The sequence below is a fragment of the Cydia pomonella genome, chromosome 2 (genome assembly GCF_033807575.1).
Source record: "Cydia pomonella isolate Wapato2018A chromosome 2, ilCydPomo1, whole genome shotgun sequence".
Classification (NCBI taxonomy): domain Eukaryota; kingdom Metazoa; phylum Arthropoda; class Insecta; order Lepidoptera; family Tortricidae; genus Cydia; species Cydia pomonella.
This window is the reverse complement of record NC_084704.1, coordinates 32,037,591-32,614,306: the sequence shown is the minus strand read 5'-3', so window position 1 is coordinate 32,614,306 and position 576,716 is coordinate 32,037,591. Positions and strand designations below refer to the sequence as shown.

At 38.5% G+C, this 576,716-nt stretch overlaps 28 protein-coding genes and 1 long non-coding RNA gene across 38 annotated transcripts; 14 read left to right on the top strand and 15 right to left on the bottom strand.

The window, feature by feature from the left end:
• Positions 1-30,048: 30,048 nt before the first annotated feature.
• On the bottom strand, positions 30,049-30,934 carry LOC133515396 (uncharacterized). Its single transcript, XR_009799017.1, has 2 exons — positions 30,642-30,934; positions 30,049-30,228 (listed from the first exon to the last, which is right to left on the bottom strand). It is a non-coding gene; the product is annotated as an uncharacterized LOC133515396 (long non-coding RNA).
• A 60,084-nt stretch (positions 30,935-91,018) lies between these two features.
• Positions 91,019-104,199, top strand: LOC133515395 (uncharacterized). The gene is made up of 12 exons (XM_061847933.1): positions 91,019-91,255; positions 91,383-91,976; positions 92,701-92,952; positions 93,259-93,456; positions 94,250-94,327; positions 95,212-95,325; positions 96,306-96,547; positions 97,868-97,983; positions 99,592-99,637; positions 101,214-101,333; positions 102,579-102,817; positions 104,055-104,199. Exons 1-12 carry the CDS (start codon positions 91,166-91,168, stop codon positions 104,195-104,197), a joined length of 2,232 nt encoding a protein of 743 aa, XP_061703917.1. The 5' UTR covers positions 91,019-91,165; the 3' UTR covers positions 104,198-104,199.
• Positions 104,200-107,230: 3,031 nt separating this feature from the next.
• On the bottom strand, positions 107,231-111,541 carry LOC133515391 (putative lipid scramblase CLPTM1). The gene is made up of 3 exons (XM_061847929.1): positions 111,258-111,541; positions 109,456-111,076; positions 107,231-109,367 (listed from the first exon to the last, which is right to left on the bottom strand). The coding sequence occupies exons 1-3, from the start codon at positions 111,354-111,356 to the stop codon at positions 109,201-109,203; spliced, it is 1,887 nt and encodes a 628-aa protein (XP_061703913.1). The 5' UTR covers positions 111,357-111,541; the 3' UTR covers positions 107,231-109,200.
• An 862-nt stretch (positions 111,542-112,403) lies between these two features.
• Positions 112,404-123,232, bottom strand: LOC133515390 (exportin-1). Of its 2 annotated transcripts, none has more exons than XM_061847927.1 (4): positions 123,099-123,232; positions 119,787-122,772; positions 118,730-118,873; positions 112,404-116,385 (listed from the first exon to the last, which is right to left on the bottom strand). In XM_061847927.1, the coding sequence occupies exons 2-4, from the start codon at positions 122,673-122,675 to the stop codon at positions 116,239-116,241; spliced, it is 3,180 nt and encodes a 1,059-aa protein (XP_061703911.1). In that variant the 5' UTR covers positions 122,676-122,772; positions 123,099-123,232; the 3' UTR covers positions 112,404-116,238. The 2 variants fall into 2 exon arrangements, with proteins under 2 accessions (XP_061703911.1, XP_061703912.1); XM_061847928.1 differs by having other exon boundaries at positions 123,094-123,147.
• Positions 123,233-124,636: 1,404 nt separating this feature from the next.
• On the top strand, positions 124,637-126,938 carry LOC133515393 (pancreatic triacylglycerol lipase-like). Its single transcript, XM_061847931.1, has 5 exons — positions 124,637-124,715; positions 124,903-125,098; positions 125,332-125,732; positions 125,875-126,060; positions 126,220-126,938. The coding sequence occupies exons 2-5, from the start codon at positions 124,908-124,910 to the stop codon at positions 126,456-126,458; spliced, it is 1,017 nt and encodes a 338-aa protein (XP_061703915.1). The 5' UTR covers positions 124,637-124,715; positions 124,903-124,907; the 3' UTR covers positions 126,459-126,938.
• A 132-nt stretch (positions 126,939-127,070) lies between these two features.
• LOC133515394 (uncharacterized protein KIAA1143 homolog) lies at positions 127,071-127,683 on the top strand. The gene has a single exon (XM_061847932.1). The coding sequence runs from the start codon at positions 127,211-127,213 to the stop codon at positions 127,616-127,618; it is 408 nt and encodes a 135-aa protein (XP_061703916.1). The 5' UTR covers positions 127,071-127,210; the 3' UTR covers positions 127,619-127,683.
• Positions 127,684-129,303: 1,620 nt separating this feature from the next.
• Positions 129,304-138,148, top strand: LOC133515392 (menin). Its single transcript, XM_061847930.1, has 6 exons — positions 129,304-130,510; positions 131,956-132,181; positions 133,063-133,354; positions 134,576-134,725; positions 135,173-135,290; positions 136,984-138,148. Exons 1-6 carry the CDS (start codon positions 129,944-129,946, stop codon positions 137,314-137,316), a joined length of 1,686 nt encoding a protein of 561 aa, XP_061703914.1. The 5' UTR covers positions 129,304-129,943; the 3' UTR covers positions 137,317-138,148.
• A 10,810-nt stretch (positions 138,149-148,958) lies between these two features.
• LOC133515389 (uncharacterized) lies at positions 148,959-151,819 on the top strand. 2 transcript variants are annotated; one of them, XM_061847925.1, is made up of 4 exons: positions 148,959-149,087; positions 149,268-149,455; positions 149,540-150,704; positions 151,577-151,819. In XM_061847925.1, exons 2-4 carry the CDS (start codon positions 149,362-149,364, stop codon positions 151,737-151,739), a joined length of 1,422 nt encoding a protein of 473 aa, XP_061703909.1. In that variant the 5' UTR covers positions 148,959-149,087; positions 149,268-149,361; the 3' UTR covers positions 151,740-151,819. The 2 variants fall into 2 exon arrangements, with proteins under 2 accessions (XP_061703909.1, XP_061703908.1); XM_061847924.1 differs by having other exon boundaries at positions 148,969-149,196.
• A 5,154-nt stretch (positions 151,820-156,973) lies between these two features.
• LOC133515445 (uncharacterized) lies at positions 156,974-160,922 on the bottom strand. The gene is made up of 4 exons (XM_061847990.1): positions 160,056-160,922; positions 159,340-159,508; positions 158,509-158,544; positions 156,974-157,126 (listed from the first exon to the last, which is right to left on the bottom strand). The coding sequence occupies exons 1-4, from the start codon at positions 160,059-160,061 to the stop codon at positions 157,020-157,022; spliced, it is 318 nt and encodes a 105-aa protein (XP_061703974.1). The 5' UTR covers positions 160,062-160,922; the 3' UTR covers positions 156,974-157,019.
• A 4,971-nt stretch (positions 160,923-165,893) lies between these two features.
• On the bottom strand, positions 165,894-168,787 carry LOC133515443 (loricrin-like). Its single transcript, XM_061847988.1, has 4 exons — positions 168,092-168,787; positions 167,172-167,394; positions 166,589-166,630; positions 165,894-166,257 (listed from the first exon to the last, which is right to left on the bottom strand). Exons 1-4 carry the CDS (start codon positions 168,095-168,097, stop codon positions 165,944-165,946), a joined length of 585 nt encoding a protein of 194 aa, XP_061703972.1. The 5' UTR covers positions 168,098-168,787; the 3' UTR covers positions 165,894-165,943.
• Positions 168,788-200,780: 31,993 nt separating this feature from the next.
• LOC133515444 (uncharacterized) lies at positions 200,781-207,282 on the bottom strand. Its single transcript, XM_061847989.1, has 5 exons — positions 207,128-207,282; positions 206,934-207,041; positions 206,727-206,860; positions 205,794-205,896; positions 200,781-201,039 (listed from the first exon to the last, which is right to left on the bottom strand). The coding sequence occupies exons 1-5, from the start codon at positions 207,152-207,154 to the stop codon at positions 200,836-200,838; spliced, it is 576 nt and encodes a 191-aa protein (XP_061703973.1). The 5' UTR covers positions 207,155-207,282; the 3' UTR covers positions 200,781-200,835.
• A 692-nt stretch (positions 207,283-207,974) lies between these two features.
• On the top strand, positions 207,975-212,856 carry LOC133515442 (mitochondrial import receptor subunit TOM70). Its single transcript, XM_061847987.1, has 2 exons — positions 207,975-209,636; positions 210,936-212,856. The coding sequence occupies exons 1-2, from the start codon at positions 208,144-208,146 to the stop codon at positions 211,087-211,089; spliced, it is 1,647 nt and encodes a 548-aa protein (XP_061703971.1). The 5' UTR covers positions 207,975-208,143; the 3' UTR covers positions 211,090-212,856.
• Positions 212,857-215,729: 2,873 nt separating this feature from the next.
• Positions 215,730-221,241, top strand: LOC133515388 (uncharacterized). 2 transcript variants are annotated; one of them, XM_061847923.1, is made up of 3 exons: positions 215,730-215,993; positions 220,541-220,688; positions 221,079-221,241. In XM_061847923.1, the coding sequence occupies exons 1-3, from the start codon at positions 215,798-215,800 to the stop codon at positions 221,215-221,217; spliced, it is 483 nt and encodes a 160-aa protein (XP_061703907.1). In that variant the 5' UTR covers positions 215,730-215,797; the 3' UTR covers positions 221,218-221,241. The 2 variants fall into 2 exon arrangements, with proteins under 2 accessions (XP_061703907.1, XP_061703906.1); XM_061847922.1 differs by lacking the exon at positions 215,730-215,993 and adding an exon at positions 219,064-219,410.
• Positions 221,242-224,870: 3,629 nt separating this feature from the next.
• On the bottom strand, positions 224,871-260,732 carry LOC133515382 (cell surface glycoprotein 1-like). 2 transcript variants are annotated; one of them, XM_061847914.1, is made up of 3 exons: positions 260,622-260,732; positions 227,296-227,401; positions 224,871-226,918 (listed from the first exon to the last, which is right to left on the bottom strand). In XM_061847914.1, exons 2-3 carry the CDS (start codon positions 227,384-227,386, stop codon positions 224,979-224,981), a joined length of 2,031 nt encoding a protein of 676 aa, XP_061703898.1. In that variant the 5' UTR covers positions 227,387-227,401; positions 260,622-260,732; the 3' UTR covers positions 224,871-224,978. The 2 variants fall into 2 exon arrangements, with proteins under 2 accessions (XP_061703898.1, XP_061703897.1); XM_061847913.1 differs by lacking the exon at positions 260,622-260,732 and adding an exon at positions 245,065-245,584.
• On the bottom strand, positions 260,622-262,533 carry LOC133515384 (coiled-coil domain-containing protein 97). The gene is made up of 2 exons (XM_061847916.1): positions 261,262-262,533; positions 260,622-260,732 (listed from the first exon to the last, which is right to left on the bottom strand). Exons 1-2 carry the CDS (start codon positions 262,272-262,274, stop codon positions 260,660-260,662), a joined length of 1,086 nt encoding a protein of 361 aa, XP_061703900.1. The 5' UTR covers positions 262,275-262,533; the 3' UTR covers positions 260,622-260,659.
• A 128-nt stretch (positions 262,534-262,661) lies between these two features.
• On the top strand, positions 262,662-286,613 carry LOC133515387 (ATP-binding cassette sub-family C member 10). The gene is made up of 23 exons (XM_061847921.1): positions 262,662-263,582; positions 263,748-263,865; positions 264,685-264,843; positions 265,648-265,894; positions 266,801-267,065; positions 268,168-268,405; positions 269,231-269,379; positions 269,900-270,019; positions 271,584-271,766; positions 272,557-272,752; positions 273,482-273,604; positions 274,225-274,338; positions 274,937-275,116; positions 275,476-275,615; positions 276,183-276,668; positions 277,260-277,392; positions 277,998-278,171; positions 279,764-279,970; positions 280,538-280,665; positions 281,288-281,379; positions 282,250-282,444; positions 283,580-283,811; positions 284,755-286,613. Exons 1-23 carry the CDS (start codon positions 262,977-262,979, stop codon positions 285,001-285,003), a joined length of 4,734 nt encoding a protein of 1,577 aa, XP_061703905.1. The 5' UTR covers positions 262,662-262,976; the 3' UTR covers positions 285,004-286,613.
• Positions 286,614-286,647: 34 nt separating this feature from the next.
• LOC133515385 (DNA polymerase beta-like) lies at positions 286,648-290,578 on the bottom strand. 2 transcript variants are annotated; one of them, XM_061847918.1, is made up of 6 exons: positions 290,374-290,578; positions 289,405-289,845; positions 289,083-289,205; positions 288,425-288,587; positions 287,246-287,432; positions 286,648-286,820 (listed from the first exon to the last, which is right to left on the bottom strand). In XM_061847918.1, the coding sequence occupies exons 2-6, from the start codon at positions 289,830-289,832 to the stop codon at positions 286,726-286,728; spliced, it is 996 nt and encodes a 331-aa protein (XP_061703902.1). In that variant the 5' UTR covers positions 289,833-289,845; positions 290,374-290,578; the 3' UTR covers positions 286,648-286,725. The 2 variants fall into 2 exon arrangements, with proteins under 2 accessions (XP_061703902.1, XP_061703903.1); XM_061847919.1 differs by lacking the exon at positions 290,374-290,578 and adding an exon at positions 290,174-290,313.
• LOC133515381 (ATP-dependent DNA helicase Q5) lies at positions 290,041-301,648 on the top strand. Its single transcript, XM_061847912.1, has 12 exons — positions 290,041-290,303; positions 290,796-291,442; positions 291,694-291,799; positions 292,226-292,326; positions 293,235-293,294; positions 294,182-294,372; positions 294,749-294,955; positions 296,084-296,291; positions 297,735-297,944; positions 298,543-298,702; positions 298,795-300,180; positions 301,341-301,648. The coding sequence occupies exons 1-12, from the start codon at positions 290,210-290,212 to the stop codon at positions 301,439-301,441; spliced, it is 3,471 nt and encodes a 1,156-aa protein (XP_061703896.1). The 5' UTR covers positions 290,041-290,209; the 3' UTR covers positions 301,442-301,648.
• A 2,790-nt stretch (positions 301,649-304,438) lies between these two features.
• LOC133515386 (lipase member H-B-like) lies at positions 304,439-313,890 on the top strand. The gene is made up of 8 exons (XM_061847920.1): positions 304,439-305,467; positions 306,850-306,892; positions 307,920-308,029; positions 308,923-309,080; positions 309,560-309,708; positions 310,109-310,332; positions 311,535-311,697; positions 312,552-313,890. Exons 1-8 carry the CDS (start codon positions 305,404-305,406, stop codon positions 312,619-312,621), a joined length of 981 nt encoding a protein of 326 aa, XP_061703904.1. The 5' UTR covers positions 304,439-305,403; the 3' UTR covers positions 312,622-313,890.
• Positions 313,891-314,030: 140 nt separating this feature from the next.
• On the top strand, positions 314,031-320,806 carry LOC133515383 (uncharacterized). The gene is made up of 2 exons (XM_061847915.1): positions 314,031-315,906; positions 318,769-320,806. The coding sequence occupies exon 2, from the start codon at positions 318,854-318,856 to the stop codon at positions 320,231-320,233; it is 1,380 nt and encodes a 459-aa protein (XP_061703899.1). The 5' UTR covers positions 314,031-315,906; positions 318,769-318,853; the 3' UTR covers positions 320,234-320,806.
• A 1,665-nt stretch (positions 320,807-322,471) lies between these two features.
• LOC133515380 (uncharacterized) lies at positions 322,472-372,809 on the bottom strand. The gene is made up of 22 exons (XM_061847911.1): positions 372,016-372,809; positions 368,712-368,872; positions 368,091-368,210; positions 366,561-366,704; positions 365,840-365,912; positions 364,598-365,580; positions 363,200-363,391; positions 362,645-362,794; positions 356,017-356,169; positions 354,995-355,176; positions 354,728-354,887; positions 352,571-352,703; positions 348,656-348,736; positions 348,301-348,435; positions 346,400-346,574; positions 340,840-340,989; positions 339,460-339,596; positions 338,019-338,119; positions 331,717-331,855; positions 330,969-331,045; positions 323,982-324,113; positions 322,472-323,473 (listed from the first exon to the last, which is right to left on the bottom strand). Exons 1-22 carry the CDS (start codon positions 372,668-372,670, stop codon positions 323,243-323,245), a joined length of 4,464 nt encoding a protein of 1,487 aa, XP_061703895.1. The 5' UTR covers positions 372,671-372,809; the 3' UTR covers positions 322,472-323,242.
• Positions 372,810-372,846: 37 nt separating this feature from the next.
• LOC133515379 (uncharacterized) lies at positions 372,847-374,416 on the bottom strand. Its single transcript, XM_061847909.1, has 2 exons — positions 373,220-374,416; positions 372,847-372,943 (listed from the first exon to the last, which is right to left on the bottom strand). Exon 1 carries the CDS (start codon positions 374,230-374,232, stop codon positions 373,276-373,278), a length of 957 nt encoding a protein of 318 aa, XP_061703893.1. The 5' UTR covers positions 374,233-374,416; the 3' UTR covers positions 372,847-372,943; positions 373,220-373,275.
• Positions 374,417-375,996: 1,580 nt separating this feature from the next.
• Positions 375,997-378,631, top strand: LOC133515377 (transmembrane protein 177). Its single transcript, XM_061847906.1, has 4 exons — positions 375,997-376,442; positions 376,548-376,684; positions 377,714-377,805; positions 377,956-378,631. Exons 1-4 carry the CDS (start codon positions 376,285-376,287, stop codon positions 378,535-378,537), a joined length of 969 nt encoding a protein of 322 aa, XP_061703890.1. The 5' UTR covers positions 375,997-376,284; the 3' UTR covers positions 378,538-378,631.
• A 580-nt stretch (positions 378,632-379,211) lies between these two features.
• On the top strand, positions 379,212-395,014 carry LOC133515378 (tetraspanin-13). Of its 2 annotated transcripts, XM_061847908.1 has the most exons (7): positions 379,212-379,571; positions 380,452-380,622; positions 380,884-380,982; positions 381,563-381,688; positions 382,819-382,947; positions 385,568-385,683; positions 389,804-395,014. In XM_061847908.1, the coding sequence occupies exons 1-6, from the start codon at positions 379,512-379,514 to the stop codon at positions 385,640-385,642; spliced, it is 660 nt and encodes a 219-aa protein (XP_061703892.1). In that variant the 5' UTR covers positions 379,212-379,511; the 3' UTR covers positions 385,643-385,683; positions 389,804-395,014. The 2 variants fall into 2 exon arrangements, with proteins under 2 accessions (XP_061703892.1, XP_061703891.1); XM_061847907.1 differs by lacking the exon at positions 385,568-385,683 and having other exon boundaries at positions 379,220-379,571.
• An 8,647-nt stretch (positions 395,015-403,661) lies between these two features.
• Positions 403,662-440,963, top strand: LOC133515376 (uridine phosphorylase 1). 4 transcript variants are annotated; one of them, XR_009799016.1, is made up of 10 exons: positions 412,124-412,278; positions 414,694-414,881; positions 424,717-424,840; positions 426,333-426,494; positions 432,386-432,571; positions 433,568-433,706; positions 434,049-434,242; positions 434,624-434,697; positions 435,221-437,907; positions 437,946-440,963. XR_009799016.1 is itself a non-coding variant. In XM_061847903.1 (9 exons), exons 2-9 carry the CDS (start codon positions 414,703-414,705, stop codon positions 435,327-435,329), a joined length of 1,167 nt encoding a protein of 388 aa, XP_061703887.1. In that variant the 5' UTR covers positions 412,124-412,278; positions 414,694-414,702; the 3' UTR covers positions 435,330-440,963. The 4 variants fall into 4 exon arrangements, 3 of the variants coding, with proteins under 3 accessions (XP_061703888.1, XP_061703887.1, XP_061703889.1); XM_061847903.1 differs by having other exon boundaries at positions 435,221-440,963; XM_061847904.1 differs by lacking the exons at positions 412,124-412,278; positions 414,694-414,881 and adding an exon at positions 403,662-404,101 and having other exon boundaries at positions 435,221-440,963.
• Positions 440,964-441,461: 498 nt separating this feature from the next.
• On the bottom strand, positions 441,462-467,470 carry LOC133515373 (uncharacterized). The gene is made up of 2 exons (XM_061847900.1): positions 467,200-467,470; positions 441,462-443,833 (listed from the first exon to the last, which is right to left on the bottom strand). The coding sequence occupies exons 1-2, from the start codon at positions 467,230-467,232 to the stop codon at positions 442,562-442,564; spliced, it is 1,305 nt and encodes a 434-aa protein (XP_061703884.1). The 5' UTR covers positions 467,233-467,470; the 3' UTR covers positions 441,462-442,561.
• A 173-nt stretch (positions 467,471-467,643) lies between these two features.
• LOC133515374 (uncharacterized) lies at positions 467,644-470,359 on the bottom strand. The gene is made up of 3 exons (XM_061847901.1): positions 470,167-470,359; positions 469,200-469,522; positions 467,644-468,310 (listed from the first exon to the last, which is right to left on the bottom strand). The coding sequence occupies exons 1-3, from the start codon at positions 470,207-470,209 to the stop codon at positions 468,221-468,223; spliced, it is 456 nt and encodes a 151-aa protein (XP_061703885.1). The 5' UTR covers positions 470,210-470,359; the 3' UTR covers positions 467,644-468,220.
• A 5,762-nt stretch (positions 470,360-476,121) lies between these two features.
• Positions 476,122-495,611, bottom strand: LOC133515372 (coiled-coil domain-containing protein 170). Its single transcript, XM_061847899.1, is given in 16 exon segments — positions 476,122-476,255; positions 476,627-476,824; positions 476,933-477,072; positions 477,602-477,712; positions 478,968-479,135; positions 480,638-480,742; positions 481,669-481,749; positions 483,444-483,587; positions 484,964-485,035; positions 486,209-486,337; positions 488,387-488,559; positions 489,168-489,351; positions 489,912-490,225; positions 490,228-490,465; positions 491,269-491,358; positions 494,652-495,611. Coding segments are annotated over 16 exon segments (2,310 nt in total). The 5' UTR covers positions 494,730-495,611; the 3' UTR covers positions 476,122-476,170.
• Positions 495,612-504,352: 8,741 nt separating this feature from the next.
• Positions 504,353-533,560, bottom strand: LOC133515370 (piwi-like protein Siwi). Its single transcript, XM_061847898.1, has 18 exons — positions 533,349-533,560; positions 532,383-532,693; positions 532,100-532,237; positions 523,791-523,950; positions 523,354-523,465; positions 523,033-523,158; positions 522,545-522,740; positions 519,597-519,724; positions 519,050-519,310; positions 518,600-518,742; positions 517,499-517,644; positions 517,284-517,395; positions 516,754-516,883; positions 516,099-516,336; positions 515,188-515,264; positions 514,485-514,654; positions 513,849-513,948; positions 504,353-507,833 (listed from the first exon to the last, which is right to left on the bottom strand). The coding sequence occupies exons 2-18, from the start codon at positions 532,681-532,683 to the stop codon at positions 507,669-507,671; spliced, it is 2,703 nt and encodes a 900-aa protein (XP_061703882.1). The 5' UTR covers positions 532,684-532,693; positions 533,349-533,560; the 3' UTR covers positions 504,353-507,668.
• Positions 533,561-576,716: the final 43,156 nt, after the last annotated feature.

Here is a 576,716-nt window from a genome sequence, read left to right as displayed (position 1 = left end):
CGCCATGTGGGATGTTGAGTCGACGATCATTGTCCCGATAGTCGTTTCAGCGAACGGTCTGATAGCGAAGAGTCTCGACCAACACCTTGAGAGACTCTCGCTAGGTGGTTGGATCAAGGGTCAGATGCAGAAGGCGGTGATCATGGACACGGCGCGGGTAGTCCGTCGGTTCCTCTCTCTGCGGCCCTGACCACTGGCAGCTTAGGCCCTGCCCCGCTGCTGGCGGCACCCTAGATTAGGTTTTTTATAATGTGTTTATATCTTTTGTATTGTTTTGTAAGCGTTTTTATATTTTACTTTTATATACATATTTTAAAAAGCCTAGCCTAAGAAATAAGATAAATAAAGGAGAATAATAATAACGTTTATTGCTTTCACATTGGTGTTCATACAGATGTTCTTAACGAATAATGTTTCACAATATGACACCCTGTAAGGGTATTGCAATTTTATTTATTTATTTAAGAAACAAACAGTCTTTTATAGTTATATATAGCACAGGAACTTTATTTTTTTATGTTTTTATTTTATTTTATCTAACACTAACACATAAAACAATTATAACATACCTACTAATTACAGAATACACAAAAAAGATAAATAGTTTACGTACGTAATGTCTTTCAGTAAGAAACCAAGGGATTGGTCTGGATACGACAAGGCAAAAATTATTATAGTAATCCTTGATAGAAGCTTAAATTCAGTTATGGGCGTCTTTTGGCTATACTGAAGACGATTGTTGTGTGGTTTATGCCTAACTTCTTATCTTTATTGTACCTACACCTTTAATACTAACAGTAACTGAGGGACCAACAGATATCCGTCGGACCCGGGTTTGTCCTTAAACGACGTCCAAAACAGAGGTATGAGCACTGTGAATGTCATCTCGCTTTTTGTGGAACACAGCACAGCGGATGTCATTTCAGATCCAGAGCAGAGCCCAACTGAGGAAGAATCTTACAGAAAACCGCAGCCAAATAACACCCGTAGACCCTACTCATTGAAATGTTGTGTTTCTGCCGGTGAGTAAAAGGATGCTGAGTGTTAGGGTCGGCAACGCGCATGCCTCTGGAATTGCAGACTTCCATCGACGACGGAGACAGCTTACCATCAGGCTGGCCGTATGCTTGTGGCCGTTTGCCACCGATGTAGTATAAAAAAAATCCTTAGGATGAAATGAAATGCGAAAGTAATTATGCCTTACTTCTTCATGGCAACACTGAACCGATTATAATGAAAATTGTTATGTAGATGAACACTTGTCGTTACAATAGGTACACAAGGCCGGCGAGATACTTTGTTGTTAGAAATCCATCCCCTGTTAGAAGGGAGACCGAATTCCACGCGGAGTAACTAACACAACACAATTATTTTGAGCTAGTATAATAAATGCCACAGACATTTTTCTATTAAAAATTAAACGTCCAAAACCTGCATGATTTCCCAATTAAACCGTCAAAACCATACTCATTCGCGTCTTCATTTCTAAGTCAATTAACCTTTCATAAGTCTACTTATCATCGCTGACGGTTTTTAACCGATGACAGCTACTAATATCGTTTTAATTGCTATGCATCGCAGAATACTCGTGCCTATAAAATCCAATTTAGGAAGTAGGTTAAGAATAATCCCTGCGTTGAAAGTCTCCATAAATTAAGTCGGCCGAGAGGAGAGTCTCGGATCCCGTTACATGTAAATAATTGGTGGGCCATGAAATTTATTAAGGACATAATCTTGACGATGCCTTATGACAAATCGTTTTTGATCTCTTGTGGCGAAAACGTGCAATAACAAAGATTCGGGGATACTTTATCGTAAATGTTATCTTATTTTTAACGACTATTTTCTTTACTTTAGATCGACACGTAAATTGATTGATTGATGTTGGCAATATTGTTTTTCTTACGTTAGGTACTTGTAACATTTTTGAAGTTGTAGGTTTTCGTTTTTTTTTTTCACTCCATTGGACTCTGCGCCGCGTAGTGGGAAGGTGACCTTATCTTATACCTTTAAACGAGCAATTCTTCTATATCTTATATATATTTCTGGGATATCGAAAACGGCTATAACAATTTCGAGGAAATTTGCTATATGGGGGTTTTCGGGGCGAAACATCGATCTATCTAGGTCTTATCTCCGGGAAAACGCGCATTTTTGATTTTTTATATGTTTTTCGAGCAAATCTCGGTCTCCCAGATACGTACGTACGTATACGTACATACATACATATAAATCTTCTTAAGACACTGAAGGGGTCCACTTTAATATTATCAGGGCCCGAGGAGTTTGCCGCCTACACTTTAATTGCATGTTTATGTAAATTCGCGCCCTGTTCCGCCATATTGACATACCTATACCGCAGATTACGTAACCCGTAGTACGTAGTAAGGTAGTAACGTAGATACGACACTAAAATCTTTTAAGCTATTTCACGGTTGTAACTTAAAGGAATCAACCGTTTTGACCGTTCAACCTTAAATGGGTACAACATATTGTTGAAATTAGTTTGATTTTCTCCCTCTTTCTTGCTTCAGGCAGCCCGTCTTTGATCTCCCTCTTCCCTTAAGGCAAGCACAGAGTAAATTCTTTTGTGTAATTATTTAGCTTCAGAATCATCAAATACCATAGTTAAAAAAATACAGTGTTTCATACAAAACTTGTTTTTCCTCAATTATGTTTGTTTTATAAGCTAGAGCTACATAAACTAATTACAGGCATAGGTATACCTAATGTCATTGTATGTGCAAAGTTTCATTACAATCCAACCCAAGGTTTCAAAATGAGAACGAAACTCCATTTGTATGGAAAGGTGTAATTCGACTGAACTTGCTGCGGAGTCGATGTGCATAATAATTACACATGGGTGCAATATATATTTATTTAAATATTTATAGTATGTATGTACATATATTCTATAAATATATGTTCACAATAAGTAATTTGATTTGTGTTTCATGTTTCATATCAATATCTACAATCCTGCACAAGCTAAAAGTTTCTGTTTGACCCAATGTTTGACTATTAGAGAATGTCTTGAGGCATTAAGTCCACCATTTGTACAATTTAATATCGTGCAATAAAGTTTAAATAAATAAATAAATTTTCTATTTCTTATTTATCAAACAATATATTACTTTATTTCGGCAAACTCATTGGTAAGCCAGGGCTAGAAGAAATCTTATTGCTTGATAGTGGAGTATCTGCTATCAGATCTTGTCTGCGCTACACAATCAATGGGATTGTATAGCTAGACATAATTAAATTCCAAATGTTCTGGGTATCTCCGTAAAATTTTTGAAAACTGAATTATTTATACCGTGTTATCAATATTTTAGCTGCTGGCTTGTTGAACTCTAGCGAGCGAATAGAATATTAACGTGAGTTTCGCTCTAAATAACAGACTCCTCGGAATTATTACCTGGGCGTGAGTCTTTATTGATTGCGCGAACAAGGAGAATATAAGTTTTTGCGTATTTTTCTAACCAGTGAAGCGTGACTAGATCCGTAGAAAATATGTGTGGGTACTGGGTTAGGAATTCCATAAATTTTAATGTAGCTAATTTTGTATTTTTTGAATTGGTTACTAATGTGCTTGCCTAGCCTCCTAGATTTTCCACAAGGTCTTACATAAAAAACTTTTTAATTCCATAATTTTTACACACAATACTCTAGTCGCCATTTTAGTTGTATGTTGCACAATTTAGTCAACAAATACGGTACCTTAAACCACCTTAAACATTATTGGTTGCGCTTGACTTGCAACGGCTTTGACGTATAATTTACGATTAACCCCCTTATTATAAACATTTGTCTACAAACACTTATTTAAACTTTGACGATTTTCACACATCTCAAGACCTATTTTTTTTTTTTTTTTTTTTTTTTTATTTAAAAAACTTTATTGCACAAAAGACAAACTTAATGTACAAAAGGCGAACTTAATGCCATGAGGCATTCTCTACCAGTCAACCTTAGGGCAAAGCAGAAAAGATTGTAGGCGGCGCGTTTAAAACTAAAAGAAATTGTAATTGAAAGAATTAGAGTCCTAATACACATAAATTAATTATAAACTACTTAAATACATAAAGACACATACATACATTACATAAATAAATAAATATATATATACATATATATACATAATATACATAACCGATTCGTGAGACTGATACTTAATTGATCTTTAAACTGCCAGCAAATAAATCACGCAAAGATTTTTTGAAAGCAAACTTGTTGGGAGCTTTTCTAATGTTAGGGGGAAGACCGTTCCAGAGACGTGCTGCCTGAATGGCGTAAGAGTTAGACATGAAGCTTGTTCTATGAGTGGGGATAGAAAGAGAGAGATTGCCAGTAGAGCGAAATTGACGGTCACGAGAAGCACCATAAAAGTGAAAGAAGTACTTAAGGTATTCAGGGGAGTGTGGATCATTGAGAATGGAATAGAGAGTGCAGAGCATACGAATATTACGCCGTTGACGAATAGGGAGCCAGCCCAACTGGGAACGAAACGAGGACACATGATCATATTTCCGGAGACAGAAGATAAAGCGGATACAATTATTAAGAAGACGGTCCAACTTGTCAAGTAGCTATTTCACACATCTCAAGACCTCTCTTTAAGTCGTTCTCCGATACCACGAAGATAATGTCATGCTCGATACATCACAAGTAATTTTAACGCTTAAGTGTATATTAGATTCAGTTAAGGTACATAATAATAAATGAGCTAAGATATGACTATCTGCAGCTCTTTCTCTAAAACAATAATTGAAAGAGCGATACTGCCAATTTATTAGGTAGATAGTGTCAGAATATTTAGTCCAGTTTAAATGGCTTCGCTAGCGCAAGCGGCATACCTAATAGTCTTTATTATTCTACCAGCACAGTAATACTCGTATTATTATTTACTGGGACGTGAGCTCAAGCTGTCAGCCAGATAGTAAACCAAGGTGAAGTTAGGACATCAAAGTGAATACAATATCAAAACCACACGAATTAATTGTTAGGTTTTGGCGGTGCAGAGCTTTGAAGAAGCCCCGATATTGCGGACACTGGAATTAAATTGGCAATCCTCAGAAAATGTGACTGTGCCTAATGTACTATGGGTTTTGACTAATAACTACCACCTTCATATATCGCATACACGTGCCGCTTTCAGTGTAAATTAAACGAAGGCCAATGATCTACCGGTTATACCCCCATGTATCGTAAGTATGTTGAGCGAAAATTAATGGTTTCGGAGAAATCATCAATTTTGTGTTCACTTGCTGATCACAAGTCGAATATGTCCTTACTAAATAATGGTGACGAGCTCAGATATATGTTCTGAAATTATTTAAAATATTAATAATGATTAATAATTTGAACATTATCAATATATACAGGCTGCCTAGTAATTAATGGATAACCTTCTCTATCCACCATCAGCCACCTTAGGCTGGTCCAGAAAATGTTTTTTTTTTTCATCATAAACGATCATACTTGAAAATTTTCATTGAACAAATTGGTCTGGCACCATAAAGCTCTAACACACGTCCATAAAAATCAATATTAAGCAAAAAGCAGGACAAAAAATCTCTTTGTGGCTTGTCGGTCATTGTCATTAAAGTCAAAGAATATACCAATTTTTTTATTGCTTGTTGTGACTAAGAAATGTTCTCCACCATTGTGTCCGTCTTTCTAAAAAATAGTTTATCTAATACTGATCATGCTTCTTTACAAATAAAGATATGGCTTAGATGGTTTGTGAAGTTAGGTAATGTGCTAGCTATTAAAAAGACAGAAAAGTTCGATTATCTCGAAAGCCACGAAAATTTTACTAGACATATAAGTGCATTTTCTGGACCAGCCTAAGGTAGCCCTGTTGGTGGTTAGAATAAATTACTGGGCAACCTGTATATCGCACAATACTTTAACGAACGAAACACAAATTCCCTACGCGATATAAATGATTAAATCCTGTTTCATTAATGAAGATAATGAACTATATACCTACCTAGTTGTCTGTTTTAAATATTCCACTGAAATAATTCATTATTCATAAAATAAATATGGAATACAAGAGACTAAGTTTGTAACTGACAAAGCGTTTTTGAATTTGATCTTCCTACTTATAAATTGCTATTGATAAGGTGCATGTATTGTTCAGCCCGCAGAGTTTAAAAAAAATCGTACGCTTGCAAATCACAATTTTGTTGTCAAAAATTAAATTATGAGGCCTTTCTCTACTAACATCATCGATTCAAAAGCTGTTTTCTTGACTTTCGCTCGATAGAAAAAAGATTAACCTACCTACAAATCACCTCAATTTTTTTTACAATTTTTCATAAAAGCTAAAAGTATAAAAATTGCTTCTAAAATACTTAATTATATTTTTGATCGACCTTTTTTTTGACTTACAAAAAAATACTGGTAATTTTTACAGGTTTGACTTCCCTAAACACAAACTAGGAGTAATCATGCTGTTCCCCTAGCCAACCTTTTCGTAATTGTATCAATCAGGTTGTTTGTACAGGTTTTTTTTATAGCGTATAAGGTATTTTTAACCTTATTTGTTACTTGATTTTGCCCATGAACATGAAACACAATAGTTTGTAGGTAAGTTGCCAAGTTAAATTAGGTACCAAGTGAGGCAAAAAGTGGTTGAAAATGGTACATTGAAATATCTCTGCAATTGTTCGAAGAGAAGCATTGAAAAAAAATCGAATGTATCGGATCTTCCACTAAGCCATCATGTTTAAAATAGAATCAGAAGGTAAATCAACACAAAAAATGCCGCCGTTGGTAAAATATGGGGCTTTCCTTCGTATAATACAATCTATCTACATAGTATTTTTCACTCTCGCCTTATTGCCAATGCAGCAAAAAAATCTCATATTTTTAAATGAAGAAAGTATAAAGAGGCTTACTTTTAATAATTGTTAGGAAAATGTTTCCTTAAAGTATTTTCGGAGGCGTTCGATTCGTTGAGTTTTATAATTTGAACAGACAGATCACGGATAAAAAAAAGTGTTTCCGCGATAACTTAATAAACAGAATGCCCATAGATTTATAATATTATTTTTTGTTATGTTAGTAAAAGTACCAAGTGTCGATGTAAGTTGATTATAAACTTATATTAACGAAGCTCAGACCTACCGTTTAAGTGATAGACTTACAATACAATACAAATCCTCTTTATTGCACAACCTCAAAATAACATTTTCAGAGAGTGTTGGGATGGATTGTGAAAATCGCGCAGCTAGAAGATGTTGATGCCAATGCCAGTCTTCTCCGAGACCACCACGGGGTCTATGCCGTCCTCGAAATGTCAGAGTTAATTTTAAAACTTAGTTATACGCGATTAAATCCCGGCTTTGAAACTAACAATGTTTAAAAATAAATTAACTTTTTTTTCCTCCCGGTCCGCTTCGAACTTTAAGATACCTCAAAAATATGTCAGTATCTTTTGACGTCTTTATTTGAATAAACGGCACTTTTGACAATGAAATCTTATCCATATCGTATCTTTAGCAAATGTTTGACGTATCTTAAAGTTCTAATCGGACCGTCCGTATAACTTACTTAATTTGGAACATTCTATCTTTATAACAGCGTGACCTTCATTACATTAGACTCATTTCAGAAAAAGTTAATGCCTACAACCTTAAAGATATAAATTACGCATCCGAAGAGATGGGCACGGCGCTCCGCTCAGCCCACAGCCCTATCTTGGTTACCTTGTCATTTCATTATATTCATTAATTAGCCCCTGTTGACTGTTTTAATACACCGACTCTTACACGCGACGCACGGTCGAACTTCTGTCACTTTAATTGGGTTATCATTGATTAGAGATAGTAATTTTACCCAACGGGATGTCACGTTCGCTGAAATATATTTGTAAGCCAGGAAACAAACAAATTAAGGAGTTTAGGAATAAATTCGCTTTGCCAATTTGAGGAAATGGACTCTCAATTTTTAGATGACCCTTATTACATTACGGTCGGTTCGGAGCGAATACCGGAAACATTTGCTGTTTATTGCGACTCGCTAGATTAAATGTTCAGGTTTTTAAATCAATTCTTAATGACACTGATATAAAAACAGGCCTGGAGCCCGGCCCAGATTTACCAACTTTCTACTGTTTTTAACTGGTTTTGATAAGATCTTGATGATCGATTTGGTAGTAAGCGTTCATCCTACGCATGACTTTGCATCATCAGCGAGAGTGACTCAAGGTCGAATCAAAATAAGATAAAAACCGTAACAAAACTTTTGTATCTGAATTGGGCTCCTGTATTCATTTAACGCATTCACTGCCAATGTTTTCGTAACACTACGCTCGTAGCCAAACCCTACGTTTTCCCGCTTTATAGAGGAAAGCGACTACAAACAGAGAACCCGCTGAGCGGGTTCCCGGCCCTCAATATGCTTTATTACATAAGAATTAACAGTGCGTTACTATCGTAATATTTACGTTAGCGTAAATCGATGTTGCTGTCCGGATTTCGACATTTACGGCAGCAATGTCGCTCTGCAATACTGCTGCAGTAATGCTGGTGTAGTCTGAATCCCAACAGTACTTTAAGAAATGCACGAACTGCAAAAACAAAAGCATCGCAAAAGCACTTAGCACACGCCATCGAGTGCTACGCTACGACTGCAAACTGCGAAGCTCGCGCGAAGACGCTGCGCAGTGTAGGCATCGACGATCAATTGTGTAAGTACATATATGTATCCTATCGCGTCAAATGATGCTCCCTGTGACAGTTCCTTCAAGACTCTTTCGGTAAAATAAAAACATATTTGTTTCCCTGCCTGTTTTAGTGTCCCACTGCTGGGCAAAGCCAGTTGTTGAGGAAGGTGTCTAGGTTGTTCCGTAATCTCCGTCTGGGCCTACCGCATCCGCGCCCATCTTCTGGCATCTTTTTGGTAGCTACGCTACCTGTCTGGATGCATACAGCAGACGTGACCGGCCCAGTCTTCTCGGCAACGTCAGCAATGCAGGTTCTTGAGCGCAGTATGGTGTTCCGGATAATCGTATCTCCTCTTAACACCTCACATTTTTTTTTATTAAACCAATTAAAAATATAAAGTGTTAGGTTTTTACCATATTTTTATTACTATTTAAGGAACATTTTAAATAAATTAGTGTGCCACACTTCGAAAAAAATGTCTACAAACATGGTGACCGCTACTCCATATAAAATTGAACTATCATTGGGACCATCATTTGAAGCGAGAGGTATTGTAGTCTACGATTCTATTTACTATATGTTTTATTGTATTCGACTATACATTTAAGGAACGAATCAACTTAATTTTAATCAAATATCCGACCTCGGGCACTTGAGACCTTGGTCACTTTTTCTTACCTAATTGACATTAATTCCAGTTTATATTGATGTGTTCCCCATAATGTCAAGTTTCCAAATATTTCGTTCTTTTCTTCCGTATTATTTTTATCTGTCTTTCAGTAGTATTCATTTTGGCCACTGCCTTGGAGTATATAGTGTAAATATATAAAAACTATAAGAAACTAAGAGAAACTAGGTAAGTATATAGAGCCGCGTGTAGGTAGAGCCAGATTTAATTGAGCCGCCAGCCATCCCTCGAGACGCTCTCCTTTTCCGCTACAGAGTACTTACCAACTAGACAAGCCCGTCTTCGCATTAGGTACGGATCCGCACGCCACTCCGGTGTGCAACTGGGATATCGCTATATACGGTTTAGCGTTGCTTAACTCACACACCGTAGCAGCGAGCGGACCTACGAGTACATCAGTGTGGTAATCGCGTAACTCGCTAATAGGGGCATAATTTGCCTCGTTTCCCTCCTATATCATAAAAAATACATTTTAACTCAAACTTTAAAGTTGTGTTTAAGTTACATCTAACTATCACTTTCCTGACTAATTGTATTGACATGGACTTCTATACTAACTTAATATTAAAGCGCAAACGGTGATTTCAATCACATTCACCACCACGTTTACGGCCTGGCTGACGTTTTATAAAATGAAGAAAGAATCACACAGAGATTACAGATTATGTTAAACGACTCTGTGGTTTTTTAAATTACAATAAAATGGTATAAGATAGGACACCGCCTATGTGTGACTTCGTATAGGTAAAAATCTAAAAAGCTAGCTCGAAACGTTGGAGGTACCTAATTTTAAAGCTTAAGTCTCCTTCTTCTTCTTTTTCTTTCCCTTATCCCATATACTTGGGGTCGGGTATCCTTGATCGCGTACGCCAGACATTTCGGTTCCAAATCCTTCGTGAAATTTGATCGCCACGTGGCTTTTGGTCGTCCCGTACCTCAGGGGTTCTCGCCCAAGCTGAGCACCAGTTTAATTGTAAAGCTTAAAATGTGTGAAAATCATGAAAGTTTATATCAGTGTAAAGCCTGACCAGTAATATATGATCACGCGCCATATTGCGGAATTAAATTTTTCATACTAAACTGAACTGTCAGCCTATACATGAGACACAACAGCGCCCTCTTTATTTTATTTTTTTTTTATTTTTTTTATTGATAAAAATGTTTACATGACATTACAGTTGAACCAATGCGTCACGAAACTTAAACTAACTAATAATTATAAGCATTAACAATTATAAAAACAATAATGGCACATTAACAAATTAAATTGGGACAGTTGAGCACCTAGCATCCATCGCCTCACAGAATCTCAAGCATTCACTATACACTGCCGCCCATCGCCAAGCAAATAGATCGCATTCAGGCGTCGATGCCAGGAGCGCATTGAGCAGTGAGAGGGCGCGGGGCAGCGGCGAGTTCCTGCGCGATACGGTGCGCGCCGGCGGCACGGCCAACAGGTCGCGTTGTCGTGGTCTGAGGGCCATTCTCGGGACGTCCGGAACAAACAGGCGCACGAGACCAGAAACAACTTCGGGACAGTCTGACTCCCCACGCAAGGCTCGGCATGCCATGACAAGGAGTTGGTAATTCCGCCTGACCTCCAAGGAATTGTACCCGAGGGAGCCGAGAAGATACTTTGTCGGGTACAGGTACGGATAGAATCCGAATATTTTTTTATAAAGGAACCTTAAAAACGCTTTCTGGACCTTCTCAAGCAGTAAAGCATACGTCGACTCGTAGGGGTTCCAAATGATCGACGAAGTCTCCAGCTTACTCCTTACTAGACCATTGTACACCATTTTTATAGCCCCCGGGTCATGAAAATCGCGAAGATTTCGGATTACAAAACCCAGCCTTTGAAAGGAGCTCTTCGCGAGAGAAAAAATATGCTCGTGAAAAGTTAGCCGTGCATCGAACACTACGCCCAGATCCTTGACGGAAAAGACACGATTTATCGGCTCTGACCCCAGTATATAATGCCCATATATAGCGGAACGAGAGCGGCTAAATGTACACACACAACACTTGACTGGGTTGAAATGAAGTTTATTGTGCATACTCCACCGAAACACCAGGTCGATGTCCTCCTGTAACGTCTCGCAATCAGTTCTTTGCTCAATCCTGTATACCAGCTTCAGATCATCAGCATACAAGAGACATTGAGCCGCCCGAAGAACTGATTTGAGATCGTTAATCATGATGCCGAAAAACAAGGGTCCCAAGATGGAGCCCTGACTCACGCCGGACCGGGTGTGGTAAGGAGTCGAGACAAAACAGCCATGTCGGACGAATTGCTGCCGATCGCGCAGATAGTTGGCAAAAAAGGCTAGTAGCTTGGGAGAGAAACCAATTTCATCAAGTTTCCTAAGCAGCACATCGTTATCCACGCGATCGAAAGCCTTCGAGAAATCGAAATAAATGACATCGACCTGAACACCTTTGTCAAGATGCTGCGCAAGGTTTTCAGTCAGTATCAACAGATTCGTGTTGACCGAACGACTTGGCCGAAAGCCATGCTGCGCGTCACACAAAAAGGGCCGAACCTGGGAAGATAGAATCCGGTGAAGTATGGACTCAAACAGCTTGCCAAGGGTGGGAAGAACGGCTATGGGTCTGTAATTCTCAACGACGGAAGTGTCACCCGCCTTCGGGATCGGCCTCACTCTAGACACCTTCCAACTTCGAGGATATGACCCAGAAGAGAGCGCCAGGTTAAAAATATATTGTATCGGAATCTTCAAAAACTCCGCACAACCCTTTACAATATACGCCGGCAAGTTATCAGGTCCAACGGAGCTATTGGCCTTTAAGCATTTTATCCCGGCTTCGACCTCCTGTAAAGTTATTGATTTGATATCAATGCAGTTAGCGTTAGGCTTCCGATCGGCATTTTCTAACAGGTTCGGATCGAGAAGCGGAATGTCAGGTAGAAAAACGCCTGCGAAATAGTTAGCAAACGCGCTCGCCACCTCCTTACCAATAAATTCTTCACCCTTACACTTTACTCGGGAAACAAAACCGCCATTTGTCTTAAGACTGCCTACGTGCTGCCAGAAAGCGCGAGGATTGACTTTAAGAGTACTTTGGATATACCCAATGTAGCTATCATAGGCAGTCGCTAGCAGCTCTTTTACTTTTGACCTCAGTGTTGCAAACTTTTTGTAGACGTCTTTATCCCGCGTAGCCTTCCATTCCCGGTGCAGATAACTTTTTTGTTTGATTTTACTAATCAGGTCAGCCGTGAACCACACAGGATATCGTCTACTCGAACCGGGCGGCCGTTTCCGTTTAGGTACACAGAGGTCAAAGATATCATATAATATGTCGTAAAACATGTCCACAGCGATGTCGACATCGCCAGCACTGAGAACTTTCTGCCAACTTATTTCGGACACTAATTTATACATTAGCTCAAAATTACTCTTACTAAAGTTCCAGTCCCGACGCATATCCACATTGCTAGGATCTAGCCGCTCCGCAGTTGGTCGATGCGCACAGCTCCTGGGCACAGAAATCTCCAATCTCTTGACAATGATCATATATTTCTGGTCGGGCTTTAATGCGTTGTTTATAGTAGGTAGTCCACGTTTTCCGCACAATAGACAATACGCCCCGCCGCGAATGATTGATATAGAGCACTGCGTTTTTATGTTAGCACAAATAAATCATCTCCGTCTCAATTAATGTCTCGCCGATACTTCCACTCCGAATGGGACAGGCGTTTTTCTCTGATTGATAATACTGGAGAAATGGCCTTCCAATATATTTGCCCTTAAGCGCTTTTTTTAAGAATCTGGTGAAAATGGTGTTTTGTGCGATTTTTATTTGATATCATAATAGAAATCTTGTATTGTGAATATTTTTAGTGCCTAAAGTCTTCAACCTATTTTTAGGGTTATTACTAATACACCACTGTCCGTCGGTCTGTTTTTCTGTCTATCCATCTGTCACCAGGCTGTATCTCATGAACCGTGATAGCTAGACAGTTGAAATTTTCACAGATGATTTATTTCTGTTGCCGCTATAACAACAAATACTAAAAAGTAGGGAACCCTCGGTAGGCGATTGCGATTCGCACTTGTCCGGTTTATTCATAATTAAATGGATGGATGTTTTCACAATTAATTTGTAAAGTGCTTAATAATGTGAAAATCGATGTTAAGAACTATAAGTTTGTTTAATCATCTTCTGGATACATATAACTGTTCAATTTGGTCATGATTGCTTCTCATTGAGGTTGCAATGTCATATAAATAACCTTGACGAAAATCTTAACGATTCTGTTTTTCATCGAATATTAAAAATGCATATTTTCCTATATTTTTACAAATGTTTGTATGTATGTTTGTATGCAGTTTCGTGTAAAATTTTACAAGCTAAATCAGACCCGCTCCCCATTATTATCCGATTGAGCTAAAACTTCACTTCCAGTAAGTTGGATGACGATGTAATATTATGGTAATATCGAACTGATCTCATGATGGACATAGGAGGTGACCTTATGAATATTGACAAAAAATATATATTTGACCGATTTTTATTTGGCCTGCCCTACGATTATTTTCGGTTCGACCATCTGGCTAATTGCCTAGTCGGTCGGCAAACGGGTGCTTGCGGTTCTACCGAGCTACTATTACTGTTATTCTATTCACGATCAAACGAAACGAAACGACCAAAAAGAGAAGTATTTGATTTAGAAATATAAACTCATTTACGTTTTTCTCATCGACTGATAAAGAATAAAGTAAAATGTATTTCGAGAGCACATTTTTATCTATTTTTTGCCTGCTAGGTAACCCAAACAACTTAATGGATTTCGACGAGTGAAATGTAGTTAGATTCATCTGTGATGATTTTATACGCTCAAAAATTACCATTTATTTTTAAAACAGCTATGGATTTTTATAATTTCTTATTCAATCATTTCTCGTTTTCGCTCGTTCTGTACAATATCGCCGCTCGTTGGAAATTTTAGTATTTTTAAACTAGTATCTTACTGTAAAAGTCTCTTCTGACATAAAGCCCCTCACCCTCCTTTTACACCCATATAAACCCGCTACCCCTCTTAACAACATCTACTACCTACCATATTTAGCCTACGCTGCCCATGGCTCGATTACATGAAGCCCTGACTAGAAATAACAATCTTGAAACCCATTTCACCTGAAATATAAAACCCGGACACCATGGAAATTTCCTAAATTTAACTATTTGTCATACATTTATTTTTGGACTAATTAAGACTGAGTCATTAGGGAAATTGTGTTTTCTACTAAACCAATTCATTTATGTATAAATCAGTATATTAATATTGTTATCCTACTGATTCCCCAACTTTTGGTCTTTGTTACATTATTTTATTTTGCTTTATTTTTGTTTTATCCACTATAGTTCGTGTCATCCATGATGATGCGCAGATTTGTTAAATCTAACCTTTAATAACATGACAATACTAGTCAAGGCACGCATCGTGAATGACACGATCTATAAACGGCCAATGGTGGCCACATTTTTCCGTTTAGGTGATAAATAAGTAAGTAATAAATAACAAATAGATCAAAACTTGGGGGAAAAGTAGGACAACAATTTCTATATTATTAAACAGAATTTGATTGGTTTATTAGAAAACACAATTCCCCTAATGAGAGCGCCACTGGACGGTCGATTCAGTCTTAATAAAAGTTGTGATGGCTTGGATAGTGGTATGTAAGACCACATAGTTGTATGTAATAGACTCAGATTCTTATAACATCATTATCATCGCTATCTTTCATTAGCATTTTATGTTACGAGTCAGGTTTTTTTAAACTTCACTTGTTAACTGAGCTGTTGAACGCCCACGACGCGCAAAATTGAGCCTAGCTTAGAATTCCGGTACCTGAAAAAGCACCTCAGCAAATTCCTGCTAACACGTATTTCGTGTCAGATTGATGCATGAGCCGAGTATTTCTTTGTGCGTACGTCATCAATCTTACAGATCTATTAGCGTCGTTTTTGGTGCCTCCTAATTATTTGAGCTTCCTCCCTACTAGTGTTGGCGAAGGCTCGAGTCTTCGGCGTCCACCCCTTTAAGACTCTGTATTTTTTTAGACTCTGGTAATAAGGCGAGATTTAAATTATTTTAACTTTTCTAGTCTTTTGTCTTATTGTAGGCATTCGTTGTAACGGAAACAACAAATTTGAAATTTTTTTGGCTACTGTAGCGGGCCGATACGACTCACCTATTGTGCGACATTTTGAGTGTGTCATGACCGCTACCAGGTGATTGTTTTTTGCATTACTGATCGTTTTTGTTTTTGTTCTACTAACACTTAGTTTTAATTTTTAAATGTGACTAACCATTATGTACCATTGTTGTCTCTTGAATAAATAAATTGTTTTTTTAAAACAAGTTTTAAGAAGCGTTTTGCAATATACACGAAGTACTTATTTCGTTAATTTTCATAACTTTTCACTCTTATTAGTGTAGTTGATACCTTTTAAAATTATACTGTAAATACTTGAAAAAGGACCCGGCTCCCGACTCACAGACGGTCTTTTAAACCCGGAGTCTCGTAAAACTTGTAAATAAAATAAAACTTCTACAAATTTAGACTAATAAGACTTGAGTTCTCACCAACCCCTCCGATATCAGGAATAAACAAAAGTCTTATTTAATTGTTTTCGTTGTCGTCTCGAATTCGACGCTCAAATTTAATCCCGATCCCGGGCCGGCGATCTGAGATTGTCTATCAAAAAGGCAAAAGTTTTAATTAGTCGCAAAGACAGTAATCTATTAATTTCGAGGATGGCTTTTCCAATTTCCCAGCCCTATGGGGCACTACCTATTTATAACTGCTGACTCCGTTGACTCGATTATAAACAACACGTGGCATTTAAAACGATCTTTTAGTAGAATAAAATACAATTCAGTATTTGAATAGAAACTTCTCGTTTTTCTTTTTCATGCTGAGGTATTAATAAAGTCTAGATCCGTTTAACTACCTAATTATTAATAACTGTTATTACCTAATTGTTATTTTTAGCACTAGATTTTAGTTACGAAAGCAACTACTATTTAACCTTTATTACGTACCTACCTAAAACATGTGTTTTCATTTCTTCCTTCTTGTTTGTGTTAATTTAAACCTATATTCTTGAGTAATAGTGATAGGGTGTCCCAGAAGTAAAGAGACAAATTTATTTTCAAAATTTTGAATATAAACTAAACTTTAAGTAATAATTTTGGTTCAAAGTTGTGACAATATTAATCAAATATTATGTTAATACAAAATTTGCGCCCACAACAACTTAAGAGCAATCTTTCTTTGATAATTCGCGGCATTACGGCTATTCGGCATTTTGTAACGACTTCTTTGGACTTTATATATATATCTAAGAGCGGTTTGTTTCACATATGCTTTTAAACCTAGATCGTTGCTTTTCACTCTGGCGACAAACGATTTTGATATTTTTAATTTATCTGGTACACTGACTGAACTTGATCTTATCAAAAATCGATTAAACTCGGCTAAATATTTCGAGGTGCCGTGATTGTGCTAATTCTTTTCGGAATCTTCTTAAAACTAACCTCACCCGTTTGATATATCCTAACTAGTTTGTCTAGCTTTTTCTAGAAAAAAGTGTCTTACTGTATCCTTTTTATTATGATACTCTGTTTTATGGATAATCCGGAAGATAACACCTAATGCTTCATTCCTTGACGCGTCATTTTGAAAAATTAACTAACTTGCAATAACGAAAATCCTGATTTAAATAACAGATAAGAAAACCATAGACGCCATGACATGGAAACTTTTATTTTCATTTATTTACAATGTTCAGTCAGTAAGACTTTGAAAATTATCTCTTTACTTCTGGGACACCTACCCTTTATTACAAGTTATGAATAGTCATCAGTGAAATCACAATAAGCGTGGAAAGATTAAAATTATAAAGTAGAGTGGAAGCTGGCGCGGAGCCCGCACCGTCTATAAACTTGTTCGAAAACGCTACGCAGACGTATCTGAATTATAATTAAAATTAATTGATCATGCAATGTGCACCCTCTTGCTAACACATATTTTTAAGGATTCTGGAAAGCTGTTTGTCGTATTACAAAGAAATGTAATCAGAGCGCGATATCCCACGCGTGGTGGCGGTTCTGGCTAAAGCTGTGGTTGTCAGAATATTAACTATTTCTACCTGTGTCACAATGCAATAACAACTACGAAGTAAAGGTGCCGTCATGACCAGATGTGGCATATCACTCAGTCGGCACACAAATACACTAATGACTGGATTCCATGCGGTTATTCGTTGGCGCCTGCATTTCCTAATGACTGAATTCCATGTGAGTGAGGTCATCGTCCTGATTAAAAGAAGTAGATTCCATAAACTTCGATATCAATCAAGATCACACAGCTCCATATACGAGTAAATCATGGTATCAAACTGGGTTGTAATCTGACGTTTCCGAATAAGCTTCCTGGCAGCGTCGCGGCACTTTCACGGCGCGATATTAACAACAAAGTCTGCAGTTAAGTTATTTTGGCACATCCCATTTCTGCACTTAGTCCGTAATCTGAATTATTTATTTCTACACTTACCAGATAGTAGCCAAGATTTAAACGAACTATCGAGGGATTCGCCTAACTTTTCCGTATGAAGCTATTTTTAGCTTTACCAGCCAATTCACACGTACACTGACATCAAAATGACATCTAAAAGATGTCATTAAGTTATCGTGCATTTCGCTCTTATTTGTCCGTACATGAATTGATTGTATTGGCGCGAGCGAGACGCACAATAATCGAATGACATCATTCAGATATTATTCTGATGTACAGTGTACGTTCGAATTGGCATGATAGGCTAGGCTAGATGAATGAGCAAATAGCTAAATTTAAATTTTCTCGCCAGTGACGACAACCACATGATTTGCGACTAAACGAAATAAAGCAGCACATACCAGTATAGTTTGTCCTTGAGCTCTGATATGGAAGACCAAAAGTTCACAACAATGGTTCCCTAATATGGCCTGAGGTTACTGTTTCAACTTTTAAGGCGGTTTAGCTACAGTATTGGTGTCATTTAACTTGTATAAAACTTAGGGAAATAGATTTTAGCACATGGCGACGGTAGGAGCGATGCAGTACCGATAGAAACGTGCGACAGTCGCGATGCAGTCGCGCTGTCTTAATCCTTCTGCGTCGATGCAAAATTGAAAACGCTCGACTGTATTGATTCAGCATTGCCACTAACACGCGGCTGTTTCGCGTGACATCGAGTTTAGGAAGAGTAGAAGGGGCTTACGCTTACTTCGCGAATGTATCGATGCTGAATCACGGCTGTATCGATGCTGTATCGCGACTGTAGCGATGTTGTGTCGTGACAGTAGCGATGCAGAATCATGTTTAAGTTTACGTTGCGAGGGTATATGACCAGAGACAACATCGCGACTGTAATGCGGGATTTTTGCGACTGCATCGGTACTGAATTGCTGCAAAAAGTCGCCGTGTGCTAGTTATCTCCCTTACATCGTTTTTAACTAGAGCCACAAAATGATTTTTTATTCTTGGAATTAATCGTAAGTAAACATACTTTCTAGTATAACTTAACGCTCAAGTTATCTTACTAATAAATAAAAATAATGCAAAAAAACGTATTTATTAGACTCATCAAGTTCTTAAAAAAAAGATTTGTTCTAGCAAAGTATACATGAAAAGGTCGGTTGAAGTTTTATTCAAGGAGCAAATGCCTGGGTGTCAATGGCATAAATTGTTCCGTACTTCGTATAGGCTGTCCGGCTATCATTTCGAGTGACGTGTACCGACAGTCCGTGTCAGGAGGTATCGGCGAATTCAATAAATTGAGAATTAACTTTTAAAACATTTCAAATTATCCTGAATACTTTTATATTAATTTAGTTATTAATTGAAAGCATTTTCCCGTTTAATTTAAACTTCATTGCAGAATAGACATTCATAAAATTAATGATAATGAAAAACAGAGGTAAATAGGAATCAAAAATAGGGCTATACATTTATGATATACAAATATAGTACCATGATGAAACTGATGACACGTGATGGTCGATATAAAAAGAGAACATGTTTTTCCACTTCATCGCAATCGCAAAGCTATTCTTCCCTCTCAAACAACTAAAAAAACATATAGTTACATGCAAAAATATACGTACTTTAACAGTTACGAGTACATATATACTAACTTAGGTACTTACTTTTTTATGCAGTATGAGCAAATAAGAGCATATTTTAATTTTATGTTTATGAGCGGTTTCACAGGGTGATAAAAATAATGAAATAAATGAAGTTTTCGTGTCTAACCGCGCCCGCGTCTCAGAATTCTTCCAGCGACGTAATGAGTCGGGGAGTCTTCCAAGAGTAAGTGCTGTCATTAACTTGTTGTAGCCATACGAAATGTCCATTCTGCGTTTTATTACCCACGAAAAGCTGCTCGGCACTGGTTCTGCTTTAATAACTCGACTCTTTTAAGATGCATTAAACTCAAGTTTAGTATCGCGTTCTGGTCTGTGTATATCATGGGATATATATATTGTTGTGTTGTATCGCATGAAAGCGATATTTGACCTACGACTTCTTTTTTAGCATCACAATCATCACTCACGACTTGATGCAACGGAGTTTTGTAGCTATGATATTATTAGGTAAGGCTTTGAATACATAGTAACATTACCGCGGACCGCTGGGATTCTGCGTTGATGCGTCCACGGACGCAGCTCTATATCTCCGGACGCACTCCACGTAGTTTATAAGTTTTATTTGTAGATAAATGTATTTATGATTTAGATTTATTTATTATTAAAAATACTAACAGTAGCTTATAGATTTTATTTTGATTATTTTATTGCACCCGGAAAGGTGGGCCAAAATGGTTACTGAGTGGTACTCACGGAACACCATAGACGGTGCAGGACGGGATGCAGGCAGACCGAAAAGGAGATGGCGGGACGACTTGGACGCATTCTATCCAAAATGGTGGGAAAATGCCGATGACAGGGTCGAGTGGGGAAAACGAGGGGAGGCCTTTGCCCAGCAGTGGGATACTAAAGTAGGCTAACAAAAAAATTACTAATCGTGCTATGGACAGAAAAATATCTTCTATACATATAATAAAGCTGAAGGGGGTCGAAAGTCTGTACATGGAAGATATTAAAAAAAAATTAGGCTGGGGATACTAAGAATCGTTAACAGAACACGTTCCAACAGTTTTTAGAATTTTTGTCTGTTTGTCTGTTTCTCTGTTTGTCTGTTTATTTGACCTCGCATCACGTGAAAACGGCTGAAAGGATTTTGATGCAAACTTTACTAATCTGTCGAGAAAATGCCCGGCCAAGTTATAGTCTATAAAAATTGAACCCCTAGAAGGGGGGGTAGCCACTACACTCGATTGAGTTAAGTTTGCACCTGAATCTGAAATGAAGGATGTGCAAACTTTTACAACAAATATGTGCTACGAGTATCGAGTACCCTGCTAAACTAACAGTTATGGTGCTGAAATTATGCCAACGAGGAAGGATTTTGCCAAATTAACTCTAAAGTTAGAAGAGGGGGGTACGGATATCAATTCAATTTCAATTGTGTTGATGTAATAATACAACGAAATTAAACGACAGTAAATTAATTGCCATACATTGTACAGTGCCATCTTTTGGGAAACTGAGTAAAAATTTAGTAATCAAGTAAACTAATAATTTTTAAGAAAAAAAAAACCGACTTCAATGAGGTAGACCGGTGAAAGAACGATTATTGTTGATTTTTGATTTCATACAATTAAATTAAAAAGTCAGCGTCATTTTTTTTTTTGGTCACTGCACCCAACTTGACACATTTCAGATTTGCCCTATGGTTAACTGGTAAGATACCCGCAATAGGGTATTCGACTGTATTTAAGAAAAATTATTTCACACCATGCATGAAATAAAGCACCAGATAATTATTAAAAAAACTAAATAGGATAGAAATATAAAAATGTGTCTTGAAAACCTAACTGCTTGACAAACATGCACAGAGAACAAATTGCCAAACGTGAACTATGCATCGTTGAAGAGTTCCATTCTGTTCATCATGAACAGTTCCACTTCATCAAATGTCACTTCTACAAATGTAAATACTTGATTTGTTGATGAAAATTCAAAAATCACTATATGTATGCCTTTTACATTTGAAGAGTTCCCTCGATTCCTCATGGACCCCATCGTCAGAACTCGAACTTGACAAAAATTTGTCTTGAAAATCTAATTTACTTAACAGCGAAGAGGACAAATCGCCAAACGTGTACTGTGTATCGTTGAAGAGTTCCATTCTGATCATCATGAAATGTCACTTTTTTAAATGTAAATGCTAGATTTGTTAAAGAAAATACAAAAATCATTATATGTATGACTTTCATATTTGAAGAGTTCCCTCGATTCTCCTCCTTTTAAAATCTTGAAGTCGGTTAAAAATGAGTTTACTTACATAGTTAAGTAGTGGCAAAATCAACACACATATCAACACGCGTATAACTGCATAATTATTCAAAAAAAAAATTTCTCCGTCATGAATGTACCTGATGTATACCTAATCGTAATTTTATCGTATCCATATACATACGCCTATTTTAAGCACTTAATAATATATGGCTACGAAAGTGGGTACTATGAAAAAAAATCTCTGATGTTTGCGGTGTAAATGTCAAACGATTTGGGACTCGCATTTTATACGCGTTAAAATGCCATAAGAACTAAAAACTGAAAATGCCTTCCCGAAAAAAAGCAAACGCTTCACGAAAGTCTCGCAACGCATTGAGGTTACGAAACTATAGCGACGATCGTGATTTTAGGCGTAGCCACAACTACCAGAGACGTTATGCAGGATCGTTCCATCCATTGAAAACCTCATTCGTAGCATGTACGGAGACCTGAGCCATTCTTGGGTTTGTGAGAGATCCATACTCACGCCCATTGAGGAACGGTCCATGCTCACGCAGAAAATGAGCAGGCGGAAATCGAAGGTGAACATGCAGTATATAATTCCATTAACACTGTCTTGGATGAAGGCAATGTCACAACATACCCGGTAGAGTTCCTTAGTTCCTTAGCTCATTGAGTGCTTCAGGACTACCAGCACACACATTTACCCTGAAAGTTGGAGTTCCAATCAAGCTTCTTTGGAATTTGTCGCCTCCGAAGTTATGCAACGGAACCCAGCTAATAGTAGTGCAGCTGCAGCGAAACCTCATTGAGGTGCAGATCCTGACGGGGTGCGGCGCCGCAGAAGTCGTGTTCATCCCGCGCATCCCCCTTATCCTGAGCAATTTCCCGTTCCACTTCAAGCGCCTATAGTTCTCCGTGAGCGTCTGCTTCGCCATGAACATCAACAAGTCGAAGAGGCAGACGCTGCGCGCCGCTGGCGTGGACCTGCGCACGGGCTGCTTCTCGCACGGGCAGCTCTACGTGGCGTGCTCGCGCGTTACCAGCTGCACGGAGCTATTCGTGCTGATGCTCGCCGGGGAGACTTGCAATGTGGTGTACAAATAAATATTGTAAAATGTCAATGTTATGTAAATATACTATTACATACCTACTTATTAGTATGTAACTGTAGATATAATTATATCTATACATTTAGTTGTGCATACATACACATAACTGTAAACAAAATGTAAATACTCGGCCTCAAGTTTTTGATATCTACGAGTATTCTCCTTTCCTCTAATCCTACTTCTAACTAATAGGTATTACTACTAAATTTGATAGTGTTCGGAAGTATGGATTTCTATGGGTATATTTCTTACCTTTTCATGGTTAGACTGATTGGTCTGGAGCACCGATTTGGATGATATTTTCCATGGACATGATTTGGATAGGTACAGTCAAGGACGTAAAAAAAATACAAAAGTGGAACTGTATTGTCCGATATACATCTACTACTCTATGTCGTTTAAATCACGTCAAAAATTTGAATAAGGACGAATTTGAAAAAAAATAACGATTGATTTTGGAGTGTAGTTTTATTAAGTGGTACCTAATTGTAAAATATTTAATCTAGACTACAGTCCTCTAGCGTATCCATCTGTCAACTTTACTTCAAGTTCCAGCTCCAGGGGAGAGGCAGAGAAATTAGCGGTGAATGAGCCACTTACTGACACAGACCGAATACCACGCGGGCGGAGCCGCGGGCACAGCTAGTATGAAATAAATTAAACGAATTGAATTACTATTATAAGTATCGTCTACAATACTACAAAGAAAAGTCTACTTAATGTCGAAAGTTTTGTTTTTAATTCATCGCGCTTACATACTCGTACTAACATATTCAATAAAAACCATTATGCGGAAGATGGGGACCGGCGCAGCTTCTTTTTTGCACTGTTATCTTATCTGAAACAGAAAAAATAAAACTGAGACTTGTTCTTATTACTTTAATTTCCCACATCGATTTGGGGACTCACAAAACTTTAGCTATCTACAATCCATATAACGTTTTAAATTTTCCGTCATTGCCTAGATTTGAAACCATGTGCATTGTACACTGAGTATTGCTCATCTGTTTCAATGTCTTGTGGAGTTGTTTGTTGTGGTCGTGACATAGTCGAGTCGTGGTGGCGGTCGCTGCTGACTATGACAGCTGAGAGTATTCACGTATGCGACCGAAGTCTACAGCTGGTATTAGACTACGTTTGCTCGGAAAATACTAGGGGAGGCTTTCACGTTTCCTCTCTGCAAAAGCTTTCAAGGCTCTGACCGGTTTATAAAAATTACTTCTGTAGTCGATTTTTCATCTCATGAACATGGAACGTATGTTCTCGTCTCTCATTATTTAGATAAGTAATTCATAATCATTTCTATGTAATATGTTTGTTATTGTTGAGCTAGGTACAAAATACACTCAGGGTTATAGGGATACTTTGTATGGCTATTTGTAGTGGCTTGTCTAATGGAGTCACTTGTCGTGGTCGTGGCACAGTCAAGTCATTGTGGTCGCGGTCGCTACTGGCTGCGACAGCTGGGAGAATATTCACGGATCTGACCGTTTCTTACTACGTGTATTATATTATATAAGACGCAAACTTATTGTTTACTCTGAAATTCAATTGTTTTTAGAAAACTAATCTGATGGTAGCATTAAAATAGGTTCTCAAGACTTGCCACAAAACATTTCTATGGACTATGCTTTTAATAAAATAGAGCACTTGGCTCGGCGTAAGTCCGGAAGCTTAGAAAAGCTAATGAACTCCAGCAAAACAGTTAATATGTAATCGCAAACAATGTATGGCAAAGGTTATGTAGGTGCCATAAAGGAACTCAAGATTTTTTTTCATAAGAATATAAACAAAATAGAAATGGGCTCCGGAGCGGCACGACTCCAGCCGGTCGGTGGGAATTGTACATATAACGGAAAGTAAAAAACAACGATTGCGATATTACCAATTAACATGCTACGCGCTACGGCGTAGACGTTTGTAGCGAATTTCCACATGAAAAAATATGCTTCTTATATAACACTACTCCTACATAAAAGTAATTGGAAGAGTAATAGGTATATTTAGTTTTGAGTAGTTTTGGGTATAATACAAATTCGATCATTATGTCAAATAGTAGAGATTAACTAAATAGGCATCATAATTCATAAATCTCAACTATGCCTTCGTACTGGTTATAACAACAAAACTAGAACAATTACTGTAGAAACGAGCTCCTATTCGAGTACAAGACGTTTTATTAATGCGAGCTACGTGTGACCCCGATGTAATATATCGCCCAAGTTACTGACCGTCTGGCCGGCATTGCATTTTTCATCTGTATCGACGTTTGAAGGGCGGGCGTCAGACGGGTTATTAACTCACGAGGATAAATACAATATAATCGGACCTTTCGTAAAATTAACCAGAATTATAGTGCGTGGTATGTAATAAAGGTGTGTAATTAATTTTAATAATGAGTAAGATTACATATTATTTTCAGTAATAAAAATAAAAATGATATTCTTCATTGAAAACCCGATTTAAAACTCGCACTTCAACAATCAAAAATATATGACTTTGTTTGCACCTATCATTTCAATCTAATATGACATTAATTTACATAGGTCACTAGATTCAAACATGGGAAGAAACGACTGTTTCTTGGGGTACATTCGCTTGTATTGATAGTTTACAATTGTTTTTAAACCGGGAGTTAAATCGTCTGTCTCATATGTCTAGCAGGTAACCATATAGAAAAGTTATGAACCACTGGCATAGATTTTGACATCGACAGTTCAAAGTGAAACCTAAAAACACCCCACATGACTGTAGGCAGGTGTGCGCAATAATCAAGACAATATGCGCTCACATGCGCCAGCAGCCCGTATCACGTGCCATGCAATCTGTGTAGGCACATCAGAATTTAATAAAGGTCGACGTACATACGTAATATTCCCAGCTATCAACGAGTTCACGGAACTTGTCAACAATTGGCCGTTTGCCAGTGCGAGGAAATGCATTTGTTGCAATTTAGAACACGAGCGCACTACGCCCGGCGGATTGAACAAAACACTCCGCAAGGGCGGCAACGGACGATTGCACGCCACAGAAACACCAATAAAACCTACTCCGATAAAAAGCTCCAAGTTTGCAATTGAAAAGGAAAATCATTACGTAACAAATTTGCCCGGGAAAGGAATTTTCCGTAGCACGATTCAAAGCAACTTTACACCGCTGCGGTCCGGCGGCACATAATTCATGCCACTCAGTGAAATATAATGCGGATGTTCTCGTAATGTACGACGCGCGACTTAATCCGGGCACGACTTTTTCCGCTTCCAGATATTTATATAAATGGCTGGTCGCGGAACGGCCGCGGCCCCAATGACCCAAACGCGGTTTTTACCGCGGGTGCGGATGCCACTCCACCCTTACATGTAACGCTTGAGAAGCTCTTTAAGCGTTCCTTGGAACTTCTTTCAAGAACCATTCCACCAAAGAGCAGTATCGCTATAGTAACGCTACTCTTTAATAGGTACTTTTGTTTGTTCTAGGCCGACGATATTTTGGCTCAAAAATTTTAAGGATCCATTCTAACACTTTCAAATAATAAGCGGTAGGTACATAAACGACACCGATAGATTTGATCCTATCAAGTTGACTTATAAAATCATAAGGTTAATAATAATATAATAACTAAGCCTATATACGACCGGTTTGGCCTAGTGGGTAGTGACCCTGCCTACGAAGCTGATGGTCCCGGGTTCAAATCCTGGTAAGGCCATTTACTCGTATGATGAGCATCGATATTTATTCCTGAGTCATGGGTGTTTTCTATGTATTTAAGTATTTATAAATATATTTATATATTATATATATCGTTATCTAAGTACCCTCAACACAAGCCTTATTGAGCTTATTGTGGGACTTAGTCAATTTGTGTAATAATGTCCTATAATATTTATTTATTTAATATAGGTACGTCCCACTTCTGGACACAGGCCTCCTCTCATGCGCGAGAGGGTTTGGGCTATAGTCCTCACGCTAGACCAAAGTGGGTTCGGGAATTCACATGCACCTTTGAATTTCTTCGGGGACATAAGCAGGTTTCCTCATGATGTTTTCCTTTAGCGAAAAAATAGTGATAAATATCAAATGATATTCCGTACACAAGCCCCGAAAAACTCAATGGCTTCAACAAACAGCCAGGATTTGAACCCGCAACCTTACGTGCTTACGTATCCTCAAATCCTGGCTACATACACTATTAACAATCACTCAAATATCAAAACACTTAAATGTATAAACCTTACAACTTTCAAATAATTCAATCCTATCATTTCAAACCAAAATGCCTTACTGAACAAACAGTAGCCGCAATTTCCCTTAAAAGTCTTTACATTTAATTCGATTAATACATAAAGGAATAAAATGGAATTAGATGTCTCCATCCGTTGTCTCGAGTCTCTTTGTTCGTCTTGTTTGTTCTGCTAATTGTACGCCGTCGTATTTACTGGGCCAATAAGGATCCTCATAAATCTGCAACGCATGAAAGATTTCCTAACTCACTTAACTCCTATATTTAATATTGTTGGTTTGATTTCTTTCAAAACATCCTCAATACTTGTAGGTACATAAATATATGCATATTTTCATACAAATGTTTTGTAAACCATAGAGTACCTATACAAAACTCATAAATCTGTTACTCAATAACAGTATATAACTATGTAAATGTACCATTTAACACTAATCTTTTCATTTGTATTTTTGCAATAAAATTACCTCCAGTTTTTTACAGATTTTACCGGGTTCAATTTCCATCTGAATATGCTCTATAAAAACCTTTGATTAAAAATTTTCTTATATTTTAAAATCAGCCTCATTGTTCCTAAGAACAAATTAGTTGTCTCATATAGTTTCTGATTTTCTCTCTGCCCTATTTCGATTAGACATATCAAATGTACTCAGTTGGTAATGTAGTAGAATATAAATTTTAGCTACATTTTACTGTCGTATTGTCTAGGCTCACATCAAACAGCCATAAACTTGCCTATCTGTTACACATTCTGTCCCTATGTTTGCCGACAATGGGCGTAAATTCAAACGCGAGTGCTTACGGAAAACCTACACAAGAAGATAAGAGGCTGCTTTAAGACAGGGCCATAACCGCGAATCACTTTGCTCGTCTATTTGTCTCACTATCGCTCGAATATGCAAGAGCGATAGATAACTAAATTGCAATATTCGATGTTCGCGGTAGACGTGTCAAGGTTAACAGTTACAAAAATGCTTGGTTACTAACTGTGGGCACATAGGCGCTTTACTTGTTAGTATCTGTTAAATTTTAGATTGTGCGTTCAAAAACAGTTTTTTTTTTTTCTGAGAATTAACCTAGGTAAATGTATTTTCCGTTTAAGCCCTGTACTGAAAACATCTAAATCGTTATAAGTGTTTACTAGACCTGCTCTAAGTAAGTATAATAAATATAAATATGTTGGGAAAAGCCGGCTCAATAGTAGCGACCACTTCTAGGCTTCCCGTAAAACAACTTATTCAGAGAGAATATTTGATGTTCATTTTGAAATTCCTTCGTTATAATATAGGTAATTGTTTATAGCAATAAACTCTGTAGAAAAAATATATGCAGAATCATCTTTATTTCATATAATGAAAAAAATAGTACACCATTTTGAATTGAAAAAAGTGTAAATATATTTCAAACGTTTGTTAAAATGGTTTGTACTTCATAATAACCAGCTCGGTTCATAGTTTTATTCGGCTTATAGCCTCATTTGCTCGCAAAGCTTGCAACTTAGTGACATAGTTTAATAGAGGAATTGTTGAGAGAAATATCTGCTATAATTACTTCCCTTCGTTACCTATGTATTATACCTACAAGGTAACGCTTCCTGGGGCCTTATTCGACATGCACAACTGTCAAATTTCGCGTCCACATCAAATCAACACTTGATTCTATCGCATGTTGATTGTATCAAGAGTTGATTCTATCAACTGTGGATATTATCATTTGGAACAATCAAAACTCATTCATAGAAAAAATAATCAAACTAAAATCAACTTTGTTTATTACTACTATACAGTTTGTAATGGCTCTGAACTCGAAGTGGATCGGTTTGATTTGATTGTCACCTGACTGTGGATTGCTAATGTCAAATTTTGACAAGTGTTGATTTTATTGCTAGACTTTTTTGTCCATGGGCTTGGGCACCATCTTGGATTTTTTGACGTACGACAGGGAATACCCTTCCTTTCATACAATATATGGCATAGAGTAAGGCGTCTTTTTTTTTAACATAACTTTACAAGAATCAGCGACATCTTGTATCCGATAGGATAAGTAATGCGCTATGAATAATGCGGCGGCGAGTAGTGAAACTATACCTGACAATGTCAATCAATTAAAAAGTGACCACACAGCTGATGGTCGATAAAGGCGATTATTAATTGAATTTTAACGACAGTAAAGCACTATTGACATGCGATCTTTTTGTTGAACCCACACCTACACGTCGAATAATGCTCGCTCCACATATTCTCCTAGAAACGCTCAAAATTCTAAAAAAATTCAAGCAATTTACTCCGCACCCAGTTGCTTCTAAACCACGTTCACGATCCAAGTTGTAAGTATACCTTAACACATCTTTCAGGCATATGATTTAAAGTCCGTTTTTTAAAAATTACGAGATGGTTCATGAATCCTTTATTATTTTTCCAAAAATTACGCTATTACATTATTTATAAAAAAGATATAATATAACTGTTAGTAACTCGGTCACTTGGTCTATCACCAACTATTTGAATGCTCTTTGTATGTATACGCAACCCCATTGTACAGTCGCCATCACCATTAGGACCTACTGTATGGTCTATATTACACGTTTGGCGGGTAGTGAAATTTGTTTAGGTATCCTCCTTGTGACTAGTTAGAACAGTTTGACGGGATGGCGAATAGGAACAGATTTGCAGTTTGACCAATAGCTACAAAATTACGATGTGTCCTAATAGAACTAAATCTACTTGTGACGGGTTGAAACAAATAATACTGCTTTTGGCGGTGTGACCGGTTAGAACAAAATTTTGGTGTGATGAGTTGATGCCTAAATCGACCTAAGTACTTATTGTTTATATAAACCTACAAAAAGACGATTCCTATGTACAGGAGATTAAATACATATTATGTTATTCAACTACGAATTAAAAAATATATATTTCTGTTTACACATTTTTTTAACGTTTTTCTTTAATAAAATAAAACATTAAAGTTTTCTGTGACTATATTTCATTTTCTTGAGTGTAGATTATTAGTTTCAGTTTCCAGTTGGTACCAGGAACTACACCTCTTCAAAAACTTTGCTGGTGGTTCGACATCTGTAAGTTTATATATAAAATATCATAAAAACACTTAAGATAAAAACTTATAAATAAATTCTGGTCGGTCGGTGGTGTGTCCAGAAGGCTGCTGCCCCTCTGGATAACAATGCTGATCCGCCGATTGAAATATAGGCCAGGCCTCTGGTCACCAGAAACCTTTAAAAGGCGTTTTGACATTTCCTCATAGACCCACGCTAGGATCCCAGGGTTTCAACTTCAACCCCAAGCGCCACAAATATGTAGCTAAGGTTTTAAATTCTAGACTATGAACATGAAATATTGTTCGCTAGTTAGGGAATTAGAAAAAAAATAGTAATAGGAGACGGCCGTGGTCGTGGTAGGTAGGTACATCATGCGTGGGCCAGGCAAGCCCTGAAATTATGCACCAATTTTACTATAACTTTGTTCACCTATTGACTGTTTCCAAGATAATCGTTTTTAATATGTAGTCCGTATAATCGGGCAGTATAATTTGCCTCATATTTTTAACACAAAATAATTATCGGTACATATATATGTACCTATTTTGCAATATTTTCTTGTTTGCATCATTTAGTTACTTGTTTACTCCGATTGACGTGTTTATCATTTTCGTTACTATGACAGCGCAATACTTTAAATATTGTAACGTGAAGGTTGAGTCCGGTGCCAAAATAACTCACACTAATTTAAGACCCACCTTACAGTTTACATAGCGGCATTGTCCTACGATACTTTAAATGAATACGGTAAACATTTAAATACTACTACTAGGCGTTTATTGCGCGTACTCAGTCGAAAAAGTTTGAAACCGATTTTGACGAAGAGTGCATGCGTATTGCATATTCGAGCGATAGAGAGGCAAATAAAGACAAGATATAGTTGCCTTTTCTCAATACAAATTTGAATACTCAAGCCGTAGCCATTTTGGTGGTTATACTGCTTTGTATATGTGCGTAAAAATGTGTATGTGTGGATTTTTAGGGATGTGGACGGGTCGATTTTGATCATATTATATATCGATAAGTGCTACACAGCGAAACTTCGATATCTTCACAAGAAATAAACATCACAGATGGATAATAAATATTTTATAATATAATAAGATAACTAATTTCTTGCAGAAAACATGTTTTAGTAGTTATTTATGTATCGTAATTAAAATATCCTGGTCCTTATTTTACTTTTTAGCTTCTCTATGTGCAATCGGTATGTCAGGCTTCTGTCCAGTGTAACACCGAGATACTTTGGGGAATAGTTATGTTGTAAGGCTGTACCCCGGAATCTAACTCTGAGGGTCTTATGTGCCAGCTTATTGGACAGGTGGAAACAGCAAACTTCGGTCTTAGAAGGATTTGGGCACAGGCGCCAACGGGTGAAAAAGTCGGCGGCAGAGGTCATATAGATATAGCTACATGATAAAAGAAATAGAATCCTCCATTATGCGTGGTCGGACGCCTGTTTTTCTGCCAATGCCTATTCATAAATCTGTTAAGACCTTTTTTCTTGATAAAACCTAAAATAATAAGTTTATAATTAATCTCAATGTCTCCAGTTTGCTGTTTATTCAAACAGAAAAATCCAAATTTCTCAGTCATTATACGACCGCTGTCTTATATTATACGCCATTAAAAATTCAACATTAATAACAATTAATTAGGCATATCGTCCAATTTATAGTATGGCACAGGTATTAGTTCTTACAAAGTTGACCTTAATTTACAAATTTATAAGGAGTTGATGTAAAAGTGAATTGGAAGAAGTTGATAAGCAGACGCAACCAGCTAGTCGCCGAAGCTCCGCTTCCCTCGGATGAGCCAATTAAGCCTGCACCTAAGAGGCTCTGGCTCATAGGGGGCTTTGAGCTTGCTGTTGCGTCAATTTTCATATTAACAAAAAAAGCTAGTCTAACAACACAATTAATGATTATTTTGCCGCATTCTTCACTATCTCTCCCTGTCTCACTGCCATCTGACCTTCTAACCCAGAGGGGAAAATATACCTTATTGGGGCTACTTCTTCCTCGTGATATTTTATTTAACCGAAAAGTAATTGGTAAAAGTTAAATGATATTTTGCACACAAGTTACAAGATGTTCATTGTTAAGAGCCGGGGTTAGGACCCACGATCATTGGTTTTAAAATCAAACTTTATATATAATTTGTATTTTTATAATAAATCAGTTTTCTTTTTGACATTTATTAATTGTCAAGATTTTTTTAAATCCTGGACAATTGTCACATGTACGTTTTTATGATAGATCTACATCGACGCAACTGCATGTCATTGTCATGGTTCTTGCGGTTTATTTTTATAACGCCAAGATCGGAATTTGGCAGCTAACTCCATCTTGCGTCGAGTAGAAGAATCATAATCGTACAGAAAAAACTACTCTCTGCCTTAGGATCCCCTTTCAAATGTCATAAATCCAAACATGGCAGCCATACCCATCGACAAAAAAGTCTACCGTTGATCTAATTTCATTTGACAGTTAACTAATACGTATTCGACACGCTTATATTTGACAACTAGAATCCTGACTAGAGCTGGGACTGCGTACCAAAAGTACGTCTCTGTTACTCGTACCAAAAGTACGTCTAAAATACCACTTTTACGAGTATGACCCCCAATAGGCAGTTTACGTATTTGCCGGTCTTAGGCGTCTTACAAATAAGGATTATTTATGCAAATATCGACTTATTATTTCGGTAGGGGTCGGAAATATTATGACGTTTTGAGTGAAGGCTATGAATCCATTGACATATTTTTATTATATATTATTACACTATTTTTAGATACAACAGACGCCCAGACGACCGTCTGTTAACAAAATTTTGTTTTGCTTAAAGTAACGGTAAGAATGGAGGTACGAGGTGATGAAAGTTTCATATTTGTTTTATTTCAGAAATCAAAGTTCGTACTTTTAAATACTCGACAAGCTAAAAGTAGTCTATTACAAAAAACCTGTTCCAAAAACTATTCCGGTACAACGCCCCGCCTCTAGTGTGGATATTGTTCACTGACAGGTGTTGATGATAGCAATTCGACAAGTCACAATATTTCCCACATCAAATGGAAATCAACACGAAACGTCACTTTTAGCATGTCGAATAAGGGCCCTGATAGAGGGTCTTAGAAGCTATCGATTTGACCCCCATAGTTTTGGAAAAACAATGATAACCATCAAAACATTTTTCTTTTTTTATTATTGATAAAACCTGGTTAGTATGTATGTACCTACACCTAAGCATGCTTAAAATAATGCCCTTTACGAGTAAGTGAGATGGTAAACACACGCTAAAGAAATTGGGTCACTTATATAAGGATTAAGCGACGCGTAAACTAAGCTCATTAGATATTCCCAGTAAATAACCGTAAAACATAAAATGTAAAATCTCGGTACAAAAGGACTTACCAAAATAAAAGATGGCTCACCAAAATGGACCGAGTTTTTTCCCGTGGAAACGCAAAAACCCATTATTGAGAAACTTTAGCAGCTGCAGCAGTTTAGTCATAATTTACCTGCAATTTAATTCGCATTACTGCGAAACTACGTTCAGGTAGGGTTGCCAGGAGACAGGATATGTGAGGAAAAGGGGTAGGAAACAGGCGTAAGGACCAACTGACTTCAAAAGTCGAAGAGGTTCTCAAATCAGACAGTATATTTTCATGTTTAAAATAAAGTGCATATCTAGCGAATTGATATTTATATATAAATCTACTTAAGAGGGAAGAATAGCTTTGCGATCCTAGCGAAATAACGGTATTTTTTCTATGAATATCCATATCGGGAGAAACGTCTATGAATATCAATATCGGGAGAAGCGCTGGCGGCCTAGCGGTAAGACCGTGCGACTTGCAATACGGAGGTCGCGGGTTCAAACCCCGGCTCCTACCAATGAGTTTTTCGGAACTTATGTACGAAATATCATTTGATATTTACCAGTCGCTTTTCGGTGAAGGAAAACATCGTGAGAAAACCGGACTAATCCCAACAAGGCCTAGTTTACCCTCTGGGTTGGAAGGTCAGATGGAAGTCGCTTTCGTAAAAACTAGTGCCTACGCCAAATCTTGGGATTAATTGTCAAACGGACCCCAGGCTCCCATGAGCCGTGGCAAAATGCCGGGACAACGCGAGGAAGAAGAAGGAAGAAGATCGGGAGAAACGTTTTCCACTAAACTAAATCTTAACAAATCGCTTTGAGGTTGATGTCGATCTCTTCAGCATAATACATTCTAGGTTTATAGGTTTCGCTTTTTTCCGAAAAATGTGAATTACGGCCCGATTCGAAGAATGAGATACGATAAAGATAAGTTCTGGTTTAGATAATTTCCCATTTAGATATCGTTTGTATGTCGTATAATTGACAGAAGCAGCTCGATTCGGGTAACCAATGTCACTTTGACGTTAGAAATATGGTAGATAGATTTTATTGGAATCACAGCGGAATCGAAATAAACGTCAATTTTGACATGTCGTTTAGTTATCGATCTTTTAAAGATCTTTCCAAGATCTTAAACACGTCTCAATCATTCTTCGAATCGGGCCGTTAGTAAAGTATTTTATCTAAAAAAATACTAAATATTTAGACCAACCGCGTCTCGATTTTCAGGGTGACATTTATAATCTTTTTAAATGGGTTTTGTATTCATTTAATTTTTGCGATATTTTTTTTTTGTTAAAGATAAAGATAAGATAAAGGTATTTTATCATTCAAGTAGGCATATTACAATGCGCTTATGTACGTCAAATAAAGCTACACCGGCTCTAACTCTACACATCAGCTGTTCAGTTGGTAACTAATAAATAAAAAAGCTTGTTTTTCAGGATTTTAAAACCACGCTTTTCAAAACATTTGGAAATAAGGTGTAAGATCATTTAATCTCATTAAGAATTTTACTATTCACTTGCACGAGATAAAATATTCATAATAAAATTATCCTGAATTTTAATGATTTTTAAACTATATGAACAGTCGTGATGTTCCATATTTTTTATTAGTAACTGGTAACCCTATCAGTCCGCTGTGAAAGTTTCCCGTGACCGTCTCGCACAGGGATGGATATCATGTTTTCGAGTCAGCCCGGCGACCGGACGCCGTCGGACTCCGTAACTCATACACGGTTCCGGCGCAAAAACGCCGGACACGGCTCGCGATAGCGCCAGATATATGTGCACACGCCGCTTTATTTACTACATGTGTTCAAATAACGCGCTGTCACAGTCTAACATAGACTACACTGCACAGACTCCATTTTAGGCGGTATCAAACGATCTAAAATTAATTAAATAAAAAACGGAAACTCTAAGCCTACCTCTACAAATTATAATGATTAAGAATATTGTTTATTCTATTTGTTTTTTGTACTGGCTAAAACAATCATTTAAACTCAATGGTCTGGAAGCACCTAAAGTAGTGCACGAATATATATTCAGAACAACCCTTCGTGAACTTTGTGGTGTTATTCGTCATAGCCTTAGGTAGAGTCTGTTTGGAAAGAGAAAAGTCGTGAAATGTATTGGGCCCCATACATTCATTCAAATATTTGGTGGTCCGTAGTAAAAAAAAATTGGTCGAGTAGCTCCTTACAACTGACAAGTTAAGAACCAATGGTATAGAAATACTAGTGACCATAATAAGTACAAAATTCTGAATTAGTTCCGTGTAGGATGTGCCTAATAGTGCTAACAGACGGGCGTACCGGACCGCGACCTTGGTCCGGTCAGTTTGTCTCTCGCTTGTACTTAGTGTCGGAACGGAAACTTAAAACGTCGGGAACCGCGCCGCGCCACTCAATTGCTATACAATAGCTACTGTAAGAGTGTATGTAGGGTGCAGAAGTCAACTCACAAATAGGCGATTTGAAGGCTAATTTATTTTAAAAAAACGTGGTGATCATGCCCCAAGGGCAGGAGTATGGAAGGTAAATGACATAACGTTATTTATATTCATTACCTATATTAACTTACATTCATAGAGTTACATATCGAATACAAAATAATGTATAAGGTACATTCAATTTGACTCGATTGTTACGGGTAAGTACAACATATTTATACTATAACACACTTTTTATAATGTAGGTATGTTCACCTGTATAGGTACCTACCACTGTATATTTTGTAGTAACAACTAAGTAATTAACGCGCTACAAGCCTCCATTTGCTATTAAATGTTTGTCTTGATCTGTCATTTTGACTTATTTTAAGAAAGACATAAAACATGAATCAACAAAATTTGCCCTAACATTCGTGTTGCATCTCTTTCCCTTACAAACACTATGAAAATCACAGCTTAAGTAAGTAAGTAAGTAAATATTCTTTATTGCACCAACAATTATACATTTTACATACATGTAAAACTACAAATGAATTTTAAAGGAAAATAGAACCAGGTAACAACAGGCTTAGGCAGGTAGCTTAATTAAATTGCAAGGGTGATATTCTCTTAATTCGAACTAGGGTAACAGAACTGTCAGTGACAAATGTCATCCTGATGGACGCTTCGTGTTTTTTAATAAAAATAATAATTGCATATTGGAAATTTGATTCATTAAAAAAATTTGAGTGATGTCATTTTTGACTTACGCTCTGTTAGAATTTTCATGTTCTTTGTAATATGCTCATTAAATAGATAAGTTGAAATTTTGAAATATTGTCAATTGTAATTCAAATGTGGGAAGGTGATCTGCGCAGTCAAAGCTAGATATCACGGGAAACTAGACTGCATGAAAGGAAGTGTCAAACGAGAGTGTTTCGCAGGTCCATTTCCGGACACGCTCTCAAACGACGTGGTGAAAAATGCGATTCTGTTGCAATACGAGCAGTGGTGGCCTTAGGGGGGTGGCGAGCAGGGCAGCCGTCCGGGGCCTCGCATCAACCCCATCACACGTTCACAAGGGCCTCGCAGAGCAGATATTTACTAGGGCCGCCTGGGGCCTCGCGAAGGTTACTGGGTAGAATAGCTTTTCAAATCTAAAGAGATAACGGTAATTTTTCTATTATATTCCATTCCGGGAGCAAATGGTTTCTACAAAATAAATCTTAACAAATCACTTTGATTTTGATGTCGATCGCTTCAGCATAAATATATTCTTGGTTTATAGGTTTCGCTTTTTTTTTTGCAAATTTTGAAAAAATATAAAACTAATAAGTAAACCTAGTTATTCATTGTTTCACTATCATACTCGTATTAAAAAATCATAAAGAATGGAAAAAAATATAGAAGTGGAAAATGGTTTTCTCTTTTTGTATTGACGATCACGTGGTATATTATTTCCCTCTTAAGGCCGCTACTGAGTACGAGTACAGTAAAACGTGAAGCCTAGATCTGTCAGTCTATAGGCGACGTTCTATGTCAACTGCAGCAGCATTTCTGTTGCGGCGTCATTGTTCCCGCCGCTGTATCTGACAATCTCCATTCACCGCCGCATTACTACCGTGATTATGACGTTCAATTCGTCACTCATTGTATAAAATAAATTACCAGCAACAACGTCCGCGCGACAGTATTGCAGCTACATACTTTACATCCTAACGTCACCTCAAATCTAATAAATCCCTAGATTCGAATAAATAAATAATTGAATTGAAATTGAAATACGTCCAGTATTACTCTACTCGTAATATGATTGTCGTATCAAAAACCCAAAAACAGGGTATCCAACATTCTAATTATCATAAATCGTATCGTAATCGTATGTCATATACTAAAGAAAACGTGATCAACGTGATCATGCCCCCAGTGGCCAAGGCCGGAATCGAACCGGCGTCTTTAGCTGACGCGGCATACACTGTATATGACTACACAAACAACACAAATCAAAATATTTCTTAAAAATAATTTGATCAGTACACCCAGCCGCAAAATTGCGTGGCCACTTTAAAAAATGTTTTTTTTTTTCATAATATTTCCAAGCAACTTGCGTCTCGCAGTACCCAGTAAAGCGGCTGTTTTAATACATATGTAAGTACTTATTTCATCCATCGAACGATATTTTGGTTATAAAAACTATTTTTTACTGATACAATGTACCTGTAACAACCTTAGTTTTGAATTTTGATACTGATATAATATGATCGATAATAATATATGGTGCGCCTAAAATACAATTCTAGTCGTATCATTCGGATATCTCTTCTCCATTAATACCTACACCCCGCCTGCAGCTTTTAATATTACCGGGTACACAATTTCCCGCTATCAAAAAAAAGTAGTGATTTACCAATAAAAGTTCTATTGATTGCCAAAACTTTAATTCTATAATTATGTCAAATGTCAAACCTCTTGCGCGGCATTACAATACGAGTATGAGACGTTGCCAAGCTCTGCATTTGTTGAGCTCTAGTCAGACTTCTATAGTTAAGCTCCATTTAGACGGTTCAAGAACTTGCATGCAATATTCAATACATACGAGTATAGTACAATGAATTCAGTCGATCAACTAAATATCGACCTTGTTCGTTCTTGAACCGTCTATATTGGGCTTTAATCTAGTTCGTTGACTGCGAATCTTGACCCTTATTCGTATCATCATAACAAAATCAAAACTTTAATAATGGTAAAATCGTTCACGCGGTAGATATATTATAAAACGCGATTGAGCTACAGTCGAGTTCATAAATATATGAGCAAATCCAAAGGTACATATGCATCTGAACAGATAAACCAATCAAAAATATGTACACATATCACCTGTCATATTAATCTGAGCAAATATCACAATAATATGTAAGCAACTGAAAACTGATAAATATGTGTACAAATATTTTTCAAAATTATTTAACCAAGTGAAATTACACAAATACCTACGCAAAAGTTTTTTCAAATATTTATAAGCATGTAGTGGCACAAAAAATATCTGTACTAACGTTTTACAATTTTATGTGAAGTATCGGATTAAAACTGAATAAATAAATCACCTGGTTCTCACGGCCTACTTATCAAAATATATAATAGGCTTAAGTTTAGAGATTATATTATAAGTTACTCTGTTATTATTTTATTATATTGTATTTTGACATGATCTGTTTGAAATGCTCGGAAATTCTGTACATTTTGATATAGGAATAAATTGTATTCTTTCAATATTCAATGCAACGCATATTAATCACAATTTGTATATGTTATTATACATACATATATCATTATACTCTTCAACAACCCCCTTATCCATAAAACTTTACGAGCCTGATTTAGTTAAATTTTGTTTTATCCCTTTCTTGCAAATACATAAGTCAAAATGACAGATAAAGACAAACGATTCATAGCTAATTCAGGCCTGTAACGCGTTTATGAATAACGCCATTAGACTTTAAGCCCTATGCATAAAACTTGGCAAACATCAACATCAAGAACAGCTTATCATTTTAAAATTGTAAGTGGCCAGTCATTAAAGTTGATAACAACCTCTAAGGTAGAAGTACTAGTGCTCGACGCTGCACTAGTCACCGACAGGGGCACTTTATTTCATGGAAATATAGGTTAAATTTGAACAACGAAGATTTTTCTGTATTCGAACTTAATCCTTGTCACATTGACATAAAGTGTCCATGTCGAATACTAGTCGATCGATCGAGTCGATCATAAATCGAAAGCAGCAAGAATGGGTAAGAACTGCTAAGAAGCCGCAAGCAAACACTTATAATATAACACTTCTATGACTTGACACTTAAAATGAAAGAGATAAATATATGATTTGACAGTACGGTACTCTTTTCGATGATTGTCAAACAGTTAAGTCTTATGTTCGTTTAGATTATGGTAGTTTAGATATTTACGAACTTATGTGTTCACATAAAATTATAAAACTTTAGTACAGATATTTTTGTGCCACTACATGCTTATAAATATTTGAAAAATCTTTTGCGTAGGTATTTGTGTACTTTCACTTGGTTAAATAATTTTGAAAAATATTAGTACAGACATTTATCACTTTTCAGATGCTTACATATTATTGTGATACTTGCTCAGATTAATATGACAGGTAATATGTGTACATATTTTTGATTGGTTAATGTGTTCAGAGCATATGTACTTTTCTATGCTCATTTATTTTTGATGCTTGGATTTGCTCATATATTTATGAACTCGGCTGTACCAATAGTACAGGCATTTATATAGCACTAGTTCTCACATTTTATTTTCCCGTGCCGAGGAATTTTTCATTTAAAATATAAATATGTAGGAAGGCACACTTCAAAGCGACTCAAATATAACTACCATACCTACAATACGCTACCAGTCGATCGAGAACCGTCAAAGAAATAAATTGCTTCATCCCAAGCGGAGTCACTATTCTGTAGAAGTCTAGACAAGTAATCAATATAGACTAGTCGTCTGCATGCCCAGCAATCCCAGAATGTGAAGCCGATCGACAGGACCATTCCTGGGTTCGAATCCCGGCAAGGGCATTATTTGTGTGATGATTTTTGATATTTGTTCCTGTGTCATGGGTGTTTTTTTTTTAAAGTTTTATAGGTACGTTATCTGATTACCCATAACACAAGCCTCCTTGAGCTTACTGTGGGGCTTAATCAGTTTGTGTAAGAATATCATATTTAATTATTTATATATTAAAGCTTTGAACGGAATTTAACGTCATGCTAAAAGGACATAGCATGAAAATATCGATAAGCGTGACTTTGTATTGTTTTTCATCACACTTGATCGTAAGCGGTGTTATTGTATGCCATCATACTGAGATGGAATGAGCTATATTATGCCCACGGGCATAGTAGTTTTTTTTTTTCATTACGCCCATGGGCATATTAGGTAGAATGTTTTTTCAAGTAGGTACACATAAATGAGATTTATTTTTAAACTACTGACGTTTATAAATGATTATTTTTTGCAATTGTTTATAAATATTGAATTTGATTAATTTAATAGCTGTTTAAAATATTTACACAATTTTCAATCGTGGCTGAATACCGGATAGGTACAGACCACAAGGCACAGGCCTTCGATACCTAACCTGACAAAAAATTTACAAATGTTTGAAATGTCACTGTATTTAAGAATTATTTCGATTATTATTTATTTCCTCACAAGTGTTTAAAAAAAATATTGTGTGTGCCACGGGCTGGCCTTCGCTTTTGCCTTGGGAAATTAACACCTGTTCGTAAATTCTTTTTTACCGCCCTTAATACACAATACGAGGGCTGTACTGAAAATTTTTAGTTAAACAAAAACTATAAGGAATATAATAAAACTTTATTTACAACTTTTCAAAGTATTCCCCTGCTACATTAATGCACTTATGCATTCGGCTGAACCAGCTTTCAAAACAGGAAAAAAACTGTTCTTGCGGAAGGTCAAAAAAAAGTCGCCTAAATTCGTCCACTGCTTCATCCGCCGTCGAAAATCGTCGTCCACGTAATAATTTTTTTAAGGTGGGGAACAGAAAAAAATCACACGGAGCCAGGTCAGGACTGTACGGAGGGTGTGGTAGTAGTTGCACACCTGATTTGCTCAAAAAGTCCATGGTTCTGGAAGCCGTGTGAGCCGGAGCATTATCTTGATGAAAAATGATGCCCCGAGTTCCAGTACTTGGACGACTGACGTTCAGCTCTTGGAAGGCCTGTGGCAAGCAAACTTCACTGTACCATTGGCTGGTAACTGTTTTGCGATCTTCAAGTGGAATTACGGCTACAGGTCGACTGCGTCGAAAAAAAACAGCAACCATTTTTTTGTTGACGCTTCGGCCGCGAACTACTTTAGTAGGTAAATCATCTTCTTCAAAGACCCATTGTGTTGATTGCTGTTTTGTAAATGGGTCGTAACTATATATCCAAGATTCGTCAGATGTCACAATGTAGGTCACTTGTTGAGAATCGCCATTATCGAATTTCTTCAACATATATTTGCACCAATCGACACGACTATCTTTTTGCTCTTGTGTGAGAAAATGTGGTATCCACCGAGACGAAACCTTCCGAACTTGAAGGTGGTCATGCAAAATGGTAGAAACTGCCCGGGATCCAATCTTCAGTTCGTCCTGAATCTCTCGGTGGGTAATGTTTCGAGATTCCTTTATTAACCACTCCGCCTTGATAACATTTTCTGGAGTAACTGCCGTTGGCGGTCGCCCCGGTCGAGGCTCATCTTTGATGTCGCTCCGCCCACGCTTAAATTCACGGAACCAGTAACTGATAGTGGCAAGAGATGGGGATAATGTCCCAAAAACACTAGTTAAATTTTCATGAGAATCCTTGTATGTTAGCCCTCGTTTATAATCATAATATATCATAGCACGAAATGCTTCCCGCGTTAGCTCCATTTTTGCGAACAAAAAGTGACAGACATGTTTTTTTCTGAAATTCATAAAAAAATTACTGATTGTCACTGGCCAGTGACATTTATACCAAAAAGTTTGTAATGAAATTTGCCTTTAAGCTACAGTAAAATTAAATAAATACAGTTAATAGTACGCCGTTGACTAACTATTAACGGAACAACCCTCGTATACTATTCTTTCTGTGCTTTAAGTAGATTAGCCAACTCGAAATACTATGCGAAGATTTGTAGTCTGAATGATTCACTCGTCTATCACAGAGCGCTCGTGCAATATTGCCGAGTCACAATCTACAAAGTGATCACTCAAACACATGAATCGTCATAATAGAAACGGCACGTCTTACGACTGCAGCTGCAGATATTGCAGCATCGAGCGGTTGCACAACACGCGCCGCTTCAGGGTGCCATTCAAAAGGGCCCGACACTTATTACGGACGTGAGGAGTGAGGAGCCTTCGTCCGTAAAAATTATGGATCTTGAAAGTGTTTTTTAGAGCTACTACAGTTTCTGCCGCCAAATTCCGAAGATGGAATTAGGGGTAATCGGAACCATCCGACATTCAGCAATGATTCAGAATTACTCGAATAGAACTGTTAAGTACCTACATAAAATATATTTACTTAGTGGTGACAAATATAAACTACACTTACACCTTACATCTTAATTAAGGCGAACATGCGCCGGCGGAGTGCGACTGTGGGTGAGCCATATCATCGACATTGCGCCTCACACCTGCCCTGTAAAGTATAGGAATAACGCTTGGAATCGACACCATTCCCCACACACCATCCTTATAATAGTTATTTTATTTAAGCTGATTATGCTACTATTAGTTTTTCTTTTGTTTACGTATTTTAGTCAACTTTGTTTTATGGTTTTCATGATCGAAAACGGATTGAGATTATGAGTTTCATCTTATTATTATGTTTGTCAAATCTGTCATTGGATTTACTTCGTGTAGCTACCGCTGACCTGGCGCTAGTTATGCACGCTTAATGCCGCGCCACGATACGATCCAACCGGACCGGTACAGACTGATACGTTCGTTTCGTCCTTGCAATTTTATTTAAACTTAGTGTTAAGTATGTTCGTCATGTTTATTTTATGTTTCTTTCCTTTTTTCTGTTACCTTCCGTGATTATTTCGCATTCGATGGTCTCATCGGAAGATCAGCGCTGGAAGTCGCCAGCAACATGCTGAGATGAGGCCATTTCGTGACACTTTACTCTCACTATGTTCTCTTTTATGTCTGTCTATTACCGTTTGTGTGTTTATGAATAAAACAAATTCTATTCTATTCTATAGCAACCAAGGCGGCCTAATACTAGTACTCTCGTATCGGACTACCGTGTGTGACCATATCAGCTATATTGCACCTCACACCTGCCTTATAAAGTGTACTGGCTTCTACCCGCGACTTCATCTTCGTGGGTTGATGATGATGATGAATGATAATAACTATTCCATTTCCTTCCTCGGGCCTCAAACTATCTCCATCCATACCAAATTTCATCTAAATCGGTTCAGCGATTTAAGCATGACGAGGTAACAAACAGACAGAGTTTCTTTCGCATATATAATATAAGTAAGGATTAGTAGGGATGGCGAGCACAGCATCCAAGCCAGCCACCGACCGGTCGACTCATATCGGGCTACCGTGTGTGAGCCATATCATCAACATCTCCGCAATATTGCACCTCACGCGTGCCGTGACCTGGCATGAACATATTGTTAAGCGCGCTAAAAATTCTAAGTCAAGAAGTCACGTCTCGTCATGACACGGGCAAACTTTATGCTCGCACCAGAGACCAGCCAATAATAAGAATAACGCATGTAGATAAAGTAGTGGCACCAGTGACCGTCAGGGAACCAGTAGCTGACACATCTATTTTTTATCCGAGAAAATAAGGGTAGGAAACCAATGTCCTTAATACGATAAATAACATTGTGTAGCTAACTACACAATATTGCCCTTATTTTCTTAGATAAAAAATAGAAAGAAGTGAGAAAAGTCGGGTGCTGCTGCCACTACGTTATGTTCGATGTCTAATAATAAAGATGGGGCAGGAGTCTTTATAGGTTAGGTAGGCTTTATATCTATAAAGCCTACCTAACCTTGCGCCTTTACATCTGTAAAGGCGCAAGTTTATCTCGATTAACCCTGCTACTTGTACGGGAATTTATTGTACGTGCCACTCCGTTTTGTCCTAGCTTCTTAGCCCATATACAAAGATCGGACTAAATAAGTAAATATTGTAAGCTATATCATTTTTTATGTATCTCATCCTTGTAGTCGATTGTTTTGAGATAATATAAATATAAAACGGTCTTACAAAATATATGGAGCTATATAACAATACCACCTTAGAACGAAATTTCTAATCTTTATAATTTGCTTGTCTCTGCTTGCACGTAAGCGTAATATGGCAACACTGCCATTTGAAATTTCACTTTAGATGTTTGCGATGTCAGGCGTTCTTTAACCCCTTAATTATTTCATGCTTTCGTAAGATTCCTTGAATTTTTTAATACTTTTTGTTCTTCTAAAATATATAAAAGATGATTTGCCACATACACGGAGCAGACGTAGGGCACTATCAAGGAAAATTACAAATACAAAACTCCGTCACCGAACCACAAATTTAACACAGGAAAACTATTTTGTTTTTTAGCTATTACCAGATTTAACAAAGTGTTACAGTTTTGATCTTATTTTGGTAAGATCGCTCATGCTGATTAGTACATGCAAAATGAAGTGAAAGTCGTGCGTGAGATGCACGCCAATTACCAAGACGATCAGCAAGGTCGTAACAAAACCGGTTCAAAAAGGTAACTATTTTTACTATTGTTAAATCGGAATTGGGCTCCGTGTTTCTTTGCTAAGTCGGTATTACGAAGAATTACTGTAGGGGTCGAAAGTATTTACAAATAAAAATAAATAGTACATTATTATCGAGGCTCGGAAGTAGCCACTTGCTGGAGATGCCGGCGGAGCATTCGTTTTAAAGGGACGACCTTGAAAGTTCATTTAATTGATCCGAAGCCAGAAAGTAGCCTTCCAGCCGAGTTCTATATAGTGGCTTTCTCAAAAATGATGGCAGAAATATAGATATAACAGAAATAATTTACAGAAGCAACGTTCTTACATATACATATATTTTCACAGAAAGAAGTAAAAACAATTGAAAAGATTTGCTTTACCGCCTTTTTATTTTTTAATTTATAAATAGAAGTGTATTTTTCTCCCGAAAATACGCCAACCTATTTGAGACAGCTAAATAGATGCCGTACCAACATTATAATAATAAGTACTGATCATCTGTTTAGCTGTTTAAGGAACCTATACCTTTATTTGATATTATCATTTCAACTTTTATAAGTTCGGAACTCGACAACTAATGGAATTTGTATGAAATCTAAACTGCTATGTTTTTAATTTTTGTTTGACTGTAAACTACGCCCTTTTCGACCTATTTTTTAACCGGCAAAGTCGACTTTGCCGTCCATTTACGAAAAAAAATACATTCCGCTTATTTATACAAAATTTCCTTAAATAGAGTCCAGTAGAAAAACGATAACAGTACATTTCCTTTTTTGGTCATTGTTTAATTTTCCGCTATCCGGGCTGCATATGCATAGAATGGCAAGTGATCACATAGAACGTCTCTCTAGTAGAACTAATCAAATTCGTTGGCGCTTCGAGGCACTTAGTTAGACTAACACTATCATCTTACTGCAATATTTTAAAGTGCAATCTTAGAGTTATTAGCACCGTCGGTTGCAGCCCCGCTTTAACATGATTTAAACAGGATAGCATAGATTAAAGAAGCATCTAGAAGCAAAGTTATGGGGTGGGCGGTGGGGGCATACTCAGTTGGATACTTCGGCGAATACATTATCATATTGTATAATACTATTATATTATAACAGATACAGTAGGGCTAAGATGGTCGGCTTTTTATCATTTGTCACCATGCCTGTCACGTTCTAACAAGTTTATAAGTGCGAAAGTGACGGGCATAGTGACAAGCGATAAAACTGGAACCATGCTGCCAACACAGCACTGTTTAAGAAACGCGATTTCGAACTATTATTAGCCCACGATCGTCACTAAGGCTGATTCAAATTTTCAAGTAAGAAGATGACAATTTTATCTCAATTATAGTATAAGCGAAATGAGCTAGAAGTAATAACATCAAAAACTTATTTCTAAAGTTCGAGTGCCTATAATGGTCATTGTAGAATAAGCAACAAAGATGTAACGTAATGTAGATATACTCTAGCAAACCAGCTTTATCACTAGAATAAGCAGCCAATTTGAAAAATATATGCGCGAAGGTTCTATTTTCCATAAATATCTTTAATTTCGCGCCCATTTCTATTGATAAAGTTAGCTTGCCAGGGTATACGTACAATTGGATAACCTACAAATGCGTAACTATCATATGTACCAAAGTGATAGTTAACACATTCACTGTCAGCGACCCTCTAAGCGGGTTCTCTATTTTTATACATTTTTCGATATATACCATTTTCAGCGCGTAGCGCGTACCTCATACTGGCAGTGAATTTGATAACATAAAATACGGAACCCTAAAAACATAATCAAAATGATTTACAGATACATGGACACAAACATCTAAATAAGTACCTATAAATTCTTTTCAACTTACATATCATCATTCGCTTGCCCTTATCCCATTCATTTGGGGTCGGCGTAGCATGTCTTTTCCTTCCATATCTTTCTGTCACCCGTCATCTCATCGTTCACTCGCGTTCGTTTCATGTCATCTCTCACACAATCCATCCACCGTTTCCTAGGTTTTCCTCTGCCGTTCCATCCCTCCACATTCATTCGTAATACCTTTCTCGTCACATGACTTTCATCCCTCCGCATCACATGCCCATACCACGCTAGGCGATTCGCTTTTCAACTTACATATAAGGTACCATTATTATTATTATTCTATTCTATGAAGAATAAATAGTACCACGACTACCTATATTCTCAAAAGCAATATTTGAATTTCAAAATATATATTGACATTACAGAAACAAATTAGGCGATTAGTTTCGACATCCCCACGGTAATCCTTAAGGGTGTCCTTGTGTTCTGAGATATTTTCCCGTTTACCAAATGACGAGAACACACTAACAAGCCCAGGGACTGGTAAATTCGTGACATTTTCAACAAATTATTTTAATTAATTTGTGGAAAGGGTGGTCCCGCGTCTGTGCACCCTCAGACTTCCCTCCCTTTCCTCCCCTCCTTGCTCGTCGCCGCCTCGTCCTGTGCAAAAACTAATTCAACTATATATATTATAGCATGCCAGCGTCTAGTTGCAGGAAATTGCCGGAAACACATAAATATTTCGGCCGACAACTGGCCATGGATCTTCTAACCGACAAAAAGGTACATATTATATTTTTTATTACTATTTCTTTTAATAGAACTTTCTATTTTATTTGTCAGCTAAAGGGGGAACCACAAATAAAATAGAAAACGTTCCTATAGTACATATTATATATACATACATATTATTATTGTAGTAGTATATATTATATATATTGTTGTCTAAGTGCCCTCAATACAAGCCTTATTGAGCTTAATGTGGGACTTAGTCAATTTGTGTAATAATGTCCTATAATATTTATTTATTTATAGTAAAGGGGGTACCATAAATAGATGGTAATAAAAATAGAAATCCCGTATCTAAACCTAGTTAGTAAAAAAGTGTGGCCAAACATTTCCGTAACGCTGACGTTTATACATTCAAAAATGTTTTTTTTTTACATTTTGGTGTGGCATAGCAGTTTTAGGGTCAGTCTCATTGCTAATAATATACTAGATGCTTATATGGATCTTCTAGAAAATTATCAATTATCAACCTACATTTGTATTCTTAATTTTCACATTTTTGGTCAGATTTCATTTTTTAATCAATACATATATTAACAAGTCCTTTTTTAATAAGTATTGTATTGTAGGACTTTCTTAGTTGGTAATAAAAACTAGAAAAATAATAGCTTACAAACATTGTTACAAACTTACTTCATAATATAATTAATTACAGAATTTGATAAATATACGTACCTATACGTGTATTAAGTGCATAATACGTATTAAAACGGAACAAATCGCTCGATCAATTTACAACGCAGACGAAACGAAACTACTTGAGACAAGTTTCATATTGCATGTTCGCGTTGTCTCCGACTGTCTCCCCTAAGCCCGTGGATGTGAAACTCCACAAACAAATTATAATGCTGTTGTATTAATCTGAAACTTACTTTCTACCACCTTCAAAATATGAAAACGGGTTCTCAATTCGGTCAAAGTTTTAACACTGTAATTTCTGAACCGAATTGGAAACAGGGGCCTACCGCGAAAACCGAAATTCGCAAATTGCAAGCTAGCTCTTTTACTCTCACTAACACGTAATTAGAGTGACAGAGAAAAATGCCCGCAATTGACGAATTTCGATTTTCCCGGTAGCCGCCCAGGTACCTATTTATGCAACCAAGTGGCAAAAGTTTATCAACAAGTGCTGAGGGCCTACCGCGTACCACTTTCAACGTGTTGCCTCGCTGTCGCACTTGTAAATTTGTACGTAAGTGCGACGGGGAGGCAGCACGTCGAACGTGGTTCGCGGTAGGCTCCCTGATTTCCAGTCGCGCGAGCGAGAGATTCTAAATTCAAATATAATCACGAGCGTAACGAGAGACCCATAGTCATCAAGACACTTTTCTGTTAATACATAATAAAACGACCATCAGTACTTCACAGGAATCATCATTAAACGAAGGTACATTTCAGTTCCAAATTGATCAAACGATGTCATTATACCTAACGACTCCTTTATTCACAGCAGCAGCATTCGACTTTTATAAGTGACACTTGACTAAAACGAACATAAAATAAAAGTTTGTAAAAATAATGTACAGTAAGTACCGTCGCTCACCCTGTTAACTGTTCATCGGGGGACCTTATTACAAAATGCATAAGGTTGACAGTTGAGAGTGGTGCTGTTTGTACAAACAGTATTAGTTTTGCAGTACGGTACTACTTTCACGCACTAGTGCAGGAATAAGCACTTTTCGTGCCTATGTCAAAAATTTAAAGGGCAAAATATGTACTGTAAAAACGTATCGTACAATCGAATAGGTATTTCGGAACTTGTATCGATTTAAAGCACTCCCTTCGGGTTGTGTTAATTTATCACCACCCATTGCGAATTTCCTACTTTCCACACTTGTATCGTAAATAACTATTTACAATACACATGGTGCTACTTTACCGCAATAGTGCGATAATAAGCACATTACGTAACAATGTCGAAAATGTAAAGGGCCCTATGTACTGTAAAACGTTGTACAATGCATGTGCGAATAGATCGTAATTTCCTATTTTTCGCACTTATTTCGTAATGTACTACTAATACAAATAAAAAGCAGTAGAACAGTTAAAATAAAATAAGTTTTCATTCATTTAAAGTACCAAATGTATAATGCAGTAATTTCATTAAATAGGTCCAGGCTGCTGGCAAGTCGCGTCAGGTTACTCTGATATAATTCTGAATACCACTTTGGAATTTTTTCTTCATTAAGGAAACTCTTGCTTTTCGCAATGTATTTATAGAATAAGGACTCCTTTTTTTTGTTTGATGGCCATGTCGCAAGATTTTAAATGTCACGATTGCTAAAATTACTACCCAGCAATGCTTATCGAGGCTGAAAGCCCTCAAAGTCACTTTCAATAAAGTAACGTAAAAACACAAGGCCCTTTAGATTTTGTAAGTCACAGTAATTTAGCCGGAGTCAGGGATCCGCAGCGAATTGTGGAAGAGTGCGGCATAAGTTAATTACACTAATGAAGAAGGGAAGGTGCGCTCAAAAAATCCACCCCAAGATCACTCCAAATTCTTTAGTAGGACGTTCATCGCGCGCTTCATTAGCGCCCAGACGGCCGGCCGGGGTCACATGAAGCCCGATCATGGAAATAGCCAATGAAATAATTCCGGTTTATATAACGTTTTAGTTTAGCTCTACCTTACCTAGCTTACTTACTACCTCTACCTAGGAAAAACATTTCCTTCACAATCTAAACGGGCTCCAGTTCTGGGCGGTTTGCCCTTCGGGCATCTGAAGCTACCTACCGAACCTAACCTACCTACCTACTAACGGCCCGATTCGAAGAATGATTAAGACACGTTTAAGATCTTGGAAAGATCGATAAGTAAACGGCATGTCAAAATTGACATTTATTTTCATTCCGCTATGATCCCAGTAAGATCTATCTACGATATTTCTAACCTCAAAGTGACATTGGTTGCCCGAATCGAGCTGCTTCTGTCAATTATACGACATGCAAACGATATCTAAATGAGAACTTATCTAAACCAGAACCTATCGTTATCGTATCTCATTCTTCGAATCGGGCCGTAAACCATTTTGAGATGAAGACCTTTTGCAAGGCAGCCATTTTCCTACCATGTTATTTTGAGATATTAGGCTTTCTGCAATTGTGGTCATTATGCGATCCCGTCCTCATGCAGAACCGGTCCAGTTGTTTTGATACCGATCCGAATTTTTCATAATTCAACCCCCAACTAGACGAAAATAGAATTGAAATTTTCAACAATTTCTGCGCGGATGAAGTCGCAGACGGACATTGTCATTTTGTCGCCATGTAAAACGAGCTAGCGGACATGGAATGGCCCCTTCATTAGGCCGGCCGGGTGGCGGTCTAAACTATACGAACCTCCCCGCGGTCTCCTTTACAGAATCTAATCAATTATTACTTTACCAATGGCAGGAATACGATATGGTCACACTTGCCAATCTAAGCTTTTTCACAGCTCTCAGTTTCAGGATAGTTGTTTTGCTTTTTGTGGGAATAGAAAGAAACGCGTTAAAATGTGAAAAAATGTTATTCAAAATTGTTCTACAAAGTGTACTCTTACACTAAGTTGAGTCTAAGCGAAACCGCGCACGGACGAATAGACAAACCGCCAGACGGATATATCAATCAAACCAATTATTGACTACGGAACCTTACAAATGGTGCAAACGACTGTCATATACCTACCTTTTCCACTATCAAACTTGTTACTTATGGTTTAACCCCCTTATTCATAAAACTTTACGGGCCAGATTTAGTTAAATTATATTTTATCCCTTTCTTACAAATACATAAGTCAAAATGATAGAAAAAAGCAAACGATTCATAGCTAATTCAAGCCAGTAACGCGTTATGAATAACGCCATAAATGTTTAAAATAACCGGCCTCTAACTTTTTGAAATTTCGTTCACTCAACTCAATTAACTGGCATGCAGAGGCTGCATTTAGCCGAATAAAGAGAAAAAGTCCACAAACGGACGTCCAGCTAACTTCACACCAACTCCGACGGGAGTTGTGGTGCCCTATAGTTTGCAAAATGAATTACCTTTTGTTCTATATGCTGAAAAACAAGCATATGGGCATCCTGGTGGGAAGCGGATACAAAATAAAGCAAACGTAGTGTCTTCATCATCACACATAATTATAAGGTCATACACAAGGAGTTGGAACTGAGCTATAGAAGCAGCACAAATTATGAGACATTTAAGAAATAATTTGTGGTATTTTAAATATTTCACTGGGTGCTTAGCCAAGGTGACAATCGCTTGCACTACAACAACGAAACGCTTTGTGTCTCTCTATCACTCCTCAATATTAGTGCGACAGTTGCGTTTCATTCGCTACGTAAACGATTGGCATATTGGCTACGCACCCTGATACCCCTAATATTTGTACCGCTTTGCGCGCTTAAAGATGAATATCAACGAGTTGTAACTCCTCTGGAGTTGCAGGCGTACATAGGCTACGGAGACTGCTTACCATCAGGCAGGCCGTATGCTTGTTTGCCACCGACGTAGTATAAACAATATCCTACTTATTCGTATCTTATGTTTCCGACGTAATGTTTTTTTTCTCCGATCACGCACACTACGGAAAGTATGACGCCACGCGCCATTTAATAAATGAAACGCCAATCTTGTGTCGCCAAACGCCAATTAGGTATGAGTCTTGCTTATGATAAAATGTTGCCAGTGTTTAAAAACTGATGTCCAATACTTATTTTCCAGGTTCTGTGGTTTACGTCTCATTATTGGTGCCAAGTGCATTATAGGGTTGTTTACTACGAATCTGCAAAACTTGGCCTGGAGAAGTTAAGAAAAATCTCCAACCATGTCACACTTAAAAACAGCAGTTCTTAATCATAAGTATGTAAGTTGAACGATGTTTCATATTATAACTATTAACTCACGGCACCTCAAACGTAGCCCGCATTAGAGTACATTATCTCGCGATGAGACACATACCGAGTGAGAATGAAAGCTTGTCGCACTAGGACAAGAAGGGCCGCGACAGCGAGCGAGTAATGCGCCCATCATACCATGCAAATTGAATCACGTCCCTCATCTGCGAGCACCCGAGTGTCGGCATGCCGTGTTTCATAAAATACCTGCCATTTGAGTTGGGAAATGTTGAGTCTTACAATAAACTCAATGAGTAATATGAGTGTCTTTAATGATGGATAATAACATAATACCTATACATAACAAGGGTCTTCAAGGGTTGCCTTCGTGGGATGAAATAGGTACACATACATACTAGCTGTATAGTATTCAATTGGAAAAAAGTTTATTTTCAACTTAACCTTAAGTATATACAGGTTGGATTTTCTTTTTGGGTCAGTGAGTGCAGCTACCAGATTCCGTGCCGCTCCGCGAAAACGGTCTTAGAAGACCTTGCAAATTAATGAATTAATGAAAATTACTTGAAATTTTATTCACATTTTTCTATCTCGCCAATCAGTCCTGTTACGTGTAAGGACCATAATACTGTATGAAGACATTACAGTAACAACATTCAAAATATCAAACAAAAAACGTAGATTTCAGTAGTAAATGTTTAAAAAAGTTTTCTTTAATTCGTGGCTTTTTAGTACATTACCTTAAGTTGACTCCTGGTGGACTAGGTCTTCTAATACCGTTTCCGCGTAGCAGCACGGGATCTGGTAGCTGCCCTCACTGACCCAAAAAGAAAATCCACTCTGTATACAGTGTTTGTCTGTACAAGTAGGTTTAACACATAAATCACTTATAACAATTTGAGAGCGCACCTAGTCCGAAGTATTTTTTTAAATGCACAGGGAAGATTGGAAAGGAAGAAGAGAGGCCTTTGCCCAGCAAATATGATACCCAACTTTTGGACTCAACCCCCCCCCCCTCCCCCCATTTGGCTACGGAACCCTAAAACGTAAACAAGCGTTAGGATGCGTTTCCACCAGAAATGTGCGAGGATGCGTAGCGAGGGATGTTTGTTAAGAACCAATAGAATCACTTCATTTGTTTTCCTCGCTCAGCTTTATATTGGTTCTTAACGCACACATCTCTGGTGGAAACGCAGCCTAACTACAGGGTGTTACTAGGCCTTTAACTGACTGCAAAAAAGGTACTTAACAAATATACCTATAAACTAATAATTAATACCGGCCTCAAAATAGGCTCAGAAGCAGAAGCTACTAAAATAGTACATTACGATACAAGTGTGAAAAGTAGGAAATTGGCAACGAGTGGCGATAAATTAAAACGCGAATTACCCTTTCGCGCGTGTATCGTACAACGTTTTACAGTATATATGGGCCTTTAAATTTTCGACATACGTACGTACAGTGCTAGTTACCGCACTAGGTAAATTAGTGCCATATGTACTGTAAACCATGTTTACAATGTAGGTACTACAGTTGATCAACCAGTTTTAACAAATGGTTTTATTAGGTATACATACTGTTTTTAATTGCGTCTGAGTTTCACGAGAGTTTTCTAATTAAAAATGAATCAAATTCTTGAAATTTAGACTCATATAAGACTTGTGTTCCCCCGCACTATTTAACATTGCATTCACCAGTTTCTGAATGTGTTATATTTATCCTTCCCCAGCATAAACTAGTCTTTTAATTCGTAGCAAGTATATGTAGTCAGAGATCACACTGGTACTGGCTTGAAAAGTGGAGATTCGTGAATAAAGGGCACGCTAACTGAATTGTACAAAGCGCGATATAAATTGAATGTGGAATGTATGAGTGCAGATTGAAATCAAATATAAGATTAAGAGGAAAGAGGACGGCCGGTTCTCCATACAAACGTAGTCCCCATTTCCCTCTCTGGATATTGACAATATGGAAATTATTTTTACACAATTTGATGTATATTAACAATAGCTATGCCCCTACGTTTGACTTTTTTCGATTTTTTGATTACTTAATAGTAAAACTAATGAGCGTAAAACAGTTTTCATACGAATTTGGCGGTGGAAAAATAGCTGTGGTCGATATACAATACATTTTCAATAATATCCATTTTTATGAAAAGGCGATTTCGTGCGGGTCCTCAACTTTCGTGAAATAAAATATTGTCCATCGCTTTTGGTCTAGAGTACCTACTTACTGTCTGAAACGTCTGAGCAATTATAGTCTCGAATAACGGTTACGTACTCATATGACAGTGCGTAGTGCAAATTGTTAATAAAAAATATAATATTAATTCATCAAGAGAGAGTTACATTACAATTACTAACAAATCGATCTAATGTATAATTTATTTGGTAATCATGTTCTCACTGACCAAGACCAAGAACCGAAATAGTAAATGACTATGTGATACGATAACTTTATGAATTGGATGTAGACCCTGGTTCGTGGTACGATTTTATTCAGATAAAAAAATTTATAACCTCAAAATTAGTGGTAACTTTTTTCCTCCAAAATTAAATCTGAGTATCTATGCAGTAAATGATAGCATCGTTTACATATTATTGTACCGTAATATTAGCTATCATGGGAACCCTAGCATTTCGGAAGGAAAACGAAATTACCATTACTTTTGAGGTTAGAAAAATTCATATCTTAAAAAATCGGGGTATATTATCACCCGATCAATACGGATATAATACTATTCCATAAAAGGAGGTCTTGCATAAAGATATCAATAAGGTTCTAATGACTACATACTTCTTAGGAGCAATTAACGCAAAATTTTAGTTTTTATAATGAATTTTTGCATGTTTTAATGAAGGGCTAATGTTATGAAAAACTTCATCGGAAACTAGACTATATTTTCGAATGAAGCCTCTAACAAAACCTTAAAAGTTTAAAGTTGATTCGATAGAAAAAAATCACGAAAACAAGTCTAATTTTCATTTATTTCAATTGTACCCTGCATACCATATCAGCCATAGCAGTATAATTTAAGCATAAAATAGCTCGTGATTCAGCCGAGGGATTTGACTTGGAAAATTTTAAACAGAATTGAATACTTTCAGAGTTATTGAGGTAAAACGTTAAATCCCGCGTGATCCAAGGGTCCTATCTCGACTAACGAATTTCGCAGATCTTCTATGCTCACCTCTATCACTAGGGGCCATCCATCAAATACATCACCCATACACATACACGCGCAATTATATGTATATGTATTTATCCTTGTTAATTCACACATATGTATATAATTAGTGTACTCATAAGCTATAATTAAACATACTATAGTATTTATTTATAAATTTTACTTCGCTCTAAAGTTACGGTTTATTTATTATTTATTTCTCAATGCACCCACCTTGCAGCTTTTCTGTTTTGCCTTATGGTTGACTGGTAGAGAAAGCCCGCCAGTTGTACTCTTTTTTTTACGCGCAATAAAGATTTAAAAAAAAAAAATTAACTAATTTTATTACACGTTTAGGGGGAAGGAGGGGGTCAAGAAAATGTGACATGTTGTGACAAGGTGGAGGGACTCTGTGACGTTTGGACCCGGGCATGTCCTTAAACTACGTCCACAAGAGAGGTATGGGCATTGTGAATGTCATCTCGCTTTGTGTTGTGGTAGGGCACAGAGCACAGCGGATGTCATTCCAGATCTAGAGCAGAGTCCAACTGGGGAAGTACCTCCACCTTACAGAAAACCGTAGCCAAATAACACTAGACCCTACTCATAGTGTTGTGTTCCTACCGGTGAGTAAGGTTGCCAGAGCTCAACGAGGGGCGGGAGGGGGTTAGGGTCGACAACGCGCATGTAACTCATCTGGAGTTGCAGGCGTACATAGGCTACGGAGACTGCTTACTATCAGGCGGGCCGTATGCTTGCTTGCCACTAACGTTGCATAAAAAAAACTTCACTTTAACTTCATGGGTAGCTGAAAATTTATTGTTTTTTTTTTAGCTTAAATAACGAATTTTTAGCACGATTATCGTTTTTATTCGTTTTCCTTTCCTAATCGGTTTATGTTAAAAAATTACTAATATTTCTTTTATCAAAAATATTTTGATATTTCTACTACTAATTCGATTTGCCGATTTCGTTAAAAACAAATTTCCCAAAAATGTGACGTCACACCAAGGGGAGAGGAGTTTGCAAAATGTGACCAAGTGTGATAAGGAGGGGAGGGGTCAAAAAACCTCGAAATTCGTGTGACGTAATTAATGGATGACCCAGTATTACGTTATATCGACTGATACGCCGACTTCCGAAGTTCGCGGTAGCCCCCCGCACTAATGTGTTTGGGACGAAAATAGGTGATGGCCATTTGCGCCTTTGTCCCACTTCCACTTGTATCGAAACTTAGATATTGCGATACCGCACGTAGCGCGGTGCGAAATATATAATATGTATGCGGACACGGAAACTTTCGTCGAGCACCGATAGTTAGAACAAAGACGGATAAGTTGGACGTAGTGATGTAGGGCTCGAGGGAATGTTCCTGGAATTACTTATTTTTGATTCTAACAAAGGTTGAGGACTTTTTTCCCTAAAAAGTATTCAAGCTTTTTGAAATCGTAGTTTTAGACCGATAATTTATCAGCAATGTTAGTGAGTTTACTAATATCCCCCAACAGAGTAATCCTACTAATATCATAAATTTGAAAGTTTGTGTGATTGGATTAAAATCCACACAGACATCTTAACACATATGTATATCTTTTTCTCAAATACCCAAAAATGGAATGCTAAGGCGGTCTTCACATTGGAACGAATTCGCACGTCGCTCCGGTGAGCAAGCGGGACATCGCTTTATAGTATAGCGTGCATAGCGCTGTTACGATCACACACCGGAGCGACATGCGAATTCTCATCAGTGTGATAACTGCGTACTGCGTTTCACATTATCCGACCCGATAATACAGTACTCCGCAGTGTCGGACGTAAGATCCTACATCTGTACCCCTAGTGTAAATTTTATCGACATCATAACGTGACGAACGCGTTTGCGTTAAGTCTCATTTTGTATAGGATTTTGAGTTTCCAAAACGTCCCGCTTGGAGCGCTCTTTCTAAATCCAATACAAAATGAGACTAAACGCAAACGCGTACGTCACGTTTCAAAATCGAATTTATTTACACTAGGGGTACTGGTCACATGCAACCGATAATGTGGGCCCGACAGCTGACGGGGGTCCAACATTGCTGAAATTATCGAAAGTGCCTCTCCGATATCGGATTTCGGATGGTACCTATGAGAAAAACAGCTAATAGTGGTTACCTAAATCCGTTTTTTTGCAATAACAATTTTTTTATCAATTAAGAATTCTTATGATGATTTTTTAGATGTTCGCGAATGCGCGCGGTGACGGGTTCCCGGCCATCATGCGGGCCCGCTGCGCGGCCGCGCTGCGGCGCCTGCGGGATAGTCGCAACGGTCTCCTGGCAGTTATAGCTGACAGGCTTGATAGTCAGCTTCTTATGCACTGGACCAGGGCGCACTCAGTGGTCGCTACATACACATGACACACATTAGTGTATGTAGTTATTACTGGTGTATATGCCTGCCTCCAGTTAAACACTAGAATATTTAATTTTAAGTTAAATTTAGTATAATAATAACATATTTTTAGTATGCTTAAGAAATTAAGTTAAAACTAACATTATATGGAGCAAACTCTGAAATATATTTTTTTTATAAATTTATAAACACGTACAGAAAAATCGGATAGGGCAATGTGAAAACGCACTTACCGTGGGGCCGCCCCTAGTATAGGCAGCATTTTAACCACTTCTACCCGGACTACTTCGCGAGCAGAGGCTAAAAATAAAATAATAAATAAGGCGCGAGAAATATTTATATGTCGGGAATTTATTCTCGTCTCATCACTAAGTTGAAGGCACGAATCCGCTGCATCGGAAACTGAGCGCGATCTCTTTGTTCGTAAACAATGTACAGCGGACGCTGCAATAAAACTTTACAATAAAAATACACTACGGATTCATGGACGTGACGCCGGCTGTAATACTTCGGCATATTGTTACTTGTCGATGTGATGATGAATCTTAGGCAGGTACAGTTATCTACAATAATAGTTCAATTTCTTAGTTAGTTCTTTAAGTGTGCCTAAAATTATAATTGAATTTGAACACCCTATTACACTGATCTTGAAAAAAGCAAACGAATTATGCTCCGGCTCGCCTAACCAATGTTTTTTATAGAAATAAAATAATGTATTCGTAAGTACAAACACAGAAGAGAAAATTATACAAAACAAAAAAACATAGGAAGAAGCCACGAAATGGTCTCATCCGCATGATGCTGACGATTTCCAGCACTGATTTTCTGATGAGCCCTTTTTGACGCGCACCACTGGTAGATAGGTATATATTACCGTAGATAAACATTCTTCAAATACTTCAAATATACAGTTAACCACTTGTCTGTGTATGATAAGGATCCGTGCGTGGGAATTTAAATTTATTGTTTTAAATGTCAAGGTCACTGTTTAAATGATCAAATTGGACAGGCTGCATACGAGGGGTTAAAATCATAATTAATCCTTTTTGGCTTTACCGTAATCAGCCAAAAAGCATAGCGCGTCATGACACAGTGAACTTTCAAATAAATATAAGCAGGTATAAGGTTATATCTACATCGATCTCGCGTTCTAACCTAGTTGTTCACTCAAGAATAAAAAGAAATTGGCCGATATATTCATACTTTTTATGTCGATACATTTTTGTATATTTCAGCTTTATCGATATGATTGACGATGTTTGTCAATGTTCCTTAAAGGTATGATAAAGTCAAAAGGAAGGAGATTTAAGCAGTCCATATAATTATAAATAACAAAATATTTGGGGATAATCTTACACAGACCGACCTAACTCCAAACTAAGCAAAGTATGGATTTTTACTGTATTCTTAAATGTAGATCTCAGGGCAATGTCAAACCTAGTTTGACTGATGTTATAGATGTGTATAGACAAAAAAATCATATTTGACATATCGCGAACTATAAATAAAACATACCGAATTTACCCCATTAAAAACTAAAATAAATCACAACACTTTCTTTCTTTTCTTAGAACTGAAATTTAAAATTAGCAGAAAATATAACATTTATATTTCCACCGCTACATTTTCACTCAGGATTTCCAACGATAAGTACCTAGCAGAAATAACGCAATTTCATCTTACTTCTCAATGCAATTAGAGGTTCAAAGTTCAAACAGTACGTGCTCAAGCTTTATAGCCTAGATAGCGATCGCCGTGAAAAGACTCGAAACCAGGGCTCAGAAGCGGTATTGAAATACCTGTTAATATCATTCCAAAACCGTTATAGTATATGGCAAACCGTTGTATAATAGTATCTCAATAGAAGAGTAATTTAAGGCGCCGTACGTTCAGGTTCTTCTCTCACTCTCACTGAGCGTGATCGTGAGCTATGCGTGCTCGGGATCACGCATGTAATTGTTTTGAATAGATATTTTTAGTTAGCTTTAACAAAAAGAGTTATCGATAAATTCGACCAAAAATAAAATTGCACATTTTTAGAAGCAATTTTCATATTTTTAGCTTTTGTACAGAGTTAAAAAAAAATTAATGGTACGTTTTAGACCCATTTTCATTATTTATTTTTAAAAGTATTTTGGAGGTTTGGAATCCATGATGTTATGAGAAAGGCCTCTAGATTGCTATTCATATTTTTTGGCAACCGTATTATGGTCTAAAAAAGGGCTACGGTAACCGCAAACGGAAACGAAAACGGTTTGAGAAATAAAACGGTTTCCGAATCTTGCTCCTCTCTGGAAACCTCGGTTTTCCTTTAGACACTAACAGCAACACTGTTAACCGACTTGGTGGACCTTATGACTTTCAAATAACGCAACTGTGTGAATTTACTAAAGTATTTCCAAATAATATATAGATATAGTATACATAAGTCCAGTCCCGTTATATAAACAACGCATAGCCTAATCTGCTAAAGACAGGATCTTGAAATGTGGATGAGAATCTTGAAATATTGTAGAGCTCTACTACAGGGCCCTTATTCGACATGCTAAAAGTGACGTTTCGTGTTGATTTCCATTTGATGTGAGAAATATTGTGACTTGTCGAATTGCTATTATCACCACCTGTCAGTGAACAATATCCACACTAGAGGCGGGGCGTTGTACCGGAATAGTTTTTGGAACAGGTTATTTGTAATAGACTACTTTTAGCTTGTCGAGTATTTAAAAGTACGAACTTTGATATCTGAAATAAAACAAATATGAAACTTTTATCACCTCGTACCTCCATTCTTACCGTTACTTTAGGTAAAATAAAATTTTGTTAACAGATGGTCGTCTGGGTGTCTGTTGTATCTAAAAATAATATAATAATATATAACAAAAATATGACAATAGATTCATAGCCTTCACTCAAAACGTCACCATATTTCCGACCCTTACCGAAATAATAAGTCGATATTTGTATAAATAATCCTTATTTGTAAGACGCCTAAGCACGGCAAATACGTAAACTGCCTATTGGGGGTCATACTCGTAAAACTGGTATTTTAGACGTACTTTTGGTACGAGTAACAGAGACGTACTTTTGGTACGCAGTCCCAGCTCTAGTCAGGATTCTAGTTGTCAAATATAAGCGTGTCGAATACGTATTAGTTAACTGTCAAATGAAATTAGATCAACGGTAGACTTTTTTGTCGATGGGTATGGCTGCCATGTTTGGATTTATGACATTTAAAAGGGGATCCTAAGGCAGAGAGTAGTTTTACCTGTACGATTTTGATTCTTCTACTGGACGCAAGATGGAGTTAGCTGCCAAATTCCGATCAGGCTGACGCAACTAGGAAGAAAAAAGTTTTGTATGGAATTTGTTTCGCAAATCATTGCCAACGAAGAAAAAGAAAACGTCAGTGCTATTTATTCTGTCAAGTTTACATCAAGTCTACTGTCAGCCTAATTGCTTTGTTTGTTTTGAAGGCTTCAATGTTTTGTTCGGGTATTTCGTGTAATTTCTTTATTATTTAGTGCAAAAATCGAAAATAGTCAACCGTGATCAGAGTAAAGAGCGAGTTTGTTACAATGCCAGCGAGAAAACGGTTTACTAAGTGTGAAATATGTGGCAAGCGAGCCACTCGAGAAAATCACGAAAAAAGGGTTATAATGGCGAAATTTCCCTTGGATGAAGACTGGTAAGTATTGCTTTAGATACTTTTGACCTTATTTTGGGTCAGCAGGCTATAAACACATCGAAAATTAGATATTTTACATTATTTTTCATTGTGAACTAGGGATGTACTATAACTATCGATAACTGTAGTTTTATTTGTATATCAGTGTAAATAATTAAATAAAATATGTGAAATTTCCTTAGAACTAGCATGCAATATGACCATAATTAATTCGTCGAAGCTCTGTAATGCATAAATTATCTATTACTTATGCATTAATGGTCATTAGTTAACATATTTTTTTTATCTAGTGATTATTTAATATATTAACCTAAAATGTAACAAAATTAATCTCTGTTTTTATGATAAATAAAGAAATATTATAGGACATTATTACACAAACTGACTTAGTACTAAAGTATGAATGGCATGTGTTGTGGGTACGTAGACAACGATATATATATATACCCACAACACATGCCATTCATACTTTAGTACTAAGTCAGTTTGTGCAATAATGTATATATATATATGTACATAGACCTAATTTATAAGTAATTATAAATACATAGAAAATACCCATGGCTCAGGAACAAATATTCATGCTCATCACACTAATAAATGCCCGTTCCAGGATTTGAACCTGGGACCATCGGCTTCATAGGCCGGGTCGCTGCCAACAAGGCCAGACCCGTTCTCATGATTAACAGACATATAAATACATAAAAAGTTAAAGCATTGATAAAGGGTTGTTGATAACTGGATGCCGAAAAACATGATTTATAGATGCATATTAGCGCGAAATAATCAGTTGATCATCTCATTAGCAAACACATGGAATATAAACTGTAGATAAAGTCATGTTTTTCCAAGGCTGTATGTTTTCAGATGCAGGCAGTGGGCCAAATTTGTTGGGAACGAAGACCTGATACATCTTCCCATAGAAAAGTTACATTTATTCAAACATGTATGTGCACATCATTATGAAAATCAAGCATTTAATAAAATAAAAAAACACGACTTAAAAACTGTATTAAAATAATTCGGGTCCACATTAAGCCCGACCAGATAGTAGTCCAATTAAGAACTATTCACTATATAACATACAACTTAAATGTGGACTCGATGCTAACCTGATTTCGAGTACAAAATTTGTAGACAGGAGCCTATGTTTCAACCCTCCCCATTTTATCGATATCGATAAGAATCGTAGGCGTGTAGCGTACTACACTATTTAAATCGCTTATGTTGGTACTATGGTTCTTTGACAGTTCTTTGTCGTACATTTTGGTAATGATTTGCGAAACAAACTGATTCCACTCGCTAGTATGGAAGTCCCATCTCTTAAAACGTAGTGATTATATGCTCTTTGACAATGACATGCAGTTGCGTCGATGTAGATCTATCATAAAAACGTACATGTGACGCATGTGACAATTGTCCAGGATGAAAGAAATATCTTGACAATTAACATAAAGCAATACAATACCACAAAATGTCAACAAGAAAACAGATTTATTATAAAAATACAAATTATATACAAAGCTTCATTTTAAAACCAATGGTCGTGGGTTCTAACCCCGGCTCTTAACAATGTGCATCTTGTATCATGTACCGATTGCTTTTCAGTAAAGTAAAATATATTATCATGAGGAAGATGGAGTAGCCCCAATAAGGTATATTTTCCCCTCTGGGTTAGAAGGTCAGATATTAGTGAGACAGGGAGATATAGTGAAGAATGCGGAAAAACAAGCATTTTTTGTGTTGTTAGGCTAGTTTTTTTTTTCAAAATTTGAAAACGAACGCAACAGCATGCTCAGAGCCCCCTGTTAGTCAGAATCTGTTAAATTCAGGCTTAAGACGAAACAGGAGCTGAGCCCGTACACAAATTTGAGATTTTTAGGTAAAAGGTAAAAAATATCGCCGTCGCGCTGACGAGTGTGGCACCCCGTACCTAGCTAGAGACTATCCCTTGTGTGTGTACCAACAAACCAAATTTTAGACAAATATGATACGTCTTCTTCTTCTTTGTCGTTGTACTCTTTGCAGAGCGTCGTGGTCAACTGCTGATATCAGGCGCAGATGTTGCTTGCCGTACGATTTCTCGCCATTTTTCGCGGTTGGGGGCCATTCTGGCAAATGCGTTCAGGGGACCCTTCATGGCAGATTTGATTTGGTCAGTCCATCGCATAGGTGGCCTTTTGCGCGGTCTTTTTCCGTTTGCTCTACCCTGCACCACTAGACGCTCTATGGAGTCGTTGTTCCTCCTCGAGACGTGACCGAAAAAACTGAGTATGCGGGTCTTTACGAGAGTCGAAAGGCGCTGCTTGATACGGAGTTCTTTAAGGATGGAGACATTAGTCCGAAACTCGGTCCAGGATATCCCCAGCATTTTCCTCCAGCACCATATTTCTAGGGCGTCTATCGTCTTCTCCTCTGTCTTTCGGATAGTCCAGGTCTCCGCAGCGTATAAGAATATAGGAAAAACGAGGGCCCGTACAAGCCGAACCTTCGTGGTGTTTGTGACGTTTCGGTGATACGTAGCCTATACGTAAAAACAAATCCTTTATAATTTCAGGATTTTCTACACAGCACAGAACATGGCACCCATATAGATCTCAATTCCGTTGTCGGCGAGTCAACAACGACACATATTCTTAATATTGAACTTAATTGGCTCTCATTTCACATTTATGTTTTAAATTAATTATAGGCATAGACATACCATATCCTATTGTAAGTACAAAGTTTCAGAGCAATCTAGCAAGTCATTTTAAAATGAGAGCGTAACTACATTTGTATGGAGAACCGAATTTGCTGCGGACGCACAATGTAGCATAATCGGATTAGGACCAACCTCGAAATCTCTGTAACAGTCATGAAATTTATTATGTATATAAATTAAAGGCCCCTTTTTCATGCCCAAACCATTTAACATTTGGGGACCTCGAGGAATCCGAACCATCTTGGAAAATGTGTACCATCAACACAACAGTCAACATTAAAACTTATTAAATTCTACACAAAAAAGTCCTCGATATCTTTGCAGAACAATACATATTGTTATAGAGAATACTTGCTGAATCTAAGTTTACCGCTTATACACTTCCAGGGGACATTCTCTTAAAAGGAAGCTCGGAGGAATATGAATTCTATTTTTAACTATACATTTGTACGTGGTCTACCCCAATATTAACATTTTACTCTACTGTGACTAAACCAGAAAGAAGGGTTATGGGTGTAAGTACTGATGATTCAGTACACCCAGTAGCTAGGTATTAGGATACTGGACGGATTTTTTTAAATGACGTATCGTTAGATTCCTCTTGCCATTCACAACCTACTTTTACTTGTTCTATTAAAGAAAAATCAATACAGCCGCCTTGAGAGGACTCCGAATATTAAATCATATTTTTTCTTCTAGCGCCTAAACTATTGAGCGGAGTACAGTAAAACAGACATCAGTAGATCCACAGTTAGTATACAAGTGCTATGCAATACAAAGTTACTAAAATTAACGGAAGAAAAAGGTTTAGGGCTAAATAATACGTCATTTAAAAAATCCGTCCAGTATCCTAAGCTACAGGGTGTCCTGAATCCTCAGTACTTATACCCATAACCCTACTTTCTGGTTAAGTTGCAGTCAAGTAAAATATTGATATTGGGGTAGATTATGTACAAATGTATAGTTAAAAGTGGAATTTTTATTCTTACAAGTTTCCTATTAAGAGAATATCCCATGAAAGGGTATAAGGGCTAAATCTGGGTTTAGCAAGTATTTTTTAAAGCAAGATCATTTTTTTTCGCAAAGATGTCTAAAACTATTTTATGTAGAATTTTATAAGCTTGAATGTTGCCTTACACGATTATTGAATAAAGAACGTAGATTTAGAGTAAAACGCGAATTTCTCCTGGATGGTCCACATTTTCCAAGATGGCTGCGGTTCCTCGAGGTCCCCAAATGTCAAATGGTGTAGGCATGAAAAAGGGGCCTTTAAGGGGCGTATATACATACCAAATTTCATGACTGTTCAGACATTTCGTGTTTGGTCCTAATCCGACTGTGCTAATGCCACTATGTACGTAAACTGTAACTGTACTGCGGACTCAACCTTCACGTTATAATTTTTTAAGTATTAACGTTGACATAGTAACGAAAATAATAAACACGTCAATTGAAGTAAACAGTATTATTATATGCAAGAAAATTTTGCAAAATAGGTACATTAATGATTAATATGTAAAACACCATTAATTATTGAATTATAATGATTTTGTGTTAAAAAATATGAGACCAATTATACAGCCCGATTACACGGGCTACATATTAAAAATGATTATCATGGAAACAGTAAATATACACAGGTGAACAAAGTTATAGTAAAATAGGTGCATAATTTCAGAGCTTGCCTGGCCCACCTGTACCACCTACCATGACCACGGCCGTCTCCTACTATTATTTTTTTCTAATACCTATGGCCTTACTAGCGAATAGTATTCCATGTTCTTGATCCAGAATTTAAACCCTTAACTACACATTTGTGGCACTTGGGGTTGAATTTGAAACTCTAGGGCACTAGCGTGGCTCTATGAGAGCGCCTTATATAGGCTTCTGGTGACCAGAGGATCAGCATTGTTAACCAGCGCGGAAATGCACCCAGCCTTCTGGGCACCCTACCGAGCGACCAGAATATAGGGCAAATATTTTATGTATACGTTTTTGACTTAAGTGTTTTTATCATGTTTTATATTTAAACTTACAGATGTCGAACTACCAGCAAAGTTTTTGAAGAGGTGTAGTTTTTATATTTCCTGGTACCAAACTGATACAGGAAATTGGAACATCAGTAAATAATCTACACCGAAGACAATGAAATATAGTCACATAATACTTTTATGTTTTATTTTATTAAAGAAATCGGTAAAAAAATGTGTTAACTGAAAAAGATAAATTTTATTTTATTTGTAGTTGAATAACAAAATATGTATTTAATCTCCTTTTAACATAGGAATTCTCTTTGTGTAGGTACATATAAATAATAGGTACTTAGGTCTTGGTAAGTAATATAGACAGTACAGTAGGTCTTATCTTAATAATTTGAGATCTCATACATGCGTTCCGATATATCTGATGGCGACTGTACATACAATGGGGTCGCGTATACGAGTACAAAGAGCATTAAAATAGTTGTTGATAGACCAAGTGAGCGAGCTACTATGGTACCTATCTTTATATCAATTTTATGCATTATGTAATAGCGCAATACAGAATTTTTTTTTGACAAATGTAGTATTATTTTTATTGTAATAAAGGTTATTCATGAACCATCTCGTAATTTAAAAAAAAACGGACTTTATCTCTAAATCATATGCCTTATATTTACAGATGTGTTAGGTTACAACTTGGTTCGTGAATGTGGTTTAGAAGCAACTTGAGACTGGGTGCGGAGTAAATTGCATCAATTTTTTTTACAATTTTGAGCGTTTATAGGAGAATATGTGGAGCGAGCATTATTCGACGTGTAGGTGTGGGTTCAACAAAAAGATCGCATGTCAATAGTTCTTTATTGTCGTTAAAATTCAATTAATAATCGCCTTTATCGACCATCAACTGTGTGGTCACTTTTTAATTGATTGACGTTGTCAGGTACAGTTTCACTACTCGCCGCCGCATTGTTCATAGCGCATTACTTATCCTATCGAATACAAGATGTCGCTGACTCCTGTAAACTTATGTTTAAAAAAAAGACGCTTTACTCTATGCCATATATTGTAGGAAAGGAAGGGTATTCCCTGTCGTACGTCAAAAAATCCAAGATGGTGCCCAAGCCCATGGACAATAAAGTCTAGCAATAAAATCAACACTTGTCAAAATTTGACATTAGCAATCCACAGTCAGGTGACAATCAAATCAAACCGAACCACTTCGAGTTCAGAGCCATTTCAAACTATATAGTAGTAATAAACAAAGTTGATTTTTGTTTGATTATTTTTTCTATGAATGAGTTTTGATTGTTCCAAATGATAATATCCACAGTTGATAGAATCAACACTTGATACAATCAACATGCGATAGAATCAAGTGTTGATTTGATGTGGACGCGAAATTTGACAGTTGTGCATCTCGAATAAGGCCCGCTTACACATGGCTAGAATGAATGCCATGGCTCTAAGTAGAAGCAACGAATTCAATCGATCGATCAAATGCCGCAATGCCATAAGAAAGGATTTTTGGAAATTGTATGGGATAGGAAGTTTTTAACGATGTCTACGCGGATGAAGTCGCGGGCGGAGGATTGTACATTGTAACAATTTGCGTTGATTGGCGCGAGATTTGTACTGAAATGTAAATAAATATACATAATCCGGGCCAGTTTTCGTGAATCCAACATTTAAATATAACTATATATATATATATATATATATATATACGTAGAATTATAGGTATATATATGTGTGTGTGAGTAGAATGTGTGTGTGTTATAATTATAGGTAAGTACGTTAAAATATTAGTAACTGTATTTTTTTCTGTGACCTCAGTAGTCTGCGAACATGACAGGTGACAACCGTGTCGAAACGTGGGAATTAAAGGTAAACGAATCCGAATTAATTCGCGATAGACCTAACACCAACAGTAATGAAAACAAAATGTTTCTCTTGCTTCTGTGCGTGTTCTTTATTTTCTCAAACAAATGTTTCTACACCTCATTATCACGAATTTATGTGTTTCGACGGTTAAAAGCAGTGAGCAAAATTTGATTTTACTGCGACCGTGACATGACCTTAATTGGTAAATTAGAATGGTATTTCAAAATGTGAAGTGTATTTAATAGATGAGTATGGGTGTATGGCTAAACTGCATAATTGCGTATGTATGTTTTAAATGCGAATGATCATTTTTTATGCGAAAAAGACACCGCCGTGTGGCACCGCCCGCCTGTAGTGTAGGTAATCTGCCTAGATCGTGTGTCCGCTCTACCGCGCGGAACGGCGGAGGCGAACCTTAAGACCTTAGTTTCACTTTTAATTATATCCAGTGACTAGAACATGCTAATGATAAGTAAATAAATAAATTGCTCCCAAGATATAGAACAGCGAACTTATAAATTATTAAAGCAATTCACCAGACATAAGTAGGTCTTAAAGGGAATTATATTACATTATCCATGTCTCTTATCTGTGCATTACTCCCAATTCGCGATAATGGCAAAGACTGCAAATGGTCCCGTACATTAGTGCCAAATGAAATTACCAGCCACTCACGCCTCGGGTGGATGCCTGAGTGGCCAATTTTGGCGCCGATATCATAAGAAAAAGGTTATCTGCCGAAAGAAGCAATTATGCTTCAGATTGATGTCTGATTTGACAGGAAATGTGTATATATTATATACACATTTCCTCTAGATAACATCTAGCATCTAGTAACAACATAGCTTTTATCTAGATAACGAAATACAAGCTTTTCTAAGTACTCAGGTACCGAATTTATAAATTTATTATAATTCACATCAATTTGGAACCACAGAACAAAAATATACAGGTATGCGGTTTCATACGCAGAGGTGCATCTTACGCTGCTGAAAATACAGTAAATTGTTAATATTCTGCCGACCAAAATAATCACTAGATAAACATATTATTAACTCTGTTTAAAATATAATATGTACACACACATTACCGTTCTCTTACGAAAATCCGCCAATAAATTTTTCCCTAAGTAGCTTAGCCCGAAAGCCAACGAAATTATTACCTACGCACCTTCAATTTCTTTTAATTAATCTCCTTTCAGCCACATTCGAACGCCCGTTGCTGAATTAATAATATAAGTCGAGTTCTTTGAGTCCGCACTCTAACTCTCGATTAAAGCTTTTATCGGAGGACTGATTAAGTGTCGAGGCCGCGATGGATTTATTGTAAAAGTTGGCCGTTCAGTGAGGTTAGTGATTCAAGCCCGCACACTTCACTCGAATAATTGTCTACGTGATCGGAATGGCTGCCGCTTTTAATAAGATCTGCCAGATAGAGAGCTCACCCAGGTGCGCTTTCGGCACGATTGTAAGAAACGTTTTAAATTGGGCAACCCTCAACGCACCGCACCCATTTCGCCTCGAAACTGGCTGATTTTCTCCGCGGGGGAAATGGAACGTTTCAAATTTTCCAATCGATTGAACCTTAGTCCGTATACGATGTCAAAATCACGACTATGAAGCGAAAAACACGACTGCAACTTAATAGCGTCTACATTTTCTTATTTATTAAGGTTATACATATTTTACTAAACTATGAGAGTACATACTCAATACATACATAAAGTGATATCGAGAATTAGAAAGAGTAACATTACAGCAGGTTAAGTAATATTTTCAATCAATCAATCAATTTATTTATTTCGGACCATGTCCATATAGTGTTAGTGTACATTCCCTTAATCCTATGTTAGTTAACTACTATACTAACTCATAATAATTTTGCCATTTATTCAGTGATAGGTAGTATTTACGAGAAGGATAAGAAGGATTAAAAAAAAAAAAAAACAAATTAAAAAAAAAGTAACATACGGTAAGCCGTAACGCCAAAATTTTAGTTACCCCCGTATACTTCACACTTAGGTAGTCTTTCCAACTTGTTGATAATAGTGCGGACCGTACGCTTGTTTCTCATCGTCGTAGTATCCAAAAATATAATTTTCGTACATTTGTATAAGTTATCACTGCTATCTGGAACTCGAACTCCGGATTACGAATAAATAATTCGAAATCATAAAATTTTCTGTCATAAATCAAATCGAATTTGTAAAATACCACAAAATACTAAACGACTTAAATATTAATCGATTCGATTATTTCGTAGAGCAAACAAAAAGTAGATATTATACCATTCGACCTTTTCGTCTCTTTTCCGCGATAAAATTCCTTCCAATTTCAGAAAATGTCTATATATCAAAAGAAATAAAGTACCAAGCTCGAGTAATAAAACCTAGACGTCCGAATAACAGGCGGTGCCATTCAAAAGGGTAACATTCGTTTTAATCCCACAAAATGCCACAAAAACGTTTCAATACATATTAAAAACAGGTATGTGGCTCAACCCTCCTAAAGAAAATATGAGACGTTTACTTATAGAATACATTTTCCCTACAAATATTTTCGCATGATTCAAGACCGAAATTATTGTAAATACGTTTTTTTATTGCCAAAATTTGTCTCTATCTCGTCGTAATATCGCAAACATGTACTAACAATTTATTCAGCCGTACGTATGTAGGTGGGCGGATACATTCTTAACCTTAATAATGCCTTAAGGCGACTAACGTTGTGGAATATTCATATTTATGAGCCTCTATTAAAAGTAGTGCTCGTTGACTTTTATACATAAACAAAACATTTCTCAAAACATTTTAGACTTCGAAAAACGGTCCATATGACTGATACTGACGGTTATCTGACATCACTGAAAATTATCTCTTCTCCACAAATATACCCCGCCCGCAGCTTTGAATATTACCCGATACATAATTTTCCGCAATTAAAAAGTAGTAATTAGCCAATAAAAGTTTTGATTGATTAATGTCAAACGTCTTGCGCGGGATTACAATATGTGACGTTGTGAATGTCAACATGCGCGCATGCATGCATGCATGTTCAGTTGAGTCGCTCGCGGCACTATTCCCATTGGGTAGTTTTTAAAGTTTGAACAGTCAGAATTCTATAGTTAAGTCCTTCAAGAGGAGGACTACTGGATAGGTTAATAATAGATAATTAGTATCGTTTGCACCAAACCGTCTGTCACCGTTAAATCGTTCGCAATATTTGATTATATGGAATTGCATTGTTCACTGCTCAGGGTGCTTAGCCAACTTGCCAAAAGTTAACGCTTCGTAGCGTAGTCATCTCTCTCTAACACTCTTCCATGTTAGTGCGACAGTGACAGTTGCGTTTCGTACGGAGCAGTAACGATTGGCACGTTGGCTATGCACCCTGTTATTTTAATCAGTCCGGTGATTGAGGTAACTGCAATTACAAGAACTGTCACTGATTATCTACTTTTTTAAATATAAATTAACTATAAAATAAATGACTTAATTCAATTATATTATTTATTTTATATCATTTGTTGTATTTAGTTTAGTTTGTAGCTGTTTCTCTTGTGTATCTTTTTATGTACAGTCGCCATCAGATATATCGGAGTCACTGAGGTGCTCAAAAATATCTGAACACGCACTCTAGAGCCTTAGCAATAGAATTTGTGAGCACCTTGGCCACTCCGATATATCTGATGGCGACTGTACAATAAAGCATATACATACATACAGACAATTACTTACCTAGAATAATTCTACGTTACAAAAAGTACCCATCAAATACGTGCTTAATACTATGCCCACGTTTTTGGTCAAGGTCATGATGTACATCAGACGCCTTAAAGAACCTCGCCCAGTGCAATGAATCTTCTAACCTGTTTGTTGTGTTATTGTTACAGCAAAAAGCGTCGTATCTTCTTTGAATAACTGAATTTTAAAGCCCATTCTAATAAATCATTTAAATAAATTAACATTTATTTCTTTTTTCGAGTCCATAAAGTTCGTTTGACGAGGCGCTTGATACTAATGCATTTTACATATAATAGGGACGTTGAATATAATTTGATGACAATTGGAATGAAAGCTTTTTGACAGCAAGACAACATTTACAAGTACAAGGTTAGTAGTACAGTCGAATTCACAAACATCTTTACAAACCAACGTTCCAAAAATATATCTACCTACACGCCTCTATGACACTGACAATGAGGTCGTGTAAATATATTTTTGGAACTTTGGCTTTTAAAGATGTTTACAGTACATATGGTGCTACTTTCCCGCACGCGTGCGGGAATGAGCATTTTCGGTGCATATGTCGAAACTTTAAAGAGCCATATGTACTGTGAAACGTTGTACGATACACGTGCGAATAGGTAATTCGCAAATCGTGTCGATATTAAACACTCCCTTCGGTCGCGTTTTAATTTATCACCACTCGTTGCGAATTTCCTATTTTCTGCACTTGTATCGTAATAGTACATTATGATACAAGTGTGTTAAGTTGGACAATATACACGAAGCGATATTGTGCGCGCGCACTGTAAGCGAGCGCGCAATAAAAAAGCCGATGTGGGTAATGACCAATGCACACGCGTTTCATACGACGTTTTTCAACACACTTGCGAGGAAAAAACAAAACTTATTAATTATATTTTTTTTTTGTCAAAACAGTAAAAGTAAAATTTTCAAAATGGTGGCTTACAGTTTTAACATCGAATAATTGCACCAAAGCGTGCTGGGCTTGTAGGCACTTATTCGCCAGTTAATTGAAGTAAGCTACTAACACATTTTCCAAGAAAGACTGGGCGTTTTTGCTGATTTGCCATTGTATAAAAGTTGTATATGCCGCCAATTATTTTTCACCCGATTTTGATGGTAAAATGCTATCGTTCTCGGCTCTTATCAATTCAATTCAATTACTGGTAGCGTAAATTTTATTTTTTGCGTTCTTCATTTTCAATGCTTGAAAATGTCATTTTCGTCAATATATATAAACTAAAAACATGCTAAACTATTCCAATTTATGACAAATACGGAAAATGGCTGACGCGTTATTTTTGAAGTGAAAACTTCTTTAGGCGGTCGTCCCCTTTCGTCTTAAGTTCACAATAGTTATTTTCAACAGACTTGCTCAAAACGACGTTTTTATTCCACCAATTTTTGGCTCATAATCCTAAATATTAAACACGCGTGCTTTTTCCGTATACTATAACACTCGTGCTTTTTCATTATATTATCCGACTGAGTTAAGAAGGTAACTGATTGCTAATAATATGCATGGAAACGGAGCCTTCTTAATTTGGTCGAGTAATACATTTTTTTAACCAACTATTAGGTCTCAAATGTTAGTTCAAAGAGGTTTTATCACACCAAACAATTTATAGATAAAATTATCTCGTAAATTATATTAATGAATAAACATAACATTTTATCGATTTGATCTCCATCCGTCGAATAGAAAAAGGAAAATATTAGCTTTTTACATTTTTTAAATGGCTGTATGTGGATTTCGTTCGCGCATTGGAATCGTGCGTAAATAAAAATAACGCGCCAGCCATTTACCGTATTTGTCATAAAATTGGAACAGTTTTGCGTGTTTTTAGTAGAAAATGTCATTTTCAAGCATTTAAAATGAAAAAATGGACGCTGTCAGTAATACTAATAGAGGCAAGCCTTTTACCATCAAAATCGGATGAAAAATAATTGGCGCCATATGAAACTTTTATTCAATGGAAAATCAGCAAAAACGCCCAGTCTTTAATGAAAACGTGTTGGTAGCTTACTTCAATGAACTGGCGAATAAGTGCCTACAAGCCTAGCACGCTTTGGTGCAATTATTCGATGTTAAAACTGCCACCATTTTGACAAAAAACATCTAATTAATTAGTTTGACGACCGATCTGGCCTAGTGGGTAGTGACCCTGCCTATGAAGCCGATGGTTCCGGGTTGAAATCCTGGTACGGGCACTTATTCGTGTGATGAGCATGGATATTTGTTCCTGAGTCATGGGTGTTTTCTATGTATTTAAGTATTTATAAATATTTATATTATATATATATCGTTGTCTAAGTACCCTCAACACAAGCCTTATTGAGCTTACTGTGGGACTTAGTCAATGTGTGTAATAATGTCCTATAATATTTATTTATTTATTTTATTTATTTAGTTTTGTTTTTCCTCGCAAGTGTATTGAAAAACGTTGTATGAATCGCGTGTGCATTAGTCATTACCCACATCGGCTTTCTTATTGCGCGCTCGCTTACAGCTCGCGCGCACAATATCGCCTCGTGTGTAATGACCAACTTAGCACACTTGTATCATAATGTAATTCTAAGAAAAAAAAACCGACTTCAATGAGGGAGACCAGTGAAAGACAGATTATTGTTGATTTCGGATTTCATACAATTAACCCAAAAAAATATTTTGAAATTCTAATATGCTTAACAAGCACAGCGAAGAGGACAAATCGCCAAACGGTCACAATGCGTCATTGAAAAGTTCCATTCTGATCATCATCAGCAGTTCCACTTCATCAAATGTCACTTTTTATTAAATGTAAATGGTGATGAAAATAAAAAAAATCACTATAAGAATGCCTTTCACATTTGAAGAGTTCCCTCGATTCCTCATAAATTCTACCATCAGATCTAGAACTTGACAAAAATTTTCTTGAAACCCTAATTTGCCTAACAAACATAAGATAGACAACAAATCGCCAAGCGGGTACTATGCATCGTTGAAGAGTTCCATTCTGATCACTATCAGCAGTTCCACTTCATCAAATATCGCTTTTTTAAATGTAAATGTTTGAATTGTTGATGAAAATACAAAAATCACTATAAAAATGCCTTTCACATTTGAAGAGTTCCCTCAATTCCTCATAGATTCTACCATCAGATCTCGAGCTTGACAAAAAATTGTCTTGAAAACCTAATTTGCCTAACAAACATAAGATAGACGACAAATTGCCAAGCGGGAATTATGCGTCGTTGAAGAGTTCCATTCTGATCAGCATCAGCAGTTCCACTTCATCAAATGTCACTTTTTTAAATATTATATTTATTTATTTTATTATTCAAATAGTTACACAGCATTACAGTATTACTACTAAGGCACTGCGAACTACAAAACAGTATAAAAAAATACAGAGATACAAGATAAAACAAATAATAACAAATACAATTTAAACATTGGATTTAAATGTTTAAAATGTTTGATTTGTTGATGAAAACACAAAAATCACTATATGCCTTTCGCATTTGAAGAGTACCCTAGATTCCTCATAGATCCCATCATCAGAGGGCCTACCGCAAACCACGTTCGACGTGTTGCCTCCCTGTCACACTTACGTAAAAATTAACAAGTGCGACAGAGAGGCAACACGTCGAACGTGGTTCGCGGTAGGCCCTCAGAACTGAGTTTTGACAAAAGCGGGACCAATCTGTATATATATATATATATATATATATATATATACAATCAAAAAAATAATTTTAAAAATCGGTTTAAAAATGGAGTTATAAAAAAAACATACAAACGAATTGAGAACCTCCTCTTTTTGAAATCTTGAAGTCGGTTAAAAAGAGATGAAACTAGTATTCAGTTAGTAGTAGTATTAGTGTGGTTAGTAGTTTGTTAGATCGTATCATTCACGAAGACGAGTACCTTGACTCGTGTTGTCGTGTAATTAAAAGGTTACATTTGACAAATCTGAGCGTCATCGTGGATTACACGAACTATACTAGTTATTTCGTGTAATATTACACACCCAAAAAAAACGTGCATTCCTGATGGCAACAGAAGCAAAAAATGTTATATGACTTTTTGTGAAATTCGACAAAAAAAATTTTTTTTTTTTCCTTTTTTTGAACACTCCTATACATAAAACGTAATTTTTATTGGTAAACACATAACCTTAAATTAACTTAAAAGTTGTTCTTTTATTTAGGAGTAGCCTCTCGAATACATTTTTTTAATTTTTCGATGTCAATCAATAGGTATGTCCAGACTAGACCTCAAAGTGGCAATACCGCAGTCAAAAATGTGTTTTGTACCGACTTATGGCGAAAGACTGATTTCGAAAAACATTTAATTATCTTTGAAACTAGGCCTTATCCAGAAAATTTTATATGACATTTTAGTTTCTATATATTACCAGGAATGCTTAGTTAAAATGTCTCGCAATGCTCACGGGCACCTTGTATGTACTTGTTTAATCCAGAAAGCTTAATATTGGTACAAAAAAAAAACAGACTGCAGATGAAAAACGTCCCATGATCATATTCCCTACTTGGCTTAAAGGACTCGCATCCAGGAAATAATTGTTATAAAAAAAATCCCTACTTATAGTCTGTATCTTTAGGTATTTAAAAAAAGGTAAACAAAATCTACCCTCAAATGGCTCCTTAAGGCAGTTGAGGGTAGATGAAAACATTACATGATCAAATAAAGTAGGTTTAAAGTCAGGTCATTCAGTGACAGATCCAGGCGGTTTTGTATTTGGTTGGTTAACCAATAAATATTAAAACTACCCGAAAATGTACAAATTGTTAGTTTACCTTTTTTTTTACATACCTAAAGATACAGACTATAGTCTCAAAACAACGAAAATATACACTACGAAATTCCCAAGTCTTTAGTTTATTAATCACACGTTATTAAAACGTTATTTGTTAATTATTGTACCGATGACACGCGATACAAACAGCTAAAAGCAAACACATGTAGACCTTAGGTACAAACAGAAACATTATTACGACAAACTAAAACGACAACGACGCGCTACACAAATGAACGCTTTGTTTACCGTACTGGACAAGTAACACAGAGAAGGATTTGCCTTCAATATTTCATTCCATACCGAGTTACCGAGTTACCGACTTACCGACTGGCTACGGAAAATAGTTAGCGTAGTGTTGATAGGAACTCGAGTTTGAGCTTTGACATATATCATGAGTTTAAGTCTAAATTTGAAGAGCTCGACTTGTTTTTACGAGACTTAACGCCTAACGCTTATAAAACTTCCGAATCTTAAAGTGCAAATTACATCCACGTCCCGAGCAAGCACATATGCGAGCAAGAGTATTTTTCCGTTCACCAAATATCAACACATCGTTTTCAATATTTGAAATGTAAAAAATGGTTCATCTGCAAAAATGTCAAACGTTAAACATTTTTGGCAATTAGAGACAAAATATTTTTTACATTTCAAATATATTGTTAACAAAGTGCTGATATTCCGTGAAACGATTATCAGTCCCGATATCGGGAAGTGTGGATGTAATTGGCGCTTAAGTCCCGAGCCGAGCCGTTTGTTGAGTCTTTCTTACCCGACTGCCAAAGGGAGGAGAGTAATGTTTTTCGAGTGTATGTATGTATGTCTGTTTCTTTGTGGCCTCCTGTAGCCTAAACGGCTTGATGGATTTTGATGTATGAGGTATCGTTAGATTCGTCTTGATCACGGGAGTGTCATAGGATATATATATATATATATATATATATATATAAAATTATATTTTGAGAGTAACTAAAAAGTTATACTTAAATAAAATAAAATAATAACAACCAAAATGACTACATATATAAGTAGTAACCCTCTGTTGGTCCCCGCCTGCAATACTTACCATCAACAACAATATTCTTGTGGGGCTTGTTTTCCTCTTTTTTAGTGTTCAATCGGGTTTTTTGTTTTTTTATAATAATTAATATTTTTAATTTCAACTCAAAAGTACTCGAGCCTCCGCCGAATAAAAACTTCGTCAACAACTAGGTAGGTTTTATAAATTAACAGTAAAAAAAATAGGCATTATTTTATGATATGTGTACCTAACTCAAGAATTTTAAGACAATGCGTTATGAAATGTTTTGTAAAAAACTTGAGGGCTTTCTGGAAAGGTCTTAAGTATTGACTTAATTATTAATCTGAAAGTTTGAGTCGAGCCTTAAAGCAGAGGACTCAAAGAACCCGCGCCTTAACCAACACTAATTCAGCAACAACTATTATTCAATTCAGATTTTTACTATTCGTGCCCTAGGCCTAGAAGCTCTGAGTTCGAATGAAGCTTACAAGAGTTACAGGTGTTTGATTATATTTATCTTTGTTAGTTTGTCCTGCTCAATCATTTATTAAGGAACTTTAGGGTTCTGTCCAATATTGTCAACAAAGGGCACTTTATTAGTTCGGAATTCCCGGAAATAGGCTCTTAGGATACTTGGATATCAGTCTTTGAAAATTCGCGAATACAAACGCGGATGCTAATTCAAATACGGGGTCAATGAGGCGGGTGGTTCAGGTCTTCAGGCGTGTCGTAGCAATTTTTGCTATCACTTGATATTTACCACGACATTTCTAGCGAAGAAAACAACATAAAAAATTGATCTAATCGCAATAAGGCCTAGTTTAATTCCTAGATTGAGTTGAGTCGGCAATCTAAGGACATTCTAAAGATGATGACTCCAAAAGCTCTTTACCAACAACGCTGAATTAGATGGCAGTCGTTTTCGTAAACACTAGTGGCTGTGCCAATTCTTGGGATTAAGTTGCGAGTGGACCCCAGGCTCAGATCATAGAAAGTACTAGATGGCTGACGGAGGCGTGGCGCGTGTCGCCGCGACATGGCCACATCGTGGCCATACCGGCCCGCCGTAAGACAGTAGCAACTTAGCTGTCATTGAACAATGTGCGCGTCAATTTTATTGAAATGCCGAATTATAGCGCTATTTTGTGTCGAAATAGGAGTGCATCCAAAAACTATAAGGATCATGGAGTTACATAGTACATTTTTTTTCACGTATTAGTCAATAAAACCACACATTTTAACAAATAAATCCAGTGACATATGATTTTTCTGAGTCAGACCATGTTGTCATATAAACGCGTGGCAATTTGTCTATGCATTCTACATTGACGCTTTGGCATGGAAAACTATTTGTAGTGTCCTTAGCAACGGCGCAATGCATTAAACCGATAACGATATTCACAGGGACATTATTGTTTCTTGGTACGACCGCCAACCGCTCCCTTCATTGACGCCGCGAAGTAGAGTGGTGCTCGTGCATATAATTGATCTTTGAGCGTTATCGATAAAAATGTTTGGATATAGTGTATACACACATTAAAAATAATTACTTTCATACGAAAGTAATTATTTTTCAAGTAAAATTTTACAATTATTTTATATGCACCTAATGTTTAATTTAATTGAATTGAATTGAATTGAATTGAATTATTATTTATTTCAGGTATTATACCCATATATGTAAATTAGTTACAAATTTTCTTTAAGACTATGTTAGTAACTTAGTATCTACAGTATAATTATTACATTAATTTTAAATAAATAATCAGTCACAAATAAATTAATTAATTAATTAATTAATTAATACTTTTTAATTAATTAATTTAATAATAAATTTAATACTTTTTAATTTGGATTAAAAATCGAAAAGGTAAGCCAAAAAATAAACTGATTTAATTAAGTACAATTGTACGAATGTTTTATTTCAGAAATAAAATAATAACAGTATTACATTTATGCTGGCCCCCACACTAGGCATAGCCTGTCCTGTGGTGGATATTAAGGTTTACAAGTAAAAAAAAAACAATACTACAATTGAAAATAATAATATACAATTATTTAGAGTAAACAATTGAAAAAGAAACGGTGGTGAATGGAATTTACAGAGGTACAGTTTACAGTGAGTCAAAAAAGAAATATGTTCATGATTGAATTTTTTTTCAGTTTCCCTAAAAATCCCAGTATTAACGAAAAATGGATAGATGCTACAGGAAGAGGGCCCTAACTGGTTTATGAGCGAGAAAAGTGTTATTTGTTCGGATCATTTTCAAGAAAAATGTTTTCAGTTACAGTTACAGATAGAATATAAATATGTTTAAAATAATAGTATATTGTATACTTAGTAGATCCAAAAGTTCTATCAGAAAGATTTTTACTGATAATTATGATTACTGTTTCCTTATTATTCGTACATTTGATATAAAAGCTTATTTAATGGTGCATTATACTTACTATATAACATGCTGGAATTGCTTTCAATTGGTGACGAAATATGCTATAATAAACTGAAACTTTTTTTTTAATGAAGCGCTTGCGTCTAACGACAATCCCAAAGTAAACAATTTAAACAAACATTACATCAAATAATTACTGAAATTTAAACCAATTAGTTAAGCATAAACAAGCTTTCGCATCATGGTACATGTTTTTTTTTAAATTAAAAGCTTTGTATTACATTTTATCAGTAAAAACCTTTGTGAGAGAACTTATGGCTCAACTAATATACCTTACACGTACCTTAAAATTCTTAGCTCGTAAATAAGGTCAAAAAATTAAAGGAATATAAATTAAGTCTATGGCAATTATTACTTAAAACAAATATGTCAAAACTCTAAGGTCATTTTCAGAACATGTAAAATATCGATAGCTCTATCGAATTGTCCTCACTCTAGTGCCGCCGCTCTAGGCTCCTACACCGCGCGGTTTGGCCAATCACAGCGCGTGAGTTGGTTGTCTGGCCACGCCTTTAATGATGTGGTGGGGGACAGTTGGAGACAGCGAGACTCGTTGAAATTATGCTTCGTTATAAATCTCCTTACTTCTTATATCTATGACCCCAGGCTACCCATGTAAGCCGTGGTAAAATGCCGGGATATCGCTAAGAAGACGCTTCGTACAAACAAGTAGGTAGGTAGTTATATGTTGTATCCCTTTCATGCACAAATAAATGTCAAAGACAGACAAGGATTAACAAATAACAACAACCATTAAATGCTTGTGAATGAAGACCAATAAATGACGAAGGACGGTATGTTTAGAATCCGGTTTTCAGATGTCATTTAGGTATGCTAGGAAATACTTTACTAATAGACACTCAAACATATTGAATACGAGTATAAACTAAACACAAATTGGATTGCTTTTCGCAAAAGACCCTCGTATTTAGTTAGTATGGTCCTTTCAAACGTACACAATGATGTATGGAATGTCTAGAATAGACGGATGTTAGGCTAGAACGGGGCATGTTCAGCACATTTGAGTTCACCGCTTTGTACCTAGTGCCAAAACAGTGGGTCTTGGAAAAATGAAATCTACTGAAGTCAATAGAACATTTATTTGAGACAAAATTTCATCAGATAAAATTCATGTTTTACGTATTAATACCTAAACAACGAAATGTTATCAAGTAACAAAAGTCAGATATGTTCAACTTCTCTCGCCAGTGAGTAAATAATATACCATGAGCCATAATCATGGCACCTGGTCTATAGCTGCAGGTAAGTATGCTGTTCTCAGAGTAAGCAATTACTATGGAGACAGGCTCATCGAGAAGCGCTTACCATACTTACTCAACACCTTACCTGCAACTATCAGAGGAGAAAAATAAAAATAATTTTAAAAGAGCTTTGTTCCAACATTACCTTGGTAGCATTTGACACATACCTATCCAATTTTTGCCTCTACAATTAATTAGACCTTATGATTATCATGTACCTAACCTAGTATAGCCCCACGGATCCCACAGTCAAACTGTGCAAACAGTTTTGTGGGACGTTGTATTTAATATTAAGTCAGTATCCACTGTATTTTATTGAAATAATAAATAAAAAAATAAATATGGAAAAATGAGACAATACTCGTATAAAAGTACAGCTAGCTGCAAAATTACATGGACACATTATGAAATGAATCCATGCAATTCTGTTGTCAAATTAAATAGGTCAGAGAATGGCAGGACGCAAAATATAGAGGAATTTCTGATTCCAACCCCTACGTACAATCAACACAGACCCAAGTCAGCAAAAAGCGGTGGGTGTGTAGGTAAATACCCATCAAGCCCTATTAAACCGTCACAATTATTTCTCAGAGTCTAGTGAAAAAGTAAATGAGTTGTGTTGTGTCGTCGGGCGGTCGGCGAGGCGCGGGCGGGCCCATCGGCCCCAATATATCAACGTGGACAGGACGAAAATTGGACTGGACCCTTGTTAATGTCCTACACTTAGGCCCTTCCGCCCTTGTTTCTGATTATTTATTTAAGACCTATTGATACGTATATCCACGGAAGGGTAAGTTACGATGAAAGGACTCGGGACGCAGTAGGGTACCTTTGCGTGTCGCCCTTCGCGACACTCATTGATATTGCTTACAGTACGAAGACAAGTCAGCAACGAACCAATATAGCTGTCCTGAAGGCACATAACAACTATGCAAAAAGCAAGTCGATACTATACTATCCGCAAAACTATCTAGCCGGTCAGGTCATAATGCCATCTCTTTCACTCTTGGTTGGTCTTAACAAGGGTAAAGGAGATAGCATTATGATCTCAGTGGCCAGTTAGTTTTGCGGCAAGTATAATAGAAATACAAGAAAAAACAAATAGCTGGTACACTGCTAGCTTCTTTTATTACGCCTAAGCATAACACTGCATTTTCATCACTTATCAAGCATAGTAGTATATCAAACACATTTTAGAAAAAGGCCAGCTCTGTGGACAATTCAATAAAAGATAACGAGTCTGGTGTCTGGTACATAATATACCCCGTTTTCCTTATTTAGTCTCAGTGCAGTGTAAAAATTAGCTTTAGATTCCCTTAATTTTACAATGTCTACAGAAAAGATGCGAACGAGTTAAGCTTACTATAAAACGTGTATGAACTTATATCATAGTACATATAATATTATAATATACTCGTAGATGTCAAATCCTACCTAAAGAAAAAGTAACCAAGCCCTCAAGAGGCCGAGACCAATCCGAGCCGACGCCGAAGAAATACTAGAATTAACTTGATTAGTTTTTTTTTGTTGCATGATTGGAATATCATTGCACATAATACTGATATGAATTTAAATTTAATGTAAGTATCATACTTATATCTTAAATTAATCTTGCAGCTTAAAGAGTAAAATAAGAATCGGCCCTTGCATTACGAAAAGAGAAACCTACGAACAATTTTAACAATAACATCAAAATATTACAACTACCTACTTCAATCCTAATTCTATCATCTCAGGTCAGCTGTCAAGCGTTTTATACGAAGGTCAAACTACTCAGCCCACACTGTAGACTTTGCTTAGCCTTGAGACTTAGACATATATTTTCCTTTGACAAAGAACCTCTGGCTTAAAGGTCGTTTCACATTGTCCAGATACTAAGTACTTATATTTGTTCAGAAGATTATGAAATCAAAGAAAATTAAGAAGACCAAGAGTGCTCACTCTCTAATGCTCAACGATTTTCCGCTAATATTATAACCAGAGTAACCGGAACTCTATTTTCACCTCCTACGCTTACTCTGGTTATAATATTAGCGGAAAATCGTTGAGCATTAGACTTTTTGTTTGCCGCGATATCTATTATCGAGTAGCAGTACTGAGAGTTCCGCTACTTGACGCTAGATGTAGACTACGAACATAATAGTATTTTGGTAACAAAACCGTCGTATGAAGTGAGCACTCTTGGTATTCTTAATTCTCTTTGATGAAATGAATTTAGTGCAAGATTTTTTGCGGCAATAATACTACTTATACTATACTGCTCAAAAGAAAACAGGGGCCACTAAATGTTTTGGACGTTACGAGAAAAACACAATGTGAAAACGGGGTTTTTTATCGTGAGGCATACTAACATAATTCAATTAATAACTATTCTATTTTAACTATTTAAGGGCCTCGTTTGCTAAATTGCCCGCGAATACTTATTTTTTGACTTTTTAAAATTAGTTTTGATAAGGCATGAAGATCTTACCCGTTTCAACTTGAATTTAATAAAGTGGAAGTGGTAAGGCCTATATTTATATTGTAATGTATAAATGAGTAAATCTTTAGTAATTACTTATCAATATTAATTTTACAAATCCTTGGGCACTAGATTTTTTGTGGCCGGAAAATTTAACAAATTTCTAACCTATCTTACATTTTACAATAAAACAAGGCTTTGGTTGTTATTTAGGCTTATAAAGAATAAACTTAAATTAGTCAATTGTTTCACATATTTCAATAAACATTAAATTAGTTTTTCATCAATGATCAAAATTACTACTAAAAAACACTTTTGAAAAATAAGTCACAGCAAATGTGTAACAATTATAAATCATGTATGTACGATTATGTACATTATTTTGCTTTCATAAGAAATAGGAATAAACTATTTTTTTAAGCGTTTTTCAATAGGTAATTTCCCATAAAAAGACAAGCTCAAAAACTCAAGATTATTTACTTATTTTCTTCTTCAAAAAAGCGAACCACTTATAGTTTCGGATAACGTAAAACAGCTCAAATTTTCTGCAAACACAACGCATAAATTGCGATTTAACAAAATACTTATTAAACGGATATTTATGAAGTGGGCTCAAAAGGGTGGGAATTGAAATCCCGGCATGAAGTTGAAGTTAATGATTCGGCTTAGTCCAAATAGATAATAGTATTTTATGCAACAGTTGTATAAGAAGGGTCAAAAAAGGCGAGTGGCGTGAGTTACAATGTGAGCCGGAGCCGAAGGCGTAGGCGAACATTGTAAAGGAATACGCCACGAGAATTTTTTGACCTACTTATACAACGTTGCATACAATATTTTTCCTACGAGTCAACAAAAATAAATCTTAATTTAGGTAAACAAATTACAGCAAAAGTATATAGCCAAGACGCGCGAGCATACCTTGTTACGCGCCCGGCCCGCCCCGGGCCGCGGCCGGCCGGTCAGCGACACCTCCTCGTAACTCATGAGGCCCTGGTACTTGCTACTTGCTAAATTAATTTTTTGGACAGTTTTTTCTCAATTTTGGCCACCGTAGCCTACGGAGACTAACAAGCAACGCTAAGCGGTCTTCGTAGTCTATGGGTGTTGCTATAATACGAGTGTCACATGCGTGTTTCAGACTTATGAAGTAATTATTTTTACTATGCAACCAAATGAATATTTTGTACGTTGGCAGCAATGCACTTAGTTTAAAACTGTATTCGTTTTGGTTTTGTTAGGTTGGTAGCCATTAATCGCAGTAACATTATAGCTTATAAAAGCACAAGAGCTTTTATGAAGAATAGACAATATAGACTTTTGTTGAAATCTTTTATGTATGTTCTTATATTCGTGTTAATGAATGCATAAATGACAGATAACAGTAGAGGAGTAGGAAAAAGGTATTATCATTCTTATTAGACTAGCGGCGCGGTGGCTTAACACAGAAAATGTAATGTCTCAGTGAGTAGATGAACTGAATAAATTACCTAGACAAAATCACTACACTTTATAAAACAAAGTCCTCCGTCGCGTCTGTCTGTGTGTTCGCGATAAACTCAAAAACTACTGAGCGGTTTTTCATGCAGTTTTCACCTATCAATAGTGTGACTCTTGAGGAAGGTTTAGGTGTACAATTTGTTACTGTTTTGTGTAACCTGTGCGAAACCGGGCGGGTCGCTAGTCACAAATATAAAGTAACTTTGTTTGTTTGTTTGTCTATTACTGCTTCACGCTGAGCTGAACCGATTTAAAATAATTATTGTATAAAGATAGTATCAGAAGCTAGAATTCGCATAAGCACAGCTATTTATATAACGAGACAGAAATAATGAAACCATTTCTGGTTACAAATTGTAAAAATCTAGCCAAACATTATGGCTAGATTATATCAGATAATATTTCATTGTGATGTAACTAAATAAACACGGATATATATAAAGAGAACCCAAAAGGGCAGGAATTGTAAATCCCGGCATGAAGTTGGAGTTAATGAGTCGGCTTAGTCCAAATAGATAAAAGGTATTATCATTCTTATTAAAGGACTAGCGGCGCGGTGGCTTAAGACACAGAAAACGTAATGCTTGTTTATGTGAGTGGATGAACTGAGTAAACTTATGCTCTTTAAATTATTTTTATAAGTACAACAAAGTATATATACAGCTATTTCTATTTTCCGAGACAGCTTCTTCTTCCTATAAAAAGAACTAGCCAATATTATGAATCGGACCACGCAATAAAGATTTTCTACGCCTATTTAGGTACAGTAAGCCACAGTGATAACTGACCTCCATGCATAGAAATTTGTTTGCCGAGGGGATAACTATCTCTGCAGAGGACTGTAATTTATAAAATCGCGTGTTTTATGGCAGCTCCTTAAATTTTTACCAAGGTGTAAATAAGCCAGCATTTTCTGGTGTATATTTATTGAAATTACTGCATTAATTATAAGTAATATTATATTTTACTAGATTTTATGTCTTTTTTAAAACATTTTATTCTAGTTTCTATCTTTTTAGTTCTTAGCATCTACATTTTTATGAAATGATGCTCGAATACGACGAATATCGATAACATTAATGATTTTTTTAGACCCAGGGCAATTTTACCGCTTTTGAATTTTGAACTTTCTTTTATTTCTATCAGAGTTCAAAACTCGAATTAAAATTGTACTTGTACAAGTATACAGGGACTTACGAGGTTGTAATCGAACTGTGGTTAGTCAGACTTCTGTAGGATTTGATTCTCTGTGCCCAACGCGGAGAAACTTAAGACTAGTTTAAACTGCTTTTTACTTTTATCCTTTTATTTTCACTAACCAACCTCATTTCAATATGAATTCAGTCTGATGCAGAGAAGAAAACTTCATTTTATTGTATTGCCTTGGCGACGGTAAAATTTAACTTTGCGCTCTAGAACTGCATAATACTTGCTAGAAAAAGAGAATGATTTATGGATTGGTCCAGGACTGTCTCAAATCATTTCAAACATAGACAGAGAGAGAATCATACTGTTTTTGTCTTACGCTAGTACTAGCACCCAAAGGAAAGGGATGAGTAGGTATAACTTTCCTAGTTCTTACTGACTGACAAGTTGTCCTTGCCAGACTTCGGCAAACCCACTCTCAATTGTATTGTTTTACATTTCAAATAACAATTTTTTTGTTAAATTCCTCTTGCTTTAAAGGTGACATGATAACCTTATGGTGTTTGAAAAATGGCGTAAGTACCTTATCATTACCATTAGGTACCTACCTACATAAAACATAAATTATAGACTTAACATGCGCATTAAATAAATAAATGATAAAATATTTTTTTTTCGGAAATAAATCTAGAGTTTTCAGTTATATTTACATTTACCTTATAAAATAGTGTTAGTGGAAATACAAACAAATTTTAATCTACATATTTATTTTGCTACAGTGTGGAGTTTTATCCACTGCTGCAGCATAGGGGAGTCCCACCTACAACAACGTTATCATGAGTGATTTTAAATTGAGGTGAAGAATTACGTACACACGCATGACACGCATAATTATATAACTATCCCGCCGTTGATGCCGGCGGTCAATGCCACTGTAGGAACGAGACAGCAATATAATTATACGCGTGAAATAGATATAGGAAATATCGTTTGTACGAAATTATTCATGCTTAGTTATTTCAGACATTCACTCTCCGATGATAGATCAAGCCATATACCATCCACTCACACAATTCCTAAAAGGCCCGGCACCAAAAACGTCGATCTGAAAATTTCATCGCAAGTCCCACGGCACGATCCAGCCAACCCGTCTGCCCTTTAAAAATTCACAGTGTACCCAACCGCCATGCTTGCATTTTTCGAGAGTACTAAAGTCTGCTTCGTTTATATTAAAGACCTCTATCTATTCGTTTTATCCCTCAAGAAATATGCTTCCATTCCCGCCTCTTCATAGCGAACGCCTGCCGCCGCCCCAAGAGTTTCTAAAGAAAAATCTCATTAAGGACGTTTTTCAAAACATGTCTTGGGTATCACGTCGTTAAGGAACACTTCAAGTGTTATTTGTTTAATCAACAGACTTGGGAAATGGTCTTAAATGTACTTTATGTTTTTTTTTGCTTATAATTTCGTTTTTAGAATAAAGGTTGCTACATGGATGCTACCTACCTACTTCTTATAACTTAGAAGATAATCAGTAGATCGTTAACTAAGGGATGAAAGGTAGATGAAAGTCATGAGAGCCACCTATTGACGGGACATTTTGGCGCTCAGACGGAGTGACTCTACCTTTCATTTCAATTAAGTGAAATAAAACGATCGTTGTTTATGGAATCAGGAGTTACGTATCAGAATAAAAATTATAGGAAATCGGGTAATCTCGGTAATCATTTAAAAATCACTCGTATTCATTTTCGTGATTACCTACCCGCCATTTTTTTTTTGTGTTGTTCCTTCCGGAATTACTTGAATACACCTTGCAACTTATTCCATTTTGGAACGAATTTTCATTGTTTATCGTAAAAAATAGGACTTGGAAAGTAAAACTCCCTAAGGTCCCGAAATGATCACTTTCAGCCCGTTTCATAGATAAATAACTAAACCACTTTCAGAGCATGAAAAATTAAAGATTAGTTTAATACTTACCCACGCAGGGTTCGCACTGTCGAAGATTGTGAGTACAGGAGGCCTACCGCGAAAACCGAAATTCGCCAATTGCGGGGATATTTCCCTTTTACTCTCTCTAAGACGTCATTAGAGTGACAGAGAAAAATGCCCGCAATTGACGAACTTCGGTTTTCGCGGTAGGCCCCCAGGAAGTATTCCACAAATTAATAAATATTTGAAAAGTTACAGTCTTAATAACGCGAAATAGGAATAGTTTCACTTCTCAAATTCGAAAAGTCCCTTTGCAATGCACAAATTATTTTATTACAATTTTTATAGTATTTACTAAAACTTATTTCATGTCGTAATTTTAACCTAAACGCGATCACAAATGGTTCGTAAATACTTAAGAATAGTTCGTTACCTATTTCTAATGTATTTATTATTTTCATGTTATTTTCAAATGAAGTAAAAATTTAACTTTTTTATAACAAAAGAAGTCTGCTCCGAAGGCAGCAGCGCTCGCAGCGGCCAGGCTTTTGGCTAGCGTGTATAAGTAACAAAGAGGTTGGTTTTGCTCTCTTGGTTCTTGAAGATGAAAACCTAAAAGTCGAGAAACTAGTGATCTATAATTTCGAAACCGTAAGCCAAAGTATAGCTGCCTCCCATAATAAACGCTTCACACATCTTACCTTACTTTATTAATTCGTCCTAATTAACTGTGCATCACAACTACCCACATATAACGTATCGTAGGACATCCTTAGGCAAATTGACTAAGCCCCACAGTTCGACCGGTCGTCGTAACTGACAAGAGAGGCAGTGCAATACGTGCGACACGATAGGAAACATCATGTATCACATAGTGCGGCATGGACGGGGCGCATCGGACTGCGACTGCAAACTCGGAGCGGTGCCTACAGATTACCGCACATTTTAAATTCAGAAAGATGTAAAGTCTGATTTTGATTTACATGCGTGCCAACAACCACAGTTTTCTGTGGTGCCGGTGTGGTGAAGACTTACCTAGCGTCAGGGACGCAGCTATATGTAACTGCCTCCCTAACGCTTGGTAAGTCTTGGCACGCATGTAAATCAGGCTTAAGAAGCTCGAAAAAGGCGGCAAATTTAAAAAATGTACAGCGAAGGGCTTTGCAAATCCCAGCGGCTGAGATGGGCGGGTCACGTGGAAAGGATGCCCGATATGAGAGCTCCAAAAATTATGACTAGGCGGACGCCACAACAGAAAAGGCCTAGTGGTAAGCCTAAGAAGAGGTGGCCGGACTGTGTGGAAGAAGATCTTAGTAAGTTGAGGAAGTATACCAACTGGAGGAAGGTTGCCAAGGATCGCGACAACTGGAGGAAAATAGTAGAGGAGGCCAAGACCCACAAAGGGTTGTAGCGCCATCGGAAGTAAGAAGTAAGTAAGAGCGCAGGGTTATCCTAAGTGAGAGCGAGAAAGATATATGTTGACCGGGCCAAGGTCCGGTACGCCCGTCTATAAAAGCTTTTAGATTGGCCTACGTAGGCCCATTTATCAACGCGAGTCTTTTAATCCAATCTTTGGCCCAATGTTATGTGTATAAATAAATAAAATAATAAATATTATAGGACATTATTGCACAAATTGACTAAGTCCCACAGTAAGCTCAATACGGCTTGTGTTGAGGGTACTTAGACAACGATATATATAATATATAAATACTTAAATACATAGAAAACACGCATGACTCGAGAACAATTATCCATGCTCATCACACGAATAAATGCCCTTACCAGGATTTGAACCCGGGACCATCAGCTTCGTAGGCAGGGTCACTACCCACTAGGCCAAACCGGTCGACAAACGTGTATCGTGTACAATATTTCTAGAACACCAACTTTGTCTTTATAAAAAGGCGCAAAATTCTAATACCCTCGCCACACATTCAGATTCTCAATTTTTATCAAATTGTGCGAAAAATAGTCCCCATTGGACACCAATTTAAATTGAATAACAATACGTGTATTTCACAATATTTCGTCCTTTTTTGTTAACTGGTCGCAATGATAAATCGCAACGTCTGTAGAACGCTTAAATTTCAATTACAGGTAACCCTATTTTGACACATTGTTTGACTTTGTTTTTCGAATCAATGCTTTATACTGGATTTTCATAATTTGTTATTTTAAAATAACCACAAAATAACTCAATAAATGTGTGTATCGATGCAAATGTACTTACTGTACACTATTTTATAAATCTTTGAAATGGAAGATCAGTTTCCGATACTATGTTCCTCAAAACCTTTAAAGCCAGAATTTGTAAAATTTCAAAGAATCGCAATTACCTCTGAAGATGTAAGTACACGAAAACATATAATAATACTCATATTGCAATCAATGTTATCATTGATAAGATGTTAATAGCTTGTAGAATAACACATATATGGTCATTATATTTTATTCTAACTTTTAAAACTTTCAGTTCAAACTTGGTCGTGGTCTTCAAAACTCAGTGGTAATACCCTTCGTTTGTCTCTCTAGAGATCATTGTGTATTTAAGAAAATAGAGGATAACTGGATATTAGAAGACTGCAGTTCATTTGGCATTGAGGTAAATGGAAACAAACTAGGCAAAGGCCAAAAGCGCAAACTAAACAATCAGGATGTCATAAAGCTAGAATCTTCCAATGAATTTGTGTACAAATTCCTAAGTACAAGTAGTGAACAGTCAACACCATGTAAGAGAAGAAAACTAGAGACAGATGAGAATCATGATTTTATTGATAATGTCAAAAAGAAATTTGAAGAGTCACAGACTTGTGAAATACAGCACATTGAGGAGAAAATCCAGAATGCGAAATACATGCAGACTACTAGTAAGAGATTAAAAGAGCAATTACAGTTAGATTTGAGTAGAAAAGAGCAGCAACTGCATGATGATTATGCAGCTCAGATAAAAAAGTTGAAAGGTCAGCAAGATGAGGTGGAGCAGCAGAAGGCGCTGCTCATTGAGGAGAGGGACCTGCAGTTGGCGGCCGTTAAAGTTGAAATGGAAGGGAAAATAGCATCCTTAATGGTAATTTTTTTTTTAAATCATAGCATTTATTAAGTCTGAAACTATAGGGATTCACTGCAAACAGCATTTCCAAGAAAAATCATCTTTGTCAAGCAACCAAGTGAATGTTTTTGACACTTCGGGTACAACAACATCATAAATTAAAACATTTCCACATGGAAAATTTCCAGAAATTTATTTTGGTATGGGTCAAAATGAAGGTTTCCTTTGTATCTTGATAAATTTTCTGAATTTTCCATGATTTTATCCAATTTTTTGGGAACTTTCAATGCAGATCTGCAGTTAGACTACATAAGAGTCAGCCAGACCTTTCAATTTAAAAGCTACTTGGAAAATCAAAACTTGTGTACCTCCATTTCTATCACTCCCTAATTAAGGGTTACAAGGTTGAGATTGACAGTCTTCTGAGTTTCAATATTCTGGCTACACATTTTTACCAAGCGTGGTGCAGTGCACACACTAGTGTATCAAGGGTTTTTTTATTGTATCAGCCCTACACCCAGCAGGGGGTAACAGGATGGAAAGAAGAAGGTCAGCCAGGACAATAGCAACTATTGGGGCAAATGTAACTACTCAAAAAATACAAGAGTGTCACTTGTATTCCTGGCACACTTTCGCCAGTTATGTAAAAGAGTTCACCCATAGCAAGAGACTACAGGCTCTAGACTCACATCTTGTACTTTTAGAATAGTTGCATTTTAAGTGTCATTTATTCAAATTCCAGGAACAAATATCCAAACATAATGAAACTGAGTCAGAACTCATTCAAGAAAATAATACTCTCAAAGAGAAGTTATTAAAAGAGAGGGACGAGTTCCTATCTGAGCTGAACCGAGAGAGTTCCTCCAAACAAGAGATGCTGGATAAGTTAGAAGCCAGGATACGGGAGCAGGAAGAAGTGCGGCTAAAGGAAAAGAAGGAGTTGGAGGAGACGCTGAGGAGGGAGACGGAACAACTTAGGCTTGCTAAAGAAAAGGTTTTTTTTATTTTTATTTCCATTTGACAATAGAGTATAATGCAATCACTAGTGTTGGCTAAGACTCAAGTCCTTGAGTCCTCCTTTAAGATTTGACTTAGTTTTTCATGTTTTTGTAATAAAGCTGATGCTTGAGTTATTTTGAACTTTTTAGAGACTGCAGTTTTTCAAAGAAACTTTTTCTTACAAAATAAAATCGAAATGCATTTTCTTCATGTAAGATTCAGGGCTTGTTAGTTACACAAATCATACAATAAAATATTTAATAGTATTTATCTCAAAAAAAATCTTTATCTATTTATACAGGAACTAAAAGAATTAGAAGAACAGAAACTACTCAGAGAAAAAGAGTTAGAAGAAGAATTAAAAAGTATAAAGAGTAATCTCGCAAAACAGATAGAGTTACACGAAAATGAGAAGCGGGAAGCGGAACAACTCCTCAACCAGCAGAAGGAGCAGCTCCAGAAACTCAGCGATGAGGAGAAATCAAAGATAAAACAACTAGTAAGTCTCGTCTTTTGTTTTCCATGTTGGCGCTTTCTTTGTTGCATCCCAAATTTAGAAAACTGTTTCTCTAAGCTGTATAAAGGCTTAGACGGCGCGCGAATCACATGCGAGTTTACTTAAATTGCGAACTATTGAGGTAACATTACATCCAATTCAGCCTACCGATCAGATACAGCAATGAAACTCTGAAGCGAATTCTCACACCGTCTCAGTCTTAAGGATGTCTCTACATGCAGATATACAATATTGTTCGACAGGAATAATGTTCATGTTTTTGTATTGCTGCTTTTGTGGTTCTTATTAAATTTGTAATAATTATTATTTATTTTATATTGATTACAAGTCAGATAAAATGGATGTGTCAATTAGTTTACTGTCATGCTAAAAACTGGTTTCTGACGAGCAAAACGAGTTTTTTTTCTTCGATACCTAGCTATTATATAAGATTCCCACCTGGGCAAGCCCTCACACCGTATTAGATGTCATAGAAATTTAAGGTCTTTACAGTACTGTAACTTTTTATACTTAAACGAAATTTAAATGTAGCAGAGCGACATTAGAACATTCACTACCAGCAATCCGCATGGCGGGTTCCCTGTAGGCGCTTTTCGCCACAAAGCACAAAACACGTGTTATCGGCTACGCTCGTAGCCCGCAGCTCGCGCTGACAATGATTGTGCCAAATGTATTAATTCGCATTCTGAAAATCCGCTTGTTCGACGTAAATCCGTCCGGATTATCGAGGATCTACTTGTCTAAATATTAATATGACGACACAATTTTGTTATAGATAGAGGAGCGTGCTGAAATCGAAAAGAAACTGGCTTTGGCGGAAGCAGATGCCGGCAAGTCCATACAAACCTTAGAGGTAATGTCATCCATCATCATTTTATGTGTTTGGTATTCAATATACCTATACCTAATGAAACACCTATTAATAAATCAATAGATTCCCTTAGGTAATAATACTATTGATAAAATGGCACTCTCATGTTGTTATATGGCTGGCATCTGTCCTTTTCTTCATAAAAGGTCAAACCTATTTAAAATGGAGTTCAATAGAAAATAAAAATACTGTAAACAAACCAATTTACCTCAATTTCTTCGTCATGCGAGCACTTTTTGTGGACAACCATGATTTTATCAATAGTTTATATATTTGAACCCTTTTTTAGGGTTCCGTACCCAAAGGGTCAAACGGGACCCTATTACTGAGACTTCGCTTTCCGTCCGTCCGTCCGTCTGTCCGTCTGTCACCGTGCTGTATCTCATGAACCGTAATAGCTAGATAGTTGAAATCTTCACAGATGATGTATTTCTGTTGCCGCTATAACAACAAATACTAAAAACAGAATAAAATGAATATTTGAGGGGGGCTCCCATACAACAAACATATTTCTTTGCCGTTTTTATAAATAATGGTACGGAAACCTTCGTGGGCGAGCCCGACTCGCAGTTGCCCGGTTTTATATCAATTACTAGTTCAAATATATTTTCATAATGAATATTTCAATGAGAACAATCATCGTAAAACTTTTAGGTTATACATTGAATGCTAAAAAAGTCGGTCATATTTGTTTCCATTATTTGTCTTTTCTATTGAACTGCAATTTATAGTGGTCAGACTTCAGAGACGCTTTCAAACCTTTTTGTTCTTGCTAATAAGTTTAGATCGTCATCTTACCTTGATCTACTTGCACACAATTTCCAATTTTATTTATATCACAACAAAGTTGAAAACATTGTTAACAGGAACACGTAAAGAAACGCGAGATAGAACTATCAGCGCTAGCGGCCGACCGGATCCAGCAGCAGGCGGAACAGTCCAGCGAGGTCATCAGCTCCCTGCAGGCGCAGCTGGAGAAGGTTAGAGCGGGACAGTAGTGTGGGAGGGAGATAGAACCATCCGCGCTAGCGGCCGACCGGATCCAGCAGCAGGCGGAACAGTCCAGCGAGGTCATCAGCTCCCTGCAGGCGCAGCTGGAGAAGGTTAGAGCGGGACAGTAGTGTGGGAGGGAGATAGAACCATCCGCGCTAGCGGCCGGCCGGATCCAGCAGCAGGCGGAACAGTCCAGTGAGGTCATCAGCTCCCTGCAGGCGCAGCTGGAGAAGGTTAGAGCGGGACAGTAGTGTGGGAGGGAGATAGAACCATCCGCGCTAGCGGCCGGCCGGATCCAGCAGCAGGCGGAACAGTCCAGTGAGGTCATCAGCTCCCTGCAGGCGCAGCTGGAGAAGGTTAGAGCGGGACAGTAGTGTGGGAGGGAGATAGAACCATCCGCGCTAGCGGCCGGCCGGATCCAGCAGCAGGCGGAACAGTCCAGTGAGGTCATCAGCTCCCTGCAGGCGCAGCTGGAGAAGGTTAGAGCGGGACAGTAGTGTGGGAGGGAGATAGAACCATCCGCGCTAGCGGCCGGCCGGATCCAGCAGCAGGCGGAACAGTCCAGTGAGGTCATCAGCTCCCTGCAGGCGCAGCTGGAGAAGGTTAGAGCGGGACAGTAGTGTGGGAGGGAGATAGAACCATCCGCGCTAGCGGCCGGCCGGATCCAGCAGCAGGCGGAACAGTCCAGTGAGGTCATCAGCTCCCTGCAGGCGCAGCTGGAGAAGGTTAGAGCGGGACAGTAGTGTGGGAGGGAGATAGAACCATCCGCGCTAGCGGCCGACCGGATCCAGCAGCAGGCGGAACAGTCTAGCGAGGTCATCAGCTCCCTGCAGGCGCAGCTGGAAAAGATTAGAGCGGGACAGTAGTGTGGGAGGGATATAGAACTAGTTGTCAAACTTGTCGGGAGCCTTATATGGCACAGTCCTTCGAGTCGCGATCGTCTTGATTACTTTTCTTTCCTCCCCAGGTGCGACACCAACTACAATCAGTAGAAACCGAAAAGAAGTCCCTCCTCGAGAGCCTCACAGTGACCTGCGTGGGCGAGGGCTCCAAAACTGCTGACGTCGAAGACATCATAGAAACAGAGCTGCAGTGCAGCATCTGTTCTGAGCTCTTCATCAACGCCATAACCCTGGGCTGCTCGCACAGCTTCTGCAAGTACTGCATCGACAAGTGGAAGAAGAATAAACGGGAATGTCCCATATGCAGGTGTGTATATAATGTTCATTCCAGGGTCCAATACAGCATCAGCAAGGGGCTCTTCATCAACGCCATAACCCTGGGCTGCTCGCACAGCATCTGCAAGTACTGCATCGGCAAGTGGAAGAAGAAGTGGAGAGGGAATGTTCCATATGCAGGTGTGTATATAATGTTCAGACTAGGGTCCAGTACAGCATCAGCTAGGGGCTCTTCATCAACGCCATGACCCTGGGCTGTTCGCACAGCTTCTGCAAGTACTGCATTGACAAATATACGAGAATGAAGAAAAGTATACGAGAATGTCTCATATGCAGGTTAATTTGGTTTAATGAATTTAATCACACTAGGGAATATTACGTGAAACTCTGCGTAGGAAGCGCCACTACCACAATCCATCACAATCTGAGGGTCTACCGTGGAACAAGAAAATCGAAATTTCGTTATCTAACCTCTCTATCACACTTGCATATTCGAGCTATAAAGACGCAGATAACTAAATATCGATTTTCGCGTTTCCCGGTAGGCCCTTTGTGAACAAACCGCCTTGATGCATCAATGTCTGTGAAAAGTTTTCAAAAAACAGTTTAAGGCACAGTATATATAAGTCTAGTTGGTCTATGGTTTACGTTAGATGCTAGTGCTGCTCTCTGGCGGCAGAATATTGCAGTAATACTCCCTATTCCAAAGTATTTGTTTCTGTTCTACAGTTATAAAAAAATATAAAAGTTCCGCATTGTTGTAAACGTTTAGGGGAATAATTATATTGTTAATAGTGATTTCGCTTTGCTGTTTTTACTTCTGCTTAAAGCCCCGTAGGATCAGGTTCTTCTCTCACTCTCACTGATCATAAGCGTGAGGGAGATGGTTGTGCGTGCCCAGAATCGTGCATGTCATGTTTTAGTTTTTTTTTAAATGTTTTAACAATTTTTAATGTAATCGAAGGAATTTTAATATCTTTCCTCTGCAAAAATTATTACAAATTTTTAAAGAGTGTTTTTAGACCTGTGTTCGTGATTTTTTTTCTATGGAGTGAAAGTCAAAACATCAGGATTCAAGTCGATGAAGTTACTAGAGAAAGGCCTGAAGATTGCTAATTAATTCTTTAGCAACCGTACGATGGTCTAAAACAGCGCTACAATTTTTCAAAAACTCTGCTCTCTCAACATAGGTACATCACCTTAACTTCTGCAAATCCAATTAATTTAACAGTGTTTATAAGTTACTTGTCGCTGATGTAAGCTCGCCTCGCTCGATGTTTGACGCCTCTTTTAGAAGTATTTGTAGCTATTGGTGCATGGTCCATATACAATAACGTCATCTTTTCCACAGGACAGTCATAACATCTGAGTGCAAGAGCATAGTACTGGACTCGCTAATCGAGCGAATGATGCAAACATCAGAGGAGACGAAGCAAAAGCGGCAAGAGATCCTCAACGCGAGAGCAGGTACGTACTACCATTACATACAGCATTATCGCAGAGCGTCCTCGCAACCTGGAACGGGTTATTCCCACTAGTTACCACCAAGTTGTTACCAGTGGTAACTGCTGGGGAGAAAAAACTCGCTAGTTACCACCAAGTTGTTACCAGTGGTAACTACTAGGGAAAAAACCCACTAGTTACCACCAAATTGGCTACTAGATTTTTTTTTTCCCAGTAGTTACCACCAAACCGTGTTGGTGGTAATTAGTGGGTTTTTTCCCAGTAGTTACCAGTGGTAAAAGGTGGGAAAAAAAATCCCAGTAGTTACCACTGGTAACAACTTGGTGGTAACTAGTCGGAATAAACCCCTGGAACGTACACTTTTTGCCCCACCTCTGAGAAATTATAGGAATCCCTCTTGCAACCACGTGAGCACTGTTGCACATCCTTCTCATACTTGCTTATTCAGCTCGGGGATGCACGGAACTCGTGCTCGGACTTTACATTTCCTATAGTGATTCTGTTGGCGTCCTTCTGCGGAGTTTTTATGGAGTAACTACAGTATGAGTTTTATTATCAAAGGAGTATACAGGTTTTTTAAAGGTTCAGGCACGTGCGCAACTCCTCTAATTGCAAGTGTCCATAAGTAGTAGGACGGACGGCTCCTACTTGCTTGCCTACACTTCTTTGCCGCCAAAAAAATTGTGTAACTTCATCAATGATATTCGAGCGACTGATATGGAAATAAATTGATTTAATAGTCTGGCATACCAATTTGTCAGTAAATTCATAATTTCTATGGGAGACCGACCGGCATTCTCACTTACATTTTTAAAATTTGCCGCCTTTTTGTACTGACCAATTGTTTTTGCCAAACTAAAAAAATATTGATTTCGCTTGGAACATCCAAAGGAAAGGTCTCGTGAACAATGCAGCTTCATATTTACAGCGTTAAATATTTTGTTTGGTTCTTTATTTTTAACCCAATTCTTTGTGTTACTAACAAGGGTATGGTAGCGTTAGTCACCTTTCATTATTTATGTTAGCTCCGAAGCATTGCAAGTATAATTTCGTAATTTTATATTCCTAACGCCTTGTTTTGACTGTTTTGCTAATAACTATGCGGTTCTACGAAAAAAGATGACCACGATAATAACAAATGAATGATTCACGATGTGTACAGTATTTTACAAGGAAAAGCTACTATTTTTGAAATATAAGTACATTTTGTCACATGTACAGTATTTTTAACAAAATATATTATTATTTGATTAGAATTTTAAAATCCACAGCCATATGATTAGTTTTTTTTTATTCTTAGAGTAACATAGTAGGTACATATAATGCAAATCACTAGTCGTTTCGAACCTAGGGAATTCGATATAAAAACTGTTAGGAAGCGCTTGTTGCTTTGCTGGCGGAGATCGTGGAAGGAAATTATCGTGAGAAAAACCAACCAAACCGAAAACCTCGCTAGGCCACTAGGTTTTATTTGCGAGCTTTAGGATCAAAGATCAAATGGCAGTCGCTTCGTAAAGTGCCGGTGCCAATTTTTGGTTGCTAAGTGGTCCACTAGGATTTGAGAATAGTTAGTTAGTACATCGGGATCTTATGAAGCTGTATTGTTCGCAGAGCTGGCGGCTAAGGAGGCGACCACTTCCTACGCCGGGACCACTCGGTATGCTTTACAATCTTTGCTGCATGCACCCGTCCGTCCATTGTGTCGTTTAATGTACATGTCAAAGTTTTAACAAGCAACACGTTTGAAAACATAATTCGACTAGGGAGTTTTCATATATTAGTCTTCCTTGAAGGTCAGTTAAGAAGGTAGCCTATGTTAAATCTATGCTCAACCCCTCAATCTCACAACACCAAAATCGGCTCAGTAGTTTCGACGTTACATTGGAACACACGACACAACCATTCAGACCTACGTACTACTAATACATTACATAGAGACCTACCTAGATTATTTTATTTTATTCAGTCGTCGGACTTCGGATCATTAACATCTCCTGAAGATGCCACGTAGAGATACGAAACACATGTTGAATTTTGTACTTTCGGTGGTGGATTGTTACATTTATTTGCGTATTTATTTTTAAGGTGGGAATATTAATTGCATGTAAAAATACGCAAGTAAGTATAACGGGTTAGCACTGATTGATTAGCACGTTATCTTTTCGCGGATTAGCAAAGTAATATTATTTGTTTTAATTAATATGGATTTCCGCAAAGTAACGCCTGATTCTATTCATTAATTTCATTTTGGTTTTGCCATAATCGGGTTTAAAACTTTCAACGATATTAAAAATGTTATGTGAGCGTGTACCTTATACGGAACAATACATAATATAATATTTACTTGTGGAGCTACTAGGCATTTAGACCCTGGTATTTTTTTGATTGCTATGATAATTTAGCCGCGGGATTTTATGTGTTGCTGCAACAAACCTCATAGGATCGGCTCCTACCCCATTAGTTTGGGAAAAAGAACTGAGTATAAAGTAGGGAAGGGGGCAGCATAGGAGCCCCCTGTTCATTAATGGGAAACGAAAATATTAATTTTTGCCACACCAACTGGTAGAGGCCCAGGCCAGGCTAAAAACAAACGAGAAAGTTTCATTTTATCCACATGTGGGGCAAAGTAATCGGATGAAAATTTTTAAATGATGAGATTGAATGCTTTTTTATTTATTTGTTTTTTTTGTATATCATAGTTAGTATTTTGCTCGCGTTGGTGCAGTGAAAATTTTTGTGTTTCGCTCGGAGGCAAAGTTTGCTTAACCCTCGTGCCTTGAAGCCCTCGCAACCCTCAAGATTCCACTTCTCGAACCTGGAATCTTTCGCTTGCTCGGGTACATAGCAGAAGCGGTTAAACAACAACTTTGCCCCCTTGTAAAACAAATAGCTACTTCAGTTTATTATTTAGACCACAATATGACAGAGTTGACAGACCCTGCAACGCGGATAGTATAGACTGCGTAAATTGTAGGGGACAACAAACTACTTATTGGCGTGAAGTGTCAATGTCAAGTTTTAGTTTTTGATTTAGGCTATAAGGTACCAAGGGCTCCACCGCGAAAACCGAAATTCGCAAATTGCAGTGATCTTCTCTCTTACTCTCACTGACGTAATTTGAGTGATGATGCCCGCAATTGACGAACTCCCGATTTTCGCGGCAATAACCCTCCAACGCGCACGGGTCTTATTCTTATCCCAGGCATTCGAATAAACGTCTTTTCTGTTCTCAGCGGAGGTAATTCAGATGACGACTCCTCAACCGCCAGCGAGAGCGACGACGGGGAGGAGTCGTGGCCGGAGGAGGACGACTACCAGAACTACGACGACGAGTACGACTGGGGCCCCGCCGAGTGAGTACTGAGTATTCGCTAGGTGCACGACTGGTGCTGCCCTCCTTTTGTGGGCTTTTCTACGTTCTATCTTATGAATTATTAGTTCAAACGGCTGTCGCTGCATTAATGAGCGATATTGCGTAAGGTTACGTGTGTTTGTGACAATCAGCTCCACTTCTCCCTCCACAGACTTCGCACGTAGGTTTCGTAAAAACTGTGTATAGGTAGGCATATAATTCTCAATGAAAATTTTAAGTATTGTTGGATTATTTTTATTATTTATTTATTAATTCAATAAAATTTATGGTAAATCTTATAATCATGTAAGCAACTCAACAATGAGTTTATCTGTGGGTTTATCAATTTCTAATATTCTAGTTTACTAAAATTGTACATAGAGCAAAAAATATCGTATAGTAATTATGTAATTAATTAGTAAAATGTATGGAAATGTATTTTTAACAATGCCTGGATGGTGTTCAGGTTACTGTAGTATATTATCTACGTTTATATTTGTAAATTACTGTGTCTCTCTACATTTGGATATAATAAATCAGTGTTGAACTTGGTCACGTGTTTTACTATAGTAGCTTAATCACCTCATCATATAGCCTTCCCTCGTCACGTCATTATCAGTTTTAGGTTATGAAATAGTGAAAAGATTGGAAATGTCAACCGTCTAGAACATTTCGTGAGCTCAGATCCTTGTCTTATTAGCTTACTACCTATTTTGACAAGTTTTTATTTCATTCCGTCTGCCTCGTCGCCTGTAATCAAAGCAAGCTAAATTAGACCCACTTGCTGTTACTCGTTTGAGTTGAAACTTCACATGCAATATATGTAAGTTGGGCGATAATGCAATATTGTGGTAGCATCTGATCTGATGATGAAGACCGGCAGATAAAACAATGCAAGCTAGCTATGTTTAGGTTCGTTAGAAAAGTCTCGATTAATGTTGACCAATAGGCAGGTCCAAACAGAGCGAGCATACGCGCGAGGCAATTTCCTCGCGAACAAAACAGCCAGTGTATACGTGCCTCGGCCGAGGCGGCGCGCCCGGGCAAGGAAAACGCACGCGGCGCCTCAGCGATTTAAGGCCATTCATTTAATTGAAAATGGCGTCGCTGCGGCAGCTATAGAGCCGACTAGACGCCGACACGGTATAAGCTATAAATAATATAGTGTAGGGATGGCGCTTAAGCTCGTATCAAAATGATTTTTTTTGTCAAAAAACTTATTTCATTTTTATTTTACTACCTGCAGCGACTACGAACACCCCCTCGACGTATTCTTCGGTCGCGGCGGGCGCTTCTTCCGCGATTACCGCGGCCACTACTCGTCCAGCTCCGATTCCGACAGTGGATCTGACTTGGATCCCGTCGCCGCCGCCGCCGACGGTGCTGCGGGCGGTGCGCCTGCCGCGGGGGGCGCCGCCGCCGCGGGTGCCGCTGGAGGCGCTGCGGGAGTACTTCCAGCGCCCGCAGGTGTTCCACGTGGTCAGGGTGAGGCTCCTTAAGCTTTCTCTAATTACACTTACTACCACACGTACAAAACTTTGATAGTTCAGTACAAATCTTACGTTGATGTTCATGAATTTACGTGGATTTATTTAGTTATATTAATAGGCTGGTCTACATAGAGCGAGCAGCCTCGCGAGGAAGTTTCCTTGCGCGGCAAACGACGGGCCTCGCACGGCCGCGTGCTGGTGTAACTTTTGCCTCGGCACGTTTGCCTCAACCGAGCCAATTTGCTCGGCAAGATGGCGTCCTTCAATCAGTTTGAACAGCCAAAATGGTGCTGTACATATTCACTGCCGCGGCTCGAGTATTTTTAATTTTGTTTTTCAAAGCAATTCAAAAGAAAAAACGAAAACGAACAAGTTGCAGAAACAAATCGTGCAACAAATCTATAAATATCAATCACGATACAGAAATCGAAAATGGAGTTAAATAAAACGGAGAAAAAGTCGAATTTTAGACGCATTTAAAAATAAAGCAGCGATTCAGCTTGTTATGTTGACAATTATTCGCGATCTTCGTCACGAGTGTACAAGTGGTCCATCATTCGGACTTTTTTGTTGATTTTTGACTGACTACTTGGTTTGTCACGAGCGGGCGGCACTATCATTTAGAGCCTCAAGCTGCAGATACCTAACAAATAAAATTAAGTCTGTCAAACTGTAGATACCTAATAAATAAAATGAAGTCTGGTAACAATAAAAGATTTGAATAGTTTTGAAATAAAGATATCATTGTTAATAAAAATGTATTTACTGCTCGCTCCATTCAATTACAGAAGTAATAAGTAAGACTCGTTTTAACCCTTTTCCAGGCCGCATCAATCTAGGTTCACAAGGTTTTCCCAAAAAATCCAAATATATTCCAATTAATCCAGCTTTGATGATTCATTTGAAGACAAGTAACATTTCCTGAAAGTGTAATCTAATTTGAACCTTAAATCGGAATGCTAAATTTGAAATTCTAATGGCGCGTGTGTGGTCGATAAATCGTACTATGCCTGGAAAAGGGTTAATAATAGAGGTAAAATAACGGAACTTTTTAGCACAGATTTAGGTCTTAGTTGCAATGTGGTCAATTACAGAGACAAAGTTAAGAAAAGCACTAAAATTTAAATCACATTTAATGAGGTTCCATAATTTCAATCGTAGAGGCCTTTCGGTCTCAAGGGACCGGGGCCGGACCTTTGGTATTATTGAGGTTTATATTACGATGTAATCAGATGGCGAACGGGCAGCTGGTGCGCATGGCCGCCGCCGGCGCCGCCACGTCCCCGGGCTCCCCGGCGCCTACTACGGCGGCTACGGCCGCTGCTTCCGCTGCCGCGCGCGCGGACACTGGGCGCCCGGCTGCCCCGAGCGGTAGCCCACACCACTCCACGTAGGAACAACCGGCTCCACGTTGGCCAGCGGGCTTTACTTGCCGTGCGGCCATATTAGACGCCGACGAGTGAACTGTATTAGGAAAGGTGGTTTCTAAAGCTCACGTTTACGAACGAGCTGTGATTTCGAACCTGCGAAGCGCAGAGAAGCTACAAATTCACTGGAGTGTCATTGCTGGAATTTGTTTTTACCGCCGGTAACGATTTGGTGGTAACGAGAGGAAATGAACCTTGTCTTAAAACGACATCAGAAAGTATTCAACTTAAACCAAAACTGTGCCATAAAATTAAAATCATTTCGTAATAATTAAAATCATTAAAGCGTTTCAGAATGCTCTGTTCTAATGCCAAGACAGGAACTCTGAACCCTCCAACGGTTGAACTGCCGGTTTTGACTTTTGGTCTACGCTCCTGTGACAGTGATCCGGGATGCTTCGTTTCAGTTTCGTTGGTCGATAGCGTGCGGTGAATCGCCGACAAACAACTAGTGAAACTCATAATGGTATGCGTTTTCGAAATCTCCTGAACCCCACACGCGGGCCGATCGACCAATGAAACTGAACCTTAAGTCACATTGACAAATTGTTAGCCGAAATATAACCTAGGCAAATGTTTGGACAATAACTAGAAAAAAGAAACTACATGTGAACTGTATTTTGCTGTAAATTTTAACAACTATTTTACTACTAATTTATGATGTCTGCATTGAAGACCTTTTGTTGCCTTCAAAGAATTAAAGTTTTGTAGTAGAGTCTTCGCGAAAAGAGAAGAGTCAATAGAATGTATTAGTTCCCTTATATTCCACGACTCTTCTCCTTCCACACAGACTCAAAAAAATGTTGATAGATATAATCTAACCACCCTTACTTATGTCTATGTTTGCAAACTGTTAAACTTCCCTTAAATCAATCTAGCAGAACGAGGGCTACTGTTATTAAATTGATCACTATTATTATATCTTCTCGCGCCGACCGCCCACCGATATTAACCTCTACAATACCATTAAAATTGTGGTTTTAATAAGCTTGATGTTACGAATAATGGTACTGTATAACTTTAATGAATATGAATAATGACTGTGATATTATAATTTTAACAGCGATTTTCTCTGGGCCCACTCCGTTGGATATTGTTTTTTTGTACTTTTTTTTCATGTCGTAGTTAATAAACTAAATTTGAGTTGTACTAGTGGTAACAGGAATTCCTTAAGGTCGCGTACTGGACGCGTGCAGCGCGATCTACCGTTCGCGCCGCCCGGTTGCGATCAAAATGTATAGAATTGAATTCGCCACGCGTCCACTCCGCGGCCCACGTGGTTAAAAGTGATTATAACTTATCAATCTTATCATCATGTACGCCTCATAAAGGCATAGATCCACTATGAGAAAATGCTCAATGGCATGTGTCACCAGCGATGTTGGTTGTGAGTTCATTTCATAGTCATGGAGTCAAGATATAGATGCAGTGAATAATCCTTTACCATCGTATTTTCACGGAAACGCACGAACGTATTATGCTATTTCAGACAGTCTCAGTACAAAAAGTACTGAGGATGACTGAAGTAGCATGACAAATACAAACGTTTCCGAGAAAATACGATGGCAAAGGATTTTTCACTACATCTGTACTTCAGACGACATTGGAGACAAATTTCGCTCAATGTTGCCAGATACCTCGATCGAAGTCTCGCAACGTCGCGCCACTTCGTCCGAGAGGCCGACGCCGCTGACGACACGTGTCGCGGGACATTCGTCGCCTAGTGTATCCCTGGCTTAATTCATTATAAAGCGGCACTATTACCACTAAAAATAAACGAAGCGAGTGAGAACTGTCTAAGTAATGATTGTATGATTCTTATCAGTTTCCTCTAAGATTATAAATAAAACTGGTGACATGTTGATTAAAATGATGAATCTTTGATGTTTGAATAATTGATAATAATTATAAAAATGTGTCATGTCAACATCAGATATCTTACAAAAGATAATATGTTAATTGTTTAATTTAAAGTTATATTAATAATTCTGATTAAAAGAATAAATAAGTATTTTTAATTATATGATTTTATTGCATATTTCCTAAACTTACACCAAAACAAAAATGTTATTCCCACTAGTTACCACCAAGTTGTTACCAGTGGTAACTACTGGATTTTTTTTCCCCACATTTTACCACTGTTAACTACTGGAAAATAAATTCCCACTAGTTACCACCAACTCGGTATGATGGTAACTACTGGGAATTTCTTTTCCCAGTAGTTACCACTGGTAAAAGGTGGGAATTTGATTTCCCAGTAGTTACCACCAAAATTTGGTTAGGGTTCAATACTAATAAAAACAGTATAAATATAGAGCGCTTTAATCAATAAATTAATCAAGTAGTGGGAATATTTTTTCCCAGTAGTTACAAGTGGTAAAAGGTGGGAAAAAAAAATCCCAGTAGTTACCACTGGTAACAACTTGGTGGTAACTAGTGGGAATAACCCAACAAAAATGTCTATACGCCAATAACTTCTTCAGAATGTTGGGTAATACCAAAAATGGATTCTAAATTAAATTTTGATTTTGAAGTAGTTAGAATTACCCGAATACACCTTACCTATCATATCTTATACCTTTAAACAAGCAATTCTTGTATATCTATAATAATTTCTTCGTTCGTCGTTCGTTCGTTGGCTCTTAACGATTTCGATATGAAATTTGCTATATGGGGTTGGGGGGTTTTTTGAGGATGAAAAACCGATCTAGCTAAGTCTTATCTCTAGGAAAACGCACATTTTTCAGTTTTTTATACAATTTCCAAGCAAATCTAGGTCTCTCAGATATAGTTTTACCATGAAAGCATCTTTATAACGGAGGGTTCCGACATACGTAGGTCGCGGTCGCGGCCCCGGCCTGAACTAAAATTTTGCAGTAAGGCCTATACCGATGACAAAACGTGTAGGTAACTAATCAGTGAATACGATACTAAACGGCTAGTATCTAGGATGTCCTAATGGTTATCAATAATAGATCAAATCACATTTTACAGTATAACAGTCGGTAAGTAAGGAGCATGGATCGCTGCGGGTCGCAGTCAGAGGTTCTACTGCTAACATTTTTGAACGATCGCACGTTTATTAACCTATCGATCTTAAATACTCGAGCGATAGAGAAACAAAATGGACGAACGAACGATCGATCGATATTCGCTGTAGGCACTCGGCTGTACGATCGCCATCAGATATATCAGAGCGGCAGGCACTCTAGCGCCTTGACAATAGAGGCACCTCGGCCGCTCCGATATATCTGATTGTGACTGTACGATCCTCCATCGCATCGCCTTACTTCCCGCACACTATACCCATTTATTTCCATAATACTTTAAAATGTTTTAACAAAATTGATAATATTCGAACAACAAATACTGAAATAATTGAGTAACGATAAGAGAATGAAATAATGTAGATACTTGAAATAAGATTCCCCTAAGTAGAGAATATGCAAGCACTTGACCAAGTGCGTCGTAAGTAGTGATGAAAATTGTCGAAAGTAGGTATAAATTATCAAACATCTTGATATTCTAAAATAAACCACAAAAATATTTATGAAATTGGAACAGATGTGTACCACTACCAATAATTTTTACCACACACGCTTGGAAAGCTCTTTATTCTTTAAATTGGTAAGCAAAGTTTTTATCGTCTCAAGTGCAATTTTAGGATTTTTGACTATCCAGCTAGGATGCTTTTTTAAGTATTCACCTCTCGTGCCTCAAAACCCTCGCAAGAATTCTAGACTCGAATTTGAAGGCACTCGCTACGCTCATCTTTAAAATCATTTTTAAATTTTGGGATCTTTGCTTGCTCGGCTCTCAATATTAGCGCGAAGGTAAACAATAACTTTGTTTCCTTATTGAACAAGTAACTATTACAGTCTAGGCAGACTAATTAAAATTAATTAAACTATCAAAATGCAGCATAGTTACTCTGTATCTTTAGGTATTTAAATAAGAGTAAACAAACAATTTGTACATTTTCGGGTAGTCATAACATGTATTGGTTAACCAACCAAATACAAAACCGCCCGGATCTGTGACTGAACGGCCTGACTTAATCCTCGTCATGTAATGTTTTCATCTACCCTCAACTGGCTTAAGGAGCCATTTGAGGGTAGATTTTGTTTACTTTTATTTAAATACCTAAAGATACAGAGTATAGTTACATCACGAGACGCACATTCAAGTGAAATCAAATCCTTTTCATTAAGTCGCTGGTTCTTTTACCCTGCTAAAAATACTTTATATTATTAAAGAATAAATTCAATGAACCTTAACAATCCTAACTAAAAATCTGTAACAATTTTCGATATTTTAAAGATCAGAAAAAAGTGTAAAGAATGATATGATAAAATCTTTAAAAAAGCGGGCCACGTTCTTGCGTAAACAATCCAAGGCGGTAGGTATTGAAACATCGTCCTTATGCTCTTCATCGTAGAGCCTGAGATAACTAAGTATTAAGGGTATTTCTTAATGTCCCTTGCAAGAATTGTGGCCTCCTATTCTAACCTCTGGAACATATACAAAATACTGTCAGAATTTGAATAAAACTAGAACAAAGATAAGTTCTTTGGTAACCTTAATAGAATGTTTGTACGTAGGTATTTAATCACAAGACATTGTATAATACTTTAATTCATATGCAAATTTAATTAAACCAAGACATAAGGATCACTCATCCACAAGACGCACTTCATACATATTATGTAAATAAAAACAGCAATGGCATGGACATACCCATGTACATAACACAAGCTGTAAAGAATTATGCTAGAATTTTCAACTGAATTCCTAGTACAAATCTTTACTTTCCTTAGCTTACACCAGCATCATGTAAGATATATCGTATTAACTAGATTATAATAAATATGTTTGCCCAATTTCAATTATTAGATTAAGGACAGAAATGTACTGATAACAACAATATTATAAATATTTCAGGCAAAAAGCCTTAGTCATTCTTCTTGTCAGCAGGCTCGCCTTCTGTTATGGCAGGAGTGCCATTCTTCTCCTGGCTTTGCTGCAGCTCCATCTCACCAGAGAATCCAAACTCATTCACCCGCTTATGGTCCACCTTGTAGATCCAACGTTGGTACAGGAATATAAAGAATACAATATCTGAAACAAAGATCACAATCAAGATTATAATCTTAAATGATGATGTGGGAAAATATAATATTTTTTAATAATGATATTTTATACGTACCATCACGGAAACAGCCTATACGATACATTGTTGGCATTTTTATCACAAATGCAAATATATCATCAATAAATGTATTCAAGAACTTGTATGTCATCATTCGCCATGGCAGGTGTGCAACTGACTTGAGTTTGTAGTTGATAAACAACTGCGGCGTCATCATGATAAATCCGAAAGTTAAGAGGTATCCATACATCATATTAAGAACGAAAGAATACCATCCCTTGTGTTCTTGGTAAAGTAGGGAATAAACTCCATAACCAATAAGCAGAGGGAAGCATGCCCAGCTGAGATAGCGGAATGCCAGAGTATCATACTCCCTAGTGCTCGATTCCACATAGGATCCCTTGTCTGTGAAATTCAATGTTGGTATACCAAGTATTCTGTGTTCTCTGTTAATTTTTACATCCATCACTTTGTTAATTTTCCATATTTCAATCAATAAACCTATGAAACATGAAATTCTAACCATAACATTAGTCTCATTGTCCAAAACATATAATAGTACAACAGTTGACTGGAAAACATTGAAAAATACTGATCTCACAGAGAGGCCTTCAAGTGATTGCCGGTTGTTCCAGAACTGAATATCATTTTTGAAAGCCAAGAGTTCAAAAATTGAGTGCAGTATAGAGACTGATATGGTGAGTGCCAGCAGATATGGAGAGGTGTCCAGGAGCAGCTCCTTAACAGTGTCCTGCTCCTCATCTTGCTCCTCGGCCCCAAGAGCTGAAAACATACTAAGCTTGTCCCGCATAGCTTGTGCTGTGTACAACTGCCATTTGAACAAACTCAATGGCTGGTAAGTTAGCTGCAAATCAAGAGTAGTTGTAGATGAATTAATTGGCACATAATCTCTCATCATATTCCAGTAGTCATTTAGGAAAACAGCTGGCTTGTAGAACTTGCCATCAGGCACAAAGTATATGAACTCGTCTAGAGGTGGTGGTACACTCCCTTGCATCCAATTGGTCTGATCTGTCACCAAGTTGACAGTCAAATTGGGATGCCAATGAGATACTATTTCTTCTTTTAAAGTCTCCGCTTTCTTTTGTTCCTCCTCTGACTTTTCAGTCTGGCCAGTCAGTAAGTTATGTGTTTTCATGTAGCGTAGCTTCTTGTACTTGTTAACCATCTTTTTGCCATAGGTGATGAAGTCCCCAGCATAGTTTTCTTTGTCCCTGGGGTCAGGTGACTTTCCTGCTTGGACTATGAACACATGAAGATAAATTGAGCCATTATTTCTTAAGGAATGTGAAGGTTCAATTGTAGTAGAAAATGTGTAGGTTCCATCCTTGTCTGGACCTGCATACCAATCTCCATAGGTAATACCCTCATGCTTCCAAATTAACTTTGCATCTTCAAAGTTTCCAAAAAACTCATTTTCAGATAAGTAACAAAACATGTCTAATTCTGTCCCATTAGAAAACATGTTGATGGAGGGAAGCCTTGGGGCCCCTGTTGGTGAATTCACTTCTGGTTTAGGAGCAGCCGGCTGGCGGAACATTGAGGTGATGAAATACACAACCAAAGCCCTTAGTATCAAGGATTTAGTTATAGCAAAAAACGATTCCATTTTGGTTGGCTGCATTCTTGCACGTTGTTCATCAATTTGAGCATTAATCTGAAATATTTTATAGTCCAGATTAAAAAAGATTGACCGTGACCATTACCTATCATAAAAACTTCGAACCTTGGCATAGTATTTAGTTTTTCAAATCTTATAAGACATCGTCATTAGTGTGCTCATCGCTTTAACCCGTAAAAAATATAATAAAAGTATGTTAAATAGCATTAGAACTTACATCGACGTTATCAGGTGATAACCCAGCATCATTGCTCTCACTAGGCACCAATCTATCTTCTGCGGAATCGTTGCTCGTCGTTTCATCTGTGTTTGCCATATTTTCCTCTTTAAAATGCCGTTTGTTGTAGTAAATATTAATAAATGAGGTTATTACAGAATTTAACACAGATCAATGATTGAAAGGAGGACAGATTTTACGCCATCCATTGCCATGACATAAAAATAGAAATAAAATCGAGAAATGAATATTGACTTACCAGAGACAATATAAAATGATGCCACAGGTAAGAATGACAGGCGTATTAAGTGGCCAATGTCAAATGACCACATAAGTTCACTACACACGCGACGGAATTCCGGAAGCGTAGTATAACGACGAGCGAAATTGGTGCGATGCGTATGAGTCCGCACCTCCATTTTATCGGTAATATTCGGCGGGTTGAATTGATGTTTGCGTCCGCACCGCACGATTTGATCAAACAATTTAATCAGATTGGCAAAGTATTGTTCCCGTCTAGACTGCCCTTAAAATAGGTTTCTCTGCAGATCACGGACCTAGAGTAATAAGCCGGAGCGAGTACCCTGGCCAAAAAGTGTGTCCACATGCGAAGTCAAACTAGAGCCTTGAATGTCTTTCAAATAAATATTCTGAAAGTAGGCCTCAAGGGCTCTTTTACAAGTCAACACAACATTTATAGTAACATCACATCATATAATGACATGAAAAATACATAGCAACATTTAAAAATACAAATTAGGGTGACGTTCTAATTAGCGTGACCATAAGTGTGATATTAGGATAAGTTGGAATGTATAGTTTAGCCAAGATCTTTTCTCATTGAGAGAATCATACTGTATTTCCCCTATGCTAGTCTAATTATTGTATGGTTATCGATACTAGTCATACATTTTGTCAAGCCCTAGCGTAGCGTAACAATGTAAGTTTTTACACACAAAATAGGTAATCTTGATAATTGTTGGTGTTGTTTTGTATAATTGTTGGTGCAATAAAGAATATTTACTTACTTACTTGATTATTGACTAAAATTGCTTGGTCTGACTCTATTTCCTTGCTCAAAGTATTAGGCTATGGGGTGGGAAAGGTAACGTCTGAGATCAGGGAAACTCAATTAAAAGAGACACATCACTTAATATTTATTTGTTTATTTCAAACACAAAATGAAAGACTGACAGTTAATCGGGCCCAAAATGCGTTTGGATACTACCCTGAGTGTTCAGATTCCCAAACCATCATGAAATTAGTTGAGACAACATTAAACAAAACATAAAAAAATGTTACTAACAGCAATTCACTTCATAAAGTTTTACCTAGAATCTACGAATTAATACTCAGCTTTAGTAGCGCACATGTTGAACATCCGACACTGGTTCCATCACAGAGATTTCATTACATTTGAAGATTACTTAAAAACATAGAAATATTCTATCTCATCTAGCAATGTAAATTGATGCATGATTTAATGCTTGCTTAAATAAGGCCCACCTACGACTTGTGCCGGCAAAATATGCCCTTATCGGAGTGGTTTGTGATCCAAACTTCCTAGCATTCATCACCTTACATGTTCCATACGGTCTCTGTACAATCTGGCAGAATAAGGTAATATTTTATAGGCACAAGATTTGCATCCACGTAAAACTATGATAACAGTCCACTTAAATGTGATATCTTACCCGCTAGTCTTGCTGCCTCGCTGCAGAGCAGAGTTCTATCGTTATTATACAATTTTAAAACTTAGAAATATAACATCAAAGTACTTTAAAATTCAATCAAACTTGGATCATGAAATTGGCAGCTTATTCAGTTGTGGTCATATTAAATCGTTTCTCATTTACGTTCGAAATATTGTAGCTAGGCTTATACAAGTGACTTTCCATCCAAGGCATGCTGTTACTATCCTTATCACATGTTGTGATACTCATGACTCGAAGAAGTCACCCCTATCAGCTTAGCTTAAGAGGTTATTTTGACAAAATAACATATTGTTATTGATCATTTTTAACTCAGTAACATCTCGAGTCGGATCTCGTACAAAACAAAAAATCTCGCGAGAGACAGCTTTACTGTGCACTTATATTATGAACTGCTGAGAACTCTCAAAACACAACACTAAACGCGCAAGTAACATAATAGTAGTTATTGGGGATAACTCTATTGAAATTACCTGATCCTTAATAAGTATTAAATGCTACAAATAATAGTTGAAAAGCGTAAACTAGGCTCGCCAACTACAATGCACGTGACTCCCGCTACCTCGTGAACCACTAAGTACAAGCTGTATTCTCTGTTTTTTTTTCTAAGGCAATGCTTTCTAAGTGTATTAACCTTGGTCTGTGTCAAATACACTAGTTGTCCTGATAGGTCGTACATATTACTTAGAATGCCCAATCTAAATACCACATTCATACAAAACCATGAATATCTTCATATTCATGATTTTGTATAAATGTGGTATAGCTTGGTTATAGTATGCATGCCTGATCATTGGCGTTGAGCCAGTGGTAGAAAATCGAGTTCTTGGCTTTTTAACCAATACGTTGAAGTATAATGAGTATATTCGCAACGTAGGCGGTTACCTTGGGTTGTTAATTCTAATTAGACAGAGCGCAAGTAAATCAATTGCTGACCACAAGCGCGACGAAATTCTGAATGAAATGTCTTTGTTTCTGGCTGATCTAATAGAATCCTTTCCGTCAGCTCCTTAAGTTCTGTCTGATAGATTTCCGTGACCATAGACATTCTGCTCTGACTGAATTCCGTGGCGTCGGGTCATCACTGTCGAACCAGAATTAAAAAGTTATCTTCTCCGAATTTTGTTGAAAGCAATTCCTTAGAAAATCACAGAGTTAGTTTGCTATAATAACGGGTTTTTAACATCGTGTCCAAAAATATAAAAATACTATTACATAAGCTGTACAAAATCCTGATTTATATTATATTACGTCACATCGCCCTTACCCTAATACGTAAACACACTGATCTGGCTTTATATACAAGTAATTTTGAATTTGGTTTAAAAGCAATATCAGTTTCGAATAGAATTTTCAAGGGATTTCCCAGATTAGTCATAAAGTGACTTGAACCCATACAGTCAATTCAATCCAATTAAATCATAGTTAACGTTTTCGATCATGGCTGTATGATTGAAACATTTAGTTTGAATTTCGATTTGGCGTACAACCCCAATTGTTCAAGTCAAAATGGGTAAATAAAATTATTTATAGATTCTAAAATGGCGTCCCAACAGGTCAAATGGCGTCACATTGACTTAGCCGTTGCGTTGTCATTCGTCAAAGTGTCGAGTGGTTATAGCGTATTTTAGTGAACTGTTACTAGTCTTCGGCGTAAGGAGTTTATCCTAATGGGCAGCCTTAAGAGACTCTTAAGAGTAATCGTGAATATTCGATTCCTCGGTCAAAGAAGTTTCTCGTCTCAGTTTCCAGATACTAAAATGACAGTTAGATAAGGCGGCAAACTTAGCTAGTACTGTGACATTAAAAAATAAGATATAAAAATGTACAGATTGTTGACATAGTTATAGTCTGTCAAGCCATTTCCGGCACTAGAAAAATTGCGGCAAATTTAAAAAATGCCGACGCGAAGGGTTATTGTCCCATAGAAAATTTGAAATTCGCGCCTTTTTCTACTGGAAAACTTGTTTGACCGACTATAACACACAATTCTTAACCTTACTGCAACAAGATAAGATCTATCAACGGTCGCCTAAGTTAGTTTGAGAACTAAATAACTTTTTATCACCAATTACACCTACAAATATCCCTCTAAAACGAATAAGTTAGTAAATTTGACAGTTAACAAGAAGTTCCGCAGTTAATTCGTTGTGTCACTCAATTCAAGATAATAATTGTGTTGCTTAACTTCAAACTCAGATAAATCCATTCGACCCTCTCAGCAAATATCTACCTACCTTATTACCTTTTCATAATACCAAAATCGCATAATCTGACAGATGGATTTACCTGAGTTTGAAGCTAAGCGACTCAATTAAGCAACGTGATGTCATTTTAGTATCTGAAAGTTACAAAAATATATTAGGGCAGCTGTCTGATCAGCGACGATAAAGCGAGTAGCGATCTGCCCTTTTCTAATAAAACGCCATGTAGCAGTGTTGGCCGAACGTTAATTGCAATAATCCATTATAAATTGAACCGTAACCGTAACGGACGGTTATAATTTATGGTTCAATTTATAATGGTTAATGGCCATTAATTTTTAATTGCATTAACGTATCGGCCAACACTGCCATGTAGACGAGTATCCCGTGCGAACAAAAGACCTTTGGCGTCATCCATTAATAACGTCACACAAAATTTCGAGTTTTGGAAACCCATGTCACGCTTTTTCCTATCTCTTTAACATGTACTGTCACATTTGAAATGACTTCCCTTCCAACTGTTGCTGTGACCTAATATGTGGATGACCCCTTTGCAAACATATCCGATATTCAAAGCTCAAGTTTATTGGCGCAAATTGTTGTCTATGGTCAAGGATATCTGTCAAATATATGTAAATATATATCTGTAACTTAGGGCAACATTTTAATTAGAGTGTTTTTATTATGTTTTACATAGGTACTTGTATTTTGTTGTATCAATAAAGTTACATTCTCTAATCTATCAGTTATATTTGACAAATTTGCGTAACCGTAGAAAATAATCAGAGCCAAAGTATTGATCTATGATTTTCAGATATGTCTGTGATACGTTATTTTATTACCCAAATAGAGTCCGTTTAAGCTGACTTTGTACTGAACAGAACAAAGTAAGGAATTGTCATTACAAACGCCATATTTCATAGAAATGTGACATTAATGATGACATTAGCTTGGTCCAACTCTACGGGACTTTAAAAATGAAAAAAAAAAAAAACTTTTTTGAAACGATTTTTGTTCAAACACGGCCGTGTAAAAAGTCGGGCATCGCTATTCGCTGGTCGCCGCCTAGTCCTGCATCTCCTCGGGCAGCTCGTGCGGGTTGAGCATGCCGGGCACGGACAGCTGCACGCGCCGCTTCTCCTCCTGCGCCTGGCGCAGCGCGAACAGCCGCTCCTCCAGGTACAGGTCGCTGTCGTCCTCGCCCGTGTACTCCTGCAGTGGCCCGGTACACAAACGTTAAGAGGGCGAGTAAACACAGATAGTACATTGTGCAACGAGGGGGGTAAGTGAAATATTGGACGCGAGGGTGATAATTAAAGACCCGAGTTGGCAATATTCTCACCCCCGGAGTTACACACAATGTTTTTCATCACACTTGCGAAAAAAAAAACTAAATTTTCAGTGAAATAATTCTTAAATACGGTGACATATCAAACATTCCTCCGCCATTTTGTAATTTCTTGGCAGGTGAGGCATCGAAGGCACAGACCTATTCGGCATTCAGCCACGATTGGAAATTATGTAAAAATGTTTTAAACGGCTGTTAAATTAATCAAATTAAATAATTTTAAACATAAACAAAAATATTAAATTATAAACGTCAGTATTTTAAAAGTAAAACTCATTTATTTACTTGGTTTGTATGAATAAGCGACATAATTAAAAAAAACTATAACTCCCTAGGGAATTATAGCTTTTTTTCACAATTCATAACTTTCGAGGGAACAAAATAGGCCTTTGTCTTTCAGCACACCTACATGAAATAAAACCTTTTTCGAGCAAGTGTGATGAGAAATATTCAATCAGAAACGTCAGTATTTTAAAATTAAACCTACATGGTTCGTATGAATTAGTGACAGAATAAAATAAAAAAAGTTATAACTCCCTACGGAGATATAGCTATTTATTCAAAATCTATAACTAGCGCGGGAACAATATAGGCCTTTGTCCTTTAATACACCATCATGAAATAAGATCTTTTTCGAGCGAGTGTAATGGAAAGGAATATAACATCAGGCGCGCCGCGCGAAGATTTCACGAATGCGGGGGTTTTGACCTTTTTCCTCAATATCTCTGACTTCTGTTTTAAATTTGGCAAGTCAAATCCCTCGGCTATATCACTAGCTATTTTATACTAAAATAATACTTCTATGGTATGCTATGCAGGGTAACGATATACAATTCAAAATAAATGATGCTTTCGTGTTTTTTTTCTATCAAGCCAACTTAAACCTTATACAGTTTTTCTTAGAGTCTGCCCTCGATAATTTTTTTTGCATTAGCCCTTCATTAAAACTTTAAAAATTAAAAATAAAAGCTACAATTTTTCGGAAGCCCCTCTTAAGAGGTTATCCCTTTGAACCCTACGTCTATCGTGCGCGGCGCGTCATCGTGAACCTTATCGGAATGCACCAAGGTTGATATTGGGTTGTAGCCGCGCACATCAGTTTACGTCTTGGCGGTCAAAGGATTATTAGAAGTATCCTATCGCCAGAAATTTTCTGCTGTCTTGTATCTAAGAGCGACGGGGACGGGGAGAAATGTAACATACATTTCTCTGTCCCTCTCAGTAGATAGTTTCCACCGACCACTTTAGAATCGCGCTGGTTTCCTATTGGCTGTGTTCGCCTTCGATTATTGGACACACTGGCTATAGAGTCATTAAATTTGGCAAATCTGTCCGTCATCGTGGATGACACGAACTATAAAGTCGTAAAAGTCGAAGTTAAAAGTAGGGAATTGCTACTTTAAGTATTTATTGTGAGCTCGTAAATCTCTTGTCTTCTTCAAAAGGAGGTGAGAGGGTTTTTCCCTTATGTTACCTTACCACGAAACTTGTTACCACTCGAAATAGCTAGATTTTTTTGATCTGTAATTACTGGGAACAAATCCCAGCAGTTATCACTAGCAAAATTAACAGATATTGACTATGTGCGAAATGTATGGTTAAGGAACTAAAAGCTTATGGTTTAAGCGTTCGATATTACAAGATTCGACGTAAACCAACTTTAGCACAATTTCGTTATTCCCTTCTCTGTGTGATAAATATAATATTGTCATTACTTTGATAAAAACTCGTATCTTATTGTAAATCAAAAGAAAAACGTGGTAACTATGTATAGATTGTGTCATTCACGAAGACGCGTGCCTTGACTCGTATTGTCATGTTATTAAAGGATAGATTTGACAAGTCTGCGCGTCATCGTGGAGGACACGCACTATATGGGATGCATACAGAGTTACTGCGTTTTAACTTTCAGTGGCAGTGTGAGATACGATTTTTTTTTATAGTAGAGTGACAATATGATACATATATTTATCTTATACCGTTATATGAGCAATTCTTGTACATATATTTATATATCCCGGGGATCCCGGAAACGGCTCTAATGATTTCGATGACATTTGTTATATAGGGGTTTTCGGGGGCGAAAAATCGATCAAACTAGGTCTTATCTCTGGGGAAACGCGCATTTTTGAGTTTTTATATGTTTTCCGAGCAAAGCTTTGCTCGGAAAACTTGTAATATATATTGATGACATTGAAAGAAACTCACTCTTATCTGAACTAAGAAGTCTCTCAAGTGGTCCTTGAAGGCTGGAATATCCTGGTCCAGGTTGAAGAGCCCTTGCACAGTGATCTTTATTTGATTGTCCGTCAAGTGGGAAAATGCAGTTTTCAAGAGGTTCGCCACATAGTCCTGAAAACAAATAATATCACATTATTCATACATGGGTAAACATTGTATTGTTATTTTCCCTAGAATATATTTGTGGGTAGTAAAGGTAGGATAACTGAAGTTAAATTAAATTTGAAAATAATTAAATTATACAGGAAATTTTTAAAAACGAAAACTAATAAGCCATAATGTATATGCAGTGTTTTCGCTCTTTCAAATTATACCTACATACTCGGTATAATATTTTTAAACATTTTCTCACAATATAAAAATGCAAAAGTTATTCTCTACGAGTCTACGATTGGGTCAAACAGGAACATGCAGTTGATGCAGGATCATCAATTTGAGATGAAACAGGAAACACAATTGAATACCCGGATGATACATACTTCATTTACCAGGTTATACCTATACCTACCTATTGGTTGTGTTTTAAGTACGTGATTTAGTAACTATTGTCTATAACCATAGTTAGGAAAGAAATTAAAAACCAATGCGATACCATACTACGAAGTCGCGCGCGAGAACGCAAATCATGCTAGCCGGTCTGTAGCTGTGAACAATCCGATCTAGATGATATCCATCTTGAACGCGTTTTTAGACTACAACACTGTGAAATAAGTTAGGGCATTTAAGGACTAGGGTAGTGACCTTGCCTATGACGCCAATGGTCCCAGGTTCAAATCCTGGTAAGGGCATTCATTCCTGTGTTGAGCACATGTTCCCGAGTCATAGGTGTTTTCTATGTATTTAAGTATTTTATAAATATTTATATATTATATATATCATTATTCATTGTATAAGTACCCACAAAACAAGCCTTATTGAGGTTACTGTGGGACTTAGTCAATTTGTGTAATAATATCGTATAATAGTTATTTATTTATGAATGGCGAGTGAGTGAAGTGGCAAGCCGCAGCGGGCGGGCGCTGACCTGTATGTAGAGCACGTTGTCGGGCGTGGGGCCGAGCGGCACGGTGACGCGGCCCGCCTCCACGAGCGAGAACACGTAGGCCAGGATGGTGGCGTGCATGGTGAGCCCCGCGCCGTGCGACGTGTCCGTCACCACGCTGAACACGTGCTCCAGGATGTCGCACAGGTACGTCTGGTAGAAGCTCTGCGCCGCCTGCGGGTGCTGCTCCACGTTCTGCAGCAGGCGGTGCAGGATCTGCAGCCCCGTGTCGGCCACGTTCCGCATCGTGTGCTTGAATGCCCAAATTATAGAATCCAACACGAGCTTAAACTGTGCCGGCGGTATACTTAGGAATGCCTTGAAACAGTTAGTGTTCACAGCCTGTAGCAGCAAAAAGAACTCTGTCCGATGGTCCGGGTACTCCTCGAAATCCTTGTTTATCATCTCCAAGGTGCATTCGAAAACTGCGTCAAATATCTTCGGAACCTCTGATGTGATATGACCTCCCAGCTTGTACACTATGGCTGCCATGCACGATAATACTTCGGGTTCTCTCGCGTCGGGAACTGCGGTTCTCTGGTAGTCCAATAGAACGGCGTCAAGGAGGGGCGGAATGAAGTTCTCCAGTACCATGCTATTGTCCGTGGAGCGTGAAACCCAGCCGGAGATGAGCTTCAGTGTTTCCTTTTTGATAATTCTCATGTTTTTAATAAGAGGCTGCTTGGTGACGGCGACCCCATTCAGGGCGATCGCTTGACTTATATTTTCTGACATTACTTTGTAGACGTTCAACATGTCGAGGTATATTCGGCCCAGCTGCACGACATATGGATGCCCGAGCGCCCGACAAGCGCGCACGTTCGTTTTAAGGATGCTCACCAACTGTTTGACAGCCTCAGGGTCTTTCAAAATGTCCACATTATGGGATGCCTGGGAAATTATATCATCCCACACTTGGTTGGGCAGACACATGTACTTCTCAATCAACTGCTCCTGGGCAACTTGGTCCACTTGTGCGCTAATCATGTATCCAACAGCCTCATAGAATGTGTGAACTTGAAGAGTTTGCAAGTCACAGATAATGGAACTTATTGTGCTCAAAATCTCCTCGATAAATGGGCATGCTTCGCCAACCTGTGTGGTAACGAAGTGGCGACGACATTTCAAAGCGATTTTAATAAACGTATCACAAGCCATATCCTGTACGCCGTCGTGAGTTTCATGCATGAATTCAAAAAGTTTATTTACAACGGTTTTCAGGAACTTCCAGTGAGCCCTAAGGAATCGCGGGTATTGTCCCACAACATACATGATGTTGCTAGCAATTATAGCCTTATTGTCTTTGCCCTTTTTTTGTTCGCACAAACCCAATAATTCTTTAATTACCACTACCAAAAAGCGCTTTTCGTCCTCTTCCATCATTGCCCCAGATGTGGAGCCGATGGCCCAGCACAATGTATTCAGGTTCTTCCAAGACCACTCAGAGCCATGCACTTGAGCTTGCAATTTCTCTGTCATAATCCGTTCTGTATCTTGGTAGTCCAAATGAGTAAGGTACACTAGTGTTTCCCTCATGTTTTTATACAAATTAATAGAATCTGTATCCTTCATAAATTCCCTCACTACTTCACCATTTTCATTCTCAACAACTAGGACCTCCTCAGGCTTGGCCATCCTCGAGATCATGATGTAGCGCACGCTGCTCAGTACATCAGCATAGAGAGCTTTCCTGCCCATACTTTTGCCCAGAACTAGATTTGATGATTGGGAACAGGGAGCAATTTTGTACAAATCAGCAGCTAAAGAATTCCAAAACTCCAGACAAATCTTGAAAATTTCTACTTCTTCCACTTCTGAAATTAACACAAGATAGCGCAACGCATTCATCAATGTATTTGTCAATCCTCGTCTTTCAATAAGTTGACAATGCTCCTTCAAGTAGGTGCAAAGAAACAGTGCAAGATTTTGGATGAACACTTGTTCTTGGTCACGTCCAGCAGCATATGCATCACGGATGTTAGTGGTGAGTGGCAGCATCACCTCCAGCTGGTCCATTGTCTGCACTAACAGGGCAACAAACTGATCTTCGTAATTGCTAACAGTCACACCTGCGATCTCAGTTAAGCAACTCAGAGTCACATTTCTGAACAGCGGCACACTGAGGAACTTAAATATTAGTGTACTTATGAGTTTCATCTCAAAAATATAGCCTAACGGGATCCAATTCAAAAATCTTAATAGAGTGTGAAGCGTAGCTTCCACAAGTGGGGCATTTTGTGAATTCTCAAGTACAAATTGACAGAGCTGGAATATTTGGCTAAATTCAGAACACATGGTATCTTTTAGATGTTTTGTTTTAGTCTGAGTGAGCTGGCCGGTACTGAACACAAAAACTTCCTCACTGAGGAGCTTGAGGATCACCATGTTATTTTGGCAAAGGCTTTCGTTGGTCTTCGAGGCACCCACAATATCACTAATGAATGTTTCCCAGTTGTGAGGCCATTCTCTTTTCAAAACTTGAATCAGAATCAAATTAAGCTTCTTCAAAAATACTTTGTTGCTTTCCATAGTGACTGGATCAGATGAATTCTTTATGATGAGACCCACAATGTATTTTTTTATACCTTCACATTGATTTCTCGGGAGAACTTTCCATCTTGTCTGTATCACTTGTTCTAATATTTGTAAAGCATAGTATTTTGTTTCCTGATTCTGTGAGAACTCTAGAATTGTATCAACCCGAGTCCAGGCATCAGGGTGTTCTTTAAGTGTGGTCAGAATGTCCTGCGCGATGCGTTGCTGCTCTCCTACGGTCGAGTAGAGGCATCCCACAATATTGTCCAGTAAAGTAATGTCTAACTTTTGGTTAAAATCCAAAAGTTTGGAAGCTTGTTGCTCTAAAGTTGTCATTGTGATCTTGAAAAAAAAAAATGTTTTGTCTTCGTTTCTCTTATTAATAACCAAATCAGGCTGATTTATTCACATTCATTCCTCACCTCGTGCCACACTGAAATACATAAAAGAAGAATTTTAAAGAACAAAATCTTATAACCTCTTTTCACTACCAATACTATAATGATACGTCATATAAGTGTTTTTATATACTATCGAAAGCAATATTGCTAAAAAATACACAAACCGAACTTAACATTACGCTTAGATATCATGCAAAAACTGTTTTGCAGTAAAATTAGAAAATAAGGAGCACACACCCTGTATGTCATACAACAAACTACTTCTGAAAAGTGTATGTCAGTATTTCGGGTACAGATGAAAACAGTTTCCCGAAAACTTATTAAATATTTGATAAAAATATAATCGTACAAACCTTACCTAGAAAGTAATTTGCGGCGCAATCAGTCTAACGCACTTCCATACACACTTCATAGTCCGTTGTTTTCATGAAGCTTGAAAAAGCGTACTTACATGTCGCATTATTGTTGTCTATGGTTATTTTCGTTTTGTAAGACACTCGCTAAAAATGAAACCGAAGTAATATCAAATAAATGCATTATGAATATATACTAAAACATATTTAAAAATCTAATATTTGTGATTTAGTATCAAATAATAAACAGAAACAAAAGTTATAAATTGGTGCCGTGTGACGTGGCTTTACTTGTGGTTTCCTGAACCATTAGTGTCGCTATGGAATCGCTTAATATCGCTACTTAGCGCCAAAAGTGTAGTTTTGAAAACAATAGTATTATTTTCATCATTCTTGCTCATGAAGGGTGCATAAAGGCTGATATTTTACGCATGTTTAGCGGGAGTATAAGCAAAAAAACTTGAAGTTAGTGAATTTTACCACCACTAACACTTAGTCGAAATCAAAGAATACATTGTGGGGTTACGTCACTTTTCTAAAACGCATGACGTGTCCGCAACAATGCGAATATCGATCGCAATTTCCGTACAGAAAATTGATTACTTAAAACCTTCTTTTTTACATTATTCTATCAAGTAGTTATTTTAAGACGCCTAAAATTGTTACGTGCCCTTTGCTCATTGTGGCTCAGACCAATATAATACTGAATACATCTTATCATCTTCTTCATTAGTGGTTTGTGTTCATAAAGTTTGTCAGGGGTTTATATATTATAGGTTCTTAGAATTTGGGGATATTTACAGATTTTTGATGTAGCAGACTCTTTTGTTTTCTTAAAAGTTTGCCGACCTCTGACGTAGTTACGCAAACGGAAACGCCCCACAATCGCACATAGCGTCGCGGCATACCTACGTTGTTTGTCGCTGGATGGGTGAAGAGTTTGGGTGAAAATGCTTCTGAGTTTGGAAAGACCAAGAGGAATTAATCCATTCACATTTAGGAATATGTATATTTTTTGCTGTCATTGAGGATTCCATACTGTCGCAGACCTCGTTAGGTTCTTATGTTCTCTTAGCTATACAAATACCTTATCATCATATACTTATATCACTATACTATCACATATCGGTATCTCTTATCACAAGTATTTCTGAATACTTAAAAAGAGACATCTACCCTGTTAATGTAAAAGGCATGTATGCTAACGAATATTTGATGTTGACCGTTTTATCGGGTTAAAAACCTACAATTTGTATAAAGTGGTCCTTGGAGCCGGATTGGATGTACCATATTTAATGAAGTACACAATAGCGAAATTGCCCCTTCTCTTGAACCTGGATGCGAGCCTGAATTGTGTATATTACCTCGTAGTATTACTACGAAAATTATCAAACAAATAATTACTTTGGGAATTTCATACAAATAATACAGTTCTCAATTAGTTTAAAGTGTTGTTAAATTCGTCAACCATGACTTAAATTTGTTATTTACGATCGAGATAACATCGTAGCTGTGCTAAGACGTGCGTGTTTTGGAGATGGAAACTTCAGTCAAATCATTACTGAGTATTTTGTCCATATTTCAGTTGACGTGTGTTTACAATACAAAACGTATCGATGAAGGTAATATCCTTCTGAATTGAAGTATATAAGTAGCTACGAAGCAAATAAATATAATGTTTATGTAACAATAAGTTTACACATGTTACCACAAGCTAGGTATTGTGGCGATCATTGGGGGATTTATGCCCAGCAATGCTCGTGGTTTGGCTGAAATTATGATAAATCTAACCCCGTTAATGTACTGCAGATGAAATGTGGTTGGTTGGAGTTAACTCCTATGGAGGACCCAATCATAGTTCCAAATCCTACCCTGGCTACGGAGTGGAGTGGGTATACTTCCCAGATGGAGATGGCATTCCTCACTTTATTAATTTGACCATAACCGATCGGAGACAGTTGCGTAGAGGTCAAAATATGGAAATTGAATACAGATTGTACATAAGGTCCGTATAACTCGAAGCCTTACAGTAATCTTGCAACTGCAGAAAATAAATCGTGAGGCGGGCAGAAAATGAAGTTTCAGGGACCATTTCTAGTCCTAATCCTAAGTTTAAGTTTCATTATTGAATTGCCCCCAGTGTAAATATATTTTGCTTTCTTGCGTTTCAATCAGACTACTATTGTAGATAAAATACCTTCGCTTTTTATCGGATTGTTATTTTAAAATTGTTCTCAGGGGATTATCCAATTACACAAATCTAAACGAATCAGCACAGCCACCCAGCGGTACAAATATGACCAGACTGTTGTCTAACAAACCGGTAAAATTGGTAACACACGGTTGGATATCATCTGCTGCAGACGGCATGGTAATGAGTATCAAGGATGCTTACTTGAAAAATAAAGATGTAGCAGTAATAGCTGTAGACTGGAGTGATACGGCGAGTGACTATATCTATCCGTTTGTAGTGGAGAGCACGGGGGAAGTGGGGGCACGTGTTGGACAATTTTTAGATGCATTCTGCGAACTCTACAATGTTTCCGGCGACAGATTGCATTTAATCGGACATAGCCTTGGAGCACACTTGATGGGGGTCGCTGCGTCGACAACTAATGTGACAGTGGGAAGAGTCACCGGTAATTATGAATTTCGAAAACTTCTTGAATAATTTATCCAAGAGTGGGTAATTTAGAATATGCAATACCAACAGAACAGACTTTTACATCAGAGGTATTTACACTGACTAGCCTCACATAACATAATTATCTTATACATCAGGCCTTGATCCAGCAAGACCTCTCTACGAGTATCCAAAGAAACCGAGCACGTTGACCCTGGACTCATCAGACGCGATGTTTGTAGACGTGATACACACGTGCAGTGGAGCCCTGGGCGTCAAAGATAATAGCGGGCATGCTGATTTTTACCCAAATAGCGGTGAATCACCACAACCTGGGTGTGACAGTATGTTTTTTCTCTTCGGTAACATTATTTTAATAATATTTATTTCAAGTTTTATATCTAGTCTGTTCGGAAAGAACGACTCTTCTCTTTCCGCACAAACTCTACTTTTATGTATTTTTTTACGATTTTAATAATAACATTTAATATTTGTTTGTAAAGTTCCAGAGACATGTAGTCATATGAGAGCCCACATGTACTTCTTCGAATCCATTGATAATCCCACTGGTTTTCCTGCTTGCCGAAGCAAAAATTGGACGGAATTTTTAAATGACACTGAATGTAAACAGGAGACATATATGGGAGAGAATGTTGATCGAAACGCAAAAGGGCAGTATTACTTAAAAACAAATGATAAAGTACCCTTCGCTACTAATAAACCTAAACTAGTGACTCTGTAAGCTGTGGACTGTGGACCTCGCAATTCTGTTTCCAAAATAGGAATCGTTAAAAAAACGCTATCCAATTATCGAACCTGCTCACAAAATTTCATGAGAATCGGTTGAAAAATGCTACCTGTGTAGAGGAGAACAGCCGGACATGCAAACGCATTTTTGCCCAAGTTAAAACGGAGACTCTTCGCGCGTACTTCGGGCTACTCCGTGAACTAAAGTAAATAAGTTAAATTTGATTGCTCAAGTATCTCTTTTAAAGTTTATTAATCGTGTCGTGTTATTAAAAATATGTATTACTGTAATACAAGACTAAACTTAATTCTGTAAAAACTCGCGATATTAACATCCATACTCATTCATCAACGTTAACAAATTATATTTCAAACGTTCGCACCATAATAGTTTTTACTCCTCTTTTTTATACAAAACTATATGTACAAAAAATTTAATAAAATTATGAAGTAGTGGTCTCGTGTGGATACGGTTTTATGTAGTTTTTTTTATGTTTATACCCCTGATCATTCTCACATTGTTCAGAAAATGTCACTCTTCATTTTCATTATCTGTGGCAAACTTTTGACGTTTCAATGAAAAAAAAAACAAGTTGTGAAGCTTGGTTCAAGGTTATCTTCATTGTTGGATTGATTTATTTTAAAGTTTCAGTCAAATAATATATAATGTTGTTTGTTCTAACAAAAGTATAAATCATTCCTATTTAATGTACCAGAGTTGTTATTTATACTATACCGGTCAGAATTATGGCTAATAGAAAAAGAAACGTGAATTACATCAAACCTGAGGACCCAGAGTTCCTTAAAATTATAAAGAGACAAGCTGGGTATGATGACAGAAATCGAAAATTCGACCCGCTTGAGAATGCCGAGGAAGATTTCGTGGACGATACAGAAAGCGAAGAGCCGCAAGTTGTAGTTCTGAAACCGGGAGACCTCACTGCCGAGGAGGCAGAGGTGGAGAGGAAACGGTTAGAGAAAGAAGCGGAAGAAACTAAAGCAGACCTTAGTCAACGGGTTATTTTTAAACCCAAGTCAAAGAAAACTGAAAATGATAAAAAAGGAAAAGAGCCAAGCAACAAGAACTCCAATCAAAAAAAGCAAAGTCAGTTGCTGTCTTTTAATGATGATGAAGAGGAAGACGAAAGTAGTTAACAGCGTGTAGTGTTGCGTGTGCGATATAATGGGTGCAAAAAATGTTATAAAATTATAACAATCCATGTCAGTGTTTGACTTTATAAAAATGTACTTTGCACCCCTCAAAGCCCATTATACTTGATGTGGCCAATGATGATCCGTATGACAGTTCCTCCAATTCGCTTTTGGATCGACTGAATTTAAGAAACAATTGTTGAAATAGGTGTTTACAGTATTTTAATTACTTACATTACTGAATAAAAGAATGTGTTATAGTAGAGAAAAAAGTCCAAAAACATTTAATATTGGCAGATACTCCATACAAAAATGAACTATCATAGAGATCATCATTGGCCATGTCAAGTATAGTGATGGACTAGATAGAATTAATTTAAAATTTATGTAAATGACTGTTATGAGTTATGTAGAGCTAAGAGATAATGTGTTGAAATTTTTATGTAATTACATCCTTAAGATGGTAGCAAATAAAGAAACAATCTCGGTATTCTGTTATTATTAACATATTACTCTCCATTAACAGACTTTTCGTAATGAGTTTTTTAATAATATTAACTAAAACAAATGTTTAGAACAATTCACATACACATCACAAAATAGTTTAAGAACTCTTGAATGCCAAGATACCCTAAATATGTGGTGGATGGTTATGCTTGTGCTCACAGGTGCTGTGGCCAGTGGTGGGGCAAGACCAAAATTTTATGTGGGCAAGGTACATTCAGGGAGGCCCTCTGGTGGTGCAAGAAATAATGAACATTTTTACGTTGTGTCCGAGATATTCTGCTTATTTGAGGCTCGAGGCCCCTCGGACTGCGAGGCTGTAGGCGGAGGCCCACGTCGCCCACGCCTAACGCCGCCTCTGGTTGTGGCCAGTACACTGATTACTGATACCATTGGAAAGTTTATGGAAATTAAAATTTTCCCATTCTTAAAATGAAAGTGTTCTTTCTTTTGTGTTATGTGAGAATTTTTCCAACTTTTGCAAACTTTTCACAACTCCACACCTGTCATGTTTGGATATGGCAAATGACAGTCAAAAGCTATACAGTATACTTAGAGAGAACAAAATATGTGGCAGCATGGTTGCATTTTTTATTGCCTGTCACTTTTGCACTTACATACTTGTTAGAATGTGATATGTTGTGACTGCGCAACTACCACTGGTTATGAACTAAATGTAACAATTAGCGTAACCTGCCATACTGCTGTATCCAATTTCTGAGATTGACAAAATTAGGGAGGTGGCCAACATTAGAGCAAGTTACCCTTCCATTTCTGATGTAAGAAGTTTTCATTGGAACATCATTAAAACTTACAATTGTAATTTTTATCATTGACTCTTTCGGTAATTCTTTCTCTTGCGTTAAAGGTGATCAAAAACTTCGAGATATTGGCACAAGAAGACTGTTAAGACAAAGAAATGCTTCTACCATTTTCTTCTAAACTCTTTCTCTTCTTAAGTTTTGTGCTGGGTCCATTAGCCATAGTAGTTGTATCATGTCTGTAGTTTTGTTGTGAGAATTCAGCTTCATTTAGATATTCTAGTAGCTTCCGCAGCAGAAACTTTCTCTCATCTTTTACAATAATTATACTCTCTTGAATTTTTGCAACTTCATCACAAAGCGCAGCATTTTCCTGGAATTATTTATAATGCATTTATAAGTTTTAAAACATATATTTTACAAATGTACATATTTTTTTAAATCTGAATGGGTGGAAACGGGGTTGAATGTTTTTACGACATTTGCGCGGACGAAGACTAGTATTTGTTCTTAAGATGCTTATGCAGTACTTACTAGTATCAAGCTCTTAATTCTTCTTTTCATAAATTTGTACTTTTTACGGTAGCGATTATTTTGCTTTTCATGTAGGACGTTGTTCATTTTTAAAGCAAGGGGTACCTGATGAATAAGTTTGTATTCATTAAATACACTTTACACGTTACAGAAGTAGTGTTAGAATCAATTATTAAAACAGAACTTGACTTTTATTTTGTATTTTCACCGTAAATTACTAAATTTCAGTGTAAAGTAAATAAACTAGGATTGACATCAACATCACGTTGACATATGTCAGATTAAGTTAAGTAGACTTTACACTCTGTGATTTCAATATTAACATCTGACAAAATTATTACCTGGTTCAGTACTACCAACATATCAAAAGCAATATACTCTTGCAGACTACAAATACGAAAATGCAAGTGAATGCATTGCAATGAAATATTTAATCTGTAGAGGGAATGCAGGCCGGTGTTTCATTTGGTTGTTTATTTATTTCAATTAAAAGCGTTTGTAAAACAGTGTAATATAATGCGAAGCAATAATGTCCGAATTATCACAATATAAAAAAATATTTCCCATCGATAGTATACAAAAAGTATACGAATTATTTGAAGAGCAACTACGCAGTGACAATGACCCTGATTTGGCTCTATTTTCTATCATCGTTGGTGCTGTCGAAAATAACTTAACTAATGTTAAGAACTGCGATAAAGATGTAAACATTATTAACGTGTTGACAAATAAGCTTGCCAAGATTAAGTTTCCATGCGTAGAATGGGAGGAAGTGAAGGGTCTGCATGAGCGGTTCGTGTCTTTGATGCGCAGCGGCGTGGACGCGAAGCTGCTTGCCGGCGAGTATGCGACCCGCGAGCTGGTGAAGCGGGTGGCCGACGTGGTGTGGAACTCGCTAACGCGCAGCTACTACAAGGACCGCGCGCACTTGCAGTCCATCTACAGCTTCCTCACTGGGAACAAGCTCGACTGCTTCGGCGTGGCTTTTGCCGTCACCGCGGGTTGCCAAGTGCTGGGCAAGCGGGATGTGCACCTTGCGCTGTCTGAAGACCATGCTTGGGTAGTGTTTGGAAAAGACGGGACTGAAACAGCAGAGGTGAGCCTTGTTTCCATGTTGTAATAAAGTTCTCGATTGGCAGTAGAAGTTCTAAGCTAAGTGGGCAATGGGTATTGAAAATGACTTGACTACAAGTTTGTTAAGAAAGTAAGAGTGTGTATCAGTGTTGGGCATAATCAATTACTTGTGTAATTTTAACTACAAATTAGATTACATGTAGTTGAATAATTTGTAGTTGATTACATGTAGTTACAACTACTTGTAGTTAAGATTACTTTGTAGTTTGTAATCGAAATTACATTAATTTATAATCAAAATTACTCAATTACTTCTTGATAGGCATAGATGAGCAATTTTAGTACTTTAGTACTTTCTCTTAAATAAACAAAAGTAATAACCACCTGCGGCCCACCATAAAAAAAAATGCTATTTGAATTTGAAATCAATAGTGTAGGGAATAAGGTTGAGTTTCTTTTGTTTTAAAATGAAATGAAACAAAAGAAATGCAACTCTGTTCCAATTATAAAAAGTTTAAATTGTATTGAACTAATTAGTCCTATGGGTAGGCTCATGGTCCTTAGGAGGAAAATATTTGTTTTCTATGATTTTATTCATACATTTACTGAACGTCATGCCATATAAATTAAATAAAAACTGCTTGGGTGCCGCTTCATGGAACTGACCACCTGACAAGAACTCATTTTTGCCCTAAAATGTTCATATTTTTTAATTAGTCCCTTTGTAGAAAATCTTGTAAAACTAACATTCCTTTTTTTAAATGAAAAGTCATACTTGGTATGTTAAGATCAACTTAAAATTCATTTTTTTTAATTTCTGATTTGGGATACAAAAATTTTTTTGAGTAAAAGTAATTTTTAATTGCATAAAGTAATTTATTCCAGATTACAATTACAAAATGTAGTTATTAATTTGATTACTAACTACAAAATGTTGTTAGTAATCGTTAATCAAAGGCTCAACTACTCTTTCCTAGTAATTGTAATTTTTTGGTATTAAAACTACATTAAAATAGAAGCTATTCACAACACATATAATTTTAAAACATTGTTTATGAATTAAAATGTTTTTTTTTTTTGCATGATCGTTAATCTGTAATCCAACTACTTTTTGCCCAACACTGGTGTGTATGTAAAAAGTTGAACATCTCTACCACTTAGCTACTTCTGTTGGTGACTGGACTTAAGTAATATTAGAACTTATGAATCAATTAAAATTTTTAGTATTTTTACGAGGCTTTTAAAACCTTGTTTATCATGTTTTTTTCTACCTTATCCTGTCCAATGTGCTCAATTAAGCACAATTATATTTTTTTAGGTTTCTGCCCAGGAATTAAAAAAATGGCACAATAGTGTCCTGAACATTGGCCAGAAACTGGAAGACCTTATTATATAAAAATGCTTGGGCAGGACGAGGTTATATCAAATATAGTTACCATCTATACTCACAATCAAATTTTTTATAAGGTGACATGGCATGGAAAAGGCAATGAAGACAAGAGGGGCCGATCTGTAGAGGATGGAATGTTGGCACGTTCCTGGCTGTATGTAGCGGGGAAGCCTGTGGTGTGCACCAGACTGATGGAGCTGGCGGCGCTGGTGTCTTCCATCAACATCACACTCACCCCGACCATTGATGTTCATGAAGTGGCACAAATGCAGCACAGGCTACTCTGGCTTCTTTATGAAAATGGTTTGTCAATTTTGGTTACTTACTAGTAGTCTCCTGCTGTAGTGCTACTGGCATGTTGGTTAGATGAACTGGTTAGGGTTGCAGGGACCAGCTGGATGTTGATTGTTTCTATCTGGCAAATCTATTGAGTCCAGCCATAGCCATGATGATGATAATGATGATTAGGAAGTATTCATAAAATTCACCATAATAATAAATTTACCAATAAGCTGATAGCTTATCAGTTATCACTTATCCAAGTAATTGGAAAAATTGTATGATTATGAAAATCTGCTTAAAATACATTGCAAGAAATAATTTTCTTAAAATGAATTGCCTAACCTAACTACAAATCAAAAATTTCATGCATCTTACATTTGTTTTAATTCAGTTAAAGTATGGTATTACATACAAAATTGATTTCACACCAATAATATTTTATTTTCTATATATTTACGCCATAATCTGAAGTCAAATAAAAAAGGTTATCAACAACTTTTTACTGTGGAAAGATTTCCATCTACCCACTCCATATTTCAAGCGCAGCACCATATCTCGCGCTGCTTATATTCGTCGCGCGAGTCAATGCAAGATATGCTAAGTAGTCAGATTTAATAAGATATACTTTTATTACCCTGGAATATGAAAAAAAAAACCAAGCCTGTAGATTTTATTATACCCACTTGACATCATGAGAACAATTTATAAATGACTCCTTTTTTTCATAATTTGATGAATCGTTACTGAAACAAGAAAATAAAAAAGACCTTTTAATTCATAAAATAAACCTTAAGGGATGCTAATGCCTAATCTAATCAGACAAATGGTAAACTGAGGTCTGTAAAAAAATAAATTATTAGTTTACCTATACTACTTGCCACATGTTTTTAATCACATTACAGGATGCCTAGACATGTACCCAATGGCGCTGGGTAACCTCGGTGATTTGGACGAGTACATGAAACTTTCAAACTGCTCTGATCAATCAGAAAACACACTACCAGAAGACACCTCCAAAAGTGCCTCTCGACCAGACTCTGCTGCCTTATACACCCAAGCAATCCGTTCCTCAAGAACACACTATGAGGACCGGCATGTGTACCCGTACACGTTTCAGGGAGGGTATTACCACCGGCATAAGATGTACAAGGAAGCGTTTCATGCTTGGGCGTGTGCGGGTGACGTCATTCGACAGTATGTACCTTTACTTGCATAGTATGATAGATTAAGGTTATGTTAGTTATAAAGTTGATTATAAAATATGTAGCATAAACAATATATAAAAAAAAAGTGTTAAAGAAACACAAGTGCTGCGATATACACGCAACAGCTCCAAGAGCTGTGATATACACGCATCAGCTCCAAGAGCTGCTAGTGTATCAGATAAAATAATAAATGATAATAATATGAGCCATTTAGCTAAATAGCTTTAACTGACGTATTTACGGTTTAACTGACGTATTTTTAGTCACTCGCGCGACATGATTCGGAGAGTTAGGTGCAGCGGTCACGATAGCCGCGCACTGTGAAACCTAGGCTCTCCGAAACATGTCGCGCGAGTGATTGAAAACATAGTAAAATTAGCTTTAGTATGTATTAGTATTCATATTTATTTATGTAGGTATAATATATTAATATGAAGTGACTCATAATGGTCATAATATCAGTGGCAGTGCGTCAAAAATATCTATTGGGTCTGCTTTTTCTCCAGTAAGTGTAGGATAAGATTGTTTACCTTCAAATAATGTTCCATTGGATGCCCCAGCACTTTGTAGTGTCCTACCGAAACATGATTTTTACGGATAAGATTCACATTAGACATCTCATGATCATTAGCTTCTTATTTAGACGTACCAGCATGAGCTGCTTGTCTAAAACTAAATAATAATAAGATTCCGTTTTGCTCTAGTTTCGGCCGAAACCGAACTTGCGGTCAAAACTTTATTTTTATGCCAAAACCGAAACGGAAAGATCGGACTTAGAACTTGCAATTTTTTTTCATTTTCATATTAATTATCGAAAAAAATACTGTTTGCTTTTTTATAAGCGGTGGTAGCCGAGTGGATATGACGTCCGACTTTCAATCCGGAGGTCGCGGGTTCAAATCCTGGCTCGTACCAATGAGTTTTTTCGGAAATAATGTACGAAATGTCATTTGATATTTACCACTAGCTTTTCGGTGAAGGAAAACATCGTGAGGAAACCTGCATACATCTGCGAAAAAATTCAAAGGTCCCCAATCTGCATTGGGCTAGCGTGGGGACTATAGCCCGAGCCCTCTCGCATGAGACGAGGCCTGTGCCCAGCAGTGGGACGTATATAGGCTGAATTATTATTATTAAAAGTAAACAAGACACCGACAAACTTATGATTGATAATTCAGTTCAGTCTAAAAACAAGAATGTTCCATTGCAGTTACAACTATTCTCGGGATGATGAAGAAATCTACAAGGAATTTTCGGAAATCGCCAACGAGCTAATACCCCAGTTAATGAAGGTTGAAAGCTCAGGACATTCGGCGCGGTCGATTCTTAAAGATCCGGAATGTTTTGCTTCCCTTTTAAGGTGAGATTCCAGACTAAATTAATATAAGTTTAACCTAAAAATATTTGTTTCAGTAGGTTTATGTACCTACCCAATTACCCATCGACCAAAAATTCTAATCATGTTTATCCGTCCCTATTTTAATTGCAGATCAACTTTTTTCAGTATTCGCGTAGTTGGACTCTACGGCTTGCGTAACAATCACGACAAAACGCTGTTTCTATACAAATGTTACTACTTATTAACAATTTTGATGCCAATGACGGATATATCCGTCACAGACCACAGAGCAACATAGACCTACGTGCATATGTCTAAAGTTCAATTTCAGTTATGACACTTCGGTGACGTGGCGTCCACTCGGACAGCTTTTGTGTTTGACACGGCGTCGAAAAGGTTAATACTGGAAACCCAACTAATATACTTCTGATTGTTACATAGACTGACATTTCTTTGTTTTGTATCCAGATTCTACGACGGGATATGTAAATGGGAAGAGGGCAGCCAGACGCCCATCCTACACATAGGCTGGGCAAAGCCGCTAGTCAGCACCATATCCAAATTCGACGCAGAAGTCCGAGCGCAGGTAGGTACATTTTTATAACCTATAATTCGTTTTTTATTTGCATTTGAAAAAAGGTTAACAATCTTGACGTCTTTTTATTGAAAAACGCTTCTTAACCTTTTGACCGCCAAAGACGTCATATGACGTGCGCGGCTACAACCTTCATGCGTACCGACAAAGTTCACGATTATGCGCCGCGTACGATAGGCGTGGCGTTCTAAAGGTTAAAAATCAGTAACTATTATTTATGCAAGCAAAATAATGTAAATGATCGTAGATAGAATACTCTTTACACCTCAGTAAAAAGATACAAGAAAATAAACAATTGATTGATTGTATGATTTATAATTGTTACAAAGTGTTTTTCAATAAAAAGACACGTCAAAATCGTTTCAAGCCAGACCATAAATATATGATAATTGTCAAAAGGGCGCTTTTATTCTCATGCATAGGGTGACAGTTCAGTTTAGTATGAAAAATTTAGTTCCAATGAGATTCCGCAACATGGCGCGTGATCATATATTACTGGTCAGGCTTTACCTTCTTTCTAATGCAAAAAAAGTTTGTTTTTAAAGCAAGGAGAATTTTATTTTATTTTCTAACACCATTCAGATTTGGCTACTAATTTTTCTTGTATTATGGGCCGCTAGAAGTTAACCTAAACATTATCTCTTATTTGTTTCTCGCCGGCTACTCACACGCCTGCCGCAGGGGCAATATTGGAATTGGACCCTGAACTGTGTATAGGCAAGCAGGGGCAATTTTTAGATTGGGCCTGCGGCAGGGCGGCATGGGCGCCAGACCCTCCTAGCTCCCTAGGTTGTATCTACCGTCATGCTAGGTTGCCGCATGTGTAGTACGATTAGGGCAATTCCTGTCAGTTCATTGGCGACAACCGCGCGGTGTGCACGTGTCACAATAGATGTGTACAAAGACCGGCCCCACATGTGGTATAAAAAAAAAAACAATATTTTAACAGAGACATGCGAAATCAAACTTTCCAGTTATATTTCGAAATATATCGCGAAATATATCAACATTACAAATTTAAAAAAATTCGTACGTGGTGTTTCGACAATACTGGAGCCATTATCATTGAGGTGCGTTCAGTGGGAGGTTCACTTACACACTGGACGGCAGGCTTGTGTTGTGTGTAGAGAACGCCCGAAATTGTTCCAACCGCCGTGCGACCGGTATTGCCCCTGCGGTAGGTGTGTGAGTAGCCGGCTTTAGAGTCAACTTTGCACAGATTTGAACACAAAGTGAGAGACCGTATCGGGTTCTTCAAAAAAGGAGTATACAGGTTTTTTAAGGGTCGGCATGTAATATCTCTGGTGTTGCAGGCGTCCATAGGCTACGGTGACTGCTTACCATCAGGCGGGCTGTACGCTTGTTTGCACCGATGTGGTATATAAAAAGAAAGAAGAGTGTCATTGTAAACGTCACATTTTCTTAGAAATTTGACACTAATGATGACATCGCCACACTTTTTCATTGCAAATACCATGCAAAGTTAGCTTGGTCCGACTCTAGTCTATATTTAAAGTGGACTCCTGCAATAAAAATGTAGTTAGACATCGACTGACCTTCCTCGTACAAAAACCAAAGTAGAAAACAGAGATATCTTGCTTAAAAAAATCTCATTTGGATTTTTTCCTAAGCTATGAACCTGTAAACGTGTTACAAATAAAACTATTATATTCATTATATCCAGGTCCACATCATATGCAGCCTCGACGACTCCGAGAAATCCGAGTCCGAAAGCAAAGAGGAGGAGAACAAATGGAACAACAACTCGGAAAGCGGCGAGCTATCCGTTCGGGAGCAGCTGACCGCAGCCGTCAACAGCCGACCGCGGGTTACCCTACACAGTCACAAGATGGCGGCCCTACAGCCGCTGCTGCTCGCCGAGCGGTTGAACACGCATGCGTTGCAGCTGCAGCTGACCGCGCAGAGCCAGCTGCAGCGGCCGCAGGCGCCGGCCAAGCGGCGCGACGACGACGACGCCAACACCAGCCGCGCCAAGCGCGCCCGCCGCGAGCGCTGAGCGGCCCCCCATGTGAGTTACGTGGCCTTGGTCTCCGGTTCATGCTGTAGGTTGCCGTAACCACATAATACATACTACAGTCCCTTTTGTCCGGGTCTACTTAAAACGTAGTCTGACTAATTCGCGTTATGCCTAGACCAATCGAGAAATAGTCGCCCTGAGACTTAGGCCTAATGAGTTTTTGTCCAAATGCGAATCTGGCACAAGAAGATTTAGGCCTCTTGTATTATTGTCGAAAAACGAATCTGGCACAGAGAGACTTACACTTATGTATTAAGTTTGTATCCAAAAGCGAAGCGCTTTGCGGGGCTCCTATTTCTGGGTAGTGTGCCCTCCGGGCATCTGAAGCTACCTAACGAACCTAACCTACCTAACTATTAACCTGACTAATTGTGACTTCCCTGAAAACATTACACTTTGGAGGGCGACTAGGTAATTAGGCGTATCGCGAAATGGACAAACAACTACTTCAGCTTACTGCGTTTGGGACATATTGCGAAATAGGTAATATAAGTAATAGGTCAATAGAGATTTAGACGAATAGCGAATTTCAAATGAAGTTTTGTCATAACGCGAATTAGTCAGACTACGTTTTAGGCAGACCCGGACAAAAGGAAATAGTGCATACAGCCCTAAAAATATTCATGTCCATAGGGATAGGAATAGTATAGTACTTACAGCCATAAAAATATTTACATTCATAGATATTCGAATATTTTTAAGGCTATAAGCACTCTTTTTACGTCAGCTTAATAAGTTTTGTTAAAGTTTTACTCCCATAGTTCCGATCACTGGATATATCGGAGCGGCCGAGGTGCTCAAAAATATCTGAACACGCACTCTAGCTACAATAGGGGCGTGTTCAGATATTTGTGAGCACCTCGGCCGCTCCGATAGATGTGACGGTGTACTGTAGAGAGATAAAGTCTAAGAAAAAAACGTGCGACTTAGTTTGACATCCACAACAGATGGCGCTGTACTGCGCCATATGTTTTGCGGTCACTGAATTGTCAAACGTCTACTTTTGACAATCAGAGTTAACCTTTTGACCGCCAAAGACGTCATATGACGCCTGCGGCTACAGCCCAATATCAACCTTCATGCGTACCGACAAGGTTCACGATTACGCGTCGCATACGATACGCGTGGCGTTCAAAGGGTTAACGCAAAATTTATGGAGCTGCACAGCGCCATCTCGTTTACCTGTCACATTCGAAGCACGAAATTGTCTTAGATTTTACACATTTTACTCAATCAATGTATCTTTGGTACTACCGTACAGAAAGGAAACTTACCACAAAACCGAACTTTGACAGCGATTCACGGACGAATCATGTGGTCCCTTTCTAATGGCACAATAAATTTCGGCCTATTTAGGGTTGTCACAATTCAAGTGATTATATTATCTGTGGTTGTGCACGCAAAGGGACGTCAAGTTGTGCCAACCCTAAAAATTGCTCGTAGAAATGTTGAGCCGAACGAAGCCGAGAACGCCCGAACGCAGTTTCCCCACACTGTTTTTTTAACTGACAATAGTTAATATTATTGCAAAGACCACGTTAGACAGAGAATAAATTAAAAAGTAATCCAAAAACCGTGCAATATCTATAGGCCCCTGCTCGGCGGGTTGGCGAGGCCACATAAGGCCCCATTTAAACGGTTCAAGAACTTGCATGCGATTTTCGTTACATTGCGGTATTTGGTCGATCGACTGAATTAATTGTACTCTGTAGGTAAGATTTATATCTAATTTTGCATGCAAGTTCTTGATCCGTCTAAATGGGACTTAACGATCAACACAGTAGTGTACGCCGAGCGCCCACTAGGCGGGCGCCAGGGCTGTGCCACGTTTCATAATAAAACATCTTATTCTTTTATTTTGTTAGTTCTTAGTCTCGCCACTGCGTGACGCATTTACAAAGTAATTTTAATATAAACATAAATAACGTAAAAGTATTAACATAACGTATCGTATCTATTAGAAACGGCTCCAAATGGTTTTCAAAATACTATTAGGTTGTAAAATATACATACACAATCCCGAATAGATTTCGTAATTTACGATATGTCCAAAATATTGCGAAGTACGCCCGCTAAGTGAATTCTTTGACATAGCCGGTTGTTAACATTGATAACCTATAGAGACACCCCACACTAGCGTCTCCCGAGCGTCGCGTCTAATCAACTCTATGGCTACTCGTCGCAACGTTGGCCCAACTGCGCAACAACTCCATTTTCCATAGCGCCGAATAGACGCCGGCGCTCGGAAGACGCTAGTGTGGGGTGGCTCATAAAGTTACGTGTGTTACTTTAGTACAGTTTCACATTATATAAGAAGATATTTCTACGCAGCGCGTCGTTGTACGCAGCATACAGCGTCAACCGAGACCAATGCCTACGTCAGCTACTCGTGAGAGTTTCTTTTATTGTTATTTGTAAAAATTATTACCAGATTGCATTTTTACATTCATTCCTACTGTTCTACAGCGTAGCCACTTGGTCAGGTTTGGTAAATACTACGTAAAAATCAAAGTAAGGGTAGTTCTGAAAATGGACTCATCACTATGATGAAATTGTGAGTTATTTTTGGCATTATCCGTATTAACTACTTGAATACACTTACAAAGAGACGACATATTCTCGTGTGTCAGACAAAATACGTACCTGTTTTACTTACACGAGTCGAAGAGAATTAAGAAGACAAAGAGTGCTCACTCCATACAACGATTTTGTTACCAAAATACTATTATTTTCAGAGTCTACATCTATACTCTGTAATAGGCTGTATCTTTAGGTATTTAAATAAAAGTAAACAAACAATTTGTATATTTTCGGGTAGTTTTAATATTTATTGGTTAACCAACCAAATTCAAAACCGCCTGGATCTGTCACTGAACGACCTGACTTTAAACCTACATTATTTGATCATGTAATGTTTTCATCTAACCTCAACTGGCTTAAGGAGCCATTTGAGGGTAGATTTTGTTTACCTTTTTTTAAATACCTAAAGATACAGAGTATAGCGTCAAGTAGCGGTACTCTCAGTACTGCTACTAGCACTCTTTGTCTTCTTAATTCTCTTTGCCCAAGTGGACCATATTATTAATGCACTTCCCCGCCGAATTTCAGTATTGTACTTAAATGAATAACTGAAAATGTTGCGCATACATGACAAAATATTTGTAATGTTTATTAAATGAATAATAATAATGTAATAGAAATAGAAATAAAAATAGAATTCTGCGTATTTTAAATTCTTCTGAAACATTCTCTTCTTCTCTAAAACAGTTGTCATAATACTGATCCATATTATGACAACTGCTTTTTAATTTAGTTATTTAATTTAAACCTTTTGACCGCCGCCTAATAGGAGTTATCTATTATATGTAGAAGTCACGTAAAGCATAATCTTCTTCAACCTAGCGTTTCCCGGCCTAGCGCCAGGGTCCGCTTTCCTACTTTGCCCGGTCTTCGGCATCCTCATCCAGCGCTTCTTAGGCCTACCGCGGCCGCGTGATCTTAGGGCCTTGGACATAATAAACTTAATAAATAAAATCAGTGGTCACTGGATTTCCAGCTGTCAATTTTTGAAAATCACAGCTACGAGGATCAAGACCTGCATCCCACAACCTTGACGCTGGCAAGATTGTCCCAATGGACAGATGCCATAAGAACTAAAAACTGAACTGAACTGTATAGTGTACAAAGCTATAAAGCGTGATTTACATTAAATGAATCTTTAGTAACAGGTTCAAATCGCGCCTCGGACATTTATCTCTTTATTTAAAAAAATATGTGCACTTAGTGAAACGAACTATGCTACACTAACACTACTAAATACTTTCTTAGCATTTTGGCGTGTGACTTTTTTGTACTTGATTAAAGGCGGTGAAAAGGTTTAGTATTTAATTGAATGTACACTCAAGAGCAATAAAGACATTTCACATTGTACTGAAGTCTCAATACAAAGTGGTCAGTTTTCATTGGACTAAAGTGTATTTGAAATCATGTGCGTGAATCAAGAATGTACAAAAAGCGATACTAATACTTCAGAGGGTATTGTAATGTTGACATTAAAAATATATAACAAAGGATAACATTAAGTATTTTTTCGTGTTTATGTAGTATTTGATAGATTTTAGATGTAATGATGTAATCTGTTGATTTTGTTATGATGTCGACTGTAAGATTGCTAAAATTGTAGGTATTGTGCGCAGTTAGGCGGTTATCACACCAATGCGGTTTCTGCTCGGCGCACATGTGTGCGTGCGACTGCGCTATTCATGTCTCATCATCTTTCACGTGTTATCCTGGCTTTTTGGCTAATCACAATAATCGGCGTAGGCACTAGTTTTTACGGAAGTGACTGCCATCTGACCTTCTAACCCAGCGGTTACGTTAGCACTACTCATGTCTATTATAGCGACATCCTAACAGTTTTGCGGAAATCGCACCAGTGTGATAGCCGCCTTAGGTATTATCTGGCCGAGTGAGTTCTCCACCGTTTGCATGATATTGGCTTTTAACATAGAGAAGTTAGTATACAGAGTGTTTTACATAAATTTCTATAACAACAACCACAATTACAACCCCCTATGTAAGAGTGAGGCCACACCGGTGCGTTGCGTTTGCGTCGCGTCGTCGCAACGCATCAATGTGGCATGTCATAAAAAATATATGTACTTAAAACGAGGCCGCGTTGACGCTAACTAGAATATGTTTGTTTATGGCTAGTGAAAAGATTTATTTTTTATACCAGGGTCACAATAAAGCCTTGGATGTCAAGGCTATACCTTCCTGCGAAGTGCAATTGCTTATTTTTTGTTCATTCCTAAACTCATGGAATAATCGTAAGGCTTGATCTAATCATAACTCACAACAGAAAATATATTAAATAGGCTATTATAGTAATAGTTGTTAATGTTATAGACATTTTGTTCTATTAAAGATTCGATTTTACTTAAGGTGCGGGGTAAGAAGAACATAGTTTAAATAATCTAATAAGCTAAATAGCTCGGGCCAAAACAAACACTATGAGGAGGAGGGTTTTCAGAAAAAATGGTACCATTTACATTTTTTCGATAAACTATTTTTTTTGAGTTATTTCGTTTCAGAATCACAAGGACTAGTTTCCCCCAGGTCCCCAGTTTTACATACAAATTTTGGGTCTTAGTTTAGTGACGGTCCATACAAAATGTATGTGAAAATGCTTCACAAAACTGTAATTTTTTACGCACACTATTTTCTTTTAAAATCGATAGTCCTCTTGATTCCGAGTTGAAATAACCAAAAAAATTATGGTTTTTTCGGAAAAAAGTAAATGGTACAGTCACATCTGAAAATATCTATACGAAAAAAGTGCCAAAAATATGTATACACGACTTTGCCCATATATTAAGGTAGCGTATACATATTTTTGGCACTTTTTTTCGTATCAATATTTTCAGACGTGACTGTATTACAGTTTTAATTGAAAATATCCTATAGTGTTATTTTTGCTCAGCAGTTCGTATTACTAAAGAGAATTTGAAATAGAGGTGTATTATCAAAGAAAATTTTGTAGCGACGCAAATTTATTGCCATCTTGCGACATATAATTAAAACTTTTAGTACGCCTTTTGACTTTGATCCTTATTTTTTCACTGATATGTGTTCAATTTGTTAAATATCAAAAAGTGGCGCCATTTAATAGATCAAAGGCCAAAGGTATAGCAGCATCGTTTCGAGCGATGGCGCCATAACTTTTAGGTAGTGCCTGGCAGTGGCGGGGCAAGACCAAAATTTTATGTGGGCATGGTATTTTTAGCGAGGCCCTCTGGTGCCGCAAGAAATAACGAACATTTTTACGGTGTGTCCGAGATATAGGTACTTATTTAAGGCGCGAGGCCGTAGGCGGTGGCCCACGTCGCCCACGCCTAACGCCGCCTCTGGTACCCGGTAAGATGGCGCCACTTTTTAATATATAACAAATTGAACACATATCAGTGAAATAATAAGGATCAAAGTCAAATGGCGTTCTAAAAGTTTTAATTATGTGTCGAAAGATGACAGTAAATTTACATTGCTACGTAGTTTTCTTTGACAATACACTTCTATTTCAAATTCTCTTTGGTATTACCCATCTTGACCTTATTATCTGTGATTATTTTTATGGTTTGAATAATGAAATTATTGATTTAGCATTTGTACTTAAACGTAGCATTCATGTTGTCTGTGATAAAACACTCTGTATTATATACAGAAACGATTTTGGGTTTTCAAAACCCGCGCAATAAATGTAATTAAGACTTGATGAAACTTTGAACAAAATATACGCCTTTCCTTATACATAGTGAAGGTAATTCATAAAATCGTAATTATATTATAAATAATCCTCCCGCTGATCCCACATTTCCAACACACGCTTATTCTTGATTTGACAACATTTTTGTTCTTTCGCGTACCATCACACACTTCACTGAACATCGATTGGTTTTGGTAAAATTATTTTCTATCAAGCGAATACGTCTGCGAGCGATATTACAAATATCTATACTGTACTATCTACAGTACAGTATGGACTGTACTAAGGGAAAATGGAAATATTCACCGGCAAGACATGAACTTGCGACCTTTCGGAACAACCACCACAACTGAGCCACCGAAACTTACTAAGCTTTGTATACACGCCTTAGGGAGGCGTAGAGCGACATCTACCGTAAGAATAATCTATTTTAGGGTGGTATTCCACTTGTCCAATATCTTGGTCCAATGTGCATTGCGTCAGTCTCTCATTAAGTCAGTAAGCCAAACCGTGAGACGCAAATACAACCACCCAAGACCACGGACCAAGATATTGGATAGATCGGTAAGCGGTAAATTTTTCAACTTTTCCTTTAATATAAAATTTGTGGATTCGGTAGACCGGTGATTGGTTCTGCCGCGGCAAAGATAAAAATCAACCGAGTAAATCTATCAATTCATCTCAGTACAACCTAATATAAAAGTACCTAGTTTTTAATGTGGACGTTTTACATCGGAAATGAACGCAATCGCGGGAACTGAAGTAAGGACGCTAAGTACGAAGAATTCCGTACATTGACACGCCATTTCCTATCCGGTCCCACTCGCACAGGGGCATTGACCGCCGGCATGATCGGCGGGACATCAATATAATATAAACATCAATATAATATAATTATGCAAGTGCGATAGAACCTAGAGACTCCGCAGGAACCAGGAGATTGAAGATCTGTAATGTTGTCCGAGCCGAACATCATTGGAGAAACGAAAGCCGCCAGACTCCGATGGCTCGGGCACGTAGTCCGGATGGGTGAGGATCGTGCAGTTTGGAGGGCGTACTCTGGAGTTCCAAATGGCCAAAGACCATCTGGACGCCCTAGGTACCGTTGGAGAGACGAAGTGCAAAAAGACCTTAGCGAACTCGGCGCCGTCGGCTGGACAGAAACGGTTTTGGACAGAGAAGCATGGCGATCTTTGGTGTCGGAGGCTCCACTTTGGGTCGCTGCGCCACAGCAGTAAGTAAGTAAGTAAGTAAGTACGTGCGATAGAGATAGAAAATGGCGCGTCAGTGTCCGAAATTCTTCGTTCTTCGCGTCCTTTATTCAGGAATAAGTATTGTAGAATCAACGTGGAGTGTGTTTCAGTGTGTAGAAATCGTTTCATAGGAATAGTATATTTGTATGCCTTGTATTTTAATGATGTCTTGGAGTAACTAGTTCTCATCGAGTTAACGTTAAGACTGCATTACCTGTTTTCTTAAAGCAAGTGATTAAAAGTATCAATAATAAATCTCTATGTATATTTTGTGTCGATCTCTAACAAAAGGGCTAGTTTACGTTTTAGTTTCGTTAGTATCGTTTAATTTCATGTGTAAATATCAAAGATAATTTGAAATAGAGGCGGATTTTCAAATAAAACTTTGTAGCTATAGTAAATTACTGCCATCTTTCGCCACAGAATTAAAACTTTTAGAACGCCATTTAACTTTGATCCTTATTCTTTCACTTATATGTATGTGTTAAATTTTTTAAATATCCAAAACTGGCGCCATCTAATAAATAATAGGCCAAAGGCGGCATCTTTTCGAGCGATGGCGCTATAACCTTTGGATGAATTAGATGGCGCCACTTTTTGATACTGGCTACAAAGTTTTCTTTGACAATCCACCTCTATTTCAAATTCTCTTTGTATGTATTAAATTTAATAACTTCTTTAGAAATAAGTGTTTTATATTGATGTTACTTGACCAACCGATGGTAAGCACACTTTTTACGGTTCCGTAGTCAACTAGGAACCCTGTTCTAACATGAGTCACACGTCATACAATCTATGTTACGCTCTCATTTTAAAAGGACATTCTGCAATGACATGAAATTTGATATGAAGATTCAAGTAACATATATCTATGTCTGGTCCTAGTTTTAGTTGCTAGAAATTATAACGCAAAGAAATTAGAGCGAGTAGAAGTTTAACATACAACTTCTGCTCATATATCACTTGTATAACACTTTTTAGCAACGAAAACTAGTAGGTCAACCGAGATATATGGGTCAAAATTATTTTTTGTTGTTTTGTTTTCTACCACTCCGTCAAGCTTGTACTTCCGTCTTCTATCAAATAATAAAAACGAGTGCTATCGCATGTCTTCTTTTTGGGGACAAAAAACCAGACAACGAAAATAATGTTGACCCATATATTACGTAAATGGTCATGACAAGTTTCATGTAATTTAAGCATGGAGTTTTAAAATAAGAGCGTAACTTCGATTGTTGGTATAGGAGTTGCTTTTTGGCGGCAGGTCCGTGCGACTCTTCATTTTTCAATATTGCTTTGTAACCGTTTCTTAAGGCAAGACTGTCTTTCGCCGGACACTTTCTGCTATCTTGCTGATGTATCTTACTTATACTCAAACACACCCACTTTGTCAGTAGAAAAAGGCGCGAAATTAAAATTTTCAATGGAAAGTCAGCTCTTCGCGCCTACGTGTTTTAAATTTGCCACATTTTTCTACTGACAAAGTGGTTGTGCCAGCTCAGAGTAGAGTATACATAGGTACATACAGGTGAAGCTCATTAAAATATATAGTGAAACACACCCAACATGTCAGTAGAAAAGGGCGCGAAATTTTAATTTTCTATGGACAATCAAGTCTTCGCACCTACATTTTTTAATTTGCCGCCTTTTACACGGTCGCTGTGCCAGAGTATATCTACACTTATATATGACCTCTATTGTACACCCTTTTCAGTTACTTCAGTAAGCGACATGTGACAGGTATGTCCAATTATTATAATATTTTTTTGTGATAGAAATATATAAGAACAAAAATAAATATAAACAATTATGATAACGGAAATAATCACTTGCCCTACTAATATCTACAAAAGAGCTGTAGTTACATTTTACTATTATATTTTTCCTAAGATGATAATGTTATGCCTAATTATTAATTAAATTGGATGTTTACTATTAATTATTGTAATATTTAGTTAATGTTCCAGTTGTTCATATTTTAATAATACCTCTTAAAAGCGAATACCGAGGCAAGTGAAGCATATAATTTATATTGTATTTGTGCCAGTTGAAATGTGAATTAAGAATTCTGAGTATTTTAAGTTTGCAGTGTGACTGCATTTTACGAAGTAATTGTGATTGTATCTGCATTTATAGATATAAATGTGTTAAAACTTCTTTATTAAAATTATTAATTCTAGCGTTTTGTTGCCGCTATCTTTAGACAGTAGTGCGTAATTAGAAATGAGCTAGATCAACATAATAAACTGTATTTTGCAAGTACATTACTGCGTTTTACTTACACCTCATGCCAAGCCCATAGGAAGTATTCTGAATAACCGACCAAGGCCTAGAACCTTGTCTTATTTAATAAAAAAAGTCCCACTCTCTCCTCTGATCTACGGTTAACTGGAAGAGATCTCCTGTACAACTAAGGCGGTTATCCCGTGTGATAACCGCCTTAGTTGTACAAATAAAAGAAACTTACAATTAGGAAAAGCTAACTACAAAGGCGAAGATAGGTAGAAGACTAGAAAAAGCGTTCCGAAAGAGAGCATCTATAGTCTGGCAAGTCAGTAAAGAGCCAATTACATCCACACTTTATCTTTCTTTCTCGGGCCCGAAAGGGTTGTTTCCAAGCGCAGCACATAACGTTTACATACCTAAGAGTAAAGTAAGTATAAGTATAGGTACATACATACACACGTAACACAAAGACCCCCCCGTTGTCTGTTCTCAGCAGAAAATTTGATACTCAAGCCGTAGCCATTTAGATGGTGGGCAAGCTGTGTATGCGTACGTGTGGGTTTTTAACAAACGAATAAAATATGTTTTCTGTAATAATTGAGTTATTTTATTATATCATAAAGTATTCATTATCCATTAGCATTTCTATGATGTTAATTTTTAGTGAAGATATCGAATCTTCAATTAATTGCCCAACACCAAAATGGCTACGGCTTGAGTACCAAACCCTGCACCGAGAACCAAAGAGCATCCGAGAACAGGCAACTGTGGGGACTTTCTCTTTTACTCTTACTAAGACGGAATTAGAATGACAGAGAAAAATGCCCGCAATTGACGAACCTCGATTTTCGTGGTTATAGCCCAGTGTCAACCGTGAGTTGTGACGTCATCAGAATCTTCAATGTTGTTTCGACTTGGGTCACGTAACGTGTGTTAAAAGATATTTTAAATTCAATATTTACAAAAATATGCCCATTATAGGTCCACTAAAGGTAGTTTAACATATTCTTATAATCCATAAGAATTTATTGGGATACTATTCTGCCCTAAGATTTGTAGATGGAAACAACCCTTGTTTTTTTATAAAGGCTCGTCCAGACGGGAAATATTTTTCGCCAATCTGATTAAATTGTCGGATTAAATAAGGGCTATAACCGCGAAAATCGAAGTTCGCCAATTGCGAGCATTTTTCTCTGTCACTCTAATTACGTCTTAGTAAGAGTAAAAGAGAAAGATCCCCGTAATTTGTGAATTTCGGTTTTCGCGGTAGGCCCCCAGGCGGGCGCTCGCACCAGCGTATCGATACTCACCGTTGCGCACGCGCTCTTCATGCTAAAATCCATGCTTAGCTCGGCTGACTCGGTTCCGTACAAAGAGCATATAATCACTACGTTTTGCGATTTGTTTACTTCAGGGATGGCGAGCTTAATTAATGAATGTAAGAGAATGTTTGAGAAGAGTGAATGTGGATGGTAATTAGTATATAGTAACTGAGTTTGTGACGCTATTGAAACAAAACTCACCACTTGATTTGCTATGATTATTTATTTCTCCAACCTTAACTTATCCACAGTAATGCCTTCTTAAAATCGACCGTTAACTTCGTTCTCTATTCCAACCCAGCCGTTTTACATTATTCATAAGTACCCTCCTTTGTTTTTATATTATTTTTCGAGCAAAGAGAAGGGAGCACGATACCAATATTACCAGATTAACCTTAATAATCACCCAAATCATTAAATTAATATTTTAAAATCATGACACTATGGTGTTAGCTGTAAGTTGCAAATGTAATTTAAACGAATAAAAAAATCTAAGCTCAATTTGGACAAACCTCGTAAAAAAAGTTGCTCCTGTCACGTCATCTAACTGTCAAGTTCAAGTTCAAGAAGTTTTCGGTGAAGGTGAAAGCTGCGTAAGCTGCGTTTGCGTCTGTTTTTGTGAACCAATTAATTACTTTAAACTTAGATGTTGTGAGACGATTTGAGTAAATATTTATGTAAAAACAGGTATTTTAACAATATATACATGCAATAAATTGTTTAATATGATGCATGCTTTGCGTAAACATTTCGCTGTTCAATTTGGGACGGATGAGTTCAAACGCTGTGATCTTTGGTAAGACGCAATATTATTATTGAAATGTTTCTATATAATTACTATGTGCTTATTGTTCTTAATTTAAACAGTGATAAAGCGGATGGGAGCGTGATATTCGCCTGCGGTCACCCTGGTTGTAGTGACTGCGTGGCTACGGGCAAATGCCAGACGTGTACACCATTAATGGAACCAAGTTCCAGTCGACGTCTATTGGATGCCCCCCACACTGAAGTGGCTGAAACCTCAACATCTCTTCAGGATACTTTACAAACAGCTGGTAGGTCAGATGTATAATGTTTATAAATTTATATTTTATTTTGATTTACATATACATTATTAATGTTAGCTATTTAATTTTTAGAGTACCAGAGGCAGAGGATATCCGAAAAATTAAGGGTGGAGAAAGAATTGTTCCCAGAATGCATTCAAGCTCCTGCTAAGTACTTTAATAAAAGGAAAAGCTTGAATGTGTCTAAGAAGGGTAAAGAAAATAGATACAGTAGCAAATTTCCTGGAGAAGAAATATCATCACCAAGAGAGTTTACAATGAATAAATCGAGATCATATGTTCAAGAATGGTTGAGCAAGCAATCAAAAACTTCCTTGGGGCCGCAGCCTCGCTCACCCTTCTCAGACCTTAAAGTAAATATGCACTACAACCAGACATATTCCACCCCAGTAAAAGACAAACAAAAAGAAAATGTTCCAAAGTTAGGAACCAGGCAATCAAACAGAAAAAGACCAAGATTAAAACAGACACCTTCAACACTGAGTAACACAAATCTAGAAAACTTCTTAAAACCTACTGAAAAAGCTGAGGCTAAGAAGACTTGGGATGCCAAAAGATTGAAGCAAGAATTTGATGACCCCAAGCTTGTGGAGTCCAAAGGGGAGGGCAAACATCAAAATAATGAGAATGTAATTGAGATTGAAGAATGTTATACTATAGAGGACACACTGGATCAGAATGTTGATAAAGATAAAATGGCTCTCCTAGAAGTGCAGAAAGCCAGTTGCAAGGTATCTGTAGAAATAATAGAAGATACTGAAGAGAATTCGCCACAATCACACAAAATGTCTCATGTGCCATTTTTGAAAAAGAGTTACCTTTTCGAAAACTGTTCACAATGCATTGATGATATGAACACTTTAATGGATATTGAACAAACTTCACACAAGAATTCTCAGATTAAGTCTAATGATGTCTCTATAACTGTAGAGAATAAAAGTTTCATAGCTACTATTAGTATAGTTGATTGTAATCCTGTTAAAAAACATTCAACTGCAGTTCAAACAGTGGAAGATCCCTTCTTGGGATTTGAACAGCTATTGGAACAGGATTCTGCATCACTTATCGCTAAAATGAAAGAATATATTGAAACTGCAGACTTATTAACAGGTGATATGCCAGAGACTGATTCTCAAAAGACTTCTTGTACAGATGTAATCTTGAAAGAACAAGTTATGAACACTGATGAAAACATCCAGGAGGATAATATGGCTAGATTTACTCATAGCAGTGAACAGTAAGTTAATATTCACTTTTCTTGAATTAATTTTGTAGTCTAGTAAGCAACTTTAGTTATAGTTCATTTATTTACAATTTTTTTTAGTTATTAGGCATGCACTATACTTAGTTTTTTTGACATTAGAAAGTAGGTAAGAGATCTAGACATGTTTTTTTTATCTAGACACGCGGTAGCGTGTCCAGCCAAGTTCAAAGAAAAAGGAAATGGCGATGCAACCATGTGTTTGAAATTCACTTGAAAAATAATTTAGCAAATATGTAACTTCTTTTGCTGTTATAAGTTAGTAGAAGCGTTTTTTGCTATCATAAGTTAGTAGAAGCGTTTTTCAATAAAAACACACATCCAGATTGTTTACCTACCTTTTTTCTAATGCTGAAAAACCAAGATATTGCCTAACACAGTGTAGGTATGTACATCAAGTCATTGATAGGGTTTCACTTATTTACCTATTGAAACTATTGTTCCTAAGTTACATCCTTATTATTTATTTATTTATATAGCCTAGTAATACATAGGTATTACAAAGAATCCTATTGATGGGCAAAGGCCTCCCCCATCTTATTCCATGTACTCACAAATACATGTAAGAGCAACTAAATTAGGACACTGCATAGAAAATTTTATACAGTGTTTTTTTAACTTTTGAGATTCAAAGTTTGATGGTCATACCAAAGAAACAGTTTTTATGGCTAATGCCAGCTAATTTAAGTCAGAAGATTTGCAATGTGTGTTATGCAGAAAATATGCATTGAAGATGCGGTCACCAAATTATCATATTATTACATTTACTTATTACTTTTTTTTGGCAAAGGGAAAAATCAGGTATATTTTCAACTTTAAATTAACTTTTCATGTTTTTATTCTTTCAGCGATTTTGGAGTCCTTAATCCATTAGATGGAGCTGGTTTCCAAAACAAAAGGCCCAGGCGAGGTCGCGGCGCAACGCCAGACAGCAACAACTCCTCCGACAAAGAGAACTGTGATCCCAACAGGAAGAAAAGGCAGGCTAAAAAGAAGAAAAATAAAAAATAATCCTAAAAGCAAGGCCAGGCTATATGAACGTTTTTAGTGTACATTAGAAATTAAAGCTTTTTATTTTATTATTTCATAAACTTTTGGTTTTTATTTTTAGCCTCATTGAAGACCTATCCAGGATCAGATGATTTTTTTCAAAGAATGCAATAATAACGCATGCATGATTTGAAGGTATTCTGTGGCTTAGGTAAGTTTTGATTTCTATTACTACTTCATAGGAGGAGGCACCCTGCTGTATGCTTTTCGCTGATGACATTGTGCTTGTGGGTGAAGACGGATACGAGGTACAGAGCAGACTTGAGGAATGGCAGCGGAAACTGGAGAATGTTGGCCTAAAGATCAGCAGATCTAAAACTGAACATTCTGCTATTTCGACGGTCTCTCCGGTTTCGCTGCCATAGCTCGATGACGTTACATTGCCGGTCTGCTCCGACTTCAAGTACCTCGGTTCGCTCTTACAGTGCGATGGCGATATTGACCGTGACGTGAAAAACCGGATTAGCACAGGATGGATGAAATGGCGGTCACGGGAACAATTTGTGACGCCCGGATGCCACTCCGATTGAAGGGTAAAATTTATAAAACCATCATAAGACCTGTCGTCATGTATGGATCAGTGTTGGGCTCTAAAAGTGACATGAAAAGAGATTGCATGTAGTGGAAATGAGAATGTTAAGATGGATGTGTGGCGTGACAAGAATGGATAGGATAAGGAATGAGTATATAAGAGGAAGCCTGAAAGTTGCACCCATAATAGAAAAAGTAAGAGCGAATCGCCTAGCGTGGTCTGGGCATGTGATGCGGAGGAATGAAAGTCACGTGACGAGGAAGGTATTACGAATGAATGTGGAGGGATGGAACGGGAGAGGAAAACGTAGGAAAAGGTGGATGGATTGTGTGAGAGATGACATGAAACGAACGCGAGTGAACTATGAGATGACGGGTGACAGAAAGATATGATATGGAAGAAAAAGACATGCTGCGGCGACCACAAATGAATGGGATAAGGGCAAGCGAATGATGATTATCAAATCGTAGAGGACTTTGTTGCCTAGAGGTTGATATTAGACAGCCAAAAAAACAACCTTAAAGCCACAGCCGCTGCTTTCGACACGAACATATTCATTCAAGCTATAAATATTTTGATCGAGTCGCTCGAATCCATCGCTCGCGCCGCTTCGCCTGAGCGCCTGAATGAATCTGTTCTGCACGACGGTGGCGGCGGCGGCGGGTGACGACGATCGCATCGATGATGATTGTAATTTATTATTATTGATTAAAGTATTTGTACATAATTAAAGATATATCTTAACTACTACAAAAAAGTTACTCCAGAACCTTCATAAGAGGTATAGTCTTCCAGTAGAATTTTTGTACATATTTCTTCTTCGCCTTTCTCTTTCGTTTTCAACTCTTTATTAATCTTTTTTTCTTGTTTAGATGATCGCAGTTATAGTTGCAATAAACTGGAAAGTTGCGGTCTTAAGCCTCCACGGCGACCGCTACCCGCTTCGGGTTTGGTTCTGTCCTTATTTATCGTTTATATCTCGTTCTTCTTCCGGGAACTGGTGTGTGCTAGTTGTTATAGAGTGATATTTTCCAATTGTGTGTTTCTTCTGGAACGGCTCGTGAACCTGAGTGTGTTATTAGTTTTATTGTCATTGGGCCCCTTTGGTCTTCCGTTTCTCTGTTTAGGTACCTATGTGTTTTCTGGTGTTTTGTAGGGGAACATTCCTTTTTCCTGTCTCTTTTCTTTTTCTTATATGGTAAGTTTGTAATATCGGGTGAATGCCAGATCGCAAATTTTCTTCATGTCAAGGTTAATTTTTATCATATGTTGGGGGACTGGTGAGTAGTGTGTGCTAATTGTTATAGGTTGCTGTTTTCTGGTTGTGAAATTGTATTTGTTCTGAAACTGGTACTGGGACGGCTTGAGAACTCGTCTCCCCTGGTTTTATTCATTTTGTTTGGTGCCGTTTTTCCAACGTATTCTTTGTTCTGCTGTGCTTGTTCAGGCGTTTTTGATGGGAAAAATTTTTTTTTCTTGGCCTTTCTCTGTTCCCTTTCGATTTTTTATTTATTATTAATTTGTCGTATCGGATGATTGCAAGGTTTCCTTTATTTATTTTTTCTTGTTGTGCAACTTTCAACTCGTTCCTAAATTGTAGAATATATTTTAGGAAGTCTTCTGTGGCATGTGTATTTTCTGGAAAGTCATTATTATTTTGCAGGATCGCAAGCCTTCTCCAAACTAAAGTTAATTTAATCAATGCGGGTGGGTCGTTATTTGATTTGGTGTAAATTGGCAGTTCGACAATATTTTTTTTTAATTTTCATCAATGATCGAATGTCTAGGATGCAAGGATTTTGAAAAACGTTTTGGTCCCTTTCTCTGAAACTTATGTGCGAAGATATGGACCTCACAATGTTAAAAGTGTCATGTTGATGACGTTTATGTGCTTAGCTGCATACAAAATTTCTATGCAGGGGGGTACCTTTTCTCTGCAGCTGACTATACATGGTAATGAATGACAAACTATCATATTTAGGTACCATACAAATAATTATGTATTTTTTGTCACTTTAAGTGACATAATTATAGTATATGAATAAAATACAAAAAAAACTCTCTTTCGGCAGATTCTGGTAAAAGACAACATAAAACAATATATAAAGCCTTCACAAAATCATTATGTTTTATAATTGTTGTATATTTAACATTGCATATTATAATTGTTGATGTGCTTGTTTTTGCTTGTATGTAAATTCCATGTTGACGTGAAAAAGTGCCCTTGTGGCCTATTTGCTGAATAAATGTTAAAGTTGAAGTTTATTACCGTGGTCGAAATTATCCACTTTATTCCGTGGTAATGATAAAATAGTACATTACGATACAAGTGCGAAAAATAGGAAATTCGAAACGAGTGGCGATAAATTAAAACACGACCGAAGGGAGTGTTTTAAATCGACACGAGTTGCGAATTATCTATTCGCACATGTATCGTACAACGTTTTACAGTACATATGGCCCTTTAAATGTTCGACACAGTAACGTAATATGCTACTTCTCGCACTACTTAGTGCTATAAAGTAGCCCCATATGTACTGTAAACTAACATTTTACTAACATAACCCTGTAGGGCTAAGATGGTCGGCTTTTTATCATTTGTCACCATGCATGTCACGTTCTAACAAGTATGTGAGTGCGAAAGTGACGGGCATAGTGACAGGTGATAAAAATGGAACCATGCTGCCATCGCTGAACATATTTAGTTATGTCCCAGAACATTCTTCCAATTACGTCATAACAATTTGAATAAATAACTGATCGTTTCAAATAGGATTCGTATTCAAATTATTTCCACTTTATACCGATAAATAAGATACACGGAACTGACAAAGTTTTTTTGGACAAAACCACGGTAATTTAAAGCATAGTTCATATAGAATTGGCACATCATTAGCAATGTTTAAAAAATAATAATTCCATGGCGGGAAAAAAATTGACAATTACAGTTCAATCACCAACCTTCAAAGTATTAATGGTGAAAATATTATTTTCCTAGCTTTATTCATTTTAAAGTTTTCGACCATGAAAATTGAGAACAGGAAATTGATCGTGCACAAATACTTCGAAAATTCTTATCGATCCCGGACAAAGACAGCTAAGTCGCTTAAGATGCTAAAAGCTAGTATTTGTAGGGTCATAAAACGTTACAAGGAGTCTCTATCAGCCGACAGGAAAACACAAACTAATCGGAGGTCTGGGATAAATAACAAGATTTTGGGAAAAAAGTCCCAAGGTCACTCAAACAAAATTCAAGACGGTCTAATTACGATTAATCCCAAAAATCAAAGAAACTTCTAGGAAGATAAAGATGATTCACCTCAGAGGTGGCTATAAGAGCTATCGAACAATAAAACAGCCAAATCGGACTGTTAAACAGATCCGACAAGCTAAAACACTAGCTCGACTATTGTACGACCCAGTATTGACAAAATTCGAAGGTTGCTTGTTGTTGGACGACAAGACGTATGTAAAACTCGATTTTAATCAACTACTCGGTTCGAAGTTTTATATGGCCAATAATAGAGGTAATTTACCCGAAAAATATAAGTTCGTGAAACTTGACAAGTCGCAAAAAAACATATGATATGGCAAGGAATTTATAATTGCGGCTGTAAGACGAAAAGTTTTACTTATTTATTTTATTTAAGTATTTAAAATTTGATTCAGGCAAGGCCCATATTACAAATACCTTACAGACTAACATACATATACATTTTATAAAATTACAACTAAACACTATTTAGGCGACAAAACGGCGTGGCTCCGTTGAATCGGCTGCTCTTGTGTCGGATTCGGCAGTTTGCCCCGGAACCTCCGAAACACGACACCCTTCGGCCAGAAGTCGGCGCATTCGATGGTCCCCTGCAGCGGTCGCGGCACGCGCACAACAAAACAGTTGAAATGCACGTAGTGGCGCGATCGAAGCTGGAACACCCTCAGCGTGTAGCTGGTCTTCTGGTGTACACACTCCACCACTTCAGCAGCCGTGGCGGTGTAATGCAAGCGCGATACGTACAGCGCCTTACTCGGTGTAGCAACTTATAAAATGTTCATTTGGTTGCATAGTAGAAACAATTGCTTCCTAAGTCAGAAACACGCATGTGACACACGTAATATAACAACTAAGACCGCTTAGCGTTGCTTGTTAGTCTCCTTAGGCTACTGTGGCCAAAATCGAGAAAAAAAACTGACCAAAAATTTAATTTAGCAAAGAGCAAGTACCAGGGCCTGAGCAAGTAAAATACTATTGTGCAATCATTAAAGAATGTACTACTTAACTAATATAGTTTTAGGCACTTAGTAAATACTAGCCATAAATTTACATTTAAATTCACTTTTAGCTCATGTTTTGATGAAATCTGGGTCAGGCGACACGCGTTGGTAATGACAAACCAGACCCTTAAAAACCATAGATCTGAAGATATCGTGAAATAGAAAACGGCGTTATTAATATTTTTTTTAATTACTACTTATAAGTATAAGACACGGTAAAGATCCAACTTCGTTTAGTACCAAAAAACGCGAGAGACATGCGATTTACACCAAATCAAATAATGACTCAGGTCTTCTTTCGGGAGTTCCACCGCTACACAGTAAGCTCACTGAAGCTTGTGTTGTGACGACGACGATATATATAAGGTAAAAATAAAACGAGTGCACGTGAGAGGGGTATTCATGTATTGTTGATAATAGAGCTACGAATGGGATCACCAAGATTTCCAACCGCCGCCGCCGCCGCCGGATCTCCAGCCGCCGCCGCCGCCGCCGGAACTCCAGCCGCCGCCGCCGCCGCCGCTTCGCCAACCACCTCCGCCTGTACAATTGACGAACGCACCTTGAGATAAACTCAGAATGTGAAGCGTTTAAGTGTAAGTAAGTATAAAATTGGATTCCTTTAAGTATAGCAATGATTTCTTTGACTTGTTCAATCTTAACGTAAACAAAATAACGCCTCGAACTAAAAATTAAATTAAGCTTTGGTAGAGGGAATTTAACTGCAATTCATGTTTTTTTTTATTAAAGGTCATTCACGAAACAAAATTACATCATTCACGAATTTTATGTCACCTCGTTTTTAGTGTACTCCTCGCGTTGGTGTGGTAAAAAAAATTGTCCCTCGCAACGCTCAAGATTCCACTTCTCGAATTCGAAACTATTTGAGTTTAAAATATATTTTTAACAAATAATTTACAGAAAGAGTTACTATACAAAGTAAGATGTTTTTAAATATGTAGTCAAATTTAGATAGGAAAACTAAAAGCTGGTTCATAAAAATGGGTACACAGTAATATAAACATTAGGTATTAGGACCTTGAATGATCGTCGTTAACTCGTTAAATTGATGTGGTAGGTATTAATTGTAAATATCATCTGTATTGGGAGTAATTTGCGCGGTTGCGCAACGTCGGGTCGTCGAGCGAATGGATGACCCAGCCTTTGGCGGACAAACGTTCTCTAATATAAATGCACATTAGTCATTATACATAAACACTTACGGTAAACACCTGTTTATATTATTCGGTTTGGGTCACAAATAACGTAATCTTTAGGTACAGTAGAGTTCATAAACATCTTTACCCTATCGGTTAGTGTCCTAGAGGCGTATAAATATATTTGTGGAACATTGGCGTGTATTGTAGATTGTTAACCAAGGGATGAAAAGGCGCCCATTTATTTCGAGGTAGTTTAGCGCTCGAACACAGTGAGAGCGCCAATAGTCCGAGACTGAAATGGTGCCTTTCACTACTTTTCATTTCGAATACGAGGAAAGTAAAATACCTAAGTGTGCGTTTAAAAAACACGGCTAAGTATAAAGTTTAGTAGTATTCCTTCAGGCTACTTTCAATTAACTATTTAGGTAAAAATATCGTTATTTATGGAATGAGGAGGGGTTCAGAATGGAAATTGTACAACAAATCCATTTAAAATAAAATAAAAAATTGCTTATCGTAAAAAAAGAAAAAACGGACAATGAAAGTACAGTGCTCTAGAGCAGAAACTTATCATTTTCTGCACACTTTTTAGAACAACAAGGACCCACTTTCAGAGTATGAGAAATGAAAAAGATGTTTGTGAACTCGACTGTCCACAAATCGACCCAGTATCTACTGAACTCATTTAATCCTTGAACTATGGATATTAGACAACTACCAATTAAGTAGGAAATTAGTCAGACGTGAGTGAACGTAGACTTACCTCCGCCGCTGCTGATGACTTTAATGATCTTCACCTCTGTAAATGTACAAAAAGATATATAATTTAATATATAAAAAGGAATTTCAGTACGTAATTAATTGTAATATTGACGTATAATGTATGTGCTACACTAGAGAGCAATTTTAGGTACAGTCAGCATCAAAAGTAGTGGAGCAAACAACGCTTCAAAAGTATCTACCATTCTGTAACAGCTTAACAAAAAGTGATGGTTTTATACCTAGAACAATTAAGACGGTGAAAGATATACTTTTGAACGTGAATTTTAGAGATATATCTATAGTATATTTGGAAAAGTTATTCGGAATATCAGATACTTTTGACGCCTTGTTTCATCCGCTACTATTGATGTTGACTGTACCTACCTAACTGCGTTATAACCAGATATCCTTTTTTTTAGCAACATCTGCAGACAGCAGTGTAACGTTTTCGAATTCAGTAAAGCAATTACTAATAATATTTTTTAGACATTATTATTAATCCTAATTAATAATTTAAGCTGGAATTAGATACCTATACAGATCCCTTTAACGCAACAATACTGCACCGAAATTACGCTACGCTACGCTACGTGACTTGCTTTCGTGCTTTGCGTGCGTCACAGTGGATTTTTGGGCTACCTATAATTTATTTATCCCTAAATTTGTTAGAAAGAGAATCAGATTTCGAATGAAATACTCATACCCTTGATTATGTTCATGCATGAAAGTCGTGTCGGTTCATATGGTTACCCCATAGCAACAAGGAACCAGTAGGTACCTATATGGTCATGTTATGCGTGCCCATCATGTTCAAGACATAATCGTAACTTACGTCCGCCACCGCCGCCGCTGCGCCAACCGCCGCCGCCACCGCCACCAGACTTCCATCCGCCGCCGCCGCCGGACCACCCACCGCCGCCGCCGCTGGACCACCCACCGCCGCCGCCGCCGATGAAGCCGGCGTGCACGGCCGCAATTAAAACCAATAAGCACAGGAATATCTGGAAAAGAGGTTAGTGTCTTCAGAAGTTGCATTATGTTGTTGTTACGCTTTTGATTTTCGGATATTAGCTTTATTTTCTCGGGAAGCACGTGTATCTAATGTCCCTATTTACAATTTTATGAAGGGAAAAATAAACTTCCAAGAGATCAAAGGTCACATTCTCTAATGTGAACTTCCACAAAAACAATGAAAACCAGTAAAATTGTCAATTTGATCAGAAACAAACTGGCGTCAGTCACGTGTAGCTTCCATACACGTACACAATTTTATAGTGGAATCGGCAAGCAAATCTCCTTCAATTTCATTTTTCAGTCCACACCACCTGATTAAATTGACAATTTAATTAGATTGGGCTAAAAATAGACCGTCTAGGCTGGCCTTTTCACTGGTCCCTGAAACTTGTCCATGTTTTCATGATTACATCAGGTACGCTTTCAGTCTTAGGCCCCTCCAGACTCTTCTTAAGCGGGTTTCACTGTGCAATTTAAAATGCAACTTTTTTATGACATTATTTGTGTAGTATAGGTAATTTATAGTTTAGTTACCTTCATGTTTGAAGCTCAGCGATGAATGCTTGTCAGGGGGTCGGTAGTTGTGCATTATATACCAAAGTGCATTTCTCACGTCGAGGTCTGGTCTTGGTTCACGGCGCTCACAGCTCGCTTTATCTGAAGGGCACCGGTTTAACCGTGGTCCCCGATGCATATCTAGTTCTTACTGGTCTGGAAGTCAAGTTATACTGTACAAACTTTCGGTGCGAAATGTGTTTTTAATTAGATTGCTCTTGGAGCGGAAACGGCTTCGAGGAGCGGATGCAACCGATTGTGCTTTACTCCCAACTTGTCATCTCTGATGCCTTGCACTCAGAAAACCTAATTTTACCGCTAATATTAAAAGGGCACATTGGGCAAGTTAATTGGGATTGGGAACCATGGTAAATTCTTTAGTATGTAACTTAAAAAAAACCGGCCAAGTGCGAGTCGGACTCGCACAGGAATGGTTCCGTACCATTATCTATAAAAACGGTCACCCATCTATATTATTATTGCCCACAACTAAAAATCTACTATATTCGGACAATACAAATATCTCAGTAGACAAAGAGAAAGGTACTATTATGAAGAATGTCCGTATAAAGTTACTTGTTGACATTGTCTAGGCAATTTAGTCATTTTATATACTTAATAACCAATCATTATGTATAATACATATTTAATCTTAAAGATCATTTTGGGCAAGCTAATTATTGGGGACATGAAACACTTGTAGGGAACTATCATACTATTCCTTTTGGCTCGAACAAAACAAATAAAACTATGTTTCACTTCCCCAATGTGAACCAAGTTATCTTTATTTTCAGATCTTGCCAATTGCTACAGAATACAAAGGAAAAAACCGGCCAAGTGCGAGTCGGACTCTGTTAAAGATTGTGTAATCTATGCCGTACATTAGGGGTAAAAAGATTTTGTATCTGTGGTTTCCTCTTTGTCGCTGCCCTCAGCCCAATGCGGTTGTAAGATTGTGTCGTCCCATTTATTTTAATTATAATTATGTTTTACTCAGCCTTTATAACTTTTACAAACCTCTTTTAATGTAATGTTTTCGATCATATAAAACTAGATATAGTTGTGTGTTAATTTACTACGATTAATACAGACTCATATCATAACTTGGTGTTGCTCATTCGTAATCTCGGTTAGTCCCTCGTCTGCTTCCCGTGTGCTCCTTATATTCCGAACAGACTCGCACAGGAAGGGTTCGCGTACCATTATCTATAAAAACGGTCACCCATCCAAGTACTGACCCCGCCCGACGTTGCTTAACTTCGGTGATTGGATGAGAACCTCGACATTGGAAAGAAATTTTTATTTTATTCTGTTTTTAGTATTTGTTGTTATAGCGGCAACAGAAATACATGATCTGTAGAAATTTCAACTGGCTAACTATCACGGTTCATGAGATACAGCCTGGTGACAGACGGACGGACGGACAGCGGAGTTTCAGTAATAGGGTCCCGTTTGACCCTTTGGGTACGGAACCCTAAAAAAAACAACTGTTCTGTAAGGAAGTGCGATCATCTAAAAAAAACTTGATACTTACAAAAATCGACGTACAAATCTAATAAAACTAGAAAAATAAAATCTATTGGCCCCAGATTGGCCCTATCTGTATGTAGACATAATTTGGTCCAAACGTCGAAACTTCAGGGCATTTTTAATTTGCTATTTAGCTTCGATGTGATGAAACTATTATGTGTGCTACACACTTATTGAATTATGAATTGAATACATTTATGAAATAAAACCAAAACTATTTCCATACAATTTGAACGAATTAGGTTCAATAATTGACTAGGGTCAACAGGTCTTAAGTATTTTCTTATGGCTTTTAAGAGATTTCGTTACGATATATTTCTTAATATTTTTAATTTTGGTATTATATTATTTCAATGAACTAAGTATAATTGTACCATTCATTAATAGTTTTTTTATAAGTAGATTCTGTTCCATGTTTGGAGGTTTAGATGAGCGAACAGGTTGTTTTGTTGTTTACCTGTAAACTGGAAAATAACAAAAGGTAACTACATCTTTATTTATCCCAAACTTCATCGTGTGGGGTAAAAGAGAGATGAAAGTACGGCAGTACTAAGCGGAAAGAGCCAAGGGGAAGGGAATCAAAGGTAAAAGGCACCCCACACTCATGCGCGAATCACGGCGCAAAGCCGCGAAGCCCGCGAACTTATAATTGTGGCGTAGATTTCGGAGATTGTTCACGCTTTCGCGCCTTCTTCCACGTTTTTGTCGGTTTTTTGGCCCGCGTCATAGGAGGCGCGAAGACTTGCAAGACTCCACATTACACACTATTTTGGCTTATCTGTGACAAGATAAATATTTATTATATTAATATATTAAGGGCTATATTTTACAGCGACAGCGCGGTTACAGCGCCTGTGTGGGCTGTGTGACAGGCTGAAAGCGCAGCGGCGCCTAGGGGGCTACCACGGGCGGTAAGCGCGCCGACGGCGACAGTTGGATATACAGGATATACGGTAACTACGAGTTCTTGTGCTGAGGCCAGGCGATGCTGTTCCGATGCCAGTAAGTGTGCGTTACAGTATGAAATTGCCTACTCGTACATAGAATACTGAGCGAGTCGGGTTGAGGCGGCGCTGGTCTAGTGCCGAGTGTTTTTGTGTGCTTAGACGAGGCTTATCCTTAAACCGATTTTTGGTTTTACCAAGCTTGATTAAGAATAGCTGCATCAAGTCACCTTTGAAAGTGACACTAAATTGAAATCAGTTCATGCATTCGAAAACTATAATGCACAGAAAGGCAGACAGATACATACATTATACATTTCATCATCATATCTCATGTTGGTGAGGCCATCACCGTCACATCTAAGCATAACATTCATTTTTTTGTCTGAATAAAATTATATTATAGACAACACGTGGTTATGTCTAGCAAAGATAATGCGAATAATTAACTACCAGGGTCGTGTATTTTGAGTATAATGAAGTCATTAGACTCTAGAGCAATTATGGCCTCGGTCATCGCTCTAATTCAAGAGAATTAAGCTTAGTCATTGAAAATCGACCTCTCGCATCCGTGCCGACACTGCCGACATGAAAAGCCATAGCAGGTATTTAAACACATGAGCAATTTTTATTACGTTAGCAAATCGCTATCATCCAGGTCCATGATGCCTTAGAAGTCGCAAGCCCGAAATGCCTGGATATTTGCCATCCGGAATCGTAGTCCACATAGGAGGTCACGACCCTCCACACTGAGGAGAACGAAGCAAGGAGGAGGGGGAGAGTTAAAGTCTAGGTATGTAAAATGATAACGGAATGGAAAAAAATCTTGGGACAGATTTTTTCTCCTATTAGAATCGAAATAGGTCTTGATTCTGAGTTGAAATAATATGAAAATTCCCAAAATCTAAAAAAAGAAAATGTATACAGTCAGCATCACAAGTAGCGGATCAAACAACGCTTCAAAAGTATCTATCATTCTGTAATAGCTTAACAATAACAGTAATGGTTCTATATGTAGAGCAATTAAGTTTGCAAAAGATATACTTTTGAACGTGAATTTTAGAGATGTATCTAGGTATATTTGGAAAAGTTATTCGGAATATCAGATACTTTTGGCGCGTTGTTTTATCCGCTGGGTACTATTGATGCTGACTGTACAACTATAATAAAATGGCCTTCCAACAACGGCCCGCTTTTATTGTAAAATCACCACCATTGTGAATAAGATTATATTTGCCCATAATTTATTTAAGCTTTTAACCACTAGCTTGTAGTATTATGGCAGGGGTTCCCAATCTTTTTTCACTCCGCGGCACTCTTGCAAGTTTAAAATCGAATCTCGGCGCCCTAAGGAAGCTTGGCTATCCGAACTAGATACATGGAAATAGCCTAATATGCATATGGTGAGGAGCATTGCCTCACGGCGCCCCTCTTTACCGACTACGGCGCGCCAGGGCGCCGCGGCGTATTAGGGAATAGAACTTGGAAGTATTGACCTATTGAACCTGGTTATTTCGAACATAATTGATCGAGCGGTCGCGAAGTTGAGTTTAATTTTATAGCTTGGGCATAAATTTTTTCTTATGTCTGGCTGTTCTCTTATTTTGTGAGCAGGTTCGATAATCAGTTTTTTTATTCCGTTTTTGATTTTTAAAATGGCGTAACCATTGGGACGAGCTAGTTCTACAGCTCCCAGCTAACATAAGGAAACAAGTGAAACAACTCAAAATTTGTTTTTTAACAATCAAGAGGGACTTTACCCGTTGGTGGTCGGCTTATTTTACTTAAGAGAAACATTAATTCTTTTATTTTAAAAAAGAAAATAAACTGCATTTAATTTATTTTCTTGTCCCTCTGGGGAATCGAACCGACTCAAAATTCCAAAACAAACACTCGCTATTTTATTTCGCTATACAATAAAAAGCGGAAATAAAAACGTGCTCTCAACTTTTATAGCACATATATTTGCTAGTTGGGTAGTCGATACAGTCCCCGGCAAGTTCGGCCGAATTTCACCTTCCTGTACAAACGGAGTTTCGATCTCATTTTAAAACTACCTACTTATTGAATTGTAATGAAACTTTGCACATATAATGACATGAGGTATATTTAGTCATGTGATTAGTTTATATAACTCCAGTGTATAAAACAAACGAAGTAGGGCAAAAACAAGTTTTGCATGTAAAACTTAAATTAGCTGTATTTTTTTAACTATGGTAACTGAAGCTACATAAACTAATAAATTGATATTTAGACAAGCAAATTGTATAAAATCTTTGAACACAGTTTTTTTTGTGTTTTTTTTAAATAAAAGAATGTTTCCTTTAAGTAAAATGAGCTAGCTAGTCTTAAAACTTTAAGGCACTTTCTCTTCAGCAACCATATATTTTTTCCATCCTGTATATGATATGAATAAGACTGAGTTGACCGTGCAATGGCGCCACTGTGGCGCCCTCATTCTGGGGATTCTGTTATCTAATAAACTAATTCAGTTATGTATAATTTGACAACCTGTCTGGCCTAGTGGGTAGTGATCCTGCCTATGATGCCGATGGTCCCAGGTTCAAATCCTGGTAAGGGCATTTATTTGTGTGATGAGTGCGGATATTTGTTCCTGAATCATGGGTGTTTTCTATGTATTTATAAATTGTGTTTATAAATATTTATTTATAATATATATCGTTGTCTAAGTACCCACAACACAAGCCTTATATAACTTACTGTTATATAAGGCTTGTCTTGTGGGACTTAGTCAATTTGTGTTATAATGTCCTATAATATATTTATTTATTATTTACTATAATTTATGTGGCAAAGACCAAAAGTTGGGGAATCAGAAAGACCACAACAATAATATACTGGATTATACAGAAATAGATTGTTTTATTCAAAACACAATTCCTCTAATGAGGGCGCCACTCACTAATATAATAAAAACGAAATATGGTCATTATTATTATTTGCAATATTTATACACTGAAAGACAAATTTAAAGGATCGTTTATAAACTTGTCAACGTTCTTCTCCTTGATCATAAAATTAAAATCACCAATAAAATAAATTAATGAGTACGAGTTGAATTTTATTGCTAATGTAATCTCCATTGCTCGCTAACGTCTTACCGTGCGATAAAAACTCCGATGCCTATTTATAATTATGTAGATGGATCATGGTACTGTCAAATTAGAAATAAGGATGTGAAACATATATGTGCTGCTATAATATTTGGCCATTTTGGTGTTGACTGTACCTATTTAAAAAAATTCATCAGTATTTTCATCGTACTCGTATGTGACATCCTCCTAGCCATGATTCAGAGAAGGTAAAAATGCAAATAAAACAATTTATATGAAAGTATTAATGTATTGTTGATAATTGAGCTAAGAATTGTGATCACCATGATGACCAGCCACCGCTGCCGCCGCCGCCGCCAGATTTCCATCCGCCGCCGCTACCGCCGAGCGACCAGCCGCTGCTGCCGCCGCCGTAGCCGCCGCCGCCGCCGCCGCCACCAGATTTCCATCCTCCACCGCTACCGCCGAGCGACCAGCCGCCGCTTCCACCACCATAGCCGCCGCTCGACCAGCCGGAGGAGCCGCCGCTGGGCCAACCGGAGGATCCACCGCTCGACCAACCGGAGGAGCCACCGCTGGGCCAACCGGAGAAGCCGCCACCGCCGCCGCCGCTCTTCCAGCCGCCGCCGCCGCCTGTTCATTCGAAATAAAACTTTAGGTACTCGCTAACGGGCGCATTTTTAACAAGCTCTTAATATAAAGTATTTTATTTAAGAAAAAAAAATTAGGTAATGGTGTCGTTCTATAAGTATTTACATTCTATCAATCACATTGTTTTACTGTACATTGTAAACATTTTGCGGAATATTTCTGATTTAATGGTTGTAACAAACTATTGTAAATCGTGAACATTTTGCAAACTGTTGTGTGGAATTAAAGGTAACTAGATTGACAATATTCAAAATTCAAATACATGCGGATTGAACCGTGGGGATGTACAATTAGTGTGTGAACGTAAACTTACCTCCGCCGCCGCCGGTGGTGATGATTTTAATGATCTTCACTTCTGTAATATAACAAAGATGGTGCGACTTATATAATATGTAGGCATGGTGTAATAGTATTTACTGGCAGGGTTTAACTATGTTTCAGGTTTCTAAAGTAAGCGCTGTTGTAAGTTATTCAGTTCAAGTTATGTTAGAACTAAGTTTAAGGTTTTCTAATAATATTGGGAACTTGTCAGCATGCAACTTGTACAATTGGGAACTTGAATTATGAAAGGGATTGGACATTGAACCATTACATAGGTCCATAAATTTGAGTAGGTATCCACTGCGGAACACGGCTAATACGCTCGCGATTTAAAATGAAGACACTATTACTTAAAAGCTAAACTTATTATACACATAGCTTGCATTCGTGCATAGCGAGCGTTATAGTGGGTGCCCTATAAGTAGGTACATTGTGTCCCATATGCTGGGTAATACGTAACATACCGGTCATATCAACACAATTTTTGGTTAGTAAGTGACATTTATGTCATAAAATGTATGGAACTGACTTTCAAAATTGCCTTCTAAGTGGCAGATACTAATATGTTAACTTACGTCCACCACCGCCGTGGCCGCCGCCGCCACCGCCGCCACCGCCGTACCCACCGCCGCCACCGCTCGACCAGCCGCCGCCGCCGCCACCGCTCGACCAACCGCCGCCACCGCCGCCGCTCGACCAACCGCTGCTGCCGCCGCCGTAGCCGCCACCGCCGCCGCTGGACCAGCCAAGAGAGCCGGCGCGCGCCGCCACGGCCAAAGCCAACAAGCACACGAATACCTGGAATAGAGGTTAGTTTTCAGAAATATCTCTTGCTTTTTTTATTCTTAATTTCTTTAATTCGAATAAACTTAAGAATCGATATAGATACTACTTACGAATTCTCGCAGAAAAAGTGCGTCCTAATTTAAGGGCTACAGAAACTATGTAAATACTTAAACAGGTGGCCGATGTTAGGGCAGGTTACTCTGTTTATTAGTTTCGTAAGTCTGAGAACACTATATCCAGTTACTTTAGCTTCGATGCAACAGACATACCCGCCGAGGGTAGGTAATATGGATATCAAATTTTATAATAAAATGGTAAATCTAGTAATGTCTGAGGTATCAGTGCTCGAAATTACTAAATCTTTCTTAAACTCATAGCAATATGCAATATATATGAATCAAACTGAGCGTCTATAGTACTGGGCCCTTTACCTTATGTTTAAAGCTATTTTGCAATCAAGCCTTTTTATAGCTTTGTCATTAAGTTCTAACGCCGATTCCTCACAAATCTTATTCAAGTATTCACAAAAAGCATCCTCTCACACGCTTAGATAATGTTTCAAGCCACAGATCGTTATTGTTGCAGCGACATAATTATTATCTCACCGAGAAAATTGAAAGTGCAATATGAAAGGCAGTTATGAATACGATTATGAGGTTAATGTTCAAAACCTAAATACTGCCGAATTCGTGTAATGTAAATGAGTTACCTTCATGCTTGAAGCTGCACGATGAGTGCTTGCCTAGGGGTCGGTGGTCGTGCGTTATATACTAAAACGCATCTCCCACTCACGGCGAGGTCTGAACTGGATTTATAACGCTCACCGATCGCTTTACCTTTAATGAACCAGTATAACCGTAATCGCCGACGCGTACTTAGCTGGTACTTGTGTTAATGTCAAGTTATATTGGAAGGTCTCGCATAAGATACAATTTGTGTTGTGAATTAGGGTGGTGTCGGAGCGGAAGCGGTTCCTATGAGCTGATGCAACCCATTGTGGCTTGCTCCCAGCCCGTCATCTCTGATGCCTTGAGCTCGAGAGGTTAATTCGGCATGTTGTAATGATAACTCGTAACATATGGTGGTTTTGTTATTTTTCTGTGATGTCTTCGGCGAATGATCAAATTGTGTATGGTGAAAACGTCCGTTTTGGCCATGGTGTGTAAATTTTCTCATTGATGTATCACGTAGGTACGGTCAAGGAATTTAATTTAATTAGGTATATAGTGCCATTTCGTACCTATTCACAAGGTACGAAATAGACGGCAATTAAATTCTTTGACTGACCCACCTGTATGGTACCTGATGATAGGTAACTGATAAAGTCACTGTAGAGTACGATATTAGTTCGTGATTTATTTATTAATTATTTAATAACGCTTCACACCATCCCATTTTGTTCTTAGAACGTTTGATAGTTGGTGACATTTAGTCTCTAGGGCAAAGTTGGACGGTTTTTAAAATGCATTAAGTCACACGATGTCGAAATAAGAATAAAGGTATAGTCGATTAAAGGATTTAAAGACCATGTTACAGACATAGCAATGTCACGAGCTATCAAATAACAATGTGTAATTGAAGTAGCTACGCTCACACAAAAAGCTACTGCTTAAGCCCTGCTGGCATTGGTGCCGCCAGGATTACTTCCAGGGAGGTGCATAATAAATGGAATAGAAGAATAGAAATAGTTCCGATTTATGCTATCAAAATCATTGCAGACTTATATTGATGCTCTAATGCTGGTGCAGAGCAAACGCGTAAAAGACATGTAATTTTTTAATATATTTTCTTTCCTGCCAGGGGGGTGAAAGTGCACCCCCTTGCACCCCGCTGCCGGCGCTCATGCCTGCTGGTGCTGGTTATAGCTATTGGCTATTGCACCGCCTGGAGCTTCTGAAGGCTTTATATAAATATATTGAGACTTGGCCATGGCATAAAACATTAAAGAATTTTAATATTGATATGCGTCACTATAAGATGCTGTTAATTATTACGTAACAACTTAATGCTTCGAGTACGGAGATTCCAGATACAATTGATTTTCAATTGTTATGGACCACGATCGTGGTCTTAGAGACTGGACGTATTAAGACAGAAAGTCGCTTAAGTAGAGACTGAATAAATTAATAACCGACTTGGTATTACATGGATCTCACAACTTTTTACCGCAGAACAACTGAGTTGCGAGACTTGGTTTTTTTGACAAGTATTGTTTTTGATGGGATCTCATTTCTTTTTGTATTTTGTAGACAGTTCTACTTTTTTCCTTTTCGGTACCTTCTACTTATTGTATATATGTATATCTACCAGCAACGAAATAAATAAAACATCGTTACGAATAAAGCCAATATTGAAAAATTTAATAACTGAAGACTTGGCTGTATGGGCTTAATTATCTTTGCGGTCTTTTCTAGATTTTTTAGTTTTTCCTTGATTCATACACCAAACACTACTTATATTCCAAATTTGAAGCTTCTAGGTCTGCTAGAAGTGCCTTAGAATTTTGATGATCGGTGAGTCAGTGAGTGACAAAATTAAGAAATTTGACCCGTTATAATTCTTAAAATACTGGTTCAAATTGAATGAAATTTGAAATATACCGTGTCTTTACAATGCCTGCATGGTTACTGAAAATTCAGTCTTCTAGTTTTATCCACAACGAAGTTACAGGGGGTCGAAAATGGTCTGAATTGCTTCGAGAAAAGGATGGTACGGCCGTGATGCTTTTTTGCTCGACTTGGTGGGGGCACTGCCGTGCCCCCAGATAAGGCGGCTTTTCCAACGTTAGATTTTTTACCTGAAATAGTAAGTACATTTTCATTTCACAATTAATGACTCAAATCCGCTTCGCTAGTAGTGTCGCCCTTCAGATTCCCTTTTTTCTGTTTATGCGATTCTGTATATTTTGATTTGGGATTGTAAATACGGACTTCTGCTGCGGTTAGATACTCGCAGTAGCAAAAACTCGGTCGCGTGGTCGGACTTTAGCCGTCTTATCCCCGCACACTGATGGGTAGTTAGAAATTACCGACATATGTTTGGGACAATCGGGACATTGAACCTAACAATAATATTATGAAGACAGTTTGAAAAGGTGATACAATCGTAGAAATAGTGGCTCTTTGGGCTGACGACATCGCGAATCTCGCGATAAGCTTAAAAAAATAAAAATAAAATATTTTTTGAGTCCTTATCACAGCAAATTCGCGATGGTCATAAGTGCTATAAACTCTATTGGCACTTTAGTCATTTAAGTAGATCTCCACCATTTTGAAAAATTTCCAAAAACTAAACGACACAAAAACAAGCTAAAACGGAAACTTTCGCTAACTCATCCTAACGCTCTGTCAATAATGCTATTTCCCCTTGTTCTTCAAATAAATAATTTGTTTGCATGTTTGTATTCTCTTCTTTTTAATTAGTATCAACAGTGAAAGGGACACTGATGATGGCGTATCGCGCGATATGCACATGCTACAGTCGCGTTCAGATATAGTATGTATTGGAGGCGTAGGACGTCCAGGAGGTGCTCAAAAACATCGGAACATGCACTTTAACCTCTTAAAAATAAAGGCTATCTTCAGATATTTATTTGTGGAAACCCTCTCAAATAAATCTGATGGTGACCGTACTTACACTCCACCTACTATGATGATGACGCAATCGTGGTAGCCCCGACGTGATAAACGGCAATGTTTTACAAGGTGTAAATAGCCTGTTTAGTGTAAGACAGTAATGTTTCCATTGTATACAAAATGCGTAATACACCGTCATACACGGTTAGGCTTGCATTGAGACGGGAGTAAAATCCGTAGACATACTATCTTATGTTAACGTTAGCTTGTAAAGCACTTTAGTCATGCTTGGTGGGACTTGTTTTGACACTAATCAGTACCTAAGTAAATATGTCGGTAGTACATATGTACCATGTACGTATATGGAGTACATTATTTGTGTAAAAAAGCGGGCAAGTGCGAGTCGGACCCCACACGTATGGGTTTGATGAAAAAAATTCTTTTTAAATTTTTTGACGTATTAAAAAAACTACTTACTAGATCTCGTTCAAACCAATTTTCGGTGGAAGTTTGCATGGTAATGTACATCATTTATTTTTTTAGGTTTATCATTCTCTTATTTTAGAAGTTACAGGGGGGGGGGGGACACATTTTACCACTTTGGGAGTGTCTCTCGCGCAAACTATTCAGTTTAGAATTTTTTTTTATTAAAAACCTCAATATCATTTTTGAAGACCTATCCATAGATACCCCACACGTATGGGTTTGATGAAAAAAGATTTTTTGAGTTTCAGTTCTAAGTATGGGGAACCCCCAAAATTTCTTGTTTTTTTTCTATTTTTGTGTAAAAATCTTAATGCGGTTCATAGAATACATCCACTTACTAAGTTTGAACAGTATAGTTAGTACAGTCATAGAATACATCTACTTACCAAGTTTGAACAGTATAGCTCTTATAGTTTCGGAAAAAAGTGGCTGTGACATAATCGGACAGACAGACGGACATGACGAATCTATAAGGGTTCCGTTTTTTGCCATTTGGCTATGGAACCCTAAAAAGGGTATAAAATGGTTTACAGAATTGTGTTTCCATCCTTAACTAACCATAAATACATGGCGTACAAATACTCTTAAACGATTTCTTAAAATATCCAACATTCAAATTTTAGAAAAAAGTCACATTATATAATTTAAAAATATTGATAAGAAAATCATAAATTAGCAATACCATTTAAAATTACGTAAATTTAATTGAATTTGTTTAATACTTTTTGATAACAATACACAACATACAATTAAAATAGGTACTTAGGTATTAGGTACACTCCGTTCTCACATGAATTGATGAATAAAACATTGAATTTCTATTACCTACTCGTATATATAAATTACATGTCGTCAAAAACTTATTAATTCAGTAATAAAATAACACTTTTCTATCAAATGGTAAAATAAATATTTATTAAAGGTACAGATAATTTTATTGTAAGGGCCTTCAAATTGTCAGTAAAAGTACTAAATAATTTTATTGCCATGTAATGTAATATATTAACGCTTTTCCTGCTCCGTGAAAGGTTCATCTTGGACATGTATAAAAGCGCTGGTGGCCTAGTGGTAAGAGCGTGCGACGTGCAATTCTTAGGTCGCGGGTTGAATCCCCGGCTCGTACCGTCGAGTTTTTCGGAACTTATGTACGAAATATCATTTAATATTTACCAGTCGCTTTTCGGTGAAGGAAAACATCGTGAGGAAACCGGACTAATCCCAACAAGGCCTAGTTTACCCTCTGGGTTGTAAGGTCAGATGGCAGTCGCTTTCGTAAAAATTGGGATCTTGGGATTAATTGTCAAGCCCCCAGGCTCCCATGAGCCGTGGCAAAATGCCAGGACAACGCGAGGAAGAAGAATAAATTGCTCTGATATTTAGATTAAGATGATATTTGTAAAATTTGACGATTTAAAAGTGCTTGTTGCCAGGCCTATTTGAATATAGAATATATTGACTTTGATTTTGAAGAGATGTGAGTAGATAACTAATGTACCTCTTGTAGATACATTATCTAGGATTAGGTGATAATTATAAAACATGTGCTTAACATAATATTTCATAGTCGTACAGTCAGGAATACGAGAATTTTTGGGATTACATTGTTTGTTGGGTATGTTTAGTAATTACGAGTAATACTTGATAGAGTCAAACCAAGATAAGTTGGCAGCGATTGTGATAGCCCAGACGGTGCACGGGTTATTTTAAACGTCAAACTTCTATGAAATTATGACATTTACTTGACACTTGCACCGTCTGGGCTATCAATATCGCTGCCAACTTATCTTGGTCTGAATCTAGGGTTTTTGCATTAGGGAGAAGTAGAATCTACATTCCTTGCCACATCCACCATCAGCCTTGCAAAATGTAATAATAATTATTCTACATTTTCTAATTACCTACATAAGTACGATTTATACAGATGCGCTTACAACGAAAGCATGTATAAACACATTACCCTCCTTTCCGTCGCGCTGTTGGGTAAAAAGCCTTATAAGTAGATCTGTCTTCTTACGCTCCATACTGTGACTTAATGGCACAAGTGAGCAATCAGGAAAAAACTTCCGTGAAAGGAGCTAATTGCCCAATAGCAATATTCGCAACCCGCGAGCTAAGTAATCTGAGATTGTGGCGTGAACCTTCCAAAACATTAGGCAAATGAAAGCAACTTACGACAGACGTGTGAGTTCAACGCATGTAACGCGACACGACTCGCTGTTTACAAAGAATAATTAGATCGGCGGAAGCTAATAGGTAATACCTAGTTTGACTAGATACCGGTCAGGCGCCATTCATTTATTACTTAAGAAGAAAGGTGACGGCCGCTGCTCCATACAAACGTAGTCCTCATTTTCCTATCTGAATATTACCACTGTGAAAAATATTTTTGCACAATTTGATGTATATTTACCATGGCTACGTTTGACTTTTTCGATTTTTGATTATTATATGAGCGAAAAACAAATTTCATACTTTATAAATGCTCCTATCTCTTACAATAATTTCGTAAAGAATGAAACGTAGGGGCATTAGCTGTGGTTGATATAAAACCAATTCTGTCATAATATTTTCAATAATGTTAATATCCAGAGAGGAAAATGAGGACTACGTTTGTATGAAAAGGCGATTTCGCGCGGGTCCTCCGCTTTCGTCTAAAGATCATTTAGGGGGAGAGGGGGGTCGAACATGTCTTAATTTTTCTTACAAGGGGGTGGGAGAGGGTTTTCATAGTTCTTACGCAAAATCACAAAGAGGTGCAACTTTTCAAATTTCTATGAAATTATGACGTTTAAAATAATACTTCCACACTCTATGCTTAGTGCGGCTCCTTAGCTCAATGCGGCAGAAAGTACGAAACTGGGCTATAGCTTTTAGGTTTATAAGAATAAATAGAAGTAGAAACACGCCAAGAAATTATTGTTTCCCTCCGTCTCCCCCCACTTTTATATATCTTATCTATCACCATTTTTAGTTTTTATAAATTTTCATCAAAATTGAAAGCTGCAATAAAAATGTCTAGGAGAAGTTTATAGTTTTCAAATTCATTATTAATTAACGGATTGCCGCTGATTATATTTTATAGTCCATATGATCAGTTCCACTTCACTTTAAATTATTTTATGAACATAAGTGGCTCAGTAATCTTAACAGACAAAGCATTAAATAGTTAGATCGCTTAACGTAAAATAAGTAATTATCTCATTTAGTTCCGTTCTTGTTTTCTTCAACAGTCTGAATTCATTGCATGCAATTTTTTATGAATAATAATAAAAGAATAATATTTTCACCATACCAAACAGCCCTTTTGATTGCTCAAAACTAATGAGAAAGGATGGAACTTGCATTTTATTGGTTTCCTTATGTTAGCTGGTAGAATTGCCTTTTGAATGATATTTTTTTTATTACATTCATTTGCATTTGATTTATTTGGTATTTTATAGTTAGTATTTTCCTCGCGTTGGTGTGATGAAAAAATATGTGTTTCACTCGGAGCCAAAGTTTAACCGTCGTGCCTTGAAACATTCGCAACGCTCAAGATTCCACTCCTCGGAATCTTTCACTTGCTCGGGTATCAAATGTATCAATATTAGCACGAGCGGTTTAACAACAACTTTGCCCCCTTGTAAAACAAATAACTATTTATTGGTTTTAAATCGGTTTTAAAAGCTGGTTATGTTAAAAATTTTCGCCAGCGCCTTCTTCTGCCATAAAGGAGTCGTTCAACCCGCACAACGAAGGTTTTTACATTTGATTTCATTTTATTTACTCAACTGCAAGAACCACCGGAAAACAAATGTATTTCAATATCTTATGGCTTATTAAATACTGCCGGAAAACAGACTGACGGCGAGGCTAAGATGATTTTAAAAGTTTTTTATTAGTTACCGATCGGTAGTTATCTCCCAACATGATTACGTCAATAATTAAGTTAAGTACGTTGTATGCTTAACATTGAGGTCAAAGTTAAGGCGGCGAGTTCGTTTTCATCTTAGCCTTGTGTGTCAGTAAACATGTGTAGGATCAAAACAAAAACGTCATGTCATGTAGAAGTTAGCTATTCGTAGATGCACTCATTGCGTAAAATACATTGGCGTCAGATTAAAATCTAACTGCTACTAACATCAGATTTTTAGGGTTCTATGAACCGCATTAAGATTTTTACACAAAAATTGAAAAAAAAAACAATAAATTTTGGGGGTTCCCCATACTTAGAACTGAAACACAAAAAAATTTTTTTCATCAAACCCATACGTGTATGGATAGGTATTCAAAAATGATATTGGAGTTTCTAATATCATTTTTTTCTAAACTGAATAGTTTGCGCGAGATGCACTTCCAAAGTGGTAAAATGCGTGTTCCCCCCATTCCCCCTGTAACTTCTAAAATAAGAGAATGATAAACCTAAAAAAAAATATGATGTACATGACCATGCAAACTTCCACCGAAAATTGGTTTGACCGAGATCTAGTAAGTAGTTTTTTTTTTAATACGTCATAAATGGTACGGAACCCTTCATGGGCGAGTCCGACTTGCACTTAGCCGCTTTTTTTAGCCGACTCCGTGAACAAAAAAAAAACAACTAACTCTAAATATATAGTTTTGCCATGTCCGCTGCAATTTGGCATGGAGACCTACATAAATCGTGCATTGTAAAAAATATGCCTCCCCACTCTAACTTTTGAACCATGGGTCAAAAAAAAAAAAATCGTAAAACAAAAGGTTATTCATAATACTTTCGATGAAAACTATAGTGAACATGATCGGTTCAGTCGTTTCTGAGTTATTTAAAAAAGTAAAGCCGTACATAGCGCTGCGAAGAAGGTTTACTCCCTTATGCTTGTAATGTACATGATACTTACTAATAGCCCCGTTTAGCCTATTCTGACAGAATGGTAGCTACGGAATTCTACACTGAGCATGGCCCGACATGTTCATGGCCGATTTTTTGTATTGTCAACACATCGGAACTCAGCATGGGGTTTCATGCACTGCACACACCCACACTGAAGGCCGGGTTAAAGGTAAATATTCATCGTTCAATTGTTTAACGTGTTAACGCGCCATGAATCTCAAGTTTAACCAAATTTTTCAATGTCAATAACGGTTGTTATGTGATGGACGATGGTGAGTTGGTAGGGCAAATAAGCGTGAGTTCACACAGAGATGGGCATTAATCGATTAATTTTTTAATCGACTAATTCATCGATTAAAAAAGTTAATCGTCGATTAATATAATCGCGAAAAGAGCAGAAGGTGACATGATATATGAATTGTTCACATATCATGTCACCTTTTGTTCTTTTTCGATTCAAATAGGCCCAAAGTATTATTACGCCGAAAGCGCTTAGAAAATTATGGCATAAAATGCAGGTTGAATTTAAATATGAAGATGCGCTTTAGATTTTTACGTACTTACACTGTTTGCTATTTGTGGTATACTTGCGCTAGTTAATAGAGTAAGACCAAGGCAATTTTGATAGCACAGAATATGCAAGTGTTATTTTAAACGTCAAACTTCTATGAAATTATGCAAAAGCTAACGAGTTAGCTTAGTCTTTATTCTATTGATATTTTTTATACAAGTACGTAAATATAGCAAGTTATTTATGTGCGCTACCCCACCCCACTCGATCGTGGTGAATAAGGACCATTAATAGCTCAAAAATATTAATTACGTGAAATGTTACAATATAGTAATTATTATATGCATTAATATAATTGTGTAAGATGCAGATGATAATGCAGTTCCGGACCGTGAGCAGAGTTTTCGACATTGGCTGCTTAATCTGCCGAAGTTTCACAATATCACAATAATGTTGAGGCACATTCTCAACATAAACCACAATTTAAAAAAATTGTGTCGTCGAATGATTATCATGACTTAGGCTGGTTTCAGTGTCATGCGGACCGTCAGTACGGATCGCTCCGCGTACCGGACCGATATATATTAAGTTCAGGGAGCGTTTTAGAGTTAGGCTGACAGGTCCGCGCGGACATGAACTTCATACATTTAGTCGGTGCGGATCGCTCCGTACTGACGACGGTCCGCATGACGTTAAAACTAAAAAAGCGGCCAAGTGCGAGTCGGACTCGCCCATGAAGGGTTCCGTACCATTTATGACGTATTAAAAAAAACTACTTACTAGATCTGGTTCAAACCAATTTTCGTTGGAAGTTTGCATGGTAATGTATATCATATATTTTTTTTAGATTTTTCATTCTGTTATTTTAGAAGTTACAGGGGGGGGGGACACACATTTTTTCACTTTGGAAGTGTCTCTCGCGCAAACTATTCAGTTTAGAAAAAAATGATATTAGAAACCTAAATATCATTTTTGAAGACCTATCCCTAGATATCCCACACGTATGGGTTTGATCAAAAAAAATTTTTTTTTTAATTTTTATGACGTATTAAAAAAAAACCACTTACTAGATCTCGTTCGAACCAATTTTCGGTGGAAGTTTGCATGGCAATGTATATCGTATATTTTTTTTTGATTTTTCATTCTGTTATTTTAGAAGTTACGGGGGGGGGGACACACTTTTTACCACTTTGGAAGTGTCTCTCGCGCAAACTATTCAGTTTAGAAAAAAATGATATTAGAAACCTCAATATCATTTTTAAAGACCTATCCATAGATACCCCACACGTATGGGTTTGATGAAAAAATATTTTTTGAGTTTCAGTTCTAAGTATGGGGAACCCCCAAAATTTATTGTTTTTTTTCTATTTTTGTGTAAACATCATAATGCGGTTCATAGAATACATCTACTTACCAAGTTTGAACAGTATAGCTTTTATAGTTTCGGAAAAAAGTGGCTGTGACAGAATCGGACAGACAGACGGACATGACGAATCTATAAGGGTTCCGTTTTTTGCCATTTGGCTACGGAACCCTAAAAATGTACTCTGGGTGCTTAGCCAACGTTCCCATCGTTAACGCTCCGTAGCGTATCGTAGTCATCTCTCTCAATCACTTCCATATTAGTGCGACAGTAATAGTTGAAACTTGAAATTCGTTCGCTGAGCGTTAACGATTGGCACGTTGGCGACGCACCCAGGGGGCCTGGCCAAGATGGCTATCGTTGATAGAAAACACCAATCGAAATAAAATATTGTATGGTAATAGTCACGTGACTTTTCGTAGTGTCTGTCATCTAGATACATTTTTTCTTTTTGTTTGTCGATGTACGATTGTCATCTTGGCTAGGCCCCAGGGCCTCTATTTGCTTCGTAAAGTGCCGTGGTTGCTATATATCGCTAAATTTTATGATAAGTGGCGTGGCGATATTTACTTAATTCAAAATTTGCAATTGAACATGTCGCCTACTTAATAGTTAACTCGTAAAGAGTTAACTGATGTTCAAGGGCGTAGCCAGCCAGTGAACTAGGGGGGAGCAAGTCGATATCGCTGGAGGCCTAAGGGGGGCAGACGCCGCAAAGGGGTATACATTGTATGTATAATTTGAGCTCTATTAGGGGGGGGAGGGGTGTTTCGAGGCATGTATAATGTATGAATCTTATATACTTTATTGCTCATTTCTATTTGGCGTTGAAACTAGGTCCATGGGGTCCCAGCACGCACAAGTTTTATGCAGAAATCGTGAAGCGTCTGGTTGATGTAACTGAAGAGCTGGCGGCTTCCTCGCACAACGCATCAGTATTGCGATACAACTAGGAAATGCCGCCAGCATCCTTGGTACAATGCCTCAGGGGCCTATTTTCGATTTAAGCTAGAATGAGTGGTTCCTAACCTTGTCCAGAGGGTGGATCCACCACTATATCTGTCCGGTAACTGGTTGGAATCACTACGGGTACGCGGCCCCGGACTGCTCTAGCTGCTAGTGTCACACATCCCTCTGTCTCCGTGGCGCTAGTATCCTAAACCCCTACCCTTATCCATCCTTTTCCCCTTTCCCAATCTATCTATCCTTATCAAAGCAAAGAATTCCCAAGGAGGGTTGATGTCAGGCAGGCGGCCGATCGTAAAAAGATATGCCAAATCTTATACAACATGAGCACGACAGATGATAGAATATGCGATAATGCTAGGGCGTACCCCGCAGGCGACGCGCAGGCGCAGCACCCGGCGGCTGTGAGAAATGGACGAGGGTTGCTGCACCAGGGACGGGGGCAGCGTAAGAAGCTAGTCCGGGAAATAAGACTGAGGATTGCAAGTTGGAATATAGGTACGATGACTGGAAGAGGAAGAGAGTTAGCGGATGTTTTGGAAAGGAGACGAATAAACGTAGCATGTCTGCAGGAGACGAAGTGGAAGGGACAGAAAGCAAGAGAAATTGGGACGGGGTATAAGTTTTACTATTGCGGCAGTGATGGAAAAAGAAATGGGGTAGGTGTAGTGTTAGATAAGGAGCTTAAAAACAAGGTGATGGAAGTAAAGAGAGTGAATGATAGAGTAATTATCGTTAAATTGTTGATAGAAAACTTGATTTTGAATGTTATTAGTGTATATGCACCGCAGACTGGATGTGATGATAGTTTGAAAAAGAAATTCTGGGAGGATTTGGATGTGGTAATTATGGGAATACCAGAATGTGAGGAGATGTACATTGGAGGAGATTTTAATGGACATGTGGGAAGAATGAATGACGGATATGAAAGAGTGCATGGGGGCCGTGGTTACGGAGTCAGGAACCAAGCGGGAGAGGCTCTACTGGAAGCAGCCTTAGCCTTTGACTTAGCTATAGTGAACACCTACTATCAAAAGAAAGAACAACACCTTATTACATACCGTAGTGGCCACCACTCTACCCAAATTGATTACTTTCTTCTAAGAAGGAGTAAAATACATTCGGCTAAGGACTGCAAAGTAATACCCAGTGAGAGCCTAGTTTCCCAACATAGGTTAATGATTCTAGACTTAAATCTTAAAGTACAACATTTGCAAAAGAACTCGAAGCCCCCACCTAGAACAAAATGGCATAGATTGAGTGATAGGGAGTTAGCTGAAAATTTTAGGAAAAGAATAGTCGATAAAATGGTAGGAATGGGTGACATGGCAGGGATGAGAGCGAATGATTGCTGGAATGAAATGGCGGTATGTTTAAGAAGTGTGGCAAGGGATGTTTTTGGGGAAACAAAAGGGAAAGGAAAGATTGACAGGGATACATGGTGGTGGAACGAAGATGTGCGAACGATTCTGAAAGAAAAGAAGAATGCTTTTAAAGAATGGAGAAAGGTGGAAGAGGGGAACGATAGAGAGAAAGAAATCAAGAGGTCAGCTTATTTAACAAGTAAGAAGAAGGCTAAGAAAACAATAGCAATCGCAAGGGCCAAGGTACAAGATAAATTGTACGATTTCCTGGAGAGCCCCCAAGGCCAAAAAGACCTTTACAGAATAGCAAGAGAACGAGAGAAGACTGCAAGAGATATAAATCATATGAAATGTATGAGAGACGAAGCAGGAAAGATTTTGACGGATGACAAAAGCATAAAAGAACGCTGGAAGAACTACTTCAATAAACTTATGAACGAAGAGAATGATTGGAGTGGAGTGCTAGAAAATGATAGATGTAACATAGGTATGGTGAAAGAGATCTCTGTAGAAGAAGTAAGGTTGGCAGTGCAAGGTATGAAGAATGGGAAAGCGGTTGGGCCAGATGGTATACCTGTGGAAGTATGGAAGTTTCTGAAAGCGGATGGATGGAAGTGGCTGACTTTATTCTTTAATAAGTTGTTGCAGTCGCAGAAGAGGCGATCCCTGATGAATGGTGCAACAGTTCGCTGGTGCCCATCTTTAAGAATAAGGGTGATGTACAGGATTGCAACAATTATCGGGGAATAAAGCTCATGTCACATAGTATGAAGATATGGGAAAAAGTAGTAGCGAGACGAATGAGAGAAGAAAGTGAGGTAACACAGAACCAATTTGGGTTTATGCCGGGCCGGGGAACTACGGACGCCATATTTGCACTTCGCCAATTGTGCGAAAAATATAGACTTGCGCAAAAGAACTTGCACATGGTGTTCGTGGACCTGGAAAAGGCATACGATAGAGTCCCCCGTAAGGTTCTGTGGTGGGCTATGAGAGAAAAAGGAATGCCAGAGAAGTATGTGCGGCTTATTCAGTCCATGTATGATAGAGCCAGTACTCACGTCAGGTCTGAAGCTGGAGTAACCGACAAGTTCAATGTGGCGGTAGGTTTACACCAGGGGTCAGCTTTAAGTCCGTATTTGTTCCTCCTGGTTATGGATGCTCTGACATCGAACATACAGGAGGAAGCACCCTGGTGTATGCTGTTTGCTGACGACATTGTTCTTGTCAGAGAAAATGCACTTGAGGTCCAGAGCAGACTGGGAAAATGGCAAGAAAAGCTGGAAAGTGTGGGACTGAAAATAAGCAGAACCAAAACGGAGCATATGTTCTGCGATTTCGGTGGTCTATCCAGTTTTTCCCATATTGCCTTAGACGGTGTATCCCTACCAGTCTGCTCCGATTTCCGGTACCTTGGGTCATTGATCCAAAGTGACGGCAACATCGACCGTGACGTGAAAAATAGAATAAATGCGGGATGGATGAAATGGCGACAGGTCTCTGGAACAACTTGCGATCCACGAATGCCCCTTAAACTTAAGGGGAAAATCTACAGGACGATCGTGAGACCTGTTGTAATGTATGGATCAGAATGCTGGGCGACGAAAGTGACGGATGAAAGAAGAGTGCACGCAGCGGAAATGAGAATGTTGAGATGGATGTGTGGAGTGACGAGAAAGGATCGAATTAAGAATGAGTATATAAGGGGAAGTTTGAAAGTAGCACCGGTAGCAGAGAAGATAAGGAGTGGTAGGTTAGCGTGGTATGGGCATTTAATGAGGAGGGATGAATGCCATATAGGAAAAAGAATGTTAGGAATGAATGTTGATGGACGGAGAGCGGATGGTAGACCTAAAAAACGATGGATGGATTGTGTGAAAGAGGATATGAGAAAGAAAGGAGTGAGTGCTGAGGTGACGAAAGATAGAGGAGAATGGAAGAGAAGAACATGTTGTGCCGACCCCACATGACGTGGGATAAGGGCAGGAGGAAGAAGAAGAAAGAGTGGTTCCTAACCTGGGGGTAAAACTGGTATTATACAGGAGTGATAAGCAAATCAAAGAAAACAAAGATCTCTAAGAAAGAATATTATTAATTATAGAGGAGGGGTAAAATCAAGTTACCTAGTTGGTCAAAGGGGTAACAGTACTGAAAAGGTTAGGTACCACTGAGCTAGATAGTAATCCTCTGTATATATCCATTATGTATATTGTTATTGTAAATAAAATTTTATTATTTCTAAACCAATTTCCAATGTCAATTTACGTAATGTTTTTAATAGCGAATCTCACTACTACTTCGCTCCGGCCTCACATTGCTGATGTACATTGTACAAAGCATAAAAACATACATTTTCGTGTACATAATGTTAGCCGTATCTGGTCAAACCATCACAATTCTAAAGCTGACCTTACTGGTTGCCACATATTATTTGGAAGCAAACGTTAATAATTAGTCTTCACCCGCCTCCGCGGCCTTCGCTCTAAATTATATCTTGAACTTTTGTGCATTCGAATGTTTCCGATCACTCGTATTTTTATGGCGGCTATACACGCTAATTACGTCGACTGTGAATATGACTAGCTGCATTCGTATACAAGATGCCAATCATTAACGCTCTGTAGCGATCAAAACGCAACTGGCTCTGTCGCACTAATATGCAAGAGTGATAGAGAGATAACTACGCTACGCTACGGAGCGGGAACGACTGGCATCTGGCTACGCACCCTGATCTGTTGATGGATTGGTCTTGGTGATAAATCACCCGTTTGTTCATTTGGTACTAGATGCAGATGGTTATTTATTACAATGCGTTCTAGTTTAGGTAATAGGTGAATAGCCTGAGAATATTGAGCGTGAATGTCTGTAATATAAGCTTCATTATGACGACCAAATAGTCATATCGAGCGTATCTAAAGTATAATACGTAGGTATAAGTATTTATACTTTATTGCAAAGATTTTTTTTTTACAAAAGGCGAACTTAATGCCAGAAGGCATTCTCTACCAGTTGACTATTGAGCCAAACAGAGATCAAGCAGAATATAAAATTGATAAAAGAAGTATAATTTTTTAAAACTTGATTGACGTGGTCTTGTTAGTATGTGTGGGTATAAGAAAGGCTCCACAAAAAGAAATAATTTTGAGCTATTTGTTTAAACTTTGTTTAGTGTATTTTAAACGCTTCAAAGAGTTTATTCCCGTCGAAAATTTATCTTAAAGTAAATTTTTCAACAGCATATCAAATTGTTAATACATATAAGTATTATATACTGAACTACTACCTAAGGATCATTCTACTAGCAAATTCAATTTTCTTTCTGGAAAATGTTTAGTCCAATTCTACTTATAATGTACCTGTGTACATCTTGTACGATCCAATACTCGAGTGCTTACAAGAAATTCAATTGAAATATTTCAATTATCGCCTTCGCCTTTGCCCTGAGGATAGATATAACTCATACAAATTATAATTATTAAACATGCCCAATTGCCCACACCTACAATAATAAATTGTAGGGCCTACGGGATCGTGTTCTTGGTATCTACTGTGTTTTGATTTGGCATTTTATGAATACCACGTCGGTGGCAAACAAGCTTACGGCCCGCTTGGTGATAAGCGATCGCCGTAGGCTATGGACGCCTGCAATTCCGAGACATCCTTATAAATGCAGGCTGTTTAATTAGTAACCTGCAATAATTTACGAGGAGAATATATAGATCTATATAGAATAGTAAAACTCATTTGTGCTACTTGGTTTGTATGAATAAGTGACTTAATAAATAAAAAAGTTATAACTCCCTAGGGGGTATCTAAAAAAAAGCTATAACTCCCTAAGGAGGGAATTTACGGGGAGAATATATAGATCATACCGAGCAACTTTTACTATGGGATCAAACCCGAAATCGCGAAAAAAATTGTCTGTTTCATACATTTTTTCTGCCTTGCCTTGACATTTTCTATGGGAGAGTCAATTTTATTTTGGCGATTTCGGGGTTGGTCCTATACTAAAAGTTGCTCAGTTTGACCGATATATTCAGCCCGTAAATTATTGCAGGTGACTAATAAATAAACATTCTGTATAAACATTAAAGAAGAAATACAAATGAAATAAAGTCGTCAAGCGTTTTTTTTCTCAAATTTTCGTGCCTCGAATTTCAGCTTTAATTTTTTTTTATGATAAGGCTGACTTCCCCTTCAGTTTTAGCTATAATAGTACATTGTGCAACGAGGGGGGTAAGTGAAAGGATACGTGGGTGGTGATTCCCGACAGCCGCAGCCTGGGGGGAATTAAAGACCCGAGTTTGCAATATTTTTACCCCCAGAGTTACATACAATGTTTTTCATCACACTTGCGAAGCGAAATAATTCTTAAATACGGTGACATATCAAACATTCGTCCGCCATTTTGGAATTTCTTGGCAGGTGAGGCATCGAAGGCCTATTCGGCATTCAGCCACGAATAAAAATGAATTATGTAAAAATGTTTTAAATGGCTGTTAAATTAATCAAATTATTCAATTATAAACGTCAGTATTTTAAAAGTAAAACTCATTTGTGCTACTTGGTTTGTAGGAATAAGTGACTTAATAAATAAAAAAGCTATAACTCCCTAGCTAAGCTATATCTCTCCTCTCCCTTTTTCACAATCCATAACTCCCTCGGGAACAAAATAGGCCTTTGTCCTTCAGCACACCTGCATGAAATAAGATCTTTTTCGAGCAAGTGTGATGAAAAAACAATTGCATTGTTATTCTTGAAGAGCATTTATAATCTTAATTACACTTACCTACTAATTATCTAAAGTTCAAGTAGATCCGCTTGTACATTCGTAAACCTATAATCCGAATCGCAGTAATCACGGCCCCGAAATCCCCGCTCAGGGTGATACCTTTCTCATAACGCTCGTGGTCAGCATTAGCATGCTGATCTTGCACTTCGCTGAACTCATCGCTCGATGACGTCACGCTATTACGGCAGACTTAACATGTGAACTGTCACCGGAGGCTGCGGCCAAACAAAGCGCGGAAAGCTAAGCGATAATAATCCAGTATTTTTAAAACTGTGAGCCAAGATGATAATCGTACATCGACAAATGCAAAACGAAAAGGAAAAATTTTTCGGGATCATATCAGATGCTACGAAAACTCACGTGCGCTTCCATGAATTATTTGAGTTTCGATTGACGTTTTCTACTCGTATCTACGATCGTTATTTTGGCTAGGCCCTGTGGGGAGTCGCTACGTCTCTAAGTACCTATATGTATACAGAAATGTCGCGAACGCTCTTAAAGCCTAGGTAAAAATAAGTTTTTGGCAAAAAAATCTTTTTTGGTACAAGCTTTTATTGCAGACAGTACTTTACTTCATCAATCACCAATATTAAATTTATTTGATTCGGATGCGTTGAAAAAGCAGCTACGCTGGAATTACTTACAAAAACCGGCCAAGAGCATGTCGGGCCACGCTCAGTGTAGCGTTCCGTAGTTACTCTTCCGTCACAATAAGCTAAACTGGAGCTTAAAGTATAGTAAATTGTTAACCAAGGGATGAAACGGTACCTTTCACCCGAGTTAAACAAATAGGCAAATTTGCATAATCAGTACCTAATTAAAGTAAGTCTTTTTACTATGAAGGGAAAACTTTTTGCGATAACTCAAAAACAGCTTAACTGATCATGTCCGCTATAGTTTTTATTTAATGTCTTTCTTAAGCTCTACTTCCACGATTTTTTTCATATTTTTTGGACCTATGGTTCAAAAGTTAGAGGGGGGGGGGACACATTTATTTTTTCTATCGGAGCGATTATCTCCGAATATTTTCACTTTATCAAAAAATGTTTCTTGAAAACCCCTATTAGTTTTGAAAGACCTTTCCAACGATACCCCTCTACTCTAAAAATTTCACCCCCACTTTACGTGTAGGGGAGGTACCCTAAAAAAAATTAAATTTTTAGATTTTATTGTACGACTTTGTCGGCTTTAATGATTTATAATAATATATTCATGCCAAATTTCAGCTTTCTAGCACTAACGACCACCGAGCAAAGCCTCGGACAGACAGACAGACAGACAGACGAACATGGCGAAACTATAAGGGTTCCTAGTTGACTACGGAACCCTAAAAACGGTAGGGTATACCGTCTATTACTGACCACCTGATACTAAGATGGCTAAAATAAGAATTCTATTTATTTATTTACACAATTCAAGTAAACTAAATAACTATCGTTCTGATGATTAACTTAGATTGTGTGATTATTAAACAGAATCCATTTTATGATTTAATTGGCTAAACAAAAAATCCTATTTTTACAAATGTCTTACAACCGCTGGGAGTTTTTCCACAGCCCGCTAGTACAAGTGCAATATCTCACGGCCAGATTACGAATTGCACATACAGTAGACTCTCGTTAATTCAAACCAGCGATAATTCGAACCTTTCTATAATTCCAAGTTAAAACGAGTTCCCTAGATTCCTTTATATTTCGAAAAAAATTGTAAGCACTTGGTAATTCGAACAAAAAAATCATCGTTACGTAAGAAAACGACGCGTTAATTCGAACTCATAGGCGTCATACACTCGACAATTCAAATTAAAAGTTTGTGTTAGAGTACAAGTACCTACTTATAAATGCTTGACGATATGAGTATGACGACTGCTGAAAAAAGGAGATAATCGTTTTTTTTCTCAACAATTTCAAAACATTTGAATACTTCAAACTCTCTTTATTTCGTAATATTTTAAAAGTCCTTCGAGTTTCGGATTAACGAGAGTCGTGTAAGTGATATCCTATGTCGTAGTCGCGCCGTATTTTATTTCAGATACTCAATTATACCTATTGCGGGTTGTGCAAGTATGGCCGCTCTCAGTTTTCAAATCTGAGCCGAGACCAAGTAACTAAATATGTAGCTAGAAAATCCAGGCGCGTGGTTTCTTATTTTGCTTTTTATTTTTTCTTAACTTGCCCTGTTAGTACAGTCAAGTGTAAAAATGTGGGTGTACACATCTTACTCAAAAATATGTCCCATAGAGTAATAAGAGTGTAGTATCATATTTATGAGACGATTCTCTGGATACATATGTTTGCAGCTGACTGTACTATGTATATGGTCCATAACATTACACTATGTATGTTATTTTGTTAGTGTGGGTCAAACCTTAGAAGCTAAATTTGAACCTCATCCCGATTTCCGATTGGGCTGAAATTTTGCATAGGTACATATCGTCTGGTGACAAGGAAAACTCATTAATTACCACCACAAGTTCTCAGCCATAATGAACCATATTACTACCAGAATAAGGTTGATTTTTGTTTAATTATTTTTTAGTAATTAGTGAGTTTTGCTTGTCACCTGACGATATGTAAATCGGATGACAATGCAATATTATGTTGACATGGAAGCTGATCTGGTGATGGGGACAGAAGATTGCCATGGAAACTCTGTGATAAAACAACGCAAACGAATTGTTTTTGGGGTTGTTAGAATTATCCCGATGAGTATTAGTTGCCTGTGGAATGAAAAGTACAGTTAGCGATAAATGCTTTGTACCAAATTTTTTTTTGCCAAAAACTTATTATTTGTGATAGGAGTCTAAAACTTTAAAAGATTATAATTAGCAAGAGCACCACTCGGACGAGAAGTTTTCACTAAATAGTTAAGGTACAGCGAGCTGCAAAAGTGCATACCCACTAAAGTTTCATTAATTGAGTGCGTATGCACTTTTGAAGCTGTAGGTAGGAAGTAGCTACCTAAATGAATTATGTCGCGATAGACCTGTCAAATATTTACGATACAAGTGCGGAAAGTAGGAAATTTAAAACGAGTGGTGCATGACAAATTTAAACACGAGCGAAGAGAGTGTTTTAAATCGACACGAGTAGCGAATTACCTATTAGCATGTATTTCGTACTAAGTTTTATAGTACACATGGACCTTTAAATTTTCGACATAGGCACGGAAAGTGCTTTTTCCGCACTAGTGCGGGAAAGTAGCACCATATGTAATAGTATTTTATAATCGTGACATGAACTAAAGATTTTAACCGCATTTAGGCCACTGCTGCTGTCATATTTTTTCTACGGGTTAACAAAACGAATAATACTACAAGCTATTAAGGTATTATTATATAATGTGGAAACAGTTTGCGAGAACGCGTTGATGTCGTTTGCTCCATTCAACGAGTAAGTGTTGAAAATATAGTACAGTAGTAATGTAAAAGAGTATTCAACACAGAAATAATTCAACAATAATAAGTAGGTATGCCATTAAAATAGCATTTATGAAATTCTGAATTCAAATAATTACCTTCCTATACAATGTGTTTTCGGACAGCTATGGTGGAGCCGTTAACCACGCATAGTACGAGTACGATGAATTTTATGGACGATTTACCCACCCCCATATCTACTTTTTTGTCAACCATTTATAACTGCACTCCTTTACTGTTTCTAAATCCAAAGATATTGGTTAATTTAGCAAGTGCTCGCGCATGTTTGGCGCCATAAAAGTTCAAAGGGGTGCAAAATACGTATGGCGGAGTAAATTGTCGACAAAATTCATCGTACTATACGTGGTTAAAGGCTCCACTATAGCTGTCCAAACACGTATAAACGATGACAAAAAATACGGCTCTGCTATCCTCATTGAACTTATGGACCATCTCCATCTTGTAAGAGCTCATAACATTTATTTTGACCCAAGATAATTTTATTGCGCATTTCAAAAATGTAGCGATTCTTTGAGATAAACAATATCTACAAGAATTCTCGATGTAATTTGAGTCTTCACTTCTAGATAATAAGAATTAAAGTTACATTTAGTCAAAATTATGGATCATTATTTCAACTTTGAAGCACCAGCTTGCTTGACTAAAGGTACGTAAGCTCTTTTAATATTTATTTAAGTGGAAGATACGTAATCATATAATCAATATACCTCTCACTATTAGTACCTACTGACTTCCGTTTACATAAACTTTAAATGTCTGATGACGTAAATAGTTCTTGAAATGCTTACATCCTGAATATAGTCTCGTATAATACGCGATGAAAAATCGGTGATCAGGAACCTCCAACTATGGGACCAACCCTGAAATCGCGAAAAAAAATTACTGTCTCAGAAAATATCAACATCGGACCAGCCGAAATGTATGCAACAGCCAATTTTTTTACTACTACTATTACTACTTACTAGGGCGCATAGTTAAAGGTGATAGCCATCGATGACTGAATTAGAAAAATTGGTTCCTGATCACCGATTAAATTTAATCATGTATATACCGTCCTTATTATCGCTTGTTTTACGAAATAAACATGAATTTTAATTATATGGCACGTTAGACATATATTTATTTTATTACAAGCTTTTATTTACTTTCACTTGACCGTTGTCTGTTTGCAATCAAATCTTGCAAGTTAAATTTGATCCACTTACCGGTTTCCGATAGAGCTGAAAATTTGCATACATATGTAAGTCGGGTGACAATGCAATATTATGGTACCATCGAGCTGATCTGATGATGGAGACAAGAGGTGGACATAGGAACTCTGTGATAAAACAACGCAACCTAATTGTGTTTGGGGTTTTTAGAATTGGCTCTATGAGTATTAGTTGCCTGTGGAAAGAAAAATACTGTCAGCGATAAAAGCTTGTATCAAAAATGAAATTTTGCCAAAAACTTTTTTAATTGACACTTACTTTAAGTATACTGAAAGTGATTATTCGACATAATTAATGAATTAATCGAAATATAAAGTTGGTACATTAAATGCTTTGAATGTATATAATTTAAGCATTTTTATATAAGACCCAAAATAGCAGATATATTTCTAAAGTTCTCTTTTACTATGTTTAAACGGTCTTAGCTACAAATTTTTAATACCGCTCGCCAATAATCATAAACTAATTTGTCAGCAATTACGACTTGGCTGACTACTTAGAGGTAGGTTTTACAAATTAATTCATACCTAAAGGTGGTATTCCACCTGTCCAATTTCTGGGTCCAATGTGCATTGCGTCACACTCTCTCATTAAGCAAAATTTTAGACACAAATACACACTGGACCAAGAAATTAGATAGGTGGAATACAACATACAACCCCATAAAGCTATTACAATCTCTTAAGTATGATTAGTGTAAATTATCTTTACGGTAAAGACGATGATATACTCATACATGTTTGTATGAATTGTATTTATTTGCCTAATACTTATTGTTAGTCTTGCAAAGCAAATTAATAAACAAGTACTATTCCAAATATGAGCACCTAATGTTGTATGTCAACTTGTCTGGGTATGTCGTAAGATTGCATAGAATAACTATTAATTTAATAACACTGCTTCAAAAGCCAAAGTCTTCAGGATAAACAGGTAAACGTTTACTATGTAGCTTACTAAGATTGTTAGTTACGTTTAACTCGGTTGGTCGATCTACGAATGCAAGCTCGTCTAGTAAATTAGACGTTATATGTAATATGTACAAATAAATATCAAGCCTAGGTATTACCACACTAAATAACCATTTGTCTTAGATTAAGCTAAGTAGATAACATTAGTGCGCTAATTTGCATACATTACAAAATGCCCACTCGGATTTTGTTGGCCGATTTTACACGTAAGATGTGATTTGAATGAAAAGTACCTAGTACCAGTTTATGACGTCAGTTGTATCAAATTTGGTTGTTGTTATTCTGTCCCTTCAGCCATATAATATAGCATAGTTTGTTAAAATAAATGTTATACTACTTTCTACTAATAAGCTAAATAGATGAACTAGTTATGAAAAATTAGGCCAAGAGCATGACGAGCCATGCTCAGTGTAGGGTTCCTTAGTTAACATTCTGTCAGAATAGGCCAAACAGGCTATTAGTAAGTATCATGTACATTACAAGCATAAGGTAGTCTTACGCAGGGATTTGTGCGTCTTTTTACTACGAAAATACTTTCTGCAATAATCCAAAAACCTTAATTTATTTTCATTCAACGAAATATTTATAAATATATTGTACCTTCTGTGTACCTCAGTGTACCTTTAATATAAACCAGTGTAGTTTACCTCTCCCTTAAACGAGATATTTAACAAAAAATTAATGACGGGTGGACCTATAAAATCTTGCATTGTACCGAACTAAAAGTATGCAGTTATATTGTACCTTCAGTATACCTCTGTAAACATTTATTAGAAATCAGTATATCCATCTCTAAAACAAGTTAGGCTCAAAACAAGGTCCACCCGCCAACCTGATGTCAGCCCACCTATGAAATCTTGCATTATTTCACGCAAAATGTATGTAATTATATTGTACCTTCAGTGTGCCTTCAATAAAAACCCCATGAAATAGGTGAAATCTATGCGTCTATATAATCGAACTGCCAACAATTCTGTGTCAGCATCATAATGCCCCCTGTATCGTCTTGAATGACGAAGGGAGCGCCCGCCGGTTCGGTACCTCGCCCACTTGTCCTAAATACTGGCCATTCATTCACAGAATATGTGCTCATCTTGTGGCCAATCTAATCAAGTATGTACTGTATTTGCAGTACAGTTCCGTAAGTCTCTTAAAATAGGTACCTACTAATGTAGAGCTGTGTCACTTTGTAATATTGAAAAATAAATAAAATCATACTAAATGAAATTACTTTCCAAATTGCTTTCTTGGGTTTAGATATGACGATATCCCGTAACAGTTGTGGTATAGTGTACAAAAAAAAATCAGCCATATCGTATCTGGAGGAGCCCAAACTTGATATGTTTAAAAAATTTTTTTTTTTTTAATTAAAAAAAAAAACTGAAATGTAATGATGTGCTATATTTTTAGAATCGCCTAATAACCCCTTTCATATGATACCACACGATAGGTTTCTGAAAAAAATCCCATACCTATAGAAAAAAATTACTCGGCGCTCTGTATCAAAAATTCTGTTTTGACCTCTACGAGTAGTATGCGTGTGCCAAATGTCTAAACTGTACATCGATTTACGGTTTTCTTTGATATTGGGCTCGTACGGCTTCCACTAATATATGTGTTACGTACTTTAATATTATTATTATTATTTTGTATGTCACTAACCTTAATTAATTTTAAGATTTGTTGTAACTACTAACAATTATGGATCTATTATGGATTCGAATTAAATAAAAATAAATAAAAATAAAAAATTAATGGCTCCTCTATACGATGGGCCATCATACTGGCCCACTAAGATGGGCCAGGCGTGTAGAGAGGGTAGTGGTGTCGGATGCGATCGCTTATGGCGAGACTGGATGGCAATGGGAGGGCCACGGTGTCGGTGTTCACCGCACATCAAAGGTAGTGAGCTAACGATGGTGCGTACGCAACTACACGTGGCCCATTCCATAATGCGTGCTCTCAACCATCGCATGGCCACGCTGGGTTATTCCCACTAGTTACCACCAAGTTGTTACCAGTGGTAACTGACACAAACCAAGTTGGTAAAAGGTGGGATTTTTTTTCCCAGTAGCTACCTCCAAAATTTGGTTAACGTTCAATACTAATAAAAACAGTAGAAATAGTAAAGCATAAATAAAGAGTGCTTTAATAAATATTCCCAGTAGTTACCACCAACTTTGGTATAAATATAGTGCTTTAATCAATAATTATTAAAAAGTCGAATTAATTATAAGTTAATTAGTCATTATTGAATTATAAATCGATTACTGTTTCAGTAAAGTGCCTTAAAAGTGATCAAAAATAGTCGGTCTTTGATTGATTTGTTTATTCGTTCGTTCAAATTGTGACGTTATTTATTCAAACAGACCTTATTGTCGATGGCGCTTACGCCATTATCAGCGATGCTCCTATATAATATAAAATAAATACAACGCTGCGCCACGCAGTGCTGCGTAAGCGCCCTCGACAAAAGATCCAGGTTTCATAGATCACGTCACAATTAATTCAATTTACAATGAATAGATACATTTCAGCCAAACGTTAATTTCTCTTTAACTTTTAATTGTATACACTTGCACCGGTATTAATATTTTTGATCACTTTTAAAGTAGTTAGGTAACTGAAACATTAATCGACTTATAACTATGTATTAAAGCACTCTTTATTTATGCTTTACTATTTCTACTGTTTTTATTACTATTGAACTCTAACAAAATTTTGGTGGTAACTACTGGGAAAAAACATCCTCACCTTTTACCAGTGGTTACCACTGGGAAAAAATCCCAGTAGTTACCACCAAACCGAGTTGTCGGTAACTAGTGGGATTTTTTTTCCCAGTAGTTACCATTGGTAAAAGGTGAGGATTTTTTTTCCCAGGAGTTACCACTGGTAACAACTTGGTGGTAAATAGTGGTAATAACCCATCTCGCTGGTCCAGCGCTGAGCCATCGCGTGTAGATAAGCCATAACCATATCGCACGGCCATCTCGCTGGGCCATCGCGTAGAGAAGCCATAATGTATGAGTCAAATTTCATGTTATTTTAGAATTAACTCAAGAAAATTAATAAAATCAGGAGAAATAATTCGTGTAGTTTTGTAAAGTGGTATAGTTATAGCTTGTGGTCTCCAGATAAACATACTAAAAGTCCTCGAGGTTGGGGGTTGTGTTGAGGGTTTGCAAAAAGTCTATTTTGACGGACGAGTAACTAAGGAACCCTTCACTGAGCATGGCCCGACATACTCTTGGCCGGTTTTTTTTAATTTGTTCAGTAGGTAATTAAGCTTGCTTATTCTAAACAAAAAATGTGAGTTAGGATAAGCAATTACGAAAAAACGACGTTTTCTTAAATCGACTATTTTTTATCTCTTTGTAAACTTAAACACCCTGTAGCTCCTAAATTATTGATCGTAGAGTAAAAATAAACCCACACCATCAGCACAACCCCCACCCTCGAGGACTTTTAGTATATTCATCTAGACACCACAAGGTATAATTGTACCAATTTACAAAACTACACGAATTATTTCCCCTTATTGCCCATATTCGGGTTAATTTTCTTCAAAAAATGAGAGCGTAAACTTCGATTATGTGAGAGCAGCTAGATTCGTGTAATCTTAACATTACTTTGCCCCATTTAAGCTGCGATGAAGTTTAGATGCAGGAACCATACACCTAATTACTTAGTAGCTAGAAGTGGCAGTTTCGCAACGACCACCGGTCATTCACAGTGCATATAATGGATCGCTCCCACCGCTGATTGATCGAGTCTGATGCTTAGATCCGTTTATTAGATTGCATAAAGCTTTGCTGTAAAAGTTTTGTTGCAAGAGTTTAAGTTGGTTTTAGTGAGTGTTTGTAGGGCAAATAGGGAAGGGCAGGGCATTAGTTTGTGCAGAACCACTGGCCTTTACAAACCTAAAGGATAGACACTCAATTTCGCAAACGTAGAATTAATCTTCTAAGCTTGAGTCCGCAGCAAGCTCGGCCAAAGTTCACCTTATACAAACAGAGTTTCGTTCTCATATAAAAACTACGTGTTGGATTGTAATGAAACTATATTTATGTCTGTAATTCGTTTTTATAGCTCCAGCTTATAAAACAAACGAAAAGAAAAATGGAGATTTTGCTAAAATTATTAGCATCCCCCTTTTCTTTATCTTGTCATTGGTGACTAAACTTTTTAGTTTGATATGAGCGTGCATAAAGGTGGCAGCACAGGAGACGTCAGATTTTAGGCGCGAAGTGTAAATGTGAAGTTTATGCTTCCAATGTAGCCCACAAGATGGCAGAACCTAGGCACAAGAAAACATACGAGAACGGTAGATAGCACTTGCTTTGGCGTGAAGTGTCAATTTACATGTTTATGATTCCGATTCAGGACCACAAAATGGCAGACCCTCCAACGCGCACGGTCCCTCTATATTGACAAACGTTAGTTTGATAAAACAAGCACGCGTGTGTCACATTATGATAAGTAGCCACTTAAACATCATCCTGAACGCATAGGTCGCTTAGTCATCGCTTAAGTCCTATTCCCAAATAAAGACTAACCAGTACAAAGTGTGGTCTTTGTTTACGCAAACTTTACATTACTCAGCCAATTTTGATGAATGACGTTTCAAACGACTGTTCTTTACTGTCCGGATGATATGCTATATATTTTTTCACCACGCCGGTAGCAGCATGGTTCCATTTTTATCACTTGTCACTTTCGCACTTACATATTTGTTAGAACGTGACAGGCATGGTGACAAATCATAAAGAGGCGACCATCTTAGGCCTACGTTCGTAGCGTAGGCTCTCTTGATTGTTCACAAACTGAGGGCCTACCGCGAACCACGTTCGACGTGTTGCCTCTCTGTCGCACTAGTAAATTCGTACGTAAGCGTGAAAGGGAGGCAACCCGTCGAACGTAGTTCGCGGTAGGCTCCCTGATAGGTAGTTGCATTTTACCACAAGAGCGTCAAAGTAATTTCATGCAGAGTTTGAGTTGTTTCCTTATGTTGGCTGGTAGAAGTGACTTTTAAATGATGATTTTGAATAATAAATATTTAATAACGTTCGTTTGGATTTGATTTTGTTTCATGTTTTACAGTTAGTATTTTCCTCGCGTTGGTGTGGAGAAAAATTGTTTGAGGCAGTGGCAAAATTTGTTTATCCCTCATGCCTTAAAACCCTCACAAAGCGCATGTACTTATATCATATCATATCATATCATTTATTGAATGCCAACCATGGTATTACAAGGTGTTCACATATAATAATAACATATACATAATATATACAGTCACTTATGAAAATATGAATACGGACAAAGTGCCAAAAACATGTATACGCGACCTTATTGCCCATATATTAAGGTAGTGTATAATTGTTTTGGCACAATACAATACAATACAAATCCTCTTTATTGCACAACCTCTGAAAATAATGTACATGGAAACACATAAAAAACATGAAGATAGAGGTAAACAACAGGCGGCCTTATCGCTACAGAGCGATCTCTTCCAGACAACCTTCCAGGCACTTTGTCCGTTTAGATTTTTTTAGACGTGACTGTACCTACAGCGATGTTCCCCTCGCATATCGGAGCGGCGTGCGGAGCTGTATGCCTGATACTGTATCCAATGTGAAGGAAGACCACTGTTACATAAATGCGAACGCTCGGTTCTCAGTGGTAATAACAACCATGTCCTTCACCACCTGAAGATATGTGTTAAGTATCGCCTAGATCGCATCTGGGGACGTGGATACCTTAGCAATTATCATTGTTTTCCTAGCAGTTGCGAAAATGCACCCGTTGTTAGGATTTGCACGAATTGTAATTGACCTTACGCAACGTAATGCAACGTCCATCTTGCACGCACGGACTCGAGACAGGCCGCATTCAAAGTACCTAAGCTAATCTTACCAGCTTACTCCTATGTGTTGGTAATATACGGTCGATCTCGATTTCACAAATATCTTTACAAACCATTTTTTTTTTTTCATTTTTCATTCTCTGAAAGTGGGTCGTTGTTGTTCTACAAAATGTGCAGAAAGTGCTTTTTTTACTTTCCAAGTAGGTTTTTTTACCATAAGCGTTTTTAATTAGGTTTTCCATTGTGATATTTAACTCCCCATTCCATCAAAAACGATACTTTTACTTAGGTTGTACATTGAATGTACCCTCAGGAAATACTGTAAAAGTTTATTAGTTTGTCATGGTTTTTTTTTAAACACATGTATTTTACTTTCCTCGTATTCGAAATGAAAAGTAGAGTGTTTAACTCGATTGAAAGGCACCATTTCAGCCTCGGACTCTTGGCGCTCTCGCTGCGTTCGAGCGCCAGAGTATCTTTCATCCCTTTAAGTACACGACCTTATAGTCAGTGTCTTAGAGGTGTGTACATATATTTTTAGAACGTTGACTTGTAAAGATGTTTGTGAGAACTGTGGTGACCGACGAATAGTTTCCAAAATTGCAATTTATCTATTACATAGAAAGATCTCACACGAGCATCTCACGATTTGGTACCCATAAGAGACCAAAACTTAAAATCTAAAATTTCCTTGAGTTTCATGAAATATCCAAACACATATCTACCTTTTTTGTCAATTTGAACATCAGCTTCTGCATCACGTAATACTGACATCATTTGTTTTTTCGTGCTGAATAGTGTCAACTACCTCACAGGGGGTTGTCTGAAACTTATTCGATATCTATTGCGATAAGACCATGAATTATTTATAAATATTTATATATTATATATATCATTGTCTAAGTACCCACAACACAAGCCTTCTTGAACTTACTGTGGGACAGTCAATTTGTGTAATAATGTCCTATAATATTTATTTATTTATTTACGTAATTTTGTATGGTTGATGATTGGTACATTCGAGTTCATAAATAGGTATACATTTCTTCACCTTAATCCATTGCAATAAGGTGAAAAAACGTATACATATTTATGAACTCGACTGTACTTAGAAGGAACCAGAAGGAACGCACTTCACACATCCCAAGGAGATTTTATTAGAATTGTTAACCGAATCTGAATCTCGTTAAAAATGCGAAACATACCTATAATAACATAATATTATATAGGAGATTGAAGGTTCATAATTCTGAACAGGGCCTAAGCTAAGGACTTTATCACGCTGCACTAGCGGTTTGGTTTGCGAGCGGACGCATTATTGGATCGAATTGCTAACGATCCGGACTAACAACAGTAAGAACAACCCAAAAAGTGTGGTTCTGAGATGAAATGATTTCTGTACAATAGACTAATTGCAAAAATGCGCAGGTAACTCTATCTGTTACCTCTTCACAGGGCCGGATTTAGGGGAGGGCAACCGGGGCGACAGCCCCGGGGCCTCCACAAAAGAGGGGCCCCACAATAGAGACTTCGGAAAATTGTCCATTATATTTGGAAAATAATTTGGGGCCAGAGGGCCTCCACTCATTTGTTACCCCGAGGCCTCCAGACCTCTAAATCCGGCATTGCCTCTTCACGCTTAAACCGCTGAACCGATTTAGATTAAATTTGGTATGGAGATAGTTTCAAGCCCAGGGCTGGACGTGGGATAGTTTTTATCAATCATCATCATCATCATTCCAAGCAGACAAAGTTGCATTCAGAAGCTAGTTGGAAATAAAACTCCATCACGCGGCGAAATCTCCGTGAGCAAGGTGCGGGCAATCTCAGTGGTCGCGTCGCTTTGTATCGCTAAAATGTGAAAATGTGATAGCGCCTTAACACGTTAAGTGCCAGGAACCCGCTCGCCGGTCCTCGGTCCGTAGTCGCGTTCTTTCACAAAGCGGGAAAACCCTGGATGGGCTAATACTAGCGTAGCGCTACAAAAACGTTGGCAATGAATATGTTAAAGCGCATTAAGATTCAGATGCGCCGACAATGTGTTTGATCTCCGCGGTTTCCAGCGGACACGATAACATCAACGCTGGCTCGGAACAGCGAGAGTAAGCCACAGCAGAGACAAGTTTATGGTAGAGAGCGTCAATCTACAAGCAAAGTTAGTGTTTTAATCTTAAAACTTCCGAGACTATGTGAGTACTTTTACTTTTAAGTCGAAGATTGCTGGTTAGTGTTCTACGAGTCTAAATATGAAGAGCTCTACTTAGTTTTACAAGACTGCGGTTTGAGTGCGGACTGTTTTTGTCCATGTCGTAATGTCGTGGAGAGCGAATATTAGTATATACTTCAGTAGTACAGTCAGCGTCAAATACTTTGTAGCAACCAAAGTAGCCAAATAGTTCGGTACACCATATATTTAGTATGGTGTACCGAACTATTTGGCCACTTTGACTGCTACAGAGTATTTGACGCTGACTGTACCTGCCTATAACAAGGAATACGTGCAATCTAATAAATTAAGAATTAAGAGGTATATTCGGCTAATTCTAGGTATATTCGACTATTTCAAAATTTCGACCAATTCCGAAAATCACCCATAATTCCTTCATATTAGAGTTAATTTTTGGAATTACCTGACATTTTAAACTTTTCGTAATTTCCCGAATCAAGATGTTAATTAAAAAAGGGGCTCGACTTTACATATAGGTACCTTAAAATTACACTTAAGTATAACGAGGAAAGCAACTTTAACTTTCAACTTAGCAGTCTTTATTTACGAGTTGTCGCGCGTAATAAGATAAAGAATAAAAATGGCCAGCCAAGGCCGAGCGCGTCCCACGAAATTATTAGCTTTGCAGAGCCATTATTAGACGAATACAGATAATAAGTGATCCGCTAAAACGATTACGTTGTTACTTTACTATTTTGTGCAGCGTTTTATTGTTATGTATGAACAAAAGGCAAAATTAGTTCTCAGAGGCTGGCTAGATTAAATATAAATAATGGCTTCTACAAACTTCATCAATAATCACATGCGATTTGCGATAGAGTTAGACCAAGCTAAGTTGGCAGCGATTTTGATAGCCCAGGCTTGCACAGCACAAACTTCTATGAAAGTATGACGTTTAAATAACACTTGCACAGTGTGGGCTATCAAAATCGCTGCCAACTTAGCCTGGTGTAACTCTAAATTGCGACATTTGATCCACCGATTGAATTACTTGCACCTAGTTATCCAGAAATCTAATATCGCTTGACATTTGTTGTAACGTTTGTAGAAGCCTTAAAACAATCCATTATTTTTAAGGTTTCGTTATCAAACTCGCAAATATATAGAACTGAACCGAAATTATACGCCCGTACGCAGGCAGTTTGCATCGAACTTGTTTGCACTTAATAGTCCCATATAATCCAAAACCAAGCGTCATTATTAAGTGGTAACCGAGTACTTAGGTACCTGTGAAATACCTATCGTTTTAAGTCCTAGAATCGTTAGTTTCGTTTTTAAATTTGTAACTTATTAATCAAAGCGAAAATTACGTTTTAGAATAAAACCTTTATAAGGGCTTCTGGGACTCAGGAGGCTATGGGGATGGCGGTATAGTATATCAGATATGCTAGTTGCAAAATGTTTCCAAAAACTTCAACAGTTCTTGGAAATTTCAGGAAATAATCACAGGAAACTTTCATTTTGGAAATGGCAAATTTTTTTGATTTTTTCCAAGTTCAAATTTCGCAATTTTGGTAATTTTGCGACGGCATATCAGTACCGCATGGTGGAATTTCAGCGTGATAAAAAAAGCAAAATGACTCATTACACTTTGCCGAATATTTGTATGGTGGAGGCACAGGTGGAGGTAATGATTCTTTAGCACTTTGCGGTTCAAGTAAATTTGGTTGTACATACTTATGCTATGAGCAGTCCAATGTAAAGTGAACCGTAATCTGCTAAAGAATAAATTTCCTCGACCGTATCATAACTTCTTTGTAAGAAATAAAACGACAATATAACAAAAAAACTTTATTAATCTATTAGACCTACTATCTACATAAACCTACAAGTCTACTTCCTCTTCTTCTTCTCGGCGCGGCTTCCGCCCATATCCTCAAGTTGTTGCTTGAGCTCGAGCAGCTGGTTGTCGGGCACGTATCGTATCTCCTCGTGCTCGACGGCGTGCTCGTGCACGCGCAGCTCGCAGCCCTGCGGGAGCGCGGCGCGCGCGCACCGCAGGAGCGTGCCCAGCGCCCACGCAGGCACGTCCACTACCTGACAAGAATGATAAAGACAGTTGTAAAATAGATAGGGAGTGTGAGGACATTTTTTTTTATAGTAAGTCGGTGGCAAACAAGCATACGGCCCGCCTGATAGTAAGCAGTCTCCGTAGCCTATGTACGCCTGCAACTCCAGAGGAGTTACATGCGCGTTGTCGACCCTAAACCCAACTCGTTGAGCTCTGCAAACCTTACTCACCAGCAGGAACACAACACTATGAGTAGGGTCTAGTGTTATTTGGCTGCTGTTTTCTGTAAGGTGGAGGTACTTCCCCAGTAGGGCTCTGCTCTAGATCTGGAATGACATCCACTGGTTGTGCCCTACCACACAAAGCGAGATGACATTCACAATGCCCATACCTCTCTTTTAAAACATTGGACACATAATATAAGTAATAAAAATAGCCGCAAACAACACGCATAATTATTTTTCTTCGCAGATATCGCTTTCGTTCTTCCTGCCTTTAGAAAGGCTATTTCGAAAATCGAAATTTCGTAACGATAAAATTTCGTCTATGACTTCTATTTCAGATTACACCTAAATTGCTTTGCTAAGAATTTATAAAAACTGATAGAGTGTGTGCAGAAAGAGAAGAGTCGTGGAATGTATTGGGTCCCACACATTCCACGTCTCATCTCTTTCTGCACACACCCTATCACACGCACAGCGTCACTCACTCTATCAGTTTTGCAGTCCGAACAGACTCTAATTAATTACAAACATTTGGCCACATAGTGCTTTATAAATTATAAGTAAAAAAACAAATTTACCGAGTGGGTAGTATTCAATTCCTCAAGAATATAAATCCATTTTCTAAATCTCAAGGTTTCATTTAATGGTTAACACTTTTAGTCCTAGTGCTCCATTTCCAATAAAAAATGAACACACCTAGCCTGAATGTGTTAAGGTGGTTCGACTAGGTTACCCAAAGCTTAAACCTCACTAGATGGCACCACAATTGCAAATTTTGAGTTTTAATTTTTTTGTGGAGTAGTCTTGGTATTTCTATACTGTAAATTATGTTTAGCGCACTCTTTAAATAAATATTGAATTATTAAAACAAACATTGAACACTTCATTGTACAAAAACTACCCCTTAATGTCGACAGAATGTTTCTTGACACTATTTCTAAGTATCACTCACACATTCAAACAGTCGTACTGGGATCCTTGTAGTAGACAATTTGGCACAGCGTGAGTAGGCTTCAATAGCGTTGCGGTATGTACGTGGAAATACATGCAAGAGGATGTGGGTTCGAGACTCATTAATTTTTTTTTTATTATCAGTATTATCAAGTATCTATTATTAATAAATTATTTTATGAGAAATATGAGCGTTTTTCCATAAAAATATTAAAAATCTGATTCTCACACATCATGATATTTTTGGGTTCTTCCAACTTAGAATCACTAGCATAATCAATCCTCGTACTATAAAATCCCGAAAATTTGTATTGAAATTTTAGTTTTACACTGAAATTTCTTTCACACTAAAATGTGACGTAATGGTATGGATATTTTAGGATATCTTTTTTTAATGCTAGGGCGGAGAAGATTCTAAGTAGAATGAACCTAAGAAAGTCCAAATTTGTAAGTCAGATTTTCCGGTATTTTTTTCAAAAAAAAAAACGCTGTTTTGTTCTAAAATTAAAGCAATCCCTTACTGCCCAGCCTTTAAAAAAATAGGTACTATTTAACAGTAGAATTAAAACATTTTTTTATGATACATTTAATTAAATTACAGTGAGTTACAAAATTGCATGGCGTTCTATTTATAACCATTATAAAAAGAAATGAGATATTTACCATTTTTGTTTATATTATTGATTTCCCGATATTTTGACACAACTAGAAGTTTCACACAATGCCTAGAGATAGAAAATTATTTATTTATTTTATTTATTGTCAATTTCATTCAACGGATCACATCATATCCAATTTATGTGTTTATGTATTGCATTGTTTTCTACCTAGTTGGTTATTAAATTCTGTTACTGCAATAATCTTTATCTACATAAAATATACCAACGAAAGTTAAATAAAGTATATATTAAAATGAAGTACACAAAATCAGGAATTACATATGACAATATTATTCAAAATCGCCTCCTCTGGCTTTGACACAGGCCCTCAAACGACGAGACCAGTCATCAATAGCGGCACGCACGATTGTCATGTCTAATTCCGTCACTGTCTTAACTATGGCCCGCTTGAGGGAGTAAAGATTTGTGTGGGGTTTAGCACAGGCTTTCTCCTCAATAACCTGCTATATGGCATAATCCAGGGGGTTAAGGTCCGGGCTGGAGGACGGCCAGTCTTCGTGGGCAATAAAGTCAATTTTGTTCCTTCGAAACCAGGCTTGAGTTGTTTTTGCCTTATGTGCAGGAGCTGAGTCCTGTTCAAAGATCCATGGCTGGTTTTGAAATAGGGTGTGGCTTAAGGGCTTCACTATTGGTTCGAGAACGGTTTCCAGTTTCCGGTTTTCACACCTTTTTCACAGAAATGAATCTGTGTTAGCCCACATTTGTGCAACGCAATAGGGTTGTTTCCATCTACAAATCTTAGGGCATAATTGTATCCCAATAAATTCTTTTGGATTATAAGAACATGTTAAACTACTTTTAGGGGACCTGTAATGACCATATTTTTGTAAATATTGAATTTAAAATATCTTTTGGCACACGTCACGTGACCAAACTCGAAACGTCATTGAAGATTCTGAAGACGTCACAACTCTCGGATTGACACTGTTAGGCGATTAACAACAAATGACAAATATCAGTTGACAGTTCGTATCTTCTACGTGTGTATGTAGTTATGTGTCAAACCATAAACTGTGACGTCACACAATTTTCAAAGAGCGTTTTGGGCGCGAAAGCATCTGTCAAAATATATTTTGTTAATTTAACATATTTAAAGCCGTTTTTAGTATAAAAGCTGAATTTTAAGGCAACTTTTAGTTAATATAGAAAGTAATACAAGCGTTTCAAAAAATTTGAATACGATTCTCTTTTAGGCCCCAATTCATTATAGATACGACGAGATAAGCGTTATGTGTGGTATATAATTATAGCTCACAAATCCACCACATTATGTCATTTTTTATTTTATCGGTAGCATTTGTTTTAACGGAAATAAAGAGGTTGCAAATCGAGTAACAGAACTTCAGAACAGATATCATTTGATATTTACCAGTCGCTTTTCGGTGAAGGAAAACATCGTGAGGAAACTGGACTAATCCCAACAAGGCTTAGTTTTACCCTCTGGGTTGGAAGGTCAGATGTCAGTGGCTTTCGTAAAAACTAGTGCCTACGCCAAATCTTGGGATTAGTTGTCAAAGCGGACCCCAGGCTCCATTGAGCCGTGGCAATATACTGGGACAACGCTAGGAAGAAAGAAAGAAATCGAGTAACAGAACTTAGTAACCAACTAGGTATAATAGTTATGATGTAAATGTCCATATCATGTTGGAGTCATATATTAGCCAACTAATTATTCAAGATCAATACACGTAGCTCCCTTAGGTATTCGCCTAAGTACCTAAAATCTCCTAAAATTTTATAAAAGTGAACTAGTTTCTAGGTCATATTTTCTATGAATTGGTCATATTTGTAGACTCCAATTACAGTTACACTTTTCCTGGTTTTTCGTGGACCAGAATATCGATGATTTTTGTAACTTGATTTAGACGTTGCTATCATTTTCAATCCAAAAACACATAAAATCACAATTCAGAACATGCGGCAGCGTTGTTTTCTATCAAGTACCTCAAGCACCAGGGCGGCTACCGGGAAAATCGAAATTCGTCAATTTCGGGCATTTTTCTCTGTCACTCTAATTACGTCTTAGTGAGAGCAAACGAGAAAGATCCCCGCAATTTGCGAATTTAGGTTTTCGCGGTAGGCCCCCAGGTCCTGTCAAGTTTCAGCAGTGTTGCCAGGTGAGCGGAAGAGAATTATCGTACTTGAGTGTCAATATTATTGTACCGTTGAAAAAATATCGTACGCCAATCAAAAAGGCAGCCCCTAAAAATGTCTAGCAAAATAAGCTTAAATTTCCAATTAATAATAAAAAAAAATACAATTTTCGTCTAAATTGCGCAAAAAATCTGTTTATGTTTGTGTATTTTTGGGATAGACTCAAACGGTATACAGGAAATTGTGACATTTTAAACTTTAAACTTACACCAAGGAGCCGAACACCCAAAAGATACTAATTTTAGCCTATTTCTGAGAGAAAGTGTCATATTTTGCTTCAAATTACTAGACTTTTAAGGTGGCATCATCCAAGGGCTGAAATGATAGTACTTTAGTACGATAATGCTCTTTGGAACATTACGTCATACCGGGGCCCAAATTATCGTACATGTACGACAATTATCGTACGCCTGGTCACACTGAGTGTCAGTGTCGACAGAGTCAGCTAAAAACGCGTCAAACATCGCAACGTCGCGCCGATGGCCGTCCGAAGCATGGAGTGGCAACGCCGCAATGTATTTGTACACGACATTTGTCACACACACATGAGTAAAATTTATAAAAATATAACGTTGTATATTGCATGATTTCTGTATGAAACAAAGTTTTTCTATTAATTTAGCGCAAATGAATATTCGAAAGTAGATAGATGCGCAACTATTTATGTAATAATATTGTGTAATTAATTAATAAATAGCGATTGTTTTTTGTATGAAAATCGAACCACCTTAAGGATCTAAATACAAAAGGAATATGGAAGTTTTAATATACCTGTACATTGCGTTCATAGAGACTGAGGTTGTATTCTGCATCAACGATGGTGCCTCCTGGCTTGAACCGCTGCACCTTCAGCTTCTGGGCCGGAGTGGCCCAACTGCACACAACCATCACTTTTCGTACACATCATTAATCATTATGTTTATATTATATTAAAATTATATTGAATGATAGTTTTAGTAATCATTTTATGACAATATAAAATAAAAAATATTGATAAAGAAAGAGATACATATACCATCATAAGGTTGATATTTGAAAAAAACATTGTTTGATTGGTTAATAAAATTAAAAATATTACATTTATTGGTCATACTGAGAGTAAGTTTTTCTGAGCCCAGAAATTACACTGAAGCCACAAACTTTGACAAATAAAACCAATACTTTTTGGGATTTTTTCAATACTGTTTGGAATTTTTTGGACTGATCTAACACAAGTTGTAGAGTCAGACTTGCTCTTATTCGCTGATGACAAAAAGATTATGGGAAACCCGCTTATAAAAAAATTAACATTTGACTTTCAACAATTGTCATGTTACTTAAACTACTTCAGATCACAATGAAGATATAGTTTTGACATATATTACTTTGAAAAAAAAAGCCTATATTTTGTTCTGTCAATCAAAACAAAAATGTGGTAACTATGCATACATAGTTAAGATACAGAGATACTGTTTTTTTTTTAACTTTGAGAAGCAGTTAAAGTGCATTCAGGTAATTGCGAAAGGAAAAACCACAAAAAGTGGACGATAATTCCAAAAATGGACACTGTTGTGTGTGTTGAAGAGTGATATTGGAATTATTTTTGGGATTACCCATTTTCAAAGATACCCGAATACACTTTATAAGATTTTTTCAAAGTACTGATGATGTATAAAAACTTACGCATTTAATTAACTCTATATGCAGAACTTCTCTCAACCATACCTGTCGTCAACCTGTATGCCCATAATTTCGGCATATCTGTGGATCTGCTTCTGGCATGCCTCTAGCACAGCAAAGTCATAGCCCTTGAGCTGCAGGTTCAGGCAGTCGTACACCGGCTCGTCCGGCTCCATACTCTGAAAATTTCAAGCAGTTATACACATTTTCGATTTTCAATATCTTGGTGATTAATCTCGTTTGTATACTTACAATTAGATAATCTGGTTCATATAGATCGGTCTTTGTTCGTTTCTGATGGCATACTGAGACTGCTAAGCCAGGCCTGCTGTTGGATTTAAGCAATTGGGAGAACCTTGCCTGTAAGTATATGAGAAAATAATAAGTTCAGTAAGAACACACATAACCTAAAGATTGTTAAATAATAATTGTTGACTGAGACTTACGAGCTTAGTAATTTTTGAACTAAACATTGTTTAGTAATTTCAATTAGCCAATTGTATACACAAGATATCTCTAATATCTTCAATAATTATTAATTCTAGAACCGACAATAAACTTAAAACCTAAATAAAATAAACCAAACCCTAAAATGACATTGACATTTCATTGAATTGACTTTTTTTTTAACAATGATGGCCGAGATCAAGCCGAGATCTTTAAGCTTTTAAGGCGTAGTAACACAATAAATTATGTATTTTAATTATCTTTCTATAAATTCTACTCAATTTCTATTCCAATTAAAGATACACACTAAAATTACTTTATTACGTCCTTAGTATGGAACTCTATCTATTTCATTTATTTAATTATTACTCATTAGTTGCTTTTAAAAGTGTCTACAGATTACCGCACCGGACCGCAACCTTAGTGCGATGCGGCGCACGTATTGATAATGTGTAAGGTGGTCGCCATACGTGCGTTAAGGATGCAGCTATGCGATAGAGCGAGAAACAGATATTTTGATCGCACCAAGGTCGCTGTCCGGTGCGGTAGTATGCTAGGGCTGTTATAAGGAAAGAAAAAAGCAGGTTGTAAAAACGCCTCTAGGCAGTGGTGCCAACAATCAGATTATGTGTTTAAGAAACATCTACACGATGCTATTTATAATTGGACTGTACAAAATATTATTTAGTGTACATACGAACGAATTAGTATTGCTTAATAGTTTTTAAAAGGAAAATGAATTGATTGAGTAATTTAAATGAAAACGTATACTTTAATCGTTTAATATTTTAATGGTTATGCCTACTGGCAGGATGTGTGCACATGATTAATCAATTATAGAAAAAACTTAGTTGTCAAAATTTTGTCTATGTATGCTCCTCGCTTGGAACTTGCCTTGGTATCGAAATGGAAAGAGCGGTGTAATAGTTATAGTTTTTGTAGGTTTTCTTGTAATTGTGTAAAGACAAAATAAATGGTGTAATCTTGAAACTTCTTGAAGCGATCCTTGTAGGACATGGCGTCAACCGGCAGCACACCCTTTCCTAAATGGCAACTGGCCATCCTTCTCGGCGCACCTTTGGCCATCGGCTTAGGTTACCTTTATCTAAGAAATAGATTAGAGGATCCGGAAAAGAAAAAAGTCGCTGAGCTAAAAGCCAAGACTACAATTTCACTAGACAATGACGAGAACAATGTGAAAGCCGCCGAAAGCGCTATCGACCGCGCCATGAAACTGAAAGGTGCAGGAAACCGAGCTTTCCACGCAGGCGAATACGATAAGGCGATCTCGCTGTATAACGAAGCCATTGAGTCGTGTCCGCCCGACCGGCCTGTGGATCTTGCCACGTTCTACCAGAACCGCTCCGCATGCTACGAAAAGCGCGAGATGTGGGAGCAGGTGAAGGAGGACTGCACCTTCGCGCTGAAGCTCAACGAGAAGTACGTCAAGGCGTTCTTACGGCGCTCCCGCGCGGCCGAGAAGAGCGGCGACCTTGTCCTCGCCCTAGAGGATGTCACTTCTGCCTGCATCCTAGAAAGGTTCCAAGTGCAAAGCTCCCTAGTCAACGCCGACCGCATCCTAAAAGCGCTAGGCCGCCAGCACGCACGCGAGGCGCTGGCACGGCGGCACCCCGTCATGCCGTCCAAGCATTTTATCAAAACATACTTCTCTGCCTTCTCTGAGGACCCTATTGCCAAGATCCAATTGGACGACAAGGCAACCGGTGGCTTTGCGAAAGCAAAACAAGCTCTTGATGCCCAGGATTATGATTCAATCGTAGATGCATGCACTGCAGAGTTGCAGGCAGATGGAAAGTATAAAAATGAGGCACTGCTTCTGCGAGCTACCTTCTATTTGTTGTTGGGCCGCCATGAGGAGGCTCAGGCTGATCTTGGCAAGGTGATTGACAGTGATGCTTCAATTAAGGTGAAAGTGAATGCTCTGATCAAGAGGGCCTCTCTGTACACTCAGCTGGAAAACACAGAACGCTGCTTGGAAGATTTTGCCAAGGCTGCGCAACTGGATCCTAATAACTCAGACATCTACCACCACCGAGGCCAAGTGTACCTGCTGCTGGAGCGCATGGACGAGGCCACTGCTGAGTTTGCTAAAGCCGTCCAACTAAACCCCGACTTCTCCATTGCTTATATTCAGAAATGCTATGCTGACTACAGACATGCCCAGTTGAGCAAGAATGTGGGTGCTCTGACGCAGGTCCGGGCAGACTTTGAACGTGCACTGGAGAGGTTCCCGAAATGTGCTGAAGCCTACATCCTGTTTGCTCAAGTCTTGTCAGACCAGCAAGAATGGGGTCGAGCGGAATCCCTGTTTGACTCGGCGCTAACTGTGGACCCTCACAATGCCACACTGTATGTGCATAAGGGGTTGGTGCAGTTACAGAAGAGCACAGACTTCGACAAGGCTGTCAAACTTATTAACAAAGCTATTGAAATGGATGACAAATGTGATTTTGCTTATGAAACACTGGGTACCATTGAAGTTCAAAGGTAAAACTCTGTTTATTATCCCTCTTAAATAAAAAAACAACAAATAGATCTAAAGTTGCCAAAAAAACTTTTCATATTTTCGTATAATGCAAAGTTCACTCTTTAGATAAAAAATGTACATTGATAATTCTTAGCACCACTTGTGACAAATTTATGCCGATTTCACAGAAAACTAAAAACAACACCATACATTTTATAGACATAATTTTTCTTGTTTATTTAAATAGATCTACTTAATTCTCATTTACAAAATATAATTTATATTTTCATAATCTTATTAAAAAGTGCATTGGGTTAATTTGTTTTCATGGGCATAATGTTTAGAATAATACCACCAAGTTTAGTTAAATTTAGTCAAGGTACCAAAATCTCTTCCCCAATCTAATAATAGCCCGGCAAATGACAAACAACAAATGCTTTGTCTTATGTTGACTTGATGTCAACATATCTGAACACATTGTTCAGGGTCAGAGGTCAGCCCAGTATTTTGTAGTGTAATCACTTGCAGTGTCATTATCAGTGACTTGTGGCACTTTGCCAACATAATTTAGGCCACCTCTGTCTGAATCTGCATTGTGTTCCTATTAATCTATTGTCTTGACTAACTACATGTTTAGAAATAATTTTATGATTTAACTTATCCATTTGTTAGTTTAGATTAGTATTATCGGTATATGTCCTTGAGATGTTAAAGATAGTAATAGATTATCCTTTCTCTACATCAACACCTAAAGGGGAATGAACGGATTTTATCTCAAGTATTTGGTTTGTTACATAATAAATAAGTATAAGGTAGATAGATTTATTATAAGGCTGAAATAGTTAAGTAACTATGAGGAAAAACAGATTTATATTTACTGCCATTAAAAACTCAATGAGACGAAGTTCATTTTTATATTCCCAATTTTATAGTGTTGTTAACTTGAACAATAGTTAAGTGGAATGATCATGTTTTATTAACTGTTTCACGAATGTTTTATGCATTTTTAATTATTGCACCAACTAGTTAAAGATCATTATGTAATTACCACTAGCAAAGATATCTGACTGCAGCAAAACATCCCACTTTGTCACTTGCCATAATGCCTTGCCAGGTTATTTGTATAAAAATACAAGCAAATCTTGTTATGGCAAGCGATAAAGTGGGTCAAACAGCCATATGTAATTCTAAGAGTTTTAGTCCTGTGTCGAAAGATGGGAGTAAATTTAGTTGACTACAAAATTTACTGTGACAATACGCCTCTATACTTAATCCGCTTTGCCACTAGAAATAACAAGCTATCCTTTTTTGCATTTCAGGGGTAACCTAAAACGATCACTCGAGTTGTTTGAGAAGGCAATCGCGCTAGCGAAAACTGAGCTGGAGATGACACACCTGTTCTCGCTGAAGGACGCCGCCGCCGCGCAGCTCAAGGTGTCCGAGCGCTGGGGGCTCGACTGGACCGTTAGCTAGGCACCCCGCATACTACAAGGCATTTGCCAAGTGAGATTGGCCCTACATACTTTGTTTTAGACGACAATTTTATTTAAAATCTGCCATTTTTTTGTGAAAACAGTACTTAAAGTTTGCAAGCTTGTTTTGAAAAATTTACTTCAGTATAACAGATTTTTAACTTATGGCCAAGTCTCGGATTCAGCGGCCCGCCGCGTCGCCGCCGCCTGCTTACGTATAGTACGGTGTTACTATGCTCTACTCTAAGCCGCTTTCCTCAGTTGCCATTAGCTCGTAAATGTTAGTTGCACTTTAATATATATCGAACTTCGTATCACAAATTGTTATGGACAAGAATGTTTGATGAATGATGAAGTTAGAGGTAAGATATTTTTGGAATGTAATTTAATTTGAATTTCAATTCTTTAAATGACCTCTTATTAGGCCCATATTAGGAACTTCAATGTGTAATTACAATCTTGTATAAATTTGTTTATGGGTAGTACAGGGAGCCGCACTGCACTTTGTTGTGTAGTTCAATAATTAGCCAATATTTCGAGCTTCATAAGAAGCAGAACAGAGTACAATTGTAGCTAGCTAGTGCGGCCCACGTGTACGTGTATCCCCCTCTGTTTTAATTACACTTCATATTGAAGTTGTCACTGAATTTTACTTGGAAATTAAATGTACCTATTGTTAAATTATGTAGTGATTATCTTGCATTTAAAATATAACTATATTTTGCGTCTGTAGGTAACTAACAAAATACTGTATGTATATAAGACAAATTTAGAATGAAAGACTACCTTGAATGGTAGTGGTAAATATCTCGAACACCAGACATTACACGGCAATAAAGGATGACTTATCGCATGTCATGGCTTTTGTACATATTTATCTATGTTTTTTATTAGGTATGCTGCAAATATATTCTTGTGTAATACAGATACATAATACATATATATTTGTGATACATTCATTCGAGAAAATTATTGAAACCAATTGTGTATGTTTTTGCAGTTTCAATAGTTGATTGATATAAATAATTAATATTAAAGCTGTTTGAATTCACAAATTTAACTAACGATTTAATTATAAAGTGGCTTCACTAGCAACATACCCCGCTAAATATGTATTATATTTTATATACATCATTTTCAGAGTATATGTTGTACATATACTCTGAAAATGGTGGACAAATAATGTTGATGAGTGATGATGACTTCATTTCACGTGGCACTCGTAACACTTGTTCAAGTTGAGTGAAGTAAATAGTTATGTACATACCTACTTCGGCACGACAGCTCGATACCAATTTACTGACATTTTAATTATATAAACGTGCTAGAAATAACTTTGCTACATATATTTTGAAAAGTCATTTTAATTATTAAATTATAGTTTGTTGTGCAGTGCAGTGGTAACAATTAGATGTTTTGAGCTTAATTAACTGTGCTCGTTTCAACTGCCATTGTTTTGTTTTGGTAAATGATACATCACAGGTTCGGCGGAGCGCTCGGGGTAGGGGAGGTGCGGAGGAGGAGCGGCGCAGCCATCGGCAGCCGCGAGCAGGCCGGGGGCGGGGCTTGCAATAAACACATAATGTTATGCCTATTATCTTAGATTCACAATGACGGCAGATGTTTTGGATGCACCCCTTTATTTTACCAGTTAGGTAGATCGTAAAATTAGAACTGCTCGCGGATGTTTGTACGAGTTGTTACCTCACCGATAGTGGATAGATTAAATTTATGAAAAATACGAAATACATTATTCGAAACGATTAAATCATCTTTTACTTCTTCCTGCATGTATCAGAGTTTATAACCGATAGCCTGGGTAGGGTTTCTTGGTCTTAAACAGATGCCTACCAAAAATCGGTGTGCTATCTACTCCTCAAACTGAACTTTTATACAAGTTTACAATGAAGATACTTACATACTTAACGTACTATAAGAACTCGTAAGAATTCGTAATGTTACGTATTAAATTACGTACATATTAAAGCACGTAGATGCCGTAATAATTACATATAGTAGGTTTTTTTTAAATGCAGGATAGGCAGGCGTTTGACCACGATCTTACCTGATGGTAAGTGATGACGCGGTCTACGGGTGGAGCACGCTTACCTATGAGATACTATTTACCCTAGCCTTGAGGAGATCCAGCCCGCGTAGCCAACGTGCCTACCGTTCACGCTCAGTGGCGAACGAAACGTCGCACTAATAAAGAAGAGTGATAAAGAGAGGTGACTACGGAGCGTTAACGATTGTAACGTTGGATACGCGGCCAGATTGTATTCATGCAGAAATACAGACTCAGGCAGGGCATTCCACTCCTTGGCAGTTCGCATAAGGAATGTTGAACCTAACCTAACCTACCATAAACTTATAACTATCCCACAACGGTGCAGAAGTAGTATATTACCTGGTAAGGGTATTTATTCGTGTGATAAGCGTGGATATTTGTTCCTGAGTCATGGGTGTTTTCTATGTATTTAAGTATTTATAAATATTTATATATTATATATAAAGCATAGTTCATATAGAATTGGCACATAATTAGCAATGTTTAAAAAATAATAATTCTATGGCGGGAAAAAAATTGACAATTACAGTTCAATCACCAACCTTCAAAGTATTAATTGTCAAAATATTTTTTCCTAGCTTTTTGCATTTTAAAGTTTTCGACCATGAAAATTGAGAACAGGAGATTGATTGTGCACAAATACTTCGAACATTCTTATCGATCCCGGACAAAGACAGCTAAGTCGCTTAAGATGTTAAAAGCTAGTATTTGTGGGGTCATAAAACGTTACAAGGAGACTATCAGCTGACAGGAAAACACAAACTAATCGGAGGTCTGGGACAAATAACAAGATTTTGGGAAAAACGACCTAAGGTCACTCAAACAAAATTCAGAACGGTCTAATTACGATTTATCCCAAAAAATCAAAGAAACTTCTAGAAAGATAAAGATGATTCACCTCAGAGGTGGCTATAAGAGCTATCGAGCCATAAAACAGCCAAATCGGACTGTTAAACAGATCCGACAAGCTAAAACACTAGCTCGACTATTGTACGACCCAGTATTGACAGAATTCGAAGGTTGCTTGTAGTTGGACGACAAGACGTATGTAAAACTCGATTTTAATCAACTACTCGTTTCGAAGTTTTATATGGCCAATAATAGAGGTCATTTACCCGAAAAATATAAGTTCGTGAAACTTGACCAGTTCGCAAAAAAACATATGATATGGCAAGGAATTTATAATTGCGGCTGTAAGACGAAAAGTTTTATAACATAGTCAACAATGAAGTCGGACCTTTATATTAAAGAGTGCTTAGAGAAATGAGTATTGGCATTTATTAGATACCATAACGGTCCTGTGAAATGTTGGCCAGATTTAGCCAGCTGCCACTACTCAAAAAAAGTTTTGGCATGGTATGCTAATAATCAGGCCAAATACATACCCCGCGAGATGAATCCTTCGAATTGTCCCCAATTTCAATCTATCAAATACTATTGGGCAATCATGAAATAAAATTAAATAAGACTAGTCAAATTGTCCAGGGTATCAATTCATTGCGATCTACAAGAAATCAACACGCCAAAAATGTCCACAAAAGTGTTGTGCAGAAAATGACGGGGGTCCATTATGAAAACAGTTCGTAATTATTAACATAACAGAGTTTTTTTTTTAATTTATGCATATTTGAAAGCTAAATACATAACTATTTAATATTCACCATTCATAACTTTCTTATTTTATTAACTTAAAAAAATGACAATCTTCTAGTGCGTACCAATTCTATATGAACTATGCTTTATATCGTTATTCGTTGTCTAAGTACCCTCAACACAAGCCTTATTGAGCTTACTGTGGGACTTAGTCAATTTGTGTAATAATGTCCTATAATATTTATTTTATTTTTATTTATTTTAACGATACAAATGCGAAAAGTAGGAAATTCGCAACGAGTGGCGATAAATTAAAACAGGACATGTATCGTACAACGTTTTACAGTACATATGACCCCTTAATTTTTCGACATAGTTACATGTGTTTTTTTTTGTACTACGGTGATGGCAAACAATCATACGGCCCACCCGATGGCCTCCGACGCCTATGTACGCCTGCAACTCCAGAGGAGTTATGTGCGCGTTGCCAACCCTAACACTCTGCACCCTCGTTGAGCTCTGGCAACCTTACCGGCAGAAACACCAACAAATATGAGTAGGGTCTATAGTGTTATTTGGCTGCGGTTTCCTGTAACTTAGCGGTACTTCCCCAGTTGGGCTCTGCTCTAAATCTGGAATGACATCCGCTGTGCTGTGCCCTACCACACAAAGCAAGATGACATTCACAATGCCCATACCTCTCTTTTGGACGTAGTTTAAGGACACACAAATTTACGCACTAGTGCGGAAAAGTAGCACCATATGTACTGTAATAGTAAATTACGATACAAGTGCGAAAAATAGGAAATTCGAAACGAGTGGCGATAAATTAAAACACTACCGAAGGAAGTGTTTTAAATCGACACGAGTTGCGAATTACCTATTCGCACATGTATCGTACAACATTTTACAGTACATATGGCCCTTTAAATGTTCGACATAGTAACGTTATATGCTAATTTTCGCATTAGTGCAGTAAAGTAGCACTTCAATATCATGGTGTTATTTGACGTCGTCGATCAGATGTACCTACCTATTCAAGTCGGCCATGAGTGTCATACTTCAAAGTACTAAAGTGTTCACATTAGTATTGCTTCTGGCAAGCTCAGGCTCGGGGCTGCTCTGCTACAACGGCACGCTCACGTCCTCGCGGTTCGGAGACGACCCCCTGAGCGCAGACTCCCTGGTCAGTGGAGGCGTCGCGCTCGCGCGGCTGCGGTGCGCTATGACGATACGGTGTGAAGGTAATTGTTGCTTGACAGCTACCTTGTGACTCGCGGTTCGGGGACGACCCTTGAGCGCGGACTCCCTGGTCTGTGGGGGCGTCGCACTCGCGCGGCTGCGCGCTGCGGTGCGCTATGACGACACGGTGTGAAGGTAACTGTTGCTTGACAGCTACCTTGTGACTCGCGGTTCGGGGACGACCCTTGAGCGCGGACTCCCTGGTCTGTGGGGGCCAGGGGCGGATTAAGAAGGCGCGGGGCCCTTAGCACAATAGCTCGCGGGGCCCCCTGGATTGAAAAAAAAAAGTTTAAGTGCGAGTCGGACTCGCACCCCGAGGATTCAGTACCATCACAACATTTTTACGATGTCTTAATTTTTTTTTTACTAGTTCTCGATTAGTTTGTAACATGTTATGCAGTGTATCTTATAGTTTCGCCATGTCCGTCTGTCCGAGGGTTTGTTCCGTGATCGTTAGTGATAGATAGCTGTAATTTGGCATGGATACATAAATTATGCATTGCGACAGTACGGTAAAATAAAAACTACTTATAAAAAAAATTAGGGTACCTCCCATACAAAATGTTTTTTCTTAATTTTTTTTTGTGATTTGACCCTACAGTGTGGCGTATGGTTGGATAAGGTCTTTCAAAACGAATAACGGTCTTCAAAACCTTTTTTTTATAAAGTTATTATTTTCGGAAATAATCGCCCGAAAGAAAAAATTAAAGCTTCATATATACTTTCAATGAAAACTATAGAAAACTATAGTACCTACAAGTGTGGTATGCAACCTTTTACTACTAGTAGTTCTGTCTATACACATTAATTAGTAGACATAACTACTACATTGGCAAAAAAGTTGCAGATTTGTACTATAAGCGATTAGGAAGAAGGGCGGGGCGCGTCTTCTTGGATGACACGAACTATAGGTATATGACGTCATTTAAAATTCGGAGTATTTTTCTTATTTATTTATTTTAAGGAATTCCGATTTTTTTATTTGTTTCTTTTTTTGCCATTTTCAAAAACCCTAATTTTAATGAAGATGTGTTATCTTATCACATTTCCTATCTTTTATATAGGTTTCCTCCTTACCTTCGGTTTTCATCATCATCCTCGATAATATTGTATTGTCACCGATTTTTCCCTATTATGCGAATTTTTAGATTTCGGCTCGCCTGCTGTTCGGCCTTAGTTCTTGCTCGAAAGTACGACTTGCTGGGATACTTTGGGTATCGGGCCCTTTGCAGGGCTTTACATCCGGCCTACGCGAATGCAAAACCCTGCATAGGGGCCCCGCTGTTTTCTTTTTATAACGGTTTTGCAGCAACTCGGCATATTTCGGGCGCCCGGCCAACCGTAGAGGAGCGCGTCCTTTGGCCTACTACGGGTTCAAAGCTGATCATCATTAGGCATTAGCTGTAAGGTGCAATTTGTTATTTGAAATAATAAATAAATCATCCTTCCTTGCTTTTCACTAATATGTTTTTTTTAACACAGTATCTTCTTTTGTTCGTTTCCGAGCTCTGCTGTTTCCTGCAGCTTAGCCATGCACAAAAGTTTTGTGACACTCTGCACCTTCGGTTTTATGCTAAACTCTGCTCTTGGTCTTTGCGTAAGCCTAAAAATTATTTAAATTTGGTATCGTCATAAAGAAAAATTTACAGGATAATAACAAATAATAATAATTGATCAATATTGTTACTGACTTACGAAACAAATACATTGTAAATAAAATGTAGTACAGGATCCGCGGAGTGCGAGTTCTACTTGAACTTGGCCGGTTCCACGTGCCGAAATCGCATGGTCAGGGTCGGAGCGCGGGGCCCCCCTTAGGCGCGGGGCCCTTAGCATATGCTTTTTCTGCTGTTCGGTTAATCCGCCACTGGTGGGGGCGTCGCACTCGCGCGGCTGCGCGCTGCGGTGCGCTATGACGACACGGTGTGAAGGTAACTGTTGTTTGACAGCTACCTTGTGACTCGCGGTTCGGGAACGACCCTTGAGCGCGGACTCCCTGGTCTGTGGGGGCGTCGCACTCGCGCGGCTGCGGTGCGCTATGACGACACGGTGTGAAGGTAACTGTTGTTTGACAGCTACCTTGTGACTCGCGGTTCGCGGACGACCCCTGAGCGCAGACTCCCTGGTCTGTGGGGGCGTCGCACTCGCGCGGCTGCGGTGCGCTATGACGATACGGTGTGAAGGTACCTATGACGCCTCCCCATACGGCATACTGTGGGAAACGTCGGTGTGGGTTTAGTGGGTATGCTCCTCCCCCTCTTTCTCACTTTGTCAATGGAAAAAGCCGAGAGGTGAGAGTCCCACATACCCCCCAAAATGGGCCTACCTCAGGCCAGGGGGACGATGCGTAACAGCATTCCCACACCGATAAAAAAAAGGTACCTTGCAGCTTGACAGTTACCTTGTGACGTTAGTGAACAGTCCTGCTCAAAAAGTAAAGTATCCTTCTTCTGCACTTACAATATTAGAGTCAGATAGTTGATAGTCCATACCTACGGTGCAATGTTAAACGTCAATAAACTTCTATAAAATTATGACGTTTAGGTACTTAATACTTGCACCGTCTGGGCTATCAACATCGCTGCAAGGTTAGCTTGGTCTGACTAAAGCTTAGTGATAATCGATGGGATTGTATACGGATTGAATGATTGCCTTGGCGCCAGTTAAAGGCTCATATAGACGGTGTGAGATCGGTCCTCGTTGGCTGTTTTCATACTGTTACTAGATAATTAAATAAAATCATGCTAGTTCGCGCACGGTGCATCAGCTTTGGTTTATTAATCTAGCTTTGGTCTATCTACAAGCGAGTCAACATCAGTTTAAATTTGTGTTTAAATATTGACCTTACTTTCTTACTAGATTCGAAACATAATTAGGTAAGTTGATAAGTTTTTGTACATATTTTCTACTAGGGTTTTTAGGGCCAGGCTCAATATTCCTCCTTATTCATAAAACTTAGCAAAACTGTTCAATTTTGTCCCTTTCTCACAAATAGAATTGTTAAAAAGCAGGTTAAGGTCAAATACGATTATATATCAATGTACGGAAGGTGGAGATATATCAATGGCTTGTTAAACTTGACAAGCATTTATGAATAGGTAACGTCATAAAGAGTATAAATTCTATAGAGCACAACAATTATGCTAATAGATTCATATACTATATGGTGAGGACCTACTTACAGTCAAATGTCAAAAGTTTGAGCTATGCAAAAATTTCGGGTAAAATTTTCATCACATTTGTCGAAATGTGGAGCACCCAGTGCGTTGTGCTGCTGACCGTGGCGGGCGCCGCGGCGGGCCTGTACTGCTACAACTGCTCGGAGACGCAGCACGAGACCAACCAGTGCGGCGGCAGCTTCGGCACGGGCACCATCTGGTTCAATGCTTCCAGGCTGCGATTGGCTACATGCACTGGAGGTTCCTGATGCCTTGCCTACCTTTTCTTAACAGATGGCTCAACCTGGTGATAAAAGCGAATAAGTGCTAAAATTTAGTAAATACTTTGCAGCGAAGATGTTAATCTGAGGACTGAGTGCTACTGTAAACTTAGCATTACAACAAAGATATTCAAGTTAATTTTGGACCATAGTAGGGAGCTTTGGCCTATAAGTAGTTGGGTATTTTTACGGTATAGGTATAGTTATTCACTTTCTGATGCCACAGCAATACCTACTTACCTGTATTTAAACATCATATATAAAAGCTACTGTTTGTAGGTATTTATATACAATTTAATGGTTAGAAGCAAAGCAATAAAAGTTGTAATAAAAAAAAAAAACACCTATTATCGCCCGAAAGGCGTCCACCGCTAAGCAAAAGATCATGACAACGCCTGGAAGTGCGCTGCCCTCATTCAACGATTTCCTGCGAATAATTATCAAATTATTGTTTAAAAACCGAATTATGACATCATACATTAAAGAAAAAGTGACAAATACCGCCAGTGCCGAGGGCTTGTATCGAAGCAGCGTCTTCTGCATTCGCGACAGAGGCCTTTAAACCACTCGGCCGCCCGACGAGTCATCACGTTACGGCGGTATGAGTCAATTTTTCTCGAGTTCATGTAACCTCTTAAACTTTAAGAGGGGTCACCAATTAGTTTCTTCAGGGGTCCGGTTTTAAAATAATATGACCATCGCGGTCCATTTCTATTAGTGTTTATTAAATAAGTAAACAAAGTAATGTAGGTCGGCGGTCCGGATTCGGACTGCGGTCTGCCATTTGGTGACCCCCTGTCTTAAGAGCAATTCCTAGCTGCGCAATTTTCAAATCTCGAAATTTTGAAGCTATGTTTCTGTTGCGCTGCGGTGGGCGGGAGTGCGTGCGTGCGATAAGGACAACTGCAACTCGGATTAAAATTCCCACGCAAAAAACTCAAAAATCGAGGTTTTGCTGTCGACTGTTTCCTCATCACTGCACTGGTTTCTACGAATGCTGGTTGTCACCTAGGCTTCCATACCGAGAGAGGAAACTTAAATAAGTAGGACTTATCCGAACCCACGACCGTCATAGAAACCACCAGACCTTACACCTACTTATGCTTGCAGAAAACGCCATGTGCTTCGTTCGCTCCTGGTCTGCGCGCGCTAAACACGCGTGGCTGGTGCAGCGCGGCTGTTACAAGTCTAGCCCAGACGACCCACTGCCGCGCACCGTGCGCAGCCCCACTAGGGCCATGTCATGTAAACGAGAGAGGTATATAGCTTGGTTTCATTGGCTCCTGGATTGTGCTCTAAACACGCGTGGCTGGTGCAGCGCGGCTGCTACAAAGTCCAGCTCCAACATGCGCGGCGTCTCCAGCCCCAACAGGACTATGTCTTATAAACGAGAGAGCTAGGTATAAAGCTTGACTATGTTTCGGTCGCTCGTGGGGACCTAGCTAAGATGACAACCCCTAATAAGGCCGTGAAAGCGAGAGAGGTACGTTGTTTAATGTTTGGTTTTTTTTTTTTCATAGCTAGAAATTCCGAATCGTTACAGCGTTTAAAGTCTTAAGTAGTACCAACCTCTTCGCTTGAAGAACACTTAATCATGACCTATGTATTGTTTATTGAGCTACTGCCTAAAAAAGGTATATTTTTCCAGGTACAAAGACGCCGAATACAAAGTTTGCCTCTGCCAAGCGGACTGGTGCAACTCTGCGAAGTGGGACATGCATACGCCACTCCATGTGAGCGCCTTGGTCGGGTTAGCGAATGTATTGCGCTGTTTATATCTGCCATAATCATTAAATTAATACAGATTACGATGTCATGTATATTTTGTTACCCTAGTTAGGCTGCGTTTCCACCAGAGATGTGCGAGGATGCGTAGCGAGGGATGTGTTTGTTAAGTAAGAACCAATAGAAAATTACCGACTAGAGCTGCGCTGGGCGAGGATAGGTAAATGAAGTGATATTGTTTCTTAATAAACACATCCTCTACGCATCCTCGCACATCTCTGGTGGAAACGCAACGCATGGAATAATCTATGCCTACTATGCCTAGGCCAACGACGAGTCTCTTCTATGAGTTCTAGGTCTAAGTACCGCTTAACTGATGAAAATTGTACAAAGAAATCCATTAAAAAACCAAAATTTTTATCTTTAAAAAAAGTTAATAACGCACTTATAAAGTTCCGTGCTCTACAGCAAAAACGTATAATTTTCACACTTTTTAGAACAAGAACGACCCACTTCCAGAGCATGAGAAATGAAAAAATATTTATAGGTAAATACTCGTACCAGTGATACATTGATTAAGTAAGATGCGTAAAATCTTAGACAATTTCGTGCTTCGAATTTGAGAGGTAAACGAGATGGCGCTGTATAGCTTCATACATTTTGCGGTAACTCAGATTGTCAAAAGTTGACGTTTGACAATTCAGTGACCGCAAAACATATGGCGCAATCTGATTTGGATATCAAAATAAGGAGCACGTTTTTTTCTGAGACTTTACCTCTCTATTACAATCAATTGTCTTTGCTAGTACTTAATACCTACCTATTAAGTAGCCTAGTAGGTACTGTGAAGGTTGGAATCATTCAGTGTTTTTGAAGATAACTGGAAACAGTTATAGATTTATTTGAATTCAGAACTATCGCCCTATTAGATGAATAAAGATCTGCAGACGGCCATTCGGGAGGGGGGGGGGGGGGGGGGGGAGTCTATATGGGATCTTGCTAAGAAGAAAAATATATAATATCAGAAATCTACGTCTGCGTTTATATTCGCCAACACGGTTAGACGGCATTCCTCTATTACAGTACATATTTTCTCTAGTTACTTACTTAGTATAGATACATGTCCGTACAAACCTAACGCCAGTTCCTATGAATCAACTTTTAAGTATTTACGATGTCCATTGCGTGTCTATTGTTAGTAGGCGCCTTAAAGTTTGTATTATATTTTTATACTTCTTTACTTTTATACTATTATTATTTACTTTTTTTCTGGAGTTGCAGGTGTACATAGGCTACGGAGACTGCTTACCATCAGGCGGGCCGTGTGCTTGTTTGCCACCGACGTAGTATAAAAAAATAGTGTATAAAAATAAAAATGTCATACGTCCAGTCAAGGTATTAAATAGGTACACGACCTTATTGCCCATGCATTAAAGTAGTGTTCATATTTTTGGCAATTTTTCCGTGTCGATATTTAATACCTTGATTGTCCATACCAACCACCATATAATATTTATAAAAATGTTATTAAATTTCAAATTTTAGAGCAAAGTATGCACGTTGGCCAGAGTTGATCATCGTCGATTTTTTCATTGTGATTGACATCTGTAGGCAGAGGCGGCGTTAGGCGTGGGCGACGTGGGCCCCCAGCTACGGCCTCGCGGTACAAAGGGCCTCGCGCCTCAAATAAGTACCTATATATGGGTAATGGTGGTCCCACACAGGCTGTTATATAATATTGTGTGACAGGGGCAACATAATAAAACACTATCAATATTATCATGTTGTTCCTGTTACACAATGTTATATAACATCCAGTGTGGGACCACCATTAAGTAAAAATGCCAGTGCCACCAGCAGAGGGCCTCGCAAAATGTACCTTGCCCACATAAAATTTTGGTCTTGCCCCGCCACTGTCTGTAGGTATATAACATTTATAGATTGTAATGTGGTACGTTCCACGATAATATATTTACATTGACGTAGTAAATGTGGAGAGGTTTCACAGTGGATCAGAATCAAGTTTTATAGGACCTAATTCAGTTTCAAGCATAAAAATACCCCGTGCTTCAATACGCTTCTGATGTCACAAACACGACGAGATACAGTTCGTCACACGTTATAAGCTAAGTACTTACCTTAGCCCTATGAAACATTATTTATATGCGAAAGTGACTGTCTTTTGGACAGTTACCTCTTCACGCTTTTGAGCTTGGTGACTTGGCAGTCGAAGTTTGATGGTATGGAGATACTTTGTAGCCCAAGGACATAGGGTAATTTTATCAATCATCTTCATTCACCACAGGCGCAGTTGCGGACAGAAGCTAGTAATTCTTTTCGTATGGATTCAAAAATGGTCAGGAAGTACCTGTCAATGTTTAAGAAAACTGCTACATTGCGCCTCGAGTTTCAACAAATGCTGGATTACCTATTGCCGCTTTCACTTTATCTGAGGTCTATTTCCACGAAAAGGATGGTAAGTAAGTGTGTGTCAGTGTGCCGCGTCCGCCGCTTCGGGAGCGCCCAACATGGCCGCGAGAACCTGTGAGATATTCACTGTTAAACTCGTCTCGACGGCACATTCGTACCCTTTATAACATAACCTCATCACCCACAACAACCGTAAGTAATTGGAGTTCTTCCTATACTGGATGCTCTATCGTTACAGTGGCAAGTTGTTAAAACGTCCCTGCGTGCTCGGTTTTTGTACGCCGTGTCAGAACCTACATAATTAAGAAGAAAATAATTTTCTCATTGCCATCAATAGATATTGGGCTACTTAGCTCGCATTAATGTGTTTACGTTCACGGTGGAGACAGGTGCCGGCGGTTTCGTTTTATTTATGGCGTTTGGAAATCTCTTAACTGTCTGATATGTCTCAAGTTTGTTAACCCCCGATGCAAAGATAAGTAAGTTTATAAAGTTAAAAGCACGTATACTTCTATGTTCAGGTTTGAAGCGTCTAAAGAATACCTACTTACTATTTTTATGGACCAGAGTATCCTTTATTGTTCTTTTAACTGACTTCAAAGTAAAGAATATGAAATTCAAAATACACCGGGATTTAAAGTTAGACCAAGCTAAGTTGGCAGCGATTCCGATAGCATAGACTGTGCAAGTGTTATTTTAAACGTCAAACTTGTATTATGAAATTGTGGCGTTTTAAATCGCTGCCAACTTAGCTTGGTCTAACTCTATGTACATATCTCTGCAAGGTGTGTTCGGTTGATCCCGAATACTTTAGAATCTCAGGTAGGCAATTTCAAAAATCACATTTGGATTTCGTCTTCGGAATAACCCGAATTAATCTTATGTCCCGCCGTGGCCCGGCCGGTCGGCAACACCTTCTCGTAACTCATGAGGCCCATGGTACTTGCTTTATGCTAAATTAAATTTTTGGGCAGTTTTTTTCTCGATTTCAGTTTCATTGTCAGAAGACTTATGAAGCAATTGTTTCTTTCTACTATGCAACCAAATGAACATTTTGTAAGTTGGCAGCAATGCACTTAGTTTGAAACTGCATTACTTTTGATTTTGTTAGATTGGTAGCCATTAATCGCAGTAACGTTATAGTGATTTTAAAGCACAAGTGCTGTTATGAGGAATAGACAATATAGACTTTCCTTGAAACCTTTTATGTACGTTCTTATATTCGTGTTAATGAATGTACAAATGGCAGATAACAGTATAGAAGTAGGAAAATAAAATAAATGTATTGAATTATTTATCTAACTTTATTAATAACGGAAATAACTTAATATGGTCAGTCGATAATAACAATAACTACATTTTAATAATTTACCTAAACGTTCGTTCACAAAGCTCATCTATCGTCGTCGTCGTCGTCATCGTCCTCATCGTCGTCCTCGTCGAGATCGTCGACGATCTCGCTGGCCGCGTTGCTCGTCACAGCCTGCGCGATCAGCCCCGTCACGCCCGTGTCATTCTTACGGCTCTTCAAAAAGTCAAATACGAATTCTTCTATAGTATCTTCGTCAAAAGGTATCAAATCCTCCAAATCTACCTGCCGTTTCTTTCGCGGCTCTTTCTTGCCTTTCTTCTTGTAATTATCTATATCAACGTCGCTGTCTACAATTCCCTTTCTGTATATTTCCGCGGGAACATCGCTCCCATCACTGACGTCATACTTTATGCCTACGTTAGCTTCCTGAATTTCTATAGAACCTAACCCGTTCTCTACTAACGCTTGTAAATTTTGTGTTCTGCTTGTTCTATACGCTGAAGGTTTGTCATGTGTAACCTTTTCTTTAGTGTGTAAATGTTTTACTTCGTTAGTTTCATTTTGTTTTGGAATTTCATTACTAATTGCATCATTGTGGATCGGTTTCGGTTTTGATCCGTACGTTTTAACCTTTGAATGTCCTTGTATGATCAAATACGGTACTGAAGGTACCTCCGTTGTCGCCTTTCGTTCTGAAACATCGGCAGTTGAAGTCACAGGTGTGGTCTGGCGCAAGTGCAAATATGGAACATTAGTCGGCGGGGGTCTCGGAGTGAAGCCACTTGGAATGAAGGGATTCAGATTCTGAGCATGTTTGGCAGGTGTCGACGAGCCTTCTGTGGTTTTTGTATTTGTAACTGGCGGCGGTTGCATAGTTTGCATGGTTTCTAGTTTGGCCGGGTCTTCGGTCTCCTTGAACACGTGGATGTTGTTGGACGCGTGCGCGTACAGGTTGTCCTCGGGTCTCTCCGGACCATTTACCAGTGGCATGCTCATCATGGAACCTAACATATCGAATAAAGAGGTCTTCTCAGGGGTTGGTCTAGGAGCAGGCGCCGGCGTGGGAACAGGAGTGGGCTGGAAGTATGAATTTTGCTTATCGGTTGTCGTATCTTCATAGTATTCTGAGGTTTCCGTCGTGGATTCATACACTGTCCAAGCACTTGAAGCATCAGTGAAGCTCGTGATCGGTGCGGCAGGTGCGGGTGTGTCGGTGGGCGGAAGCGCCGTAGGAACGAACATGGGCAGCAATATTGGTTTAAGAGTCTTCTGGGGCGGAGGGGGCGCTTCCGACAGCATTGGTTTGTAGAAGGCGTACGGTTGTTTGGACAAGTCGAAGTGATCGTTGAGGATGAAGTTGAGCGTGTCATTGACGTCGCTCTCGTCGAGTGGCGTCGTGGGCCCCCAGCCAGCGTAGTCGCTGCTCACCGAACTGTAGTTAGACTTTGTTTGATTGATATTAAGTATCCAATTTTGATTCGTTGTCGACGACTGGTAAATCAAATTCGATTCCTGTAGGGCGTACAGTGATGTAAGATGCTCCGGAGCGTTGGTTGTCGATTCTTTTGTTTGTGGTTCTGGTTTAGGGTGTGGAGTTTGGTGAGGTGATTTATCATCGAGAACGAAGAGTGGAGTCTTGTGGCCCGGAGGTGGTGGTGGCGGTGGAACTAGGATAGTCATAGGGTAGTGGTCGTTGAGTTTGTATTGGAAGTCTTCGTATTTGGGGGGCGGGGGTCGGTGGGGCCGTCGGGAAGGCAGGGGTTGTCGGGTCCCCAAACTGGGTTTGCGGGAGGAGACTCCGAGCATGAGTACTTCTGATTTCCTTTCGGGGTAGTGTTCTCTTTCGAGGCGGGTGTCGTCGGCCCAGTAGTGCACGCGCTCGAGCACGGGCGGCTCGTAGTCGTAAGTGGGGTCGTTCCGCAGCGGGTCGCCGCGCCCCGTCAACGGCCGCCATTGCTCGAAGTCCATCCGTGGGGAGAACATGGACGCGGAGCCACTTGCCATCGGGTCCTCTGCGGCGACTGGAAATCAAATAAAATTACTTTAGAAGAATGGACACGGCGGCAATTGATTTGACATATTTTTTAAAACTTTATTGCACATAAAAATGAGTACAACAGGCGTACTTAATGCCACTAGGCATTCTCTACCAGTCAATCATGAGGCAAAACAGCAAACCGTCAAGGAGTGTGCAGTGAGAAAAAACCGTAAATTTTGAGCGAAATAAAATTTCTACATAAATACTATAGTATGTTTAATTACACCTTATGACTATGAGTACACTAAATATGCACATAACTATATATAAATAAACATGGACATATTCATATGATTATCATAAATTGTCACAGAAAATATAATTTCCATTATGGAACGAACGGCAATATTGTTAACTCACATGACACGTTGGCTATGTGCTTGAGTGAGGAGCTGTCAGCCGCGCTGAACTCTGCTGCCGCCGCCGCCGCCAGCAACCCGAGCAGCACCATCGTACGGACGTGGTTCTGTGGATACGATAAATAACATCAAGAATAATCATAATCAACACGATTTCAATGAGCGCATCAAACTCAACGATCTGACGAGTTCAAATGTCCAGTCTATCCACCGTCCTAAAATCCTTACAACATTGTAGCCACCGAAGTTACGTGGCTACCTATGCTATTTAAATTGCAACTTTTTATTGGCAAGATTTTACTTATGCAAAGAATAGAAAAGCATTGCCTATTCATTATTTATATTATAATCTGCCTAAATTGCAAGTTACCTTGTAAAAACCATCTGGATATTCTAGATTACGAGTTCTAAATATACAATATTTCCTATTCTTTCCTCTTTTATTTTATCTACCTATGTTTTGATTTACATGATATATCTTTAGGTAACCGTAACTTCAAGCGTTATCAAAGATCGCTCATACAGGATCGCCAGAGGCGATGCGCTCCGAACCATTGTGAATGCTACAGAATACCCGCCTCGCGATTTTTGTGCAATTAGAGCTGTTCGTTGCCGCGGGTTTTTTGGTCGCGGCTCGTTAAAATGCCGCGCCGGAAAAGAACGCATTAACCAGCCATCCCCTGTTCCCATACAGCCTGACCCCGATACCTTATTATGGATTTCTTTCTCTGCCTCAAAAAACTTGGATTCGACCGGTTCGTGTCTGTCCCATTATCGATTCGAAGTATGAACAATAGTTTTAATTTAATTATGTACCTATGTACGTTCAGATTCATACACGAGTATGCGGGATGATTGCGAATAATAGTTACCTACTCCATGTTATCGTATTTCTTAACCCTTGAAATAAGTTTAGTTTTAAAAGCCTCCGGTTGCGAGCTTGCCGCAAATAGGGTGCCAAATTTTACAAGCACAAAAAATGGAAAAAGAGTGTCAAAAAGTGTGTGTATCTTGTGAGACTCATATTAGCAAACAAAAGTTTTATTGTTGAAGGGCTTATAAGTACAGTAGGTAGGTCGATAATAAAAATGTAGCTTTAGGTAGGCTATTTATTGTTTCGATGTCTGTCACTTCGTCGGCGGATTTGGCTTAGCTGTTTTGTACTAGGAGTTAAGAGCTGAGGGTTGTAGGTTAGTACAGTATTAGATATTGAAAAAGTAATATTAAAATAAGTAGCAAAATTGGACAGTTTTTCAGTGAAGTCATCACTTTCCATAAAAATGGCTAATACCGATATCGCCACATCAAAGTCGAATTCATCTCCAAATTGTAGTGCCGTATTAAGGCCGTACGTTTTGTTTCATTATTCTAGATGTCTTTTCCGAGTCAACCATTGACGCGGTGTCCTAAGAAAATGGCTCTGCCAAGTTGTCAACTCGTCACTTATTGTCTCTAAGGAGCAGGAGCCACTAACCAGGATGCGCAGTGAAAGCCGCGCGTGCGCCGCATCGCGAGCGGGAGCGCACCTGACGGGAATCCCGCTAAGGTGTTTTACATCTATTATCTTCTATTCTTGGCCCTTTCACTCTCTTTGTCATGGTATGTTTTCGTCCCGTTTTGTTGTTTTACTTTCTATGTTGTATTTTATCGGAATACGGTTTTACTTACAGTTCTGATTTGGCGACGAATTTTTCCGAGTTCGAATTCAATAAATATGCTGATAAGTATTTGCTATAGTAAACCTATGTTGCACATTCTCAGAAAGATGGTTAGTAGATTGAGTCAGTCAGTCAGCTGAGGGTAATAAACAAAGCTTTTGCAATAACTTTTGGTTCAGCTACATGCGATATTTATGTTTGTTGACAGTAGGTACTTACAGGGCTGTAGGTACATAAGTACCTAATCAATTCAGAGCATTTAGAGTTAGAGCAAGCTAAGTTGGCGGCGATTTTGATAGCACCGACTGTGCAAGTGTTATTTTAAACGTCAAACTTCTATGAAACTATGACTTTTAAAATAACACTTGCGCTCTAGATATTTTCCCATCATAAGTATTATTAAAATGTTGCTTGAGTACCTATTGAAAATATTCTGAACCCCTTGTGTAAATTTATTCAATAGCGTGACATGACGTACACGTTTGCGTTAAGTCTTATTTTGTATGAAATTTAGAAACATCGCGCCAAGCGGGACGTTTTGGAAACTCAAAATCCCATACAAAATGAGACTTAACGCAAACGCGTTCGTCACGTCTCGCTATCGAATAAATGTACACTAGGGGTACTGATAATAAAATAAACTGGACACGTGTAGGTTTTAAACTGTGTATCGGAGATCCGGGGTTGATTAAGTAGTGACATAATAAAGCTGCATTTTAAAACAGCTTCAGTATGACAGACCGTCAGCAAAACTATTACCTACTAGCACAAGTAGCACCCCTGCATACATCGTTGTATGCAGGGGTGCTAAGCTAATAGATTTGTTGACTGTACCTACACCTAGAGTCTACGTTATATTGTACGTTTTGGGTGATATTTGTCGACAACCACGGTCCACGCTTGATTAGCATCATCACAAGTCCGCGCAATCAGCACGTTCGGCAAACATTTGTCCGGACGCGACTTTCCATTTCTAATTCATAAACTATTGTGGTAATCCTCCAGTTTTACTCAGACCGGCCGGATGAAATCCACACGACCACGTGCTAGTGAAATCAACGCATGAGAGCTGCAAGTTACCCGAGGCTAGTGGTTGGTATTATGTTACCTGTTATTTGCGGGGCGATATGAGAAAAGTGAACTTGGATTTTCTTATAAGTAGGCAAAATTTGGATGACACAATGCGAGAAAGTGACAGTAGCTGATACCTGAGTACATGCGGCCGCCATACTGCTATTTGCCATATTGTGATAAGTGCCGATTAGTGATGTCATAGCCGAACTATCAATTTGCAATTCGACGTCGCTTGGTTTGTTGTCTTCAAAAATGTTTCAGGTCGCGTTCTCCCAATCCGACTCAAGAAAGTAACAGATTCCTTGGGTTGAATTGGACCCCGTTTTGTACTCCAGCGGTTATCGACTGTCACAGAGCGTTACGATTTTGCAGCGATAAGAATGAAGGTAGATTTGGAGGACTAGAAAGTCCGGTAACGATTTTGGCTTCAAGAAATTACGAATGACGGCCGTCGCAATATTTGCCACGTCTAGAGCTGTAAATGAAACTTGATGGAGTTTCATCGTTTGGCTTCATTCGTGACGATTAGACCCCAGGTGTATCGATCTGGATACTTAAATCACCAAGGTAGGCTAGTAAGACGTAGGTACGACATGCTCTTACTGCTCTAGAAATGAGATTACAAGAGTGAATCAAAAAGTTCTTAGAAATAGGGTCAAAAAGAAAAGATTTTTCCAAAAACCCTTCTACAGTGATTATTACCATATTTTCGTTATCAAAATTAGTTCCACGGATGTCGTCCATTGATTTAAAAAAAAAAAAAACGGAAAAGATTCGAAGCTAAGTCTGGCAACTAAAGATACTTGATAAAAAGTGCCCAGCCCAGATCGATAATTTTGAGATTTCGCTTTGAAATCTCCAAACATATGTATTTATTAACTTTGGTTAAAAATTAACATTCGTGAAACCCATTATTCTGACACTGTTTTAAAACACAAAACATCTATTAAGAATTGATTGCACACTACCAAATGAATATTTAGTCTCTGCTAGATATTCAAAATTGATTCGCCTGTCTTCTAAAAACATTAATATTTTCAACGTTTTGTTCTTTAACTGAGGTGGGAGGCCGGCGGGAGAGAGGGTCGTCTTTACAGTTAGATCAGCTTCTTTTAAATTCGCGTGGAATAGAGTAAAGCATCAGTGCCAACAGTCTCCTGAATATCCAAAAAAAAATACCTTTTTTTCAGACACAATACTTAATCACGGCACGTAACTTTTTTTCCATAGGTGGACTTATTAAACGACTTGTTGCACAAAATAATTAGTAGTAGTTAGATTAAAAATAAATGTAAAATAATACCACATAATGACACATTAAAATAAAAATAAATCTATGATTTAACAGATTTTGTAAATATGCAATTCTAATAATTTTTTGATTCACCCTGGTACCTTCTATGTCAGACATATTTGCTCTATGAAGTATCTGTTAGTAAACTATATATCCAATTGGATCAATTCAATGACTTATTTTCAATTGAAACAGCTCCACATTTCATCGTTTAATTATAGGACGCTTGCTCAATTATCGAACCGGCTGAAAATGGATCAAACATGTGTAAGGGTGGTGTATTTCTAGGTAACTTGCGATAATATTATAATTTTTATAGGGCGTAATTTGGCGTGCGGGCGATATTAACCGCCATTAACGTTTTAGAACATGCCCTAGTCCACTGTCGGCTCCTCTGGATTTACGACATGCAACGTTGTCTACAATAATAAAAACGGCCAAGCAAGCCAAGAGCATGTCGGGCCATGCTGCCCATGCTCAGTGTAGGGTTCCGTAGTTACTAGTTACCCGTCTGACACAATAAGCTTGAACGGGGGCTTTTATATAGGTGGTATCCTGTGTACTTATAACAAGCAAAAGGGAGTACCTTCGCCGCACTGTTACTAAGAAGGGAAGAGGAAGGCTTTTTGCAAAAACGGCTCAACCGATTAATGTTCGCTATAGTTTTCATTGAAAGTATTGACTAAGCTTTATTACTTGCATGATGATGATGATTTTCATAAGTGGACCCATAGTTCAAAAGTTAGAGGGGGGGCGGCACAAGTTTTTTTTTTTCGGAGCGTTTTTTTTCTGTAAATATTCTATTTACTCCTTATTTAAATATTTGTAGGGGAGATACCCTAATTTCTTTGTCATTATTATTTTACTATTTTGTGATGATTGATTTATGTATGTACTCGCATGCCAAATTGCAGCTTTCTATTCTAGCTCTAACGATATGACGAAACTATTAGGGTTCCTAGTAGAGTACGGAACCCTAAAAAGCGTGTAATAAATGACAATATTAGATCGGATACAAACACCTGACCATTTTTTGAATGAAAAAAAAATTGCCCCCCCCCCCCTCCTCCTCCTCCTCTAACTTTTGACCCATGGGTCCAAAAAATATGTAAATGATCGTGAAACAAAGGCTTAATAAATACTTTCAATGAATTTCTACTATTGCGAATTTTGTTATGTTTCTGAACGTGACTAGCAACGTCAATGAGGATAATAATTAATTTGTATGAAAAATTGGAAGTCTAAAGACGTCATAATTTTAAAAGTTGTTAAACAAAATTTTTATCGTTTGAGGAGTAGGTAATACAATATACGTACTCGTATGTATTAATTATTTGCTCGTGTTAAGGTGCCATCCCGTATAAAATATGAACGAAAATTCTAATAAAGATTAAGTTTTATGAAAGGTCCGACGGCTGATTTACAAAGGGGGCGTCCATTAATTACCTAAGGTGTTTTAGAGGATTTTTTGACCGCCCGCAAGAAAAAAAAAACTTGATTTTTGCCGAGATCCCCCTCTTCGCCACGTGATAACTATGTATTTGGTGATATTCGGCTTGGCTCCCTCTCTCGCAGGAGAAAACCTATCATAATTATCAATGGAAGCCCCTAAAATGCCCTAAATGTAAAAAACAGTTAAGTTAACGACACCAATCACATTTAAGAGAAAATTTGGAGTATTTTTGATATTTCACCGACACCTGCAAAATTTCGTCCTCCTTTCCTCAATCAATCCTTTATGTTTTCTATGTACTATTTAATGAAAGCTACTGAACAAGTTTTAAATATTACTAAAATTATGGTTCTTTGCTTCAGTCATGGGATGTATGGCGCCATTAATTTTCAAACTAACAAATATCAATGAAAAATTTAACTTAAACCAGCGTTTAAAAATTTATGGTAAATACATGTTGTACAAGATTTGTCTATACCATCCCATTACTGGATACTATTATACAGGATAATTAATAGGCATCTGGATTGCATCTGCCCGATTCAAAATGCAGGTCGACGAACAAATTTACATAATGTTGTTGGTTTGTATGTAATTTTAACTAGACAAAGCTGCACTTTGGCGCCGGCCCCTGAACCTGTCCTCAACAAAGATTCCGTTAGGCTTCAAGAAACTTGAAAGTGACACTTAGCTACGTTTGTATACGACCTACTGCAGTCTGTCACATAATAAACACCTAGAAACAAACAGCCTTTGCTAGAGCGGATGACTATCTAAGTATCTAGCTGCTATACTAGTGGGCTCTGTGAGCTGTAGACCTCGTAAACCCCCCTCCCCCACCCCTTCCATAGCTCCGACATTTTTAGAAAAATCCTAAAACTGAATCGCCAAAATTCCATATACTTTGGTAGTATCCATATACAGTTAGGGATATGACCGCTTGTTGTCTGCGTCTATCTTTAATCAATTATTTTTTCCTAAGTTGTATCTTTTATACGCACTGAGGTGTGCCAATATCATTCAATATTCTTATTCTATCTATATATCGAACGTGGACACAAAATATGACGAAAATCGGCTAAGAAATGCGAACTGTAAAGAAGAACAGCCGGGCTGCCGGACTTACGAAAGCATTTTGCCCAAGCTGAAACGAAGACGCTCTGCTCGTGCTTCGCGGTTCCACTGTCAATCGCAAGATCGCAACATTCGCAGTTTAAACTGATTTATTTAAGAAATTCGAAAAATGTTACGAATAAGTAATCGCTAATAGCAAACACTCTTACACCAGCAGTAGGTACCCAGCCATCAACGTTGGGATTATAGGTATACAGGTTAGACCAGTTTTATGAATAGGTAAAAAATTACCCGCGTGTATGGAGTGCCATAATAACTAATAAACTTTAGAAAAGACGGGCTAATCTGCTGTGTTAACCAAATCTGAATTAATCTTAAGATGCAATGTGGTCCCCGGGTCAACTTTTGATATTCCTGTTATGAATGAATAATTAGAATTACCTATCTTTGAATTGCTGGACTTAGGAAAAGAGTAATACCGTCAAACGTTGCAACGGTAGTTTAGAAGATCCATGATTTATGACGATCTATGACGAGAAGCGATAGTGGCCAGAGAAGACAATGCGAGACGACGTTTGTCTCTAAGCGTCTGAATTAAACAGGTTTTTTACACGGTTAAATAATTATTCACGCACTTCAGCAAAACCCGTATTTTATTTGGCGGTGAAAGTTTTAAGCATTTATTTATAAAACGTCATATTGGTTGATACACGAGAAGATACGGCGGGCGGGTCGGGCGGGGCGGCCGGGGTGCGGGGAGGGGAGGCGTGGGAACGCGCGCGCAGACCGAGTGGCGCCACGGGCGGTTCGCGCCCACGCTGACACAAGCCAGCGAGCCTACAGAAGGTCTGCAGAGAACTGCGTGAAGCTGCGTTTCAGCCAAAGATGTTGCTACGGGCCTTATTTTAGAAACGAAGAAGTAGTCGTCATACGTATTAAGTCGAAAGTCAGAGGACTATAACTAAATTATGGGGGCAGTGGCATAAAAATATGGGAGAAGACTACTTATCCAAATAATCCTAATACAGAGCAAAAGAGAGAACATGAAGCAGTAAAACACCAATCTACTGGCCTTTTCTGGACGTTAAAGCAAATAATAAGTCCATCAATCCTCTTTGAAAGCTGATGATAAATTAAGGATTATTGTAAGGAAAATTATCATACGTATCAGCCCAGTCCAATTAACTTGATGACTAATGATGACACAGCCGGTGATCTGGAACTTGCTATAAATACTCCTGACGGAGATTGAAGAGGCATTCCGAAAACTCAAATAATATAATGTCCCAAGACCGAATTGTTTGAAAACTTACTTGAAAACTAGTGCGCACTAATATGCCAGTACGAGCGAGATGCATAGAAAGTAAGTTACAGGCTAGCGAAATCAAGCAGTATCAAGCTCGTGGTAAGGCTACAGGTTCAAAAGCCAGTCGTAAGTTCAGTAAATACTAAACGGGGCTTCTGTGGCTGTCGCCGCCGCACCGCCGCGGGCGCATGCAGGCCATTAATCTCGTCCGACATGCGCCTGACACATCTGTCACTGCGCAAGTGCGCCGTCCTACCGTATTCGACCTATCACCGCTATCGGCGCTGTCAACGGAGATAACACTGGCTAGGGACACAAGTCGAAAAAGGTTATGTGGTTATAGGAATTAAGTTTTTATGAATTAGCATGCAGCGGACCGGGTCTCACAATCGAAGAATGCGTGTTTATGACGCTTCATTCATTGGCGAATTTTACTTAAGCTCTCTAGATTCATTTCAGGATATAAAACAGCAATTAGCATTACTATAGGTACTAAAGTACTCAAGGACTGTATATACACCTATTCGCAGTGGTCACTCACTTTAGGAATAAATACATTCATAATGCGTCCATGTAATTATGTGCGGAAGTAATTATGTACCTAGTACCTATATTGGAAGTAATGCCGAAAATTACTTTATCCTAAAAATGTAGTATGCACTGGTTTAAAGCTGTCTTGAAAGATCAGTCCGACCCTTGATCTTAGACAAGGAAAATAGTATTTTAAACCATTGTTTAACAAGCAGGTACGTCTGCGAACTAAATCAGGGCCGTAATTTTTTATGAATAAGGCCAATAAGGGGGTTAAACTTTTCAAGCTGATTTTTTTTCATTATTAAAATTAATCAAGGCTCGTATGGTAGGTATTTCTTTTTTTCCTCAAATTAAGGTTAATGGTCAAACAAACCAGTTCTTAATGAACTGAAGAGACATAATGTCAAAGCTCATCACGCCAAATTTGGCGTCAGACGAAACCGCACAGAAAGTGGACAAGCATAAATGAATACAATTCAGTCTGTTGTTCTCTGGTCCTAGACGTGGGCTCGCAAGGAATAAATAACACTTTCTTTAGTGCTGTGCCGATGACCGCCACCCACGCGCTATTACTCATGTCACAGTTTAGAAGGATCTATAAATTTACCTAACATTAGTAAATGTGAAGTTTAAAACTTTCTAACTAGGTACTAGGGGACAGCTGCTGCATTGTCATCGGTCGTCGAGTGTTTGTCTCGAGGGAACCAGTGTATGAGTAATTTCTGATTACGAATAGTAATCACGAATCTGGGGGTCATAATATATCGGTTTAACCTTAAGCGCTAGGTGCGTTACAGGAATAGCAGACAAATCCGTGATTTGTATTGTAACTTGAGCACGTGGTAGGTATGACAATCTACTGCTGTCTGAAAGTAAGAAGAGCTATGTTTACACATATTGTATGATTAAACATATTCTTTTACACCGTTCAACATCCTCACTTTATCGGAGTTAATTAAATGGCTCTAAAATAGATAAATCTGTTCTAAATTGTGTTGATTGAATTGGTATATAAGGTACAGTCGCCATCAGATATATCGGAGCGGCCGAGTTGCTCACTAATATCTGAACACGCCTCTATTATCAAGGTGCTAGAGTGCGTGTTCAGATATTTTTGAGCACCTCGATTGCTCGGAAAAATCTGATGGCGACTTTGGCACTAGCAAGTGTGCTTGACCACGACGCACTGATCATTACATTTATTTTTTTCATTGATTATTGCTGAATGCGACTGTCAGGTCAGGCGTATTCTGCTTTTATTATAGGATATATGACATATGCCAAGTTTACGCAAAGTTAGCGTGATCCGAGTTTATCTAAAGTTAGACGTGGATTGGATCTGTCAGTGTCAAAAGTGACATTCCTTCAACCAAAAATGTCACTTTTAACACGGACGGATCTGATCCATATGTAATCCAGATCGGATTCATATCGTATAATAAAAAATTGAATATGCTTGCGTAACTAACGCCGACAGTTCGTTAAATATGTAGTGCGTAGGTAAGTACCTAAAGGGTAATCCATTAATTATGTCACTCAATTAGGGGGGTGGGGGGGGGGACAAAAATCGTCACTTTAGCTTCATCTGTAACTGAAAAATGATTTATTTTATTCGCTGTAGTTTTTGCAATGATAAATCGTTTTTATTAATGCACATTTGATTCCTAATATTGCTTTTAACAAAAATATTTTTATTAACATAGTACCTATATTGAATTGCTGATTTCGTAAAAAAATATGACAAAAATGTTTTTTTTTTACGTCACATCAGGGAGGAGGGTGTTACCAGATTTGAGCAGATGTGACAAGGAGGGAGAGGGGTCCGAAAATCATGCAATCCGTTTAACGTAATTTATGGATGACCCCTAAGTAATTACAATTTCTTCATGAGTTTGAGCAGCCTATAGGTATTTATTCAAAGGTTAATGGGAAGTCTACATAAGTCAAACTATTTAGTAAATCCGTTTCATATTTTGAACACGAATTTTCACATAAGTAATAACCTACTTGCCCGAAGAGGCTTTTAAAGATGTTTACTTAACATAACGTGACTTAGTTTAGGGATAGGCATAGGTATCTCGCATTTTGCTTAAAAAAAAAGTGAGATGCAATGCACATTGGACAAAGATCAAGATCCAAGGACAAGTGGAATACCGCCCTTAGGTAAAATAAACATAAACACACATAAGTCGTTATTTAATCGAATTAAAAACAGGCCATTTCAGAAGCGATTTTCAGAATTTGCTCGGATCAGGTCGATAGCGAAAGTCGGTTGCCATTTTCATTTGAGTCGCTTTTAGTTAATCGAATGTCACTATACCTTCACCGGTTAACATTACATTTGGGACTATGTAAATGTCAACTCTTCTGGTCATAAAATAAATAAATAAGGAGGCCAATTCGAACGTATATATTGATAGAGTACTACGTCAAGAATACAACGAGTTACATCGGCCACTGAAAGTGGGGTTGGTAATACAAGTTGTATAGGTCATGCTGAGCAACCTTTACTATGGGACCAACCCCGAATTCGTGAAAATTGAATCTCACATACATTTTGGCTGGCTGATGTTCATATCTTTGATGGGAGTCAATTTTTTCACGGTGTCGGGGTTAGTCTCACAAGTAAAATTTTCTTATTATGATCTATATAATCTGTACGCACCCCTCTTTCATTGGTTAGTGTAACACGTTTCAGAGCTTATACCATCGCCCACGCTGTTAACTGTCCATCAGTGGACCGTATTACAAAAGGCATAAAGTCCACCAATGGACAGTTAATAGTGTTGCTTTCGTACATACAATGTATGCATTATTTTATTACTGCCAAGTTTGTGCAAAGGTAGCGTGGTCCGAATTTATCTAAATGATGATGAATGAAGATGTAATTTTGTTATCATTCGCCTGTGTGTTTCGCTCGCGCCGATACATGTATGCACAAGTACGAGCGAAATGCACGCGCGGATGATATTGATAGACCTGACGAAATGTCATTATTTACGTACGAATCGCATCCAGTGTGATAAACACCTTCAATTTTCTTATCGTTAATTTTCGGCAAATAATTTAGAGACCAACTTTTAGAACTTTTTCACTTGGATTAACTTTGAATGTAAAAAAGCGGCCAAGTGCGAGTCGGACTCGCCCATGAAGGGTTCCGTACCATTTATGACGTATTATAAAAACTACTTACTAGATCTGGTTCAAACCAATTCTCGGTGGAAGTTTGCATGGTAATATACAATGTGTCCGGTCAATGATGTCGGAGCCGTTAAGGGCGTGTAGTACAATCGATTTCATCGATAAATCACCACGTGTTTTTTTTTTTAAGTCAAGGGTAATGAAATGGCGGCATTTTTAATTTTTCAAACACCTGAGCACTGGTGCACGTGGTATTTTTGGCATTATCTGTCAATTTTTCGTCCTACGAATACAAAAAATATCTTATTGGATGGCTAAACATGTAAGCAATCGATTAAAGCTAATAATTGTATGCAAACATTTCAATAGCAAGGCAAAAAAAAATATTAAAAGTAAATAATCAGAACAGAAACGCATTACTTTTTCAGTTTTTATTTTTTTATGTAAAAACTAGGTCGTTTACCTACATTTTTTTTGTTCTGCATTTGTAGTACAGGATATTAGCTAGAAATGCATACCAAAATCATAGCTCTATCTTCGATACTTCAAAAATAACACGTGTTCAAATATGACCCTGTTAATTACCTTTATTAATAACTTGAGATAATCCCAAGAATTATCATCCCCACTCCCAGTTTTTCTTTTACAAGCAGGTAGATAAGTCAAGGGGTGCTGCCAGATCAATCAGTCATCCCTCGCTCTGCGTTGTGATAACAAACTTCTGCTATCTTTGGCTTACTTCAGTTCGATTGTGTTATTGTTGAAACTTTTGTTAGTTGTTGGACCTGCTGTTTATTTTCCGTTTTTGTTAAAATGGAAGACGGCTACTATTCTAGTCAGCACACTGCTGACATACATTTCGTTTATGGGTTTTGCAACGGGAACGCTAATGCTGCTGTTCGAGAGTACGCCAGGAGGTTTCCTAACAGACCCATTCCGAATTCTCGCACATTCATAAGAATTCATGCACGGCTCGCTGAGAACGGCATAAGAAGACCCGCCGATGAACGTGTTCGACTTGTGGCACCCCAGGACGAAGAAGAGATCTTAAGATTAGTCACACAGGACCCGAGACTGAGCATTAGAAGAATAGCGAACAGGATGAATTTATGCAAGTGGACAGTCTGGAGAGTATTAAAAAGAGAAGGATTACATCCTTACCATTTCAGACGAGTACAAGACATTATTGGACCAGATTACGCTGCAAGATCAGTTTTTTGTTCCTGGATAACAAGAAGAGCACGAATAGATCAAACGTTTTTGAAACGTATTATGTGGACCGACGAGGCCACTTTCACGCGATTGGGATACGTAAACCACCGCAATGAGCATCTGTGGCAGTTGGAGAATCCTCATGCTGTGAGACCAAGTTCGTTCCAGCACCAATTCTCAGTAAATGTTTGGGCGGGAATCATTGACGATATTTTAGTTGGGCCAATTATTCTACCTGGGACAATGAATGGCCCACGATTTTTAGAATTTCTCCAAACACAGTTCCATGACGCATTAATGGAGCTGCCAGTAGCATACAGGAGGAGGATGATTTTGCAGCTGGATGGTGCTCCTCCACATTTTGCAAGAGATGTGCGAAATTATTTGAATGAGCATTATGTCCCGTGGGTTGGACGTGACGGACATGTCGCTTGGCCGCCTCGATCACCGGACTTAACTCCACTCGATTATTTTCTATGGGGCACCTTGAAACAAAGAGTGTACGTTGACATACCGGGCACAAGGGAAGATTTAGTGCAAAGAATAATTGAACATGTTAAGAGAAGATAAGGAGATGATTCGGCGGTCTACGCAGCATATTGCGATAAGAGCAACTGCTTGTCTACAAAATCGAGGGGGCTATTTTGAGCAGTTACTCAACTAGTTAGTCATCTTTAGCGTTAAGATACTTTTGTTATGATTTTTATTAAAATTTAAATGATTATTAGCGCTTTGTTTTATTTTTTCTCCTTCTCTAAAAAAACAACACATTTTTAGGCACATGTTGGAACCTCTGTAACTTCTAAAGTTATTATGTCAGATCCGTAATTTTGGTATTGATGTCTAGCCAATATCCTGTACTACAAACACAGAACAAAAAAAATGTAGGTAAACGACCTAGTTTTTACATAAAAAAATAAAAACTGAAAAAGTAATGCGTTTCTGTTCTGATTATTTACTTTTAATATTTTTTTTTTGCCTTGCTATTGAAATGTTTGCATACAATTATTAGCTTTAATCGATTGCTTACATGTTTAGCCATCCAATAAGATATTTTTTGTATTCGTAGGACGAAAAATTGACAGATAATGCCAAAAATACCACGAGCACCCGTGCTCAGGTGTTCGAAAAATTAAAAATGCCGCCATTTAATTACCCTTGACTTAAAAAAAAAAACACGTGGTGATTTATCGATGAAATCGATTGTACTACACGCCCTTAACGGCTCCGACATCGTTGACCGGACACATTGTATATCATATATTTTTTTAGATTTTTCATTCTGTTATTTTAGAAGTTACAGGGGAGGGGACACACTTTTTTTCACTTTGGAAGTGTCTCTCGCGCAAACTATTCAGTTTAGAAAAAATGATATTAGAAACCTCAATATAATTTTTAAAGACCTGAGTATCCATAGATACCCCACACGTATGGGTTTGATGAAAAAAGATTTTTTGAGTTTCAGTTCTAAGTATGGGGAACCCCCAAAATTTATTGTTTTTTTTTCTATTTTTGTGTAAACATCTTAATGCGGTTCATAGAATACATCTACTTACCAAGTTTGAACAGTATAGCTCTTATAGTTTCGGAAAAAAGTGGCTGTGACATAATCGGACAGACAGACGGACATGACGAATCTATAAGGGTTCCGTTTTTTGCCATTTGGCTACGGAACCCTAAAAACGTTGCGATTATCTCTACCCGGTTCTGGAATTGGTTTTCAGAATGCACGTACGTAGGTAAGGTATATTATATTAGATGAAAATGAATATGGGCAAAACAAAGTGGAAGGCAAAACCATGGAGAGAATAAGCGATTACGTAAAATATCTGGGAGACCAAGCTTTGATTAGAAAACATATAAATAATAAAAAATGCGCGTTTTACTAGCTAGATCGATTTATATGTATATATATATATATAGCAAATTTCATCGAAATCTTTAGAGCCGCTTACGAGAACCCCAAAATATATAAATATATATAAATACAAGAATTGCTCGTTTAAAGGTATAAGATTTGGGCCAGAAAATAATGCTCAACTGTAACCCCTTGGATGCTGAAAGTAGACGCATTCAATTGGGATGGGGCGCATTTATTAGCAAGCTAGGCGATGTTTTCCCAAAATCCCACAGTCACTGAAAACCAGGGTTTACAACCAATACGTCCTCCCAGTAATGACCTACGTATACGAGACATGGATGTTGACTGTCGAAAGGGTCTGCCAGCTAAGCAGCACAGAGAGCTATGAAGCGCGCGATGCTCGGGATCTCCCTGCGAGACAGAATTCGGAATGAGGACATTCGCCAACGCACGAAAGTTACCGAGATCGCCAAAAGAGTTGCGCAGCTGAAGTGGGAATGGGCTGGCCATATCTGTCGCAGGGATGATGACCAATGGGGCCAGCGAGTACTGTTCTAGAGACGGAAGATAGTCGGACGATATTAGAACGATAGCAGGGCCGACCTGGCATAGAACCGCCACATACAGGACAACATGGAAATCCATGAAAGAGGCATATGTTCAGCAGTAGACGCAAATATGCTGAGAAGAAGAGGATTGTATTAGAGGTATACAGCTTGTTTCCCATCATAGCGCTTTAAATGCGGGGCTCGATTTTACTCGCTAAACTGAGCTAATTTTATTTGGGACTAATTCGCATTTTGCTCATTGTTTTTAAGTAGCAAAGTATATCCTTGTTCGAGTTACTGAGGTGAAAAATAAATTGCTATACTTTTATCTACCTAAGTAAAATTTTTTAGGAAACTTGCACGATAAGAAAAGCTGGAAGATACTCCACCGACAAAATAATCCTTAAGTTCATGATGATGATGATGAAAATTTGTTATACCTATCTGACGATTTCTTAGTTTCATCGATTGCCTACACAGAAGAAAAATTACTAGAAACATAATATTATTTGATTCAAGACCTTTTCTAATTTCGATATAAGGAAACTCGAAAATGTCTTCGTCCAAGACATAAAATGTCTCGTATTATTATATATAGAATTATAGATCTGGAGCCAAGAACAACAGTATCTTGTATCAAATCAGAAAATTAAGAAATTACTTCAGATGAAGTACCTATTTATGATTCTTCTACTAAGATTGAATTCCAGTTTTGATAACAAAAGACAGATTTACTTAATACTTGATATAAATAAATATACAAGGTGCCCGTGAGTATTGCGAGAGATTTTAACGGTGCTTTCCTGATGGCATCAGAAGCAAAACAAATTATATGACTTTATGTGAAATTCGACATAAAACAATTTCTTTTCCCCTTTTTTGAACATAAAACGTATTTTTTATTGATAAACACATAACCTAAAATTAACTAAAAAAAAATTTTATTTAGGGGTAGCCTCTCGAATATTTTTTTTTAATTTTTCGATGTCAATCAATAGGTATGTCCAGACTAGACCTCAAAGTGACAATACCGCAGTCAAAAATGTGTGTTGTACCGACTTATGGCGAAAGAATGATTTCGAAAAACATTTAATTATCTCTAAAACTAGGCCTAATCCAGAAATTTTTATAAGACATTTTAGTTTCTAAATATTACCAGGAATGCTTAGTTAAAATGTCTCGCAATGCTCACGGGCACCTTGTATATAAAGGTATTCTTTTTCTTTGTAACCAAGTGTACTAACTTCCGGATATTGTTCGTCATTCGTCGCCGCGGAGATAGCTTCCGGTGGTCGGTAGATGAGCTTTTTGTGTCTAATTAAGTTTATGTGTTTTTTTCTGATTATCTTATGGTGTTAATTAATAAAATGGAAAGTTGGTCCGGATGTCACACGTGTAAGTGTTACTGAGATTAAAGTCTATTGCTTACTGTTAAAAATTCTATGTAAATATAAATGATGATTTTTTATATAAAAAGTTGATAATAATGTTTAGTATTTGAGACTATATCTAGAGGGCAAAGACTGCTGCTATATAAATCGCAAGTCAGACCCCAAATGGAGTATTGCTGTCACCTTTGGGCAGGAGCACCTGGATGCCAGCTTGGACCCTTCGACTCAGTCCAAAGGCGCGCTGTACGAATCTTCGACGATCCCAAACTTACAAGCGGTATTGAAACCTTTAAGTCTAAGGAGAGACTTTGCCTGTACAATGTGTACAATGGGCTGTGCTCTGAAGCATGGGCGTTGCCAGGATTACTTTCAGGGCGATGCATAATAAATGGAATAGAAGAATCGATGCAGTCATTTATTTTTCTTGTGTTAGTTCCGAGTTATGCTATCAAAATCATTGCAGACTTATATTGGTTCAACTCTAATGCTGGTGCAGACGCGTAAAAAACATGTATTTTTTTAAATATATTTTCTTTCCTGCCAGGGGGGTGCAAGTGCACCCCCTTGCACCCCGCTACCGGCGCCCATGCTCTGAAGAATTTTTTGACATGATGCCAACGGCCGCTTTCTATCACCGCACCGCTCGCCGTAGGCAGAATGTTCATCCTCACACCCTAGAACCTAAATGGTCGCGTACTGTGCGGTTTAAGAGGAATTTCCTCCCGCGGCCGCTTCGGCTGTGGAATGAGCTTCCTGCCGAGGTTTTCCCGAGGGGCTACAGTATGGGGTTCTTAATATGTCTGGTGTTGCAGGTGTCCATAGGCTACGGTGACTGCTTACCATCAGGCGGGCCGTATGCTCGTTTGCCACCGACGTGGTATTAAAAAAATATATTTCATAAATGCTAAAATTAATTTTGTCTATATGCTAGGATTTCATAAATAGATTGAGGTCCCTTGCTTTGTCACTATCCCGAAGGTCATAAAATACTTAAGGGCATAAATTTTACGCGAGAAAGCCCAGTTAAATTGTCATTAATGAAAGAAAACTTTACAAATAAATAGATATTTAACATTAGCAATAAATAAAAAGGTAATAAAATAAAATAGCCGGGAAAGTTAGTTACCCGCACGCGTTTATGTCTTTTGTACACGCTTTACTTCACCACAATATTAAAAAAAAACTAAATTAATCAGGTATATGAAACGAATGAACCGAACTCACCGAACACGTCATGATTCATTTATGATCACTTCACTACGGTGGGAACACTGCGCACGGGCATGGGGTGCGCGCGCTTCGCGACGTCTGCGGCGCGTCTGCGCAGGTCGCCATAGCGCACGCGCCCGCCGGCGACGTGTTTACGATGCCACCGAACCTGCTGGTCGAGCTGCCTCTAACATCTATTTAAGGGTCATAGACAGTATACCTACACTATTCCTAATTAAAAACACAAGTTGTCCCATCACAACAGTTAAGGAAGATAGAACCAAATTTCTGGCGCCCATATCACCAATATCTAATTTCTGGCGTCTATTTCACCAACATGACATAGTCACAACAATGTCAATTTTCTTTGAGGGCAATATGGATAACTGGTCTTCATACCGCCGGGGCCCTTTCACACATTAATTAGTGGATATTGCGAGTTCATACATTTGCAACTAAACACTTAAAAATGTGTAAACAGGCCCCAATGTGAAGACCTCTCCCTCGGCCACACTTACTCGTATTGACCTTACATTTCCGTCGCCGAGTAACGACAGTGCCTATGGTTAATTTTTGCTTCTTGGACCAGCAATGTATTGTGAATTGTCATCATGTTCGGTAACAATTTTCAGCGTGGTAAACCAAGTATCAGTTGTGACTTATGTTGCCAATTTCGATTTCAGGCTATGGGTTATACCAAAATTGTGGACATTTTTGTTTCACAGTTATTCTTGCTTCAAAACTATATCCTGCAAGGTTATCAAAACTTCGTCAGCGCGTAAGCAGGCCGTTACATGTCGCTGAGGTTTCTTAATAACACGATGGAACTATCGTCATCATCATGATCAAATACGTGTAATCTAAGTAGATCTATTTCTTAATGCTGTTATAGTTCATTTTAACATGATGAAATATTCAAAACTGCAAGACTGAGGAGATCTTACTTACGGATACACTTCGACCCATCGGGATATTTCGGCCCTTTGAGCGCTACCATGTTGTGCCTACTCTAGAGATTTTTCGACCACGTGACGGATGATGGAGCTTAGAGCAGTGCTTTGAAGTCCTTCGGTTCCAGATAGCCTGCTCCAAAGTCCTTCATTCTCTGTCTGGCGAGGGAATGCAATTCACACATCAGGTGTATTATTGTCTCTTCTTCTTCGTCACATATTCGACAATCGGTGTTGTCGGAATTCCCATCTTGGCCATGACTCCTTTGACCCCGTAGTGGCCTGCAAACACCCCTGTTAAACTGAGTAGATACTCACAGGATGCATTTATTCGTAAGAATGAAATGAATGTATGTGCTTTGCCACAGCTCTTAAAGTGTGTGAACTCAGCATACATATTTCAAGTTCCACGGAACAAATTTAAACCGCTCAGAACGGCACGTTGCAAAGCACATTGGTCTACGTAAAGCACAACAAACTAAAATAAGAGTAGATAACTGGATACTAAAATTAGCTTTTTATGACCGACCGATGACTGTGCTTTAACTGCACTTGAACTTTGCAATAAGAACAATTTTTTTATACCAAGAACCAACAGAAAAGCCAGCGGGAGTATTTACAGATACTTAAAATGTTTAAACAAGCGCTATCACTCTTAATCTTAAGTGATGTTAACACCGGATATTCATACGTACCTACGTATACGTATTGTGTAATTTATAAATGCGCTGTTAAGGGTCACACGAACGTTCCGCCGCCATACATTCGAGGTACGCTCTCATTTTGAAATAGCATGAAATTTGACATGCACATTCAAGTAACATTGTATTGTATTGTATTCGGGCGATTTTTCCGCAACTCGACGACTTGCGCCTATTTTGCGTGATATGTTGGGGGTGGGCTAGTCCTGCCAGCCCAGCTCCTCGAGGAATCCTATCAAACCTTTGATGTTGAGTAGGACCTCGGGGAGGTCTCTCGGAGATCCGAGATGTTTAGCCCTGTATGGAGTCACTCCGCTGCATTCCAGCACCACGTGAGAGGCTGTTTCTTCTGTCTCCATGCAACCTCGGCATAGGGGACTGTCTGTGACACCTGTTGTGAAAAGATGTTTGTTAAATAGTCCATGACCTGTTATGACACTGGTTACCATACTCAGTCGGACCTTCCCTAGTTGCAGGAGCGCCCTTGTGAGTTTTCCGTTGATGCCAGGCATGGCTTCTTTTGCCTGTCTGCATCCAGTCTGGTTCAGCCAGTGTTCTGTGTGTAGTTTCCCTGTACGTGCCAGCAGCATTGAGCGTACCTTGCTAAATGGTATCGGAAGAATCGGTTCCGGACCAATCGCCCCCGCATTCGATCCTTGCCTGGCAAGCTCGTCCGCAGCATCGTTACCTCGGGATCCACTGTGTCCCTTGATCCATTGTAGGGTGATCTTGTTATTATGACATACCTCCATTAGTCGTTCGTGGCATTCGTGTATAAGTTTGGATGTAACTATATGGCTATTTAGAGCCATTAAGACTGCTCTACTGTCGGAGAGTATGCGGATGGAGGATCCTACTACCTTCCTTGCAGTGATGGCAGCCGCCGCGTTTATGATGCCCATGCACTCAGCTTGGAATACCGAGTTATGGGCTCCTAGCGGAGTGGTGATTGACATGTTCAGGTCTTCTGAGAAGGTTCCAGAGCCCGATCCGCTGTCTGTTTTGGACCCATCAGTGAAGATTCTCAGCTCCCGGGGATTGAGTCCTTCCTGATTGTCGTCCTCATATAACTGTATTTTGTACCTTTTATCGAAGATAGCTTGTTTGTGAATCCGGTCCGTGCCTGACCTAAGCACTGGAAATTCGTCATACACCTTTTCCAGGCATTTTGTGTGAAGAGCTCCTGTGATGTTAGACCATATCTTGAGGGTTCGCAACCTTACCGCTGAGAGACTGGCCTCTTGTTGTATGTGTAGGTGCAGCGGTGGAAGGTTTAGCATGACCTCCATGGCTGCAGTCGGGGTAGACCTCGTGCAGCCAGTGGTGGCCGCGCATGCGAGCCTTTGAAGTCTTTGTAGTTTGTCTCGTACGTTGCCTAGGTTTGTTCTTGGCCACCAAACCAGAGCACCGTAACAGAGTAAGGGGCGGATTATTGTCTTATAGAGCCAGAGGGTAATTTTCGGGTTGAGTCCCCACCTCTTACCAATCATCCTTCTGCACTGCCAGAAGACAATTCCCGCCTTGTCTATCCGTTTGTTGATGTGGTTGTTCCAATTGAGTTTATTGTCGAGAGTTAGTCCTAAGTACTTAACTTCATCGGACAGCTGTAGCTCAGTTTGGAAAAGTGTTGGTCTGGTAAAGTTGCCAAGCGCCCTTTTATTGGTGAACATTACCATTTCTGTTTTGGTGGGGTTTACTGATAGGTCAAATTCTCTACACCAGCGTTCTACGATCCGGAGAGCTAACTGGGTGAGGTCGCATACTGTACTGGCGAATTTACCTGATATTAAAATTGCCAGATCGTCGGCGTAGCCTATTGTGTAGAAGTGTTCCTCGTTCAGTTTAGTTATAAGGTTGTTAACGACTAGGTTCCACAACAGAGGTGACAGGACTCCCCCTTGGGGGCATCCTCGCACCGCCGCTACGGCCTGCGGTTGACCTGCATACCTTATAGTCCTTTTGTTTAGCATGTTCATGATCCACTTTGTTAGTCCGGGTTCCGCACCGTGGCTATCCAAGGCGTTCCCTATACTGGTAAAGTGGGTCTTGTCAAAAGCGCCCTCGATGTCAATGAAAGTGCCGAGGCACAGTTCCTTGTCATGGATGGCTCTCTCAATGCGGCTTACAACCATGTGTAGAGCCGACTCTGTGGATTTACCTGAGCTGTACGCGTGCTGGTTGTTGTGCATCGGTATGTTCTTCAGCGTTCGATCCCTCAGATCTCTGTCACACAGTTTTTCCAGTGTTTTCAGTAGGAATGATGTGAGACTGATGGGCCTGAAGGATTTGGCAGCTGTGTAGTCATTCTTACCTGGTTTTGGTATGAAAATCACGTTCACTTCCCTCCATCTCCTGGGCACGTACCCCCAGGCTAGGCAGGCTGCCATGATGTCGGTCAGGATTTCCTGGATGAGTCCTAGACCCCACTGTAGGAGAGCAGGGAAGATCCCATCCGGACCAGCCGCCTTGTAGGGATGGAAGCTGTCTATGGCCCACCTGAGTTTCTCGGCGGTGACGATCCTGTGCGCCATTTGCCAGTTGTTGTCTGTTGTGCTGTATTCCTCGTCCTGCTGGCCTTCATCGGCGAGACTTACGCATCCTGGAAAATGGGTTTCCAGGAGGAGGCGCTGGGTCTCTGCAGGGGAGGATGTGTATGTGCCGTCGGGTTTCCGCAGTGAGCCCAGTTGTGATGTGGGCTTGTGCGCTAAGGTTTTCCTTACCCGGTTGGCGTGGTCTAGTGTTTCGATGCTGCTGCAGAAGTTCCTCCATGATAGGGATCTCCAATACCGCAGCCTTTTTTTGTACTTAGCCTTGGCTTCATAGTAGTTATCCCAGTCCACTTCGGCCGTTGTGTTCATGGCCCTGTTGAAGAGTCTCCTGGTTTTCCGCCGGAGTCTCTCCAGTTCTGGACCCCACCACTGGTGACCCGTTATGGCCGTCCTTGACGGTGGGTTTAAGGGGCACGCCTTGTGGTAGCTGTTTACTAGGGCATCAGTTAAGTTGTTTACCTGCTGTTCTATTTGAATCGGTTCCCGAAGGTCAACCCTCGGAGGAAGCAGGTCGAGGCTTTCACCTAGTGTTTTCTTAAAAGTGGTTCGGTCCGTTTTCCTAGGGTTCCTTCGGGCGATTGGTGTGTCACTAGATGCTAGTAGATTAAAGCGAATCCATCTATGGTCTGAGCAGGAGGCCTCCTGAGAGACGTGCCATCCCATAACAAGTTCACTGATCTCCTCCGACGCCAGAGTCAGGTCTATAATCGTCCTGCATCGTTTGTTAACAAATGTTGGTTCGGCGCCTACATTTAGGATGTTTAGATTAGTAGTCACAAGATATTCAACAAGTGTCTTACCTCTGTTGTTACTGGCCTCCATTCCCCACAGCGGGTGGTGTGCGTTGGAGTCGGCCCCGATGATTATCGCGAGGCCTACTCCCTCGCAGTGGCGGACCAGTCGTTGTAGTTCCGCAGGCGGCGGTTCGTCCTCTCCAGGCATGTACGCCGAGGCAAGGACTAGGTCGCAACAGCCTGTTGGCAACGGAACTTGTAGTTTAATCGCACACAGATCTCTGGAACAGAATTCAGTAAGCGGTTGTGCAGTAATATTGTTAGTAGTTAGGATACATGCCCTAGGGACGGCGTGTTCCGTGGAGTAATAGAGCTTACCTTTGGTGTCGGAGAGCCCACGTATGAGTCCGTTGCCCGTCCAGGGTTCTTGCAGGAGGGCAACGGCCGTTGGCAAACCTACCAGACAGCGTCTCAGTTGGGCCGTAGCGGCCACGCTGTGCTGGAGGTTTGCTTGTAGGACACTAGTCTGTGTCCATGTTGTCGGTGGTAGGGGCGCCATCCTGCATCTCCCCTCCCTCCTTCAACATGTCGGCCAGCCCCGACTCTATCCAGGCCGACAAGTCCACGCCCTCGGATGATGCCTCGGCTGGTCCCTCACCAATGCCAAGGAGTTCATCTTCCGAGAGTTCGGGTATCGCCGGCCTGGGTAGCAACGGGGGGGCAACTTCCTCCTCGGAGGCAGACTTGCTCTGCTCGGGGGTGCCCGCGGCTTGTTGGCTCGGGACCTGTGCACCCGTTACCCTTAGGGTGGAACCCTGCAGGGTGGGAGGCTGGTCCACGTATTTGCCTCCGGGACCCCTGAACTTGAGGTAGACATTGCCCACCCCACAGTTCAGGGATCTGCCCCTCTCCATAAAGGCGGGGACGAGGTCTTCGGATATTGTAAAAGCGACAAACCACCCCTGGTCTTGCCGCAGTATCTCAATGATGGACCAGGTACCGACCTTGGCCCATTCATTCTGGTACTTTAGTCCATCAGCTGCCTGACGGACGTCTTCCCAGGACGAGTTATCTATATTAGGTATTAGGAGCCCGCACCTAACTCTCCTTGCCATCTCCGACTGGCGAATTGCCGTCAGGGAGATATTTGGTAAGGTTAGGGCCTGGACGCACCGCTGAGACCAGGCGGCCGAGTATTCGTCTTCTGCGAAGACCCTCAGCTGCCCCTCAGCGAAGACAGGCTTGCCCTTGAATTTAGGTGGCCTGGCTCCCACGATGTGTTTCCTTGCCTCCTCCACGATTGCTTGGTGCAACCCGCGGAGAACGGCGTTGGAGTGTTCAGCAGAGATCTTTCCCGACTTCGCGTCAGTAATGACGATCGTCAGGTCAGACGCCGCCGCTTGTGCATACGACCCGGTTGGTTGGCTGGGGCTCGCTAGTCGCTGCTTTTTATTTTCTCCTTGCGGGGAGAAGGACTCGTCTCTCGTCCTTTTAGCAGCGGCTCGTGCGAGCTTGCCGGGCCGTCGTTTGGGTGGAGCTGCTGTCGAACCAGCAGGGCTACTGGCCGACGTACCAGCCTTAGGGAGTAGGGTGGAACCTTTCCCCTTCGGCGGAGGTCTGCCAGCAGCATCCTGCTTGTTCGACCCCGGTTTGGGTGCCGGCTTTTGGGAAGCCTGGGCCCCCTCCCCGGTTGCAGGGTTTTGTGTGCTGCCCAACTGCTGCTGCTCTCGTGCTAGTCGAGCCGCACGCCTCTGGTTCTTGTTTTTCTTCTTCTTCTTAGCCACCCCACCTTGACATTTAACAGGGGGGGGGGGGGTTGGAAGATGAAGATGTCCCAGGCCCGGCAGGGCGAGGCTTCCCACCAGTGGGTCGCTTCTTGGACCTACGGTCCACTACCTGCCAGTCCTGGAAGGAGTTTGGATCGGTCGTCTGCTCCCCAGGTGAACTGGGTTGCAGACAGGCCGGGTTGTTAGCTTGACGCACTGTCGCTGGAACAGCTTGTCTTACTTGTGTGGCCTCACCATTAGCGATGGACGCTGCTGGATCAGCTTGGGGTTTTACGTTTGACCTGTTATCCATGGTTTGTGCGTAAAATCTTCGTCCTCATCGGCTCCCACCCTACAAGGGCCCACACATCTGGGAACGCCTACTCACACATATAAAAGTGCTTTCAGTCGCTAGGACACCGACTCGGGTATAGAAGCAGGAAGTTGGCTAGTTGCGCGACATCAGGAGCTTGTAAAGGTGTGACGTAGGGTCGTCCAGGTCAGACGCCCTCCGCCAGAATCACCTAAACGCACTCCCTCAGCATGGCCTTTCCCCACCGCATCAGCAGCCGAAACTGCCTCAGCGGCCCTCCCACTTCTCGCCGTGAGCCCACCTACGGTTCCTCACATGACCATTTCCCGGACTGTGGCTAGTAGTCCGGGCTACCGTTTTGCCCGAAATTAGGGCCGAAGCAGACGTGTTACCACGCGGGTTGGCTATGGCTCAATCCCCAGGATCCCGTCATCCTTGCTTACGGCGCTCAACTGTGCAGGTCCTAGCACAGGTGGGTTGTGTATAGGTCATCAGTAGTTACCCACACCTACTCAAGTAACATATATTTAGATCGTGGAACGCAACTACCAAGACCGCGACATGGTGCACTATGAGATTATAAAAAAAAATAGCGCACGTTCTAATGGCGACAGACGGTTCGGTGCAACTAATGTCGAACTAAGTGAAATTATGCTGAATTTGGCCTTTTTCTTGTGTCGGTACGTTTGGTAATAGACTTGCTAAAACACATGACACATCTGATAAGAGTTCATAAAATAACAGTTTTCTCAGGTTAGACTTTTATAGACACAGACATAGTTTATTGGTAAGTACTGGTCACAATTTCATAGTAATTTCTACACTTCTTATATCTATTATCTTTATATATCAATTTAATATTACACGATTAAATAAAATTAATTAACAATTTCTTATAATCAAAAAATTCTTGAAAACTATAAAAGCCTTGTTTGACGAGCCAATTTTTTAGTCTTGTTTTGAAGGAACTACAGCATAATGTATAAGCTTTACCGCTTCTGTGATAGCGACTGGCAGAGTGGCAGCTTGTTGTATACTACCGGACCAGCAACATCCGTAGACAGTCTTTCCGGTTATTTAAATTTTATGGGAGATTGTTTTTAACAAATGCTTCCCAAAATATAATTCCAATTAAACATGAGAATCGGCATTCATCAACTTCACTCGCGCCATAATTCCTTAACTAGAAGACAGGAAGCGTTTAACGAGATCGAAACAGCCGTTAATTTAATTTACATAACTATGACCTACATACGATATTCGATCAACCCAAACTTTAATCTTAAATATATCTTTTAAAACAAGACCTTTCTAATAGTACCGCTAAGGCGTCATATAGTGCGCTGTTAAGACAGAAGAAAATATGACATCGAGAACAATTAAAGATTTATGAATCAATCTCAAGGCGAGAAGGAACGGGAGGTGACGTCGGGGGCAGTTCCTGGATCTAACCTTTTGCTCGGCTTGAGGAATATAACGTTTTATGGAACAAATAACAGAAAGTTTGCCTAGTTGCAAGAATTAGACACGAGATGTGGATCAAATAAATACCTATAGACAGGTACGGAATTCAGGGTGATTTTATTATAAATGACTTTACTCTGAGGCTGATCAACTATTTAGTAATTATCAACTTTTCATTCATTTCGATGTGTTTCGCCGAAAAACAGCGTGGATTATTCAGGGCGAAACTAATTAAAAGCGTGTAAAAACAACTCTGTTATCCGAAGATTTAAGTTTTTATTTCAGAATGAGATTGTCATAACATGCTACTTATATGCAAACTTTTGCTTTTGGTAACCGGTGGAGTATGGGTCATTCATAATCCTCGAGCCGCTAGGTATTGTATGGTAATGCCGGGTCTGAGGAGACTCCATATTAGTCATTATTCTGTGACAAGTACGCATATTCTTTGCTTTTAAGAGCAAACGAGTCGAGGGCTCAAGCTAGCCAGTAGTGCTGGAACCACGAGATCGAACCACTAGGCGAGATCTGATATAAATCGAGATAAAAATGGATGTTCAAAGCAAACACTCTGGTTTTCACTTCAGTTGCTAGGAAAATAAACGGAAATGTGACATAACCTACTTAAGGTTATTTTATAGCATTTAGGGCCTGTTGCACAATGTCCAAGGAAAGTTCTGAATAAGCTACTTCCCACTTTTCTGACGAATAAAGTCACCGTTGGCGTTTTATAATCTTCAAATAATAAGTTTAACTTGTAGATAAATACTTATACAACTTAAGGTAGTTTTATCTGTCATTGACATTGTGAAACAGACCCTGAAACTTGTAACTGATAGTTTACCGCGAAAATTGAAAATTGAAATTTGGTTATCTGCCTCTATAGCTCGAATAGGCAGGAGTGATAGAAGCAAATAACGATATTTTGATTTTAGATTTTCGCGGTAGGCCCCCAGTTAAAATTCAGAGGGCCATTTCGTTCGTTCGTCTATTTGTCTCTCTATCGCTCGTATAGACAAAAGCAGTAGAGGTATAAAACGAAATTTCCATTTTCTATTCTATTTTTGCGGTAGGCCCTCTGGACCCTGCGCGGAGAAGCGCAGCGTTGAAGGCGTTACTACTACCCGGCGGCTACATGTTTATTGCTATGGTCGCTATTGCGAAAAAGATAGGGTCTATAAATAAGGTACATATTACTTTTAGAGATTAGACATGTGAGGTTAAAAAGATTCTAAGCATAAAAATTACCCTTAATTTTAGCTTTGTCGTTGTTGCAGAAAAACAAAAATAATCCAAGTGTGCACTTATATCAGTTTCCCTTGGGTTCAACTCGCTTGCTTTCGGTCAGCAACTCAGCAATGAGAATACAGTAAGCGCCCGGGCTGACCCCACGCCTGCGCGAGAAAGCGCCGCGCGCGCCGCGGTGCGCCTACTAATTATCATACGATACATGTCCACCGAGCTTCTTACTCGATTAAGACTTTACACAATAACCTGTAATCAATTGTGTTCCTGTCTGGTTATTTTTTGTTGAATTATCGCGTCTAACTAATTGAACCATTCCAGATTATTTCGTTGGCAGTCGGGTGGGACACCCGAGTAAAACAAAATTGTATGGCAAATAATTCTCTATATCATTTAGGATATCAGGGTTGTCAAGAGTCCACGAACCTAGCCGCCGCCATATTCTCACATTTTAAAACCACATGCTGAAATATCATGAAACTTGGTACTTGGCATGACATTTAACAAATAATTTAATTTATTTGAAATTTTTAAATAGCGAGTACCTATAGAAATTTTGTATGTAAAACGTTTACTCGCTCTATTTTCTATGTACTTATTACAATTTCTAGTTAACCCCGGGTTAGTGGGACTTTGCTCCGTGATCGTTAGTGCTAGAACGCAGCAAAATTTGGCATGAATTATGTATATATAAATGAATAAATGCGACAGAGGAAAAATAAAAACTAGGAGATAAAAATTGTTTTGAGGTACCTTCAAAAACTTTTGATACATAGAATATTTTCGGAAATAATAGCTCCGAAAGGAAAAAATGTGCCCCCCCCCCCCCCTCTCTAACTTCCGAACCAGGGGTCCAAATAATATGAATAAAATCGCGAAAATAGAGCTTAATACCTAAATACTTTCAATGAAAACTATTTACTATATAACGAACATGATCGGTTTAGCCATTATTGAGTTTTTGCATAAAGTTTTCCCGTAATAAATGCTCTATTTGATTGTTATATACATCATACAGGATACCCACTAATAACTCCCGTTTAAGCCGGTCTATTGTGACGGACGAACGGAAACGGAACCCTGACAATAATAAAACCACTACAATTTGTTTGAAATAAAGAAAAAATTAAATGCTTCGGGAGAGATTCGAGCTCGCCGCGCCGTTGCAATAACCAACCGACTTTGCACGCTTCTTCGACAGCAGCGGAATTTTCGTTTGCTTTGTTGGTAGAGCAGTGGCCTGATGTCCCAGAGGTAATAAAAAGTAATTAAGTCAATACATTTTTCACTTTACGCCCATGTGACGGTAGCGAAACGGCCAAGCCACATATTAGGTGTATTTTGTGAAGTTAGGGCTTCTAAAGTTAGAAGCCTGGCTCTACAAGAGTTATGGTTTCGTCTTGGCAACATTTTACATGAAAATGATTTTGGTGGGATTATTTTCTCGTAATTTCAAAAATTGGAACATGAGTACTTCTGAAACAGGTATACTGGGGGATTTTGGGGTCGTGACCCTGAAGGTCAAAAATTTGTTAAGATACTAAACTAGTTTTCCCATTGGACTAGCCCCAAAATCACGAATAAAATCGAATGGACACCTTGAGTAGTAGGACATCGAAGTAGACGAAATGTAAAGGGACCTGCCCGCGTAGCCAACATGCCATTCGTTAACGCTCCGTAGCGGACGAAACGCAACTGCCACTGTCGCACTAATACGGAAAGAGTAATAAGTAGAGAGAGATGACTACGCTACGCTACAGAGCGTTAACGATTGGCGTGTTGCCTAAACGGGCAGGGGTAAAAAAAATCACGATTTACATATCGGTGCCATCATGGGAAACCTTGTTCAGAATAATCATATTAATATATTTTTGGCATACGTACCCCAAAATCAAGCAGCATAAAACAAACTATAAAAACATGTTGATGGCGATAAAGATTCTCGATATTTTATTCGCCGATTTCGCATCAAATCTAACATAATCCGTTCGATGAGTGATAATTGTTACTTAATGATAACGGCGTGCTCGGCCAGCCGAATGCGGTAACATTACGTAATAAGAGAAATTTAATGTGACAACACAAATAGTCGTATTAAATATGTATAACTATTAGCGATGCTCGCAGATTGCTATTTATAGCGATTTTTTTAGTGGTGAGATTTGCATGATAAGATTGGCAAGTTAATAATAATTTCAAGTGAACTTAACTATCAGGATTTAATTATCGGCTTCGGCTGGTGGCTGGGGGAGGAAAAAGATCACCTCATAGGAGCTCAAGTGTTTGGAATGGTCTTGGTTTGAGTTCTGGTTTGATAAATGAGGATGAGCTTTTTCATGTGCTGGGTAAAATTAGGAAGTTAATTTTTTTATGAATCCTTGAACCACATCATGAATCCTTTTAAAGCTATAACGGGTAGACAAGACAACGCGCCCATTGGAGATATAAGCTCCCAAAGAAGTGGTCGCTTTGCTGTCATCCGGGCTGTAGTAATATAAAATACGCGCAGTTATGTCAAGGATTCATCGGGGAAATAAACTCAAGCGTCAGAAATGTGAAATTCTCTTTTAATTCGCATGCATGCCACGCCCGCCAGAACCATTTAGAGAAACAGCCAGCCTACATGATAGTGAAACGCCGCCAGGGTCCAAACGGCCGAATATACATTAAGGTTGTGCAACATCTCTATCTTTGAGACAAGGAAGTGTTACTTGTGTTATATCAACAAGCCTAAACAGTGAAATAGAGGACTTTTATTGCATGATACCATTGTTATTATTAATCGTTTCTATGATAGTAAGTATAATAAAAATCCTAATAGATCTAAAGTAATCTCGTCATCAGTAGATGGGTTGGGTTTATACCAGGGGTGGCCAACTTGATTAGACCCAAGATCTCCTGTTTACTAACGAAACCCTGTGCGATCTACCAATTACATACTTCTTGAAACCTTAAATGAAACTGGTCTACGTATTTATATTTTTTGCCTTGCCACGATCGACTGGACTAACATTCACGATCGACCTGTTGGCCACCCCTGATTTATTACTTTTCGAGTAAGTATGCCCTAAGACTAGAGATGTGCCGTTCTTAAGAAGGTTCGCGAGCAAGGGATAATAACATAACGAAAATATCCGAGAAAGTACAAAAAACCTGCATGAATTATTATTATTTTTATTGTTTGTGTATCATTCTAACGGGTGATAACAAAAAAATAGAATGATTTTCTGCCTAGACTTATAAACAAATCTATCTATATAAACAAATAATGCTATTAACAAAAAGTTGTTGCTAAGTTCTTTTGAGATTCTTGAATTTCAAATGTTTTATTTTTTCAAACATTTGTTTTTGTTAGAATGGAGTCGAAACAAGGAACTCTGCGAAAACGTGTTGTAAGTACAGTCAGCATCAAAAGTAACGGATCATATAACGCTTCATAAGTATCTACCATTCTGTAACAGCTTGACAAAAAGTAATGTCTTTAATATAGAACAACTAAGACTGTAAAAGATATGCTTTTGAACGCGAATTTTAGAAATTAATCTATATTTGGAAAAGTTATACGGAATATCAGATACTTTTGGTGCGTTGTTTCATCCGCTACTTTTGATGCTGACTGTACATTTAAAAAATTCTAACTTAAACATGGGAAAAGGGACACAGTCGATCATTTTAGTAGGTACAGAAAGTGTACCAGTTTCTGCTATATATAGAATTCTTGCATCCTTGACTATAATTCGCAAAAGTGGTAGTGGCTGGCCAGCGAAGATAATAACCAAGGTAAGCCTGAATTTACTCCAAAGCACTTTTAATTATAGGAATTCCATGAACCAGAGATGCCGCCAAAATTTTTAAGTGTTACCAACCGTATATTTGTCGATCATTAAAAATTATAGGTCAGAAATGCTGCTAGAAGGTAAGAGCCCCGGAATACACTGATCAGTAAAAATCGACCATTATGTCTGTGTCGCTAGATGACTCGAAATTACAAAGGGAAATCATTCAGTTTGGATGATGAAAGTTATTTTCCTTTTAGCAAAACTGATATACCTGGAAACGGTTGATACTATAGTAGCATTAATTCTAATATTATTAATAGATGTCTGTAGTTTAGATATAAAGTTCGAATAAGACATTTGGCCACCTTTTTTGTCCATTTTCGGAACACAAGTCTTATCAGCTGTCTTTTTATTAGCTGTGCACAATTTGCAGCTCTCCAATTATTTTTATACACTCAACTACTCAAACAGCCAAAAAAACTATCAATCAGCCGACATTGTGGAAGGTTTGTGGGATTTCGGACTTTCTTACATACAAATGGTATGATATTGGAGTCCAAAAATTGTAATGTATGTCTGCTCAAACTTGTCCATAATACTTGTGTTTGATATTGCCTGGTATTGTAGAATTATTGCTAGTATATTATCAACCATTTCCAGGTATATCAGTTTTGTCTAAACCGAGATTTGGTGTTTCAAGATCAAGATCACTCAAGGTTAACCTCGACGAGTTCCATATACTACCTTATACTACCTTGACACTGGCAAAATTGTCCCACTGGACTGAGACATAGTTAAAAAAAACTGAACTGAACTGAATTTTGACACTACGGTGGACACATGGCGGTATCGATACAAACATAAGTACCCAATAGCCGTAGTAAAACGCTGTGGTGTATTCCTCGCATCAGGTCCAGTTTCTGCCAAAAATTGCTGAAAAGTGCCGGCCGCGCGGAAACTGCATTTTCGGTAGTATAGTGACTAGGGTTGCCAACCTAAATGCACAGTTTTGCGGTACATTTGCGATTAATGTGCGGGATATGGGTATACAATGCGGGACTCCTTCGCCTGGCCTAACTGGGAAATGGTATACCTATTTGCGGTCAACGTATTGAAAGGCATGAAAAATTCAACCAAGGTAACTTTCTAAACATTATAGCACAGCACAGCATATACACTTTATGACATAAACATTAAAGAAAATTGGTTAATATAGATCGGTTCAATCCCTGAAGACTAAATTAAAGTCACGCGCTGGTGCAACCTCCGTTTCATTACTTATAATCTAGTCTAGCCAGAAAACAGGACAATCGGCGTCCCGCACGGACCTTTTACGGGACGCATACTTTAGGGCTCCAGAAACGGGATGTCCCGCGTATTGCGGGACGGTTGGCAACCCTAGTAGTGACCGACCGGAGTTTCGATTTCGGCATAAAAATCATGTTTCGGGTGAAATTAGAACAAAACCGAACCTTCGGGTTCGGCAAAAATTCCGGATTGGGTAGGACACTAATTGTAAATCTTGGTTTTTTTTAACTATATGTCTCAGTCCAGTGGGACAATTTTGCCAGTGTCAAGGTAGCTACATATTGAACACGTCGAGGTTAATCTCGAGTGATCTTGATCTTGAAACACCAAATCTCGGTTTAGATTTTTCGCGCGAGATCTAGAATCAAGATTGGCGATTCGAGATCTAGCGCGAAAAATCTATGGGGACCGTGCGCGTTCGAGGGTCTGCCGTCTTGTGGCCTGAATCGGAAATATAAACACATACTTACATTGACACTTCATGTCAAAGCAAGTGCTGCCATCTACCATTCTCGTACGTTTTCTTGTGTATAGTAGGTTATGCCATCTTGTGGGCTACATTAGAAGCATAAACTTCATATTTACACCTCGCGCCAAAAATCGGATGTCTCCTGTGCTGCCTGCCCCCTACAATTTATGCATTCTCCCTATTGCATTTCCTACCCACCATCACACGCACTGTGCACTGCCGTAAAAGTGAAATTCTATAAGTAGTTAAGTCTTCAAGTTCAGTGTAGGAGAGAAACTTAAAAAAAAAACATACCTGTAAGCTGGATCTTCAATATGAGCAGTTGCTCATTATTACAACCATAACTTGTACAATTTTCGCATTTTTTTCAGATTCGGCTGTTGGTTAATGTTACATATTTGTTCACTATTGAAAGAAGAAAAAGGTTTGGATGAAACAAAAAAAAAAGTAGAAAAATCTATTTAAATAAGTCTAATACCAGGGAGTGGAGTGTTAACACCATGCAGGACATTCATGACGAAAAATCTTAGAATTTGTGTATTAAATGTAGTGTCTCAACTGAAGTTTTGGTTCCGGCATAAAAATCATGTTTTAGTCAATCTAAGTTTAATTTTTTGCTCAAAATAGCTTGGGCAATTTTGGTCAGAGACTAATAATAATATATCACTTGATATTTGCCCAAAGCCCTGTAGTGAAGAAATTGAAATCCATTGTGTGGAAATTGGACAAATTCCAACACCACCTAGTTTTTCCTCTGAGATGAAAGATGAAGCAGCTCTTTTTATTTCCATATGAAAAATTGCCAATTCCTGGAATTAAGTTGCCTAGTGCATCTAGTACTAACATGAGGAGGATGTAACATGATTATTTATAACAATTGGGAAAGCACTTACAGAAAAGAAAGTAAAATAATCTGTTTCAACTCTCAACTTGCCTTTTATTGAGATGTTTCATAAATAAATCTAAAGGGTCTTCACCACTGTCAGTGGATTTTTTCCTTCCATACTCTGTGACCAGTTCCATGTGCTCCTCCAGGTTCTCTGAGTCATTTGGCTCTGAATCAAAGTACTTGTCCTCAGCGTCTTGTGAAACTTGCTTCAGGTCATCATACTGCTCATTGTTGTCTATGGTAGTGTAGTCTATATCATCTCTGCCTTCCACAAAGCTGGAGTACATCTCCTGTAAGAATTCCTCTCTAAGGAGTCTTCTTTCTGGAGCGCTTATTGTGTTCTGGGTTCTCACTTCAGGCTTTGAAGAAGACTCAGGTTTTTCACCATCATCAAACTCACCCCATTGTTTTTTCTTAAACTGTTTATCTTCATCAAGGTCCACTTCTTTTGGTCTATTAATATCCATAGACTCTATATCTTCCTCAAGCATCTGTTGATCTCTTGTTTGTCTCATTTGATTTCTATCAACTGTCTCCAGTATCAAGTTTAGAAATGTAAGGTTTTCAGTGTCCACCCCATCTCTCTCCTTTATTTCTGCTTCTGACAAATACTGACCCACTAGTTGATCATAGAGCAGAGGGCTTCTATACATCATTTGCTTTTCACTAAAATAATCGGATTCATATTGCAGCTTCTTTAATGCATTGTACCTTCTGTTTCTCACTCTTTTATGCCTTGTATCATCAGAGTGATATTGTTTTAATTCCTTTATACATTCCCGATATTTGCTATTGTCACTTTCTGGCCGATAATTATCAAAGTATTCTATGTGATGTGGTGCTAAGTATTTTCCAAATTGTAGTAAGAAATCAGTCGGCGCTCTTCGGAAGAGATCACAGGCCAACTTTATTTTGTCCCGTGTCCGTATTTCTGTTTCATTAACGTGAGCAGTTTTTATAGAAATCTTTGCGCATCTAACTAAGTAATCTACAATATCAGTGATAGGATCCAAATCTTCGATATCGTCTTCAGCATAACAGTTTTCATTAACCGACATGGCCAATTATTGTTCTTTTTACCAAATATTAAAGTAAAATTAAGACTAATAATTAATTAAGAATTTTTCTAATAATAATCTTCACCAATCTTCAATTCTTCATTATTACGAGCCGAGAATATAACACATTTTTCGACAGATACATGTTTGACAGATTAATGACATTGTATTTAAAAAAATTCAAATACCTCGAATTAATTCACAGTCGCGATCTTGTAAAAATAAATGCTACAAGTTAGTGAATTAACATTTAATGTTTTTTTAAATTATGTCATTATTGTCATTTGTACTTCAACGCAGTCATATCATTGATATCATAAACCCAATAGTATCATATGTTGCAAAAAGAGAAAAAAAATTATTTGTTGTTACTGAACGTACGCCATATTACGAACAAACTGTTTGAGATACAGAAATAATCGATCAGATATTACTAGAAATTTCATAACCAACTGTCATAATTTTATTGAGTCAGACTGTCAATGTGTATGGGACATGGGTTGACAAATAAATATTTTGCATTGATTCGGGGATTCACTATTATAATCATCTGTTAACGGCAGAATACTAGTAATCCAGATGCATATTACTCATAATTAGACCAACGATAGCATAATAATTAGTCATAAATTGGAACAAGTTTTTCTATAGTTGTGTAAATGACTTGGTGTGTTGGTGCTGAAACTGTTTATCTTGGCTGGAATGTTTCTGGACATACCATGGAGATGGGAAGATATGTGTGGACCGGCCGGGCTGCAGCCCTGGAATCACGCGTCAAGGGACATGGGACTGTGCTTCCAGCAGTTGTTTCTGCAAATTCCTCTGTACTTCATCATTGCGGTCGTGTCAGGTTACTATATCGGCTACAGGAGGGATTGGGTGATAAGAGAGAAGTTGCAGGAGCGTGCAATAGTCCTCCGTAGTTTCGTTGTGCTAACTTTAGTTTTTATTCCGATTGTAGAACTGTATATTTTTATTACGAAGGTGGACTTTGTTTTGCTTCCTGTAGATTATTTTGTGGCTGGAGCATCATGCTTGTCTTGGCTGGTGCATTTTGGATATGTGTTGTCTCTGAAGCACCGGCTAGGCTCGAGCTCCCGTGGGCCGTCAGTGCAGCTGTTCCTCTGGGGGCTGACAGTGGTGCTCAATGTGATATCTCTACGTAGCTGTGTTATTCTTGGAGGCCCTGTTGCCTTCTATGTTGCCACTCTGTGTTGCCATGTAGTGTACTTCATTACTTTAATACCATCAAGTGAATCCAGGCCTACTTACTATTCAGCCTGCCTGGTTGGATCACAACATGCTCATGTAAGTGTTTTTTTAACTTTATGTATGTTAGTTGAATTTTTATGCATAGTTTTCCTCAATAATTATAGTTCCAATATAAGATTCAATGAACATGAAAACAATGTGATATACATTATTTTCATAAAAAATATATCTGAAAACGTAATTTATAATTTGATGTTACAGAATGAGTATACACCATTGTTGCCCCATATGGATGAAGGTGTCTTAGGCACGGCTATGCAAGGCAATGGCTGCATATCACAACTTCTGTTTTTATGGGTGAATCCACTGCTAAAGAAAGGTAATTAAACATCATTTATTTTTTACACGAAAAGTTCCACCAATGACACTTGTAGTTTTACAGAAATCAACCTCTTTATTTGGGTGGTGAAGACTGACTTTTTTACATTTTTTTCATTTTTTGAGAATGATTATTTCTGCTCCATACAAAAAAAGATCAAAGATATTTAATTGTGATAATCACAAAACATGTACGGACAACAAAAGCAAGAAAAGAGGAAATCATGAAGTGTGCATCACAAAATGGACCCAACTCAGCATAATAAATAATATAAAGCCAGCGCTGATGTTCCGTAGGGCCCATTCGGTGATGCCACAACAGATAACACAAAGATACATATTAAAGTGTTAGAAAAAAAAAACAAGAGGGATAAGTACGGTAAACAAACAAAACAAAAATATACAGCAGCCACAAAAATATACAGCACAACCCAAGGTTTGAACCGACGATTTTTAACCACCACTCATGTATATGAAAGATTAAACCATCCAGCTAAAAACATGTGCTGTGAAGGAAAATATGTATTTAATTATTCAATACAGCTTTATTCTACCCATATTGGGCGATTCCTTTGTGTGGTCTCAACCAAGTGTAGATTGTCTGAAAGTGATCATTTTTTACCACCTTATTGCTAAGTTTATGTTTTTTTTGCTATACATATTAATAAGCGGGTCCACACAGAGCGGGCATACGCACGAGGCAATTTCCTCACGCACAAACCGGCCAGTGTAGACTTGCATCGGCTGAGGCGGCGCGCTCAGGCTAAGAAAACGCGCTCTGTGTGGACCCACCTAATGGTGAGCAATAAATTAATTATAGGCTTTGACAAGAAACTGCAAGACCCAGAGGAACTATTTGACATCCCATCAAAGTACCGGTGTGCTTATGTTGGGGCTAAAATGGATAAAGCACTTATTGGCAATGTCGACAATTACCAGCAGTATGCGGAGATACCACATGAACCTTTTATCAGTTCAGGTGAGAAACAATTAAAACATTTGAAAACATTAAAATATTCTAATCTTTTTCAGCATATATTTTATACCTATTTTACTCAAATTAATACTGATCTATTAATTCATCATACTAGTTATAACTATTGTTCATACTATCATATTAAATTCACGCATGCGCGCATGCCGTCACAGTTCGTATAAAATTTTGTAGTTGGTTACCATTACAAACATAATATTATTGGAGGTAAATTTATATTTAGTATTTCTATTATTTGAGGTGTCTTTAATTATGCTACTAAAATCACAAAAAGTATGGATTTCTAAAGAAAAGTCTATGCACAAAGGGCTACAGAGAGAGAAGTTGAGTTGGATTTCCCTGCGAGAATAAATTAAGAATGAAATAATCCACAGAGGAATTATTAATATTATGTGTAATGTGTGTACTCCGCGCACATGTTTCGTACAGCCCATGTCCGCTGGGGAAAGGCTCTCGACTGGCCACTACGTACCTACGGGAAACTAGCCCCTGGAAAGGTGTACTGCTAATCAGGTGAAGGTTTTTTGTAGATCACTGAAAATAGTTGAATTGGGACTCCTCATGCCCAATCATTAGTTCTATGAACTAGCAGGGAACATCCTTCAGTTAATATGATAAATAGCGAAACGCAAGGATCAAAATTATCATTTTTAGCCAACTAGCGCCATCCCAGCGCAGGTTATTCGGCTAGTCGGCCAAACCGGTCGGTTAGTAACATATCTACTTAGTGGAACTACCATTTTCGCGGGTCTGTGCAGACATGACATGATATTGAACATGAATTGGCAGGCTATGGCGCGCTGGGCGAATCCGCGCCACAGTCATCCACCCCAGTGACGCCAACGTCGCGCGTGCCGCTGCGCCAACGCCGACAAAATGTGACTCTTCTCCGCGCACTGCACTCGTGCTTCGCGTACCAATTCTATAGCATCGGCGTGTTGAAGTTGGTGTCGGACATGGCGGGCTTCGCTGGCCCTATGCTACTCAATAAGCTGGTCGCATTCGTGGAGGATGAGAGCATTGATCAACATTATGGGTAAGACCTGAACATGGTTGGAGAAGATCGCGCTGTAAAGTAAGCATATTTGGGTCGACCGACTGAACCCCGCCCTGTTGGTCATCCCAAGTATCGGCGGGCAGATAGAATGGAGGTAGATCTCCGGTAGTTCGGCGTCATTGAAAGCTGGTGTGAATCCGCGGAGGACCGGGTATAAGTCGTGTCATTTACGAAGACGCGCGCCTTGACTCGTATTGTCATGTTATCAAAGGTTAGATTTGACAAATTTGCGCGTCATCGTGGATAACACTAACTATAAAATGGGGTGTTCTTTTGTCGGATCTGGGGCCAAGACTCATTTTGGGTCATCGCATCAACCAAGTAACTAAGTAAGTATGGCCACAGAATAAATAATAGTACGATGGCCAGTATGGTTAAGGCGTTTGCAATGGCAAGGTTATTTGGAGCTTTTCCAAGTCCTCCTCCTATCTATCCTAGAGCTTACATGGTTGCATTCTAAACACAGAAAAGAGAATATCCTAAAGCAGCCCGACGTCCATTATAGTAAACTAATCCTAAAAATTGGCACTAGTTTTTCTGCAAATGACTGCCATCCGGTCTTTCAACTCAGAGTGAAAACTAGGACTCCGTTTCTGCACAATGTTTTCTAAATACATATCAAATGATACATCATATAAGAACCATAACCCCTATTTAAGATATCCAGTATGGATATCTTGAAATTATGTTATTTCCATATCCATTTCTTTTTTATTTTAATGAACCATGTTTAAGTTTGTTGTATATAGATGGATGATAAGTGAATCAATGGTCTAGACTAAATGAATTCTTACCCTACCATTCGTCAATCATAAATCCCATTTAACTTCATGAATGAAAAAAAAAAGCTCCAATTGTGCAACCTTATATTTTTCTCTTTTTCAGGTACATATACGCAGCAGGTCTCATGGCTTCCACCCTTATATCCACCATGTTCAACGTGCACTTCAACTGGCTGATGTCTCTCATCGGCCTCAAGATGCGCGGCGCCATCGTCTCGACCATACTCCGCAAGACCCTCAGCGTGACGTCCACTGAGCTGAATAAATCGTTTTCAGTGGGAGAGATAACCAATTTTATGTCCACGGATACAGATAGAATCGTGAATTCTTGTCCGAGTTTCCATGCTTTGTGGAGTATTCCCTTACAGGTGTGTGTTTGGGATATTTTTTTAAGAATAACAATTTATCTTCGTTTTGGAGTTCTTACGTGGAATCGAAAGCACTATTTAATACTATCATTGGTAATATAGTAGTTTACTACGTCATGCAACGACACAATTTTACATTCAAAATTACATGTTTTCGTTGACTTTGCGTATTACAAAACCTCACCCAATACTTGGAAAGACTGACGGTGTCATTCCCTGAGCTGAATAAATCGTTCTCTGTTGGCGAAACTACTAACTTTATTTCCACGGATATGGATAGAATTGTGAATTATTGTCAGTTTTACAGGTGTGTATTGGTGAAATTATGTTTTTAGACTTAAAGTTTTCTATATTTTAACTATTTTAGTGATCCCAACAGCCACACCAAAACGTCAATACATTCTATGTACTTAAGCGCTGTAAAATGTCTGGTAGTATCTTTTTTGTAGTCTCAATTTTTGCGAGTTTAGTCGTGTCAAGATATTATTTGTGAAGTTTGTTGCAGTCAAAGACATAAATGTAGCTTATTTTTTACTCATGAGCACTAAAATAAACAAAGTTTTTTTAGGGTTTCGTACACAAAGGGTCAAACGCGACCCTATTACTGAGACATCGCTGTCCGTCCGTCCGTCCGTCCGTCCGTCCGTCCGTCCGTCCGTCCATCCGTCCGTCTGTCACCAGGCTGTATCTTATGAACCGTGATAGCTAGACAGTTGACAGACAGATGATGTATTTCTGTTGCCGCTATAACAACAGACTAAAAACAGAATAAAATAAATATTTAAGGGGGGCTCCCATACAACAAACATATTTTTTTTGTCGTTTTTATAAATAATGGTACGGAACCCTTCGTGCGCGAGTTCGACTCGCACTTGCCCGGTTTTTTTTAATTAGCTAGGCTCACGTAAAAAGTCATAATGCCAATTTAAAGTACATATTTAATTTTTCATTTTGACTTTTTATGCGATTTAAATCGGTAATTAATTTCACACACATAATATATAATACTTTAAAATGATTTATCAAACACATATTTCAAAATTACAATGTTGACATATGGTAATCGTTAAAACATTTAAATTTAAATTAATTCATATTCCAGCTCTTCATCACACTATTCCTCCTCTACCAACAAGTGGGGATCTCCTTCCTGGCCGGCGTAGCGTTCTCGGTCCTCCTCATCCCCATAAACAAGTTCATCGCCAACAAGATCGGCCAGCTCAGCACGGAGCTGATGAAACACAAGGACTCCCGTGTTACTCTCATCAGTGATTTACTCCGCGGCATTAGGACCGTGAAAGTCCATGTTTGGGAGGACTACTTTATTAACAGAGTAACAGGTAATTTGTTAATCTATATTGATTAACTATTAAGGGCCGATTTTTTTTTTCTTGTTGTTTTTTTTTTAGTTCGATTTTGATAAAATTTGGTAAGTTTAAAGCGCTCTTCCTTCTGGGCGGAAGATTTGTAGGAAATACAGTAAAATTGCGCTTATATTGTACGGAATAGGCATCTCTATACATATATCCATATAATTATATCGAATTCTGATGAAAAAAAACTATACCAAAAAACGACGCATAAGAGAATAATCTCATAAGTATGATAGATAGACCTTTTAACGCGTATACCTTACGAATACTGTGGGGTTCCTGCACATAGGCGCTCTTTTAAAAATAATGCGCCGCCGGAAGCTGCACCCATCCTACAGTATTTTATCTTTTTTCTCAAACTAATCCTTGACTAAAATTCATATCATATCATATCATATCATTTATTTATTAATTAATTTTGAATACCTAGACCTTTGCCAATAAAAGAGGCAAAAGTTTCTAAGATAGTTTGCCTTTATGATCTTGCTACATTTAGTGACTAGCTTCTGTCCGCGACTCCGTTTGCGTAAGTACTTCCATATCCCACTTTCGTAGTAAATCCCCCCTCCCCCCATTTTAGACTTGATTTCTAGAAAAAAAAATATCCTTTGTTCCCGGGGCTCAATCTATCTCCATACCAAATCGGTTCAACGGTTCAAGCGTGAAGAGGTAATATACAGACAGACAGAGTTACTATCGTATTTGTAAGTGTACCATTAGTAAGGATAGTTTCGGTTTTATCCACTCCCAGTTAAAAATACATTGTATTGTATTGTATATAATTGTTGACAGAGTCCCGAACATTGGAGCTGAAGTACTTGCGCTGGCGCAAGTACCTGGATGCCATCTGCGTGGTACTGTGGGCCACCACGCCCGTGCTGGTGTGCGCGCTCACGCTGGGCGTGCACGCGCTGCGCGCCCAGCCGCTCCTGGCGCCCACCGTACGTACAACAGCTATACTTGCCGCAAAACCAAGTGGCGAGTCCGGTCATAATGCCATCTCTTTCACTCTTTGTTGGTTTTAACAAGGGTAAAGGAGATAGCATTATGATATCAGTCGCTAGTTTTGTTGTTTAACTAGCCTGACTACAGCTCAAAGACATATTGTGCCGCGAGGGACTCGACTGTTCGCCAAATATTTTAATGCGTCGCAAGAGATTTGACAGAATTTCGTTTTAGCCAACCCAATCCAGAAAAATCACAACTTTTTTTAGTGGAGGAAAATTATGTATTGAGTAATATTCAACGTTGCAGGCGAGGTATATTTATGGAGATTGGATAACTGTCAGTTTAATATCTGAAACGTTTTTGGAAGTCATGTTTGTACTGAGAGATTAATCTTTGTACGTATTCCTGCGCCGGGCCCTTCCCGCCTGTCCTAGTGTTATAATATCTGTAATAATATCTCGCACAACCATTAAATTCTCATACGTATAAAGACTAAATTTAAACATTTTCCAGGTGTTTACAACAGTGGCTCTAATCAACATGCTGATCGCGCCGCTGAACGCGTTCCCGTGGGTACTCAACGGGCTTACTGAGGCTTGGGTCTCTATCAAGCGGATACAGAAACTATTAGACGTGAGTAATAGTACATTACTATAGATACTATAATTGTTTTTTTTCTATGTTATACACTAACACTAGTTTCTTTGGTTTTATTTTTTATATGTTTTTATATATATTACTAACAAAATATGGATCCTTGGTCTGAAATAAAGATAATAATAATAATAGAGGCCAGGAAACGAAAAGCTGCAGGCCAAGTAGATATAGGATAGAGATACACATCCGATAACCCTGTTTCTCGCCGAGATTGGTATAGTGCTTTTTTCAAACTTGCAATGAAATAAAGAAAATAAAATGTACTTGGTATTTGTTTTATTCGTAGGCTTACACAGCTAAAAACAAATTACGAATCTACTACTATTTGATGGTTGAACAAAAGAAGGTTGCCTTATAGGTCTAGGTGTGTAAGGCTGTATGAAATTCCTTTACATATCATCTTCACTCATCGCACCTGATATGTAGTATTTCCGGACCTAATTTGAAGTAAGTCATGTCAACATTTCATTACTTACAAGTTTGACAAAAGATATTTTGAGGTTCTGTATGACGTCATATTTATTAAGTGCTCGATGACTATGATGTGCAAAATGTCCTGCACCGGAGCCCCTCCATAGCATTTTGGAGACTCTATCCCTCAACATTTGCGCAGGAATGCTCGTGAGCGCCGGTTCTCAACCTATACAGTTGGTACCATTCTTTTATAGACAATGAGAAGCCAGATGGTTTTACTTTAGGGCTGATACTCGTAGTAACTAATCCCAATACTTTTGGAAGAAATAATTAGTTAAAGCGACAGCTTTAGCTTTGACTATAAATATCTGCATAACGCAATGCAACATTAAGAATGTAACTAGTCTGGTAAAAACCGGCAAGCTGCCAAAAGTTAGCGCGAAAGATTGAGCGTCAGTAGATTTTTGAAGTGAAAACTTCTTTAGCGGCGCTGTGCACTTTTTGTGATGGGGAAAAAATGTTAAACTCGCGACAGGGGTCACGTGACCGTCAGATTGCAAATTCGTAAGACGGACATGTCACATCATGGTGACGTGCAAATTGAATGTCATCGAAGCCTGGTTACTTTTGAAAAATCGTATCTCATTCAAGTGTGACATTTTATTTTCTTCATAATCAAAGTGTTGCCATACCGTTTAAAGAGGTTTGATCTTTGTTAATTGTGTTGTATTGTATCTTTATGTTGTTGGGTGTCCATGATTGTAGATACTCAAACTTTTCCTTACCAAAAAGTTAAATAACAGAAAAGAAGCGTGATTGTTTTACCTAATATGATGGTGAACGATTCATTAACATTTACTGATTGTGTGGGCTATAGTCCTGCTCACGTCTCATGAATTACTCTGTATATGTTATATATTAACACTAAAATTCGCATTTCAAAATATCTTCCACACTCAAATTTATTTACGTATGTATAATAGAGATTTTTTTTTATAAAACTGCTACTCAATTTCTCCAAAATATCAAAAATGCACAACATTAATATTCAAGTTTTCACTTCTGCCGGCACTCCCGGAGTGCAACCCATTTTTTTTTTTACTGGTTTTTTTGTCATCTGTCTTAGCTCCCAGACATGGATCCCGAGCGTTACTACGACAAGCTAAACACGAATCGCAACGAAGACAACATGTTCATGATTAACAATGCCACCTTCGCCTGGGCCAAGCCAGCCGAGCGTAGGATACCCCAGCCCAGCAGGACAAGCAAGGGCAAGTCCAAGAAGAGACTGTCTAAGAGGAACATACAGGTAATCTTATACTTCGTGAACAACGAAGACAACATGTTCATGATAAACAACGCCACCTTCGCCTGGGCCAGGCCAGCCGAGCGTAGCATACCCCAACCCAGCAGGACAAGCAAGGGAAAGTCCAAGAAGAAACTGTCTAAGAGGAACATACAGGTAATCTTATACTTCGAGAACAACGAAGACAACATGTTCATCATCAATCTTATACTTCGTACACAAACATGTCTGTTGATTCCCTTCTATCAACCTCAGTAGGTCTTAAATGTTTCATAGACTGGGATTCGAACTCAGGACCTACAGCGACGCCGTCTTCGCAGGCAGGGTCACTTTAACAACTAAGCTACAAAAGCAACTTAATTAACTCAACCTTTTCTTAGTTTTAACGGAATTTAAATTGAAAAAGTCGTGCTTGGCTTGTCAGTCAAAATCAACATTTTGTTTGTCAATCGTATTTATCGTATGGTTGGATTTTATGATGGTATACCTTGTTCAATCTCGCCTTAGAAAACTGCTCGTATCCAGGATTGTGGCATCACTTCTAAACCTAAAAAATAACTTCTTAACCGAAATCCGCGAGGTTTTTAGACACTTACCCCCTTATTCATAAACGTGTACTAAAGTTACGATGCCGCTGATCATCGTTTGTCCTTTTCCGAAGTATTGGTATGATGGAAAGGGACAAACGATGATCAGCGGCATCGTAACTTTAGTACACGTTTATGAATAAGGGGGTTAAAATATATTCAATTGGAGTTCCAAAATAAGACTGATGATGATTTTTGTAATACAGGCTAGCGATTCGTCAAACGAAGTGGTGGAACACAACGAACCGTTCATGCTGCGCGACATATCCCTGGAGATCGAGCGAGGGGAGCTAATAGGCGTCACTGGCAGCGTTGGCAGTGGGAAAACGTCCCTCCTACACGCCATTATGGGGGACATGCTTAGGAAGAGTGGGGATATACAGATCCCAGAGAGCCTTAACAGTGAGTATTCTTGATATATCGCTAGGGTACGAGCGAGAAGGTAATAGGCATCACTGGTAGCGCTGGCATCACTCCCATGCGTCTTGGCTAGGAGAATTTTTTTGAAAGTAGTACTCTATGGTTCTGTAGATGTGTTACATACACACATACATCAGTAATCATTCACCCAGCTCTCCTACCGACACCTATACATATACATGTCATCGTCTTACATTCAGTAACGATTCAAAAAAAAAAAAAAAAGTTCTTTATTGCGTGAGACACACTTTGTTTTGTTGTTGTTTACAATGTAAGGTGATGGAGCCACCCGGTAAGCAAAAATGCCTGTGTTGGGTGGCGCCGCTCTTCCTCTACGTTATATAACTATTTATATATTTTACACATGGTAAGCTAATCAAATCTAAATCTAATTAATTTTAATTTACTGGCTAATATTCTAGTTTATATTATTTACATTTAGTTTAGAATTAAGGTCCGGGTTAACGGATATGATCAAAACTGTTATGTCGAGATGAAAGAAGTGCTTCTAAAGTGTTTTTCCTTGTTCTATGACATGGGGTTCTTCAAGAAGCAGGTATTTAGGGTTCTCAAAGTTTGGCAACGCATAAGTGGCTCCTCCGATGTTGCTTATGTCCATGGGCGGCGATGACTGCTTCCCATCGGAGGACTCTTCTGCTCGATTGCTGCCTATTACATTAAAAAATGGCTAATTCTTATTCTGATTTTTAGGTTTCGGCTACGTGTCTCAGAAACCATGGTTGATACGGGGAACAATCCGGGATAACATTTTATTCGGGAAGCCATATGATGAAACCAAGTTTCAGACTGTCGTAGAAGCTTGTGCTCTTACTGGTAAGTTTTAAAGCAATTGGTTCGTTCTAACTTACGTTACAATAAAAAAAACTACATAAGCACATAAAGTATTTGCATAAATATTAATTACCTTAAAATGCCTGCAGTGGAAAATACTATAACAATAAGAAGTGGTAGATTGATTGTTGGATATTCAATAAAACTATTTAAAATGCTGTTCTTCTAAATTATAATTATGTTTAAAATTGTAATTAAATTTGGGTTGTTGCAGTATAAAATGTAGACTGCTGGAAAACGTGAAACTGGGTGGTGCAGCTCGTTGCATAGTATTTCACATTTTGAAGATAGTCTAAAATATGTAACCATTAGTCTTAATTAGGCGGTTATAAAACAGCACCAGTTGATAACCGCCTAAATCCTCCTCGCCTCTTCATAATTAGAAATCTGGGCAGCCCACATGCGTATTAGATCGTGTCGTGAGGCCGATCGTGTGGTGTGGCGTTGTGGGTGGTTGATCTCGTTATGACACAACCTTTAGGTGAGCGAGATGCCTAATCACACGACTCCCAATTGTAATTCGCGCGCACCATCAGCGTTAGCGAACGTGTGAAAGCACGAAACGAGCGAACACACCTTATAGGTAGCGTATGTGTTCACAGAGGACCTGAACGTGCTGGGCTGGGGCGCGCACGTGGGCGAGGGCGGCTGCACGCTCAGCGGCGGGCAGCGTGCACGCATCGCTCTAGCACGAGCAGTTTATCAGGACAAGCAAGGTAATATTTGTGTACAGAGCTGCACGTGCTGGGCTGTACGCTCAGCAGCGGTCAGCGTGTGCGTTTCGATCTAGCGCGAGCAGTTTGTCAGGGCAAGCCAATTGCGCCAATTTTCTAGTCCAAGAGCAAAGAAGCTCGTTTCTGGCGAGGCGGTAAGATACCGGGGTAACATATCTACTTAATCGTGGCGTATTCTCCGCTATTGCACCGTAATTAGGTAGCGTTCTAGTCCGATTCCCCCCTGAAAACGGACTTAAAGGGCAGTTTTAATGTAAACTGTTTCATAAGTAGAATTAAAGCTTCGAATTAGGTTAGAAATAACAAACTTTCAAGGAAAGCGGATGTACGGATGAACTCAGGAATGTTTAAGCCGGCGAGAATTTTAAGCTAACACAAGTTCTTCGGTACGTTATTATTTTTATCTAATAAAAGAGGCGCTTTTACGCTTACCGAGAGTGTACTTTCACTTATAACTTTAGAGTCGACATGCATTCCACGTACAGTCAGCTAGTTGACCTCCCTTGCAAACAAATTTCTATGCCTGGGGGTCAGTTATGTCTGCAGCTGATTGCACGTGAACATTTTCTGCAATTTGCAGTGTACCTACTAGACGACATCTTCTCCGGCGTGGACACGCGCGTAGCTCAACACATAATGCAGCGCTGCGTGCTGGGCCTGCTGAAGCGAACAACACGAATACTGGTGTCACCCTCGCCGCGCATACTGGCCCGCTGCTCCCGAACGGTGCTTGTACATGACGGCCGCATACAGGCGCTGGGTGAGTACCTACGTTAATGTGGCGGGGTCGCCATGTATGTTACAGTGTCGGCAAGGCAGGCAGCAAGCCGAGTTGTCAACAAGGATGCAGCAAAAGTTGACATTGCTTATCGATGAATTACTCTCATTAGATGAAACAGTACTGTACATATTTACAGGTAGCAAAAGGGGCGGGGCCGGCCTATTGATTTATGGCCTAACTGGAACGTTCGACGAGACGACATATTCTCCGGCGTGGACACCCGCGATAACTGTGCGCTTCCGTATCTTTTTAAATTCAAACACATGTTTACTTCTGTTACTTGATCTGTTAATTGAACACCGGCTCAGGGCTGCTATATTATTTTATTTGTCTATTAGGGCCTCCGGAAGCGGTGCTAAGTGAGATCGAGGAGTTCCTCCCGAGCGACTCGGATGTGTTCGAAGAGGAACCTCCCAAGGCCATCGCGCCCGCACCGGACAATCAAGACAATGTCAGTCGAAACAGCTTGGACGAGGATGTAAGTCTATTAACTACCTTATGGACATAGAACGCAGTAGGTTTTGTATCGTTTATGCAGTGATCGCTGTGTTACAAGTAAAGGATACCAAATCTCGCTATAGTCTTCTCTAAAATATAAGTTCAGATGACAGTCGTTTTCATAAAAACTTTCGCAAGCTCTCATAGAAATTTGTTAGTAGTTATGGACTTTATGGTGCATGCATTTACATATTAATTTTGCGAATCAGTGTAGGTATTTTCCTATGAAAATTAAAAAAAGTATAACAAATAATTTACATTTTGGTGCCTAGGCAAGGATTAAGGAAGGAACTGAGCCTGCGTATGCAATACGTTATGAAATCTGAACCCTGAAATATGTATGCTTGGAAACATACTTGTGATACGCAACACAACGCATGACGAGTAAGTTTCCAAGCATTATTGTATCTCCTCATACTAGTAAGACTTATTTGCAGTGTTGGCTGAACGTTAATTGCAATTACCCGTAAACCGTAACGGATGCTTACTGCTTATTTGGTTAGTAGTTATGGGGCACGCTTTTACATATAATTTTATTTTATTTTAGGAAGCGATGTCGGAAGGCACGGTCGGCTGGTGGGTGCTAGGCCTGTACCTCCGCTCCGTCGGTTTCTTCCTCTCCATCGCCATTATCCTCTCCCTCATCCTCATGCAGCTCTCCCAGAACTTCACCTTCGTGTGGCTCACCTTCTGGGTGCGCAGCAAGTCGCGCAACATCACCGAGACCGCCGCCCACGAGAACACAACCACTTTAGACCACGGATTTAACGCTATAGACACAGTTATTGACACTATAATGAATATGTCACAACAGTTCATCAGCCACTTGGATCGAAACGTTACGCCAACTATCAGACTTGATGCGCCGGCGAATGTGACGCCGAGTTCTGACGATGATTTCTATTTGGAAGTGTATTTTGGACTAGCGGGGTTGAATTTGTTGTTTACGGTGATGCGAGCGTTCCTGTTCGCCTACGGTGGAGTGCAAGCGGCCACCAGGATACATAAGATCCTTCTTAGAGTCGTGACAAAGGTAAACAAACAGTTTACAAGTTGGCAAAGTTGTTGTTTAACCCCTCGTGCTAATATTGATACCCGAGCAAGTGAAAGTTTCCAAAATTGAACGATAAGCGTAGCGAGTGGTTCTAGAAGTGGAATCTTGAGCGTTGCGAGGGCTTCAAGGCACGAGGGTTAAACAAACTTTGCCTCCGAGTGAAACACAAAATTATTCACCACACCAACGAGAGGAAACTACTATCAAATACCAAAAAAAAAAACAAAATCAAATCCAAATGAACGTAAAAAAAAAACATTTTAAATCATCATTTAAAAGTCAATTCTACTAGATAACATAAGGAAACAACTGAAAATTGCATCTGATTACTTTGCCCCACATGTGGATAAAATGCAACTTTTTCATAAGTTTTTGAACAATCAAGAGAGCCTTTACCAGTTGGTGTGGTGAAAATAATAATTTATGGTCATCTTTACGTATTGCTTTGATGTTTTTGTTTTTAGACATGAGAACTATTTTACTGAGTAAACCTGTAATAATACATTATTTTGGCATAATGTGTAATTTAATTTACATTGGTACATTTATAATATTCTCCCGTTGTTTTAGGCTAAAATAAAATTCTTCGACGTGACCCCGACGGGGCGGATTCTCAATCGCTTCTCATCTGACACGTACACAGTTGACGACTCGCTGCCATTTATTATGAACATATTTTTAGCTCAAGTATTCGGTTTAATAGGTAAGTCAAAATCGGTTTATTACAATTTAACTAATTTTCCGGCATCACCATACAAGAAAAGTTGGCAGTTAAATTTGAATCTTTGGTATTAGAAAAAACCGACCAAGTGCGAGTTGGACTCGCACAGGAAGGGTTCCGTACCATTATCTATAAAAAAATGGTCACCCATCCAAGTACTGACCGTGCCCGATGTTGCTTAACTTCAGTGATTGGATGAGAACTTCGAGATTGGAAAGAAATATTTATTTTATTCTGTTTTTAGTATTTGTTGTTATAACAGCAACATAAATACATAATCTGTAGGAATTTCATCTGGCTAACTATCACGGTTCATGAGATACAGCCTGATGACAGACGGACGGACGGACGGACGAACAGCGGAGTCTCAGTAATAGGGTCCCCCTTGGTAGGGGGTTGACCCTTTGGGTACGGAACCCTAAAAAGAATCGATATTGTTTTGATTTAAAAACAAACGAAATAAAATAAAAGCAACCCTGTTCAATTGAATAATGAGTAAAATTTCGTGGGACGCTAAATATTATAGTAAATTCTACGACTCTACTAGCTTTAATTTAAAGCTCAATTTTGAATGTTTCTCTACTCAGGGGCGGTAGCAGTGACAGTATACGGGCTACCGTGGCTTCTAGCAGGCGTGGTTCCCGTGGCATTCATCTACTACCGCTTGCAGCGTTTGTACCGCGTCACATCTCGACAACTCAAGCGGCTGCAGAGCGTTACTCTATCACCCGTGTACGCACACTTCAACGATACGCTAGAAGGTATACAATTTCCCTGTTTTGAAGGGCATATGGAAATCGTCTATGGCTGCGTGCTTGCGATTATAATACATTACTATAGAGGCCGGGACGAAAGGGGTTGCCGGCCGAAGACATATAGGCGGCCGAGCGAGCGAGGTGTGAGAAAATTTATTTTTCTCAAACATGCAATGAAATATTAATATAAGGAACATAACATCAATATTTCATTGCATGTTTGATAAAAATTAAATATTGATGTTATGTTCCTTATAATAGGCTGCGAAGTATGACGTTTCAGTGGCGGCTAGGACAAGAAGTCGTTAATGGAATTTCATACAAATCTTGCAGGCCTAGGCCGGCAGAGTCCTCTTTTTTTTCTTTTTTGTGTTTTACTATTATTATTTCAGGGTTTCCTAAAGGGGAACGAAAATTTGATTATTTTTGCACTACGACGCATCTATATTTCTGCAGGACTGAAAAAAAAATCTTTATAGGGCTAAAAAAAAAGCGTAATGGCGTGCGTCGTAGCGCCAAAATAATCAATTTTTTGTTCCCCTTCAATACCCCACGCACTGAATAACCTATCACATTAGGACATTGAACAATCATCATCATCCTATTTTTATTATTATTGCATTGTATGTTTGAGAAAAGCACTATACATACCTCGGCGGGAAATATGGGGTTGCCCGCCTCAGACCTATCCGGCCTCGCTTGGCTCGGCCGTCTATATGTCTTAATGTAATGTCTCTGTAGTAATGTACTAATGCTGCTTTACATTCGGTAATAAAGATCAAAGCAGCATTACCTAAGGGCCATGGGACGCACGTTCCGAGCGTGCTCGATCGGGGCCGACATACATTTATTGCCAATTTATGACGGTTGGTGGCTGCATCGAGCGTTTGTTTTTACTGTAGTCTTTCGAACAAAAAAATGCGTTTATATTTGAGGGTTCAAGGAGCCTTCCTTAATGAAATTATTATTATTTTATTAGCAATACTTTTGAATTTGTGTAACACGATGTAACTTACCAAAACTTAGTGTCAGTACAGAATTACGCAAATAGTTCAGTAATACAAAACAAAAGTTGTCGATATCCGAGTTGCATTGTACCATATTTCCAAATTTGAAATAGAGGTGTATTGTCAAAGAAAACGTTGTGGCCACATCAATTTACTATTTTACGATACATGATTAAAACTTTTAGAACGGCATTTGACTTTGATCCTTACTTTTTCACTGATACTTATGTGTTAAATTTGTTACTATCAAAAAGTGGCGCCATATTACCGGGCACAACCTAAAGGTTATGGCCATCGCTTGAAACGATGCCGTCATACCTTTAGCCTTTGATCTATTAGATGGCGCTACTTTTTGATATTTAACAAATTTAACACATACCAGTAAAAGAATAAGGATCAAAGTCAAATGGCGTTCTAAAAGTTTTAGTCACGTGTCGAAATATGGCAGTAAATTTACTGCGGCTACAAAATTTTCTCACATGCCACCTCTATCTCAAATTGTCTTCGGTATTTCCTACTTGCAAATCACACTATTTACGTGATCCCCGATATTTATTCTATCGATGTTCCTAAAGTAAATGGTCGATCCAGGTTTATCGACGATCCGCGCGCTGGGCGCGCCGCCGCGCTGGGCCGAGCGCGGCGAGGAGCTGGTGGAGGCGTGGCAGCGCGCCGCGCTGTGCGGCGCCGCCGCCGCGCAGTGGCTGGCCCTGCGGCTGCAGGCGTGCGCCGGCGCCTGCGTGGCCGCCGCCGCCTTGCTGGCTGCCGTGCAGCGCGCCACTCATGCGTTAGACCCGGGTATGTATTAAACAGGTATTCACGAGGCAGTGGTTGGCTTCAAGCCTGTACAGTCAGCGTCAAATACTTTGTAGCAGTCAAAGTGGCCAAATAGTTCGGTACACCATACTAAATATATGGTGTACCGAACTATTTGGCTACTTTGGTTGCTACAAAGTATTTGACGCTGACTGTACAAGCGCCACTCATGCTTTAGACAGTGCCGTGACACTCGACCTTTCTGGCGCTCTCGGCTCAGAATTGCTCCGAGCAATTATTAGGGCTGACACAACTTGACGCCCCTGTCTTGATGCGCAGCCACAGATAAGATAATTATTTGAATTTTGACAACCCTTAATAGCTGAAAGGGATAGTGCGATACATTAGAAAGGGATAACATGATTCATCCCTGTATCGCTGTCAAACTTCGATTTTGTAGGAAGTATCATTTCTGTACGGTAGTACTATTATTTATTCTGTGCTTTAGTCCCTCTTACCTTCCTCCTTCTTATCCACTCCCTCTTATCCGGATCAGTCAGTAGTTTGGCCCTGACAACAAAATAGTTTTAAATGTTACTTCACGTTTAGGTCTGGTGGGTCTAGCGATCTCCTACGCGCTGTCCATGACATCCATGCTCAGCAACGTGCTCAACTCCTTCACCGAGACGGAGCGCGAGATGATCGCCGTGGAGCGCGTCGGCGAGTACATTACACAGGTAGGATAAAGTTGTAGTATAGGGAGCGTGCATAAACTGTAGGTGGCAGCACAGGAGACGTCAGATTTTTGGCGCGAGGTGTATATGTGAAGTTTATGTTTACAATTTAGCCCACAAGATGACAGATACTATGGACAAGGAAACGTACGAGAACGGTAGATGGCAGCACTTGGTTTTGCGTGAAGTGTCAATGTACTTGTTTATGTTTCCGATTCAGGCCACCAGATGGCAGACCCTCCAACCTTACTAGACTTAAATCGACCGGGATATAAACCATGATTACATTTTATATTTTTTTTGAGCGCCCGATATTTCAAAACTCAAAACCAAAATCATTCAAAACTGTTATGTTATTTGTCAATTAAATCAGGGGGTATACAAACTTTCTGACCCGAATATCGCGGTCAACCATCAGCTATCCCGTTTGCTTGCGGGCGTAATTGTATAGGCATTGGCTCTCCCATTTCCTTTCCGAGGGTTAAAAGGGTTAAAAGTAAGGGCTCGAGAGTCAAATCCGGCCTGCCGGTATAGTGTTTGGGGACTGCAGAGTCCCCATTCCGAGAGATTCAATCTTAATGCAGTGTAATCGTATAGATAGCACCACAAATTGTTTTATTTTTAGGTAGAGAGTGAGAAAATTGACGGCGAACCGCCGCCGTACGGTTGGCCCTCGCAGGGCGTCGTGAGCTTCGAGGGTGTTCATCTTAATTACAGGTAATAAAATTAAATATTTTTTATTGACGTATTTTTGACTCAATAAATCTGAACAAAATGTTAAAAAAATACTAGCATGCTCAAAACAATTTTGAAATAAAACTACTATATTTTGTTATTTGGCACAGTCGGTTGGGTGCATCTATTTGCTTAAGGGTCACTTGCACCATCCCACTAACCCGGGGTTAACCGGTTAAACCGTTAACACAGAGTCAAATTGTACTGGTAACCATGGTAACTACAGGTTTAACCGGTTAATCTCGGGTTAGTGATCGGTGCAAGTGATCCTAAGTGTATTTATACTGTAGGTACAAGAAAAGATAACTGAGAATCGAACTATGAAAAAATGCTCAACACATTTAATTCCTATTTAATTTATAACCACAGAAGGAATTTACAAAAGCACAGTTTTATATTGGCAAATAAGGAAAGAAAGAACACAAGATTTAGAAGAGAAACAATTAACACTGAATAGGAAATAACTAAACACAAGAAAGTAGAACACAAAGCGAATTGCAAAGAGTGATTCTATACAAAGCAAGCGCGCGTGTGTGTTAGGCAAAGGCTAGGATCGCATTGAACGGCGATCGATTGAGCAGGCTTTACGTATTGTGGGGCGAAGGCGCACGAACGCAGACTGGCCGCTCGGACAATAGGTGACGTACGGAGGTGGCGTGATCTGCGGTCGCCCAAGCTCATGAGCGGTAACGATTTTACTCGCGTTTAAAGTTCAATTAACCTGCGCTAATCTTTTAAGCTTAGTGGCTAAGGTCTAGCGGAATAGATACTTCATTCGAATTTTCATCTTTGATTATATATGTTGTTTGATTTGAAATGCCTTTTTCAATGAAGCAATTTGTGGTATTGCAGTCGGGACGGTCGCGGTGCGGCGTTACGTGGCGTCACGTTCTCCAGCTACCCGGGCGAGAAGCTCGGCGTCGTCGGCCGCACCGGCGCCGGCAAGAGCTCGCTGCTGCAGGCCATCCTGCAGCTGGCGCCCACAGCAGCCGGCCGCGTCGTGGTGGACGGCGTGCCCGTGCACACGCTGCAGCTGCACGCGCTCAGGTACGGGGAGGGTGGTGGCACCGGCAGAGCTCGCTGCTGCAGGCCATCCTGCAGCTGGCGCCCACAGCAGCCGGCCGCGTCGTGGTGGACGGCGTGCCCGTGCACACGCTGCAGCTGCACGCGCTCAGGTACGGGGAGGGTGGTGGCACCGGCAGAGCTCGCTGCTGCAGGCCATCCTGCAGCTGGTGCCCACAGCAGCCGGCCGCGTCGTGGTGGACGGCGTGCCCGTGCACACGCTGCAGCTGCACGCGCTCAGGTACGGGGAGGGTGGTGGCACCGGCAGAGCTCGCTGCTGCAGGCCATCCTGCAGCTGGTGCCCACAGCAGCCGGCCGCGTCGTGGTGGACGGCGTGCCCGTGCACACGCTGCAGCTGCACGCGCTCAGGTACGGGGAGGGTGGTGGCACCGGCAGAGCTCGCTGCTGCAGGCCATCCTGCAGCTGGTGCCCACAGCAGCCGGCCGCGTCGTGGTGGACGGCGTGCCTGTGCACACGCTGCAGCTGCACGCGCTCAGGTACGGGGAGGGTGGTGGCACCGGCAGAGCTCGCTGCTGCAGGCCATCCTGCAGCTGGTGCCCACAGCAGCCGGCCGCGTCGTGGTGGACGGCGTGCCTGTGCACACGCTGCAGCTGCACGCGCTCAGGTACGGGGAGGGTGGTGGCACCGGCAGAGCTCGCTGCTGCAGGCCATCCTGCAGCTGGTGCCCACAGCAGCCGGCCGCGTCGTGGTGGACGGCGTGCCCGTGCACACGCTGCAGCTGCACGCGCTCAGGTACGGGGAGGGTGGTGGCACCGGCAGAGCTCGCTGCTGCAGGCCATCCTGCAGCTGGTGCCCACAGCAGCCGGCCGCGTCGTGGTGGACGGCGTGCCCGTGCACACGCTGCAGCTGCACGCGCTCAGGTACGGGGAGGGTGGTGGCACCGGTAGAGTGAAATAGACAAGCTTAAAAAGCAGGGGGCATAGTAGAGGAAACTCGTTTAAATAGAAGCGGTTACTACTTCTCTGCTTATGTTACTCATGTTAACTATTATTATTTTTAAATATTGTATAGTATTAAAATTCAGCTTCGCTTCCTAACACTCAAAGGGCAAAAAATATTAAATCTAAGAAAATATTCCACTGATTTTTTCGTTCCCCAGGTCCCGGATAGGCATGATCCCGCAAGAACCGTTCATCTTCACGGGCAGCGTCCGCGAGAACGTGGACCCGCTCCGCCAGCACTCGGACACGGAAATATGGCGCGCTCTCGAGCGCTGCGGCGCCGGCCACGCCGTGCGCGCGCGGGGCGGGCTGGCCGCGCGCGCCGCGCACGCGTCCCGGGGGCTGGCGCAGCTGCTGTGCCTGGCCAGGGCGCTGCTGCAGAGAGCTAAGGTTAGTGCTAGAGCTTTAGAACGGTGTGGGGCCTCGCTGCGGGCAAGAGGGTTGGTCGCTCCCTTTGCGCTACTGTCGAGCTTAGTGCATCTGCTGGGCCTTGCGCGCTGCTGCAGCAGGCTAAGGTTAGTTATACACTGACAGTGTGATACGGAGATATGGTCCGCTTTAGGAGTGTGTATAGTCGAAGATACCCTGCGGGCTTGCAGAGGGTTGGCGGCGCCCGCCGCACAGTTATCTCGAGGTTTAACGCACAGCGGACTGAGAATAGTTGTATATAGACAGTATCCTGACGCGAAGATATAGCGTGCTTTAGAACGGTGTGGGACCGAAGATACCCTGCGGGCGCGCGACGGGCTGGTCGCGCCCACCGCGCAACTGTCACGAGGATTAGCGCTACTAATGATGCCTTGCGAGAGAGCGGCCGCAGAAAGCCCAATTAGTTGTAATCGCTCTAAAATGATATGACACGCTCTAAGATGGTGCGGAGCCCAAGATGAGCAGCAGGGTGCGAGCGAGGCGCGGCTTGTAGTTATAGGGGTATAACTATAGTTGATCCTTATTCTTTCATTGATGTGTGTTAAATTTTATGAATATCTAAAAGTGGCGCTATCTTACCGGGCATAACCCGAAGGTTGTGGCGCCATCGCTCGAAAGAGTGCCGCCGTCGCTCGAAAGGATGCCGCCGTAGATCCTTACATCTATTAGATGGCGCCACTTTTTGATATTTAACAAATTAAACACATGTCAGTAAAAGGATAAGGATGAAAGTCAAATAGCGTTCTAAAAGTTTTAACCATGTATCGAAAGATGGCAGTAAATTTACTGTGGCTACAAAATTTTCTTTGAGAATTCACCTCTATTACACATTCTCTTCAATATAGCTTAGCCAAAACTCCTTTATACCTACCTGGATTGAGAAATAACAACCTTCCTCTTCCAGATCGTCCTAATAGACGAAGCAACAGCGAACCTCGACCAAGAAACCGAGCGGCTGATCCTCGACACGATCCGCAGCGCGTTCGGCGGCTCCACCGTGCTGCTCATAGCGCACCGGGTGGTCGGCGTGCTCGAGTGCTCGAGGGTGCTCGTCATGGCCGACGGCAGGCTGCTCGAGTTCGACTCGCCCACTGAGCTGCTGGCGGATCCCACGTCGCAGCTGTACGCGTTGGTGCATGCTCACGACCACTGACCGATCTCTTTAACGCCAAATGCCACTAAAGTGGTCGTGCCTACCACGCCAACGACTGCTAAAGGGGTCATGGCAGACGCTGTCAAAGCAATTTTACTGTTGACAGATATGGTTTAAATTCGTTTCTCACTAGTTGAAATTTTGGCATGTATGCCATTGATGCGAGAGAGCAGCGTTCAAAAGGTTAACCGTTTGTAAATGTATTATGAATTATGAAGTCGAAAGTAATGACGCGCGCGTAAAAATACAGAAACAAAATACAAAAATAAGATTTTACATCAGTTGATCTGTTGATTATCAACGTAGTAGTCTGCGTGCTAGTGCTCGTTATGAGAGGCGGGTTGCTCGAGTTTGTCATGTCAACAGGGTTACTTCGCAGTGAGTGTGCACTACCAGACAAATGGAATATTTAATTAAACTGCAAATGTACTAGATTCTAATTAAAAATACTATATAACGCGTTCGTAATAGTTACAGTTGGTCTGTCTTTGTTACACGCGGAAAATGCACACAGTGAGTCAAAGTACTCGCGAGTTCTCATCATAGAAGGCGGGAGACTGACTTGACATATATTATGACGATATTCAATCTAAGAGCATTGCATAAAATCGGGTTAAAATTCGAAGAGTATCACCAGTGGCAAAATTAATTTATTATTCGTAAAAGGCACGATATTCTCATATAGCCAGATTTATTATATACTTTGACTGATAGCATTCCTTTTACATTAAGTATTATGAAAACTATTATGTTGTATTTAAACAAAAACCAGTACTATTTGAAGTCGAGCATAATAAGACTAAAATATTACTAGTCTGCTAAAGATTACTATGATATGATGTGATCTTATATTATTACGAGTATGTTGAATGAATATTTGTACTTTTAGGTTAATTATTCACTTATGAATTCAAGTATTTATAATAGAACAGTTATGTGTTTGCCAAAGTTTACTCGCATTGGTTACTTGTAATGTTAATCAATTTTAGCTTTAGTGATTCTAGAATCATGTTCCTCCATTTTAAGTTAAATATTGTATTGTACATTACTAACGAACCGCCCCAGTTTCGCATTGGTCAAACCTTCCTTTGAGTTTACCGCGAACATACATACAAACAGACAGACGCGGCGGAGACTTTGTTTTATAAGGTGCAGTGATTTACAATTACAAGTTATCATTTACCAATCACATGACAAATTAATTGGCAGATAGAAGAGATTATTTTCTGATAAAAGTATATAAGTAATATAATACTAATTGGTACAGTCAGCGTCAAATACTTTGTAGCAGTCAAAGTGGCCAAATAGTTCGGTACACCATACTAAATATATGGTATACCGAACTATTTGGCTACTTTGGTTGATACAAAGTATTTGACGTTGACTGTAATATTGTTCTTGACCTTTTTCAAGTGTAAAGCACTGAACTGACTGAAATTGTTAAAAAATCAAATAGTTAGTTACCTTAGTAAATTAAACTAAATTCGACCTCATGACTTCCTTATGTAATAAATGTAATACGAAACTAGTTGTAAGACAATTACTTTGTTAATTGAATTATGTTATCTCGTCCTAGTTTCCCTTGTGATATTATATTTTTATATGCAATACACGAAACTTTTATTTTGGCGCCACTATTAGGGGTAGTTATTATTACCATCCCTTTGCCGAATACTTGTGTTTTGCAGCTAACTTTCAACGATACGGCGGTGTGATGACCGCCTACATGTTACGATCCTCGGGTTTCTTGTAAGGGTAGTCAATGTACTCGAATATGTCTTCTTCTGAGGATACCGGCACTGGTTCACCGGGCACACCTGTATAATATATTAAGTATTGTTATAAAAAAAACCGGCACTTGAGTCGGACTCGCACACTGAGGGTTCCGTACTTTTTAGTATTTGTTGTTTTAGCGGCAACAGAAATACATCATCTCTGAAAATTTCAACTGTCTAGCTATCACGGTTCATGAGATACAGCCTGGTGACAGACGGACGGACAGCGGAGTCTTAGTAATAGGGTTCCGTTTTGGTACGGAACCCTTATAATCAAAAATTCTTGGATAAGTACAATTAAAAAAATTTGCTCGCACTTGTTTCTTTTTTTTACGTCTGTGACAAAGGGGTCCGTTTCACGAGACTGATCTGATGCCCAGTCGATAATTTACAATTCTAGACTTCCACCAATCTTAATGCATGCCTCGACTCGACAGAACAGACCGACAGAAGTCGCTGTGACATACCTGTGACTCCCACCGGCCTCAGCGAGTACTCGTTGAGCGTGAACCCCTTCTCGAGCGCGTGAGCACGCATCTGCTTGTTGAAGACGTCGCTGCCCGTGAAGTACAGCACGGCGCAGTGGTACTGCGCGGGCGGGACTAGCCTGATGTCGAGGCGGCGCGCCGGTAGTCCTGGTAGTCGACATACGCCCTAGTGAAAAATGGGAAAGAAATGTCAGTTTTAGCTCGCGATTGCAATCATATTAGGTATATAACGAGTCGCATTCCAAGCACTTGTCCCTTACTAATAAATTAGTTTCATGCAAATTCTTAGTCAACATTTATTAAGAAATGTAATCAGCTAAATGCACTCTAGTGTACACACTCATATTGCATGTTAGATACGTTAGGTTACCCCAGAGGAGTATGCCGTAGGACATTAGAGAATGGAAATGGGCAGAGTAAACTTTTTCGTTTAGGTAGGTAACTATCTTTCGTAATGCTGCTCCTTCACAAACAACAATTATAGAACTCTTTGAGACTATTTATTTAAATACATAGTACCTGGGCGACCGAGCTTTGCTCGGTTATAACTATTTATTGTAATATGGTGGTGTATAAGTGATAATCTACATAAACTTAAAAAGTAAAATGTGAACTGACAATTATTATTATTTACAATCGATTTTAACCTTACAGCACTTGTCACAGAGTAACGCCATCTATTGTCAATTTCTCTTATTACATAGGTCATTTTTTTACTAAATTAAACTTGTCTAAAACAATAAAAATTAAAAAATTATATATAAGCTTCAACATATAAAATAAAAGTTAGGCACCGGGCGAGATTCGAACCCGTAACACTCGTTAAGCAGTCCGCGTCTGAACCCGTTGGACCAGACGGACAGTGGCCGGCAACACGAAATTAGCGACCATATTCTGCGTCGAAAGAAAAACGCATGAAAACTCGAAAACACGCGTTTTCCCAAACATAAGAATAATCTAGATAAATTGTATACCCCCGTTAGAGCCGTTTCCGAGATCACAGAAATATATATACAAGAATTGCTCGTTTAAAGGTATAAGATTAAAAGCAAAATGTAGTAAAATACACTTTGTTGCATGAGGTGAACAAATTTTGCATTGGGTTGCAGTTACATTTCTAAAAACAATTTCGTTTATTTTCAGAGTTAGTCCACGTACCATGAATTTAGTGTCTCCCATAGAAATGGTGTCAGTAACCAATCCGCTCAAGGCATCCACTATGTTGCTGAGCAGTTGCTCGTTGTGTTTTTTCTTACTACCTGCTACCACCGACGGGTGGGTCACGAGCGCGTCTATATCACCGCTCTCCTGCTTGCCGCGCCTGCATATAGGTATTTTCTTAGTCAACTGCACATATGCGAATATAAACTTCTATGCAGATGGGTCCATTATTTCTGCGGTTAACATAGATGGACCTATTTGGTAGGGCCTAGCAACAGATTGGGACCATTGACTCATATATTAACTTTGTAAAGACGGGCCTTACGAGCATCAAGAATGGGGCCAGCCCGCACACTGGTGAGCACACGAATGCGAGCCAACTGGGCAGTCCAACGCAACTAGTTGCGACCAATCGCGCGCTTGATGCGAGCTCATCAACCAATCGCGTCGTGCCATTCCACTGGTACGCACCAAACGAGAATGTTCGGTCAGACTTATATGAACAGGCCTATCTTTACTTTTAAAATCCTTGATTGGGACCATATTGCAGGGTCTGCCATAATGAGATCTCAATAATCGTAAACCAAACTAACCTTATAAAAGTAGGTATGTATTAGGTACCTACCTACAAAAGAAGTAATAATTGTAAACTGACCTATAACTGCCACAAATTGTGACGGTGAATTGAGGATCTAGTTGCAAAATGTTAGCTCTCAATTGTGTCTCAATTTCTTGTATCTCCGATCTTGGTATCTTCTTTTCAAAATCTTCAAAATATCTGAAAATTAACATTACCTTTACAACAACATCAACATCACCTTTATAATAAGAAATGTGTGTGTGTTTTTGTTTGATCGAGGGACTCACAAAGGGACTGCAGTAGGTAGGTATGGGATCCTTTAATAACCACTTCCTACTAGACGAGCCGTACACTTATTTGCTACCGACATGGTATAATTAAGTTTGTGTGCACTTACTTTAGACCAATTAGTTGATGATGGTTTAATTTGTTTTGGTTATTTCTGAGATCTTCTATAGTTTTAATTCCGCTCTTTACTAAGTCAGCTGCTTTCACGGGACCTATTCCTGAAACTCGCGTTAGCAAACTAATGGATTGTGCTTCCTCGTCATGATGAATATTTTCAAGCTTCTGCAGTTTTCCAGTTTGTAGAAACTCGTCGATTTTCTTTGAAATTTTTTCACCTATTCCGTTTAATTTTTTGGCTTCATCTCCGGATTCTATTCGCTTGCTGTGAGATGCTAAAACACTTGCTGCTTTCCTATAGGCATTGTACTTGTGAATGTTTCGACTAACATTTTTTTCATATTCTGCTAATTCCATCAAGAAGTCGCAGAAGTCGCCATTTAAGTTGTCCGTTCCCGAAGGATTTTTACGTTTACTCATTGTAGGTAAGAATCTGTGAAAAAAATCACAGAACTGGATGAACGAAGCATTTAGTAGGTCTGTGGAAAAAAATACATACTCATTTAATAAAATATCCAACGCAAATGTCTAACAAAGTTTAAATTTTAGCGGGTTTCTGGTTTTTCAGTTGGACAGCCTGGTCCGAATAGAAGTTAGCGGTTGGCGGAATTTCTATGGCGTATCGCAAATGTCAGATTGATTTTGAGGTTGTTTTGATAATTGTTATTTTTGTTGAAAATACTTGCATATATTTAAATAAATAATGTGTTATGATGATAACACAGTCCACTGTGTTGTGTGTTTAAAATTAAGTGAAATACCTGTTACGACTGTGCGACAAAAAGAAAGTCTTCGATATGGATAATATAACACAGAAACTGTCGCAGTATTTTGGACACCGAAAGTTTAAAAGTGAACTTCAAGAACGTGCTGTAAGAGCGGTAGCTAGAGGTAAGCGTTGCAAACATACAAATGTGTATTCGAGTTCAGTAATAATTTATAAATAAACACCAAATCTTACACGCAATAATTTTTATACTGCTATATTTGGTAAGAACACAAAGGTCTTGTATTGCACGAGAAGAATCACGCTTCAAAATAGTCGTGTTATATCAATGCTGCCAAATTAAGGACGCGATAGGTTTGATAATATCACACTTTCTTTTTTGTTTTCTTTATCTCAATATCAAACAAAACCAACAAATACTCCCTTTTCAAAATAACTAAAATATTATTATCATGCTAATAAATCTTAAAAATATCTTAATTAATTATTTAGTCTCAAGTCACAATTATCAAAATATAAAAACTAAGAAGTTCTTAAAAATAATTTTAACTATATTATATCAGGGAAGATTACTACAAAGATTATTCTTGTAACTATTTTTTTCAACTTTATTAACCCACCTCTAAACCTGATAGATTCATAATGTACACTTACAGGAGTCCACGATGTGTATGTGTCCATGCCCACGGGCTCAGGCAAGTCCCTGTGCTTCCAGTTGCCCGCCATGTTGCAAGACAACAAGGTGGCTATTGTATTCTCACCACTGCTGGCCCTAATCAAGGACCAGATAGACCACCTCACCAAAATCAAAATCACTGCAGAATCAATCAACTCTAAAATGACTGGAAAAGACAGAGAAAGAGTGCTAAACGATTTGAGAAGTATGAAGCCCAACACGAGATTTCTTTATGTAACACCTGAGCAGGCTGCGACAGGGACTTTCAAATCATTGATGGAGCATCTCATTAAGTATAAGAAGATATCATATGTAGTTGTTGATGAAGCTCATTGTGTCAGTGAATGGGGTCATGATTTCCGGCCAGATTATTTGAAGTTAGGTGACCTGAGAGAGAAATATAAATCTGTAACATGGGTTGCTCTAACTGCAACAGCGAGTTCGGAAGTCACTAAAGACATAATGGCGAATCTCAAACTTCTGACCCCCGTAGCACAGTTTAAGACACCTAGTTTTAGAAAGAATTTGTTTTATGATGTTGTTTATCAAAATTGTATAGATGATGAAATTGGACATTTAATGGAATTTTTAAAGAAGAGTTTAAAGGAGGATGAAAATGTTAAGCCAGTGAGTTTCATAGATTTTGTTAATTTACTTTTTTTGTTGCATTCATGTAATACAGTGTAAACTTTATATAGCAATACTCAAGGAACCAGATGTTTTTTGATGCTATAGAGAGTTTTCGTTATATACAGAGAAATTAATACTAAAGTAAACCAACTATAGCCAACAAATGTGGACGTTATAGGGAGTGACCTGTTATATCAAGTGATATGGAGTTTACACTGTATTTCATTACTATTTGTATTCTATTTCAGAAAGACAAAAATGCTGTTATTGTTTACTGTAGAACTCGCGATCAAACTGAGGAAATATCAAATATGTTGAACAAAAGAGGTCTACCATCATTGGCATATCATGGAGGTACGTATATGGAAAATTTCATGTTAGTTACCTATTTGGAATGAGGCTGTTCAAACAATGCAGCTGTTTGATCAGGCTTATATTATGTGACGTAAAACTCGCAATGCAGTCTGTCGCAAAACAAATTTTACCTAAACATATGAATGACTTCCCTATATAAAAAAATTATATAGGGAAGTCATATTCAAGATGAAAGATGCCTTCTGATTTTTTCCAGTAGTAGTTTTTCGTCCATCAGAGCCTGGGGGCCTACCGCGAAAACTGAAATTCGCCAATTGCGGGGATCTTTCTCTTTTACTCTCTCTAACACGTAATTAGAGTGACAGATAAAGATGCCCGCAATTGACGAACTTCGATTTTCGCGGTAGGCCCCCTGTTGTTTGCACCAATTTGGTGATAGTTATGACATGTGTCATGAAACTGCAGGTATGAAATCCGCGGAGCGCGTATCGGTGCAGGAGCGCTGGTCGCGCGGCGAGGTGCCGTGCGTGTGCGCCACCGTCTCCTTCGGCATGGGCGTGGATAAGGTCAGATCATCCGACTACAGTCTAGCATTTAGCCAACCATTGAATTTTAAATTTTAGAAGGCGAAGATGTAGGTGTGCTCTACTGATGGTCCATACAGAACGAACCGTTTCGTGAGGAAATTACTGTCTTTGAAGGAGTAGGTATATATCGCACGTACGACGTCCGAGGCATCGTCGCGCAGCTATTTCCTCGCGAGGCGGTTTGTGTGAATCCGCTTAACTTTTGATGCCCGATTTGTTTTTAATCTAGTTACTGTTTTTGCGATACGATGGCTGCGAGCTAGCAAATCAATCCCTATTCTAAAACACTCGTGCCTCAGTATTAACGCATACTGAGATACGTGATTTATTTTGAGTTGATATTTGTTACTCAGTGATTTTTCGCATTTACCCACGATTGCATTAATTATTTCAAGTACTTACCTATGCTAACTTAACAAACAGCTTCCCGAACATTGTATGTGTTACTGTTGGGTCGGAAGTAGAAAGATAACGCCGCGGTTCACTGATAATATCGCTACTACAAAGTTTGTAGGCTTATTTTAAACGGTAACGTAAGAATTTGTATAAAGTCCATGAATATGTTATATTGATGTATTATAATAAATAAATAAATAAATAATAAATATTATAGGACATTATTACACAAATTGACTAAGTCCCACAGTAAGCTCAATAAGGCTTGTGTTGAGGGTACTTAGACAACGATATATATAATATATAAATATTTAAAAATACTTAAATACATAGAAAACACCCATGACTCAGGAACAAATATCCATGCTCATCACACGAATAAATGCCCTTACCAGGATTTGAACCCGGGACCATCGGCTTCATAGGCAGGGTCACTACCCACTAGGCCAGACCGGTCGTCAAAATGTATTAATCAAAATTAATATGTTTAGGCGACCGTGAGAGCTGTGGCGCACTGGGGACTGGCTCAAAACGTCGCGGCCTATTACCAGGTATGTTAAATAGCAAATAAATGTTAAAGGGCTGTTCATTGCACTATTGTTACTTAACTTCTCATCTGTAATAAAAAACATGCAAGGAAAATTTTTTTTAGGGTACCTCCCCTACACGTAAAGTGGCGGTGAAATTTTTTTTTCGCTTTAACCCTAGAGTGTGGGGTATCGTTGGAAAGGTCTTTCAAAACTAATAGGGGTTTTCAAGAAACATTTTTTGATAAAGTGAATATATTCGGAGATAATCGCTCCGAAAGAAAAAAAAATGTGTCCCCCCCCCCCCTCTAACTTTTGAACCATAGGTCCAAAAAATATGAAAAAATCGTGGAAGTAGAGGTTAAGAAAGACATTAAATGAAAACTATAGCGGACATGATCAATTTAGCTGTTTTTGAGTTATCGCAAAAGGTTTTCCCTTCATAGTAAAAATACTTTAATTAGGTACTGATTATGCAAATTTGCCTATTTGGTTAACTCGAGTGAAAAGTACCATTTCATCCCTTGGTTAACAATTTACTATACTTTAAGCTCCAGTTTAGCTTATTGTGACGGAAGAGTAACTACGGAACCCTACACTGAGCGTGGCCCGACATGCTCTTGGCCGGTTTTTTATTTTTTGTAGAATGATTCTGAGTAGGTTATGACTGGACAACGAAATTTCTTGGTGTTAAATATTCTTTAACTTCTACAAAATAATTTATAAGCCGAATTTCAACCCACTAAACCTTAAAAAATACGTAAGTAAAAAGTAAAAGTAAAGTCACTTTATATGTTAACTCTGGAAGAGATCCCTTATAATTTATTATAATTTCCACCTGTGTTGGGTACATTAAAGTGTTAATAGACATAAATAAATCCTCCAAAATCAATCAATGACAATCATCACAGGAATCAGGCCGCGCCGGCCGCGACGGCAAGCCGGCATTCTGCCGCGTCTACTACTGCCGCTCGGAGCGCAACGCCGTAGACTTCTTGCTTAAAACGGAGCTCGGGCGCGCCAAGACGCCCGAGCAGAAGCAGCGCTGCAAGAACGCCTACAAGAGCTTCGAGATCATGGTCAACTACTGCGAGCTAATCAGGTTAGGTTTACTCAAAACATACGTATTGGGACGGCAGAGCGACGGCGGCGACGGTGGGATTGACGGACATAGCGAAACTATTAAGGTTTCTAGGTGACTACGAAATCCTAAAAATCAGCGGCTTTTCCCCACAATGTAAGGCCGTAAGTAATTATACTATGGAAGTAACCGAAGTAGCGCAACGAGAGGGGAGGAGGAAACTACGTCACGGCAAGAAGTGGAGCGACTACATAGACGCTGGCGGCATCTATTGGTCGGACAACTGACGTTGCTCGCTCATATAAGATCTCAGACGTAGAAAGTAACACATATGATCTCAGACACAAAGTAACTCAGAGTGGTTTTTGTAACAAGAGTATTTAATTTTAACCCACAGATGTCGACACAAAACGTTCGCGGACTTCTTCGGCGAGGAAGCTCCGAAATGCGTGGACCGCTGCGACGTCTGCGCCGACGAGAGAGCGGTCAGGCGAGCACTAGACCAACATCAGAGGAGAGCTATGTCGGCGCGGTTACAAGGGGGATTGGTGTCTAATGTGGATCCTGCTCAGTTGTACGGAGAGGGGCGGTACGGAATGAAGAGGTGAGTGTTATGGAGATATGTGTAGGTTAGAGGAGGATGCACTGATGTGTGGTCAAACTTGCGTTAGATTAAAGGTGAGCTATGTCGGCGCCGTTACAAGGGGGATTGGTGTCTAACGTCCACCCTGAGCAGTTGTAGGGGGAGGGGCGGTACGGACAGATGAGGAGAATGTTATAGGGATAAGTATAGGATAGAGAAGGATGCAACATTCTCATTGAGAGATATGTCAGCGCGGGTACAAGGGGGGCTGGTGTCTAATTTGGACCCTGCTCAGATGGGCGGTATGGGCAGAATAAGTGAATGCTATGGAGACATATGTGGGTTAGAGGAGGATGCCCTGACGAGAGTTTAGATGTGTACTAGACCAACATCAGAGGAGAGCTGTAGGTGCGGTTAGAAGGGGATCCCTAATGTGGATCCCGCACAGCTGTGTGGAGAGGGGCAGTATGGGCAGAAGAGGTGAGTGCTATGGAGACGTGTAGGTTAGAGGAGGATCTACAGAGGGGTCAGATGCGTGCAAGATCATAATCAGAGGTGGGCTACGAGTATGTCGCTGCGATTATAACCTCGGGACCAGTGTCTAATGTGGATCCTACACAGTTATACAGGGACGGGTGGTACGGACAGAAGAGGTGAGTCTTATAGAGACATGTTTAGGTTAGAGGAGAATGCACTGACGAGAGGTTAAGCGTGCACTAGACCAAGTAATAATTCACTTACAAGGAAAGGTACCCAACTGTCCGGGTCCGATTTGATTTATATTTATATATGTTATAGAGTAGTCTAAAATAACGGACACGTATTTTTTTTTAGCTGCCCAAACCCAACCTATTGGGAGAAATTGTCCTCCAAAGTACTAAAAAGTCACTAAATCTTCTAACTCCTATAGAAAGTGACGCTCAAGCAACTTGCTAGTTAATGGCTTGTTTGAGTCTAACCTAAGTTCGGAGATCGGGCACATTAAGTCATCACAGCACGCATTACTCGGTCAGTCTTGTCGAGCACCTGCAGAGAGACATGGTCCCATGATAGAATTCAAAACTTAAAATTAATAAAGTCATGCAGTCCGCCATTTTTACTTATTTTTATTCTGCAATAAAGTTGAAATAAATAAAATAACGTCGACAGGGAGGCGGAGGCATACGGCGCCGACGACAGCGGCTCGGACAGCGAGGACAGCCGCCGCCGCGTGGCGCAGGAGACGCGCTCGCTCATACTCGAGGAGTTTGCCAAGAGAAAGAAGAGCACAGAGAAGGACAGAAGAAAGGACAAAGATGGCGACGAACAGGCTGCTAAATACTCCAAGTGCAGGGCTGCGGAAAGTACGGGAACAAAGGTATGTTTACATAAATAACTATCCCATCAAAATCATTTTCTTGTAAAATGCTGCAAGACGAAACCATAAGGCTTGTACTGTCAAAAAGTTATCAGATCTCTTGTAGAGCCAAGCTTCTAACTCTACAAGCCCTAACTTCACAAACTCTACAGCTTAGTCAAAATATAAGGCTTGGCCATTTCGCTACCGTCACATGGGCGTAAGGTGAAAATTTTTATTCACTATTAATTATCTTTTATAATACAATGCGATTAAGTAACGAATTCAAGTTTTTGTTTTTTTTTTTGTTTGTGTACTAATATTATCCTACATACCAAATTTCAGCTTTCTAGGACTTCATGAAGTACCCTAAGGGTTTTGATGATCATCAATGAGTGAGTGAGTCAGCCAGTGATGACATTGGGTTTGTTAGATATAAATAAAATCGAAAGTTAAAGCTATACAATTAAATCTTTTTATGGTTAATAAGTGCACTATTGATATTATAACCCGAGAATTTTGTTTATCTGGTATAATCCAAACACAAGTTATGAGGGTTCAAAAAACGACGAAGTGTTTCGAGGAAAGGTAGGTAGTGCCCAGATTAAATTAACTATACAGGCGACACGCCCGCTTACAGCCAGTCCAGACGAAGCGATTTGCGCGGGAGGGCATTCGGGCGCATCAAGTCATATTGCGTCCACGTGCCGCGTGTTATGTCCGCGTGCGACGGGGAGCATAGCCAGTTGTAAATATGGTCTCGCTCGACTCGCGAGTACTACTGGACGCTGAATGGATAACCCTCTGTACTCTATAAATGAGTACATGGAATTGAATTTGTAACGAGACATGTATATTATTTTATTTATTATTAAATTGTGTGACATATTGTTCTTTTTGTAATATATTTATCTTTATTTGACATTTTAATGACAATTCTAAATTTATATTTAAGGTTTATATTCAATTGTTTGACATATTTTTGTAATATTTTTATATTTATTTGACATTTTCATGTCAGTTCCAAATTAATGTTAAGTTGGTTTATATTCAATTGTTTGACATATTTTTCTTTGCACATGACGATCCTTATTGGGAGACACAATTATTATAATTATTTTTTTTAAATTTATAATGTAATGTTTGACGATCATGATGAGAAGATAAACATACTTTTGACGAATGTAGCAAATTTATAGTGTAATTTTCATCGTAAAATAAAGAAATCTAAATCTAGTCAATGACGTCAAAGTATCTCGATGCGCGCGTGAGACAAGCGTGTCGCGAGTGCGGCGCGTAGCAGGCGTTTAATGCGCGAGAGCACGTGGACGCGGTGCATGTGGCTCTCCGGGATTCCCAATTCAAATATTCGTCTATATCAATGTCAAGGAAAATTGTATGTGATACTCCTTCATTTGCTCATTACTTGTGTTTAATTTAGTCGTAACATGTATTTAATTTCAGGTGAACGGGCTAACAGTGGCAACCCGCGAGAGCTACCTGTCCCTCGTGAAAGACGCGTTGAACAACAACATGGCAGCTATGAAAGGGACGGAGGAGCCGGTACACCCTCTCTCTCGCACCGACGTAGAGCAGTGCGCTGCAGACTTGGAGTATGAAGCGTTCTGCGCCAGCACCGTGATCAGTCTCTACCGCCGCGCTGTCCTCAAAACGGTAAATAATTAACTCTATAACTATTAGCTTTTTTAATATTTTTTAAAATATATATAGCAGAGTTCTTCAAACCTTGTGTTCTGTTCTATTAAGAGTCGCGGGGTCCGCCAATCCTGGGTGAAAAAGAAACAAATTACCAACAGATCATAGCTGGCTCAGGGGATAAAGCAGATACGCTTTCGAGTTAGATTTTCGTACATTGCCCCCCTGTTGCTATCTCTATTGCACGCGCATAATTATGTTGCTGTCCCGCCCATTATGCCGGTTGTCAATGTCACTGTGCGAGTTTGACAGCAATATAATTACGCGCGTGCAATAGAGATAGCAATGTACGAAAATCTAATTAGAAAGCGTCTCGTCTTTCATCAAAAAATTTCTAAAGTCTAAATCGCCATACCGCGTATGAGTTAATCAGGAAATTAAAGTTAAACGCAACAACTATCTTTAAATAAAGGCAGTGTTTGAGACGGTTTTACTAGCCCGAATGGCATTACTTTCAAATAAACCAACCTTGGACCAGGAATGGTATCCTATATAATAATATAATAAACATCGTATAGTTACGTTGCCTAAATCATCAACACCACTTTCATTTCAGATATCTTCTATAAAATCTCACGACGACCGTCTCTATCCGGCGCTCAAAACCTACGAACCGAAGAAACGTAATACTCTCAGAGAGTTCGTGAAGGAGTTTGAACAATCGAAGCAGGGGAAAACGAACATGGGCTTTATCACAGCGGCCGAACTAGAAATGGGTATGTTAAGCCTATATCTCTACACCAATTTCCTTTTTTTTTTTGTATAATTGTATTAATTATACATATATTTTATTTATTTTGTTTCGTAGAGTCGAAAAATGAAGAAAGAGTTCTCTCTAAAGCAGATAAAGAGGCACAAAGAAAAGCGAACTCTTTCAAAAGAGACCCACTTCAGCAAACAAAGTTGCAAAGCTTCTTTAAAAAAGCCTCTCATATATCTCCAGAGAATACTCCCGATGAAAGTGAGGATGACGCACTTTTCATAGACGACAACAAGAGCCCGTGTGAAGACACACTCAAACTAGAAGACACTAACAATGTCGCCACTAAACAAACAGATATCCACAACGACACCACTTTAAAGATAGAAAATAACTCCGAACCTGAAGATAATACTGAAACAACCGATGATTCTAAAAATTACTCCAAGGGAGATTCTGAAACAAAAACTTTCGTGATTAATATTACGTTGGAAGGTGTGCCCAATAAAGAGAAACATAGCAGCAAAAGCAACAAAGAATCAAAGCATTCAAAGAGTCATAACCATAAGAAAGAGTCGGAACGACACAAGTCTGATAGAAAGCATAAGGAACATAAACATAACAAATGTAATGAAAATAAGTCACCTAGTAAATCACCGAAACAAGCTAAACGAAAAATTAAAGATTTGTTTGGAGAATCTGAAAGTGACGAAGAAAAACCAGAAGTTAAGAAAGTCAAAACTGAAGATAAAAAACGAAAGGATAGCAAAAAGCACGAAGATAAAAAGCATCACAAAAAGGCTGAGCATTCGCATGAAAAGAAATCAATAGAAACGGTGTCTCCAAAAGAACAACAAGTAAAACCGGAACCGGTACCCATGGCGGAGGACAATAATTCAGGCAGTGAGTCTGAAAAAGAGCTAGTTATAGATGAGCAAACTGAATCCAACAACGAGAACAAACCAGGAAAAAGTATTGAAAATACTTCAACTGAGCAATCTCATAATTCGTCAGCAGCCAGTTCTAATCAAGTGGAAGTGAGCGAGGAAGACGCAAAGTTGGACAAAGCGCACCAGCTCAGTAAAGAAGCCGACAAAGTATTACAAGCACTGAAAATGTTCTCAGAAAATCCACCAGAACCAGTGATTGTAGAAAAGCCAGTAGAAAAAGAGAAGCCCGCTAAAGAGCCGATCTCACCTACTAAAACAAAAACATCACATAAGCATAAAAGTGATCACCACTCTAAAGATAGAAGTAAGTTAAGTTTAAGAAGAAAATCTAAAGAACACAAGGAACATAAAGATAGGCATAAGGAGAAAAAACATAGTGAGAAGATAGTTAAGGAGGAGAAGAAATCTGAGAAGGTGGACGTGGCGGGGCTGGTGGTGAAGCTGCTGATGCCGTACTACAAGAAGAAGAAGATCGACAACAGGGACCTGTTCAAGGTCACGGCGCGGCACATCGTGCACCAGCTGCTGGCCATCCAAGTCACCGGTGAGTCTACTACAGTTTTACAATTAGGTACTGTCTGTCCACTGATATCTTATTCTTATTTCAAATGTAAAAGTTTGTTCCTCCACAATGTATACTATTTTTGCTACAATAAAGTGAAAATTTCCAAACATATTTGAGAAAACTTTTTTTATCTGAGAATTCAACCGCTAAATGGATACAATGGTGCTTGCAATCTAGAACGGGTACTAAAGGGAGGGGATGTGCTCAGTTTAAAGGCTTACTTACGCGAACGAATTCGCGGGCATTGGCTGGATGGCTGGGGCCAGAGGCCTTATACTTTTGCCGGTTCCTACTTTCACAAATATGCGTTAGAGTAATGTAAAGGGATACGGTCTATCTGAGGTGGGGAATGCAAACGCTCAAGGTAGATTTCTGATAATATTTAATTCTATTTTTTCTTCAAACTAATAACAGAAATATCGACTATCGTAGATGCTTGCCTGCATATCTTTATTCCTTCAACAGGGCGACATTTCTGAATTCAAATAATCGTTGCCAGTTATATACCACGAGACTGTGAAGGTTTAGTAAACAATAGCATATATAATACATAAATAAAGCACCACATAATTATTAAAAAATTATAGCAAGTGCGTATATTTGGACTTGTGTTTTAATATAATAAATGGGATAGAACTAAAAAAGTAAGTGATTCGAGCGTGACGTCACTATAGCGGTTTCCATATTGGCAAATCGTTTTGACAGTTCTAAAAAAGAAACTGATTTGACTAGTAGGAGAATATTCCTATTAGCATTTATCATATCATCATACATATATACAGATGTAGTGAATAATCCTTTCCCATCGTATTTTCACGGAAACGCACGAACGTGTCTTGCTATTTCAGTCAGTCTCGATACAAAAATTACTGTAACAACAGTTTTGTTTGAGACAAAGGATGAGTCTGAAATCTCGTTAATTTAGATAATATTATTTGTTTTGAAACATTGTAGTAAAATAGCTATAGTAAATAAGTATAGTCTGTCAAGCCATTTCTGTCAGTAGAAAAAAGCGGCAAATTGATGGAATGTAGGCGCGAAAGGTTATCGTCCCATAGAAAATTTTAAATTGGCGTCTTTTTCTACTGACAAAGTTGTTTGACAGACTATAATTTAATAACATGAAGTTTCTTTTTCAGAGGAAGCCGCTATTGACATGTTACTCAAGAAAGCGTTCAGCAAAGAAATAAAAATCGAGAATGAAAGTGACCTGGCGGTGAAGCTGAACCTTAGCCAATGACGGTTTCTGTTTTATTTATATAGTATTTACGTTATTTCTATTTATTGTTGAGGTTGTGTGATTATTCCCTACATAATAAAATAATTTTACGGTAAAAAACATGAGATAAGAATTATCTTGTTTGTAAATAAGCTTAATACAGCTATTTTATTGTTATAACAAATGGTTTGATTGATCAAATCACGATTAAAACCATCGTTTCTCTAATATGGTTATGAGTATTATTTCAACTAATTTCACTAGTTATCTGGGCATGGGCATATTGGGCTTTTTCTACTCAGAATCACAAGACTATCGATTTAAAAAGGAAAAAGAAGGTTTTGAAAACGAATTTCTGTTTTGTGACGCAGCTTCACATAGGTACATTATGTATAAACCGTCGCAAAATTGACATCCAAATTTTTACTTCTTTAAGAGGTAAGGGGACGGCAGGTTCTCCATACAAACGTAGTCCCCATTTTCCTCTCTGGATATTGGCATTATGGAAAATATTTTGACATAATTTGATGTATATTAACCGTAGCTATGCCCCTACGTTTTACTTTTTTCGATTTTTTGATTATTGTAAAAAATAGGCGAGAATAACAGATTTCATACAAAATTATAAATGCCCTTAACTCCTAAAATGGTTGGAGTTTCCAAAATAATCGAACGTCCCCTACGATTCTGAGTTGTAAATAACCTAAATAGATCAACTTATTCTAGAAAACCTGCGGCGGTAGCATGGTCGCGTTTTTATAACCTGTCGTGCCATGCGTCACTCTCGCACTTGTAAAAAGTTGACAAGTATGGTGACAGGCGATAAAATCGCGCCCATGCTACCGCCTCTGGTGTTTCTACCTATCACGGAACAACGCTGTTCTGGACATTTGGGAGGCTGCGCAGAGCCGAAGTCAACACCTTTTGATGCTTTAATGAAATGTAATGTGTATACTGAGCGGATGGCGCCCTTCCTCGTGTGATGGGACGCACACAGAGACACTACCCACTAAGATGTAAGGCTATTGAGAGTTGATCAATTATTATTATGATGCCGAAACGTTAATTCAATTAACCATTACAAATGGAACCGTAAAATGTAACCGTCTGTTTAGGTTTACTGTTCAATTTGTAATGGTCAATAGTCAATTGCAATTAACATTCGGCCAACTTTTAATCAAGAAAAAGAAACTAATAAATTGTATATGTACATATATTCTGATATTTTAGAATCATTGCTGGATGTCGCGTGGTTCCGAAAATCAGCTACAATTCCATCTTTATATTGTCCATTTTCGCAATACAATCGCCACTACCAGATATATTGGAGTGTTCTAGATGCTCAAACAAATTTGAACACGCCTTGACAATATATATATGACGTGTTCAGATATTTGTAAGCACCTTGGCCGCTCCGATATATCCGATGGCGACTGTACGTACAAATTCAAGGTCTTTGTTTACATTGATAATGATTTAAGTCAAAGTCGCCAATAAAATGTTAATATCGTCGATAAACATGCGGGCGAAGTTTGCACTAATTCATTAACACTGACGTAGGCGGTTATCGCACTGCAAAATTCGCACGTCGCTCCGACGTTTGAGCGAGACAATCCTACTGTTGTTGCTATAATACGCGATTATTATAGCAACATCCCGCTCGCACATCGCTCTGACGTGCGAATCGCATCCATTGTGATAACCACCGTTACAGGCGCGCGCGGCTACAACCCAATATCAATCTTCGTGGATTCCGATAAGGTTCTCGATGGCGCGTCACGCACGATAGGCGTTCGAAGGATTACTAGTTATTTGTTTTACAAGGGGGCAAAGTTGTTGTTTAACCGCTCGTGCTAATATTGATAGTATTGATACCCGAGCAAGCGAAAGATTCCAATAACACGAGCGTAGGGAGTGGTTCGAGAAGTGGAAACTTGAGCATTGCGAGGGTTTCAAGGCATGAGGGTTAAACAAACTTTGCCTCCGAGTGAAACACAATTTTTATCACCACACCAACGCGAGGAAAATACTAACTATGAAACAAAAAAAACCAAATCGAATCCAAATGAACGCAATAAAAAAAATCAAAATCAGCATTTAAAAGTTAATTCTACCAGCTAACATAAGGAAACAACTCAAAATTTGCATCTGATTACTTTGCAGGTTTTACCCACATGTGGATAAAATGCAACTTTTTCATTAGTTTTTGAACAATCAAGAGGGCCTTTACCAGTTGGTGTGGTGAAAAAATCAACTTGGTATCCATGTCACCATTACTTTGACTCTGATGGAGAGGAGATTGGGGGCAGGTTCGTTTTCTTCTCTCACTTTCACTGAGCGTAAGCGTGAGCGAGATTGAATATTAATTTGTTGTAAGTTTAAAAAAAAGAAAAAGTACTCCCTGCCCTCAAAAATAAAATTGTGTAATTTTAGAAGCAATTATCATATTTGTGCAAAATGTTACAAATTTGTAATGTTCGTGATTTTTTTCTATCGTGCGACAATCAAAAAGTCAGGATTCGAATCGCTAAAATCCCTAGAGAAAATCCTCAAGATTGCATTGAATTTTGCCAACCGTATTGCGCAACTCCGCTCTCTGCTTAAGTCCTAACTCCTAGAACCTGTTCAACAAGGGAAAATCTTTTAAAACGAGGTTTGTTCGATAATTTCGCTTGTATTACAGACGTTTGTAAAATGGCCCTCGCCTCGCCCTTTGACACGTTGCTTCGACTATCACTAATTATCATGCGATACGCTCCAAATGAAAGAGTCAGGCTGAGCTAAGTTGACAGCGTTGACGTTTACTTTACAAGTGTTACGTAAACATCATAATGTCATAGAAATTTGACGTTTAAAATAACACGTGCACTGTCTGGGCTACCAAAATCGCTGCCAACTTAGGTTGGTCTGACTCTATCTCATTAAGTTCGCTGCAATACCGTCTCTGTACGCACAGAACAAGGATGATTCTCCCACGCGGCTAAATACACGTAAGTACTTGGACAAATACAGTTTTTCGTAAATACTTATCAAGGTTAAAGGTATGTATGGCATGTTCCTACGTAGGACGTTTGTCACACTAGCCAGCGGGGTGATTACTGGGTGCCTACCGCGGACACCGGAATTCGCAAATTGCGGGGATCTTTCTCTTTTACTCTCACTAAGACGTAATTAGAGTGACAGAAAAATGCCCGCAATTGACGAACTTCGATTTTGAGTTATATAGCCCTGAGCGTCCTCATGACGTGTGCGCGGTTACGCAGTGTGTGCATCTTCGATGTGACAAATTGGTCGCATGGGTGAGTCGATTGCATTTATTTTATTTTAAAAAAAATTGTGGAATTCGCCCCTACGAAGAAATAGGTATTTTGTATTTTTAATACAAGTATTTCAAATAAGTCGCATCTCTGGTACAGGTAAACAATACAATACAAATATTATTTATTGCTCACCAGTAGGAAAAAGAACATGATATACAAATTAAGCACACAGCTTAAATTATGGTAGACAACAGGCAGTCTTATCGCTAAAGAGCGATCTCGACCAGACAACTGTGAATTACATTAACGGCGTTCATCACATACCTGGCGGGGCTGGTGGGTGTGGTGTCGTGTCACGGCGAACTCGCTGTGAACACGCTCATGTGATCGCATCGCTCGTTATGTGATAGAGCCCTTACGTATACTTACTTACCTATTCACACGTTTGAGGCTCCCACACTATTTAAAACAAGAAACATCGCTACTTAGTGTAACAATTGAACAATTGAAACTAAACCAATAATTATATTATATATATATATAAAACTGAATAAAAATATTTTTCACCTTGATTCACGCCGAGCGAGACAATGATACATACTTGATCAAAAATCAAAATAATGATTTCTGTGAAATCAGTGTGTCAAGGTGCTGATACCGAGCCCGGTATAAATGAGTACAAGGAAAATATCATATGTATCGCAATAATCCGGCAGTCTCGAAATGATCGCCGCCGCGTTTGTGTGTGTGCTGGTGTTGGGAGCGGGTGCTGGCGCCAGTGTGGACGGTGAGTATTGTCTCGTATACGAACGCTCCGGACGAACTCAACGCTGACGTCGCCGAGTTGTATTCTCATTTTTCGCCGGCCCACGTGACTGCCGCCATACATGAAGCAGGGACAAATGGGAATGATTTATATGAAAACACCTGTTCCCGTCTGTGCCCGGCGGGGACAAATGGAAACGATTTATATGAAAACTCCTGTTCGCATCTGTGCCCGGCGGGGACAAATGTAAAAAGATTCGCATTTGTGCCCGGCGGGGACAAATGGGATTACACTGTTTCAGTAACTCACTTGGTTAAGAGCGATTGGACTGGTGTTTTAAAAGGTTGCAAGTTCGAGTCTTGTCCGAAACGATGAATTTTTAAAATTTTACAACATCTCTGCTTTGTTATAAAACAGTTTTTCTACTCGTCGAATGTAATGGTTAAATTAAGATTTCGCATACCAAACTATAATTGCGTACTTTTCATGTATGGGCATCCCGTAGGTAAGTACTTCTGCTTGTACGGACAGACTTACAGCAAATCGAGAGTAAATCGAGACCGCTGGCATACCTGCCTACCCTCGCGGCCAGTTCTCCCAACTCCTTGATAAGAACTTCCTTGGCATAATAATTACAGAAGTGGACAACGTTTCGTATGTTACAATTATAACTGATGGTTTCACTGCTATCAACTATCAAGTTCCGATAATTTCTGTTTTGGGTTGTGTTGTAATGTGATCTTTACGCCGTATGTGAATGAACATGAACGACCGCATGAGAATGAAACTTAATGCCAATACTCACTTAATTAACTTCGTGGTTTGTTATTGCATTACGATTGTGTATAATTTCGTTTCATTATACCTACCACCAAAGCGCCAATTACATCCACACATCCCGATAACGAGCCCGAAATCAGTCCCGAATTCGGGCCTGATAATCGTTTTCCGTTTCACGGAATATCAGCACATCGTTAACAAATTTTGAAATGTAAAAAATAATTTGTCTCTAACTGCCAAAAATGTTCAATGATTGATAATTTTGCATATAAACCATGTACTGATTTTTGCATTGTAAACGATGTACTGATTTTTGGTGAAGCGGAAAACTATTCTTTCTCGCGCCCGAAATTGGGTCTGATATCAGGCCTGAAAAAGTGTGGATGTAATTGGCACTTAACGTAAGCCACGCAGCATACAAGGCGAAATCAAAACCACGAAGCGAATTGTTCAACAGTCTTAATCATTACATGTCCGACATTTGGAGTTACTTAACTCTGATGTAATTGATATGAACATGAAACACGAATTGCGACTACTATTTCACAAACCATGACTGGCTGACCTTGGCCTGAGTTGACTTCGAAGAGTTTGAACTTGCTTTAAATTCCTTTTTTTTGCAGTTAAAGAAGAAGATCTCATCCCGAAACTTAGATTTTATTACAGGTTAGTATATAGTTATATACCAAAAAATATAATACGCACTAGGAGCACGTAATAATTAAATAAATATTATAGATCATTATTACACGAATAGGGAATATTACGCGAAACTCTGCGTAGGGGGCGCCACTACAACAATCCATCACAATCCGAGGGTCTACCGCGAAACAAGAAAATCGAAATCTCGTTATCTAACTTCTCTATCAATCACTCTTGGATATTCGAGCGATTAAGAGGCCGCTAACTAAATTTCGATTTTCGCGTTTCCCGGTAGGCCCTTTCTAAACAAAGCGGCTTGATGCATCAATGTCATATTTTATTATCTGTGAAAACTTTTCAAAAAACAGTTTAAGGCACAGTAAAGTAAGTATGTATAAGTTACTCTATGGTTTACGAAAGGTGCTAGTGCTGCACTCTGGCGACAGAACATTTCAGTAATATAATAATCCCTATTTAAGACCCACAGTAAGCTCGATAAGGCTTGTTATGTGAGTACTTAGACAACGATATATATTATTATATATATTTATATAATTTATAAATACATAGAGAACACCCATGACTCGGGAACAAATATCCGTGCATTTGTTCCCAAGTCATGGGTATGGTGGTGTGGTGTTTTACCAGGATTTGAACCCGGGACCATTGGCTTCATAGGCAGGGACACTATTAGGCCAGACAAGCCGTCAATTAAACGTTTAAAATAAGATCAATAAAAGTAAATAATTAACATTCTGCTTCTCGAAAGACCAAGAAATACGCGAATGCCGAACCTCTACTAAAGGAAATCTTTGGTTTATTATAACCAAAGAGAATTGACTGTAATAGAGAGGTAAAGTCTCAAAAAAAAGTGCAACTTAGCTTGGCATCTAAAAGTTCCAAAACAGATGATAGAGGTAGGTTTGTCTTGAATATGGTTTAAAAGGGCAATTGAATGAATGAAATACTTTATTGCGATAGACATGGTATAGCTATAAGATGGTACTTTATTAAGCAGGAATCTGTTAATACTGGAACGTGTTTTCCGCAGCGACTTGGAAAACTACTTGGAGCTGCCGCTGGAGACGGCGGAACGCATTCTATCGACACCATGGCATAATACTTCGCGCATCAATGTCATCTTCGTTCACGGCTTCACGGGTGTGTACTTATACTGGCAAGATTTAGTACGTCAGGCTAGGCCTACATAATGTTCAAGTATTCAACTTCAAGTATTGCGCTCCTATGGTATAAGTAGGTATGTAACTTAGCGTGGTCGGAGTATGTACGTTTTTTTAATGAACCTATGCCACCAGTGCTCCCGGTGTGGTTAGGCAGTAGCAGTAGGTGCGTCATCCATAATAAATGTGCACACAGCATACAAGGATTAATAGGTAGATAAATAGGTTTTTGTATATTCTCCGACTTGTTAACATATTCAAGTGGTCTGTGTACCAACAGCAAATACAATTAACAAATTGTAGGTACATATTATACCTTATCTCGTAGCAGTAAGGTGAAAATGTGTCCAAGAGCTTGGCTACTACTAATACAATACTATAGTTGGTCAAACCAATTTGTCAGTAAATAAGAACAAAAAAAACTATACTCATCCTTTTCTTTTGGATGCTAGTACTAGTGTAAGACAAAGATAGTATGACTCCCTCTGTCTATGTTTGAAATGAGATAGCCCTTTGACAAACTATACTTGGACAGTAGTAAACGTAGTTAAGTTAAATTACCTACCTAACACAGAGCCTTTATTTCTAACTTATGATTTTAAATTTTAACGTTGAATTAGGTACTTAACTCATTATACCTAACTTAACATTGTGCACAAATTAGTATTACCACTTCCACAATGGCTTTTTTGTACTTTTCACAAGCAGTTTTCCAGGAAGGAAAAGAAAGACAGGTTGGCTTAGATTTGTATGAGTATGTTCAGTGAGCTGCGAAATTGCATTGAGAAATTATGAATGAATTCATCGATAATGTCGCCATGCACTTTCAGGCTGATATGGTACAAACTACTGAATGTGTTGTGTTATGTGTAGGTAAGCCAACTGGTCCGGCGGTGACGGCGCTAATGAGCACGTTCCTGGAGCGCGAAGACAGCAACGTAGCTCTACTGAACTGGCAGGGGCTGGCAGCCGCCGTGGTGTCGAACTTTACCGAGTCTTATCTTAAATGGGCTGCGCCTAATGCTCGGAAGGTAGGCTAATAGTGGTAACATGGATATAAAGACAGTAACGTAGCTGTACTGAACTGGCAGGGGCTGGACTGGCAGCCGCCGTGGTGCCGAACCTTGCTGACCCCTATCTCAAATAGGCTACTCCTAGTGCTCGGAAGGTAGGTCGGTGCGGGGGCAGCAATGTAGAGTTTATAAACTGGCAGATGCTCGCGCCGAGGCTCGCTGATTCTGGCCTCAAATGGACTGCGTCAAATGCTCGAAAGGTGGGGTAGAAAGGATGCCTGTGAAGTGGTGAGAGCAATGCGATGCTTCTGGAATGGAATGGAATAGGTTAGTGGTTCCTGCGGTGTGGAGACAGCAAAATTGTTCTTCTGTACATTTTGGACTAGGGCAGTTTCAAACCTTCGATCGCTACGCTACGTTATAACACCGACCTTGGTTATATATTCGCAATAAAAATATTGCCCCTTTCCATTATATAATAAATGTTCTGTTCCCAGTTGGGCCGACGTCTTGCGGACACGCTGGCGCGGCTGTCCGTAGCGGGTCTGCAGCTGGAGCGCACGCAGCTGGTGGGGCACTCGTTGGGCGCACACGTGCTGGGCCTGGCCGGCAACGCGCTACGCCAGGAGGGAATGCTATTGCCCTGGTAACTGTTATAGCTGGCCTGAAGCTGGGGCGCACGTGCTCGGCCGGGCCTGAAACGACTACTTTAAATACTGCCCAATAATCCAGCATTCGTACCAATTTTGTATTATTTCAAGAGAGGCCGGAACATATGAGATTGCCGGCGAAGTAGTTATTATAGACGAATGAGGATATGAGGCAATCCTACTTAACTATATAATAATTTAAAGCGATCTATTTCTCTATCTTACCCACATATGTATATATAATTATTGTTAATCGATCGATTGATCTTGGCCTTAGCTTGGCCTTAAATATTTAGATGCTGTAAAATAATTTATACCGGATGCCATTTTTACGATGACTCGAAAAAATTTGTTGATTTCACCTTTTACCCACTATCTATTGTTGTTATTATACAGGATAACAGCCTTGGACCCTGCAGGCGTGGGGTTCAAGGGCAAACCTAAAGCGGGGCGGCTTCACGCCGGCTCAGCAGCAGTGGTTGTTGCGGTGCACTCCGACCCTCACAAGTATGGATACCGGCGTGCCTTGGGAACGGTGGACTTCTGGCCGAACTACCACCCCAGGACTGTGCGCCAGCCCGGCTGCCCGGTGAAGACGGGACAGAGATTCTCACCTGAAGGTAAGGTCTATAAACTTGAGCCTAATGATTCATCGAATTTAAGCTGTCGTGAGCAGAGGCGGCGTTAAGCGTGGGCGACGAGGGCCACCGCCTACGGTCTCGCGGTCCGAGGGGCCTCGTGCCTCATATAAGTATATCTCAAGCACAACGTAATAATGTTCGTTATTTCTTGCGCCACCAGAGGGCCTCGGTAAATGTACCTTGCCCACATACAATTTTGGTCTTGCCCCGCCACTAGTCGTGAGACATACTAACATTAAACTGATTTTACGGTTTAAACTCACGCGAGATTTTTCGCGTACGCGAAGCACGACCGTCGTGAACGTTGCACTGTTGGTTCTTGAGTTGAGAAAGGAGACCTCTTAGACTCTCCGAAACATGTCGCGCTAGTGACAAAAACACGCGAGTTAAAACAGTAAAATTAGTCTAATGACTCATGCTTGTATTTACTGTGGTGAACGTGGGGCACTCCGACCCTAACAAGTATGGATACTATGGATACCGGAGAACCATAGGGGCAGTAGACCCCTGGCCGAATTACCGGCTCTTCGGCCGTCACACACGTGACACACCCACACACACACGTGGCACACGTATGCCAGCCCGGCTGCCCAGAGGTGGAACCGAAGTTTACACTGTTTACAGGTGTACAGTTAGCTGCAGAGAGAAGTGACGTCCTGCATACAATACAGTCATCTTTCTCTGCATCTGACTCTACATCTGTTAACTCATGCTTGTATTGACTTGGCTGTAGTGAACGTAGGGCATTCCGATGGATACCGCAAACCCATGGCCCATGGGGACGATAGACTTCTGGCCGAATTACCGGCCCGAAAGCGTGCCTGGCTGCCTGGCTGTCCGGGGAAGCGTGGTTCTCATCCGACAGCAAGACTTTAAAACTTGTGTTGAAACGGCTGGGAAGATTAGGGGCAAGTTTGAAAACCATATCATTGAAAAATATGTAAGCTTTCGGTATAGCTCACCATGAACAACCAGTTGTTGTCTATGTATGTGAATGTGAAGTTGAAAGATACGGAAAACTCTATATCACCTTTTTAATGAAGGAAGTATTAGGTTGTTTTATTAGCCTATTTTAGTATCTGGTTGAGCAAAAGGTCTCTTTTCATTATTCCATTGGTCTTGTCGCTTGTTTACCTACGCTAATAAATGGTAATTAAAATGAGGCAGAGCATTGTTTGCAGACTTATGCAGCCACAACCGCAGCTGGCAGTTATTTGCAGAGGCCGTGGCGCGGCCCGGCACACTCATCGGCAGTCGTGCGACAAACTATAGAGAGTGGAACTATTATTCCACAAACCAGAGGAACGCGTCTACGCTAGATTTGGACGCCTACGGAAAGAAAATGTAAGTAATTCGAAGGTGTTGTAAAACTTACATTGTAAGTTTATGTCAGTGTCAAAGGCACAGCCCGGTGAGCTTTGTAGCAGTCGCGCGAGGAACTATAAATAGTTGAAGAATTGTTCCGCATCTACTAACCGCACAACCCGGAGAAACGCGTCTGGGCTAGGATTGGACGTCTACTGGAAGGTATGGTAAGTGATTAAAAGATACTGTACGTTATTGTCAGTATCAGCGGCGAGGCACGGTGCGCTATTTGGCAGTCACGAGAGGAACTTTAGAGAGAGAAGATATAGTAGGATAGGTAAGTGATTGTCAGATACGGCCATCCCGCGCGCGAAGTTTTGGGGAGACATGGCCGCGTAGCCAACGTTACAATCTTTCACGCTCCGTAGCGTATCGCAGCTATCTTTCTCTATCACTCTTCCATATTAGTGCGACTGTGACAGTTGCGTTTCGTTCGCCACGGAGCGTGAATGATATGCACGTTGGCTACGCGGCCTGAAACCTAGAGAAAAACGTCTGTAACGAGTAGTGTAAAATACAGTTCTTATATCACTAGGCTATTAGTTGACTCTATCCCGTTTTTTAGGGTTCCGTACCCAAAAGGTAAAACGGGACCCTAATACTAAGACTCCGCTGTCCGTCCGTCCGTCTGTCACCAGACTGTATCTCATGAACCGTTGAAATTTTCACAGATGATGTATTTCTGTTGTCGCTATAACAACAAATACTAAAAAGTACGGAAACCTCGGTGGGCGAGTCCGACTCCCACTTGTCCGGTTTTTCTGACTTGACAGTATTTTGTTTCTTACATAAATAAACGTTAGTACCTAAGTAATTTTATGTACGTGTTACAGCGTTCCGGGGAACTACTACTTCATCACGTTGGGCGAGCCGCCGTTCGGCATGGGCGAGGCCGGATTCTAATAAGATCATCATTATGGACGATTCAAACGGCTCGAGTCCGACTGCGTCTAACGAGAGTCAAAGATATTTAATAATTTGACCTTCCTACACAATTACTATCGTCGGCACAGTTCCCTGCCAATTCTTATAAGAAAGAATCTATCGCAACGTGCAAAGAGGCGACGCATACAACCCGTTACGTTCAGATTTGAATTCAGTTGTGCGTTGTGTCTGGTGTCTCTAGAGTTGGGCGTAGGTAAAGCGGCAGAATTCCGCGCTAAACGAGCACTGACAAGTTTCGTAAATTGTACGCAGATTTTCACGCATTTGAGAGACTGACAACGAAAGCGGCAAGCAAAACTGCAAAGTACTTATAAAAAAAAATTAAAAAATAGTAAAGATACGATGGGCCTCCTTTGGTGCATGTACATTTATGTACGCGTACTCTATGTTGTTTATATTATAATCGCAACCTACAGAAAGACGCGAAAAATAAAACTAGCAACCGATTATAAACTGAAATAGATGTCATATAGGAAAAGCGACCAAGCCAAGCCAAGTGAATCGAACCAAAAGCACCTAGCCTAAGCCTTCCCAGATTGCATATAGTTCGTGATGTCATCCACGACGACGCGCAGATTTGTCAAATCTAACCTTTAATAACATGACAATTCGAGTCAAGGCACGCGTCTTCATGAATGACACGATCTAAGTATATACTCGAGGTGATCGGGTGGCCTTGAGACGTTAGGAATGTATAAAGCTGCAATGAAGACGCCTGCCTCGGCCACTGTAGGGCTGGGTCACTTTTTTAGAGTTCCGCACCCAAAGGGTAAAACGGGACCCTATTACTAAGACTCCGCTGTCCGTCCGTCCGTCCGTCCGTCTGTCACCAGGTTGTATCTCATAAACCGTGATAGCTAGACAGTTTAAATTTTCACAGATGATGTATTTCTGTTGCCGCTATAACAACAAATAAGTACTATGAAGTACGGAACCCTCGGTGGGCGAACCCGACTCGCACTTGTCCAGTTTCTTTATTATATGACATCTATTATACAATTAGTTATTTTGTATCAGTAGTATGACTACCTACTTATAAATTAAAATCAATAAAAATAATTTGATTTGTTCGGTAGTTGTACCTACCGATGCTCTGTGAACAAAATTAAATAGAGTAAAAATACTTTTTAATTATTAAAGATACCAAGTAAAGCATGGTTCATATAGAATTGGTAAGCACTAGAAGATTGTTATTTTTTTAAGTAAATAAAATAAGAAAGTTATGAATGGTGAATTTTAAATAGTAATATATTTATCTTTCAAATACCTATGTATAAATTTAAAAAAAATGTCTGTTATGTTAATAATTACATTAATTACGAACTGTTTTCATAATGGACCCCCTCATCTTCTGCACAACACTTTTGGCGTGTTGATTTCTTGTAGATCGCAATGAATTGATACCCTGGACAATTTGACTAGTCTTGTTTAATTTTTTTTTCATGATTGCCCAGTAGTTTTTGATAGATTGAAATTGGGGACAATTCGGAGGATTCATCTCGCGGGGTATGTAATTGGCCTGATTATTAGCATATCATACTTACCAAAACTTTTTTTGAGTAGTGGTAGCTGGCTAAATCTGGCCAACATTTCACCGGACCGCAATTATAAATTCCTTCCCATATCGTATGTTTTTATGCGAAGTTGTCAAGTTTCACGAACTTACATTTTTCGGGTAGGTACATTACCTCTATAATTCGCCATATAAAACTTCGAACCGAGTAGTTGATTAAAATCGACTTTTACAGTCTTGTCGTCCAATACCTTCGAATTTTGTCAATACTGGGTCGTATAATAGTCGAACTAGTGTTTTAGCGTGTCGGATCTGTTTAGCAGTCCGATTCGGCTGTTTTATTGCTCGATAGCCCTTATAGCCCTTGGGACTTTTTCTCCAAAATCATGTTATTTGTCCCTGACCTCTGATTAGTTTGTATTTTCCTGTCGGCTGAGAGAGTCTCCTTGTAACGTTTTATGACCCTACAAATACTAGCTTTTAGCATCTTAAGCGACTTAGCTGTCTTCGTCCGGGATCGATAAGAATTTTCGAAGTATTTGTGCACGATCAATCTCCTTTTCTCAATTTTCATGGCCAAAAACTTTAAAATATAGCGTTCGAAAATCATCTATCTCTTTCATAACCAATGGCACTGTCTCAGGCCTATTTGTTATACATAGTAGGTATAGCTGTGTCCCTACTTAAATACCTACGTAAGTAAAACTTACAAGTGTATTTTTGCCCGATGTCAGGCCCGAGCAAGTGTATGTTTCCGTTTCACCAAATATCAGTACATCTTCTACAATATTTGACAAGTAAAAAATACTTTGTCTCAAATTACCAAAAATGTTCAATACTTGTTTTTTTTTTCTACTTTTGGACTTGAGGGCGGTATTGCCCGTAGCATGTAGCCAACATCAAGTAAAAGGGTGGAAAATTAAACGCGGAAAGGAAAAAAGGATATTCGGAATTTAGAAAAAGTATTTTTGCAATCAATGTTTGATGGTTTCGTTCCAAAATTATGTCCGACGTTACGATAAAATGCAGGTGCGGGCAAAATACCAATTTGTGAAGTTTGGAGGCTTTTTTATTTATATAGATAAATAAATTTAAAATTGGTGATTACCTAAATTGGAGATTGACGCCAATTTCTTTTCTAATCAAATCGGTCGATTTGATCATCCCGTCTGGTCTGTAATGTCTGGAGTGCAATATTGTTCCGTTTTGACACATTATGTAGAATTACCTCCATGAATTTAAATATTTTTGGTAAATAACAAAATTAAACAATAAGTATTAAAACTTGTGCAAGTTTCTTTCACCTGTTATGGAACGATCCCTTGATACGAACACCAAGGGGAATACCCCACGAAGTGAATTTACAACAAGGACCTTTAACTCAAACTGGATGTGCCGTGCAATGGCGTTATTCATAAATATCTGTGAAATCTTAAAAGCCATAGATAATCGTTTGAAGCTACTTTCAAGAGCATCAACTCACAGAAAGATATGCAAACCGGTGTTTAGAAGTCTACCAATCTGATTGGTTGACTTCTAAACACGGCGCGATATAGACCTTAAATGACGTCATTTAAGGCCTACATCGCGCCTCAATAGAATTACTTAAACGTGACATCTAGCTTGAAATAAGGTCCTTGTTTTACGTGTAGGGTTTAGCCCAAGAGGCTGCATACATCTATCTCATTGGCAGATTGGTTCGGATTCCAGAAGCCCGCCGTTCTATAGAGGTACGCGCGGTGTACGAATATTATATTCTATAAACAATCTGACGACGAAAAACATTTTTTGTTTAGCTAATTGTTAGGTAAAGCGTGCAAAATTTTCATTGCGTAAATCTTGTAAGTAGGTATTAGGTAGCGAGTTCAAAAGTGTTTAAGACAAGCGATTGTCTACGAGAGCTTTTAAAGGTAAGTATTTATTTCTACAATAATCTCCCTATTAGGTATGTGGAAATGGTGGACAATGTTTTTGTATTTATTGTTTCGATTCCAAGTGAATGTGTTTTTTCACCACACCAGCTAGTAAAGGCTCTCTTTATTCTTCGGAAAGTGATGAGAATATTAAATTTTATTTGAATCTGATGCAAATTTTGAAATGATAATTTTGAATGTAACCTATTATAAATAGATTAAGATTTGTAGTATTTTCCTATTTTTATTTTTCCGCCTTGGTGTGGTGCAAATGTTTGTATTTCACTCGGCAGCTAAGTTTGTTTAAACCTCGTGCATAGAAACCCGACGTTCAACTTTTTGAACTACTCGCTACCCTCGTGGTTCACTTTTCGAATCTTCCGCCTACTCGGGTATCAATATTAGCACAAGTTTAAACAACAACTTACCCCCTTGTTAAGAGGCTGTCAACACCCAATGTCCTTGAAATTGATGTTACTTAAACAGTTTTTTAAGAATGACTATTTGTTTTAGTCAAGTAAGAAAAATACAGGGTGATTCATGAGACGTGAGCAGGACTAAGCCTACACAATCAGTAAATGTTAATGAACCGTTCATCATCATATTTAAGTAAAACAATCTTGCTTTATTTCTGTTATTTAACTTTTTGGGAAGGACAAATTTGATAATCTACAATCATGGACACCCTACAACACTCTAACCGTTATGACAGCAGTTTGATTATGAAGAAAACAAAATGTCACACTTGAGTGAGATACGATTTTTCAAAAGTAACCAGACTCCGATGACATTCAATTTGTCACTTGTTATGGATAAAACAAAAAGGGTGACCATACATGGCGTAAATAAATTAAAACTTTTTTTTTTGAACAGTAAAAAATAAAAGAACGTTAATCTCACAAATACTGGTACGAAACAGTTGCTTATAACTTACTGAATGCTCAAGCTTGATCCTGCTCACGTCTCCTGAATCATCCTGTATATGTTCATATTAATTATATTTCAAAGACCGTGGTTGTACTCGATACACGATTGAACGAAATCGGCTCGATAGAAAATAATTGCAAAGATTGGTCTTAAAATCACAATTAAACGGTTTTATGTCTTTATTGTTTTGACTTATGGGTCTGCAATTAAAATCACAATTTCAAAACATTTATATCTAAACCGTGGTTGAGTAAAATATTACACTAATAATCCACTTTTTTTTATTTGAATATTTTTCTTATTATTCCCTTGCCCAGGCCCAGTAACATGCGACAGTGCTATCTCATTTACTCCGATACAAATAGACAGTGTGCGCGCCTTAGGTATTGACAGCCTCTTAAACAAATAAACCACCATTCTGATGAAATGACGAAGGCCGTCAAAATAAAATGAACATCGCTGATATTATGTGGTTTAAATTTTGTTGTCGGTTTTAGGGTTCCGTAGCCAAATGGCAAAAAACGGAACCCTTATAGATTGGTCATGTCTGTCTGTTTGTCCGATTATGTCACAGCCACTTTTTAAATTTTTCTCAGAATTTGATAAAATTTGGTGGATAGATAGAGTTCCCTATTCTGTACAACTTAAGCGCATTTATGTCCTACAAAATCTTCCACTGAGTTACGAAAACGAATGGAATACTCAATGAGGAACTTACACACTTTTTATTGTCCCTAATCTGGATTTTGTGATTTTCGTGTTATTTCGAACAGAATGAGCAGCTTTTCATACTTACCAATTGTTTTCAAAATCTGATAAATTACTTAATAAAATCGACAAAAATTTAAAAAAAAAACCGGTCAAGTGCGAGTCGGACTCGCACAGGAAGGGTTCCGTACCATTATCTATAAAAACGGTCACCCATCCAAGTACTGACCCCCCCCGACGTTGTTTAACTTCGGTGATTGGATGAGAACCTCGAGATTGGAAAGAAATATTTATTTTATTCTGTTTTTAGTATTTGTTGTTTTAGCGGCAACAGAAATACATAATCTGTAGAAATTTCAACTGGCTAACTACAACGGTTCATGAGATACAGCCTGGTGACAGACGGACGGACAGCGGAGTCTCAGTCCCTAAAAATGGACTATCCACACTGATGTGTGGATACCTACCTACCTGTACCTATGTAAAAGTATAGCTATCTATTAATAATGGTTACCAACAAACATTGACCGCATATTATTATGCCTTATAAATCTATGCCAACAAATACATCCTTTCATTATTCGGGAATCAGGCGAACTGACTGACCACTGTAATGTTCAACTTATTCTCAAAATTAAATAGGTACTTAGTTCTCACGAACGTTTCGTACTTCTGAGCTACCTATTTCCTAAATACATTAGGTTTTGTTAATATTGTTCGAAGTATTTGCGACATGCTTTATTTTTGAAAGCTTCCTTGTCAATTTGAATCTTCTCGCTTAGACCGAAAGGTCGATATTAGTCTGTTCAGAGAAATTCAACCGTGTTTAAATCCCTGTTACATTGTAAGTCTAAAGGAAACAGTATCATGTTTCTACTGAATGATGTCTGTTGACTATTACCTATTTGTTTTGTCTACCTTACTTAGTCGGAATTCATTAGAATTATTATTTTAACTACTTCGAAGTTATTAGAAAAATGTGGGTTATTCCTGTGTGCTACGTAAAGTGGGCATCATTATTTACGTTTAATTTATGTTTTTTAGGATCTCAACTTGGCTAGTACGATCGGGCATACAAGTACCTACAGATCTGCTAGAGAAATAAAACGTATTACAAGAAAAAAGAAAAATGTTTAACCGCAATCGCAATCGCAAGTTATTTTGCTTTGACGAGATCGAAGATGCACTCGATGAGATCCGTGGCGAACGAAACCGCGACGCCCGAAGTAGAGGCAATGCCAACCTTAACTTTAAACCTAACTATCAGGCGGGACAAAGCAACGCAGACAGGGCAATCAACGCCATGATAGAAATCCGAAGCCTATGGGACTATGTCTCAGAAGAAGCAAAGAAAAATTACTCCAATATGTATTCAATGTTGTCAGTTCCCTTAAGCGACAAGTTGGTGCTTGAATGTCAAAGACATAAAGAAAAGTATGCGGTGTATGATAGAATATCACGAAAGTGGTTAATAAAAAAAAAAGAACCAGAATACGAATATTGTTATGATGGAGAAGATTTTATAGAATTCATATTCGCTGTTAAGTCAGTCAGGCCTACTAAGAGGTTCTTATTAGTGGGGAAATATACGGTTTTAAGGCAGGAGCCAAACTTATTGAGGATGACGAGACTTGCTCCATCAATGTTCGGTGCGTTTACATTGCCAGCTCTGAAGCTTATAGTGGGAGTTCCCGGCTGCGGGAAGACAACGCATATCATTAAAAATCATCGACCCGGTAGCCTGGTGCTGACGTCTTGCGCTGAGGGCGCCGAGGATATCCGTGCCCGCATGGCAGTCTTGAGACATTCCGCAGACCCAGACGATTTCAGGGGCTCATACAGAACCATCGATTCCTATTTACTGCACAGCCGTGACAGTTACGGCACCGTATGGATGGACGAGGCGCTCATGGAACACCCCGGCAAGCTGTTCTTAGTGTGCTTATTCAGCCGCTGCCACACCATGTACATGCTGGGTGACCCGAATCAGCTCGGATACATTAACAGACTAGACTCGGTTAACCTGCTGTATGATAAATCATCAACCTTTTTTAAAGGCACGGACACGTTGAACATTTCGTACAGATGCCCCGTGGACGTGATGGCTGTCTTGTCTAGCAAGTACGAGGGCGGAGCGTATTCCACGTCGGAGATCTCGCGAAGTATGAAGTGCGAAAAGTTCATTGGGCTCGAATGTGTGCCTAAATCGAAGAAAATCAAATATCTTGTGTTTAAACAGGCCGAGAAGCAGAAAATGAAGAAAGAGAAATACAATGTGTCCACCATACACGAGTTTCAGGGCAAGGAGGCGGAGCATGTGGTGATAGTGAGGATGTCTCGTAATGTGGAGGAGTCGTTGTACAAGTCGGCTCCGCACATGCTGGTGGGTATATCGCGGCACAAGAAGTCCCTCGTGTATTACACGCCGGTGGCAGATGACTTGAAAAAGCTTATAGAGACGCCGCTGACGCTCAACGATCTTAATAGAATTAAAAAAGTTGCAAAATAAAGCAACACGCGTCCAGTATTTTCAGCACTATATTATCATCTTTTCAATTATGCCCATAAAATATATTCTTATAAAAAAATCGAATTTAAACTTTAATTAATTACTAGTAATGTTAAAAATCATTTAAATGAGAACTAAATTGTACACCGAGCGTAGTTGTTATTCTATTAAATAAGTACATTTTTATTGAACCAATTTAGTCTTTTCGATTTCTTTGCCTTTCATACATCCTTTTTGCACATTATTTTATTATGTAGAGTGAATGCTGTCATCTACTTTTACAGTCCTTAAATATAACCTACCTTTTATTGACTTTTTTCATCCTCACTATGCTTTTTGAAAAATATAATGTATATTTATGTAGTCAGTCCAAGCTAACTTTGGAAGCGACAGAGATTGAACCTACCATGATAAACTTGGAATTCCTAGGGAAATATGACGGTAATAGCGACGTTCCAAGCTTTTCTACTGCAAGGCGGTACCGAGTTAGCTAACCGGACCCTGTGGTTTTGTAGTTTTTTCCCGAAGTCTAAATACTGTAACGTTACAGATATCATGAGCCAGGTATCGTTGTTTTTTCGCACGCTAAGACTAATAGCGAGTTATGGAGTCGACATTAGTAATAAAATTGAACTCATATTCATACTCATTCATTTCATTAATTAGTGATTTTAATTTTATAATCAAGAACTAGAACTTTGACGAGATATATACTATCCTTTAATTTCGCTTTTGAATATATAAATATTACAAATAAGAATAATTACCATTTTTTGTATTGATTATATAACGAAATTTAATTAAAAAAACAATGTGTTTATTAAAAAAAGAATATACAAAAAAAAATGTCCTAAAAGATAAAATTAAAGAATCGTTTACAAACATTCTTGTCCTTGTAAAATTAAAATCATTAATTAAATAAATGAATGAGTATGAGTTTTATTGCTAATGTCGACTCCATAGCTCGCTATTAGTCTTACCGTGCTATAAAAAATCCGATGCCTTATCATAAAAAAAATGTGATTCAGTTGCTTCAAACAAAACATTACTAAAATTCGCCCCGGTGGACCTTGCCGTTTTCACTCGCTCATTAAACTGTATCTAAACAAAACTACTACTGCTAACTCAAAATAGTTATTTGTTTAACAAGGGGGCAAAGTTGTTGTTTAACCGCACGTGCTAATATTGATAGCGCGTAGCGAGTGGTTCGAGAAATGGAATCTTGAGCGTTGCGAGGGTATTAAGGCACGACGGTTAAACTAACTTTGCCTCAGTGAAACACAAAAAATTTCACCACACCAACGCGAGGAAAATACTAACTATAAAATACCAAACAAATAAAACCAAATCAAATCCAAATGAACGTAATATAAAATATAACATTCAAAATCATTATTTCAAAATAAATTCCATCAGCTAACATAAGGAAACAACTGTGGATAAAATGCAACTCTCTCATTAGTTTTTGAACAATCAAGAGGGCCTTTACCAGTTGGTGTGGTGAAAATTAATTTGTTACTGTATCTATGAACCTATGTTGTAACCGTAGCTGTGTTAGTTTTAGCTTTATATCCTTTATATTGTTACCTAGCGCTATATATTGTAGATTTATCAGTAAGTAATCTAGTAATCTGTGGACGATGTTGTTGGTCTCACACTTTATTATTTGTATTCTATTTCTGTGTTAAAACCTGTGTTTACTGTTTTTGTCCCAAAAAAAAAATGACAAGTTGTCCAATGCAGCAAATATTGAACGACTGTATAAAAACAAATAATTTTAAGAAGTGAACATAATACATACAAAGACACTTTAATGAAGTCATCTCAATAACAAGTGTTGTGTTGATTTTAGTTTTTCAGCTAAAATTAACACATTTCGTTATTTAGATATCTTAAAAATACGGTTTTTTAATCTGGATTCTAGTATACCTTTAATAAAAGACCAGGTTACTGATTTAGATTTTTTTTTATTAATAGTTAAACTTACGCTAAATGCTCACATTATACTCTTTGTATAAATCTTATAAACGTGTTTAACAATATTTTCCAAAAATATTTTACTCAGGCTCCAAGATCCTACGTAAATTATTTATTATCCATAAAAATAGCAAGCTTCGCTTGTAAGAATCCAACACCCGTATATCAATGTATTTCTATAGATGCCGGGAAACTTCTTGAACATGTGACTTTGCGTTTAATCTTATTATTATTTGAGCGACAGAGATGGAAATATAGTACAACAGTGTAACTTTTTACTGTACTCTCTTTTGCGCAAATAATGATAGAATTAAACCAACTCAAAGGCAGAGTCACATGTTCAAGAAGTTTGCCGGTACCTGTACCGAGTCATTTAAAGATTTGACACTAGGTATCCTAAAGAAGAGAAACATTACCATCTATCAGTCGATTCACTTTCCATGTAGTCTCCAAGTCGTCCACGTGGCTCGGTGTACTGGAGTACATCACCACTAGGAATCTATCCCAAAGAGCCGCAATAGTACATTACGATACAAGTGCGAAAAATAGGAAATTCGAAACGAGTGGCGATAAATTAAAACACGACCGAAGGGAGTGTTTTAAATCGACACGAGTTGCGAATTACCTATTCGCACATGTATCGTACAACGTTTTACAGTACATATGGCCCTTTAAATGTTCGACACAGTAACATAATATGCTACTTCTCGCACTAGTGCTATAAAGTAGCCCCATATGTACTGTAAATGATATTTTTCGTGGTCTAGGAACTCCAAGTGTTTTAAGTGTGTTGAAGAGTTGCAATTGTGCCTTCAAAGACGCGCATGAGGGTATCGACCTGCTGTTTGCCGTTCCCTGGTGCAGGTTAGGGACTTCACATTCGCAGGTTATCTTATAGCCGTGGCCGGGTCCCCGACCTCGGTGTGAACGCTCGCGTGGCGCGGACGCGCAACGTTGGCTGGTAGCGTTGTTCTATTCATATACTAAGGATAAGACCTGCTAGTTAAGTTAGGGATGTCGCTACACACGGGGTCATATCCTGAGCGCGCGCTTGCGCGGCGGGGCGCCGGCGGGGCGCGGCGGGCGCGGCGCGCGCGGCGGGCGGCGGCGCGGCGCGCGCGGCGTGTCGGGCTCCGGCGGCGCCGACGTGGTCACCAGGTTGCGGGTGTTGCCGAACGCCGGCATCTTGTCCAGCCCGATCAGGTCCTGGAACGTCTTCATGCGCTCCACTAAAGTTTCGTCGTTCTCGATCAGCTCCTCGATCTGTGGGATTATAATGTTTTTGACAAAAATTTCACTTATACACTGTACTTTTCTCCACAATCAACTAATACTCAGCGAGACGATTCTAAAAACTCCAAACACAATTAGGTTGCGTTGTTTTATCATAGAGTACCTATGGCCACCTCCTGTCTCCATCATCAGATCAACTCGATAGTACCATAATATTGCATTGTCACCCAACTTACATATGTATGCAAATTTTCAGCTTCATTAGAAGTCGGGAAGTGAGTCAAATTTAACTTGCAAGATTTGATTACAGACCGACAGACAGCCAAACTAAATAAAAGCTTGTAAAAAGTGGGGGGCGTGAGAGTATTTTTTGTAAAAGAGCGCGAAAATATATAACCTCGTGTCTTGTAATGTCTTCCTAAAAGCTTCAGAAAGTTTTCTCGAAGTATAGTAAAGAACGTCGAGTAAGTATCGTAAAGTATGTAACCATTGTTACTGCCAAATACATAAATAATAATATAGTAATATAGATACCTACCTCCTGCCGGTAGTCCACGAGCAGCTCGTTGGCGATGCGCACGAGGTAGGTCGAAATCTGCCCGTACTTGACCTTGGCGTGGAGACGGAGTACGGCGGGCACAAGGACCTCCGCTACGGTGCGCTTCATTTTCTATAAGACACGCCATTTATGTCAGTCTGGTACTCATGGGCCATTTGTTATATATCGTCATTTAGACAATAGCATGACAAGTTGAAACTAGAATTTGTAAATGTTCAAAATGTTTACGAGCATTTATTGACGACAATGATATTACGTAACTATAGATATAGGTTATACTAATTTATAAGAAGCTTGAAAAATATTCTTCCATACCTATTTATTTCATTACTTACAAATAAATCTATTTTTTTAATTAATTTTGGAATACCAATCACACCATTCATATTTGTTACACTCGTTGAACATATTTTTTTATTTTGGTATTCGTTAGGAGCACGTTTGCCTAGGCGTGGCTAAAGGACAACTGTACAATTTTGGAACGCTTAAAACACATCTAGAGTTATATAATATCATTGATTGACAAGATATATTTTGTAACAATGAAAAGAAACAAATAACAAAATCGAATGAAAAGAAACTACCCTTAATTACAAAATTTCATTTCGGTTTCATTTATTGGTTCAAAGCTCCAACATATATTGTTCCGACCACTCCAAATATCATTTTAAGTATACCAATATAAATTACAATAACATGCACAAACATCAATGTCTTACATAACCTCTAGCCATTAACAAAACTATTATCAAATTTGCCCAAAAAAACTAAATTTAGTATCTGAAGCCCTTAGCACTGGTTAGTACAGCGAGAATCGAAATATTGTAGTAGTAGTAAAACACTTTATTGTACAGAAAGAAACATAAAACAGGAAAAAACACACATCATTTGTACAAAGGCGTAACGTAACTTATTATTATTGTTATTTGCCTCTCTATCGCTCTTGCACATTCGAGCGTTAGAGAGACAGATAAAGAAAATTCGTCTTTCGTTGTAAGGCCTCTGAGATAAAAAAAAACCGCGTAGACGAAGTTAATAACTCGGTGCCCTACTGTGTACTGTAGTCAGTTAGGTACTGTTAAATAATAATGCTACTAAAATCTCCATACAAAGTTGCGACCTTTCGAAATAAAATAAAATACGTTGTGTGGAAATAAGTAACGTGTTTAATTATTATTTTATCGCTTATCATTATCAATTGTTCAATTAAAATAATTACACTTATCGTGCACCCATCCATGCTTATATTCATTTATAGATCAAAATTCTACAATTTATACTTAGTCGGTCCATAAGTTCTGTCACAAAAGCTTTGGCTGATAAAATGTAATTTAATAAAATATTTTTAATAAAGGTTTTGGTAAGGTTTTTTTAATAAAATAATGTAGCCATGATTTAAAAGCTGGTTTAATACTCATCAAAACGTTATATGTGGCTTTCCATCAAAGAAGGGTCCGTATGCTTCATGTGCATAAGGACCTTTGCATCAGAGAGGTTACTTATACCTTTTCTCATAGGGACCCTTCTCTGGTGGAAAGCCACATTTTATTTTATTTCAAACATATTTCCATAACATTACAGTCGCAACCAATACGTCATGAAATTATATAAATTAAAAGCGTAAAACTACACAACAACAGTTGAGGGCCTAGCATCCATCATCTCACAGAATCTCAGGCATTCACTTCTCACAGCCTCCCATCGCCACGCAATCAAGTCGCACTCCGGTGCTAATGTCAAGAGCGCATTCAATTGTGAGAGAGAGCGAAGCAATGGAGAATTCATGCGCGACACGGTGCGCGCCGCCGGCACCGCCAACAGATCGCGTCGCCGCGGTCTTAGTGATTGCCTAGGAACGTCCGGAACATGCAGGCGCACCAGGCGACTCACCAGTTCCGGACAGTCCGACTCACCGCGCATCACCTTACACGCAAACGTCAACAAATTATAGTTGCGTCTTACCTCCAATGAGTTGTACCCTAGAGTCCCTAGAAGGTACTTCGTCGGGTATAGGAAGGGGTAGTACCCATGCGTTCTACGGTAAAAAAATCTCAAGAAGGCTTTTTGAACCTTTTCAAGTAGCAGTGCATACGTCGACTCAAAGGGATGCCAAACGATTGAGGAAGTTTCTAGCTTACTTCTTACTAAGGCATTGTAGACGAGCTTGATTGCTGTAGGGTCATGAAAATCGCGAAGGTTGCGAATGATGTAGCCTAGTTTTCGGTAGCAGTTAGCAGCAAGCGATGTAATGTGCTCATGGAAAGTGAACCGCGTATCAAAAACCACGCCCAAATCCTTAACGGAGAACACGCGATTGATGGGCTCGGATGCAAGCAAATATTTGGCATATATTGGCATACGTGCACGAGTAAAGGTGCAGACACAACACTTACTGGTGTTAAATGACAGCTTGTTTTCCACACTCCACCGGAATACCGCATCGATATCCTTCTGCAGGGACTCACAATCGGTGGTTTGCTCCACTCCATACACTAGTTTTAAATCATCAGCGTATAGGAGACACTGAGCCGACTGGAGAACTGACTTGAGGTCGTTTATCATGATCCCAAACAGAAACGGCCCTAAACGGCCCACATATAATTCCTTTGAAATTTAGATCGTGACTTTATAGATTTTTTTGTGATTGTCGTTAGACGCGAACACGCGGCTGGATTGGGAAAAACTATGCTTCACAAAAGGGAGTAAAAATTAATAAAATGTTTAAAATAGTTTTTTTGTACTAACCAGCTTAATTAGAACATTATTTTATCACCAGCATTTAGTTCTCCGACAAGTCTGTACTTCAGTTAACCTTCAAACTTAGGGTACTTTTCAGTAACACGCTTATTTTTGACTGCCATACATTTATTTTTGGTAAAACATAGCACAGTAGCAATTTTGGCAGTCCAATACACATGAATTATATACTTATCTAAGTTAAGATAAAACAAGAAGCTTTAATCTTATGTAAGATTCAACCATGTTAAAAAAATAGGGATCAAAATCACCTAGAAGAGGGCGCGTGTTTTTGAGGTATTTTTAATGACTTTTTTTTAATACTATATAAAATTATAAAAAAACTGAGACAGTAAAGTACATTAAATTACATTGTAAGTACTTAACCTTTAAAAAAGCTTATAAACATATATGTGAATAATAAGGGGCATGTACACCTTACTTTTTTATCAGTAAAAACTTATGGACTGACTAAGTAATTTGAATACATATAAATAGCGCGCGCCGGATTTTATGGTTTTTGTATTGGCGACAGGCATAGGCGTAACTAGGAAATAATAAAACAACAGTTTCTGTGCAGTTTTTATTTTGATATTTTTTTTTTATCAGCAGAAATAAAAATCCTGCATGCTACTCGTAGTTAAATTCAGACAGTAAGTAAACATATATAAGAACGACAGAATATACAGGATAAGTTTTTGTTATACTTCCTTATTTCAGGCAAAACGCATACTTGACGAATAATTTTGAAAATAGAGACTGTGTTTTATAAATTGTGAAAATTGCGGCCGAATTGTGAAAAGAGCGTTCCGAACATGACGTAAAAACGGATCCTGACGGACAGTCACGCTTTCATCGTCTCTCGTCGTGGCCGCCATGTTTTCCCACAGACAACCTCTACCCCTAGATGGGGCACATAAGACAATTGAGATCTCCATACATAAGGGCCAGGGTCAGCCCATACTAGTCTGTCGAGCGTCAACGTCTCGTCAACTCTATGGCTGCTGCTCGACGCAACGTTGGCGCAACTGCGCATCAACGCCATTTTCCATAGTGCTGATTCGACGCCGACGCTCAAAAGCCGCTAGTGTGGGGCGTCTCTAAGTGCTCCCGCACAAATTTAGAATGAATGGAGCGCGACAGCTTATTTCAGTTACTCTCACAATTACGACCAGCGTTCGTGAAAATTAAGAATATGTATTCACAACATTTTTGCCTGAGAGGCGTACCTGGGTTGTTATAGTATACAATATTGTAACTATAAAACTCCCGTGAGACCCAAACATATTTAAAATTCTTTTCAAAACGGTTCGGTGCTCCTCGAAAATTGGATCGAAACATGTCGAGCGTTTATTTGACTAAATACTTAATACATGAGCAACTCATTTAAAATAATATTAAAATAGTGTAACGTATGCGGAGTGAAATCTGCACAAAATTCAAAGTCGTGATAAATAAAAACAACATGCTTATTTTTTTATTGATATTCATGTTTTTTGTGACGTGTTTAACAATGTTCAATGTAAGATAAAGTTTACTCCAATGCGAGATTTTTAACGGCAGTTACGGTAATTTAAAAGCATCTGTGTCGAAAACACAAATGTTGTCATTTTTTTAGTTACAATTATATCTTCCTAAGGAAAACTTTTTTTGGGAAACTTTGTGTGCTCGACATACTTCACATTCTCGCCCGTTGAACCATTGGTGTTCTCAAAATAATAGTTACTTTGCCATGAGTTTCTATTTTAAGTGACATAATTATGATTAGTCCCCCATAAATCCCATAATGCAAAAACAGCTGTTTTTTAATTATTATTTTTTTCTTATGGTAGAAGAGGCAAACGAGCAGACGGATCACCTGATGGTAAGCGATTACCGCCGCCTATGGACACCTGCAATACCAGAGGGGTTGTAAGTGCGTTGCCGGCATTTAAGATGGGAGTACGCTCTTTTCTTGAAGGTTTGAAGGTAGTATCGGTCCGGAAATACCGCAGGCGACAGTTCATTCCACAGTTTAGCAGTGCGAGGCAGAAAGTTCCTGGAAAAACGCACAGTTGAGCACTGCCAACCATCTAAGTGGATCTATTGCATATACAGAGCCTTTTTTTTGTTTTCGGAGACGGTGGGCTTAACTTTTCTTAAACGTTTGTCGATACCCATATCATTAAGATATTTTTAAACAGTTTTACTCCAACATTTTAATGTTCTCGTGACCTCTCTGTAAGATTTTGTGACTCACCTGGTCTTCCTTTTTTTTAATCGATCTCTCCCAAAAAACTAGCTAATGCTGGAATGTTTCCCTGAACCAGACTTTCTAGCGGTAGTTTTTGTAAAGAAAAAGGACGCACAAATATTAAAAACAGACCATCAGCTCTAACCCGTTTCCACAAAATGTTCCACTATCTTCGCTTTCGGCTGTAGGGAAATAGTACTGGAAAATATACATACAGTTTCGCGACAGTGTTCTTCTAAATTGATTATAATTTCAAGAGAAAGAGTGCAATGCTCATGGAACTTGCCGGATTAATTGACATACATATATATAGACTTTAAATTGGCAGTTAGATATAATTTCAGTTTATTTTATTTTTTTACTTTTTACATGTTCCTAACTTTGTGCAGATTTCACTCCGCATACGTTAGAATTGGGTTTAAAGATTTTTTATTACTTATTCATAAAGAACAAAAGTTAACTTACAACGAGCTTAAACTATAAAACATTTCATACGTGGTTTACAATTACATCCAGCAGTCAATGATATCATCACTGATATATTTCTTCAACTTGGTTTTAAACATTTTTAATGGTTTGCAATGTTTCAGTTCACTAGGTAAGTTATTTTACATCTGTGCTCCTGTTGAATTAAGTTGTTATGCTCGAATTTAATTATTTTACTAGTAAAATTGGACCTATGTGTAGTGACCTCGTACTCTTTGCAAGCACTTCTTAATGCGATGTCTGTAAAGTCTGTGCGTTCTTGTGAATCTAAAAAACAATCTGATTCATGTTCACACTCAAATTAACTGTGATGTCATTATACGACATGCGATAGTAAATTTGAAGCGCTCTCGCAGCGACTCGTTAGCTCAGTAGGTTAGAGCGCCGATATAAACAGAAACTTGACCATCGGAGGGCGGAGGTTCAAATCCTTCACGAGTCAGACTTTTTGTTTTTTATTTCCAAGTCACGTTTTTGTTTTTTATGTTGTATGCAGTTCATTTTCTATCTGATACATTAGGTATACTTGTACCTATAAGTACTTATTTCAGTTAACATTATTTATTGCAGTACAGCTTTTGTATTGCCTTTTTAATGTGTTTATATGACTGTTTGGTTTCTGAATAAAAAAAAAGTCACAGTCATAGTGACGTACTCGCATGACACGATAGACGATGAAAACGCAATTATCCTATCCCTGTTGTAGTGTACATGAAAGAGCGACAACACTACTAAGCTTCTATAGGCCAGTTGCGTTTGGAATACGTTAGGATGTTACGGAGCCGTTCGCTTCTTGTATCCTCGGCAAAAGGAAAATAAAGGGAAAACAGGAATATTCACTGCCTCGGGAGAGATTCAAACTACAGTAGTAGTAGAAGCACAATAAAGTTATTCTTATGAATCTTAGCCAAAATTATATCCGTAACATCCTTTCTGTAATACATGTAGATGAACCATGTAGTTTCGTCAAAGCACAGATATTTTTATGTTATTAATTCTCTGCTTCGATGGAACAATTATTACCTTGGAAACGTGCGGACCTTCCGCTACCTGAATGCGTCCGTATATAAAATATACCACTAATTACTAAAACAATTTAAATTCTCTATATGTTTTTCAGTTTATGGCTGTTTGTTAGAATAATAGTAACAGCTTTTAAAAAGCTGCTTATAATTATTTCCAAACTTCATATGGTTGGACGCAATGTTTTAAATATCGCCTTTATTTTGCTTTTGCAATTAATTGAAACAATCTGTCAATAAAACACTAGCTTTCAAATACCCGAAAAGTATTGTGCCTTTATAGTACGCGTCATCCCCGATGACGCGCAGATTTTTCAAATCTAACCTTTAATAACATGACAATAAGATTCAAGGCCCGCGTCTTCCTGAATGACACGATCTATATGAACGCAACTAGCGACTGATATACAGAAAATATATATGGAAACTAACATATTTTTCTAAAAGCTCGTGGATTTATTTACAAAACAGTAAAATATGTAAACTTACATGTGACACGATGTTGGTAGTGACTCTTTCCTGAAGGTCGTCTATGTCGGCTACGTCACCAGTCTTATCAGGTTTTTCTGTAAAACAAATTAGAAGAATTATTAATTAAGTAAAAAATACATTTCTCAATAGTTGTGCACTAAATGTTTGCTATATAGCGAAAGCTTACACATTGTACCGCCCTTTAAATTGCCGACGGCGACGTTGCCAGCACGAATGACGTGATAATGCTTTTAGATGTGATCACTTGGTTTACTAATTATCATTGGCTAAAATTTATATTTTTTATCCTATTATACGTTTGCCTGTATACGCTGTAGGATGTAATCCAGCTCGCGAAATTTTTTTCTTATACCACGACGGTGGCAAAAGCAAGCATACGGCCCGCCTGATGGTAAGCAGTCACCGTAGCCTATGGACGCCTGCAACTCCAGAGGTGTTACATGCGCGTTGCCGACCCTAGACGTGTGAACGTACTGGGTAGTTTCATGCATGCAGCAACGTGGCGGCCATGTCCGGCTCGAACGTCAGCCCTCCCGGCTTGCCTTCCTCGCCGGTCCACTCGATCCATTCAGACTGGCATAAGATTGGTGATGGAAGGTAAATTCGTCCTGCGGTGGCAGCATGGTTGGAACCACCTGTCACTATGTCCGTCACTTTCGCACTTACATTCTTGTTAGGACGTGACAGGCATGGTGACAAATGATAAAGAGCCGACCATCTTAGCCCTACTGTAGTGTGTACGTACTGGGTAGTTTCATGCGAGCCCCGCACAGCAGCGTGATGGTGTCGAGCAAGGTGGCGGCCATGTCGGGTTCGAACGTCGGCCCTCCCGGCTTATCTTCCTCGCCGTTCTCTTCGATCCATTCAGCCGCGTTCTCCAGCACCTGAGTATTATACGAAAAAAATGAAAGAACAATCGATATCAGAATTAATTCATCACCGATTGGTGCATTATGCTGAGTTGGGCACTTAATGTTCAGTTTTTGAAGTGAAAACTTCTTTAGTGGCGCTGTGCACTTTTTGTGATGGGGAAAAAATTCGCGACAGGTCACGTGACCGACAGATTCGTCAGATTGAAAATTCGTAAGACGCCTGTTGCGCGCCTGCTGTTTCGTTTAGGCGGGGCAGGGCGCTTGCAATTAATATTGTATTTTACCATATAAATGATAGTACTTTTATACTGACAATTAAAGCAATTCGTGCAAAATTATTCCCTAACCATTCCAAAATATCAAAAATGCACAACGTTAATATTCAAGTTTTCACTTTTGCCGGCACTCCCGGAGTGCAGTGCAACCCGTCGTATTTTATTCTGCTATTGTTGTCTGTACATGTACACACATGTTTTCAGATCGTCGCGAATAAATGAATAAATAATCTGGTGCAAAACCAGTCCATTCAAGCTTAGAAGGATGCTAATTATCTTAGTTTTTAGGGTTCCGTACCCAATAGGTATAACGGGACCTTATTACTAAGACTCCGCTGTCCGTCCGTCTGTCTGTCTGTCCGTCTGTCACCAGGCTATATAATATATCATGAACCGTGTTAGTTAGACAGGTGAAATTTTCACAGATGATGTATTTTGCCGCTATAACAACAAATACTAAAAAACAGAATAAAATAAATATTTAAGGGGGCTCCGGGGGCTATTTTTTTGCCGTTTTTATAGATAATAGTACGGAACCCTCCGTGCGCGAGTCCAACGTGCCGCCATTTTGTAGCTTCTTGCAATGTAAACTAACAGGAAAGCCATGAGAAATGTAAAGTGATTTTAACAGTCTCGTGGTAGAATGTACGACCCCAGGACGCAGGAGGCGCCCCCTTCGCCCCAAACGGCATTCAGGGAAACGCCGGTGTGGGTTTAGCAGGTAGCCTCCCCCCCTCTTTCTCAGTAAAAAGAATCGAGAGAAAAGCGTCCCACATACCCCCAAAATGGGGGGACGATTCGTATCTGCATGCCCACGCCGTTTGAACAAAAAATATCTGAACACGCACTCAAGCGCCTTGACAATAGGGCCATGTTGAGATATTTGTGAGCACCTTGCCCGCTCCGATATACCTAATGGCCACTGTACAATGTGACTCGGAACGGATATAGGTAATGGTCACACTTATCAACATGACCGAGTGATAATGATATTGTCTGTCTCTTCCATCGCTCGGTATTCAAATGACTTTTGTTCCATCACGTGGACAACGCCATCCCTTGTACTTGCATATAAGATAAGATAATAGTACATTACAATACAAGTGCGAAAAATAGGAAATTCGAAACGAGTGGCGATAAATTAAAACACGACCGAAGGGAGTGTTTTAAATCGACACGAGTTGCGAATTACCTATTCGCACATGTATCGTACAACGTTTTACAGTACATATGGCCCTTTAAATGTTCGACACAGTAACGTAATATGCTACTTCTCGCACTAGTGTTATAAAGTAGCCCCATATGTACTGTAAAATACATTTTTAACTTTGTTACATACAACTAGCAAATAAATGCGAACTTAATCCTGTTAATGCAGTAATTTAAGTTTTTTTTTTCGATTATATGGGGAAAGTTTTAAGCGTTTATTATGCTATTTCTATCCGAGGAGATTTTAAGGTGGTTCGATTTTCATACAAAAAACAATCGCTATTTACTAATTAATTACACAATATTATTACATAAATAGTTGCGCATCTATCTACTTTCGAATATTCATTTGCGCTAAATTAATAGAAAAACTTTGTTTTTATACAGAAATCATGCAATAATCAACGTTATATTTTTATAAATTTTACTCATGTGTGTGTGACAAATGTCGTGTACAAATACATTGCGGCGTTGCCACACCATGCCTCGGACGGCCATCGGCGCGACGTTGCGATGTTTGACGCGTTATTAGCTGACTCTGTCGACACTGACACTCAGTGTGACCAGGCGTACGATAATTGTCGTACATGTACGATAATTTGGGCCCCGGTATGACGTAATGTTCCAAAGAGCATTATCGTACACTAAAGTACTATACTTTCAGCCCTTGGATGATGCCACCTTAAAACTCTAGTAATTTGAAGCAAAATATGACACTCTCTCAGAAATAGGCTAAAATTAGTATCTTTTGGGTGTTCGGCTCCTTGGTGTAAGTTTAAAGTTTAAAATGTCACAATTTCCTGTATAACGTTTGAGTCTATCCCAAAAATACACAAACATAAACAGATTTTTTGCGCAATTTAGACGAAAATTGTCTTTTTTTTATTATTAATTGGAAATTTAAGTTTATTTTGCTAGACATTTTTAGGGGCTGCCTTTTTGATTGGCGTACGATATTTTTTTCAACGGTACAATAATATTGACACTCAAGTACGATAATTCTCTTCCGCTCACCTGGCAACACTGCTGAAACTTGACAGGACCTGGGGGCCTACCGCGAAAACCTAAATTCGCAAATTGCTCTTGGGATCTTTCTCTTTTACTCTCACTAAGACGTAATTAGAGTGACAGAGAAAAATGCCCGAAATTGACGAATTTCGATTTTCCCGGTAGCCGCTCTGGTGCTTGAGGTACTTGATAGAAAACAACGCTGCCGCATGTTCTGAATTGTGATTTTATGTGTTTTTGGATTGAAAATGATAGCAACGTCTAAATCAAGTTACAAAAATCATCGATATTCTGGTCCGCGAAAAACCAGGAAAAGTGTAACTGTAATTGGAGTCTACAAAAATTACCAATTCATAGAAAATATGACCTAGAAACTAGAAACTAGTTCACTTTTATAAAACTCAATTTTGCCCGAGATTGTACTTAGGCGAATACCTAAGGGAGCTAAGTGTATTGATCTTGAATAATTAGTTGGCTAATACATATATGACTCCAACATGATATGGACATTTACATCATAACTATTATACCTAGCTGGTTACTAAGTTCTGTTACTCGATTTCTTTCTTTCTTCCTAGCGTTGTCCCAGCATATTGCCACGGCTCAATGGAGCTTGGGCTCCGCTTTGACAACTAATCCCAAGATTTGGCGTAGGCACTAGTTTTTACGAAAGCCACTGCCATCTGACCTTCCAACCCAGAGGGTAAAACTAAGCCTTGTTGGGATTAGTCCAGTTTCCTCACGATGTTTTCCTTCACCGAAAAGCGACTGGTAAATATCAAATGATATCTGTTCTGAAGTTCTGTTACTCGATTTGCAACCTCTTTATTTCCGTTAAAACAAATCCTACCGAAAAAATAAAAAATGACATAATGTGGTGGATTTGTGAGCTATAATTATATACCACACATAACGCTTATCTCGTCGTATCTATAATGAATTGGGGCCTAAAAGAGAATCGTATTCCAATTTTTTGAAACGCTTGTATTACTTTCTATATTAACTAAAAGTTGCCTTAAAATTCAGCTTTTATACTAAAAACGAAAATTGAAAATTGTTGACGTCACAGTTTATGGTTTGACACATATCTACATACATACGTAGAAGATACGAACTGTCAACTGATATTTGTCATTTGTTGTTAATCGCCTAACTGTCAACAGTGTCAATCCGAGAGTTGTGACGCCATCAGAATCTTCAATGACGTTTCGAGTTTGGTCACGTGATGTGTGCCAAAAGTTATTTTAAATTCAATTTTTATAAAAATATGGTCATTACAGGTCCCCTAAAAGCAGTTTAACATGTTCTTATAATCCAAAAGAATTTATTGGGATACAATTATGCCCTAAGATTTGTAGATGGAAACAACCCTATTGCGTTGCACAAATGTGGGCACCCGCCAAACATGATTTTGGTTGTGTCATACTCAGGGCTAACACAGATTCATTTCTGTGAAAAAAGTGTGAAAACCGGAAACTGGAAACCGTTCTCGAACCAATAGTGAAGCCCTTAAGCCACAACCTATTTCAAAACCAGCCATGGATCTTTGAACAGGACTCAGCTCCTGCACATAAGGCAAAAACAACTCAAGCCTGGTTTCGAAGGAACAAAATTGACTTTATTGCCCACGAAGACTGGCCGTCCTCCAGCCCGGACCTTAAGCCCCTGGATTATGCCATATAGCAGGTTATTGAGGAGAAAGCCTGTGCTAAACCCCACACAAATCTTAACTCCCTCAAGCGGGCCATAGTTAAGACAGTGACGGAATTAGACATGACAATCGTGCGTGCCGCTATTGATGACTGGCCTCGTCGTTTGAGGACCTGTGTCAAAGCCAGAGGAGGCGATTTTGATTGATATTGTCATATGTAATTCCTGATTTTGTGTACTTCATTTTAATATATACTTTTTTAAACTTTCGTTGGTATATTTTATGTAGATAAAGATTATTGCAGTAACAGAATTTAATAACCAACTAGGTAGAAAATAAATTGGATATGATGTGATCCGTTGAATGAAATTGACAATAAATAAAATAAATAAATAATTTTCTATCTCTAGGCATTGTGTGAAACTTCTAGTTGTGTCAAAATATCGGGAAATCAATAATATAAACAAACATGGTAAATATCTCATTTCTTTTTATAATGGTTATAAATAGAAGGCCATGCAATTTTGTAACTCACTGTAATTTAATTTAATGTATCGTAAAAAAACGTTTTAATTCTACTGTAAAATAGTACCTACTTTTTTAAAGGCTGGGCAGTAAGGGATTGCTTTAATTTTAGAACGAAACAGCGCTATTTTTGAAAAAAAATACCGGAAAATCTGACTTACAAATTTAGACTTTCTTAGGTTCATTCTACTTAGAATCTTCTCCACCCTAGCATTAAAAAAAGATATCCTAAAATATCCATACCATTACGTCACATTTTAGTGTGAAAGAAATTACAATGTAAAACTAAAATTTCAATACAAATTTTCGGGTTTTTTTAGCACGAGGATTGATTATGCTAGTGATTCTGAGTTGGAAGAACCCAAAAATATCATGATGTGTGAGAATCAGATTTTTAATATTTTTATGGAAAACGCTCATATTTCTCATAAAATAATTTAATAATAATAGGTACTTGATAATACTGATAACAAAAATTTTTCTAATGAGTCTCGAACCCACATCCTCTTGCATGTATTTCCACGTACATACCGCAACGCCATTGAAGCCTACTCACGCTGTGCCAAATTGTCTACTACAAGGATCCCAGTAAGACTGTTTCAATGTGTGAGTGATACTTAGAAATAGAGTCAAGAAACATTCTGTCGACATTAAGGGGTAGTTTTTGTACAATGAAATGTTCAATGTTTGTTGTAATAGTTCAATATTTATTTAAAGAGTGCGCTAAATATAATTTACAGTATAGAAATACCAAGACTACTCCACAAAAAAATTAAAACTCAAAATTTGCAATTGTGGCGCCATCTAGTGAGGTTTAAGCTTTGGGTAACCTAGTCGAACCACCTTAACAATCTTTAACTAGATATACGAGAAGCACATGTTTGAGACTTATCACCTATTTTACCGTAGCCTAGAAACTTCAGAGCAGATTTTAATAAATGAATAATTATTAAATTTTTGTTTATTGAAAGGTGATATAAATAGAGTAAATTATTAGACCGATTTCTAGAAAGGAGACAATTCTATACTAAAATGAGGAAAATACAAAAAGTTTGACTCGTGAAGGATTTGAACCTCCGCCCTCCGATGGTCAAATGCAATTATATATCGGCGCTCTAACCTACTGAGCTAACGAGTCGTTGCGAGAGTGCTTCAAATTTACTATCGCATGCCGGATAATGACGTCACAGTCGCCTTAAGTGCGAGCATGAATCAGTGTTTTTCTAGATAATATAATGAACAGTGTTTGTAACTGTAGCAATGTATCTTCATACTGAGCCAATCGATTCGTGTTTATAGGCAATATTTTTAATGTAGTTTTCAAAAGAAGGAATTTTCGTTACGCAAAAAAATCCGTAACCAGCTATAAATATTTAAAGCATTAAACATTATATCTGTAAGGTGGTCTTCACATAGGATGTCAAACCGCACGCCGCTCCGGTTTCCGAGGGCGGCGTGCGGGTCGGATCAGTGCGACAACTGTGTAAGGGGGCGTATAGTAAAATACCTCTCGCGCTAGTCGACATTGCACGTTCAGCTTCTGGACGATGGAGAAGCGCTGCAGCATCACGTCGTAGATCAGCTGGCGCGCGTCGAACGATATACTCTCTGGAAACAAGTCAAATTATTACTGTCTTACTAGCTTTTGCTTACGACTTTGTTTAGAATGACGATGATGATTGATAATTATACAAGTTTTTATTAAATTCCGTTAACTTCGAGGTATCGATAAGTACGTTAAAGGAAATCAAATGGCATAGTTAATAATATATATATATATATTTTTTATTATAATTTTTATAATATTTTTATTTTTAAATGTTTCATATAGCGTTGTTGTAACGCGGGCATTACATTTAACTCAACTAAACAATTAAAAACTGTGACATATCAATGTCATTTCGAAACACCGATCGTCCGAGATAGTACTTACGTTTATTAGCAAATGTATGAACTCGTACTAAACACTAATCAATATGTAAATAGGCCCCAAGGCAAGAGAACACGCTCGTAAGGGCCTTATCAGATAATAAAATATTATTATCTCCGAAATGGAGTTAATTAGAATACCGGCGTCTTTGAGAAAGTTACTTAATTTAAGCTCAGGGATGCTCCCTTGCAATTAACGGAAAAAAAACACGGTGTATAAACTATCCTTTGTCCATCCTCATGCTTCAAACCATACCGATTTGGATGCAATTTGGTATGGAGATTATAATTCGTTTTTTTTAGCATTATAGTAAAAGAGAGCGCAGGCAGTTACTTTCGCATTTGTAATGCTGTAGGGCTATAGACGAAGCGAGAACTTGCAACTTTCAGTACATTACAGACTAGTAATCATACATCGGAGTTTTTGGAGCGGGAATGATTATTGAACTAACCAGAAAATAGGTAAAAACTGCAAAGACATTTGGACAAGAAAGAAATTTGGAGCTTACTACCTATTTTTCCCACCTGATTTTGATCTTTATTTCAAAGTGATAGGGTTCAATTTTGCATAATTTCTGATAGCCTTATGCCTTATAAAGGGTTAATAATTACCAAACTACTATTCATTTGACAATAAACAAAGTTATATAATCAGTTCCGCACCGAAAACCCCGATACGAATTCGATCAATCTATAGAAAACACCCTTGTCTAAGAGCTTATCACACAAATAAATACCCTTACCGGAATTTGAACCCAGGACCATCGGCTTCGTAGGCAGCAAATGCCCTTATACGCCCACGAATAAATATTCGTGTGATGAGCATGGATATTTGTTCCTGAGTCGTGGGTGTTTTCTATGTATTTAAGTATTTATAAATATTTATATATTATATATATCGTTGTCTAAGTACCCTCAACACAAGCCTTGTTGAGCTTACTGTGGGACTTAGTCAATTTGTGTAATAATGTCCTATAATATTTATTAACGTATAGCACAGCATAATAGGATGATGGTACCTGATCGGGAGCTGTTGTAGTGCTTGATGCAGTCGACAAAGTGGTGGTAGATGGCGTCGGACGTGAGGCAGCTTGTCAAGTAATACTCGGCCGGCTCGCGGACGTCGGCGTCGGAGTCCGCCAGCAATGCGCAGTACCTGAGAAGGAATTGAGGAATTAGTCCTGGGCGGGAACATCGTATAACGAAAAGATTGCAGCAACTGACTGAGCCTGAGTGTGCCCGGTTTGTATTCACACAAACCTAGCTGGGCGATGTTCTTTTGTTTTTAAGTCATCCGGAACTGAATGAGGTTTTTGATCTATATGTCAGTCAGTTAGTAATAAAAATACCGATTTTAGATGTACGTGTCAGTAACCGTTTGAAATTTAAATTTGGGGTTCTAGTAAGTCTCAGGGTCTAATAAATGAACTAAATTTCAGGTGTTGATATTAATAGATTTGGCATGACACGCTACGCAACCGGGAGTCTACAATTTCTAAAATTGTACAAATGCAGCAACACCTGATGCAAAAGAGTTGGGGAAGAAGACTGTTTACCAGGACCGGCTCCACTATGTTTGGGATATCCACAGATACATACACCAGATACATATCTGTAGATATCCCAGTAACTTCTCCAACTCCCCGCTAGTACAGAGGCCGCCGCAGCCGCAGGTAGCCTGCCAGCAGCAGCCGAGTGAGCGAGGGCGCCGCCGGGGCCGAGATGTCGAGGCACATCGACACCGAGCCTAGGAGCGCTCCACTATGTTGGTGTATCTGTGGACACAGCCTCTCACCGGTAGTAAAGCGGCGGCCGCAGCCGCAGGTAGCCTGCCAGCAGCAGCCGAGTGAGCGAGGGCGCCGCCGGGGCCGAGATGTCGAGGCACATCGACACCAAGCCTAGGAGCGCTCCACTATGTTGGTGTATCTGTGGACACGGCCTCTCACCGGTAGTAAAGCGGCGGCCGCAGCCGCAGGTGGCCTGCCAGCAGCAGCCGAGTGAGCGAGGGCGCCGCCGGGGCCGAGATGTCGAGGCACATCGACACCAAGCCTAGGAGCGCTCCACTATGTTGGTGTATCTGTGGACACGGCCTCTCACCGGTAGTAAAGCGGCGGCCGCAGCCGCAGGTGGCCTGCCAGCAGCAGCCGAGTGAGCGAGGGCGCCGCCGGGGCCGAGATGTCGAGGCACATCGACACCGAGCCTAGGAGCGCTCCACTATGTTGGTGTATCTGTGGACACAGCCTCTCACTGGTAGTAAAGCGGCGGCCGCAGCCGCAGGTAGCCTGCCAGCAGCAGCCGAGTGAGCGAGGGCGCCGCCGGGGCCGAGATGTCGAGGCACATCGACACCGAGCCTAGGAGCGCTCCACTATGTTGGTGTATCTGTGGACACAGCCTCTCACCGGTAGTAAAGCGGCGGCCGCAGCCGCAGGTAGCCTGCCAGCAGCAGCCGAGTGAGCGAGCGCGCCGCGGAGCGCCGGAGCGCCGCTGGGGCCGAGATGTTGAGGCACATCGACACATTTCCTAGGAGCGGCTCTACTATGTTGGTGTATCTGTGGACAGAAGTAGTTGATACCATACGGTAAAAATAAAGCCTGTTAAGATTCCATGGGCGTCGTTAAAGGGGGGGAGAATAAAATTTCTTCCCCTTGCCATCGGCCATATAAAATAAAATATAAACTAGGCTTTCAGAAACATAGTACAATTATACTTTGAAGGGCAGTATTTAATGCCGTGCCAATGTTTTTCTTCTACTTCATATAGGTACAGTGACAGCCAAAATAACGAGATAAATCTTGTTGCCCTTTGGCTGCCACTATTATATTGGATGCTGACTGTACATACCAGTGCTAAAACCAAATAGATATTAAACTAATTTTACGGTCTAACTCACATGATTTTAAATCACTTGGGTTATAAAATTGGTTTAATGTCGGTACCACTCACGACAGTTCAAATTCTAGAAAATAGGTAAATAAGTACTATAGAAGAAAACTAAATGGCGGAATTTAGCTCTTGATGTATGGATACAATACCCAAAGTTTGTCTGAAAGAGATCGCTCTTTAGCGATAAGACCACCTGTTGTCTGCCTCTAAATTTAATCTATTGTTTCTTTTCTGTTCTTGTATCTTTTTACTGAGGCGTGCCAATAAAGACAGTATTCTATCTACAATATGAAAAAGGACACATTCAAAAAGGATCAAAACCTAGATCATGGGAAATGAAACCATCAGTGGTATCAATGATTTTTTCTAGGTTTCGGTGGAAATCCATACTAATATTATAATTATTATAAATGCTTCAATCGCTCTTGCTGTTTGTTACCTTCTCAAAGCAAAACTACTTACTGCATTGAATTTGATTACATTTGATAAGTAATACTAGTTTAATATTGTGACTGCTACATAATGAAAGGCATTAAAACACAAGTAGGGGTTTATGAAACGGACGAAGTGAGTTTCATAAACGTATCACACGAGTGATTTAACGCCTAAATATGTACAGTTACATACACTGCTTTATCTACACACATATTGTATTATAAGCTCTCTTTAATTTATTCAAAAACCGCATGTTACCGGCGTTGAGGTATCGTCACTCTGTCGCGGAACTCAAGGATATGAGGTGGCGTTGAAGGGGGACAGGGGAAATTAATCAAACCGATTTCCACGCGGACGAAGTCGCGGGCTTACAGTTCGTGCCATCCACGATGACGCGCAGATTTGTCAAATCAAACCTTTAATAACATGACATTACGCGCGGCAAGGCACGCGTCCTCGTGAATGAGACGATCTATAGTCTAGTCCCTCTTCTTCTTTTCATCTTGTTACCCCATGCTGGGGTGTATGAGCCGTGGCAAAATGCCGGAACAACGCGAGGAATATAATAACCCCATGCTGGAGTGTATGAGCCGTGGCAAAATGCCGGGACAACGCGAGGAAGATGATAACCCCATGCTGGGGTGTATGAGCCGTGGCAAAATGCCGGGACAATGCGAGGAAGATGATAACCCCATGCTGGGGTGTATGAGCCGTGGCAAAATGCCGAGACAACGCGAGGAATATGATAACCCCATGCTGATGTGTATGAGCCGTGGCAAAATGCCGGGACAACGCGAGGAAGATGATGACCCCATACTGAGATGAATGAGCCGTGGCAAAATGCCGGGACAACGCGAGGAAGATGATGACCCCATGCTGGGGTGTAGGGCTCGAACCATTTTCTTCCACTAACTCCGGTCCAGGGCAACTTGGGTAACCTCCTCCCACCCCATCCCCAATACACCCAACTCCTGCTCCACGGTACGGCGCCAAGTAAATTTAGGGCGAAAATGTTTCCGTTTGCCGGGCATCAATAACATAACATTTTTAAACAGCAAATAAGCTTAAGTTAAGATTGAATCTGCATCTGAATTTGTCAAGAATGTTCCACGAATGCACATACTTATCCCAGCAAACACTTCATTTCTTTTCGTTACCTGTTTGTTATATAAGGCATGACATAATTAACATAGGATACCTTTTTCCCCTGTTTAAATAAGCACCTACATCAAATAACTAACTTCATCATCATCATCACTTCACGCAGATGAAGTCGCGGGAAGATTCTAGTAGTCCATTAATTTTGAACGTGACAGTAATGTGCACGAGGATAATTAAATACTCGTAAAGATGTTATTAGTCACATCTGGCATATTAATTTTAAGATTATTGCGAATGTGTGATAGAAAAAAACGATTTTAAAGGATGTTAAATTACTTTTCATGATAAAAAGAATATATAAAAAGACAATGTTTAATACTTATATATCACTACTACAAGTTGTTGTAGCAGCAGTAGTTGTTGTTTGTCAGCAAGATGGCGATAACCAAGTTGATACTTAGCATACTTATTCTGACAGTAGTGTGTGAGCTATCAGTCTATGGGTTTGGCAAAGACAAGCATTGGGATAAATTTGATAAAAAGAAATTTTCGGTGTCAAAGTTTAAACTGCCAATAGCAATAGCGAAGTTTAAGTGGAAAGTGTTTAAAAAAATTATAAGCGATAAATTTGATAAGGATGATGACAACAAATACTACAAATACTATAAATACTACAAATACTACAAATTCTACAAATTCTATAAAAATATATTTCTGGTTTACGCGATAAAAAGGACGTTAACTCCAAAGACTTTAAGAACGATGATTATTTCAAATACTTAAAAAAATATTATTCGGACAAATACGATAAAAAGGATAATGATGACAAGTCCGATGTTGTTATCCTACTGGATGATGATGACGACAAGGTTGACATAAAGAATAATGATGACAAATTTGACAAAAAAGATGGTGATGACAAATCTAACGAAAAGGATGATGATGACAAATCTGACGAACATGATTACGATGACAAATCTGACGAAAAGGATGATCATGACAAGTCTGATATTATCCTTCTGGATGATAATGCCAAAATTGACATAGAGGATGGTAAAAAGGGCACTACGGTTAAATCTGACAAAAAGAGTAAATAGCCACGAAATGGCATGTAATCAAGATGGACCCCATTTAAAATACGCAACACAACGATTTCAAAGTTTTTGTAAATTAATACATTTTCTTTTATTTCAGGCGCTGTGCCCATAAATATGTTTGTTATTACACTTATTTCTTATAAAACTATTAATAATCAAACGAAGTTATATTAAAATTTAATATTATATGCATATTCTTGGAGGATTTAACAACTGGAGACGCCTTGTCTGTAACTTTCTGCACAAAACAGTAACCGATTTTTGCGGGGGAAGGGCACGTTAAATGTATGGCTATTCGTACGTAACGTATAGTCATGAGTGTCATGACAGATAAATGTTAGTCCATACAATACATGCCCATTGGCCGAGGTTTTCGACAGAGGGCTCTGAAAGGCGACTCCGGTTGTCAAATCCTCCAAGCGCATATTGTATATACCTATATTTTAGGATTATGAGTGTCACAATTTTCAGAATAAAGTTTAGAGTGAAATGTCTAAATACAAGTTTTTTCTTATCTTTCCCGCTAACTGCCATTAGCTTTAGTAGGATTTCGGATTCTATCAGCGAACCATTGGTACCTAAGCAAACTTCTTCAAGATTGAATACCATGCCTCTGTAGTGACCCTTTTTATGAAGCAGGGAGTCCCGTGTTCAAATCCTGGTAAGGGCATTTATTTGTGTGTTCATCACAAATATTTGTTCCTGAGCTATGGATGTTTTCTATGTATTTATCTATATACAGGGTGGAATTTCTTAATGGGTCAGTGAGGGCAGCTACCAGATCCCGTGCTGCTACGCGAAAACGGTTTTAGAAGACCTTCCCTCTTTACAGATTTTGGTAGCACGGGATCTGGTAGGTGCCCTGACTGACCCATTAAGGGTCATTTGCACCATCCCACAAACCCTGGGTTAACCGGTTAAACCTGGAGTTACCATGGTTACCAGTACAATTTGACACTGTTTAACACTTGAGTTAACGGTTTAACCGGTTAACTCCGGGTTAGTAGGATGGTGCAAGTGGCGCTAAGAAATTACACCCTGTATATATCTGTTATATATACCGTTGTCATGTACCCAGAATACAACCCTTATGGAATATACTGTGGGGCTAAGACGATTTGTGTAAGATTATTCCATAATATTTATATATTTAATATTGATTGAACACTATGTCAATCAATGCCTTGCTTGAAATAGGACACAACCATTTTCAAACAAATGAGCGTTCCTATTGGCAGTACTTCGTGCCTCCCACATTATTGACTTCAAATTCACTACTAATACTACTAATTTTAGTTATATGATTGGCCTTAGAAGGCTATGTCCTTCCCCGCGACTATCTAAATACTATGTTTTAAAGTTAAAGATATATTTATTTGCATAAATGTAGTGATGAACATAGGTGGACAGTAATTTGAAATGCGTACATTTTACTTGAAGAAGCATGCAAATTTTTCTTATTAGCTAGGTACTATAACTAAATATATACAAATTTAAGCTGTAGGTAAGTTATACAATAATAATCATAATACACATACATGGTTTCATTTCTACCTAAGATTTACAATATACATAATCATTATAGAAAATTATTTATTGATTTACAGATGCCAAATATTAGTCAATTGTATAATAACATTTATCTAAGCAAAATTTATATAATTTGTATTTAAATTCAGGCATGTCAGAGTTCCTTATTTTAAGCCAGGTGTTCGGTATTGTATTGGGCAATTTTCGTTGTTACGCTTTGATAACTGCAAGGGCCACTTGCACCAACCCACAAACCCGGGGTTAACCGGTTATACCGTTAATCCAGTGTAAAATTGTACTAGTAACCATGGTAACTCCAGGTTTAACCGGTTAACCCCGGGTTAATGATTGGTGCAAGTGGCCCTTAATAAGTTAACTAAGGTTAACGTAGGTTAGGTTAATATTTCAATAATGGTTGTTATCATAGATAACACAACACACGCGTTTTCTGTATGTATTGTTTATTTGTATCCAGGTGGAAATTCAAACTTCATCATGAAGTTTGTCGCCTATCTATCAGGTGCGATTTAGATGCTTTCGATTTAGATTGTAAGCAAACAATAAAATGGGGTTTTAAAGTAACAGATTTTTTTTCTAAGCCATAAATAAAAACGGTGCCATTCTGATATTTCTGACCTAAACATTAACGGGTTCGAGTAAATAGTTTTAATTATAATAAAGATCGAGATGGATTTGTTTTTTTGTTCTTTGAGCGAATTCACAAGGGCTACGCTATATGTATTGTGTTACTGTAGTTTCTAATAATCTATTTACTATATACCTATTCCTTTTCTTTTGTGTGTCAAATTCCATACAGTCGAATTAGGATAGCCTGTAACGATGGTTGTGTGTATGTAAATAAATAATACATACTGTATCTGATGGCTACTGTGCCTTAAAAATGAGCACCTACCTGACACAGATATCAGCGAGCGCTAGTAGCGCGTTGACGCGCGCCTGCAGCGCGTGCCGCGCCGAGTGCAAGATGGCGGCCAGCGCCGGCGCGGCGGCGGCGGCGGCGCCGCGCGAGCGCACGCACAGCCGCCCCGCGCCCGCCACCGCGGCGCCGTGGCACGCCGCCGTCCACTCTGTGCATACGGGTGATAACTAAATCTACTCTCTGATTAGTATGTTAAGTAAAATGGTATTATTATCAGGGATCGGAAACCGGTATTTTTTGTATGGGAACGAAAACGGTATTTTTTCGTTCTTTGTTAATTATTTCATTTCTAATTGGGCAATCTCATAATACGAAGTCGTTATCTAAAAACACAACCGAGTCCTATATTTGGAGTATAAAATAAGCCGAAATATATGTTTATTTCAAAGTTTTTCTAAAAAACCTGTTCCGATCCCTGATTATTATGTTACCTAATACTCTAGAATAGAATATGTAGAATAATAATATTGTGTGCCCTTACAGGGTGTCATGATCTAACTTTATATAATGTAACACCTATTATGTACATACAGTATTGTATAAATTGAAATTGAAAACTCAAATAGATAGCTAATGAGCATAGCTGGGCAGAAGTCCGTTAATCGTTAATTAAAAAAGTTAAGTTTTCGAGAAACGGATTAACTTCCGTTAACTTTACTTAAATCCGTTAATCGTTAATACCTAAGTACCTACTCACACCAAGACCTCGCGCTGCCGCGCCGCGCCGATCACGTTCCGATTAATTTCCGTTAGGTTTGTATGTAATGTTTTATTAATTAGTAATTGATTACCATGAAATACCAAATAATTAGTAGATTAGTCTTTAATAAAAATCAATATTTATGATTATTTCTATTAGTTTTATTTCCTATTGCGTATATTTACGATTTCGAGTTAACGATTAACTTTAACTTCCGTTAATCTTTTGAAAAGTAATGTTTTAACGTTTAACGATGTTAAATTTTTATTTTACGGATTACCGAAGTTAACTCTTTTATTAACGGTGCCCAGCTCTGCTAATGAGCAATCTATCACAATAATTTGGAATTAAAGTAATATCTGGAAATGTTAAAAAAATACACGACCAGCGATCTTATTATGGTTACTTTACGGACACGGACCCGGGTATGCCCTTAAACTACGTTCAAAAGAGAGGTATGGGCATTGTGAATGCATCTCGCTTTGTGTGGTAGGGCGTCTGGAGTTGCAGGCGTCCATAGGCTACGGAGACCGATGCTTATTTTCCGCCGACGTAGTATAAAAAACAACATTGCCACCGTTAATCATCATCATCGTCGCTTAGAGCTTGCGTCTCCGCACCTAGCCTGGTGTGTTCGCAGATATGTCTCGTTTACCTGGCGGAGGGTCCTGCAGCGCGGTGAGGAACAGGTTGAGCAGCGCGGGCGAGGGCGGCGCGGGCGCCACGAGCGACAGGTCGGCCGCGCGGACCCACTCCGACACGCCGCCGCCGCACAGAGCTCGCGTCTCCGCACCTAGCCTGGTGTGTTCGCAGATATGTCTCGTTTACCTGGCGGAGGGTCCTGCAGCGCGGTGAGGAACAGGTTGAGCAGCGCGGGCGAGGGCGGCGCGGGCGCCACGAGCGACAGGTCGGCCGCGCGGACCCACTCCGACACGCCGCCGCCGCACAGAGCTCGCGTCTCCGCACCTAGCCTGGTGTGTTCGCAGATATGTCTCGTTTACCTGGCGGAGGGTCCTGCAGCGCGGTGAGGAACAGGTTGAGCAGCGCGGGCGAGGGCGGCGCGGGCGCCACGAGCGACAGGTCGGCCGCGCGGACCCACTCCGACACGCCGCCGCCGCACAGAGCTCGCGTCTCCGCACCTAGCCTGGTGTGTTCGCAGATATGTCTCGTTTACCTGGCGGAGGGTCCTGCAGCGCGGTGAGGAACAGGTTGAGCAGCGCGGGCGAGGGCGGCGCGGGCGCCACGAGCGACAGGTCGGCCGCGCGGACCCACTCCGACACGCCGCCGCCGCACAGAGCTCGCTTCTCCGCTGATATCACATAAAATAGATTACCTATACAAAAATAAATATGCTCCAAGTGTGATTTTTGACCGAACTTCTGAAATTAATATAACAAACAAAGCTAGGGGCGATCAACAAATTACGAAGCATTTAAAAGTGATTTCTCAATTACAACTTCATATCATTTGATTTACCGCAAAAAATCCCACGTCTGCATAACAACAAATCACAGCCTAAGTGTACTTACACAGTTGTAGTAATTCGTTAGCCCACTGCAAGTTGGTAGGGTCCAAATGTGCGGCAAGAGTTGCACTCGGTATCCGGCAACCTACAAAAGTAAACTTATCTGTTAACTTATGCTTAATTTACATACGCGTCAATGTGTCAAGGCAAGTTTATAAAAACAGAACAAACTCCTAAAATCTATTTAACATTGTGGTGAGTGTATACTTAGTACATAAGCATTGTATATAAGAACGTGTATCTAACCTATTGGAGGCAGAATAAATCATATCTTTTGACGAAGCTGTTGTTTAATTAACGCCGTCCGTACATGGCGACCCTGCCAGGATAAAATGTGGTTATTAAAAAAACTTAGGAGTCCGCTAGCGCGGGCTACGCACGCTGCACGCGGCTGCCATTGAAGGTAAAACCCGACGCACGTGTCCACGCCAGTCAGCGTTGCTCATACTATTTTTCATTAACCCGCTCACCCGCTCCGTGCAACCACGACAGCTATGGTGCGGCCCAAACTGTCAGATGAGCATGGCCCACTCGTGATCGTCATAGAATTTACCCATGTGATGTATGTTTTCCGTGTTTTCATATATAACTAGTGTGTTTTTTAGGGTTCCGTAGCCAAATGGCAAAAAACGGAACCCTTATAGATTCGTCATGTCCGTCTGTCTGTCCGATTCTGTCACAGCCACTTTTTTCAGAAACTATAAAAGCTATATTGTTCAAACTTGGTAAGTAGATGTATTCTATGAACCGCATTATGATGTTCACACAAAAATAGAAAAAAAACAATAAATTTTGGGGGTTCCCCATACTTAGAACTGAAACTCAAAAAATCTTTTTTCATCAAACTCATACGTGTGGGGTATCTATGGATAGGTCTTTAAAAATGATATTGAGGTTTCTAATATCATTTTTTTCTAAACTGAAAAGTTTGCGCGAGAGACACTTCCAAAGTGGTAAAAAGTGTGTCCCCCCCCCCCCCCCGTAACTTCTAAAATAACAGAATGAAAAATCTAAAAAAAATATATGATATACATTGCCATGCAAACTTCCACCGAAAATTGGTTCGAACGAGATCTAGTAAGTAGTTTTTTTTTAATACGTCATAAAATTAAAAAAAAAAATTTTTTTCATCAAACCCATACGTGTGGGGTATCTATGGATAGGTCTTCAAAAATGATATTTAGGTTTCTAATATCATTTTTTTCTAAACTGAATAGTTTGCGCGAGAGACACTTCCAAAGTGAAAAAATGTGTGTCCCCCCCCCTGTAACTTCTAAAATAACAGAATGAAAAATCTAAAAAAAATATATGATATACATTGCCATGCAAACTTCCACCGAAATTTGGTTCGAACGAGATCTAGTAAGTAGTTTTTTTTTAATACGTCATAAAAATTAAAAACAAAAAATTTTTTTCATCAAACCCATACGTGTGGGGTATCTATGGATAGGTCTTCAAAAAATGATATTTAGGTTTCTAATATATATTTTTTCTAAACTGACATAGTTTGCGCGAGAGACACTTCCAAAGTGAAAAACATGTGTGTCCCCCCCCCTGTAACTTCTAAAATAACAGAATGAAAAGTCTAAAAAGAATATATGATATACATTACCATGCAAACTTCCACCGAAAATTGGTTTGAACGAGATCTAGTGAATAGTTTTTTTTTAATACGTCAATAAATTAAAAAAAAAAATTTTTCATCAAACCCATACGTGTGGGGTATCTATGGATAGGTCTTCAAAAATGATATTTAGGTTCCTAACATCATTTTTTCTAAACTGAATAGTTTGCGCGAGAGACAGTTCCAAAGTGGTAAAATGTGTGTCCAAAGTGGTAAAATGTTGAACAAGACCTAGCAAGTAGATTTTTTTTTAATACGTCTTAAATGGTACGGAACCCTTCATGCGCGAGTCCGACTCGCACTTGGCCGCTTTTTTGTAACAGTACTGACCGTCCTCTCCCGAGGCGGTGGCAAGGCGCGCGGCGAGGTGTTCCCGCAGCGCCGTGCGAGCGGCCGGTGTCAGGTAGCGCGACCACAGAGTTAGTAGCTCCAGTGTTAACTTCAGTAGTCAACCTACAGTAGTGTAGTACACAGTATACTGACCGTCCTCGCCCGAGGCGGTGGCAAGGCGCGCGGCGAGGTGTTCCCGCAGCGCCGTGCGAGCGGCCGGTGTCAGGTAGCGCGACCACAGAGTTAGTAGCTCCAGTGTTAACTTCAGTAGTCAACCTACAGTAGTGTAGTACACAGTATACTGACCGTCCTCGCCCGAGGCGGTGGCGAGGTGTTCCCGCAGCGCCGTGCGAGCGGCCGGTGTCAGGTAGCGCGACCACAGAGTTAGTAGCTCCAGTGTTAACTTCAGTAGTCAACCTACAGTAGTGTAGTACACAGTATACTGACCGTCCTCGCCCGAGGCGGTGGCGAGGCGCGCGGCGAGGTGTTCCCGCAGCGCCGTGCGAGCGGCCGGTGTCAGGTAGCGCGACCACAGAGTTAGTAGCTCCAGTGTTAACTTCAGTAGTCAACCTACAGTAGTGTAGTACACAGTATACTGACCGTCCTCGCCCGAGGCGGTGGCGAGGCGCGCGGCGAGGTGTTCCCGCAGCGCCGTGCGAGCGGCCGGTGTCAGGTAGCGCGACCACAGAGTTAGTAGCTCCAGTGTTAACTTCAGTAGTCAACCTACAGTAGTGTAGTACACAGTATACTGACCGTCCTCTCCCGAGGCGGTGGCGAGGTGTTCCCGCAGCGCCGTGCGAGCGGCCGGTGTCAGGTAGCGCGACCACAGAGTTAGTAGCTCCAGTGTTAACTTCAGTAGTCAACCTACAGTAGTGTAGTACACAGTATACTGACCGTCCTCGCCCGAGGCGGTGGCGAGGCGCGCGGCGAGGTGTTCCCGCAGCGCCGTGCGAGCGGCCGGTGTCAGGTAGCGCGACCACAGAGTTAGTAGCTCCAGTGTTAACTTCAGTAGTCAACCTACAGTAGTGTAGTACACAGTATACTGACCGTCCTCGCCCGAGGCGGTGGCGAGGCGCGCGGCGAGGTGTTCCCGCAGCGCCGTGCGAGCGGCCGGTGTCAGGTAGCGCGACCACAGAGTTAGTAGCTCCAGTGTTAACTTCAGAAGTCAACCTACAGTAGTGTAGTACACAGTATACTGACCGTCCTCGCCCGAGGCGGTGGCGAGGCGCGCGGCGAGGTGTTCCCGCAGCGCCGTGCGAGCGGCCGGTGTCAGGTAGCGCGACCACAGAGTTAGTAGCTCCAGTGTTAACTTCAGTAGTCAACCTACAGTAGTGTAGTACACAGTATACTGACCGTCCTCGCCCGAGGCGGTGGCGAGGCGCGCGGCGAGGTGTTCCCGCAGCGCCGTGCGAGCGGCCGGTGTCAGGTAGCGCGACCACAGAGTTAGTAGCTCCAGTGTTAACTTCAGTAGTCAACCTACAGTAGTGTAGTACACAGTATACTGACCGTCCTCGCCCGAGGCGGTGGCGAGGCGCGCGGCGAGGTGTTCCCGCAGCGCCGTGCGAGCGGCCGGTGTCAGGTAGCGCGACCACAGAGTTAGTAGCTCCAGTGTTAACTTCAGTAGTCAACCTACAGTAGTGTAGTACACAGTATACTGACCGTCCTCGCCCGAGGCGGTGGCGAGGCGCGCGGCGAGGTGTTCCCGCAGCGCCGTGCGAGCGGCCGGTGTCAGGTAGCGCGACCACAGAGTTAGTAGCTCCAGTGTTAACTTCAGTAGTCAACCTACAGTAGTGTAGTACACAGTATACTGACCGTCCTCGCCCGAGGCGGTGGCGAGGCGCGCGGCGAGGTGTTCCCGCAGCGCCGTGCGAGCGGCCGGTGTCAGGTAGCGCGACCACAGAGTTAGTAGCTCCAGTGTTAACTTCAGTAGTCAACCTACAGTAGTGTAGTACACAGTATACTGACCGTCCTCGCCCGAGGCGGTGGCGAGGCGCGCGGCGAGGTGTTCCCGCAGCGCCGTGCGAGCGGCCGGTGTCAGGTAGCGCGACCACAGAGTTAGTAGCTCCAGTGTCAGCGGCTTTAGGCGTTGGTCACGACCCTAAAATAATAAGAAACGTTTCAGGTTGTATTTAATTTACTCTGTAACTGTGTTTTTATTTCTATGTACAATAAAGTATATACATACATACATCCCATACACCTTTTTGGTAGTGGTTCTGGACTGTACTGACGGGGTGCTATATTATATAATCTATATCGGATGTTGGATACGACCACAAAGAAGTAAAAAAATACTAAAAGTGCCTTATTATATTTATTAATTCGTAGTTTTAATGTTCATTGTTCAAAAGAGCGCTGGTGGCCAAGCGGTAAGAGCGTGCGACTGTAATCCGGAGGTCACGGGTTCCAAACCTCGGCTCGTACCAATGAGTTTTTCGGAACTTATGTACGAAATATAATTTGATATTTCCCAGTCGCTTTTCGGTGAAGGAAAACATCGTGAGGAATCCGGACTAATCTCAACAAGGCCTAGTTTACCCTCTGGGTTGGAAGGTCAGATGGCAGTCGCTTTCGTAAAAACAAGTGCCTATGCCAAATCTTGGGATTAGTTGTCAAGCGGACCCCAGGCTCCCATGAGCCGTGGCAAAAGAAGAAGTTTTAAGGGTAACGTCCCTACACGGAAAGTGGGGATATTTTTTTTCGGTTCAACCCTTTGTGTGGGATGTCGTTAGATCTTTCAAAACGAATACGGGTCTTCAATAACCATTTTTTGATAAACGTAATATTTTCGGAAATAATCGCTCTGAAAGAAAAAAAAATGTTCTCCCTTTACTTCCCCTAACTTCTGAACCATGGGTCCAAAAATTAGGGAAAAATCGTAAAAGCAAAGCTTAGTAAAGACTTTCAAGGAAAACTAGCGAACCTGATCGGTCTAGCCGTTTTTGAAGTTTTGGTAAAAGTCTATTTTGACGGACGGGTAACTACGGAACCCTACACTGAGCATGGCCTGACATGCTCTTGGCCGGCTTTTTTTATATTTGGTCAGCAGGTGACTAAGCTTGCTTCTACTAAATATCGAAATGAATGATAACGAAAAAACGACGTTTTCTTAAAATTAAAGACACAAAAATAGACGATTAAAGAATTAAATCGTTTATTTTTTGTCTCTTTGTTAACTTAAACATCCTGTAGCTCCTAAATTATAACTTCAACCCTTCTCCTCCCTCTCCCCCTACACCCTCAGCACAAACCCCACCCTCGAGGACTTTTAGTATGTTTATCTGGAGACCACAACGTATAACTGTACCAATTTACAAAACTACACGAATTATTTCTTCTGATTTTATTAATTTTCTTGAGCTACAAGCATGGATTGTGCAAACAGGACATAACTTCGCGTCAATCAAGCTGTAGTAGTAATATTCCAACAACCATCGCCTTCAACAGAACATTTTAAATATGGCAAAACATCCAAGTAAACTAATGTCTTCAAGGGTGTTCTGCCTTTTCACCGAAGTTTTATTGACCGAATTTCACTTGCCATCAAACTTTTCACAGATGATTTACTTTGGCAACCAACATTCGGCAAACTTTCATTATGACAACGTTTTACTCGGTAGAGTTATTATTAAGTAGTTTACTATTATGACATACAACATTTGGAATACATTTCTTTCGCCAAAGCATTCATTTGGCAAAAAAAAAAAACTATAATGTCTAGTAATTTGACAGAGACAAGATAGGTGCGACGACGAGCGAGGAAGAGCGTGTTAGGTGAACTGCGATCTAACAGACAGAACCGACTTTTTTTGCATATAACGATGTCAGATTACAAAAATAAACTTTTTATGTTTCGTATTAGACTTACAGTCATTCTGCTAGCTAAAACAATAATAATAATAATAATTCAGCCTACATACGTCCCACTGCTGGGCACAGGCCTCCTCTCATGCGCTAAAACAATGCGTTTTAAAAAGTGTCTTTTTAAGTTGTTGTCCAAATATACAGTTGCTAACTGTTAGGTTAGGTTCGGCGAAATGAAATTATGCGAAAAATTGGTTGGGAAATGACATTCGACAAAATATTTTTTGGCAATGATTTAGAGAACCATCTTCAAGTTACCTGCGTGTTGTCTACAAGACTATAGTAGTAGTCCAGTATGAAGGTGACATCAGAGTAGTCGACCAGTCTCGCGATGCTCGTTAGAAGCACTAGGCATTGTAGGTCGCGTTCATCGCCCTGGACGCCTAGATAAGTGCTAACAGCGTCCACGACGCGATGGCTGCGAAAAAGATACGAAGAAACCATTGTTTTACCTGCATCAGACTCGAACCATAAAAAGAGAAATAAAAAGCCTGACATAGACTGGATATATGTACATATTCTTACTTAATGCACTTCGACGTCTTGGCGAGCAGCACGCAGGCCTTTTGCAGGTGCCGCCGCATGTTGTGCCTGGTGATGGCTGCTAGGAACTGCCACGGAAGTGGACTCTCGGCTGCTGAAGATGTCTGTTTTTGTAGGCGATCGAAGGCTACCTGCTGCATTAGGTTTACTACTAGCTCTTGCACCTGTAATAGCACATTACTTTAGAAACTGGGAAACGAAGGGTTGGGAAGAATCCTATTTGATGGTTGGATGCCAAGACGTTGTGTCAAAATGTGACGTTTAAAAACAAAAGAACGTTGTTTTACAGGCCTAGGTGTGTAAGGCTGTATGAAATTCCTCTACATATAATCTTCACTCATAGCACCGGATACGTAGTATTTCCGGACCTAATTTGAAGTTACATTTCGTTGTAAGTTTGAAAAAAAGGAGATTAAGGTGGTTCTCCTTTTGCGAATTTCATGCAATTTTATTCATAGATTTTCTTTTAATATGTATATTTTCTGCACTTCAAACCTTGATATTTAAGTAGAACATATTCGTTCGCGCAGAAATTAAAAATAATGTCCAGATATTACATATTATTGAAAAATGGTAGCTGAGCGAGCCTTCGTGAGGCGCCTAAAAAAAATTATATATATATATATATATATTTATATATCTTAAACTTTTATATATATGTAGGTATATTTAAAATACATATTTGTGTAAGTATAGTATTATAGTAGTCTCGACTTGAGTCTATTTCCATATCAACTCTTTACAATTCTACGACAGACTGTTTCTGTGCTTAGCCCAATGGTTGACTGGTAGAGATTGCTTCAAGGCGTTCAGTCCGCCATTTGTACTCTTTTTTTGTAAATTTGTGCAATAAAGTTTTAATAAATAAATAAGATTCACCGACAGTCGATCGGTCAGTTCGTTAGACACTTAAGACTTAATTTGAATGGTATTCCAATGGTCGTAAGTCGGAATATCGTCAGTTACCTAATTTTAAAACATCAATATGTGTAATCAAACAGTACCTTGGTTTCAGGGTCGCTCATCTGATGCATGGGGCCAGCGAGAAACGCGTCAAACACGTCGTCGCTCGGTCGTTTAACAACTATCTCGCCCAGAGAAGCGATGGCCGCTGTGCGAACTATTATACTCGCGTCTCGGCACAGGCTCACTAGAATCTGTCGAATATACGAGCAAATTAGTTTCCAATAAAAAAGATACAATTTACATCTGCCGGTATCGATTAATGAGATGCGATGCGATGAATAAGGGCTCATTTACACGCTGCCAGAACTCGCACGCGAGTTTCATTACATTGCGGTATTTGGTCGGTCGGCCGAATTGGTTGCAACCTCAATAGTCCGCAATGTAACTAAAATCGCATGCGAGTTCGCGTGCGGTCTAAATCAGCCCCAAGTTTCTTCTTCGCAGGCGAATGCATCCGTACCAGTTACAGCAAGCAACAATATACATATCTTTTATTCACAGAGAATATACATACACTCGTACGTTTCTTGCGCGAGAAAGTTGATTACTTTATCGCTACCGATCGGTCGATTGCTTTAACAATCAGTCGTTGTCAATTAGAGAGTTAAGACACAGTCTAAGAAATAATACAGTCGGTCGACGAAGGCGTCTAGACAGAGCAACCGTGCGGGGCGGGAGGGGCGGTCCCTGAGTTTCATACGCATACGCGCCATTGTTAGTATTCAGAGATATGATTTTGAGGGCTGACGCGTGTCTTAAATTATCAATCAATTTGTGCACAATTAACAACATGTGCTAATTGTTTGTTTCAGTGTAATCAAAAATATATAATGTGATATCAATTTTTAATTCAAAATGGCGGACCTGTTTTATAGCTTATTTTAAGAAATTACGAGTAGTGTAAGACTTTATTTAAAAAGCAAGAAATTGTTTCTTGCTTCTGTTTGTATATGTATCATGTAGTATTTGATGTTTTAATTATTTTGGAGAGTCCTCGGAGTGCCGATTACAAAAATGATATCCATTTTGAAATCCAAGATGGCGTACATTAATTTTTCTTAAAAATCGATATGGGTTTCATCTCCGAGGTTCCTCGGGGTTACGTTTACGAAAATGAGGTCCATTTTGGAATGCAAGATGGCGGACATTATTTTTTCTTAAAACTCGATATGGGTGTATTATTCGAGGTTCGGATTACGAAAATGACATCCATTTTGGGGGTTTTTAGGGGTGCAGATATCAAAAATAGAGTCCATTTTAGAATGAACGATGGTTGACATCACTACTACACACATCGACACCCATTTCAAAAAGTGACGTCCGCCATCTTTATTTACAAAATAGATGCAATTTTTAAAATCTACATCCCCAACAATTCAATTCAATTCAATTCAAATATACTTTATTCATGTAGGCCTAGCAACAAGCACTTATGAATAGTAAGACAGTATTACATATAATTATCTTAATCTAATTATCAGAGCAATTTATTGATGTTGTAAATATTATTCCATATATAATACTAATGAATATAATTCATAGATCAAATTTAATACTAAAACTTTCACAAAATATAGTCATGCAAAAAAAAAAATGTATAAAAAATACTAGTCTAGATTGTTTCTAGAATAAATTCTAAATGTCAAACAAATATAATAAAAACAACAAAGGAAATACATGCATTGGAATATCCATTTCATCATCATTATTCAAATATAATAAATAATTAATCATTTCGAATCACAATTAATCCCACGTTGTTTTATCATTCATGTAGTCTTGTGTGGTATAATAAGCTTTAGAAATAAGTTTACGCTTTACATGATTCTTAAATTTATTAATTGGTAACTCAGTAATATGGTTTGGAAGTTTATTATAAAATCTCACACAATTACCCATGAATGATTTTTTAATTTTATGGAGCCGAGTGAAGGGCACGGCGAACTTATGTTTATGTTTGTTTTGTTTATTAATATTATGAATGTCACAATTTTTCTTAAAATCGGCAATATTTTTATGCACATACAGAATATTCTCATAAATGTATTGACAGTGCACTGTCATGATGTCAATTTCCTTAAATTTATCTCTCAGTGAGTCTCTATGGTTCATTTTATATATTGCTCGAATAGCCCTCTTCTGCAGAACAAAAATGGTATTTATATCTGAAGCACCACCCCACAGTAAAATACCATATGACATAATGCTATGGAAGTAACTAAAATATACTAATCGAGCTGTTTTGACATCAGTTAACTGACGGATTTTGCTTACTGCAAAAGCTGCAGAACTCAGTCTATTCGAAAGAGTAGCAATATGGGGACCCCACTGGAGTTTAGAATCTAAAGTTATACCAAGAAAAACTGTACTATCAACTAATTCCAATTCCTCATCCTTCACAATGACACGTGTTTTTACATGCCTTACATTACTAGTGACAAACTTAATACATTTAGTCTTATTCTCATTTAACAATAAATTATTAACATTGAACCAATTTACTACTTTTGAAATAGCATCGTTTACATCATTGTAAGCTTGTTGCTGTCGTTTGACTTTGAAAATAAGTGAAGTGTCGTCTGCAAACAATACTATATCATGGTGGGTCTTTACAAGGAATGGCAAGTCATTTATGTAGATAAGGAACAGGAAAGGTCCCAATATTGACCCCTGTGGTACACCCATAGAGACCAATGACCCCGGTGATCGCTGTCCATTCACATCGACCCTTTGTATTCTACCATTTAAGTAGGACTTAAGTAAATCCAGTGCCGCTCCTCTAACTCCATAATAGTGTAGTTTCCTGATTAATGTTTCATGACAAACGCAGTCGAAGGCCTTAGACAAATCACAGAAGATACCTATAGCATCTCGTGAATCCTCCCAGGCATCGAAGATATGCTTAATTAGCTCAACACCAGCATCGGTTGTCGAGCGACCCCGTGTAAAACCAAACTGCTTATTATGCATTAAATTATTGACGTTAAAATGTCGTACTAATTGAGAAAGAATTCATTTTTCAAAAATCTTACAGAATGTTGGTAGCACAGATATCGGTCTAAAGTTAGTGGGGTCAGAGTTGCTACCCGATTTAAATAAAGGAGTTATTTTACTATGTTTCATTAAATCAGGAAACTCGCCGCAATCAACACTGTTGTTAAATATAATTACTAAGTCAGGCGCTATAATTTCTACTAAGGATTTGACAGCATGGACAGAGACTCCCCAGAGGTCATTCGTTTTTTTGACATTAACCGAATTAAACGCCTTTACTACATCGGAGGTACAAACACGTTCAAAATGAAAATCTCCACAACACTCTGGAGCGTTATCTTTTAATAGAGTAACAGCGGATGAGGGTGATGAATTTAAATCCTTAGTTGTGAAAACTGGTACGTCAGTGAAAAAATTTTCAAATTCTGTAGCTACTTCTAAATTGGAATCTATAATTTTGTTATCAATATTTAGTTTAAAATCATTCACTCTGTGTTTCGAGCGACCAGTCTCCACATTGATTACTTTCCAGGTTGCTTTAATAATGTTGGGACTATTTTTTATTCTTTGACTTAGATAATTTCGCTTAGCTATATGACAATCTATTTTAAACTTTTTCGAATATTGCTTGACATGTTCTTTAAATTCATCACTCGTGTTAAACCGCCGTTCCTCATACAAGGCATACAGTGCACGTCTTCGTTGATGTAAGTCCGCAGTAGCCCACTCACTAAAAACTGATGCACCACTAACTACGACCGATTTTGAAGTAAATATCGCATTATAATGATCCATAAAAGTGTGAAAGAATGAATTATACATACTATTTGGACCCATATCGGAAGACAAAAAGGGTAGCGCCTGAACTAGACTTTGCTTCATTCTTTCTACGCGGTCCGAGGTTACTGGTACAAAAGTTATTTGTTTTCTCAAAGTATTTTTCCTTAATGTCTCAAATACCATTAATTGACCTAAGTGGTCTGATTCTAAATTACTGATAACTTTTTTAGTAATAGGAACAATATCAGTGAAAATATTATCTATACAGGTTGCACTAGTAGCAGTCACTCTAGTAGGCTCCATAAACATGTGGTTGAGATTACCAGATTTGAATAGATTCAACAATCTACAAGACATTGTTGAATTTTCCAGAATATTTACATTAAAGTCGCCGCATATAAATAATTTCTTACTCGAAGATGATATTTTAAGTAGCACAGAATCCATTACACTTTCAAATATTTCAAAATTACTTAATGGCGGCCTATACACACAGACAACAATAAATTGCTCCAATTCTACTGCACTTAGTTCTATAGTCCGTTCAACAGACATGGATACAATATCCTTACGTTCCTTAAATTTTAACTGACTATTTAATATAATTAACGACCCACCATGTATGGAACTAATTCTGGTGAACGAACTTCCCACCTGATGATTATTAAATTGAGGCATTAATTCATTATTTGTTAACCAATGTTCAGTAATACATAAAATATCAACATAATAATCGTTCATAAAAAGTTCAATCTGTAAATCTTTTCCTCTAATACATTGAATGTTTTGATGCACCAGGTAGATATACTTTCCATGTTTACAGTATTTTTCATTATATTTATTTAAAACTAAATTGCCAGAGACAGAATCTTTTGTCTTAACAGCTAGTTTAAATCATTGGTTATGACTGGAACCAATTCCAAGCTCATACTGGGCTGCTCAATAGGAGCAGAGTTGTCTGCCAAATTCTTGGCAGAAATGTCAAGTAAATAGGATAGCGATAAAGCTATTTGTCTCTTGTAATAATTTGAAAGGTAACACTTACCTTTAGTCAAGAACACCATAGGCATATGGTATTTACTAACAAATTTGTTAGTGTCAATTATGATAAACTTACTACTATATGTACAAAGATTATATAGAGATATATTCAACTTATGTCTAATGTTATTTTCTGCCTCTGACATTTGCTCACAATAGGGGAATGTGAAAATAATAATTTCATGCACTGCAAGTGAATTTAACTGTTCAAAGTATTTAAGTAAATTATTTTTGTTCACATTTCCCCTATTACCCATAAGAATTAGCAGTGTTGTCTTAGAATTAATATTACTGTCATTTAAAATTTGTTTTAAGATATTTTCAAAGCTACTGTGAGGCAGACAATTGCTGATTGTACTAAGTCCCTTTAGGTAATAGTTTAAAAATGAGCTCATATTGCTCCCAATTTCATCACAATACATAATAATATTAGGTTTAGGTGTGCTTTGTTGTGGAGTGTGGAAGGAGCTATTATCATTTATTTGCTGTTGTGGTAAACTGTCACACAGGCTTGGATCGAGTACACTGGTCAACAAATGTCCAGTCGCTTGCTTACATGCACATGACTGGGCATTGGTCAGCGACTCAAACCGCTCTGAATTGTGCTTAATCTGGGATATTAAATCATCCATGGCTAAAGAATATTCATTAATCACCTTTTTCGAACTCTCATTTATTGTTTCTAGGGATTGTATAGAATCCTCCAAACTCTGAACTTTTGATTTTAAAATCTGTGTGTCAGTTTCATACTGTAGTTTACTATGTTCTAATTGAACAGAATACAAGTCTAACTTATCCACTAAATTAACATTAATTTTACAAAATCTCAATTTCTTAAAAAACAATTTATTCATTTTTGATAACCTCTGGTTTTTTTTTAATCATTCTATTTAATTTAATATATTTTTTGAGTTTGTTTCCGCTGCAATTTACTAGTCTTGGTGTGGTGGATTCATTGATTAAATCTATACTAACAACAGGGTTTTCAATTGGAGCGGCAACCAACTGTGAGTCGGGCCGGACCAGTTCCTCGAATAAGTTTTGAGTGTGTGCCGCTGCAGCAATATTTTGGGCCTCCTGTAGCTCGTAGATTTGCTCGTGGGCGTCGTGCAGTGCTCTCTCTAATGAGTTGATGTCTGTCAAGGCCTGTTCATATGTTGCACTACACTCAGTAAACTTGTCAACCGTCTCCTGGAGCCGGGCCCGCTCTGAATTTACATCATTGTAAACATTTTCTAAAGAACATAGTTCCTTCTTTAACTTCTCTATACTATCAAGTGATAATAATAGTTCCTTTTCACTATCCTCTCTTTCACTAAGCAATTGAGCACACAATTCCTTGGATTTTTTTAATTCCAGCAAGGTAATTTGGAGTTTGTCAGCCTCCTGCTGGCGAACCGCTGCAGCTGCTCTGCGAGTTAGCATTATAAATATATTTTATAGTAGGATAGACCCAAAACAAACCAGGGAATTGCTTACTCAACCAACAACCCAGAAAACAACACCCATGACGACATTTTCAAAAAAGTGGCGCCCGCCATCTTTATTTCCAAAATGGACGCCATTTGTAAAATTAGTACACATAAATACATACATACATGAAACCTAAAAACATTTACCTCCTCTTTTGGGCAGTTGTGTAAGTCTGTGACAACCCTAGGTAGGTACGGTGACCTTGAGCGATGTCGGCATTTACGCAAACATCAAAGGCATCGGCCCACTGTTACTTTTTACACTGTGATTCAGTTGCTAATCTAAAACATCACTCACAGGTACATCACGTATGCATCTAAAGGTACCGTACGGCAACTGCGTAAGGTATGTTTAGTTCTGAAAAGCCAAATTACATACCCCGAGGTCGTTAGGCTGCGGCGGCGGTCCGTCGACGAGCTCGCGGTGCACCAGCGCCACCGCCGCCTTGCGCACGGCGGCGCGCTCGTCGCTCACGCAGCGCGCCGCCACCACCATGAGGCGGGACACCGCGCCGGACCCGTTCAGCTCCTGTACCATACACAAACAACCTGTTTGTAAACGGAACCAGCGATAACCACACACCGTCGAGTTGTATTAGTAAACACGTACGTATTGAAACAGCCTGTCGCAGCGGCGGGCGAGCATTAGCTAGTAGCAATCTTAACGCGATTATACACGGCTCGTAATAGCTGATCATGGGGTATTTATACACCCACGGAAACAAAACGCTTGCGCGATGTAGGAATCGGCCCACACGTTACAGCGCCATCTATACGGTGATACTGTCTGAAATCCAGCAGGCGGGCGAGCTGACACAGGGCAAGGCAAGCAAGTTTATATTTACATCATAGAAAACAAACGCTTGCGCGATGTAGGAATCATGTCGCACGGAACAGCGTCATCTAGCGAATGATTAGTTAAGTAAATACTTACTGAAACCGCCTGTCGAAGAGGTGAACGAGCACTAGCCAGGCAATCACTAAGCAGAGCGAGTGCTCGCGTTCGCAGCGTACTCGACACGTCGTTTACGCGGTCATACACGGCTCGTAATAACTCGGCGTGGGGTACGGTGTGCGGGCGTTGTCGGAGCAGGCCTGCGGTATCGTCTTCGGCTATTATGTCGGGCTGCGAAAGAACATAAAAATATGGCTTTTGTACTCAATCTTCGATAATCGAGTGGTGAATTAACCTTAACCGCAAAATTGAGTACTTTCACTTTGAAATAAAGCTCAAAATAGATTCACCTCTTTCTTATGAAGGCTCAAAGGGTCCACTTTTCACTGTTAGTGAGCATGTGGTACGCGACGCGCACTCAGCACTCTTTAGTGAAAACTAGACTCTACGAAACATGTCCCACGGTTGTGAGTAAAGCCGTAAAATTAATTTTATGTTAGCGTATGACTCACGACAGTTTAAATTGCAACTATTCTTAGTGTAAGGGCTGAGTGGACGCTCGAGCTGGCGTGCAGCGGGGTGGGGCGTGCGGCGTGCATGTTCAACAAATGCAAACGTATAGCAGCGGCCTTAGTGCACGCTGCTCAAATCACTCGTGAGCCCGACGCCACGCTGCACGCCCCGCCGAACGTTCCGCTTCGAGCGTCCACTCAAGCCTAGCACTGAGGGTTATTAAATGCAATGACAAAAAGTATTGACTTTTTTTAAAAACCACGACAGTGGCAAACAATCATACGTCCCGCCTGATGGTAAGCAGTCACCGTAGCTTATGGACGCCTGCAACACCAGAGGTATTAAATGCGCGTTGCCGACCCTAAAACGCCGCGACTCACAATAGTTTAAATTTATCTGTAGGGCATTTAAAACTATCGACTCTTGAGCACATATTAGAACATGTTTTTTACCAGGTCTATCACGGAGACCGGTGATCCACAAGTTAAAGCCGAAGGATCAACCTTTGTATACATATGTGGTATATGTGCGCACATGCAGCGAGTGTTGCGTGTCGGCCTTTTGACATTACATGCAAATGTGTGGTGGGGTTTGAAATTGTAATGGGCAGACAACTTCTTTATGGACTTTTCATTAGTTATTCGCTACCACTAGGGTTTGCACGACGGATCTGAAATGTATGGGAAGATCCGCGGATCCAAATCCAGATCCGGATAATTTCATACATTTCGAATCCGGATTGCAAACCTAGCTAGCTACCACGACCGGTGTAACCTGTGTCGACGTCCGTAATAAAGGTACAAAAAAAAAACGCGATAGACCCAGTATAAACATGTTCTGTTCCTCAGGGCTATTAAATGCAATGTAATTGTTAAGATTGCAAAAAACTTCTAACTGTAACAAAATTGCTCAGTTCATGCTTACATTGTGTTCCTGGCTGCTTTCATCATCCATCGGCACGGGTTCCGGGGCCGGAGTGTCCGCAGCACTCCCTCTACCTTTTTTACTCTTCGTCTTCTTATTTTTTTGCGGCGTAGCTTCAATCGGTTGGTCTTTGACAGGTGTGGCCGGTTCAACCGTCACCTCTTTGTCAGACGTAGCCAGTTCAACAGTCGCATCTTTGACAGGCGTAGCTGGTTCAACTGACTGATTAGCTTCATTAATTTGATTGTTAAGTTCATTAAACATAGCAAATTGGAGATCTATATCACCAAGCTCTATAGGCCCGGGCAGATCAGGCAGCTGCTCGTTGTTAAGTAAAGACATAATGTAGTCATCACATTCAGTTTCAAGGCCTATTGTAGCATCTTGTATCCCGGAGTCAAAAATGTCTGGTCCAATTATTGAGTCAGTACTTTGAGACTCATTGATTTGAAGGCCCGATGGACCTGGTACTGGGCTTATTGGTGTTGTATTTTGAGTACCAGATGGTCCGGAAGTGGGATCACCTGGCATTGGGTCACCAGCCGGTGCTATATTTTGATTATCAGATGGTTCGGGAGTGGGATCACCTATCATTGGGTCATCAGACTGGGTTACATTTTGAGTATCAGATGGTCCGGAAGTGGGATCACCTGGCATTGGGTCATCAGCGGGTGCTACATTTTGAGTACCAGATGGTCCGGAAGTGGGATCACTTGGTATTGGGTCATTAGCCGGTGCTATATTTTGTGTACCAGATGGTCCTGGAGTGGGGTCATAGTTCACTGCTTTTTTTATTGCATTTTCAGGAGCCCTTGATAATACAACGTAACAGTTCGGCAAAGGTGTGGAGGTATTCTGAATTTTCATTGCTGTTATATTTTGGTTCCCTGATTCTTCTTGATTACTAGATGGAGCTGAAGTCTCAGAGTTTTCTAGTTGGTTTGACGATGGTTCGACAGATTCTTGATTTTCCGATTCAGCTGCTAATGCATGAAACATCAATACAAATTATAGTTAGGTAGAGTAGTTACTAGATTTGACATAATCTTACTGTATATCCAATTTAAACAAATAATGATTGAAACTGATAGTCTTAAAAGCAAGAAGTCATCAGTCCTTTGAAACCTTAGTATTTTTATTAGTAAATGGCGCAGCGCCATCTACCTCAGCTTCTAAGCGGATACAATATTTTGTACTACAAAATTATTTTATCTAATTCATTTGTCAGTCAGTGTAGTATACCTGGTAGCTCAGTCGGAGGCGGAGGTGCGGCGGATTCTTCTGGATCGTTGTTTAACAACTGCCCTATCAATTCCTAAAAGAAAAAAATTACATTAGGTACCTATTCATCGTTAGTGTCAAATTTATAACATTCTCTTGGTGTCAATATTTACAAAGGCGCACTAAGGGTGCATCTCTTATCTAAAGACGCAAACAAAGACCTTGTTTGAAAGCGTTACCTCTTTAGACGTGAGAGCAGGTGTTCTGGAAAAGACGCGCAATTTAAAATAATTTATCACTTGCTCAAGTTTTTGACGCATATCACAATGTTTTACAGAAAAATGTGAAGAAACAATCTGAGAAATTAACCACTTTAAACAACAAGAATATCAACTAAGGGTACACTTTGACCGTGTTGGACAACTTCAGGATACAGCGGACGATGAAACGGTCCGACTTCTGATACTCATCAGCGCTGTGCGCACTCTTGTGGACAAACCGGACCTCCAAGTTCCTAAGTTCCACACAAAACAAGCCACCTCACGTGGAAATTACCGTGCGAACAGCTCCGTCTTTGAAGTGTAAGACATACCTCACCCGAGGCATTGCGACATTTGCGACCACACGTGCGTTTTCCGTGGGCCACGCGCGTCTATACAGACCGAGGTGTTCGCACAGCAATTTCTCCGCGAGGCAAATCGTTCTGTGTGATTCTGCTTATTACCATATAATAGTGACGTACCAATGCAATATGCCGGTGCGACACTTTAGCCGTGTTGGACAACTTGAGGATCCAGCGGACGATGAAGCGGTACGACTTCTGAGGCAGGATACTCATTAGACCAATCACTAGAGATACGCGGGCGGACCGGACCTCCGCGCGCTCCTGAAATATCACCAAAATAATTCACGTAATTAATTTTTTATGGTTCCAATCTATCATTTTTTGTGAAGATTAAATATCCAACGCGACAGAAATAAGTTGGGAAAAAGAGATGTAAATTTCTACAGCACGTTCAAAATTGTACAATCGAGTAATTGAAGCCAGCGTTTTTGTAATATTTTAAGTAGTTTTTATAGTTCAAGTATCAGAAAAATGTTACTAAAATAGGCAGTGGCGTAGCATAGGTCACTCGCACCCGGTGCGGATCCCAAATTTGCCGCCCTCTTATTTTTGTCATCCATTATAAAAAATTTGGGCATGGTGTAAAAAGAGTACTTTTATTAGTTTTATTGAATAATTTATTGAATTGAAAAGTGAAATTAACATTTTTTGACATAGAATAGAAGGTAGAATATCACTTAGAAACATTACAGAGAAAACTTAATAGAATAATCTGAATAATGGAGAAATCGCCTACTTCACGAACGCTATTTTACGCACGAGTATCATTCTAAGCTCAACTCCTCAACGACCTCAACTGAACTGAAAGATTAAAATTTAACTTTTCTAGTCTTCCTTTCAGCAAAGTTTTTGATCACACTTTCAATATTGAGACATTTATTTAAAATAACATTGAAACGAAATAAGTTTCCTAAATAATAGTTATTGAGAAACCTTGTGCTTGCATCACCCATGCATAGAACCTGCATAGGTACCCGGATTTGGTAACAAAAAAAATGACGAAAAAAACACTGGAAGAAATTAACTTTTTTTTTTTATAAAAAAAATAAAAAAATAAATTTAATTTTTTTTTTTTTAACTGACACCTCCGCAGCGCCGCCCCCGGCAAAGTGCCGCCCGGTGCGGACCGCACCCTCCGCCCCCCCCATGCTACGCCACTGAAAATAGGTGAAGACATTCTTGCTGTTAAGTTCCATATAGTCTGCCAGATCCTAGTTTTGAGCTGGGTGCATAGCCAACGTGCCAATCGTGTACGCTCCATCGTGAATTAATCGCAACTGTCACTTTTGCAAACCAGCAGTGACGAGGGAAAATCCCCCGCGATACCAAGAGTGTCCGCTAGCGCGGCGCCAGCGGCCGCCGCACGAGGGATCACTTCGGCGCATACCGGGATTCTCTATCGAGAGGGTTTACTGACTATTGTGCGCATGTTCTCCCCATCGTCCGCTCAGTTGCCCTCTTTGATGCTCCATTTTACACCTTAATGTAATTGAAATAGGGAAGAATTTATATGGACTAATAAACATAAAGTGATATGTGCTGCGCTCTGCCTTAAGGATAATCCTTTTAAATAGTTTCAACATTTGCTCGTTATTATGACAAAATAAAAAAAATCATGAAATTAAATTCTTCACGTAAATAACTCACCAAACCATCACAGGTATAGCAGAGATGTTGTAGAAGAGTTATGAATGCGGAAAGGGCCGAGTTGCCATACTTGGTCAGTATCAAACCCGAGTAAGTTACATATGATGCTCTGACTAAGTTCTGAAAAGAAGAGTGTCAATGCAAAAATATATATAAAAACATAACAATTATTTAGCCCTTTAATATGATTTGTAAGAATGTCAATGCAGAAATTTTCTTTGCAATATTTTTTTTGGCAAACTTTTAAACCTATGATGATTCTCAGACAGTTTTTAACTCACTACATGATCCTTTTATTTTGTAAAGCTTGTTTTGTTTAATTTTAAATATTTAACAGTCTGTTTCAATATTCACCTAGGCATACTTTTCATGTTGTCCTGTTAGTCCTCATTAGACATATAGGGCTCGGTAGTGCATTGTAATTTGAAATTGAACCAAACCAGAGGATGTACCGTGAAAAACGAACATCTAAATTGTATTATCTGCCTCTCTATTGTTACAATAAGCAAGAGCATTAGAGAGGCACATAACGAAATTTCAAAAATTTCGTGTTTCGTGGTAGGCCTCGGTGCCCAAGTACTTATAGCCCTTCTAACAAGAAATGAAACAAATGTTACTTACATTGGCACTTTTATTGTCGACGGAGGCAGCTACTAGTTTTGGCAGCAGACATTTAAACAACAGCTGGATGGCGTCTGGTTTAGGATCCCCGTTTGAGTCACACAAGAGTATATCTATCATCTCATAAATTACTTGAGAAATGTTGGCTAGTTCTATTTTGTCTGAAATAAATGAGAGAATATTAATAAATGCACTAAAGATAAAGATATTTTATTGATTAAGTAAGTATATTCATATATGTTTTATGTTAACCTGTCTATGTGCAATAAAGTGACATACATACATACATATTACAATGCGCTTATGATCATCAATTAAAGCTAGCTCTAACCCTACACCTCTGACCCGAGAAGATCTGTAAGTAAGACTGTAATAAAATGATTAATAAATAGCAAATATTTTGAGGAGGTGATTTATTATGCAACAACTTTAGTGAAATATATATAGGATAGTCCATGTTCAATCATAAAAAAATCATGAAGAGAAAACCGATTACAAGTTTATATGATGCAAGGTGTTTTGAAATAAATTTAGAGTTTTAGGTAAAGTAAATGTGGTTTAAAGTATTTTGTCGCCTGGCTCATTAGGGCTTGTGCACAAATCACGCGAATTTTTTCGGCTACTTTTTTGTCCCCCTACCCCTGGTGATATTTGGTGAGGTTCTTGGCTAACCCCCACATAACCACACATGTATTTTTATTTTATTTTTTTCATTCGACCTAATTTTAAGATGAATAGTATTGCATAGAGTAAATCTGGCTTATACTCGCTATTTTGAAGTGCTAAGTGAAGATTTATGTTTAACGAGACCGAGAAAGACCGAGAACTCAACAGACGTTAACAAGCTTTTCTTAATTAAAAAAAGATGCATTCATGCGGTATGTGGGTTTGGTCCACGAGACCCTTGTAAGCCATTATTTAAAAAACTAAACATACTGACACTTACAGCCATGTTCATATATGAACACGCAAAGTTTCTTAGACAAAATCCTGAATTATTCGCTAGGCCTGTACAAAACCCAATGTTACGGGAAAGGGATATGTTGAAAGTTCAGCAGCCTATTTCTAAAACAGCCATATTCAGGAAAAATTGTTAAATTAAGTCAGCTAAGATCTATAACCATATTCCTCTCGAACTAAGAGTTTTGCCGCAAAAGCGAGCTGTACGTTCCATCTATGGACTGGGCGCTCGAGTATCCCTAAGAGAGAAATTTAAAGATGCAAGCATTCTTACCGTTGCATCTCAATACATACTTGAGAATATTATGTATGTTCGGAAAAACATTAACGAATTCAAGCTTAACAGTGATATCCATAACTATAACACTAGAAACAAGCATAAACTTGCTGTGCCCGCCCACCGCCTCCGTAAGGTTAGTACGTCTTTCGTCGGGAACTGTACACGTTTTTATAACAAAGTTCCCACTGATATAGTGAATTTGCCTCTTAACAAATTTAAGTCACACGTTAAGAGCTCTTTGTTAAGTAAGGCGTATTATGCTGTGAATGATTTCATAGATGATAAGGATGCCTTTAAGCCAGTAGCTTGATCTTGATAGTATGATAAAAATGTCAGTAATAGTGTTTTCGTTTTCTTCCTGTGAAATAACCATACTAGCGTCCAGTAGAACTGACACAAGAGAACATCATGTTCTCGTTTGATTGTATTATTTTAGTTTTGGACACTTAGAGACCTTATACACCTCTAAGATTTTATTTTATTTTAAATTTTATTTTATTTTAATACCTATTTTAATGATTTGGACACTTAGAGACCTGTACATCTCTAAGTCAATTTTAATTTTAATTTATAATTTAGTTTTATAGGTAGGCACTCCTTATGAATAATATGTAGTCGCGTTTATGTGGCGCTATGCCGTCTTTAATGTAACTTACAAGCACAAATCTTGTATCTCACAATTTTTTTTTAATTATATTTATATTAATACAACCCGGCAGCTTGAACATGTCATGCTCGCTTAAAAGTCTTTACTTACGGTGGCGTCGTTGATCGGGTCGCCACTTTCCCGAATGAAGGTTGAGGGAGGCGATGGCTGAGATACACGTCATACTCGTGAACGGGTGCTGTTTGTGGAGACCGGTCTGTTTAAGCTTACACGGGGTACAGGTTATGTTAAAGTATGTAACTTTACTTTTGAGTGACATTAACGTGAGACACTTCATTCGGTTCTTGTCTGTTTTAATTTTTTTGTCTTTTAATTATTTATATAAGAATTCAAGCCTTGGCGACCCTCTACATCTCTAAGGATAATTTAATATATATTTTTATATTTTATCTCTGACACTTAGAGACTTATACATCTCTAAAGAATTTTAGTATTTTATGGTTTTATTTTTTTATCATAGTTTTTTTTTGTGTAATTTGACATTTAGAGACAGTATACATCTCTAATAAAGTCTTTATTATTTCATAGATTCGATATTTGTAATTGTTTTTTTTTTTTTTATTTATTGTTTGTAAAAATGGACATGTAAAAGTGCCCCTGTGGCCTATTTGCTGAATAAATGTTTGATATTTGATATTTGATAATATATTTTTGATAAAGCTTCGATCTTGGTTAGTAGACAAATGTTTTTATTGTATAACAAATAATTTAACATGAAATTGATACTTTAAATAAACCTAACTTACAATATGTATGGTACATTAATAAGAATAAACTAGCTTATTTATTAAATTATTACGTTAAATTATATTAAAATTTATGCCTTTAAATTATATGCTGATATCGACCCTTTATATATGACATTTTAGTATGTATTATGACATTTAATCATTTATGTATTTTGAAGTACCTAGGTAATTTTGATTTTGTATAATTTTAAAAATTAATGTTAATGTCTGTGTTGGTTCTAAACTACCTATAATGTAGGTATTCTGTGTAAATATTGTTGAAATAGTTAACTGTAGGAATATATATAATGTTTTATGATGTAAATAATATACTTACGAATTGTTGTGTAAATAATTAGCGTAAGAAATTCCTTTGCATGCCCTTAATGTTGGCGAGATGTGTGTACTTTATTACCTTGTGTAAAACCTTACAACACCTTATGTAACCATGTCTCTGGCAAAATAAATATTTTCAATTTCAATTTCAAAAAGTATGTGGTAGACATTTTTTCTTAGTTTCGTTCACTATGAAAAAATACACGTGAGGTCTCCTTATATGTTTTATAAGGCCCCTACCCCAACGTGATGTCTTGATTTTTTCGTGACCCCCCTCCACCCCTATCAAACCTCGCGTGATTTGTGCACAAGCCCTTATGAAATCATACTTACCTATATCAAGTTTGTTAACAATAGCACCACCAGTAAATTCCACCAGGTTACTAAGAATATCTTCAAAATTCATGTCAGTTGGATTCAGATGCAGGGCTTCAATGACCGCTCTAAGAGCTTTCACAAATGATGCTACTTCTTTAATCACAGAATTCACCTCCCGGGTCAATTGCTTTAAGTTGAAGTAGTTGTCTTCATTTTCACAAATTATTTTCGGATAACCAAGGCATCCTAAGGACTGTGCAAACAGCTGGGAATGATAAATGTGGTAGGCTTTGTATCCTGGGATAGACAACATTTTGAAGTACACACGCGCAGCCAGAAGAGCAGTGTTCCGGTGCTCGTGAGACATAATATTTTTACTACCATTATCAATATAATATGCTAAAAATGCTAGCAACTTTCGAGGATTCACTTCACGTGATAATACGGCCCATGATTTCTCTTCCTCACTGCTAGAGTCCTTGAGCCATTCGTCCACGGCTGACATAATTTTACGAAAAACTGAGCGAATTTCCACATTCTCCAGAATGAGTGCATATTGTTCAGGAAACTCTCCGAACTCGAGGAACTCTGAAAAGTAGATAGCTTCCACCCAACCGTTGTCGAGCTCGGCTAGCCGTAAATAGTCCAGTTGATGTGTGACTCTCAACATTTTTGTATTTTTTAATACACTATATTCCGACTTCAAGTCATAATCATTACAATTAATACCAAAAATGAGGTTAATATTGTTTAAACAGCGGCTTTACAAAACGCGCGTTCGCGATGTTTATTGACCATTTTGTAATTTTGACAAATGAATGTCAATTGTCAAACTCCACTTGACAATTTTTTTTTTTTTTTTTTTTTTTAATTTATTACGAGCATTGGCAACTAGGCCATCAGCTCAAGCATGAAATACAAAAGTAACATAAGTACTTATAACCTTGGCGTTGAAACTCTAGGTCCATGGGGTCCCAGCGCGCACAAGTTTTTTGGAGAAATCGCGAAACGTCTGGTTGACGTAACTGGTGACCGAAGAGCTGGCGGCTTCCTCGCACAACGAACGTATCAGTATTGCGATACAACGAGGAAATGCCGCCAGCATCCTTGGTACAATGCCTCAAGGGCCTCTTTTAGATATAAGCTAGTTATAGTATTCATCTGTATATATCCATTATGTATATTGTTATTGTCAATAAAAATAATTACTTCTTATAACTAATTCACATAAAAATGAGACACGAATCTAATAGTTACACGAGATATTTACAATATTTACAAACTACCTATAGTATGAGTAACAAATTGATAGATTACAGGATATAATTGTGGATATTTCAAAAGGCCCTGTACTGAATTTGGCAGAACTTGCAAACCAGTATCCATACACATAGCAACAAACAATAACCTTTGTAAATTAAATGAAGGACAATGGAAAAAAATATGTTCAAGATCACATACATCAAAATTACAATGTGCACAAACAGCAGAATCACTTAGCTCTAATCTAAAAAGATGTGCGGGAAAACGAGCATGACCAATGCGCAATCTACATATAGTTGTAATAAATGCCCTTTCTACATATTTTCTTTGGTATTCAAACCACGACTTGGAGCTGGGTGCCGGCACTATTTCTGCAAGCCATTTCCCTTTGACTTCTTTGGATTTAGACCATGAGTTATTCCAACGTCTAATCATAAGTTCTTTAACAAAAGGTACTAAATCGGATTGAGGTACTTTTAAATCACAAACTTGTATATCTCCTGTAGATTTGGCAAGCTTGTCTACTAGTTCGTTGCCAAAAATTCCTGAATGTCCCGGAACCCAGCAAAATTCAACAGTAATATTTCTATTCAACAAAGAACTTAAACAACTTCTTAACTTATAAATTAAATAATTTACAGATGCACTTACACATTTACTTTTAAGCGCTTGTAAAGCGCTCATGGAATCAGATAGAATCAAAAACTTATTTTTAGTTATATAATAATTACGAATATGTTCTAAAGCATAAATTATTCCTAATACTTCAGCCGAAAATACTGAAAAATAAGTACTACATTCAAAAACTTTTCCTATGTTCAAAAAAGAGTCAAAAAATGCAAAACTGGTCCTATCTTTAGTTTTAGAGCCGTCAGTATATAACTTAACAAAATCAGTCTTATCATCAAGAAACTCCAAAAAGTCATATTTCGATTTAAATTTGACCAGTTCAACAACCACGTCTCGCATAATATCATTGTAATCATGTTCAAAACAGGGAAGCAAATTAGACCAATACACTATATCTTGAAATTCAAAGTTTAAATAAGTTATAACATCACTTATGGAAGAAGAATTAGGAAACGGTATTAAATTATAATTTGGAATATTGATATTATTTAAGTATCTATAAATTACTTCGTTACCACGACTAACTAATTTAAGAACATACTTGTCAGTGATGTAACATCTGCGTACAAATAAAGGAACAATGCCAGCCTCTATTTCCAGAGAATTAATTGGAGATGACATCATAGCCCCCGTAATAATTCGTAGGGCCCTATTTTGGATAATATCTAGTTTCCTTAAAAGATGGGTATTCGCATCAGCAAAAAACATACAACCATAGTCAAAATGACTTCTAATTGTCGCGATATATATTGTTTTAAGGACCTTAGGGTCTGCACCCCATTTTACTCCAGTTAACGACTTCAATATGTTTACACCCAGTTCAGCTCTTTTAGAAATTGAATCAATATGAGTTTTCCAAGAAAGATCATAATCAAGAAATAGGCCAACGTATTTGACAAAAGACTGAGCAGGAATAACGTTAGAATTGTATAAAACTTGAGGATAATGTAATCCATTTTGAGAAAAGAGAATTACAGAACTTTTGGAAACATTAACCTCAAGTTTTAGCGAATTTGTTAATATGCTATGAATATTACGCAGACAACTGTTCATAATAGATTCACCATTTTTTATGTCATTACAATTTACATATAAAACCAAATCATCAGCGTAAAATAAGTGCTTAACAGAAGACGGAATTTGTTTCATGAAACAAACCAAACTTAGAATGAATATAAGAGGAGATAATACAGAACCTTGAGGAGTACCCTTTGTAGAAACTTTAGAACCTATTAATGTAGATCTATTAACTTTTAGAGTTACAGATCGATTGTTTAGAAAATTGAATAACCAGCGTAAAATATGACCAGGAAACCCTAATAAAGATAAACTTTTAATAAGGTATGCGTGATCTATATTATCAAACGCCCCTTTGATGTCTAAAAAAACCGCCAAAGTATATTGATTAGAACGAAAATTGTTCTTAATATCCCCAATTAAACAACTTAAGTTATCTATCGTGCTTTTACCTTTCCGAAAACCATATTGAGTACTTGGAATGACTTTGCTATTTTCTGTAAACCACTCAAGTCTATTTATTAAAATGGTTTCAAAAACTTTCGCAAAGCAAGACGTTAAGGAAATTGGCCTATATGACTCAACACAATTAGAATCCTTATAAGGTTTTAGTATCGGGACGACATGTTGCATTTTCCACGTTTGACAATTTTTGAACACATCAAGAAAAATTATGTTAGCCCGATTAAGCCTTGTTTTTTTTTTTTTTTATTTTTTATACCACGACGGTGGCAAGCAAGCATACGGCCCGCCTGATGGTAAGCAGTCACCGTAGCCTATGGACGCCTGCAACTCCAGAGGTGTTACATGCGCGTTGCCGACCCTTTAAAAATCTGTACACTCCTTTTTTGAAGAACCTCATACTGTAGACCCTCGGGAAAACCTCGGCAGGTAGCTCATTCCACAACCGGAGCGTGCGCGGGAGGAAGTTCCTCTTAAACCGCACAGTGCGTGACCATTTAGGTTCTAGGGTGTGAGGATGAACACCCTGCCGACGGCGGGCGGTGCGGTACACTATCCAACAAGTGCGTAAGTCAGTGTCCCCTATTATAGAGGGGATAGTTTTTGTACTTTCTCAGTCTAGCAGAGAATACAATATCTTGGTGATAATTTTCCTGTTTTCGTTATTAAAGTTGATCAAAGAATTTTCTTGATTCTCATGTGTGCATATGTGCGTATGCGTTGAATCTTCACTAGTGTAATTTATACCAGTTACTGAACGTACTAGAAATGACAGATAGAGAAATATGTTATCGGTTATCCAACTTAACCTATGAATTGATCATATTAATTTTATTGTGAAATGAAGCTGCCTTTATATTAAATCCAAGCAGAATAACATCTCTATAAATATAAATTAACGAGTCTCATACAATGGTTTCACGAAAGCCAATAAGTTGGTTTCTAACCGATCAGGGCCGGTCGGTTTCCTTTGCTCTTGTAACCGGCAGTGGTCTTGCATTAACTGCAGCCAAGTTTTTGCCTCACACCTTTTTCCTACATAAATACAAAGAGTTCGTTCAGAATTACACGTAAGTTTTTCCTCAAACGAGAAACTAGCAGATGTTTAATACAAGTAATGTTCATAATGCTCGTTAATCGACAACACAACTTTATGCTTAATATTCTATTTCCAGAGACGGTAAGCCAGATCCCTTGCCTAGAGAACTGACCGAGAGGTATAAAACATGCCTGGATGTCCTCAAACTGTCTGACGTACATCGGAAACTTGTCTCCCCATTTACAGTGTTTGGCTTTGATTTGTTTCATGCAGGTAAAAACATTTTGTCAGGCGTAAATCCTCAACATCTACAGTTAAATAGAATCCTAAAATAAAACTAAAACTAAGAAAAACCTTAAAATTGTGTAATAATAAAATAGTAGTAGTTTGATCTAGCTGTGTTTGAGAAAAACAGATAAAATATTTGTTATTGGCACACTGCATCTGATTCACAAGTCTATGCGAAGTTTGAGTGAGACAACGCTACGCGCGTATTATAGTGACATCCCACTTGCATGTCGGAGCGATATTTGAATTGGACACAGTGTGCCATGCCCCTACATGTAAAGTTAGTCAAGAGAGGACTGAAAGTGATGACAGCAAACATGGGGAATGTGTACATTTTGTGGGCAAATTCATATTTAAATTGGGTGGTTAGGTGGATTCATATACTAGCCATGTCTTACCCAACCTCAACATTGGCAGAATCATCAACACCTTGATGGAGCCATAACACGAAAAATTGATTGATTACTATTAAACTATTATTATTAAATTATTATTATTTGGTTATTGATTGATTGATTGTTATTGATTCATTATTTGAGTTGATTTTAAATAAATAAATAAATATTATAGAACATTATTATTACACAAATTGACTAAGTCCCACAGTAAGCTCAATAAGGCTTGTGTTGTGATTTTAATTGTATACATATCTTATATTAATAGACTTACTTAAACTAGTACTTTAAAAAATAAATTGTGTGACAATCTGTAAATTAAGGAAGAGCGGTGTTGCCCAATACAGGCAAATTTTGCTTACCAGGTAGAACTATCCCCTACTTTATAAACACCTGTATATTTAATGAAAATAAATAATTTAAATTTTTAATTTAACTTATTAATTGATTAAAAAAATCTGCTTGTATGTTTTTAGCATGCAGCATGATGAATATGTTGATTATTTGTTTATTTATTTAGATAGCCTAGTAATAAATAGGTATTACCAAGTATCCCATTGTTGGGCACATCTTGTTCTAATTCCATTGAAAATAAGTTATATTACTGTTGTGGTTTCAGGCAGCAGTAGTTCAAAATATGGTGTGGCAGTGGGGATACCTGTTAATTATACATACAAATCAGTTGCAGACATAGAAAATGCTGATATTAAAGTAAGGAAAATCGAATAAAAATTCATAACTATGGGAAGAGCTGTTGATAATTTGCAGGAGACTTATTCCTTAGTGTTTTTATAATTTTTCCACATAACTCAAATTAGTGTGAAAAGGAAAGAACAGAAACTTAAACCTTTTTATTTGCAGGTTAACCAGAAAAAAATAGATTGGACATCAGAGGCAGGTCAGAAACTGGCAGACTCCCTGATTCTTCCTGAGAGAGTTCAACAGTTTGCTATTTGCAGAGAGATCCTTATGACACAGAACAATAAGGTTCAATATGAAGCCACATTTCCTTTTATTTGTATATTTTTTGTATACAACTTAACCACATACCTAAATAGGAAATTGAACCTGTATGCTGGCCCGGTAGCTATGCGTGGAACTCTGTATTCAATAGCAGGATTATTTGGTGTGGGCACCTACTTCCTTTTAAAAGATATGTCAGAAGTTTATTATGAAACTGAGGTGGACAAATCATTGTGTGCATTAGGCCCTGAATATGTGGAGGCGGGAGTCATTTTTTATGATAAGATACTCAAGAGGAACCAAGCACTGAGAGAACTGATGGGGGCAGAAGGAGAGAAGAAATACAGTAAACTTGGAAATGAAAACTTCTTTCTAAGACAGCCGCGGTTGGCACTGGTGCATAGGAAGTTGTATTTTGAGAATGAGTTAAAGAGACTTGAAACACAGGATAATACAGCTGGAAAAGATGTGCAAGAATAAAACCAAAGATGTTTTGTGCAAGCAGGAATTTTAAGAAATTTAATCTAGGCTGGATTGGAAAATTCAAATAAAATAATTAGGTAGATTACTAACATTCTTGCGATGTTCTTAATTATTTATTCCCGTATTTCTACTAGAGTACCAGTTCCCATTTCCCTGTTTCTCTCTATCCCAAGAGAAAAAGGCTGAAAGCATAATGGCTGTGAATTTTGAATTGCGATATATTTGATCAGTTGTTGGCCTATTGTTGTTAGGTCACTACACTCTTTATTTTACATTCCAATATTCTTAATAAATAAATTTTCATGATGTGAAGCTATTCTCATATTAGGCAAAGGGGCATGGCATGCTGCGTTCGATTCGCACGTCGCTCCGAAGGTTGAGCGAGACATCGCTATGCTCGTATTATAGTGACGTCTCGCTCGCACGTAGGATGTGAATCGGACGCAGTGTGCCATGCCATGCCCAATACTCTCAAATATGGCTCTTCATCTCTTGTCTTTTCTACACAATTTTTTAGTCCTATCGCTTTTGCACATGTAACACTTACGCGCTTATCATACTGATGCTATTTGCAGATATGCCGCTAGTGTGATATCGCCTTAAACATTGCTGACATTTTGTATGGTAACATATCTAAAATAAAAATTGTCTGTGCTTGTGCTTGACACTTAACTGACAGTTCATTACAATCAGTGTTGGATGATAAACGTGAAACTATTGGGAAAATATAACGCGCTATTTAAATATATTATTGTTTATGCGTATATATCGTTTTCACTTCATTCAGTACTCTTGATTTTAAAATCTGATCAGTTTGGACTTTGTTTAAGATAGTTGTGTATATTTCGTCCTACATTTATTTGGGTGATGCATGAGACATGGATTTTCGAGTGTAGATAATAGCTGTTCCTCTTTCTGATACTGCCACATAAACTGCTATCATTGTAAAAAGGAAGACATACATTATCAAGATGTGCGGAGGATTCACCTGCTCTAAAAACGCGCTGATTGCGCTCAACATTCTCTATGTGGTAAGATATCGAACAGTTTTTGACCTTACATTGGAACAAAAGATTTCACAAATGTACCCTTCACACGGCATGTGCATTTCTCTGGCCTCTAAATTCTATTATGTAAAGTGTAATCTGATTTGGGCAATGCTCAAAATTTAGGCTGGCTGGACTTAAAGTAACATGAAAAATGGGCTATAATTTTCCAAACAGTATTTTACAATATCAAAGCTGCCGAAAGTATTTTTATAATTTGAATTATTCAATTGAATAAGTAACCCAATTTTGTTTTCACCTTGTTGATTCTGATTTTGATAGTATAGGAGGTGGGAACACTAGGAGCATTTAAAGTTCTTTGAAGGGGCTTAAATTATCTTGAGGTTGTTCTATGCAGGTATATTATTAAGAAGAAATGTTTTACCTATTAATTTTAATTTAGCATTTTGATAACTTACTATGGGATGATGATGGTATTGAGCCTTAAAGTTAGAATGAAATTCTTAATAAAAATCAAATATCTGATTTACCAAAATGTATGAAACAACCAATTTCCAATCAATCAAAATGATTATTTAATTTATTTATTGTTTGTTAATTTTATTTATGCATATTCTGTGCTAGTTCCATATAAAAAAATGTTCAGTATGACATTTTTATTATTGAATCTGTACTTTAAATGCCACTTCACTCAAGAGAAATCTTTTGTTGCAGCTGTTTAAAGATTGTTACTAAGTCCCATTGAATCCATATGACATACAAAAACCTAACAAAACATGGCAAAACAGTGTATAGTTAGAATTTTTTAAAGTAAAAAGAGCTCTTAACATTTACATATCTTAAAAAAAATATCTAAAATAGACTATTCTCAATGTGCACATAAGTGTATGTAAGACTTTTCCAGGTGGTGGCTTCGATCTTGATATCTGTAGCGGTGTACGGGCAGACATCGTCCCTGGTGAACACCAACCTGCCCATTCTTGGGGGCATACTGGCATGTGGCGTCCTGCTCATCTTGATATCGTTGCTGGGCATGGCTGGGGCTGTCAAGCATCATCAAGTTATGCTGTTCTTTGTATCCTTTGGCAATATATTTTTCATAGTAGATAATTGATAGGAAAATTTAAATCAGTCTTTAAGGAAATGCAAGGAATTATCAAAATCTGCTTAATGATCATTTCTCTAATTGTAAGTTTGACATGTAATGTATGTGTATATTATTAGTAAATATGAATATGAATATCAATGTATGTATATGCATATTAACATTGTTTCTTACCAATAATGTGGTTTAACAATTTAACGTGGTGGACAATTTCCTTAACCACTTAATCAGTACATGGTGATTCTTTTCCTGTTGTTCCTGGTACAATTCTCAGTGGCCTGCGCTTGTCTTGCCGTGAACTCAGACCAACAGGAGATGTTGGCTAAGCAAGTGAGTACCTCAAGTCATGAGATAGCTAATAGTATGGAGGTAATAATAGGGAAATTTGGAAATTGACAGTGTTCTAGTGTAAATAATCTTTTTTTATTTAAAGTAAAGGCATTGCTGATTAAAAGTGACTTCTAGCAGTCCACCACTTCTTTTGCTCCTTTAAGCGTTTTTTTTGCCCTTTTAAGCGTATTTTGTCCAGGTTAAATACGCCCCTGAAAACAGGCAGGCTTTCGCAAACGTTTAGTATCAAGATTGTCTCTATATGTCTTTATCGTATTTGCAATATTAGAACAATAGAGACGGAAGATCATACATTTTCCATGTTCACAATAGCCTCTTTGTATTTGGTATGTGTATGTATAGTTCGCACACGAGCTCCAGGCGGCGCAAATATCATGTGAAAATGCTGTGCTTGAAACTATCGTTATTACTCCAGAGGCAGCACGTCGAACGTATTTGTCTTGCTTTCTCTTGGAGACTAGGATATTGAAGGTTGATTGTTTCGTAGCAGGAAAATCGGTGGCAATTGAGCACTACTGCTATCTTCACAAGTCAAATCTATTCGTACGTACAATTTCAGGGATGGAACAAAGTTAACACTGAGGTGAAGAGTCAGGTGCAGGAGAAATTCCAGTGCTGCGGGTTTGAGACCAACATTCGCCCCCTTAATGCCACAACTGACTTCCCCACCTGTGATGCTGTCAATGTAAGTGGAAAATATTTACGTAAAACACAAATGCTAAAGTAGGTACTCGTAATATGCGAGAAGACCGCCTGTTGTTTACCTCTGTCCTTATGTATTATGTGTGTTTCCTTGTACATTTATTTTGAGGTGGTGCAATATAATATATTTTTCCATACTAATAAGGTTCCTTTTCATATATAGTTTCCAGAAATATCCACGATAACGTCGACAACAGTGATTCTCATACTACGTCATTCTACAAATGTCTAATTCTAATAGCTTACGCAGTGACACATAATCACATTAAAATAATCGCATTATTTCACATTAGTTCTAACAGTAATAAGGTTTGAGAATGGTTAGTTAACCCTTGGGTACCCAGATATTGCGGTGGCCTATGTCAAACACGGTACAATACAATAGCTAGTGTCTGACCGAAGTTTCGGCTTCGGCAGATTTCGTCATATAAATCATGTTTCGGCCGAAGGTTATTTTAGGTCTCGGCCATAAGCTGCTGAACCTTTCAGCCGGGCTGAAACTGTATTTTCGGCAGTGTCCGGCGGAAGTTTCGGTTGCGGTTTCGGCATAAAAATCCGTTGTTCCGACCGAAGCATCGGTTGCAGCCGAAACTGGGCATAACCGAACACAACACTATTACCCTTTATTCACACCTCAAAGAACAAACAGTCAGATAAGTAGAGGTTCCCGACCACCTTTCATAGTGGAGATAATAAAAATCGAAACCCTAGAATCCGACCACGCTAAGTTTTCATGCAGGTATGCATTTTCGCTGTCAAGTTGGCGCAAACTTAGCGTGGTCTATTCTACTACGCCTACGCAAAACAAGACACACTTAACCATTTTTTATGAGTGCCACATAGACGGTTGCCATGGCCGTAAGATGAATTTCCTTATAGCTGACGATCGGATGGCTAGGTTATGTATCTGTAGGTACCAGGATCACCTCGCGGCCCACATAAAAATCTCGGCGTACCACTATAGATATCAATATAACAAGATAAAATATAAATATTGTAATATTATAATTTGTGACTAATTGTATATTGTTTTGAAACTTTTGAATTGTATGTTGTTTATGTGAAATAAAATAAATAAATAAATCTTCTTTAAATCATTTGTTGGCATTACAGAAACTTTGCTGCATAAACTCAGTGGACAAAGACTGTGCTTGCGCCCCCTGCATGGAAAAACTCAAGGAGCGTATCGACTACGCCTTCAAGCTATGCGGAGGCATCGGTCTATTCTTCAGCTTCACTGAGGTACTGTATACAATAGACTCCGCTTAATACGATCACGTTTAAGATGATTTCCCGCGTAATACGCCTTTTTGCACTGGTACAAATTGTTTTCATACGTGTTTTCACGGTTAATACGCTTTCTCGTTTAGGATTTAATTCTATTTTTTTGTTCCAAAAATTACCTACGTAGTAAAAAAGTATACAGACCAAAATAATAACAATGTACCACTAGAATCTTCTTAATTGGGTTTAACTATATTTAACTATTTGCTTTGATATTATTTGTGATTTTGTTATCTTGACACTTATGACGCTCAGTTTGTGAGATGATAAAATTCAAGGTCTGAAATAATAATATTGTTTTGTAGAAATATACTTTTTCGGCTGGTAAAGGTTAAAATAATTTTATACGCATTAGATCTATTGTTTAGGTTAGGACATGAAACATATTTGAAATATATCATGAATGTGTGTGGGTGGGGAGATAACTTATCTATTCGTAGTGTCAGGGACGGGACAGTTATATATATCTATCTATAGTAGTTTGCAACATCTTCCAAGGGAGGCAATAAATATCTTCACGTCATATTTTGTCTAACTGCGTATCTTTTTCGAGAGACTTCGCTTTGCTCTTCGACTTATTTGCGGAAATGTACCAATTTATAGTATCTTATACTTTTAATTACATTTTACATATGTGCACTAATCTTTAATAATAATACTTTTCTTAATGCTAAAGCATGCCACTTTGATTTGTTGAACGTTTTCATGATCAATATCTTCACTCTGGAAAAATACTCGATAAATATTTATTTGGTATCTTATTTTCATGTCATTGACCTGTTGTTTTTGTACATCGTATAATCTTATATAAGATGGTATGGATGGTTTATCGCCGATAATTAGGAACGCAGTAGAGTTTTGTAGGTATAATTGAATGACTTCATAAAATGTTAAAAATATATACTCGAATAGATATTTGAAAATGATATATGTAAATCATATGAATGAATCGGATAATTCATTATTGAATTATGCAACAGAGTTTTATTTTGTTTATGTTAATTGAGAAACGAGTTTGTTTTGTTATTATGGCGGTATGTGATGCACCGGACATACAACATTCTTAAAGCCAGGGATACATTAGGGGACAAATGTCCCGCGACGCGTGTCGGCGACATGTCAAGCAAAGTCGAGCTATTTTGCTTGACGTACTTGGCGACCTCGTGCGTCTTATGTCCGTAGCGACGTCAGGTGAAGTAGTGCGAGTTCGCGAAACTTCGCCCGACATCTCAAGACTTATTGCAACATGTGTCGCGCGATGTTGCCTAACATGTCGAGCGAAGTCCGGCAACGACGCGCCACTTCACTCGACTACGCTAGCGATACGTGTCGCAGGACATTTGTCCCCTGGCTTTATCTTTTTTCTCTGCACGTAATTTTCGGCTGTTTTGACAGTTGCCACAAAATCGAAATATTGTACAGTTTGCTTAAAAATAACTGAACGTGTACTAGTAGGTAGGCCTTTTCAATTGAGTAATGTTTGCATATTTTTAAGAACCGTGAGGCCGACTAATTATTTTTTGAAATGATTTTGACACGACCTTCTTGATTATTGACGCGCACCTCACGCAAGACTTTCACTTCATTTCGCATGCATCAATCAGCGTGAGCGATGTTCAAGATCGTATCATAGTGATATCAAAATCATAGCAAGTTTTTCTGGATCGGGCTCCGTGTTGACTTTGACGGTGATCACAACCGTAGGAATATAGACATAAGATTTTATTTCCAGGTTTTTTTCTAACATATTGATATTTCAGCATAATTTAAAATATTTCAATTTACGCTTGCTAGCGACAAAAAGATGTAAATACTTAAAACAATAGAAACGCCACCTGAAAGTCGATTTTTCGGTTATCGTACTAATGCGGTTTGATAATAACCTTTATCTTCAAGACGCGAATATTTATTTTACTTCTTGGTGGCTTTCTTTATTGTTTCAACAGGGATCTCCAAATGTAATACTGTTATTGTGTTTATTACCCATTCTGAAAACTGCACTATCAAGTCAAATGAAATATTAAAGTTAGTTCATACTACACAATGTTCATAAATACTTCACCTTAATCCATTGCAATAAGGTGAAAAAAATTATATATATTTATGAACTCGACTGTACATAACTTTTGGAAATAGTACTAGATTGTCACTTTTCCAAACTCTATAATAACTCAGGAACTAAATTATATAAAACCTAAGTTCCTTTAGTGATCTTTCGAAATGACAGACTCAACGCTCTAAGATATTCTCTAGCAGTCTGTTGACTGGGTCAAACTGAGACAGTTAGTTTGGTTCAGTATTAGAGCCTGATTAGAGAGAAAACATGGCGCCATGGGGACCTAGTCAAGTAACAATCTTTTATACGATAATCCAACCGAAACTTAAATAATGTATGGAAATAAACACATGATTTTTCGTTCCCAACTGTTTATCTCCACACTTTTTCTTACTTTTCGATGGACTTTGTCGATAAATGTATGGGTAGCAGTTTGGATATCTCTGTAAATTTGTAAAGGGTTTTTTCGCTAACACACTATCCACGGGCATGCATTTGTGACTAACAAATGTTACTTTCCAGTTTCTGGGTGTGTGGTTGACAGTAAGATACCGTAATCAGAAGGACCCGCGCGCTAACCCCAGTGCATTTCTCTGAATGATCCGCCGATACGGACTCACGGCGTTTGCTAACTCGAGGTGGTTGACGCGTTTGTGTGTTGCTTATGCATGCTTTATGTCCGCACTTATAGCACCTACACTAGGAGCATTCCATGAAATTGTCTACCGTTGTTCCGTAAAAACGCGAATTTTCTGTAAATTTTCTGAAACTAGAGTTTCCTTTTCTGTGACTAATGGTCGAAAATGTGCACGCTTTAAACCCCAAAAAAAAAAGTCGCAGCACAGGTACTAAAATGCGTCCGTACGAGACAGCCCTTGGAATGCTCCACTAGTATAAGCTCCGTTTTTATATTCCGATCTGGGATACAAAGACAAGGATTAGCTATGGTCCAAATAAGGAATACTGCAAGTCTTCTTTTATAAGTGTGCCAAGACAAATGCATGCAAAATAACAATGGAAGAATACTAAACAGATATAGTTGAAATTTTCTGATGTGATTTTTTGTGTGTCTTTAATGGAGGTCAGCTCCCTTCTTCGGTGTCTAAAGCAACAATGTCGGTTAAAAATCAAGTGTATTGTGATATTATTAAGGTTCAAATTTATGTAACGGCTTATTCGAAGATAACACGTTTGGGCGATGAATGATGAAAATCCACCATAACAAAACGTGCTATCTCCGAATGAGCTGTCACATGAAATTAAACCCTATGAATAGGATGGTAAGAGTACTGTTTGAACGGGCTTGTTCTCATTCACTTATGACAGAGTCAGTAGCAATAGCGTAAGAAACCGCTGCTAAAAAGGAGCAATACCCTTTGTTTAACAGATTAGGGGTTTAAGCTCAAAAAATCACCTCAGAAAATTTCAACCATATCGTAGGTGCAATTTCGCTCGTATAGAGCAGCAAGACCGAGTTGCATTGTACACCATTTTATACTATATATCCAATCCAGGCAATCCATAAGTCCATGTTCAATTGTTCCTCCCTAGGACTCGGTTCTATTTCATATTAATGAGGCTGTGGACGAAACTGAAGTAAGAAGTGCTTCCAAACTAAATTAAGGGAGCGCCTTTGTGTGGTTACCGCAAATCGTCTTATATCTATGCTCTAGTTGGGGTGATTTTTACGACATAAACACTTATAATACTAGACCAGTAGCGTTCAAATGGACCCCTAGTGTTATGAGCTAGGGCTCCGATTGTAGATATTTTGAAAATGTGTAACTATAGTATTTTTGGTTCAAGTCTTGTTGAGTAATGGTTCGGGGAAGCCTTAACTCATAACATAAAACTAGTTACTAGTTAGTCAGCAGCAGGAGTATACATTGATTTATTCGGAGTCTATAACTGACACGTATGTATTGGTTAACAGTTAATATGAGTTAGAGCCTATTTTCCCTTAGACTTAGTCATCAAATTCATTAATACATATCTCACTGGCTCTCGTCCAAAAAAGAAATAGTTTGCTATAGTCTAAGTATAGTCATCTTTTTTTTCTGTCTTCTGAAGCACTTGAATATCTATACTTGCTTGAGTAAAAGTTTCCAAACGATAGGGCGTGCCCGTCTGTACTTCGTTATTTTATGATTAGAAAGAACTCGTTACAAGGAGGCATGAAGTTCGGAATCAGGCACTGAATGCGGTACAATTTTGAAACAAGTAATGTGATCGTGTTCGTTGAGATCACTCCATTAACCGTTTAAAGACTTTAAACTGTCTATTGAAATATCATGCTTACTGCTGTGGACTCCACATTCTGGAGTTCTTTCTAATGCTAAAATGATACATAATGGCGCCTAATCAGCTGGAAGCAGCAGGATTTGAGGCTGACAAGCTTTAACGTTAAATCGTTTTTACCATTAATTGGTTCTTTGTACCTGAAGTTTTTCTGTCCCTGAGGGGGGCACGACAAAAAAATTGGACGAATTATTACACGGATTTGATAATTATGACTTCACATTGACAATTGACAATCTGAACTTATCGGTCGCAAGATGTGTGGCGATTGTCATAGTCAGATAACATTGTCATGTTAGTAAAAATGTGGATGTATTTCATCAAATCAACGATTGATATAATTGTCACCTGACAGCTTAGGATTTGAAATTTACACTACACTTCATTCCTGTTCCAAAAAAGGTCTTCAAGATATATAGCTATTAGTAAAAATGAAAAAAATATAAAAAGGTTGGGCACATAAAGTAAATGTCACTCATATTTCTTTGTACTAGCTATTTTATATCAAAAGTTCAAAACCCTTTATGTTGTAGTTTTGCTTGTAGGTACTTAAATATGAATACTGCTCTCACGGCAAAATTTATTATTTTCTTTGACAAAGTTGGATTACGATTAAATATAAAAACATGTATATCAATACATCGGCTCTTCAGTCAAAAATATTGTGATATTACTGCTGCAAGCATGTTTCTTGTATGTATGTCTTTTTTATTGCATGCAAATTCAAATTATACGCTTCTTGCTATGGCATTATAGAATTAAAATTATTTTCGTTGTCTCGTTTTCTGTCCCCAGAAATGTGACGGAGTGTAGCTTTTTGTATGAGATGAAAGTTATTTTTTGATGTTCCTCGTGTAAATTATAATCTACAGCTAGAAAGATATGCAATAGCACTCGAATTTTTTATTTATTTATAGAAGACACAAATACAAGCGAGACAAAGTGGTCAAAAACAAGACAACGAAACGAATTTTGAGCCTTAAGCGCGCCGGCTCATGTCGCCTTTGGCCTTCTTATTTCATGCTTGAGCTTGGAGCTTCATTGCAGCTAGTCATACAACATTATAGTTCTGATAATGCTACATTGATACGCTTGGCAAGTCTCGACGAGCATCCACAATCATAAGCGTGTTTGGCTTGGCTTGCGTGAGGTTGCAAGAACTTGTGGCCAATCCGGACCAGTGTTGGGTTTTTGAACACAGATCAAAGGAATATTCAACCGGTCCGAAATACAATAACGCACTTGCAAGCGTGTAACTGGCATTCAAGCGTTTGCACAGGCTTGGATCTCGGCAAGCGTGTAAATGTATGAGTTTTCTTTGGTATCATCATACTATTTACAGCATTAAGAGCTACGAGTAGGTCTGGGGTCGGCAAACTTTTGAGAAGAGCCAAATGCAGTTTAAGGAAACTTAAGAACTCTCAAAGGTTAATTTTATGGGTGACGTAAGGAACGGCAATTGTATCTCTAAAAGAGCCGTTCGTACTCCATTTTTGAATACGCTTGCGCAGCGTGTAAAACATTAAGTTTTATTAGCCTTGCGTCATTTAATCACGCTTTAGTAATTCGATTCTTAGTAGCTGTCTACAATATATCAAAAGACGTAAGAAAATATTTTTTTGGCTCTTGATATACGCTGCTTCTATATTGATGTGACCGTTGTACACATTGCAAAACTTCCAAGTTTAATTTGTGAATTAATAAGCAGGAAAGCATTGGCTTTTTTCTACTTGCCACGTGTATGCATACTCATCCTTGATAAGTATAAAACTAACTTTACCTACATTGATATCTAAATGTTTAATTTGCATGCCTCTCGATGTACTTTAATGTAAATAGCACTTTACGCATGACAGTCTCACTTTATTAGCATGCACTTATGCATAAAATGTTATTGTAACAAAGTGTACGCGATAATTGTAATTTACAGCTTAGCTCAATGCGACGAACGCGATTAAAATACGACTGAATTAGATATGTTATGATAGGAAATTGACACTTTGTTTTAGTTTGCAGTTTTGTTTGTTAATACGAATTTCGTTGCATTGTGGTAAGTTTTCCCTGACTTATTGGTTTTGGCCTGAGGTAATCTCGAAGTTTGAATATTATCCCTTGTATGATTCTTGCAAAAATGGTTACTTGATTTCTTGCACCTACTTTGCTTACAAAGATGATCAACCTAAACTATAATTTGGGAAACCAATAACTGTTGCTGCTCGCAAGCACGCTGTGGCAGTTTTACATATTTCTTTTTCTGAACTTATGATGATATAAAACGAAAAAAAATCTTTGGTGCTTAGGTTTTCTAGACTATAGTTTATTACTCCTGTCGTTGTTATATTCATCTTTTTCTATCTTAACATCGACTGTTATTACTTAAGAGCAAACAAAGTTAACTTCTGAGTGAACCTCTTGGCCAACAAACTTCGTGCAAATATTGTAAAGTGTGTGTGCTTGCAGCTCTTCGCCGTGTGGCTCGCCCGCCGCTACCGCAACCAGCCTGACCCGAACTACAAGGAACCTCACGCTATTTTCCCGAGGAAGAACTACTTATACTGAGAAAAACCGATAATTTAGCCCCTTCACTATTTACGCGGTTATCACACTGGTGGGGATTTGTATGCCGCTCCGGTGCCTGAACGTGACGGCGTTATGCCCGAATATAGCCATGTCCCGCTTGCTCGTCGGACCGGCGTGCAGACCCGCATCCAATGTGAAACCGCCTTAGAAATACACAAGTTTTAGTTTTAGATAGTCAATGAAATGATGGGTGGTTATTTATTTTCTCTATAATGGATTAAAACGCATTTGTTAATCAGTCAATCATTACAAAAGTAACTTTTTAAATTGCTGATTTTATCACCTATGCCCTGTGTTAAAAACCTATAACTAAAAATTGTACAAGTCTAAACCGGCAACACTTGGCCTAAGCTTCGCGCTTACGCTGGATTGTCAATCGGTTTAATATGTAAAATTGGAACTTGTAGCTTTACACTTGGGCGCTGAAAACATAACTAAAAAATAATACTCTATGACTGACGTTATCATTATTCTGCTCTTAAATAGGGCGACCCATGTCTATGTAAAAAGTCTTGCCAGAATGTAAATTAGACAAAAACACTTTACTAGTAAATCCAAGCGTATGGTACTGTTCTTGTTGCTATCCTTGTATACACACTTTAGAATAATGTTATCTGCGAATGTTTGAAAACCCTGGTAACGGACCACAAGAAAAGCTGAAATTGCTTTTAAATTGACAAATTAACTATATTTGACGCTTTATTTTACAGTTTGGTGAATGCAGTGTATGTTTACGTTGAATCCCCTCATTTATAAAATCTCTGAACAAACAAATGCCTATTATGGTCATGTGTTAAAATTTGACCATGGTCATCATCCAATTGGTTCAAGTAAGGACGCTAAGCACGGAGAATTTCGTATATTAACCCGCCTTTTTCTAATATCTCTATTGCACGTACATTTTATATTACTGTCTCGCTCATGATGCCGGCGGTCAAAGCCACAAGCAATATAAATACGAAATTTTTCGTGCTTAACGTCCTAACTTAGACGACAATAGATACATATGACCATAGTAGGTGATATCTAGATGTTCTAGATTATTCATCTATTTCCTATAGATACATAGACAGGCAAGATAAATCATAGAATTACTCAATATTTATTAATACTGTCTCGACTTAATTCCGAATTAGTTGTGGTCCTTCATTTTAACTGATCGTTTGCTGTGTGTCTGTATCGACGAATACAAAATATTGTAATGTTACATTATTGTAAGACATACGATCTCAGGACGACTTTTCCGCGTACAATGTATGGCACATTTTCATTGGTCGAACAGCACTTTTCATTGGCATACGTGGGTATATTTTCTTCTATTCTAATATGAAAAAGGAATAAGAAAAATACAAGGCGCATTGTTAAAAATGAATTCTCGTAGACTACGTCTTTCCCAACAGTCCCTAATCACCAACTTGACATTTGTGATTAACATGTCATGACGTTTCTTTGTTGATACGTGGTTAAAACTCTCCAACTAGTGTAATAAGGATCAGATGAACACCAGCCCCCTTTTTCATTAAGTTGACAATTGTCACCTGACAATGACAATTCTCTGTACACTTCGGGGATCACATTTAATTTGGAATTTGGATAGGCGTCATCAAAGCATATCGACTTTGAAATATCTGAATTGTTATTGTCCCTTGCAATAGTCAAGTTAATGAAATAAGGACCAGTCAAAAAAGGTTATTTGATTGGTTGAGTGACTGAAACACTGTGTGGTATTAAAATAACCAAATGAACGTTTGTCCAACATTAAAGACGTGAACAGACTAGTCGCCCAATTAAAATGCGCCCTCAGAGATACGATGGTTGATTCCTAGCAAATAGTATGTGTAAGTTGTACATTTGTGTACTAGTCAGTAGTCTAATTATTTTGTAGTGTTTGTGGATCCTTCGCTTCCAGTATTTATTGAATGTCAAATTGAATGATACTTGTCTACGCCTACGTAGTGTTGTTTTGTGTTACCAGGCTGCTATTTTTTCTTTTTTACAAATAACACGGCCATAGCAGGCAAGTCTCGTGCTTACATTTGATGCTTATTAGTAAGATCTAAACTGCCACACCGGTACACCCAAAATCACTCACATTTTTATAAAATGTACTCATTTTATAAAAATGCACTCACTTTATAAAAATGCATTCATTTTATAAAAATGTGAGTGCTACAAAGGTAAAAAAGTATGCATGCTCCAGACTCCAGAGATAATTCACGAAAATAGTTAATTTTAGTGGTGGGTGGCCGTCGATGTGGGAGTGTTGACCTTCTTTTTGAAATAAAACGGATTAAAAAATAAAAATTAGTTTTACTCACTAACTGCCGCATGCACTGATAAATAAACGTTACTGTTTAAAACTTATTTTTATTTATTATGATTTCCGTGTAAAATAATAAGCTTTAATTTTATACGCTGTTTTAACGATAAATACTTTATTTTCGACCAACGGTTTCAACATTGTAATCAATTCCCTCGTTTACTGGTGTTTAAATGTATTTTTTATTTTTTTATATATCTTAAGTCTTAGTAACTTCTAGTGATGATTATTATTAGGTTGCAAATTTTTATTGGAAGTAAGAATGACCATGTCGATAGGTATATATAATATTAAAATATATGTTATATCGTAAATTATTAACTAATAATTACTTAAACAAATATTGAACCATCTACTTTTAATAATATATATGATTTATATAAGTTATCATAAGGTACAATTCAAGTATACTTTTTTGTGATGTCCCTATTATTATATTATAATTTAAATTGCGGGTTAATCCTATTTAATAAATGTAAGTTTTAGATTTCATGCTTGATTCTTCAACTACATCTTTACATTTCGGGGAAATCAAGCAGCAACGATAACCAGCAATAATTGTCAACAATATTGATGGCGAAATTGTCAGTGTCAGGTGACAATTGTCAAGTTGGTGAAATAGGCTCCTATTTCACGGATTTGACATTGACAATATTATCATTTCTTTTATCGACCCCGAAAATTGTCAAGTGTTGACGGTCAGTCTTGTTTCATCATCTTTACAATTCAGGGAAATTAAGCAGCAATGACATCCAGCAATAGATGTGAACAATATTGATGGCGGAATTGTCAGTGTTAGATGACAATTGTCAAGTTAGTGAAATAGACTCCTATTTCACGGATTTGACATTGACAATGTTATCATTTCTTTAACTATGTTAGGCAGTAATCGCAGACGAAAGACATTAATTCCTCATTCCGTTAAAGTCCAGATTATCTAATGCATGTAGTCTTATTTAGAGGTTTCTTCAGAGACATACCCTCTTTGAGAAGACATTCTTAAAGTGCTTTATTTTATTAAAAGTATATCAGTAATTATATTGTGTAGGTATATTAGCAATTTGGACTTGTATAATTAGTGTACGGTCAGCAGTTGGATGTACTTACGCGATGGCAGTTCTTAGTTTAGGGCATTTATTCGTGTGATGAGCATGGATATTTGTTCCTGAGTCCCGTGTGTTTTCTATGTATTTAAGTATTTATATATTATATATATCTTTCTCAAATTACCATCAACACAAGCCTTATTGAGCTTACTGTGGGACTTAGTCAATTTGTGTAATAATGTCCTATAATATTTAAAAAAAAAGACCATGACCATACTTATTGTAAGAGAATAAAAGGTTTTCTCGCCAATCTCAACCGTAAATTTATCTGCTGCTGGCTGTACCTCTCAGTGGCAAAGAGTCCAATATTTATGTAACCTTAGATCACAAATCACTTGCCTAGATAAATGTATAGATAATGTAAGACCAGAAACTTCTTGCCTCGCACAGCTAAAGTAGTGCTAGTTTTACCATAACATTAACTTTTTATGTACAAATACATTAAAAAATCTGCGAAAAATAACAAAAAAAATTTTTTTTGTCGAAATTTACTTAAAAGTCACAACATTTTTTCCTTCTTTTGGCCTCAGAAGTGCGTGGTTAAAATCTTTCGAGTTCTAAGTCTGTTTAGTCACTAGTTTAGTTAGCCCTAAAGAGGAATTCTTAGTTGGGATTTTTCCATACAAACGCTTTCGACTGTTTCCTCCTTGGATTTTTAACCTAGAGCAATCATTTTTTCAAATAAGACCAAAAACATCAATATCTGTGCTGTTATTTTTGCTTTTTGGATTATTTTATTTTGAAGAAATTTACAGCGCCTCGAAAATCGCAAAAATGGCTCAATTGAATTGGCTGCAAAAAAGGCGCTGTATACAAATATGACAACAAATATCCAAAAAATCAAAACATCACGGCATAGATTATTTCTTCCTCTTGCAGTTTCCAAAATTTCATAATGTATGGTTGTGTTTTTGAGGAGAAAACAGTCGAGAGCGAAACCTAGATATTTGAGTTTTTTGCGTGGGAATTTTAGTCCGAGCTGCAGTTGTCCTCATCGCACGAACGCACTCCCGCCCACCGCAGCGCGACAGCTTCAAAAATTTGAGATTTGAAAAGTTGCTCAGCTAGGAATTGCTCTTAAATCGATAGCGGCAACATAGGTACTTGCCATCATAATTAAAACAAAAACACATTTCAACGTACAATAACAATTTCGGTTCGAAATCAAATGGCTAGAAAGGAATTTCAAATGGTGAAAAGGTTATCCAGTTCGTGTCATCCAGGATGACGCGCAGATTTGTCAAATCTAACATGACATTACGAGTCAGGGCTTGCGTCTTCGTGAATGACACGATCTATAATAGGCTTGTCTTGAGGACGCTTTGTCACTGCGTGGTAGTTTTCTGAGTTGACTTAGCCAAGCCTTAAAGATTCGAGCCGTTGAGACTTGTACCCGCCGCCAGTATCAGAATTTGAAAATCGTCTATCGGCTTCTCTGTCGCTCTACCGTAATAGGAATTCAAGTGACAAAGATGCCGATAGACTATCTTCAAATTTCAATGTTGTTTCTTCTGTAAACCAAAGGTTTTAGCATAATAATATATGGTACAGGTTAAACTAGCTGATAAGACTACCATCGAGAGTTGTTACTGTGTGTCGAGTATCGTTCGAGTTGTGCCCTTCCAGCTCCATGTATCTTCTCGGAATAAAGTGTGTTGAGCATTACTACTTGTTTTAATATTAATTACTAGTGACTCTGTGAATCCCCATGACCTTAAAAAAACAGAATCAAGAACCAGAATCCATAAATGCCTATCTATACCCAGCAACATAATATTATTTATACACGGCGCTCTTAGTACATTTTTGACTGACACATTTGACACGTTTCACCGACAGCTGTCCCTTCATAAACAGCTTTGAATATTACCCAATTCCAGTGGGGCGACACTGATTCTTTCGGGCATTATCGGCTCCGTTCGGCTCTGCATTGCTACGAGCAATTATCAGGATTGGGACAACTTGACGTCCCTTTGCGTGCACAACCACAGATAACTTGAATTTTGACAACCCTAAATAGCTGAAAGCCGAAAGATACATTAGAATGGGACAGCATGATTCGTCCCTGAATCACTGTCAAACTTTGGTTTTGTAGGAAGTGTCATTTCTTTACGGTAGTACTATTATTTATTCTCTGCCAATTACACAATTTCCAGCTATAAAAAAGCTATGATAGGTTAGCAGTTCCCAATATGTAGTTAATCAAATGTTTGTCTGCGTAACGTTAGTTATGTAACAAATGCGATTTTTTTGCAAGCCCTTACTTTCAATGAACTGCACTGCAACATAGATTATATTTATGCTACAATCAGATTACTAGCCTCTGTTACATGCTGGTACTTACCGGGGATAGTAATAAATTGGGTGCTGTTCACCCGAGTTAGGTCTTCAACACACGGAACGTAAGCGTATTGTAAAAACGTTACGAGCACGAGATGCTGGGCACTAAGCGTCACGCGAGCGCGGCGAGTTTTATAAGTGAAACTGCTATTATAAGTGAAACTGCTAGCTTAACAGTCCAGACCAGACGCGATGTATTTATTTAGTATAATTTTATTTTGACACTTGGAGAGACTTTACACCTCCAAATCTTATTAGTATTATTACTCTGACATTGGGAATCTATTATATCTCCAGATTTAATGTATTTTTAACCATAGAGATTATACATCTCTATTGTATTGTAGTAATTATTTATTTTAAGATTATTAAAATGTAATATTTACCCAGGTATTGGCTGTTGTATTTATAAATGTTATGTATTTTGTATTGTCTTGTCCCTTGAGGCCTACTTGCAGAATAAATGTTTGAATTTTGAAATCTCATTATTAGGCGAAATTATGGCGTGGCGTCACTGGCGTCATGTCATCTTAGTTTCTCGTCAGATGAAGATTTTTTATTGTTTGATTATTGTCAGAAGTTTTTTTTACGCCTGTATTACGCTACGCCTGTCGTAATGAAGACAGAAATCTCATACGCTACGCTACGACGACGCTTCTTGTGCGGACTTGTTTGAACTTATTCGTGCTCACTGCTCGTAGCTCTCTCGTTTTACGCGCGTATTAGGTACGCTCCGTGTGTTGAGCAACTTTTCAATCTGTTCATTTCGAATACGAGAAAAGTAAAATACCTACTTGCGTATTGTGTATTTTATAAAATATGACTAAAAAACTAAATATATTGTATATAGTATTTTTCAGGGTACTTTCAATTACGAGTAACATTTTAACTTTTTAAGTAACCGTTATTTATGGAATAAATCTTATCAGAATGGAAATTATACAACAAATCCATTTAGACAGTAAATCGCCCTAGCTAGCCTAACTTAACCTAGCTACTACCTAGCTACCTAGCTAGCTTTTTCTTGTATATTTTTACTGAGGTGTGCCAATAAAGAGTATCTATTCTATCTACTTTAAGCCACTTTCAGATCATGAGAGATGAAAATGAATTTGAATGCCTAAACTGAAAAACAATTATAAATGGCCTGAAAAACAACTTTGTACGCCCTGCAATCTTTATATCCATCCCTCGGGAGCCCATAAAAAAGTCTTAAACAAGGAAAAGAGCTTTTCATTACTCTGTAGGATTTGTAATTTAATAATGATCCTGTTGTAGAAATTAGGAAATTAGGTATTTTGTAAAAATAGAGTTAAAAGAGATGTTTATGACATGAGTGTTTTATTCGAAGTAGAGGTAACTAAGCAAATCAAAAATATATCAAAAATAGAAAATAGAACTAGAAAACTAAATATTTGTCAGCACAAAAGAGGTTACAAACTACAACAGCCGCCCTTAATCGAAGTTGTGCCTGACAAACACAAAAAAAAACAAAGAAAAACTTAAGTTTCTAATCCTAAGTTAAGTATACACCGTTTATGTACTATAGGTCCTAGTGGCTTCGTAAGTACATCGGCAGGCATATCACTACTTTTGATATACTCTAATTTAACAACGTTATTTGACACCTTTTCCCTAATAAAGTGAAACCTGACGTCTATATGCTTCGTCCTGTTGTGGTGTACAGGATTTCGAACGAGGTTGATGGCACTCTGACTGTCAGAAGCTAAGTTAACTATATGCAGTTTACCTGTTATCTCATAGATAAACCGACGTAAGTAGCATGCTTCCTTCGTGGCAGACGCTAGTGCCATGTATTCCGATTCGGCTGATGATAAGGCCACTGTAGGCTGCTTCTTGGACTCCCAGGATACTGGACCTCCACTTAACTTGAAGGTGTATCCGGTGTACGACCTTCTGTCAATCGGACAATTTGCCCAGTCCGCATCACAAAAGCCTTTTAAAGGTTCTCCACTCTTCCTGTAAACCAAGGAATAGTCTAAAGTACCCTTCAGGTACTGCAGAACCCTTTTGGCAGCATTCCAGTGTTCCTTAGTAAAACACGTATTAAACTGACTTAAATAGCTTGTAGAGTAAGCGATGTCGGGTCGTGAGTTTACCGTCAGATACATGAGACACCCTAATAAGTTCTGATACGGATAAGACTCACCTACTTGACCATCAGTTCTTCTTTCCATATTCTTTTTAACTAAAGGAGTATCCACAGTCTTACAATCCTTCATGTTAAACTTTTCCAATATTGAAAGAATATAATTTCGCTGGTTTACTTTAATACACTCGGAATTACATTCGATTTGCAATCCTAAATAACATTTTAATATTCCGAGATCTTTTAGTGAAAAATATTTCAACAAATCGTTTTTGACAGTGCCAAACGTTGAATCTGATTGAAAGAATACTATAATGTCATCGACAAAGATACCCAATATCACGAGTTCCTTACCAAAAAGTTTCGTATATACGCAAGGCTCGGAAGGAGTTCCTATAAAACCTATTTTTAAAAGCGTTTCGTTTAACTTTTTGTTCCATGCTCGCGGTGCCTGTTTAAGGCCGTAAAGGGATTTCTTCAGCAAACAAACCTTGTTTTCTTTGCCTTTTTCGATGAAACCCAGAGGTTGCTCCATAAAAACTTCTTCTTCTAAATCTCCGTTTAGGAACGCGGTATCAACGTCTAAGTGCTTCATTCTTAATCCCACCTCTGCAGCTATGGCAAATAAAGTGCGGAGGGAAGAATGGCGAATCACTGGTGCAAATGTCTCATCGTAGTCTACTCCCTCGACTTGATGAAAACCTTTTACGACGAGTCTCGCTTTATACTTCGTTATATTACCGTACGCGTCCTTTTTAATCTTGTAAACCCATTTACATGGTATGACCTTTTTATTAGGCTTATCGACTAGGTCCCATGTGTGGAGTTTTTTCAGTGAATTATACTCATCAGCCATAGCATGTTTCCACTTATCTGCATCATCGGCATGAGTAGCTTCATAATATGTCGTAGGTTCGCTAGAATCAACCGTCGACACATTGTAAGTTAGGAAATCTGGTGGTTTCCTATCTCTTGAGGGGTATCTCGGCTCAGGGAGAGATTCCACTTCTACAGTTGCTGTCTCTTCATCCGCACTAGGTAGCCTTGGTTCACTGAAGGGCTCTCGCTCTTCTGTAGATACTAAATCTTCGGCACTTTCTAGATTTATCGGCGAAGGTGATGGCGCCGCGTCGTTACTTTCATCACAGTCATAAAATTGACAATCTTGACAGTTGTCAGACTCGGTCTCTCTTTTATCTTCAAAAGATAAAATAGAGTCTGAGTGTACCTCAGATTTCGGTGACCTCTGTTTTAGCTCTGTAAAACAATTCTCAAAAAAGGTTGCATCTCTGGACATAAACATTTTTCGTGGGTAAGCAGGATGCCTAAATACGTAAGTACCTGGATTTTTTGAATAGCCGACGAAAATCACTTCCTGTGCCTTGACATCTAATTTCCTTCTGTGAGATGACGGTATATGGACAAGTGCTCTACATCCGAACACCTTCAGGTGACTAAGATCACTTCTACGACCATACCACCTGTCGTAAGGAATTTGTCCACCTAAGGCTCGATGAGGAGACCTATTCTTCAGGTACACTGCAACTTGGAATGCGTCTTCCCAGAATGCTTTCGACAGTGAGCTTTCAGCAAGCAACGTCCGCGCCTTCTCTGTAACTGAACGATGTGTGCGTTCCGCGACTCCAACCTGTTGAGGACTGTAAGGCGTTGTCGTTTGATGCTCAATACCTTTTGAAGCAAGGTAATCAACAAACTCCTTATTAACGAACTCCTTACCTCCGTCAGTCCTAACCGATTTTATTTTCCTATCTAGTTGATTTTCAACAAAAGTTTGAAATAAACCAAATTTATTTTTGACCTCTGTTTTGGAAGAAATAAAATAAGCAAACACCTTTCGCGTATAATCGTCTACTATCGTAAGCATATTCCTATTGCTTTGAAAAGAGGTCGTAGACACTGGTCCCATGAGATCCATATGGATCAGCTCTAAGGGGGAAGTAGCCCTATTAAACGCTACCTTCTTGAAAGGTTTCCTCGCTTGTTTACCTTCCACACAAGCGATGCAACTATTTTTATCTACTACTGAATATTTTACGCCTACCTCGTGATTCTTCAGTTGGTTCATGCCTATGCGACACAAATGTCCTAGCCTCTTATGCCAAAGTTGATAATTATCCTGACAGTCAGAGTGCACATCCTTTGTCATATAATTATCTGCCACATTCTCGGGAACATTGACAGTACCGTCTAAAACGTACAGTCCACCACAGGGCGAGGCATGAGCAACAGATTCACCTGTAAAACGAAAATTATCAGATTTATAAAAATTACATCCATTAATATCAAAAACACATACAAAACCCTTCTCAACCGTTTTATGTACAGACAACAAATTAGCTTTTAAATCTGGTACAAAATCAACATCATTAATCTTGTTGACCACGTTCTCGGGTGTGTTTATTGAAATATTTCCAATTCCGCAGCACTTAATTTGTTCGCCATTTGCGACAGTAACGGTACCTTGATTCTGTATCGTAAAATTCTGAAACCAATCTCGTCTAGAAGTCATGTGTCTAGTACAGCCCGAGTCTACATAAAAAATGTCCTTGCTTGAGCTACCAGAAGTATTAAGTGCTGTAAGTGTCATATTATTAATAGTTACTGCATTGGTCTTTTCCTTCTTGCTTCTCATTGGACAGTCTGGTCGTTTATGTCCAGGCATCTTGCACTCGTAACAAATAATATCCTTCTTCTTTAACTTCGGCTTCTTTTTCGCATGAAAAACGGATTCTGATGGCATAGCCGCATCTTTAGACATTTCATTTAGCAGTTTTGTCTTAACTAAGTCTGTAGTCACGTCGACATTACAGTTTTCTAAAGCCATAATGAGAGGTTCGTATTTTGGAGTGAGACCTCCCAAAAGTATTGCAGCAATAGACTTATCCTCTAAGACTACATCTATATCCGCCAGATCCTGTGCGGTTGACATAACTGCGTTAATGTACAGTTCCATATTCGAAAAGTCCGACAGACTCAACCTGTATATTTTTCGCTCTAAAGCTAGCCTTCGTCCCATTCCCTTATCCTCAAAAGCTTTCTGCAAAGATGTCCATGCTTCGGCTGCGGTTTTTGCACATCTAACATGAGTAATTGCCGCACCATCTACTGTCAAACATATCTTTGCTAGTGCTTTCGAATCTTTTCGTACCTTTGTAGGGGCAGGGGTCGTGTCTCCTTCTGGGTAGCCACCGATTGTTTCCCACAGATCCTCGTGCAATAGGTAATTGCGCATCTTGAATTTCCATACAGGATATCCATCTTTGCTCCTTAAGCAAAAAAATGGAATAGATGCGCTCGAAGGGGAATTTCTAACACTCGCAGTATCTCCCGTTTCATGTGACATTTTTACTATTTGTATTTTTTCTTTAAATCACACTAACACTACAACTCAATATTTTACGTAATACACTTTAAACTCAACTTTCCATTATTAATTATAGCATTCGTGCTGATAACGTGTTGTAGAAATTAGGAAATTAGGTATTTTGTAAAAATAGAGTTAAAAGAGATGTTTATGACATGAGTGTTTTATTCGAAGTAGAGGTAACTAAGCAAATCAAAAATATATCAAAAATAGAAAATAGAACTAGAAAACTAAATATTTGTCAGCACAAAAGAGGTTACAAACTACAACAGATCCTATGGGAAAACGAAACCTTGTACCTATACAATGGTTGTTTTCTAATGCATTTTTTTAGAAGATATAAATGAAAACGTATATTATGACGTAATTAATCGATGACGTTTTTCTCCAAAAATAGTTCACGATTTACTATTACTAAATATTACCACGATAAAGTATTAAGAACCCATCAACGTGGTCACTAGAGCCACTGGAAAATAATGTTGATTGTTTAAATTTAACGATAGATATTGACGAATCCAACAAGGTTAGAACTATTATGATGTATTTAAAAGGTACTTAAATACAAAATACAGTCCGTAGCTGCCCCCTTTTTTAAATATCGTTAAATTGAGCTAGTAAGCACGTTGATGGGCTCTTAATGCGCCCATTCAATCCCATAAAGGCCATAATCCATCATAACCTTTAGTTAAACACTCGCCAAGTCCCTATTTTGTTTAAGGCATTGCTTCTTCTTTTCGTACAGGCGTTGTATATTAAAGTAAAACGAACGGGTAAGCGCATATGTCTAGGCACACAAAGCTATAATATATAAAACTTTTTAACAAAAAATAAAACCGACTTCAAATATTACCGAAAGCGCCATACATACATGTATGGCGCTTTCGGTAATATAACATTTGAAGAGTTCCGTCGATTTCTCCAAGATCCCATCATCAGACCCCGACTTGGTGCCAGCGGGACCATTACGGGGTTATACCCGTTCGATTAAAAAAAAAATTGAAAATCGGTTCATTATTCTCGGAGATATCGGGTAACATACATACAAAAAAATTAAAAAAATACAGTCGAATTGAGAACCTTCTCTTTTTTGAAGTCGGTAAAAAATAAAATGCAATAAACGACCAGGCCAGGCCAGGCCAGTGGCGGCATCATGGTTCCATATTTATCACTTGTCACTATGCCCGTCACTTTCGCGCTTACATACTTGTTAGAACGTGACAGGCATGGTGACAAATGATAAAGAGCCGACCATCTTAACTTAGCAGGTTAATACTCTGAATTAATTTAGGTACTACTGTCTCAGGCGTATTCTAATTTTAATTACCTCATCTTCCTCGCGTTGTCCGGGCATTTTCCGTCACGGCTCATGGGAGCCTGGGGTCCGCTTGGCAACTAATTCCAAGAATTGGCATAGGCACTAGTTTTGACAGCGACTGCCATCTGACCTTCCAACCCACAGGGCGAGGGTTTAAACTAGGCGTTATGTTCTTATGGGATTAGTCCGGTTTCCTCTCGATGTTTTCCTTCACCGAAAAGCGACTGGTAAATATTAAAATGATATTTCGTACATCAATTCCGAAAAACTCATCGGTACGAGCCGGGGTTTGAACCCACGACCTCCGGATTGCAAGTCACACGCTCTTACCGTTAGGCCACCAGCGCTTAGATGTAAGGAATTTGTGGCTTACATTACAATAGATATTTTTGGGATATAGCGTAGGGGGTTGTGTCAATTTTTAACCCTTCAAGTAGCATACGTCATTTTTGAAATTTCCAACAACTTTGATTATATTTTTATTAATCAAAATTCAAAGTTAATTGACGTCATTGTCCGGGAGCCGGTTCCTGCCACGTGAAGGGGTAATTTAATAGAGTTTATATTGAAATTTTACTCGTTTGAATCGAAGACAATTGCCATAAAAAATTACACGGAAACTAGACTGGACTATATTGCAAGGGCAGGCTATACAAAACCTTAAAATGTTAAAGTTGGATCGATAGAAAAATGACGAAAACATGTCTAATATTCATTTGTTTTCATTTGTATATCTTTACCCTGCTTACCATAGCAGTTTTTAAGTTTAATATAGCTATTAATGATATTGCGGAGGGTTCTGATAAGCAAAATTTAAACAGAAGTATTTTTTAGAGTAGTTCCAATAAAAAATAATAACCCGACGACATTTTTTTAGTCGCAAGTTTCGTGCGCCGTGCCATATCTTTGGTCCCCTTCTTATATCCTGGCTTTATGCTCGTAATTCCATGTTGACGTTGTGACAAGTTACGAGTTTCAAATCTCTTTGACCGTAATATCTACATGATCCCATTCGTAAAGTTTTGCGTTCGTCATTTGGCAAAAGCTACAAATATGGGTGTGTTTATCACTTGCAGTAGGAACGTGGCCAGATAACTATAAAGATAGAACACTATTAACACTGTTACTAAGTGTTTAGATAAAATGTAGGTATGCAGGTTGTTTTCGCACACTGCATATATATTACTTAGTAAAAAATATCTGCAATTATCAACTCATATTGAAAGTGATTTAAGAACCATTAGCCTATACTGTATTCAAAAGTAAAGTTTCGGAAGCCCTGTGGAAATAAGCGTCGCCTCGCAAGCGTTGAAAACTTTTGTAACACAACTGACTAATATGAACTTTATCTAGTTGCAATAAGGTTAACGACCGGTCAGTTTAGTTCATAGTTAAGAGGCTGGGCGGCGCGCAGCCCTCCGCGCATTCTCCTAGGGCGGAAAACCTCGCCAGCCTCATTCAGTCGCTGACAGCGCCCGTGCACGCCGCGATACCCGCGTACCACTCCATCGATCCATGCACATACCGAAAACATTATATTAAAGTGTAGTGTAGTGTCACAGCCACAATGTCTTTCGACCACGACGAACTGCGGGACGAGTAAGTATTTGTAATTCGTAATTTGTAAAACGCGAGGAAAAGAACCGTCAACGAGCATTGTCTTCTCATCAGCGCGCGTAATGACTTTAACCTGCTTTAAGTCCTGTCACTATGCGCAGTAAAGCGTCCTGTTTGAACGTTTCAGTACATTTCTATAAGACGGTAATGATAGCGCCCTACTTGTACCTAATTACGCGTTACGTTGTTGCTTCGGTAAACAAGGTGACATGACCCATTTCGCACTTGAGAATGAGGGAAAGTTGGTCTCGCCAACAATGCGTTTAATTTCCTGACTCTGACTGCTTTGTTGTGTACAAGATATAGACGTAGGTAAATTAGACATTTCTTTTTAAATATGCATGTGACAAAGTCGTACCTAGTGAAGTAATTATTTTAATCAGGTTTCCAATATCATCCATTAAATTTAATACTAAAAAGAGTATTTGCTAACGAAATTACACTTTAAAAAATTACGAAACCTACCTAGCATTAGATTTAAACCAACGGCCTTCTGTCAAACCAGTGATCCGGAAGAATACGATTTACCTAAGTGGTACCTAAGCTTGCGGAACATTGCGATTTAAGTAGGTAGTAAGTAAGTATACACTTTATTCTATGAGAAAAAAGAAATATTGATTACATCAGATAGAACATAATTGTGTAGTACAAAGACGAACTTATTCCAGTTAACCTATACCTACAGGAGTAATAAAAAAAGCTATAAAATCTCGAATCTAAGTAAATATAATAGTCCGTTTACTGTTTAGTACAGGCTGTTTATATATATTTATACCTTTAAACGAGCAATTCTTGTATATATATATATATATATATATACAAGAAACGGCTCTAACGATTTAGATGAAATTTGCTATATGGGGGTTTTCGGGGGCGAAAAATCAATCTAGCTAGGTCTTATCTCTGAGAAAACGCGCATTTTTGAGTTTCAATATGTTTTCCGAGCAAATATTACTGTTTATATAACAATTGAATTTTCAAGTAATTATGTGTAGGTACACTATACAATAACAGTAGTCATTATTGGTTCACTATAGAACAGTAGTCACTATTGGTGAACCATATTGGTTACTAACAGGTATTTTCAAAAGGATAATAGGACCTGCCTACGTTAGCTAGGACAACGTATAACACAATTGATAATTACTGGAGTTACGTGTTTAGTAACCCACGCATAGTTAAGCTAAGTTTAAACTGCACGCTAAGCGTCAATTACAAAATATCTCTCGTGTTTCTTCGTGGTTAGTAAGAAGGTACTTACATACTCATATCAAATTTGTTATTTTAATCAGTCACTAAGCAATATTCTTTTTAGCACCGGTCAAGAACATTGTAGGTTTAATCACTTAAAAATTCTTCAAATCTCTTTTCTAAATTCTAAAAAGTATTTCAACTGTGAAGACAATTTTTTAGTCTAACTATTCCATATATTTTTCTAAATTTTCCTTGAACAACCTGGCAGCGGCTACATTACTTTTTTGTCCATAACAATGCTTTACATTTGGGGCCATTCAACTTGTCTGAACTACAGTTAGTAACGTGGCTATCATTGTTGAGTGAATACTCATACGTCATCGTCATGATGTCACTGACCTGACGAGTCTAGGTCCAAGAAGGCACTAACAGAACAGCAACGTCTTAAACCTTATATCTAGACGACCGTTCTGGCCTAGTGGGTAGTAACCCTGCCTATGAAGCCGTTGGTCCCGGGTTCAAATCCTGGTATAGTCGTTAGATTTGTAGCTGGCCCCCAACGGCTTATCCTTTGTCTATTGTTAACTAAAACGGCGCGTGCCACTACCTGCAAAAAAAAGGGCCCGGTCACTTTAACCGGTTATTTAATTACAACTCCTATGGAAATTGAAATAAGATTCAAAATGAACAAATGGAAAAATAATTTGCGATTTCTTGTGTGGTCCCTATACGGTTACTGAGTGCCGGCGAGTCGAACGCTACGGAACCAGTCTAAAATGTGTCCTCGATATGCGCAACAAAAGCGCGTTGTCGGAGAGCGCCCCTACACTGATTTTTTGAGCGATGGACTAGCCCGCGCTCAGGTGCCAATTAGAATTATACGATCCTTTTTTCGCAGGTAGTGGCACGCGCGGTTTTATAATTAACAATAGACAAAAGATTAGCCGCTTCGGGCCAGCTTCAAATCGAACGACTATAAGGGCATTTATTTGTGTGATGAGCACGGATAAATGTTCCTGAGTCTTGGGTGTTTTCTATGTATTTAAGTATTTTATATTATATATATATATATATCGTTGTCTGAGTACCCACAACACAAGCCTTTCTTGAGCTTACTGTGGGGCTATAGTCAATTTATGTAATAATGTCCTATAATATTTATTTATTTATATAACGAATAGGTGGACCTGGTTTCTTTGGTACAGTCGCCATCAGATATATCAGAGCGGGAAAGGTGTTCGCGAATATCTGAACACGCCTCTATTGTCACGGCGCTAGAGTTCAGATATTTTTGAACACCTCGTCCGCTCCTATACACCAGATGGTGACTGTATATATCATATACCTAGTCGGACAAAGCTAACTCTTCGCCGATTTTGACGTGACAAAAGCATGGAAATGCTTATGGCGACAGACAATAACACAGGCGTCATAATATAATAGATATTTGACATTTATGGTTGTTTTGGCTACGAAGCTGGAGGTCCCGCGGTTGAATCCCGGTAAGGGCATTTATTTGCGTGTTTATCACGAATATTTGTTATCGAGTTATGGATGTTATCTAAGTATATTTTATAGGTGTGTATCTGTATATGGTCGCTTAGTGCCCATAGTACAAGCTTCGCCTAGTTTGGGGCTAGATCGATCTGTGTAAGATTACCCCCTAATATTTATTTATATCCTTCCACACTTTGTCATTGCAAAGTTAAGCGCAGAGTTAGCTAGGTCTGACTCCACTTACTCATCAATTTCATCATCTACCTATATAGTCACTACTTAGACGTTTTGTGGGTTCGCATGAGGAAACCCCCGCGAAACGAATTCTCATTGTCGAATTGGCGTCTAGCACGCGGTTAATGCAGCGTCTTACGTAAGTGAACAACTCGTGAACGCGAAGCTAAGCGGCGCGGCCCGGCAGCCCACGCCAAGCGAATTTATCGCGAATGCGAAGCGGCGCGACGCGGCGAGGAAGAAACAAAAACCAACCCCGGACCCGGACCCGGATACGTCTAAAGTCTCGGAGACTGCTTACCATCAGGCGGGCCGTATTCTTGTTTGCCACCGACGTAGTATAAAAAAACCGTTGATACGTATGGAAGTGTCCTAGCCTTCCTAGGTGAGCGTCCTTGGCGTGAACGTGAAGCAATGCGACGCGGTGCGATGCGATGGCGTTGTTCGTCGTAGGCGCGTCTGTTATACACGTGCGCGGGTTTGATGCTACAAAGATATCGACCTTATTCTTATTTAATAAAGTTGATTTTTGTATTGTGTGCTACCATTGTCATCGCGTCAAGAACGCTCACTTCGGACACTTCCATATGCAACAACCGTTTGTTTCTTCCGAGCCGCGTCTCGCTGCGCCGCTCGATGTTCGCATGTATACCGCGCCGCATCATCCCGCTTAGAGTTCGCAACTAGATCGCCTACGTAGGATACTTCTATAGGTATTAAAGGATTGATTCACCTTCGCCACATCGCTTCGCTTCGCGTTTTCGTGTTGTTCGCTTACGTAAGACGCTGCGTAATAATAATAAAAATGCCAAACATAAAATATGTTTGTTCAGTTCTGCCGTGTTCGCGTTCGTCGCCACTACCGGCAATTGCCGTGATCATTTAATTTAGGTAAGTGCAGGCCAATTTGTTTAATGAGAGGAACATGTGCCATTTGAAATTTTACGATCATTTTCATAAACACGTACCTATTGTTATATTGTGTGTACCGTGATTATGACTATGCAGTAGGTATGTATCTCTTTACGTTATATTTGTCCTGTCCAATACAAAAACTGAATAATACTAAACTAAATAAAACACAACTAAATAAATAAAAAAATGATTCGTGTGTTTGACCATAGATAATTATAATTAGGTACCGGGTAGGCTCTGTAACAGGGACCCGGTAAATACCCCAGGTTTAGTGGTATTTTTTTTATTGGAGCGTATGAAACAAACTATTGCATCCAGAAAAAGGTTATATAGGTTATGTATACTAATTTTCCCTAATTTTTAAATCTTTTGGAGTTTTTTCGCTACCCGAAGGTTGTTTGGAAGTGATAAGTCCTGCTGTCCTTCCATCTATGGCCTCAGCATTATATATTGAGAATATTGTATATCACTCAGACATCGTGTAACATAAATAATTTTTTTTCTTCCTCGCGTTGTCCCGGCATTTTGCCACGGCTCATGGGAGCCTGGGGTCCGCTTGACAACTAATCCCAAGATTTGGCGAAGGCACTAGTTTTTACGAAAGCGACTGCCATCTGACCTTCCAACCCAGAGGGTAAACTAGGCCTTGTTGGGATTATTCCGGTTTCATCACGATGTTTTCCTTCACCGAATGTAACATAAATAAATAAAAAATAAGAATTATAACTATTAAAAAAAAACTTGTTAAGAGTAAACAAAAAAAGAGGGATGAACATCGCAAGCATTGCTGCTATTCACGCATAACATTGCTTGTTTCCAATTCACAAAAACTTACCAAACAATGTGTCTTTAATTCAGCGTAAACATCGCTTTTGTTAACTAAATGAAACTTTCCTGACTAGTGATGTGCCGGGGGAATTTGCCGTTCCCGGTAATTTCCCGGTATCTTAGGCGGTCTTCTGGATGCGAATTCGCACGGCGCTCCGGTATGCGAGTGAGACATCGCTATACACCCACGCACATAGCGCTGTCACGTCCATATACCAGTTGACTTGCAAATTCGCATTAGTGTGATAACAGCTTAACCTACCTATACCAGGATTGAGAAGTTAATGTGTGTTAACCTCCATAGAAAGTAACGTTTCGCAGAAACAAGGTACCTATTTCCGTTTGATATAATTAGCGATACCACCCGCGTATTAGCCAGCATGCCAATTGTTAATGCTCTGTAGCGTAGCGTAGTCATCTCTCTCTATCACTCTTCCAAATTAGTGCGACAGTGACAGTTGCGTTTCGTTCGCTACCCAGCGTTAACGATTGGTACGTTGGCTACGCACCCAGGTGCCATATCTGGCGATTTAACAAGTAGGTAGGTAATTTAAACGTTGGGACTAGACATCTCTTAGTAGTTATTATTTTTAAAATTATTATAATGTAATGTTTACCCAGGTGAAGCGCTGGGGGCCCTATTCTGGGAAAATAGTCCCAGGGACGGCACATCACTATTTTCACCATGCTCATTCATCAAGTTGACAAAAGTGAAATATCGATAATCAGTTCAGCATTCTGTATGAAAACTAAAGGGTCGTACATCATCGACCATCGGCCGACAATGGCATGATTAATGGACTCTCATACATTTTGGATGCAACAGCGTGGACGTAACGAGTATAGAGCAGTCGGCAAAAACGGTTATGATTTGGAAAATGTATAAAATTCAAGGTTACCGTTTACTATAATAAATAAGTATCTTCACCGTTCTTGACCATTTCACGTTTAAATAACCACAACGTCCAATGATGTGAAATGTGACAGCAGCAGACACGATTTATAAATAGTTACCTACTTGGCATACTAATTTTGAAAAAAAAATAACAAAAATTTATCATGATTATCCGAAATAAAATTCCTAGATCAACATACCAGCTTAAGGTTTCATGCTAAATACTTGGAATTCAACAAATGTAACTAGGGCATATAACAAAATTTTATGAGGTTTTCCATAAAATATTCCCGGGAAAATATTCCAGGGAGCAGTCTATCTCTAGTCCCACCATTCATCATGTGGATACAAGTGAAATATCAATAATCTGTTCAGCATATTGTTGGGAAAGTAGCTCGTACATCATTCGACCATCGGCCGACAAAGGCATGATTAATGGGAGATAACTGGATGCAACCGTGGGGCGTAACGACGGTGTACAGTCGGGGTTTTTTTTAGTAATTAAGTAGTTTTTAGAATATCAATAATGTTGCTATGCCCTGACAGGGTAACCATGCATGCACTCAATACATGTCAACACCTTAATGTAACCATGGTTCTGCAATAAACGAAATGAAATGAAATGAAAGATTAACGGTGAGGAGGAAAGTGTAGAAAATTCAAAGTCATCTTTTACTATTATTTAGTAGTACCCTCGTAATGGTACTCAGTCTAGATACTCAGTTTTATATTATTTCATTATAAGTATAAATAAACCAAAGAGTTATTGATAGTAGAATAGATGTAATGTCAAAGAAAATATCGTGCCTCCGAATTTTAAATAGTGTTTTGGCAACCTGATTTTCTGCATAATGTAAACGCGCACCCGTACAGCCATCTACATCAGCTGCCAATTCGAAGCACGACATTAATTAGACTTATGTTTCTTCCACAAACATTAGATAATCGATAACTCTTTGGTATAACAGAAACATTATGGTAAATTAAGTGACGTCATCAATCACAGAATTCTGATAAAAGAAACTCATTTGGTACTGTAAAATACGAAATTAAGTTGGTTGATTTGTTTTTTTAATACGCCTTCACGGTTGAAGTCGCGATAGTCATCTTGAAAAGAAGTTTCCGGGGGAAGCGCGAAACAGGCTTGCAAGAAGGACAAGGCTACGGATAAATTAAAAAAATAAAATAGGTTGCTATCGCTGTTTTGTTGCCGACCCTACAGCATGTGTGCGGCTAAACTATACGTCGATTGTCGCGTCTCGCGTCGCAATCGCTAAGCGGTTCTCGAAACTTGTACCGAAACAAACATTAACAGAACAAAGCACAAATCACTTTGGATTCTAACTACTTATATGATAGGTATATAATATAGGGTGTTAATTACTCGTTCATTGTTAAGTACTATGTACATTCTTATTATTCTTTCAGTCGGGTATCGCATTCGCTTCTCTAAAGTGTCCAAACCCGTGTCTAACAAATAAATAATATCTAGACGGACCCGACTATACCACTTGGTTGCGACTTGCGACTAAATTATGCGTTGATTGTCGCAAGTCTTAGGCTGAAACCGTGTTCGCTGCTTCTCTAAAGTTTTTTTTTTATATTAGCTTACTTCAGTGTCCCATTGCTAGGCAAAGGCCTCATCTAGTTTCTTCCTTTCGACCCTGTCGTTGGTATGTTCCCACTTCCCACCATTCGGAAAGTGGATCTGGGTCAATTATTTTCGTTGTCTCGTTTCTGACCACTCAATCACGCTTGTATTTGTGTATTCTATCAAATAAATAAAAAAGTCGAGTGTTATTGCTTGTATTTCTAGCTGAAGATTTTTTTTATACTATATCGGTGGCAAAAAAGCATACGGCCCGCCTGATGGTAAGCTGTCTCCGTAGCCTATGTACGCCTGCAATTCCAGAGAGTTACATGCGCGTTGCCGACCCTAACACTCCACACCATGCCTCGTTGAGCTCTGGCAATCTTACTCACCGGTAGGAGGTCTAGTGTTATTTGGCTGCGGTTTTCTGTAACTTAACTTAATTCCCCAGTTGGTCTCTGTTCTAGATCGGGAATCACATCCGCTGTGCTGTGCCCTACCACACAAAGCGAGATGACAATTACAATGTCCATATCTCTCTTTTGGACGTAGTTTAAGGACGTACCCGTGTACAAAACGATTATAATTTACATGAGAAAAAAAAATTCATCTCAAAAAAAACTACACTCTGTCACATTTTTTGGGGATAAAAAACAAGACAACGGAAATAATTTTGACTCGTCTAATAAAAGCCTGTATACTCGTGTAGCAAAAATTAATATTAGAACAACGAGCCCTTATTGAAACCCTATATATTATAACCCTATATATTATAAACCCTGTATATAAAATAACCGCCCGTATCTGCAGACTACCACTAGGGTGTGACTATTGCGATTAAAACTACGTGTTGATGGTTGCAAGTCTGTTGTCAGTCGTTACTCGCGGACCTCGCTATAGTCGCTATTCGTCTCTCGGAACTTGACTTAGCACAACGTGTTCGTGATTATACGATTGTGTTTATAAATTGTTAAAATCGTGTTTTGTGAAACTACTGAATTAAAGGTAAGAATTTAATTACTTAATTCATTTTTTTTTGTTAATGTTTACACAACAAACAAGCATATATGTAAACATTGTTTATGTTTATTAACAAAAAATATATTACAGTCACGTCTGAAAATATCGGTACGAAAAATGTGCCAAAAATATGTATACACTACCTTAATATATGGGCAATAAAGTCGTGTGTACATATTTTTGTCACTTTCGTATTGATATTTTCAGACGTGGCCGTATAATAGTCTTAAAATAGTTGTGTCATTATTTTACAAATAAAGTAAAATACAAATTTTACACTTGCTTACAAATAAATATGGTATCTAGTTTGTTACTGTATTATACGATTCAATAAAAGTACATAGTATTTTAAGAAAGCTTCATAAACTCAGACCAAAAAAAAACATATTTCAACAATAGTTTCCATTTAGTTTTGATCACATTTTTCCTAGGCATTACTTCTATACATGCTCGTTAAACATGAATATATTTCCGTCATGCACTATAAGTAAATACCGTAAACCAGTTATGGTACCAGTTCACGACCTTGAGGTCTGTTTGGCAACACAGCTGTGCTTATCAGTATCAATCAACAATATTTTTACTGTTGAATTTCCAACAACATTCATAGTTTAAAAAATATCAATGATAATTGATGACCTTCAACCGTACGCGAGAGACGCCACTAGCATGGCATGTTGCAAATTGAATATTTCATTGACATTTACACGTCCTTGAGCGTACATTCATGACTAGCTGTGCAGCAGCTTTGCCCTGTTACGCCAAAACAGCGTATCTAGACACGAAATAGGTATGTACTTAATAATTAAGTTACGGTGTATTGCCATAACAGGGCAGAGCTGTGCAACACACCTCAAACTAGTGGAATAGGATGCTACCAATTATATTGTTATTATTATTGGTTTTTTTTTTGGGCCTTTGAGTGCCACGTCGACCAGGTAGTGATCTATTGTGACAGCCCTTTAAAGTTCATTACTGATGCCCGTTGAATCCAGGAAATTTCAGATTCTTTGGGCCGTAATGTTCTGTACCTCATAGGGTTGCAATACGTGCCGCCCTAAGTGTGTACTTCTTTTTGACATTAGTGGTCCACAGGAACAGAGAATGTGCATTGCAGTCTCCTCTGACTCCTTGCAGAACCTGCATGTCGCATCTTGTTTCTTCCCAATTTGAAACATGTATTTGTTCAACTTACAGTGTCCAGTCAATATTCTGTTCACCGCGCAGGTTTTATGTTTTTTGAGCTCTAAGAGCTCCTTAGCAAATTTGTTGTTGAACCCTTTGATTAGAGCTTTCGAGTGTTCTTGTCCTTTGACGAACTTCCACCAATCGATTGCTCTTGTTTACCAATATAAGTAGATATTCCTATTCTAATGAGACAATACAATACAAATACACTTTATTGCACACCTCAATACAGAAACAGTACAAATAATACAACACATAAAGAAGAGGTAAACAACAGGCGGTCTTATCGCTAAAAAGCGACAGAACATTGATTGAAGAGACATTGTAGTTAGTAGGTACCAAATATGTAAAATTTACCTTAGTAGTTGGACGAAACAACTTCTTTTCTCAAAGTATTAAATTAAAATTCGAAAAGTGGAACTAGTATAGGTTGGATGGGTGCTATACAATAAACATGTTTTTGTTACATCTTGACCTTGGCATTTAATAAATATACGATCGGCGAAGAAAATTGATATAAGTAGATATATGACATTAAAAAGTTAGTGAATGTCTTATTACTTTTTAGCAAACCGTTACAATGCTCTAACTATTAATCCATTACAAAAATGACATTAAGGTAAATTTAATAGTAGCAACAAAAAAAAAAAACAATTGATAAGGAGTGTTGATTGCCCCATTCAGTAGGTAAACACGCAACACGAGTTCGTCTCCAGTTGACACAGCATTCCGCCGCCCCCGGCAATATCCGCGCTTCCAGGAAATGTTGAATTCCTGCGAGGAAGGCGGGGATTGCTGTTTATTTTTAGTACGATGTTTTCTTGGGTTTATAGGTCATAAAGCGTGAACTTGAATTCTTGTGAACCTTGGTGGTTCATACCATTGTATTTATTTTTCAATTAAACGCATATGTAGTTCTTGGTAAAAATTGGACTTCTAATTTCATAAATTAAGAGTTGTACTTATTATTTCTGTCAATTATCCACTACCTGTTGTTTAACGGAAATCGCTTCTGTACTGTTGTTCAATGATTTTATTGATTGATCGTTTTAGGCCAAGATCATGTATTTTCACTGACGGTCTTTTTAATTTCTTAAACTAAAAATACATGCCCTGTCGTTTGTAACAAAAATATTGCATGTGATCATAATTATGGCGGCTATATCAACCAGATTTCCTTCAATTATATTTCTTTTTTTTTATCCCGGCCAGCATTGAAACATGCCGTGTAACTGCGAGGTGGAAGTGGAGTTGGCGGGTGCGCGCACGCACCACGCCAGCTGCGAGTTCAGACTGAACAGCGCCAACGGGCATACCAAACACACGCCACATAGAAAGGTTCATGACGAAGAGTACCTCCCGTCCGACGAGGATGATGAAGAAACGAGGAGCTGCATTAGGTTTTTATGTTTATTTTTTTATTTAGTTTCTGCTGATATGTGGAACGGCGCCAACGGACACAACGTCGCTAGCCGATGGGTTAGGGAGGTAGTTGATATGTGGTTGATATGGCCGATGGCCAGAGGGAGGGGGAGCGGCATATATTCTGTTACAAAATTTATTCTCTAGCGGGAGGCAGGTGACTCCCTCTGCCGCCCCCTGTCGATGCCCATGACCACATAGTCCACGACGAAGATTACCTCCCGTTTGACGACGACAATGAAGAGACGAGGAGCATTAGGTTATTTTTTTATTCTACCATTTATAAAGTTATTCTTGTCGTATGACACAACGGCATCAACGGGAATACCAAACGCACGCCGTGTGCGGTGCGTGTCCTGTGGGAAGGTCCATGACGAAGAGTACTTCCCGTCCGACGACGAAAATGAAGAAACGAGGAGGAGGAGAAAGAGAGGAGGTTTTTACTTTTTTTATTGTTGGTTGAGTCCACGGGTATCACGACGGATCTCAATTTCATTTTTAAAATTGCGTTATTTCAGTACAATGAGCTTTAAACGATTTTCGAATTTTTGACTTTATTATAAACGAAAAATAGAACGACTTGCGGAAGTAGTCACACTTTTAGACCGAATCGAAGAAGTAGGTGGAAATCAAAGGCATTAATCATTATATAATGTGTCCCTAACTATTGGACAAATATATTAGGGTATTTAGAACGAGTATACAAAGTATCATAACAACCGGTGTAGTGGTTACGAATCAATTACCAACTTACGATTTTTTACTTAAAAAAAAATTAATCTGTTTATTTCATAAAAAACATGCATTTTTTCAAACTTAACTACTAATCCTAAATTAAAACGATTTTTTGAGTTTGCGTTCAAGCAGCCTATATGTATTAGTAGCTCCTGAGGTAATACATCCTCATAGAATAGTACGAAACCTTCTTCGATGATAAATATAGTATTTTTCTTTATGTCGATTAGTGGAAATACCTTTTGTTTGAAATTTTTTGTTCTCATAAAAAAAAATACGTGAGATGTAACCCTACGTAGGATTTCAGGGTTTGTCCAATGGCTAAGAACACACTGAATAAAATGTATTCCACCTACTTACGCCTTCTTATTATTTTCATATCATAAATAATCGTATATTTCGCTATGGCTTACATAATAGAATCATATATATATATATATATATATATATACAGTAAGCATATTTGTATTGTGGGCGTATGACGATGTCGACCCAATCTATTATTCAACAGATAATAAGATAATGCTTGTAACTGACCCGTAAATTTAATTTTATCCTTACTCGTCTGTTTACCAAATACGAATTTACGTCATTAGCTTTTTCCTTATCTGTATTACGTTTCGCGTACGCAACAAGGAAACATTTTAATTTTGAAGGGCTGGAATCAAAGAGAACCGCAGAAAATGTACGTAGCTACTTGGCGGTTTTTAGTTTATTCAGTTGGTAGGAAAAATGCGACATTTAATGCGGCACTTGCGGCAAACGTAACTTTTCAACTTATTTAAATAGTCGTGGTGTAGTACACCAGGTACTCCAAAGTCATTGGGTAACTTTATTTTATTTCCGTTCATAAGTTAATTGTACTGCATTTACTGCAGACGCCGGAAAAAAACGCTTGCTGGATAAGTAATAATAACCCCCAAGTAATAATAAAAAAACATAAGAAAAGAAAAAAAGGAAAAATATATATAATCCAGCAATGCCATGTTTACATCAAAATTATAAAAAAAAACTTCCCGGCCTAGGCCTTCAATTTTATATGAAATTCCTTTACAGTTCTGAGTTGCTCCGCCCGAAACATGATACTTTGAAGCCTGGTTATAACGCACGTAATGACGACATTTAATTGCATGTTTGAGAAAAAAAAATGGGTTTGAATTAAGAAAGAGTAGGTATTCGTCGTACAGTCAAGTGAAAAATATGGGTCCATGCAAGTTACTCAAAAATATGTCTCATAGCTCTTAATTCGCCGACATTAGAGCTATGTGACATACAGGATGTTTATTTAGTCACCTGCAATAATTTACGGGGTGAATATATAGGTCATACTGAGCAACTTTTATTATGGGACCAAAAAAGAAATTTGAAAAAAATAAAACCAAAATTCTACTGGGTGGGGCTTGTAATACGAGCAAATAAGTCAAACATAGATTGTACTCCTCAAACGATGTCACTTTTGTTCAATAACTTTTAAAAATTATGAAGTCTCTAGACGTCCCAAATTCATACAAATTAAATACGTATTATCTTCAATGTACGCTGTCGTCAGTATAATTGATGTTGCTGGTCACGCTTTAAACAACATAAGAATAAACTAAGTGTGCTAAAAATCAAAACTCATTTTATTATTAAAAGGCGCTGAACAAATGTTGGTGAGTTTGAGGTCTATAGTTTAATATTTTGCTCCTGTTACAGGACCCACCCGGTATGTCTACGCAATAGACTTAGATCATGGATACATAATTTAAGAAATGCATTTTAGGAAAATATTAGTATGAATGATGAAATATTTCATACTTCTCAAATTCCTGTTTTGTTTTCGCCTTGGAGTCCGTACTCCGTAGTATAGGGTAAAAATTATTTTCGTTGTCTTGTTTTTCGTCCCCAAAAAATATGACGGAGTGTAGCTTTTTGTATGAGATGAAATTAGTTTTTAATTATTCTCAAGTTAAATGTAATCTACAGCTGCGCCTTTATACTTTTAGCTAAATAGGCATGCAATAGCACTCCTTTTTTTATTTATTTGTTTAAAATACAAAAATACAAGAAAAACGAGACAATTTCGACCCTATAACGTATAAATCAGAGCTCAATTTGATACTGGTCTGGTATTCATTTTCCCATACGGCACATCGCGCGTCAAAGTGCCGCTGTTTACTCCTTTTACAACGTTTACTTTGACGACAAGATCTCGGCAAATTTTGCTTTTAACGACCTGCTTGAAACTTCGCTGGGCAAAGTTGAGAATCTCGGTTTAAGAGCTATTAAGTTACCCTTGCAGTTTACCGGTATAAGGCCATTAGCTTGAGAATCCGGCAAGAGCCTTGCTTCGCAACTGTATAGTCATTGTCATTAATGTGACATGATGACTTACTCGTATAAGACCAAATAATGTAAAAAAGGGTTGCCTTCTAAAGCTCAGAATTTAGTTTCTCTGAAGCAAGGATTCGTCCTAGTTTTTAATGTTCTGAAAAGAAGGTATATTTTATGGGAGGCTATAATTTTTTCGGTCCTGTAAATATCATCTCAGCTTAATATGTAGAAAGTATCAAGGAGCAGTATTTGAACAAGCATAAGTCCCTTAGTTAATCCCATAATCCCATAATAGTCCCATTTTTAAGGCTCAACTCAAAATACACTATCTGTCCCTTCCTCAAACTCGTTAATCATTCGATTCAGTCTCTTTGATTCTGTGTTGTGTGAAATATGTATGTATATGTTTATATATATATATATATATATATATATTTATTTATCATATTTATGTATATATTTATATGTTATACATATATTTGTGCTGTTTTATTTTTTTCCTCTGTTCTGGTTCTCCATTTATATTTGCTACCCTTATACATATTTCTTCCTTACAGTAATTTCTACTACCTGAAGGTTGTCTGGAAGAGATCGCTTTTTAGCGATAAGACCGCCTGTTGTTGCTTAGTTTTTTATGTTAATTACTGTATTTAATCATGTTTTCGTTGTGCACAATAAAGAATATTATTATTATTATTATTATTAGTTGATATTATATATGTTACTTTAAATATGAAAAGGTGGTTGAAATGAAACTAGCTTCTTCCCGCGACTCCGTCTGCGTGGAATGATGATGATGATTGATAAAAACTACCCTATGTCCTTTCCCCGGCCTCAGAGTGTCTCCATATCGAATTTTCTTCAGGTATCGAAGCAAATTATAGCCTAAATTCATGTCACGTATCTTTCGGAATCACACGCAATGCGGTCTAGTTCATAAGACGTAGGTATCATTTGACCCCAAGATTCGCAAATGTTACCTATACTTACCTACTGTTGTCCCGAGAATTTATAGCCAACTTGGATGCTAATTGCCAAGCAAATCCTATTAATTAAATCCGTTTATGCTACAGTTGCCAAACAGTAAATCTTACCTGGTGTCTGTAGCGAGAGTGTTAGGTACGTACGCGTACATATTTGCATTAAGCTTGGTTGTCATTGCATCCAGCCTCAGGTGATAAGTATCTGTGTAAGGTGGTTCGCGACAACTATTGCTTACCTATGCCAAGACTTTGTCCCAACTTATGGTTAGCTTACTTCTTATATCTATGGACTCTATGGTTAGCGGGCACCGCAGCCTGGACGCTGGCAACTACAGCAGTGTAACAAGAGTGTTGTACGTTTTATAAGTATACAAAAGTATACAAATGCATGCGCTCACAGATAACACAGTGCTTCTTCAGGAGATCTGGCAACATTATGCAGCATCAAAATTCTACGGACTGTAGATGCCAGAGCAAGTAGCAGTATTTTTGAAGTGAAAACTTCTTTAGCGGCGCTGTGCACTTTTTGTGATGGGGAAAAAATGTTTAACACGCGACAGGTCACGTGACCGACAGATTCGACAGATTGAAAATTCGTAAGACGGACACGTCACCTGATCGAAAAACTTTTACAGTGTCATTGAAGCCAGTAGAGTCGTTGAAATTATGGATGGAAGTTGATTTTTCTGAGAGATAAACTTTTTAATGTTAAATAATTGTAATAGGTCTGCAGTGTTAAATTTCTAATGTAATATAAATTGTCATGTTTGTGTACAATAGCGCAATAAATGAATATTGTATTTTACCACATAAATATAGTACTTTTATACTGATAATTAAAGCAATTCGTGCAAAATTATTCCCTAACCATTCCAAAATATCAAAAATGCACAACGGTAATATTCAAGTTTTCACTTCTGCCGGCACTCCCGGAGTGCAACCCGTTGTTTTTATGGTTCCGTACCCAAAGGGTCAAATGGGACCCTATTACCGAGACTCCGCTGTCCGTCCGTCCGTCTGTCACCAGGCTGTATCTCATGAACCGTGATAATTAGCCAGTTGAAATTTCTACAGATTATGTATTTCTGTTGCCGCTATAACAAAAAATACTAAAAACAGAATAAAATAAATATTTCTTTCCACTCGAGGTTCTCATCAAATCACCGAATTTAAGCATCGTCGGGCGGGGTCAGTATACTTGGATGGGTAACCGTTTTTATAGGTAATGGCACGGAACCCTTCCTGTGCGAGTCCCGAGTCGCACTTGGCCGATTTTTTTTAATATTGCTATGGTCTTCTGTATGGCGGAAATACTATTATTCCAGTTGGGCCCCTCCAGTTTCGAGTAATTTTGTCATACTTCTCTTATTTATACAAAAAAAGATCTTACTTATACTGGTTGATCGAATGCCCTCGGTAACCGATGACAACAGTTTGTATACGTACTTTGAATTAACTAAGTAAGTGTGAACTGCGGTCTAGACACCTAAAGGTCTTAGCACACTATTACAACTCAACAGCCGCTCGGACTCAAAATTATTGTAAATATTGAAATTAAAGCCTTATCTTGTATGCCTTACAGTAAAATGTTCAAAATTTACGTAATTGTCGGGTGTTCTACGCGTCGTCCACTCGTACACTAAGCTGAACCAAAAGTGAGTTGAGTTAGTGTGGAATCGATATAGTGTGCGAAGACCTTAAACACGTGTGTGGAACCTTGTCGCTCAAACGCAAACTAACCGGGGAGCTAATGGCATGTGGTGACTAATCGTTGTTTACTGTGACAAAGTTATAGCGTGTTGCGGTACCGTGCTTAAATTAATTTGACATTGCCACCGAATATATTAGGGCTAAATTGTATGTTTTAGGGATAATACCTGTATTTGCTTCTACATTCCAGGCTTAACTTTACTCTCGTGTTACCCTGTAATCGGTTAAGATACCTCACAAGGGCATGCATTATTGTTTACGAATATACTTATGTTAGTGTTGGATAACAATACGTATTAAATCTTAGTAAAAGCTTTGATTAGTGATTACGGTTGAACTTTCAAAAGTAGATAAAAGTATTCAAAAGTAGGTAGGTACGAGTAACACTAGCTGTTGTTAATTCAATTCGCCACATATTTGTACATACTTTGAATTAATTGCAGAATTGCTCGATTGATGCCTCTTTTTAAATTCTAAACTTGCTATAGTTTCTATTTTTCGCCGTGAGCTTCTACGGATTATCGTCTTATCTATTGTTTAAAAACGGCAAAGGCGCGTGCCACTATGAAAAAATGGTCAAGCCGCATAGGTAGCGTTTATTGAATTACTACTCTATTGAGCACGGAATAAGATTCATTATGAACTAATACAGAATTCTAACAGAATAGCTGTCTGATCTCTATTGGTGCGTCTAAGGTAGGCGACTAAACGCTCTCAAACCAGCTTAACTTGTGACACTGCGATCCGAAACAAAGATACGTATTCGAAGACCTCGCTTGCACTGGTAATGCGAGCCTAATTATGTTTTTAGGGTACCGTACCCAAAGGGTAAAACGGGACCCTATTAGTAAGACTCCGCTGTCCGTCAGTCTGTCTATCTGTCTGTCTGTCCGTCTGTCACCAGGCTGTATCTCATGAACCGTGATAGCTAGACAGTTGAAATTTTCACAGATGACGTATTTCTGTTGCCGCTATATATAACAAACAAATACTAAAAAGTACGGAAGCCCCGGTGGGCGAGTCCGACTATTTATATTTCACAATGGGGACTAGACGTATTCAATTTCAATTTAGCCATTTAGTAACCAAATGAAATAAAGTGGAAGCGTTATAGTGATAGGAAAGTCAACTTTGTAGTGAAGCGCTTAAGAGGGAAGAATAGCTTTGCGATCCTAGCGAAATAACGGTACTTTTTCTATGAAGTTCCATTTCGAGATAAAAGGTTTCAATTAACTAAATCTTAACAATTTCACTTTGATTTTGATGTCGATCGCTTCAACATAATATATTCTAGGTTTATTTTGACGACCGGTTTGGCCTAGTGGGTAGTGCCTACGAAGCTGATGGTCCCGGGTTCAAATCCTGGTAAGGGCATTTATTCGTGTGATGAGCATGGATATTTGTTCCTGAGTCATGGGTGTTTTCTATGTATTTAAGTATTTATAAATATTTATATATTATATATATCGTTGGCTAAGTACCCTCAACACAAGCCTTATTGAGCTTACCGTGGGACTTAGTCAATTTGTGTAATAATGTCGTATAATATTTATAGGTTTGGCTTAAAAGAAAAATTGTATTGCAAATTAAAAAAAAAAAAGGAAAACTATAAACCTTGTTTTTAACTGTGTCAATAACGTACTAAAAATCACGTTTTCTCTTTTTGTATGGACGATCCTGTTAAGTGTAGACGCTAAAATTGTATATTATCACGGCGCAATTATCTTACCAATTTGTTTCTCAAATGATATATAGCGTAATTTGGATGTTTATAATCTTAAGACATTTTCGAGTTTTAAGACCAAGTAATAACTTGGTCAATAAACAAGAAAAACAACCATGATCCGCGTTAAAAATAAAAACTAGTTTTTCTTAAAATAGACGCACTGATTATACTCAAATGTAGAGCTATAAAGCGCTTAAGAGTTAATTTCGTTGATTGTCATTCAAATGTTCATACAAATAATCTGTTTGTATGCCCCAGAGATAAAAGTGGCAGTTTGATCGGCCAATTTAACTACAGCTTAATCATCCTTAATCAATTTTGTATAAATTTCTTACTGAAATTACAGATCAGTTGGACAAATTAGGACAATCGAACTATCATTTAAATTTTAAGTATCTTGCGTATAAAATAAAAACAATGTTTTTTTATGGTAAAAGATATGTAATTAATAATTGTATTACACTAGTACGACAACCGATTTTGAAATTTTGTCGAGACTTTATTGTACCTACTAAAGTAATCCATGTCTTATGCTATAAAATAAGTAGGTAGAATTTTCCTCTTGCAAAAAACATTAGATCTCAGTTATCAATACAACAAGTATAAATAAACAAAGGAAACCTATTATGATAAACTTATAGGCACATTATCGGGCGTTATCGTACTGTGATTGAGGCCATAAAACTACGGGGTTAATGTTACGATACAAATCGATAATCTAGTTAACATTGTCCTTCGGCGACACTAAATTATATTTGACATTGCATTTAAATTGCGACTTATGTTATATTTTGACCAAGTAAAAAAAAGCGGCCAAGAGCGAGTCGGCCATGAAGGGTTCGGTACCATATATGACGTATTAAAAAAAACTACATACTACATCTCGTTCAAACCAATTTTCGGTGGAAGTTTGCATGGAATAAAATGATATAAGAAACCTCAATATCATTTTTGAAGACCTATCTATAGATACCCCACACGTATGGGTTTGATGAAAAAAACATTTTGAGTTTCAGTTCTAAGTATGGGGAACCCTCAAAATTTATTGTTTTTTTTTTCTATTTTTGTGTGATAATCTTAATGCGGTTCTTAGAATACATCTACTTACCAAGTTTCAACAGTATAGTTCTTATAGTTTCGGAAAAAAGTGGCTGTGACAGACAGACAGACAGTTTCGACGAATCCATAAGGGTTCCGTTTTTTGCCATTTGGCTACGGAACCCTAAAAAGCTAAAACGATTTTATGATTTCTCTTTCATATATTGGATTTTTTTTTAGCATCAAATAAAATTTTACAAACAATTTCGACTTGTTGCAAGTGTCTCATGATGTCATCAGAAAATTATCAAGTTCATAAGAGAAGAAATTTAAATGTCATGTCAAACTATAAGTCCATTGGCTACGACAATTATAATGCTCAGTATGGTTTTGACAGAATATGGCGGGCATGTCACGATAACAGCGATGTGACGAGATACAAGAAAACCAAAATGAAATTGCACTCCAGTCTGCACCTCTAATCAAGTTAACATTACAACCAGCTTAACATCGACAGTACCATCAGTAGCCGACCGCACATCACGATGTAATCATTTATTATAACCGGAGACGCGGTGCGCCATTAGATCAGTTAGCGTGATTTTGCTACTTGAGTTCTTATAAGGAGCAACTTGAGAGGTCATTGCCATGAGTTTTATAGGACATAATTCAACGGAGTCTGAAAGGGGATTTGTTTCGCTTTTCTGTCTGGATACACTGATATTAATTACTATGTAGTTAAAGAGTTGCCAGTTGTTTTATTAATCAGCCGTAAATCATATTCGCTGGATTAAGTAGGTAGGTATTTTTGAAAAAAAGCGGAATGTATTAATAGTATTATAATTTGTGACTAAAATTACACCTATATAAATAGTATTTAGGCACACCTTTCCTTATGAAGTTATTTTTGTCACTCTTAAAATAAGATAAGCTTCCTTTATTGTCAGAACTTACAATAGGTACAAACATATAGGTACTTTACAAATCTTACAATAGGTAGGCTTAAATACAATAGGTAGGTAGGTGTACTATGTATGTCTCTCTGTAAATGTTATTTTGAGGTTGTTTAATATAGAGGATTTGTATTGTATTGTAGGGCCTTAGGATGAGTGTATAACAAAAATTAAGGACGGTTTTACTGTGCACAGTGACAAAGGTGTGAGTGTTATTTATTAATATTACTTAAACCTAAATAAAAAAAATACAATATTGACGGTTCATTTCCTACTTTTCCCCTACAGAATAAATGTCTCTTGCCTCCAGTGACTCTTCAAACAATCTAATCTCATGTGTGTTCTGCCCCTACAGATATCCAGATGGCACGGTGCGGCTACGGAACCCCAACATCGAGCTCATGGACCAGGACATCCTGTACCACCTGGCGCTCGGCAGCGGCTCGCACGATCTCGTCGAGATGTTCGGCGACGTTAAGGTAAATACGACATTGAAACTACACATTGACTCACAAGAACTGATGCCTAGAGATATTTTCATATTGATGTCTCAAAATCCAGGGTCGGATTTTATAAATACAGTACACGTACAGTAGATAGACGTCTTAGCCAGGGATGTACGTATATATCTGTCTGCAGAAATCTGTGCCTAATTCTCGCCATTGTCCATTTGACACGTCTGCAAGAGCCTCATATCGTCAAATCGGATATAAATATCTGTTCATTAATATCCCTAGCTTTCGTCTATATTTTGGCTCAAAAAAAATACAGAAAAAAACCGAGTCTTGCGTTCTATAAGTGTAAGATGTTTTGTACCATCTTTAAGACAGCAAACGTTATAATTTATCCATCCATCCATTCCATTATCCATATCCATTTATCCAGTTGATGTACCAAAGTAGGTATAAAACAAAGACGTGAAAAGACGACGTTGCTAGTCACGTATAAATTACGGGCGACTGAACTTTAAAACTTTGCTTAACTGCAAACCTCCTGTTTTTAATTTTACTGCTGGCTAGCGGTCTGCCTAACTTTACTGAAAACAATGGACCAAAATAATTGTGAAACTTCACTTGTTTTTTATTATTTATTTATAAAGCCGACGTGTAAATGATCTCTTAGTAATCATAGCATAGATGACGCTGCAGAATATACTTAGCTATTTAATAGTATTCTTAAATTCATTGACACATTTATAGCATTCTATGCGATAATGCGTCTTTTTTTCAGATTAAAATCTGGATATAAAAACTGGCTATTAAGCCTCATATTTTCTCAAGCATATTGAATAATAATGGAAACAAGCAAACTTTTAATATTTCACTGAGATGATCAGCCATAGACAGAAACGTGGGCGAAATCAATCTTTATTTTCTAATTACGTAGTATATAGTATACCTAATGCTCTACCTACCCATTGATATAGTCAGTCTAAGCTAATTCTGTACAAACTTGGCAGGCTTGCTTGGCTGTGGCTTGAGTGTTGAGTACATCATAATCGTCAAGTTCCTATGAAAATATGACGTTCATGGCGGCCCGTCCACAAAACCGAATGCCAATTGGAACGTACACTTTGGCATTAGAACGATATCTGAATGATGTCATTTAAGTAGTTATCAATTGCGCGTACGTATAGTTGTGCCGTTCTCGAGAACGTTCTCAGTTTTGTATAGGGTATGTTCTCGTGCGAGAATATTTCCCATAGTAAACGGAGAACTTTCTCGAGAACGGCACAACTATAGGAGCGTTTTCGTACTTGTCCGCACATATTGGCGCGAGCGAGACGCACGGGCGAATGTGAATGATGTAGTTTTGATGTCAAAACGGAAGTTTGAATTGGCGGTGCAAAGTAAGTTTGGCCCGAATCTAGTTGACACGGTTGACATGTCTAAAAGGATTTCACACCACCTTAGTATATACAACGATTCAGAATTTCCTAGAGTATATCACAGACGTTGTTTGTTTGTTCAGTTCGTCTGCATGGGAGGCACGCCGAAGCGCATGGAGCAGTTCGCGTACCACATAATGGCGGAGATCGGCCACAAGCTGCCGTGCGGCACCACTCTGCAGGACATCAGCCAGTTCTCCTACCGCTACTCCATGTTCAAAGTGGGGCCCGTGCTGTCTATCAGTGTAAGTACATCAACATCATATCCTAGCGTACTGCATAATGGCGGAGATACACAAGCTGCTGTGTGGCACCACTCCACTGGATATCAGCCAGTTCTCCTACCGCTACTCCATGTTAAAAGTGGGGCCCGTGCTGTCTATCAGTGTAAGTAGACCAACATCATATCCTGGCGTACCGCATAATGGCGGAGATACACAAGCTGCTGTGTGGCACCACTCTACAGGACATCAGCCAGTTCTCCTACCGCTACTCCATGTTCAAAGTGGTGCCCGTGCTGTCTATCAGTGAAAGTAGACCACCATCATATCCTGGCGTACCGCATAATGGCGGAGATACACAAGCTGCCGTGCGGCACCACTCTGCAGGACATCAGCTAGTTCTCCTACCGCTACTCCATGTTCAAAGTGGGGCCCGTGCTGTCTATCAGTGTAAGTAGCCCAACATCATATCCTGGCGTACCGCATAATGGAGGAGATACAAAAGCTGCCGTTCGCACTTTTACCACTAGGCCACCAGCGCTTCAAAGATATTTCGGGATAATGGATTATTATCATCTTAATATCAAAAGAGTCTTAATCGATCAAAGAACGCTATTGTCGACAAATATTCGGAGCCATCATTTTCTCGATTAGCACGTTACGAGTATCTCGCTTTAAATATATTTAAACAGTATTATGTAATGACGAAACATTCAAGTTCGACTAGCGATTACACATGGATTGGCACGTGAGCGTGAATGTCAACGGCAGTTACTATGTCCACTCGCTAGTAATTAAATCGGGTCACTTTGTAGAGACTTATCTGGAATGTCATCCGTTTGTATTGATCTAGAGTGTAGAGTAAGTCACCTCGGAAACTCGTGTCACCTTACACGGACGGTGACCGCCGTTTCTAGTGAAAGGTTATAGAAAACTTACTCGCCTAGTAAAAAAAATACCAATCCTATTTAATGACGTCGTCAATCAATAATTAATGTTATTTTATTTAGTATATTACGCGAGCAGTATTAGACTTTTATGCTAGAGATAAACACAACACGTCCTCGGTCCTCGGTAGTTCTGATGGCAGCCTTACTCTCGATGAGGTTCTACCTCATCAATCTCATCATCATACATAGTGATTCCATAGAGTATGTATAGTAGGGTTATCGAGGCCGTGTGTGTGTAATTCGGGGGCGCTTCCCCAGTTGATTTACTTCAGAATCTCCGGATTCGATCGAGATGATATTTCGCTATGGCCTTACCCTAAAATCAAGGAAGGCGACTCTCTTGCAGTTAACGAATTTTCATCTAGGTATATTATAGGCTGCTCGAGACGTGATCTTTACCACACTTTTCTGTATTTCATATTTCACAAAATATATTTAGGTAGGTACTCTCTTTTGTTTTCGCGCCGTCATTGGGCCAACAGCGATATGCATCGCGTTAATTGAGATCAATTAGGTTGCCATTCGTAGTATTCGTACGAATATGATTACTGTTGATTTAGGGCCTATTGGTTGATCAACGAACGAACATATCTTCAGAGTGTAACTCCGAGGGAAGACAGGACTTTTAGGGCTTCGTCACTCCGCCGGGATCTGGGAAGTCCGAACGGACGTTTTCCATCTAGGTGTCCCACATACGCTCTTCCCATAGCTCGATCCACTCCCATCCTCTCCAGGGGACGACTGGTGAGTCGTGTGGCTACAATCTCGCCAAGTATATTAGGCACCACCATCATCTCATCTAGCTCCTTGTTTTTCCAGCACCTCCAACTTCCATCTTCATCTCTTCCGCCAGATTTTCCTGCAGCTAAAATCATTTAATCGAAATAAAACGTAATCTTCAAAATATTCCCTTTTGCTTTGATACACAAAATTGTAGATTGTTAACCAAAGGATGAAAGGCACCATTCTCTCGAGGTAGTTTATAGCCACTAGTCCGAGACTGAAATGGTTCCTTTCACCTGAGTTAAACACTACTGTTCATTTTGAATACGACGAAAGTAATATTAGGTAAAAATATCGTTATTCATGGATTGGGAAGTTAAACAGAATGGAAAGGGTATACAACAAATCCAATATTTTAAAAACTAGAGCAGAAACACGTATCATTTTCGTTTCGTCGTCGTTTCAATATGTACTGCAAAGTTGATTGTTGTTCCAAGGCACACGGGAGCTAGAAGGGGAAGATCTATTTATAGAGGCATAAGTAAGAGGCACTTAGAAAATGGAGCGTTGCTAAGGTGCCAAGAAATCCTTTGACTCTGATAAATAACGATCCGATTCGAACTTTACGATACGTCAAATATTAGATCTAGATACGATATGAATCGGATGTGTCAGTGTCAAAAGTGACGTTTCTAAAAAACCAAAACGTCACTTTTGGAATGAAACACACTGAAATATCTGATCCATATCGTAAGTATCTAGACCTAATATTTGTAGTATCATGTAAATTATGAGAAATAATTTTAGAGTATTTACAGAACCTTATAAGCTACGGCACATCGCTTGAGTGACGTGTGCGTATAAGGCTCAAATATTTTAAAGCAAGCGCACGTGCACGCACACGCAGCCGGTGTGCTCTGGCCTTAAGTCAATTACGGCACTTGGGCGTTTGTATCGTTAATGTTTATTGTACCGTAGGTGATGATCGAGTCACGTATTTTAAAACAGAAAATATTACTTTGCTAAGTAACCGCGTAGTGAAAGTGTGGAACAGTTGCCCGAATCCGTAATCAGTGCACCGTCAGTGAACTCTTTTAAACACAGACTGATCTTCATTCTATCAATGAGGATATTTAAGGGGCCCACGGATATCAGTTCGCCGGACGATATCAGCCTGTCAGTTATTCCCAATTGTCGTCCGGTGAACAGTACCCCTAGTGTAAATTTGATCGACATCATAACGTGATGAACGCGTTTGCGTTAAGTCTCATTTTGTATAGGATTTTGAGTTTCCAAAACGTCCCGCTTGGCGCGCTCTTTTTAAATCCAATACAAAATGAGACTAAACGCGTTTGCGTACGTCACGTTTTGAAATCGAATTTATTTACACTAGGGGTACTGGTCCGATATTAGCAACATCGCCATCAAAATGGCGTTTAGCACTAAGTAACAATAAAAATATGTTTATTTTTTTTAATGGCCTTTGACTCAGAAACTAGGCGAATTCCAGAACACATTTTAGAATTTAAATTTGATGAGGAATGCACTATTTAAATCAGGTTTGTGAAACACCGTAAACATCCCGAAGCTCTGAATAGATAATGGTGCCGCCACAGATCAGATCACCTATTTTCTATAAGTAGCATATATAAATTATACAATATAACTCGCGGTTACCACTACTTATTGGTGCTCCTATACTGCTACGTGTATTCTGTCAAATGACGACCTATTTTAATTAATTAGAATACTGAACTAGATGTGGGACTGTTCCAGTCAGTTTTGTTTACTTACAAATCTTTCCAGCATACTAGATGGATACCTAATTAAGTAATTACATTAATTACTGGCGGGTTAGTTTGTTTTACCCTTTGAACGCCATGAACTCTTAATTGCGTCGTGAGTTGTGCCTATTGCGCTTTATTATAAGTGTTGGGCACTGCCATTTGTATCTAAGGTATGCAATCTAGATCTCGCGAGATCTCGCACGAATTTTCGACATTCAATCTCGTTGACAGGTAATCTCGATTTTTGCAATCTTGGTCAAGATCTCGATTAATACAATTATTTATATGGTTTCTGTTCGCTTGCCCACATTTTTTTGTAAGTTGCTCAGTGCTTATCATAAAATCAACTGAGCATGTTAGTGCCTCTACTTAAAATTTAACTAAAAAGTATATATTTCAATTTTTTTTTAATAAAATTGGATTTTTATTAAATGCTGGCTAATAACATAAACAATTAAGCCACTTTTCATTTACTTAGGCATTGCTTTTTTCAGCTGAAAAGTTTTGTTGGCTTGTCATTTTGACCTCCACCAATGCCAGCACTGTGGGACCATCTAGGAATGTGGACGAGTTAGCAATGTGGACCATATAGCAATTTATTTATTAAGGTTTGCTGTAAACTGCAACAGGTGTGATACAAATTGTCTGAAATAATAACCACAAAAATCATAACGGAGTATTCATCCAATTATGTGGACAAGATAGGAAAGTGACAATATTTTGACGAATCATCACAGTGGACCAGATGACAATAATGACAAGTTAAAAAGGTGACGAAATAGGATTGTGGACCAAGTGGTCCTGAGCCACGTTAGTTTTGGTAAGGGTGCGTGCAAAATTGTGGGTATTTATTGATCAGGTGATCGCAGCGATACGAGTAGAAGGACACATTGAGGGCTCGTTTCTGGTTGATTTTACTAGTAGGTTCCACATTTTTTTACACAATAGGTAATGCTTTCAAATATCTACCTTAAATTCAGAAATTCAGATTATATATAATGTCAAATATATATGTAGGTAAATATGTGAAACTCATATAGATATAACTTTCGTATTGATTTGATTTCTCAAAGTCTGGATTAAACAAATTATACCTATCAAAAATGTCCAAGAGCATTATTTCTCTTTTATTATGGGATATTAAGACAGAACACTTTCCCCCTTATTCATAAACGTGTACTAAAGTTACGATGCCGCTAATTATCGTTTGTCCCTTTCCGACGTATTGGTATGATGGAAAGGGACAAACGATTATTAGCGGCATCGTAACTTTAGTACACGTTTATGAATAAGGGGGTTTATGTATAAGTATTATACTACCCATCACGGTAAGGCCCCGTAGGTTCGTGTTTTTTCTCACTCTCACTGAGTGTAAGCGTGAGCGAGACAGATGTGCGTGCTGGGAACCGCGGATATCATGTTTTTGAATTTTAATTTGTTGTAAGTTTTAAAAAGTAAAAAAAAGGAATCGCCGAGTTCCCTCTAAAACATTTTTAGGAGCAATTTTCATTTTTTTTTGTGCATATGTAAATTGTTACAAAGTGCGTTTTAGACCTATGTTCGAGATTTTTTTTCTATCCAGCGAGTGTGAAAAAATCAGGATACGAATCACTGAAGTCCCTAGAAAAATCCTCAAGATTGATAACTAAATTTTTGGCAACCGTATTGTTATCTAAAAAAAGCGGTGCGATTTTTCAAACACTCCGCTCTCTGAACCAACGGCTCTAGGGAATGCTCCCGGGATGGCTTTCTATACAAATTCATTACTGGAACCGGGAATTCCAGGTTTTTACCATCCAAACTCAGTACCGAGAGCATTCCCTAAACGGCTCCTTAACAGCGGTACCAACTATCTGAGAATGTGTATTTGGCATTTATTGCGCGAGAATGCTATAAACAATTGAATTACTTTTCCCATGGCTGTTACGGCTGTTATGGGTGGTGGCTCTGTATAAGCGTGTACGAAACAGAATCGGCGTTTAACTTTCCCATCGATCGCATTTTGTTTGTGCCGCTGTCATTCACGATTCATAATACTATCGATTTGCCTTAAAGTTCCCTTCTTACTTTCGTGCGTCGTGTAGACTTTATGGAACTTTTTAATGCGATCATTTTATGATTGGATTAAGGTACTCGTAGGTATGTGGTTTGAATAGAGCAAGGCGCTTTTGAACTTATCGGTTAAACTATTCCTTTATATATAGGTATTGTACCTTCTATTTTAATACTGCAATAATTCTTTTTCGTTAAATATAGGTATGCTTTACACTACACTGTCCTTCCGATTAAAAATGCGCTGGAACCCATTTAATATGCCAATAACTTACAATAATTACGTATAGTTCGTATTTCATATGTTAGTAGAGTGTGGTTATTGGTCAAGCGGATTATTGTGTTCTAAATAATCTTAAACTGAATAATATATTATTGCTAATAAGTACCTTTAATATTCCAGCACGGCATGGGCATCCCATCAGTGGGCATCCTCCTCCACGAGGTGATCAAGCTGATGTACCACGCCAAAGTCCGGGACCCGGTGTTCTTCAGGATCGGAACTTGCGGCGGCGTCGGCTATGAGGGCGGCACCGTCATCATCTCTGATGAAGCTGTCGATGGCGCCCTCAAGAACGCTTTGGAACTGGTAAGATGTTTTACATGATACTATGATAGAGATGGGACTAGAGAGTAAGAAAGATAGAGGATTCTCCACGTAATCAAGCTGATGTACCACGCCAAAGTCCAGGATAGGGTGCTCTTCCGGATTGGCACTTGCGGCGGCGTAAGCTATGAGGGAGGCACTCTCGTTATTTCTGACGAGGCAGTTGATAACGCCCTGAAACTGGAAAGTTATTTTACGAGATACTAACACATGCGGCCGTGGTTAGCCTAAGAAGCGATGGTTGGACGTCGTGATAGCGGACATGGAAGAGAACAATCTCAAACCTGAGGATGCCGAAGACGGGGCTAAGTGGAGAAGATTGAATAGGAAAGTGGACCCTGGCGCTAGGCCGGGAAAACGCTAGGTTGAAGAATCGAAGATTAACACTAAAAGAGACATTAACACTAATGATATTAGAAAGATGACATTGGCGTCAATTATATTACTTTTTGGTTTTCGAATGTGAGACTATTTTTTTAATCAATTTATGTAAAATAACTTCATAATATACAGTTTTTACTATCTACGCTAATTGACTCCACCACTTAAACCATTATTTTGAGTTTAAAAAAAGGCGTAAATATATGTGCGCACGTTAACAGCGAACGGTGACGTGTGATATGCAAATTCGATGCAGCTGCCCCATCCGGGTGGCGCACTCTCCACGAAGTTCGATCAAGATAAGTTAGATCAGTGTATTCAGGGTTCCTTAACAGGATGCTCCACGAGGTGATAAAGTATATGCAACATACAGTCGAAATTAATATAGGACATTTATGGGCGAACCCCCATTAAGGCCACAGATACCTTCACTCCAAAATAAAATTGCTTGTTTAAAGTATAAGGAAGTCCTATGCTTTCTTAAAATATACCCAGTTTATTTCATCGAAAGTGTATCTGAACGGTGCATAAGTACACACATATCCGCTGATTTTTTTCACATAAAATCCATGCTCAAACTAAACTCTGATTTTGCAGACAGTGTTAGGCAACACGGTGTCGCGGCCGGCAAAGCTGGACCGTCGGCTGGCGCGCGAGCTGCGAGCGCTGGCCGACCCCGAGGACCCGTACGACACCGTCACCGGCAAGACCATGTGCACCTACGACTTCTACGAGGGTGCGTATACAGTCTTCATCATTTAACATATTTCAGTTTGCTGTTGTACGAAATGCGCCTTTTAAAAAAAATTGTATGTTCGCTACTTTCCACCCTCATTATTCGCCCTGTCTCAAAGGAGATATTTACCAAAAAGCAGTCTTTTCTCTAGAACACGTGGTTGTTGATTATGCGAGAGATTGGGAGCTACTACCACTTTAATACTTGGACTTTGTCAGTCAGGGACAACTTTTTTAACTTTTTTTTTCAGTTTACAATTAGCTACATGATACTATTTAACGTTGTCACATTCATTCCATGTCCAAGTTATCCAAAAGTATCTATTCTCGATTTCGTTATCAGGTCAAGGGCGGCTTGACGGCGCATTCTGCGACTTTACCGAAGCAGATAAGATGGAGTATCTAGAGCGACTGCACAAAGCTGGTGTTGTGAACATCGAGATGGAGTCGCTCGCGTTCGCGGCGCTCACACACCACGCCGGCATCAAGGCGGCCGTCGTGTGCGTCACGCTGCTCGACCGGCTGAAGGGCGACCAGGTTAGTCCCTCACAGTGTACTCTTAGGCTAGTCTAGGACAAGATGGAGTATCTAGTGCGGATACACCGCGATGTGCGTCACGCTGCCCGACTCGCTGAAGGGAGATCAGGCGTGTTCCGAGAATTGCAACCCAGGGTGTTGTGTGAGATGGAGCACCTTCGACTTTCACAATGCGTATTTTTCTACTGCTAATGAAAATAATACTTTTCATTTCAAATATTGTTGAGTGAAATGATTATGAAGATTAAGCCTGTAAGATTTGCAAAATTTTACCTGGACGATCCCGGTTGGGAAACCCGAATGGATAACTAGCCCACAGCTTTAATTAGGAATATAACAATTGTGTTCATTTTACACTGAATATAATTTTGCGGTTTTCAGGTACTAGCTCCGAAGGAAGTTTTGGATGAGTGGCAACAGAGGCCGACGAAGCTTGTCTGCCGCTACATAAAAAGGTATGAAGACATTCCAACCCAACTGATCTCTATACACACATAGCGTTGAAAAGGCGTTAGAGTGCGTGCTCAGATATTTTTGATCACCTCGGCCGCTCCGATATATCTGATGACGACTGTACCTACTGTTTCAAATATATACCTACTTTTTTAAGCAGTCGGTAACGTCTTTCCCAATAAATAATTGCAACGTCACAACGACTACAAATGGCGCGAAAACCACACACGTTTATCTTTCGTTATTAGTTCAGTACATGACTTGTTTGACACGTAGGTGTCTAAGGATGATATTCCAACTGTCCAATGTCTTGGTTCAATGTGTTGCATCTCACATTTTGCTCAATGAGAGAGTGAGACACAGTGCACATTGGACAAAGAAATTGCACAGGTGGAATACCATCCTGAGCAGAATGGCACAGGATAGAAATAAGTTCCGAGAGATGGTCGCCGACGTCACATGATGACATGGCACAACAACAAGAAAAATACCATCCAAATAGACCTAAAATAATGTCCCCCGCAGGTATCTGCAGATGAAGGGGCGCCTGTCGCTGGACGGGCACGGCTCGGTGGCCGTCAAGAGCCCGCGCCGCTTCAAGCTCGTGCAGCAGGAGTCCGAGACCTACGACTAGGCTGCTAGCGGGCACTCCTCAGCCGGTAACGCGGCCCACTAAGCGGCGCCTGCGTTAACATAACTAGGGCACTCATCGGCCCATCGCCATGTTTTACGGCACAGGAAACTAAACTAACACAACATAAGCCGCAAAGAACTTTGCTGGCCGCTTATCGAGGACCTCAGTAGCCACACTTTATCCAAATTTAGATGGAGCAAACTGGCAGCATTCTAAAAATAATGTTTTTAATAAAATATAATGTTTTAGAAAAAGTACAAGATTGTACGATAACGCTGTAATCTCATTAAATACATGTTCGTAAACATCAGTCTGCGTGCAACTATACAAGAGAGAGCGGACAAGCCGCGCAGTTTCAGAATGAATGTTTAGAACTGTTGCTCTGAGTAGTTCAGTTTTCTGTGGTCGTCTGACATATCTGGGACGCCAGCGACATCTTGCATATATGCTAATGTAATGGTGCCAACTGTGACGTGTGCGCCAATATGTAAGGCACTAAGCTCCACAGACTAAATGGAAATACTGCTTTAATTCTCTTATATATCTATCTATCTCTATAAAACTCAATTCTTTTTAGTTGAAATCAAAGATGTACGCTTTGAAATGTCGGGCTAAATTAGAAGCATAAAAGAATGCCCTTCACGGTTCTTAACCAGTTTTTACATTCCCTTTACTATAGACAGTTGTGGATTATGAGATTACATATGGTATCCCGGTTCGTTTGTTACTTTTTGTTTATTAAAAATGGCCATGGCACGATTATATATTAAGTATATATTCTTGTATGCAATATCGAAAAGTTCTGGTCTGAAAGTGACAAAGCTTCGCGAAAGTTAGAGGATGATAGAATTATCGCTTCGGCTTCGAATCGCATATTATATATCATTGGCCACAAGCGAGGAGTTGGCAGCCCATGTTTGGAGTTCGAAGCGAATGCGTCGATCGTCTTTGCTAAAGTCTTATTTTTTTCTTCCGTAGACTAAAATGACATTTCATGTGTTGCTAGTTTTTTACGCCTAGTGATGTCCTACAACCGGTAGTAACCGAAAATAAACTATTGGGAGTTACTTATATAGGCATGTAACACCATTTTGAGGCATTTCGAAAGTTTGTATCCAGGTCTATACACAATATTTCTAATATTTAAAAGCGATTTTATTGTAAGATCAGAACAGAGAAGAACAGTCACCTCGAAGCTCATAATGCAATTTTTAAATGTTTGAGTGGATTAGTAGTAAGTAGATTTTATTTATTGTTTACTTCCTATCATATCATTTCATTCATTGTTTATTTTGAATCTAAAATTAATTTTATATTTATCAGTTATTCACAAACCGAGATCAAAGATCAGCACTATTTGATTTAAGCTGGTCACATTATTTCTACGTTTGACATTTGTGGTTGTCATTTTAGTCTACGGAATAAAAAAACAGACTTTATTACTAAATTATATGTCTGTCACTGCCATCTTCGTTAGCTAACTATGTATCAAAATCAGACATCTATATGTACAGTCAACTAATTTGAATCCTAGGCCACTATAGAACCTTGTCGCTTTAACTACTGTATACATGACATGCATCACTCAATAAGCACTGTCGTAGAAGTCATTATGACATAGTTCTATAGTGGCCTAGGAATCAAATTGGTCGACCGTACGTATAGAAGAATTGAACATTTTATTTAATTCGTTTTAATTAAATAATCTATCTTTCACTTGTATTAGTTATATGAAAAGTGTAATTGTTTATAGCTAAGTAATCACGGCAAATTAGTTTGTGTACCTAGTTATGTATTATGTATGTATGTGCTATGTTGTACTAGCTACTTTTTATTATCCACGTATTGTAGGGAGCGGATACAACAATAAAGTCTTAATATTACTGCCAAATTATTGATATTTATATATTCTTACTTTTTATAATTAAAACTTTGTCTTATCTACCCTACATATATGTGTAAAGTTGGCCTCAAATGTTGACATTTTATAATTGACATATTTGAATTTGGCGTATTACAGTTGTATTGATGATAATTCTTATATTTATATTAAACTATTTAATTTTTCGAGTCGTGTTAAATTACGTATATAAAACTCGCACCTAAAAGAAGTTATTGTTGAAGTCTACACTCGAGAACTATTTCGGACTATCTATAGCTAAAAACAGAAGGTACCTATTGCGAGACAGTACAAAAGTGTTCAATAATTTGACACTGTATGTATTTACAAAATGTATTTCAAATATTCATTCAAACACTTTTTTATTTACAACAATCTTAAGAAACACATATCGTCATTTACTCAATGACTTTTATATCGTTTACCTTTGGACTTAAGTGACTTAGATTTTCTAACGTATAACGTGAAAGTGATTCATCGCAAATCAAATCAAGGGAAGTAGTAGCGACATATCAGCTGCATTAGAACTATTTTGGATTTATCGGGTTATAAAATTTACTTATTTTTAAATGCGAAACATTCCCATGTTTTTTTTTTTGTCGATTTACCTACACGTGTGTGTGTTGGACTACAAATGATTTTCTTTTGGCAAGTTTGCATGCATAATTTTTATTCCCAGTGTATCTTGTATTACCTTTGTATTTTATTTTAAGTAGGTTAATCTGTTGATAACCATTTCTAGTGTGAATATCTCGCTAAGCCCAATGTGCATACAAAGAACGCTCCGTTTCAATACTTTCAATGTAGTTTAAACCTTTCACAAAAGGAACAAAGAAGCGTTTCTTTTGTTTCATCAATTTTTGAGCCAAATATAAGTATTCAAACCCAAAATACTGTACTAATAAAAAAAAAGTAAGGTTCAAATAAATACGGTAAGTTAAATAGCCCGCCGCCGTTACTCTGAGACGCACCGAACATTGACTTTGTTCCGAAATAATAGTTAAATATACCAGAGCCTCGTAACTTAGCATTAAATCGGCGTATGTGTGTATGGGCGGCTAAGCTATATAGTAGATAAACGTTATTCAAAAGTTCAATACAGATTTTATGCGCTTCCAATTAAATAAATTGTTACATGCGATCATGCACAAAATGTTGGCAGATGATTGTTTCAAATATATCGGTAGATGAGAGCGAATATTTTTTATTTATATTAACCCGATTGTAAGTTATAATAAAATTTTAATATTCATCGAATTGAGAGTGTTATCGGTAATTGTTATAGTATAAAATAATCGAAATGTAACTAGGCTATAAGAATAATATGCTACGGAAATGGTAACTCGAAAATTGCACCAATATTCATTAGAGTTACTAGGATGTACCTATAGTTAATCACTGTACGAGTAGCTTTGGGGTTGTTAAGTAGCTTTGTATAAACGAAATGAAACTGCGTAATTTAACGTCAAGGGATTTTAACTCCAATGTTGACGTTGGTTTGTTTTATGACATCTTCAACTCACCCTAAGCTATTAAGTAACAAACTATGATAATTGACTGCGTTTTGAGAAATTATAACTATTGTAGTATAAGTCAAACATCGCGTAGTGCATTGTTGGCCGAAAATTAATTAGAATTGACCTATAACCATTACAAATTGAACCGCAAACCGTAACGGACGTATACAGTATACGGTTCAATTTATAATGGTTAATGGTCAATTCTAATTAACGTTTGGCCAACACTGACGTAGTGCGATGAAAACCTTCACAATTACGCTTAGAACGCACTGAGATTAATTTCTTGCGGTTTCAGTCTTGCAAGTGCGTGCGCTTATAAAGCATGCCGAACGTTACACTTTTTGCGGTTTTGAAACCGCAAGAAATTAATCGCAGTATATATAATTAAAATTATAATAATTATAATAGCTCAAAATGTCACGTACTTAAGCTCATTGTTTGTGAACTGTTAGAGTAAATGCATTGCTATATTCGGTGTTAACGTTAATCGGTTTATGAAGTTAATCGCGTAGATGATATGTTGTTGGATTGGTTATTTAGGAGGTTGTTCTCAGTAGTTACTATTACCACCTACCGCCACTGATGAATTGATGATGGGGCTCTAGCTATCAAATATACATTGATTGAACAAGATGTGTACAATCTAAGGCAATTTCGTGCTTCTGACAGGTAAACGAGACGGCGCTGTACAGCTCCATTTTTCGGTAACTCTGATTGTCCACCAAACCACAAAACATATGGCACAGTACAGCGCCAACTGTTTTAGATGTGAAACTAAGGGCAACGTTTTTTTCTTAGATTTTCTATTACAATCAATTCTCTTTGCTGGCTATTTACCGTTGGCAGGGGCCATTTTAGGAAACGCTACTATATGAGTATCAGTTATCAAAGAGCGTGTGTACGGTTGAGTGTGAAAGGGTGCATTATTAAAATACGAACGCATTCAGGTTATACTTGCATTGTCAATTGTCATCCATAAGCGCTGGTGGCTTAACGGTAAGAGATTTCGCGGGTTCTAACGAGTTTTTCGGAACTTATGTACGAAATATCATTTGAAATTTACCAGTCGTTTTTCGGTGAAGGAAGACATCGTGAGAAAACCGGACTCATCCCAATAAGGCCTAGTTTATCCTCTGGGTTGAAAGGTCAGATGGGAGTCGCAATTCTCGGGATTCCTTGCCAAGCAGACCCCAGGCTCCCATGAGCCGTGGCAAAATGCCGGGACAACTTGAGGAAGAAGAGAGAGTCAATTGTCACATAACTAATGCCATAGCACTTGGTTATATATGTGGCATACGCTTGAATCAAGACGAACACAGGTGTGGACAGGCTTTACACGAAGACGTAACTCCACACCGACAAAAAATACTCAATAAATACACAAAAACAATATGATGCTAGTAAACAAATAGTAGCGTATTAGAAAATGAGTCCCAGTGGTGATAACTACTGAGAATAATCTATTTAGGTTAAGGCTTATGGACCTAAGTTGCCGGCGAAGCTGCGGACACGCCGTATACAAACAGTTTAGTAATATAAGGCTCTTATATCCGTGATATCGGACCCCTGAGCCGTTTAAGGGCTTTAATGGATCCCTTTGTGGGATATTATTTAAATTAGTGTTCGTGCATTACAAATTGAAGTACTGTACTAAGTTTTCTCATTTTTGCATGAAAATACTACTTAATAGTGTCAACTTACTGCGGTCATCTAATTATTATTTGTTTTTGTTAGAGGAATTGAGTCTTGAAACTAACACACCTGGGCGCGAAATTTAACAAATTATAAAGTACTTACCTACTAAAATTATTGTGTTAGCTGTTCAGGAAAGTTAAAAAAAAACTTCTCTATTATTAATGACCTCATGTCATACTCGATTAGTTTTTATTTTATTTTTGAACCTAGATATTAAATCTTGGTACAGGCGAGTCCATGAATGTGAATGTATCTTTTAGGTATTCTTGAAGAAAAAAGAATAACTACCTAAATTTATATTTCATTACATATTATCATGAGCTTGACTGTACAATGATCATTGTCTATCTATCAGCTGATTTTGCCAGCTAAATAGTATTTAATGAAAACCTTTAAGCTCATTTTTGTAAGCTTGTCACTAATCCTACCATACCTAAACATAAATTAATTTGACTAGAATAACTTACCTACCTAAGTATGATTATTTATCGTATTAATAAATTTAATTTCGTCTCCCTATGTCTTCGTTATTATTTTATTCTTATAACAAACTACTCCTCGCTCGCTACGCCTCACTTTGTCACTGCAAATGCCATGCAGAGTTTGCTCCGACTCTAATATAGTATGAATTTTATGAAATGATTTTTTCGGCTCGGACCCTAATCTGTTAAACAAATTTTATTGTTTACTTTATGCAGTGAGTACTTGCTACTGCTAAAACGCCGACATAAGTAAATTCTACCATCCTAATCATATGGTTCAAATTCATATAACAGCCTATTCAGAGATAACAAGATTTTTATATCTCCAAGAATAATGCCGTTGTTTTCCTCCCGCGCGGCTGATCATTCTTCGAATAAGCTGTTACATACAACACAAGTATGTTGACAAGGGAGCTGACCGCTCTGCATAAAATAAACAAAGGCTCTTGTTTAACATATTGAGGCGACACTGAGGCGTAAAAATCATTTCAGAAAATTCATACTATAACAACCAAGGGAAAAAAGAAACAATAGCTTGCTATTTCATATTTATTGGTTTCATTTGACTGTACTTAAACTGCCTACTTATTTTACCAAAGTGTATTTAAGAAAGGACAAAGAAAGTTAGATACATTTAATTTTGATCACCTCCTTGATCAGATCACAATTTCTAGCATACCTACTTACGGCTATCTTAGTCTAAGGCAGAGAAATTAAGGAATGAAATGTAATGAAAAACATTTATTCATTGTCGACTGAATGTTAGATATGATTTTACTAATAAGTTACATTAATATCTATAAACGCGTGAAACCTTATCCATATATTATTTACTTAACTATCTATTTATTTAAAAAATGGCACAATTACTAACTCAAGTATGCTCACGTAATTTTTGTCTGTGATCATATGGTAATGAGAGCGAATGTTTGTGCAATTTTTAAATCAAATACGTTACTAAACTAAGGCGAATACTTATATTGCTTTACAAATGCCAATATCTAACTGCCTAATGTGAAATAAATATGTTACATGCTCACTGATAAACAGCAACAATCCCCTGAGTGTGTACAATATGGAGTATTTATAGTTAACCTCATAACCTCAAAAGGCCTAATGTGCAATATAAGTAAATTCCATTTAAAGAAACAAAACTTGTTTTTATAAGAAGTATGGTTTTATTTTTCCGTCACTAGAACATCGAAGTCTATAAAGTATCATTGAGTGCGCAAAACAACAGGTAGAAAATTCATAAATGAAGGTCAGTCTTAATAATTTATTCAATATTAGTAGAAGCTTGGTATTTGAGCAAAAAAGTTTAGTTCAGCAGTCATTGTTATCATTACTACTTACGATAACATAAACTTTTCAATCGTTTGACAATATCGTAAAATCTAGCTCTATCAGTTCCTTTCGCAGAATGAAAAGAAAAAAATAGGGCTATTTTTAAACTATGTGCTTGAACCTACAGCGTGCCTATGTCGTCTATAACCAATCTATATGAGATTTAGTCAAATATGGCAACATTGACTGTGTAACTTTTACATTTTATTTGCTACTTTAATGTTCAAGTCAGAAGATACAGTGGCACTCTGTAGGTTTTGTTAGTGGACTAATCAGTGTTGTAATGTGTTATTAGAGCTGCAGGAACTTCATGAGCGCGTCGTAGATGAGGCGCGGGCTGGCGTCGCCGTCGGCGGTGTAGCGCACGCCGCGCAGCGCGCCGTCCTCGTTGCGCACCACGCCGTACTCGCCCACGATGAACCCGTCCGCCGTGCGCTCCTCCACGCGGTACTTGCGGTACTGCCGCCCTTCCACCACGTACCCCACCTTACAGCTGTCGTCTTTGCACTCTTGACCAGATCCTTGGACCCCGTGGCTTTGACCGTCCGTTAACACGCTGTCTTTCTCATCGACTTCGTAGTTCTTTTCCGGCCCATGCTCCGGTTGTAAAGTCGTTGTACTTGTCGTGGTATCTACGGCTACAGACGAAGGCGTTTGTGTCTCTTGCCACGGAGTAGAAAGAGGCGCTTCCTGTGGCGGCAGATTCAGCGACGCGTGGGGACTGTAGAATTTGGCGGGTTCACTGTATATTTTCGCCGGTTCGCTATACACCTTGGCTGGCTCGCTGTAAACTTTCGCAGGCTCACTGTATACCTTTGCTGGTTCGCTGTAAAACTTGGCGGGTTCACTGTATACTTGTGCTGGCTGGCTGTATATCTTCGGCGGCTCGCTGTATATAGGCTGCTCCGGAAACGCTGGAGCCGGTTTGTGCTCGTTATAATTAGATATCGTTTTAGGCGTGTCGTGTAGTATATTGAAACTAACAGTTGTCAATCTCGGACCCTGCCCCCTTTCACTGAGTGACAGACCTTGAATATAATTTTGCGAGGGCGGCGAGAGCGCTACTGATCTACCTAATGGTATATTTGCAATGTCTTCCTGAATGTCATCGGTGATTTGTTTTACTTCAGCATTCGGGGGTTCGTTGGAGTCATTTGTTATGTGATGTTTGATCTGCAACTGAAATGGGTGCACTTGTTCTAGATGATGGGTTCCTCGAGCTTCTTTTTTCGAATGAAGTTGTTTGATGAACTCAATGTTGGCGCCTGCTAAGGATGGTGCGGGTTCTTCGTGAGTTTCGTTGCTGGGAGTGGTTGTTTCGATGGTTGCTATAGCGGGAGTAACAGAAGCAGTCTCGTGAGCGATCAGATCTTCCTCTGGTTCCAGGATGTCTATTTGCTTGCCCTTGCCTCTACCGACTGCGACCGAGGACGTAATGCTCACGGATATTACTTCGTCGTCTTTGCTTTGGTCGGCGGGTTCGCTAGGCGCACTTAAATCGACTTTTCCCTCTGCATTGTGGTCTTGCACTGGTCGCGAAGTCACAATTACCAACGGAAGAATCTGTAATGAAAACAGAATATGCATGAGTATATTTATGTAACAGGTGTGCCTTGTTAGTTCAGACAAAGCAATGTAATAAACAGCATTGCTTCAATAATAATATGATATATTTATTGCGTGAGTTTAGGTATCATAAACATGATACATAAGGTATTGATTAAATTGAATGCATGAGCTTTTTCAGTGCCAATAGTTAACTAGTTAATGTATAGGCATCAATGAACATTAAACTACTTGGTTCAGATCTTGAACCAAATACGTATTATTGAACAATGGAAGATTTTGCAAACTCACTAAGTTGCACGCGTGTCTTTTAATAATATCGAGTGGCCATGAAAGTACAAAAAAGTAATTATTACTTAAACATTGTTTGACAAGCGACTAAAACAAGTTTTTGACACTAAGTAGCTATAAGTAGAAATATATTATAGGTACATTAAGTATTTATGTAGAACAAGTGCTTGTTAAATTCTTCAAGGAAATAAGACTTATTATATTATTTCAAAGTCATAGTGTAGCCTCATAACTATTATATAGGTAATTAGCTACAGGGGTACCTCGTCATTCTATGATAACATTATTATGCTTATCTAACTATACTTTGCAAAAACAATTAACACATACAATAAATTACGATAGCGATAATAATTGGTAAAGCTGACGACAGTCATTTAGGTTATAGAGTACTTCCCTCGGACTCCGCATTATGAATCCGTAAATGATCGTTCATGAAGATTCGTGGTCACCAAAGCCGTTTACTTGTAGTAGACTAGGCCGCACTACCCAGTTACACCCTACACTATTTAGTATTACAGTAGTTCATCTTATCTAAAGTACGTATGCCTAATATTACCATTTTTCATGCCGCTCGTTTCAGGTAAGAACTATTAAGACGCTAAGATCAATAGTTATAATTACAACAATTATCTGCGTGCACGAGGCGGATGCGTGCCACTACAATTACTGACAGAAAAAAGTTACCGCGGCCTGACCTGCCGAGTATGCTGGCCGGCAACTGAAAGTGGATTTATATGTAAAATGTTGACGTAAGCGCACTGGCGTGTTAACGCTGTTAAGCCGTGTTGATTTGCTGTCAAATTGCTTATTAGGTGCAACATTGACTCAACGATCAATTTAACTGTCTATATGTGCTTTTTACGATTGCGTGTAGGCATTGTACTTGACTATACCTAATGATTATTCATTAAGAAAATATTATGCTGGGTTTAAATTTCGATGAAGGATATATGAACAGACGTTATCCTTAAATCTTTCAACGTTATCTTTAAATCATGCATGATTATGTTAAATAGGCATTTATTTAAACGTATATAGGTATAAACCTAACTATTTCTTCTATTAGTTATGACGAGTAATAATCACTTATTTATTTAATCATACTAGATCTCAAACTTATTGTATAAGGCCCAATTTAGAGGGATTATAAACTTCCGATTCCGATTGTCGTTACATTGCGGTATTTGTACGAAGGACTGAATTCATTGTACTCTGTAGTTAGCAATGTATCGAAATTATAGAATAGTGCATGCAAGTTCTCACGTAAAGGGAACTTTAATGTACGAGTACCTAGATGATATAAGTAGAGACAGCATTATAAGACTTGACTTTAGCCTAAAAAGTTGCCAGATATTACATACTCATACTAGGATTACTTAACGATTGATTTACTGTAAGGTTTTCGGGGTTTTCCGCACTTTCGACTGTAATAGGGATGAGTCAGATAATTTGAAGCATACTAAATTCCACGTAGGTATTGATCCATTAATTCCAAATTAAGTATGTATAATGTAAAATATTTTCCTGCTGATTTCTTCATAATAGCATAATATACCTATATTCTAGGAAACTTCGAACCGGTACGACTAGAATGATACTATTTAGGAACTTATCTTTACTAAATTTAATTTTACGATGTAGGTATGAGTTTTATGAAATGATTTTTTGGCTCGTCCCTAATGTGTAAAACAAAAAGCGTCCAAGTGCGAGTCGGACTCGCCCATGAAGGGTTCCATACCATTTATGACGTATTAAAAAAAAACTTCTTACTAGATCTCGTTCAAACCAATTCTCGGCGGAAGTTTGCATGGTAATGTACATCATATATATTTTTTTTAGTTTTATTATTCTGTTATTTTAAAAATTACAGGGGGAGGGGGGATACACACACACACACACACACACACACATTTTACCACTTTGGAAGTGTCTCTCGCGCAAACTATTCAATTTAGAAAATAACCGGCCAAGAGCATGTCGGGCCACGCTCAGTGTAGGGTTCCGTAGTTACTCTTCCGTCACAATAAGCTAAACTAGACCTTAAAGTATAGTAAATTGTTAACCAAGGGATGAAACGGTACCTTTCACCTGAGTTAAACAAATAGGCAAATTTGCATAATCAGTACCTAATTAAAATAAGTCTTTTTACTATGAAGGGAAAACTTTTTGCGATAACTCAAACACAAACAGCTAAACTAAACTGATCATGTCCGCTATAGTTTTCATTTAATGTCTTTCTTAAGCTCTACTTCCACGATTTTTTTCATATTTTTTGGACCTATGGTTCAAAAGTTAGAGGGGGGGACACATTTTTTTTTTTCTTTCGGAACGATTATCTCCGAATATATTCACTTTATCAAAAAATGTTTCTTGAAAACCCCTATTAGTTTTGAAAGACCTTTCCAACGATACCCGGGTACCTACTTTACACTTAACGGGTAACGATACACTTTGGCAGTGTCTCTCACGCAAACTGAATAGACACTGCCAAAGTGGTAAAATATCATTTTGAAGACCTATTCATAGATACCCCACACGTATGGCTTTGATGAAAAAAAAAATTGAGTTTCAGTTCTATGTATGGGGAACCCCCAAAATTTATAATTATTATTTTATAGTGTTATAATCACTGCAACATATTTTACTATATATCTATAGATAGGGAGATACAGTGTTTAGTTTAAGTACTTTAAGTAGATGAGGCGTTTTTAATATTGAGGTTTACACATACATTAAAGCGTTTTTTGCGTCTTCGCATTACGTTAAAAGCATATGCTGCATACTTCCGGATGTTGCCCCACTTATTAGGTTATTAAGACCACAACTAAGTAGGTGTTGTCTAGTGTCAAGACTTTCAAGTTATTGGTCCGGGAGTAGCGCTGGCGGCGCCCGCGTGGCGTCGATGACCGCCGCGGCCTTGCCAGCTTGCCACAAACACACCGTGCAGTCAAGACATATGCAGTACGGCTCCAGCAACACATGCGACGAACTGCGAAGGGAGCTAGAGATTCCTGATCGGTTAGAAATCGGTGCGAATCAGGGCGCGCAGCCAACGGGCCAATCGTTAACGTAGCGAACGAAATGCAACTGTCACTGTCGCACTAATATGGAAGAGTGATAGAGAGCGATGGCTACGCTACGCTACGGAGCGTTAACGATTGGCACATTGGCTAAGCATCCAGGGGGCCTAGCCAAAATGACAATCGTAAATCGACATAAGCCAAATAAATACCTAGAAAAAATTTACTGGGTTGACACATGCTCTGAAATTTCACATGACTATTTCCATACATTATTGAAGTTTCGATAGGCTCTAAACGATTGTCATCTTGGCTAGGTCCCCTGTATTGCTGCCGGATTGGCGCTCAGGAAGAAATACTTCGTACTACACCGATTCTACACTACCACACACACACTATCAAGTCACTTATACGGCTAGACGGGCCCTATATGTATAGGTAATAGACGTGTAATGAACGTGAACTTTGACTAGCTGTTCAGGACTAGCGCACCTACGCTATGCTGGCGTCCTTGGCCGCCGTGACCTTGCGACAAATAGCGCATGTGCACGCACAGGCACACCATGCAGACACCGAGCTAGACTCACGCACTTGGCCCTTTCTAACTTGGCGGTCAGTAGGTAATCCACGTATCAGTATTGCTACCTGATTGAATTCATTCATAAAGTGGCCATGCACTTTTGCATGAATTTTCGGTTTACTTAGGTACGTACCTTCTAGGGTAGGTAAACCTAGGTATGATAGTGTCACTAAAGTAAATGGTCTGGTAGCGCCCGCGCCGGCGTCACTGACCGCCGCGGCCTTGCCGCGACAATCAGTGGAGCGCACGCGCAGAAACTGAAGCAAGATCACGCACTAACTTGGTAATTTATGTGCCTACCGGTAACTACTGTCTATTTTACACCTGTAAGTAAAATAAATAGCAATGGGCACCTGTAAAGTACCGTCATTGCCATTGGCTTGTTATGAGCATAATGTAGGTTGCGTCTGGTAAGGACACGCCTGTGGTACTCATTTGAAGCCTTTTTATTTAATGCTTCGTGAACAAACACTGTTATTTTTCGATTTGGTAGACAGGATGCCCTTTAAGTGCAGTTTTGCTATCTTAACTATGCCCGCATCTTATCATCGCAATGTCACGATAAAGTCGATAACTTTTGATGAATGCAGGTATTTGTTGAACATTAGGTTAATGATAACTAAGCCGGATCCTATTTATTCTCGTTTACATCTATCTCCGTCTCGACAATTGCCTTTTGATAGGTGGAAAATCTCTTACGTATGAGCGTTAACCTCGTTCGCAATCAGTGATCAAGGGGCGGTTTGTCTCTCTATTAGTCTTTCATAATATATTATAGCGATAGAGAGACAGATAGCGTTTCGTTGCCGTGGCGCAAACGATTGTCATCTTGGCTAGACTCTCAGACGCAGTCGTCTAAAGCCATTAGCCGTCTGTGGAAAATGTTATAGTAATTATGTAAACAACAGCAGTTGTTTGCATAACCATTAGGAACATAACACAGCCCACATTAATTGCACTTTGCTATTGAACTTTGGTATTCATCATATGCGTTAAACAGTCACTAGGTATATAGTGTCAAAAATCAATCTACGCACATTCTTCAGAGTCGGTTCTCCATACAAACGTAACAGATAACAGTTAAAAAAAATACAATTTAAAATGAGAACGAAACTCCGTTTGAATGGGAAGTTGAAATTCGGCCGAGCTTGCTGCGGACTCCTTTTCCGTGCGGTGGAACTTTTTATTTCACCTCTCAACATTGACATATAGGTATCTAAGGACGGGCCTTAATACGTCCAATAAGAATGGGGACAGTACAGTGGTGTCCCGCACACGAATTCGAGCCAATCGTGCAGTCCGTAGATATATATCAATGTCTCTCACTCTTAGCCTTTGCAAATCTTTTAGCTTTGAATTATTCGCTCGCTTGTATCGAACTTGTGTTCATTGTAACTTACATTACAAAATAACTCGGTCTCGGTATTGACTTTTATGATCATAGAGCACTACGTAAGGAAACCGGGTAGCAAAAAATGTTGTTTTGAGCCAATTTTTTGCGGGATGGACACAAAATAACCTACTTTAGATCATAACAAGTGTAACGTCGTTAATTTGTCTTTTTTGTTAACATACCTACTGTCTTACCCCGGCTTTGGAATGTGTAGCAAAAACTAGTATTTCAAATAACAGAGCGCATTAATATTTGGTCCAGTACACCCACCGACAGCGGAAGTAACTTCACTCGGCCTTAGAAGGCTGTCAGTCCGACTATTCACTAAGCTTTATCTCGATCACGAGCAATACTAGTATATCTTGACCCTGACATTCGTAACAACAATGAGAAATCGGAAACAGACTTATGCTGGACGTTTGGTGGTGTGAATAACATCGCAGCACGGCCAATGCACGAATATGTAGGTATATTTTATTCTTTTCCTAATTAAACTTTTATTGGCACGTCTACAAATCAGAGCTCTGTTATTACCGACGAAGGTGTTATTTAATAAAAGGAATGATGGTTAATAAAATCTAAATGGTGTTTAATATGATGTTAAATAGTAGTGCAGCCGTTCCGTATTGCCATACCAAACACGTAACGTAAGGAATAATGCTATGCAGGTGTATGGGTGTGTCTAGAAGAAATACATTAAACTGGTATGCCTACATACCTACCATGTGTTAAATCTATATGGAGCAACGACAGAAAATCAGACCGAACCTTTTTTTTTGATTAATTTAAATAAATTAGCCGCATAGTATCTCATACGGTTATTGATTTTTCACCTCAGCAGCTCGAACAAGCCTACTTTCGTCACTCTAGGGAGTGTGGAAAGTGTGAATTTCCCCCACTCCAGGGAGTGACGAAAGTACGACTTTCCTCACTTCAGGGAGTGAGACAAAGTAGCTTTTTAATTTAGTGAAGACCATGAATACAAGAATAAAAACTTTACTTGATGTTAATTTTTTTTAACCTCCAATATGTTCTCACTACTGAGGTGAAAAGTTGTATGTGTCACACGAGAGCAAAGTTATTTTACATCTCGGTTACTTACACTTACTCTACAATTCTAACTTAGAATCACTCGCTTCGCTCGTGATTCAATTATAGAATCTTTCGCATACTCGGGACTCAAAATCAACACTCGCAAGAAAAACTAACTTTCCTCTCTTGTTGCACAAATAACTATTTCCTCATTGCCTCGCCCTGTACAAAAGTGTATACTGAGACAGATATTTATTTGCTTATTAAATAAGTCACGGATGATTTCATTGAGTTTCAATGGGAAATGGGAAAATCTTCTCTACAAATGGTTAAAAAAGTAAGATTTATAATATAACAAGTTTCGAAATGACTTGCCTATATTGAAATAATAATATAATATAGGTTGACACCACACACACCAGTCGGTATGCAATCTAAAACACAGGTCGCGAGGAAGTGATAGTTCGCTTCAGAACGCTTGTCCGCGGCATTCAGCCGTTATCGCGACCGCTAACCAAGCAATCGTCTCAAAACACTTTAAAACTCAGCCAATGATCAAGTTAGATAAACTTCTTAAACTAATTTAAGCTAACTTCCGTTAGCCAAGGTAAAGATTATCACACTTCGCTTGACTTGAAGATATGCTTGGTAATTAGGCCAGTCCAAATGGAAAAAAACTGCCTTGCTCACTGGGAAATGGCACCCAATTGTAGGGCACCGCGCACACCTTCCTGATTTCTCAACTCTAATTTCACAATTTTGGAAACTTTATTTCGTTCTTCATATATAAATGAAACATCAAGGATCTCGATGTATATAGCACTGTAGTTCACCAGAGCACTCGACTTACCTGCACTCTTGAAGCGATTATAATAGCAAACATGCGCGCACGCCGTGACAGTGAAAACCAGAAGGTCACAACGCATAACTCTCTTCAACTCGATTACGAACTGCATTTTACCGTAACAGAACCATTAATCACTTCGCACGTTCTATGCTATGCGTACTAAGTAACGCGTGCCAACATAAATAGTCTGAGGATATATTTTACGCATATTGATTTTTTATTAGAATGTTTTATAGGTTGTTCAAAGCAAACATACAGGGAGTAAAACATGTAGCATATTACTCCTAATTGAGTATGTTTTATCACTTTTGTCATTAAGTTTAATGCCAAGTTGCAATTAAAGAGGTCACACCTCGAATGTTTTACTCTTCAAGTTAGATGCCGATGTTAGAGATAATTACCGTACCGTAAAAATACTTGATCGTTTTAGCTAACTCATTTACTTGGTTATAAAAATAGAAAAGCTAAAGAATAATAAGAGTATTTACAGCACATATGATACTAGTTTACCTACCGCACCAGTGCGATAATTAGCATATTACGTAACTAGGTATATCGAAAATATAAAGGGGCCCATATGTACTGTAAAATGGTGTACGATACGTGTCATATGTCGATTTAAAACATTCCCTTCGGTCGTGTATTAATTTATCGCCACTCGTTGCGATTTTCTTAATTAAAATAGTTGTATGCTGAAAAGGAGTAATTTTAGTTATTTGTTTCACAAGGGGGCAAAGTTGTTGCTTAAACTCTCGTGCGAATATTGATAACTGAGCAAGAGAAAAAAATTAACAATTGAATTCGAGTAATCAAATTTCGAACTTTGCGAGGGTTAAACAAATTTCGCCTACGAGTGTAACACAAAACATTTCACCACACCAACGTGTGGAAAATACTACTACTCGCTACTATCGTGGTTAAATTTTGGAATCTTTCGCTTGCTCGGGTATCAATATTAGCACGAGTGGTTAAACAACAACTTTGCCCCCTTGTAAAACAAATAACTATTATAAAACCTTTCATGTAGAGTAGAAGATACATTTTTAATAATATGTCAAATTGTTTAGATAACTATTAAACCCTTTTAAAGAAGTTTCAATTAAGTTTATCAACGAGCAATCGCCGCAAGGCGGCTCCTTTGAGCGGCGCAGATTCATTCCACGAGTTAAATAGAGCGCAGGTCAGTAATTAGACACATTTGGTTCGTTAGTCTTATCATCACAATCGACTTTGTCGGCCTAGGGCCATACACATTTTATTATAAGCTTAACTCATTCGCATCTTTCCTATAGACATCGCAGTTAAGAAAATCAAAAGCTAATTTTTACGCCGCACTCTTATAGGCGGGTTAAACCTATTCAGTACTTGAGACCCATATAAGCCTTTCTTACGCTGGAGTTAACAACTAACAATATTAAATGCTTTACTAAGTAGTACCTAGGTAACAAAATCGATTTCTGTTGAGAAGTATACCATGTACTCATTCATATAAAAAGAGAAAATGTTTTTTCACTTCTAAATATTTTTCACGTCAGCAGCTCGAAGAAGGGTAATTTGCTGCTTAAAAACAGTGAGCAAAACCGCATTTTCTAAATTATCTTGAGCGTAGTAAGGGACTCAAAATCGCACGAAATGTAAATAACTTTGATCTCGTGTAGTACAGTCAAGTGTAAAAATATGGATGTACACACCTTACTCAAAAATATGTAAGAGCGTAGTACCATATTTATGAAACGATTATTACGATACATCTTTTTGCACTTGACTGTACACAAAATTTTTCACGTCAGTCAGCCATCAAATAATACAACCTGAAAAAATGTAATTCAGACGGACGGATCACTATTAATATAAAACAAGCACTCGAAGGAATATCAAACTTTGCTCTCTTGTTGTACAAATAACTATTCCATTCTCCATGATTTTGTAGCATATTATTGACACGATGAAAAACTAGATTTATAAGTTAACCTCTCGTGCTAATATTCCAAAATTGAACCACGAGAGTAGCAAGTAGAAGTATTTTCCTCACGTTGGTGTGGTGAAATGTTTTACAGGTTATGCTGAAGCGATTGACATCAAAATCAAAGTGATTTCTTAAGATTTAGTAAGTGGAAACTGTTTTCTCCCGAAATGGAAATTTCATAGATAAAGTAGCGTTTTTTCGTTAAGATCGCAAAGCTATTCTTCCCTCTTAAGATTAATATTTGTATCTCACAAGTTAGGTAGCAAATAACCAAATACCTACAAATACCCAAATAGCAATTATAGTTAAAGTAAGTAATGAGAGTCATTACATGCACAACTAACATAATGACAGCTTTTGGACCTTGACACGGATTGATAGCGCCGGCGTAGGAAGCATTCTGTTATCAGTAATTAACGTTAGATCCGGCTCAGGCAATAATGATAATGTATACTTATATTATGTATGCCTATTTCGCTGTTTAAGAGGATGCGGGAGCTGAGATTTAAATATTCTAGGTGAATATATCCGTCTCGCTAACGGAAGCGGCTCCTAAAACTAGTGCGATAAGGACAACGCCAGGTTAGGCGAAAAATCCTGCGTGAAAATCTCAAAAAGCGATGTGTCGGACTGTTTTGCTTTTTAAGTTGATTGATGTCAGTTTTGAATACCATGCTTCTCTTTGGGGCCTAGTAAATTAGGCCGTTTTTGCGAATATTTGAAGTGCACTAGCGCCATAAGAAACAAAAATTACAAAGAATGCAAAACAGACTGACACAGCTATTAATAATAATAATGTGTTGAAAAAATCATTGCTCTAGCTTCAAAAACCACGGCGGAAACAGTCGAGTACGTTTTTATGGAGAAATGACCACTCCTGTTGCGTCTTAACTTACTATGCATGTATGTGGTGCTAATTAAAGAGAAAAGTAAGAATCAGTTAAGGTGACGCATCGTTGAACAATAAAATCTAAAAAATCGGCGCTTGCTTGGTTGCATGCTTCCCGATACCCGTGCTCGTCCCGATACTTTGCGCGTGTGAATTTGCTTTTAACTAACTAACTATTGTGGCGCAGTGGTCCAAAGAGGGTCTTGGCCTCCAAAACGAGAGAACGCCACCTGTCCCGATCCTGTGCCACTTTCTGCCAGTTATTGGCTTTGAGTTGGCACAGATCCGCCTGTACACTGTCGCTCCAGCGGTATCTGCTTTCGCGCTAGTTAATTTTAAAAGGGCGTATGCGGCAAAACAGGTTAAGTAAATTATAGGACATTATTACACAAATTGACTAAGTCCCACGGTAAGCTCAATAAGGCTTGTGTTGAGGGTACTTAGACAATGATATATATAAGTATAAGACAATAATTAATCGAATCATCATAACTACGGAATTGATGTGTGTGTTGATTAGTCTAATTGACATGGAAAAAGAGGCTTGAGTCGGTCCCATTTGCCTTGCGTGCATAATGAAAATGTACTTACTTAGGGCGGCATGCATTGCAACCCTATGAGGTAAAGAACATTATAGCCCAAAGAATCTGGAACTTCCTGGGTTTAACGGGCATTAGTAATGATTTTTAAAGGGCCGTCACAATCACAATAGATATAGAACACCCCCAATAATAAATAATACTCAATAAATGAAAATGTTTGTGTAAAAAGAGGCATCTTTGATTCGATTTTCTCTGCTAAAAGTTAACTAATCGTATAACGGGAACTTTTAGAGAAATGAAGTCCATGCCATGAATAACCTGTACACCAAACAATACTTTCATGAGTTTTGTAATTGCTACCTGACGCCAAAATGTACAATGCCTTGTCTTAAGCATATATTCTTCTTAGACAAAACTCAACTAATTTTAGTTTACTAACACGAATTCGATCAATCGTGTGTCACTGTACTATGCTGACTATATAATACCAAACCACAGAACTAAAGACATCAACGAACGACAAACCGTAGACTTTGGCAGGACTTCTATGTTCAATATAAAGGGTACCTGATTTGTTTAATTTTTTCGGTTGACTTATAGAAATAATTATACATGCAGTCTTTTTTTGATATCGAGGTTATCATGGACGTGTTGTTTACTCGTGCTAGCTTATTCTAGCGCCTAGTCAATTGCATTAATCGCAGCAATATGTATAGGTACGATAGGTAAAATCACCTTTAATTTTAATAATAGTATATATTTAATTTAATTAGGTGTCATTAAATGCGGAATCATTCGGGCATATAGTAGTTAGGGAGGTGGCGAGCAAAATTTCGATATCATCAGCACACATGGCAGACGTTATTAATAGCAATAATGATACCTTGAGAAACATAAAGGACCTCGTCTGCCACCACGGTGGCGCTGCGTTGTCAATTTACAGCGTTTCAAATATGTTAAAAAAAAAAGGTGGGCGATATTATTTGCACATGTCTGCCTCTGGGGCTGATGATCACAGTCATCCTGTAAACACAAAAAATCGAAGAGGCAGACATCCAGGGCTCTGACTTTTGAAGTTTTCAATTTTTTAAGTTATTTTTATTATTTAAAAAACTGTATATGAAATGCACACTTGGCAGATTTGAATTGTTCGATTAAAAACAATGAAAAGGACCACGGAAAAATAGTCTGCCAGCGTGATGCCGCTGCGTTGTCTATTGACAGCGCTTCAAAAATGTAAAAAAAAAAAGATGTGCTATATTATGCGCACATGTCTGCCTCTTGGACTGATGTTTCAATTTATCATGAAAACGAAAAAAATCGATGAGGCAGACGTTCAGACCCCTGATATTCCAAAGGCAGACCATTTGAATTTTTTTTTTTTTTTTTTTTTTTCAACTCGACACTCGCGCCAAGCTGCAAATACAAAATTTTGCATCTACTGAATATTATTGAAAATAATTAATAGAATCTATACGAACGATTTTCAAAATACCCGCTTCCCCTTGATTACGTCCATTTCAAACCGTTATAAAGTTAAATATCAGTGAGCAAAGTGTCTGCCAAATGTTTTTTCGTATCCACGGAGTCGTAATGAATCGAATGGGGGCAATGAGAACCGTGTGCAAATGACTTAGTAGAGTTTTTTTTTCAAACACTTTTACAACTCCGTCCCATGATAATGCAGAGCCCTGAATGTCTGCCTCCTCGATTTTCTTCGTTTCCAAGATATTTGTGACCATGAACCCCAGAGGCAGACGTGTGCAAATAATTTGATACCCCTTTTTTTTTTAACAACTTTAATCGGCTGTAACGCGAAAACGCAGCGACGTAGGACCATTATTGACTGGACCAAATCGATTCGTACTGACGTAAACTGCAATCTACCTCGATGTGAAACGTGTGCAAATCATATACCGAAATGCTCGCCACCTCCCTAACTATAGTACCTACTACCGTCGCGAAGGCAAGGTAACAGAAACATGTAAATCTTCAGGTTTTCGTTGCTGCGACCGTATTGTTCATGTCATCCACGATGACGCGCAAATTTGTCAAATCTAATCTTTAATAACATGACAGTCGGAGTCAAGGCACGCGTCTTCGTGAATGACAAGATCTATATTTCAGTTACTGAAATTAGGGAATTTGGGCCTTGGTCACGTGTTCTTTAGTATATGACAACTAATCCAGTTTGCAAATTATATATACTCGTAGTAGTGTGACTACTTAAAACTACAAATTAAAACATCTAATCAAAAAACAACGGGTTGCACTCCGGGAGTGCGGAGTGCCGGCAGAAGTGAAAACTTGAATATTAACGTTGTGCATTTTTGATATTTTGGAATGGTTAGGGAGTTATTTTGCACGAATTGCTTTAATTATCAGTATAAAAGTACTATCATTTATGTGGTAAAATACAATATTCATTTATTGCGCTATCGTACATAAACATGACAATTTATATAACATTAAAACATTTAACACTTCAAAACTATTACAATTATTTAACATTAAAAAGTTATCTCTCAGAAAAATCAACTTCCATCCATAATTTCAACGACTCCTACACCATCATCATTACTAGAACCATCGTGCAGTTTTTCGATCAGGTCACGTGTCCGTCTTACGCATTTTCAATCTGACGAATCTGTCGGTCACATGACCTGTCGCGAGTTTAACATTTTTTCTCCATTACAAAAAGTGCACAGCGCCGCTAAAGAAGTTTTCACTTCAAAAATAATTTGATTTGTTCACGAAAAGAGGCCTATGCTCAGCAGTGGGCGACTGGAGGCTAAAAATGAATTGTATTGTTCCCTAGTTACTAAACGCAAACGCCGTCAGTACCTACCATACTATTAGAAGTAGGTATTAGAACAAATTGAATCACTATTCGTTTTAATATTTCAAGTAGAATCACTACTATATAAATTATAAACTGAATTAAATGTCATATACTAAGAAAAAGTGACCAAAGCCTCCAGTACCCAAGCCTGGAATCGAACCAGCGTCCTCTCCTATCGCGACAGGTGCCTGAGCCATCGGTCATCTGAGTCACGGTACTTACCTACTCACGGCGGCGTAGGTGGAATTTTTCCAAGTATACCGACCATTAGTACATACCATTGTACAACCTACACGTACGTAGGTACCTACATATTCTCGTTCCTAGGAGAAGAGGCACTCAAGCCCCCAGACTATCTTTATTCTTGATGTACACTCACTCATCACTGTATCTGGATTACCTTGCGATTTACTTTTACTTCGCCATATTGGATGCGGTTCGCATTACACTACGTATCTAAAAACATAATTATTTCCGATAAAGAGTGTTTCTTGCGATAAAATAAAAGGCTTCGAAGGTCGCCCTGGCCCTTGTGCTCGTGGAGATTATTCTGAGTTATTCGCAATTGGAACTTTATTGCAGCTTTTCGAGTTATCGGAGTGAGGCAGTGACATTGACTTTCGTGGTTCGTGCAGTTATGTAACGTAGCAGGTTCGAAGTGCAGCGAACAACGAGATCGAGAATGTCATTGTTTGTAATTCAACTTTATCGCGAATTCATTGGGTTGCAATATTTATTATGTAGCTAGTGCTCGAAAATATTTTTCAATAAGAACTGACTCTTATTTTGTTATTGTCTTTTTACGTCATATTTGGAATAGCTTCTGGGTGAAATAAATGCGTAATCTCATTTTGGGACATAAAAAAGTATTTTTTCCAGTGACATACGAAAATACCATACGCTTTCATAACTGACAGGAAGACTGGGTAGGACATACAGTAAAATTGCGTTAGTAAAATTGGTAAACATAGCCGTTCTAATTTACCCGAAACTAGGGATTGCAAACCGGATTGATTTTCAATCCGGCCGGATCCGGCCGGATTTTGGCCATAATCCGGCCGGATCCGGCCGGACCGGATCCGGTTTGGTATAGGGATATTAAAGTTAATTAAATTACTTATTTTTCTAATTTTTTGCGTAATACGTATTCCTAAATCTATAATTTGAAGTTAATCAATAACTTCTTAACAATAAAATAGAACTTGGTAGTAAAAAGTGTCATAATATCAATATCACTTTAAAAACAAAATTTGAAATTGGTAATTTATCATATTTAACCATTCACAAGTGCTCAAATTTTCGTTTACAATTATATATTTGATTAGTTTCCAAAGCCTGATGATAGGATGTGGGGTGGAGCTCCTTGAAAGGACAAGTTTTCGTAACTGTTCTTTGATTGAATTCTTTGTATTGACATCCATTCTAGCATAGAGGAATAAGAAGTACATAGAGTGCTCAGTCTATACATCAGTTTTGGTACCAAAACGCTTATTATATTCGTAGTCGACATCTACCTAATATTATAACCAGAGTAACCGGAACTATATTTTCAACTCCTACGCTTACTCTGGTTATAATATTAGATGAAAATCGTTGAGCATTAGACTTTTTGTTTGTCGTGATATTGTCGAGTAGCAGTACTGAGAGTTCCGCTACTTGACGCTAAATGTAGACTACGAAAATAATAGTATTTTTGGTAACAAAACCGTTGTATGGAGTGAGCACTCTTGGTCTTCTTAATTCTCTTTGATTCTAGTAACAAAAGAAGATATTTTACTTTTAACCAATTATGATATTAAATGCGCTCTAGTATAAATGCGCGAGTATTATCTTGTTCTAATTTTTTGTCCGAGAAAGTAGTAGACTGTATGACTTAAAAAAATTGTCCTTTTTTTTAATTTATAGAAAAGTATATTGGTCAAATTATAGGGAACAAAACACGATACGACGATCACATGCGAAAAATAATAGAATATAGGATTGAAAACCATCGCGGAAAGGGACTCCCTAAGAAAAGTTACATAGATCAAATAAAGCATTGGCTAGACGTAAAGTAGCATGTATCAGGAGATGAAGGAAATTGCATAAGATTGGATGAAATTATAAAGACAATAAATTCTCTCTTAAATTTGAATAGAAAAGAATCTATATTTTATCATATATATACACATATCGGAGAAAACTAAAAATTATCAATATTATCATATATTCATTCACACATATTGATGAGCCCAACTGTAGTCGGTTGAGTACCGCAGACTTAATCCTGCTCATTTGTTTACTTTTAATCTCCTATCCCAACATTATGACACAACATTAACCTTTTCTTTAGCATAAATTACAAATGCCTTCCATGGCATTTCCATTCTTAAATTTTTCCTTCTATTACAGTATTTATGTAATCGTCATATCGTGCCACCAACAAGAAATCCTCTTCTGTTCCCAGTCATCGTCATAATAAATATATTTTTATCTTACTAAATTTAAACTTTTTCATTAATTTTTTGTTGTGTTCAACTTCATACCTCGCATCCAGCGCCTTTTCCTCATCTGAAACGCACAGCGCGTGCTGTATTTAGGCGTTTCTTTATTTTACCGGATCCGGTCCGGATCCGGTGATTTTTACCGGATCCGGTAGCTCCTGAAAAGTGCCGGATCCGGCCGGATTACCGGATCCGCCGGACCGGATTGCAATCCCTACCCGAAACCGTATGGGATAATTGGAAACAGTCCGCGGTGAAATGGAAACACTGAAGATTATCAATGAGTTATTACTTTTTAAGTTTATTTTTTTATTTCAAGGCATACATAACAATTTGCAAAGGTAAAAAATATTGGACTTAATCAGTATGTAGCACAAATCATTAATAATGCAAGGGATAATTGTTACTGTTTCTAATTACCCGCCGTTCCCAATTCTTAATCTCTCCCCTACGCTTCTTAATTTTACTTACTACTTTTACAATTGAACATTGAAAAATACCTTCATATATGTCTTTTGTATATTATCTATTTTTAAGACAAACGGCCCAATTCGTACAAACCTTATAAGATATCACATCGATACGATACTGATATGTCAGTGTTAAAAAGCATCTTATAAGCATTGTTCAAATTAGGCGGTAAGACCAGTTAGGGTCGACTGAACTGGGTGCGTATCGTCCTTATCTCTCTCTATCATTCTTCGATATTAGTGCCATAGAGACAGTTGGGTTTCGTTCGCTACGGAGCGTTAACGATTGGCATCTTGTCTATGCCCCCTGAACCGTTAGGCAAATTCACGACAAGTATTTGCCCTATCCTACGAGTATGCATAATACTCGTAGTATGAATTATGCATGGTTCTATTAGTCAGGACTAATCTAGGACCATGCATAATAATAATATTATTATTATATTTTATGCACGGGAGCTTAACAACTTCTACAGGTGCGTAAACGAAACTTAATATAGGTATATACTTATTATATTTATAGTTACATAGGTGTAATTCTTATCAATACCTCACGAATTACACAGTTAAGATACTAATTGGACGTTAAACTGACATATAAACTTTATCATAAAAAATAATAAGTAATAAATAAATAAATATTATAGGACATTATTACGCAAATTGACTAAGTCCCACAGTAAGCTCAATAAGGCTTGTGTTGAGGGTACGTAGACAACGATATATATAATATATAAATATTTAAATACATAGAAAACATGCATGACTCAGGAACAAATATCCATGCTCATCACACGAATAAATGCCCTTACCAGGATTTGAACCCGGGACCATCAGCTTCGTAGGCAGGGTCACTACCCACTAGGCCAAACCGGTAGTCAAGTAATAAATTTCACTTTTAATATTAAGTTGTAGGTCACACGCCCTGGTTCATAAAGTTTTACCTGAAATTTTAAAATAAGCCGCAAAATTGATGTTTCAATTCCAACATTTCATTAAGAATATAGTTCTTGTCTCTGTTTTTACTGCATTAAACAGCCGACAGGGCTAGGAGGGGTGCGGTGGGGAAACCAGTTCTGATTTACCAGATCGTGCGGTATTTTAAAGAGCATGCAAATAAATCGGCGGATGATAACGAACTTGATCGCCGCACAAAGAAATTGCGGGCGGCCATTGCAAAAGCTTAGTCTGAGAGTTCATTTGACTCAAGAAATTGAGAAAACAGGACAAAATATTGCAATTCGACATCTCCTCTCGTTGTCAATTGTTTTTCAAAATTTGATAATCGCCAATAACGTATTTATAAACGTAAACACTTATTTTGCCATTGTAAGAGCAATTTGTGTTCTTTACTTATACGAGTATACGTACATATCAGATATGAGTGACTGCTGAGCTCGTTCCTTTGTCACGCAATGTTATTTCTATATACTCGTATTTTGTAACACATACAATTTTTGTGTGGCAATAAATAGTTTCTATTTTTAGGTATACGTATGGCCTTATTTCTAATAATATTTGGGCAATATGCGCATTTCGTCAAAAATTATGAAATTCGATATAACGTCCGATAGAGTCTGAGGTATCTGGGCTATAACCCCGAAAATCGAAGTTCGTCAATTGCTCTGTCTTTCTCTTTCTTTCTCTCTCACTAAGACGTAATTAGAGTGACAGAAAAATGCCCACAATTGACGAACTTCTTTTTTCGGGATTATAGCCCTGATCTGGGTGCGTAGCCAACGTGCGAACGAACGAAACGCAACTGTCATTGTCGCACTAATTTGGAAAAGTGATAGAGAGAGATGACTGCGCTACGCTACGGAGCGTTAACAATTGGTATGTTGGCTACGCGGGCTGAGCAAAAGGGAAAGATACCCTCAATTTACGAACTTCGGTGTTCACGGTAGGCCACATGATCGATAAACTACAATCTCTGAAATGCAATAAAACAAATCGATACGTCGCGGCTCGCATGTGCATGTGGGTGCGAGTAAAGTGTAACAGGAAGTAAGTAGACCAGTTTCGCCCTGCGCGCGCGGTGCCGCATCGCTCGATCCAGTTTGATAAAGATCATGCTGACATTTTAGGGTTTAAGCATCCTGTATTAAGTACTGGTCCTGCCTAACCCTCAGAATAACAATACCTAGTCATTGTTTGCGCCTGTGAACGGGTTCCAGCAGGCGTACTACATGACATTAAAGCTCTCAAAAAAGTTTAATAACGCGTAAAATTTTTGGCCTTTCTATCGAGGGTTGGCTGACTGCAACGTGCCGCATAGAAAAAAAAAGTTTTTTTTCGGTCAAAAAATGTGTTTTCTTATATTTCCTGATCAGCAGTGGCAGCATGCTTCTATTTCTAATAAATTTCTATCACTTGTCAAGTGACGGGCATGTGATAATAACCGGCCAAGAGCATGTCGGGCCACGCTCAGTGTAGGGTTCCGTAGTTACTCTTCCGTCACAATAAGCTAAACTGGAGCTTAAAGTATAGTAAATTGTTAACCAAGGGATGAAACGGTACCTTTCACCCGAGTTAAACAAATAGGCAAATTTGCATAATTAGTACCTATTAAAGTAAGTCTTTTTACTATGAAGGGAAAACTTTTTGCGATAACTCAAAAACAGCTAAACTGTTAATGTCCGCTATATTTTTCATTTAATGTCTTTCATAAGCTCTACTTCCACGATTTTTTTTATATTTTTTGGACCTATGGTTCAAAAGTTAGAGGGGGGGACACATTTTTTTTTCTTTCGGAGAGATTATCTCCGAATATATTCACTTTATCAAAAAATGTTTCTTGAAAACTCCTATTAGTTTTGAAAGACCTTTCCAACCATACCCCACACTTTAGGGTTGAAGCGAAAAAAAAATTTCACTCCCACTTTACGTGTAGGGGAGGTACCCTAAAAAAAATTAAATTTTTAGATTTTATTGTACGACTTTGTCGGCTTTATTGATTTATATATCCATGCCAAATTTCAGCTTTCTAGCACTAACGACCACGGAGCAAAGCCTCGGATAGACAGACAGACAGACAGACAGACGGACATGGCGAAACTATAAGGGTTCCTAGTTGACTACGGAACCCTAAAAATGGAACCATGCTGCCACCGCAGCACACGATACTGAATATAACTTTAAACGGATCACCACTATTTTTGTTGGATACCTCGTTATTATTAAACCTTTTTATTCGATCCGCTAGACGTGTAAAGGGATACTTTGACTTAAAAATTGATTGTATAGTCATATAAACTGATCGTAAGTAGGTGTTCTCACTCAGAAATGTAATTAGCCGCTACAGTCAGGTACTATACCGATATAAAATATTAAACGAAGGTATGTTGGTTTTTAATATCTTCATTTAAGTATCTTACCGCGCAATAACAATCATACGTACGTACTTAATACTTGTACCTGGACAGTGAATCGGCCATATTTATGAGGGGTTCAGAGTATTTATACTTAAGGTTTTAAAAATATTAAGGGTAAACTACCCAGAATTGGCTATTTAATGTTCTGTCATTGGCGACAACTTTAGTAGTAATATCATTACTGGTGCATTTCAATAATGGTCAAGGCGCTACTTGTTGGAACTATATTCGTATAGTTTACGATTAAGAATTGCAGTCTTACACTCATTATGTATACCTACCTACCTAGTAATAGTGTGGTGGTGAAACTGAACAATAAAATATTGTCAAATATAGTTACTTGTGTCCCAGGGGAGGAAAACATTCCATCCCGCGTGTTTGCCAATTTTACACGCGGCACGCAATGTCCTACGATTCTTCCCGTGATGCGCATACTATTTTTCTGCTCGACGGAGGCGGAAAGCGGCAACTTCGTTTAGCGCAGCGGGAGCAAAGTTGACGCTTTCCGCCCGGAAGGCAGAAAAGAATATTTTTGCGCTTTAATTTTGAATATAATCTAATCTACAATACATTAGAAATACGTTGAAATAAAAAGCTGAACATAAATGCAGCCATACTGGAACAATAAAACTAATCAATCTCGTGTAATGGAGGCATTGGAGGCGAGCTACAAGGTTTGTCATGTCAAGAGCTGTCAAAAACAATATGGAATTTAGCAATGACAACCACTATCACCCGGTGAATAGGCATTAGTATGCTGTCATTAATTGCGAGGGACACCCTTGTAATTACCCTTACATTTGGCGGTTACTTCACAATAACGGTTAGATCACAGCATGCGGCGCTGACCAAGGCTGTAGTTTAATAATGTACCGCACTGATTACTGATAAGGTGTGCCTTCCTTAGACCATAGCCAACTTATCTTTCATTCGAGTAGGAAATTAAATAAACGAGACAGATTTAATAAATGCGAACTGTTGCAAATGCGCGATAAATGTAGGAAAGTCTCTTTCCTAGACTTTTTAAAAACGTTTTCTTATCTTTTTTTTCGTGGATGTACATGTAGGTAGCAGGGAAACGTACACACTCCCCAATAACGTAAGGTAAGACTACGGTGTGAATACTGTGAATGCCTATATATGACCTTATATAAAAAAAATCTTTGTCCCATTCCCATGGATGCTCATGACCCGATTTTTTTAACACCTTGCAAATGTATGATACATATTTATAGCAATAAAATATAGCTATGACCTACTTCTGAATTTTATTGTAGTTATTATGATCAGCGCTTGCAAAATATTCAAGCTAGTTTTCCTCATAATACTTATGTGCAATTAATTGTAACAGAGTAGGCAATAATCGGCTGGACGCAGCTGAATAAACCGTTTTTAAACTTGTAATTGTAACTAATTACGGAACCTTGTGCAGACAAAGTAGGTGGCTGCCAGCCTTACAGAATGAAATTAAACGCTTACGGGTAAAGTAGATCCGTAAAACAAAAGGTATGAAACGAATAAACGGCTTTTTTAAGAAGAATAGTAAATACACTCCATCCGAAAGTATGGAAACAAGCTTAATATTTCAATAGAAAAGTGTGTTTTTTAAGCTATGTAATTTATATTACCTACAATATAATGGTAAAAAGAATAATAGAACATTTTGAAAGGAAAACACTCAAATTCTGGCTATGTAAGGTTTTAGGTTACAAATATACAACAAAGATTGAAACATAAGATTTAAATTTAATTAAACAAATAAGAATTAAAAGGAACAGTGTACCTGAGTGTTAATGCATATCTTAGAAATAAGTTAGTAAATCTGTATAATTACCTATACTTCTAGTTATAATATAAAATACATATATATTTATAAAGCTAGGAAAGAGCAGTGCCTTTAGTTTACCGGGCGGCTACATCGCTTGCATCTTAAAAATGTATATTATTTTGAAATAAATAATTTGTATTTTTTTGTATAAGATAAAGCTGTTTCCATAATTTTGGCCTAGTAATATTTACATTACACCCAATTACTACTATTTGGTAAATTATAAATTATCACTTAGATCATCCATGTTTTCCATTAGTGCCGATTATGTGTGAAATGTGAGTAAAATAAGGAAAGGTGGGTACCCCACGATAACGCTGTGGGTAGAATTAACTCCCTGCCGAGGCTTGAAAAGTGGACAAGTTTTATGACCCCGTAGTTTCGCTCACTGAGCGTAAGCGTAAGCGAGATGGCTATGCTGTGCGTGCCCGAGCTCGCGGATTTCATGTTTTTTTATATATATTTTTTTAGTTTTAATAAAAAAGTACTGAATCGATGAGTTCGACCAAAAATAAAATTGCGCATTTTACAAATTTTTAAGGTGCGTTGGACCTATGTTGGTGATTTTTTTATTGAGCAAAAGTCAATAAATTAAGTTTTGAATCAAGCCGGCTTAATCATAAGACGTATGACTTATAAAATAAATAAGATTAAAGAAAAAAAGAATCGAATCGATGAAGTTACTAGAGAAGAGCCTCAATATTTCTAATTAATTCATTTTTGGCAACCGTATTGTGATTAAAAGCTCTACGATGTTCAAAAATTCTGCTGGTTGAACATAAATACTAAGTACACCTTAAAACGCGCAGGTGAAATGCCTGGAGTTGTAAACCTCCTTTCCATATACCTACTGCCAAAGTGCTATAAAAATAGGTTAATCCGATCCGTTAAGAAGATACAAAAAAAAAAACATACTACGGAGACCCGGTATTTAAAATAAAAATAATTTATTAATTAATATAGAATAAGTCTTACGGCCCGATTCGAAGAATGAAATACGATAATTTCTGATTTAGATAGTTTTCATTTACATATCGTTTGTATGTCGTATAATAGACAGAAGCAGCTCGATTCGGGCAACCAATGTCACTTTGACGTTAGAAATATCGTAGATAGATCTTATTGGGATCACAGCAGAATCGAAATAAACGTCAATTTTGACATGTCGTTTAGTTATCGATCTTTTAAAGATCTTAAACGTGTCTTAATCAGTCTTCGAATCAGACCTATACTTTGCTATGTGACTACAGTACAGCTAATTTAACGTTTAGAATTAATTACTTTGTTTATATTCCCTATTACTACCGGTAGTCATAATTTTCAATTAACTGTAGGAAAAAATATTTAGGAGTGTCCTAAAATAACAAAGTACAACTATGTACAGTCAGCGTCAAATACTTTGTAGCAACCAAAGTAGCCAAATAGTGTACCGAACTATTTGGCCACTTTGACTGCTACAAAGTATTTGACACTGACTGTACTTTAAACCACGCTTTACGTTGCCAAAAATGATCGTGCGAGAACTTTTTTTCTCGGGTAAACATAGAAATATGTTAAAAGAAATACCTAAGAGTAGATATAGTCTATACTATTCGAATAATAATAAATAACGTTGTTTTTGCATTAAGTTGCATTAGCAGTATAAAGAACAGTAATTAGTAAAAGAAAATAAGTTTTACCAAGTTTTAAAATGTTCATTATTTCCGGCATTTTTCAATAAAATTATTCAAGTATTCGCTGAGAACATTAAGTTACCGTGAGCGCTATACAATAGTATTTTTAAGATTAACTTTGGATCCGTACCAGAAACAACATCCACGTGACTTCGTCCCTCATCTTCGGCAGCACGAACTCTGGAAACTACTGGATCGACAGCGCCATGTCCACTCTCTCAGGCAAATATAACAAAGGCATCTCGTAAAACTATCCTGCGATCAGTCCAAAAGTCCGCGGCTCCCGCACTTGGTACAACTAAGCGAAATCTTCAAGCCCTATATTCGGTTTTCGAACTAGAGGAAGCGGTTCGCTTCTAGTACGCGAGTGCTTCGCGCGCGCGCTGCGGCCAACTACGCCGCTCGACAATCCGCGGTGACCTTCCCAATTAAGAATTAATTCATTACTGCACTTTCTTATGACACGGGCCTAGCCACGAGAGAAAAACATTATAATACGATAAAATTTATTTATAACGCAGCCATTTTTAAATTCATTACATTTTTTAGGTTATACTTGTTGAAAAAGAACATCTAAAAGAACACTTAATTTATTAATTAATTATATCAAATTCAAAACATATTGGTAAATTTTGACAGCATGTCTACTCTGTCTTCTTATAGTAAAGAAGAAGAGAGAAGAACTACGAATAATTGCAACTGTACATATTTACATCATTCGATCAAAATCAGAAAAACAGGACCTATCGCCAACATGGAAAATTCGAAAATCGTTATCGCTCTTCACTTAACTGCATATTTGAGCGAGAGAGATATCGTTAACGATTTTCGATTTTTCAATATTGGTTCAATCTAACTTAGGTGACGTCGCGCCAGCGCTATACGCCTCCCATATTTAGACTTCGGTCTCCAGTCTGCATACATCGTCATGTTCTATAGAAATGCAGTATTTCCATATAATGTGATGCTGTAAACAACGTACGCTTAACCGGAGACCAATACGTTTAGGAACTCGGAGGCTGATGATGCGGGATGCAGTGCATTCCTATTTGTCCCCGCCCCACATGGAAATGGTTTATATGGAAACACCTATACCCATATATGCTCGGCGGGGTCAAATGGGAATACGCCCGGGACGCGAAGACTCTGGATCAGTGTCCGTAGTAGGGGTCGTGGTGGTAGGCCGGCGCCGGCGCCGCGTACTGCGGCTCATACTGCGCCTGCGCAGGGTACGCGGGGGCCTGAAACAAATATGTCCTTAGATTAGTATTTTTTTTAAATATAACATATCTCATTTAATCTTCGAAACAAATAGTCCATATTCCATAAAATTTAAATTACAATTTAACAATTAAGCACAAAAATCACTATGTCAAAATTTAAAATCTAAAACCGAAACGCATGCACATAAAAGACAAAAAAAAGCAAACAAAGACACTATTTAAAACTAACTAAAAAAAGCAATTAATTAATATACTGCCCTACTTATAATATCAACTCCATTCCGACTCCCACCCAGTCCAAAAGTGCCAAAGATACTTGCAGCATTGCCGCGCTGGATGGCAAGTGATATTTGTTGGACTAAGTAGGAGCTTGAACGGGATTAGTATTATCTAAAATAAATGCAATTTGATTGAGGCCACAAGGTACTCAAAGTATCAGGTCGCTTACATACATTGTGCCTATCTACCACTTTTGGTGGCCATAAGACGCTTGATTTTATATATAACGTATTTTTGGCCCACCATGTATAATCGGGACCGGCAAAACTACTTATGTTACGTATCTACGTACCTACATACCTACCTACCTTTAATTAGCCTAACATATACGGTTCTATCGATTTTGATTTTTTTATTAGATTGATTATTGAGGGCAGCTAAGAAATCCCGTTCTGCTAATGCGTTGATAGGTAATGGGATAAGTACAGAACCTAAGCCAAATAATCATTAATTAAAAGGAAAAATAAGGTCTCCTAAGGTCATTATCACGTAAAAAGCACGTAGGATTTGGCAACTACAACTCAACGAACCTTACTTAGGTTTAAAAAATTCTCCTGTGTAATGTCAGCCTTATATAATCTGTTAAAATGTTAAATACAAACAAAAAAACAAGTTTTCCTTCACATACCTGAGGATAGCTTTGGTAGCTCGGCTTCTTCTTTTCCACCACGAGTTCTATCGGCTTCTTCTTCAGATGGTACTCCAAGAGCTCCTTCAGCTTCAGCTTGGTGGTGAGCACGTTGGCCGCCAGGGCTTTGTCGAAGGCCTTCAGCTCCTTGATCTTGGCCTTGATGGCCCAAAGGCCGTCCTTGAGCAGGTCCAGCTTGCCGGGCTCGAGGTCATCTTCTTGGTACTCGTCGTGGTCGTAGGAGGGCGTGTCGTAGGCGGCGCGGTAAAGCTGCTGCTCCTCGGCGTCGAGCTCGCCGAAGCGGGGCACGTGCCGGGTAAGCACTGGAATGTGTAGGTGTTGAATACTTCCGTCAATGAAGTCGCCATCTGATATATCGGAGCGGCCTACCTAGCTACCTCTTCACAAATTTCTAAACAAAGTCTGTATTATCAATACGTTAATATGCATGTTGATTTTGACCACTTTAGTCGCTCCGATATATCTGATGGAGAGTGTACGAGTAGAAAGCTTTCGCCACTTACAGTGGTTAGTTACATTAGTTGCCAGTGGGCAACTAATGGCTATACCGCTATACTTATTTTAGCGATTGACGACATGCGAAAATACGTCACAGAACTTTTACGGCGAGATACTCAGTATCGTATTGCATAAAGTGAGTGCACAGGATGACTCACTCTACAACGGTCTGGGCCCGGGCCGGAGCGCCCGACATATCAGTTTTCTATAGCAAGGATCACGTGATCGCCGTCACCTATCATAGAAAAAGAAGTGCCGAAAGCCACGTCCCGGGCCTGGACCATCCTAGCGTGAGTCATCATTAAAACAAAATACAAAAACTGGCCTTAAAAGTTAGAAAGAAGAACTGTCGGAAAGCACATGTATAGTTTATTTTTTGCTTAGAAAATTCTTACTTATTTAGTGAATAGATCCTCGTATCGTTAATATAAACATAAATGGTATTTACCTGGACTGAGCACCAACACTAGACAAATAGTGTAACGGAACATTTTCAAAATGTAGAATGCACCACGTCACCTCACCCGACTAGGCAGAATGTGAACACGAAGGTTGCAATGGACGTTTTGCGATGGCAATGGCGCCAGCGTTTGTGTCTACCCTCAAATTTCAACAACGTCGAAGATATCGGTCACCTTACCCGCCAGTTTAGCAGTTATGAACATACATAAACTTAAATTTACTTAAGATACATTGCCAAATTGCTTATAGCCAAAGATACATTGATTAATTAAGATGTCTAAGACAATTTGCACAACCACAGATAAGATAATCACTCGAATAATAACAACCCTAAAGTCCCTAAATAGCCGAAAGGGATAGTGCCATTAGAAAAGGACAACATGATTCGTCCCTGAATCACTGTCAAAGTTCGGTTTTGTAGGAAGTTTACTTTCTGTACGGTAGTACCAAAGACACATTGATTGAGTAAAATACGTAAAATCTTAGACAGTTTCGTGCTTCAAATTTGACAGGTAAACGAGATGGCGCTGTACAGCTTCATACACTTCGCGGTACCTTACCCTGATTGTCAAAAGTTGACGTTTGACAATTCAGTGACCGCAAAACAGATGGCGCAGTGCTGCGCCATTGCGCCATCTGTTTTGGATATCCAACTTAGGGGGTTATAAGTTAAGCAATGTACTTACTTTTGTATTTTATGTTTGAGCTGATGGCCTAGTTGCCAATGCTCGTAATAAATTAAAAAAAAAATTAAATTAGGGGCACGTTTTTTTACACTTTACCTCTATATGAACAATAAATTTTCTTTGATATAGCATCCATACAAAAAGAGATTTTTTTTATCCACTTCTAAATATTTTCCGTTCTTCATGATTTTTTAGTACTTATGTTATTAATATATTTACTTTTATTCTAAATTTGCAAAACCAAAAAGTGAAACCTATAAACCTGGAATATATTTAGAAGCGATCGACATCAAAATCAAAGTGATTTGTTAAAATTTAGTTAGTGGAAACCGTTTTCTCCTGAAGTGGAATTTCATAGAAAAAGTACCGTTATTTCGTTAGGATCGCAAAATGGATCGTTATTCTTCCCTCATAACATTTACAAACCATTTTTGTTATATCGATCATCTTCAATCTTCAATCTCAATCGCATCCGCGCGTGTTGGAAGGTCCGCCCCCTGTAATCAGTGTGATCTAAAAAACTTAAACTTGACATTGCTAGTGCACGCCAGTAAGCGGTGCTGCCACTTACACGCACGTTCCCTGTAGGGGTCGTGTACTTCCTACAGGGAAATGTTAGGTATCGCTATGGGTAGAAAAACCGTAAAGCAGGAAACAGGAGCGTGATAACTATTTACTTTATTTTATCTGCTTTAGAGGAAACATTAGTGGTCATTTTTCAGTACAAAGTTTCTCGACATTTTACTGTCTGGATTTTGGCCCTAGATTATTTTTTTCATGAGTTAAATATTACAAGTATCTGTGCCTGGATATTTTGTTTTTTTTTTTTTAATAATTTTTATTATAAGAATTAGATTACTTTAAAAAGGGCTAAAACGGCCAAATAAATGGGCCGTAAACAAACTCCTAGCATACAAAATTGACAACAATAAACTCAAAAATCAAAACAGCCAGACATAAATAATTTCTTTCTCATTCCATTTCCAAAATTTTGTTACGATTGGTTAAGTTTTGGAGGAGAAAAATGTCGAGTGCAAAACCTCGATTCCTGAGATTTATACGCAAGATTTTTCGCCTGAACTGCAGTTGTCCTTATCGCACTAATATTAGGAGCCGCCATCAGCCGACGGAGATATTTACCTAAAATTTTCAAAATTGAGAAGGGACTCAGCTGGTATTCGCTGGTGGTGCAGCGTCAAGTTTAATCAATCGCTAAATCTGGTAAGACATTATATTAAATGCATCTTATCGCTGTTTTAAGCAGCAATATCCTTCACAAAGGTGTTGGGAGAAATAAAAGAATATAAACATGATACATTACTTATATTTTTTATCATAACTTCTCATCTTTGGTTTGTCAGCTTTAAATAATAACAGGTAACGAGTCTGCAAAGAGCGTGACTTACACGTATCCGTACATTTAATAAAACGAGATTAAAGATAAATGAGTGCGCTTATATTTTAACATTTATTCAATATTTTAAAACCCATAGGTACTGTGAAATCTTTTTTTAGACGAGCTACAAATAGTCTTGTAAGAGACTTCATATGCTCGTAGAATAAAAACTACCTAAATCAATATTTGAAGTACCAGACCAGACTCATTTTGAACACATTTTCATTTTATTTTAGAGACAGGTGACATCTCCTGTACCTACTTATATGTATATAACAACTTATCTACAGGCTATAATTCAAACGGCTTATTATGAAATATAGGTACATACTTTTACTAATTTACTTATAATTATACACCCAGATACCTTGAACCTTAACGTACAAATGGAATAATAAAATTAAAAGATGGTTTAAGATTAATACTTATGGAATGTTTAAACAACCGAGACGTGGAAGACTGGTGACAGTGGTAGCACAACAGGAATTAAGTAACACCAAACCGAAACACTACTTTTAGTAGCATCCTGTCAGAATGAGATCAATTATGTGAAGTAATTATAAATAGACTAAATTTACTCAAGTAATTAAATAGGTACGTACACGTGACGTTAAAGACATAATATAATGTGCGTAATTGAACAGGTCTATCAGATCCACTTTCTTCAATGGATTTGTATGCTTTTCTAATATTTCAAGTGGACTTTGTCTTTTTTCAAGGAACAAGAAACGTAATGACTATATTACTTGAATCAGAGACATTAAGTCTACAGTTTGCGGCTTTGTCACATACCTACGGCAGCGGCCTACGCAAGGCAAACCAGTGAAATGACTTTTTAACAGCAATGACCATTAGCCACTAAAAAATAAATTGGTTGCATTTAATTAAACTTGATTCCCTAAATATACACCCGCCAGTAATGACCTAACCCATTAGGTTTCGGTGAAAAAAAAAGACGAATGCTTACTGTTGATCATTGTGTGAAAGCGTGATACTTGTAGGTATTTTGAATAGTTCGGATGTGGTTTAGCCCGATCAACGAGGAATTTGGTCTTAATAAACATTAATTATGATTACCAACTCGTGTGTAAGTTTGCAAGACTTATAGATGTGCAATTTGCGGAGTTTCCAAACAGATCGAAAATTTCTCGGAATTTTCAGAATGTTTTCACATGAAATAAAGGAAACTCTGCAAATTTTCGACCATGTGGAAATTTCGCAAACGGTTCAAAAGGGCACATCAGTGGCAATACAATCAAGATAAACTCGGTATTGATTCAACGTTCTATAGGACGTTTTAGGATAACCATACACTTAGATGTATTTAGATGTACTTATTAGGTACCTACTTACATACAGGGTGGGCAAATAAGAAGTATACATTTTGTTTTTAAATTTTTACTGTATTAAGTTCAAAAATTATTAAGTATTGTTTTAAAAATATATTCTTCAGGGTTGGCAAATTCATGCGAAACATAATGTCTGACATATGTCCACCTCTAACAGCAGGCAAATGTAAGCCCTTATCATCCCAATTTTCAGCATCTATTCGCACATTTTTCGCATTATCTTAGTACATTTGTGTCGAATAGTCGGTTTTAACTGTTTAAATTTCATCAGCTCGTTAGCATAGACACGTAATTTTAGATAGCCCCACAGAAATAAGTCAAGAGCTGCAAAATTTGGGGAATTTGGGTGCAAATCACTGTCACTTTTTTTCAAAATTAATCGAGCAAACAATGTGTTTTAAACAACAGAAACATTTGAGATAAAATTGCTTGCTGCTAGTGGTAGACATTTGGCAGAAATTATCTTCGTATACAATTGCCAACCCTGAATAATATATTTATAAAAAAATATTTAATAAAATTTCCACTTAATGTAATTAAAATTTAAAAACAAATTGTATCATTCTTATTTGTCCACCCTGTACATACTCTAAAAGACCGCTTTTAGACTAGTGAATAGAAATAAAACTAGTTTTAATTACCAAATTAAATATACAAATTAGGACATAATTAAATTTATTTTGATACATATATAAAAATAACTATGCATACTCGTAATTATTTGGAGCGGGTTACTTCGTAAAGTTTTCTGTTTCTGATTGATTGATTGAGACAGACCATATTGGGAGGTCTTCACTGTTTGGGATACGTACGTACTCTGCGTACTAAGGAAGTTTGGTGCGGTTTTTGGGGTTCCGTAATGAACTAAAAACCCTTATAAATAGTTTCATCATGTCCGTCTATCTGTCTGTCCGTCTGTCCGCCCGCGGCTTTGCTCGTGATCGTTAGTAAAAGAAAGCTGAAATTTGACACGGATCCGTAAATCAGTTACGACGACAAAGTCTTTAAATAAAAAGTACTTTTTTTAGGGGTATCTCCTACACGAAAAGTGGGGATGTTTTAGCAGCACACCCTAATAGTGTGGACCCTGTTGGTCTTTCAAAACGATTATGGCTCTTCAAGAGCCATTTCTTAATAAACAATATTTTCGGAAATAATTGTTCTGAAAGAAAAAAATGTGTCTCCCTCTAACTTTTGAACAATGGATCCAAAAAAATTAAAAAAAATCGTGGAAGTTGCTTAGTAACTTTCAAGGAAAACTATAGCAAACATGATCGGTTGACCCGTTTTTGCAAAAGTCTACATTTGACAGATTGCTAACTACGGAACCCTACACTGAGCAAGAGCATGGCTTTTCGCCGGTTTTTAAAGTTATTTAAGCGGAGATAGGCATCAATCAATAACGAATAATGTCTGTAAGATAGTAATGTGTTTGATTATTTGTCTGTGTTATTGATTTCCACGTAAATGGCTAAAATAATTTATTATTAGATGCTTAATTACTTCTATTTCAAGGAACTGTATGATTGGAGTTTTATTTTGTGAGCAAATAGGCACCTATAAATATTTGGCGCTAAAGAAAAAGGTAGATTGATTTCATGATTAATTAGCTTATATCTGAGTACATTAATGAAATGTCCTAGTTTTATGTAAGTACAGCAGTTAACAAATTTGAATTATGGGGCCACTTTGTATCTTGTCATAGTTGACCCCCCACGGGCTTTATACCTATGTATAAATAATATAATGTCACTGTGCCAAGGTGCTAAAATATGAAATTGGTTGGCAGTAGGCTGACAGCCTGCATATATACATCATATTATCTGATGATAGTGATGATGTATTTACATTGTTATTTATCTTGAAAATACTGTTTGGGAGTCGAGTCGAAATTTTAGTTTAACCAGGCTTAAGATTGTAAATATAATTGTTGTTTAATTAAATATTTTATGCTTATAAAGCTAGTTTGTAAATTTTTCATGCATACATGGCCAGCTAAGAGGAACCACTTTTTGTAATGAATTGTACCAACTTTTGTAACTCCTTTTTTTGCAAATAAATTATTATGAATTATGAATAAAGTTGGCTGGAGCGCCCGTCTTGGTCAAATTTAAGTCCAATGAGGAATCGCAGACCATCTATGCCGCCCTTGACAGTGAATCCTGATGTATCAAGACATATTACATTGCATTAACAGGTCCAGGAGGCTTTGGGCTTACAAGCGAGCGCGAGGACGGTTGCATGAGAGCCACGAACTAGCGCGCGCCTTGAACAGGGCGAACAGACCGTTATTTACTTCAAATTCGGGAACCGTGTATATTTATGAACTGTGACCCTTCTGACTCGCCAACTGGGATAATGAATCCTGACTGACGAAACTTGTACTTTTGCAGGCTTAGAACCGAGAGAGTTACAAGGCAACACGTACCTTGTACAACTCGTCTTCCAAGTCATATGCCGGTGCGCGTACCATCCGTCATCTTTGACACACACCGTCGGCAAATTAGTACTAAAGAGTCTCCAGACTTAGAAGCGAGCACGGCGACGGGAGCGCGAGGGTCACAAGGCAGCACGAGCCTTGTACAGGTCGTCCTCTAAATCAAATGCCGGGTCCGCGTACCCTGAGTCATCGTAGCGGAGCGATCTGAAAACAAACAATAGGGAACAGTGTTTATTATGTGTCGGATGGTAAGGTTATTTGCGATGTTCCTAGTATGATTGAATTTCACGAGCTAGCCTACAAAGATGGCTTCATCTAAGGTGGAATCTTCCTCTCCCAGAGAAGTCCATTTACGTCTAGGTAGTTGATGCCGACGACAGAAGAGAGGTAAATTGCAGCGCTAGTCGATAACATAGCTACAGGAATAAGGTATATATCAGGAGTTCGACACCAATAGCGCGTCGCGCAACGGCGAGCGCCGCTGTGTCGATTGTCAAAGCCATCCCTCTTGAAGTTGTACCTGTCAAGGATCCGAGTGGTGCACGTCAATCAGCTGGAGAATCATCTCAAAGTACCTGTCGGGGGTCCGAGTGCGACAGCGCGACGGCGGCGGCGAGCGCGACGACGCCCGCAGCAGCGTCGGGTCGTCGTACCGACGTGACACCACGGTGAAGTCGTGATGCGCGTCGATCAGCTTCTGAAGCCGTGAGACCATCTCGAAGTCGGACACCGATGATGGCACCAGGATGCCTAGGAGTTTCGCTATTGAGTTCCTGAAGCAACAAAAAAAATCATATAAATGTTAATTAAATTACACTATAGGCTCCTCTTTTGTCTATTCTTAATTCTTTATTTAAAAATCAATTTGAAAAGTAGGGTACCTAAAGCTGGTGAGCTGCGCCTCTCTCCTGTGACTTTCAGCAAGCGCTTCTTTGGTGCGGGCCAGGTCATCGCGTAACATATTGATCTGGTGCTCCGATGTGGTCCGTTCTTGCTCGTAGGTCTCTCCAGTGTTCCGGACCTGCTCATTCAATTTTCACATACAATGACACAAACTGTATGGAAAACAAATCCAAAAGTAAATATAAATTATCTAAGCATTGTTTCACTACCTCGGTACTGGTTAAAAATGATCTAAGTAGTAGTAATACAATAAATCAGTTACTTATGTCGTCGAATTCTGGAGTTGCTGCTTTCCGCTGGTAGGTATTATGATTTGATTGGTACAGCTTCGGTATTCGCAATAATTATAACCAGTTTAGTTGGAGATGTAAAAAAATCAATAGAGATATATATTACTAAGTTTTATGAATAAGGGGGATAGACTATCCGTCACTAAAAAGGCTGTTTTTAGTGACGGATACTTTAACTACAAAAAAATTAAGAACGTGTTCAGCAATTCATTGACGTTCATCTCACTATCGAGATTTTTCCTTAAGTATATTTATAGATATATCCAGCAGTAAGTACGATCGCTCAGATTTAAGACACATGTTTGCCTTCGTGCAAATCTAAATTTATAAAGGATTTTTGAACGCTCATTGTCCTACTTGGTCTTTGAGCACGTTGACTTTGCGGTTGTATCGCGCCCGGAGCAGCTCGGCCTCGTCCAGCTTTTTCTGCAGCTCTTCGATCTTGCGCGCCCTCTCCAACGACGTTATCTGTGGCCAATACAAACTTGTTTAAGTATCGAACATTTTCCAAACCCTTTTAAGTAAGTTATATTATCTATAGGTATGAATCCGATAGCAGGTGATTTACCTACTTCTAGCAGAATATCGATCGTATCGTGTCGTGAACAGTTTAAATTGCAGTTTATACAAACGTTTAATACGTAAATGTGTAATCTACTGGTTCATATAAGTAATCTTGAGTCTCTTCATTATTATCGCCTACACAACACAATTGTCTACCTATTCATAAAAGTTGTCGTTGATCAGAAAATTCCAAGTTTTCAGAATATAGAACAACTAAAGGTAGATACATAATATAATTACATGTCCAATATACAATGATTTATTGTGACTTCATAGTTCCTAGATATTAGGTATCGAAAGAGCAACAATTTACTGCCTTGTACTTATTTAGTTGGAAATTCTTGGCAATCTAGATCAGTAATTCAACTCGGCGTATTATGATGATACACATACCTTCTGGTCTAATCGAATACATAAATCAAGACAAGACCGATGAATGAGATCATGGCAAGTGATGTTGATGTATAAATTCATTCAACCTTGCTCTTACATTTAATCATGCAAATCGGGTTGATAAATGAATAAGTTAAAGTTAAAAATACTATTTACTTTGATTCTCATTCCTCGTTAGTCGATAGTTACAATGTAAATGCTAGGCTGTTTTATTGGTCATTTAAAATTGCTTAAAATATTTCGCCTTTGTTTGTACTGCCTATCCTGTGCCATATGCATGTTTTATGTTCGGTATAATAGTTTATAGTTATACATACCTGCATACATACATATTTTGATGACAGTCAAAACAAAGATGGTAAATCCTGGGAAAATCCCATTCAAATGTGTAGTTCCACAGTTTTAACAATCGCACCTGCGGCTGCTGTTATGATCTTTTCCATCCAGATTTCCAGAATGTATTAGGAGTTTTAATTCTCATTACCATCCATGAGTTTGTCCACGTATTATGAGCTTCAAATCCTCAACACCAGCGATCGCGCTCCTCAGGAGATTGCCGTATGCTTATACATCGAGCTCTCACAGCTCACCATACTGCTGCGCGAGTTTATTTCTTTTACATTGTACCTAGGTATGTACCTGCTCGGCCGCGTCAGTCTCGCGTCGCGCAGCTGGGCGGGTGGCAGCTGCGCAGCTATACTGTCCCAGTGCGTCTGAGCTGACTCCGCTTACCATGTACTTAGACGTGCCAGTTTACTCCACTTACCTTATACTCTGCCGCGTCAGCGACTTGCGCGTGCAGATCGCGAAGTTGCGCGCGGGCATCGCCGAGTTGCGCAGCTAGCTTGTCACACTGTCGCGCGAGCTTCTTGCTTCGCGCTGTCGCTTCGTCGCGCTCGGCTTGCAGCACGGCGCGCACGCGCGATGACTCCTCCTGTTAGGGTCATATAGGTGGGGCTGATTTCAGTATAATTTATCGCGTAAATCGCGATAATCAGTGCAATGTGCCGAGCCGCTCGCGACGAGCGCCGCATGTCCTCCGTGCTCCACTCGGATGTCGGTTTTTCGCGAATCCCTTTGGTTTTATTTTTGAGATTATAAGGCAGTACAAGCGAGCACTTGACTTGAGAAGTAAAACAAACTTGAGCAGGACGCTCATATAATAATGTAGGTACCTCACATTGATAGATGCAGGTAATGTAACGAAATCGCTTTGAGCGATACAAATAGAAATTACATGAGCCAAATGTGTCTATTAAAAGACTGAAAAATAACAATGTGTAGTACTAGTATCTATGTGAAATTGTATCAATACATCACTGTGATATTTTCTCAAACCGATAGGTAAACTGAGGAAAAATAGGTAAATAATCTAGCAATTAAGAACTCGGTATCACGATCTCAATTATGTTTTAAGCGTGCATGTTTTAATAATTAGAAGCCTATCCAAATATTCTGGTATAATTAAATTAGTAGCTATAATCATATAGTCATTTGAGTAATGCATAATTGTATAACAGGTAGCTATCTATACAAATATGAGACGGGAAGTATACACTGTACAGTTATGCCCGGAGGCAAGGCTGCGCGCGGGTCATTTAAACAAATAAACTACGCGAACGAGGTTTGTTTTCCCTCGTTGAACATTGATAGAGAGACTTCGCTTGAAATCGTGACGAGTTGAAGCGGAAATGTAAGACGACCGGTAGTCAAATCATTTTTATTTTTACAAGCTTTTATTTATCTTGCCCTGTTAGTATGTATGTATGTATGTATGTATGTTAGTGTTGGTCAAATCTTGGAAGCTTTTCACCCACGTCCCGATTTCCGATTGAGCTGAAATTTTGCATACATATTGCATATTTTTACTGAGGTGTGCCAATAAAGAGTATTCTATCTATCTATCTATCATATTGCGTAAATCGATGACAATGCAATTTTATGATGACATGGAGCTCATCTGATAATGGAGACAGGAGGTGGTCATGGGAACTCTATGATAAAACAACGTCCATTAATTGTGTTTGGGGTTGTTAGAATTGTCTCGACGAGTATTAGTTGCCTGTGGAAAGAAAAGTACAGTTAGCGAAAAAAATCTTGTACCAAAAGTTAAATTTTAGGCAACAACTTATTTCAAGTTGATACTACGCTTCCATGGGTGTTAACACGATTTTGTTTTCATTTCTCGACTGGTAATCGGTCAGACTGGCACTGGCATAAAATACTCCTGCAAATACGCGCTAACTGAACTACCCTAAGAACTACTGTAGCTGTACCGCATAGTTTAGCGCTAACATAAACAAATCACTGTCAAAAACATACTAAAGCTGTCCCATTTGTTACAGTTTTTGACAATGATTTGTTTACTTTCATTGTAAATTGTTAATTAATATAACAGATATTTTAAACTGGTAAGTGTACCATTTACAACTTTACCTGTACACTTAGTTTTCGCCGTAACAGGTCCAGGTGTAAGTCTTTCCTTTGGATTTGTTCCCTAAGGATCCTTATCCGTCTTTGCAGTTGGTACACCACGGCCGTCTGTAAAAAGCATGCAACTTAGGTGGCGTTGTACGACAGGTGCATCCAGATCTAGCGAATGCACCTCGAGTGCGCACGCCTGTTTGCTTCCGATTTCGCGCCATCGCATTAGCTAGATTTGGACTGTTACGCCACATCAGACTTTAATTTCTACCTACGGAATAAATGTGGTAAACTTGCATATTGGTAAGTATTGATAGAATGAAATAATACTTAAATAAATGGATGAATGATGATTTCAATGTCAGACTACTTAAATGAGTTAAATATGTAGCAGTGTTATCACTTAAATCGATCGATAGCCAATCGATGGATCGATCAACGTCAAATCATCGACCAAGCAAAATTGACGACCACTTTAATCAATAGATACATCGATCCACGATTGTATTAGAGACACTCCTATGTCTCGATTATGAAAAAACCGATCAGAGCGAAGTTGAAACGACAACGAACCCGAGTGACACGCGGAACGCACGCTCCGAAAGTGTACGCTCGACGCTGACGCCGACCGCCATGCATTTGTTTTAAGCAATATAAAATAGTGGTCGTCAGCGTCGAACCTGGGTCTACACGTTCGGAGCGTGCATTTCGTGGCCGAGGCGTAACGTAACCATTATAGTCAGGCGATATCGCTAGGAGCGTTTTTTTCGTAGCCTTTGGTTTGTGCCTCGGTCTCGCTCACGAAAAAAACTTTTGCGGTGGAGCGTTTTTCGTGACTAACAGAGAAATAATAATGCAGTGCAGTCCAAAGATAGCTAATTACTACGGTTTTACACCGTGCTGTCTGCATACTGTGCGTGATCAATTGATAATAGATAAAAAATCAAGTCATTAAGTGCCAATTCGGTTCTAATTAGCGGTCAGTATTATTGATAAATAATTAAGATGCCGAGTGTAGCATGCCTTGTTGGAATGTCTCTTACTTCTTTAAGGTAAGGCAAGTCATGGAAAGAACGCTCCCTGCGTAGGCGAGGCAGCGTGCCATAGTATCCGTAATATAGCAGCTACACAAAATATCATTTGTTACTTTAGAGAACTGTCATGTAAAGGTGTGTCTGGATCTGGCGAATAATAATTAATTTAATTTTTCTTAATTCACAAACTGACTTATTCACGGCGCGTTCGGCAGATGTAGACGCACCTTTAGAACTTTCACAAAAATACCACCATATTATGTACAACCACATCCAGTCGGTCAGTAGCCAAGTCATCTTCTATAAGTTGGTCGAATCGAATTGAACACCACGAAAAAAATCAGTAATATATTACAGAATTTACTCGTAATATGAATTTTGCTCCTTTCTTAATTTTTTCCGGTTACTCTTTCTTACCGGAAGGTAGTTAGAATACAAGTAACGGTCCCTGTGCAAGTGTTTAAATATCACAAAATGGTAACAGAATTTGTCTAACTCATACGTCAGAACGGAATATGTATGAAATTAATGTATATATTTTGAGGACTTAAGCAATTTAGACATGAGTCAAAAGTCCAATCGATCACGAAACCGCAATCACGGCTATAAGTTGAAAATGATCTCACTAAAGTAAAATTTTTGTACATATCATTAATATAGGTAGTAACTATCAAACATAATCTCCATACCGACGCGTTAAAAAAAACCGGGCAAGTGTGAGTCGGACTCGCGCACGAAGGGTTCCGTACCATTATTTATAAATACGGCAAAAAAAATAAGTTTGGTGTATGGGAGCCCCCCTTAAATATTTATTTTATTCTGTTTTTAGTATTTGTTGTTATAGCGGCAACAGAAATACGTCATCTGTGAAAATTTCAACTGTCTAGCTATCACGGTTCACGGACGGACGGACGGACGGACAGCGAAGTCTCAGTAATCCCGTCCCGTTTGACCCTTTGGGTACGGAACCCTAAAAAGAGTTATTGGCATTGCAAACCCGCCTCTACTACCTCAAAATCACTAATAATATTAGACTAATACCTTCGAGAAATGGGCCCCGAGTGATGCTCCTGTCCTCGTACCTGCCCTTTACATAATATCGCTGTAGGTTTCTGCTAAAACGCGGCCAAGTGCGAGTCGGACTCGCCCATGAAGGGCCAGTACCATTTATGACGTATTAAAAAAAAACTACTTACTAGATCTCGTTCAAACCAATTTTCGGTGAAAGTTTGTATGGTAATATACATCATATATATTTTTTTTTAGTTTTTAGGGGGGGGGGGGTGGCTAAACACATTTTACCACTTTGGAAGTGTCTCTCGGGCAAACTATTCAGTTTAGAAAAAAAATAATATTAGAAACCTTTACATAAACACGCTTGAATAAAAAAAAACCCGACAAGTGCGAGTCGGACTCGCCCACCGAGGGTTCCGTACTTTTTAGTATTTGTTGTTATAGCGGCAACAGAAATACATCATCCGTGTGCTCCTGCCGAAGCTCCGAAACTCCGACTGAGTGCTTATGGAGCGAAACATGTCCATCAACCTTCGGCTTAAAATACGTGAGTGACCCCGTTTGCGACTAGGCAGTCGCAGTATCGTATTATATGGTAAGCTGGACACCAACCTAACGAAATCCCACGTAACCACCCCATGTAACCCACGCCACTCGCCTTTTTTAACCCTTCTAGTACAACAGTTGCATAAATACTATAATATGTCTATCTCTCGGAAATTTTGTTATTAAAAAAGTAACCTTAGTTTGTTGGACACATAAGTACTAACCTTGTCGACAATCTTATCGCTCTCCAGCCTCGCCAGCTGCTCGGCGCGGTGCATGATGGAGTCCGTGTGCAACTCGATACCGATGTCCTGGGTCAGCTCGTCCATATTCATCGTCCTGCTCAGCCGCTCGAGGAATGCTACAAACTGTAACAATAAGCTATTATAAAAAAAATAACGCCTTGATTTCCGTGTGAGTGCACAAAGTAACCACTCGTATAGTTCGCGTCATACACGATGGCGCAGATTTTGTTTTTACATTTCATCCTTTTTTTCGAAAACAAGGTCGTTGACCTCTACTTTTTTTATTGTTAAATGATAGCACAGGAAGTCAGCTAAAAGTTGACATCGAAATAATAGCCCTAGTTAAAACATTTCACAAGTTACACGAGTCCAAACAAGATCTGTACCCCTAGTGTAAATTTAGTCGATAGCGAAACGTGACGTACGCGTTTGCGTTAAGTCTCATTTTGTATGGGTTTTTGAACAGCGCGCCAAGCGGGACGTTTTGGAAAGTCAAAAATCTCATACAAAATGACACTTAACGCAAACGCGTACGTCACGTTTCGCTGTCGAAAATATTTACACTAGGGGTACTGTAATGTGCGTCGAACAAAGTTGCTTTAGTTCTAAATCAGGGGTTCCCAAAGTGTGCGCCGCGGCGCCCTGGTGCGCCGTAGAAAGTAAAGAGGGGCGCCGTGAGTTCTATCATTATCCGAAACCACAAATATTCGCGGGTACCTATTTGAGCGCTCGCATCGGTAAATAATATAACGTCGTGTCACTCTTTTTCGACCGTGATTTTAAATTTACAAGGGCGCCGTTGCAAAATACTAAACTTGTAACTGCGCCGCATGTTGAAAAAGATTGGGAACCCCTGTTCTAAATGATAATTCGGGCGGCGGGCAATTATTCTTTAGAACTAAGCAGATGCTCATTAGAGAAGGTCTTGTTTGGACTCGTGTAACTTGTGAAAAGTTTTAAAGAAGGCTATCATTTTGAGGTCATCTTTTAGCTGATATCCTGTACTATCATTTAACAATAAAAATGGTACAGGTCAACGACCTCGTTTTTGAAAAAAAAGGTAAAATGTGAAAAAAAAGTAAAATATTGAAGACAATTTTTATCTTTGTTGTTAATTCTTGAGTAATTGTGGAAAATTCTCTGTGACATATATGGTTGAAATGTATGCTTTAATTCATATGCTATCGAATGATTATTATTTTTTAAATGTGCGATAGGTAAATGGACAGATAATGATACATTAACCAAGTGCAGTTGTGTTTGGCGCCATAAAACTTTGAAGGGCTGCATTTTTAAAATGGTTGAGAAAAAACATAGGTATGGGGGGTGATTTGTCGATAAAATTCATCGTACTATACGTGGTTACCGGCTCCACTATACGTGCACAAACACATTGTATAAGAAGGTATGCAGGTAAACTTTAGATTTCGGTGGAACGCGACTTTGTGATATCAGGATTAAATTTGAATATCTTTGATTATTCCAAATGAGATGCTTACATTAGCTTTATCCTTGCGTAAGTTGTCCCTGGTGAGCTCGAGCGCCGCCAGTTCAGCCTCTAGTTTGTGCACCTATGAAATACATATTATATCTTTAACACATTCGGTGCCGACGCGTGCTACGCGCTACAAGCGGAGCCGAGAACATACGAAAACTCGTATGTGGCGAAAGGCGGCTACGGACAGAGCGCCCGTAGGTATTACTATAAAATATAATGTATACTTATTTATTGTACATAAATAAATAAATATTATAGGACATTATTACACAAATTGACTAAGTCCCACAGTAAGCTCAATTAGGCTTGTGTTGTAGGTACCTAGACAACGATATATATAATATATAATTATAAATACTTAAATATATAGAAAACACCCATGACTCGGAAACAAATATCCGTGTTCATCACACTAATATATGCTCTTACCAGGATTTGAACCCGGGACCATCAGCTTCATAGGCAGGGTCACTAGGCCAGACCGGTCGTCAAAATAATGTACGTTAGGTATGGTTTGAACCCTTTTTCAGGCCACATCAATCTACAAGGTTTTCCCAAAAAATCCAAATATATTCGAATTATCCAGATTTGATGATACATTTGAAGACAAGTGACATTTCCCGAAAGTGAAATGAATTTGAACCTTAAATCGGAATACTAAAGTTGAAATTCTTTTGGCTCGTATGTGGTCGATAAATCGTGCCTGGAAAAGGGCTGAAGAAATAAATACAGCCATTTTTAGGGTTCCATACCCAAAGGGTAAAACGGGACCCTATTACTAAGACTCCGCTGTCCGTCCGTCTGTCTGTCCGTCTGTCACCAGGCTGTATCTGATGAACCTTGATAGTTAGATAGTTGACATTTTCACAGATGATGTATTTCTGTTGCTGCTATAACAACAAATACTAAAAAGTACGGAACCCTCGGTGGGCGAGTCCGACTCGCACTTGTCCGGTTTTTGGTGATCCACAATACTTAGGTGATTTTGAGATCCTGATCTTGAATGTCAAAAATGTATTAAGATGGTCATACAAAACAAATTTCCTCATAGGACTAACTACAAAATTACGAAAATAAATCTACACACCTTGAAGGCCCAAAGTAGAAGAAAAAGGTAAATTATTTTCATATCGGTCCCACGGGAAATCTTCGGGATCACGACCCAAAAATCACCCAATCATAAGATAAGGTCCCTTTTACTACAGTAATATAATAAAATATGTTTTCCGATTCACGAAGTAGGTACCTTGCCCTCGAGTATGTTGCGCTCGTCCTCTAGTATCCGCACGCGGGTCGAGGCCTGGTCGTGCGCGTGCGCCGCGCGGCTGAGCTGCTGCGACTCCATGCCCAGCTTCTCGCGTAGCGCGTCGATTTGCTACAATAAGATGTTAAAAATCGCTTGAATTTGGATTTTTGCAAAAAAAAATTGCAAAAGAAAAGTTTTTTCATCACACCAACTGGTAAAGGCCCTCTTGATTGTTCAAAAACTAATGAGAAAGTTGCATTTTATCCACATGTGGCAAAGTAATCAGATGAGATTTTGAGTTGTTTTCTTATGTTAGCTGGTATAAATAACTTTTAAATGTTGATTTGATTTGGTTTGAATTTTTTGGTATTTCATAGTTATTATTTTCCTCGCGGCGGTGTGGTGAAAAATTGTGTGTTTCACTCGGAGGCAAAGTTTGTATAACCCTCGTGCCTTGAAACCCTCGCAACGCTCAAGATTCAACTTCTCGAGCTATTCGCTATGCTTGTGGTCCAATTTTGGAATCTTTCGCTTGCTCGGGTATTAATATTAGCACGAGCGGTTAAACAACAACTTTGCCCCCTTGTAAAGTGAAGAAACGTATATAGATATACATATATTTATGAGTTACATTAGGTAAGTATTTAACACTGTCAATTGAGCTAATCCCGGATAGATTACCGGTATATTGAGAAGATACTCAAAGCCATAATATAATTAAAATTTCGTATCGTACATATATACTTCGTACCTACAGGTTTATGGCGTTATTCATAAACCGTTCCAAATCGTTTGTCCCTATCCGTGATTTTGACATTTCTGTTTGTTGAAAAGTTAACACAGTCAAAAATTAACACAGATTTCTAAGTGCTTGCAAATTTTTATAAATAGGGGTTAGGTTAGTTATTAGCGACGAGTCACTGATTGTAGATGAGAAGTAAAGTCTAACAATCATAGCACTGATTTTGACAGTCGAATACTCGAATCATATGTATGTATGTTGCTATACAGCTTCAATTTCGGTAGCTGCCATTCCTCAACCCACCAACGGAGCGGCAGCTGACGTCCACAAGGGTTCATCATACATAGCCATTAACCACTATAAGAGTTTTCGCCCGGGAGGCGATTGGTCATGGAAATCTGTTCCTGGCTCGCGGTCTATTCGAAACGCTGATGGCCTAGCGGGAAGAGCGTAGCGATCCGGAGGTCGCGGGTTCAGAGCCCGGCTCGTACCAAAGAGTTCTTCGGAACTTGTGTACGAAATATCATTTGATTTTTACCAGTCGCTTTTCGGTGAAGGAAAACATCGTGAGGAATCCGGACTAATCTCTAAGCCTAAGGCCTAGTTTACCATCTGCTTTGGAAGGTCAGATGGCAGTCGCTTTCGTGCCTATACCAATTCTTGGGATTAGTTGCCAAGCGGACCGCCAGCGCCAACTATAACAGCGAAAACTAGAGTCCCAATTGCGACGGGGCCCTACTGCGACTTCTACATCAGCTATCGAATATGAGGCACGATTTGTTTATATTTTACTACTTCTCCTAACTCTACTACTATAGATAGGTACGTAACAATATAATTTTTTTAAATTTTAAATAAATAAATAAATAGTTAATCCACCCACTATCCAATTTATATGTTCCTTATACCAAACGCTAACTCCTCACAGTCCTCACGCGATTTGCTTGTTAATACTAAACTTAATCGGGTTTATCATCACAATTATGTGTATTAATATTGATACTCAATAAAAAAACATGTAAGTAGCATACATAATTAACAATTAACTGTTGATCTAGATTCTTACATCATAGCCAAATCAAAGGATGCATTTGAGTGGCAAACTCCCGCAGCGGAAAGTCTTTTTGAAATCTTGTTAATTATTTGACACAAAGTTATAATTCCAACAGCTGTAATTATGATAATGTTCCCTGAAAGGATAACTTTACCATTCCTTAACCTCAATGTCGGATTTAGAGGTCTGGAGGCCTCGGGCAATAAAGGAGTGGAGGCCCCCTGGCCCCAAATTTAATGGTAAATGTACCGAATTCTCTATTTTGGGGGCCCCTCTTTTGTGGAGGCCCGGGGCAGTAGCCCCGGTTGCCCTCCCCTAAATCCGGCCCTGCTTAACCTTCTGCGAGATAAAATCTACCAACGAGTAAAGTGTGTTAACATACCACTGTTTTATCCTTGTTATCGCTCAGTATCTCCCTAATCCTGTCCTTGATAGTGCTCTCGTGTGCCTCGACGAATCGTGTCGGTAGGCTCAGGAGAATCGCGATTGATTCCATTGTGTTACGGAATTCCGTTTGCAATCTTTGGTATTTTTCGTCGCGATGGCGGAGGTCCTCTGAAAATATATAAAGAAACAAATTTTCATATACGACTATAAATTGCTTAACACGAAATAAGACATATAAATGGCTTAATTAAAGGACTTAAGTACAGTCACGGAATTTGATTGTCACTTTTCGATTCTATAAGTATATGTAATGGCATTAAGGTTCAAAAGTGACAAACCTTCAAATTCTGCGACCGTAATTACACAAGTTTATAATAATCGTGGTAAGACCAAATCAAATGTGTTATGGTTAATTCTTGAAGAAAGTTTCGAGGCGTATTTTGTCCCACCATGTTTAACAGTCGTTAAAGATATTGAAAAACCATGTTAAAACCAATTTAATATTTGCTGGAGGATACGCTTCAGCTCTAGCAGCTGAGACGTCACCTGCCACTTTAATAACAACCCACCTTTCAGCTGCACAATCATGGACTCATTCTGGTTGACGTTGTCGGTCACGACGCTCAGGTTTTTGGAGCAGTGAGACAGCTTCTCGCGCACCTCGTACAACTCGCGGTCCAGGACTCATGTTTGTACGGACAGAGACTCCTTCTCCTGCCGTAGTCGCTCCAGATTTAGCAGCCGAGACGTCACCTGCCATTTTAATAACAACCCACCTTTCAGCTGTACAATCATGGACTCATTCTGGTTGACGTTGTCGGTGACGACGCATAGATTCTTGGAGCAGTGGGACAGTTTCTCGCGCGCCTCATGCAGCTCGCGGTCCAGGACTCTTGTTTGTACGGATAGAGACTCCTTCTCCTGCCGTAGTCGCTCCAGCTCTAGCAGCTGAGATGTCACCTGGTAGTTTTACAATTCAGTTTTGGTAAGCAGGCATCTGGTTAGTAGAAAAAATGTTGAACGATTTAATGCGGTATACACCGTTACTGGTTACACAACGGGCTATCAGTGCTTAAGAAGTAGGTATGTCTTTTCTATATACTTAGTACTTAAAGATTTTTCCAGACCTTAGATGATGAGGAAAGTTATGGATCGACTCATTAAATTTAATAACAGAAAAAATCCAGTAAAATAGAAAAAACACAATTCACAGTGTCAATAGGGCTGGAAGCTGGATGCTAAATGTACTGACTGCTATATACTTTCACAATATTCGGACGGTATCCCAGTAACGGCCCAATTCGAACAATGCTTATAAGGTGTGATCTGACGTTTTTGGTTGAAGAAATTTCACTTTTGACACTGACAGATCGGTATCGTATCGCTGTGACAACTTATAAGGATTGTTCGAATTGGGTTGATGCAGCAGTCTCGTATCTCTCTTAAATAATGTCACACAGAATTTCATCAGCCCGTTAGCAGACAACCCTGCTTAGTAAAAAATAATTTAGGTACATTACCTGTCGTTGCAGCATGTCTTTATCCGCGTTAGCTCTCTCCAGCGCATCCCGGCAACTCCTAAAGTCCTGCTCAACACTCGACAAGTTCTCCGTAGTGTTCATGCATTTGTTTTTAAGCCTTGTTATTTCTTGCACCAACTCCGCCGCTTTGATTATAAGGCTTTCGGGGGAATGGGTGTGGGTAGTGTCGCAGAATTCAGCGTCCAACGCCGCAGATAAGCGACGCACTAAGTCGTGAAACTGGCAGCGTGCATTTTCCTTCTGTTGCTCTTCGTTGTGACACTCTAATTCAAGAGTGCGAAGCTTCTTTCTAAGTCTTTTATTTTGTCATCGTAGTAGCGGTTATCCCTCTGTAAAGTCTGTACTGTCATGTCGCTCCTCCCTTGAGCAGCTTGCAGGTTGCGCTGTATTTCTTCGAGGTCCTGTATTTTCTTCCTAAGAGATGATATGACCGCATTTTGTCTGGCATTTTGTTCGCGCAGGTGGTCGATTTCCACCTGCTGCTCTAAAATTCTTTGATCACGAGAAAGCATTTGGTTCTTTAAATCGCTGACCTGAAACATGATTAGAATGCAGAAATGAATAGGTAAAGAAGAGATGCTTTCCATATAGAATTTCGTATATTGACCCGCTTGTTGTTATCTCTATTGCACGCGCATAGTTATACAGCTGTGAAGCTCGCCCAGTGACATTGACAACCGGCATCATGGGCGGGACAGCAATATAATTATGCGTGTGCAATAGAGATAGCAACAGGCAGGTCAATGTACAAAAATCTATATGGAAAGCGCCTCTGCTTTACATAATAAATATGTGTTATTTTAAACTTAAATAAGCTGAAACGTTTCGAATGCCTAGTAAGAATTTAGAATCCAATCACTATCTGCCAATGCTGAAGCAGACTTCGGTGCAGTAAAAAACTAATATTATGTAATGTCCTATATGGAAGTGAAAACTGATATGTCAACGACCAAAGATCATATCGACGCTCTGTTAGCTTGGACTAGGTACCTAGTCTGAGTGATGTATAAAATAAATATCGGATGTTAGGTGAGGGCATCGGATTTGATTTTGTGTCGAATATCTAATGTGAAAGACTAAACCTCAATGTGGTACATATGCTGTGCAAACAAGCCCAATGTGAACTAATTACACATCTACCTACAATAACTAATACTTAAAAACGATTGCATTGTTCGAATGCTAATTCTTATTCTACTTTACCGACTTTCAGGTCGAAGAAAAAGCTTTTTTAGTGGCAACACGTACTTATCCTTTCGAACTAGTGCCAGGCCAGGTTTTTCGTTTTCATACTTTTAGCCCGGGTTGTAGGTACCTATAGGTATCGCATACTCACTTCAGACAACAATTTATCTCGCTTATACTGCAGCCCCGCGAGATCGCTCCTCAAGGCGGTGACGACGTCATTCCCCACGTCCGCGTCCATCTGTACAAGTACACGATAAATAATTCATCGAAGGTGCGGCTTCAATAGGCTAACAGTGGCACTATAATTACAGTCATAACTTACAAAATGCCATGGCGAGTATTTATTGTCAGACAGTCCTATCCAAGCGAGCAGAAGACAACTACTAAGCTGTACTTCATGTTAAAAAGTTTGCGTGACCCGTATTGCTATTTCAAGCTCGCGAAAGGCACGATATTCTCATTACCATGAAAAGGAAAGCCCACCCAAACAAATTATGACTTTGTTGACATGATTTATCAGATAAAGACCGTGACATGAGGGTTCTATGCAGGTACATATTTAAGCAGCTCCGCTATCGACAACCTTATAAAAGGGAAAAACGAATTCCGTTAAGCTATTTTTATAGCTACGAACTGTAGGTATCTATAGTTTCAGAGAAATCGCTGCATGGTACGGTTTTGAGCACGCTACTTTGCATCGTAGTAAAAGTACGATCATAATTGATTTAGCAAAAAGCGCAGCCTTTAAAGAAGAAATGCCGATACGAGTAACGTAGCTGGTACCGATTACCTGACAGGTACCGTTTGAACATGTGATGGATTACTTCAATTAGTGCCGTGGCTTTTTATCATTATGCACGTAATGAGTTAGGTATTAATAGCATTAAAGCTATAATTAAGCTTCGATTAAGGAACTTAATAGACGCACAAAGGGTATTCCGAGATCTCGTCCATATTTTACTCGCTAAATCGTGCGCGATCTCTCAAGATTTGCAAGATCGGATTAATATATATTAACCTCTGTCAAAATTACAATTTGCAAAACTACCCACATACAAGAATCTTCTTTTTCCTCGTGTTGTCCCAGCATTTTGCCACGGCTCTTGGGAGCCTGGGGTCCGCTTGACAACTAACAACACAACAACAACATCAACAATAATGATACAAGAATAATGAAATAAAAACTATGAATTTTAAGGCTGGTTATTAAATTACATTTAATTTATTATACGTGACATAATCCGGTTACATAGTTTTATTTCGTAGTTTTCTTTTTAAATAAATGATTCATTGCAATGTTAGATTTGCGGGATCTCGCAAAATACTGAGATCTTGCAAGATGCGACCTCTCAAATCTTGCAAATACATTGATGATTATAATGCTCCAAGATTGCACTTCCACAAAATGGTCCAAAATATTCTATGGTTTATAAGTTTTATAACTTTAAACAGTCCTACCACTCCTACCAGATAGAGATGAACTATTTTTTATGCCAAAATTTATATTTTGCTATATTGACAATTAATCTCAAAAATGTGCAAAAATGTCACAGTTTTCATGTGACATCGATCACCACGACACAAAGTAGCTATATTGTACCTATTAGCTATACCATGCATTCGATAAATTATTAAACCAATTAGATAAATGTTCTTATGTTAGGTGTGTTTAGGTAATAAGGAATACTTCCGAATGTCGGGTAATTTCGAAAATGAACTCTAATGTGACATCATTGTGCGTAGTTTCTGGAATTCTCCGACGTTCAGATGTAGTCGCACCATGGAGGATCCTTTTTGGTACAGAACCCTAAAATCGGTCTTTTATTAGTTTGAAGACTGCGGACAGAGGTCATGAAAAAAAATTAAAATCTTAGCAGCGCGAAGTAGAAAATGAGCATCTGGGTGTACAGCGTCATCTATCAGCAAATCGGGTCACTAATTTGCGCAACCTAACATATTTACTGCCAGCGCGAGCTACACGCTACGAGCGTAGCCGATAACACGGGGTAAGACCGTAGCGAAGAGCGGACAGGGAAACCGCCAAGTGGGTCGCTGGCAGTGGATGTGTTAAATGTACTAAGTGTGTTGGTTTTTCAGAGATAATAATTTTTGATCTAAATCGACTTTAATTTTTTTCTTCACCTATCTCAGCTCGATCGAACAAGGCCAGATTGCTTTGATGCTTAAAAATAGTAAGCACAATTCGATTTTGCTCACTGATTGACAGAAAACATTTCAAAGTGCGTAGTGTAATTAATACCAATTGGAATTGGTATGTATATGGGGGGTTGGGTGAATGGGTGTTTGGTTAAATGAGCGAATGAGTGTGTGGGTAAATGGGTGCATGGGTAATGGGTGTGTATGTTTTTCTTTACCTCATAGTTTTTTCCAGTTCCTGCCTTAACAGTTCCTCGGTACGTTCAAAATTCTAAATTAGAATCACGAGTGTAGCGAGATTTTATTGTTGAATGTTTCCCTTCTATCCTCGGGACTCAAAATTAGCACTTGCAGAAAAAACTAACTTTGCTCTCTTGTTACACAATTGTTGTTTGTTTTACAAGGGCGCAAAGTTATTGTTTAACCGCTCGTGCTGATATTGATACCCAAGGAAGCGAAAGATTCTAAAATAGAGCGAGCGTAGCGAGTGGTTCTAGAACTGGAATCCTGAGCGTTGCGAGGATTTTAAGGCACGAGAGGGTTAAACATACTTTACCTCTGAGTACAACACAAAATTTTTCACCACATCAACACAAGGAAACTACTATGAAATTACAAAAAGAACATCAAATTAAATCAAATCCAAATGAACGTATTAAAAAAAACTCAAAATCATCATTTTATAGACTATTCTACTAGCTAACTTTAAGAAAACAACTGATTTCTTTGCCCCGCATGTGGATAAAATGCAACTTTCTCATTAGTTTCTGAACAAACAAGAGGGCCTTTACCAGTTGGTGTGGTGAAAAATAATGTATATATATTTTATATTTCAATCCGGAGGTTGCGGGTTTACATCCTGGCTTGTACCAAATTCAAATCGATAGCTTAAGTGGTTCTCGAGCACAGTCTGTGTTCTCGATATATTTAACAATCTGACAATTCTGACAGACAGACGGACGGAGAGAGACGCACCCTAGAAAGGTGGAGTACCGTTCGTTGCACCAGGTATCTAAGTCCTTCAAAGTCTCGATGTCCTTTTAAACCGACAAAATGTAATCAAGTTTTAAACTAAATAAACCTATGGAACATTCTAAATTCTAAACTCCAAAAATTACTGCGCCGATTTTTGAATTTCGATCGTTTTCGTGTTGTCCCTTTAATATTATCTCCATCTTCACTACAAGGCATTTAAAATTATACCACTGGATTCCCAATTTCTATCGTTCGTATTCAAAAATAGCATTCACCCTTTTCCACAGATTTTCGTGACGAAATCGACCGCTCGAAATTCAAAAATTGGGCCCCAGAGGCCCAGATCCAGTTATGCAATATCCTTTCAGATATCCATAGGTACCTTTACTTTCCGCTTACCTCTGTTGGTGTTTTGCTGCACAGGGCCTCGTAAATCTTCCAATCCTCCGCGTCCTCCTTCCCCTTATCGTCTTCCATAGTATTATTTACACGTCCCGCTTATTTGGAGCCCGGGCTTGTTTGGAGGGCGGTTGACATTTCGCCGTTGCCAAGAACGTGTAGTCATGTAAACACCAAAATCGATTTGTAGCATCGTTTAGTGTTAACTATTTGAAACGTTATTGGAAAGGTGTAAAGTCTACCAATTTCCAGTTTAGATTGTTGTTAGTAAGTCATTGTTATACGTAGTTTTGTAGTTTTCTTTGAGAAAGCCGTTTTTAATGAAAGAAAAAACCATTAAGTTTATAGGTACCGAGCAGCTTTCTTTTGTGGTTTGCAAGTTTCTTTTCATATGGTAAAAACGGGGCCTATTCATGGCCTATTATATCAACTCGGAAATTCTGGCTCTTTAATTTGCCACAGGAGCTTTATTATTTTATTCAATATGAATTCATCATCATTATCTTCCTCGCGTTGTCCCGGTATTTTGGCCACGGTTCATGGGAGCCTGGGGTCCGCTTGGCAACTAATCCCAGGTATTGGCATAGGCACTAGTTTTTACGAAAGCGACTGCCATTCTGACTTTCCAATCCAGAGGGTAAACTAGGCCTTATTGGGATTAGTCCGGTTTCCTCACGATGTTTTCCTTCACCGGAAAGCGACTGGTAAATATCAAATTATATTTCGTACAAGTCTCGAAAAACTTATTGATACGAGCCGGGGTTTGAACCCGCAACCTCCGGATTGCAAGTCGCACGCTCTCACCGCCAGGCCACCGGCCGGCGCTTACGTCGCGGAGGACCACATTAGTATTGGCGCGCCGTTAATAATGACGTAAGCGCCGACCGCCATAAGGTCCCTTTTGATTTGGATTGTCACAAATAGTTGCACCTATGGCAAGCATAGTTGTCAAGCGGACCCCCAGGCTCCCATGAGCCGTGGCAAAATGCCGGGACAACGCGAGGAAGAAGAGAAGAGTCATATCTTGATACAGTGAAGCAGACGAAGTGGTAAAGCAGGCAGGCGGGCGCCCCGCGCGCCGCGCTCGCAGCAAGCCTACGTCCTTATTCTGACGCCATCCGTATTCTGGTTTGTTAGTTCTGGGATCTTTTCCGGAAATTTATATTGATTATGATTTAAACTTAATGAAATTAAAAATTTGATAATTATATATAATACTAGAGTATACCGCGGCAAATTGAGAACCTAGTAAAATGATACCAAATCGTTTTGTGTCGAAATAATATTACTTACTAATTCAGACAAAAGTTACAACTGTCTGCTTTAAATCATATATAGATACCTATTCAAAACTTAGTTGACCTTAAAAATGCAATAGAAGTCAATTTCGGGCAAGTAGTGAAAAAAGGAAGAATACTAGCAAAGCTAAGTAATTTGTGGAAGTGAACGTAAAAAGGTAGCATGTTTTTGCTGGTATTGAGATAACTGAAAACATAAGCATAATAATAAAAAGTGTGTTTTAGTGAATAACGCCTTTTTGATGGCTATGTCGCCAGTCGCCACTTTGGGACCTAGTCTAGACTACCTTCTTGAAAGATATCAAAGTCACAAGGTACCATTTGAATAGACTAATTTTTACGAAAAAAAATGTACCAATTTATATTAATCCATAAATTTTCCAAGAACATGAACTTAATATGTTTAAAAACATACAAAAAGTAAAAAAATAAACAATTTTTTTTTGCGGAATTGACTTAAACTTGTACATGAAATTCTTCTTATGACCTCAGGAATACGTGGTTAAAAAAATTCCGTTTCCTCACGGGCACTTTTTATGACTTAACCTTTGAATTTTAAGCCCTACGTAGAAAATTAATTAACAATTACCTCCAATCATAACTTTGTTTTGTGGTGGTAGTCATTTTTAATAAGGAAACTGGAAAACTGTCACTGTTGCTAGGTTTGATTAGTTAGGTGCATGTGGCGAAATGCATAAACATTACAATAATTTAACAACAACAAGGACAACTTCAACAGAAGGACATGATGTCACGATCCTCAGCATTGAGGGACCAAGAAGAAGAAGACAATAATTTAATTGTTCTATTCGAATAGCATATTTAGTGCTTATTCTAACGATATATGCTTCAATATATACTTTTATACATAGATAAGCTTAAATAGTTGAATTTGTAATATTCTCTAAATCCGCGCAGAACACCCGACGGGGCCCGCCACGAGACTACTTTTTACGTTTTGGCTTCTGCCACTTGAAGGGATATACTATAGGCCTTGACTAGTGATTCATTTCAAAATAAACTATTTTAATATATACATATTACACATAAGCACCCTAATGCAAAAATGAAGAAAATATATTTTTCGAAACTTTCGATCAATTTTTCCACTTATATTTTGTATTGGCAGGAAAAATAGTAAAAGCAAATCACAAAGACATAACAAGGTCCAAGGTTTTAAAGAAGAAGGTAAAATTGGCTGAGACCTGAAATTGACGGCAGAGTGTCATCGAAATTTATACTTGAAAAAAGAAATAAAATGTCACCAGTTTTCATTTCATACAAAACAGAAATAGCATGGTATAAAAGTATTATACCAAACTTTTACAAAGGACTTTATGTTTAACATTATCAAAAATGGAATTTAGTGACATTCTTGAATTTACAGAATAATTAACCAGTGAAATAAAAATATTGGCGAGAAGTATAAATATATACGAACTTCCGAACCGAGTACTTGAAAATTTTTGAATGGAATTTGAAGGGTAAATATCACTCCTGCTCACCTTACAAAATAAAATAGTTGATAAATGTTGTAAATAAAGTCTGAAGTGTATACCATATGAAAATTAATAAACCAGAAATACCAAACAAATTCAACACTTATAACATAAACTATTACAGCCATTTGAGCACTTCCACAAAAACGTGAAATGGTACCTTTCACTAAGCACTATTTAAATCCCTCATATTTAAATCCAGTATATCTCCTGCATCCTGTATGTGTTAAAAATGAAGCTGTTCCAATATAATGACTTATATAAATGAAACAAGCGGATTAATTTTATTTGTTTATGTTTAAAAATAGGTATTCAATTTGATTATTACTGTAATAGCCATTTAAAATATTATTTTACCTAAATTGATAATTAAAAGTAGGTACCCCTCACGAAATAAGTACTACTGAAATTTATACTTAGCAGTGTTTTTTAAAATGTACATGTATTTTACCTTCCTTGTATTAAAAATGAAAAGTAGTGTTTAACTCGGGTGCAAGGCACCATTTCATCATTTGGTTAATCGTGGCTCTATGCCGGACAGATGCGTGTGTAAAACTTGTCAAAAAAGATAATATGACGGATGGATGTCTGAAATGTCACCGTATTTAAGAATCAATTAGCTTAAAAATTAGTTTTTTCTTCGTAAGAGTGATGAAAACATTGTGTGTATAACATATTTGTGTATTTATAGTGTGATTATCCATTTTATGTAACGTCCGCTAAACTAGCACAGGTCCGACGCTGACAGTGGTCACGGGCGTACTGGCGTACTGACGGTATTGCCGCGCAGGGTAACGTTTAGTAGACAAAATGTTGAATTCATAATTATGAATGAAAAATTTAACGCACCGATAAACTGACAAGCAAAATGTTAAAGTTACTTAAAAGCTATTGAATGAAGTAAATTTCATATTGATATTCATCATAGTACTTCTAAAATATCGAAATAAATACAGTTTTAAGCATATTTTCAAAGCAAAAATCTATCGAGAAAAAGATGAGCCATCGTGTTTCTGACAAGCATACGGCTAGTTCAAAGACTGAAGTTATACATACTAGAAAATAATCGATGAAATCCTTGTACAAGCCTGTAAATATCGATTTAAACATGGCGCATTTTACTATACACCGCGCCTTAACATGCTTGACAACATACTAAAATATGTGTGTATGTATTGCTGACGGGCTAACGCCAATATGTACCGAGACTAAATTTCTAGGTTTTACACTTGACTCAAATCTGCATTGGAAGTGCCATGTTGATGGGCTATGTAATACGTTGAGTAGTGTCATTTTTGCTATAAAAAAACTACAACAACTGATATCTAGGAAGTTCCTGAAGGCCGCGGCCGTATATTTCTCGCATTTTCACTCCTTGATGTCATATGGTACGGTTATTTGGGGCAATTCCACGGACGCAAATCGCGTATTAATAATACTCCAGAAACTGTGATACGGTTACGGGTACCCAGGCACCCTTGTAAGGAATTATTTAAGAAAAGTCGCATAATGACGCACTACTATACTATACATATTCGAAGTACTTATGTTCGTAAGAAAAAACTTACCACTATTTAAACGTGGAAGTCACGGGCAAATTAATTAGATCCACGGGGAGACTGAGAACAGTTCCGCGACGCTTGGCACTTTCAAGCAAAAACCCGCGAGTAATCGGCCCGACTTATTACGAGCGTCTACCCGCTGAATTACGTATGGAAACATCTGACGAAACATTTGAACGTCAACTAAGAGTCCTTTTATTGGATAATCCACTTTATTCCGTAAATGAGTAAATGACCTCGACATTTTTTTAAAAATTTTAATCTTTTTTTGTTATTTTAAGTAATTTGTACCTAGTAGTTTAGAACATGACGATCATTAGGAGATAGGTGCTCGTACTTAGTTACTTTATTCGCGTACTTTGTTTTGACATTGATTATTATTTTTAGGACATGTTTTGAATTGTATCCATTTTTTTTATGGTAGAGGAGGCAAACGAGCAGACGGATCACCTGATGGTAAGCGATTACCGCCGCCCATGGACACCTGCAACACCAGAGGGGTTGTAAGTGCGTTGCCGGCCTTAAGATGGGAGTACGAAATAATATTATGTAAATATTAATTAATGAGGATCATACTATAAATTCATGTAGATTAGTGTAGCATAATTTATAGTGTAATTTTATATTATGAGAATAAATATCTAAATCTATGGTGCTGGTTTCATCAAAGGCACTTTTTTCCGCTAAGGGAAGCGACTAACTATTCCAAAGTTACTAAGTCAAATACTCCACTCTCATAGCAAACATTTCTCTCTATATATTTTTCAGCATTCATTAGCCTGGCCTGTTAATTTTTTTAACATACACCTAACATGTATTTTAATTTCTTCGTATTCGAAATGAAAAGTAGTGTTAAGGTGGTTCGACTAGGTTACCCAAAGCTTAAACCTCACTAGATGGCGCCACAATTGCAAATTATGAGTTTTAATTTTTTTGTGGAGTAGTCTTGGTATTTCTATACGGTAAATTATGTTTAGCGCACTCTTTAAATAAATATTGAACTATTACAACAAACATTGAACACTTCATTGTACAAAAACTACCCCTTAATGTCGACAGAATGTTTCTTGACTCTATTTCTAAGTATCACTCACACATTCAAACAGTCTTACTGGGATCCTTGTAGTAGACAATTTGGCACAGCGTGAGTAGGCTTCAATAGCGTTGCGGTATGTACGTGGAAATACATGCAAGAGGATGTGGGTTCGAGACTCATTAAATTTTTTTTTGTTATCAGTATTATCAAGTACCTATTATTAATAAATTATTTTATGAGAAATATGAGCGTTTTCCATAAAAATATTAAAAATCTGATTCTCACACATCATGATATTTTTGGGTTCTTCCAACTCAGAATCACTAGCATAATCAATCCTCGTGCTAAAAAAACCCGAAAATTTGTATAGTTTTAGTTTTACATTGAAATTTCTTTCACACTAAAATGTGACGTAATGGTATGGATATTTTAGGATATCTTTTTTTACTGCTAGGGTGGAGAAGATTCTAAGTAGAATGAACCTAAGAAAGTCCAAATTTGTAAGTCAGATTTTCTGGTATTTCTTTCAAAAAAAAACGCTGTTTTGTTCTAAAATTAAAGCAATCCCTTACTGCCCAGCCTTTAAAAAAGTAGGTACTATTTTACAGTAGAATTAAAACATTTTTTTACGATACATTTAATTAAATTACAGTGAGTTACAAAATTGCATGGCCTTCTATTTATAACCATTATAAAAAGAAATGAGATATTTACCATGTTTGTTTATATTATTGATTTCCCGATATTTTGACACAACTAGAAGTTTCACACAATGCCTAGAGATAGAAAATTATTTATTTATTTTATTTATTGTCAATTTCATTCAACGGATCACATCATATCCAATTTATGTGTTTATGTATTGCATTGTTTTCTACCTAGTTGGTTATTAAATTCTGTTAGGTACTGCAATAATCTTTATCTACATAAAATATACCAACGAAAGTTTAATAAAGTTTATATTAAAATGAAGTACACAAAATCCTCCTCTGGCTTTGACACAGGCCCTCAAACGACGAGGCCAGTCATCAATAGCGGCACGCACGATTGTCATGTCTAATTCCGTCACTGTCTTAACTATGGCCCGCTTGAGGGAGTTAAGATTTGTGTGGGGTTTAGCACAGGCTTTCTCCTCAATAACCTGCTATATGGCATAATCCAGGGGGTTAAGGTCCGGGCTGGAGGACGGCCAGTCTTCGTAGGCAATAAAGTCAATTTTGTTCCTTCGAAACCAGGCTTGAGTTGTTTTTGCCTTATGTGCAGGAGCTGAGTCCTGTTCAAAGATCCATGGCTGGTTTTGAAATAGGGTGTGGCTTAAGGGCTTCACTATTGGCTCGAGAACGGTTTCCAGTTTCCGGTTTTCACACCTTTTTCACAGAAATGAATCTGTGTTAGCCCTAAGTATGACACACCCAAAATCATATTTGGCGGGTGCCCACATTTGTGCAACGCAATAGGGTTGTTTCCATCTACAAACCTTAGGGCATAATTGTATCCCAGAAAATTCTTTTGGATTATAAAAACATGTTAAACTACTTTTAGGGGACCTGTAATGACCATATTTTTGTAAATATTGAATTTAAAATATCTTTTGGCACACGTCACGTGACCAAACTCGAAACGTCATTGAAGATTCTGATGACGTCACAACTCTCGGATTGACACTGTTGACAGTTAGGCGATTAACAACAAATGACAAATATCAGTTGACAGTTCGTATCTTCTACGTGTGTATGTAGTTATGTGTCAAACCATAAACTGTGACGTCACACAATTTTCAAAGAGCGTTTTGGGCGCGAAAGCATCTGTCAAAATATATTTTGTTAATTTAACATATTTAAAGCCGTTTTTAGTATAAAAGCTGAATTTTAAGGCAACTTTTAGTTAATATAGAGAGTAATACAAGCGTTTCAAAAAATTGGAATACGATTCTCTTTTAGGCCCCAATTCATTATAGATACGACGAGATAAGCGTTATGTGTGGTATATAATTATAGCTCACAAATCCACCACATTGTCATTTTTTATTTTTTCGGTAGCATTAGTTTTAACGGAAATAAAGAGGTTGCAAATCGAGTAACAGAACTTCAGAACAGATATCATTTGATATTTACCAGTCGCTTTTCGGTGAAGGAAAACATCGTGAGGAAACTGGACTAATCCCAACAAGGCTTAGTTTTACCCTCTGGGTTGGAAGGTCAGATGGCAGTGGCTTTCGTAAAAACTAGTGCCTACGCCAAATCTTGGGATTAGTTGTCAAAGCGGACCCCAAGCTCCATTGAGCCGTGGCAATATGCTGGGACAACGCTAGGAAGAAAGAAAGAAATCGAGTAACAGAACTTATTAACCAACTAGGTATAATAGTTATGATGTAAATGTCATATCATGTTGGAGTCATATATGTATTAGCCAACTAATTATTCAAGATCAATACACTTAGCTCCCTTAGGTATTCGCCTAAATACAATCTCGGGCAAAATTGAGTTTTATAAAAGTGAACTAGTTTCTAGGGCATATTTTCTATGAATTGGTCATTTTTGTAGACTCCAATTACAGTTACACTTTTCCTGGTTTTTCGCGGACCAGAATATCGATGATTTTTGTAACTTGATTTAGACGTTGCTATCATTTTCAATCCAAAAACACATAAAATCACAATTCAGAACATGCGGCAGCGTTGTTTTCTATCAAGTACCTCAAGCACCAGGGCGGCTACCGGGAAAATCGAAATTCGTCAATTTAGGGCATTTTTCTCTGTCACTCTAATTACGTCTTAGTGAGAGTAAAAGAGAAAGATCCCCGCAATTTGCGAATTTAGGTTTTCGCGGTAGGCCCCCAGGTCCTGCCAAGTTTCAGCAGTGTTGCCAGGTGAGCGGAAGAGAATTATCGTACTTGAGTGTCAATATTATTGTACCGTTGAAAAAAATATCGTACGCCAATCAAAAAGGTAGCCCCTAAAAATGTCTAGCAAAATAAGCTTAAATTTCCAATTAATAATAAAAAAAAGACAATTTTCGTCTAAATTGCGCAAAAAATCTGTTTATGTTTGTGTATTTTTGGGATAGACTCAAACGGTATACTTACAGGAAATTGTGACATTTTAAACTTTAAACTTACACCAAGGAGCCGAACACCCAAAAGATACTAATTTTAGCCTATTTCTGAGAGAAAGTGTCATATTTTGCTTTAAATTACTAGACTTTTAAGGTGGCATCATCCAAGGGCTGAAATTATAGTACTTTAGTGTACGATAATGCTCTTTGGAACATTACGTTATACCGGGGCCCAAATTATCGTACATGTACGACAATTATCGTACGCCTGGTCACACTGAGTGACAGTGTCGACAGAGTCAGCTAAAAACGCGTCAAACATCGCAACGTCGCGCCGATGGCCGTCCGAAGCATGGAGTGGCAACGCCGCAATGTATTTGTACACGACATTTGTCACACACACATGAGTAAAATTTATAAAAATATAACGTTGATTATTGCATGATTTCTGTATGAAACAAAGTTTTTCTATTAATTTAGCGCAAATGAATATTCGAAAGTAGATAGAAGCGCAACTATTTATGTAATAATATTGTGTAATTAATTAATAAATAGCGATTGTTTTTTGTATGAAAATCGAACCACCTTAAGGGCCACCCCACACACTAGCGTCTTCTGAGCTTCAGCGTCTAGTCATCTCTATGGCCGCTGCTCGACGCAACGTTGATGCAACCTGCGCAGCGACGCTATTTTCAGTTCTGACTAGACGCCGACGCTAAGACACACCAAACAGCAAATTTTGTGGCGTTAAGACGGTACTCGACTTGAAAAGTTCTCCATTATATCACGATTGTACATTGACTTAGATCTAAGGGCAATAAAAATGGTGCCAGTACAGCGGTGTCACGCACGAATTCGAACGCCATAACGCGATTGGTTGATAACTTCGCATCACGCGCGCGATTGGTCGCAACTAGTTGCGTTAGACTGCACGATTGGCTCGAATTCGTGAGTGACACCACTGAACTAGCATCATTCTTAGTACCTGTCCTTAGATATATATTAATGTATTATTGTCTGTACCCCTCGCGCCGAATGTCATTAAGACAGTGATTTTTATATGGAGTTTAATATTTTTTTGGAAGTTTAACACATTTATTTCATTTATCTATAAAAGTAACATTAGTAATAAAAACACGGTACAAACATATTTCTTCAATTATTTTTTAAGTAAACGCCAACCAAAAGAGACTTAGAAAGAACTGTGCTATACCTACTTGCATTTGGGAATAGCGTGAAATGAAAGATAAACATCACATCAAGTTATTGTTTATTTATATGAATAACAAACACTAGTATTAAAGGTCCTTATTGTTAAGGAGCAACAAAAGCACCCAATTTGTAGTCTTTTTGCAAAACACGGGCACAGAGTCTCGAAGACCAGGCCACTACAAATACGAAATCAAAGAATATATAATCTCTTATAATTTGAAAACTAGTTCTTTTCAACTCTTAAATCAATTTTAAATCTAATATTTGAATAACTGAACTTGCAATATAATTATGACAAAATAAAAACGTAATAAAGTGTAATGGCAGTGATGCCTCCTCCATGAACATAAGGAACTGAGTGAATTCGCCACGGGCTGACGTTAGCGACATAGGACTGAATAACGAATTTAATCAAAACGTTATTAATTATTATCGTTTTTAACAACACCACCGTTTAAAAATGTATTGGTCTGCTGAGCCTAAAACAGCAACCAGTGGTATCGTAAATAATGATCAGACGAAGCATTAAAAACTAAAGTGATCGTCACAAAGTTTTCAAGGTTTACAACATATACTTATCTAACAATTCTAACATCGAAAAGACAATTTTATTCGCCTCGAAGCGACTAATGATTCCTTCTGGAATGTTCGCAAAGTGTAAATAATCCAAAAAAGTGTATATTAAAGAGATTCTCTTATTCTAATCCCAGAGGGATCTGCGCCCACTCTCTAAATGCACTGATAACTACTACGTAGTCTAACTTACATGTAGTCTCACTCCTCAAAATATTACTTTTTTTTACGTCAAAGACTGTAACTGGTCGAAACGTTTAAAACTGAAAATGTCATTCTCAAAGTATTTAATTTGGTGGCGTTTCTTCGACGCAACATTAATTTACTTAACGCTTTCATAGTTTGTACCGCTTCCATATTTTTATCAGGCAAGCATGCGGCAGTTGCGCCAAGGGGGTTAAATTACGGAAGACTTGACGTTAGCCTTCAAGGCAGCGGTACTCAACCTGCGGCCCGCCGGGGATCCTGCTATAGATACATAATCTTGCCATCCGAACGTCACCTTTAAGCAAATTCATCTCTAGGCCCGGGGGCTACAAGGCAAAACCGTATTTGTGGTCAAAATGCCTTGCCTGCTTTGTGTTAGATCAACTAAATTGTCGACTTTAGCTGTAGTATAACATCTAATAACCATAACCCTCTGAATGCCTCGGCGTCATACATAACGAGGTAGTTTTGCAAGATGGCATCCAAAAGTTTACAATGGTGTGGACTAAAGTTTACACGCTTATATCTTATGTCTATTAAGTTTTAGGCCTAAAGTAATAACAATAAAAAAGAGAAGAACAAACTAGCGGTGGTCAACATCTGACTAGTTTGTTTACCGATTTGAACCCCAATTAACATTTTCGCATTCAAATGGTAAATCACACAAGTCACAATATCTGTGTGCCTAGCCCATGATGTTACAACTTTACATACTAGCGAGGAGCACAGATAATGTGACCAAGAAGCATAAACCCTCAGATAACTTTGTTTCATCAGCCTTATTAAATATATTAAAACAGGTCATTGAAAAATGCTTCATTAGTAATTGAAATAGCTCACCATGAGGCGGGTCCACACAGAGCGAACATACGTCGTGCGAGGCAATTTCCTCGCCAGTGTAGACTTGCCTCTGCCGAGGCGGCGCGCGCGTTTTTTCGCCTGAGCGTGCCGCCTCGGCCGTGGCACATCTACAATGGCCGTTTTATGAGTGAGGAAATTGCCTCGTGCGTATAATCGCTCTGTTGGCGAATTCTTGCAAATTTCAGAAATGTTGATGTAGTCTCCAACCGATATTCAAGTGCTATTAGAGTTAAGACAAGCGTGGCAAAATAATTATAATTAACAGGTTCTTCAGAATTTACTCCACTCTCATACATTTTAAAACCAATCGAGAGTTAAGTAATTTTTGTGATAGATAGCAGTTTTAATGTTTAAAAACAATAATGGGATTCAATGCAATGGCGCTAGTTTGTTGACGGTTGGCCCTTGGCCAATGTAGCTGCTAGTAAACATACTCCGGCAAGCCGGTTTTGTCAGTAGAAAAAGGCGGAACATTTGAAAAATGTAGGCGCGGAGGGTCATACCTCGCGCCTTTTCCTACAGACTCGCCAGAGTATAAAATCTGATATTGAGAATTTTTTTATTTAATTTACATTATTTCAGTAAAAAAAATAGTGAGTGTAAAAATAATCCGTAAATCTACGGATTTCTCCATAGCTCTGATAATGCCGCTCGGTACGCGGGGAAACATATCGAGCTATTTTAGACTTAAAATACGCGAGTGACCCGTGCTAATATATTTAATACGCTTTTATCAGATACAAAATTTAATACGTCAAATTTTAAGGCTCTACAACTAAACATACGAATAATCAACAAACATAAGTCTTAAAACAACATACCAGTGGAACTATTTAATATATGTATGGCGTAGATTTATTTTCTTGTTCATTTGATTTGAGCATAATGAGCACGTAGGATATGAACCTTGTTTGCCGGTCGCGGGTCACGGTAGGGCAGGGATAGAAAGGGCCAGCTCACAGGAAGTAGAGGGTCTCGCTGAGCGAGTAGTGCGGCTGGTTGTGCAGCGAGTTGGCGGCCAGGAGGGCCCGCTCACAGGAAGTAGAGGGTCTCGCTGAGCGAGTAGTGCGGCTGGTTGTGCAGCGAGTTGGCGGCCAGGAGGGCCCGCTCACAGGAAGTAGAGGGTCTCGCTGAGCGAGTAGTGCGGCTGGTTGTGCAGCGAGTTGGCGGCCAGGAGGGCCCGCTCACAGGAAGTAGAGGGTCTCGCTGAGCGAGTAGTGCGGCTGGTTGTGCAGCGAGTTGGCGGCCAGGAGGGCCCGCTCACAGGAAGTAGAGGGTCTCGCTGAGCGAGTAGTGCGGCTGGTTGTGCAGCGAGTTGGCGGCCAGGAGGGCCCGCTCACAGGAAGTAGAGGGTCTCGCTGAGCGAGTAGTGCGGCTGGTTGTGCAGCGAGTTGGCGGCCAGGAGGGCCCGCTCACAGGAAGTAGAGGGTCTCGCTGAGCGAGTAGTGCGGCTGGTTGTGCAGCGAGTTGGCGGCCAGGAGGGCCCGCTCACAGGAAGTAGAGGGTCTCGCTGAGCGAGTAGTGCGGCTGGTTGTGCAGCGAGTTGGCGGCCAGGAGGGCCCGCTCACAGGAAGTAGAGGGTCTCACTGAGCGAGTAGTGCGGCTGGTTGTGCAGCGAGTTGGCGGCCAGGAGGGCCCGCTCACAGGAAGTAGAGGGTCTCACTGAGCGAGTAGTGCGGCTGGTTGTGCAGCGAGTTGGCGGCCAGGAGGGCCCGCTCACAGGAAGTAGAGGGTCTCGCTGAGCGAGTAGTGCGGCTGGTTGTGCAGCGAGTTGGCGGCGAGGAAGGCCAGCTTGTGCGCGTACTGGCACACGGACGGCACGCGCACGCACGACGAGTTGTTGAAGTACATGTGCGTCAGCTTGTACGTCAGCCGCTGGATCTGCAAGGGGAGACCACCACTGGCTTAGCTCTTACATCTAAACTAATCACATTACAATTGGACGTCATTTAGGGGAAAGGATCAAAAAATTCAAAACCAAAAAATCTGTCAATAATATTTGAACTTTCACTTAATCAAATTTATGACGGTGGATCCTTTTCGCTAAGACTTCCAATTACAAAAATAATTCCCAACAATCCAGCAGTAGGTAGGTACATCAATGTCTTTCTAAATAAGAATTTACCATTTGGAAGAGAGGCACTTGTCTAATTGAGAATATTTTGTTAATTAGCACTATGAGTATCAACTCATAGTGCTAATTAACAAAATATTAGCTAATTAAGAATCTTAATAGTTTGTGGGGTCGGAATCGATCCAATCTATAATTTGTAATTTATTATTAAGAATTGGTAATTTATTGTGTGTAAATTTCCTTAATTCATTCCGAAAATAATAATTATTATGTAATTTTGTATAGTTATAATAATTTATAACTAATATTAAGATTACATTATATATAAATAAATAAGTAGTTAAATAATACTCTAGATCTAAAATCTCAATATAAATATGTATTTAAATTACTCGCGGACAGAGCGACAGATGTTGTTATTAGATTTCTAGTTGGTATGCACTTCGTCCTGGTGTAAATTGATCGAGTCCCGCTGTAAGCGCTGTGCGCCGTACGCAACGGTCTAACGGGCGGCCTTCGGCTGCAGCGCTGACAGCGATGTATTGCGCCCGCCGCCGCAGGCGCACTCAGTATCTCTGAGACCGCGACGCGAGACGCATGCGCTTTACTGTGTTTCCGAGCCGAACTGCATTCCGCTTGCATTGCGCTAAATAGTTTGCTTTCTTTTCGCTTTCGCTCTTTCTCCTTCTATTCTTTATTGACTGTGTGTATTGTGCTAACTGTTTCTTCTGTGTGCCGTAATAAACAATAAATCCGTGTGTGCAAAACGAACGCTTAGTGTTTATTACTTATCTCAGCACCTGCACCCGCTTACCGGCACGCTTGGCAACAGCATTAAGGCAAGTTTACCTACCACATCTACATTGGTGACCCCGTGGAACATTGAAAATGAGCGATACTGAGAATAACGGTCCGGAGAAGCCTGGGCCGAGCAAACAAAGAAACACTACTCAAGATGGCGGCATATCAACGGAAATTTACCGCATCGGTGTGAAAGTGCCTGTGTTTTGGCCGGAGAAACCTGCAGTATGGTTCGCTCAAATGGAATCGCAATTTAGTGTTTCGAATATTACTGCGGATGCAACCAAGTACAATTACATCGTCGCGCAGCTCGATTCGCAGTACGCCGCTGAGGTAGAGGATATAATTGTTTCGCCACCAGCTACCGACAAATACAAGAAAATAAAAGAGGAGCTCATCAAAAGACTCTCGGTATCGCGGCAAAAGAAGGTAAAGCAGCTACTTAGCCAGGAAGAGTTAGGCGATAGAAAACCTTCCCAGTTTCTCCGCCACCTACGTCATTTGGCCGGGCCGAATATACCTGATGAATTTCTTTTATCTATCTGGACGTCTCGCCTGCCAAGCAACTTGCAATTCGTGATCGCATCGAAGCCCAATGACCCAATTGAAGAGCTCGCCGAGTTGGCCGACCGTGTTCACGACGTAGCAACTCCTCAAGTAGCAGCAGCATCAGCGCCTGATCCTCAAATGGCTATTCTCATGCGGCAAGTGAGTGAGTTGATCAAGGACATGAAAGCGCTCAAAAGTCAGCTCAATAGTGACAGGCCGTCGCGATCGAGATCTCGTGCATCGAGCAAGTCCCGCACCCGCTCCAGCTCTCAGAGGTCGCGGTCAAATTACCAAAAGTTTCCTGAGTGCTGGTATCATGCGAAGTTCGGTGAGAAGGCAACAAAGTGCGTAAAACCGTGCGACTATCAGGCGGGAAACGAAAGGGGCACTCGTTAATGGCGACCGCCGTTTGCCCTAGCTCTGGTCGCTTATTTGTCACTGACCAATCGACGAAGATACAGTTTCTCGTGGATACTGGTAGCGACGTCTGTGTCTTCCCAAGGTCACAACTTAAATATCGGCGACAACCAACCAACTATCAGTTAGCTGCAGCGAACGGCTCACCAATAATAACTTATGGTTACCTACACTTAGTGCTGAACCTAGGCTTGCGCCGCGACTTTGCTTGGAAGTTTATTGTTGCGGATGTGACGAAGCCAATAATCGGCGTCGACTTCCTGGCATATTACGACCTTCTTCCTGACTGCAAGAATAAACAGCTGATCGACAGGACGACTAGCTTGTATACCGTGGCTTTGCCTGGATGTTCGACGGACGAAATTTCTTCAGTCAAAGTGGTGTCGGGTGAGTCAGATTATCATCGCATACTACTTGAATACCCCGACATTACTCGCCCATCTGGCGTGCATCGGGTTCCCAAGCATAACGTCCTCCATTTTATAAGGACTACTCCAGGGCCTCCTGTGTCTTGCTCTCCTCGACGGTTGGCTCCGGATAAATTAAAAATTGCTAAAGACGAGTTCTCCGCGATGCTTCAAAATGGAACAGCCAGACCTTCAGAGTCACCTTGGTCGTCACCCCTGCACTTAGCCCCTAAGAAGAACAACGGCTGGAGGCCTTGCGGTGACTACCGAATGTTAAATGCAAGGACTATTCCGGATAAATATCCTATTCGTCATATACATGATTTTGCTCACAGTATTTCTGGTTGCCAGATTTTCTCCACCATCGACCTTGAGAAGGCGTACCACCAGATCCCTGTGAACCCAGAAGATATCCAGAAGACCTCAATTACCACACCGTTTGGCCTCTACGAGTTCCCGTATATGACGTTCGGGCTCAGGAACGCTGGCCAGACGTTCCAACGGTTTGTGGACGAGATGGTAAGGGGACTGGATTTTTGTTATGCCTATTTAGATGACTTCTTGGTATACTCGAAAGACGAAGTAACTCACAAGGAGCACCTTCACCAGCTGTTTGCCAAATTCCAGGAGTACGGGATGGTCATTAACACTTCCAAATGTGTCTTCGGTGCGCCAGAGGTAACGTTCTTGGGCTACAGCATTTCAGCCCGAGGTACCAAGCCCCTCCCATCCAAGGTCGAGGCTATCAAAGACTTCCCGGTCCCAAAGAATGTGAGGGAGCTGCGCAGATTCTTAGGGATGGTTAATTTTTACCGCAGATTTATCCCTGGGGCAGCAGCGTGTCAGGCTCCGCTTCATGCACTTTTAACAGGATCCGTAAAGCCTTCTCATCCCGTCAATTTTAACGCTGAAGAATATGAGGCTTTTACTCGATGTAAGGACAGCTTATGTCAGGCTGCGTTGCTGGCGCATCCGAATAGTCAGGCTAAGCTGGCCATTGTCACAGACGCTTCTGATACCGCCATGGGCAGCGCGCTTCAGCAGTATATCGACGAGGAATGGCAGCCCCTGGCGTTCTTCTCCAGAAAATTGAGCCCCGCGCAACGTAAGTACTCACCGTACGACCGTGAGCTCCTGGCCATATACGAAGCGCTCAAATACTTCAGGCACATGGTCGAGGCCAGGGACTTTACAATCTACACGGACCACAAGCCCATCTGCTTCGCCTTTAACTCACGCAAGGATAACTGCTCACCTAGACAGTTCAGGCATTTGGACTTCATAGCGCAATTCACAACTGACATACGACACATCTCTGGGAAAGACAACGTGGTGGCAGACACCCTGTCGCGCGTTGAGGAAGTCACACAGCCGATCGATCTGGAGAAGCTAGCGCAATCCCAGTCGAGAGATGCAGAGTTGCAGGAGCTCCTACATAGTGACACTTCGCTACGCTTGAGGAAGTTCAAGTTGCCAGGTATTCAGGCCGAACTGTATTGCAACGAAAGTGACCAGACACTCAGGCCTTATGTCACGAAGGAGTTGCGCAGACAAGTCTTCCAGAGCTTGCACTCCCTTAGCCACCCTGGTGCTAATGCATCCATAAAGCTCGTCACAGACCGGTATGTTTGGCCAGGTATCAATAAAGATTGCCGCGAATGGACACGTACCCGTTTGTCATGCCAGAGAGCCAAGGTCACTCGCCACGTTTCTGCGCCACTAGGGACATACAAACTTCCAAGAGCGAGATTTATGCACATCCATATAGACCTCATAGGCCCCTTGCCAGTATCTCAAGGATTCAAATACTGCCTCACAGCTGTCGATCGATATACACGTTGGCCTGAGGTGGTACCTCTACAAGAGATCACAGCAGAAGCCGTAGCTCGAGGACTTCTACACGGCTGGATATCACGGTTCGGCTGCCCTAACGAAATCGTAACAGATCGTGGCAGACAGTTCGAGAGCTGCCTGTTCAAACATCTGTCTGAGCTCGCCGGATTCCAGCATCGCCGCACAACAGCTTACCACGCGGCGTGCAATGGGCTCGTGGAACGATTCCACCGCCAGTTGAAAGCTGCTATTACCTGCCACGCGACTAGCAACTGGGTAGACACATTACCTTTGGTCCTGCTCGGTATACGCAGTGCGTACAAGGAAGATCTCAACGCTTCGACCGCTGAGCTCGTGTATGGGGAGCCACTGAGATTGCCGGGAGAGTTACTACACGCTAAGACGCCCGATGACACCATTGATGTGACAGATTATGTCGCACGCCTGCGTAAGTTTGCCCATAATCTCACTCCAGTGCCGGCGTCACGCCATACGAACAACAGAAGAGTCTTCATATATAAAGACCTCAAAACTGCCAGTCACGTGCTGCTCAGAGACGATACGAGTCATCCACCACTGCAGCCAGCGTATACTGGTCCGTACGAAGTGCTCGAAAGAGGTGAAAAAGTGTTTAAGTTGCGTGTGAAAGGCAAAAGTGTAACAGTGTCCATAGATCGTATTAAACCTGCATACATACTGGCTGATACGCCCAATGTACCTATTCCTGTCCCACCTACTCAACCTACTCCAGAGACTGAAAACACAGTAAAAAGGACAAAGTCAGGACGTGCAGTGCGTATTCCAGATTATTATTAACATTTTTTTTTTCTATCGCCCTTGACGGTCTCTGGAGGGGGGTGATGTGGGGTCGGAATCGATCCAATCTATAATTTGTAATTTATTATTAAGAATTGGTAATTTATTGTGTGTAAATTTCCTTAATTCATTCCGAAAATAATAATTATTATGTAATTTTGTATAGTTATAATAATTTATAACTAATATTAAGATTACATTATATATAAATAAATAAGTAGTTAAATAATACTCTAGATCTAAAATCTCAATATAAATATGTATTTAAATTACTCGCGGACAGAGCGACAGATGTTGTTATTAGATTTCTAGTTGGTATGCACTTCGTCCTGGTGTAAATTGATCGAGTCCCGCTGTAAGCGCTGTGCGCCGTACGCAACGGTCTAACGGGCGGCCTTCGGCTGCAGCGCTGACAGCGATGTATTGCGCCCGCCGCCGCAGGCGCACTCAGTATCTCTGAGACCGCGACGCGAGACGCATGCGCTTTACTGTGTTTCCGAGCCGAACTGCATTCCGCTTGCATTGCGCTAAATAGTTTGCTTTCTTTTCGCTTTCGCTCTTTCTCCTTCTATTCTTTATTGACTGTGTGTATTGTGCTAACTGTTTCTTCTGTGTGCCGTAATAAACAATAAATCCGTGTGTGCAAAACGAACGCTTAGTGTTTACTACTTATCTCAGCACCTGCACCCGCTTACCGGCACGCTTGGCAACAGCATTAAGGCAAGTTTACCTACCACATCTACAAGTTTAAGGGACGAAGACGAAGAAAATCGCTAAGACGACTTTTAACAAAACACAAAGAACGCACATTGAGAAATCTTGCATACTATTGAACCTGAAACGTTTTTACGCTACAAGCTGTCTAAGAATTAAAATCCGCTTTAACTCTGCTGAAATTACAAAAACATGGGATTCTCTGGACGAAAGGGAAAACCCCTTTCGTTCAAAAGATTCTCATGTTTAAAATATGGGTCCAGTTAAAAAAAGACAAGTACTTACATGATCAGGGGTCAGGCCAGTCGAGTCCTCGATGACGTTGTAAGACGTCGGTGCGATGGTTCCCTCACGCACGTTTTGAGACACGAGGAAGAAGTCGTATCTGCGGATATAAAAAATGCCACATTATAATTATCACACTATGATAAAATAAATAAAGAGACTTGCTTGACCGCTCAATAAAACAAAATAAAGATATTTTGGTTAGTTTGCTTGGGGCTCTAAATTATAGTCCCGCCAATGACAAACCAAGTAGTTGGTCAAAAATCGACAATAAAGTCTGAATGATGGACTACTAGTAACACTGAGACGAAGATTGATGACATGGGTTTAGATGTAAAACTGTGATTGGAAATATTAGGCAAGATGCAAAAATCCAATTATAGCACATAATTGTATTTTGTCGTTGGGTTATTTTGTGCTATAACATAATTGTTGTTTTTACGTAAAAAGGCGGGTTCACACAGAGCGAGCATACGCGCGAGGCAATTTCCTCACGCACAAACCGGCTGAGGCACGGCACAGGCACACTAAACGTTTTCATAAGAATTTCCGCGAGTTAGTAAAAAGGCCTGAAGGTTACAGTTAATTTAGAAACAATGTATTGGTATGAGATTGCACACGCGAGTGGACACGCACCTCTCGGGCAGCGTGACGACGTCGTCGATGACGGTGCCGGGCTGCGGGTTCTCGCCGCGGCCGCGCGCCACGAAGATGCGCGTGTTGATGCGCTTCGACACGATGATGAAGCACAGCTTGTAGGGCACCTCCGCGTACACCTCGTTTAGTTTCTTTTTGATTTCCCCAACCTGGTACAAATTACACGGTTTTAAGTAAAGACAACGGCTATGTTAACACCCTTGTGAGCGCGCTTCGATTGCATACTCGTTTAAGTATCGGCAAACAGTTATAAAATTGAAAAGACAGGTGTAAACCAAGAAAAAAACGTAACCGTAGTTTGAGAGCCGAAACAGAGGGCATTATGCAGTTGGTCACTGAATTGTGAAAAGTCAAATTTTGTCAGCCAATGTTACCGCATAATGTACGGACCTGTACAGCTTCATCTCGTTTCACTGCCAAATTCGAAGAACAAAATTGCCTTAGACTTTTCACGTCTTACACAATCAATGAATCTTGAGTTACTGGGAAGTAATTAATAATCAGAAAAAGAACCAATACCCTTACTTTCCCGTCCTTAAAACCATACACATATTTATGGCTGTTCAACTAAAAAACGACAACTCATCACAGTACATTGGCAATAGTATCAAATACAGCACAGAGAAAACGTAGTTGTGAAAATGAGATTAAACAGTCAATAAAATAAATGAAGTCAACTTACCTCATGGCTATGCACATAGGGGATTTGTCCGTCGCCCACGCCGTCACGGTAAATGAAAATGTGCGACGGCAGCTTCTCTGTTAATAATAAAATATGTAATTTACAACACTATAAAATGTAGAAATGACACCAGTCTGAACATGATTTTTAAGCAGGCTAATAAGAACCGACGAGTAGCCATTAGGCAGCTGATGGTGCCGATAGGAGTACTAATTAGCATGAAAATAGTAAGACAAGGACATAGTAATAAAAGGACAACTAAGAAAAAAAAGGTAACAGAGTGCGTAATCAACATGCCAATCGTGTACGTTCCGTGGCGAACGAAACGTACGTGTCACTGTCGCACTAAAGTCCCGGATAGACGTGCGAGTAAGTTCGCGAACTTACAGCTCAACGACCTTTTTCGCTCGTGTGTCAGCCTAAGTACGCGTACTTTACAAGCGAAAAAAGTCATCGAGCCATAAGTTCGCGAACTTACTCGCCCGTCTATCAGCCACTTTATATGCAAGAATGATAGTGACAAAACGTTTCGTTGTCGTAGCGCAAACGATTGTCACGCAGGCACCCTGGGCAATCTTCTGTCAGGTTACTAAATATTCAGAGGCGGAACGCGCACCATGGTCTGTATAATTACGACGCCGATTCACGAGTCATCATTATCATCTCAGCCCTTTATCGCCCACTGCTGAGCATATGCCTCTTGTCTAGTACGCCACTCGTCCCGGTCCCGAGCTAATCTCAGCCAGAAGGGACTCGCAATCTTCCGAATGTCGTCCACCCAACGAGCCAACGGTCTGGCGTCCGGCATATTTCATCCGAAAGCGGCCACCACTCCGTTATCATTTTAGTCCTCCTGCCATCACGAAGCTGTTTGTAATGAATTAGAAGAGACATTGATCGAGTCAACTCACGGTTGATCTCGCGGTACTTCTTGAGCGCGACGGTGATGTTGAAGCCCATGTGCGAGGAGAGCTCCTCGCCGGAGGTGTGCGCGTTGACGGAGGAGATGTAGCGCGTCTGCTGGCGGTCCATGGAGGCCACGAAGGCGCCGAAGCTCTTCTCCTTGCTGCGCGTGTCGTGGCACACGTCGTAGCCCACCACCATGAGGTTGGGCAGCGGGATGTCCACCGTCCACGGCGCGCCGCCCAGCTGTGCCGCCACACAGAGCACATCGTTATAACGTCATATGCCCACAAAAACATATACATGTAACGCCTGACCACTAATATATAAGATCACACGCCATATCATTGGAACTAAAAATTTCATACTAAACTGAACTGTCACTCTATACATGAAAATAACAGCGCCCTCTTGACAATGATCACATATTTCTGGTCGGGCTTTAATAATTTGACTGCCAGGAGCCACATGGAACAAAACAAATGACCCGCCTAATGAGATAAAAATAATTAATCTTATAATGAATATGCATGTATAACAAAATTTAGTAATCAATATTTAAAAAGCTGATGTGTCTATCGGTCTCAGCTTTTAAAGTCACCAGTGTTTGATAGCGTTGTTTATGTTTAATATCCTTGACATATAATAGGATATATAGTTTACCTTGCAGTTGATCTGTATGGCCACCTTGGTGGCGATGGACATGGCGGACTTGCTGGTCATGTTGCGGCCGCACACCACCTGCGTGGGCACGGCGCGGTCCACGGTGCACTTCTTCTTGATCGCCTCGTACCTGGCACAGGAGACGATCGCTCAAAAGGGAAGATGGCACGCTACGACTCTATGCTATGACAGTAAACGTCTTTTAGTGGCCGATAAAGGGTTATGAACTCTTAGCTCAGGTCAGATACTTTATTCCTAGTGAACTGTGTTGAGTAATCGAGCATCTGAACTAGAAGTCTCTAAGATTATCCAGATGAAAGTTTTATAATCGGACACCTATTCGTTCTGCCTTAATTTATTAGTATTAATTTTACAGCTGAAATTAAATCAAATTTAGGTAAATGGTTATTTAAGTTGGTTATTGATGGTTATTGACGGGTGTTTCAAAGTCTACATAAGGTCGCAACAACACGTATTATCACCTAATAATTTCCAAAATTCGATATATAAAAAAATATTTCAAAATTCACCTGTCCGCCATCTGTCTTGCCAAGACGCACAGAATGAGCGCCGGATTTTTCTTGGCGATAACGTTCTCGCACATGTTAGCGTACTCCATCGACCCGTCACGCTGAATGGACACTAAACAAGAGACATACATTATTAATGCTTATTACTAAAAATATATCTAAATAGAAACTTGCTAGTAGTGCTATTGCCTAAGTGGCTTATATCTGGAACATACCAATTTCCGGTTGCGGCATCCTGAAGCCCGCGCCGCTGCCAGTCTTCATGATGAGCTGCACGAAGCTCTCGGCGTCGCGGCGCTGGCGCTCCGGCGTGATCACCACCCACGAGGGGCACGGCCCGAACGAGAGCAGAGGCCGAGACCTGCAGGTATTATTATGGATTCAGTAACCTACACCCACCCGTTTTTTTATCAATCACAAAGACAAATAATTATTTGTTTTACAAGGGGGCAAAGTTGTTGTTTAACCGCTCGTTAAACAAACTTTGCCTCCGAGTGAAACACAAAATTTTTCACCACACCAACACGAGGAAAATACTAACTATGAAATGCCAAAATAAACAAACCAAATCAAATCCAAATGAACGCAATATAAAAGGTATCATTCAAAATCATAATTTAAAAGTCAATTCTACCAGCTAACATAAGGAAACAACTCAAAATTTGCATCTGATTACTTTGCCCCACATGTGGATAAAATGCAACTTTCTCATTCGTTTATGAACAATCAAGAGGGCCTTTACCAGTTGGTGTGGTGAAAAAAAATATGTCACTTTGATCATGAAAGAGGTGCAAAACATTGGGCTCTCCGTTTTCATCGATTTTGGACATTTGCACTACAGATAGAATTATAAGACAAACGGCTATAGGTTCTTCAAGCTTTGATCTCCCTGATCTGCCTGATTAAAAAAAAATGAATACTTATTGTTTTATAATTATTTAAATATTGTAATAATGATTTTTTATTACAATATTTTAAAATTCATATTCTTTTATCATTTTTTAAATATTGTATTAAAAAAACATTTTTTCGTTACTTGATTGCAGTGTAGGATCTTATATATACGAAATTTACATATTTGGGTTCGTCTTTTACGTCTCTAAAAACTGTTCAGAGATTTTAATTCTAAACTAATTAACATAAAAGCACAGAAAACCAGTTTTTTTTTGGCCTACAATTCTTTAACTTTGATGAACTTTGAAAATACATTAGAAAACTAAGGGATTCAGATGTCAATGATGCCAGGGATCCCCTTAACAGCAGAAATGACTAACCATGGCACTCAAAAGGCCCGCTAACACCACAATAATAATAACCTCATGTCTCTGGTCCAGCCTTCAGTAGTGAGGCCGGCGGGGTATTTCCGTCCGTCGCCCTGCGTGATATTCTCCGGCGGAAGTAGACGGCCTTTGAACTTGATCAGGTCATTGGCTAACTTGAGGTCCCACGTCCCCAGTTCCTGTAAGTTAATCAATTGATTAGATTCCTAGACATTCTTGGATTTTATCCACGTTTTTAGGGTCTGCAAAGAAAAAATAAGAGCAGGCATAACAAGGCAAAAGCTTTTGCAATCATAATATATTATCATTAGCATCAATATTTTTTTTATATTTCATTTTATTTATATTCATATTTTCGTAAGTAACACATCTAACGATAAAATATTTCTTTATCATTTGTTAAGGCGTCAGCCAAACGGGAGCCGCGTTATGTTACGGCAAGCTGGCTGGACAGTGGAGAGTGGAGAGTGGACAGTACAAACTTACCGCAACCACCTCCTTGTTCTGCGTGAAGCGCCGGTTGAAGGCGAGCAGTTTCTGTATGCGGGTGTCGGGGCCGATCTTGGTGTGCACGGCCATGGCCTTCATGAGCTGGAAGTTGGCGCGCATCTCGTCGGACAGGCCGGTCTGGCGGCACAGCTCGGGCACCAGGTACACCAGCTCCGGCATGCCGGCGCGCACCTCGCGCGGCTTGGAGCGCGAGATCAGCAGCGGCTGCTTCGCGTCGTTGATGCGGATGTTGTATTTCTGCACAAAGTAGGACCGGTTCATTAATGCCGTTAAGCAAAACTTAATGCACATATCATTAACCAGAAACTCATCTTAACAAAGATTGACTTTATGTATTTCTGAACTAAGAAATTGACAAATCAACAATAAGTGCCTACTAGATTTTTTAACTACTCGGGACTGGTACACTCAGCAGCAGAAGTAAAAAAAAAGGAGTTAGAGTATGTGCAAGACGATCATTTGGCATTAACTTTTCAGGGTGCCAAGTTCCCACATAGGAATCACTACCTGCTCCAGTACTTACGGTTTTGTAGTAATCCATGTAGGATATGGTCTGGTCCTTCATTTTGAATGTGGACGATGGAGACTCGTTCCAGGCCACATCGTCTACGCGGTACGTTCGCTTGTTGTAGTCCGTCATGACGATTTTGCCTAGAATTTTAATAGTAGTTTACGTGACTACCACAGTGCCACATAATGAAACGCAAAAAAGAATTGAACAATAATTGATAGCTCATAGATATAAATATAAATATAAAAAATATATAAAAAATTATGGGACAAGATAAAATGAACGTCAAATCAGGGTAAATGATAACTTGTTTCACACATGTCACGGAACTTTTTTTATAAGCTTGTATTTAACTTGCAATGTAACTGTATGTTTGTATGGGTCAAATCTTGCAAGTTAAATTTGACCCACTTCCCCGTTTCCAATGAAGCTGACATTTTGCATACATATTTAAGTCCCTCCGGCCGCGATGGCAACCGAGTTTGGTAACCAGTTGCTGAAAAGTATTGAATATTCTTGTTAGACAACCAGTTGCCAAAGACGAATGTCTATTCTTGCTACACAACTATAGTTGCCAACTAGGAATTTGTCAAGTATAGTTACTTAATAGGAATGATCATTCTCGTTTCATAACTAGGAATCAGACGCTAATTAGACGCCATGCTACTAAGGCCCTCCGCTCACGAGGCTACTCTCAAGCGACTTGCGTCTCATACGCGTATGCTACGCGTCGCTCGCGAGTAGCCTGCATACAAATTCACTTCGTTCCGCACACGACGAGACGCGTCTACGACGCGTTTGCTACCAGTCGCACGCGACTGTGCTTGCCGGTCGCACGCTACTCGATTCGCACGCGTTGCAGACGAAAATGGCCGCGGATCAAAGATTTAACATTCAATTTGTCCAGGAGGTGGAAAATTATCCATGTTTGTATAATTATAAGCTTGTATAGTAAGTTTGTATAACGAAAGCTCTACAAATTTAATTTTTTTTCAATGTACCGATGCACCCAGAATCTTCTTTTACATTTCCGTTTATTTCTACTGTGTGTATTGTTGATATAGCCACAAACTGTAACCAGACGTAGATTTTAGTGCTAGGAATTGATACTAAAACAAATTGTTAATGTAGTGTTAACTACCACACCGTAAATAATTTATGAAATTTTTTCAAGCCGCAATGTACTGCGTATACACTAATCTGACACATATCAGTTGTGACGTTTTAAAGGCAAAGTCATCATGTAGGTAGCGCTACATTGCGTGCTGAAATATTTTATATGGAAAAAAACATGTCGTTAAATTTTAATAAAACATATGAAAGTATGTTTATTAGGGTCTATACTAACTACCCTTAGCGTATGTGGTTATATCAAAAATACACGCTGTATATAATACATATAGAAGAACATTGTCTTCGTCGCTACTGTCACTCGACATTTCCGCACCAATTGAGCGGAGAGCCGTACTGCAAATGATAAAAAATCGTCTCAGTTGCATTGCACCGTGTGCGGAGACGACTTGAAACGAGTAGCATACGAGTATGCGACCATGAATTGCATTGCAGTCGCGTCGCTTGTCAGTCGCCCCGTGAGAGAGGGGCCTAACATGAAAGAATCATAAGGTTGCTGCAATAAAACTATTTTCATCATATTTCATATTATATATATTTTACAATCACCTAGCCCAAAAAAGGTTAGATATGTGTTTAATCCTTTAGCAACTTTGGTTGAGTAACAAGATTTTTTTTTCTGTTCCGGCAACTGGTTGCGAAACCACAAGGAGAAAGATAACAGTTATGTAACGGGAACAGTCATTCGTCTTTGGCAACTGGTTGTCTAACAAGAATATTCAATACTTTTTGGCAACTGGTTACCAAACTCGGTTGCCATCGCGGCCGGAGGGATTTAAGTCAGGTGACATTACAATATTATGGTACCATCGAGCTGATCTGATGATGGAGACAGGAGGTAGTATAGGAACTCAACCTAATTATATTTCGGGTTTTTAGAATTGTCTCGATAAGTATTAATTGCCTGTTGAAAGAAAAGTACAGTCAGTGATAAAAGCTTGTACCAAAATAGAAAATTTTCCAAAAGCTTATTTTTCAATTCAGAGATAAGCAAGGGTGGGCCCGGACAGCCATATCATTCAATATTAAGTAACTTGCGGCATATATCAAAATTGTTTGAAATCGTCATATCATTTTGAGTAAGTCATTTCCACTGGTATTAGATTTCGAGGTAAAGCTAATTAAGTCTGTCTCGAGCAAAACTTGATATTCAAATTATTTTGTAGAGATGTTCGAAATTTGAATGTCATTATAAGATCTGTGATATTTTTATCATCAATAACATTATCACAGATAAGAAATTTGTTTTAACAAACCAGTTTATTTTTATACATTATAAACCCTCGATACGCAAACCGGAAATAAACTGTTCAGCCCTAGTGTAAATTTATTCGATAGTGACGTGACGTACGCGTTTGCGTTAGGTCTCATTTTGTATGGGATTTTGAGTTTCCAGAAATTCCCGTTTGGCGCGCTGTTTCTGATTCCCATACAAAATGAGACTTCAGAACACATTCACTGCCAGACAAAAAACGGCGCACTACCCCAGAAACCGGTGGTCTATAGCTAACACATTCACTACCGGGAACCCACCTGGTGGGCGCTCGTGAACTTTGTTCAGATCCGCTGGGCGGGTTGTTTTGTACGCAGCTATAGACCACCGGTTTCTTGTATAGTGCGCCGTTTTTTGTCTGGCAGTGAATGTGTTAACGCAAACGCGTACGTCACGTCATGCTATCGAATAAATTTACACTAGGGCTGAACAGTTTATTTCCGGTTTGCGTATCGAGGGTTTATAATGTGTAGATAAAGAGAATCTCAAGTTCATACATTTTTACAAATGGATGTGGATGAAATAGTTGCAAACTAGTTAAAAATAATGTATTTACCTGCCACGTCTTCCACGAATATTTTTTTAAAGTTAGCGCCCTTGGTTTGGGCATACTCTTGCAGCATTTGCAAAACAGTGTCCATGCGCAGCACTTTATGGGTGATCTCTGTCACCATAAGGAGGCGGTCTTCATATTGATTTATTGTTGTTTTGTAACCAGGCCAAATTTGGAGCTTGTATTCTGGGATGTCAACCTATAAAATAATCGTAGTTATAAAACGAATTCATCTTACCGCTCAATTTGATGGTACTTTAGTTTAATAGATATTGAAAATAATGTAAACAAACCACTTTACTTTATCTTGCATTTTTAAGGACAACCATGATCCTATGGACAGTATGTATATATGTATACTTAGATATTTTATTTATATCAATTTTCAGAAAAAATATATGGTTAAGTTAGGTTAGGTTTTGCTAACAAAACCTGTCATATCTGTTTGCATATTTTGCAATTTCTATTAAACTCCACTTTGTGTTACTTACCTTAGCATCAGGGTCGAAAAAGTCCCTGCCCATCAACTGCAAATTCAGCTTATAAAAGCACTTTCTGATGATCAGATTGAATATCTGGAGATAATGATAGTCTCCAGGGGCGACATCTTGGGTTAGCTGGAATAAAAAACACAACAATGTGGAGTTTACGTTGAAAGTTAATATAGATAGTTAAATAATAATACCGCAGCGACCAGATTATGCTAAAAAGACATTACATATGGAGGCTAGCTTGAGCCGCCACAAGAATTTATGTATAAAGTAAGAAAATAATACCAGAAAATGGAGAAATGCGTATTTTTATGTACTAACCTTTATCAGAAGTCTCATACGCTGCCCATCCGTCTTACGGTCGGAGTATAATTCCAAAGGGTTGGGGTGCAGTTTTTTCACGGTGTACAAGACGCAGCCGTCAAAAATGTATCTGTAAACATTTCATTTTTTTTACTTACATGTATAAACACACATAATATGGTTGAAAACTATAAGTCGACCACTCATCTCAATCGGTTGGTAAAGAATTAGCACGGAAATTTTCTACTAAGATCAAATCTCGCAGCATGGGTACATTTTTATCACCTATCACTTTCGCACTAACTTGTTAGAACGCGACAGGCGATAAAAACGCGACCGTGCTACCGCCGCAGACCGTTGCTGACCATAATAGCTTCTTACCAACCGTCCCAGTTAAATGGTATATCTATCTATAGTAAGGATGATGTTTCTCAGCTTTAGTGTTCTGGTCTCACCCTCCGAGAGTGTTGGCGTGGACGCGCAGCAGCCCCCTGCGCGTGCTGGTGCTGTCCTCCTCGGGGTCCACGTCCACGTGGTACTGGTACAGGCGCCACTGTGGCGTGGAGTGGACGGTGAAGTAATTCGCCATCAACTCCAGTGGGTCGCCGAAAGAACCTATACAAACAATAGATCACATACTTAAGACAAAGGCTAAAGATAGTTTATTTTATTATTCAAGTATGCATATTATTTATTTTATTTAAGCCTTTATTTTTCTTTAAATATTTTTTACTCGTGGGCACACATCTTTAAAAACATTACATCTTATGGATTTAAAAAATACAGGGTTCTTTTTTAGCAGTTAGCCATATTTGAATATGTTATTTCATTATAGATCAGCATTACAACACATTTTTGAAAAAAAAGTGGTAGTTTCTTTTAAAGTTTGACATTTTTATCCATAAAAAATATGGTCATTGTACTAGTTTGTTTCGATTCGTGCAATACTATGGCTTGGCTAGGAAGGGATGCTAGAATCTTAGCCAATCAGGGCATCGCAAACGCCTTGTCTGTTGTGTATTAATGTAAGTCCACTTACTTATCAAGCGCATCTGTGATCAACTCTAAGGAAAACCAGTACGAGCGCACTCCTTAATTATGCAATAGGCTTAAGGTTCAAGTTACAGTGGCTAAACAAAGTACTACGGAGGCGCTGGCAACCCCTGGCCGGCACATACAAAGTACTAAGATCTCTTCGAGTTTTTATTTATTATTAATATGTAAAATAGCATGAGAATCAGTGTTTGTGTACAAGAAAGTTGCAAAAAGAAAAGGACTTCAGCAAACAACCGCCAATCAGCTATATGATACGGATTTATATTAGAATTTCACATCGGTAAGAATAAGCACCCTACCGTTTCTCCTTGAAATTTATAAACAAATCTTACGTTTGTCCCATAGTCCCTTGTGATTGGACGAAAAACCTGACAGGCTGGCACTACTACCAACCTCAAGAGCAAAATAAAAGTTACCAGCGTAAAAAAATCGGACAGGAGTGCGTTCAGAAATACGATCGAATCCACTAATAATCGATTGTCAATCGATTTATGTATCGATCATACAGATTTGATTAATTTTTAATTCTTGATTTTAATATTTTCCCGTTGATACATAAAATGTCACCGTTTAACTCAAAGGATGTATCATGTTCCAAATGCGACAAAATCATAAAGAATGGCGAAATTATCAAATGCGAATTATGCCAAAAATATTATGACTTACCTTGTGCAATTATTACCCGACGATTATTTGTTCTGATGACTAAGGAAGACAAAAAAACCTGGAAATGTAGGACTTGTATCAGAAAACCAATAAAGAAAATTACACCTCGACAAAAACCGAGTACTACGAAAATAAATAGCGGTAAAGTTACTATAGAGAGAATTGAACCGGACATTGCGACCAAGGTCTTGTCAAATGAAAATACTAAGACAGACATAAAGGACCAAGAAGATCCTAGTTTTCATAAATTGGTAAGTGATAAGGTAATATTGCCTAAAGTTACGTCGATCGACTTAGGAAATCTATCGGACTATGAAGAGATTCATACAAATCAGGCTAACTCGACTTTTAATAGCAGCACAAGAAATATAGCTTCACCTATTTCGAATGCTAGAAACAACATATCGATGAGCATGCAGCAGACATTACCTAAAGTAGTCACAAGTGAGGTCATAATTATTCAAACCCAACTCAAAGATAACACTGCATTGAACGAGTCGAGAAGAGGAGATGATGTGACCTCAGAATGTGACACTCCATTGGACGAGTCGATACAAGAAAATGATGGGGCCTCAGAGTCCTCAGACGAGCAGGACGAATCGCAAACAGATACATGGCCGGAGACATCGGAAACACGCGACACACCCTCACGAAGTCTACCTAACATCGCCCGTGAATACGACATAGACGAATTGAACTATCAAGTCGCCACATTATCAACACAACTTGCTAGCGCACACTCAGAAATAGATCGCCTTAATACCGAAGTCATGACACTCAATAAACAGATTGAAGAAAAAATTAAAGTGATCAATACCTACAAAAAACTAATCACTGGAAGTACATCACCTAGTATAAAGAAGACGCCTGCGAAGAATAAACACTTGCTTAAAGATAAAACCACAGAGAAGAAAAAAAAGGTGAGAGCTGAAAATCTTCAACAAAGCCAGCAAGACCGAAGTTTAAGTGAAGAACAGAACTCACATGTATCAGAACCGAGAACTTATGAACCAGCGCACGCAGAAGGAGCAGCGATGTCACCTCCTAACAAGGAACCTTCGACAACATTGCCACAGCAGACTAAAAAGAAAGTAGTAAAACAAAAAATCTGTATTCTAAGCTCTAACAAATATAACAAAGTTCTTAAAAACACCAAAAACATCCTAGGCTCAAATTATGATCTATGTCATTTCCTCACCCCAGATGCGGATATGGAGCATCTCTTAACTAACCTAGATAATAAGTTGATAAATTTTACAATGAACGACCATTGCATTATATTCATAGGTGAGCAAGACTTTAAAGTTACTAAAAATTATGAAAACCTTGTGTTATTGATAAGACAATCATTGGAAAAAATCACTCATACCAATGTAACTTTATGTATCCCCACTTTTAACTGTGGACATTTCAGTAATATGTATAATAGAAGGGTTGAAATATTTAATGAATTACTGTATCAAGATGTGTTGAAATATGAATATGCTTTTACACTGGACAGTAACCGTAATCTGACCTATGACAGTGCAATGTTTTCTCGGCAAACCGGGCGTCTAAACAATAATGGTTTTAAGGCTATGCTCCAAGATCTAAGAGATACACTAACCGGAATTGAAGTAGATAATTACGTGTCACTGCTTGAAAGGTCGCAGGGCGCAGGGCAGGGCGATGATACCTTATCAAAGAATGGAAGTATTTTTTTAGGCCCAAGGCCTGTCCAATTGCAGAATCAAGTAGGAACATAACCAACCTAAATGTATTTCACCAGAACGTTTGTGGCATATCTAATAAAAAGGACGAGTTAGAAATTTATTTAAGCACATTAGCCAAAGAAATTCATTACGTATGCCTCAGTGAACATTTTTTAAATAATTTGTCAGTTGTACTTCTCAACATGCCGTTATACGCCTTGGCTGCATACAACGTTAGGTCAAATAAAAAAAAAGGAGGCAGCCTCATCCTAGTACGTTCTGATAAACAAACAGAGGAACTCTCTTTCTGTAAGACTCTTTACGAATCAGGAAGTTTCGAAGTGTGTGGGGTTAAGGATTGCGAAACTAATTTATATGTAATTTGCTGTTATCGTAGTCCCTGTGACAGTAACTTAGTTACTTTTTTAGACAAATTTGAGCAACTGCTAGAGTTCTTTTTTGGCAAAAAATGTATAATAGTTGGAGATTTTAATATTAATATACATAAATGTGATAAAAAATGTGCTGATTTCTTAAGTTTACTGAGTTGTTATAATTTTAAGCCCCTAATCAGTGATATAACCTTTAAAAGAGGCCAGTCTGAGTCTTGTATTGACAACATTTTATCCAACTTATCTCCAGATAGTATTATAAATACATGGGTTGACCATAATGGTCTAGCTGACGGACATGCGGGTTTGGGTTGTGAATTAATCATGGAGTGCTCTGGTGGTAAAAATGATGAACAGATCATTTACACGGAACGCCGTGTACATAATAAAACGAATAAGTTAGCCTTCAGACAAAAACTTTTGCAGGAAAATTTGAAAAATGTTGGAATAAATACTTTTCTTAGTAAATTTAGTAGTTTGTATAAAAACTGCTTCAAAAAAAAGAAAAAAAGATTTAAAAATAACGACTCTAACGTAACTTGGATTACGAGAGGTATTAAAATAGCAAGTAAAATGAAGCGTTTCCTTAATACCTTGGACAAGGAGAGTTATAACGACTCCTTAGAGACATATCGAAAAAAATATATGACCATCTATAGACGTGTAGTTAGGTATGCGAAAAAACATGCGGTCAGTTTGAAAATAAGTAGAGCAAGTAACAGAGCTAAAGAAATCTGGAAAATCGTAAATAGGAACAGGAATAGGTCGCAGGTTAAAACCAATGGCAAACTTATTCTTCAGACAGATAAAGCCGTGGATGATCCACAAGAACAGGCAAATATATTTTCCAATATTTTTGATCATGGTAGTGAGACAGTCACGAGCGATATTGCTCTAGCTCTGAAAATATTAGGAGATAACACCAAAAGGGTTCATAAATTAATGATTAACCAATATGTCTCGCCTCAGGAAGTTTCACAGATTATTAACAAAATGAAACCTAAACTATCCATGGGTCACGATGAAATACCCATAACTGTTATAAAGAAAATGTTGATCTATTATCGGAACCACTTGCACATTTCTTTAATAACTGTTTTGAGGTGGGCATATTTCCCGAACAGTTAAAAATTGCCAAAGTCTTGCCTATTTACAAGAAAGGTTGTCGAACAGATGCGTGTAATTATAGGCCTATATCTCTTTTACCATCGATATCAAAAATCTTTGAAATGATACTAAAGTCTAGATTGCTGAGACACCTTACTACACAAAATGTTTTGAATAAAAGACAATTCGGGTATCAAAAAAGCATCGGAACAGGTGAGGCTATAGACACCCTAATTCATGATGTAGTATCACAGTTAAATGATCGAAAAAAAGTAGCCGGAATATTCTTAGATCTTAGTTCAGCCTTCGATACAGTAGACCACAATATTCTGTTACAAAAACTTGAGCACTACGGTATCAGAGAAAATGTTTACAAGATATTTGAATCGTATCTAGCAAATAGGAAACAATTTATCGAGCTTAGATCAATTGTTGGTGACACTGAAAGGGTGGTCAGGTCAAGTATAGTGACGATTAGACGCGGAGTTCCGCAGGGCTCAATACTTGGCCCTTTATTTTTTCTACTGTTTGTGAATGACCTCATTCCCTATATTGAAAATATAGTACCACAGACTAAGCTAGTAGTGTTTGCAGATGATACCAATGCGGTAGTCACAGCTGAAAGCATGACACAATTAAACGACAAAGCAAATGCTGTCTTGATGGCCTGTAATATGTGGTTCACAGCCAACAACTTAAAACTTAACACTAAAAAGACTAATGTGATTTTATTTTCCGCTACTTCGAACACTTCGGATAACCTAAACATTACTTTAAACGGAAGCAAAATCTTACAGGCTGAAGTTGTGAAATTTCTGGGGGTCCATATTGATGCCCAGTTGAATTGGAAACATGAACTACAGGTACTAACCAACTCCATAAGCTCTGCATGCTATGCCCTTCGCTGCTTGCGGGATATAATTCATGCGACTCAGCTTAAAGCAGTTTACCATGCTCTAGTGGAGTCTAAACTGCGATACAGCATCAAGCAATGGGGTAATAGTTATCAATATAACATTGAAGCAGCTTTCATACTTCAAAAAAGGGCTATTAGGATAATTGCTAGAATACCTCAGAGGGAGTCTTGTAGAGAACATTTTATAAAGCTTAATATCCTCACTGTGCCGTCGCTTTATATCCTCGTACTCCTAACAGATTTAATTAAGCATTTAAATAAATATGAGAGCATTACAGACAGGGAAATCAGGCTGTCGACTAGACGGAAGGATTTGAAATGCAACTTTGTCCCACGTCTTAATATCATGAAGCATGCCGCTAGCTATCAGTCAGTCTTTCTGTTTAACAAGTTACCAATCGAAATGAAATCTATTTTAAATAGCAAATTGTTTAATGCAAGGCTCAAACAGTATCTTTTGAGAAAATCCTACTACTGTATAGCAGATTTCTCATCAGATGATCAATGTTAGTGTTTTTTTTTCTAAGACACTTGTCTACATTACTAAAAGCAATTGTTAATGTTTTGTATTATTGTAATAGGAATTTATTCAGTTATTTTTAGTAGACTGACATTTGATTTGTCTTGAGGTTTTCAGTTGTAATTTCTAGTAAGTGATTGTTAAATTGGAAGTGTACCTTTGAAGTTGACCTTGTAATTGTAATTATTTATAATTATGTTCAATATTTATTTTGATTTTTAATATAATGTAGATAATTTTAATCATTAAGTAATTATGTTCGACACAATAATTATTGTTGAGAATTAATAATAAAAAAAAAAAAAACGTACTTGCGCTCCATCGTAATCATAATAACACGCAGCCTAGAGTGTCATTCATAAGGCTCACCGAGCAGTTAAGACGACGCATTTAGTGCCCTCTCTAGTTACGAAGGTTATACAGGTCTCGAGGTCATATTGTACACTGGTTCGCTCGGTTGCAAGAAAAACTACCGTCTTCTTTATTCTTGGTTTTAAGTGAGATAGACAAATAAGGGTGTCTCGTGCTACTTGATAACGCTATGGGGCATGGCACTTTGCGTCCGATTCGCACGTTGCTCCGACGTGCGAGCGGGACGTCGCTTAATACGCGCGTAGATTCGTCTCGCTCAACTTCAGAGCGACGTCTGAATCTGACGCAGTGTTCCATGCCCCCCTGCCATGCCACCGAAGGTGACCAAGCCTTACCTAAGATTTTTTTAGAGACTTTTCGCAACTTATATTCCCGTATGGCTAACTGCTCAAGAACCCTGTATATATGTACATCAAATCATACAAATATGTAGCTCTTTCAGAAAACATCGATTTTTTACAAAAGGGAAAGAAAATAAAATAAATGAGAATACATATATATTACATAAATCTGACTGATTGCTATGAAATACCTACATAAAATATTTGATATGCTTTCTTACCCGAGCTGTGTCACCTGTTCTACACATTATTACAGTTTCTAGTTTGGACCACCCATGTTTGTCTGTCAAGTAGACCTCGACTCTGTTATAAGCCTTTAACATCAATGACTTGCTTATTTTTATTTCTAGTGTTTATGGACATCAGTCAGATTTCCCTCTTTATTTTGTTACTTGTTATAGAACAGCCGCCCTAAATTTACTTGGCGCCGTTCCGTGGAGCAAGAGTTGGTTGTATTGTGGATGGGGTGGGAGGTTACCCAAGCTGCCCAGGACCGGAGTCATTGGAAGAAAATGGTGCGAGCCCTACACCCCAGCAGGAGATAAAAGGATGGAAAGAAGAAGAGAGAACAGTCATATTTGTTATTTTAATGTATTAGACAGGTTAACTGTCCATAGTCAATGTGTTGTTTGTGCTGCAGCAATTCGCAATTTTAGCCAGACAAAAAACTGTTCCCTCTGAATGAAGACAATTAGGGATAAATGATTATTCGCGAACTACACTTTGACCATACCCCAGGGTTTCGGGTGCGGGAATGTTTTACACTAGAATGTACTTTTAAGCACATTTGGTGCTAGTTCGAACTACCTAAATAGCTAGGTAGCATTAGCATTTGTAACTACAAATCACAGTGAGGTTTCAATAATCAAAATCTGGGCAGTGCCCGCGCCAAGAGCAAACCGAAGTGCACTACCTTACTTTTCTTAAAGCGCTTTGTCGTTTTTTTGAACCCTCATAACTTGGGTTTGGATTATACGAGATAAACAAAATTCTCGGTATATGATGTCAATAGTGGACTTATTAAACATAAAAAAATTATTATACTTCAGATTGTGTTAATATCTAAAAACTCGATTTCTTCACTGACTCACTGATGATCATCAAAACCCTTAGGGTACTTCCTGAAGTCCAAGGAAGCTGAAATTTGTATTGTAAGATAGTAATAATACACAAATAACAAAATCTAAAACTCCTATTTAGTTGAAATTTGGTGTGTAGATAGTTTTTGATATGTTGAAGGTTATAGTATAGTTTTCAATCCCAAAATCACCCCGTATGGTGAAAAGGGGGTGGAAAAGTGAGTCATGATGACGGGTGTACCTTAATAAAAATAAAAAAAAAAGCATACCATATTTTTAAAAAAATTGTGCCTCCCGGCACTTAAAATTAATACCAAAGAATAGTACAACCACCATTCTGACTGTCAAAGAAAAACTAATTTGTTGTTGTTGCGCGATGTAATTCTCTATAATGTGAACAGATTTCAAAACCCAGGGGTTTAGTAATAATAGTTCGCAAGTGCCTCTAGTTCTAGATAATCAATAGACAACTTTGCTTCCTTTTATTGGTCTACTATATTTAAATATTTACTGTAACAAATGCTTGCATGCTGACAGACATTTGAGAGGAATGAGCTTTTTAACAGAATCAGTGCGGCACAGGTCATATTGACCCTGTACAAGTTAACTTTCAGGAACCCTTACCTTTCTTAGATTGCAGCTGATCCGGGCGGGTGCGGAGAATCATCACATTTTCTGGCAGCACCCGTCCACCACCACGACGCGAGCCGCGACCACTCACAGCGCCGCCGGGCTCGCCCGAGGCTCCCGGTGCACCCTGGCCTAAAATTTAATAAGAAATTCAAGTTTAGATAACAAATAAGGATCAGTAAAAATAATGTTTACAATCAATGGTGATGACAGTCTCGTTTGTATCGGATGATCATATCAGAGTACCCTTATCTCAATGAACCATAACAAAAAGTACCTATGTCCAATGTCTGCATTCTCTGTTGTATGTCAACATCCCCCGGATGCGCGTGGGTGGACGGCGTGGTCCGGTGCGAGGCGCGGCCGGCCGGCGCGGCCACGGCGGGCCCGCCGGCGCGCACGGGCGGCGCCGCGGTGGGCGGGCCCCAGGCCGCCGGCGGCTGCGGCCGCGGCCCGGCGCCGGCTCCCGCGCCGCCCGCCGGCGCCTCGCCCGGCCGCCGCGGCGCCTGCCCGCTCTCCTGCGACCCGCGCCCGGCGCGGCCGCGAGCCTTGCCCCTTCCTCGTGGTTGTTCAGACATTTTATTCTACCTTAAAAAATCAACAGAATAGGTACGAATTGTCCGATCAATGTTGTGCGTATTGAATTATTGTTATACCGATGAAATTGTGGCAGTCGCAATCTGTACCACGCGACCAAAACGTTAGTGTCATAAAATTCACGGTTACGCGTTTAAAAATCGCGAGATTCCGACACGACCTTGATGCACGTCCTGGTTTTACAAAATGGAACCCGATTGGGCAGGATAAAACAGGTATTACAAATAATATAAGTACACAATTTCTTTAAATTTGAATAATATACAAGTCGATGAGACTTTCTATCATGATTTACATAAGGGGGTCAGTTTTCGCAATCCCTTCATCAAAACAAAAAAGCTGACCCAGCCGTTTTATTTATCAACAATGGCGGGTGACGCGTGCTGTTTTTATTTTGATCGAAAAGGCTTCTTTGCGAATAGTAATGATATATCACGTATTATTAAATTACAACTAAATACAGTCCTATAAAATACAATAATCAAAAACTTAACCCAATTTCAGTGATAAGTAATAAAAGAGAATGGAGGACAAGGAGAACCATGTACATTATGTGATGATAAAATGTTACTACAAAAACATTCTATTTGCGTTCAGATTGAATAATTAACTTAAAAATGTATATAATAATATTGTTTTCACTTACTTGTTTCTATCTAATATAATATTTTGTAACGAAAACTGAAACGACGTAAACCGTCACCCATGCAGCGAAACAAAATGTGAAATTGTGAAATAATTGTGAACATGAAAAAAAAATAGCCGGAAACACTACGAGCGTTGCCATAGGTAAAAAACTTAGAGTACTATCAGACGACCGGACGGTCTGAAGGATCGTTGAGAACATACCGAACCAAAGTATTTTAGTAGTTTGTGTACCTAATTTAATCTAAAGTGACTTTTTATTGTTTTGTGTCATTGTGTTATTTTGTTGCTTAAAACAGCGAACATAATTCGTTTCTGTTGCGAGCTTGTGATAATATAACCCAGGGGGGGGCGACACTTAGAAATGTAGATAACATTAGTAAAGATGGCGGCGATTTCTATTAATGGGATCCGATAACCTACTTTTGTGTAAAGTTGACTACCGATTGTCCAAACTACATCACCAGATGTCACTATGAAATTGGTACAATTTAAAGGCATGAATACAACGTAAAGAAGGTTGCATATATATACCTCGTATGGCTAGACCATCTTTATTCATAACCTATCTTTAAGCCCCCTCCAGACTATGCGCGTGAATCGCGGCGCGACTTCGCGGAGCGAACATACCGCGACGTTGACGTAGACTCCACACTCGCACTCCTCTCCTCACTCGCACTCGCACTCCAAACTGCGAAATCGCCGTGAAGTTTCACGGCGATTTCGCAGTTTGGTTCGCGGCAAGATGGCGCCGAAGCGTCAGCTGATCGGATTTAGTTTGCGGCAAGGCACTGATTCAAACTGGGAATTGTCAAATTGATTTTTGGTTGATCAAGTTCGTACCTATTCGCACCGAATATAACCAAGTAGCCGCCATATAATAGAAGGTTATGACAGTTAAACAGATTAACCGACTCTTGAGCGAATCGCGGCGCGAAGCGATTGCGAGTGTGGAGTCTTGCAAGTTCGCGCTTCGCGTCTCCTTTGACGCGGGCCAAATACCGACAAAAAACGGGGAATAAGGCGCAAAGGCGTGAACAATCTGCGAAATCGACGCGAGAGCCCTCCACACTCGCGATCGCGGCTTCGCGCCTCGATTCGCGCACGAGTGTGGAGGGCCCTTTATAATAACGCCTTGAATGCAGTAAAAGAAAAAGATGCCCGCAATTTTCGAACTTCGGTGTTCACGGTAGGTCCTCTGGGGACCTACCGCGAAAATACCAGCTGTATTTTTTCAATTTTTAACTATCAAATTTACCTTAATTTACATCTGACATATTTCTGTGCCACCTAACTAAACGTCGCAGGTGCCCTATAAGATGAGTGACACAATGTATTAATTGGTTCGAAGGCTTAATTGCCTTTAAACGCGTGCGATAAACGAACAAATAATAAGCCTTTAAAATAAAATAATACATTATCATACAAAAATATTGCATTTAAAACTAGTCTATATTGCATGAAACCGTCTACCTAGAGTTGGTTTCCGTTTCCATTGACATGTATTTTCAAGTGACAACGCTACAGCCAATCACAGCGCCTCATTTTATAATAGACCAATCGTAGTTCGGGTGGTTTAAATCATGGTGAAATGAAGTCTCGTCGAAGAAAACAAGACCTGAGGGCCTACCGCGAACCACGTTCGACATGTTGCCTCCCTGTCACACTTAACTACGAATTTACAAGTGCAACAGGCCTATAAAACTTCCAACCGCCATGACACCTAACGCTGTGTTGCCAGGCCTATTAAACTGTCAGATTTCACGACAGTTGCGTCCGGTCCGTATTGTACCAGTGTTCTACATTACGTCAGAGCGTGTAAGACGACCCGACCGATCTGCCGAATACAAGTAATATGAAATGGTCCAAAAATTATGAAAAAAATCGTAGAAGTAGAGCTTAAGAAAGACATTAAATGAAAACTATAGGGGATATGATCAGTTTAGCTGTTTTTGAGTTATCGCAAAACTAGGAACCCTTATAGTTTCGCCATGTCCGTCTGTCTGTCTGTCTGTCCGAGGCTTTGCTCCGTGGTCGTGAGTACTAGAAAGTTGAAATTTGGCATGGATATATAAATCAATAAAGCCGACAAAGTCGTACAATCAAATCTAAAAATTTAATTTTTTTAGGGTACCTCCCCTACACGTAAAGTGGAGGTGAAAAATTTTTTTTTGCTTCAATCCTACAGTGTAGGATATCATTGGAAAGGTCTTTCAAAACTAATAGGGGTCTTTAACAAACATTTCTTGATAAAGTGAATATATTCGGAGATAATTGCTCCGAAAGAAAAAAAAAGGCCCCCCCTCTAACTTTTGAACCATAGGTCCAAAAAAATATGAAAAAAATCGTGGAAGTAGAGCTTAAGAAAGACATTAAATGAAAACTATAGGGGATATGATCAGTTTAGCTGTTTTTGAGTTATCGCAAAAAGTTTCCCCTTCATATTAAAAAGACGAACATCCACAGTTCATCCCTTGGTTAACAATCTACTATACTTTAAGCTCCAGTTTAGCTTATTGTGACGGAAGAGTAACTACGGAACCCTACTCTGAGCATGGCCCGATATGCTATTGGCCGTTTTTTGGTGATAACTTTAAGTACCTTGAATACAAATACAGGTACAAATTTCGTCCCTTCAACGTTTGTCCCTTTCTGACGTATTAGTATGATGGAAGGGATTATTAGCGGCATCATAACTTTAGTACACGTTTATGAATAAGGGGGTTAGTACACAAATATGGTAAGTTTATTTTTATTTTTAATTAGGTATCTTTCTCTTTTACTCACTAAGAAGTAATAAGAGTGACAGAGAAAAATGCCCAGGGCTATAACCGCGGAAATCGAAGTTCGCCAATTGCGGGCATTTTTCTCTGTCACTCTAATTACGTCTTAGTACGAGTAAAAGAGAAAGTTCCCCGCAATTTGTGCATTTCGGTATTCGCAGTAGGCCCCCTGTACGGCACGGCCTCGTAAATACGCACTTGGCCGGTTTTTTCCTTCTTACTATGGAAGGTAGAGGTAAGGAATGCAATCTCCATAGGCAGAACTGATTCAGATGTGTCCAGTTGTCAGCTATAAATAATAGTTCCAAATCTCTGCAGAGTAGCGCTAGAGTAAGTAAGAACCTAGGCGTTATTGACGGAGTGAAGTGCGCTGTCTATGATTTAATTTTTTTTTTCAAGTATTCTAGGTATTGTAGCGCCACCTATTAGGTTTTTTGATGACACTTTGGTATATGGAGATTCCATTCCTTACCTCCACCTTCCATGCTTCTTACGAACGAATCGTGTGAAAGAAAAATACGTTCCTAATGTCGTTTTGATGTTATCGAAAGTGCTGTAAAAGCGTCCGTTGTATTTTTGTATAGAAATTAATGGTGCGACCGGGTGACGAATTGGCGGGTAGGCCGCTGACACCGGCCGGACCTTTAGGGTGAGCTTAGTACCCGATACGGGGAAAAGAAAAATTTTAAGGACTGGATTCGTTTCAAAGAAAAACGAAGAAATATAAAAGAACTGGGTGCCTAGTCAAGATGCAAATCGTTCGCTCCGTAGCGAACGAAACGGTAATCTCTCTCTATCACTCTTCCGTTTTAGTGCGACAGAGACATTACGGTATCGTTCGCTACGAATCGAACGATTGGCACCTTGGCTAGGCATTGGTCTTTTAGAATTTTAGACGGCTACCGTACAGAAAAGACACTTCCTACAAAATCGAAGTTTGACAGCGATTCAGGGACGAATTATGGTGTCCCTTTCTAATGTATGACACTATCCCTTTCGGCCATGTAGGTTTATTAATCAAAAAATCTAAAAAAAGTCAAACGTAGGGGCATAGTTATGTTTAATATACATCAAATTATGTAAAAAAAAACATTATGTCAATATTCAGAGAGGAAAATGGGGACTAGATTTGTATGGAAAAGCGGCCGTCCCCTTTCCTCTTAATTTTATGTAATTTAGTTGCTCACAACGGTCAAAGTACCATATATCGCAGATTCGCAGGACCGCGATTATCCGAAATAATTCGGACCGAGACTAGTTCGGATAATCGAAATGTGGGTTTAAATACTTTAAATATGGAACGAATCAAACATTTTTAGTTGTAGATATTTTTTGGTTCCGTACCTACCAAAAAGGTACAAATGGAACCCTTATAGTGAGACTCTGTCTGTCAGTCTGTCTATCTGTCTGTGACATCGCTAAATATCTCGAGAACCACTTAAGCTTTAAGCTATCGACTTAAAATTTGGAATAGTTATGAATAACGCTAACCCAGACACATTGAAAGTATTTTTTTATTAGAAAATGCCCAATATGAAGAGGGGGCAAAATTTCAAAATCTAGTGACTAGGTCAAGTGGGGTATCATTTGATCGAGCTCAAATTGTACATTACAAAATTTTTTTTTCTTTTTTATCATAGGGGATAACAATTGATTTATGACGGAAAGTGTGAAAAAAAATACCATTCCTCCCTCCGAAGTCTGGTTATACATCATATTAACATTGCTATATATTTTACAGGAAAATATAATCAGACATCTTGGTAACTTTTTTTTTATTAACAAAAAATATTTCCGAAATCAGTTTGCAATGTAACCAACTTTACATGTGTTTATTAGATTTAAAATTTCTATAAGATTACATTAAAGACACCTTTATTCATATAAAAGAACAATTTTTGAAATCGGTTCACATGATAGAGAATTATCCTCGAAAAACCCACGTAAGTAAGTGCGTTATATCGCGCAAATTAGTCAGACAATTTGCCGATAGATGGTAGGTAGGTAGGTACTTCAGATCAAAAGTCTTTATTCTTTATGCTTACACTACACGAGATAATTCGAAGTTTGTACGGAGCCCTCGGTGCGCGAGTAAAATGAACGCTCGCGTATAAATATGTAAAGCAATATTATAAATGTTTCTCTCGGGTTTAAGACTAACCCGTGCTCGGTAACCGATTATAATCACACCCCTGGAGTTAGTTCATTAACCATAACGGCATGCACCCTCTTTATCGCCATATTTGCAGGAAACAAGTACAAGTAAAGAATAGAAACTGGTAATTTTCATATAGCGAGTTCCTCATTCATTATTGTAGATGGCGTACGCTTCCGCTTCACACACCTTACAATTTAGTAACTGACGGCAGGGACGCATACATATACCGTGTCTACATTATAAGGTAGACACGGTAACCGGTTATCACAAATAACGCTCGCACATCGGAACGACATGCGAATCGCATCTAGCGGGATGTCCGTAGACAGTAGTGTCCGTAGAGATCTGCATCTCACTTCTACTGAATTATGAAAGGCTTGTTAATTAAGTTGCATGTGCACATGCACAGTGGTACATCTGTCACACACGGTTACGTGTAAGTCCACACAATACGTCTACGGCGCACATGCTGCACACGCAACGCAGGCACACGCTGGAGCTCCGTAGCATAGCCGCCATTTTCTTACTGTCTTCTACTTATAGATAAATAATCATCTTCCTTGTGTTATCCCGGGTTACATTTTTCTGTGAAACCCAATACATGGGTAAAGAAATTGAGTATACATAAATAAATAAATAAGACAAGTAAACTAGTAAGAAATAATTGACATGCAAAAACGTCATGAATGCGTGTCATCGCCATCAAAAATAATGAGTTCTAGAAGTGTATGGACACTGACTGTCTATATTATTTATTTATCTTTACCGGTTCCGAATTTAAATCAGGATTCCATATCCATCCGACACTGCTTTCAAATTGCACGTTTTGCCCCGGCATTTTTATTAGCTCTCGTTTTCTCCAGTTTCCTCTGTAACTGGAGAGCTTCTTTTAGTGGAAATTTATTCAAATTCTTAAAAGAATACTCCCTTTTATTTGCTTTCCTTCATTGTCTCAGTTACGGAAGTATAAATGGGTTAGTTACAGTTTGCAAGTTTATTTTGTAGGATAAGCTTGTGCAGTTTTGAAGCGTGTTTTTATTACGAGTTAATTTGGGACATTAGGTGATAAGATTTTAATTTGTCTTTCCTGCCCGCGTACATGCCAATCGTTAACGCTACGTAGCGTAATCATCTCTCTCTATCGCTCTTCCATATTAGTGCGACAGTGACAGTTTCGTTGGCTACGAAGCGTTAACGATTGGCATGTTGGCTACGCTGCGTGGGCTGTTCCCGAAATTAAAGAAGTAAAACGATCTTGATACAACAGGCCTAAACTACATCTGGAGGTTTTGGTCGGTAAGTATAATTTAGTAGCAGTAAGTATTCTACATTTTACTATATAAATAGAAGAGACAATCCTTTTTACAACTTTTATTTAACTTGCCCTGTTAGTAGGTATGTATGTTAGTTATCATCACACTTGCTCGTAAACAGTGTTATTGTATGCCAGCATACTGAGATATTATGCCACGGGCGTAATAGTTTTTTTTTATTTCATTACGCCCATGGGCATATTGTTTTTTAAATAGTAAATGAGTTTTACTTTCAAAATATGACGTTTATAAAATCTTTTTTGGTGCATGTTTATAAATATTTAATTTGATTAATTTAATAAGAGTTTAAAATATTTATACACTATTTTCAACCGTGGCTGAAGCCGGATAGGTCTGTGCCTAGCCTGCGGCCGGTCTAACCGGCCTAACCTGTCAAAAAGACAATATGGCGGACGAATCTTAGAAAAGTGACCGTATTTAAGAATTGTTTCCTTTAAAATTTAGTTTTCCCCTCACAAGTGTGATGATGATGAAAAACATTGAGTTTGCCACGGGCGGTACAAGAATTACGAACTCGTGTTAATTAAACCCTCGCTTTCGGCTTTGGGCTTAAAATTAACACTTGTTGGTAAATTATTGTTTACCGCCCTTAATACACAATGTACTATTGTTAATTTGTTAGTTAGGGTCAAATCTTGAAATCTAAATTAGACCCACTTACCGATTTCCGATTTCGCTGAAAATTTGCAGACAATACATGTAAATTATTGTAAATCGGATGACAATGCAATATTATGTTGTGATGACATGGAACTAATCTGATGATGGAGACAGGAAGTGGCCATGTGAACTCTGTGATAAAACAACGCAAACTAATTGTCTCGATGAGTACCTATTTGTTGCCAGTGGAAAGAAAAGTACAGTCAGCGATAAAAGCTTGTACCAGAAATGAAATTTTCACCAAAAACTTATTACAGTTAATTTTACATGAAATATTTTTGGTGGGATAATACGCCATAACGGCGAGTTTCATTCAACTGAGTTCAAAAAACCAACTTATCACCAAACCAAATCACCATTTATCCAGATTTCCAATTTGGAACAAACAAAAGAACCGTGGGCGTTACGTTATGTTAATTGAAATCTATTCCCTTCGCTTCCCCTTAATTAAGTGCTAGTAGAGTTTTGTACAAGGTCCCTGCGTCCCCAGGGACTGGCGACACCAAACTTTTAACCAACTCTTTGAAAATGAACTTTATGACCTACCCAATAAGATAGCGATTTGAATATCATGGTTAGGGTAGATACGAGCTTTAGAAGGTAAACAATGGGTACGGTTTCAACCCGGTTAATAGCTACGTTTAGGAGCGATGTATTCTATTTAGCATATTTTGGATAGTGAGAGCTGCAAGCGCAACGAAGTACCGTAAAATATCGTCGCTATACTTACTCAACCTCGTATCTATATATTAGATACGTATATCAGATACGAGTTTGAGTAAGTATAGCAACGATATGGTTACTTTGCTCTCCGAAATTAGAAATTTAATAAAATAATTAATTATCACATTGTGGTAGCTATGTTTATAAAGCCCGACCAGAAATATATGATCATTGTCAAGAGGGCGCTGTTGTTTTCGTGTATAGGGTGACAGTTCAATTTAGTATGAAAAATTTAGTTCCAATTAAATTCATGTACAGTCACCATCAGATATATCGGAGCGGGCAAGGTGCCTACAAATATCTGAGCACGCATCTATTGTCAAGGTTTTAGAGTTAGTGTTCAGATATATCTAGCACCTCGGCCGCTACGGTATATCTGATGGCGACTCTATATACAAATACATACATACCTATATCCGAACAAATCCTATGTGACAAATCGACAGACACATCAGTCACTAAAAATTTAAACTCTTATGTATTGTATATTAAATAATGAAGTGATTAACATAAACAATAAATAATATTAGATATGTATAAATAAACGGACTCGTCAATAATATTCCGGCCTCTCTTCGCTGCGCGTATAAAGATACCTACGAAACAAAGTTATGAATTAATACACTTTTAATCCTCGACATCATTGTAAACAATAAATCTGCAAATTAATCAAAGTTGGAAATGATTTAAATATTGATCTAACTCCAGTAAGTAGAGGGCGGCTCGCAAACATTTGTGCTGGGCAAACAGCAATATCGTTGCGCCTCCCGGCGAGACTCGCTTCCGGCGTAATACAAGTAACTGGAACAGTATATTGATTGCTTTAAAAGGGAGGAATAGCTTTGCGATACTAGCGAAATAACGGTACTTTTTGTATGAAATTCCATTTCGGGAGAAAACGTTTTCCATTAACGTAATCTTAATAAATCACTTTGATTTTGATGTCGATCGCTTCAGCATACTATATATATATGTATATATATATGCTTCGCCTTAAGATTTTTTTTTGTAGGTATAGCAAATTTTGAAAAAAATTATAACCTATAAACCTAGTTTTTCATTATGTCAATAACATACAAAAAACATGGAGAATGGAAAATATTTAGAAGTGGAAAAAGGTTTTCTCTTTTTGTTCGGACGATCACGTCATGTGGTATACTTCCCTTTTAAGCGCCCAAACGCGGATCCGCGTACGAGGGGCTTTTCTTCTTTCCATCCTGTTACCCCCTGCTGAGGTGTATGGCTCGAACCAATTTCTTCTACTAACTCCGGCCCTGGGCTTGGGTAATGTAATCCCAGCCCATCCCCAATACTACGAGGAGACTATTTGAACATAGACCGAAAAGAGGCGTGTTATAAGTCTGACTCCTATGTGTGAGTGTCTGACTGTGGCACTGTAGCTCTTAAATGGGTGAACAGATTTGGATGCGGTTTTTAAAGCAGGTTTTATAGCGGTAGTTGTTACTTCCCCGTATAACAAATAAATTTAAAAATGCTATGTCAGTGCGACATAACTTTCATCTCCCCCATATAAGTAAATAAATAAATATTATAGAACATTATTACACAAATTAAATTGATTAATATTTATTTTATGAGATATATGTAGCCTTACCCACGACTGCCTTAGCAGTGTCAAACTAGCATATTCGCTAACGTCTGCGTAACTTACTTTCTATACATCTCGGTCGCCAGGCGCGGATACAAGATTTGGCTTAGGGGGGGGCCATTTTGAGAAAATCATATATTTTTGCACAGAAAATAAGGTAAAAAAAAATGTTTACTCAATTTAGTAATGTGAGAGCCAGGGTTTTAGGGGGGGGGCATTGCCCCTATGCCCCCCCCCCCCCCCCTTGTATCCGCGCCTGTCGGTCGCACTAATATGCGAGCACGAGTGAGATGCATAAAAAATAAGTTACGCACACGCTAGCTAGATATGTCAGTGTCAAACTGGTGGTAGACGTATTGTTTAGAGATCGTTGAGCATTTTGGCCAATTACCAGTTCTAACGTCATTGTACTGTTTATAACTTTGACTGCGGCCCTGGGCCATCGATATGATAATGATGGATCAGTATGCTGTATGCTCTGCACGGCTTAGCTCTCTTATTGAACTCCGAGCTTTAATTACGGGTTTGTTTCCATTGTTGTAAACAGATGAAGAACTGAATAACCAATACAGTGATATTATACACAATATCTCAAATCTTTGCCGAAGCTTAAGAAAAAGCATGGGCGGTTTCAAGCAAGGGCGGCGGGCAAGGTCCTGGGCTGGGTCTAGGACAACAGTAGATATTTTTGATAATCTGATGACCTGACCCCCCCGACTTTATAGTCAGGCGAACCTCTTTGACTATAAAGCTAGATTCACCCTTGGGAATAAAAGTAAACGTTCATGTATAGAACTAACTTTTAGATTCCTTTGTAACTTCTAATTTTAATTATTGGTGTAATAAAATATTGATGATGTAGTTACTGGAACAACGAATAGAAATAATTGAAATTGTGACCTACTGATAAACTTGAAATTACGGTCTCTTATCAAACGTCCTGTAAAACAAGTGTGGTTTGTAAGTAAGTAAGTAAATATTATTTATTGCACCAACAATTATACATTTTACGTACATGTAAAACTACAAATAAATTTTAAAGGAAAATAGAACCAGGTAACAACAGGCGGTCTTATCGCTAGGTAGCAGGAAGTTTAGAACTCGTACAAACTCGTTCGTTCGTACTCATTGTTTTAGTTTTTCCACATATCACGAAAACTACGCACCATATTTACATTTATTGAAAAACAGCTTTTATTGGAATGGATTACGAGTTAGTTTTGCTTATTATAAGTTCTAAGATACTTACCTATTTAAATTTTAGAATGTTAACACCTAGAATCTGCATTAGGTTATCCTTAAAAAGTACGATTTGATAATAAGTAATATGAATATTCCAAGTCAATGTACCCTAAGTGTAAGGCCTGAGTGGACGCTCGAGTCGGGCGTGCAGCGGGGCGGGGCGTGCGGCGTGCATGTTAAACAAATGAAACTCATACTGGTGTCCTGAGTCGACGCTGCTCAAAGCGAATGCCGAGCGGGCAAGTTTGCGGGCAATGCAGCGTCGAGCGGGGCGTCGCGGAGAGGTTCAAACCTGTTTGTGATTTGCAGCGGCGATAAGAGCGTGCAGTCATGTCGTGTAAACAAATAATTATTGAAATACAATATAAACCAGCATTTTGGCTATCATTACAAAAATAGACTGTTTAAATAAATGGAAGGTAAATTAAAGTATTTATTTTCACTTTTAATCCATTGCTTCTTAAGGTTTCGTATAAAGTGGGAAATTCTCTAAACAGTCTTCTTTGCTTTACTACGACACTAGGACCTTGCTTTGTAGAAAAACGACACATTTTGAGCCATGAAGTCTCTTCTAAAAAGAAATCAAGAATGTCGTCCGACGTCGATGCCATGGTGAATGCGACCGATTCATACGAGCGGTGAGCGTGCACTGAGGCCACTCGCTGGATGCTCTATCTCACGCTCGCCCGCCCCGCTGCACGCCCCGCCGAACGCTCCGCTCCGAGCGTCCACTCAGGCCTTACACTAACTATCTTTTGGCAAAGAGATTGGTAACCACCAGTTAGTAACCACTAATTGGTTACTTAATATGTGATTGGCCGGTTGGGTTCATTAAATTGCTCGTAAATAGCCATTGTCGTTTGTTTTTTAACACATTTTTATTTATTTACAAATATATAGGTATAGGATTCAAATATAGTATACAGGGATCAGTCACACTGTCATACCACCGGTCTCAGCTGAGCGCGCACTAATTACTCCGTAATGCAATCTCATTGTCGCCCCTCGCGCGTCACTTTTAATGACTCCCCTAATTCTGATCAAATTTTAACTTTGCTTTTATCCTGGTTTGGGTATCGGAGACGAGTGTAAGCAAACAAATTATTCTCATTAATTTTGTCGTTGAGTTATATTGTAATGATTCCTTGTAGTAATGCTTGCACAGTTCGTATTATATTAGCAAATTTTTTATCATTTATGTTCGCGCGAGTGACGAGGCGAATTATGATATTGCTTTCGGTTAAGTACACACTTCGGTTTTCTATTCGTTAGAGGAAATGGCAAGATAAAAAACAGATGTAAAGTGAGTCTTCTCTTTTTAGTACATTTTAATCTAATCTTCTTTTTTCCTTTTTCCACGCTTGCTCCAATCAGGGACTGAAAAACCGCAAAAGACCGGTAACCTAAAATAAAGGTATCAATTGAATAGGTATCCAAAGCTAAGGGTACCCGAATAAAATCGCAAAAGACCGATACCTAAGATAAGGGTATCAATTGAATAGGTATCCAAAGCTAACGGTACCCGAATAAAAGCGCACAAGACCGATATCTAAACTAAGGGTATCAATTGAAAAGCTATACAACTGTAACGGTACCCGAATAAAATCGCAAACGACCGATACCTACACAAAGGGTATCCATTGAATAGGTATCCAAAGCTAACGGTACCCGAATAAAATCGCACAAGACCGATACCTAAACTAAGGGTATCAATTGAAAAACTATATAACTATAACGGTACCCGAATAAATTAAATGTAATAGGTACATTTTTCAAACGGTACCGCTACAGTTGAAAGGGTACCGTACGGTATCGTTTCAAGTAGACTTCTACTTTGGAATCCAAGATGGCGGCTGTGCACTCGTCATAAAAGTCGTCATGGATATCGTTTTATAGGTTTTAGGGAGTGCAGATTTCGAAAATGATGACCATTTTGGAATCCAAGATGGCGGCCGTGCACTCTGTCATAAAAGTCGTCATGGATATCGTTTTATAGGTTTTAGGGAGTGCAGATTTCGAAAATGATGACCATTTTGGAATCCAAGATGGCGGCCGTGCACTCTGTCATAAAAGTCGTCATGGATATCGTTTTATAGGTTTTAGGGAGTGCAGATTTCGAAAATGATGACCATTTTGGAATCCAAGATGGCGGCCGTGCATTCTGTCATAAAAGTCGTCATGGATATCGTTTTATAAGTTTTAGGGAGTGCAGATTTCAAAAATGATGACCATTTTGGAATCCAAGATGGCGGCCGTGCACTCTGTCATAAAAGTCGTCATGGATATCGTTTTATAGGTTTTAGGGAGTGCAGATTTCGAAAATGATGACCATTTTGGAATCCAAGATGGCGGCCGTGCACTCTGTCATAAAAGTCGTCATGGATATCGTTTTATAGGTTTTAGGGAGTGCAGATTTCGATATTGATGACCATTTAGGAATCCAAGATGGCGGCCGTGCATTCTGTCATAAAAGTCGTCATAGATATCGTTTTATAGGTTTTAGGGAGTGCAGATTTCGAAAATGATGACCATTTTGGAATCCAAGATGGCGGCCGTGCACTCTGTCATAAAAGTCGTCATGGATATCGTTTCATAGGTTTTAGGGAGTGCAGATTTCGAAAATGATGACCATTTTGGAATCCAAGATGGCGGCCGTGCATTCTGTCATAAAAGTCGTCATGGATATCGTTTTAAAGGTTTTAGGGAGTGCAGATTTCGAAAATGATGACCATTTTGGAATCCAAGATGGCGGCCGCACGGTGGGCTGAAAATCGGCCTTCATAGAAATAGAAACCGAAGTATTAATTTTGACCTTTTTTATTGGAATAGCTTTTGTTGGGTTTTATTATGTCCAAAAATTAATCTTAGCTAATTTGGTTGGAAAAATAATTAATTATATATTTTTTTTTCAAAATCTTTGTATGGCGCGTATCAGAAAAATCGAGTTTTCCCCGAAAATAAAATTTAACCGTAATATCCTGACAGATGATTTTAAAACCAATTATTCTTGATTTTTCCACAATTAGAATTTTCCTACGGGGTGCACTTTTTTTAAATCGATGTATTTTTTTAGTAATTTTTTATTGTAATACGGTTATACTTGTTACTTTGACTACAAAAAATTAATTTGGGTTTGATCGAACCAATAATCTACGAGTAGTGAATTTTTGTTTTAATCAAATGTATGGAGCGTACGAGTAAAATGGATTTTTTTTTTCAAAAATTAAAGGTATACCGTAATATCCTTACAGATGATTTAAGTACCAATTATTAAGGATAATTTGTAGACATGCGCGAAACAGTACTTCAAAAAGTAATGCTATATCACATCACTTTTCCGAAAACGTAATGTTACACTGAGATATCACATCACTTATCACTCGAAACGAAACATTTACCCGAACGAATACAGCGCGCGGGCGCGCGCGTGATGGCAACGTCACACTCATCACAGTACTAACTACATTACGCAGCGAGTGTTAGGACTCTAGGGCGTATCATATCGGCGCGTCGATCTATTACGAATTGCGTTTTTTCACCGCCATGTGATAGATCGTTTTTGTTAATGTTTTTATTTTTATAGTCGTAAAATATGCATCATAGATAAAAAAAATAAAAGTATATATCTGTTAATTAATGAGATAACGCCATCGAGAGTCACATGGTAGTATTTTTATTTGGGTATATCAATAAAATTATGATATGATACTGATATGAGAATGTACTGTAAACACTAGCTCACTATTAAACTAAAGATAAATAAGTAACTTCACTCGTGCTTAATTTAGTTTGCCGCAAAAGTCAACCAAACCAAACATTTCACAACAATAATAAACAGTAAATACGTTTTTGTTCGTCAAATTCAAACTCGCAAGCGAATTATCATTTAGCCGCATCATTATAGGTAAAATACTAAAAACATTGTAAGCTCTATGGTAACGCATTACAGTTTTAAATCGATTGCAGGTGCAAAAATCCGTTATCGTATCAATTTAATGAAATTTGCAATAACTCAAATGCGACTGCTACCGACCGGCCGAGCGGACCGATCCGAAGTGTTCCGAAAGCATTGCGGAATGAGAGCGAGCGAGCAGTGAGTGCGGGGGGTGCGAGCGGAATAGCAAAGTAATGATAACATGGCAAACAAACATCACACATCACACCATCACGTCTCATTGCTCATTATACATTACGCGGATTGTATATAGACTTGAACGGACCTTTCGTACCGACTACCGGGTCAATCTATATTGATGCTTTATGAGTTTACGCGCGCTTCGGCCAGTCATGTGCTCGAGTAATGCTTGGTTTCTCGGAGTGATGCGTAATGCAATATTACGCGTTTGAGTGATATCATTTGTGATGTTACGCGCATTACTTACACATGTCTAATATTTTGACATAACGCGAACTTTTCTACCGTATGCACTTATTTAATAAAAAACAAAAAACTTATTTTTTCATGCTGAAATAACTTTTGCTCATTGCTTTAATTAAGTAGATAAATAATAAACATACAAGAGTTACAAGTAGAAAATTGAAAATAAAACCATTACATCCATAATTCACTACGCGTAAGTTATTGGTTCGATCAAACTCAAATTCATTTTTTGTAGTCAAAATAACGAGTATAACCGTATTAAAATAAAATATATCGATTTAAAAAAAGTGCACCCCGTAGGAAAATTTTAATTATGTGGAAAATCAAGAATAATTGGTTTTATAATCATCTGTCAGGATATTACGGTTAAATTTTATTTTCGGACAAAACTCGATTTTTCTGATACGCGCCATACAAAGATTTTGAAAAAAAAAATATAACTAATTATTTTTCCAACCAAATTAGCTAAGATTTGAGCTATATGTTTGAGCCTTTTGGGGTGGAAACCCTTGGGCCGTGGGGACCTGGCGCTCACAACATTTTTAAAGAGCTTTCGAAGCGCCTCGTGTAGGCAACGGGTGACAAGAGGGCTGGCTCTTACCTCGCACAACGCATTGGCATTGCTGTCCAGCGCGGCAATGCCGCCAGCCTTCTAGGCACCTTGCCACAAGGCACCCAGCTGGAGCCAATTTTTTACTTATAACTTTAGTTGTAGTTTTAGTTTTGAATCTTTTTCCTTTTTAGCTTTATGTAGTTTTGTTTAAGGTATATTTTAATGTAGTTTTTATTTTTTATTTTTCAATATTATATTCTTAGCCGCTACTTACGATAGATTAATTTTGGGACATAATAAAACCCAACAGCTATACCAATAAAAAAAAGTTCAAATTTAAGACTTCAGTTTCTATTTCTATGAAGGCCGATTTTCAGCCTACCGTGCGCCGTTACCTAACTAGTGACGGACGGACGGTCATTTTTTGGTAGGTACATGGAGATTGTATTCCTTACGTCCGACTTAAATATTTAAATTGTATCAATTTTATAGTGACATCTGGTGTCGACTTTAAGCTAAAGTTAGAGATGTCTCGATTCAATTAATATAAATCGCCTCCATCTTAACTAATGATAACTACATTTCTAAGTGTCGCCCCATGAGTAAGACTGACACCGACAAGGCCAGAGTCGAAACGCGAGTGCAAGACATTCAACATGGAATTCGTGGATTTAGATAAAGTGAAAAGTAAAAGTAAGTGTTATATTCATAATATAGGTCCTCTGGGATCCTCAGATATCGATTTTCATCTCAATCTGAGCTTAAATGCCGAAATCAAAAATGGCGTGCGTTTTCTAAAAATTTGACCTCGGAATCATAATAAAGGTCCTCTGGGATCCTCAGATATCGATTTTCATCTCAATCTGAGCTTAAATGCCGAAATCAAAAATGGCGTGCGTTTTCTAAAAATTTGACCTCAGAATCATAATAAAGATCCTCTGGGATACTCAGATATCGATTTTCATCTTAATCTGAGCATAAATGCCGAAAAAAAAAATGGCGTGCGTTTTCTAAAAATTTTACCTCGGAATCATAATAAAGGTCCTCTGGGATCCTCAGATATCGATTTTCATCTTAATCTGAGCTTAAATACCGAAATCAAAAATGGCGTGCGTTTTCTACAAATTCGACCTCGGAATCATAATAAAGGTCCTCTGGGATCCTCAGATATCGTTTTTCATCTTAATCGGACCTTAAATGCCGAAATTTAAAATGGCGTGCGTTTTCTACAAATTTGACCTCAGATTCACAATAAAGGTCCACTGGGATCCTCAGATATCGATTTTCATCTGAATCTGAGCATAAATGCCGAAATAAAAAATGGCGTGCGTTTTCTACAAATTTGACCTCAGATTCACAATAAAGGTCCACTCGGATCCTCAGATATCGATTTTCATCTGAATCTGAGCATAAATGCCGAAATAAAAAATGGCGTGCGATTTCTAAAAATTTGACCTCAGAATCATAATAAAGATTCCCTGGGATACTCAGATATCGATTTTCATCTTAATCTGAGCATAAATGCCGAAACAAAAAATGGCGTGCGTTTTCTAAAAATTTGACCTCGGAATCATAATAAAGGTCCTAGGGATCCTCAGATATCGATTTTCATCTTAATCTGACCTTAAATGCCGAAATTAAAAATGGCGTGCGTTTTCTACAAATTTGACCTCAGAATCATAATAAAGGTCCTCTGGGATCCTCAGATATCGATTTACATCTGAATCTGAGCTTAAATGCCGAAATCAAAAATGGCGTGCGTTTTCTACAAATTTGACCTCGGAATCATAATAAAGGTCCTCTGGGATCCTCAGATATCGTTTTTCATCTTAATCGGACCTTAAATGCCGAAATTTAAAATGGCGTGCGTTTTCTACAAATTTGACCTCAGATTCACAATAAAGGTCCACTCGGATCCTCAGATATCGATTTTCATCTGAATCTGAGCATAAATGCCGAAATAAAAAATGGCGTGCGTTTTCTAAAAATTTGACCTCAGAATCATAATAAAGATTCTCTGGGATACTCAGATATCGATTTTCATCTGAATCTGAGCATAAATGCCGAAATAAAAAATGGCGTGCGTTTTCTAAAAATTTGACCTCAGAATCATAATAAAGATTCTCTGGGATACTCAGATATCGATTTTCATCTTAATCTGAGCATAAATGCCGAAACAAAAAATGGCGTGCGTTTTCTAAAAATTTGACCTCGGAATCATAATAAAGGTCCTCTGGGATCCTCAGATATCGATTTTCATCTTAATCTGACCTTAAATGCCGAAATTAAAAATGGCGTGCGTTTTCTACAAATTTGACCTCAGAATCATAATAAAGGTCCTCTGGAATCCTCAGATATCGATTTTCATCTCAATCTGAGCTTAAATACCGAAATCAAAAATGGCGTGCGTTTTCTACAAATTTGACCTCGGAATCATAATAAAGGTCCTCTGGGATCCTCAGATATCGTTTTTCATCTTAATCGGACCTTAAATGCCGAAATTTAAAATGGCGTGCGTTTTCTACAAATTTGACCTCAGATTCACAATAAAGGTCCACTCGGATCCTCAGATATCGATTTTCATCTGAATCTGAGCATAAATGCCGAAATCAAAAATGGCGTGCGTTTTCTAAAAATTTGACCTCGGAATCATAATAAAGGTCCTCTGGGATCCTCAGATATCGATTTTCATCTTAATCTGAGCTTAAATGCCGAAATTTAAAATGGCGTGCGTTTTCTAAAAATTTTACCTCGGAATCATAATAAAGGTCCTCTGGGATCCTCAGATATCGATTTTCATCTCAATCTGAGCTTAAATGCCGAAATCAAAAATGGCGTGCGTTTTCTAAAAATTTGACCTCAGAATCATAATAAAGATCCTCTGGGATCCTCAGATATCGATTTTCATCTTAATCGGACCTTAAATGCCGAAATTTAAAATGGCGTGCGTTTTCTAAAAATTTGACCTCAGAATCATAATAAAGATCCTCTGGGATCCTCAGATATCGATTTACATCTGAATCTGAGCTTAAATGCCGAAATCAAAAATGGCGTGCGTTTTCTAAAAATTTGACCTCAGAATCATAATAAAGATCCTCTGGGATCCTCAGATATCGATTTTCATCTTAATCTGAGCTTAAATGCCGAAATTTAAAATGGCGTGCGTTTTCTAAAAATTTGACCTCGGAATCATAATAAAGGTCCTCTGGGATCCTCAGATATCGATTTTCATCTGAATCTGAGCTTAAATGCCGAAATCAAAAATGGCGTGCGTTTTCTAAAAATTTGACCTCAGAATCATAATAAAGATCCTCTGGGATCCTCAGATATCGATTTTCATCTGAATCTGAGCTTAAATGCCGAAATCAAAAATGGCGTGCGTTTTCTAAAAATTTGACCTCGGAATCATAATAAAGGTCCTCTGGGATCCTCAGATATCGATTTTCATCTCAATCTGAGCTTAAATGCCGAAATTTATAATGGCGTGCGTTTTCTAAAAATTTGACCTCAGAATCATAATAAAGGTCCTCTGGGATCCTCAGATATCGATTTACATCTGAATCTGAGCTTAAATGCCGAAATCAAAAATGGCGTGCGTTTTCTAAAAATTTGACCTCAGAATTATAATAAAGATCCTCTGGGATCCTCAGATATCGATTTTCATCTTAATCTGAGCTTAAATGCCCAAATCCAAGATGGCGGGCGATCATTCAAATTGAGTGACCGGTTTGTATTCGGGTATCCGATCGCGTGGCAAGATACTTTTACTTAAGGGTACCGTTTGGACGGAAGCTTGTTTGGATACCCAAAGTATTGATATCGCTTCCGGAATGCTATTTTAACGGTCGGGTACCCTTTCAAAATTGTTTTAAAGTCTAAGGGTACCGTTTGGATGGAAGCTTGTTTGGATACCTAAAGTATTGATACCGCTTCCGTAATGCTATTTCAACGGTCGGGTACCGTTTCAAAATTGTTTTAAAGGTACTTTTATTTAAGGGTACCGTTTGGACGGAAGCTTATTTGGATACCCAAAGCGTTAATATCGGTACCGAAATGCTAGTTTAACGGTCGGGTACCCTTTAAAAAGACCGGTCAAAACGGCGCCTACTGCACGCAGTGTGAGTCTACCCTACCTTACGTGCCCGGCGGGCTGGTGGGGCGCCAACTGCACGCAGCCGTGCCGCTGCGCCGCCGCCGCCGCCTGCCGCCCCAACGACGGCTACTGCCGCTGCCCGCCCGGCTACAAAACCGTTTTTAAGGGTACCTTTTCAGTCCCTGGCTCCAATTGAGAATATTTTCTCAAAATAATGGCAAATATTCCAATTACGAGTACATAGTGTGACATAGTTAATGTACGTCCGTGCATAGTTATGATTTGGTGATTCATTTAACGATGTGTCACATTTTACGAAAGAACAATTTGATTTGAATTTTTAAATCGGAATTTTAAGGTTGAAGTTCTATTGGCACGTCACAGTTACAGTAGAGTTGGTAAGATAAAAACTCGAGTCTTTTAAAAATTTGAAAATCTCCAGTAGAAAATAAACATACGTGGAAATAGACAATCAAGGAAATATACATTCGTGGAAACAGACATTTTGGGAATTAGACATCATGGACCAAACCAGTTATTACAAGACTCTGCGCTTAAAAAACTACCGAGTCTTTTAAGTCCCTAGTCGAGTCCTTTATTCAGTTTTTTAAATGGCAACTTAAAACGACTCGAGTCTTCAATAACGACTTGTCAGAATAATAGGTTTTATCTACAAGTAACACAAAGGAATATTTTTTTAATGGTTTGTGCATAACTCGTGAATATTCATGTGGAGACAAAACCTTTTAGAAAACTTTTTTACATGGGTAATTTCTTTGTAAGTCTTTACAAAGAACTTAGGTCTCGATAAGGACTCAAGTTTCGACTTAATGATTAGACTCTCAAACACTGAGTCGAGTCTTAAAGTAGAGGACTTAAAGGACTTGAATCTTAACCAACACTTGGTTACATGAAGGTAGCCATTCAAATTTTATCAACTAGCAGGATTCATAGAGTTACGGCTTGTGGAGTTAGTTAAGGGGCAGTTGCTCCAAACCATATGCCACCGTTAAAGCGTTCACTTAATTGTATTGTTCAGGACGTTTCATAGTTCACTGCTACTACCACAGTGACAATTAAGCATACGGCCCGCCTGATGGTAAGCAGTCTCCGTCGCCTATGCACAACTGCAACTCCGAAGGAGTTACATGCGCGTTGGCGACCCTAACATTCCGCACCCTCGTTGAACCCTGGCATCTTTACTTACCGGCAGGAACACAATACTATGAGTAGGGTCTAGTGTTATTTGGCTGCAGTTTTCTATAAGGTGGAGGTACTTCCCCAGTTGGGCTTTGCTCTAGATCTAAAATGACATCCGCTGTGCTGTGCCCAAAGCAAGATGCTATTCACCTCTCAGTGCGTATTCACCTCTCTTTTGGATGTAGTTTAAGGACATATAGTAAACACCCCTATAATGGAACAGGCACCAGTAATGGGATGGTATAGACCAATCCTGTAAAATAAGTATTTACCCTCAGTTTTTAAACGCTGACAATATTTAACCATAAACAAGAGCCAAAGAGCTACTTAAGTTTAATTTTTAATTTTTCATTGAAAATTAATGACGCCATACATCCCATGGCTGGAGCAAAAAACCATAGTTTTAATTGGTTAATATTATTTAACGAAACCAATATTGAAACCAATTGCAGTATATAGTTTTCATTAAATGCATAGAAAACATAGGGGAAATGTCGGTGAAATATCAAAAATACTCAATGTTTTCTCTTAAATATCCCATGATTGGTGCCGTTAACATATCCGGGTCCACATACGCAAAATGTGATTAGTGCAACTGGCCCTTAGTGGGCTGCTTATGGTAAAAAAATGTAAAGTTTTTAGACTATTTCACATACAAACGCTGTCAAATGAGTTATCCCGCAGTCAATAATCGCCGCCAATACCATGCACACCGCATACATTACCCGCTTAAAACTCCATTTTTATAAAAAGTTGGATCGGCAACTCGAGGCGGTGGACATCGTTCTAAAGCGATCATCCCTAAGCCGGTAACTTTCTCGGCGACGCGGTAATGAAGAGTTATGGCGCTGTCTCGACTGTCATCTTGTCTTATTGCAGGGGCTTTGATGACAGTGGTGTAATTTTAATTGATGCCCGCTCAGCAGATATGCCGTTAACGATTTGGGAGTTTATTTCGTTAGAGTTTAACCAAGATAAGTCTGCAATTTTGATAGCACACGCAGTGAAAGTGTTATTTATACGTCATCATTTCATAGAAGTTTGACGTGTAAAATGACTGTGTGTGTTCTCAAAATCTTTGTCGGCTTGTCTTGATCGAACGAAAAATCAAGAGTAGGATTTCGTGTATTTTCATCACACTTGCTCGAAAAAGATCTTATTTCATGCAGGTGTTCTGAAGGACAAATGCCTATATTGTTCCCGGGGAGTCATGGAGTGTGAAAAAAAAAAGATTAGGGAGTTATAGCTTTTTTAAATTTTGTTACTAATTCATTCGAATTAACTAGGTATAAAAGAGTTATATTTTTAAAATATTAACGTATATAAATTTTTACAAAATTTTCAATTGTGGCTGAACGTCGGATACGCCTGTGCCTTTGATGCCTAACCTGTCAAAAAATGGAAATATGGCGGACGAATGTTTGAAATTTCACCGTAATATAATTCATTCTTTCGCTTAAAATTTTGTTTTTTCTTCGCAAGTGTGATGAAAAAAATTGTGTGTAACTCCGAGGGTAAGGGTAAGGGTAAGATATCGTAACTGTTATTTCCTCTATGCAACTGTCTCTGTATATTTTTTAATTGTAAATTATGTTAGGTGTGCAATAAAGAGTATTGTACTCATATAGTTCGTGTCATCGACGATGACGCGCAGATTTTTCAAATCTAACCTTTAATAACATAACATTACGAGTGAAGGCACGCGTCTTCATGAATGACACGATCTATATATTGTATTGATAAATATTGCTTAGCAAAATTACCATCGGGTAGATGACAGATTTTTCTCAGCATCTGTAAATAACCATATTCCAGACCAGACTAAGTAGACGGCAAGGTAAACTCCTTAGCGGTTTAAAGCCCCTTTGAGCGTAATGTGCGTACGGGTGGCGCGATTCATCAGGGCCCATTCACGGCGATCTCTGGATTGAGACGCGGTTTAAGTAGGGTGGTGATACATTCTTAATTTCAACGATAACGATAAGGGAAAGTGAACATTAAATTAATTTCACGGTTTACTCAGGTATTTACCTATGTACAGTCAAATGTTAAAATATGGGTGCACACGAGTTGCTCAAAAATAGTCCCATGTCGGCGAATTCAGAGCTATAGGACATATTTTTGAAGTTGCGTGGACCAATACTTTTACACTTGACTGTACCTATGTCACGCGTTGTCAAGTATGTCGGAATGACTTAAAACGCGAGTAAAACCGTAAAATTGGTTTAATGTTACGGTTGTTATGGTGGTGGAGAATCTCCAGGAAACCCATGTTCAGGCAATAGATAAAGAACATTGTTTAGACATATGGTCGTGCTTTATCGCCTGGACGTGGGCAGTTCACCTGTTAGACTATCACTTAGCTACTAAGTCGTAGGTACAGTCGAATTAAGTACAGAAACATCTTTGCAAGGCAACATGGCGGTTAAGGTCGCACAGACAATTGGACAATAGCTCTGGCTAATCTAACCCGCCACTATAGCTAAGCTCCAGTAAATTTCAAAAACGTGAAAAAATATCGATATGTCGTGTCCCAGCACTAGCTGGTAGAGATTTAGCCGACGGCTGTCGACGCGCGGCTTACGGTGATTTCCCGGGAGGGCCGGACCGAAAAGACACCTCACTGCATCCACGTTATTACTTTCCCATACATATAGGGTTACCACACAGACTGCGAGACGGCATAGTTTATGCCTCAGCCATCAGAAAAAAAAAAAGGTACTTACCAACATTTTTCTTTCGTGGGTCAGAATACGAGTAGACCGTACATTAGTAATAATGTTATATACATACTAGCTCAAGGCCGCAACTTCGTCTGCGTGGGATAATGATGATTGATAAAAACTATCCCATGTCCTTCCTCGGGCAGAATAAATTTTTTTCGTTGTCTTGACTCTGACCACTCGGTCACGCTTGTATTTCTGTTCTCTATCAAATAAATAAAAGAAAGTCGCGTTCTATCGCATGTCTTTCTAGCTGTAGATTATGTTTTACATGAGAGACGTTTAAAATTAATTTCATTGATATTAAAAGCTCCACTCAGTCACATTTTTTGGGGATAAAAAACAAGACAACGAAAAAATTTTTGACTCGGGCCTCGAACTATGTATTTTCATGCCAAATTTCATCTAAATCGGTTCAGCGGTTTAAGCGTGAAGAGATAACAGGACGGCATACAGAGTTACTTTTGCATTAATAATACTCGTATAACTCGTATTAGAGAATATCCGGGTCAGTCGTAATAAACCTGGCAGTAATAAACGGATTACAAAAACCGCGAATTAAGCTTAAAGTCTTGCATGACATTAAACTAGAAGTGCAGGGTCGATAGTCATGTAAATTCATGGTAGACACACTCTTTAGTGTTTATTTAGAACATATTTGTTTTCACACGTTATGATGATATATATTAGCGTGGAGCGCTCATTGTATGAAAACTTTTTTTTATGGGAAATTCGATTTTGCGGGGTTCTTGAAAGTGGTCAATTAGCCTTAATATAATGTATACAAAATCTTATTTAAATTAATCCCCGGGAAGTATTGCCACCAGGCTCCCAAACTTTCAGAAAATATCAAATTTCTCGATATTTCTGATAGGCTATAATATACTTAACTAATAAAGTTTACTTAAAAGATTTCTATTATTCGAGTTATTAATAACATAAATACAATAAAAAAAATTGAAAAATGACATATTTTATTGCAAAATAATTTTAAAACACTTGCCATTTTCGTCTGCAAATCGCGCGATGGCGGGAATTCGGGAGATGCACTTCGCCCCCGCGCAGGTCAGGGGCGAGGGGCGGGGTGGTTTGACCTTAAACTAGCAAGTGTAATTTAGTGTGATTTGTCAATTCTAATTGATCGCACGCCTGTTTTGCTTTAATTTGTGAAGAGTTTAGCGAACATAAATCACGGCGGGAGCGCGCGCATATAATGAGTTTACGCAGTGGAAAGAAGTGTCCAATATTTGTTAATGGACAGGAATTACCTCAAAACGTACTACCTACTTACGAGGATGTTATCAGGTACTACTTACTTGTTACACAAAATATACAACAACGTCAAGATCGCGTCAAAATAACGGCGGAAACCGTTGCTACTGAAATCGAAAAGATTTGGACGAGGGCTTCCATTCCCTTTATAGAACATCGCACCATTGTAGCTCGTATAAAAGCATACCACGATAAGTACCGCTTTATATTAAAACCTTACCAAAAAAGGAAAAGTAATGATAATTATTTGCAAAAGCTACAGCAGTTCAAAACAGACAGCAAAAAGTTATTCGACATAGCTTCTTGCAAATGTTCGTGCTTCATTTCATGTTTGTGCGAAAAACGTCGAAAAATACCGATACAAGAAAGAGATTTTATGATTGATCAGAGGAATGAGAGAAAAATGATGATTGGGTCCATAGATTTGGTAACTACGAAACGATTTGAGAGAAAACTTGAAAGAGAAGCTAAGAAAAACCCATGTGAAAAACAAGAATTATTGACCGAGACTGGGGCGATTGATATCGCAAAACCTAGAGATGGATCGAGTTTTTCTAGGGAGATAAATAATGAAAGCAGCTTGAAACCCTTGCTATCTGTGAGTGAGGCTCCTCGTAACACAAGTGTGCCACCAGTATCGTATGCGACAGTTGCAAGAACATTGGATCGTTATGGGATTTCTGATAGAGCCGGTGCTGCGTTAGTTTCTGCCACCCTCCAAGACATTGGTTTAATAACAAGGGAAAGCTCAGATAACATTGTTGATCGGTCCAAAATTCGCAGAATGCGATCTAAAGCAAGAGAAACAGTTATGAAACAAGGCTTCACTGATATTCCAGAGTACATTTGCATTTCATTTGATGGCCGGAAGGACAAGACGTTAGTTCAAGAAGACAGTAGAAGAAGAGTTATAGTAGAAGAGCATATAACTGTGTTGATGGAACCGGGGTCAAAATACTTGGGCCATATATCTTTGAAGTCCGGGAAAGCTAAAGAAATTGCTACAAGTTTATGTTCCTTTTTTGCGGAAAATTCAATTAGTCTGACTAATATTCTGGCTATCGGTTGTGATGGGACTGTCGTTAACACGGGCAACAAGGCAGGAATTATAAAACTGATTGAAAGCCAACTACAACAGCCACTTCAATGGCTAATATGTCAACTGCACGCAAACGAATTGGCTTTACGACATCTATTTGATAACTTGGACGGCTCTACCACGGGTCCAAAAAGCTTTAGTGGGCCGATTGGCAAGTCACTAAACAATTGTGAGTTACTTCCTGTTAAATCCTTCAACGCTATAACGTGTTGCTTACCAGATATAACGAAGAGCCGCGATGATCTGAGTACAGACAGACCAATTGTATCTGCTGGAAATGTGTCAAGCGATCAGTAAAGGCGAGTGCGACGAGAGATTGGCAAAACGCAGGCCTGGAAAAATATGTCATTCAAGATGGCTTACTACGGCAAACAGTATCCTCCGACTCTACATTGCGACTGAAAACCCAGCTAAAAATCTGAAAATACTGACAGAGTTCGTAATTAAGGTTTATGCCCCCATGTGGTTTCGCATTAAAACTCACCCGAGCTGCATTCATGGCGCCAAACATCTATTTGATACAATTCAACTCTCACGATACCTTCCGGACAAACTTAAGAAGGTGATAGATCCGGTAATACAGAGAAATGGCTATTTTGGCCATACAGAAAATATCCTGATTGCGATGTTAGCAGATGACCGGAAGCACAATAGAGAACTTGCACTGAGAAGGATTTTAAAAATACGCGATAGTTCTACTGGTCGTACTCCTATGCGAGTCTTTAAAGTACCAAAGTTTAATTTCGAAGCACAGGATTTTACAGAACTCGTGGCCTGGGATAAGCCATCTGAACCACCTCTCACCAAAATTTACCCTACCGACGTCATTCTTGCGGCCTTGATGGATCCCGAAAAAAACACCTCAGAAATATTGCAGGTCTTTCAGGATATCCCTTGTCACACTCAAGGAACAGAAAGATGCATTAAATTAGTAACGGAATCTTGTGCAGCTGTTTGTGGACAAAATCGAAGAGAGGGCTGGATTAGAAACAAAATAAAATCGTTCCAAGTAATGCCCTCATTCAACACGAAAAAAGAGTACAAAATTGAGTAAATTGTCGATTTTACAATGTTAATTTACATTTTAAAAAACCAGAATATCGCTGTTACATTGATTAATTTTAATTATTTCACTTGTATTTAATTACTATGTTTTTATAATTTCATGAAAAAATACTTAGAAGTGCACTTTTAATTTTTTTTAATAAACCATTGTTTTTCCTAATTATCAGAATTTCAATGCCGTGGTGGCAATACTTCCATCCATTTTACGAGTTTACTCCCATAATACATTTTAATCCTAATACCAATATGCAACTTTCCCGCACCCCGCCTTTTTGAAAATCCACAAAAAAAAAAAACGCTCCACCCTAATATATATTGCTATCCATATTAAATAAGTTTTTGGTACAAGCTTTTGTCGCTGACTGCACTTTTACCACTGGCGACTAATACTCTTCGAGACAATTTTAAAAATCCTAATCACAATTAGTTGCGTTGTTCCATCTAAGAGTTCCTATGGCCACCTCCTCCATCACTAAAATAAATCAGCTCGCGACGGTACCATAATATTTGTCACCCGACTTACATATGTATGCAAATTTTCAGCTCAATCTAAAATCGGAAAGTGGGTCAAATTTAGCTTCCAAGATTTGACACTAACATTTCATGACACATTACATACCTACTTGTACAGGGCAAGTTAAAAAAAAGCTTGTAAAAACAGTACTATTGTTTATGTATCGTTATACGAATGGTAATGGTTCAATATAAATGAGACGATCCGGAAAATACGAGACATCCTGGTTACCTTACTATCGCTTTTCACCGGCCGGAACGGCATAACATCCACAAACGCCAGCTTAATAAAAATTAAACCTTACCGGCTAGGAAATAAAAGCGATGCTTTCTGCAAACAAAAGTTAGTTATTTAGGGAAGCGCTAATCATTTCGGGATATCGTAATTATTTTCGCGTGTAACTGATTATTATGAGTGATGTTTGACTTACGATATTACAGATGTAATTCGTATAGACAGGTAGAGAGAGATACTTTTCTAACTTATGTATTAAATAAAATTTGGTACTTACTACTAGTAAAGAAAAGCGTCGTTATTTAAGGGGATTGGACAGTTTTTCAATCCAAATGAAAGAAAAAAGTTTACCACGTTTTTTATGTTTCATGTTTTTCGTACCGCCATTCGATGTGTGCAGTCACCTGCAAAAATACTTACTCTTCGAAGGCCGCAAAAATATGTGACAAAATCGTGTCAGATATTTTTGCGGTCTTCGTTGTGTAATATAATATTGCAGGTGAATGTAAAAGACAATGGAACGAAATAAGAAACTTTAAAAAATAGTGTTTTTAGAGGGCGCTATCATATATCATATCACTATCACTAGTTCACTACACCCCATAAAACTAAGTACCCCGCCGCGTATGTATGTGTGTATGTAAATGATGTACGTATGTATGTTGGGGTGCACTAAATTTTTTATAATTACTTTTCATATATTATAGTTTGATATATCGTTATCTTAAATAACGTAATAAATGGCATACTACCGTAATACCTAATCAACGGCAAACATAATATTATTAATAATATTATTATTATAAAGGTCATAAGGTATATTTACACTTCGTCTAATATATGTTGCCATAATTATTACATATTCCAAAGCATAATATTTGTTCTAACAAGTGACATCACACAATTATTTGTGTCGCATAATTAGTTGCATTGCATGATATAAATGAGTTAGTTAGGTTGGAACTGCGACTCCGCAAAAACGAATAACTGGGTGAAATTTCGTTGTCTTGTTTCTTGTCCCCCAAAAAATGTAACGGAGTGGAGCTTTTTGTATGAGATGAAATTTGTTTTTAATTTTTCTCATGTAAAATATAATCTTCAGCTAGAAAGACATACTCGATTGTTAGATTTTTATTTTTATTTTAGAGGCACAGTTATTTGTATGAAGCGCGTATTCCCATCTGTGCCCGGCGAGGACAGATGGGAACACACCGTCAGAAACATGACAACGAAAAGGATTTAGACCCATACATAAATTTCAACAATTGGATATAAAATAATAAAAATTACATATTAAAGTATAAAAATAGTTGCGTGCAATTAATTAAATATTTCATAAGTTTTTGGCAAAAAATTCAGTTTTGATACAAGCTTTTATCGCTGACTGTACCTTCCTTTTCACAGGCAACTAATACTGATCGAGACAATTCTAAAAACCCCAAACACAATTAGGTTGCGTTGTTTTATCACAGAGTTCCTGTGGCTACTTCCTGTCTTCATCATCAGATCAGCTCGATGGTACCGTAATATTGCATTGTCACCCGACTTACATATGTATGCAAATTTTCAGCTTCATTGGAAACCGGGAAGTGGGTCAAATTTAACTTGCAAGATTTGATTACAGACCTACAGACAGACAACGGGACAGGTGAAACTAAATAAAAGCTTGTAAAATCGGTTTAATTTCGAAAGATATCCCAAGCAGCACATTAGTGAATTTTGCAGCTTATCTTATAGCTTTATGTTCTAAATGAGTGGTTTAACAGTGTTTGATAAAACTTATACCTTTAAACACAACTCAAAATTGTATATGAGTTCATCCTGTCACTTGTAGTTGCTTAGGAACGCTTATTGTTTCTACTTTATTACTTATGGTTGGGTAAAGTCAATTTTGCTACTTAAAGTTGCATGCAGGTTTTAATTGTCACTGAATAAGAAGCAATAGTGCTATATAAGGCCCTAAAGTCACTTATAAGCAACTTCTACATATAAGTGGGAACATACCCTTATTTGGAACTTTTAATTCCAAATGACTAGTATAATAGAGTAGTATATCACCAATAGTGGCTAAAGAGATAATTTTACGGCCCTTTTGGAACCTAAAGTGATTGCAACTTTAAGGGCTAGAAATACTCTTATTGCCACTCCAACGCATAATTAAGTCTCAATAGGAGGTTCTTGAAAACCAAAAGCAGTTATTTTCACTTATTTCAAACCACTAACGATCTAACAGTTCCAAAATTAGGTCATATACATAATATCCTATCAAAAATATTTTCATGAAAATGTTGCCAAGACGAAACCATATGGCTCGCACTGTCAAAATGTTATCAGATTTCTCGTAGAGACAAGCTTCTAACTCTACAAGCCCTAACTTCAGAAACTCTACAACAAGAGTCAAAATATGTGGCATGGCCGTTTCGCTACTGTCACATGGGCGTAAGGTGCAAAATTTATTCACTAAGTATACTTGTAGTAACGAAACGGCCAAGCCACATATTTTGACTAAGGTGTAGAGTTTGTGAAGTAAGCGCTTGTAGAGTTAGAAGCTTGGCTCTACAAGAAATCTGATAACTTTTTGACAGTGCCCTTATGGTTTCGTCTAGGCAACATTTTCCATGAAAATGTTTTTGATAGGATTTCACTTCTTTTTGTAAGTGTCTTCTTTGTGTATTGTCATAAGCATGACAATCTTCCATCCCCTAATATAAATGGTAAAGTAAGTAGAGTAAATACACTTTATTGGACCACAGAAGAAAAATTCAGTAACAGATTTACAATGTAAATAAAGGTAGCAACAGGCGTTCTTATCGCTGTGAGCGATCTCTTCCAGACAACCTTAGGGTAGCAGGATATAAAGAACAAAAAGCTTTAGTGACAGGTAGTGCAGGAATACATTACAGGAATAAGAAGATTACACATTACAATGAAATACATACCAATGGGTACAACCAAATAGTCAAATATTTATCAGATACATATATAATGGTTGGGGGAAATTTACTATTAAAAATCCCGAAATACGTATCTGGGGGCATCTTTTATACAATCTTCTTTTTTTACTGATCCCCCCTACAAACTTTCCTCTATTCCCCCTAATGCCCTTTTCCTTCCCTTTTCACCTTTACGGGTTATTTTGGGGTTGATAACTATTCTATATCCTTCCCTATAGGAAAAACTATCTACACACTAAATTTCATCTAAATCGGTTCAGCGGTTATTGATTCCCCATACAAAATTCCACCCCCCTTTTCACCCCCTTAAGGGCTATATCTTTCCAATTTTTTATATTTCTTTTGTTGTTTGTATACTAATACTATGCTACATACCAAATTTTTGCTTCCTAGGACTTCAGGAAGTACCCCAAGGGTTTTGGTGATCATCAGTGAGTGAGTGAAGTGAGTCAGTGACGAAAACGGGGTTTTTCCGATACGAACAAAATCTAAAGTATGAGAGCTATGCATCTGAATTTTTTTATGCTTATTAAGTCCACTAGACATTATATCCCGAGAATTTTGTTTATCTGGTATAATCCAAACCCAAGTTATGAGGGTTCAAAAAAACGACGAAGCGCTTTTAGAAAAGGTAGGCCATGGGCTTCGCTTTGCTCGACTTGGCGGGGGCACTACCCTGCCCCTAGATTTATTTTTCCTATTGCGGCGCCTCCTCTGTCAATAGCATTCACTGCTTTGCCACTCGCAAGATACAAATAAGTGATTTTCAGACCTGATAGTTCTAAATAGAGAACAAATAAGTGAAAATAAACACTGTAAAATATTTTTTGTTCCGCCATGTTTACAAATGGAGTCCTTGAAAATGAATTATTTTAAACAGAATTTTATCACACTGACGCATAATCACAGACCTTTGATAGTTGTGACGATGTTACTTTAACATTGTACGTAACCTACAATCATTAGGTCAGGTTTTTAACAGTTTTATTTCTTATCAGTATCAATTCCTCATTTGATTTAGCACTCTCCTTTTAAATATTCCTGGATCAAATCAAAGGCCCATCGAAATTTACAAAGAAACCATATTATAGTTTCACAGTAAAAAATCATTCCCAAGGATTTTGTGCTTATTTCAATTCCTGTATAACGTGAAGTTTTCATCATTTTACCAAACAGATATGTACATCCAAAATTAAAATGGCAGATCACATTCACTTTTAAAAAACACAACTTATTGTCTTAATTGTTGCCACGCCACTCAAAGGAAATTGGGCGTCTCATTTATCACTCCTTGACCGAACTGAAATTGTAACACATTCATTCGTTCAATATAAATCGTTCACTGCGCATAACTGTCACCCATAGTTCTAATTGCCATTTAAGGTAATCGAGAGATCTCTTATGGATTCAATTTAGAACCAAAAATAGGCTGCAATTTTTCTCCTTTTTGGTCTATATTGGGTCTATATGGGTTCTTTCCACCTATATAGAACTTAGTCATGGCTATATATTTCACTTAAGTATCTAAATAGATATGATATACGAGCTATTTCCCACCCCGTGTGCTACTTGGGATGTTTGATACTGTAAAAGCACACCCTCAATAGAAATACAAAGTGGGAATAGGGTTTTTTAGAACAGCCAAATCTCCATCCATCAATAAGTCCGAGCGATTTTATCATTAATGTTTGCTTGAAAATAAAAACATCCATGCCCCCCAACAATGCATCGCGAGGACATCCGGCGGATGCGTCGTAACGAGGCCGTTGTTCCGCCCCTCTCCCTCCACCCCTTCTGAACTAGGGTTGCCAGGTGGTCAAGTAAGAAATCTGTGTTAATTCAAAGGTTCAAAGTGTGTAGGTAAGTGGAAACGGTGTTAGTTAAAAGCCTTTAATTTATTCGCGATACTTATGTTTTTAGCCTGAACCTTTATATCTAAAGTTATGAAAAAAAACAAAGATATTATAACGTCAATTTTCGTTTGTGTCTGAAATTGTGTTCAAAACTTAACGCTATTTCATCATAACGTTGGTTATTTATTATAAGTATATATCGTTTGAAATGACCACGCTGCTGCGGCTTCTTATAACCAAAACGTAAGTCGTAAGGTAATCTTCTGCTTTAGTAGCATCTCGACTCGACGGTCGCGCTCGAGGTTATGAAATAACAGCGAAAAATGCGTTGCAGGTAACGGTATGAAAACCCGGTTATATAATATTAAAATAATGCATCAATAACGTTCCTTTATAATGTGGGTCGTGAATCTAATGCTAGAAAAGATAACATTATACGAAAATACCGGTCAAATAACAACGGTCCTCAGGACTACATTTCGGATGTACGGTACTCGGTACGGTGTTAATTCTTCCGAAATCTCCATTTTAGTCCCAGTAGACATATTATTATATATGTATCAAAGTAAGACGAAAGCTAAAAAGCTGTATGAAACTGGTAGGTATAAAATCTGCAATCTGTAATTGGCTCGTAAATATGTATAAGTACAGATAAATCAGTATAAATTGCAACACTGTTCCCAACCCCATGGAGATTATATCCTCATTCAACCGTCGATGCCATGGCGATGAATACGACGAATAATTTGCCGACGGGCAACTTGGGATGGAGGTAACAAGTCTTAATAAGGAGTAGGTTTCAAAAGATGTCTATTATGTGAAATACTAACGATCGGATTCATATTACGGGTAATACTTACTCTTTTTCTATCATAGCCATCTGACTTAGGTTGAATAGGCTAGAATGTCAAGTATTTATTAATATTAATGGATTGTAATAGAGAGGTAAAGTCTAAGAAAAAACGTGCCCCTTAGTGCCCATTTAAAATATATGGCGCTGTATTTAAAGAGTAAAGTGCACGTTAACTTTTGACAATCAGAGTTAACGCAAAATGTATGGAGCTAAAAGCGCCATCTCCTTTACCTGTTGAATTTGAAGCACGAAATTGTCTTAGATTTTACGCATCTTACTGCTCTACCAGTTAAGCTTTCAATTGGCGAAACGGCTGGTGGATGGGACCGGGGATAAGAGAGCTGGCAGCTTCCTCGCCCAACGCTTGAGCATAGCGATCCAGCGAGGAAATGCTGCCAGCATCCTCGGTACCTTGCCACGGGGGCCCATTTTAGATTTAGATTTTTGTTTTATATAGTAGTTTTAGTTTAGTTAATTGTATTACTTATATATTTTTTTTATTAACTTGTCAATAACGTATTATTTTACCAACAATTACTAAAATTCTTACATTACCTATTTATTACACACTTACAAACATAATGCCCTACACATTATAGCTTATCTGAAGATTGTGAAACGCCAACGATGATTTTATTCCTCAGATAAGTGCCAAGTAGCTTAGGACTTTATTAGGACATTGTGAAACAGGCCCTCAATATAATGTATCTTAGTCAGTAAGTACCTACCGCTACCACCAATTTGGACATTGACATATTTGCTCATGTCTACGTAAATTACTTTCTTTACATCTCGCTCGCAAGTACTAGCGAGATGCATTTTTTGTGCAACATAGACGTTGTACATTAACGATGCAATCACTAGCGATTCAGTCTACTCAAAGGCAGCAATTAGAGAAGCTTAAAATGTACAGTTAGTGGCAAAAGTCCGTCGAGTTACATATCGTCGGCTAAAGCATAGAGAACCGCACCACCTGCTGCAAAAGACCGAGCGCGCAGAGCTATGCGTTCGAAATAGAATTATTCGCTTGCTTGCGCGCGCAACGCAGCACAGCCCGCGTAGCCAACGTGCCTATCGTTCACGCTCCGTGGCGAACGAAACGCATCTGTCACAGTCGCACTAATATGGATGAGTGATAGAGGGAGATGACTACGCTACGCTACGGAGCTTTAACGATTGTAAAGTTGGCTACGCGGCCAGGTCCGTCTAGCAACACGACTTGCCCCGCACTGACTATACGGACGAGAGCTGGGACGGTAGGATCCTAGGCGGAATTTAGGCTTACGTTTTTAGAAATTGAAGAATAGTTTTATGTTTTTGCACAAAGCAAGAAAATCAAATCATCTCATAGTGTTTTGTAAAAAAGATTGTATAGTTTCATATATTTTCGATCGGATACAACTGAAAGAAATAGGGTAAAAATAGGGTAGGGTTAAAATAGATTTACAGAAAAACCATATCATCGCTCATATCATATTTTTTTCGGCTCAAAAAGTGTCAAAGTAACTTAGTTTTTCGGTATTTTGCGAGAGGAGCCTTAAATAACCGAACCTTAAGTACGAGTAAATTATTGTAGTTTTTACTTTTGATGACATTTTGTAAATGATGTGAAAGTAAGAAAAATATTCCTAAAAATGTTTTTTCAACGTATTTTAGGCCACCACTTTACGACTTCTGTCGCTGACTGTACCCAAGAGGCTTTAATTTGAATCCGAGGCTGATGTGGGCTGGAAACTGAAACGCTTTGAAGGAAACCAGACCAATGTTTCTTTTGTCTATGGATTTAATTCTAAATTGGCGCCACTGAGCTGCGTCACTGAGCTGGGGGCTAGCTAAGATGAGAATCGTTTGCGCTACGATAACGAAACGCTATCTGTCTTTCTATCACACTAATATGGAAGAGTGACAGAGACGTTAGAAACATAGAAAGCGTTTCGTTATGGTTCCGCAAACGATTGTCATGCCCGCGTAGCAAACAAACGCAACTGTCATTGTAGCGCTCATATTGAAGAGTGATTGATAGAGAAAGATGACTACGCTACGCTACGGAGCGTTAACGATTGGCACGTTAGCCGGAATGTAAGCTATATGTCTACCGATAAACTGAGGCAGTTGGTAAGAAGTTGTGGTCAGCTATGGACTGGTTGAAGGCTTGGCTGCAAGAAGGTGATTTGTATTATGTTAAGTAGAGATGCTGATCTTGACTGTGCTTATCTGTGCTTATAGAGACTTTGTCGCAACTTAATATCAATTACTTTGCGACAAAGTATACCTATGTAAAATCTTGTAAGTAGATAAAAATTGCACTATAAACTTCAACGTAAAACTGTAAACACTGTCGGTCCGATTCGAACTATAAGATACGTCGAAAAGTTCCTAAGATAGATTCGATAGATGGATTGGATATGTCAGTGTCATAAGTGACATTTTTGTTTGAAGAAACGTCACTTTTAACAATGACATATCTAATCCATTTCGTATCTTTAGCAAATGTTTGACGTATCGTAAAGTTTGAATCGTGCCGTGTATAACTAACAATATTATAATATGATATTAAAGTAGTTTTAGTCCTTAAACTTAATTACCGCGTAGAACCCAGAAAATAACCTTGCATCTTCTTTACCAATGTGAAATAAGTGGTATTTATACGAATATCTAATTATAATATATCTAATGAAACTTTAACCTGTTTAACGCTACGCGCGCGTAGCTTTAAGTAACATTGCCAAATTGTTATATAGGGTATTTTTTTTAAGGATGAGTCACGCTACACCGGGCCAGGGCCGGGCCGGGGTGGGCCAGAGTGAACCGACACACTGGCTAATCTTTAAATGTTTTAATTATAGGTGGTTATTATGTATGCAACAAACGTAAGCTATATCTGAGCGAACGTAATAATAGTTATGCTGCTGTTCTAAGCTTTAGTGTAAGTATGATTTTACCCATGGCAATGTTATAAACACTAAGTTGTTAAAAAGTTTATAATGAGCGCCTATAGCTCACTAAACTGTATTAATTTATTGTTATTACTGTCTAGGATGGAAATGTACACTAGATTAAGTAATTACATTGTCCTAAATTATGTTAAATAAAGAACTCATATAAAAAAAAACTGGCTAACCGGAGCGCCACCCTCGCCAAGAAAAACAATGTCATGTATTTAGTTACAATACAATATAAGCGTATTTTCTGAACTTAGCAGTAGGGGCATTTCACAGGTTTTAATTATTTATTTATCTTAAAATACATAACAATTGTCTTACAACTATATTCCTCGCCACACGGAGAAAACGCCAAATGATTTATTTGAATGAAGTCTGCCTTGGAATGCGACGTTGTACTCTGTATATGTTTTTTTTTCTGGACCCCGGAAAAAAAACCGGAAAATTAAAAAGGGTTTTTTCGTTACACGTCTCAAGTATGAATGCGCTAAAAACAGAAAATTATATTTATAGATACGTCAAAAATAAAAAGATTATGTTTCAAAGTTTCGAAACAAACTTTGAAACATAATCTATTTATTTTTGCAACCCGCAGAGTAGAAAACGAGTTAACGTAAAAAACTCAAAGCCTTTCTGTAAAATTATACTGTGATAAGTTTGAGCAAATATTTCACAACGCAGCATGATACAAAAAAGGGTTGCGGCTTTAATCGAATCAGGCTTGGAAGCCTGTGGTGGTTGTTACGTTTTGATTTAAAACACGAATTAAAATTTTAACGGCCTTGTAGCCTAGTCGTGAAAGAATCCAGCTACTATTTATTATAGACTAGCGACCCACTTCGAATCTAACGAAATAACGGAAAATTTTCTATGAAATTCCATTTTGTGAGAAAACGGTTTCCACCAACTAAATCTTAACTAATCACTTTGATTTTGATGACGATCGCTTCAGCATAATATATTTCGCTTTTTGAAAAAAAAAGTGTGCTTGGCAAAAATTTGGAAACAAAAGGAAAGCCTATAAACCAAATTTTTCATTGAGTCAATAACATACTAAACCATCTTGGAAAATGGAAAATACTTAGAAGTTGAAAAACGTTTTCTCTTTTTGTATGCATGATCACGTGGTATATTTAAAAACCACTCTATTGATAGGTGAAAATCTGTTCATTTATTGAGTTTTTCGCACATAGGTACAGACAGACGCGGCGGGAAATTGTTTTATAAGGTGTATTGATTTTGATTTTCCCTCACGTTCCAATTATCTACCTAATATATTCTGTCTGTTACTTATAAATACTTGTGTGTAAATTATGCATTTATGCACTATCTTCACTAGATCTTATAAATCAAAGTCCCCGCTGCGTCTGTCTGTCTGTATGTATGTCTGTAATTTCGTGATATACTCAAAAACTACTAAACACGTCTTAATGCGGTTTTCGCCTATCAATAGAATGTTTGTCGCTATTTTAAAATAAAACTGACTGTAGTGACGTGTATTTATAATATGGATATCTTAACGATATTATTACAGTGATCGCGTGAATTACAAGCGAACATTGCCGCATTTTGGTGGCGTGTAACTAATAGCTACAGTTGACAGCAGTTAATGGTGGTCGTCCATTACGCTACACGGTCCCGGTGCGTCCCGATCCATCTTTATGTCATTAATGCCTTGCATTTAGTTTGCAGCAGGCCCGGCGCCTACTATCGGCATCGCACGGCAAGGGATCCTTCGGTATATTGTCGAGGCGTCCTCAGGCATGCTGTGGTTTGCTTGGGAATGCCGAGGCATTCTAGGGCGTTCTCAGGAATACCAAGGTATCCAGAAATGCTGAACGCCTCGGCATGTTTAAGACACCTTGCCATACCTGAGGACTCCTTGGTATGCTTGAGGATGCCTCGGTAATATGTCGAAGGATCCCTTGCCGTGCTATGCCGATAGTGAGCGCCGGGCCGTACAAACCTGTGGATGTATGATGCTGTTATCTACTTGACAGAGCATCAGGCTTAACATCGCGCGATTGAAAGAGACTCACAGCCTGATTCGAATTTTAAGGTACGCTAAAAATTTCCTAAAGATACGATATAGATTAGATATGTCAGTATTAAAAGTGAAGTTTTTGTTTTTAGAAGCTTTTATTTAGTTTCACCTGTCCCGTTGGCTGTAATCAAATCTTGCAAGTTATATTTGATCCACTTCCCGGTTTCCGATTGAGCTGAAAATTTGCATACGTATGTAAGTCGGGTGACAATGCAATATTATGGTACCATCGATCTGATGATGGAGACAAGAGGTGGACATAGCAACTCTGTGATAAAACAACGCAACCTAATTGTGTTTGGGGTTTTTAGAATTGGCTCGATGAGTATTAGTTGCCCGTGGAAAGAAAAGTACAGGCAGCGATAAAAGCTTGTACCAAAAATGATTTTATTGCCAAAAACTTATCATAGTATTTTTTTTTGTATAAGCATAGGTTACACCTAATTTTCTTGTTGGCGACGCTGTCCTTTGACGAACGCTTTGTGAGAGATATTCTGCTCTTAAAATGTTGGTAAAACATACTCAATTCAAAAACTTTTGTAATGTGCACAGGAAATATTTCCTGGGAAGTTTTTGACCCTTATAAGCTTATAACTCTGGCAAGTCGATATTGGTGACAATCATATCCATACTGTTTGGTTTTAAGTTGATACTCGGTGGCTCACTAGGTAGGTAGGTATCCTTTGAATTAAATTTATATTTTAAAACGGTTAGGTCTTTTTAGAAAAGATACATCGACTTCTCAGGGGACTCAGGGAACCAATGGCACCTGAAAGGGTAACTCGGTTGAAGGTTTACAGACACTGTCGGGAGTGACAGCTGCAGATCTGACAAATTAACGATATCAGAGGAACAAAACTGACAGTTGTCCACGTGGAATTTTCCAGCCCAAACTGAAACCAGGCTATGACTATAGCGATAATACTATTACTTATTCTGTGTTATAGCGTTGAAGATCTAACATTTTGGTAATATCAACATATAATAACAAAACATTCCGATATTTAATCGAGCGAAAGCGAAGTTCTCTCTTTCAGCTTGGGCAAAATGGCATTCAATTTTTGGATTTTTTTGGAAGCGCTGGTAGCCTATCGGTAAAAGCGTGTGACTTGCAATCCTACTCCTCCTCCTATTCGCACCAATGAGCTTTTCGGAACTTATGTACGAAATATTATTTTGATATTTACAAGTTGTTTTTTGGAGAAATAAAATATCGTGAGGAAACCGGATAAATCCCAATAAGGCCTAGTTTACCCTCTGGGTTGGAAGGTCGGGTGGTAGTCGCTTTCGTAAAAGCTAGGCCTACGCAAATTCTTGGGATTAGTTGCCAAGCGGACCCCAGGCGCCCATGAGCCGTGGCAAAATGCCGGGACAACGCGAAGAAGATGATGATTAATTTTTTGGATTTTTTCAATATGGCGGTGCCATGGGGATCCGCGAGGGCTACATACAGCTCACAGAGCTCAGCTCACTAGTTACGTGGTGTGCGAGTAATAATTACAGGGCTGACGTCGGTATAGTCCATTAGGTGACACGTTCCCTGCTATCTTTATTCATCTTTACGACATTCAAATATTGCGCTTAGTAATCGCTGCGTTTATGGCTATACAAACGGATTTCCCTTTAGGAAATTATTATGAGTTATTACAAATACAAAATACAAAATTCTTTATTTCATTAAATACAGTTTATATAATTTAGGGGATGGTGTCTCCCGGTAAGCAATATTGCCTGTGTTGGGAGGCACCGCTCTTCCGTGATTAATTAATAACTAATACTAAGATCTGTACTATTTACAAAATTTACTACCTATAAATACTATTTACAATTTACAAACAAAATATACTACTAACAAGCTATACATTAATTATGAACGATACAAGAACGACATAAAGTATATTAAAATAAATAAATTTAATTTAATTTAATTTAATTTAATTTCCAGTAAGCTTGACTGCGTGTGTGTGTGTGTGTGTGTGTGTGTGTGTGTGTGTGTGTGTGTGTGTGTGTGTGTGTGTGTGTGTGTGTGTGTATGTGTGTGTGTGTGTGTGTGTGTTGTGTGTGTGTGTGTGTGTGTGTGTGTGTGTAATGGTACTCATCGTAATAGCCATTCTGTTTCCTCATATGTTTTATTTGTGAGCCATTTGATTACGGTGGACTTACATTCCTGGGACTGTTTAGGTTAAATGTTTAGGATTTTATTGATTTTATTATATATGTGAGCGGATTTTGCATTGAGTTGTGAATTCGCAAAGGTGGTTCTATTATGAGAAGATCTCGCTACATTCGTTATAGTTCGTTTTGTGTTGTAGTTAGGATTGTAGGTAAGGGTCTTGTGTTTCTTTAGTATAGTCTGCACAATATAGAGTTTTCTGACTGATAAGAGGTCGCTAATCTGGTATAGTTTCTCCGTCGAGTATCTTAATTTTTTGAAATACATGACCTTCACTAGCGCCCTCTGTGCACGTTCAAGATCAATAAATCGACTCTTAGCGGAACCACCCCAGGCAGATATGCAGTACGCCAATACGTTATTTAACCTTCATAGAACAAAATAACTTGTAAAGTAAGAATATTTTTTAACCTGTTTAAATGGATTTCATAAAAGACTTTACGTAAGTCAGTACCCAACTCGCAGCGTATTAGGATATGGAGTCTAATAGGATGTGTCACAATAAAATAAAGTATTATATGTATAACACATGTATAATCACTCAGTAAAACCATTGATTAAAATTTAAAACAGTTGGTTTTACTCTGACAGTGACATGAAAGTCAACAATGTTTCGTTGCTAAGCCTTATTTTTACTGTTATTTTTACAGTACATATGATGATAATTTACCGCCCTAGAGCGCAAAGAGCATATAATCACTACGTTCTACTAGAGCGGTAACTAGCACTATACGTGCGTATATCGAAAATTTAAAGGGCCATATGTACTGTATAACGTTGTACAATACACATGCGAAAAGTTTTCGCAACTCATGTAGATTTAAATAATTTTACATGCCATTATGTGGAAAAATTATTTACATTCTTCGATGCCTAACCTGACAAAAACGCCCTGTAGACAATCAGCGGTTTTTTAATTTTTATGATATAGGAGGCAAACGAGCAAATTAATGGTAAGCGATTACCGCCGCCCATGGACACCCGCAACACCAGAGGGGCTATAAGTGCGTTGCCAGCCATAAAGATGGGAGTACGCTCTTTTCTTAAATGTTTGAAGGGCGTATTGGTCCGAAAATACCGCAGGCGACAGTAAGTATTAGCTAAAATACTTAATTATTATCTATAATTGTAAATCATACATGCTTATTCACGTGTGTTATCGTGAGTTCACAGTCAGAGGCAATGACAGAGATAGATAATGTTTATATGACATAATATGACATTCGCAATGCGTTTTATCATGCGTCATATTCATATCTTAAGGGTAAGATCAACTCGGTCAACATAAACCATAATTATTATTGACTTCCTTTAATGTTTTATACTATTAACCACCTCCTAGCTGGCTAGCTACGCACGAGCCTGCTGCATCCTACGAAGCAGGATGACCCGTCTTCTAATCCCGTTAAGGGTATTTAATTGTGTGATGAATACAGATATTTGTTCCTGAGTCATGGGTGTTTCCTATGTATATAAGTATGTAATATACCCACTAGGCCAGACCGGTCGTCGTATACACCGTGTATTTTTGATACGAACACATAATCAAAGGGCAGTTAGTTACGCAGCAGCCTGCTGCATCCAACGAAGCAGGATGACCCGTGTTCTAATCCCGTTAAGGGTATTTAATTGTGTGATGAATACAGATATTTGTTCCTGAGTCATGGGTGTTTCCTATGTATATAAGTATGTAATATACCCACTAGGCCAGACCGGTCGTCGTATACAGCGTACACCGTGTATTTTTGATACGAACACATAATCAAAGGGCAGTTAGTTTAGGCTGTAATTAACACACTTTCATAGGTTTTATGAAATATGGACGACTTTTATTTTTTCATACAAAATAATTCAGCAAGCAATGTTTGTTTTAACTCAAAACGTCTCATTAATGACGCGACGTCACAACTGTCACAAGTGATCATGATGTACGAAATACATTGCCGCTCGAAAAAAAACAAAAATTAATTATGCTCTGGTAGTGAAGACTAAACTAAAAAAATCTTTCAGAATTGTTTTATAGCATTAAAACCTACGTCTAGTTTAAGTTTGAGGATATCAAAAATACACACTGTATAGATCGTGTCATTCAGGAAGACGCGTGCCTTGACTCGTAATGTCATTTTATTAAAGGTTAGATTTGACAAATCTGAGCGTCATCGTGGATGACACGAACTATAAGACTTCTACAGACCTTGCAACAAATGGCATGCGATTTTAGATAAATGCCGACTATGTAGGATCAATGACTTCTATCTATCGATCAAATGCCGCAATGAATAGCAAATCGCAGCGATTATCGGTGACGTTTGTAGAGGCCCATATATCATGAGTGGTAATGATTATAACATTATACGATTATTAGTACGTATAGAACTGGCACAGAGAATAAGTATTTTGCGCCATGAGTTGTGTTGTTTTGACAACAATGCCCGCACATGGAATACTGTTCTCATCTATGGGCAGGGGCACCCCAGTACCAGCTTCTCCCTCTGGACCGCATCCAACGAAGAGCGACTCGAATTGTCGACTGCCAGTGCATTTCGGATCGGCTTGACTCCTTGGCGCTGCGTAGAGATGTGGCCTCGCTCTGCATTTTCTATCGCATGTACAACGGGGAGTGCTCCGAGGAATTGTTCGGATTAATCCCTGCCGCTTCATTTCGCCATCGCCCTACGCGACAACATTTCCATCCTCACCACTTAGATGGTTGGCAGTCCTCAACTGTGCGTTTTTCCAGGAACTTCCTGCCTCGCACAGCTAAACTGTGGAATGAACTGTTGCCTGCGGTATTTCCGGACCGATACGACCTTCAAACCTTCAAGAAAAGAGCGTACTCCCATCTTAAAGGCCGGCAACGCACTTACAACCCCTCTGGTGTTGCAGGTGTCCATGGGCGGCGGTAAT

Bases quoted from the DNA above. Each gene is read 5' to 3' on its own strand.
- LOC133515378 (XM_061847907.1), top strand. From the start codon at position 379,512: ATGTGCGGAGGATTCACCTGCTCTAAAAACGCGCTGATTGCGCTCAAC. The intron at 379,572-380,451 runs GTAAGATATCGA...AGACTTTTCCAG, and splicing joins CGCTCAACATTCTCTATGTG to GTGGTGGCTTCGATCTTGAT. The intron at 380,623-380,883 runs GTATCCTTTGGC...CCACTTAATCAG, and splicing joins ATCAAGTTATGCTGTTCTTT to TACATGGTGATTCTTTTCCT.
- LOC133515373 (XM_061847900.1), bottom strand. From the start codon at position 467,232: ATGAGGGACGAAGTCACGTGGATGTTGTTTCTG. The intron at 443,834-467,199 runs GTACGGATCCAA...TTTTCATTACAG, and splicing joins TCACGTGGATGTTGTTTCTG to ATTCTTCCGTTGGTAATTGT.
- LOC133515390 (XM_061847927.1), bottom strand. From the start codon at position 122,675: ATGACAACTTTAGAGCAACAAGCTTCCAAACTTTTGGATTTTAACCAA. The intron at 118,874-119,786 runs GTCAGCGCCCGC...ATTTGTTTTCAG, and splicing joins ACAACGTGCTCTACATACAG to GACTATGTGGCGAACCTCTT. The intron at 116,386-118,729 runs GTGAGTTTCTTT...GGGCCACTGCAG, and splicing joins ACTTCTTAGTTCAGATAAGA to GAGTACACGGGCGAGGACGA.
- LOC133515392 (XM_061847930.1), top strand. From the start codon at position 129,944: ATGTCCGAATTATCACAATATAAAAAAATATTTCCCATCGATAGTATA. The intron at 134,726-135,172 runs GTGAGATTCCAG...TTTTGTATCCAG, and splicing joins TGTTTTGCTTCCCTTTTAAG to ATTCTACGACGGGATATGTA. The intron at 135,291-136,983 runs GTAGGTACATTT...CATTATATCCAG, and splicing joins ACGCAGAAGTCCGAGCGCAG to GTCCACATCATATGCAGCCT.
- LOC133515445 (XM_061847990.1), bottom strand. The intron at 158,545-159,339 runs GTAAGTTACGAT...GTACATTTACAG, and splicing joins CAGCGGCGGCGGTGGCGGAC to AGGTGAAGATCATTAAAGTC. The intron at 157,127-158,508 runs GTAAGTCTACGT...TCAATTGTACAG, and splicing joins AGTCATCAGCAGCGGCGGAG to GCGGAGGTGGTTGGCGAAGC.
- LOC133515380 (XM_061847911.1), bottom strand. From the start codon at position 372,670: ATGTTGAGAGTCACACATCAACTGGACTATTTACGGCTAGCCGAGCTC. The intron at 348,737-352,570 runs GTCAGTATACTG...TTACTTTTGTAG, and splicing joins CACCGCCTCGGGCGAGGACG to GTTGCCGGATACCGAGTGCA. The intron at 346,575-348,300 runs GTAAACGAGACA...CCGTATGCACAG, and splicing joins GCTGCAGGACCCTCCGCCAG to AGTGGACGGCGGCGTGCCAC.
- LOC133515394 (XM_061847932.1), top strand. From the start codon at position 127,211: ATGGCTAATAGAAAAAGAAACGTGAATTACATCAAACCTGAGGACCCA.
- LOC133515391 (XM_061847929.1), bottom strand. From the start codon at position 111,356: ATGGCAAACACAGATGAAACGACGAGCAACGATTCCGCAGAAGATAGA. The intron at 111,077-111,257 runs GTAAGTTCTAAT...AAAATATTTCAG, and splicing joins TATCACCTGATAACGTCGAT to ATTAATGCTCAAATTGATGA. The intron at 109,368-109,455 runs GTACGTATAAAA...TCTTTGTTTCAG, and splicing joins TATAGGCTGTTTCCGTGATG to ATATTGTATTCTTTATATTC.
- LOC133515395 (XM_061847933.1), top strand. From the start codon at position 91,166: ATGGAAGATCAGTTTCCGATACTATGTTCCTCAAAACCTTTAAAGCCA. The intron at 101,334-102,578 runs GTGAGTACTGAG...TACTACCTGCAG, and splicing joins TACGACTGGGGCCCCGCCGA to CGACTACGAACACCCCCTCG. The intron at 102,818-104,054 runs GTGAGGCTCCTT...CGATGTAATCAG, and splicing joins AGGTGTTCCACGTGGTCAGG to ATGGCGAACGGGCAGCTGGT.
- LOC133515383 (XM_061847915.1), top strand. From the start codon at position 318,854: ATGTTTAACCGCAATCGCAATCGCAAGTTATTTTGCTTTGACGAGATC.
- LOC133515381 (XM_061847912.1), top strand. From the start codon at position 290,210: ATGGATAATATAACACAGAAACTGTCGCAGTATTTTGGACACCGAAAG. The intron at 298,703-298,794 runs GTATGTTAAGCC...TTTGTTTCGTAG, and splicing joins AGCGGCCGAACTAGAAATGG to AGTCGAAAAATGAAGAAAGA. The intron at 300,181-301,340 runs GTGAGTCTACTA...TTTCTTTTTCAG, and splicing joins GCTGGCCATCCAAGTCACCG to AGGAAGCCGCTATTGACATG.
- LOC133515393 (XM_061847931.1), top strand. From the start codon at position 124,908: ATGTGGTTGGTTGGAGTTAACTCCTATGGAGGACCCAATCATAGTTCC. The intron at 125,099-125,331 runs GTCCGTATAACT...AATTGTTCTCAG, and splicing joins GAATACAGATTGTACATAAG to GGGATTATCCAATTACACAA. The intron at 125,733-125,874 runs GTAATTATGAAT...CTTATACATCAG, and splicing joins GACAGTGGGAAGAGTCACCG to GCCTTGATCCAGCAAGACCT.
- LOC133515443 (XM_061847988.1), bottom strand. The intron at 166,631-167,171 runs GTAAGTTAACAT...GTTATATTACAG, and splicing joins CGGCCACGGCGGTGGTGGAC to AAGTGAAGATCATTAAAATC. The intron at 166,258-166,588 runs GTAAGTTTACGT...TCGAATGAACAG, and splicing joins CACCACCGGCGGCGGCGGAG to GCGGCGGCGGCGGCTGGAAG.
- LOC133515444 (XM_061847989.1), bottom strand. From the start codon at position 207,154: ATGTTTAGTTCAAAAATTACTAAGCTC. The intron at 205,897-206,726 runs GTATGGTTGAGA...GGTTGTGTGCAG, and splicing joins GGCATACAGGTTGACGACAG to TTGGGCCACTCCGGCCCAGA. The intron at 201,040-205,793 runs GTATATTAAAAC...CATTCTTGTCAG, and splicing joins TCTATGAACGCAATGTACAG to GTAGTGGACGTGCCTGCGTG.
- LOC133515370 (XM_061847898.1), bottom strand. From the start codon at position 532,683: ATGTCTGAACAACCACGAGGAAGGGGCAAGGCTCGCGGCCGCGCCGGG. The intron at 523,159-523,353 runs GTTAGTACATAA...TTTTTATTCCAG, and splicing joins GTATGAGACTTCTGATAAAG to CTAACCCAAGATGTCGCCCC. The intron at 513,949-514,484 runs GTGCGTGTCCAC...TTATATCCGCAG, and splicing joins GTCGTCACGCTGCCCGAGAG to ATACGACTTCTTCCTCGTGT.
- LOC133515386 (XM_061847920.1), top strand. From the start codon at position 305,404: ATGATCGCCGCCGCGTTTGTGTGTGTGCTGGTGTTGGGAGCGGGTGCT. The intron at 305,468-306,849 runs GTGAGTATTGTC...TTTTTTTTGCAG, and splicing joins TGCTGGCGCCAGTGTGGACG to TTAAAGAAGAAGATCTCATC. The intron at 309,081-309,559 runs GTAGGCTAATAG...TTCTGTTCCCAG, and splicing joins CTGCGCCTAATGCTCGGAAG to TTGGGCCGACGTCTTGCGGA.
- LOC133515384 (XM_061847916.1), bottom strand. From the start codon at position 262,274: ATGTCGGTTAATGAAAACTGTTATGCTGAAGACGATATCGAAGATTTG. The intron at 260,733-261,261 runs GCAAGTTGAGAG...TTCTTTCAATAG, and splicing joins ATGAAACATCTCAATAAAAG to TGAACAAATATGTAACATTA.
- LOC133515442 (XM_061847987.1), top strand. From the start codon at position 208,144: ATGGCGTCAACCGGCAGCACACCCTTTCCTAAATGGCAACTGGCCATC. The intron at 209,637-210,935 runs GTAAAACTCTGT...TTTGCATTTCAG, and splicing joins GGTACCATTGAAGTTCAAAG to GGGTAACCTAAAACGATCAC.
- LOC133515376 (XM_061847903.1), top strand. From the start codon at position 414,703: ATGCCGTGTAACTGCGAGGTGGAAGTGGAGTTGGCGGGTGCGCGCACG. The intron at 424,841-426,332 runs GTAAATACGACA...TTGTTTGTTCAG, and splicing joins AGATGTTCGGCGACGTTAAG to TTCGTCTGCATGGGAGGCAC. The intron at 434,243-434,623 runs GTTAGTCCCTCA...TGCGGTTTTCAG, and splicing joins ACCGGCTGAAGGGCGACCAG to GTACTAGCTCCGAAGGAAGT.
- LOC133515387 (XM_061847921.1), top strand. From the start codon at position 262,977: ATGTTTCTGGACATACCATGGAGATGGGAAGATATGTGTGGACCGGCC. The intron at 268,406-269,230 runs GTAATTTGTTAA...AATTGTTGACAG, and splicing joins CTTTATTAACAGAGTAACAG to AGTCCCGAACATTGGAGCTG. The intron at 269,380-269,899 runs GTACGTACAACA...AACATTTTCCAG, and splicing joins AGCCGCTCCTGGCGCCCACC to GTGTTTACAACAGTGGCTCT.
- LOC133515374 (XM_061847901.1), bottom strand. From the start codon at position 470,209: ATGTTCCGTTACACTATTTGTCTAGTGTTGGTGCTCAGTCCAG. The intron at 469,523-470,166 runs GTAAATACCATT...TACACATTCCAG, and splicing joins AGTGTTGGTGCTCAGTCCAG to TGCTTACCCGGCACGTGCCC. The intron at 468,311-469,199 runs GTATGTGAAGGA...TATTTGTTTCAG, and splicing joins GCTACCAAAGCTATCCTCAG to GCCCCCGCGTACCCTGCGCA.
- LOC133515379 (XM_061847909.1), bottom strand. From the start codon at position 374,232: ATGCGAGACGTGGTTGTTGAACTGGTCAAATTTAAATCGAAATATGAC.
- LOC133515388 (XM_061847922.1), top strand. From the start codon at position 219,155: ATGGTGAGGACCTACTTACAGTCAAATGTCAAAAGTTTGAGCTATGCA. The intron at 219,411-220,540 runs GTTCCTGATGCC...TTATGCTTGCAG, and splicing joins ATTGGCTACATGCACTGGAG to AAAACGCCATGTGCTTCGTT. The intron at 220,689-221,078 runs GTATATAGCTTG...ATATTTTTCCAG, and splicing joins ATGTCATGTAAACGAGAGAG to GTACAAAGACGCCGAATACA.
- LOC133515382 (XM_061847913.1), bottom strand. The intron at 226,919-227,295 runs GTGAGTTAACAA...TTTGATTTCCAG, and splicing joins GCACATAGCCAACGTGTCAT to TCGCCGCAGAGGACCCGATG.
- LOC133515385 (XM_061847918.1), bottom strand. From the start codon at position 289,832: ATGAGTAAACGTAAAAATCCTTCGGGAACGGACAACTTAAATGGCGAC. The intron at 289,206-289,404 runs GTAAGTGCACAC...GTTAATTTTCAG, and splicing joins CATCAACTAATTGGTCTAAA to ATATTTTGAAGATTTTGAAA. The intron at 288,588-289,082 runs GTCAGTTTACAA...ACCTATATGCAG, and splicing joins ACAATTTGTGGCAGTTATAG to GCGCGGCAAGCAGGAGAGCG.
- LOC133515377 (XM_061847906.1), top strand. From the start codon at position 376,285: ATGGTTTCACGAAAGCCAATAAGTTGGTTTCTAACCGATCAGGGCCGG. The intron at 376,443-376,547 runs GTAAGTTTTTCC...TTCTATTTCCAG, and splicing joins GAGTTCGTTCAGAATTACAC to AGACGGTAAGCCAGATCCCT. The intron at 377,806-377,955 runs GTAAGGAAAATC...TTTTATTTGCAG, and splicing joins TAGAAAATGCTGATATTAAA to GTTAACCAGAAAAAAATAGA.
- LOC133515389 (XM_061847924.1), top strand. From the start codon at position 149,126: ATGATGCATGCTTTGCGTAAACATTTCGCTGTTCAATTTGGGACGGAT. The intron at 149,456-149,539 runs GTAGGTCAGATG...TTTAATTTTTAG, and splicing joins GGATACTTTACAAACAGCTG to AGTACCAGAGGCAGAGGATA. The intron at 150,705-151,576 runs GTAAGTTAATAT...TTATTCTTTCAG, and splicing joins TTTACTCATAGCAGTGAACA to CGATTTTGGAGTCCTTAATC.